The 570,262-nt window shown below is 37.7% G+C and overlaps 2 protein-coding genes, 1 long non-coding RNA gene and 1 pseudogene across 5 annotated transcripts; 3 read left to right on the forward strand and 1 right to left on the reverse strand.

Annotated features, from left to right (window-relative positions):
- Positions 1-125,165: 125,165 nt before the first annotated feature.
- On the reverse strand, positions 125,166-136,559 carry YIPF5 (Yip1 domain family member 5). The gene is made up of 6 exons (XM_518011.8): positions 136,363-136,559; positions 135,676-135,795; positions 131,294-131,466; positions 129,980-130,125; positions 128,092-128,273; positions 125,166-126,449 (listed from the first exon to the last, which is right to left on the reverse strand). Exons 2-6 carry the CDS (start codon positions 135,783-135,785, stop codon positions 126,287-126,289), a joined length of 774 nt encoding a protein of 257 aa, XP_518011.2. The 5' UTR covers positions 135,786-135,795; positions 136,363-136,559; the 3' UTR covers positions 125,166-126,286.
- KCTD16 (potassium channel tetramerization domain containing 16) lies at positions 136,500-444,161 on the forward strand. 3 transcript variants are annotated; one of them, XM_527061.7, is made up of 4 exons: positions 136,500-136,838; positions 140,138-140,303; positions 171,554-172,711; positions 440,421-444,161. In XM_527061.7, exons 3-4 carry the CDS (start codon positions 171,880-171,882, stop codon positions 440,873-440,875), a joined length of 1,287 nt encoding a protein of 428 aa, XP_527061.2. In that variant the 5' UTR covers positions 136,500-136,838; positions 140,138-140,303; positions 171,554-171,879; the 3' UTR covers positions 440,876-444,161. The 3 variants fall into 3 exon arrangements, with proteins under 3 accessions (XP_527061.2, XP_001155806.1, XP_009448155.1); XM_001155806.6 differs by lacking the exons at positions 136,500-136,838; positions 140,138-140,303 and adding an exon at positions 170,395-171,206; XM_009449880.4 differs by lacking the exons at positions 136,500-136,838; positions 140,138-140,303 and adding an exon at positions 170,423-171,206 and having other exon boundaries at positions 171,494-172,711.
- LOC134810113 (uncharacterized) lies at positions 317,815-350,588 on the forward strand. Its single transcript, XR_010157353.1, has 3 exons — positions 317,815-317,894; positions 348,317-348,387; positions 350,508-350,588. It is a non-coding gene; the product is annotated as an uncharacterized LOC134810113 (long non-coding RNA).
- Positions 444,162-505,479: 61,318 nt separating the features above from the next.
- LOC100610382 (large ribosomal subunit protein uL6-like) lies at positions 505,480-517,237 on the forward strand (annotated as a pseudogene).
- Positions 517,238-570,262: the final 53,025 nt, after the last annotated feature.

Below are 570,262 nucleotides of genomic sequence, written 5' to 3' on the forward strand. Positions count from 1 at the left end.
GATTTTTTAGAGCAGGAATCTTTCTAAGCCAGTGTTCTATTTTATGAGAGATGATTTAGTTACAGCCAGATAACAGAATCTCAAACTCACCAAACTAAGTTGTAAAAACTGAAAGCCAATGCATTGAGGGCATCGGTCAACTTCCTTGTCGTTTGAAGTCTCCCCCTTCCCGTAGGATCCCTAGAGCACAAGTGACATGTAGCTGGTTAGGTTGATGTGTCAATGAATATGAAATACCGGTAAAGCTTCGCTTCCTTTTTGTTTTAGGTCAGAAGTAAATGGAAGTTAAATTTCTAATATTTCCTTCTGTTCTTTTAATATATTATTTTGCATATTCCATGGAGTGCAAGTTCCCTATCATTGTAGGAGAGACAGAATGAGTCACGTGTCTATCCTACTCATATGGGCAGGTACAACACAGAGCATAGGGACCCAGATGTGGAGAGGATTTAGGAATCATATAGGTGGGGGTGGAGTGAGAGAGGAGCTGTAGGCACCAAGGCAGATTCAAGAGCAAGGTGTGCTTACAGTTTAATTTATTTCATGCTCTTCTGCCAGTGTCATTAACTGTACCTTTGTAAATTCAAAGGGCCACAGCCCAGCACACCACTTGGACATTCAATCATAAGTTATTAAATTTAATTGAATTAAAGAGTTGGAACCATTACGTGACTAATTTAAGGCCCCAGGCTGGGTACATTCAACAGACAGCCAACATTTGGCAAGGGCTAAATTGATGCCTGCAGAGGTGGTGGCACTGCCCTAGTTCAGGGATTCAAAATTTCTCATTATTTGACAGGGAAGTGTAGGAGGAGGAAAAGTTAGAAATGGCTCCACTGAGGAACTAGCTTCTAAGATGGAGTATAAGAACTGATAGAGGATTTTTGTTTCTTTTCTTTTAAATTGGCCTTTTAAAAAATATAAAGTCAAAAATATAACTGCAGCAAATTTAGAAAATGCAGACAAGCCTTCCCAAAAAGAAAACAAAATGAAAAAGAATAAAAACAGAAAAGAAATCACTCATGATTGCACTAACCAAAGACAACGTTAACTAAGTTTTGATGAGTATTAATTTAGCTGCATGTGTGTTAAGAAAGCAATTATTTATACACATGAACACCCCCCAAATTCACTCCACCCCAGGATTGAGGGTAAAATCCTTCTAATTTAAGAGCCTTTTTGATTGCCAGCGTCATCATGTGATGGTAAAATAATGAAGATAATGGTCAAATAATTGAAGATACAGTGTCCAGATAATTGAAGATAATTTTAAGAGTTGGTGGAGGAAAAATCAGATTGAAGGAGTCAAGGCAGAGCTAACTTAAATTGCTTTGTACAAGGGAACTAAGCAGTTTGGGGAGATTGTTCCCCTCTAGTTGCCACCACTGCTCTATGGAGGGCACCACAGCTATTCCCCAAAACTCCCTTGCAGCTCCTGGGGCTCCATGGGTGCTGCAGGTTCCTGTCCTGCACATGACCACTGCTGCTGCTCCTCTGGGTAAAACCGGGCCTCCTGGGGACTGACTCTGCCGCATGGGGCTCCATGACAAAGGCCTTGGAACGCTCTGTGCAGCGTTGGAACTGTCTCATGTAGTTCAGAGCACGGCTCTCTGCTGTGATTTACTGTCTGTCAGATAGGTGCCAGCAATGTCACTGGAGCACCTGCTGTTTTATACATCTTACTTACAGCTGTTTTGCTCTTTAAAAGATTCATATCTTCACCCAGGGAAAGTGGAACAGGAGGATGAATCCGTGGGACAAACCGCATTGTGCAGAAAGTCTCATCTCTCCACTAAGGCTTTGTTGCTGGTGCTGCAAAGGTCCTTTCCATATTGGCAGGAACTCTTTAGAGAAAATCATCAGCCCTGCTGAAGACTTCTCCCAAATACATCTTGGTATATATTTGCCCAGAAGTACATGCAATTTTAGTTTTGGGGATTTTTTTTTTCTCACTCCAGGAGGGACCTTAGCTTTCAGACAAATAGGCTTCTAATAGTCTCTCTACACTCACATCTTTGTGCCAAAAACACCCAGACATGTCAGAATTCTCCTAACCTATTCTTTGATTTATTCATTTCTGACCAGGGCTCAGAAAAGTCCCAAATCCCAGTATTATAAACTACAAAGCAAGATTCAATATCTGAACCCAAACTATATGGAGTGATAGTTTCTAGCAGCTTAGGAAAAGCCATGAATGTCATATTGCAGTGTCTGGACATAATTACATAGACAGTAAAAGCCTTAGGTAGAAGTGTGCACCTGCGCATGTGTGTGTGTGTGTGTGTGTGTACAAGTGGACTTATGTTTTAAGCAAAACATAGTCACTCATCTTTAGGAGCTTGTACTTTTTTTCAGTCTGCTTTATATGCCCAGCCAATACATCAATGTTCATGGTCAGATTCATTTGTAAGGCTGAAATAAGCACTGGCTGGACAACTTTTAGAAGATTTAATAAATCATCTTGAAGAAAGCCAAAGCCCTTTGCATACTACTATACTATGTGGCTATATTCTCACCTGTCCAGCATTCCATCTTGGGCTGCAGGGGGGAATCAACTCTTTCCTATTCCATGCATTTAAGGAATCAGGAGTTAGCCCAGTTATTGTTCCTGGTCTGTGTCTCAGGCTTAACCAATCAGGGTACTGCAACCTCCTGGCTACCGCTCAGGAAAGGACATGTGATCCTAGGCTTTATAAACATGTTTTAATACTAGAGTCATAAAGAAAGACTATGTCTCTTGTTCTGAAGTCAAAGCTGTAAGACTGTTGTGAGCATGGAGATAGTGATAATCCTCCTTTTGCCATCACAAAGGCAGAGGCTTCTGAGATTAAGACCATGCAGAGGCTGAGTCGAGAGATGCAGAGAGACAGGACTCTGATGATATTATTGGAGCTCCTGGGAGTAACTAAGCCTGGCTTCCCACTTGTACCAGCAAATTAATTGCTTTTTCCCTTCTTTTGTACTTGTCAGTTTAGGTTGGTACCTGACTATCATATTTCATAACATAAAATAAGCTCAGGGAAAAAATAACAAAATTAATAAATTGATTAAAAAGTTCTGAAAAAAGACTTACATCTAAACAAGTAGGAAGTATTTTCATTCTGTCCTGTGTTGGATGCCAGAACCCGAACATTGGGAACACCATATTTTCATCACTTAATCCTATACAAATGACAAAGCTGAGACTCAGAATAGCTTGCTATCTTGGCCAACAAAACACAGCAAATAATGGGGGAGGGCAGGATGTGAATCTAGGTTTTTTTCTTCAAAGTCCATGTGTTCTTCTTCAAATGAGGAAATGTCAACTACTGTGGCAACATATTTTAATAAGATGAGACTAAAACGAGCATACAGCTTCATAGCACTAAGAATTCATCATGAATTGTAGGGTTCACTTTTTTGGTCAATGTTGATAAATTAAGTCTCTCAACATCCCTAGCCCCAAATTCTATCCAGGTTAGAACATGATATACTTTTACCTCTAAGCCAGGGAAATGCCTGATTAATAACAGGCATATTTGATGCCCATTGCAAAGTTGCTAAGTTCTTGTTCTACTCTAAAGACGGAATTCCTTCAGCTCTTGAGAGGGGCATCTTGAAGAGCCTCTAACCACCTCTAATCTGCTCCCTCCTCTCCTTTTATTCTTTCTAATTCTGATTTACTTCAACTCATCCTAATTGAACAAATATTTACTGGGAATCTATTATATGCCAGATACCCTAGTGAGCAGATAACCTGTTTGATAAATGAATTGTAGCTTCTCGTCTCAAAAGAATGAGTTGTGTTTATTTTTCTTTTAAAGACAAGGTGTAGTTCTGTTGCCCAGGCTGAATTTCAGTGGCACGATCACAGCTCACTGCAGCCTCACCTCTCAGGCTCAAGTGATTCTCCCACCCTAACCCTCCAAGTAGATGGGAGTACTACTACTTTTTGTAGAGATGGAGTCTCACTATGTTGCCCAAGCTGGTCTTGAACTCCTGGGCTTAAGCAAGGCTCTCACTTTGGCCTCCTATAATGTTTACCTTTTTTATTAATCTACTCTCCACCTCCCACCCCTAATAACCAATTCTTTGTGTAATATGAAGATTGGGCCTTCTGTTGATGCAGAGAGAAGTAAGTTGTTTTAAAAAGTCTGTGTTGAGACCACTGTTATGGGTTGAATTATGTTCCTTAAAATTCATATGTTGACGTCCTAAGGCCCAGTACCTCAGAATGTGGCCTTATTTGGAAACAGAGTCATTGTTGATGTAATGAGTAAAGTTAACATGGGCCATTAGGGTGGAGCCTAATTCAATATGACTGGTGATGACTGGTGTCCTTACTAAAAGGGGAAGTTTGGATAGTTTGGACATAGACATGCACAGAGGGTAGATGATGAGGACATGCAGGGAGAATGCCATGTAAACATTAAGATGGCCATCTACCAGCCAAAGAGAAAGGCCGGGAGCAGATCCTTTCCTCACAGTGCTTAGAAGGAACAAACTCTACCAACACCTTGATTTCAGACTGCTAGCCCCCAGAAGTGTGAGACAATACATTTTTGTTGTTTCAGCCACCTAGTCTGTGGTACTTTGTTATGACAGCTTTAGCAAACTGGCTAGCTTCACATGTGGTGTGTTTAGCCTGCCTGATGTTTTTATTTTTTAACTACACCAACATTTTAAAGTCAGGAATTCTCACCTAAAATAATTTGCTTTTCTTGAAACATTGGGAGACATACAGTTCTGAACTTTTATTTCAATGTGACATGACCACTTGGAGCTGAGTAGCAACTTCCTCTTTTAGATGGACATGTGTTTGCTAGTTCACTATAGTCTTACCAGTTCATCTTGCATTCCAGAAGACTGGAATGATTGTTGACATTTGCCATCATGCTGAAGTCCACTCTGATCTCCAGTCTAGGTCCATAAATATATGGATATGGATTGATCCAAAGTGAAAAGTCGCCAAGGATTGGAGGAGTGAGAAGTAGAATAACTAGAGGAGAGAGGTGAGATTCCTTGAGATCTAATGGGGATAGGGCGATGGGGGAGTGATAGGAATCTGAAATCACACCTCATTAGCAGAGACAGGGACAGGATAAAGCATGGCTGCAGGGCTTCTGCCCCATGTTCTGTGGTATTGGGAGCCATGTTAAAGGTACTGAGAGCAAGGCAGGGCACAGAGAGGTGGATGCCACCATGAGCAGAGAAGCTGTCCACCTTGGGACAGTCCAGGTGGACAGTGGACACCTCAGTGGCCACCATAATGGACTGAAGAACAGAGGGTCTTCCCCACATTTTCCAGACAGTGTTAGCCCAGCAAAACTGCTGTCTTTTGCCCATGCCTCTCTTCCACTCCAGTAACAACTGATATTGGATTTCTCATCAACTCTGACAATGAGATTTGTTTAGATTTAGAAAAATAATATAGGTAAGTTTCCTTACACTGTAATCATGTGGAACAAATTTTAAAAAGGAATTCTTCTTTTTACTTCATGTCCACTTTACCCAGGAGGCTCATTGAGGTCAGGTAACTTGCCCAAGGGCACACAACCATTGATTATTTTGAAAACAAATCTTGTTTCCTATCTTCTCCGTGGGTTCTTCATTAATAGTCTCCCAGCAGGCAGGTCCCAGGCAGCAGAAAGCTGAGATTGCTGATGACTCCTTCCTTACCCACAGAGTTACTTTTCTTCCATATCCAGAGAACATGTGCCCTTTCAAACAGGTCTCCAAGGACTTTGCTGAATAAACATGAACACCAGCAATCACTCAGAATTGGAAAGCAGCATAAATGGTCTCAAATGTCAATGTTCTCATCCACAAAGCTTTTCCCCAGTGCTGGAGTTGGCATTTGTCGTCACCATGCTTTAGCTGAAATAACATCTGAGGAGACTTGCTGAGGACTGATGATTACAAAGATGGGTTTCATGTCGTATGGAGGAATAGAACAAGTAATAAGACATGGATATTAATAATAATGTTGCCTTCATTCTCTTCTAATTCTGGAAGTAATTTTTACCTTGTGCAGATTAATGAGAAGCTAACTTAATGAATGCTTGGCAGATCCTGGGAGAATAGTCTTTTTTGCTAGATGGATTACTCCACCATTCACTTAGGCTCTCTTTAGCTCTCATAACCCTTAAGAAGTAGAAGCAAATATGAAGAGAACTACCAGTAGTGAAACTGGACGAAACTGTTCCCACTGCTGTGCCTTGGATCTAGCTGTTGAATGCAAAGACACAAAGTTGCTTTTCTGATGCCAACAGCTCCTTTTCCTATCTTTAACTTAGAACTTTCCAAAAGAGGAGAGTGAGAAGGCTCATGGGAACCTCGAGAGTTTGCATTCATTGTGCAGATGAGAAAAACAAGACCCAGAAAAATGGAAGGATATTCCTAAGATGCCTTGGCTAATTACAGGACTGGGAATGAGAGGCCAAGTTTGTTTCCTTTCTTGAAGCATGGATCTTTCCTCCTATAATAGGCTGGCAGTGTAGGATCTCAGGGTCTCTGTGGTAGATGAAAATTCCAGGACAGGCAAGCAGGGATTTCAATCAACAGATTTGGTCTCTATGACAACATAAAAGTAGTTTGATATTTGCTCTATTTGAATGATTTGCTATTCAAGTATTTTTCAAAAATCCTGCTTTTACTTAAGAAACTGAAAAAAAATTGAAATGTTTCTTTTGAGGCAGGCAATTAGCAAGGGAACAGGGCATCATTTCTTGCAGGCGGCTAAAAGCAATACAAATGGGGCCAAACAGGTTAGCACAAGGACCCATCCCCTAGTAGAAAGGAACTGTTACAACAGGCTGCAACAATGAAGACAGATTGCAGACATCCTGCTTTAGGCACAGATACGAATGTAAAAAAGAAGCAACTGGCACAACTGGTTAAATCCAAGATGGCTGAAAAACTTGACCAACTGCTGACCCTTGGCTTCATTATACCCCTATTACCATAAAATTTCCATGGGGGAACCCCTTACTCCCATCATGCACCTGATGCTATGACGGTTCTAGATTAACCATATTTAGCCAGTTGAGAAAAGGGTAGCACCCCAATTCCAGAAATTGCCTGCCCATTTCCCAGAAAACCCCTCTCCTTACTATGGATTATTTCATGCCTTCATTCTGCTTATCCATATAGTATGTAAGCCCTGGCCACCTTGATCATAGCTCATTCTTTTGAGCACAGCTGCATTCCTCTCTTGAGTGTGTGCTTGTTTTCGCTCTGCAATAAAGCTTCTATACTATCACTGTGGTCTTGCTTTTAAATTATTTTGTACTGTGAAGACAAGGACCTGACCCGGCCTTACCAGCTACAGGAGCTAATTTATTTAATGAATGCTTAACTATATGCTAGGCTAACTGTTCTACAATGTGTTATACCAGTTAATCCTCACAATACCTTTATGGGGTGGGTTATATTTATATACTCATTTTACCAATAAGGAAAGAAGTGTAAGGAATTTTCCCTAGACGGTAGAGAGAGCAAGTGGCAGGTTCTGGATGCAAACCCAAATTTGTCCGATTCCATAAAGCCCATGTATCCATTTTCTTATTGTTGCATAACAAATTATAACAAATTTTGTAGCTTAAAACCACACCCATTTATTACCTTACAGTTCTGTAGGCCTGGAGTCCTGTTGAAGCTGACTGGGCTCTGTCCGAGGCCATCAATCACAAGGCCAAGATCAAGGTGTAAGCTGGCTGGGCTCTTATCTAAGGCTCTGCGAAGACATCTGCTTCGAAGATCATTCAGGTTGTTGGCAGAAACCAGTTCCTTGAAGTTGTAGGTTACTGTTTTATTACTGGCTTAAGTCTGACCTCTGCTCCTAGAGGCCACCTGCATCCCTTCTCACATGTGCCCCTCCATCCTCAAAGTGCAATAGTACTGACTCCATGTTAGAGAAAAGCTTGCTTGCTTGAATACAGTGATTACGCAAGTTTGTAGATTATTCCCTAAAAACAGCCTCAGAAAAAAGGACCTTCAAAAGAGGTAAAAGAAAGTATCCTAGGCTGGGTGCAGTGTCTCACGCCTGTAATTCCAACACTTTGGGAGGCCGAGGTGGGTGGATTGCCTGAGGTCAGGAGTTTGAGACCTGCCTGGCCAGCATGGTGAAACCCTGTCTCTAATACAAATACAAAAAAAAAAAAAAAAAAAAAATTAGCCGGGCATGGTGGCAGGTGCCTGTATTCCCAGCTAGTCCAGAGGCTGAGGCAGGAGAATCACTTGAACCTGGGAGACAGAGGTTGCGGTGAGCCGAGATCGTGCCATTGCACTCCAGCCTAGGCAACAGAGTGAGACTCCATTTCAAGAAAAAAAAAAAAGAAGAAAAAAGAAAGTACCCTGACCAACAACCCTGGAAATGAGCTGACTGGCCTAATAAGAATAGACTGACAATGCCTGCAGAAGGCCACAGAACAGCAACTGAGAAAGTAATGATTAATTATCCACCTGAGACTGTGCACATTTTACAAGAATGTTTTGATCATCATTTCCTCTAATTTCCCTTAAAAATTCCTGATTCAGAGGCACAACTCAGAGACTTGGTCTTTGAACACTAGTTCACTGCCTCCCCTGTGTTGCGGGCTTCTTGAATCAAGCTAACCTGCCTTTCATCAAAGCTCATCTCTTGAGCTTCAGGTGACAAGTGGCCTAGACCTGAGTTCAGTTACAAAGGCAGCAAGTGTGCATTGAGTCCTTCCTTCTCATGCAATTAGATCAGGCCCACTTGGGTAACCTCTGTGTCTTAAGGTCAACTGACGTGGAGCTTTATTTGCATCTATAAAATCCCTTCACAGCTGCACCTGGATTAGTGTTTTATTGAAAATGACCAGGGACAGGAATTTTAAAGGGTTGGGGGTAACATAGGTTTAGGGTAAGAAAGTGAATGAGGTGAGAGACCACAGAACAGTGAGGACTAGAGAGAACCAGCTCCCGTGGTGCTCCAACTGTAGAGGCTGTCACTTTGTGGCTCACCCAGGTTGCTACTGCAAGGGAAAGTAAAAGGAGTGTTAACTGATCTTCCAATTTTTCCAAATCAGGAATCTGTTTTTTTATGTGACATCACTCAATTAGAAAAAGCTTATAATGAACTTAAACTTAAAATGCAGGATCTTCGGGACACCAGTCAGAAACTACCTATACAAATTCTGTGATCATGGCTGATTTTTCCCTGACTCCTTAATCCAGTCACTTGTCGTGTCTCCATGTTGATAGCTTTGTCTTTGCACGCCAAGCCTGGTCTCTCCATCGTGAGCACCATACGCCAAAGAAGCTCACTAGCTGATCTTCAAAGGTTAAAAAAGCATTTCTTAAGCATTGGTTTAGGGCTTCCCCGGACAGTCCCAATGACTTTGCTTCACTGTTCTCTTACAGAGAATCTGCCCAAACTGCTCCCCAAAATAGCCCTCTCTAGGCTATAGTAGGTCTACCTCCTTTATTAGATTGTAAGCACAAAGAAATCAGGAACCGCCCATGCCTTATTTGAGTTAATGTTGCCTTCTTTGAAGTAATTGCCTGGCCATACTTAGTAATTATTTCTTGAATGAACAAGAGGCATTCTGCAACACTAAGCAATCTCTACACACTCCTAAAAGTGCATTGGTCATCCTAAACCTGCTTCCAGAGTGTTTCTGAAAGCAGAGGAAAAGATTATTTACTTGGAAGTCTAAATACACACACACACAAAATCAAATAATGGAATTGTTTTTAAAAAGTCTTTTACATGGACATCTATTTTTGAAAGTCATTATTATAATAACAAATGGAAAACAATCCTCTCTGGGTAGAACCCTGGAAGGGTTGCTGATTGAGCTGCACATGAGCAGCTAGTGTTGTCACACAGCAGGAGGTATGGTACAGACTGGGTGATTGGAGTAGGGTGGGTGGAGTAGGGTGGATTGTTAAAGAAGACTGCTGGTAATGTGGTGACTCTGATAATGTTCTTTTGTTTTATATTTCAACAGGCAAGAATGGTTTAAAGGCACCGATTTACAATTTTATATATAGACATTCTATATCCTACTCCTTAATCCTTGCAATAGAAGGAAACCTTAAGGAAATGTGCATAGAACGAAGCTGGGGCTAGACCATCTGTTTTCCATCACCTTGTGCCTTTGGAGAAAACTCCAGCAATATTGCTAATCCAAAACAGATCAGACCCTGGAAATCTCAGGGAACCCAACTGCTGCAGTTCCTTGTCCATATTTCTGGGATGTTATCTTGAGCCATGTCCATGAACTAGTCTCCCTCCTGTTGTTATCACTGCCATGGAAACCCTTCCTAGCACAATGGATGGCAGCAGACAGCTGCACTAGGCTTGGCCCTGCCAGAGATACTTCTCTTCACTTCTCCCTAGTTACATTCCTGTTCTTGTTTCCATATTACCCCTAAATGTAGCTGATGTCTATACTTGCCTGCCTAAATAAATATTACTAGAGTGTCCTTGCAGAAAGCACGCTGACCTGGGAATCAAGAGACTTTGTCCAGTCTCATCTGCCATTAACCAGCTCTGTGATCCTGAGGGAATTACCTAAATTTTATGGGTCCCATTTTCTTCATCTACAAAATAATGTTCTTTCAACTAGAAAAATGTATGAATTACGTGTTTTTATGATGATAAGGAATAGTCTTAGTTATGGTTTTATAACTGAAGCAGGATATTTCCCTTACCCCTTTGTGGGACTTGTGAAGGGGGTGCCCCATTTACTCAGCCCACAGCTCTCAACTTCTTGCCGGAGGGAGCGTGGGAGCGAAAGAGGCAGGAACTGGAGTACACGATCACTGGAGTCAGCTGGCCACTCCGGTGCCGGCAGGTGTGAACTCTACTCACTGGAACCTGCTGCGTTCCACCTCTCACAGGAGGGGACATGCAGGTGGGTGGGTGCAGGATCTGGGATGAGTGCTTTTTGGTGCCAGCAGGAACCCACTCCGTGCCAGCCCCGCAGCAGCATTTTGGTTAGTGGGGGCGGCGGGGATGCTGTGGGGGGTGCCTGCGACCCCTGAAGCCCCAGAGGTAGTGTTACAGTGCTCCTTTAACTTTGCCATCTGCAAATTGCTTAAGTGTTAACAGCTCAGGGGACCCTCTACCTTTTCAAATGAGGCGCTTCGTTCCGCCAGCAAGGGCAAAGGGTCAGTGCAACAGCCTTTTGCATCTGTACTCATGGTTACCGAGTTCTTGTCCAGTATCCAAGAGAAATCAGTGAATGTAGGTTTCAGGAATGAATTGAAAGATGGTAAACGTGGGGGATTTTATTGGTGAGGAAGGTGGCTCTTAGCAGGAAGGGGACTGAAAAGGGGACAGGGTGGGAAGGTAATTTGCTCCTGAAGTCTGGCCAGAGATGGCTAGATCCTTCTCCAAAGTTACACCCTCAAACTGTCCCTCTGAAGTTAAGCTGCTTCTCTCTGTTGTCCAGCCATAGTCTCCAACGTCCAGCTGCTTCTCCTCTCTCTCAGCTGGCTGAGCCTGGGGTTTTCCTGCCCACAGGACTGGGAGCGGGACGGGCCACGGGTGGTTTTGGAAAAGGCAACATTTGAGCAGGCAAACAGGGATGTAAGTTCGGGCCATGGTTTCAGGCTTTTTGGCCTGAGGGTGCAGCCCTCTATAGGAACCCGCCCTCTTCTGCCCAGAATTTCCCTTCCTCTTGTCCCTGTCATAACAAGTATAGTGTATCAGTATGGTATTATACTGATAAAGAATGTTCTTTCTTAGATCATTGGCACAGATTGTTCCTATATGAAGTCGTTTGTTGTTGTTGTTGTTGTTGTTTTTGTAAACAATTGGACTAGTACCCAGAATTCCTGAATCACTAAAGACCAAGTCCATCACAATGGAAACATAAAACTGCAGTTACTCTAACCATTATCTTAAACCCCAGAGGACAGTTTCTTTGGTATATGGGATTTGTTTTTCATGCTTCTCTTGATTTAAGAAAAATAGCTGCACAAATATGTAATGAAATTGACTGTTTCTAAACACTTTAATCAGGAACAGTGTTTTTTGTTTTTGTATTATAAATCTTTAATGTTTACACCCATGTAGCAAAAAGACAGAATCTCACTGGAAAAAAATATTGGAGATGTGCATCAAAGAACACTTCCCCACCTTCATCCCTGCCAAACTCCGTCAATCTTATTCATCCTTCTGATCCCTCCCGGGAAGTGTTGAAGTTCAACTCTCCACTCTTTAAAAATATTCATGTGATATGGACAACAAAGAAGTTATATGAACATCAGAAATATGATTTTATGAAACCAGAATCTTGATGTGGAACCAAATGTTTATGAAGAGTGAATAGTAATATTCTCAATCGAAGGGACCAAGTGGCAGGGGTGTGGCCAAGCTGGACAGGGAGAGCTGTGTGTGAAAAAAGAGATGTACTCTTTAGTAGCATAGTCATCTACTCTAGTGGTTTCCAAACATGGGGGTGAGCAACTCCTCGGGGTATGCAGTATGATCCAAGAGGTATGAGGAGAAAAGTCTAGAAAGCACTAGAACTTCCACTTATATTTATTTTTACATAAAAATAAAGAGTAATGGAATGTCACTAATACTTATCATATGGATTTACACCAAGACTTTCATTTGGTCAGTCCGATGTCATATGTAATGTTTATATTGGTCTGTTTAAGTGGATTTCTGGACCATATTAAGTATTTGAACTAAACTGACCCTCACAAAATGGACAAATGTCCATGTTGCAAAAAGACAGATTTTTAAAGAAAGCATCCATAATCCAAGTATCACAAATGGCAGAGGTGACATTTCTCCTACTCCTAGCATGAGTTCTTAAGAAGTAACATATTTAATTTGTCCCTTCAATGAATAATTTGATATTTTACTAATAACTGAGAAAAATCACTGCTTCCTAAAAGAAACTCATGCTATGGAGAGAGCATTTTGAAAATGAAAGTTTATAAGTGTTTTAATCATTATGTGGTTTCTCACTGAAAATATGTGTTGCCATGTCTTCTTTTAAAATTCTTATATCTGTACACTTAACATCGTTTATGCTTAACTTCTGCACAGCAAAAATATGGCTATTTCTGTTTTTTCTCTACACAGAATTTATCTGCCATTTAAAAAATCCATGCAACACTTTCCCACATTTTGTATTCCTGGTCTAAACAGTCTGATTCTTGCCATGTTTTCTAACCTGTTGTAAAAATCTCCCAACTGAAGAATTTATTTCAACTAATTCTTCTTATTATTTAGTAGACTAAATGATTGACATAAGAGATGACAAAAATTTGTCAGTGAAATTTCAATAAAAATGTTTACATAATTAGTAGATGGGTATGAGAAAACTGTGTATTATAAATCATTAATATCAGTTAATAGTATCTTTGCTCCATTTGATTCTGCAAATCTTTTGAAGCTATCATTTTCCACTATGACAGAAACTATAGAAAAAAGGCTTAACCACTCCATTGATTTACTTTATCATGAAGAATTAAAACAAGATTTAAAGAAAAATAAAGCATAGTTAATAACATTGTTCTCTTTAAAGTTATTATTAATAATATGTTTAGGAAGAGTAGGGTGGCTGTATTTAAATTAACAAATTAGTTAATATTAAATCCCATTCATTTCATTTTTTAACTCATTCTTTTAAATGTGTGCTTTGTTTTTTTTTGGGTTATTGTTAATTATTATTTTTTTTTTTGAAGACAGACTCTCGCTCTGTTGCCCAGGCTGGAGTGCAGTGGCGTGATCTCAGCTCACTGCAAGCTCTGCCTCCCGGGTTCACGCCATTCTCCTGCCTCAGCCTCCAGAGTAGCTGGGACTACAGACGCCCAACCCCACGCCCAGCTAATTTTTTGTATTTTTAGTACAGACGGGGTTTCATTGTGTTAGCCACGATGGTCTCAATCTCCTGACCTTGTGATCTGCCCGCCTCGGCCTCCCAAAGTGCTGGGATTACAAGCGTGAGCCACTGTGCCCAGCCGGGTTATTGTTTATTTTGAGACAGGGTCTCCTCTGTTGCCCAGGCTGGAATGCAGTGGCGCCATTACAGCTCCCTGAAGCCTTGACCTCTCAGATTCAAACTATCCTCCCACCTCAGCCTCCCAGGTAGCTGGGACCACAAGCACACACCACCATGCCTGGCTATTTTAATTTCTTTTTTTTTTTTTATATCTAGAGGTAGGGTCTCCCTATGTTGCCCAGCCTGATTTTGAACTCCCGGGCTCAAGCAATCCTCCTGCCTTGGCCACATAAAATGCTAGTGAGAGACAGGACTAGCTAGATTTCCTAGGCTGACTAAGAATCCCTAAGCCTGGCTGGGAAGGTGACCGCTTCCACCTTTAAACACGGTGCTTGCAACTTAGCTCACACCTGACCAATCAGATAGTAAAGAGAGCTCACTAAAATGCTAATTAGGCAAAAACAAGAGGTAAAGAAATAGCCAATCATCTGTTACCTGAGAGCACAGCAGGAGGGACAAGGATTGGGATATAAACCCAGGCATTTGAGGAGGCAACGGCAACCCCCTTTGAGTCCCCTCCCATTGTATGGGAGCTCTGTTTTCACTCTATTTCACTCTATTAAATCTTGCAACTGCGCTTTTCTGGACTATGTTTGTTATGGCTCGAGCTGAGCTTTCCCTCGCTGTCCACCACTGCCTGCTGTTTGCCGCAGTCCCAGACCCGCCGCTGACTTCCATCCCTCCGGATCCAGCAGGGTGTCCACTGTGCTCCTAATCCAGCCAGGTACCCATTGCCACTCATGATCGGGCTAAAGGCTTGCCATTGTTCCTGCACAGCTAAGTGCCTGGGTTCATCCTAATTGAGCTGAACACTAGTCACTGGGTTCCACGGTTCTCTTCCATGACCCACGGCTTCTAATAGAGCTATAACACTCACCGCATAGCCCAAGATTCTATTCCTTGGAATCCGTGAGGCCAAGAACCCCAGGTCAGAGAACACCTTGCCACCATCTTGGAAGTGGCCTGCTGCCAATTTGGAAGCAGGCTGCCACCATCTTGGGAGCTCTGGGAGCAAGGACCCCCCCCCAGTAACACTAGGAATACAGACATGAACCACCATGTTTGTACTTTGTTTTTAAATTACATAATATAGAGAAATATATACTGTACTATTATATCATAGTATATTAAATAATTTATAATTTATTGGTAAATATGATTGTAGCCTATTTTTTAAACTGATAGATGTATTATCAAAAGAATTTATAGAGACTACAGTTCTTGATAACAAGAGTGGCATACCCATTGTCACCTTTTTCCAGTAATTTGAAACTGAAGACTGCCTTATATTATAGTCCAAGTCCTAAAATTGTACCACTGGTACCTTCTGTGATAAGTAAGTTTATCTACATTAAGACCATTTGAAAAATGCAGGATTTTTATGATGTTTGAAGTCTCCTTAGACATTAGTAGAAGTCCAGGCAATAACGGTTAATAAAGCCAGTTCCTTAGAGGTGCTCACAACAAATTTCCAAAATACTTCTTGCTCATGCATTAAGCTTGAGCAGTTGTAGGTGAGCAAATCCTAATCTAGGCTCCCAGAGAAAATACTAAAGAGAGGATCTATAAAATAAGGCAGATTCTAAAATTAATTACTAGCAGAGAAGTTTCCTGTCTTTTGTAGCCTTCTGCGGTGCTTCCACCTCTCTTCCACCAAAATGATTTATTTGAAAAGTCGCTGATACTCAGTGTAGCCCACTGAGTGCAACAAGACCATCATATAAACCTGGGCGGGGTGGACCCCTAAGAGCCGCTTCCAGATCCGCCTCTACCACCTTGAATGCCACCAACTTTGCATTGTTGCCATTTTTTCCCCTACACTTTTTTTGAAGCCAGAAGTAATTTTTTACTTGAGGAAAACCTAGCTAAAGAAAAGATATATCTCACCCTTGAGCTCAGATGTTGCCTAGAGCTCTAAAGAGGGGAGTCTTTAACATCATTTTGAGTGTTTAACCTGAGTGCATTTCTGAATAGTCTTTGATGGTTTGTGATTATAACAATAACTGCCGTAAGCCTTTTTTACAAATTCCCCATATGGCTGATGAGCACTTTTTGTGTATTTTCTCATTTAATTTTATTATCATACTATTATCATCCTCATCTTCAAATGAGGAGATTGACGCCTAGAGAGGTTAAGAAATTGCTAAAGTTACACAATTAGTAAGTGGAATATCCAGGATTTGAATCCAGGCTTGACTTGAGAGCTGGATTCTCAGTAACAATGCTCTTCTGACTTTTCTAGAGTATGCTTTCCTGCTTGACTAATGATTCACATGATGAGTGTTAGTTTAAGACCAGCTACACTTTTTTCCTGAATTCTTTCTACATTCAAAATGATTTAGAAAATCTATAGATAATTTTGATGTTATTATCAACAAACTTTCTATAAAACAGGACAATTAAAAATCAATTTCTACTTAGAACATAGAGGATAATATTGTTGCAAAAGGAAGTCATGAATCTGAAAAAGCTACATACTGTATGATTCCAATTACAAGACCTTCTAGGAAAGGCAAAATTATGTCGACGGTAAAAAGATCAGTGGTTGTCAGTGTTTTGGGAGGTGTGAGGGATGAATACATGGATTTTTAAGACAGTGAAACTATTCTGTATAATACCACATGGTGAATACCTGTCATTATACATTTGTCAAAACCCATGGAATATATGACACAAAGAGTGAACTCATGTAAACTATGGACTTTGGTTGATTGCAAAACAAAAGAAAGAAAGAAAGTCGTGCTCCAAAAGTACTTGAGAAAATAAGTAAACAAGTCACATACTAGAAGAAAATATTCAAAACAAATACATTTGACAAAGGACTCCTACTCAGACTATATGAAGAACTCCCTATAACTCAATCATAAGACAAAAATACAACAGGGGAAAGGCCAAGATGGCCAAATAGAAACATCTCCAGTCTGCAGGTCCCAGCAAGACCAATGCGGAGGGCAAGTGATTTCTGCATTTTCAACTGAGGTACTCAGTTCATGTCATTGGTACTGGTTAGGCAGTGGGTGCAACTCATGGAGAGTGACCAGAAGCAGGGTAGGGAGTTGCTTCACGTGGGAAGTGCATGGAGCCCAGGGACCTTCTTCTCCCAGCTAAGGGAAGCGGTGAAGGGTTGTGCTACCTGCCAGGGGTACTACGCTTTTCCTACAGATTTTTGCAACCCAAGCATCAGGAAATTCCCTGGTGAACCTATACCACCTAGGCCCCGAGTTTCAAGCACAAATCTTGGTGGCTGTTCTGGCAGGCACTAAGCCGCAAGAGTTTTTCATACTCCAGAGGTGCCTGGAACTCCAGTGAGACAGGAGAACTGTCCACTCCCCTGGAAAGGGTGCTGAAACCAGGGAGCCAAGCAGTCTCGCTCAGTAGGTCCCACTCCGACGGAGGCCAGCAAGCTAAGAACCACTGGCTTGAAATTCTCACTGCCAGCACAGCAGTCTGGAGCAGACCTGGGATGATCGAGTTTGGTGCAGGGAGAGGCAGCAGCCGTTACTGTGGCTTCAGTTGGCAGTTTTCCCCTGACAGTGCTAAGGAGACTGAGAGGTTTGGACTGGGTGGAATTCAACACAGCACAGCAAAGCGGCTGTGGCCAGATTGCTTCTCTAGATTCCTCCTCACTGGGCAAGGACTGTGCAGGAAATCCAGCAGCTCCAGTCAGGGGCTTATAGACAGGACTCTCATCTCCCTGGGACACAGCACTTGCGGGGAGGGGCGGCTGTGGTTGCAGTTTCAGCAGATTTAATCTTTCCTGCCTGCTGGCTCTGAAGATACTGGCTGATCCTGACAAGGGAGATTCTCCCATCACAGCACACCAGCTCTGCTAAGGGACAGATTGCCTCCTCAAGCGGGTTCCTGACACTGTGCCTCCCAACAGAGAGATATCCCAGCAGGGGCCGACAGACACCTCATATAGGCGAGCTCCGGCTGGCACCAGGCCAGTGTCCCTCTAAGATGAAGCTTCTGGAGGAAGGAGCAGGTAGCAATCTTTGCTGTTCTGCAGCCTCAACTGGTGATACCAAGGCAAACAGGGTCTGGAGTGGACCCCCACAAAACTGTAGCTGACCTGCAGAAGAGGGGCCTGACTATTAGAAGAAAAACTAACAAACAGAAAACAACAACAACAACAGCAACAAAAAACACCCCCACCACCACAAAAACCCCATCCAAAGGCCATCAGCCTCAGAGATGAAAGGTAGACAAATCCATGAAGATGAGGAAAAACCCATGCAAAAACACTGAAAATCCCAAAAGCCAGAAAGCCTCGTCTCTTCTAAATGATCACAACAAATCTCCAGCAAGGGCTCAGAAATGGATGGAGGATGAGATGGATGAATCGACAGAAGTAGGCTTCAGAAAGTGGGTGATAACAAACTCCTCTGAATTAAAGGAGCATCTTCTAACCCAATGCAAGGAAGCTAAGAACCTTGATAAAAGGTTACAGGAGCTGCTAACTAGAATAACCAGTTTAGAGAGGAACATAAATGACCTGATGGAGCTGAAGAACACAGCATGAGAACTTCGTGAAACATACATAAGTATCAATAGCCAAATTGACCAAGTGAAAAAAAAAGATATTAGAGTTTGTAAACCATCTTGCTGAAATAAGGCATGCAGACAAGATTAGATAAAAATGTAATGAAAAGGAAAGAATAAAACATCTGAGAAATATGGAGCTATGTAAAAAGACTGAACCTACAATTGATTGGAGTACCTTAAAATGATGAGCAGAATAAAACCAAGTTGGAAAACACACTTCAGGGTATTATCCAAGAGAACTTCCCCAACCTAGTGAGACAGTGAAACATTCAAATTCAGGAAACACAGAGAGCAGCACTAAGCTACTCCATAAAGAGATCCACCCCAAGACACATAGTCAGTAGATTCTCCAAGGTCAAAATGGAGGAAAAAATGTTTAGGGCAGCCAGAGAGAAAGGTCAGGCCACCTAGAAAGGGAAGCCCATCAGACTAATGGCAGACCTCTCAGCAGAAACCCTACAAGCCAGAAGAAAGTGGCGGCCAATATTCAACATTCCTTTTTTTTTATACTTTAAATTCTAGGGTACATGTGCACAACGTGCAGGTTTGTCACATATGTATACATGTGCCATGCTGGTGTGCTGCACCCATTAACTCGTCACTGACATTAGGTATATCTCCTCATGCTATCCCTCCCCCCCGCCCCCATCCCACGACAGGCCCCGTTGTGTGATGTTTCCCTTCCTATGTCCAAGTGTTCTCATTGTTCAATTCCCACCTATGAGTGAGAACATGCAGTGTTTGGTTTTTTGTCCTTGTGATAGTTTGCTGAGAATGATGGTTTCCAGCTTCATCCATGTCCCTACAAAGGACATGAACTCATCCTTTTTTATGGCTGCATAGTATTCCGTGGTGTATATGTGCCATATTTTCTTAATCCAGTCTATCATTGTTGGACATTTGGGTTGGTTCCAAGTCTTTGCTATTGTGAATAGTGCCGCAATAAACATATGTGTGCATGTGTCTTTATAGCAGCATGATTTATAATCCTTTGGGTATATATCCAGTAATGGGATGGCTGGGTCAAATGGTATTTCTAGTTCTAGATCCTTGAGGAATCGCCACACTGTCTTCCACAATGGTTGAACTAGTTTACAGTCCCACCAACAGTGTAAAAGTGTTCCTATTTCTTCACATCCTCTCCAGCACCTGTTGTTTCCTGACTTTTTAATGATCACCATTCTAACTGCTGTGAGATGGTATCTCATTGTGGTTTTGATTTGCATTTCTCTGATGGCCAGTGATGATGAGCATTTTTTTCATGTGTCTGTTGGCTGCATGAATGTCTTCTCTTGAGAAGTGTCTGTTCATATCCTTTGCCCACTTTTTGATGGGGTTGTTTTTTTTTCTTGTAAACTTGTTTGAGTTCTTTGTAGATTCTGGATATTAGCCCTTTGTCAGATGAGTAGATTGCAAAAATGTTCTCCCATTCTGTAGATTGCCTGTTCACTCTGATGGTAGTTTATTTTGCTGTGCAGAAGCTCTTTAGTTTAATTAGATCCCATTTGTCAATTTTGGCTTTTGTTGCCATTGCTTTTGGTGTTTTAGACATGAAGTAGTTGACCATGCCTATGTCCTGAATGGTATTGCCTAGGTTTTCTTCTAGGGTTTTTATGGTTTTAGTTCTAACATTTAAGTCTTTAATCCATCTTGAATTAACTTTTGTATAAGGTGTAAGGAAGGGATCCAGTTTCAGCTTTCTACATATGGCTAGCCAGTTTTCCCAGCACCATTTATCAAATAGGGAATCCTTTCCCCATTTCTTGTTTTTGTCAGGTTTGACAAAGATCAGATGGTTGTAGATGTGTGGCATTATTTCTGAGGGCTCTGTTCCGTTCCATTGGTCTATATCTCTATTTAGGTACCAGTACCATACTACTGTAGCCTTGTAGTATAGTTTGAAGTCAGGTAGCGTGATGCCTCCAGCTTCATTCTTTTGGCTTAAGATTGTCTTGGCAATGTGGGCTCTTTTTTGGTTCTGTATGAACTTTAAAGTAGTTTTTTCCAATTCTGTGAAGAAAGTCATTGGTAGCTTGATGGGGATGGCATTGAATCTATAAATTACCTTGGGCAGTATGGTCATTTTCATGATATTGATTCCTCCTATCCATGAGCATGGAATGTTCTTCCATCTGTTTGTGTCCTCTTTTATTTCATTGAGCACTGGTTTGTAGTTCTCCTTGAAGAGGTCCTTCACATCCCTTGTAAGTTGGATTCCTAGGTATTTTATTATCTTTGAAGCAATAGTGAATGGGAGTTCACTCATGATTTGGTTCTGTGTTTGTCTGTTATTTGTGTATAGGAATGCTTGTGATTTTTGCACATTTATTTTGTATCCTGAGACTTCGCTGAAGTTGCTTATCAGCTTAAGGAGATTTTGGGCTGAGATTATGGGGTTTTCTAAATATACAATCATGTCGTCTGCAAACAGGGACAATTTGACTTCCTCTTTTCCTAATTGAATACCCTTTATTTCTTTCTCCTGCCCGATTGCCCTGGCCAGAACTTCCAACACTATGTTGAATAGGAGTGGTGAGAGACAGCATCCCTGTCTTGTGCCAGTTTTCAAAGGGAATACTTCCAGTTTTTTCCCATTGAGTATGATATTTTGTTGTAAATAGCTCTTATTATTTTGAGATGTGTCCCATCAATACCTAGTTTATTGAGAGTTTTTAGCATGAAGGGCTGTCGAATTTTGTCAAAGGCCTTTTCTGCATCTATTGAGATAATCATGTGGTTTCTTTCTTTGGTTCTGTTTATATGCTGGATTACGTATATTGATTTGCATATGTTGAACCAGTCTTGCATCCCAGGGATGAAGCCCACTTGATCATGGTGGATAAGCTTTTTGATGTGCTGCTGGATTTGGTTGGCCAGTATTTTATTGAGGATTTTTGCATCGATGTTCATCAGGGATATTGGTCTAAAATTCTCTTTTTTGCTGTTGTGTCTCTGCCAGGCTTTGGTATCAGGATGATGCTGGCCTCATAAAATGAGTTGGGGAGGATTCCCTCTTTTTCTATCGATTGGAATAGTTTCAGAAGGAATGGTACCAGCTCCTCTTTGTACCTCTGGTAGAATTCGGCTGTGAATCCATCTGGTCCTGGACTTTTTTTGGTTGGTAGGCTATTAATTATTGCCTCAATTTCAGAGCCTGGTATTGGTCTATTAAGGGATTCAACTTCTTCCTGGTTTAGCCTTGGGAGGATGTATGTGCCCAGGAATTTATCCATTTCTTCTAAATTTTCTAGTTTATTTGCATAGTGGTGTTTATAGTAGTCTCTGATGGTAGATTGTATTTCTGTGGGATTGGTGGTGATATCCCCTTTATCATTTTTTATTGCATCCATTTGATTCTTCTCTCTTTTCTTCTTTATTAGTCTTGCTAATGGTCTATCAATTTTGTTGATCTTATCAAAAAACTATCTCCTGGATTCATTGATTTTTTGAAGGATTTTTTGTGTCTCTATCTCCTTCAGTTCTGCTCTGATCTGAGTTATTTCTTGTCTTCTGCTAGCTTTTGAATGTGTTTGCTCTTGCTTCTCTAGTTCTTTTAATTGTGATGTTAGCGTGTCAATTTTAGATCTTTCCTGCTTTCTCTTGTGTGCATTTAGTGCTATAAATTTCCCTCTACACACTGCTTTGAATGTGTCCTAGAGATTCTGGTATGTTGTGTCTTTGTTCTCGTTGGTTTCAAAGAACATCTTTATTTCTGCCTTCATTTCGTTATGTACCCAGTAGTCATTCAGGAGCAGTTGTTCGGTTTCCATGTAGTTGAGTGGTTTTGAGTGAGTTTCTTAATCCTGAGTTCTAGTTTGATTGCACTGTGGTCTGAGAGACAGTTTGTTATAATTTCTGTTCTTTTACATTTGTTGAGGCATGCTTTACTTCCAACTATGTGGTCAATTTTGGAATAAGTGCAATGTGTTGCTGAGAAGAAAGTACATTCTGTTGATTTGGGGTGGAGAGCTCTGTAGATGTCTATTAGGTCTGGTTGGTGCAGAGCTGAATTTAATTCCTGGATATCCTTGTTAACTTTCTGTCTTGTTGATCTGTCTAATGTTGACAGTGGGGTGTTAAAGTCTCTTGTTATTATTGTGTGGGAGTCTAAGTCTCCTTGTAGGTCTATAAGGACTTGATTTATGAATCTTGGTGCTCCTTTATTGGGTGCATATATATTTAGGATAGTTAGCTCTTCCTGTTGAATCGATCCCTTTACCATTATGTAATGGCCTTCTTTGTCTCTTTTGATCTTTGTTGGTTTAAAGTCTGTTTTATCTGAGACTAGGATTGCAACCCCTGCCTTTTTTTGTTTTCCATTTGTTTAGTAGATCTTCCTCCATCCCTTTATTTTGAGCCTATGTGTGTCTCTGCATGTGAGGTGAGTCTCCTGAATACAGCACACTGAGAGGCCTTGACTCTTCATCAAATTTACCAGTCTGTGTCTTTTAATTGGAGCATTTAGCTCATTTACATTTAAGGTTAATATTGTTATATGTGAATTTGATCCTGTCATTATGATGTCAGCTGGTTATTTTGCTTGCTAGTTGATGCAGTTTCTTCTTGGCATCAATGGTCTTTATAATTTGGCATGTTTTTGCAGTGGCTGGTACCGGTTGTTCCTTTCCATGTTTAGCGCTTCCTTCAGGAGCTCTTTTAGGGCAGGCCTGGTGGTGACAAAATCTCTCAGCATTTGCTTGTCTGTAAAGGATTTTGTTTCTCCTTCACTTATGAAGTTTAGTTTGGCTGGATATGAAATTCTGGGTTGAAAATTCTTTTATTTAAGAATGTTGAATATTGGCCCCCACTCTCTTCTGGCTTGTAGAGTTTCTGCCGAGAGATCCACTGTTAGTCTGATGGGCTTCCCTTTGTGGTTAACTCGACCTTTCTCTCTGGCAGCCCTTAACATTTTTTCCTTCATTTCAACTTTGGTCAATCTGACAATTATGTGTCTTAGAGTTGCTCTTCTTGAGGAGTATCTTTGTGGCATTCTCTGTATTTCCTGAATTTGAATGTTGGCCTGCCTTGCTAGGTTGGGGAAGTTCTCCTGGATAATATCCTGCAGAGTGTTTCCCAACTTGGTTCCATTCTCCCTGTCACTTTCAGGTACACCAATTAGACATAGATTTGGTCTTTTCACATAGTCCCATATTTCTTGGAGGCTTTGTCCATGTCTTTTTACTCTTTTTTCTCTAAACTTCTCTTCTCACTTCATTTCATTCATTTGATCTTCAGTCACTGATACTCTTTCTTCCAGTTGATCGAATTGGCCACTGAAGCTTGTGCATTTGTCACAGAGTTCTCGTGCCATGGTTTTCAGCTCCATCAGGTCATTTAAGGACTGCTCTACACTGGTTATTCTAATTAGCTACTCATCTAATCTTTTTTCAAGGTTTTTAGCTTCTTTGTGTTGGGTTTGAACTTCCTCCTTTTGCTCAGAGAAGTTTGACTGTCTGAAGCCTTCTTCTCTCAACTTGTCAAAGTCATTCTCCATCCAGCTTTGTTCCATTCCTGGTGAAGAGCTGCATTCCTTTGGAGGGGGAGAGGCCCTCTGATTTTTAGAATTTTCAGCTTTTCTGCTCTGTTTTTTCCCCATCTTTGTGGTTTTATCAACCTTTGTTCTTTGATGATGGTGACGTACAGATGGGGATTTGGTGTGGATGTCCTTTCCATTTGTTAGTTTTCCTTCTAACAGTCAGAACCCTCAGCTGCAGGTCTGTTGGAGTTTTCTGGAGGTCCACTCCAGACCCTGCTTGCCTGGGTAACAGCAGCGGAGGCTGCAGAGCAGTGGATATTGGTGAACAGCAAATGTTGCTGCCTGATTGTTCCTCTGGAAGCTTCATCTCATAGGGGTACCCAGCCATGTGAGGTGTCAGTCTGCCCCTACTGAGGGGTGCCTCCCAGTTAGGCTACTTGGGGATCAGGGACCCACTTGAGGAGGCAGTCTGCCCCTTCTCAGGTCTCAAACTCTGTGCTGGGAGAACCACTACTTTCTTCAAAGCTGTCAGACAGGGACATTTAAGTCTGCAGAGGTTTCTGCTGCCTTTTGCTCAGCTATGTCCTGCCCCCAGAGGTGGAGTCTACAGAGGCAGGAAGGCCTCCTTGAGCTGCGGTGGGCTCCACCCAGTTCGAGCTTTTGGGCCGCTTTGTTTACCTACTCAAGCCTCAGCGATGGCGTGCACCCCTCCCCCAGCCTCGCTGCCACCTTGCAGTTAGATCTCAGACTGCTGTGCTAGCAATGAGCAAGGCTCTGTGGGTGTGGGACCCTCTGAGCCAGGTGCAGGATATAATCTCCTGGTGTGCCATTTGCTAAGACCGTTGGAAAAGTGCGGTATTAGGGTGGGAGTGACCCAATTTTCCAGGTGCCATCTGTCACCCCTTCCCTTTGCTAGGAAAGGGAATTCCCTGACCCCTTGCACTTCTGGGGTGAGGCGATGCCTTGCCCTGCTTTGGCTCATGCTCAGTGGGCTGCACCCACTGTCCTGCACCCACTGTCCGACAAGCCCCAGTGAGATGAACCCGGTACCTCAGTTGGAAATGCAGAAATTTCTGTCTTCTGTGTCGCTCACACTGGGAGCTGTAGACTGGAGCTGTTTCTATTCAGCCATCTCGGAACCACCCCCAATATTCAACATTCTTAAATAAAAGAATTTTCAACCCAGCATTTCAGATCCAGACAAACTAAGCTTCATAAGCGAAGGAGAAATAAAATCCTTTCCAGACAAGCAAATGCTTAGGGATTTCATGGCCACCAGGCCTGCCTTGCAAGAGCTCTGAAAGAAGCACTAAATATGGAAAGGAAAAACCAGTACGAGCCACTACAAAAACACACCAAAATATAAAGACCAATGACACTATAAAGAAATTGCATCAACTAGTGTGCAAAATAACCAGCTAGCATCATGATGACAAGATCAAATTCACACATAACAATATTAACCTTAAATGTAAATAGGCTAAATGCCCCAATTAAAAGACACAGACTGGCAAATTGGATACAGAATCAAGACCCATCGGAGTGCTGTATTCAGGAGACCCATCTCACTTGCGAAGACACAAATAGGTTCAAAATAAAGGGACGGAGGAAAATTTACCAAGCAAATGGAAAGCAGAAAAAAAAAAAGCAGGGGTTGCAATCCTAGTCTCTGACAAACAGACTTTAAACTGACAAAGATCAAAAAAGACAAAGAAGGGCATTACATAATAGTAAAGGGATCAATGCAACAAGAAGAGCTAACTATCCCCCAATACAGGTGCACCCAGATTTATAAAACAAGTTCTTAGAGACCTACAAAGAGACATAAACCCCCACACAACAATAGTGGGAGAGTTTAACACCCCACAGTCGATATTAGATAGATCAACAAGACAGAAAATTAACAAGGATATTCAGGACTTGAAATCAGCTCTGGACCAAGTGGACCTGATAGACATCTACAGAACTCTCCACCCCAAATCAGCAGAATACACATTCTTCTGAGTGCCACATGGCACTTATTCTAAGATCAACCACATAATTGAAAGTAAAACACTCTTCAGCAAATGCAAAAGAACTGAAATCATAACAGTCTCTCAGACCACAGTGCAATCAAATTAGGACTCAGGATTAAGAAACTCACTCAAAGCCACACAACTGCATGGAAATTGAACAACCTGCTCCAGAATGACTCCTGGGTAAATAATGAAATTAAGGCAAAAATCAAGAAGTTCTTTGAAATTAATGAGAACAAAGAGACAACATACCAGCATCTCTGGGACACAGCTAAAGCAGTCTTAAGAGGGAAATTTATAGCACTAAATGCTCACATCAGAAATCTAGAAAGATCTCAAACTAACACCCTAAGATTACAATTGAAAGAACTAGAGAAGCAAGAGCAAACAAATCCAAAAGCTAACAGAAGACAAGAAATAACTAAGATCAGAGCAGAACTGAAGGAGATAGAGACAAAAAAAAAAACCCTTCAGAAAAAAATCAATGAATCCAGAATCTGGTTTTTTGAAAAAATTAAGATATACCACTAACTAGACTAATAAAGAGGAAAAGAGAGATGAAACAAATAGACACAATAAAAATGATAAAGGGGATATTACCACTGACCCTGCAGAAATACAAACTACCATCAAAGAATACTGTAAACACCTCTATGCAAAGACATTAGAAAATCTAGAAGAAATGGATAAATTCCTGGACACATACATCCTCTCAAGACTAAACCAGGAAGAAGTCGAATCCCTGAATAGATCAATAACAAATTCTGAAATTGAGGCAGTAATTAATAGCCTACCAGCCAAAAAAAAGCTCATGACCAGATGGATTCATAGCCAAATTCTAACAGAGGTACAAAGAGGAGCTGGTACCATTTCTTCTGAAATTATTCCAAACAATTGAAAAGGAGGGACTACTCCCTAACTCATTTTATGAGGCCAGCATCATCCTGATATGAAAACCTGGCAGAGATATAGAAAGAAAGAAAACTTCAGGCCAATATCCCTGATCAACATCAATGCAAAAATCCTCAATAAAATACTGGCAAACCAAATCCGGCAGCACATCAAAAAGCTTATCCACCACGATCAAGCTGACTTCATCCCTGGGATGCAAGTCTGGTTCAACATATGCAATCAATAAACTTAATTCATCACATAAACAGAACCAATGACAAAAACCACATGATTATCTCAATAGATGCAGAAAAGGCCTTGATAAAATTTAACATCCCTTCATGCTAAAAACTCTCAATAAACTAGGTATTGATGAAACATATCTCAAAATAATAAGAACTATTTATGACAAACCCATAACCAATGTCATACTGAATGGACAAAAGCTGGAAGCATTCCCTTTGTAAACAGGCACAAGACAAGGATGCCCTCTCTCACCACTCCTATTCAAAATAGTATTGGACATCTGGCCAGGGCAATCAGGCAAGAGAAAGAAATAAAGGGTATTCAAATAAGAAGAAAGGAAGTCAAATTTTCTCTGTTTGCAGATGACTTGATTCCATATTTAGAAAACCCCATCGTCTCAGCTCAAAATCTTAAGCTGATAAGGAACATCAGCAAAGTCTCAGGATAAAAAGTCAATGTCCAAAAATCACAAGCATTCCTATACATCAGTAATAGACAAGCAGAGAGCCAAATAATGAATGAACTCCCATTCACAATTGCTACAAAGAGAATAAAATAACTAGGAATACAGCTAACAAAGGATGTGAAGGACCTCTTCAAGGAGAACTAAAAACTACTGCTCAAGGAAATAAGGGAGGACAAAAACAAATGGAAAAACCTTCCATTCTCATGGATAGGAAGATTCAATATTGTAAAAATGGCCATACTGCCCAAAGTAACTTACAGATTCCATCCTATTCCCATCAAACTACCACTGACATTCTTCACAGAATTAGAAAAAATAAAACTACTTTAAATTTCATATGGAACCAAAAAAGAGCCTATATAGCCAAGACAATCTTCAGCAAAAAGAACAAAGCTGAAGGCATCACGCCATCTGAATTCAAACTATGCCACAAGGCTACAGTAACAAAAACACCATGGTACTGTTACCAAAACAGACATATAGACCAATGGAACAGAACAGAGACCTCAGAAGTAACATTACACATCTACAACAATGTGATCTTTGACAGACCTGACTAGAACAAGCAATGGGGAAAGGATTTGCTATTTAATAAATGGTACTGGAAAACTGGCTAGCCATATGAAGAAAACTAAAACTGGACCCTTTCCTTACACCTTATACAAAATTAACTCAAGATGGATTAAAGACTTAAATGTAAAACTCCAAACCATAAAAACTCTAGAAGAAAACCTAGGCAATACCATTCAGGACGTAGGCATTGGCAAAGACTTCATGGCAAAAACGCCAAAAGCAATCGCAACAAAAGCCAAGATTGACAGACAAAAGGGATCTAATTAAACTAAAAAGTTTTTGCACAGCAAAAGAAACTATTATCAAAGTGAGCACACAACCTTCAAAATGGGAGAAAATTTTTGCAATCTACCCATCTGATGAAGGTCTAATATCCAGAATCTACAAGGAACCTAAACAAATTTACAAGATTAAAAACAAACAAACAAACAAAAAACATTAAAAAGTGAGCAAAGGATATGAACAGACACTTCTTGAAAGAAGATGTTTATGTGGTCAAAAAACATATGAAGAAAAGCTCAACATCACTGATCGTTAGAGAAATGCAAATCAAAACCATAATGAGACACCATCTCATGGCAGTCAGAATGATGATTTTTAAAAAGTCAAGAAACAGTAGTTGCTGGTGAGGCTGTGGAGAAATAGGAACACTTTTATACTGTTGGTGGGAATGTAAATTAGTTCAACCACTGTGGAAGACAGTGTGACAATTCTTCAAGGATCTAGAACCAGAAATACCATTTGACCCAGCAACTGCATTATTGGTTATATACCCAAGGGATTATAAATCATTGTGCTATAAAGACACATGCACACATATGTTTATTGCAGCACTATTTACAATAGCAAAGACATAGAAATAACCCAAATGCCCATCAATAATAGATGCGATAGGCTGGGAGTGGTGGCTCAAGCCTGTAATCCCAGCACTTTGGGAGGCTGAGATCAGGAGTTCAAGACCAGTCTGACCAACATGGAGAAACCTCATCTCTACTAAAAATACAAAATTAGCTTGGCGTGGTGGCACATACCTGTAATCCCAGCTACTCAGGAGGCTGAGGCAGGAGAATCACTTGAACCCAGAAGGTGGAGGTTGCCATGAGCTGAGATTGCAACATTGCACTCCAGCCTGGGCAACAAGAGTGAAACACCATCTCAAAATAAATAAATAAATAAATAAATAAATAAATAAATAAAATAGACTAGATAAAGAAAATGTGGTACATATACACCATGGAACACTATGCAGCCATAAAAAGGAATGAGATCATATCTTTGCAGGGACATGAATGAAACTGGAAGCCGTCACCCTCAGCAAACCAACACAGCAACAGAAAACTAAACACCACATGTTCTTTCTCATAAGTGGGAGTTGAACAATGGATATAGGGAGGGGAATAACACACATCAGGGCCCGTCAGGGGGTTGGGGTCAAGGGGAGGGAGAGCATTAGGACAAATACCTAACTCATGCAGGGCTTAAAGCCTAGGTGATGGGTTGATAGGTGCAGCAAATCACTATGGCACTTGTATAGCTATGTAACAAACCTTCATGTACCACACGTGTATCCTGGAACTTAAAATTTAAAAAAAAAAAAAAATGGACAAAAGATTTCAACAGATGATTCACAAAAGAACATATGCCAATGACCAACAGGCATATAAAAGAGTGTTCACATTATTAGTCATCCAGGAAAAGCAAGTGCAAACCACAATGAACTACACGACACACCTACTAGAATGGGTAAAATGTAAAATATTGACATCATCAAATTTTGGAGCAACTGAAACTCTCATACATTGCTATTGGGAATATGAAATGTAAGAATCATTTTAGGAAACTGGCAGTTTCTTTAAAAGTTTAACACGCATTTCCCCTATGACCTAACAATTCCACTCCTAGAATTTATCCAAGAGAAAAGAAGACTTATGTGTACATAAAGCCATACAAAAATGTTCATAGCAACTTTTTTCATAATAGGCCCAAACCAAAAAAAATCTTAGATGTACATCAATAGGAGAATGGATAAGCAAACAAATATTCCTGTAATAGAATACTACTCATAAATAAAATGGATAAACTACTGATACCTGCAGCAACATAAATCATTCTCAAAAATGTTATGCTGAATGAAAGAAGATGCAAAAGATGACATATTATATAATTTAATTTAAATGAATCTTTAGAATATGCAAAACTGTCATATAGTGATAAACAATAGGGTTAGTGGTTGTTTCTCAGAGGGGAATTGCCTGTGCAATGACACAGAATATTTTTTGGGTTGATGGAAATATTCTGTGTTTTGATAGGGGTGTGGTCTACACAAGTGTACACATTTATTGAAACTGATTGGATAGAACACTTAAGAGCCAAATATTTCACTGTGTTGAAATTATACCTCAATAAATAAAAACGGAAGGACTATTCTTTCAAGTATTCAGTAGCCAGATTATACTTGGGGGTAGTTATGGTGATGGTGTTGTGAAGGATGCCATGGAAATGGAGATATGAGTGTGACAATCACTCTTTAGTGTGTCCTATTGCATTCATTTCTTTATAAAACACTTTATGGAAACACTTTTTTGTTAATACAGAAAGCTGTACATATTTAGTATATTCAACTGGGTGAGTTGGGGGATAAGTATATACCCATGAAACCATCATGACCGTCAAAGCCATAGACACAGCCATCGCCTCCCAGAGTTTCCCCCCACCCATTTTATTATTATTATTTGTATGTGTAGGGGGAGAGGGTGGGTAAGAACACTTAAGTTTCTACTCTTTTTGCAAATTTTAAATGCAGTATTGTTAGCTATTCGCACTTTGTTGTATAGTATATCTCAGTGATTGTCTCCAGGGCCCTGGGAATTACAGACTGGGAACAGATATAGAGAGGCTCATCCCGTGCCTGTAGGACATCAACAGATAACTTATGTGGTTTTCAATTTCATTTCCTGCCCTGATTTAATGCTGCCGATTTAAATTTCATAGTTTAACAAATAGCATGATAGGCTGATGTTAACAGGAAGGCACAGGACTACAGGCATGTTTTATTGTCATCATTATGATAATAAAAATAAATTAGAAGTAAATGGCCCAGGCGCGGTGGCTCACGACTGTAATTCCAGCACTTTGGGAGGCTGGGGCGGGTGGATCACAAGGTCAGGAGTTCGAGATCAACCTGACCAACATAGTACAACTCTGTCTCTATTAAAAATACAAAAATTAGCCAGGTGTGGTGGTGGGCGCCTGTAATCCCAGCTGCTCAGGAGGTTGAGGCAGGAGAATGCTTGAACCCGGGAGCTGGAGATTGCAGTGAGCCAAGATTGCACCACTGTACTCTAGCCTGGGTGACAGAGTGAGACTCCATCTCAAAAAAAAAAAAAAAAAGTAAATGAATACCTAAGTGAAGTTTATAAGTACCAAGCTTTTGAGGAATTAGTGGAAAAAGATAATTATATCATGAGATTACTTGGAAAGTAGTATATCTATGACCTAAGGTTAAGGAAAAAGAACTAAGGAGAGCAGTATCATTAATTTATTTTTGAGACATAAGATTTGAGCTGTAAATAGAGTCCAACTCTATTTCATGCCGTATAACCAATTGAAAAAGAAAATAAATTATACTGAATGCAAAATGAGGGTTTTGTATTTAACAGCAATCAAAAGAGTGTTGAATGTTTCTTAAGTGGAAATGCATTGTACTAAGAAAAGAAGAGAGAATGGAGTCTGCTGAAAATGGGCCTTTGCTTAGGTGCAACCAGTGGAACAGATAATTTAGTCTTTAACTAGGAGCAATCCAGTGATGATTAGTGTGAGGAAATTATTTATACCTGTATGAGCTAACGTATTAAATTTGTATTTGTGATTGGCTATATTTTGCTAGCATTTTGATATTTAAAAATCAGTACAACACTTCGTATGGACAGAATTAAAACAAAAAAATTATTTTAAAGATTATTATAATGATCAAAGCTAATTTTATTAATCACTGACTACAAAATTTTCTTGATTCTAAGATTCCATTGATTTATTAACATCTTCTAGGAAAAAAATGAAAAAGAAAAGAAAAGAAAGCCTACTAGGAATCTCAAATGTAAGACACATTCCAATTTCAGAACATAAAAATATGTCTTAGAATGCAGGAATTATGGTCTGACACTGTGCTAAATAATTTGCATTAAAGTAATGTTGATGAAAACAGTCAAATTCTGTAAAATATTTGAAGAGATTTATTCTGAGCCAAATATGAGTGAACATATTCCATGACAGAGCCCTTGGGAGATCCTGAGAACAGTCTCCAAGGTGGTCAGGGTGCAGCTTGGTTTTATACATTTTGGGAGGGATGAGACATCAACCAAATACATTTAAGAAATACATTGGTTTGGCCCAGAAAGATGGGACAACTGAAAGCGGGGGGCTTCCAGGCTATAGGTAAATTTCAGCTTTTTCTGGTTGATAATTGGTTGAGTTTGTCTAAAGACCTGGGATCAACAGAAAGGAATGTCTGGGTTAAGAAAAAGGATTGTGGAGACCCAAGTTCTTAATTGCAGAGGAAGCCTTCTGGGAGTAGGCTTCAGAGAGACTAGGTTGTAAAATGTTTCTGATCTAACTTAAAGTCTGTGTTGATGTTAATGCTAATGCTGGAGCAGTATAATGAGGCCTATCCAACCCCTACTTCCCATCAGGGCCTGAAACAGTCTCTCAGGTTAAATTTTAAAAGAGCCCAGGCTGAGGATGAAGTCCGTTCAGATGGTTGGGAGGCCATAGAATTTTATTTTTGGTTTACATAATCACAGTGAATCCCCACAACAATCTTATGAAGTAGGGATTATCTTTCCTATTTATAATTATCCTGCAAAGATAATTAACTTGACCAAGATTATATTGTTAGTAATTACTGGGCATAGATTGAAGCCTAAATCCTCCTGGCTTCAAAGTCCCTGCATTGCAGAAGCTGGGATCATTCATTATTTAGTGGTCATGTCATTTCTGTTTTCTGGACTGAGGAAAGATCTTATTTTGTGTGGTGTCCTCTCCTCAATTATTTCTGAGGCTCCCTCATGGTTTAGTTCCAATCTTTCCAAGTCCGTCTTACGTGGAGCAAGATGAAAATAAGAGAAGACAACTATATATGAATAAACACCAACAGATAGTGGAGTAGGGGAAAGACCAGAAGTTTCTCTCTCCTTTTTTTTTTTTTTTTGAGACGGAGTCTCCCTCTGTCGCCCAGGCTGGAGTGCAATGGCACGATCTTGGCTCACTGCGACCTCTGCCTCCTGGGTTGTAGCAATTCTCCCACCTCAGTCTCCCGAGTAGCTGTGACTACAGGTGTGTGCCACCACTCCCTGCTAAGTTTTGTATTTTTAGTAGAGACAGGGTTTCACCACGTTGGACGGACTGCTCTTGAACTCCTGACCTCAAGTGATCTGCCTATCTCAGCCTCCCAAAGTACTGGGATTACAGGCATAAGCCACCACACCTGGCCGGCCAGAAGATTCTTACCAAATATTTTAAGTCCTCACAGGCCAACATGAGCAATGCAGGGAACCTTGGTGCTTTGCAGACACCACCATGGAATAAAAAAGTGCTCCTATTTATTCATGGTCTAGATCCAGTTCATCTGAGGAGCAGCAAGGGCTTTCGCTCCAATTATCTTAAAAGATTTAGACCTCCAAAAACACTTTAGGGATGGCCTAGTTCCTCACTCTACAGAAGAAGAGTCTCAGTGAGAGAAAGTGATTTGCCCTGGTGAGTCATATAGGGAATCACTGGTAGATCTAGCAGCAGTGCTCAAATTTTTTATCAGTAATCATAATAATGACGATAATCACTACAATTTGTTGAGTATTTTACTATATGCTAGGCCCTGTGCTATTAAGCCACAATTACTCTTGCACCAACCTAATAATAGTTTTATAAGTAATTTTGACAACAACTTTGTGAGGTTGATCCTATTATTATCCCTACTTTATAGGTGAGGAAATTGAGGCTATGAGAGGTTACTTTCTTCACCCAAAGTCACTTATCTATTAAGTAAAGCAGCAGGATTCAAATCTAAGTTTATCTGATTCCAGAGCCCATGGCTTTCTCCTGCTCTTTCAATTCACAGCATAATCAATTGCATCAGTTCTCCATTGGTTTTGTCTATAATGCCTGTTTCCTCATGATAGTTGACCTCACACAAGGATGGAGATACCCACATTTGCTGTACTGATACTGACAGCTACTTTATGATGTTTCTATTTCATTAGCTAACTAACTTTTCCTACAGAAAATAAGCAATTCAAAAATTAAGGTACTAATATTTGTTCAAATAACATATCTCTCAGCTAATATGTGCCCTTTAACAAATGTTGAATATCTATCAATCATCTATCTACCTGTCTATCTATCTATCTATTCAGTGATGATGGAAGTGTTTTTCCCTTTTACCAATAGCTAAAGAATAGCCCCTCTTAGCCAGTGGTTAAACTCCCATGATATTTTCCCCTCTTCTGCCTCTTCCTAGTTAATTTCATTAGTTTGGGAAAAAACATGCCATAAGCAATTGATTTAGGCCAATTGATTTCTCCACAGAATGTTCAGTAATTTTCATTGCAGGACTGGAAGCCCTCACTCTCTAGAGACAGAGGTAAAATTTCCTTTGTAATGGGCAAACTGCTGCTGTGATATTAGATTGTGATTTAGAATAAGAAATACATATTTGGTATGTCAACTTGAAACAACTGAAAAGGATCAGAATCCTGTATATCCTTTAAATGTTCCCTTAAATCTCAAAATATTTTAAAGTTCCAACAGCTTAGACTTTGAATTACTCATTTCCAAAGGCCTTTGACCTTTTCCTGGCACACAACTCCTAAAACCCTTGGAATCTCCAGAGTGATAAGTATCTTTGTATGCTAGTGAGATGACTGGTGGCTTGGGGCCACCAGAAAGAAGGCCAAGGTGTGGTTGGAGGGTTGGGACTTTCAGCCACATTGACAGATCCCTAGGGTGGGGAGAGGGGCTGGTGGTTGGGTTGATCACCAATGGCCGATGATGTAACCAATCATGCCTAGGTAATGAAGGCTCCATAAAAACCCCAAAGGACAGGGTTCAAAGAGCAAACACATCCACGGCTGATAGGGTGGGATACCCCAACTCCACAAAGTCAGAATAGCCTGTGCTCAGGACACTTCCAAATCTTCCCTTATGCATCTTTTCACTGGCTGTTCATCTATATCCCTTATTAATAAGCCAGGAAATGTAAGTAAAGTGTTTCCCTGGGTTCTGGGAGCAGTTCTAGCTGATTAATTGAACCTGAGAGGACAGTCATGGGAATCCTTAATTTATAGCCCCTTGATCAGAAGTGTAGATGACAATACCACTTTCTATTGGCAGCTGAAGTGGGATTTTCAGGCTATATTTAGTACAAAGGGTATCATTTGGGGAGGAAGTTCGAAGAACTGCTTCCTACTGGGACTTCAAACGAAGTGGTGTACAGCTCCCAGCAGAATGATCACTGTGCAACTATAACCTTGATGATTGAAAGCTTAGAAAGGTCCCCAGTTATATAACAGGTAAACTATAATGACAACATGCTGCTAAAGAAAAAAAATATTCAATGATACTTGTTAAAGCACGGTTAGGAAGACTTTATTCAAGACCATCACTCATAGGTATAGAGACCACTTGCAATGAGATTTTGTAGTGAGGGAGTGGAATTGGGCTCAACTCTGAATACAGCATGGGAAAGTAAGAATTTATAACTGAAGAGTGGAATAAGGGCAAGTAGATGAAAAAATACTAAGAAAAACATCAAGAGTGTGGAGCATTCTGGCTAAAGCAACCTAACAGGATTCTTGCTAAAGTCATGCCAGAGTGATCATATGTCACCCGGAGGATGGTGGAGAATGAATAACCTGATGAGATATTGAGGGTGATTAGATGTCGAGGATAAGGAATTCTTGCTAAATTGACTTAGCAGTGTTCTTTGCTAAAACTGGATTTTATACAGAAGTGCACAGGGGAGCCTAGGAGAAGTTTCTTACTAAAGTTTGGCCAGGTAAAAGAAGTCTTTGTCAATGCCCAACATGCCACAGTGTGCTGTACATAAATACAAATCACCCTTGTTTTAATGGATGAAAAACTATTAAGCAAAACAGGGAAAAATAATGGGTCCCTGATGGTATCAAAGCAGTTGCCATCACTTGGTGGATTTGAGTTGCCCTGGAGAACGGCCTCACCCTCAGATAAGGAAGCTGTGGGAAATGTTGTGACACACTTAGTCTAAATTACACCTAGGTGTGACCACTACTTATCTAACCTAGTATGGGGCACCCAACACTTTCGGATGCAAAACATGTATCCTAACTGCACTAGGGCTGTTAGTAGACAATGGCAACAATGTGCATGGATACCCTCGATTTCCCAGAGAGGCACCTATCTCTCCAAAGCCTCTCCCCTCTGCCTTGTGAGCCAATGATGCTTATTACTATGAGGAGCAGCATCCAGAGGACAAATATTTATTATCTAGAATAGGCAGATAAGAGGGATTCTCTTCCAGGAGGAAGGCAAAGTATGGGAGCCAGTCTGGAAAGTTAATGAGGCTTTAGCAAAGTGGGCAAAGCAGATGCAACAAATAATTCAGGAAAATGGTCAAACTCAGCTATGGGAAAGGGGCCCGTGCCCTGACACAACAGGGCCTCTTGACTGTTTTTAATACAGATTGAAGTTTAAGTGGTTATGGGGCAATGGCCTTATCTTTTAGCTGCTGAAGCTCAAGGGGCACACCTGTGGGAATCTCACGGCTCTCAAAACTTATAGAAGTTCTCTGAGGGCACTTCTAATTTATATTGATATACTATGACTGCTCTTGCTCCCAAAATAGGTGAAAACAAAATATATCCTGCAGTACAGTTAGCAGGGATAAGAGCTATTATAAATACAATCTATATTCTCCGTGTAGGAGGCAGGTGGGCCCTGCTGTATAATAGCTCCCAATGGAAACCAGTCTCAGTGCAAGCCTGTGAGATGAGACAGAGTGACTGGCTTTGTCCCCAGTTGACACAGAACTCAGAAGTAAACAAGTCATGGGCAATTGTAACAATGCCTGTCCTTAATAACATCTGATACATGGGCAAGGGTAGATTCTGAAGAAGCAAACACCTCTGTAATTTTTACTGAGTTGCTCCGTAATGAAACTGAACAAATGTACATGATCATATTGTGATATGATGTAATACTGGTGTTGTTGGTAAAATTTAACTACTTCATGTAAATAAGCCTTACGATAACGCTGATACTGATAATCGAACTTATTGGGAGACTGAGTTAAATTGTCCTTAGGATGTAATACCTATGGGAAATGACTGGCCTGAGGAGGAATTGGATCTAGTTAAACATCAGCTGATTTCTGTGTTAAACAGTTTTGCACAATCTCATGACAAGGTACAAATAGCAGTAGATGAGGAAGAAAAATAATAAGTGAATTAGTACAAGAATATAAAAATGTATGTAGTGGAGTTGTAGGGAAAGTTTTTTGTTTCTTTAAATCTATCCTTACTCCACCCTGGCTTCACCAAATGTTAGTCATACTTGTGTTGGTATTCTTGTTATATCTATTCTATAAATGCCACATTTAATGTAAATACTCAGAGAAATAAGATCATTTTGCTGTAAGGAGTCAGTGGCTAGTGACGCAGGGATTGGCTAGAAATAATAAGAAATGTGTGTGTGTGTATATGTGTGTATACATATATATATAAGTTTATATATGTTTATATATGTTTTGGTCTCTGCTCCCAGTCCCTGGCACAGAACTCCTAAAACCCATGTAATTTCCTAAGTGATATGGGTGCTAGAATCCTTTGTTCTAATATTTTGTCTTTGATCTCAGTTCTGCCACAGAACTCCTAAGACCTTTGTAATTTCCTGAGAGGTAGGAGCGTCTGACACAGAGCTCTTAATCCGTTGGAATTACGTGGGTGGCAGGAACATCTTTTGTTCTAATGAACCAGCTCTTGGTGGGCTCCTGGAGGGGGGCTGGTCACCAGAAAGACCAAGCCAGGATCATAAGCTTGGAGCCTTCAGTCCTACCCTCCTTATTCAGCGGATCAGGCAGAAGCACAGGTCACAACCTACTGCTTTGCAATTGACATGTGAAGGAAGGGAAGTCTTGTGGGACTGGGCCCTTAAACTGTGAGATCTAACTCTAACTCCAAGTAGATAGTGTTAGAATTGGATTTAATTATAGTCCACCCCAGCAGATCCCCTGAGGTCAAGAGTTCAAGACCAGCCTGGCCAACATGGTGAAACCCTGTCTCTACTAAAAACACACACACACACAAAATAGCTGGCATTGTGGCTCATGATGGTATTCCCAGCTACTTGGGAGTCTGAGGCATGAGAATCACTTGGACCTGGGAGGTGGAGGTTGTAGTGAGCCAAGAGCACGCCACTGCACTTCAGCCTGGGCAACAGAGGGAGACTCGGTCTCAAAAAAAAAAAAAAAAAAAAAAAGGAAAAAAGAAAGAAAAGAAAAGAAAATCAAAAGCAAAATGGATGGGAACCCTAATTCTGGGAAATGTTACAAAAGGAGAAGTTTAAAAGTATTACGTGGAAACTAAGGATAAATGATGCTTAATATAACATCTTGTTTTAAGGATACTCACATCTTTTTAAAAAATATTTTAAACATTTTATCATTTTAATTGTGATTTTTTTTTTTTTTTTTTTTTTTGAGACGGTGTCTTGCTCTTTCGCCCAGGCTGGAGTGCAGTGGCCCGATCTCAGCTCACTGCAAGCTCCGCCTCCTGGGTTCACGCCATTCTCCTGCCTCAGCCTCCCGAGTAGCTGGGACTACAGGCGCCCGCCACCACGCCCGGCTAATTTTTTCTATTTTTAGTAGAGACAGGGTTTCACCGTGTTAGCTAGGATGGTCTCGATCTCCTCACCTCGTGATCCGCCCGCCTCGGCCTCCCAAAGTGCTGGGATTACAGGCGTGAGCCACCGCGCCCGGCCTTTAATTGTGATTTTTAAAAAAAATATAGAAAATAAAGAAACATGTTCATCTCCCAGTTTTATTCAATGTTAATATTTTGCTTTTTTTTTTAAAGAACTAGAACATTAAGAGTATAACTATGTTCCACTCAGCCATTTCCATCCCCACTCCTTAAGTCGATGCCTATCATGCCTGTAGTTATTTTTTCTTTCACTACATATGTACATATATATTTGTGTGTATATATGCATATTTACATAAGCAGGAAAAATAATAATAACAATAATAATAATAATGTGTGTCTGCTGGAGAATTGCTCGGTGTGTGGGGAAAAACCGACACACATTTTGGTGACCAGAGATGAAATATTCTGTGTTGAGTGGTGCGTGATAGCAGAAAAAACAGTTTTTTTTAATGCATATATCAGACAACTACCCACTCCAGTATTTCCCTGCATGATTTTGAAATTGCCTGATTTCCATTCTCAGCCCTGCACTAACACTTTTTTGTGTAGGCTGTCACTGTGATGGGGCATCTGACAGGATCTCCAAGGGAAGGTCTGGTATATTACAGCTTAGTGCAGAGATCAGGTAGAGAACTATAGTTTTCAGGCCAAGCCTTGCTTGCCACCCATTTTCATAAATAAAGTTTTATTGTGACATAGCCGTATCCATTTGTTTACATAGTATATTCGGCTGTGTGGAGTAGTTGTGGCTGAAACTATATGCCCCACAAAGACTAAAATATTTACTATCAGACCCTTTACAGACCCCTGGCCTAGTGGATCTGTGTTCACTTTCAGGATTTCTCATTGAAGTGGGAGGAAAATGAGTGTCTTCTTTGCCATCTCAAATTCAATACTGGGTGGCTAGTGTAGGTAAAGCTGAACTACCAGGGAAAAATACAAATGTATAGGATGTGCTGTCTGTCCTCAAAATAATATTCATTGGTGGATCCCTTTTCAAAGAGTAGAATGCTTTTCATATCCCTCCCTGCCCGTATTATTTTCTCTGAGAAAAGAATCCAGCTAGTGTTTGCACTTGTAATTCATGACATTTATATAGCACCACAGAGCATGCATAGCCTACACATAATTTTATTGAATCCAGAGATCGGAATCATTGTTTTCCTTCCACATTTGGAGTGGGAGGTGGAAGGCAGAATGAGTCAAAAGCTGGAAATGAGAAAAAGTTTCCTGAAGCATGAAACAAAGTAGAATAGCTATTTTGCTGTGGACCAAGTGGGTAAAGACATGGCATAAACAATGTGGATTCACTAAAAGCCATTATCATGAGCATGATTCATGGGTGTGTAAAAAATTTAAACAAAAATTCCTTTACCCAGTAGTCAAATTTCTCAAATTTATGACTCACTCATCATACCCTTCTATCATCTGGAACTAAATCAAATATTCAGGTTCCATCATGTTTTGGATATTTCAGGTCTTCATTTATCATTTCTCCCCTTAAAGGGCCCTCAGGGAGAGGGCAACGGTTTGATGGATTATATATTTCAATCTTTCACACGCAGGGTAGCATCCTGTTTCCTGGTGTTAAAAGTAAAGATTGTTTCCTTTCCACAAGTAGCTTTTAAGTCCTACTCATTAACGTTTTAGATTATTTTATGGCCTTATATATGATGTAGTTTACAATGATATCATCATCAAAAATTTATGATGCTGCCATGTAAAACTAGAGAAAGAAAAACTCTATCAAAAGAGGCACCTCTTTTGAAAAAGTACCTCTGTTAATATGAATACACTGCCATGTTTAAAGATGCAGAACATGTTACAAATAAATGGACATGGCTGATTGTGGTTCCCAGCCTGGCTACATTTTCATATTACTGTGATTAATTCTGTTAAAGGAGGACAATTATGACATCTGAAAGTGTGTTTTGATTTTTAAAATCCAAAAAGGAACACGCCTTCTTGGTTAAATGGAGTTATTAAAATATTCGGTAAGAATGAACTTCCCAAAAGGTAGCATAGCTTTGCTTATCATCTAGACTTAAAATTAAAAGCAGCTTTATGTTAGATTTTAATAAACTGTATAATTTCTAAATTTTTATTTTATATATAAATATATATCTTCTTTTTATACATGAGATATATATCTAGCTATCAGGATAGCACTATGGTTTAATTAATTTTTAAATATTAACAAGGCAATTTGATCCACATTTTTGTAGGTACAGCTGGTTGCCTACATAACATTTATTCTCCTCCTTAAACTTCTTTCTCTCTACTAAAATTCTAATTTTGTGTGGCTATACACCCTCTTCAATAGGGTCATTTATGTCAGGGAAGAATGAGCCCTGATTGGTTTAAGTTAATCATGTGATTGATTTAGCTTGGCATGTGAGGCAGGCCAGTGGCCATCAGCAGAAGTCAGCTAAGGGCTTTTTGTGAGATGGTTCTTTCTCATTTGAAAAGTTTGTAAGAAAGAGTTCATTACTGGACATTTTCAATGGGATAGCTAAAATGGTGGCAGTCATATTGAGACCTCAGGCAAGGAACTAGGGGAGGACAAGGCTAACAGGTTGAAGATGGCACAAGACAAGGAAGGAATGATGGCATCATGAGCCAAGGATTAATCAACCTTGGAGTTAAGCTGTTCTGACAATTCTTGTTAGAGGAAATGGTTTATTTTCTTTAGTATCTAAGATAACTTATATTGATGCTTCGGTAACTTGCAGCCTAAAGCAGCCTGACTGATACAGGCCTGAAAGTCAAGCTACTACTTAGCTATTTTGGGGGTTCTTCTCAAAATAGTAACATCAACCCAAAGGAAGAAAGTAGACACACTGTCACTTTAGTATGCCATCTTCAACCATCTAGTGGGCATCTATTGATTTTAATTTTATTTAAATCTAAGGAATAACTACTCTGTTCTGAGTGTCCTGCACTTAACCAAGCTGATTGTCCAAGGAGAAGATATTTCTCTACTGTGACAAGTTCTCCTATTTCCTAATTAAAGTACAATTAATACTCTGAAACAAGAGTAGCAGACTTTTTCATAAGAACTCACACATGGTAAAGAAAGAACTAGAGTGTTGACAATTACAAAGCATCAGTGATTAAATGAGAGTTAGAGGCTGATATGGTTTGGCTGTCTGTCCCCACCCAAGTCTGATCTCGAATTGTAATCTCCACAGGTCAAGGGAGGGACCTGGTGGGAGGTGAATGGATGATGGGGGTGGTTTCCCCCATGCTGTTCTTATAATAGTGAGGGAGTTCTCATGAGATCTGATTGTTTGATAAGTGTCTGGCATTTCCCCTGTGCTCACTCTCACTCATCTGCCACCATGTAAGATGTGCCTTGCTTCTCCTTCACCTTCTGCCATGATTGTAAGCTTCCTGAAGCCTCCTCTGCCATGCATAATTGTGAGTCAATTAAACCTTTCTTTATAAAGTACCCAGTCTCAGGTATTTCTTTATAATAGTGTGAAAATGGACTAATACAGAACCCATATTGTGAATGTGTCTTTTTAATCATTAACCAGCTGAAAATGTGAACGTTTCTTACTTGAACTAGCACATAGTTCTTAAATTTTAAAAAGAAGCATATAAATGTCTTTGTTTAGGAATGGAAACATATACATGTTATACACACATATCTCCAAATTATGTAGAAAATGTGTATGCTTAGTTTGCATACACTTGTGGATGAGTGTATTCTCTCTCTCACACACATGTACATATGTACATTAAACAGACACATGCAAACACATGTGTAAACACATGAGAAAAGGTCTGGAAGGATTTACCTAAAACTATGAATTCTTCTCTGGATGTTAAAGTAGTGGAGATAAATTGAGCGACACAGAAATAGGAGGGCACCAGAGGATATGATATCTATGCTATGACTTTATACTTTCTATGAAAAACACAGATGTTTTTATTATATGTATATATGTGGCTTATAAGTTCAAGAGCCTTAAAATCTTATACTTTTTGATTTAGCAATTTCTCCTTTACTAACTCATCATATAAAAATAATGTTAAATGTGGAAAAGATTTATATACAAAGATAATTTTCTACAGAATTATTTGTAATAGAAAATATGTGAAGAAGCCAAGATGGCTGAATAGACACAGTCAGGAAGAGCTTCTCTCCACAAGAGAGAACAGACAACCAGGTAGATTAGCACACTCTGAATAGATCTTTGAAAAGAAAGCATTAAAAGTGTACAGAGGGAGGATGCAGATCCCAGGCTGAAAGGGAAGGAAGCTGGGAACCTTGCACAGGGTTGCTGAGCACCAGGACTTGTTACTGGCCCTAAGTGGCTCCTGGAAAAGGGTGAATGGAATAAGCATGGAATGGCTCACTCTTGCCATGGACCTCTGGAATCCTAGCTGTAAAGACCCCACAATCCCCATGGACATTTGAGCTGACACAGGGAACTGGATAGTTGGCAGGGATGGAACTCTAGCTTGCATGGAGGCCAGAGGGTTTTGTGCAGGAACAGCTACAGTAGAGTACAGCCATGGGTACCCATAAACCAAGGCTCACCACACTCCTCTAGGTGGCTTTAGCCTTTGTTGACTGCTGGACAAGGACAGAGCAGGATTATCTTGCTTGTAGGATGAAGCCAGTCTGATCTAAGCAACACTCTGTCTGTTGGCCTATCCTAGGGTCCCTACTGGCTACAGCCTCTTGCAGCGTGGCCTCAGCTGTCCATCCAAGGTGCTTGCCAGCAGCCACATAATAGCTCTTTCACCAGCAGATGCCACCTAATAGTCAGAGAGCTGCTACTGGTGGGCCCCCACTGATGAGCACCTGCCCACAGTCCTCCCTGGCCAGCACATACTCACCTGCAGCTTTCCTCAACTGCTTCTCAGTCACACATTCTCCTGCAGCCTCCCCCTGCTTCATTAATGCAAATGCAGGATCTGGCATTTTCTACTACCTCCTGCATGCTCATGCATGGACATGGCAGCTGCCCACCATCTCCCAGCTGAAATACTTTTGCCAGCATTCCTCGTTGGAGGGTTGTTGCCAGCAGACTAGGAACACCTCAGTCCCTTCAATGCAGCAGGTACTGAAACTTGAGGGCCCAAAGAAAAAAGCCATGGCCCAGTCCCAGCATCCCCAGGGTTAGAGTACAAATTTCTAGAGTGCTGAGCTTAGCTTTGCTCCCTGAACTAATAAAGAAGCAAAGCCAATAGACAAAACCCAACTTATACCACAGTCAAACCCACAAGGGCATCAAAGAATATAAGATCAAAGGGCTCTATCCAAAGGGAACACCTTTAAAGATTAAAGGAACATCAGCCCACACAGATGAGAAAGAACCAGCAGAAGAACTCTGGCAACCCTAAAAGCCAGAGTCTCTTCTTAGCTTCAAATAACCTCACTAGCTCCCAGGTAATGGCTCTTAACCAGATGGAAATGGCTGGAGTGGCAGACATAGAATTTAGAATCTAAATGACAATGAAGATCATCAAGATTAAAACCCAATACAAGGAATCTAAGGAATCCAGTAAAACGATTCAAGAGCTGCAAGACAAAATAGCCATTTTAAGAAAGAATGAAACTGATCTTATACAGCTTAAAAACTCACTACAAGAATTTCATAATAAAATAGGAAATATTGGAGCAAAATAGACCAAGCTGAGGAAAGAATTTCAAAGCTCAAATGCCAGTTCTTTAAATGAATTCAGTTAGACAAAAATTTTTTTTAAATAATTTTTAAAAATGAATAAAACTTCTGAGAAATATGGGATTATGTAAAGAGACCAAATCTATGACTCATTGACATCCCAGAAAGAGAGAGAGAGAGCAAGCAACTTGGAAAACATATTTGAGGATATTGTCCACAAAAGTTTCCACAATCTCCCTAGAGAGGTTTACATGCAAATTCAGGAAATTCAGAGAACCCCAGTAAGATACTATACAAGATAACGATTCCCAAGACACAGTCATCAGATTCTCCAAATCAATGTGAAAGAAAAAAACATTAAAGACAGATAGAGAGAAGGGGAAGGTCAAATACAAAGGGAATTCTTTCAGGCTAACAGTGGACCTTTCAGTAGAACACTTGCAAGACAGAAGAGACTGGGAGTCTATATGTAGCATCCTTAAAGAAAAGAAATTCCAATCAAGAGTTTTATATCCAGATGAATTAAGCTTCAAAAGCAAAGGAGAAATAAAATCCTATTCAGATAAACAAATGCTAAAGTAATTTATTCCCACCAGAACCTGCCTTATGAGAGGTCCTTGAGGGGGTGTTAAATGTGAAAAAGAAAGACCAAAGCACACTGAAGTAGATAGACCATCAACAGTATACAGCAATTATACTATCAAGTCTACATAACAACGAGCTAACAATATGATGACAATATCAAATCCTCACATCAATATTAACCTTGAGTATAAATGGGCTAAATGCCCCACTTAGTAGACACCAAGTGGCAAGTTGTATAAAGAAGCAAGACCCAACTGTATGCTGTCTTCAAGAGACTCATCTCTCATGTAATGACACATAGGCTCAAAGCAAAGGGATGGAGAAAGATCTATCAAGCAAATAAAAAACAAAAGAGAGCAGAGGCTGCTGTTCTTATTTCAGACAAAACAGACTTTAAATGAACAATGATCAAAAAGGGCAAAGAAGGGAATTACATAATGATAAAGCTTTAGCTGTCCTAAATATAATACATGCACCCAACTCAACAAGAAGACTTAACTGTCCTAAATATATGCACCTAATAATAGAGCACTCAGATTTATAAAACAAATTCTTAGAGACCTATGAAGAGACTTTAGATAACCACTCAATAATAGTGGGAGTCCAGCACCCCATTGAGAGTGTTGGACAGATCACTGAGGCATAAAACTAACAAAGATATTTGATAACTCAACTAGACATTTGGCCAAATGGACATAACAGACATCTATAGAATACTCCACTCAACAACAACAGAACACACGTTCTTCTCTTCTGCATATGGGACATATTCTAAGATCAACAACATGCTCAGCCATATAGCAATTCTCAACAAATTCCAAAAGAACCAAAGTCATACTAAGCACACTCTCAGACCAGAGTGCAATAAAAATAGAAGTTAATACTGAGAAGGTCTCTCAAAACCATATAATTACATGGAAATTAAACAGTCTGCTCCTGAATAACTTCTGAGTAAAGAATGAAATAAAAGCAAAAATCAAGAAATTATTTCAGACTAATGGAACCAAATATACAGTATGCCAGAATCTCTGGGAAAGAGCTAAAAGAAAGGTTAAGAGGAAAGTTTACAGCAGCAAATTCCTATATCAAAAAGTTAGAAAGACCTCAACTTAACAACCTAACATTACAGCCAGAGGAACTAGAAAAACAAGAACAAACCAGCCCCAAATCTAGCAGAAGAAAAGAAATAACCAAAATCAGAACTGAGCTGAATGAAATTGAGATTTGAAAAATCCATACAGAAGACCAACAAAACCAAAAGTTTGTTCTTTGAAAGAATAAATAAGATTGATAGACCATTAGCTAGGTTAATAAATAAAGAAATAGAGAAGATTCAAATAAACGCAATCAAAAATGACAAAGGGGACATTACCATTAACCCCACAGAAATACAAAACACCCTCAAAGACTATTATGAACACTGTTATACACACAAACTAGAGAACCTAGAAGAAATGGATAAATTTCTGGAAACAAAAAACCTGCCAAGATTGAACCAGGAAGCAAATAAATATCTGACTAGACCAATGTTGAGATATGAAATTGAATCAATAATAAAAAACCTGCCAACCAGAAAAAGCCCTGGACCAGATGGATGCACAGCCCAATTTTACCAGACATATAAGTAAGAGCTGATGCCAATCGTACTGAAGTTATTTTAAAAAATTGAGGAGGAAAAACTCCTCCCTAACTCATTCTATGAGGTCAGCATCATTTTGATACCAAACCTGGCAGAGATATAATGAAAAAACGAAAGTTCAAGCCAGTATCACTAATGAACAACAATACAAAAATCTTCAACAAAATACTAGCAACTTGAATCCAGTAGTACATTAAAAAGCAAATCCACCATGATTAAGTATGCTTTATTCTGGAGATACAAGTTTGGTTCAACTTACACAAATCAATAAATGTGACTTATCACATAAACAGAACTAAACAAAAACCACATGACCACCTCAATAGACACCAAAAAGGCTTTTGATAAAATTAAACTTTCCTTCAGGTTAAAAACTTTCCAAAAGAACACACTTCAAAATAATATGAGATATCTATGACAAACCCACAGCAAACCTCATACTGAACCAGGCAAAAGTTGGAAGCATCCTGCTTGAGAACCAGAACAAGACAAGGATGTCCACTCTCACTACTCCTATTCAACATAGTGCTGGAAATCCTAGCCAGAGCAAGTAGGCAAGAGAAAGAAATAAAAGGCATTTAAATAGAGAAGAGAAAATCAAACTATCTCTCTTCACAGATGATATGATTCTATACCTAGAAAACTTCACAGTCTCTGTCTAAAGGCTCCTAGAACTGATAAACAACTTCAGTAAAGTTTTGAGTTACAAAATCAATGTACAAAAACAGCAGCATTTCTGTACACCAATAATGTCTAAGCTGAGAGCCAAATCAAGAGTGTACCCTTCAAAATAGCCAAAAAAATTAAAATACCAATGAATACAGCCAGCCAAGGAGAATAAAAGATCTGTACAATGAGAATGAAAAAACACTGCTGAAAGAAATCAGAGATGACACAAACAAATGGAAAAACATTGCATACTCGTGGATAGGAAGAATCAAAATTGTTAAAATGGCCATTCTGACCAAAGCAATTTACAGATTCAATGCTATTCTGATCAAACTACCAACATAATTTTTCAGAGTTAGGAAAAAAAATTCTAAGATTCATATGGAACTAAAAATCAGCCCAGATAGCCAAAACAATTCTAAGCAAAAAGAACAAAGCTGGAGGCTTCATGCTACTTGACTTCAAACTATACTACAAGGCTACACTAATGAATACAGCCTGGTATTTGTACAAAAACAGACACATATGCCAATGGAACAGGTTAGAAAACTAAATAAACTAATAAAGCCACACATGTGCAATCATTAGATCTTCAGGAAAGTTGACAATAAAAAGCAATAGGGAAAATACTCCCTGTTCAATAAATGGTGCTGAGACATCAGGCCAGCCATATACAGAAGATTGAAACTGGACCCCTTCCTTTCACAGTATGCAAAAATCAATTCAAGATGGATTAAAGACTTAAATGTAAAACCTAAAACTGTAAAAACCCTAGCAGAAAACCTAGAAAAAACCATTCTGGACATACGCCTTGGCAAAGATTTCAGTATGAAGATGCTGAAAGCAATTGCAACAAAAATAAAAATTGACAAATGAGATCTAATTAAACTAAACAGCTTCTGCACAGAAAAATAAGCTATCAACAGAGTAAACAGACAATCTACAGAATAGGAGAAAATGTTTGCAAACTATGCATCTGACAAAGGTTTAATATCCAGAATCTATAAGAAACAAATAAATCAACAAGCAAAGAGCAAACAACTCCATTAAAAGTAGGCAAAGGACATGAATAGTCCTGTTGTGGAAAGTCAGGGACCCCGAACAGAGAGATCGGCTGGAGCTGAGGCAGAAGAACATAAATTGTGAAGATTTCATGGACATTTATCACTTGCCCAATCAATACTCTTATAATTTCTTATGCCTGTCTTTACTTTAATCTCTTAATCCTGCTATCTTCATAAGCTGAGAATGTACATCACCTTAGGACCACTATTGTACAAACTGAATGTAAAATATGTATGTTTGAACAATATGAAATCAGTGCACCCTGAAAAAGAACAGAATAACAGTGATTTTCAGGGAATGAGGGAAGATGACCATAAGGTCTGACTGCCTGCGGGGTCAGGCAGAATAGAGCCATATTTTTCTTCTTGCAGGGAGCCTATAAAAGGATGTGGGAGTAGGAGAAATATCACTGAATTCTTTCCAGCAAAGAATATTAATAGTTGAGACCCTGGGGAAGGAATGTATTCCTGGAGGTAGGTCTATAGACAGCCGCTCTGGGAGTGTCTGTCTTATGTGGTTGAGATAAGGACTGAAATATGCCCTGGTCTCCTGCAGTACCCTCAAGCTTACTAGGATTGGGAAATTCCAGCCTGGTAAATTCTAGTCTGATCAGTTGTCTGCTCCCAAACCCTGTTTCCTGTTAAGATGTGTATCAAGACAATGTGTGCACAGTGGGACATAGAACCTCATCAGTAATTCTAATTTTGCCTTGCTTTGTGATCTTTATGGCCCTTTGAAGGATGTGATCCTTGTGACCTACTCCCTGTTCATACACCCCCTCCCTTTTTAAAATCCCTAATAAAAACTTGCTGGTTTTGCAGCTCAGGGTTGCCATCACAGACCTACCAATATGTGATGACACCCCCCAGAGGCCCAGCTGTAAAATTTCTCTCTTTGTACTCTTTCTCTTTATTTCTGAGACCAGCTGACACTTAGGGAAAATAGAAAGAACCTATGTTGAAATATTGGGGGCTGGTTCCCCTGATATAGTCCCTTCTCAAAGCAGACATACATGCAGCCAACAGCATATGAAAAAAATGTTCAGCATCACTAATCACTAGAGAAATGCAAATCAAAATCACAATGAGATACTATCTCACACCAGTCAAAATGGATATTATTTAAACAGTGTCAAAAAACAATAGCTATTGGCAAGATTGCAGAGAAAAGGGAATGCTTATACACTGCTGGTGGGCATGTAAGTTAGTCCAGCCACTGTGTAAAGCATTTTGGATATTCCTCAAACCACTTAAAACAGAAGTACCATTCAACCCTGTAATCCCATTACTGTGTATATACCAAGGGAATATAAATCATTCTACCATAAAGACAATGTAGTATGTTCATCACAGCACTTTTTACAATAGCAAAGACATGGAATCAAACTAGATGCCCAATAGTGGTGGATCAGATAAAGAAAATGTGGTACATATACATCATGGAATACTGCGCAGCCATAGAAAAGAATGAAATCATGACCTTTGCAGCAACATGGATGCACCTGGAGGCCATTATCCTAAGCAAATTAACACAGGAATAGAAAACCAAATACTGCATATCCTCACGGATAAGTGGGTTCTTATCACTGAGTACACAAGGACACAAAGAGGGAAACAATAGACACTGGGGCTTGCTTGAAGTTGGAGAGTGGGAGGAGGGTGAGGATTGAAAAACTACCTATTGGGTACTATGCTCACTACCTGGGTGATGAACTCATTTGTAAACCTAATCCTAGCACCACGCAATTTACCCATGTAACAAACCTGCACATGTACCTACTGAACCTAAAATAAAAATTGGAAGAAAATGGAGATTTTTAAAACCATAAGATCATAACATGCATAACTATACAAACACATTTTAAAATTGGAATGAATGAATATTTTCTAGAAAAGAAAATGACCACAACTGGCCACAGAAAAAAAAATAAAAGACCTGAATAGACTAATAATCATAGAAAAATCTGAAGATATATTCTGATAATTTTCTTTTCTTAAAAAAAATCACCAAACTCTTTTAAAAATGATTTCACAAGAGATTTCTTTTATAATAAATACATTCTCTCCCAGTTTTTAAAAACTGTTCTAAAGTTTAGAAAAATATAGAAAACTTTCTAAATCATTTTAGGGAACTAGCATAGCCATGAGACCAAAATCTATGGTAGCACATATACAAAAACACTCTATGACAGTTTAATTTATAAATATAAATTTTAAAAATCTAAATAAGACATAAGCAACTCAAATTGAGAAGTGCATTAAAAGAAAAAGATGTATCACCATCATGTAGAGTTCGTCCCAAGATGAACCATTCCAAGTATGGCTCAACATTAAGAAATGTAAATATCCTTTACTTGTTGAATTCTGTCAACCAGAAACCAGTAAGTGTGTCTTATGTAATGCTTTGGTAGTGGAAAAATTTCCTTTAAAACAAACATAGAATTCTTATTGTCATTACTATCACTAAATATGGACTGGAGGTAGTAAGCAATGTAATAAGACATTTATTTGTAAAAGAAGAGGTGATCTTGTAATTATTTTCAGAGATTTTTTATCATTTACCTAGAAATGGTAAATTGATATGAATACCCTTCACAGTTTAAAAAATGTCTCCATTTCCTACAACAAAATCTATAAATCCATCTATATAGGTTCCTATATTTTCTATTTACTCTCCCTTTTGAATAGAAGATACGTCTCTGATCCTATCAAAGATCAGTCTCTCTACTCAAGCCCTGGGGTTTAATCCTTTCTCTTCCCTCAACAATTTTGCTTATGCATGCTTTCTTCTCTCTCCTACACCTTTGATTTCTTCCTTTCTGCTGGGTTATTGACTCATCTCAGAAGAGATACAAGCTCTGATATCTAAAATATTTTGAATAAGAGCAAATCATTCCCTGATCCCACTTCATCCCCTTTTGTTACTACTCTATTTCTTTGTTCCCATTACAACAAACCTTCTTAAGGGGTTGTCTACTCTAGTTGTCTCCATTTCCTCATCTTCCATATTACTCGACCCATTTCAACATGGCTTTCACCTCAATATTTCACTGAAGCTGGTTTTGTGAAGGTCATCAACTACACCTTCTTTTTTCCCAACTTCTCAGCAGCTCTTGATGGAGTTCTTGATGGAGCTCTCTTCTTAAATCTCCATCCTCACTTGGCTTCTGTGACATCACTCTTTCCCGCTGTTACTTCTCCATTTTCTCCAGCTGTTTTGCTATCTCCTCCTTCTCTACCTGACATCTAACCACCACATTGACACAGAGTTTGGTCATGAGCTCTTTCTTCTCCCTCTTCTTCTCCTTCTTCTGTTTCTTCTTCTCCTTCTTCTTCTTCTTCCTCTTCTTCTTCTTCTTTTTTTTTTTTTTTTGAGATGGATTCTCACTCTGTCACCATGCTGGAGTGCAGTGTCTTGATCTCGGTTCACTGCAACCTCTGCCTCCCCGGTTCAAGCAATTTTCCTGTCTCAACCTCCTGAGTAGCTGGGACTACAGGCACATGCCATCACGCCCAGCTAATTTTTGTATTTTTAGTAGAGACAGGGTTTCACCATTTTGGCCAGGGTGGTCTTGATCTCTTGACCTCGTGATCTGCCTGCCTTGGCCTCCCACAGTGCTGGTATTACAGACATGAGCCACGACACCCGGCCGCTCTTTCTTCTTTAACTTTACTATCTTCCTACATTATCCCATCTAGTCCTACAGCTTTAAATTCTAACTACATGCTTATAAATTTCAGGTTTATATCTCCAGGATTGATTGTTCCCCTGAGCAACAAATTCATCTATGTAAGCATGTATTTGACATATTCACATGGATGTCAACTAGGCATTTCAAAATAAACATTTCCCAAACAGAATCCTTGATCCTCCCTCTCCCTTGATGATCTACCATTCTCCAGTGTTCGTTGTCTCAACAAATATTACCACAAATCACCCAGTTATTCAAGCCAAAAGCCTAATAGTCCTCTCCATTAAATGCATTAGTGAGTCTGATTCAGTCTACCTCATAGTTTGATATACTGCCAATCCAGTCAAGCCACTATCACTCTTAACTCCTGCAATGCAACCTCTCCTATTTCTACTCTTGTTTACTTGAAGATGTTTCTCCACACAGCCTGAGCAATAGTTTTAAAGCATAAATCAGATTGTTTCACTACTGTGCACTTTCAGTAGTTCCCAACTGCACTTGGAATATTTGAGATTCTTGCCCTGGCCTAACCCAATTTCTATTATCTTGGGTTTCTATTTATTTATCTGAACTCTCACCCTTGCACACTTAGATCCAATTTCTGTTCCTTGCACTGCCAGATGCTTTCTAGCATCAGGGTCTTTGGGTTAGTTGTCTTCTCTTCTAGAAAGTTCTTGACGTGACTGGGTCCACTTTCTCCTCAGTCTCAAGCATGTCCTCAAAAAGGCCTTCCTTGGTCATACACCTGTGTATGACCTCTTCACTCTTCGTTACATCATTCTGTTTTACTTCCTCCATAGCACTAAAATATGTATTTGTTTCTTTGTTTATGACCCATTTTCCTACACTGGAATGCAAAGTCTCTGTGGGCACAGACCTGGCAATATCTCCAACGTTTGACACATAATGGGTGTTCAATAATTATTTAATAAAAATCTAGATAGCAACTATTAGATTATTCAAATTAATAAATGGGTTTAAAAAGGTGACTACACTGTAGCAATAGGTAAATTTTAGGAGTATTCCTTTTCATAAGTAATAACAAATTTGAAAATTTAATAGATTTTAAAAATCTTGCCAGGTGCAGTGGCTCACGCCTGTAATCCCAGCACTTTGGGAGGCCGAGGTGGGTGGATCACGATGACAGGAGTTCAAGACCAGCCTGGCCAAGATGGTGATCCCATCTCTACTAAAAATACAAAAATTAGCCAGGCACGGTGGCAGGTGCCTGTAATCCCAGCTGTTCAGGAGGCTGAGGCAGGAGAATTGCTTGAATTCGGAGCATAGAGGTTGCAGTGAGCCGAGACTGTGCCACTGCACTCCAGCATGGGCGACAGAGTGGACTCCGTCTCAAAAAAAATATATAGATAGATAGATAGATAGATAGATAGATAGATAGATAGAAAGATAGATAGATAAGGGCAACAAAACCTTATGAAACACCTATCAGTAAACCTGACAGGGAATATACTAGAATCTATTTGAAGAAAACTATAAAACCTAATTGAAATATGTAAGAGAAAATCTGAATAAATAGACTAATATATCATATTCCTGGGTAGGATTAAATAAACTAATTTCTACAAAATAAATTGACAGAGTCAAGTGAGTCTTAATAAAAATCTTTTTTTTTTTTTTTTTTTTTTTAATTAACAGAAATGAGGTCTCACTATGTAGCCAGGCTGGTCTTGAACTCCCGGGCTCAAGTGATCCTCCTGCTTCCACTCCCAAAGTGCTAGTATTACAGACGTGAGCCAACATGCCCAAACCTTCAATAGTAATCTTAACACAATTTTAAAAAACGTAATGAGAGTCAATTCTAAAACTTTTCTGAAGAAGAAAATAAGAATATCTAAGAAAACTTTCTTAAACTTTTTAAGGGAAAGAATAATGGAGGAGGGTAAAGACTTACCTTTCCTGATGTTTTAAAAAATTAAAATAAATTTAAAAATTAAAATGACAAATATTAAGATAGTGTAGAAATGGCATAGGAGTGAACTACATCAATGTAACAGACTAGAAATCTATGATGTATGTTAACTGCAATGTTTGAAATTAGGGGTATGGACATAACATTTAGTAAATACTGTTGAAAAAGTTGTCAATTTTTTAAAATAAAACAAAATCTCTACCAAGCACTGTACACAAATGCAAATTCCTTATGGATTCAGGTATTAAACAAAAAATACAACTAGAAAATAATAAGATGAAATTTTTCCAACATTCTTACAATGTAAGTATTGGAGATATAAAACCCCAGAAACTATTAAAGCAGCTGAAAATTTAAATTCTTTTAATAAAAAATAAATCATAAACAAAATTCAAAAAGAAGTACTAAAAACATTATTTGCAACATACAACACACAAAAGTCTCAATATCCAGAATATACAGAAAATAACTATAAATCAATATATATATAAGACACACATCATAGCAGAAAAATGCACAGAGATCAGGAAGAGATAACTTACAGAAGAAATACAGCTGTCCACTTAAAAACATGAATAAATGCTGAGCCTCACAAAAAATTGTGGAAATACAGTTTTTAAAACAATAATATTGTTTTGACCCATCATTATGCTGGCAAGATATTGAGAAAATGGACATTCTCATAGACTATATGTTACACCCTTATTGGAAAGAAACTTGTCAATAGTGTCAAAGTGTTAAATATATCTTCCTTTAAGCCAGTAATTGTCATTCCAGGGGATCTATCTAAAGAAATACTAGTGTAAGCACACAAAAAAGTATATTCTTTCTATCATTATTAGTAATAGCCAAAAGAAGAAAAAAAACACTGAAATATTGATCAGTTGGGAAATGGCTAAAATAACTTATGGTACATCTATACCACAGAATGTATGCAGCATTTAAGAATAATTAAGTAGACCCATATATAAGATCTGGAAAAATCACCATGTTAAAAAAAAAAAACTACTAAGCTGCAGGGAACAATATATACAGTACAATTTCGCACATGCACAGGCCCTCTTAGAAACTGATGCAGTTTCTGTGGGTAATATGGCTCAGGTGTAGCTGAAATAACACAAGTTACAGCTCTTCTAATTTCCATCTGGGTATGTAGGGCAGCCTATTTAACCTCTGCTTCTTCATATGTAGTATGGAAAAAATAATCTGCCTCTCACATTTATTATGGGAATTAAACCAAATAGAATAAAATAAGTAGAGCTTATTTTATTAATTTAATTAAACCAAGTAGAATAAATTTAATTTAATTAAACCAAGTAGAATAAAATAAGTAAGCCACTGCCTGGCACATGTTATATCCTCCATAAGGGAACACATTATTTCTGATGGTGACAGTGATTGTGATGATGGTGGTGGTAACAATAGTAGCAACAACTCACATTTGTCTCGCCAAGGACTCTAGTAAGTCCCTTCTAGGCGTCATCTCATTTTATTATTGCAATCACCTGAGGAGGTGTGTACTATATTATATATAACATTCTGAATTTATAGATGAAGACACTGAGTTCTAATGAGCTTAAGTATCTGCTGGATATCATGACCTAGCAAGTAATAAAGTCCGGGAATGGAGCTGAAATTTTACTGACTCCCAAGCCCTCTCTAAATCACCATGTTACTTGTTCCTTTGAGCCAGGAGCCAGGAAGTCTGCTTTATCTGGTTACCCAGGGAGGCAGATTACCCAATACATTCTCAACCTCATTCCTTGAAGTATGCTTGGTAGACTGCATACACCAGATTTACTTTCAGAACCTAAACCTGAGGGTGGAGCCCTCAATATTCATTTTATTTATTTATTTTTGTTGTTGTTTGTTGTTTTAATTTTTTAAAAAAACATGCTACCCAACTGAACCTAATATACTCTGACTTTGGAGAAACAAATGCTAACCGTTCCAATTATGTGGCAGGAATACAGACAGATAAAATATGCCTTGGCTACATCCCACCGTCACATGCTTGTTTTTTCTATCAGAATGACTAACTCTCCATTTCCAGGTTGATTTTTTTTTTTATCCCTTCCACTCCCAGGCATAAGCTATAACATCATACTGTACTTGCCACCTGTAGCTGAGGACACATTCCAGTGATGACTCTGTATTACTCTCGTCCCTGACCTTTATATTATGCTGGGAGTTTAGGCAAGGTTGAATTTGGATTTTCCTCAGTCTAAGTCATTAAAGAAGTCATAAAGGACTGGGTCTTCTGGATGTTACGTAGTCCCCCTAGGCACATAAATTCTGAAGTGTATGTAAGCTGGCTCTGGACCAAGAAATTGGGCTATATATTTCTCTCTATCTCTGCTTCTCAGGCTCTCTCTCCCACTGCCTTCTTCCTGCTCATTCTCTTCTTTCCCTGTTTCTATGTATCTGTCTCTTTCTGTCTCAAACAGACAACACACACACACACACACACACACACACACACATACATTTAGGAAGCAGGAAGGCAACAGGTCCTAGCTGTTCTATGGTACTGAGATCAATCAGGGCAAAAATGAGAGTTCATTTCTTACTTGCTTCTCTGTCTCCAGCCATGTCCTTTCTATCCCTGGTGCCTCACTGTCTTTAGGACACTACACATTTATTCTTAAAACTTTCTCAACTGCCTAGTACAGAAGAAAGCAGAACATTGAAGGACCATCACAGCCTGTACACATGAAGGTCAAATGCTTCGCCTGTGGTTAGCTTGCCATGTAAATTCTTTTACTTGCTTTATTCTGGTTGTAGCAATTCAGGATATGTGTGTTTGGAAACTCCACAGAAACAGGTCATCTGTAATTCACTACAGCATCCCTCTCCTGTAGCTACACTTGCATGTAAGGTACAGCAGTAGGAGTTTTTGTTTCTGTTTTTGTTTTGGCAGTTACCACGTTCCTTGGAGAATTAGAGCAAGCAGAAGAAACTAAATCTCTCTTCAATGCACCCTGCTCAGATAAAATGGGAAGCAGACAAAAGCCTGTTCAATGCCACTCAGTCTTTGTCACACTCTAGACCTAGCTTACACTTGTACTAGAGGGTTGTTGATTTAACTTACATTCTTCCTTTTCAAATATGCATTAAGCAGGATCAGCAGGAAATATGAGTTTTCCCCCTTTTCCCTCCAAAGTTTCCTGTTGGTGGACTTTCCACAGATGTTTTTGTTTGTAGCAGCAAGGCACAAACAACTTACTGCTCAGAAAAGAAGCAAACAGCTTGGCTAATAGCAATGCAGCTCTGATGAAAACTCTCCAGTGAGTCAAGGAGGGAATGTGGTTATTGTAAACATTTATCCATCAGGTAGTGGGTCTCTTTAATCCCCTACTCTGCCGAACTTCAGTGAACCCCTGAGGCAGGCCCCTGACCAACCTGCCAGGACTTCAAAGGGAGCATGCCTGGGAAGCGTGTGGCTCTGGTGGGGTGCAGCCCCTTTCCTGGGGCTGGAGGGGCTTAACTCATGCTTACAGAGTTTGAAGGGAGCCCCATCTCCATGGGGCAGTCCACTTGGGGTTAGGATTGCCAGATTTGGTAAGTAAAAATACAGAACAGCCAGTTAAATTTGAATCTCAAATACACATTTTTTTTATTATTATAAGTATGTTCCACACCACATATGAGACATACTTATACTTGTTTATCAGGAATTCAAGACTAACTGGCTGTCAGGTATTTCATCCAACATATTCTGTTAGGGTTCCTCTCTTTGAAAAGCCATGGGTTTTTTCAGGATTATTTCTTTCAGGGATCATTTTTTCTCCTTGCAGCTGGACCTATTGGGCTTTGCATTTGGAAACTCTGAAAGTGAAATATCCCTCCCCTCACTCTTTTCTCCGGAGGGTATCCAGGTGTATAGATCCAGTAAAGTCTTTGATTTCACTTTCTGGCAGTGAATCCTTAGCATGGAGCCAAATTCTCCCAGTGGACAAGTTCCTCTGTGGGAAAGGGTGAGGCAGAGCCAAAGTTATTTTAACTCTTTCAAGCCCCCAGGATTCCATTTTGTAGAAGACACTCTCAGGACAGGAATGCTCCAAGAGGCTAACGGCTTCACCCAAAAGTCTCATTTGATCAGTGTCTTCTTAGAATCCCAGCTTAGTTCATCACAGATCAGGTGTGGAGGGTACTTTCGCTTTATGTATGAATCAGATCGGTGCTGATGGCCAAACCCATCATTAGTGTTTTCTTAATGCCAGCAACAATACCAGTATGCCTGCTTGTGGTGACCTAACAAGTCAGCCAGGGAATGGTGCTGAAAACATCTTGTTTTCCAGGTTCAGACCTATCACTTGTAGGGAGATTTTAAGTTGTGTTGCATAGAACCCAAGATGTGGCTGGGCAGCCTGGATCCTGGACCCCTTCAGCTCCATGCCAACCAGAGTGGCTCCATTCATAACTGTTATATACTTAGGGTTTTATCTAATGCTGTTTGAAATAAGGGTTCTTTGGCTGCAAACAAGTTTGAAAACAACTGAACTAGGATGAGCTCTAACTTCTCTTTTGACAGTGTCCATATTTAGACAATGCTTTCTCCAAACCCTTCACATGGCATCTGTGGCTGTCTACGCATTAATGCCATGTCCGTTGTTTCCCATTACCAACATGTGTTTACTTTGGTTCCATTCACAATGCACTGGGAACGTTTGTTCCCTAAACAGCCCACCCTCCTTTACTCTTCTACTTCTCTGTTTTGCAAAACTCTTCTTATCTTTCCAACCCTGATTCAAATTGGTCCTCCAGGGAGAGGTCCCCAGCTCCCCCTTCTCTGAGAGTTGGAAATAAGCTCTTCTTCCTGCACACTGCCAGACAGTTTTGTTCATATCCATGCTACGAACACACTCCTCATTCACTGTTGATGCAGCTGCCTCTCAAACTTGATTTTAAGCTCTTAGAGAGTAGGAAACTGCTCTCTGTGTCTCTCATAAACCCAGCATGGGACATTGCATGCAGCAGTGCGGGACAAAAGTTCATTTCGCCTAGACTGCTACTTTTCTCCATCTCTCCTTGCTGAATTTCCCACCCTCAAGAACTATATCAAAAATAGCTTTCTCCAGGATGTCCTCCCTGACTCTCCGTTGTCACCAGACACATCATAGGCACTCTTATTATATTATCACGTTCTATTTATAATTGTTTATTTAGATGCATGTCTCCTTACCACAAAGTGAGATCCTTGATGGCAGAAACCGTCCTATTCATCTTTGTAACTAAGCCCAATATCTCACGTGGAATTGGTACTTAAATAATGCTTATTGAATGTATGAGTGAATAAATGAACGAAGAACTGATAAAAAGACCAAATTAACAAAGTTCGATCCACCACTATTTCTTATATATTAACAGTAAAGTTCGGAAATCTATTGTGTAGTAGATTAAGAACTAGGCTCTGGACTCTGATTGCTTGAATATGAATTCCAACTTTTCCACTTACTAGGTGTATAACTTCGGGCAAGTTAACCATTTGTGCCTCGCCTTTATCTCCTATAAAATGGGAATAATTACTCCATTCTCCTTCTAGGATGTTTATGAAGATTGCATTAGATAATCAAAGTAAAGCACTTCTCATAATAAGTATATACTAAATAAATGTTAACTATTATTATTGTGATTGTTATTACTGTAGTTAGTGCAACTAAGGAAGGCTACTATCCCTGTTAAAAAGACAATAATTAGTATATCTGTAGAAACATGAACATGAACTTATTTCCAGCATTTCTACAGTATATGCAATAAGCATATATATATATGCTCATTATTAAATGTATTAAGATATAAGTCAAATCCTGTTCTGGAACAAGAAAAAATGCCTTTACACAAAGGGTATAACAACCCCCAAACCTTAAGCAAATTGAAAATATATTTTTTCCACTGACTCCATCACATCCTGTCCTAATGGACATGCACTGACTATCCACAGGTGGACCTTCTCTATGCCCTGAGCAGCACCAGCCCTGTGACGGTGACTTCATGTCTGTCTAGAGAGGTCCTTAGAGTCAGCACCTTGAGTCATCCAGGGGCGGAGTTACAAAGGCTCTGACTATTTCAATAACAAGATATGGAGTCAGTGACCTTCCATGGCAGTTGAATGCTTCTCCCCTCATCTCTTTCCAGTGGGGAAAGAGATTTTTATCTTTTTATAGCAGTCCTTTTCTCATGGCTGAAATGCCTTAGTCCTGTTGATTCTTACAATGTCCCCAAGGTTTGGTAGCCTTTGGACCCTTCAGGCACAAAGTTATATTCTTTAAAGGCTTGGTTCCTGGCAAGTGTCTGTCTCTATGAGGCATGGAAATGGGCCTGTGGAAAGAAACACATAGGCCTTTGCTGCCAACTATCTCCACTCCAAGGCATGTTTGTGGGCTTCTGAGGATATGGTATGGGCTGGGGTTGTTGGATTGGAAAGAGGCAAGAGAAGATGGGTGAAGTTACAATCTGCCTGGGAAGGCCTTGCAATCCCGGAATATGTATAGATTCTACAAAGTCATAGCCATGCCAAGATCCACAAACCACCCAAGGCCAGCAGTTGCCTATTCTGAAAACAAGATTGTTCAGAAGCTCTCTTTCCATTTTCCAGCACGAGGGATGTGGAGATCAGGAACATAGAGTGTTCTCTTGTCTGGAAAGCAAACATGGAATTTAAATTTCATGTGTGTTTCATCAGGGAAAAAATATTTGGCACACGCTGGGAAAGTAGGATTAAGTTCCAGTAGGATTTGGGGAAAGAGGAAGAAACATGATTGTTTTTACTTTGGCATTTCATGGCCAAATAACGCAGAATTAAGGAAGAGCACTAGGTAGGGATCAGAAACTGGCCTCTATACCACCTTGCTGTGATCTTAGAGCTCATTGTGCTTCAGAGCTCCAATCCATAAAGTGAAGGTTCTGTAACTTTTCAAATGCAAAACAACACCCTGGGGGCATTTTTAAAATGCATATTCCTGGGATGCCTATACCTGCATCTTTAACAGGCCTCCCAGATGACTGTGATGAAGGTAATCCTCAGATCATTCTTTGATCTCTGTTATGAACTAAAGTTCCATGACTCGGTGATTCTGCATGTCAGCAGAGTAGTAAAACACTATTTCAAGCTTTAGGTGCTCATTTGGTCACAAGGCCATCAATGTCCATTAATCATGATGTTGTAACCTCCCTTGAGGGTTATGTATGTTTTAAAGCCATCACCTTTCAAATCCTTTTCTAGGTGGGTTTATGGTTGCCAGTAAAAGGTGTGCAGTGATGGGCAGAGAGAGATTTGGATATGTAAAACATATAACTTTTCAAGTCAGCAAGTGTAAAACTAAAGTGGGGGTGAGACCTGTGGGAGACCTGAACCTGGGGACGAGACAGATTAAAAGCCACACACAGGAAACAGTTGTAAACCTACTTCCTCCAAGTTCTTAATGAAGGTTATCACAAAAGACTCAGCATGTAGATCAATAAAATAGGTGTAAGTCCACTTGGTTATCCATTTCCTGAATTGTTATTTTAAAGGAAATATAAGGAAAGGTTATTAAATCCTACAACAAATATTCACTAGACTATAGGTTCCATGAGAAGAACAGGAGCTACATCTTTTTCATCTCATATTCTCAAGGCCTAGTACAGTACATGGCACCTAATAGATGCTCACTAAAAATTTAAGGAATGGAAGAATGATACTATTCTTCAATCTAATGACTGTAAAGGAATAAAAAAATTAAATGTAAATTTCTGTTTTCAGTTGTCTCTCAGGTGACAATCTCGGAAAGTGTCTTTTGTTTTTAAATTGCCAAATGTAATGTCTTTGCAATGCCTGAAAGTAAATTTGTTCATTCCTTTATGTATTCAGCAGATTATATCCAGCTAGCAAGGGGGCTATGAAGATGAAATGGACACTACGCTCAGGGAACTGATGATGTGAGATAGAGTTGTGATGTGTATAAGATTTGAGAGATTTTAGGAAACATTTGGTAAAGGTAACATTTTTGAAAATTGCGTATATGTAATAGAACCTCTCAGGACAGGCCTTCATTCTGTCCAAAGGAAGAAAATGCAAAATTTCTTCCCAGTACTTACAATCTAAGAGCGAAAGCTTGGATCTCAAAAACAGGCACAAAGGTCGTATAAACAGACACAAAGGTTGCTAAAAAGTAGTTCAATAAAAATAGCTCAATTTGCCTTCCCATCTCCATCCCTCATGTTCCCTGACCCCTGCACCAAATACAAAAACCTCACAGGGCTCACTCTCCCTCAAATCAACTGCTTATCATAATCAGAGGGAAAATTCCAACTCAAAGTATCTGAGAAATAAATAACAAAATTTCCAGGTAATTCAACACTGATAAGTACTGATACCATTTCTTATGATCAATAGTGAAAAGTAGACTTCGAGGCTGCTGGCCAGACCAAAAGCAACTGCTTCACCTGTCTCCTCCCATTATAAATCTTCAGGAGTCCTGTGGAGGTGGGACCTTCTGTACACCAGCAGTTGGATGCTGGTTGATCCAAAAAAAACTGCTGCTTCTAGAAAAATATAGTGACCAACTGGAACTCTGACAAGAATATAAAGCCAGGTCTGTCTCAGAAATGCAGATGTCTGACCAGGCATTTGCTGTGGGTGGGCTGTGTCGTTTCTTTGAATGACTGATATAGTTTAGATATTTGTCCCTTCCAATTCTCTTGTTGAAATTTGAACTCCAATGTTGGAGGCGGGGCCTGGAGGGAAGTGTTTTGGTCGTGGGGATGGATCCATCTTGAATGGATTGGTGTCAGTCTCGTGGGAGTGAGTTCTCACTCTTAGTTTCCAAAAGAACTGCTCATTGAAAACAGCCTGGCATCTCCTCCTCTGTATCTTCCCTCTTTTCTGGTCATGTGATCTACATATGTGAGCACCACTTAGCTTTCTGCCATGAGTGAAAACTTTCTGAGGCCTTCATCAGAAGGAAATGCAGGCACTATGCTCCTTGTACAGCCTACAGAACTGCGAGCCAAATAAATCTATTTTCTTTATAATTATTCAGCCTTAGGTATTGCTTTATAGCAACACAAATGGACTAAGACAGTGCCTAAACAAACAGCTTTGTCTTTGCCTACCATTCAGCATTATTCACACCTCCCATTCCCCTGTCTTTTTTACATTAAAAAAGTTGAAATTTATAGTGAGAATTGTTTGAGTTTTCTAAGTTAATTCTAAGGCCACTAAGCTTCAGATGGTCACTTCCTTCATAGCACATCTGAGTGTATTTTGCTTTTGTCTAATGAAATTTTTAAGAAATGAAAGCCATATAGAGAAACTTAGGAATCCAATTCTGTAGCAACTCCAATTCCTCTAACACTATCATAACATCAAAGGTTTGGGCTAGTAATTCTGAAGAGACAATGAAACCTTTTAAGGAGTATTTAGAAAATTTGGAGAGGATTACACAGTGATTACACAGTGATTGAGGGCGCTGCTTGCCTTTAAGGAGGCTGAGAATGCCAGATCTTGACAATTTTAACAATTCAACTTGAGGAAAAAATGTCTCAAGATTTGCATGAGTTTCTATTGTCCCCAAGGACAGTCCTGTAGCTAAGAAACCTATTTATAATTATCTTTGCATAAAACCTTTGATTTCACATAAATTTAAAGATTTTTCTTTCACAGTTTTGATTTAGGGCAACTTTCTGGCAATGCAACTACTATGCAGATTGATGGAAGGTTTTTTTTTTTGTTTTTATTGTTTGTTTTTGCTTTCTCAATTTCATTGGAACATTACCAAGAACTGTTCATCATTTTAGAAAAATCAGTCTTCAGCAATTGCTCATGGCATTCAAGACAAAAATACAACTTCCTGTCATATTCATGGTGATATGGTGTACAGGGATGAGCATCTGACTATTCCCTTATGTCTTCAAGTGACAATAGGACTGAGGATTTTACATATTAAAATAAATGTTTCACAATAAATTAAATATATTTATTTTTCACCTTCTAGTTAAGGCATTTTAATTTTTTACTGTTTAATATTATGCAGGTAAATAAGTTATCTATGAATTTATTTCAAGAGAAAAAAGCAACAGAATTATAAAATATTGGTTACAAAAAAGGTAGTTGGGGAGAATATTACATTCTTATTCCTTTTTTTAAACCTGCCTAAGGAGAAATATTATACATAAAGCAAACACCTGTGTAACCACCATCCAGATCAAGAAATAAAACATTGCTAACACCACAGAAACTCATTTTTTTTGCTTTGTTTTTGTTTTTATTTTTTTACTGAAGGATGAACTAAATACATCTCCTCCAGGAGTGTATGAGAGTTTTTTGGTTATAAATTACATTTCCACATATGAGTGGGTTCCTTTCTGCACTCTATTCTATTCTATTGGACGATTAGTCTATACTGGTGCCAATACCACACTGTAACAATTATATAACAATCATAAGTCTTGGTTTCTGGTAAAGCAAGTTCTCCCATCTATCTTTTTAAAAAGTATCTATCTTTGCTGACCTTGTTTCCTTGAACAAGAGAAAAACAAACAACCGCATTAAAAAGATGGCAAAGAACATGAACAGACATTTTTCAAAATAAGATATACATGCAGCCAATGATCATATATATATATACATATATATATATATACATATATATATATACATATATATATATATATACATATATATATATATATATATATAACTCAACATCACTGATTATTGGAGAAATGCAAATCAAAACCCCAATGAGATACCATCTCACAGCAGTCAGAATGGCTATTATTAAAAAGTCAAAAAATAAAAGATGCTGGCGAGGTTGTAGAAAAACAAGAATGCTTATGCACTGTTGGTGGGAGAGTAAATTAGTTCAACCATTGTGGAAGACAATGTGGCAATTCCTCAAATACCTAAAGACAGAACTACCGTTTGATGCAGTAATCCCATTACTGGGTATATACCCAAAGGAATGTAAATAATTATATTATAAAGACATATACATGCATATGTTCACTGAAGCACTATTCACAATAGCAAAGACATGGAATCAACCTAAATGCCCATCAACGATAGACTGGATAATGAAAATGTGGTACATATACACCATGGAATACTATGTAGCCATAAAAAAGAACGACATCACGAGATCATGTCTTTTGCAGGAACATGGATGAAGCTGGAGGCCATTATCCTTAGCAAATGAATGCAGGAAGAGAAAACCAAATACTGCATGTTCTCACCTATAAGTGGGAGCTAAATGATGAGAACTCATGGATACGTAGAGGGGAACAACACACACTGGAGTCTGTTGGAGGGTGGAGGATGGGAAGAGGGAGAGGATCAGGAAAAATAACTAAAAGGGTACTAGGTTTAGTACCTGAGTGACAAAATAATCTGTACAGCAAACCCCCATGACACAAGTTTACCTATATAACAAACCTGCACATGTACCCCTGAACTTAAAAGTTTTAAAAAAAACAAAGAAGATCTACCTTTTCCTTGAGGCATTTTAATTTCACCTGCAGAAAATTATTGTAATTAACACACATATTCAGTGTCTTCCTCATGAATGGTGCCCCTTAGAGTTATGCAGTATGTTGTATATGGTGACCTGGCCTTCCCTTACCCATCCCCAGGGTAGGTCAGGTTTCCCAGGTCTGCACTCACACAGGACCCTATACTACTTCTCTGTAATACTTGTTACAGTGCAACTGCTCAGTTACAATTCCACACGACACGATACTGAAAAACAGTATCTTTGTTTTTCACTGTGTACAAATAGTAGGTGGGCAATAAATATTTTTGAGTAAATGAGTGCATAAATGAATTTAACTATCTATGTATTTATTTGTATTTGTATAATTTAAGGCATACAAGTACAGTTTGTTACATGGAAATATTGCACAGTGGTGAAGTCTGGGCATTAGTGGATTCATCACTTGAATAATGGACATTGTAGCCATTAAGCAATTTCTGATCTCTCTTCCCACTCCCACTCTCCTGTCCTTTCGATGTCTATTCTTCCATACTCTATATCCATGGGTAAACATTATTTAGCTCCCACTTATAAGTGAAAACATGTGATATTTTACTTTCTGAAATTCTTGTAGGTAAAACCAAGGTGGGTTAGGCAGTACTTCTCCTAGTATCAAAGGGCAGTTACTCTATCCAGGGGATCCAAGAGTTAATTACCTTTCTCCAAGCATTTCTTCCATGTTTCTCTGCTTCTTGAGAGTAGACCAGAATGGAGAAGATGCTTCAGGACCTGGCTTGTTCTTTTGTAAAGGCTCATATCTGCAGCTGATACTGCCATTGACCTTCCCAGTACTGAAAAATGTGGGTAGCAAACTTCTAGAATCACACGGAATGATTTCTTTAGATGAGTTAGCTGGCCCAGAAAAATTAATGTTTCATTCTAATTTCTGAATGAGTCAAAGTAAATAATCATAGAGCCACAGTTGATGGAATTCATTCTGCTTGTGCTGAAATGGGAGACAGATGTTTTACTTTTTAGGTGAATTACGAGTGTTATTAATCAGTCCATCCCACCTTGCTGGTATGTAAGGCCAACACGAAGGCCAGTTGACACTAGATCTACTAAGAAATAAAAAAAAATTCATCAATTTTGATTAGTTGGTGTTTAAAGGCAAACCACCATCACTATGATCTTCAATGATCAACAATAATAACAGTTCCCCTGCATTGAGACCTTACTCTATTCCATTAGCTCATTTTCTTGTCACGATAACATTATGAGATGAATAAAATTATCTTTATTTTGAATATAGAGAAAACAAAGCAAGGAAATGTTAGGATTAATTTTCCTCAGGTGGCCCAGTTGCAAATGGGGGCACTGAGATTTGAATCTGAAGTCAGAGACCTGCCTTTTCACAAAGGCAGAGGTACCAGCCCAACCAAAGTTTCCTGAATGCCTTATGATCATTCAACAGGTGTGTAGACAAGAGCTGCAGTTGTCACAATGATCAAGTCTCTTGTTATTTGATCAATTGAGTGACTTTAAAAAAATAGCAATTGGCCGGTTCTGGTGGCTCCCACCTGTAATACACCCAGCTCTTTGGGAGGCCGAGACAGGATGATCGCTTGAGCTCAGGAGTTTGAGACCAGCCTGGGCAACATGGTGAAACCCCATCTCTATAAAAAAGACAAAAATTAGCCTGGTGTGGTGGCGTGTGCCTGTGGTCTCAGCTACTCGGGAGGCTGAGGTGGGAGGATGGCTTGAGTCTGGGAGGCAGAGGTTGCAGTGAGCTGAGATCGCACCACTGCAACTCTAGCCTGGGCAATAGAGCCAGACTCTATCTCAAAAAAAAATAATAATAATAACAATTGCTGTCTGTATCCTTCCTATGGCTACAAACAAATTTGAAAGATGGCACAAAGGATTGTATCAAGCAAGAATTTTCCAATAGTAGTGTTTGTTGCTCAGAGAAAGAGACAGAGAAAGAGAGAAATGAAATGGAAGCATCTGTTTCTGCAGGTGGATAACCTGCTAGGTTCCTGGAAGCTCCCAATTTTTTCCCAGGTAAGGAGTCATGAGCCAATCACCTGCCACCTCTATTAGTAAACATCTGTAAACTAGCCTTCCTCATTTTCATAAATGGAGCATCAGCTGACTACCACTCATAAAGGCTTTACCATAGGCCATAGACTAGCCACTGTGCCAAGCACTTCACAGACACTAACTGGATGAATCCTCTGGAAACCCTATGACATTAAGTATATCTTGTGTAAGAGATGCTCTGGGTCACCCAACCACCTTCACCTCCTGGACATCTCCTGGGCATCTCCTTTTCCTTTGAGGTCACCAGCCTTTTTTGAAGTTAGATCAGGCTGTATAACTGACCTCTGCTCTATAGGATGTAGGCAGAAGTGATATGCACTGCTGTGGGGATAATTTTTTCCCACAGCAGGCAGCATCCTTGAATTTGGGGGTTATGGTTATCCTGACTGACACTATTGCTATGTCATTTTACAGATGAAAATGAATGTGTATGATCTGCCTACATGCACACGTCTAGTGAGCTGTAGATCTTGGACTCAAACCCATGCCGGTTTGACTCAAAGGCTTACTCTCCCACTGGGTTAACCACCATAGTTTGCTGCCTTGGAAAGTGGAATTACCACGATCACAAATCCAGTACCACCACAAATGCTATAGCCCTCCTACTGATCCCAAAGAACAAGCAGCAGAAAATACTGCCTTCTGTTGCATACACACACAGAGGACAGAATTCTTTCTTTATCTGAAAGAGCACTTCAATCTGCTCCAACATTTGTTTTGAATTAAGCTATAAGACTCTGTTATACTGCATCTTTGGTTAATTCTAATTACAGTAAGAGAAAGATTTTTTCCATATAAAAAAGGATTTCAAATTTTTAATAAAAATTGTATGTACTGTCATAAAATGCAGATGGAGTGTATTTGCATAATATCAGGTTTCTCAAAGTTTAGTGCAATTATTAGATGCTGCTACCACAATGAGAGTTTGGAGCTCTGCTGGGCAAGCTTTTATAATGCTGCTGCCATCTCAAACTTCCTCTCTTTTGGAAGTTCCACATACTTTACTTTGGTGCCAGGGTCAAAAATCCTATGGAAAAATATAATCAATGCACAGACTCAGAGAAGAGATCTGCATTGAGGTATGTTGAAACAGGGAGAGTTGAGAAGATGTTTTGACTGGTGGAGAGGGATGGTTGATGCCTTCTTTGTCTTCTTCTTCAGTCTTAGGATGTTACACTACAGTTGCATGAGACCCATTTCCCCTCCCCTGTCACTACCAATTTATTTCGTGAAGCTGATAAAATTCTTCAATTTTCTGAGCTATAAATTAATGCCTTTCAGAGATGATCTAATAGATCAGGGGTCAGCAAACCTTTTCTATAAGGGGCCAGATGGTAAGTAGTTCCAGGTTTGCAGGCCATAGGCGTCTGTTGCAGTTATTCAACTCTGTTGTTTTAGTATTAAAAACCACCCTAGCAATTCATAAATGAATAAGCACGGCTGTGTTCCTATAAAATTTTATTTGCAAAAGTAGGTGATGAGCTACATTTGGCCCATGGCCATAGTTTCTGACTCCTGCTGTAGAGAGTTACCTAATAAATGAAAATATCCTTTATTTGAGTATTTGTTTATTCATTTACTCATATGAGAAATATTAGTGGAGGGGTAACTTGAGTGTTAGGCATTGTTCAGGTCACTGGAGATAAAGCAGCAAACCAGACAGGTAAGACCTGCCTGGTCTCTGAAACTTGCTTTCTTGACAAAAAGACAATGAATACCTAAAAAATAATTTTGGATAATAATAGGTGCTTTGAATATATGAAAGCTGAATGTGTGCTAGGGAATGTCTGGGCCCTGAAGGAAAATGTATATAGTACTTCAGATGTGAGTCCAAGAAGGTGACTTAGCACAGAGGCTATGTGCCTGTGGGCTGTGCCTTATAAAACAGTGTCTTTAACTGCCATTATAACACCACCAGTTGTATCATTATACCTTTTAATATAGAAGAGGAAACCAAAGCTCAGAAACTCAGAGAAGGAAGGTAACTTTCCTACAGTTCATAGCTACTAATGACAGAGCTGTAATCCAGGTCTCAGCTGGGATTCAAATCCATTTGTCTCTAAGGGCCAAAGACTTTCACTTTCTCCTAGGAGCCATCGTCTTTGCTCAGAGAGTCCCATGTAGTGTCCCTTCTAGCTACTAATGAATTCTAGGAAGTCAGGACTGGAAAGCTGAGAGACACCTTCATTCATTCACCCCGTCATGAAAGCATCATTCCTTCCCCAAACAAATATTTACTGAGCATCTGCTATGTACCAGGACAACTGAGGATATAGTGAGCCAGACAAGTAAGGTCTCTGACCATATGCCAGTAAGTGTTGAAAACTGGCTCTGCAGGAGTGAAAGCAGGCCTGATTCATACAGTTTGCTTATTTCTGTGGTGTAAATACTTCCACCATGGCTGATTTCATGCTGCCAACTTGTCATGAACTGGGTTGCAAAATTTCCGAAAATCTAACAGTTGGTTCTTCTGAGCAGCTGCAACCTAGCTCCAGCCACTGCTATGGCACTGGTGCACAGTGCTTGCAATTTGGTGGGTATATGAAAATAAACAGAACATTTTAATATGGGGCATGAAGCGCTATTATAAGAGGCCTCGTTAGGATGGTTTTGGTGCTGGGTTAATGCAAAGACAGGGCACTTAACTCAGACATGAAAACAGAAAGAAAGAAACCAATCACTGTCATATATACTTGACACCAAAGAAGTAAATATTTGGCAACATTTTGATAGATAAAAATCTTTACTTTTAATAGAAATATTGTCATCTTGTTGACACACTCCAAATGGTCCTTTGCCCAAATTATTTAGATTATCACTTGAATTCTTTACTTTGCAAAAGGGAGCCCAATTTAATGAGAGGTTTGAGGTTCCCATTTAGAATTATTGTTTGAATTCTCTACTTTGCAAAACAGAGCCCAATTTAATGAGAGGTTCGAGGTTCTGGAGTCTCACTCCTGCGGTTAATTGTTGTGACCATGGGTAAGTGACTTGATTCTCAGTGTACTGGTGTCTAGATAACTTAAGGCATGTCAAGTGTCTGCACTTTACTAATCGGCCTCTTCAGATATTAGAGTTTTATGGATATAAAGCCTCTCTCTTCTGTGCCTTTCAGTAATGGCGCTCAGACAACATGCACAGAAGACGAGCTGGAATTCTGCCTGGCTTCTTGCAGGGCACTCTCATTTTTCGCACTCTAGAACAATTTAGAGAAGGCCCCATTTAGAATTTAAAATGTAGTTGGGCCCAAATGAGTATAAAACAGGTATACAATCCACACTATTTTAAAACCAAGATGGGAGAGGAAAATTGATGCCATGTGGATGGCCTTTTGAAAATGTCACCAGCTCTGAAATATCTACCAAATTAAGGCAAATTTTGGGACTCCTGGGACTTGAGCACTTTTCCAGTCATATCCAGAGGGATCTGCTCAATTATTAACACCCACCCTCTTTGTAAATGAGACAGCGGCTGGGTTCTGTTCACACATCAGCTAGAAACATTGTTTGGGAAACAATTGTTCCCAGAACCATGATGACCAACACGTGTGCTGTCATCCTTGCACCCCATAGGGTTATCATTGCCTCTCTGGTATTGCCAAAAACCAGGGCCCACGTGCAGTTTCTGATTGTGTAACTGGATTCTCTGATTGTGAAGGCAAAGGTCTGCAGCTGTTTCCAAGCCTTTCTTTCTGCAGTCATCCCAATTCAATTTGCCACCTCTGAAGGGATCTGTGTGGGTAGGCAGCTCATGGCTGTTCCAGCACAAAGCTCAGCAATTCCAAGTCTTGCCTCACTTCATTTGTAAATGAGGGTTACATCCCAGAGACTGGAGACGTGATTAATAAAACAACTACAGCTGCACCTGAAAGCAGACATATTAACTCTTTTCTTATGGTTGTTCCAAGCATATGTGTTGGGTTCATTTGTAATTCATTCCTCTGACTTTAATTCAAAAGCAGCACCTAGAAGTCTTCAGATGGTGCATTGTGATGACAGCCTTGCCTGTGTCTACAAAGTGCAAATTTGACAGCTCTCGAAAATGAAAATTCTCCATTCATGCTGTGTAACTTGATGCGGTTAACTAATGACCAAATCTATACTTCACTGGGTTCTTGGTAAACCAAAACCTCATTGCATGTCTACAGAGCTAGTATCCAGGTCAATGTGACCCACTGTAATTTTCTGTCTGTCAGAATATCAGTAATTACACATTCAACCAGATTTACTGATAGGAAATAGAAGTCAAAATTTTGTCAGAGAGACAACAGAGAATACTGGAGATTGAGGCAAAGTAGAAAACTCTTGCCTTGTGTAAAGAAGGCAGCCTTTGATTTGTTCCACGAGATGGTTGTCATGTGGCAATGTAAGCCCAGTGCTACAAGATAATTCCAAGTTTTCAAAAGAAGCATGCAATCTGTATTTTAATATAAATTCCCCCAATTTAGAGATTCACAACTAATTTAGAGGTTCACAACTAATTTAATTTTTGTTTAAACTTGTCATCTAAACATATCTGTGGATTTAAACCTGGTGCACACAGACCACGATTTTGTAATCTCTGGTACTAACAACCTATAACAACCTTCAATTTTGAAGATTTTGCAGCACCTTAAAAATTTTCTCCACCACTGCCATGCACCCTTCTTTTTTTTTTAAACACATATTTTATTTTATTACCATATAAATTAAGGAAAATATATACGTCATAAGTGCACTGTTTCACAAACAGAACTTATATGTGTAACTAGCACTCAGTTGTGGAAATAAACCATTATTCCAAAAGCCCACCCTGGCCCCCTCCAGTCACTACTCATCCCCACAAGAGTAGCTGCTGTTGCATGCACTTTTCTATTACTTTTTTTCTGTAAGTACAGTCAAATTAATGAGTCAAACAAATGCTATCTATGCATGAATTCATTACAATAATACAAACTGTGGTTTGCTGAAAAGAAACCAACAATGTATGCATATAGAATTGTCATGCTGAAAACCTTGGGCTGATATTTCAAACAATTTATCAGCAGACTTTGACATAACATCTTTATGTCATAACATCTTTGGCCAAATTTTCCATTCACTTTGTCCATACAAACAAAGCAAAATAAAAGCTTTGCATTCACAGCCTTTATGTTACCTAACCCAAACCATTGGAGCTAAATGCTTTCCTAACTACATGTGTAGATAAAATTCAAAGTTTCCTGGTCTGAGTGTCAAGATACTATTGCAAATTTCTTCATGAAATGAACCATATGTATAAAATATGGGACTTTGCTTCAATGCACGTATTTATTTTACCAAGTTTATGACAGTCCATCAACAAGCCCTGCTGTGCTTTGGCTTCTCAATATGTTTCTCTTTTCTCCCTTCAGCAGTCATCCTGCAGTTTAAATTTTTTGGTTCTCACATCCTTTGTTTTGAAAGGAACCTGAATCTGGCATCATTTTTTTTTTAAGTGAGAAATCATCTGTGAAGTACATTATGGCATATTTGGTACAGGATGCCAAAAAAAAAAAAAAAAAAAAAAGAGACAGGGTTTTGTAGGGTTTGTGTCAAAACACATGCCAGCATATTGGTGAAAATAGTTGCCCTACTTCTTACTGTCAGTCGTCGTCACTTCCTGATTGATTCAGGTGCTGGACATCTGCTCTGGCTACTCTAGTTTAGAGCTGCTCCTGCTCCATGCCATGCTGGGCAGCAGAGAAACAAGCACATTGGACTCCTGTCACATGGCCTGCTGTCTATGGATCTCTGCACGACTATGCATTCAATGACCATTTTATAAAATGTTGTTTAAAACCCATCTTCATTTGGATTTTAAATCCAAATGGATTTAAAAGCCACCAAGTATCCTGGATAAAAAGCCACCCAGTATCCAGGTCAATGTCACCCATTATAATTTTCTGTCAGAGTATCAATAATTGCACATTCAACCAGATTGACCGATAGGCAATAGAATTCACACATTTTGTCAGAGACAACAGGGAATGCTGGAGACTGTGGCAAAGTAGAAAACTTATGCCTTGTGTACAGAAGGCAGCCTTTAATCTGTTCCACAAGATTGTCACCGTGTGGCTATGTAAGCCCAGTGCTACAAGGTATTCTAATTTTTCCAAAGAAGCATGCAACCTCGGGAACAAATTCAAGCAACACTGAAATGCCTTTTTACCTATCAAATGTGAAGTTTGTTATTGTAATTTTCATTGCTTAAATAATAAGGCCCATGCTTGAGGAGAATGTGAGAAAATGGAAATTTTCATACAATGCTGGAGGCAGTATACACTGATACAGGACATTCTGAAAGGCAATACCTATCATATGTGGTAGGTGGGATTTTGGCCACCATGGCTTTTATCCTTACCAAGACAAAAGGGACTTTGCAGATGCAATTAAGGCTGTTAATCAGCTGGCCTTACAATAGGGACATTATCCTATGCTATCAGATGAGCCCAGTGTAATCATTTGAACCCTTAAGAGCAGAAGAGGGAGGCAGAGACATGTGTCTGCTTCGGAATGATTCAATCCTGTTTCTAGTCCTGAGCTATAGTGGGCTTCTTGCAAGTGCAAAAAGTGGACTCTAATAGCTAAGGGAGGCCCCAGCTGACAGTCAGCAAGGAAATGGGGACCTTCTCCTACAGGTGCAGGGAACTAAATTTTGTCGACAACATGAAGGAGTCTGGAAACAGGTTCTCCTCTAGAGTCTCCAGAAGGGGATGCAGCCCTGCTGACACCTTAATTTTGGACTTGTGAGGCTTCAGGCAGAGAAACCAGCCAAACCCACTGGATGCCTAACTTACAGAACTGCTAAATAAGAAAAGAGTGTGGCTTTGAGTCACTAAATCATTCATAATTTGTTATGGCAGCCATAGAAAACTAGCACAAATTCCCTCAACAAATCTCCACATCATTTGATCCAATAATTCCCGTTCTTGGACTTTAGAAATCCATCAAAGATTGAATGCAAAATGTTTACCCCAGTGACTAAATATTGAAAATAATCAAATTGTCTAATGTTACAGATTTAGTTGAATAAATTACGGTAAAGTCATATGATAAAATACTATGCAGTTACAAAGATTGATTTTTATGTGAATATTCAGTAATATGAAAATGCATACAGTATAATATTAAGTGAAATAGAAAGAACACAACTCGATATATAAAATTTGGCCCTGTCACATTTGTGTGCTTTTTTTTCTATGTGTGTATACATATGTAAGTATATGTTAACAGGATGCTTATCTTGGTTCTGGCCAAGGCCCCAGAAGCCAAGAATAAAATTAGATGCAGGTGCCCCCATTCCAAGGCCAGGTGGTAGACAGGATTGGCAAAACAGGTCACTGAAATTAGCCCATCACCCTCTCCAGGGTATAAAAGAAGGATGCAGAGAGTGGGGGTGCTTCAGCCTCTTTTCTTGACTGGTTATGGAAGGGGAGAGAGGTGCTTGACTTTCATCTTACAACAAATGAAAGAGGGATTTCAAGCAGCTATACAGAGAACTTGCTATATCCTCTCAAATGTGGAGGACACAGGGGCTGGGTTGTGTCACAATTTTTAGTAACTCCATTCATTCATTTACTCAATCAAGCAATATTTACTAAGCCAAATTACATGTACTATGTATTGTGCCGGGTGCTGGATTCTAGATAATTTTTGTTAAGTTTTAAAGTAATCTACTGCATTAAAAACAAAGTAAAGTCATCTAATGCATTAAAATCCCTAGAGTGGACATTTATTCTGAAAATACAGTGCAATATTATGTGAAAAAGAAAGAATACAAAGCTATATATGAAATTTGGTCCTATTACAAATTATACCTCCCCATATCCATTCTTGCTTATTCTGTGTAAAGCCCACAGTTTGGGTTTGGAAATTCACCCTTCCCCTACCTCAGGGCACACTTAGGTCAAGTGTGGAGTACATGGCTCAAGCCAACTGGTGCTCTTCATTCCCACAATCATAGTGATTAATTTAGGAATGAACATATGAATCTCACAGCCCAATGAGATGCAATGAAATGTTGGCTGGAAATCTTTGAATAGAGGCAGTTTCTCTTTCTTGCTGAATGTGAACTTGAGGACAAGCAAGAGCTGGAACAGCTGCAGTCATTTTGTTACTGTCAGCAACTTGGGAATTGAGTTACTGCAGTGGAGAAAGCCTGGTGACATTGCTTGAGCCTAGGATGGAGCTGTAACTGAAGAAAGCCCTATTCTGGTATTACTCACATCTATGAGTCCTCTTTCCTTAAGTCAATCTTTAAATTGTGGGTTATCACTTGCAATAGAAAATGCTCTCTTACTGACAACATCCTTTACTACTTCATGTTTTCAACTCTAAAATGTTGTTAAAAGCTTGAATTTAAGTTCTCAAAATAGAATTTGAAACTCAAAGAGGAAAAGTAATATGACAATCTCATAAATTTAAAACTATACACACATAATATGATAAAAGTGATTTTATATCTTAAAATATGCCTAAACTAAATTTTAAATCAGAACACCCTTAGGACAGGGAAAGTGTGATAACCCAATTAAGAATGAAGAGAATGTTTCCATTCTCTTTTAAGATTCTTTGATTAACTCTCTTGTTGCTTTCAGGTTATGGGCCAATCTGAGAATAGAGATATGGAGAAAAAATGCTTGAAGGGTAGCAGAAGAAAAAAAAAGTCAGCAATTATTCTGACATCTAAACTTCTGTCAGATGCCTCTGATCCTATGAAGGAAGTTTGATGTTAGTTGCCAATTTCCTTTTTAAAAATTCTCTGTACACTCTATGCTCTCAAAAACACACTAGAACATATCCTGTCATATACTTAACATCTGGTAGGAGGGGAAATTTCTCAAAGGAATCTTGGCTGTCTCATGCTCCCCTGAAGGAATTTCCCCCAGAGTTAGGATGACAGTGTGTTAAATAGCCATCATTCATTTGTGTGACAGTTCAGCATCTAACCACATCTGAGAATAAAAGAATGACGGTCTCTGATTTTTGCAGGCTAACGTTGGGGTACATTATTTGATGCCAAAACATCCAGATTAACATTAAAAATATTCAGCCATCCATCCACATTTTCCAAAATATCCAGATGTTTGACATCTTGTAAGCATAGCATGTGATGGCACTAATTGGATACTATAAGAATTTTCATACTCCTTGGTCATTAAGCATTTATTGTAATCTGCTTATGTGTCAGTCGTATAGGTTGGATTGATTCATAAGCCATTGCTCCTGCTCACTATGGAATTTACTAGCAATTGGCATACAAGTAACACAGAACTACAAGAAAATGTGATGAGTGCTGTACCAAATTAGCATGGTCTCATTGCAAAGAAAAGAACATTCAACTAAAAGCATTTCCACTAGCTTTGTGCTTTTATGCAAAATTTTTAAAATTTTGCATAACACAGTCCTACATCATAATAGATATGGTGGTGGGCAGCAGTATACCCTTGCACACATGTACATGAACATATGTGATATAAATACTTAACATTTTCTAGAATGAGAAATGTAGAGGTAGGCAATTCCAGGGTTGATCAGTTCTGTGATGGGAGAGCTGTATTGAGAACTAGATGTTTTCCATATTTCTTCTCTGGCATTATTAGCATTTGGCTCTTACCTTCAGGCTCATTCTCTCATGGTTACAAAAGAGTTGCTGCAGCTCTAAGCAATACTTCTTCACAGAACCCAAAGACAAGAGGGCATCTGTTTTGATCAAGGTGGAAAATTATTTTCCAAAGACCTTCCAGAAAACTCGCCCTTACTTCTCATTGGCTATAGCTGGACCACTTAGTTATTTCTAAGTTGATCTTTAGAATTACCAGGTTTGGTTGTAACCGGTCAAAATTTCCTACATGGGTATAGTGAGGGTATCAGACTCCTCTTACTTATAGAGACACCTGAAACTAACAAAGGTGGGATTTGGTTAAGAGAAAGAAGGATAAAGTCCCTTGTGGGTTATATTAACCAGTACTTAACATATAATCAATGAGTGTAATCAAAGTGCCACAAGAGCAGAAAAACAAACAAAAAGGCCATTGATTTGACCTCATAGTAATCCTGATTTTGGAATTGGTACTTGATACATGAGAAGTATTTCTCCAGTGAATAAATGATGGAAACATATTTCAAAACAAAAATATTATGTAAAATCATTAATTTGAAGGTTATGTTAATTTTTTCTTATAATGAGATAAATGTTTTATACACTCACAAACTTATCCAAGAAAGACATGGTAGGAAAAAAGTAAAAGATAATTTTCTTCCCATTAAAAAAAATGCATTCTTTTATTGAAACACATACACATATGTAAGCATTATTTTTTAAAAACAAAGCACAATTAATCCAGACAAGGATACAATAAAAAAAGAAAACCACAAGCCAATATCCCTGATAAATATAGATGCAAAAATCTTCAACAAAATACCACAAATTGAATTCAAATGCACATCAAAAAGATTATGCCGTCAAGTGGGCTTTATCCTAGGGATGCAAGGATGGTTTAACATATGCAAATCAATAAATGTGACACAACACATCAACGGAATGAAGAACAAAAGCCATATGATCATCTTAATAAATTCAGAAAAAACCATTTGATAAAATTCAACATCTCTTCATGATAAAATCTCTCAACATATTAGGTATAGAAGGAATTTACTTAAACACAATAAAGGGCATATATGACAAACCTGCAGCTGACATCATACTAAATGGGGAAAGTTGAAAGCTTTCTCTCAAAAAACTGTAATAAGACAAAGATGCTCACTTTCACCACTCTTATTCAACATATAACTAGAAGTTCTAGAAAGAGCAATTAGAAAAGAAAAAGAAATAAAAGACACCCAAGTTGAAAAGAAGAATGTCAAATGTACCTGCTTACAAACAACATAATCTTATATATATATAATCTAAAGCCTCCAGGAAAAAAACTCTTAGAACTGATAGAATAATTCAGTAAAGTTTCATGACACAAAATCAAAGTGCAAAAATCCGTAGTGTTTCTATATACCAATAACAAACTAGTTGAAAACAAATAAAAAATTAATCTCATTTATAATAGCTACAGAAAGATAAAATACCTAGGAGTAAATTTAACCAAAGAGGTGAAAGATCTCTGTGATAAAAACTATAAAACACAGATGAAAGAAATGGAAGAGAATACACACAAAATGGAAATTCATACCATTTTCATTAATTGGGGCAATAAATATTGTTAAAATGTCCATACTCCCCAAGAGAGCTACAGATTCAGTGCAATTCCTATCAAAATGACAATGATATTCTTCACAGAGATAAAGAAAACAATCCTAAAATTTGTACGGAACCACAAAGACCCCAAATAACCAAAGTACTCTTGAGCAAAAAGAACGAAGTTGGAGGCGTTACACTACCTGATTTCAAAATACATTACAAAGCTATAGTCACTAAACAGCATGGTACTGGCATAAGTACAGACACATAGACCAGTGGAACAGAACAGAGAGCTCAGATATAAATTCACATATTTACAGCCAAATGATTTTCAACAAAGATACCCAGATCATACGTTAGGGGGAAAAATAATCTTTTCAGTAAATGTTGCTGGGAAAACCAGATATCCATGTACAGAATAATGAAACTAGACCCCATCCCTCACCACGTACAAAAACCAACTCAAAATGGATTAAAGATTTAAACATAGGGCTCAAAACTACAAAACTACTGGAAAAAATACAAAGAAACACTTCAGAACATTGGTCTGGGAAAAGATTTTATGGTTAAGATCTCAAAAGCATAGGCAACAAAAGCAAAAATAGACAAACAGGAATCATATCAAACTAAAAATCCTCTGTACAGCAAAGGATGTGGTCAATAGAGTGAAGAGACAATTTGAAAAATGTGAGAAAATATTTGGAAATCATTCATCTGATAAAATATTAATACCCAGAATAAACAAGGAACCCAAACAATTTAAGAGCAAAATGGCAAATAATCCAATTAAAAAATGGGCAAAGGATCTGAATAGACATTTCTTAAAAGAAGACAAATGACCAACAAGTATGTGAAAAAATGCTCAACAACACTAGTCATCAGGCAAATGCAAATTAAAACCATGATGAGATATCATCTTGCCCCAGTTAGAATACCTGTTACCAGAAAGACACAAAATAACAAATGTTAGAGAAGATGTGGAGAAAAGGGGACTCTTTCTTATACACTGTTGACGGGACTGTAAACTAATACAACCATTATGTAAAACAGTATCAAGTTTCCTCAAAAAGCTAATCATACAACTACCATATGATCCTGCAATCCAACTACCAGGTATTTATCTAAAGGAAAGAAAATCAGTATGTCCAAGAGATATCTGCACTCCCATGTTTATTGCAGCACTACTCACAATAGCCAAGATATGAAATTAACCTTCATGTCTATGGACAGATGAATGGGATATATACACAATGGAATATTATTAAGACATAAAAAAGAATGAAATCCTGTCATTTGTGTCAATGTGGATAAGCCTGGGGGACATCATGTTACATGAAATAAGCCAGGCACAGAAAGAGAAATAACACATGTTCTCATTCATACGTGGGAGCTCAAAAAGTTGATCTCATAAAAGTAGAGAGTAGAATAGTGGTTACTAGAGGTTAGGAAGGGTAGGTGAAAGGGTGGATAGGGAGAGGTTAACAGATACAAAATTATAGCAAGATAGGGGAAATAAGTTCTAGCCTTAGGTAGCTCTATGGGTAAACAACAATTCATTGTATTTTTTCAAATAGCTAGAAGATAATATTTTGAATGTTACCAACACAAAGACAAAATACAGTTGTGAGGTGATAAATTTGCTAATTACCCTGATTTGATCATTACACATTGTTTGCATGTATCAAAGTAGTATACATGTATCAAAGTATCACACTGCATTCCATAAATATGTACAATTATTATGTGTCAACTAAAAATATGTAGTAAACAGTTTTTAAAAACTTAAAACTAGCTTAAGTAAAAGGAGGACTTACTGTATATTATATTCAGAAGTTCAGATCTAGATGCCGAAACTATTCTGTGCCCCTCAGTGATGACTGTATTGTTCCCTATGCTGACAGGATTCCTCTAATAGCAGGGACAATGGCTTTCAACAACTCCAAATCCCAAACTTGCAGATATAACAACCTCAGAGAAAAGTGAATATTTCTCTTCCTTTGTGTGCATATCAATACTAGAAAAGGACACTGACTGGTCATGCTGGGTCAGTTGCTCACCCCTCAACCAACCATGGTTGCCAGGAGGGTGGTAATGCTCATCTGGGCCTTCTGTTCATTTCTGTGGCTGTCATGGTGGGTAACACTTTTGTCCATGATAATAATTGTTAGAGAAAATTGAAAAATAAGGAAAGAAAACATAATAAAACTACATTTAATGACACTATGAAAAAATAATCACTGTATTCTTCCCATAATATTAGAGTTATGGGTCCTTTTCCAATATTATTATTAAAAATATAATATTATAATTAACATTATAAAATTGTAATCCTATATATAGTATAAACATAGTTTTGCATTGTTTTTAAATATTATATTGTTATAAAATTATTTTAAAAACTAAAAATTATTCTATATTACAAAATTCCTTTTTATTTTAGAAAAAAATAGAACACATAATAATTAGTTATTCATTCAACCAACTAGGAATAGAAGGAAATTTCCTCAAGCTAATAAGGGCATATACAAAAAACTCACAGCTAGCCTCATATTTAATTGCAAAAAGATTGAATTTTTCCCTTCTGAGATTGCAAACAAGACAAATATATTTGCTCTCATCACTTTATATGCAACATTATAGCAGAGATTTTGGCCAGGGCAATCAGGCAAATAAAAGAATAAAAGACATTCAGATTGGAAAGGAAGAAATAAAACTATCTGTATTTGCAGATGATATGATCTTGTATATTGAAAATTCTAAGTAATCCACTAAAAACAATTAGAACTAATAAATAAGTTCAGCAATGTGGCAGGATATAAGATCAATATATGAAATTCAATTGTATTTCTATACACTAGCAATGAATAATCCTAAAATGAAATTAAGAAACAACCCTGATTATAATAGCACAAAAGGAATAAAATACCTAGGAATGAATTTAACAAAAGAAATGCAAGACTTGAACACTCACAAACTATAAAACATTGAAAGAAATTAAAGATCTAAATAAATTAAAAGATATAAAATATTCCACATCTGTAAATTAAGATAACAATTGTTAAGATGGGAATAATTCCTAAATTGATTGAGAGTCAGTATAATCCCTTTCAAAATCCCAACTTTTTTTTAGATGTTGACAAGTTGGCTCTAACATTTACATGAAAATACAGGGGGGCCAGAAGAGTCTAACTAATCTTGAAAAAGAAGAAAAAATACTGGAGGATTCATGCTTCTTAATTACAAAATATCCTACAAAGCTACAGTAATCAAGACCATGGTACTGGCATAAGGATAAATATATACACAGATGGACCATAATCCCAAATCTAGATGTAAACCCTCACATTTATGGTCATTTGACTTTTTATAAGGTTGACAGACAATTTAATGGGGAAAAATAGCCTTTTAAACACATAAAGCTAGGACAACTGATATCTATATGCAAACAAAAAAGAGAGAGAAAAGAATTTTGATGCTTATCTCATACCATATAAAAAATTAACTCAAAATAAAGATATAGCTAAATATAGGAGCTAAAGCTATAAAGATCTTATAATAAAATATAGGACCAAAGTTTTGTGACTTTGAATTAGGCAGTTTTTCTGATATGACACTAAAAGTACAAATGGCAAAAGAAAAAACAAACAAATTGGACTTCAATGAAATTAAAAATTTTGTGCCTCAAAGGCCAACATCAAAAAACTGAAAAGGCAACTTACAGGATTGTAGGAAATATTTTCAAATGTATCTGACAAGGCAGTTTTATCCAGATTACATAAAGAAGTCTTACAATGCAGCAATAAAAGCACAAATAACCCAATTAAAATGGGCAAAGGATTTGAATTGACATTTTTCATAAGATGATAAAGAAATAATGGTCAATTATCACAAACAAATATGCTAAATATAATTAGCCATTAGAAAATTGCTAATCAAAACCATAATGGGATACTACTTTTCACCTGCTAAGATGGTTAAAATTAAAAAGACAGGTAATAGCAAGTCTTGAAGAGGATGTAGGTAAGTTGGAACACATACATTAATGGTGGGAATGTAAATGGTGAAGCAACTGTGGGAAACATTCTAGGAGTTCCTCAAAATGCTAAATATAGTATACACCCAAGATTAATGAAAATGTATGTCCATACAAAAACTTGTAAATGAACATTTATAGCAACATTATTCATAATAGCCAAAAAGTGGAAACAACCTAAATGTCCATCAACTGATGCATGGATAAACAAAATGCGTTATATTCATAACAATGGAATATTATTTGGCAATAAAAAGAAATGAAGTACTAATACATGTTACGATATGAGGCACCTTGAAAACATGGTCAGAAGAAGCCAAACACAAAACACCACATGTTACATAAATTCATTTATGGGACATTTTCATAATAGGTTAAAAAAAAAAAGAAAAAAAAAGAAAAGAAAAGAACAGGTAAATTCACAGAGACAAAAAGAAAATTTTCTTTTTTTCTGACACCCAGGGACTAGGCTGGGTGTGGGGAGTCAGAAAAGAAGAATAACCATGAATGAGTATTTCATTTCAGTTGGAAGTGATAAAAGTTTCCACAATTAGACTGTGGTGATGGTTTCACAACTATGTGAATATACTAAAATTCACTGAAATGAACAATTTAAATAGGTAAATTTTATGGTATGTGAACTAGAACTTAACAAAACTTTAAAAAATAGATTAGCTCTGTGTGTGTGTGTGTGTGTGTGACTACTACCACCACCTAGAGATAATCATGTTAATATTTTTGTGTATAATTCAGACTTTTCTGTAAGTATGCATACAAAACATGCATTCTAATGTTAATATATTGATCATATATGTGCATATTTATAAGTGTATGTATATACATGTAAACATACACATATGTGTATGTATATACATGTAAACATACACATATATGCATGTATATGTGTATATATACACATGCATGCATATCTGTATATGCATGTATTTACTTATGTATGTATATATGTATTTACGCATACATATGTGTTTATGTATTACATATAAACATACATATTTATATATACATTATATACATTTGTGTATGCGTATGTACATATACATAATGTATACGTGTATATACACACACACACACATAATTGATTTAACCATTCTTCCCTTAAAGGAGAGACATTTTCAAAGTGTGCTCACTTAGTTTCTGTTTGATTTTGTATTTGTGAGTTAAAATGAAAGTCTGACTCATGTCTAAGATTTTATAAAACTTATTAGAGAAAAAAAGAGAAGAACACAAGCATTAATCTATTTATTTTAAAAACTACTGCTGTCCGAACAATTTTATGTTGCCTTGTAAGTGATACTCTTTTTTCGTTTATGCTATATTTAGAACATTAGTTACCATAACGACAAGATATAATTCATCATATAGGAACTCAACTTGAGGAGCATTGTCTAGTAAGAATTTTTAGATTATGTTTAAACATAAAGATGAAAGACAGTTCTATATATTATTAAGTTTAGTCTTCTGCATCTAGGATAGGTTGCCCTAAAACTTCCAAACAGATAGGCTGTAAACTGATTTTTTAAAAGAAATATAAAACGAGACTTGTGGAATCTCAAGTCTATCTCATTTCAAAATTTGATTCAGGATTCTAAAACCAAGGTGTAGGTATTCTCTGTGGAATAAATTTTAAATAATTCTCCCATTTACTTTTTCCTGGGTATGCAAAAACTAAAACCAAAACATAAACAAAAACCTGCATTTAACAGCCTTTCTTAACTCCAGCTCTTATCAAACATGGCTGAGCTCCAAAAACATACTAGCAATGTGCCTTTTTAGCCACAAAAGGGAGACTTCTACCATGTTTGCTTCACTGCCTTTCATTAAGATCAATCATATTTAATCTTTTGGCTCATCCATCTCTTTGGGACTCTGCTAAAACCCAGGGCCCTATTTATAAAGAAAATGTACGTAATACACACAATTTTATTCAAATTTCAGGGGTTTCATGGGTCCCCCAAAAGCTCATCTATATCCCTGTAAGGTTAAAATTCTTGGATTACATTCTAATGGATTCTATCTTTCCATTTCATTCATTTTCATTTACTCATTCATTTGTTCAGCCAAACATTTACTGAAGCTCATGATATGGCATGCACTCTCCTAAGTACTTGTAGTCACATGACTTCTGTGTCACTCAGGAGACTTTGTGAGGACTAGCAGGCTCTGGAAGGCTGAGTATTGCTCTCTGTGCTCTGACACAGTGCAACTCTACTTGTTTTACAGAAAAGTGATTTCTTTGTTTGATGCACCTGGCTATTATGATTTCCTTCTAGATGTATAGTCCTATGTACCTCTGTGAAAGCCTTTTTCCTAACAACAAAGGATTTTGTAGAAAACACAGCATTCCAGGTCAGAAGGTTTCAATTCAGCCCCAGCATTACCATTTCCTATTCCCATAGACCTAGACAAGTCATCTAACTTCTTAAATCCTTAATTTCTTCCCCTGGAAAATGGAGCTAATAATAATGACTACCTTAAATTACCTCTGTCTGGGAGTATGAGTTTAAAAAGCAACAAAATAAGAAAATGGATGTTGAAGCATTTTCAAAGCATAAAACAAATAATCATTAGTATACTATTGTTGTCATTATGCCATTGTTATTACTGAGAATCAGACCTAAAGATCACTTTTGGCTCTATAGGGTAACAGAGAGGTGAGAGAACCCATCTCAGTTTCCTCCTCCAATTTGAATTCAACTAAAGGTTGTTGGAAGAAAGCACGTATCATAGTTTCAAAACTGTGAGACCTCTCACGAGGCAATTCCCAGCCTCTTATTTGCAGCTATAGTGCACCAAATTATAATGAATTACATGCACACACGTTCACTTTACATAAACCCAGGTCACTTCTAAGCATTTTCAGGAATGAAAATACATTTTAATTGCTTGTCCTGGGCATATCTTTAAAAGGCCTTTGCAAATGGTATTAGGAATTATTTTGGTGGGAAGTAACAGAAACCAGCTCTACTTGCCTAAACTTCCATATGAGGCATTTATTTTCAAGATAAGCAGGGTCTTAGGGATCTCATGAGCTGGGCTGAGTTGCCTGGCCATCAGGAAAGGCTGATGCAAAGGCAGTCAGAACCCTCAGAACTCCTCCTCCACCCCTGCTTCTCTGTGTGGTGTGCTCACATTGTTCCTGACTCTTTCTCATCAGATCAGCTTCCTTTTCCCCTAAACATAGCAGGCAAAATATAATTATATGTGACTGTACCCAACTTGACATGTTTGTGCCCAGTGCCCGAGATAAATGGAATCTAGCTCTTTGTCCCAATTCCACACCCCCAGAGATGGGACTTAGATTGGCCTAAGTTGTATCAAGCACCTGTTGAGATTTAGGAGGACCCAATAACACCCAAATATCCTCTTTCCAACCCAGATTTTAAAGCATTTGAGAAAATAATAGAGAGATGGAGAAGTACCCTATCAACTGTATTACAAATAAAGGTAGTTTAAATGTGCTGAAACAGTGGGATTCCAATTGGGGGCAGGAGCCTTTACCCAGTGGTAGGAAACTGGCACAGCAAATGCTCCCTGGAAGCAGAGAGCACCCAGAAGAGGCAAGAGGGATGGCCTGAACCAAGCAAACCCATGTATTCATCTGGAACTCATCAATCAGATGACTTACTCCTCCTCTGTTGGAGGAAGGAGTGAAGGAGGCTGGTGGTATTGTAGAGGCAGGGCTTCCTCTGCCTGGATGAGTTTCAGGCCTGAGAGGGCGTGTTCTCCCCTCATACAGTGCTTACTCCTCATCTACTCAACTGTGTCTGTGGGCATGGGATAGAGTCATGGGGACAGTCATGGTTCTTTTGGACAGCAGGACTATTAAGGGAATAATTGTGAACCAAGTGTGTACTTCAAAAGGTGTGTACTACAGCTATTTCTCCTTTTAGATAAATAGAGAATCCCTGGAGGGTTATGATTGGGCCTTGAGTTCAATGCTGTCAGAAACGTGGCAGGAGAGAAGTTGAGACCATTGCACTACTCTTCAAATAAGGGGACTCTTCATTCAATCTCTGCTCTTATTGTGGCAGGAGAGGTTTCCTGTTCCCTTCACCCTCTCTGGCCTTTCCACTTTTCAGCCTTACAAGAAGGAGTTCTTGTTTTGTTTTGATCTAGCCTAGCATGTGCTAAAGTTAAGCAGTTTGGTGCAGTCAGCATTGGGGTTTGGGTGGGGTATTTATATCTTGTAGTTGTTCCATTATGAACAACTGCAAGGCACAAGCTGATTCTAAGGAGGCTTCTGTTCTACTAAGACACATAGCAGAAATATGATTGTTGACATTAACCAAGCTTTATGGCTTGCAGCTTCACCCCCCTCCAGGAGAGAATGACTTTACTATCTAGAATTCAAGTTAGCTTTGTCAAAGATCAGATAGTTGTAGGTTTATAGCCTTATCTCTGGGTTCTGTATTCTGTTTCATTGATCTATGTGTCTGTTTTTGTACCAGTACCATGCTGTTTGGGTTATTGTAGCCTTGTAGTATAGTTTGAAATCAGGTAGTGTGATGCCTCCAGCTTTGCTCTTTTGCTTAGGATTATCTTGGCTATTTGGGCTTCTTTTTGGTTTCATATAAATTTTAAAGTAGTTTTTTCTAGTTCTGTGAAGAATCTCAATGGTAGTTTAATAGGAATAGCACTGAATATTTAAATTGCTTTGGACAGTGTGGCCATTTTAATGATATTGATTCTTCCTATCCATGAGCATGAATTTCTTTATCTATTTGTTTGTGTCATCTCTGATTTCTTTGAGCAGTGTTTTGTAGTTATCAGTGTAGAGATCTTTCACCTCCCTAGTTAGTTGTATTCCTACGTATTTTATTCTTTTTGTGGCAATTGTGAATGGGATTGTGTTCCAGATTTGGCTCTTGGCTTGACTGTTGTTGTACAGGTATGCTAATGATTTTTGTACTTGGATTATGGATCCTGAGACTTCACTGGAGTCATCAGATTAAGGAGCTTTTAGACCAATGCTATGTGGTTTTCTAGATATAGAATCATGTCATCTGCAAATAGCGATAGTTTGACTTCCTCTCTTCATATTTAGATGCCGTTGTTTTTCTCTCTTGCCTGATTACTCTGGCCAGGATTTCCAATAGTATGTTGAAGAGGAGTGGTGAGAGAAGGCATCCTTGTCTTGTGCTAGTTTTCAAGGAGAATGCTTCCAGCTTTTTTCAATTCAGTATGATGTTGGCTGTGGGTTTGTCATAGATGGCTCTTAGTATTTTGCAGCTGGTTCCTTCAATACCTAGTTATTGAGGGTTTTTAACATGAAGGCATATTGAATTTTATCAAAAGCCTTTTCTTCTGCTGAGATAATCATGTGGTTTTTGTCCTTAGCTCTGCTTATATGATGAATCACATTTATTGATTTGCATATGTTGAACCAACCTTACATCCCATGGGTAAAGCCTACTTGATCATGGTGGATAAACTTTTTGATGTGCTGTTGGATTCAGTTTGCAAGTATTTTGTTGAGAATTTTTGCATTGACGTTCTTCAAGGATATTGGCCTGAAGTTTACTTTTTCTGTTGTGTTTCTGCCAGGTTTTGGTATCAGGCTGATGCTGGCCTCATAGAATGAGCTGGGAAGGAGTCCCATCTCGTCAATATTTTTCAAATAGTTTCAGCAGGAATGGTACCAGCTCTTCTTTGTGCATCTGGTAGAATTCAGCTGTGAATTGGTCTGGTGCTGGGCCTTTGTTGGTAGGCTATTTATTGCTCATTCAATTTGGGAGCTTGTTTTTGGTCTGTTCAGGGATTCAATTTCTTCCTGGTTCAGTCTTGGGGGGATGTATGTTTTGAGGAATTTATCTGTTTTTTCTGAATTTTCTAGTTTGTGTGCATTGAAGCTATGGATCTGATGGTTATTTGCATTTCTGTGGGGTCAGTGGTAATATCCACTTTGTAATTTCTAATTGATTTTATTTGGATCTTCTTTCTTTTCTTCTTTACTAGTCTAGCTAGCATAGTGGTCTATCTATTTTATTAATTTTTTCAAAAAACCAAGTCCTGGATTCATTGATCTAGTTATGCTTTTATTATCCTAAAGGATCTTACCTGGTTTTGTAACAAATTGAGCATTACTGTCTCAGCATTACTTACTTTCTTTGCTACTCCTTATCGAATCGCAATTTTTCATATCATCTTTGGAACTAGCTTTGATATCCATCTGCTTCTCTCATGAATACATAAAATCAAATCTTAACAAGTGCTCACTGTTTGCATTAAAATTATATTTTAATGGGTGGGTAATAATGACTCAGTTTCCTGCTGGGCTCTAATTTCTCACTCTTGGCTTCCTTTTCAAATACTTTGCTAGCTTTTTCATAAAGCAGATTCTGGGCTCCTTCCCCAGAAATTCTGATTCAGTGAGCTCTTGGAGAATAAGTATTTTTGAATGTTCTTCCTGTGATTCTAATGCATTACTAAGTTTGACTCACTGCCTTGATTAATATTAATAATCATATTAATACTAACAAATATTAAATTTATTATCTTAGGTAAAATTAATAATAGTAGCTATTGATCATTTCCTTATTACCAGCCCCTGTGCTATGTGCTTCATATACATTGTGCCTTTTATTCTTATCTAATCTCTATCCAAACCCTAGACAAAAAAAGGCGGCTTGGAAAGCTCCATCCATTTTTTAAGAGTACCAGGCAAAATAGAATACAAAAAGAGTGCTTTATACCGCAAAAATAAGAATAGCTGACATTAATCACGCTGTTTCTTTTTGCCAAGTTCACTGATAAGGAATTTACACTTGGGTACCCCTCCCTTTGCCCCAGACTGAACTTCAATTATTTTTGCATGATTACATTCATTCATTAAATCATCCTAATAGCATTTGTCAGCCTTCTACCATTTTCTAGCTACTGTCCTAAGGATACCAGGCAACACAGCACCTTATCTTTAAGAAGCTTATCAGCTTACAAAGCCAGGGAATCACTTTTTATAAAAAAAAAATCAGGCCCTGGCCAATTTGCGTACTTTTCTACCTGTATTCCAACACTTGCTCAGGATTATGATCTCCCAAATTCATGGCCTAGGATGAGAATCATTGCAGAGAGATCTGTCCAGACCTGATTACCTCTAATGTTGCAGAACTTTCTCCTTAGTTCAGCTAAAACCGGGCTCTTGTCACACAGCCAGGAAGGATTAGGCTCATGGACACATAGAAGGGTGAGAAAAATGGAATTTAGTGGGTGAAAAGGAAAAAGAAAAAATAACTCTCAGAAAAGTGAGAGAGAGTCCTTCTAGCAGGTTTCCCACCTCACAGATTGAATCCCAGGTCACCATACAGGGACAGGAGAGGCCAGGCTCCTCCTCACTGAAACACTGTGCACTTCCCGAGGCTCTACCCCATCCTCCCAGTGTGCAGATGGGGATTAGTCAAAAAGAATCCGCTGGGAAATGGCAGGCTTCATCTAGGACCACAGTCCAGCTTTTCAGCCTTGCTATTTTAGGCTTGAAGGTGGAGTTTCACCGGGGCACCCTTGGCTGCCTTCTGTCTCTATCACTAGATCTTTTGGGCCCTTTGTTAAAAGGCAATTATTTTAGGTACTACCTATCTCCACAAACTCTCAAGCAGAGTTTGGCAGGTATTGAAAACGTTCAGACTAAATCTTTTGGTTGGCTAAGAAATAGTTATACAGTACAGAGCCTGTAGATTGCAAGGGTTCATGGGTAGAATCTGAAGATCTTTGAACTGGGTAGGAAAAATTATATTTTTATTTTCATTAACCTCTAACTCAAATGAATCATTCCTTCAATTATGCATGTAGGTAATAAAACAATATTAACCACATTCATGACTATGTTATCAATACAAATCACAAATGTTGTTATATTATGTTATTTATTATAGCTATCTCTAAAAATCATATTTATCACCACTTTGATATCATAATGTTTACTTGGCTTGCCTCTAGATCTTGTTATTTCATGCATGAGTAAAGAAGCATATATATTATTATGTCACAAATCTTTTTTTAAAAATATTTTGAGGCTGGGTGTTGTGGCTCATGCCTGTAATCCCTGGACTTTGGGAGACTGAGGCAGACAGATCACTTGAAGCCAAAAGTTGGAGACCAGGCTGGCCAACACGGTGAAACCCCATCTCTACCGAAAAAACAAAAAACCAAGAATTAGCTGGGCATGGTGGTCTGCGTCTGTAATCCAAGCTATTTGGGAGGCTGAGGCACGAGAATCGCTTGAGCCCAGGAGGCGGAGGCTGCAGTGAGCCAAGATCGCACTACTGCACTCCAGCCTGAGTGACTGACTGAGACTCTGACTCCAAAAAAAAAAAAAAAAAGTTTTTTGATAACTCTATTTTCATATAATTGGCTTCCTTTGTAATCCTGTATATTTATAGGTATTTTAAAACATTCTAAGAAGGGAATTGTTAGGCTCCACCACACACACACACATTAAGAATCCCTAATATCACTTTGTTGATGCTCTGCAACATAGAGAAATAGAGACACTTGACATTCACAAAAGAGATTCCCCACTACTGCCATGATTATCTAAATTCACAAATGTCACCACAGTGCAGCAGGTATGAATCTCAATACACAACTTAGGTGTGTAAGAAGTTTAATTTTCTGTAACTTAATTCCTATTATGAGCTTCTTTACATCAAGAGGCAAAAACCTAGTATCATTCAATTCAGGGTGCATTCCTCCTTTAGAGGGTGGCATTTCTAGAGAGGGTAGTGTAGTACCCAGGCATCGTGGGACAGGCTTTATCAACCGCTATTCTCCTCTGCTTTAATAGCCTCGGCCCTACCTGATCTCAGTCCCTGGTACCACAGGTGGTTGCTGGGTGGTTCTTGGTCCTGGCCCAGGGCTCCTTTGGAGCTGTGTCTATCTGATTGTTGGACCCAGCCAGGTGTGTTGGGGGTGCCCTGCTCTTCTCTGCCTATGCATGCCTGTCCTAGGTCCATCTTCCTGGAACTATCACCTAGCTATTTCTACTCTGGGGCCTCACCTTCCAGGGCATAACGAGAAGCTGGGCACAGCTCTTTTTTTTCACTCAGATCCCTCAAACCTATCTGAAATTTTGTCACCCCCACTCCGAGACATTCATCCATCTGGGCATGGATTGGCAGAGGAGAGAGAGTTTAAAGAGCCACTTTTTTGGATATAAACTGGGGTCAGAGCTTCCTCGCTTCCCTGCACCTCCTTACCTCCTCTTAATTTGAGCAAACTTTCCAGTCTAGGAGGCTAGGAAGATTTGCTTCTACCTTCTCTACGCCTGGCTCCCCCTCAAATCCTATGACTTGAAATGCAAAGGCAATGGTTTTTAAAGTTCAAAATCTTTTACTCTGTGTCTTGTCCTCCCTGGAGAATTCAATCTCTCTCCCCTTAGGCAAATTTAGGGAAAGGTGAAGGGGTTAAAAGGAAATACCAAGGAAGACACACCAATTCGTGCAAAATATTTTTCCACCACAAAAACATACAAATTCACACACCAAATACATAGCACATAGTTAAAGGAATTAATCTATCCATTTTCACTCTCAGTGAGAAATTCCACAAGAACATAGAAACTAATAAAGGTGTAATGAGATGTGGATGTTGTCTTGGAGAGGCTCACTGATTAACAAAATTATTTACTTCCATGCATCACACTCTTATGTTATGGGAGTCAAAAGAGAGACTCCATAAAGTACAAATTGTTCCCTGTCATCTTGTAATACTTTCAACAGTTCCTATCTAAGCCCCAAGGTTGTAGGAGGGCTTCTTGTTCTATGCTTCTCTAACACCCTGGGTAAACATCAATCTCAACTCAAAAACGTACACAGAGTAAGACAGCAAGGATTGAGCAATGACTATCAAGATTTTGCTGCCAAGCAGAGTCTAAGCTCTGGAGTGTATGGTAAATATTTTTTAAATGTCTGTATATTATGATGTTTTGACATCTTAAGCCTTTCTGGCTGGGGAAAGAATGCATGTCTTTGATATGCAAAGTAACCAAACTAGAGCCAAGCCTCCTTTGTCTGGCCTGTATATCACAGGAGGTAATATTTCTCTGCCTTAATCATTCCAGAGCCAAGTGTCAGGAAACTCAGAACCACCCCTAAAGCCCAAAGCTCACCAAAGTTATTCCAACTGGCTAAACCTAAACTGTTCACTCTGCTCTGCCTTGCCTTTCCCACGGAAATGCCAATAAAGGCAGTGGCCTAAACCTTTCCCTGGCTCCTGCCGTCTGCCTCCTGACCATTCCTCCTGACCACGGTGTGTTTCCCATGTGGCTCCTGCTGGGCGTGCCTCTTGTCTCTAAGACCTGTACTTGCAATATATATTTTTTTCTTTGAGCCTCTTCTGTGTCTCCTGTTGTGGCCACATCTGACTGATTATCACATAAAATAATACGCAACATGGGAGAGGAATTCTGAAGGGGGAAAAGTGAAGTGGGTATTTTACAACAAGAGACGACAAACTGCATCTATGGAGAGGAAAAAAAGCAAAGCCTCTCTGTTGCTGCCTGGCTTCTTCTACCTGGGCTTGTGGGCTGGGTTGGCATGGAGCTGGCTGCAGAGGCACAGCATCTATCTCATGACCAGAGCATCTAGCTGCCCCTGTTGCACACATGAGGGGTCATGTTGAGATTATGGCTTCCAGTCACTCCTGCACCTTCTGCAGGCTAGGGAGCCAGGTCAGGGGAAGCCACCACTTTCCAGTCATTACCAGTTAATCTTTCAACCTCTTGTGACTAAGCTCATAGAGGGCAGAAACCATACTTTACTCATCCTTGTAACCCATCACCCTGCACAGGAACTAGCACACAGAAAATGCTCAGCAAGACTCAACAGGCCAGGCAAGGAAGCTCATGCCTGTAATCCCAGCACTTTGGGAGGCCGAGGCTGGTGGATCACTTGAAGTCAGGAGTTCAAGACCAGCCTGGCCAACATGGTGAAACCCTGTCTCTACTAAAAATACAAAAATTAGCCAGACGAGGTGGTGGGCACCTGTAGTCCCAGCTACTTGAGAGGCTGAGGCAGGAGAATTGCTTGAACCCAGGAGGCGGAGATTGCAGTGAGCTGAGATCACGCCACTGCACTCCAGCCTGGCAACAGAATGAGACTCTGTCCCCCCCCCCAAAAAAAAAAAGACCGAACCCCCCAATGTTTAGTGAGCACTTTCTTGGTGTGAAGTTCTGGGCTTACACTTGAAATGCACTATCCCATTTCATCCTCACAAAGAGTCCCTGAGGTGCATGCAGCATCACATAGAGGACATGCACATCGCCTAGGGTCACACACCTGGTAAGTGACAGAGCCAATATTTCAATCAGGAGTGGCTGACTCCTGAGGCTCAGCTCCTAAACACCTGCAATGCCGAATAGAAAGCACCGAGAAGCATTCTACAATTTCCTCGAGCATCAGGAGACTGCTCTTTAGAAGTCCAGGACAGCTAGATCTGGAGTTGATGTGGACTGTAGGACCTGTGTTTCCATGGTTGCAGGTCTGCCAAGATTTCTGAGTAAGATAAAGCACAGAGATGAGAGCCTGAGCTTTTTTGTCAAATGATAAATCCTGAGATAGTTACATTTGTATTCACTAGCCTCTTTTCCAAAAGGTTCAAAGAGAGCTCGATGTCCAGCAGCAAGAAAACACACACATAAAGCAACAACAGCTGAATAGATCAGGCGCCCCGAGTTCACTACATTTTGGGGGGATCATCCCCAGGCTCAAGCTTTCTCTTCTGTAAAATGGGGAGATTGTGATTCTCACTGTGATTCTCCATCTGTGGACTGACAACAAATAATATTTTAAAACACAATTTCCAGGTTTCCGCTCTGCAGCGTTTTTATTTCAGCAGGTTTTCGGCAAAGCCTAGGAGTTTGTATTTTTAAAGCTCATTGAGTGATTCTAATGCTCAGCCTAGTTTGGGAACCACTGGTCTGGGTGATCTCCTTGGTTGCTTCCTGACTGGATTACCCATTTTGGGGATTAAATCCCCGAGTACTATCAGATGAGTACAGGGGTACTATAGAATGTTTAAGAAATGTTAAACTGAGTCTGGGGATGGGGACCAGAAAAAGTATCTGGAGAATGTGACAATACTAATTTATCTGATGAACGATAAGAAAGACAGTGCCTTTTTATAATGAACATCTTTTGATTTTGCAGGCCCAGCATTCATTTTCCTACTGTTGAAAAAAAATGTCTTGATATTCCTCTGAGATATCACTCCATTCCCATCTCTTAGTCCCTGTGTTTTGAGTGGGTTTGAAGCCACGGTGCTGGTGACCTCAAGGGCTATCTCTGCTTGGCTGCCCAGTGTAGGCATGGGACCCAAGCTAGGCCAATAGGACTCAAACCCAGAGTTTTTGATGGCTTGGTTGTAAAGCTAGGACTTTTTAATCTTGGAGCTGCTGGCAGCCCTCTTCCGTCATTGCAGGGAAGAAGCCTATGTACAATAGGAAAAAATGAGGCCAGCACATAGAACACAGACAGTGTAAATCAACCTCTAAAAGCACAATCTGTAAGGTTTTAAATAGTGATGCATTTTATTACACCTAGATTGAATTTTGTCAGTGACTGATACCGTGAACATATTTAACAGAAGGCTGCCAGAATATGATAAGGTATTTGTAATGTCAAAGAAGAAAAAGAAGACTAATATCTTTTAGAATAAGCAAGAAACTCCTGTAAATCAAGAAGAAAAAGATTGCAAATGAGTACACGATCTGAATAGAAAATTTACAGAAAAGGAAACTCCAAAAGTTAACAAACCCAGAAATGAGCTGCTCAAAATCATGATGATCAAGAAAAGTTCAAATTAAAACAATTAAATATTACTTTATACCCATTAAACTGGCAGAAATTAGGAAGCTGGATATCACCAAAGGTTGGAGGGAATGTGGAAATACAGGACCCTCCATGTATTGCTGGTGGGACTGTGCACCACTGTAGCTTTTTTGCAAGGAACTAGGCCCAAATTGGTCAAATTAGCTCTACATAAGCCACAAACCCAGTAACCTACCAGTGCTGTTGCATGGTCTACATACCAGTGGATTTCTCTCAGGTTCACAAAAGGGCATGTGTAAGGTTCATAGAAATATTGTCTGTGGTAGCAGGGAGCTAGAGGTACCCACCACTGGGAGAAGGAGTGAGGAAAATGTGGTAGATCCACACCATTGATTATTATGTAGCAGTCATAATAAAGAAAAAATATATTATTACAAACAAAGTGAGAAAAGGAGAAATCAGAATAAGGTCTATAGCCAAGTACCACTTGCACAAATTAAAAATACATGCACACAAAACAATTTATATTTTGAAAAGACATATCCAATAAAAGTCTATACATATTAAAAATATTAAAATGGATGCCTCCAAAGGATCCTTAGTTCTATGGGTGTTAAAAAAAAAGAAATTAAACAAATATTGGACAAGTGCAATAATGGGAAGACAAAATAAAAAACCCAGGTGCTAAGAGAAAGAATAATAAGAGAAATTTACTTTGCACAGGTTGGTCAGGAGAGGCTTCTCTGAGATCTCTGGTATTTCAGCTTCAACGTGACCGTGGACTAGCATCTGAGTGAATAGTTCTGGGAAAGCAGCTGCGTAGAAGAAAAGCCAAGAGAAAAGCTTGGAGGAGGGTAAGAGTTGGATAATTAGGGAACTAAAATAAGTCAGAGGATGGTGACCCAAGGAGGCAAAGTCTCTCTTCTTGAGAGTTTCTGAGTTGGGGGATGGTGTGGGTGAAGCTGGGAAATCAAAATCATCACAAACAGTGTACAGGTTTGCAGCTGTGGGAGGACTTTTTAGCACAAGCAGGCAGCAGACTTTCCCCTGATAGCACTGTGTTAATACTACATAATTAGCCTGAGCTGTAAAATCCATTCTCTTTAGTCTGCACAGTCATTACATGGAGGAAGGAAGACACTTTTCAGGTAAACCTCCTTTCAGTATTGCAGCAACCAGAGTACATTTGGAAGAAATAAGTCTGTGATTGTAATGGGAGGTCTCCATGTGGAATTAACACAAAACCTGCCTGTGAGGTACTGCTTTGAACTCTTCACTAGTCCTTAGTCTGAAGTCATGGAGGCTGTGGCTGCGTGGTATATGGGTAAGAACTTTGGGATCTGAAGGCCTTGTCCTATTCATGGTGTCAACCTCTGTCTGGTGCGTGATATTCTAGTCAGTAGATGCACAATTATATCTATGGCATGGATATAAATTAATATTTTACTTACTTTAAAAACAGAAGTTTGAATGAAAAGGTCATGATACAGTATGACTGGTTACATCCCTGCTATCACACACACACACACACACACACACACACACACGCCAAAGCCATAGAGAAAAGACTAGAAGTAAGTGGAGGAAACATACAGAAATGTTGACAGTGATTTTGTATATATATTATATGGAGGATCTATGGGAAAACTTAACTTATATTTTTAAATTTTGAATATTCCATATTTTCTAGTAGATTATGTATATAATCTAATATATATTTCTGTAATTTTTAATTTTCTGTTTTTTGATGTGATTTTCTATAACATAATTTTTTTAATAGAAATAAATAATTTAGTATAGGAAGAAAAAATGTTGTTAAAAATACCCTGTCTCCTCCTCTTAGGGGATGAACCATATTCATATATTTTTGATGGCTAATGGTCATACATATATATGTAAGATTAGAGAGATAGATAATAAAAAAGAAAGAAAGAGAGAGAGAAAGAAAGGAAGGAGGAAAGAAAGAAAGGAAGGAGGAAAGAAAGAAAAAGAAAAAGAAAGAAAGAGAAAAAGAAAGAAAGAAAGAGAAAAAGAAAGAAAGAAAGAAAGAGAAAAAGAAAGAAAGAAAGAAAGAAAGAAAGAAAGAAAGAAAAGAAAAGAAATCCGGTATTTGGATATGGAAGGATAGACCTGAAGCATAGTCTAAGGGGGAGCTGAAAGCTGTAATTTTTGTGCCTGAGTAAACAACAAGAAATGTGGGTCTGCACCTGCATCTGGAGAGATGGAGAGCCTAGGAGACAGATGGGCCTGAGCAAAGTAATGACAGGCAGAATCCAAGAAAACATGGCCATGGAGAAATTTCCCATGATGGGGTTGCTGTAAATTATTGAGAATAGCAATGTCTGGCTTTCCGTGTTAATTTCTGGCAAGGAAACATCTTCTTATGGGCCAGGCCATATGCTTGGAGCTGGGGTTACAACGTTAAAAAGAGAGACAAGATCTCTGTTTTCCAGGATTTTGTGTTCTCGGGAGGGGGAGAATAATAATAGTAATATTTATAATATTTATATAGCATTAAATATGCACCAAGCACTGTTCTCAGTGCTTTATATGTATTAACTCCTTTAATCCTCACAACAACCTCACAACAATGAGCTCTTCATTTCACAGATGCAAAACTAAAGCACAAAAAAAATTAACTAGCCTAAGACCCTTTAGCTAGTAAATGGTGAGGTTGAGATTAGAACTCATGTAGTCTGCCTCTAGGATTAGTAAATAAATGTAGTTATAGGCTGTAGTGAATGGCAGGAAAGGTATTTGCCGAGTATTTTGTTGGCAAATAACTAGGCAGGATCCACTTTTGAAAGATTGGTCCTAGAAGCCCTTTAAAGTGGCATTTAAAGGGAAACCTAAATGATGAAAATGAGACATGTCTAAGCTGAGGTGAATACTTTTCTATTATCCCCATACACAGCAAGTTGACTAGCTTTGGGGTTAATGGGGCTTTGGAAAATGAAGGAAGAAGGTGGTGGCAAAATGGTTCTCAAAAAGGGTGACCAAAGAAGCTAAGGCGGGGGGTGGAGATGACACTGACCAGGACTAGATATAACACATGCTCAATTTTCTCCAAAACACAGTAGGAGAAAATGATTCTCAAATCAGAAGACCCAGGATGGTATTTATACGGACAATATAGAAAAAGGCAAACCAGGCAGTAGACACTAGGGTTACACATCAGAGACAGGAGCTGACTGCAAAAGGGAAGTTGTAATCTCTTCCTCTCCACCCTCTTCAAAGTACCTTTTGCATAATATCCTTAAGGCAGTTTCCTAAGAGGCATTATTACAAGATGGCATGATATAAAGTGCTACCAAATTAACCAGGTTTCACAGTGTTCCAAATCTATGCCCACAATATACAACGAGATTTTTTAAAAGCAAGAAAATGAGCCTATTTTTAACAGAGGGATATGAATGGTAACGCTGCCCATTCATGAATGACCATTGCTAAGTGGAAAATTATTCTAACATATTTTATTATTCAAAAATCATCAGGACTAAATAGCTGGTAAGATGAAGCTTTGGCTGTCCAAATAAGACTCATTCCAAACTATTGTCTTAAACTTTGGTACTGCTGAAAAGACTTTTGGTAGATTTGATATGTTTGCAGATGCATCTCCTTTGGTGCTATCCCTGCTGCTTCTGAAGAGCCCCTACACTTGGTGAGCAAAACCTGTTGAAAATTTCTGCTGATTCCTGCCAATAGGAAGATTTTCTTAGAGAGCCAAAGGGCTTTCCCTCATGTGCTGCAGAGATCTTCATGTCTCTTCTGCCATTCCTTCTGCCCTCCCTTTGAACATTCACAGTTTCTTGGTGGCCTGGATTAGACTGTACCACTGAGACTATATGCTTTCAGTTAAAAAATATTTTCTTTAATCTTTGCAGTAATTCATTTTGCTATAAAACAAATTACCCCAAACTCAGTGGCTTAACAAAACCCAACCATCTATCTCAGAGTTTTTGTAGGTCAGGAATTTGGAAGTGGCTCAGCTGAGTGGTACTGGTGCAGGGTCTTTCAGCAGATTGCATTCAAGATGTTGGCTGGGGCTGCAGTTATCTGAAAGCTTGACTGTGGCTGGAGGGTCGACAGCTAAGGTGGCTCACTCACATGGCTTCTCATCATGTGGGCCTCTCTACAGGGCTTCTTGAGTATCCTCATGAGCAATCCCTGAGAGAGTAAGGCAGAAGCCATAATGTCTTTTAGGATCTAGCCTCAGAAGTCACACAATTTTCATAATATCTTAGTGGTTATACAGGTCAGCCCTTGTTAATGTAGAAGGAGACTACCAAGGGCACTTAGAATCATGGGGATAATCTTGGAGGCTAACTACCACACCAGTGAAGGGTATGTACTCAGCCTCTGATTTAAACATATGGAAGCACGTAGAAATCAAACTGAACTGACCTGCTTAAAAAGATAGTCAGCTAGCACACTCCTTTCTATATGGTGATATAATTAATTCACTCATATTTATTTGGGGATAAATTATCTATTTTGAAGATTGTCAAAGTCGTTATCAAGATGATTATGATTAATCTTATTTTTATTTATAATCCCACTTATTGCATTCTACTAGGTGTCAATTATAGGGCTAGGCACTTTACCCACATTTAATCTTCACAATAATCCTGTGAGGTTGGTATTACCAGCTCCTCTTTACAGATAAGGAAATAGATGAAGAGTCTCCAGTTTACAAATAATCTAAAAGACCATTGAGTGTAAATGCCTCACAGAAGGGAACCTGTAGCTTGGAGAGTTTAAGAGACTCTTCTGCAGTCCATAGTGAATGAATGACTGAGTTGGCACCAAAGCCCTGGCCTTCTAAGTCTGGGAAAAGTTCTCTTTCAATTATATGAAGCAGCTTTCTAGTGATATTTTCTCCTAACCAAAAAGCTAGAACTCTGATAAGACATCTAATCTCTGAGAGTCTGTTAAAATGGGTATAACAATAGAACTTATAAAGTGCTGTGAGGATTTCATGAGCAAATGAATGTAAAGTGCCAAGTGCAGTGCCTGCCACACATCAAGCACTCATCATATGATAGCTCTTATTCCTGTCATTGTCAGTATCATTACTGATTTACGAACAGGAAAACTAATCTAAGCCATCATTCAGCACCTTGATGGTGGGGATCATGCATTAAAGTCAGCGCTGTGCTGGACTCCACATCACCCTTCCTAATCAAATCAATCTGCTGAGCTGGCATAACATATTATGAACTAGCCAGTCTCTTCTTTACTCTAGTACCAGGGGCACACACTTCTCACTTAAATCCAGCCAGGGGCACGTGACCCTTACTTTGGCTAAAAGCTGGATTTAAGATGTTTCTAGTTGGCGTGCATTTTTATATTTTAATAGTTATGTATTTATCTTAATAAGTATTAGAAAAATAAAACTAGTAGATAAAACCACTGATTTAATTGATAATCTTCCCTTGGGGAGGCTAAAATGGATGGATTTATGGAAGAATATTAAGTAAATAAATAAATGGTGGCATGCAATTACAATAAGAATTGTAAAGATGAAATGTAAATTAAGTTTTGGAAGCACTGATTTAACATATGTTGAAAATAATGATAGAGATTTGACAGTTCATAATAGCTTTGTTTGCCAGTGTACTCTCTTCTGAGGTAGCTCAGCCTGTGTTCTTTTTACACATACCACTCCATGCCTCTCTTCTTGTTCTAACCTTGCCTTAGAAATTATTTTCCACTCTCTTTACTTAGATAATTCCTCTGATCCTTTAAACTTTGGATTAGGCATGGTCTCATTTGAGAAGAAGGAATCTCCATTGCCCTTTCAATCCAGGCTCCCACAGCATCATCTTTATGCCTCTATCCCTGCATTTAGCACTTTGTACAGAAATTAAATAATTTTATGCCTCTCTCCCATACTTTTCTGGAGCCCTATTTGTCTTCACATCCCCAGCACCGAACACCGTGCTGGCATAGGGAAGACATTCAGTTAATGGTTACCTGAAATGAGCTATTACCACAGACTGAAAAAGAAATACAAGCAATGTTCCTTCTTGCTGGTCCCTTAAAACTCACTGCTTGTCCAATGCACAGGGGCAATCATGAAAGAGCTTTGTAACTATTCTGTTTTATTCATGAACCTAGTGGCTATTAAATATTTCTCAGCTTGTCAAGTGTGGGAAAGGCAAGAGATGAATATGGTGAAGAAACAGTAGCATTGTTCAGGCTCTAGAATGCACAAACTTCTATTTGCTGTAACTGGTAACCTGGTTTGAACTGGTAACTTTTAATTAGAACAAAACCTTGGGGAAAAAAAAATCCCTCCCACATGCAAATGCTTCCATCTGTGATCCTATTAAACATTCGCTAGTTCAGCAAAAACTTGCCAAACTGCCACATTATCTCTTCTTCTTGATAATTAACATTTGATCCAGCAATGAGGAATGGTGGAACAAACATAGACTATGGGACTCATTTTAAACAAACTGAGTATTAAATAAAACAAGCCTGCAACTTCATTAAAGTCCTGAATAACTTGCCAGAAATTGCTTTCTCCTCTAGTGTGATGAATCACTAGACTAGGCGATTTCCATCAGGACAGGAAAGAAAAGTGTATTGGAAGAGTGAAGAGATTTAGATTCTATCTCTAATTTTGCTTTTGGGTAAGGCTTTGGGCAAGGCAGTGAACCTACTTAGACATTAGTTTCTCCTATAAATTAGGGGATTGAACTAGGTTATCCTAGGACTTTTCTAGGTCTAAAAAACTATCTTTAGTTCATTTATACATATAATAAATATTTATTGAGCATCCACTCTGTGCTAGGCATGGTTCTGGTCTTTGCGGGTAGTCAGTAGCGAGATAGATGAGGTCTCTGCTCTACTGAGACTGGGTGATGAAGATAAGCCTTAAGCAAGTGATTATGCATGATTGGACAAATAATTATTTAAGTGTGGTTGCACTAAGCATGTTGAAAAGGGCAGAGTAGCATGACCATACATGGTCAGGAGACCTAGAGTAGCCCCAGAGGTCAGAGAATGCTTCCCTGAGGAAGTGAGATTTGACAGCTACTATCTGAAAGATGGGTAGGGGTGGCCCAGGGCAAGAACAGGGAGAAGACTGATCCAAGTAGAGGAAAGAAACTGGGTGTTTGAAGAACTAAGAGTAACCAGTGAGGGGCTGGGACGTCACATGAGCTGAAGCTGGAGAGGCCAGCTGTGCAGCCAGTCCATGCGGGACTTTATAGGTCATGGAAAATTTAATCTCCTTCAGTGGTAAAAGGAAGCTGTCATTAAAGGTGATATAATTAGAAGTGAAAAGATTCACAGTAACTCTGACTAAGGAAACTTACTTCTCTCTGTCCTTATCCCCAAACTGTAATAGGCTCTGGTTGGCAAGATCTTAAATTGGATTCTTCTGGATTCACTATTGCAAAAAGAAATATTGTAATCTGAGGCTTCTTTAGGGTTCTTGAGTAATTCTACATGGCTTCCGGACCTCTAACCCTTGCAAATAATCATGTGCTTATTTTGCACATTATTGCAATATTCCAGGAAAGAATATGCTGGTAGAACCTTAAGCAGACCTTCACTGATGGGTTCCCACACAAATGCTCTAGGCAGGAAATAGCACCTTTGTAAGAACCATCATGGACAATGTTTTGAAGGAAGTCAGCATCTTTTTTGCCTTTTGAACTCTATAAAGCTCACTTTCCCCATTTCTCTTCTTCTCTTTGTAAAAGATCTAATAGCTTCCATTTAGAAGTTGAGGTGAATTAAAGTCATGTGCTCTCTTTTTTTCAAGGACACTAGCATTCTAGATTTAACTCCTATTGCAGATGGAAAGGCTTTGTACTCTATTTTAAGACTCTTAGAAATCAGCCAGCTGGTGGGAAAGAAATTGCGGAAGTTTGGGCAGTGAAAGGGTTGAGTTGAGGATCTTCACAAGTGTGCCTGTGTATATTTTGACCACATGTGTCACGCTAACCATGAACTATGTAGGAGCCACTTGGAAATTGGTTATAGCAAAAATTCCCTAATAAATATCCTGGGAGGTTTATCTATTTTTTATTATACCTAAACAGAAGTATTGGTTTTTTCCCCCTGCTTTTAAAACTACAACCCTTTCAGTGATATGCATTGTTGCTATTCTTGATGCCTGACCATATACAAGTCAATCCAATTATTGGACCAAAACCTTTCTCTAGGACCGATTTGGAGTTCACAATCAATATAGTAATGCACCATATTTGCCACTTATACTTGGTTACTTTGCCTATCTGATTTGTAGACAATGAAGGTGCCAACAAAAAAGAAAGAAGGAGAAAAATAGGTCACACAAAGTCCAGGCCCTTTATTTCATGGAAGAGCGTTGGAGTATGGAACTGGTTTACTAACTGAGACTCCAGCAAAAAACCCATGTGTCTGATGACCTGCTTTACTATGAAGGTTAGTTAGTCACTTAGCAATGAGTCAGGAAGTTCTGCTGGAGGTTATGGTAGTAAGAAGGTGCATATTCAGACAATGAAGTGACAGCAGAGGTACCCAAGTAACTACATTCTGCTATCTATGGCCAAACGGCAATAGTCTTTAAAAGTTATCAGTATTTAAAAAAATGGTGTAGTATCATGTTTAAGAACATAGATTTTGGATTCCAGTTTGACCACTTCATAGCTATGTGACCTTGGACAATATTATTTACCTATCTATGCTTGAGTTTCCTTAATTATAAAATAGGCATAATAACACCTAAGGCTGTGGTGAGTAGGGTAAGTCTTCAGTGAGCCAAATTTTAAGTGGATGCCACAAAATCATATTTTAACGTAATTTAAAAACAACCTCAAATTTAATGCAAAAAAAACCATGATGAACAAAATATCAAAGAGGCTTTGTGTGTGAATGACTGAAAATACTGACCTTTAAATCTTTTGGAATTTTAACAAAAGGTTGTAGAGTCACATACACAGCCTTTTCTCACTGCCACTGTTGGGTAGCCATTTTGAACTTTCAGTATCTTTTGATTTAAAGAGTCTGAGAATGTTCACAATTATCCAGTCTTGCTTATGCCATATTATTGACTCATTTTATTTTGTTTGTTTTACTTCCCCCACTAGAATTTAATCTCTATGAAGGCATGGATTTTCTAAAACATGTTGAAGCTGAAATAGTTTTAGATTTACAGAAAAGCTGTAAAGGTAATAGAGATAATTCCCATATATTCTTCATCCAGCCTCCCGAATGTTAACATCTTATAAAATCATGGTACATTGATTAAAACCAAGAAATTGATCTTCATAGTATTGGCACAATAGTATCGAATGAACTATATATTTCATGTAGATTTCTCCAGTTTTTCTATTAACATAATTTTTCTGTTTCAGGATCCAATTCAGGATTCACATTGCATTTAGTCATTATGGCTCTTTAATCTCCCCCAATTTGTGACAGTTTCCTCTTTCTCTTTCTGCTTTTCATGACTTTGACACTTTTGAAGAATACTAGTCAGATATTTAATCAAATGACCTTCAGTTTTGGTTTATCTGATATTTTCTCGTGATTAGACTAAGGTTATGAATTTTGGGAAAGAATATCAGAAGTGATTAAAGTACGTTAAAAAAATCTCATTCAGTGATGTTTCCTCAGCATCTAGAATTGTGCTTGGCATATAGGAACATTAAAATATTTGTCAATTATTTGAGACAGAACTTATATGCATCTACCTGATGATGTCATGGCTGAATGATGTGTATATACAGATTTATAGCTATTAAATTTTTTCTTAAAAAAACGCTTGTAAAAGGTTTCTAAAGAAAACTGACTTCACTGAGACATGTACTTACATCCTAAATCAAGGTGAAAATGCTGTTTTTAATTAACTCTAAGTTATTGACTGTCAGAAAACAAACAAAAGACACGAAAATATAAGAAAGCTAGATTTAAGTACAGTGTATGAGATTCAAAAAATACTCACTAATTTGTCTGCCAAATCATACAATGTTTTACACTTAAGTAAGAGTTGGAATTTGTAGAAGGGAAGCAGGTGGGTCTTACTATGCTCTGTATTGCCAGCATCCAACATCTTATGTGCCCCTCATGGGTGCTTTACATGAGCATTTGCTTACCCCAATCTGTGCTACTCAACATACTGCACAAGGAAGTGCATACTGGTTCCTAGGCAGCCACTCCAAGTGGTTCGGCAGAAATGTCACAGGCTAATGTTGAGTCAAACAAATAATCATTCAAATTCTAGTTCTACTAGGGCAAGTTTCTTGAGCTTCCTGAATTCCATTTTCTTTGTGTATAAAAATGGAAAGCCTTTTTACCTTTGTTGTCAGAGATGAAACAAAGTGTTTTTTTTTTATTTTATTTTTTTCAAAATGTTCAGCAGGAATCCTAGCACATAGAGGATGGTCAATAAAGAATCTTTCTTATCTTTCCTTCTGTTTCTTTTCAGCTTCTCATTCTCTCTCCTGGTGAAGATGGGAGGGTTCCATTATAATAGACCACTGCCCCCAAGGAGGCACACTACTGACAGACAGAACCGGGAAAACGTGTTTGTCGATTTGCCACTCAGAAGTGGCATGACCTTGGATAGGTTATTAACTAACCCTTTTTTTTTTATCTGTATAACGGAGATACCAGTAATTACCTCAAAGAGATGCTGTGAGGATGCATAAAATGCTTAGGACTCTGCCTGAAACAAGTAATTCCTAATACATACTGCTTGTTGTTATAGTGGATAGTTACATTTTATGCACATGGCAGGTGACGGTAAGACAGCTATGCGAGGGAGAAGAGGAAAATAAAACCAGATTTATTATGAAGAAAATGAAAAACAGCGAATGATGTATTATAAGAAGAGAATAATTTTGCCTGGCTCAGTAGGTACTTTAGAGCTGACTCTAAACCTTTCATGATTTAAACTTAACAGTAAGGGATAGGGGGAGGGGAAGGGGACATTGCTCTCAATTATTGTAGCATTTCCAGAGGTTTGAAACATGGGTCAGCAAATCTTTTCTAGGAGAGGTCAGATAGTAGATATTTTAGGCTTCAGGGTCCTATTTTGTTGTTTTCTCAGAACATTTTTAAAGCATAAATACAATTCTTTGGTCCACTGACCAAGGTCTGCTGATCCCTGGTAAAGTCAATTACTATATTTGAGAGAAATTTGAAGAAAGATGTAATGAGGAGGTGAGCTTAAGGGTTAGAGCATTATATATTTGCTGTTAAGGGAGAGGAAGAGAATTGCAGAATGGGCAATTAAACCCCTTGTCAAAACCACAGAATGGAAGCAAGAAAAACCCAGAGTCGAAATCCAAGGCTTGGAAAAACATTCCTTTCATATATAGATAGCTCGTGATTTATTTGCGACAAAACCAGCAGGAAATTCATTTGGCCAAAGCTGTTTATAACTATTAGAAGATAATTCTCCATGGGCCGCTTAGGTTTCTGCACATCACGTGAGCAAGGCACTCACTGCTCCTTTGTTCCAGACTGTCTTTTGACGAACATCTGTGCAGTGAACAGCCTTGTAAGATAGAGATGGTGTCTCCCTCTGGAGCACGGACCAGGCATGCTTACTGACTATCCTAGAAGATCTGGGTTCCCTAAAATAAGGCTGTTTTTCTGTAACACACCCACTGCATGTGATCATCTGGCCTTCTTAATGATGGAAAAGAATGCTAGGGTAGCTGTCTTTTATCTCTTACCCAAGAGCCTCATGTCATCTGTCAACATCCATGAAACTCTGGCAGATTTACTTCTTAGCTCGTAAGCAGGAAAATATCTCAACCCTTTCACATGTTTGGTAGTGATAGAAATAACAACGAGAGACTAGTTAAAGCAAGACAGCTAGAACGCTGTTTAAAAATTTACCTTTAAAAACACGTTTAGGAACATCTTTAAATGGTATGATACACTGAAAAAGGAAAGGAGGTGGAACGACATGGTAAACAGTGACCTATTTAGCCTGCGTGGGTGATTTGGGTGAAAGTATCACATCGCCAAGGTCCCCCTCACATCTAATTTGGCCATTTATCTACTAAAATTGTACAGATTGTTCAAAGGGCTTCTCAAATACCACTTTTCCTGGAAGGGACTTTTTCTTCAAAGCTCAATAATTTATACTGCTTCCATTAGCATACCATTTCAATAGTAGTGGTCTCATGGACTTGTTGGCTTATCCTAAATGATAAATCCAAAAGATTCTAGAATGTGTATGTTGTTAATAAATGTGTATGTTTTCATTTCTTTAGCTATTATGGTTATTGTGCCAGTCTTATGTAGATTGTAAGCTCATTGAGATTAACGATCCACTTTTATTTATCTTTGTACCCAAATTAGGTATTTGTTATAGGCTGAATTGTCCTACCTCCCCCGAAATTCATATGTTGTAGTCCTAATCCCCAGGACCTCAGAATATACTGTATTTGGGAGATAAGGTCAACATACAAGGAATTCAGTTAAAATAACATCATTAGGATGGGCTCTAATCCAGTGTAACTGGTATCCTTACAAGAATCAGAAATTTGGACCCAGATACAGAGGGGAGACCATGTGAAGACACAGGGAGAAGATGGCCACCTGAAAGCCAAGCAGAGGTCTCAAAAGAAGTCAACCCTGTCGGGGGCAGTGGTGCGTGCCTGTAGTCCCAAGCACTAGGGAGGCTGAGGCAGGAGGATCGCTTGAGTCCAGGAGTTCTGGGCTGTAGTACCCTATGTTGACTGGGTGTCTGCACTAAGTTTGGCATCAATATGGTGACCCTCCCAGGAGTGGGGGGGCCATCAGATTTCCTAAGGAGGGATTAACTGGCCCCGGTCAGAAGGGGAGCAGGTCAAAACTCCCATGCTGATCAGAAGAAATCAACCCTGCTGACACCTAAGCTCAGACTTTGAGCCTCCAGAACTATGAGAAAATAACAAGAAGAAATGAATTTCCATTGTTTAAGTCAAAGTCTGTAGGACATTGTTATTGTGATCCAAATAAACTAATACAGTGTTCAAGATTTAGCTCTTAAATAAATGAACTTTCTATGGAAGCCATCCCTCCCTGTGGGTTAGATATTTCTCCTACTTATTGCTGGCACTAACTTCTATCATATCACCCACTTATCACATTTCATTGTAATAATCCCTGTATTTATTATTAGTATATATTATATATTAATATATGGTATAATATATATTATATATGTTGTATATGTTATTATATATTATAATAACATTATATCTGGTGAAAGTGACAGAAAATCTGGTTCAAATAAGATCAAGCAAAATGGAAATCTTCTGACACTTCAGAAGGAGATCTAGCTTTGGGCATGTTTTGATTTAAAGACTCATATTGCATCACTAAGGCCAGTCTCTTTTCATCTCTTAACTGCCTTTCTTCACACTAGTGTCATCCTTAGACTTCATGCCATGGCAAGGCAGCTGCCAACAGATTCAAGCCTACATACTCCCAGGTCACTTGATACTCAAGTTTCAGCAAAATTCCCCAGGTTGCATTTCACTGGGTCAGGCCACATGCTTATCCCTGAAGCAATTAGTGGAAGCAAAGGATGCAACGCTCAGGCCTAGGTGGAATCCATGCCTTGCCAGGAAGTCAGAGGCAGAGTCAGACACCTGAAACCCAAGTACTGAGGGAGGGAGAGAGGGATAGGAGGTGCTTTCCAGAGGAAAATTGAGATCCAGGAGAAGGGAAATGGATGTTGGGTGGGAAATATCAACTGTTTTGATGCTTGTTTGTTGCTTTCATATGACTGTTAAGCTCCCAAGGACTAAACAATAAACTTTCTTTATCTTCTGGACCTAGCAAGTTCACTAAATATAAAATAATAGGCACCAGTAAGTGTGTATTGAATGAATAAATGCAGTAGATGCGGCACCATCGATGAAGCATGAGAAAGAGATTTCTGTTCCTGTCGCAACCAGGACAGAGTGGAGTTTCACTTGTCTCCAGAGTTAGAAAAAAGCCTGCAGCCTCACAGCCTGAGCCTGGCCTATAGAGGAAAATGGCCCTCTTCCCCAGCAAGTAACACACAGGCAGTTTTGGTGAGACTGTGCATATCAACTTTGTGATCAAATTCTATCTGGACATGGAAGAGTAGGTGAAAATGAAGATATAAACAAATGAGGAAGGTGTGACAACAGAAACTCTGTCCTAAAATTTTCTGTTCTTTACTTCAGTCGGCAAGTGGGAATGACATCAGATAGGTTACAGAACCACCTAGTGGTGAAAGAGCATCTATGCTGGTATTATAGTATAGACTTGTGAGGTCTGTGTGTATAATGAGCTTAATCTGTCATCCTGGGTGTGGGGGAGTGTTGTGCCTCAGTCACTGAAGGGTCTAGGTGCCCTCCTTGGTTTCTGCCTCTTCTCCTACTTCTGGGAATGCTACTGAGAGCAGGGATTTGGGATAAAATGTGTCACCTATATTGGCTTTTCATTTCTACTTTGTTACAGGAGATGTTGGGGAAAAGAGATGTTGACATGACAAAGGAGGCTGAAAACGTTAGTGAAAATCTCAGTCCAACATGTTCTTCTCACATCTATCAACTCCTACTTTCCTTAGAATCTGTGAGGGTGGGGAACACATGAGGGACTTCCAATTTCTACTTCAAATACTTTTGTACTGTTGGAATCAATTTACAATATGCATGCATTGCTTCTGTGATAACAAAAAAGAGGAACGATTTGAAACATAAAGAAATAGATGTCACTTCCTCAGGAGCTTTCCCTGATATTTGAAGAGCAGAGTGCAGAAAACCTGCATTGATCTATCTACAAATCTCCCACGTGCATTTTTGAGGTGTACAGCTGGCATTACAAGCATAGACAGTGGCTTTGGCACTAAATGGTGCTAACTTTTTCAGATGGGAAGTTGATCCGTGGACCTTGTTAGCCTGGGAACTCTGATCTTCCCCCAGAGAGTCTTGCTTTGGGCAGTACAATACTACAGGCCCTTGCCCTTGCCCCTCATCCTCAAGGGAGGTGGCTTGCTGCAGTGTTCAAAGGAAATGAGGCTGGCAGATGAAGATGACTTGGTACTTCATTCATAAGACGGTAGTCACAATTCAAAATGCAGTCGGTGGCCTAGAAGTGCAGCTCTTTATGATGTTCTACATAAAGAGTCCTAAAGGCTTTAGATCATAATACATACAGCAGAATTACTGATAATTAAGTACACAATATTTAGAAATGTATCATTCCCCAAAGCTGTATTTTGAGGAGGGTAATTTGTGACCTGATGGTTTGGAGAGGGAGAGACACCAGCTTCCAAAATACCAATTAGGAGAGTGTTGTAATAATACAGGGGCAATAACGATGACAATTGCCATGGTAGGGAAAAAAGCGTTTCTTTGCCAGCACTGAATCCTCATTGTGCCCATTACAGTGCCCAGCATAGTGTAGACCACTGATAAGCATTGATTGAATAAGCATTTACATAACCTGGATGATTAACCATAGTACTGTAGAGGATGAAGGCATGGGTGAGACTTGAAAGAATACAGAAGACTTGCCTAGTTCAGAGATGTAAGAAGCTATGGGGAGAGAAAATCAAATGATGACTCTGCATTCTTGTTGGTTAGTGGAATGGATGTGAGAAAGAGATGGAAAGGGAGAGAGGGAAAGGGAGAAGAAGAGAGAAGTCAAAAGGGTAACAGGAGATAGGAAGGAGAGAGAGAGAGAGAGCAACCCACTGAGAGAGAGAGAGAGAGAGCACGCAACGTGGAGGGACAGACTTTCATGGTAGAAGAGGGAGGAAGAGAGGAGTTCCACTGTGCATAACTTGACTTTGAGTTGCCAGTGGGGTATCTTAAAGAAATGTCTAGCAGGCAATTGATAATAGGTATTTGAGCATGAGTGTAGTGTTGGCGTTTGGGATATAAACTAGATAGATCTAACATGGAGGCAAAAGTTGAATCTGTAAAAGCAAACAAACTGTCTTGGAGGGCAAGATGTAAAGAGAAAAAACAGGGCTCAGAATTGAGTTCTTAGAAACACTCACTACTTCAAAATGTATTGGGAACACTGGATAAACTTGAAGGTGACAAGTTTCTGCAGTTGCCAGTTGGACTCTTCTTTACCAAAGGCTAGGTAAAATTACTTGATATTTTGAATGTAGACTATATAGAGAGTTATTCAAAGCCAGGTATAAAGTGGAAAATCCTGAGGTACACAGAAGAAATAAAATATTCCCAACTCTTATTTGCGCTCTGTTTTAAAATTCTCAAAAGCAACTCCAGGTTCTTCAATTAAAAAGTTTACAGCTAAAGTTTGCTGTCATTTTAGTCCATTGGAGTATCCTTTTTCCCTTCTATTTTTGCTTTTGTCCCCACTTTGTAAAGAGGTTGCTGAAACCTGTGCATCGAATTCTTTACAAAGCAACCCAGCCACTAAGGGACAATCAAAAAGGAAGCACAGTGCATTTATAACAACTTTGCTGGGAATTAGTGGGAGGGGAACCCAAAAGGAGTGCTGTCTAGATCAATGACCCCAGAGCACTGGGATAAGTTAATTGGCAAACCATGAAGGAACATAATGGGAGAACCAAGAGGGGCTTAAGCAACCTTTTTAGGATGAAAGGAGAATAACTTTGGCAGTAACCATTTTTCACTTCCTTTCTTCCCAGTGGCCCTCTTCTGGTAAGTTAACAAAAACAGTACTTTCCCAGGTGTAGTCAGACATCTAGAAATAAGAAACTGCCTGGATGAGGGAGCTGCTGAGCACAATTACTGTCTTGGGTAGTGTTGAGGCACCAAAAGGTTGCTGGAGGGCATGTTGAAATAAACATACATCACTTTTACTGATGCAAGAGGAAACAATTGCTCTACCAGGGATATGTATATGTGTGTGTGTATGTGAGAATGTGCGTTACCAGCATCAATTTGGATAGGTAAATGGAAACATGTGATTACTCCACAATGATGCAAGTATGATGGAAACAATACACTTTTCACCAAGTAGATATCACATGGAAGCAGGACCCAGGTGTTTCCTTTCTGAAGGAAACTCCCAACAACACTGAACAACAGTAAATGCAATGTCAACAATGAAATGCATCGACAGAAAAGTCCAGTGATTCTTAAATCAGATTCTTAAAGGTTTATAACACTGTAAATTCAGCTCATAAAACTGAAAAGGGGAGAAATTAAAAAGTAATCATTTTAATTATCATGTTTGTGTTACATTTAGCCAACCGCTACAATAATATCATTTGGCATGTTCTACTGTAATTAATCCAGTAAGTGTACAAAGTAAACAGATTAGAACTATTTATAGCTCTGGAGCTCAAGTGGAAATGAGATATTGCCCAAGTACAATTACAATAAATATAGGGCTTGTTGACACTCCTTCAAATTATGCTGTTAGGACTTTTAACCCCCCCATGTTGTTCTTCAACTGTATCAGCCTTCAGAAAACAAAGAAAATTCCAACAGTGGCTCTCGTCAGACTTATTATCAGATGTACACGTCAAATTGAGTAACCAGGTCCTCGTTTTATTTGAGCCAAATTAGGTAAATCTCATTAAAGATATGCTAACTAACATACGAACACCAAGTGCAGTTTTAAAAGAAACCTCTGCAATGAGGTACAAAGAACACATGATTTTATGAGTCAGTCTCACAGAATAAAAGTTATGGTCAAGATTCGTATCATTTACTGCCATAGATGCCTTTAGACCTTTACTGCCATAGATGCCTTTAGATAATAATGAATTATATATAAATGAAAGGAAATACATATCTGGCACAAAAGATAAAAAAATCTATATTGAGAGGACCGTTTTTTAAAAGGTAATATCCCTCACTTAGTAAAAACAAATGAAAATTGCTCACAAGACCGCTGGTCAACTATTTAGGTATAATACGTGCAAATTAGGTCCAAAGTAATTATATTCACAATTGTAAGAAAAAAAATGGTCTCTCATGATATTGCCGCTACAAGTATTGCTGAGACCACTGCGGTCCGTAATAATAAATAGCACCTACTATCTATTGCACACTTTTAGTTTACAAGGCACCATATTAAGTACTTGGCATTCTTTCCCTCAGTTAATCCCACAAAGGCTCATGAAGGAGGTGCAGTAGTTATCCCTGTGCTGAGACGAGAAAACTGAGACTAAGTGAGGACAATTCCTTTATGGTTCTAGTACAGAAGCTGGCTTTTGAGCTCTGGTTGATCAGATTACAAAGCCTGTGCTCTTAAACACTATATTGTCTCCTGACAATTTCAAATGAAGAGTCTGAGTGAGGACTTTTGAATGCAGATGAAATAGCCTGCTCTTTTTAATTTTATTTTTTGTAGAGACAGGGTCTCATTATGTTGCCAGGGCTGGTTTTGAACTCTGAGCTCAAGCAATTCTCCTGCCTCAGCCTTCCAAAGTGCTGGGATTACAGCTGTGGCCCACTGTGCCCGACTGGACCTGATTTGTCATTGCAGCTATTATCCATGGTTTGGAGATTCCCGGAAGTCTTATAGTAGCAGAGTAGAAGGGAAAGAGCATGAGGCTTTGAAATCAGACAGATGTGGTCCTACAGCAATCTGTATTACCTTGTCCAATTGAATTAACCTCTTAGAGCTTCAATTTATTTATCATTAAAATAAGACAATATTAATTCTCTTCTGAAAATTGTATCAAGATCCAGAGCACAAGCTCTGGAGTGAGGCTCAAATGATGGCTCCAACGTTTACCCACAGGGTAACTGTGTGAACTTCATTTTCCTTATGAATGAAAATAAATATTAACGATATTTACCTCATCAGGTAGGGAGGAGACAAATTAGAGAACCAGAAATAACTCCATTTTACACATTAGTAGACCTGCATTATCAAAAATTATACTCAATTACTATATTTTTAATTTTTTCAATAAAAATTTTGTGGAAATTTGTTCTTTCTTATATACAATATGCATTTTACATCTATAACACCTATTTTACATGTATAGATATTATACATAATATCCTTGATTTTGCCTCTTGGCCAGTAAAGTCTAAAATATTTATTATCTAGCCTGATACAGAAAAAGTTTGCTGACCCCTGGTTTAGGATATAGGGAGTCACACTGTCCTGAGATACTACTTCTTCTAAGTCATATATCTTTTCCATTAATAAAGCAGATACCATTAAGGTAAAAGCAGAGAGACTGAGGCTAGAGGAGGAAGAAAAATATAGACAATTTTTTAAAGAGATAAAGGAGAGAAAAGGTTTCCTTAAAGGAGAGAAAAGGTTTCATTTTTTTCAGGACTAACCTAGAAAAATGCTTTATGGTTAGCTTAACAGTACCTATCCTGGAGAGACCATAAAATAAATGGTGCTGGAACAATTAGCTAGGCATTATGGGGGAAAACACCAGAAATTGATTTCTTCTCCATATAACAAGTGGCTAAAAAATTTTAAATGTGTAAAGCAAAACTTTAAAATCTTTAGAAGAACTATCGAGACTGCTTTTATGACTATGGGATAAGGCAAAAAGACACAAACCCATACAAATGTAACACTTCAACCCTATGTAGATACCCAAGGAAACCCTTGCACACACGGTAGATACACTGCTTACAGACCATTGTTTGTAAAAGCAAGACTGGAGACAAACATAATGTCTATTAGCAGAAAAATGGATCAATGCGTGATGATATACTCATGGTATAATACAGACCAGTAAACAGAGCGTCACCAAGTACTCACATAACTGAACTGCAGAAACTTAGGAGTAAAAAAAGCAAGTTACAGAAGAAAAGCACAGCATTGTATCATTTATATAAAAGTCAAAAACATGCCAAGTAATGCTACAATTTTTAAGAATAGATACATACCTAGTAAAAATATAAAGAAATGCTCAAAATGATAAACTAGTAATCTCTGAGGGGAAGATATGGGATGTAATTAAAGAATATGCAGGGTGTTTTAGATAGATTTAATATTGTTTTCACATTTCACTCTAAATGCAAGGGACATGCTATTATACTTTTTATCTTATTGCATATATTACATCTTATGATAAATATAAAAATCAAATCTATTAATAAACAACATAAAAGACTCCCTCTCCTTTATAAGCATTGCCTTTGGAGAGTCATACTAGTTTTTCCTGGACTTTCCATGTTGCTGAAATGAACACAATTGCTTTCTTCAAGAGTAGCGCAGCTTTCAATTTCTCAAAGATGTATTAGTCATTGAACTAAGGAAATGGTTACTGGACTTTTTGTGAAGAGTCGTGTTACACCCCAGGGGGCTAGTGCTAATAGAGATGAACGTCCTTGGTACTTTAGAGTGAATCAGGTACCTACAAGATTGAGAGAGGCACTGATGAACCAAAAAGAAAAAAAAATTAATCTAATGGTAGAATACCAAACTCTGAACTATGGGTGATATGCCTGTGTAATAGCTATATTTTTCAATGCAATTAGACTGGAAGGACAACATTTTATTTGTTTATTGATTGAGCCAGGGTCTCCCTCTGTCGCCCAGGCTGGAGTACAGTGTGATTATGGCTCACTGCAGTCTCAAGCTCTTATGCTCAAGTGATCCTCCCACCTCAGCTTCCCAAGTGGCTGGGTCTATAGGTGTACACCACCATGCCTGACTAATATTTTTATTTTTGTAGAGACAGGGTCTTACTATATTACAGGCTGGTCTCGAACTCCTGGGCTGAAGCACATGGCCTCTCAAAGTGCTGGGATAACACGTGTGAATCATTACACCCAGCCAAGGACAAAATATTTAAAAGTCAAAATTACATTAAGTGTTATTGTAGCAAAATTACATTTTCTTTCTAAGGTATAGTTAAAACTCCTTCCAATCAAGAAGTTTGAAAACAGCATCTATAAATTCATTAATTCTCTCATTTAGTAAAATATTTGTCCCAGGTGGCAAGTGTGTGTGTACACACATGCACACACACACACAAATATGTAAAGTTTTTTTTGTTTTACAAAGATGGTATACTATATATACTTCCTGATAAAATTAAAATATATTCAGGGAAAACTTTACCATGTCAGTATTTATTCTCTTTTTAATATGGCTAAAATCTTATCACCATCTCAGAAATTGTAGAATTTCAGAATTGAAATGCTTTAAAGAATCTAATACAATTTCTTCATTTTATATAGAGAAAATTAAGGCACAAAAATTACTTATTCAAAATCTTACCAAGTTTTTTTACCCATAACAGGGTGAGCACTAAGATATGTATTTACCACTGTCAGTTCAAAAGTATGCAAGAAATGTGTCACTTTGTTACATGAAAAGAAATAGATGGTTGGGCACAGTGGCTCATGCCTGTAATTCCAGCATATTGGGAGGCTAAGGTGGGAGGAGTGCTTGAGCCCAGGAGTTCAAGACTAGCCTCAGCAACATAGTGATACTCTGTCTCTACAAAAATATGTAAAAAAAATTCCAAGTGTGGTGGTAGCGTGTGCCTGTGGTCCTAGCTACTCGGCAGGCTGAGGAGGGAGGACTTCAGCCCGAAAGGTCAAGGCTGCAGTAAGCCATGATTGCACCACTGCACTCCAGCCGAGGCAACAGAGCAAGAGCCTGTCAAAAAAAAAAAAAAAAAAAAAAAAGAAAAAGATGTGAGGTCACCTTTACACACTCATGATTAGATACACGAAACATGCATTTTCCTGATCTGGACTATACAATTAAAGAAAGACATGAAGAATTCGGAAGGGATTTAGAGATTAATCCAAAGGCAATTAGAAAAAGAAAATAAGTTGTGGGGCGGAAAAAAAACAAAAAACAAAACATTGAAGTAGAGAATATTAAGCTTGCTAAGGAGGAAGCCAAAAGCAGGGCTTTGTTCATGGTGGGCACTTAATGGCTTGGAACTGCATTGGGAAAACTCATAGAGAAAGGGTGGAAAACATTTTCCAAGTTCCTAAACCAGGAAAATCTCAAGCGGGGGACTTATTTCTCCCCCTATACTTGCAAATATATATTTGATATTATTTTTCCCATCACTTGAAGATGAAATATTCTTTTACTTTTTTTGACCAAAAACTGAGAATAGACAAAACTTTGAAAGGCACAACAAATGCTACAAATACATCTTATTTCTAGATTAGAGTCAATTAAAGATCAAAGGGAAGGAAGAGATATAAACAGAAGGGTGAGGCATCAAAATGATAGAGACAGAGGTAGGGATAGAAGCCATACCCTAGGCATTAGCTATAGTGTTCTTTTTTAAAATCCTGATAAACTGCCTGCTTTTTACAGCTCTCTAACTGTTCAAATTCATAGGCTCTATTCTGATCAGAATAGCTTAATTGTCAATGTGTATAAAATGATTTTTGGAGCAGTGTCAGCAAATAGAGCACTATCAGCCTGGGAATGGGCCTGGGGAAATTGGGGGGTGTGCATGGGAGGGGAGGCAGATGAAATGAAGCCTGTTAGGATGGTAGTGAATGAATACTCTCTTCCAGATCTTGACTAGGGACAACAGGTTCCCTGCTTTAGTCTCAGAGGATGGTGACATGACCCCATCTCCAATAAAGAGAAAAGAACCAAGCTCCAATTGCAACGTGAGAAATTTAAATTTGTGATTAAGAAAAATTTCCCAACACTAGGACTATAATGGATTTTTGAGAGGTTTTCCAGACATGTTAAATTAATATCAGCAAGAATTGGCTTATGTTATGTGAATATTTAAAAACTGCTTTAGAATTGAGTTTGAGAATTGATTTAAAGCATTCACATATCTTTCTGCTGCTAATTTTTAGTAGTTACTGTTTTTACACCATGTACATAGGCTTTATTTTGATACACTAAGCTTTTAAAATCAATGTTTACATAATATAGTATAAATGTTAAAACAAATTCTCCAGCACATCTTAGCACAATCTCTCCCAACGTTTCTTCTGCTGGTTCTTGTAAGGCCCCAGATTCCTCTCTAGCGCCTTCAATCCAGTCTTGACTTTCACACTGTCACCTCACCTCCCATTCTGCCTGTAGCTGACTCCTGGTTAAGACAGAGCCTCCATGGTTTGTTCATAAATGATTCTTATTTTATGATATGAATAAAAACAGATAGTCAGTGTGACTCATGTCAAATATTAAATTCTAACTTTGGTTCAAAGTAGATGATCAATGTAACCATGTCTAAACACCCTTCACCTCATTGGAGATGCAGTTTAATCTTTTATTCAAAGCACAGAAATGATTGGCTCTATTACAGAAAATGTCAAAACCAAGTTATCTCATCAGAAGACTGTGATCTAAACAAGGGTCAGAACATAATATGATCTAAAGAGAAGATACAAATTGAGCCTGGGTTAAGTACGACTTTGTGACAGACCCAGACATGTGAGGAGTACCTAAATAAGCATTTTGGCCAAGGGATGTTGTTCAATACAACTGCTCATGTAGTGAGCAAAATGTACCACATTTAAAATATACAAAAATAGTTTTTAAACATGTATTAGAAATCAAGCCTATCTATAGGCCATAGAACATTACGAATAGAATACCCAATTGAATGCCCTCAAAACAACCACATCCAAACAAAAAACAACAAAAAAGGCAGCATTTTAAATCATTTGACTAAGAAACTCAACCTTAAAGCTCAATACAAATTTATATAACAAACTCATTTATGCAGATGTCTGAATTTGGGGTGTTGCTTTTAGTTTTCTTACTGTGGTAAAACTTAACACTTAGGAATTTAAATAGGAACAAATTGGGCAATAAGGCCTAACCTGAGCAAAGCCACTGTCAGATCATGCTATACATTTCACTGTATCGTTAGCATTGAGTATTGATACAATTCAAACACAATTAGTCAAATATTAGGGGCAGCATGAAATGACTAAATCCAATGGGCATACAGACACGCTCAGGAAATTTAAAATGGGATTATTTCCGAATTTCTTAGAAAGCTATGTAAAGACAGTGACCTAGAAATTACACTGTCAGAATGACTCTTCTAAATAGGAAGAAAAAAAAAAGGCGGCTCCCTTTGAATAAAGTCTTCTCTTCTAATGTGGGAATAATTTGAGGTAGGGGGTACTTATCATCTGTTTGACAATATTCACATTCCGCTGTTACAGAGTAGTAGAAAAACATTGAGATACTTGAAAACCAAAGAGCAATGCCTTGTACAAACATGGATGTGATTTTCATGCTTCAACAACTAACAGAAAACTATACTTACACTAAAAAACACTTAGGAAATAAAAACATTGACATTTTAAGAATTTAAATTGGCCAGGTATACTGGCTCATGCCTGTAATCCCAGCACTTTGGGAGGCCGAAGCAGGTGAATCACAAGGTCAGGAGTTTGAGATCAGCCTGGCCAACATGGTGAAACCCTGTCTCTAGTAAAAATAGAAAAATTAGCCAGGCGTGGTGGCAGGAGCCTGTTATCCCAGCTACTTGGGAGGCTGAGGCAGGAGAATCACTTGAACCCAGGAGGCGGAGGTTGCAGCAGAGAGCTGAGATGGTGCCATTGCACTCCAGCCTGGGCGACAGAGTGAGACTCTGCCTCAAAAAAAAAAAAAAAAAAGAATTTAAATTGAGTTTACAATAATGATCAACCCAAGCACAATGAATAGCAAATGTGACACTCTAGTTATAAAAATGCCAACAGCAAAGCTGCATGACTTAGTTTTTAGAAAAAGTACAAAGACATCAATTGTCCAACAATAGGGGACTAAGTAAATTAAACTCTGCTCATTTAATAAAATGATATCCAGCCATTAAAAACAATGAAGTAAATCTCGATGTTCAGCATATATAATAATCCCCATAATGGAATGCTAAGTTTAAAAACAGGAGACTTTGAAAACATTATGTAAACTCAAAGGTGCCAGAAACAAAAGGCCACATAGTGCATGCTTCCATTTCTATGAGATGTCCAGAATAAGCAGATCCAGAGACAGAAAAAAGATTAGTAGTCGCCAGGGTATGAAGGGGAAAATTGAGAGATAAAGGGAATTTTTGTGGGGGGTGGGGAGTGATAGAAATATTCTGAAAATGGTGGGTGATGATTGTACAACATTGTGAATACGCTAAAAAACATTGAATTGTACACTTTAAAATGGTTAAAACGGTAAATTTTGTTATATGTTATATATATTTTATTGAATTTCAATTCAATAAAAACAAACTTAAAAGGTAAGTGCATGTATTAATGTGTACACAAGTCACTAGGAAGAATTGGGTACCTGTGTGTATAGTCTGATAAAATGTATGCTAATCTATTTAAAGGCAGTTATGTGGGGAATGAAATTTGGGGATAGAGGGGCAATTTCACTTGTTCAGTATTAATATTCTTCTGGGAAAAGGTACTATATATCCTAAAACCCTTCTCTTGAACTCTAGAAACATAGATGTTCTGGTGGTTGCTCTGCCTCCCATTCCCCTTTCCATGTTTTTTAAAAAGTTTATTAACATATAATTTACATACCACAAAATCCACCTATTTTAGTATACACTTAAATTTAGTTAGTAAACATACAGTTGTGCAGCCATCACCACTCAAAAAGTTCCCTCCTGCCTCATTTGCCGTCAGTCTCCACTACCACCTCCTGGCAACTATTTATCTGCTTTGTCTTTATAGATTGGCCTTTTCTAGATATTCATATAAATGGAATCATATGATATGTGGCCTTTTGTATTTGGCTTTTTTTTTACTTGGCATATGTCTGAGGGTCATCCATTTTGAAATAGATTATCAATAATCTGCTTTTTATTGCTGTATGAAGGTATTATCATGATGACAGTGTACCTAGAAAAGGAAATAAAGATTATACATTTAGAAAATTAAAAATTAAAACACAGAAAACAAAAGGGCTTTTAGTGCCATTCATTGCCTAAAGACTACCAAGTTCTCCAATATTATCAGACCATGAAACTGATAACTGAAAGCAAACGTGTCATTAAATTTTACAGACACTCCTTTGCATTATATTCTAACTAGGAAAATAGAAAATAACTATTTTTTCTGTTTGTAGGAAAATAAAAGTCATCCAACTAGATTAAAAGTGTAATTTACAAGCATGTTAAATGTTTCTGCTGAGTACTTGTTTTCTCATTTTTTTCTTTATTCATGTGTGTGCCACAAGTGCTGATAAGCTATTGAAAACACCTTAATGCATAATTAATCACTCTGCAAGCAATCAGCAGATTTAGTGCTAGTTGCAGAAATAAACCAAATTCATACAGGCAAGGTAAGCCTAATTAGTTAAGCTCACAAAAAATGTAATATCCGATTTTTAGAACCTAATGTGCTCAAGAAAGTATTTGTGCTTTTAAATTAGAACAGCTCTCTATTTAATTAGTCCTCATTTGAGTATGTAATCATTTTAATTTATTTACACAAATACAGGACATTGTGCTCCATCAGCAGATAATGTTCTTCATTAACCAGAGTAGGAACTTTGTGCTCAAGGGCAGCAGAAATATTTCCACCTGTGATGCAAAATCAGAACTGCATACTATCAAACTGCATTCTTTGGTTTTGATGGTCACCATCCTAAGATACATATTTGTTAATAATAACATAAGTTTGACTAAGTACTCTACCAATCCATAGAAATTGACAATTTAAATATATAATGTTTCATTTTACCTATTGCCCAGTTACAAAATGGATATTTAATTATTAATGAACAAATTAACTTACTGAAATTCAAGTATTAGTAATGTACTACAATTCAAACTTCAATAATTTGGATGGTGGAGGAGCAGAGTTAATTTTTTAAAAAGTTAATTCTTTCTTCGTTACGGGTGCAAAGTAATGATAGCCTAGATTGTAGAGAGTGGTGAGGCTAGGTTTTATTCAGACTGTATAAAAACAAACACTGTATGCTTGGCAGGGTAATGACAGATCATTCTTATGTATTCATTAAAGCACATGAAGCAATTCTTCCTTAAGGCGTTTCCAACAACCTTGAAACCTTGTTACTGGCACACTGCTTCCGCTAAATCCTAAATACACTCTAAAAAGATAAAAAGAGACACTCTCATTAACTCATCTGCAGTATGTTTTTGCTACTAAATAACAGTTGAAATTTGACATGTCACAAAATGAGTCAGTGGATAGCATGTGAGGGCAGCTTTAACATGAGGAATTGTTTGGGTAGGAGGCTTGCTCTAGGTAGTATTTTGAAGGAAGGCCCAGGGCTAGTCTTTGGTAAGTATGCTTCATTGTACAATCTGTACCATGAGAGCTGCTATATTGTTTTGAAAACTTTCCATACTACTTTATGAAAGGCTAAATACTTGCTATATACAAATTTTTTTCTTTTTGTTTTCTTCCCACAAAGAAAGAGAAACAACTTGTCTGAGTAACATCAGATCTGCTTTATATAACAGCATGGCAAATGTAGCCTTGATTTCCCATAACTCTTCATGATATAGAGCATCTCTACAGAATAATATTTTAACTTGTACAATTTCCCTTTACCCAAAGTTTAAAATTCTTCCACTTATGTGAAACAAAACTAGTGTATAGTTCACATCAGAAAGGCTCCCTTTTTCTGTAGGTAGTAAGTACTGCAAGCATAATTGCATAATTTTAACTTTAGAGACAACTGACTTAGCTTTGTAGCATATTTGAGTTTAGCAATGCCTATTAAGGTTAAAAATACAAATTTGCAAAATACCAAATGTACAATGCTAAATTCTATCCCAAATCATGTCATTAGATACATTTTAAAAAACTCTCTTTGATTAGGTGGCCACTATCCAAGGATAGTATCTTAAGATTTCTAGAACTTCGCATAATCTGCCTAACTATAACTGGAAAAAGAATGTCTATTTCCATAAGCCTAGTTATACAGCTCTTGAAAATACCCATTGGTAAACACAGTATTATAGTAATGCCATAAAATATACATTTACTCCATATGTAAAGTCAACTACATGATCTTGGCATGTATACATGCATGAGTAACACACTAGTGTTAAGTCAACTTGCCACTCCACTCACAAGTACAGTATTTGGAGACAAGGCATGTTTCAGTCTGTTACCCCCACAATGAGTTTCAGTTACTCAATGACAATCACTGGATGAGCTTTTAGCTATGGTGTCTCTAGTGTTTAAAGATACCTGCATGCTTTTAGTATAAAATGGGCCTAAAGCAAGGCAGGTAATCTACCTGGTACTTAAGAAACCAATCTATTCCAATGATAGACAAAAAAAAAAGCGCCACATAGTACTTTTTGAGACACAGTACAACAGTCTTTAATGTATATATAAATATGCCTACATAACAGAGTTTGATAAGAGTAGTTTTGGCTATATATGACTCTGCATGTAATCAAACTCTAGAACATCAAATGCAACTCCACTGCATAGCTGTTTTGACGGAGCAACAGTTAAGCATAAAACAGCTTTGCACCTTATTATTTTGGAGCAAAATAAAAAATAACCACCAAAAAAAAAATCTCTACAATAATTTAAACTGAAAATGTTGTTGAGGATAGGGTAAACAACAAAAAAGAAAATAATTTGATCCATATGTGATATTTGGCTGAAGATTAACAGTGTTAAGTCTAACCAACAGTGAGATAATTTTAATTTCCAAAGCATCTTCTACCGTTTATTAGCAATACTTGGATATTAAGGGAAGACATTTGCCTTAACAAAAACTATATTGAAAAAGACAAATGAAGTGAAAAAGACAAAAATACTATCCAAGAATTACAATAAAAAATTTGGTTAAGTTGGAAAGCCTATCAAATTGCCTTCCAAATTGCTTTTTTACAGCAATTTGGTAAGTTTGAAAACCTAGCCCAAAACAAATTAATGACAAGTGGGTTTCTCCAGACGATTAATGAAGAAAAACATACTTATGTGAATCAATAAATATGTTATTTCTCTCAACCTCTTTTTATGCTTTGAAAACTTGTTCTAAAAAAGAACCATTGATACATCATTTTGGCATTTTTTATTTAGTCTGAAAATCTCTTTAAAAAAAAAAAAAGGCAGTATTTTCCTCCCTGTACCATATCTTTCTCATAACTATAACTGAGCTTTGTCCCGAATCAGAGACAGTTTTTCTAGAAAAAGCCAATGATCAGTATACAAGATACAGTATTTTCCTACAGATTCTCTCTGGCAAGAGAACATGACAATATAAATCAAATAAATTTAATACAATAAAATAATGTAACTCAAACTGCTCATTTAATCCCCTTTTTGTCTGATTCTATATTAGCTGATTTCTATTCTTAAAGCTTAAATTAGGGGTCAAAATCAGAGCCTAGTTAAAAAAGAGACAAAGAGAACAGTAGTTTAGTAAAAGTAAACTCAATAACACAGTTAAAATTAATTGGGAAAGTTTTAATAAGCATTCAAATGTACTTTACATTGATAATTGCAATATTGAATTTTGTAAAACTTTAAATATTTTCCTTAAAAAAGGTTAGTGATTTTTTTTTTATTTTTGGGAAATGTGGCGATCCAACGATTATAGCATTAATGCAACCATTCCAGGTCCCTAAGGTTGAGTTAACATTAATATCTAAGTAAGTGTTCGCATTTCATGTCTACAATAAGGTAGATTGTGAACTTCCCGTATCTCTGAATTTTAGCAAAAATTCCATGAGATAATTTACAGTAATGTCAAATTTTTGGAGTGCAAACTCATACTCTACATTTGGATCACTTTTTTGCTTTGAGTTACCTGACGTGAGAATACAAGGCAATTTTTCTTTCCTAAATCCTTGGAAAAATATTTTTGCAGTAAGTCTTGTGTCTCCTTTTTTTTTTTTTTTGAGACAGAGTCTCGCCCTGTCACCCAGGCTGGATGGAGTGCAGTGGTGTGATCTCCGCTCACTGCAAGCTCCGCCTCCCGGGTTCACACTTTTCTCCTGCCTCAGCCTCCTGAGTAGCTGGGACTACAGGCGCCCACCACCACGCCCAGCTAATTTTTTTGTAGTTTTAGTAGAGTCGGGGTTTCACAGTGTTAACCAGGATGGTCTCGATCTCCTGCCCTTGTGATCCGCCCGGCTCGGCCTCCCAAAGTGCTGGGATTACAGGCGGGAGCTACCACGCCCGGCCGTCTTTTGTCTTCTTTACTGTGACTGGGTTTTTAAGAAAGGTTATCAGCTTTGTGTTTGGTTTCCCACAGTTGATAAAAATCTATCAAAAACATTATAATTTGCAAGGAAAAAGGTTTTTCAATGGCTGCAGGAACCAGAAAGAAATAGCATTTCTTATCTGTATAAACACAAACATTTAAAGCTAGTCACACTGCAGGTAAATCCAATATAGTATTCAAAAGTTCTATAAAAATGAACAAGAGATACACGTTTACTTTCATTGCTCCAATAGTCAAATGTAAATCTGCATGAGAGTTGCGCTGCAGCAGTTTGCTGGTCCAATTTAAGAGTTCAAGGTCCTTTTTGTACATCTGGCCCACTGATGTCCACATCCCAGATAAATTTTCAAAAGACGGAAATCAGGGCAAAGACTCCATATAACAAAGCGCAAGGATATGCTACTAAAAGTTGCTGTCCTTCCATGGCTAATGCAGAAATAAATATTTTGGAAGCAGAAAAACTACACCATCCAATAATCCCAGCAGTGAGAATGATTCCTACCATTCCTCTGTAACCAACAAGGAAAAAGGGGGGAGAAGAAAAAAAAGCAGATGAGATTAGTTATGTAAGAATACTACAATAACCTATTCTAAAGCATTTTAAATTTACATTTTAAATCTGCAAGTAGACATATGCAAAAATAATCAGGATTTTTTTTTTTTTCAAATGCTAAAATGTACCTCACAGTAAATTCAATGATGGTGAATCATTTCATGTGATGAACAGCTTTTTTAGAACTATGTTTTACTTTTTAAAAATATAAGGTCTCTCATTCTTGGCACTACTGACATTTGGGCTGGATGTTATCTTTGTTGTGGGGGCTGTCCTGTGCACTGTCAGAATGTTCAGCAGCATCCCTGGCCTCTATACATAAGATATAAGTAGCACCCTTGCCCCCCATCAGACATTGTCAAATGTCCCCTTGGAGGCAAAATTGTTCCTAGTTGAAAAAAGGGTTTTAGTAGAAAATAACTTCTGTAAAATTCAAATATGAATATATAAATTCTTAATAAATAAGAGTGATTTCTACACTGAAAATATGAAATATTTCTATTCAAAGCAGAAATAGTGTAAAGCATCATCTTGCCAAATTTCTTGTATTGGACAAATAATTGACATATTTGTCTCTTCTCCTCCCAAACCTCCACTTTAGCTTTCAAAGTGTAACAAAGCCTGACCACTGGTAATGTCTAACACTAGTCACATGGAGGATTTTATATTGAGACAATCTGCACACTGGCCAAAAGGAGGAACCTTATTGGCGGTAATGTATACCTTTCCTTTTTTTTTTTTTTGAGACAGTTTCGCTTTTGTTGCCCAGGCTGAAGTATGCAACAGGGCGATCTCGGCTCACTGCAACCTCTGCCTCCCGGGTTCAAGTGATTCTCCTGCCTCAGCCTCCCGAGTAGCTGGGATTACACAGGCATGTGCTACCATGCCCGGCTAATTTTGTATTTTTAGTAGAGACGGGGTTCTTCATGCTGGTCAGGCTGGTCTCAAACTCCTGACATCAGGTGATCTGCCCACCTCGGCCTCCCATAGTGCTGGGATTACAGGCGTGAGCAACCGTGCCTGGCCATACCTATCCTTTTAACCTAACCTAAAATATCATTTAAAAATTACACCGTATTTAAAGCTGCTTACAAGTACATCTATGTGAGAAACACCGCAGGCTGATAACAGCCTCTTATCATAAAAAGAATACATTTCATTTCCAGTTAAAAAGCTGCCCAATAGAGAGTATGTATTTATTATTCATACATTTGGCATATGTCCAGTGGTTTGAAGAAATTAGGTGGGATCTAGAAAATATCAAAGAGGGTAAGCATAATTTGAACACTAATGACTTGACCTTTTTCATGTAATATTTAATAATTACCCTGTTCAATTTGTTACCACTATGACAATGGTAAGTAAAAACAAAACTAGTGAAATTCTTGATCATGAGTAAAATAGAGATGGTATAAAGGTTTTTAAATTTATTCTCATTACCATTGTTCTTCGTCCGAAACCATTTGGCACTGTCCCTACTACAAGAGGCACTATCTGATATGTTTGCTGAATCGGTGATTTATCTCAAACTGAAGATGAGGTGAATCCTACTACATAGAATTGGTCAATCAACCCCCAAAATAAAGAACAGTACTTACTGCAAAGAAAATATCACTGCAAAGCTGGAAAGTAGGATCATGGGCAGAAGACAATATCCAAGGACACTTGCCACACAACCAAATGAAACACCTGTCATACTCATTAAGTTTAATAAACAAAACATTCCTAGACATCCAATTGCACTGATCCCGTATACATAGCCAAACTGGATTTTGCCAGCCTATGGGTAAAGAAGATTACAGGTTAAAGGGCAAAAAATAAGTTATTTCTGGCCTTATTTCACCTGAATCAGTACATGTAGCAAATAATTTATGAGTATCAAAATCTACTAATCTATCTATTCTTTACGTAGAGAAGTAAAAGACTGAGCAGACTGGCTTGTTACATTCTTTGTAACTTTAAAGTACAGAGAGATTTGGTTCTCCATTTTCCAGTTAGCGTGTAGGCTTGGCACAGAAGTGAACAAATAAATAGACAAAAGCATAGCAGAATCACCCAAAATAGTAAGATTTCTAAAAAGAACTCTGGATGATTTTAGGCAAATAAACTAGAGACAAGATGGAAAGCCGTTCAAAATGTCTAGATAATAGTTATATCAGTTGAAAGTACCTAATTCCACCAAAAATGCCCCAAAGCATTAATTCTCATTGGTGGAGGTAGTCATAATCTTTCTAAGAAGAAATCTTATGATTCACTTTATATGGGTGTTAGAGGAGCAAGGGGAAAGGAAGCCAGGATAAACAGGAAGCCAGGGTTCTGTGAGGAACAGAGAAGAAATGGCAAAAGGAATATAATGGAAGATATTTTTTTCTTTATTTTTCCAAATTATTGGCTGATTTATACATTCCTTTAAGAAAAGACAACAATAAACAGTTTAAGTACTGCAAACATTAGCTAAATTGGAATTATCCTGTTAGTCAAGTTTGTGAACAAACTTTGTATTCAGGTCACACTGTCACTAAAACCAGTTTACAGAAAAGCCTTCAAAAATTATTGATTTATCCAATTTTTGTCACATAAAAACTAAATTAGGAGAATGCCTCTACAGATTATGTTAAGAAAAAAAATTATTGGGACTTTTATTAGATTATTTGTAAATACTTGATTAAAAATGCAGAAGTTTGAAAAAGCTCAGCTGAGTTCATTGATGAATTAATTCATGTAGTAATAAAAAAAACTCACACTTGTACAGTGTTTTTAACTTTTCAATGTGTTCTCACATAACCTGTCTTGTTTCACCTTCAAAATAATCTTGCTAGGTAAAAAGGATAGGATTATTTTCTATGAGAGGAAACTGAAGGATTAAATGATGTGGCCAAAGGCTGATCAGGAGCACTCAGTTCAAGCCCAGCTCTTATGACTAAAAATCCCATCTTCTGTATATTACATTAGTTATCTCTCATAATTCAGAGACATAAGATAAAATAAATATTAACAATTATCTTTACAACTTTTCTGTTTTCAATATGCCTTAACATTCTTGGGAAGGTGATAAATTGGGAAAATAATTATATAGAAAAGTAATCATCAGTATGACTAGAACAAAATATTAACCAAGGTTTAGAGATTTTTAAAAAAATGCTGTCATTAAAAAAAAAAGCAATACTGTAAAAACTGTAAGTAACCTCTGAAAAGGCAGAATTCTAATGAGGGACTGAAGCTATACCTGTTGTTTACTATTTTTTTTTGTTTTTTCCCCTAATAATTGAATCATTTCTTAGAAAAAGAAATGAGTTTTAAAACATGCTACACTTACTATAGATGGAGAACTAATGAATAGGTATAAATACAAGCAACTCAGTACTATTCCAAACACATCAAAGACTTGAGGTGTAAAGCGGAGTTTCAAAATGGCTTTTGGTAGAACATTTAAAATTTAAAGGCTGTTCTTTAATTGCACCCTGAAGGTTGAAATGAAAATCTTACCAGTAGCAATGTGGCTCCAAAAGCAAGGCAAAAAACCATTGGACCTGCCAAATCAGTTTCATTCATGATGCTGCCATCTGCTACTTTTAACGGATGTAATACTGTTAGTGTTTTTTGCCAGATGTGGTCAAAATTGATACCTAACTCTAAAGAGAAAGAAAATTTAAAAGTTAATTAGGATTTGTGATGTATTTTTAATTCATCAAAATCTATCCTGAAACAAGAGACAAAATGACATAGCATCAAAAAAGGATCTAGCAATATTGGATGATATTATTATTATTATCATTATTGTGATAGGGTCTGTCTCCGTCACCCAGGCTGGAGTGCAGTGGCATGATCATAGCTCACTATAGCCTCAAACTCCTGAACTCAAAGTGATGTTCCTGCCTCAGCCTCTTGAGTAGCTGGGACCACAGGTGTGCGCCACAACACAGAGCTAATTTTTTTCTTTTCTTTCTTTCTTTTTTTTTTTTGTAGAGACAGGGTCTTGCTGTGTTGCTCAGGCTGGTCTCCTGGCCTCAAGAGATCCTCCAGCCTCAGCCCCACAAAGCACTGGGATTACAGGCGTTGAGACATTGTGCCTGGCCTGGATGATATTATTTCAGTGAGCTCTCTATGCCAGTCTTCAATGTGGTGCTCATCCCACAAATATGTCATTTCTGGATTGGTGTTGGAAAAGGGTATGGATCTGATGAAACAGACACTTATTACATCCCTTAGGTATGACTGCATAGCAAAGAATATACAAAAAGGGTTAACAGTAAGGGGTTCTTTACCTGGGGCTTCAGGAATACCTGGGGGCCCATTTAACTGTATACAAAACTACGTCTCTATGCATATGTGTGCATTTCTTCTGAGGAGAGTGTTCATACCTTTCATTAGATTTTCAAAGAGTATCTAGTTAAAAAAAAAGTTCAGAACTACCACTTCCTAGGTTTTGGAACACAATTTGAAAATCACCATTTTTTTAGTGATGTCACTAGTTCTGCCAGTTTATTTCCACACAGAATAATGGATAGCACGCTTTTTCTCACTTTTTCCACTAGCAGAATTTAGTCAATAACCTGAAGTAAAAGTTGATGCTGATATAGTAACATACTTTATTATCACTATTAAAAGAGCTATTAAAAATCTGGTCCCCTCTGGCCCAATGTGGTTTCGCATATACTCTGTTTAAAATGAGTTGTTCAGCAGAAAACTTTTTTCTAGATTATTTTTTTAAAGGAAAAGACAATTTCTCCAAATTAAGATTAATTTTCACTAACCAGCTGAACACTACTGAGTACTATCAAGTATTGCAACAAATCTTACCTTCTAATAAAGGTGGCTCATCCTCAAAGTTGTTTCCATAGAAAGGCTGAGGTGAAGCTGGAGTATATGCCTGAGTTGGCTGGTAAATCTGCCCGGTGTATGGCTGTTGTGGCTGCATCATGTCTGGAGGGACAAATCGGCCTTGCTGCGAATAGTCATAGCCAGCATACTGTCTATAAATGAAAGAAAGTTAAATTTTTCAGAGGTATTTCAACTCTGTACAGTTAATATCCCTTAAATTTCTAAATTTTCATGTGACAGCTAAAGAACCTTAGTTGTGAAATTCCTCAGGTACAAACTTTGCCAATTTTTATAAATCATGGTTGAAATGTTCACTAAGATCAAGCTTATTATCTGCAATAAAAAAATTATAATTTTTATAGAAAATATTCTTAACGATACCAATATTCACTTACATAGCACTAAGCATTTTACAAACTGTTAAAGGTTAGGAGGTCAACAAATGAAAATGTAAAAATTGTTTCTATTTTTCTCCCTTAGTGGATATATACAATATGAAGATACACTATGAAATAAAATCTATGGCTAAGACTGAATGAAACCTTAGGATGTCAGACTTTGTAATACATGTTATATAATTTTTCACTGTAATTTGGATAGCCATCGAATTATCATTCTTCTTTACTCTTCATAGTATGTTACTTTTGGCAAGCGGACAAATCTCTTTAAGAAAAACCATCAATTTAAAAACAGAGTGGACAAATCAAGCTTTTGCTTTGTGAGCACTTGCTGAATGTAACAAAAGATTTTTAGTACATTTTGCATTTGAATAGTACTTTTGCAAAGTACTATTTTTCAAAGTAGTTATACACTTATTGTCTCATTTGATATGTGCTACAGCAAACCCTGCATCTAGAGGGAAAGGCTTATCACAGCTATTTTAGTGACAATAGCAAGAGGGAAGAGGATACTGAAGCCACATCTTTAAGCATCTGTTCCATCATGTTTTGAAAAAATCCAACTTATTGATGGGACTAATCTAATGATATACTAAGAAACACAGATGTAAAATAATTATTTTAAAAGATATTCTTAAAAATGAGAGCTGAGAAGCCTTAGAAAACCTTTAGTCTAATTCCCATTTAAATTCTTATAGTCATAATGTCAGTTGTTTTCCTTGGGGTGAGGCTCTCTATTCGTTTTTGAGAAAATATCTGCCAAATGCTCAAGTCTGAATAACCATAGTTTATCAGTTGTTCTTTCAAATAAAAATGGTCTTCATGAAATAACAGCCAGTTCAGCTTGCATAGGTGCTTTTCGTAGAGACAGTAATTGTACTTTAGTATGCAGTAAACACTAAATTTCTTCACAAAGAATATTAAAGAAATATATGTACTAAAGGGTCAGGGTTTAATAAAAAGATAATTCTTACTGCTTCCTCAAGAGAATCCTTAAATGAAATTGACTGTCTGCCAACTCTCTAACAAGTATATAGAGTGATGAAGAATACGATGACTACTAGAATAACTTGATGCCACTACCTTGATTCATACTCAGGTACCAGCAGTTTTACCAATCAATACTTTTGCAACAGCACTGCAAATGTTAACATACCTAAAAAGGTATATGATATCTTAGTATTGTTATGAAAATAACTTTGACTTTAAAGAATCTCAGAAGAGTCTCAAGGACCCTCTGTAGTCTACAGCCTAAATTTTGAGAGTTGCTGATACAGACCAATAAATTTCATGTAAGGAAGAAAAGTACTGCAAGCAGTTGATTGTTTCAAAGGTGGCACCATCATTCCATCTTCAAGAGGAAAGGTGAGAATGACAATATCATAGAATTTTACTATTTTCCTTTTCTGGCAGGACCTATTCAGGAAAATTTCTGACTTGTTCCTGCTGGTTTTAAACTAAAACATGGTATGGCAGACACGATCTTCACAGGCTAAAACAACATGAAAAGCAGCAGATACTAAATCAATACTCTCATAAGTACTCTGTACCAATAACAAAGACAAAGCCTCTTAACATATTGGGTTGGTTACCTAAGTTCATGGAAATCCTCAGATATTCCATAAAGATACTACCAGGTAAGTCAAAGAAGAAAAAAAATAACAGCTTTCATAATTTAAAAAATGTGACTTGGTATTCCTGTCCAATTTTCCATTTATATAACTCAACAGATTATGATCAAAGGGCCTTTTATACTTTTTTGTTTTTGTTTTTTTGGTGAATGGATCTATGAATGATACTTGTGAAACACCTATAGAGGAAACCAAAAAATGTTAAAGCTGACTTCATTATGGCAAATGCAGAACTGTGTACTAATAACAAGTCAAGTTTAAAACATAAAGACAATGCAAGTAATATGCTATTTGCACCTAGATTTTCACCAATGGAGAGCTAAAAGTTATTAGCGGATCTTTGTTACTAAATTAGCAAATCAAACAAAATATTATTTGGTTAATGGAGATGGACATTTAAAATGTCATTAGATTGCAGATCTACTTGAAGGTACACACAGAAGAGTCCAGTTTTTACAAAATAAATCTCAGAAACTCAAATTTATTACTGTTAATACATTAGGCTTCTTGTTTTCCCAGGCATCATCTATAAACCCAAGTTTATAGCAATAAAGGTTATATAATCACCCAGAATAAAACTTCATCACTAGTACTGAAGCAATGCTTACTGGTACATGATTTGGTTGGAATGAAACTGTGAGAACAGTTAGCAACAAGTGCTAGCCAGCAACAAGTTGTTTAGAATATCTAAATTGCTGTGTGGAGAACTGAAATGACTGTTAAAGGGAATGAGACTGTAAGTCACACCTTTTAAGTGATGCAAACGTGGACAGGACAGAAAAGAAAAGAAAAGCAGAGGCAGATAAATCTCGTAGGCTGCAATCTAAATGGAATAGCTCTGTTGAGTCCTAATCATAAAAACCATTCGGATAAAAACAGGCCTGCATAGAGAGACAGGTTCTCCGAAGCTGTGTTGCTGCTTTAGGCAAGGATTTATTAGATGGACTCTGGCTCTCCTATACACAGAGCAATCACCAGAAATACATATTTAGGTAAATAAATGAATGGAAATACCTCAATACAAATTTTCCAACTCTGCCCATTAATTTATCAAAAGAGATAAATCCTCATTGGTATGTAATTAACAGAAAAGAGAAATGAATCACGGGGTATTTTGACATGCTCACTCCCATTGTTCAAATGTGTTAAGTTTTAGAGGGGAAAACAAAGCCTTAGAATATACCAAATTAAGCAGACTCAAAGAGACTATATGTTTTAGAAAGGATAGCCTAACCAAGACAGACACTATTACAGAGCCACAGTGAATTTGAATTTTGTTTTGTTTTTTAAATTCTTGGGCACTCTAATCCAAACACATTCCTGTATTGCATGTTTCTCACAAACTGACAGATACATAACCTTCCCCTGCCCTCATCGCGGAATAGTCTTTATGAGGTTTCAAATTCGGGATCCATGATGAACATCATTTAACACATGAATTGTCTGAAGTTATATATGCACATTTATTTGGGTGTTTGAGTGAATGCATGTATTTATGGGAAAGAGGCCCAGTTGTAATAAGATTCTCAAAGAGATCCAGAACCATCTAAAAAAGTTTAAGCAATCCTAGTATAGGAAGCTCCTTTATTTGACAGGAAGCTGATAAGATTATCTCTAGGGTCCTAAGAAACTAAGGAGATGATGTCTTAGGTGAGATTGCTAGAAAGCCTTCAGTTCATGTATTTTTGTCACAAACACCAGGTACTATAAAAAGATCATTTAAAAAAAAATGTTCAGAGGCTAACGGCTTTGAGTCAACCTCCTCAGTATGCAACTTATAACACGTGTGGCACTGACCATAAGGGTTTGAGAAAGAGGAGTAAGGAGGAGTAATAAAAATGATTATAAACTGCTGTATGAAAATCACCTGATGATTAGTAATAAGGAGCTTACATCATTAAATAATGTCACTAAGCACTTTCAATTAGCACTGATAAAAGTCTCAGAGTTGGACTGATTTAACTACTAACAAAATATTTTAATTTTTCACTGGTCCTATGAACTAACAACAGCCTATCTCCTAGGTACCTGAAGCTCCCATCATCATCTAAATACAGAAATACTGTTACTAGAAAACAGTTCTTCAAACAAGCTACTTTTCCATTCATGGTACACCTGAAGAGTTTGCAGAAGACACTCAACTCTAAATAGAACAATACCTTCGAAGCCAAGCCAATGTCACATATCTCTCTAGGGGAAGAATATTATGCATGAAAGATCATACTCCTGATAAAGGACATGTTCACATATTGTTTTAGGCAGAACCAAATATTCTAAATATGTGTTTTCACTGCAAAGTAGACTAAATTAATTGCCAAAGATGAAAAGTTACTTGCTATAGGGTCCTCCACTTCCTCCATAATCATAGGACTGCTGTGACTGATCATCGATGCTGTAACTTGTCTGGTAGAAATCCGTGTTTAAGTTTTCAAAGCCTGACATTGCAAATAATCTGTAATAAAAGAGAAATGGCAAATATTCCTTATGCCCAAGGTTCTACTGAATTCGTTCCTGGCAGTCTGCTTAAGCAAATACAAACACAACAAATATTTTTTCAGTAATTCGGAGGGGGGATGGGGGCGGAAAGTACGCAGCATTTGAAGGGCGGTAGCGGAGAGAGAGTAAGAAAATGTCTATTCTTTTAAGTTGCGGCCCAGTAAGACAACTCCACCTTAAGGAGCTGATATGCTTTCCATTAGGGGCGAGGTCGTGGGAGTTGTGGTTCCATAAGCGGTCTAAAATATCAATAACAACAAAGATGATTTTTCACCTTAGGACTGGGCTTTACAGCTGACAACGCGACTGCTTCCTTGCAAAATAAGGCCTGCGGCCTGCCAGGAAAGTGCAGAATCTGGAAGGTCGCGCCTGAGGTGCAGGGGACCGCGTCAGGGCAAGGGCTTGAATGAGAGCGAGGGTCTGAGCGAAAGGACCAGGGCGCGGCGCCGAAAGACGGCAACAAGCCCATTTGCACAGGTGTGGAGAGAAGCTGAACACTGTGCCACGGGCCTGGGTCACTCACCAAACTCTGAGTCTGCGCTGGCGGCAAAGGCAGTAGCTTCACTAGTCCCAAACAACCCCCGAAACTCTGTTTCAGACCCTGAACCAGCCCCGTTGCTACGTGTCACAGGGCCAAAGAACTGCTTCCGGGGCACGCCCGCTCGCGCAGGCGTGTTAGCAGGTTGGGCACCGGTGGGCGGGAGGAGGAGACACGAGTATGGAGCTTGCGCAGTATCTACCCAACCTGCGGCTGGCCCGTGCGAAAGAGGAAAGTGCTTCCGGCAGCCTGGTTAGGGGTGGAACCAGGAAAGCGCAGGCGTAGCAATTGCTGCTTACTCGTAGGTAGGAGGAGGAGTTTCTCAGACCAAGGTGATGGAGGAAGACTGGGAGGCGCTAAAATGAGACAGACGGAGTCCCCTCTCCTGTCCGCAAACTACAATGCCTACAGTGCCTCGGTGTCAGCATTTACTGTGATTCAAGCACTGTGCTACAGTGTTTGTATGTATTATTTAATCTTTACAACCTAATGAGATGGTTACCCTATTTCCCTTTTGTAAGTGAAGCTGTTAAGTATTCATTCATTCTGTGCTAGCTGCTGGGGATACTGTGGTAAATATAAGCTAGGTGACATCTACCCACCTGGAGTTGGTGGTGGAGAGGGGTAATCGAACACATACAAATGCATGTGAAATTGCTACTAATATTCTTTAGTGTTCCATAATTCTTTGAAAGAGTAACATTCATCTGGGAAGAAGAGTCTGTAAAGCCACTATAAGAGGGTTATCAAAGGGTGAGTGGGAGTTAGAGAAGACCAGAAAAGAGAGGAAAGGGCAACGGTAAAGGAGGATAAGGGAAAATAGCCTGAATATTTTAGGCAAAGAGAACAATGTGTGCAAGATCTGGGAAGCATGGTCTGAGGAAAGATGAAAATCGAGCTCTGAACTTCAGCATTATTAACATTTTGAGTCAGGATGTTTCTTTATTGGGGGCTGCCCTGTGCATGATGCTTAGCAGTAGCATCCCTAATCTCTAGCCATTAGATGCCAGTACTCCCCCCAACCAACCACCACCACCATCACCACCAAGTTGTGACAGCTAAAAATCTCTCCAGACATTGCCAAATCCAAATGTCCTTGGGGGCGGTGGGGGCAACATTAGCTGAATTTGTCAACCACTCTTCTAAGTGGAACCTGAGTGACTGGAACAGCAAGTGAGGGGAGCCACGTAGGAGTTGAGGCTGGAATAACAGGAAGGGGCCAGGAAATATCCTGTGGGATTTGTGTGTTGGTTCTAAAAGAAGTGAAGATTGTGAACTGATGAGTGATGTTTAAATTGTTTTCTTTTGAAAATGATTGCTTTGGCTGCTGTGTTAAATCACTTTCCCAAGATGGTGGAATCCCGAATATTGTGACTCGAAATAACATGCTATTAACTAATGAGCAGAACTTTCTTCAGGGTTTATAGCAATAAAATTTATCATGAGCCACTGCATTATATTCTGGGATCAAAATCCTGAGGCCCTCACAAAAGAAGCCAGACCATAGTTGGGGACTAGTTTCCAAAGGAACAATAAAATTTCACTTAAAACTTTTCTCTCAACACCCCCCACCCCAATACAACAAACAGAAAACGCACTCCCCTCCAAACAAAAATAGCAACAACAAAAGGATGTAACGACCCAACCAAAAAACCTAGGATTGTACTCTAGAGACCAACAGGAAGCTGCCCTTTGAGGTTTTTACCCATTGGCGAATTTATTGTTTTTATTTTTGTGGATATATCATAGTTGTACATATTTATGAGATAAATGTGATATTTTGATACAAGCATACAATGTGTAATAATGAAATCTGGGTAATTGAGATATATCTGTCGCCTCAGACATTTGTCATTACTTTGTGTAGAGAAAATTATAAATCTACTCCTAGTTATTTTGAACTATACAATAAATTATTGTTAACTATAGCTACCCTATTTTGCCACTGAACACTAGATTTTTGTGCTTTCTAACTATATTTTTGAATTTCTGAAATTGCTCATTCAAGTGTTCACCACCTTTCATCAATCATTTTAGCATTTATTGGTTTAGGTATCATCTGCACAACTTCAGGTAGAATGACCACATATTATGATTTGCTGGAGACAATTCCATTGTCCCATTTTCTGCCTATTTTTACTTACCCTCAGCATAATTATTAATGTTGCTCCCTTTTACTCTCAAAAATATCCTAATTCAGTTGATAAACTTTGTGATTGTACTTTCTTTAAGCTACATTATCCATGAAGCTGTGTTTCGAGTCATCAATAAGATGCAATAATCCATCATTATCTATTTAATTAATCTTATGGTTAAAAAAATTCTGGTCTCTTTTGTTTTTTTTCTGATGTTTCTATTTCATCTGAATCAAAAAGGATATCCCTTTCAAATTTGAATGAGCTACAAGAATATGAGCATTAAAAATTGCTGATTTAGATGCTGGCGAGGTTTTAGAGAAAAAGGAATGCGTATACACTGTTAGTGAGAGTGTAAATTAGTTCAGCCATTATGGAGGACAGTGTGGCGAATCCTCAAAGACCTAAAGACAGAAATACCATTCGACCCAGCAATCCCATTACTGGGAATACACCCAAAAGGATATAAATCAGTCTATCATAACTACGCATGCATGTGTATGTTCATTGCAGCACTATTCACAGTAGCAAAGACATGGAAGCAACTTAAATGTCCATCCATCATAGACTGGATAAAGAAAATGTGACACATATACACCATGAAATATTATACAGCCATAAAAGTAGAATGAGATAGTGTCCTTTGCAGGGACATAGATGGAGCTGCAGGACATTATCCTTAGCAAACTAATGCAGGAACAGAAAACCAGATACCACATATTCTCCTTATAAGTAGGAGCTAAATAATGAGAACACATGGACACATAGAGGGGAGCAACACACAGTGGGGCATATTGGAGGGAGGAGGGAGAGAATCAGGAAAAATAACTAATAGATACTAGGCTTAATACCTGGGTGATGAAATAATCTGTACAACAAACTCCCATGATACAAGTTTATCTATGTAACAAACCTGCACCTGTACCCCTGAACTTAAAATTTAAAAAATTTGCCTGTTTAGGAATGAATTATTAGATATAGATGTTATTCAAATTCTACTTCTGTCTCTGAAAGCAATTAACGTATTTATTTAAATTTTCCCCTTTGAATTTCTGCTCCAATTGAGAAGCCAAGCAAGAACATTGAGTTACCTGATTAAGTTTTGCATATTGTTTATTTGACTTTGAAATGTAAGCCAAGGTATCCTGCTGATGCCCCTTAGAAATTTTGAGAACATCCGCTAATTTCATGGCTAGTCACATAGGAATTTCTTTTTGGATTTTTTTTTTTTTTTTTTTTGGCATTGCTCCCTCACTCTGGGATAGGCTCCAGAAAGTTATATTAAAGGAGACTGGAGTACTTGGTAAATGTGCCGTCCTCTGTTAAAGTCACCCAGCTGGCTTTATTAGGAGTAGAAAGCCTCACCTAGGTCAAGAGATGAGGCAACGTGAGCTAGACTTGTAATAGCTGCGCAGTCCTTCCCTGGGACCTAATGTATTCATCACCAAAACAAAAAGGGAAAGGACATCCTAATAATGAGTAATATCATTTAGTTAGACAGTCATGTTAGTATACACACTAACACTTTTACATGCTTCACAAACACGCAAAACAACTCCATTTTCTTAGTATGGCTCTGAAACTAAGATATTTTAGAGTTACTTTCTTTCCCTTCTGTTTTTCAGTTCATATGTCATGGAAAATTGTGCCAGAAAATTATGGTTTGAACATGGGCAGTTTTCTCCTACCTTCAGCTATATCCACAAGCACCACATGAAGTGGAGATCTGGCAGCTCTGTGTATTTCAGTCAAGTTCCACAATGAAACCTGACAATAATGGTAAAAACCAATGTAAGTGCCAGTGTTTGTTTTTACTCTCCCTATATATTAACTATGTAACCTCTTTTCCCAAATATGACAATTATATTTCCTCCAAATTATCTTTTTTCCCTTACCAAAGAGTTTCCTCATCAAGTCTCCTGTACTAGGTTATTCAAATTCTGCTTCTTTTATTTCAATTATTTTACTTTGAACGATGAATAGTTTTGAGAAGACAGGTTTGCCCGTAATGGCATTGGATGCTTTTGTACAGAACTGGTTTTTAAAAGGCAAAGAAATTTAACCCCAATTTTATAACTATTCCTGGAAGCTTGACTTCAGTATTGCAAGTGCTGCATGTTGTTAAAAAAAAGTCTTTTAAAGATAACATATAAGCAATATTGTAAATACTGTAAATATTTTCATTGTAGAGATCAAAAATACCCTCTTCAGTAACAAACCTTTCTAATGTCAGGTGAATGGCTATTGTGGCTTGGAATATGAATTTCAGTGAAAGCACTGAAGTCTGTATTTCAAATAATTTGGGTAGTAGGGGAGATAATATGAAAAACAGCATGGGAGAACTCGAAGTGGGCTCTAATGATGGCAAAGCCACGCATGCCAAAGGTAAAAATGAAGCATTTGAAAAATATGACAGCTAACACCTATTTATACTTCAAGAATTTGTGTGCCAAGCATTTCTTTAAGCACTTTGCACTTTTTAACTCAATTACTCCTCCTCCTGACAACCCAATGAGGTAGGTGCCATATAACGCCCATTTGACACATGAGGAAATTGAAACAGAGTAAGTAATTTGTTAAACATTATTATGGTAGAAAATAGTAGACTAGACATTTTGAACTTGTTCCTGAGTCCTTATGCTAAAGCAGTAGGCTGTATTGTTATTGTGTTATGAAATGTGAATGTAGAAAAGTCAATAATTCTGATTAATATACTAATTTATCTAAAATGCGATTACTGAAATCCATATAAATTAAAATTGCAACTAGACATTTGATAATTGCATCTGTGTCTCCACATGTATATATATTCAAGTTGATAAAAATATTTTCTGTAATCTTCTCATTGGGCAAATAATATTTAAACCTTATGTTTAAGTTTATGTTACATTAGTCATGTATGTTCATTGATATTGCACAGTAGTTAAGGGTAGAGGCCTTGGAGCCAGACTGCATGGATTTACATTCTGTACTACTTACTTGCCATGGAGCTTCAGTAATTTATTTAAACTCTTTGTGCCTCACTTTTCTCATCTGTAAAAGCAAGATAGGAGTATTCATTGCTAGAAGGGTTGTATGATATAATGTATTCAAGTATAAGTGTCTAAGTACTAAGTATTCCATAAATATTTGCAATAATTATTGATGAATCTATGTAGCTACAGAAGCAATATGATTTCTTCAGGAAAAATTGTCTTTTTAAAAGCTATAAGGATTGGGTTTGAACAAGCTAACTACTTCTAAGATCAATTATAAACATTCACTCTGTTGTTTCCCCTGCAGATTCTGTATTATATTATAATTTGCTTTTTGATATGGTGGAGTGTATTAAAATATGCTTTTTTATCTCTGTCCAAGATTTTTCAAATTTGGCTTGTCTGCATTGTATATTTTAGTCTCATAAGTATTGTCTTAAGAACCGCCTATATTTAGGGCAATTATACTTGAAAATTGTGAACAGTGCTTCTCATATTCGATTTTCTTGATATGTTTCATCTTATTTCAAATACTATGAAAAGTATCCATCTTTCTGCCTTCCCTTTCTCTCCTCTCTTCCCCTAAAACACAGAATTTATCAGGAGACAGAGCATAAGATGATTTATATTGTGGAAAATATATTTATTTGCAAAGAAAGAAAAAGGCAGTGTCCCAGGCAAATGAAATAATAGCCATAACAATTTTTAAAGATATAGTGTTTTTTAAAATCATAGATGTGTCAGGTTTTATTATACTCAACAAGAGAACAGCTTGAAAATTACTGCAAGCGTGATATATCATGGTTTAGGTTCCTCTAGGCAGTATACTTTTTCTATTTTTCTGTTAGAATTCTTCCTGACCATATCTGTTGTCCATTTTTATGTGGTTATTTGTTTTTCTTGTCGATTTAAGTTCCTTATAGATTCTGGTTACTAAATCTTTGTAACCAGATGCATACTTTGGATGCATACTTTGTAAATGTTTTTTCTTATTTTGTAGGTTGTTTACTTTTGCTGTGCAGAAGCGCTTTAGTTTAATTAGGTCCCACTTGTCAATTTTTTGTTGTTGTTGTTGCAATTGCTTTTGGGCACCTACATCAAAAACTCTTTGCCAGGACCAGTGTTGAGAAGGGTATTTTCTGGGTTTTCTTCCAGAATTAAAAAAAGAAGAAGAATTCCTCACAACTCTCTCAATTAGAGTTATTTTAAAGAAGGTTAATGCTTGAACCACAGTAACTGTCATGCTGTCATATCTGTATATCATTGTAATTTGTGCAGAAATTATTGGTAAGAAGGAACATTTTACTGCTGTTGAGGAATGGAAGGGATGAGACTAAAGTGATGGTTTGAAAAAATAGAATTCAGACTGGATTAGTTTCCTAGGGCTGCTGTAACAAAGTACCACAAACTGGGTGGCCTACATAAATGAAATTTATTGTCTTAGAGTTCTGGAGGTTAGAAACCTGAAATCAAGGTTTTTGGCAAGGCTTTTTCCTTCTGAGGGCTGTGAGGGTGAATCTGCTCCATACCTCTTTTGCAACTTCTGGTGCTTTGAAAGCAATCTTTGACATTCCTTAGCTTGTAGATGCATCAGTCCAATCTCTGCCTTCACCTTGACATGGTCTTCGCATAGTCTTCTCTCTGTGTATGCCTGTCTCTGTGTCCACATTTCCCTTTTTTAAGAGCACGAGTCATGTTGGTTTAGCACCTACCCAGATGACCTCATTTTAACTTGATTATCTCTGTAAAGATCTTATTTTCAAATAAGGTCACATTCTGATGTCCTGGGAGTAAGGACTTCAATATGTCTTTTGGGGGGATGTACAGTTGAATTCATACCAGCCTTATGATGTTACTGCGTTCTTTTGCCCAAATATAGACTAAGTCTTTTGCTACACACATGCTCGAAAGAACAATAATCTGATTTTTTTTCACTTTGATCAGCTATTCATGTCAATGTCAATTTGTTGTCACTATTGCAGAGTGGCAAACCTTTTGAATCAAATCTGTAGCAATGGAGACTTCAACTGCATCATTTTGGATGTCTAGTTTAACACTTGTCCCAAAGTAAACTTTTTACATTGGGTTTAAAGTCAATCTCATGCTTGTAGAAAGACACATGCTGGAATATTTTTCATCAGACTTTCTGAAACAAAGTAAGAGGCCATTATGTTTATAAATGAGTAAAAGCCTGCTAAAGGAAACTCTTAATGTCTACAGTACCAGTTCTTAAACAATGTTATTTTATTGATTTTTTTCACTCGTGATGATTTTTAAAAATATGAAGTAGAACTATAAAAGTAGGCATTTTGATTTTTCAGTTTTCTTCCATAGAAGAAAAAGTTATTATAATCATAATGCTTTTAATGTACTTAGATATGATTTTTTGTTATTAAGACTAATTATAATACTTAACTCTTTTCCTTAAATGAGGATTATTTTATTTTAAAACAGAGACATGTGAAATCAAATGTCTGATTTTAATTAAATTCTGCACACTTAGATCTAGAAGTCAAAGGTAAACACATTTTTTCCTTTTGATTTTAGGTGAAGCAGTCAAGATGTTTTTTATTATTCTTCTGCAGTCCTAATTTTATACAATTTAATGAAAATCATAAATCCCCTACTGTCTGTGATAATGAATTTTCCTCTCTGGAAGAGAATATAAACATTTCTTAACTCTTGCTAAGATGTTATTTTGGAAAGATTAACATCATTTAAAATATTATTTGATTCTAGATTTATAAATGTCATTTCTTTTCTTGACTCTAATTAAAAGTTATTCCTTTTAATTTAAAAATTGACTTCTGTACTAAATATTATAACACACTACATCCCCTTCCCACTCCCTGGAAATTAAATGTCTCAACTTCATATTAAAATTTTGAGAGGCCCCTAGGAAATTGGCCTGAATTCACTGAGATAGCTCTAAAGTTAACAAGAATAGACTGATCTTCATAGAACAATCAGGACAGCACGTGCATCAGAAAATGACCAAAACACCCCTCGTTTAACTGGCTACACATATTAAGAATTAAAGAGAATTAAAACTGGCAGGAACCTTGAGAGAATTCATTCCCCACACTTTGACTTTACAAATGAGGATCTGAGGCCAGGAGAAGTGAAGGGATGTATTGTAAGACCTACAGTTGCATGTGTTGACTTGACATTTCTGACCCTCACAGGGTCCTAAAAGTTTAGCCATGAGTTCCCTTGCTCTTGCCAGATATGTCCCCTACCCAGCAGAAAAGTCTCCCCGCCAGGCAGGTTCCCCTATCAGCCACCCCACTCAGGCCTCAACCCAAGTGGTTTTGCCTTCTTATGAGCTGGTAAAATTATTCAAAGAAGCAAATTACATCCCCCTCCCCCCATGGGAACCAGGAGGCAACTCATCCTCTAGCTACTGTACACCACAGGCCCTGCTTATTCACTCTACTCCTGAGTGTAACCACTATGTATCCCTGCATGCGTGCAGGCTCCTCTCTCCCAGGCTGTGAGTGTATATGATTAATAAACTGCTGCCAGTCTCATCTGTCCAGTGTTGAGTATATCATGAGCTCATCCATCTTGTACTATTTGGGAACAGGGATCCTTCCTTCACCAACATGGTAGATAGAAGACTATCAGAACAAGGGATTTGATCAATTTTACTAATAAGACTAGTATCAGATTCACCATTGAATCTTATCTTTGCCTTTCGGCTAGTACATGACAAAGATTAGGTGATAAATAAGTGTAACCATCTAATTATGTCAGAAACTCTATTAGAAGAGAGGTTATGTTATATTTACTTTTGTATCCCAACTCTAGGACATAAAATAATGTTGTTTGTGGTATTTATTCATTTGTTTAACAAAGATTTATTGAGAACCTACCATGTGCCAGTCACAATATACAACAAATAGATTCTGTGTCTGTCTATGGTTTTTTAAGCTTGACATAGTTCTACTCGCCCATTTTCCCTGTGGGTGCTTGCAAGTTCACTGGCATCAGTCCTCTGCCTGGAGAAATGCTCCTGTTCCTCAATGCTTCTAGCTTGATGAGGTCATTACTGCGCTTCCATACAAGCCAGGATCACCATTCTTTGTGAACTGGAAGGTCTGAACCAAGAAAAGATTCTAATTTGGAGATCTGCTGCTTGGGAAGATGGCTATAGTGATCTGCCAATGACTATCCTTGCTGTCAGTGATAATGATGCTCCTACATGAGAAACATTCATCTGTTTCTAAGACCCACAGTCCTGAGCATTAGTGCACATGGGATTAGACACTGAGGGATAGCATACTTTGAGAACTTTTTATTTTGTTCAGGGCAAGGGGGAGTGGATCCATGCCAATAGGACTCCACAGAAGCACTCATTTAATCCCCTGGTAGTTCATTTCCTTAAATTCTTCTGCCATATTTCTCAATGTAACTATCCCTCATTCCAATTATCTGTTGCCTTGTAAAGAAAAACAAACAAACAAACAAAAAACTCCAAGAAGACAAAAGAACAAAAATAAAAAAAAATCTCAAAACTTGGTGGATTAAAACCATAACAATAACATTTTATTTCCTGAAAATCCAAAATTTGGGCAGGCTTGTTGGGGGTAGCTCATCTCTGTTCCATACAACTTCAGCTGGGGAGCTCAAAAGCTGGATGTTGAATTCATCTGAAAGCTCATTCACATATGTGACTGCTGATGCTGGCTGCAGGTTGGGATCTCAGCTAGAGCTCTCAAACAGAACATATACACATGGTTTCTTCATGTGGTACGGGCTTCCTCAAAACATGGCAGCTGTAGTCTGGGGAAGAGTATCCTGAGAGAGAGAAAAAAAGCTGTATTACCATTTCTACATCATCCTTGGAAGTCATATGATATTCTGAGGCATTCTATTGGCTAGAAAACGTGTCTCTAAAGCTGGTCCATATTCAAGGAAAAGACAATTATACTGCAACTTTTTATGCAAAGATTTTCAAATATTTTTAAAACATGTTTTTAAAACCACCACTTCTCAATGGGATGTAATTGAAAAACAAAACAAAACAAAGAATAGTGAACGTTCTTGTGTAATCTGAGAGGCCTATGTTGATTAGTAGCAGTATCTACACAGCAATTCCCTTTTGGGTCTATATAGCCAAAGGATATCAAATCAGCACCTTATAGAGATACCTGCACTCCCATGTTCATTGCAGCATTTTTCAAAATAGCTAAGATATGGAAACAACCTAAATGTCCATCAGTGGATGATTGAATAAAAAATTTGTTGTTGGTGGTGGTGTTTGTGTGTATAATTGAATATTATTCAGCTTTTGTAAAGAAGGAGATTCTGCCATTTGTGCAACATGGATGAAACTGGAGGACACTATGTTAAGTGACATAAACCAGACATAGGAAAATACTGCATGATTTCCTTTGTATGTTGCTGTGGTTTGGATGTGTCCATCAAAAAGTTGTTGTGTTGGAAACTGAATGGTCATTGTAACAGTATTAAGAGGTGAGGCCTTTAAGAGGTGATCAGGGCAGGGCACAGTGGCTCATGCCTGTAATCCCAGCACTTTGGGAGGCTGAGGCAGGTGGATCACCTGAGGTCAGGAGTTTGAGACCAGGCTGGCCAAGATGACAAAACCCCATCTCTACTAAAAATACAAAAATTAGCCAGCCGTGGTGGCACGTGCCTGTAATTCCAGCTACTTGGGAGGCTGAGTAGCTTGAACCTGGGAGGTGGAGGTTGCAGTGAGCTGAGATCGCGCCACTGCACTCCGGCCTGGGCAACAAAAGTGAAACTCCGTCTCAAAAAAAAAAAAAAAAAGAGTTATCAGGCCACTAGAGTTAAGCTCTCATGAAGGGATTGATGCTGTTATCGCAGGATTATGTTAGTTATGGCAGGAGTGGGCTCCTAATAAGGTTATCCCCATTCATTTCTCTGTCTTGTGTGGTCACTTTCCCCTTTCACCTTCTGGCATGGATGACTCTTGCCAGGTGCCAGCACCATGCTCTTGGACTTCACAGCCTCCAGAGTGATAAGCCAAATTAACTTCTATTGCTTATAAAGTACCCAGTCTGTGGCATTCTGTTATAGCAGTAGAAAACAGACTAAAACATATGTGGAATCTAAAAGCAAACAGAGAAACAAAGCCCTTTAAATATACAAAAGCAGAATAGAATGATGGTTACCATAGGCCAGGGGAAGAGGGGATTGAGATATGTAGGTCAAAGGGTACAAAGTAGCAGTTATGAGGATTAGCACATCTTGAAATCCAAAATACAGCAGGAGGGCTATGAAGGTGATAGTTAATAATATACTATTGCATAGTGGACATTTTCAAAGAGTAGATTTTAGGTGCTTTTACCACACATACACCAGGGATTGCTTGAGCCCGGGAGATTGAGGCTGCAGTGAGCCATAATGGTGCCATTGCCCTCCAGCCTAGGCTGACACAGGGAGATCCTGTCTGAGAGAGAGAGAGAGAAAGAGAGAGAGAGAGAGAAAGACAGACAGAGACAGGTTAAAGAAAAAGTTTCTTAAGATTAAGTACAATTGTGATCTTAATTACCTTTTACCTTTCTTCACTCCCAGTTGTTTGTTATTATTATTTCTTTGTTATTATTGTTTGTTGTTACTTAACATATACATACACAGAGTATCTTTGTGAGATGGTGGATATGTTAAGTTGCTTACTTGTAATCATTTCTCTATGTACATGTATATAAGAAATCATGTTGTACACCTTAACTTTATGTAATGAAACTTAAAAAAAAATAAAAGAGTGGGAGTAAGACCAAAGCAAAATAAACGTGAAAGAAAGAATTCTAAATATATATGAGATCCTAACACGTAAGTAAAGGGCTACTTCAGTATTGAATCTACTTATTGGTGTTTTGTGTTTCTGTGGATATGGTTTTACTGTTATTACATACATTTAGAAATGTTATTCAATTACTAGTGGAGTATTCTGCTTCTTGCACACTGTTCTTCCCTATAAAAACATGGTCTCAAAATAAAATAATTTACTCATAGAATAAAACACAGTTGGATAACTATTCCGTAGTGCTCTTTCTCTACCTATAATGATGCACAACATTTGCTGTTTGCTTATTTTTTTAATGATGCATAAAGGATGACTCTCCTTTTCGTCTCTACAATTTCACATCAGTAAAATGTTTATTCCATGCTCATTTTGCCCCCTAGTGGCTTTTTATGGCCTTGTCCCATATTTAAAAATAATTTTCAAATCTTGTGGAATATAAGAAGGAAAAGTACCATTTTGTTCCTCTGCCACATGCACATCGCTTTATAGATGAGGAAACTAAGCCCCAGAAAACTCGCGGGACTAGTCTGGTGTCACACATCCAGCTAGAACTAGAAATTGTATATTGCTGCCTTCTCCTACCCTACTAGAAATAAGCCTCAGGAAGACAGGGCATTTTTGTTCATTGATGAACAAGAATAGTGCCTAGCAAATGGTAGGTGCTTAGTAAATATTTGCTATATGTTATAAATAAAAGTATAAATGAATCAAGGCTAGAACTTATATTTATAGGTTTCATGCTTTACATAATACTATGTAGTATGTTTTATCTTTACCATAAATCTTGTACATAGTGCTTGATACTTGATTCTACTTTACTTCATGACAGTTTCAACTCCTTGAACTACCTAACCCTTTACTTGTTTTGTCATTAGGTTTGTTACATTATCATTCATTTATTCATTCAATATTAGTACCAGCTTAATCAGGTACTGTGATGCCTACAGAACTATAAAGACGTACTTTTTAAAATTCAATTTTTATTTATTATTAACTTGGTAAAATACCATGTAACATAAAATTTGCTGTCTTAACTATTTTTAAGTATACAGTTCAGTGTTGTTAAGTGTATTCACATTGTTGTGAAACTAATCTCTATAACTTTTTAAACTTGCAAAGTGAAATTCTATATACATTAAACTTCCCACCCCAGCTCTGGCAAACACCATTCTACTTCTATTTCTATGCATTTGACTACTGTATATAGTATTATTCTTTTTATGACTGGCTTATTTCACTTAGCATAATGTCCTCAAGGTTCGTCCATGTTAAAGTCTATGGCACATTTTGTTTATCTGTTTATCATTGATGGACACTTGGGTTGCTTCCATCTTTTAGCTCTTAGGAATAATGCTGCTATGAATGTGGGTGTACAAATATCCATTTGAGACCCTGATTTCAATTCTTTTGGATATATACTTAGAAGTAGAATTGCCTGATCATATGGTAATTCTATTTCTAATTTTTGAGAAACTGCCATACTGTTTTCTATAGTGGCAACACCATTTTACATTCCCACCAACAGTGCACAAAGGTTCTAATTGCTCCATACGATAGCCAACACTTGTTATTATTTTCTTTCTTCCTTTTTGTAGTGCCATGCTGGTGAGTGTGATGTGATATCTTATTATGGTTTTTATTTGCATTTCCCTGATGATTAGTGATGTTGAGCATCTTTTCATACACTTTTTGGACATTTGTATAAATTCTTTGGAGTAATGTCTATTCAAGCCCTTTGCTACAAAGAGGTGCATTTAATTAATCAGTTAGTTCCTCTGTCTACAGAAAAATTTTAGTTAGCAACATGGTAAGAGCCATTTCCCTTGTTCTTTTTGATAAACTATATCACCATTATTTCAGATCTCAGTAATAAATATAAAATAATAACCAAAACTTGCTCTTATTATGTGTCAGGCACTGTTCTAAATATCTTACATATATTAACTAATTTACTCCTCAAAACTTCCTTATAAATGGATACTGTTAACTATCTTCATTTTGCAGAGGAAGACAGAGGCAGAGAGAGGTAAGTGATTTGTCCAAAGTCAAATGGCTGCTGAGCAGTAGAGTGAGGATGGGTACCTAGGAAGTTGATTTAGAGTCTATGCACTTAACCACAATATTATTTTGCCTCTCTGACACCTACTCAGTCTTTTAAAATATCACCTACATCTTTGTTATTGGACACCTCTTCTGTATAAGTTTGTATTTCAGACAACAGAAAATTAAATGCAAATTGATAGCATTGTAGGAAGATACTCATTGCCTCAGTGGATGCCAAGTCTAGGGTACAGCTAGCTTCAGATTTGTTTGAATTCAGTGGCTCAAACAATATCATATATCTTAATGGTCCCAGAAAATATTCCCAAATCACATCTTTTTTGGCTCTGGTTGAGCTTCGTGTCCATTGCTGTAATAAAAATGGTGGCAGGGAGTATAAAATGCTGTGACCAGTCTACCCAAGTAAGTCATGCACCTGTACCTGGAGCAAGGGTGACAGCAATACTGCCTGAAGCACAGAAACCTGGAGTAGGGGAGGGATAATTCTCATGCAGTATTACTAGACACCCATTTACATTTTATTGTTTTCTTGGGAGATAGGGAACATTTTTGCATTAGGAATAAATACATGAGTGAAATTACTAAGATTAAAAAAAAACCCTTTCTTATCATGAATGATTTGAGTAATAAAAAGATAATAACAATAGGTAACATCAATTTAGTACTTACTATATAATAAATGCTGTCCTAAGTATTTTACATGTATTGGCTCAATTAATCCTCACAAGAACTCTGTAAGTCAAGTGCTATTATCATCCTATTTTACTGGTAAGATACCTGAGGTGCAAAAGTTTCTGGGTGTACCTGGAAGGGAATATGATAACTTGCCCTCGGTGACCCAGTTGATGAAGTCAAGATTTGAACTCCAAGTGAGCTTCAGAATCTCTTCTGTATTCTAACATTTGAACACCAGGCTGTCTTCAGAGCCTCTTCTATAATCTGTCATTCATATCATAAGGTAGCTTACTTTGTCACATATGGAAACTGTGGCCCACAAAAGAAACAGAATAATTCATCAGTTATGCTTGATGTTTGCTACCAGGAAAGACAGCAGAGACTCTCATATGGCCAACCCAGAAAACAATTAGAGTTTACACTAGCATGTAAAGTCTACAGTTATGTAAGAAAGAAATATGTAAATATGAAGTCTATTCTACGAAGTTTGTGCTAGATCTCATTTTTTTAAAATAAAGAAAAAAAAACTAATGGCTTATTGTCCCTGTTCAGAGCCTAAGGGAATTGGTTTAAAGTTTAAATAAAAAATTGTACATGCTGCCAGTCAGAACTATTCATCATCATAAGCATTGCATTTATTTTATTTATATGTACTTTAACAATATTCTAGATTTGTAATTTTAAAAAATAGCTGAAAAGTCTGTCTCAAAGCTCTCTCACCTCTTAAAAGAAAGCAGAAGGACTTTAAAAAACCAGTTTGTTTAAACAAGGCCAAACTGTTTTCCAGGTATCCACATTTTCTCCTCAACACATGCCCAATCCAAAGACAGAGCATCAAAGGCAATATACTCTATGTATGTTAAAGTTTTAATATTACCAAACTGATCAAGGTAAAGGATTATTAACTTTTTTAACCACTAGAAATGTAACATTAGCTGTGTAGCTTTTCTTGGCCTCAGTTTTCTCAGCTGAATAATGAAGACAAAAAGAAACTGGAATAGGGATGTATTGATCCATCTATTCATTCAGTAACTCTTTATTCAACACCTATTATGTGTCAGGTTCTGTGCCAGGTGCAGGGGATGGGATATAATAATGAGCAAAAATAATAATGATCCCTTCCCTCTCAGCGCTTACAGTGTCACTGGGGGAGAGAAACATGATTCAAATAATCACTCCTCAAATAGTCAAAGAACTCCTTAGGGCTTTTCAGTTCCTAAATTCCATATATACATAAACATAAAAAATAGTTCATAGAACACAAATCTTCTTACATGTTTATTTGAAAGATCTGACAAATCTCATTTATTTCTTAGATTCATTTTTTTTTCCAGATTATTAGCTACAGATATTGCAAACCACTTATAACAATTTTCTGCCTGCCAATGACATAATGCATTGTCCTGGCTCATTATTGTAATAGTTGTTACTATGCATATTGAATGCAAATTTCAGGTAATATTTTAGTCTTCATTTTCTATTCATTCCTAGGACTGCCTTTCTATTTCTAACAGGGAGGGATTAAAAAATAACAGAGTCAATAAATTTTAGAGTTTCAAAGGTAAGAGCTGATTTCACACACACACACACACACACACACACACACATACACACAGGGGGCAAGAGAGAAAAAATGTTGTTTATTCTTCTAGCTATAACAAAATATCACTTGGGTTCCCCCTTTTCCTCAGATTTTAATTCTATTGATGAAGCATATACAGAGGAAAATATGAAAATGAGTTGTTTTCACTGAATCATTAATGACTTGAGACTGGCAGGAGGTAGACTTCTTAATTGCTTAATTGTTTATTAAATTTATTCTTTAGCAGTTGATCTCTGGATTTTTTGGTGTACCCCAGAGTCTTGCTGTTAATCAAATATTCTGTAAAATTTTTGCTTTTGCCTGGAAAAATGATTCTACAAGTTCCAGATGTCTTAGGTTGTGTTAAATGTTTGAGGAAAGAAGGCTATTTATTGGAAACCAGCCAGGATCTTTGTTTAGATTATTTTTGCCAGCAGCTCTTCTACTTCAGGCTGTGATTTCATCAAAAAATATTTGCACAAGCCATTGCTTCAGTAACCACGTCTCCAGCCCCACCGGAAGTGGATGTGGTTAATCTAGTAGACAGCACTCTTCCGTCTGAGCCTAGCTTAGACATAGTAGACTGAAAAATTATGTATCTGGAGTTGTTTTTCACCAGGGTTGGCAAGAGGCTCTGATAATCTGCCATCATTATAGGTTTCTTGCTTCTTATCACAACAGCAAGGCTTCTTTGATGGGGATGAGTCTAGGCAAATGTTTTGGTTGGTAATGAATTGTCCATATCTTACATTTCATCTGGATTTTTCTGTTAATGTGATCCTTCTCTGCATATTGTCCTTTGGTACTTACAAAAAGCTAATAGATATTAGCTTTGTACCTCTTCCAGATTTACTGTTATTTAGCAGTAGGGAATCATTAAGGCCGCATTCTCATCCTAGATCTGTTTTCTTATGTCTGTCAAGAGAAAGTACATGAGAAAATAGTCAAAGTTAGTTTTAAGAATGCATTTCCTGATGGAGTTTAGAATGATACATCTGGTGGTAAGCTTTCTCATCCTAACTCTTTTCTTTAACCCACAAAGGGTGCTTAACCAAAAGTGGCTAGGCTGATGGTTAGTAGGTAGGACATTTCAACCTCTGGCAAATTTGTCATTGAGCAGCATCAGTAAAAAGGTGGAAGATTCTCCACTATCCTCATAACTTTTTCAATGACTATAAATCAAATGTAATAAAGAGGCATCTAACCAAAATAAAATTTAAGCTGTTGTGCCTAAGGTGATCCAAATATACATGAAGAGAAATGTATCAACAGATAAATAACTTGAGTTATGAAATAGGGGTTTGGAGTGGAAAAGAGTCAGGTGAGAGGTCAGCTTGAAAACACCAAATGGGGCATTGTAATATTCCTAATCAAATACTCACCTCCCCTCCCCTGCCACAAAAATTTGAGAATCAATACTGCGTGAACAGCTTCTTTGAAAAGTGAATCTTTCTACAAAGAAGTTCCAAAAGAGAGATAAAAGATCAACTATACACAACATAATCAAAAGCAAGCCCTGTTGTCATGGTAAGGCCTTATATTCATGTGTAGGGTGTCTAAGTAGCACCAGTAATTTGCAAACACATTGATAAAGGCAATAAATAACAATGATATCAAAGGATGCACTTAGACATTTTGGACCCTCTAAGATATGCCAGGCTCTTTATACTTAAATCTACTGGAGTAGCAGTTCTGAAAGTATTTAACGCACAGCTCTTAACCTACTTGGAGAACATGTACTGTTTTGAAATTTGGATGAACTCTTGGGATCTCTAGAAAATGCAGAGCAGGTCACGCCTGTAATCCCAGGACTTTGGGAGGCCGAGGCGGGCGGATCACGAGGTCAGGAGATTGAGACCATCCTGGCTAACATGGTGAAACCCCGACTCTACTAAAAATACAGTAACAAAATTAGCCGGGTGTGGTGGCGGGCGCCTGTAGTCCCAGCTGCTCGGGAGGCTGAGGCAGGAGAATGGCGTGAACCTGGGAGGCGGAGCTTGCAGTGAGCCTAGATTGCGCCACTGCACTTCAGCCGGGGTGACAGAGTGAGACTCCGTCTCAAAAAAAAAAAAAAAAAAAAAAAAAAAAAAAGAAAAAGGAAATGTAGAGCAGGTACATAGAGTTTTGCATACAATTTCAGGGAATTCATGAATTTTGTGAATCCCGTTTGCAGACCTAGGTTAAGAATGGAGGCTTAAAGCAAATCGTGCTAGGTAATAAGGACCTTCACGGAATATAATTTTCCTTTCTGAGTAACTGTTGTCAGCCACCTTGTATCACAATACACATGCCCTTTAGTTTTTTCAGGTGGTTTGCCAGCATTTTTCCTCTTTTCCCTTATATTGGTCATCTCATTGTAATTCACATGGTTGCCATATTCCTTAGCCTTTTATGAAGGTAGTTAAGGTAGACTGCTATATTGTTATTTCCCTTCCTTCTCCACAGTGGCTTTAAAGAGTTTATGTGGCCTCTGTGTCAGAACTACTTATTGCATTCAGGATGAGGCTGACAACCCACAACCTGTGAAGACAGACTGGGGAAATCCACCGGAAAAGGTTTTGGAGGGAACTGCAGATTCGTTGTGAGTAACCAGACCCAGCGAGAGCAATGAATTACATAAGCACAAATGAATATGTCTGCATTTTGATAACCCTTCACCCCACCCGCAGCCAGGCACTTAGTCACTCTTTCCTCTGTGTCTCCTTAACGCTATTATACCTCTATTATAGCTCCTATCACTGCACTGGATTTATTTGTTTACGAGTCTGTCTCTCTTACTAGACTATGAGCAATTCCAAGGCAGAGTCCATGACTTATTTATCTCTGTACCTCAACCCAGTGTCTGGGTTAAGAGTGCAGGCTTTGGAGTCAGAGTGTCTGCACTCAAATCCACGTTCTGTACATTTGCTTAAGATCACTTGGGCTAGCTACTTGACTTATCTGAACCTTGGCTTCTCTCTCCTTCCTTTCTCTCTCTTTCTTACGATGCCTCACTTTCCTTTGCGCCTATAAGTGTCACACTAACAAAGTTATTGTGAAGAATAAATGAAATAATGCTCAGCATAGTGACAGTCATGTAGTAGTGATTCAGTAATTGGTATCTATTAGTATATCTATTAATATTACGATTGATTGTTGAATGAAAATTCCTTTCCTTACTATAGTTCACCTGACTGGAAAAAGCCTTTTTTAGCTTAAACTACTAAAGAACACACTTTTTCCCTACCTCTTTCTTTGTCCCCTCTGTCCCTTTGCTATTAATACCCCTCCCCAGTAACATAGTAATTAATATTCTATTTTATTTTTCTCCACTGTATTTATTATCATCTGACATTCTATATGCTTATTCATTTATTGTCTAGAATGTGAGCTCTATGAAGGCAGGAGCTTCAGCTCTTTTGTGTTCATTGTGGAATCCCCATTGCCTATAGCAATGCCTAGCATGTGGAACATACTAAACAAACATTTACTGAATGAATGAGTGAATGGGCACTCACAGACACACACACACCACAACACACGTAAAACATTCTCATTCTCTGCTGAAGGTGAGCCTCACTGATTGTCGTTAATGTGCGACATTCAATGTACACCATTCTTCACTTTGCCAAATGGGTAATAGAGCAGCTTTTCTCTTTATTTCCCTTTCTTTCATGGCTGGGGGATAGAGGGAAAATATTTTTTAATACTGTTGTAAAAACGGAAATTCTTATTACTTTAATGTCAAAGCCACACCTGTCAGTGGGGACATTGAATGGGAATCATTGGTGGAAGTCCTCCCTGATAAGTGAGCAAAGGGATGCTGGGGAGAGGGTAGATGAGTTCTGAGTTACTCTGTAGAAGTGGTGGTTGTTGAGAAACTTGTTTCTGTCATTTCTGCTCAAAAACTCACAATGACTACTTAGTGTTTACAGAATTAAGTTCAAACTCCTCCACTGTTCTTTCACTGGTGCCTTTTGCTCCAGCCAAACTGGATAATTGACTGTTCTTTTCCCAACTGCTGCTCCCCTCCATATACCCCCTGACACACTTACACACATATTTTTTCAACCACTTTTCCCTTCTACATAGAACCTTTAGCTTCTGTTTTCTAGGTTCCACCTGTCCTTCAAAGTGCAATAGCAACTCTGTCTAGTCATGATATTTCCTCTCATTCCTCTCATCCTCCCTCCCTAAGCCCTGAAGACAGCTGGCTGAGTTATCCTTCCTCAGATTTCTTTAAGAAATCTCACCTCCTCTTTGGGGGTGTTTACCAGCTTTTGCCTCCACTTATCTCTCTCTAGACTTGTCTGCTAAACTATCTCAACGGCCGAGACAGTTCCCTGTTTTTCTATGCATCTCAGGCTAACAGTGAGTGTTTGCGGCAGTGCTTCTGTATGGAGCTGCGTATTTCCATTTTTTTTTTCAGCAGTACAAATAAACTTTAGGCCTTTTCTGATAACATGTTAAATATAAAGTATTTTTCTTATATGGTCAATACAAGTGAATTTCTTTCACCATTCATTCTGTAAAAGGCAGAATAATTAATAATGAAGGTAAATGTAGAGACAGGCTTGCATTTCTTGAGGCTACAGTGAGAAGGGATCAGTTTCTTATAGGGCTTGGCAGGGTGGACCACAGGGGGCATCTCATTGCTGACTTTGGGAGCTTAAGACTTCACAAGTGGAAAGAAATTAGTAATTGAAATTGGGACTCAGTTCAGGATGCTGGGTAAGTGAACAGTGTTACTCAGGGTAACTTTCAGTTTCTCTTCTTCAAGGTTTCAGGTTGATGCAAGAGACTGTGATAACACTGCCCCCTTCTGTTACTCTAGATTGTTAATCCTGATGACGTCTCAAGTCGGCTTTGATGATCTTGACATGAATTTTTGATTTCCAAGAAATGCTTACTTAAGGCAGAAGAGAAAGGAAATCATATGTTCAATGTGATACACGATTTCATTCTATCAAGTTCCGTCTTTTTATAGTTCGCTTAATCATTACATTTTGTCATGAGGTTTCACTTAATTGCATTATAATGGGAGATTTTAGACCAGGGAACAAATAAAGCAAAGGATTGTAACAAAATCAATTAATTCATCTATTTATTTGTGTTCTAAGGGGTTACATGATTTCTTCTAGTTCCTAGAGCTTTCCTATTTCTTCCCTTGGAAGTTAAAGCAAGCCACTGATTGAGGCACTGTGGCTTTTTCATTTATGACAGAACCTTTCAGATTTTAAGAGCAGTTGAAGAGCTGTGAATGCTGGTCCTTCACATATCAAAAACCAGCACCACTTTCTATGAATATCACTATTTGTGAAATGATTTATCTCAGAACTTTTGAATGTCTCTGTAACCATTTTTTTCCCTTTCCTTATCAGCCCATTTGTATGGAACTCTAAAGAAGGTGAGGCCAGATAGCAGAGAGCTTTGAATATACACCAAGGACTTTGGAGTTTATTCTATGAGCAGTGGTGAGCCAATTAAGATATCTGGGCAAAGAATGGCATCTTCAGAAAGAGGACACTGTTAGCTTTGTGTCAAATGAACTGAGATGTAAAAACTTGAAAGGAGGAAGAACATTAACAGGTCCATATAGAAATACCACCACCTGTACCCCCAAAATCCTCACTAGCTTTTCCTCATGTATTCTACTTCACTCTGGTCTGAGACATCATCATATATCACTAAATCCCTGTAAATTCTCCCCACTGATCTCCCTACAACTAATTTTGTTTCCCTGACAATCTGTTATCCCCATATCAGCCAAAGTCACGTTTTAAAAAGTAAGCAAACCAGAACATGTCACTTCTAACTTTAAATTCCCAATGACTTCCCATAACACATAGAATGAAATCTGTGGTTTGGTCCCTGCCTACTTCTCAGACCTGCACTCTCACCCTTGCTCATTGGGATCCAACTTGCTGGCTTTCTTGGTTCCTTGAACAAGCCGAGCTTAGTTTCACCTCAGACAGCTGAGCCTTTGCTGTTTCCATTCCACCTGCCTAGAGCACACTGTTCCCAGCATTTCACATAGCTGGCTCCCCTCCCCAGAGTCTCAGCCTGCAGTATCAATCCTCTTCTCCTTGCCCCAAACAAGATTTTTAAAATACTACCTATTCTATTTTATTCATAGCTCATTTCACTATATGAAATGATCTTGCTCATTTATTTGTTTATTTGTTTATGATCTGTGTGTCTGGCCTATAATGGAAGTTCCATGATGGCAAAGAGCTGGTCTACTTTATTCATTTCTGGATCCCCAACACATAGAGCTTATAGCTTAGTGTTGTGCTGGCTCATGGCTCCATAATTATTTCTTAGTCAAATTTGGGTAAAAGGCAAAGAACAAAGGTATGACAAATGGAAGTGAAGAGAAGAGATATCTGAAAGAAGTATAGTAGAGAAAGTGGGTAGACTTAATTATTGAGTGTTGGGTGCCAATGGAAAGGGAGGGATCAGATGATGGATTTTCACTTGGACTGAGAAACCTGTGATGCTCTTAACACAGAAGGAGAACTTGGAGAAATGAAAAAGATGAGAGTGGAAAACAGATATTTAGCTTAGGACTCGAGTGTAAGGTGCTGGTAGATCTCTGTAAAAATGCCCAGCAGGTGTATGGAAGTTGAGAAGAAAGCAAGGCCAAGCATTTAGGTGTTGCAGTCATTTGCATACAGTGAAGATGTTTCACCGAGCCTGAATTAGGTCAACAAGGGGGAATATTTAGGAAGAAAGAAGAGAACATTAAAAATGTACAGACTTTCACTCAGATATCCTTGTATATAAAGCACCATGCTGGGACAAGTGACATCTAACAAATGAGGAACAAGCTCTGGAGCTTATGGGGCCAGAGATGGTGACACTGATAACTTGTCAAGTAGAAAATGTGTTATCCATGCGGGAAACATTACAACACTGCCGTATGGTGCTCTTTGACTTATCCAAACCACCTCTCAGTAGGAGGCTCTGCATCCTCAAGGGAGATTTATATGATTGCTCTGTTTCCTTCCCTTCACATCTGTAAGGGGTCCAGAGTAAGGATTGGTCAATGTTAGTGATGTGGCTCTACCCTGAGCTCTTGGGGAGCTAATAATTAGAACAGTTTGGGGAAGGAGATAATTCATTTTTAAAAAGACACGAAGCAATATGTTTGTAATAGCAAATGATACATTTGTTGAGCATTTACTATGGGCCAGTTAGTGAACTAAGCATTCAACATGCATTATTTATTTAGTTCTCACAAAACTCTGTATGGGAAGTACAATTATTACCCCTGTTGTACAGATGAGAAAACTGTGGCTCCGATATATGTAACTTTCCCAGCTGGTAAACAATGGAGGTGGGATTCGACCCCAGGACTCTCTGATCCCAAAGCCCACCCTTTTAACCATGATGCTCTATTGCTTCTCTGTGCAAGAAATAATCATTTTTAGTACTTAAATTGTGTTTTGGTATTTTTTGTGAATACTATGAATTTGTGAATACTAGGTGAACTTAAGGAAAATTTTATTTGCAGTAATGAAAGGTGACCACAAATCCTTCAATGTTGTCATTTTGTGCTGATCAAAAGTAACTTGTTCTTTTATTAGATTTCCTTTGTGTCACACACTTGCCTTAAAGAACTGTTGCTTACACCGTCAGCTTCCCCAGACCCTCAGGATATCCTTAATTACAAGACTCCCTGTGTATCTGAAATAGAAATAGTGCTTGAAATCCTCCTCTACCACCATCCCCCAATGTTAAACTATAGGCATACCCTGTTAGCCTGGGGGAATCTCTTCCTGGAAATTATCACATTAACTACATTGATGCTATATGTGCCTTTGGCCCAAGATGACTTCTATTTACCTTTCTTATCTTTCTGGGTTGCTGCAAGGCTTATGTTGTCCTTCAAAATCTCAAAGGATTTCTACCAGGCAACAAATGTCTGCTGATCTGGGTTTCTTAGACCACCTCCTTGGGGGCATCTGAGGTTGTTGCAGTGCAGCCTGCTTGCTACCATCCAGCACCTTTCATGATTTTTGCAGAATCTCCAGCACCGTTGCTTGGTCACCTTTTGTCAGCCATCTTGAGCTTCAGTGTTCACTGGCACACAAGGAACCACAGAAGGAGGGAGCTGGTGGAGTCAACAAATGGAGAGGGAAGGGCCACTCAAATGGCTCTTAGTCTTCACTGGCTGAGAACCAAATACAGATTAGCTGTACAGTAGAGTGCTGCAATGGACTTACATTTATATACACATATAAAATATTTCTGAGATCATCAGCACTCTAATGAATCAGCCCTGTCTGGAACAGCTCTAAATGAATTCTAAATGAATGCCTCTCTGATTTCATACCGAGTAAATGTATAGTAATGCAAAGTGGCACTTTCTTTAGTTCATCAATAATTTATTAATGGGCACTTTGTTCTAGGCATGATGTTTCTTAGAGTTTCAAAAAATGACTTTGCTTTTGGTTGCTCTGTTGCTCTCATAGAACTTTTTCCTCTTCTCTTAACAGCAGTCATCACTGTCTCCTGTGTGCCAGTTGTCTCCAAGTCAGACACAGAGTGTTTTCCGCTATTGGATTATAAGCTTAGTGAAGGTAACACTCATGTTTGATTCAATATTACATTCTCTACAAAGCCTAACATAGTTCCTTGTACAAATAGATACATAAATATTTGAGTAAATGAATGATAATAAGAGACATGGCCAAAACATTTTAAAGGAGCTCAAAACGTATTTTGCTGGACTCCAGCAATCTTAGCTGTCATTACTATGTGGGGCTCTAGGGAAGGACTCTATGTCAGCTCTGATTGGCCAGTGGCTCTGCAGGTGATCTTATTTTTTGGAGGGAAGCGAGTTTTTACTGTTGTGAAGCACTTTTATTATTGTCAGTGCCTCACAATAATAAAACTCCATCAGTCACTTCCATTGGGCAGTTACTTTTTCTTTCTTTACCCTTATAGGTATAAATGACCTTGGACCAAATGGCAATAAAAGGAAGGTATTTTATTACTGTCTTTGGGGCAAATAAGGCATTTATTATTTCTCCATCCCTAGCCCTTTCATCTAATTTTTAATCTTAATTTATAATTGTATTATATGTCCTATCCAGGAGTAATTGCAGCTTCTATGTCCTGTATTATGGCACATCAACAACACAGATGTATGTAACTACTCTCAAGACCTCATTTAAATATATGAAAAATTCAAGAGATTGTTCAAGGGACACCAGGTTGAATCCAGGTTCTATCAGATACATAAATCTTTTTTTGTGTCACTCCATTTGTTCATAGGCATTCTTTTTCCTGATGAATGGCAACCAGATTTATCAGGAAGATATACAACACTGGCTCCATTTCAAACAATTGTCTGATGTCCTCTGGCAGCTATTGGAACTGCACATTGCAATAGTACCAGCCTGTCATTTTGAGAGACCCCTAGGGTAATTGTGAGATGTGCTTGAGGCTCAGATCATTGTCTGTAAAGGTAACATGCAATTTCCTTGGCAGCAGCTGTGCAAATCTGCATTGTACAGCAAAAAAGGTGATGTTTCCTACCTCATATTTGAATTATGTACTTTGGCCCCTTAAATCTTGTGCCCGGTATGTGTGTCTATGTAGGTCAATCATTATCAGGCATTCTAACTCCAGAACCCACCCTACACACATGTTTGGAAAGAATGCAGAGTAACTGATACATAAAATAGTTGGATTATAATTGTCTGGTACCTTGACAAAATACTTTTTCAGTAAATCATATTTTTCCAGCATATAAGCACTTTTTAAAAAATAAAAACTAGAATTTTATCATTCTGATGTAAACTTTTATCCTAAAAGCAATGTCTTATTTCTATAAGCTTTTCAATTCTGGAACATAAACATATATATTACTTATCCTTTTGGATTCATGAAGGGTCAGTTCTCTGATGCTCTATTCATAAACATTTCGTTTTTCACATTTGGAAACAACATTTCAGGAGTAAAGAAAATTAGATATGCTACACTCTTAGATCACATGCTTGTTATATCCAGCTGAAACTTCTGGATACCACTGGCCTAATTGGTGGTTTATTCTTTCATTCATTCATTTGCTTGTTCATTCTCACAACCCTTTGACAAATATATATAGAGTGCTTACTCTGAGCCTGGCACTGAACTGCGATTGGGGATATAGTGGTGATCTATGCTGGATTGTGTTGGTGTTCTTTGTGATGCCAAACCAAAATATATTGGGTACACAGTGAGCATATTTAATAAAAGAAACTGTATGCCCAAATAATTTGGGTGTAGTGAAAAAGGACCTCGGAATCAGACAGGTTTGGTGTGATCCACTGCTGGTTACTTAACCTCTTGGAGGCTCTTTTATTCTCCCCACAATGCTAACATTTCAGGATTGTTTTAGGAATTAAGATAGAAAATGTATGTGGAATTGCCTGGCAATTGGGTCAGTTAATTTTATTAATTTGTTTGGCCACAGGCACAGACATGAATCTTTTAAGAAACTGGTGTCAGTGAAATTTTGAAACCGGAAACTCTGATCTCTTACTCTTTCAGGAGTGTTTCTTTTAAAGGTTTCTCTTTTCTCCATTCCAATTTGACCCCACATCGAAGACATGAATACCTCTTTGTAGTAGTGGGTTAAGAGAGGGTGGTTTTCGCAGTCAGCTTATTTCTCTCGGACCTGACCAAATGAAAAGATCCCTGCTAGCATGTAGAACTCAATGTCTGAGAAACAAACTGGAATCAACTACCTTATATTCCTAACCAACAGCTCCATCTGATATGACCCTATCAGCTTTGTAATTGTTTCATTGGGCCATTCTGAGGATTTCGCTCTTGGTTCTGCAATTAAATTAAACAAACATTAATTGAGCATCTCTCAGATGCCAGACCTTGTGCTACCTGCTTGAGGGTACCAAGAATGAAAAATGACCCCTGCCCCATGGATTTCTTGCAAGTAATTCAAAAGGGAAGGGAAAAAAGTGGTATTCAGAGCATATCTGCAATTCTCAGCTTTGAGTCCTCAAGTCCTCTAATAAAACAATTCCATTTTGCTCCTTGAGCTAAATCTTTCCATTTGTTATTTGGTGTTTGCCCTTCTTACTTCCTGCTGTTCCCCATCTGCAGATGCCACTGGTAAGATTCATTTCAGCCTAAGAGTATGACATGTTTGGATTTATTTGTGAAAAACGCCTTCTACAAACAATCGCTATACCAAAGTGACTGTGCTGAATCACTGTAAAATGATGTGATCTGTTTTGAATGAGCCAGCCTGTTCATTCACTTTCTTCTATTCATCATCCTTTGAAAGGTGTAGATACTTTCCAAGTTAGAAGCCCTGTTTTTAAATGAACTAATTATCAATCTCCAAGGGCAAATGTGCTTAGAGTTCTGAGTATCACTTTACTTTCTCGTATTCCTCTCCTAGAAGGGAGAGCCAGGCTTTCAGAAAAGGGATCAGTAACATCAACAGCATAAATGAATAAAGTGTTTGCTCATGATTATATAGCTGGTAAGTACCTCTTTCAAACTCTGTTCTGCCTGATTCTAAAACCTGTTTCTTTTCTTTACAAACAGGATTTTAAAACTCTATTTCCTTAAGTTGCTTCAGGGGATTCCACAAATTCCATTTACACATATATAAAACTATTTAGAAAAAAATTAAAATGCATTCTAAAGACATTTGAGATATTTATTATTGCAAGTTCTGGGAGATTTTTAAAAAAATAAATATTTTTGAACTTAACACCTAAGCTGATTCTGATTTCATTCCACTTGTATCTGTTGCATATTATGGAATGACAACAAAGACGCCTTTTGAAAGATGGGTTCCCTAGGTAGGAGATAAAAGGTTGATAATTACTGGCTTGCAATTTACACTACTGCTTTACCGAAAGATATATTACATAGTACATAGAGCAGACATAAAGAAGACTCCACCAACATGTGTAATACAATTTAGCTAACAAACATCCCACAGGGAATAACACGACATGGATCAACAGGCTGTAGGTGAAGGACTTCAGGGGAGGCAAAGGTAGGCGTCTTGTTTTTAGGGCTATTCCTAAAATAGTGCATGTGGATTTAGTAAAACCAATTGTATGAGAATGGTGCAGCTAATTGTGCAGCTATGTTTTTCATTTGCCAACCCATTTTCAGAAATAAGTATATTTCTGTTGGTTAGGCTTCATGCTGATGAGATCACAGTTTTAAAACACATATGTGGGAGTTGGCTTTACTTGACTTCATGGCCAAATTGTGCACTCCTAACTTTGACCATTTGTTCCAGAACAGCTTCCTTTTTTTTTTTTTTTTTTTTTTGAGACAGAGTCTCGCTTTGTCATCAGGCTGGAGTGCAGTGGCAAAATCTTGGCTCATTGCAATCTCCGCCTTCCGGGTTCAAGCGATTCCCCTGATTCAGCCTCCCGTAGCTGGGACTACAAGTGCGTACCATCACACCCGACTAATTTTTTGTATTTTAGTAGAGACAGGGTTTCACCATGTTGGCCAGGATGGTCTCAATCTCCTGATCTCATGATCCGCCCGCTTCTGCCTCCCAAAGTGCTTCCTCGTTTTGAAGACAAATTTAAAATGTGACTTCACATCTGTACCTACTACAGAAATGTATACTTGCATACACACTCACATACATGCACACCGCAAAAATTTTAGACCCTGTGAATATAGTCAGTAAAGTTGCCTTTATGTCTGAAGAGCAGTACTTTTTTTTTCAGAGTAGCATAATTTTTTTTTTTTAAAGATCAAATCTCAAAATTATAGTTCACTTAGAATAACTTTATCCTGTAGAATTCTGTTCGGAGGCACAATGGTGATACAGACAGCTTTTGCTTTCATTTGTATTTTATGACAGTGGAAATCAGGAGTATTTTCAGGGAGAAACTGTGAGAGAAATGACTTGGCTGAACATCTGCTATGAAGCTTTTATCTGAATCTGAGGCTGCAGTGGATGACCCCGAAGGATCTCCACTCCCAACTTTTAGATTATACAAGTCTAATCCAAATTCTTTCTTGCCAGGCTTTACGTTAACAAGAAAGATCACTATTTGCTGCCTTCTTCATCTGTTTCTTACATAGCAAATTACTTCCTAGAATGTCTGAAGATTTGACAGCTGTATTTGATCTTTATTTTGTCATTGGCCATGATATCTCTTTAAGGGGAGATGGTTTCATTTTATAGATATGGAAGCAGAGGCCATCTGAGGTTAAATGGTTTGTCAAAATCATATGTGAACTATGTAACACCAAAGGCTAAATACGGCACTAGGGATATTTCTGAAAATAAAAGGCAGTGCCCAAGAATCTATAACTTTGTTTTCTTTTTGAGGTAGGGTCTCACTCTGTTGCCCATGCTGGTGTGCAGAGGCACCATCATAGCTCATTGCACCCTTAAACTCAAGACTCAAGGTATCCTCCCCCCTCAGCCTCCCAAGTAGCTGGGACTATAGGAATGCACCACCACACCAGGCTAATTTTTCTATTTCTTAATTTATTTTTGTAGAGACAGGGTCTTGCTGTTGCCCAGCCTGGTCTCAAACTCTTGGCCTTAAGCAATCTTCCCACATCATCCTCCCAAAGTGCTGGAATTATAGGTGTGAGCCACCTTACCCAGCCAATGTAACTTTAAATTTTTTTCCCCCATTGGTAGGATTTTGAGTTTGTGTGTGCATTTGCATGTGAGTGTTTGAGTCAGAGACTATATGAAATCGGGCTTTGCATCTCAACTACCTAGAAGTGTGCTGGACATAACAAAGGCACTTAATAAATCCATGTAGTATAAATGAAAGGGTACCAGGGAAATAATCTTGTCTGGCAAAGACAGTGGCATTTTCATTTTTAACCACTGCGATACTGATTATTTTCAGTTCCCCACTCTGCCACCCCATCTCCCTCACCAAATCCTGAAATTCCCCCATGAATAATAAATACATTTATAACAAGCAATGGTCTTAACCTGAATTTTCATACTGGAAAGAGTAATGATTTTGGATGTAGAACTCAATTTCTATGTTTGGGCATCTTTTGTAATTTCTTTATGCCTCAATTGGAGTTTAACAACAATGAATACAGATATTTTAAACCACTAGCATGAACACTAATGACATTTATTAAGCACTTGCTAAAAGCCATGGAATGTGCCAGAGAGCTCACATGCATCTTCATATTTAGTCCACGCAACACACCTGTGAGGCAGGTCTTTTTATTGCCACCATACCCTGGCTCAGAGACATGAGTCTCCTGTTCAAAGTCACACAGCCAGCCAGGCAGAACTGGAAGAGGGGTAACGACTGACTGTGGTGAGGACTTGATGGTCATCCCTCCATAAACAGCAGCTATTAAGATAATGGTGATAATGCAGGAGTCCTTGGGAGGACATAACACGATGAGTGTGCAGCATCTTAGCATAAGTAAGTTTATGAGGTCTGTTTCCTCCCTGATAGCGAAGGCTGTCAGCATGAAAGCTATCTCTGCTTGAGGGCAGAGAAAACTTAAGGATGTGTTAGGAGTGAGAATGTAGAGAGTGATCACATTATTTCAAAATTAAAATAGTCCTTTTGAGAATATACCCTTCAATATTTGGCTGTGCATGTGAAAGCAGGAAACAGAGGCGAAAACATATTTTATCAATTTCACAATTTACCTAACATACGTCTTGATTTGCTATACGCTTGAATATTACAAAGAACAGGATAGAACATTCTTCCTTGCTCTTCCTCTAAGAGAAATCTGTTGCCGTATGCTGTTCAGCCTTCAGTCCGGGAGTGCCATCCCACAGTGTTTCAGCGGAGAGCTGCCAGGAGAGAATAATAACACTAGCGGTGTTATTTGCTGACACGAAGGCTAGGAATACACTTACAGCCTAGACTTGGCTTCTTGCCTCTTGTTAAGGCACCAAACAGCCGGGCTTACCGACAACTTCCCTGAGACATTCGCTTACTCTAGCACTATTTAAATCTTTTTGTGGGGTGTATTGCTTTATTTCCTTCAATGCTTTATTTCCTTCAAGTCTTTTATCTTTTTAATCTCACCACTCATTCGTTTTCATCCCTGAGACTAAAGAAACAAGAAGGAGTACAGATCTGGGGATGTTAACCTGAGGTCTATGAACCCCAACATGAATGGGCTTCAGGCCAATCTTGAACCAAACCCCTGATCTCTCAGAAGGTGAGGGAGGCCTAGACCATCTTGCTTTTCTGAGGTTCCATTTAGATTAAAAAGTAGATATGCCCAAATAGAGTTAGCAAAGCAAGTGTTTAACTGCTTACTATAATAAACAAACTGTTTTAGCACACAACAATTAACAATATGATGCAATATAATTGTGCAAAACAGGATATTTACAGTGTTTATGAAAAATACCAATTCAAAATGTTTCAGGTGGTATGATCAAATCATGGGTTGCAAGATTAAGGTTGTCTGGTGAATGTTTTCCATTTTTCAATTCTCAGAGTGTGTCTCTGTGAATGTACGTGTAATCTCCCTTCAAAAAGAAGTTTCATAGTCAAAATTTGAGGAATTCTGCTTATGTGAATCATCAACTACATGGCCCCCGCACCGGTTCCTCTTTTTACTCAGCCTTTCCTGAGAGGTTCTGCCTTGACAGTGAATGCAAACTTTTATGCTTGTGGATTCATTTCCTAGGTTTTATTAGATTCTCTAAGCAGTCCATTTTCCAAAAAAGGTTAAGAATCTACTTGTCTCAAAAGTAACCTAACCTATAAAACCCAGACCAATGAACAGAACTCCTCATTTTAAAAATTCAGAATATTCTTCTTTTATATTATAAAATCTTTTAACTCTGCAATTTAAAGTAATATTGATACTCTTTTTAAGAGCATCAATATTAATTAATATTAATTATTGGCGTGCTTTTTAAAAACATGTTTAGTAATCTTGAAATTTGTTGTTTCAAATTTCAAGAAAATGTCTTGAAATTTGTTGTTTCAAAAAAAATCTTGTTTCTTAAATTTGCCGCCTCTCTATTCCTATTCAAGAATATCTAAGGTTAAAATGAGGATGGTTATCCTGAAGAGTCAGTGGTCTAAAGCCCATCCTGCTACTCTGGAATCGTGTGACCCTGAGGAAGTGCTGACCCTCTCTGTTCCTCAGTTCTGCATCTCTAAGATGAGATAGTTAATTTTCATTCCTCAAGTCCGTTTTAGCTCTAAAAGATTATAATTTTTCTTACTCTGTTTCTCCACCTACTGCCATACTGTCCCTGCAATGTTTCCATACCTGAGCTCCAAAGCTATCGTCATGACGTTTTGACCTACTCTCTTAGAAATAAAACATTTGCTTACTTTACAACCAAAACCAGTACTTAATAGGTCTGAATTCAGATTTATTTTGTCTTTGACCTGATGTCAACGAAACATTTATTTTGTTGTCATGGTGAGCAGTGCATGCCAAGTAAACTTAGATCACTATAAAAACTTAAAAATAAAATCTAAATGTTTTGGCCCTATTAAGTTGCCAGATACAGAGCTGCACTGATAGCTTAGGGCACTAGATGGCGATATAAGTGCATCACATAACAAACATCTTCTTGATTGGTCCAGCATTAAAATCCTAATGATTGAGGCCAGAACAGGTTAATGCATTAGTTAACGAAACAAAGTCAAATATAATCAGGTGTAGGAATGTTAGCTAACGCTCTGAATATGTTCAGTAACCCAGTGCTTATTGAAAGAAAAGATTGTTAAAGTAGAAACTAATTTATCCTACTGTTGAGCGTATCTTCAAGCTAATTTTTTGGGCAAGAGTTGGCAATAAACACGTTTCTCATAAAATGTATATAATTCCTAAGTTCACCTCCATTTTTGTTTTTCACTTTTTAAAAATAGCAATTGTTTGGGATGGCGTGTGCCTCACATATATTATTCATTGACCAAGCACTATATTCTTATCAGGGATGTGAGCCCTAAGACACTGCTGTTTTAAAGGGGATATGGCCGACTTACTGTAAGCTGTTGGCTGGGCCATTATTGACTGGCAGGCTCAACTGGAAGCACTTTGTTAGTGGATTAGGTTGCCCTGGAAATGCCTTCCTGAAACTCTAATGATGCACTTAAGGGAGCCCTCTGGAACAGGAGTAAAATGTCTTTTAGCAGGAGTGCCTTCCACCAGAGTCCTCTTGGGATGACTTGGGAGGGGCTGGGGGCACGTCCAAAGAGATGCGCAGTAAGGAAACAACCCCAGAAAAAGGTTGCAGGTATCAATTTCTTACAGGTGAGCTAAGATAATGACTTATGGATGTAAACTGTGGGCTTTCTGTGGGTGCCGGTGCTTCACGTCTTCATTTTGAAAGAGCATCATTAATTTCAGAGAGAGTGTTTATGTATCTACCTATTTACATATATATTCATAGTTATTTATTTATTTGCTAGGGGTTGTGGTGGCAGGCGGATGAAATAGAAAAGGAAAAAAAGGGAGAATTTGAGTGAATATGGTTTAAATCAAAGGATTAAAAAAACACTTTGTAGTTTGAACACTGGGGTCATTTGGTGTGCGTGTCTGTGTTTTAAAACAAGCATTAGAGGGATATTTGCCCTTCAGCAGGAAGGAATTCCGTGAACGAGGAGGGGGGATGGGGGAAGATCTGTAGATTTTTCAAATAAAGTCAGTTGTGTTTATCTCACAACTTACCTCTTGGGTAGGGGGCAGGGATTTGCTGTGGGATGGTGATGGAAGTAAAGACAAGGAAGAAGGAAAAGACCCTTGGAAACTCCAGACTCCAGGACAGGACAGGGAGGGAAGTGGCTGCGCAGCACTGCGTCCCCGCCCCAAGCCCCGCGCGCCTGGCAATCGCGTGCCCACCGCCGGAGCGCGGCGTCCCCGTGCAGTCCTGGCAACCTGTCACCGAGGAGGACGTGACTCGGAGCTGCCTCCGCTTTCTCCAAGCCATATTCCTTTAAGATGATGTAATAGTCATTTCCCTGGATGGTTTCTTGCCTGCACTGCTGAAACAACAGCATCCGAACTGCACTGGGAACTGTGGAACCACCCAGCTCCGCCGCCAGAGAAGCCGGAGCCCCGGGCCCCCCGCCGGCATCTCTGCGCTGCGTTGGCCTCTGGCTCCCACCGGCTCCCACCTGGCTGGGAACATGGGAGTCCGTTTGCCCTTGCCGGCAGGTGGGGTGGCTAGCTGGGACCCTAGCAGGGCACATCTCTCCATCTTTCTGCTTCTGGGCTTTCTGAAAAGCTTCTAAGTCCTGGTACCTCTTGCAACTCTCTTCTAAGGATCCTTTCCAAAGATTTCTTTTTCCATTTTTCTTTTCCCCTGGGGAAGCTTTGGTTGAATATTTTCTCTGCTTTACTTCTTCACCCCAACCTCCTCTCATCACGGCTTAACTTTTTTGCGACTTGTTTTAACTTAAGATACGGAATGAATACATATGTACCTACATACACACATAAATACAAATAGGCATTTATATAAATGCATATATATAATAGTTATTTTCCAAGAGCACATCTCTCTGGCACTTTTCATTGATACCTCGGTCTTTTACCTGTTTGGGATTTGACAAGATCCAGACTCAGTTTGGCTGTGGATTTTGATTGCTTTACCAATGGTTATTATTATTTTTTTCACAAGAACTGGGTCTCCAGCACTCACTAAGGTAAGCTCTAAGACTTATTGCTTTTCCTGTCCAGCTGAAAAAAAAATTCCCATTTGGAAGTTGAAAATTGCATGTTTCATTTTAATGTAGACTTACAAGTAAATTGTTTTTCATACTAATTGCTGGAGACAGAGGCTTATAGATAAACATGTAGACACAAAATAGCATGAGAGAAGCTATGATTTAATTGAAAAATGGCTGAGATCAGTAGTTCCAGAGCTGCTTATGTAAAATAATCTCTCTCTCCCTCCCTCTGTTTTTCCCTCCCTCCCTCTCTCTCTCTCCAGAGGACTCTTTTTCTGACTCATTCCAGGTTTGAGGAAATAATTTTTTCTCTTTTCCTTCAGACGGACATCTGAGTAACTGGGGAATTGGCCTGCCTTGCATGTGAGCTTGATGGAAGATTGGATATAGACGAGTTGATTATATTTTATGAAGTAGCAGCTCACTACCATCCACCATCCAGGGTTTAAACTACTTTTTCAGCATCACTTCACCTGTGGACTCTTATACATTTTGCTTTCTTGGGGGAAAAATACTGGGATAAGAGGAGGTCATTTTTTAATAAGTTAGCATCCTTTTCCCTTTCTTACAAGTTGATCCAAAGGATAAGGCTGTGACTCCATTGGATTGCACCTTTAAATCAAAATAGCAGCAGCAGAAGAAAGGGACAATGGCTCTGAGTGGAAACTGTAGTCGTTATTATCCTCGAGAACAAGGGTCCGCAGTTCCCAACTCCTTCCCTGAGGTGGTAGAGCTGAATGTCGGGGGTCAAGTTTATTTTACTCGCCATTCCACATTGATAAGCATCCCTCATTCCCTCCTGTGGAAAATGTTTTCCCCAAAGAGAGACACGGCTAATGATCTAGCCAAGGACTCCAAGGGAAGGTTTTTCATTGACAGAGATGGATTTTTGTTCCGTTATATTCTGGACTATCTCAGGGACAGGCAGGTGGTCCTGCCTGATCACTTTCCAGAAAAAGGAAGACTGAAAAGGGAAGCTGAATACTTCCAGCTCCCAGACTTGGTCAAACTCCTGACCCCCGATGAAATCAAGCAAAGCCCAGATGAATTCTGCCACAGTGACTTTGAAGATGCCTCCCAAGGAAGCGACACAAGAATCTGCCCCCCTTCCTCCCTGCTCCCTGCCGACCGCAAGTGGGGTTTCATTACTGTGGGTTACAGAGGATCCTGCACCTTGGGCAGAGAGGGACAGGCAGATGCCAAGTTTCGGAGAGTTCCCCGGATTTTGGTTTGTGGAAGGATTTCCTTGGCAAAAGAAGTCTTTGGAGAAACTTTGAATGAAAGCAGAGACCCTGATCGAGCCCCAGAAAGATACACCTCCAGATTTTATCTCAAATTCAAGCACCTGGAAAGGGCTTTTGATATGTTGTCAGAGTGTGGATTCCACATGGTGGCCTGTAACTCATCGGTGACAGCATCTTTCATCAACCAATATACAGATGACAAGATCTGGTCAAGCTACACTGAATATGTCTTCTACCGTAAGTACAAAGGGTTGTTTTAATTTTTTATGTGTGTCAATGCTCTTCACAAATGTATATGGTCTGTGTGTTCTCTCCATACCTAAGGAACATGGTTTGGAATTCTTTTTAACTCTTGAGTTGTAGTTAGAGGATTAGAGGTTATAATTCAGCTCTCATGTCTAACCTAAGGCAACTTTTATCCAATGAGGTCACAGAATATTCAAAGGCCTCCAAAATAATAAAATGCAAATGATGTTGGTATATGCAATATGTAAAATGGAACAAGCATGTATGTCTTTTTGTTTTTGCCAGATATTGAATTGGGAAAATAAGGTTGATTATTACATCTTGGCTGTTTGTCCACAGGAGCTTGGTATACTCAGTGGGTGAATTACTGCTGTCTATTCATTTAGCTGGACTTTGAGGTCTATTAAGATGGTTGCTGAAGACTTGCTTTCATCAGGGGCTTTGAAAACACAAATGGATGTTGCAATGAATAATGTGGTCTTGGCTAGATGGCAGTACAGACTGCTGAAAGGCCCCCTGCTCCCCCCAAGTCTAAATTTTGCTTTTAAGGGTTTTACAAATCTGCTGTTTGATTCTGAAGCCTTTTGTACTGAGACCTGATTTGCACTGCAGACTTAATTAAGCTGAACTTCATTTAAGATCTATCTAAAAGGAACTAGATCCTTGAGAATTGTCAATCACATTTAAACACCTTCAGACAGCTGAGGTGGTAGAATTACTGACATAAAAGGAAGCCAGAGAGGGAAGAAATGAAACAATGATACTGAAGCCTTTTAAGTAAGGGGTTCTTAGAGGTCAGTTCATTTGCTTAAATGAAGATACCCTGCAGATTCCTCATTTTATGATATGGCATTATTCTAAACTATAAACTATGAGCCATTGATCTCTGAAAGGAAAAGAGTAAATCAGCCTGCACTCTTTGGTACTTGATTTTAACTGCCGATTTTCAACAGGCCCAGGAGTTGGGTGAAGTAAATTCCACAAGAAATATGTTTCCAGTGTTAACATTTGATTTCCTCTATTCTTATTCTAAAACAAATCCAGAATTCAGGATTAAAATATCTAAATTTCTTTAAACATAAAAGTAGGACTGAATTTCTTGGACTGTTTTTTTTCCTTAGTTATGTTTAATCATTTGGCAATGGTGCTGGGAACCTTGGTGGAGAGGCTAGTGGGAAGCCAAGTCGTTCTCTACTAAGCTATCACACATTTGGTTAAGACACATGTATTGCATAGCCAGAACAACCTGTGGAAAAAAACGAAATCAGTAATCAGTTCAGGAGTATATTGATGTGCAATAACAAACATCATTTGGTTCATTAATCCTATCTGTGGCCTTTATCTACAATCTATATCTTTCTTTATGCTAGAGCTTAGTGGACAGGTATTGTTTTCTTCCTTTTGGTAAATTTCCCACTAGTGTAGAGATAAGATTCCGGCTTTTTAGCTTTCTATAAAGGAATATGACATTATCTATAATTCTGAAGCAGAAATATCTTCTCCAAACTTTTTGGAGAAGTACATCTTAAAGATAGTTCCAATGCAGCTTTGTAATATTTACCATGTTCTCCAATTTTGAATATTTGAAAACATAGCATCATAAGAAGCTTCAACCAAATAAATGGGAACATACCAGTTATACCCTCCAAAAAGACCACATTGGATTTATAGTCACTTGCTTACATAAATGAGACCCACACACTGAAATTTATTTGTCTACAAGTGGCATTTCTGTGTTCATCAAAGGCTCATCTGTCCAACACGATTTCCCTTTAGATTTATCTGGACAGGCTCCATTCTCCTGACTATGTCATTTCTTCTTTCTTTGTTGAATTGCTGAGAGATTGCTGAGGAACAGTTTGTTCTCCATCTCTCCATGGACAGGCTAGCACAAATGCACAGGAACTTCATACTAGCAGCATATATCTTGCAAATGATATACTTCCCCTTTGTACCCACCATCCAGAGCTAAGTGTTAACTCTTCCTCTGTCTTAGGACCAATAAAACTGACAGCTGGCTTTCTAGGGTGCATAACAGCTTCCGTGCAGCTGTTTAGCCATAATTATTTAATTAGAAGCTGCCAACTGTGCCTATATAAGCATTAATTCATCAAGCTGTTGTGCTTGGGTTAATGGGCCAAAACCATGGGAGATGCTCTAAAGAAGGGAGTTGGCTGCCTGCAAAGATGCTTTTCACAAAGGAACTCAACTTCCTCTTGGGCTTAGGGGGAAATATATATATATATATATTTATATGTGTGTATATATATAAATATATATATTTATATGTGTGTATATATATACACATATATTTATATGTGTGTATATATATACACATATATATGTGTGTATATATATACACACATATATGTGTGTATATATATGTGTATATATATGTGTGTATATATATATGTATATATATATACAAGCTCCTTAGATCTAAGGAATTAACAATTTAAGCAATCAGTCTTTTTTAATAACACAGGAATAATGCAGAGTCACTTTGCATGGATCAATATCTCAGTAAAAAATTAACAGCAAGAAATTAGTGCATAGCATGGTGGTTCATAATCATGGGGAGAGACTTCTTGTTTCCCTGTTTGCCTATTTTTTCTTCTGAGTCTTCCAAGAAAAATTTGGGAGACCAAAATCTACCTATCAACCATGAATAAGTTAGATTCTTACCTCATTTAAATTTTCATGTGGACCTAGAGTTGATGGTCAATATCAGGTGGTTTTCCGTGTGTGTTTTGTCAGTGTAGAACTATGAACAATGAAAAAGTCAACAGGTGTTTGTATGTGCTTAAGAGGCAGGTAAGAAATGTGTTTGTCTACATCACTCACACACCAAAATACAGGTGAAATGCTATGGATTATGATTCACTTATATGCAACTAAAAGAGTTAATATGAGTGATAGAGGAACATAGAAAAGAAACGTCTACCCTAGGGATTGCCTTACAAAGTATTTTAGACATGTCCTTTGCTTTAATTTAAAACAATAAGAAGGTTTCTTTACTACTTTCCCACCCAACTGACTGAATAATTACTTTTCAAGCATTATGTGGAAGGTGAGGTCATAAATATCAGAAAATGCCTTCTTGATTCACCTCTAAATAAAATGAGAACTATGTAATCTGGAAAAGACAAGTCCTGATTTTGAACTAGATACTCAATAACAATTCACATCACTTAGGAACCAAATGACAGGTGCATGGAAATAAATGAACCTTTATTTCCAGAGCCATCTTCTGATGCCTGAGAGAGTGGGAAGATTGTTCTTGGTTGGAGAGAATTATGCACATTTCCATAAGCCTACTCATGAGTGAGTTACTTCAGCCAAATGCCTGAAAGCACTAAGATTTAAAGGCATTTGCCTCTAATAAAGCTGTGATAACGTGACCACACTTAGGGAGGTTAATTCATAGGCCACTTATTCTGAAAACATACACTCTGAATTCTATGAATTATGGAAACGGACACACTGATTCATCATCTTTTCAACAAATTGCAGCTTGTAAGTGCATTTTAACCTTTGTTCTCTTTACTTATTTTCCTAAAATTTAGAGTTGCTTCCACAGACGTCTCTAAATTACCTTTTAGATGCAGTATATATCTTCAGGATTATTGATTAAGATAGGCTGTTGGAAAAAAGTAGATCAAGAAATTATCTTCCATTTATAATTCAGCTGTGTGACCTTGTATTGGGGAGAAATATATGCTTTGGCCACTGTGAATAATTTAGCTAAGCTTGACTTTAACAAGCTTCAATAAGAGCATGTGCTTTCATAAGAAAACAGGTGGAAATGCATCTACCCTAAAATTATTCTAGCTTTTTTTTTCTCCTGGCTACTTGAAAGATACCAGTACAGGTTGAGCATCCCTACTTCAAAAATTCCATGTCCAAAATGATTCAAAATCCAAAACTTCTTGAGCACCAGCATGATGCCACAAGTGGAAAATTCCACATATAAGTACTCAACACAAACTTTGTTTCATGTCCCAAATTATTAAAACTATTGTATACAATTACATTAGGCTATGTGTATAATGTGCATATAAAACATAAATGAATTGCATGTTCAAACTTGAGTCTTAGCCCTAAGATATGTCGTTACATATATGCAAATATCATGAAATCTGAAAAAATCCAAAATCTGAAGCATGTCCAGTTCAGGCATTTTGAGTAAGGGATATTCAACCTGTAATAATTTCAATTTTTATTACCTATAGAGATATGGTATTGGCACATTCAAAGTGAAACATCAGGGATAGCAGAGTGGCCAAAATCATAAGGTATGTGATGTTTGGTCCTTACACTACCAGCATCTCTCTCTGGGACTTCCTTCTGTTGTCTCACCTTAGCTGCTCCTCTTTCCTTCTGTTTGAGTCATGCCTGCTCTCCAGTTCTTTCTCCCATGCCATAATCAAAGCTCATCAGGAAAAATTCTGCTCTGTCATTGTATTTAGAATGCTTTCAAGGCATGATGTTACCTTCCCCAGGGGTATTTGTACATAAGAGCACTTTTAATAGTTGTGGATCAGGCATCCTTTTACCCTGAAGAAAGTGTTCTTAAGATTTGAAGCTTCTTAATTTCTGATGAAAAACAAACCACAGTTTAAGTATAAGGCTTCATTATGAAGTCAGTTTAGACCCATGCTCAGGCAGATATTGGATAATAAAGGGCAGAAGCAGCAGGCATAATTTTTCTTATTTCTTTAAGATGCTGTGCACTGAGAATTGGGCTTAATAGAACAGTGATTTAAGCATGTTAGTGAAGTATTTTATTATACTGTTTTCACTTCTATGCCAAGCAAGAGCTGTTACCTGAGCCCAGTCCCTTGTAGGAGAAGATTAAAATAGTTTCTTCCTGGGTCTGTGGCATCAGGGAAGGTATTTGGCAGCAAGAATTGTGTCAATGTATGGGTGAAAAGGGGAGGTCTCTGAAGTTGCCCCCAAGTGTTCTGATACATTAAAAGATATATGATTGGAAAGAGAAGACCAAATGTTTCTAACAGCCTAATGAGGTTGTATCTAATCAAAGAAATTAGAATTGGAAGTAGCTGAGAATGTGCCACAAAGCTCCATCTGGAACACCTCCAAACACAAAACATGGAAAGGAGCGACTACGCATAGGATGAGTGCCAGTCCCATGCATAGAAAGAAGTCTTCCAGAAATGGATAGATGAATGCTCAGTTTCTGCATCATAACGCACTGTTGCTCTTTTTCTTTTGCCTCTGCGATGGCTTTTCTCAAGTATTGTATTTCTTGGCAAATCAGTTAATTTTTTTTATTACAGAAATTTTGAAATGTATCCAAATGTAGAGATAATGGCATAATGAACTTTCATGTAACCATCACCCATCTCTAATAATTGCACTTAGCACAGCAAGATCAATCTTGTTTCATCCATATTCCTACTTACTCTCCCTTTTGTCGATGCTGGATTATTTTGAAGCAAATCCCAGACATCAATTCATTTCTTTATCCACAAATGCTATGGTATATATTTCTAAAATATAAATTATTTTTAAAAGCAACATAACATCATTATAGGGTATTATACCATATACCATTATAACATACAAAATTAATAATTCTTTAATATTATCAAATATCTAGTCAGTGTTTAAAGTTTCCTGATTTCTTCACAATGTTCTTAAAAGTCAGTTTGAATCAAGATGCAAATGAAATCTACATATTATATTTGTTTGCTAATTTTCTTTTCTCTCATAATTTAAAAAATATTGCATATAACTTATATGCAACAAAGTGGTAAAATGTCCATCTTACATCTCTTTTAATTCCTCCCTTTCTTTCTCTTGCTCTATTCCCTTTTCTCTCTCTGTTTTCCCTTCCCTTCCCTTCTTTCTCTTTCCGTCTCTCTCTCTCTTTCTTTCTTTCTCTCTCTCTCTTTTTTTCTCTCTCTCTTTCTTTCTTTTTCTTTCTCCTCTTTTTTACAACTTACTTGTTTCATGAAATCAAGTTGTCATGTTGAATATCTTGCATTCTGGGTTTTGCTCATCCATCTCTATGATCTCCGTGATATTATGAACACACCCTCCTCAATCCTTATGTTTTTGGTAAGCTCATTAGATCTAGACTCCAGATTTTAGAGGCCTAATCAGATTCACTCAGTATTTCTGACAAGTTTTCACAGGTGATAGCGAGTCCATTTTACAATTTGCATTGGAGGATTGAAATGCTATATGTTATGGAGGCAAGGTAAGGGCATGTTTTTATTGTTAGCTTTTACATATTTATCATCTGAATCAATAGCTATTGGGTGTATTCTCTCCATTGTTCAAGTTGATTCTGATGACAAAGCAGGCATTCAAAGAGGTCCCTTATTTTCTCTCCAGTCATTCAAGGTCTAGTATTGCACTTCCATTCTTGTCATTAGATTAGGCTACCATTCAGGTGCTGCAGTGGTAGCCTGCTGAGCTTACCAAGATGTGCAGTGGGCCCTGTTGACTATGAGAATCATTTTGGGTAGAAAAGTTTTCCTTCTGGCTATTCTGATTTTACATTTGAGTATCTTTGTATTCTTTCAATTGTGCTGAAACTCCACTGAACTTACCATTTGTGTTTCCCAAGCTTCTTCTCTAAATGGCATTGTTAGTCACTTAGTTGCCCAAGGAGGAATAAAACATAGGTGACGTTCCTGATTCTTTCTTCTCCCCACTTTCTCCAATCTCCAACAAGTCCTGTTGGTTCTTCTCCTTCATCTCCCTCAGGTCCATCCTCTTCTTTCCATCTCCGCTGATGGAAAGGCCATGAGCATTCCTTTATTGCTTTTCTATACTATTGCAAATGAGCTTAAAATGTTCTCCCCCTCCCACATCCAGTATTTTCCCCTTTGGATCTATCCTCCTTGCTGCAAATATGATGAGATTTCTAAGGAGTGACTGACCATGTCACTCCTTTGCTTAAAGTTCATAATTGTCTTACAACTGCTTTTGTATTCAAATACAAACTCTTTAACATGAACCACATCCTTTTGTGAAATCGCTTCTGCTTCCCTCCTCAGCCTCTACTGTTGCCATTCTGCCCTCTTTGCATTTATAACCTTAGCCATAACAGATCTTTTTTAGTTCTTGGATACTGTTGTATACTTGCATGTTCATTTTTTGTGCGTGATGTTCCTTCTGCCTGGAACTCTGCCTCCATCTGTTTTGATTAGCTAAATGTTCAGTTTCCCAATCCAGAAGTTACTTCTTCTGGGAAGACTTTCCTAGTCCACCATACCTGGATTAGGTACCCCTTATCTTTGCCTCTTAAGATCCTATTTTTCTATATCACAGCACATATAATAATGTATTCTACTTGTTTATTTACCTGTCTTTCCAACTGTAAGCTTTGTGAAGCCAGAAGCTGTATCTGTCATCTTCATTATTGTACCTTATTCAGTGCCTGGAACAAATGTAGGTATAGTACTTTATAAATATTTCTTTAGAATGCATTTTTAAAAGTTCTTACTGCAATATTCTGTTTTGGTCATAGATGCTACTGTCTTGAATATACTATTGTATTGTCTCTTAATAGAAGAACTGGAGGGCAGTGATGGTTTGATTGATGCTTTAAATAATAATAATAATGTTATTTTCTAACTTTCACTGAGTGCTAAGCATTTTACATACTAGTTGGAATTCTCACTGAAAGGTGCTCTACTCTTCGCACCTGCACAAAGATTCTAGCTCTAGGGAACTGAGAAAAACACTTACCAGCAGCAAAGGCTCCTGTGGTCTCCTTTTAGTTGGTTCATCCAAGCAGGAGTAAATTGAAGCTGAATGTGACCAGGGTTTAAGGAGCAACCCAGGATTCAGAAAAGTGCTGCAAAATTGATAAATATCCCCAATAGAAAAAGAGCTCTACTAGAAGGCAAACTGTACTGTGAGACCGACAAGGTTGCCTTCTTAATTTTCTTACTGCCAAAGTATTCCATTTCCTCTTCTCTTCCCATAAATGTTAATTATCATTTCTTAATGCCAGAGGCAGCATAACATAGTGGTTAAGAGCCTGGATTTTGGTGCCCAGGCAGCTTGAGGTTGAATCTCAGCTTTGCTACCACCAGATACATGATCATTAGCAAATTGCTTCCATGCCTCAGTTTCCTCAACCGTAAAATGGAAAGGATAACAATAGTACTTGCCACATAGAGTTGTTATGATAATTAAATGGGTTGATATATAGAAAGTGCTTAAAACAGTGCCAGACACCCAGTCAGTGCAATAGAAGCCTTAGTAAATATGAGGACCTCTGGGAATACTGGCATGGATAAGACATAAGTGCTTCCTTTAAATAACATATATGATTCTTTCTAATAGTCCTTTTGAAAACTTTTCCCAGTTTATTGATGTTAAAACAGGTTAAAACAAACAAAAATATACAGAAGTCACTTTATAAGAAGAAGTTTTAGCTATTTGTTATAACTGAATCTGAGATAAACCCCTTAAAAGGCTTTGAATTCTAGTAACTCTTGCTTCATTCTGGCTATTGCACAATGGAAGTGATTAATAGATGGTTTCCTCCCCCTATCCCTCACCTTGATTTCAACCTGTGGCTTTTCGGAACCTAGAGTAATATATGATGGATTTAAAAATTAAGAATACAACTTAAATTATGTATCTGATCACTGTGGAATTAGAATAACCTTTTGTGAATATCAGCCTAGAGAGTATTCCCTTTCATGGTGACAGAAAATGGTTATTGAGTATGTCACTGACAATAGGATCATTGAAATTGCTCCAGAAATGAAAACAAGACATTTTGCTTCACACTGTGAGTAGCTGTGTTATGTGGCATTCAAAGGAAATAAGATTGCTAATGGGATGGGAGTCTGTTACTGTGTGACCCATTCAAAAACTGCCCCATGTGAAGAAATTCATACTTCTCTCCTTTTATTCATCAGTTCCATTCCAGAGAAGAAAGTTATAATAATTTCCTCAGTCAAATTTACAGCAACTTTTTATTCTGAGTAAATCTGATATAATCTGATTAGGAGTTAGTTGTATTGATGAAAATAGAAAGCAACTCATTGAACATAATTTGGTGGCAAAGTTAAGAGACTGTCAGCCGGGCGTGGTGGCTCACGCCTGTAATCCCAGCACTTTGGGGGACTGAGGTGGGTGGATTACCTGATCTCAGGAGTTTGAGACCAGCCAGGCCAACATGGGGAAATTCCATCTCTACTAAAATTACAAAAATTAGCCGAATGTGGTGACGGGCGCCTGTAGTCCCAGTTACTTGGGAGGCTGAGGCAGGAGAATTGCTTGAACCCGGGAGGTGGAGGTTGCAGTGAGCCGTCATCACGCCACTGCACCCCAGCCTAGGCCACAGAGGGAGACTCTATCTGAAAGAAAAAAAAAGAAAAAAAGAAAAAGAGAGAGAGACTCTCAGGCTGTTTGACTGTTTTAGACAACATTGTGGACTGTCCAGGTCAACAATGAGAAAATAGAGAAAAGGACAGCTAAGCTCTGGTAGTGGTAACTTTTTTGTAAAGGGGACTCTGGAGCAGCACAGAAATTCTAGTAATTAGACTAAAGGAAATTAGGCATATGGATATTAAAATGTGGCAGAGGCATGGAATTAAAACCAAGGGAATTCTCCTGACTTGGAGAAGAGTTTCAGAGTTCTGAAGATACCCCAAACAGAGAATGAGCTGGATCACGTTGAAAAGCACATCAAGCACTGGTCAGGCATCACTGCTAATTTTCTTACGGCTTAAGCACTCATTTACATCAGTTAAAGACATTTTCCTATGGGCATATGCCTGCCAAATTACACAGTAATTCAAATGGAAGGTAGAATCCAGTTTTTACTAATTTTCTTTCTACTCAACTAGGTGAGATATTTTTTTCCCCTTAAATAGAGGGATATCTGTGTGGAGTTGTTCAATTTTGTCAAGCTGCAACAAAATAAAATTTATTAATTCTTATTTGCCCAATAAAAGTATATCTTAGAAAATGAGCAGTTTCACTTGGCTTTTCTGAATAGATGCTCCTCTGGGACAGAGAGGTAATAACAGATAATATAATGTGTGATATTTTCAACAATTTTAGGTCAACTTTGGATGTTCAAATATATAAAATATTTATTTGGAAAGATGTTATTGCTTCACACTTATTGAGGACCTGTCTTATATGAAGTACTTTTCTGTAGGCCTGTTCAGTTAAAATGGGTAGAAAATGTCATATCTGTATGCAAAGAATCAGCATTCTGATTCACCAGCTCTTCAAGTTAATGATTTTCTAGTACTTCTCCACAATCTGCCAGGGAAGTGATTAACAATCTGCATATACTTCATTGATTGGAAACTGCAGGCACTTCAAACCTTCCTTCATCTGCACCCTTACATGCAGACCAAAAAAAAAAAAAAAGTAATGAAGTGTAATTTTGTTTTCTTACACACCTTGACATCCTTTTGACAGAGTGACCTTCTTTAATAGGCAGATTTAGGTCTAGCCTCAGTTACTTGCTGAGAGTTGTGTTTACTAGTTTCTGGGCACATGAGTAAATAACAGGCACCGTGACCTTGCTGTGCCCTTTGCTCTTGTGCCTGTTAGGTTCCTCAACATCCACCACATGCAGTGGTGGGCTTTTATATGTCTTCTAGAAATACCTATTGAATACCTAAAGTGTGCCCACGATTGCACAAACCTCCAATAATTCACCTGTGAACAGAAGCATATGGTCATTGTTGCCATGGAGCATATGGCATAGAAAGAGATTAGAATAGTAAATGGGAAATTTCAATCTAGTGTGATGAGGAAGTGTAAACTGATATGAAGATAGTGAGATAGCTCCTAGTCTGTACTTGGGGTATCAGATAATTAAAACTGATTTAATATTAATACTTAGGAGAAAATACTTAAATCTTTTTTGCATTTTTTGAGTTTCAGATACTAGCTGGTGGATGGAGTAATAAAAGTTATATCCTAGGAGGCTTAGGAAAACTTTAAGATTATTAACAATCCTTTTATTTCTGATTTAATTAGATTTTTTCCATTGGTAGCTGTGCAAATGATATTATTAATAGTTATGCCAAGAACCAATATCATATTTTTTTAACTCTTCAGGTTTCTCTCCCATTCAAACCTTTGTCTGTTAATAGTGCTTTAGCCAAATCAGAGTCCAAGTGATAACCAAGATAACCAGTAATTGATTTTAAGAGTACTTTATATTTCTAGTCTCCTTTTATAATGATTATCAAAATGGTATATACCATTATTATTATTTTAACTTTAACTAAACATTGCTGATTTACCTTGCTAATCTCATGCACAAATCATTTGCAGCAACTACTACAGTGCTGAACACTCAGGAGGTGCTCAATAAAAGTTTGTGGAATGTATGGATAAATTAATAATACCACGTTTTAAAGCAAGGAAACATGAAGTGTAAAATAAATGAGATTTGCCCGCATTTTACTTTCTACTCACTTTTAATCACGAATATACCCCATGAGTGACAGTAAAATATGGTTGAATACCCTAACAGCATCAAACCCATCTGGATAAAAGCCTTAGTTCGGTTACTTCCTATGAGGGCATACTTGGGCAAGTGTCTTTTCTTCCTAACACATCAGATCACCTCCCTCCACATAAAAGGGGGATGAGGAAGCTTCTCTCATGGCAGCATTGTGAGAACTAAGCCAAGGTCATGCCATCTTGTTAGCTTTGTTTTCATCAGTAGCCAGGCATTTTGTCTCCCAGCTCTTTTATTTTTTATTTTTTATTTTTTGAGATGGAGTCTGGCTCTGTTGCCCAGGCTGGAGTACAGTGGCATGACTTTGGCTCATAGCAACCTCTGTTTCCTGGGTCCAAGCGATTCTCCTGCCTCAGCCTCCCGTGTAGCTGGGATTACAGGCCCCCCCGCCACGGCGTCTGGCTAATTTTTCTATTTTTAGTAGAGACAGGGTTTTGCCATGTTGGCCAGGCTGGTCTCAAACTGCTGACCTCAGGTGATCTGCCCGCCTCAGCCTCCCAGAGTGCTAGGATGACAGGCATAAGCCACCGTGCTGGGCCTTTTTTTTTTTTTTTTTTTTTTTTTTTTTTTGAGACGGAGTCTCGCTCTGTCTCTCAGGCTGGAGTGCAATGGCGCGATCTCGGCTCACTGCAACCTCTGCCTCTCAGAATCAAGTGATTCTTCTGCCTCAGCCTCCTGAGTAGCTGGGACTCCAGGCATCCAATACTGCGCCTGGCTAATTTTGTATTTTTAGTAGAGATGGGGTTTCACCATGTTGGTCAGGCTGGTCTCAAGCTCCTGATCTACCTCAGATGATCCACCCGCCTCGGCCTCCCAAAGTGTTGGGATTACAGGCGTGAAACACCGCGCCTGGCCTCTCCCAGCTCTTTTAATTCGTCTTACAAATGTTTGGACCCAGCAGGAGAAACTGAGAGCAGATGGACCTGTTAGAGTGATGCTGCCTGCTGCTGAAACAGAAGTGCTACAGCTACCCACTGGTCTAACTCTGCACTGTTACTACACATACTTCATGGCCCTGGAGACAGAAAAAACATATTACAACTCACATTCCTTTAGTTCCTCTGGTCTGCTCACCTGTCCTGCCCCTTCTTTAGGCACTCATCCATTACATTGCCCTTTTGATGGCTCTTACAACAGGCAGCCTCTTTCCCACCTCAAGGGATTTGTCTTACCTCTCCCCCAAACACTCATCCTTCCACTTCTCATTTTTCTGAGACCTACTCATTCTTCAGGGTCAGGCTTCAGTGGGTTTTCCTTGAAAAGGCCTTCTGCTGTCGTCCCAGCTGAAGTAGCCAGTGTTTTCCTAGTGATGTCTATTCAGTACCTTGTTTGTTTCCATCCTCGTACTGTTCACAAGTGTAACTATTTGCTTGATTTACTTGTATATTCTCCCTCTATATATGAACTGTAAGCTTCCTGGGGGCAGGAGCTATATTCGTCCTACTCTTTTGTATCCTCAGCACCTAGTATAGTGCCTTATACATAGTAGGAACTCAATAAGTTATTTTTCTCTATTCTCCCCACCTCTTGATGATAAATTATAATAATAGAATTTCCTCTCATCATGAAGGCAGCAGGTTATATGTATATGTGTGTGTGTGTGTGTTTATACATACACACTTACTATATCCATGTATGTAGGTGTATATAATAGCTGGCTTGTTATAGAAATTAATGAAAGGGCCAGGTGCAGTGGCTCACGCCTGTAATCCCAGCACTTTGGGAGGCCGAGGTGGGTGGATCACGAGGTCAGGAGATCGAGACCATCCTGGCTAACACGGTGAAACCCCGTCTCTACTAAAAATATAAAAAATTAGCCGGGCGTGGTGGCGGGCATCTGTAGTCCCAGCTACCTGGGAGGCTGAGGCAGGAGAATGGCATGAACGCGGGAGATGGAGGTTGCAGTGAGCCGAGATCGCGCCACTGCACTCCAGCCTGGGCGACAGAGCGAGACTCCGTCTCAAAAAAAAAAAAAAAAAAAAAGAAGAAATGATTGAAAGATAAAAAAGAAAAGGGCAACTTGAACCTTGAGAGAGAGGTTAAGAGATGTGGATAGGAGTGGGCAAAGTCACTTTGCTAAGTCAGATGCCTTAGGTACCTCCGTTGTATGACAGGAATGGTAGATCTATGTAACTGCATTGTAAGACACTGAGTAGCAAATAATACCACATATGTAAAGTGACCATGTTGCTTATTAGATGTCTGCTATTAAGGCAGATTTTATGTTAGCTTGAGTGAACATCTAGAGGATGTCTTAAGGATGCGTAATGAAGAAGAGGGACATTAAATCTGCTTTATTATTATTATTATTATACTTTAAGTTTTGGGATACATGTGCAGAACGTGCAGGTTTGTTACATAGGTATACACATGCCATGGTGGTTTGCTGCACCCATCATCCCATTACCTACATTAGGTATTTCTCCTAATGTTATGACTCCCCTTGCCCCCCACCCCCTGACAGGCCCCAGTGTGTGATGATCCTTTCTCTGTGTCCATGTGTTCTCATTGTTCAACTCTCACTTATGAGTGAGAACATGCAGTGTTTGGTTTTCTGTTCTTGTGTTAGTTTGCTGAGAATGATGGTTTCCAGCTTCATCCATGTCCCTGCAAAGGACATGAATTCATCCCTTTTTATGGCTGCATAGTATTCCATGGTGTATATGTGCCACATTTCTTTATCCAGTCTATTATTGATGGGCATTTGGGTTGGTTTGAAATCTTTGCTATTGTGAACGGTACTGTAATAAACATACGTGTGCATGTGTCTTTAGGGTAGGATGATTTATAATCCTTTGGGTATATACCCAGTAATGGGATTGCTGTGTCAAATGGTATTTCTGGTTCTTGATCCTTGAGGAATCACCACACTGTCTTCCACAATGGTTGAACTAATTTACACTCCCATCAACAGTGTAAAAGTGTTCCTATTTCTCCACATCCTCCCCAACACCTGTCGTTTCCTGACTTTTTAATGATTGCCATTCTAACTGGCATGAGATTGTATCTCATTGTGGTTTTGATTTGCATTTCTCTAATGACCAGTGATGATGAGCTTTTTTTCATATGTTTGTTGACCGCATGAATGTCTTCTTTTGAGAAGTGTCTGTTCATAACCTTTGCCTATTTTTTGATGGGGTTGTTTGTTTTTTTCTTGTGAATTTTTTTAAGTTCTTTGTACATTCTGGGTATTAGCCTTTTGTCAATGGATAGATTGCAAAAATGTTCTCCCATTCTGTAGGTTGCCAGTTCTAACTGCTTTTTTTAGAGAGTTGCAAAAGCATTTATATATCAATGGTCAAAATAAAAAATAAGTATTTTAATGGGCAAATACATTTCTATTATTTAAATTATTATAAGACTATCAATTAAAGAAAAAGTAATAATGTGGTGTAGGGTATTCAACATTAAAGTAAGATGCATAACAACTATAATCCAAGGTCCTGGAGCAGATAAATGAGGATATGCCATTGTAAGATTCCTATGTGCACAAAGCGGCATAATATCACTTAGAAGTAGACAGACACTTCTCAAAAGAAGACATTTATGCCGCCAGCATACACATGAAAAAATGCTCATCATCACTGGCCATCAGAGAAATGCAAATCAAAACTACAATGAGATACCATCTCACACCAGTTAGAAGGGCGATCATTAAAAAGTCAGGAAACGACAGGTGCTGGAGAGGATGTGGAGAAATAGGAACACTTTTACACTGTTGGTGGGACTGTAAACTAGTTCAACCATTGTGGAAGACAGTGTAGCGATTCCTCAAATATCCAGAACTAGAAATACCATTTGACCCAGCCATCCCGTTACTGGGTATATACCCAAAGGATTATAAATCATGCTGCTATAAAGATACATGCACACGTATGTTTACTGCGGCGCTATTCACAATACCAAAGACTTGGAACCAATCCAAATGTCCAACAATGATAGACTGGATTAAGAAAATGGGACACATATACAGCATGGAACACTATGCAGCTGTGAAAAAGGATGAGTTCATGTCTTTTGTAGGGACATGGATGAAGCTGGAAACCATCATGCTCAGCAAACTATCGCAAGGACAAAAAAACCAAACACCGCATGTTCTCACTCATAGGTGGGAATTGAACAATGAGAACACTTGGACACAGGAAGGGGAACATCACACACCAGGGTCTGTTGTGGGGTTGGGGGAGCGGGGAGGGATAGCATTAGGAGATATACCTAATGTAAATGACGAGTTAATGGGTGCAGCACACCAACATGGCACATGTATACATATGTAACAAACCTGCACATTGTGCACATGTACCCTAGAACTTAAAGTATAATAAAAATGATATATGTATAAAAAAAGTAGATAGTAGAAAGTTAAAAATATGTACTATAAATTCTAAAGAAATCATTAAAGTAACAAAACACAGATATGTAGCTAATAAGCTAGTAAAGACATAAAGAAGATAAAATGAAAAATAGGTTTTAATAGAATGGTAGCATCAGCCCTATATTTTTATACAGTTGAGTATCATACATCCAAGATATGTGTACATTTGGATCTTCCTGACTTGTGTAATAATTGTACCATTATGGTGTGTAGGTCCTAGGTCCTAGCCAAACAGATTAAAACAAATCCCTTATCCAAGTCCTGTAAACTGCAATGCTGGATGAAAGTGTGAAGTACATTTTTTGTTTTTTTTTTAATCCTAGGCTGCGTACTTTATAACATCAACTTACTTTATCAAATTAGAGCATCCCGAGGTGGAGAGGGGAGGAATTCCATGATTTCATGATTCAGTTTCCTGACTTCGAGTTGCTAGGCTGTAAATGAGGTCCTAGGTAGAAGACAACATATAGAAGCTTTTAAAGTGGTGCTGTTTCGATTGAAGTGAGAATTAGGTAAGGTGTTCCTCCCTGTTCCCCATTTCTTCCTTTCATCCTGGTCGTCCTTGGGGCAATTCCAGGAAACCTAGGGCTCAGCGTAGGTGTTTTTTTTAAAAAAAAAACCTGACCCAGATGTTCTAAATAAAAGGTGAATTTCCCTCTCATGAAAACTTGGCTTTTTGCATTTTTGTTCAGGTTCGTAGCAGTGTGTTCATTTTTATTTGTTTTGTTTTCCTTTGACTTATATTTAGTTCTCAGAACACGTCTACATGAAGGCAATTATTAGAAAAATTAAACGGCAAAAACAAATTAATTTTGATTCTATCTTTTGGATCTTTTTGAGAATGTCACCTTAATTATCCACTTTACATTTTTTTTTTGATAACAACACAAACAATAGGAGTTATTTCTATTGAAAACAGAGTGTGGAAGACGGTTTCTACAACTGACTTTAAATGCTTTGTACCTAGTAGTTTGGAATTATTTTCTATATTGTAAATAAAACCCAAGGTTGGTATATTATTTTTATTGGATCAATATAATGTTTTTGTTTTTGTTTTTTTTCTCCAAAGGGCTCAGAAACTGTGGTAAAATATCTGGTTAAAATGGTGCTTTCTATTCTGACATAAAGAATTAATGGTAAACAAAAAAATCTATTTTGGGTGTGTTCGCAAATAATCCCTCATACCAGCCCTATTCTTCTGTAAAAACACAGCAGGAACACTTTCTTTTTATCATAGCTATATTTTTATATTTTTTACTGTCTGTAATTTGCCTTGGTAATTCGCTTCTTTTTATGAGAAAACAAGTTTTCTTCCAAACAACCAGATACAATGTAGTCAAATAATTGCGGTCTTAACTTGCTACTGAAATCCTCCTGACTCCAGATAGAAATAATGTATAGGTATGCTATGGTATATATTTACATTCTGTGATGTTAGCAATAATCATAGCTATCCTTACTGAACGCTATGTCCTGTATCAAGTGTTCCTCATTTAATTCCCACAAAACCCCACAATGGTAAACTGGGGCTCAGAGAAGTTTAACTTAACCAAGATCATACTCTTAGGGGCTGCTTCAGAATTTCTGTATAGTAGAACCTAGTAGTATCCATCTGGCTTTAAGTTTAAGAAAAGTTCATAGGTTCATATTAAGAATGGGGGTAAGGATAGACTGATGAAGCAGAATTCAAACCCCAATTGCCCTGACCCAAATTCTGGCATTGTTCACCGTCATGCCATACCACAGAAATACCAGATGGCAATGCTATCTTTTTCGAACTGCCAAAACAGAGCTATTCAAGGGAGCCGCCTCACAAGATAAAATGAGAAGCCCACATAAAGCCTCTAGTGGGGTGTGTGGATGGGAGAAGGTGCTTAACATGGCTGATTTTTTTTCTTCTTTTCCTCTTCAAATTTCAAGTTTTATGAACACAATTTTCTCATGATACAGCTTTTAAGAAATTGAACCAGATTGGGCCGAAATCTGACAATCTGTCCTCAGTTACCCACACAGAACTTCTGGGATACAATCTCTTCTCCCAGTGACTCCTACACAGCATTATTTTTAAGAATTTGATTTCCTAGGTACCACGGATATGAAAAGGCACAGAATTTCATAGTACAAAAAAGATGTCAAAAGAATTCAAAACAGAATAGGGAGAATTTATCATTTTCTTCTTCTGCTCCACCACATACCTAAGCAAAAATAAATTGTGTGTGTGTGTGTGTGTGTGTGTGTGTGTGTCTTTAAAACTAAGAAGTCATATTAGAGTTTCTGGCTCTAGAATCAGTAGCAAGACTAATATGAGTAAAGTAGTCTTAAACAAGATTAATCTTAGTGCCCTAGCAGGCATTTGCCTAGAGAAAGGGTACATTTAAGCATGAAACCTATGACTAACCTGAAACTCTGTTTAAATCATAAAATATTCAGACAATGAGCTTCTTTTTTAGTAGCTTGCCTAGTTTTGCATTTGGGGAGAGTTATTTGGGAACATAATTTTGTTGTAAGTATTTCATGTTAATAACAGCTTTCCATTACTTTAGAAGCCTACCTATTATAGCAGCAAGCTTGCAACCAAAAAACTAGAAAGAAAAACTTATTCTTTATTTAAAAACCAATTGCCTTTCTCAACTCCTTTTTCTTCTGAATCTTGATGAAAATCCTAAAACTCTAGAGACAGGGAAGTATACACTTTTGCTTTTCCTTATCTCTTATGGTTTTTGTTTTTCTCCACTTAACTGTTTACCTTTCTCTGCAATGAATTATAGATGCCTCTGATTGAGTGCAAGTCACCCAGCAGATACTGTGATAAGTGCTTTGCAGATGTTGTGATGTTTTCTCTTTAGAGCACTAAGATTTCTCATTAGAATGATTAGGAGGTAGGGATTATTTCCCCTCTTTTACAGATAAGAAGACTGAGACCTAGGAAGATTCTTACCGAAGATCGTAGCTAGTAAATAATAAAATCAGGATTCAGACTCCAGTCAAGTCTGTCCGATACCAAAGACTATACATGCTTTTTAATTGCTAAGTTACACTGGGTTATCCATAGACTACAGAGTTTTCCTATCCATGAGATAATATTTTTAAAAGATTTAGAACAATCTGTGGAATATAGTAAGTATGAGTTCATTAAATAAAATTGATCTTATTGTTTCTTCAGTTGTTCACCGTAAAATTGAACCTGAAGTGATTCTATGTTTGACTTTGAGAAAAAAAAATATAAGTCTTTTTTTTTTTTGACATGGTCTCAGTCTATTACCCAGGCTGAAGTGCAGTGGCATCGTCTTGGCTCACTGTGACCTCTGCCTCCCAGCTTCAAGCAATCTTCCCACCTTAGCCACCCAAGTAGCTGGGATTACAGGCATGTGCCACCACACCAAGCTAATTTTTGTATTTTTAGTTGAGATGGGATTTCACCATGTTGGTCAGGCTGGTCTCAAACTCCTGACCTCAGGTGATCTGCCCGCCTTGGCCTCCCAAAATGCTGGGATTACAGGTGTGAGACACTGCGCCTGGCCAAATCTATTTCTTTATGAATACATAATAGCCAACATTTGAGGGTGGTGTATTTTTTCCAGGCTTTATGCTAAGGGTTTTATGCATTATTAATTTATTTAACTATTTTTATTAAACAGCTAATATATGCCAAACAGTGTTCTAGGCATTGAGGAGTCAGCACTGAATAAAACACACATAGCTGTCTGCCTTCAAGGAGCTTATATCCTAGGATGTGTATGTATACATGTGTCAGGAGAGATGGATAATAAACAGCCTAAATAAACAAAATATAAATTAGGTCACAAGGATATGTAGATAAACACTATGGAGAATGAAGCAGGCTGGGTTTAGGGATGTGTGTTGGAATTTTAGGTAGAAGATAGGCATGTCTTCACTGAGGCAGTGATATTTAAATAAAGGCTTGTAGAAGATGAACTTTCAAACTATGGGGAATCTGACAGGCAGAGGGAAAAGCACATATCAAGGTCCTGAGGTTGGAGAGTGCTGGGTCTATTGGAGAAGAAGCTTAGAGGGGTAGTGTAGCTGGAACTGGTAAGGGAGGAAGAGGCTGGGAGAAAATGAGATTACAGAGATAAAAGGGAGCCAGATTCTGTAGGGATTTATAGGTCTTTGTAAGGACTTTGACTTTGACTCTGCTGACATGGGCAGCCATTGTTGGGTTTTCAGCAGGTAAGTGACAAGATTTGGCCTATTTTTAAAAGCTGCCTGCCAAATGATGTCAGAAATTTGACATATATTTTAACAAGCTGCTGTTGTATTCAACCTTGGCTACTATTTTGAGAACAGACTGATGAAACCAAGGGAAGAAGTGTGGCAATCAATTAGACAACTATCGGAATAATCCAGTTGAGAGGAGTGGATGGCTCAGAGAAGGTCGATAGGAGTGGAAATGGTGAGAATGGTCAGTTTCTGAATATATTTTGAAGGTAGAGGCATCAGAATATGCTGATGGCATGAGTGTGTTGTATGAGCAAAAGAACAGTGTCGAGGATGACTTCAAGAATTTTAGCTTAAGCAATTTGGAAGAATGGAGTTACTACTAATCAAGATAAAGAAACCTGAGGAAAGATTGCCTTTTTTAGAGGTAATATTAGGAATTCAAAATCTGGACATGTTAGGTTGGAGATGCTTGTTAGACATTCATGTGAATAATAGCAGTTAGACATATGGGTCTGTGATTGTAGGGCAGAGTTGAGGCTTAAGATATAAAGCTGGGAGTCATCACCATGTAGAATGTATTTAAATCTGAGACTGAATGACAATACTAAGGAAGTAATGCAGTAAGAAAAGAGAGTAGGTCCATGGAGGTCTAAGCTCAAGTGTTAAGACCTGGGAGTTGAAGAGGAACCTACAATGGAGACTCAGAAGGAGTGGCCAATGAAGTAGGAAGAGAACCAGGAAAGTGGGGTGTCCTGAAAGCCAGGTGAAAATAAAAATGCTTCAAGTGGGAGGGAATAATTAACTGAGTCACATACTGCTGAAAGAGTAAATTATTTGCAAATTGAGAGTAATGGCTATTGGATATACCATTGTGGAGGTCATTGATAACTTTGACAGCAGCAGTTTCGATGAACTGCTGAGGGCAAAAGCCTCATTGGAATGTATTTCAGAGGAATCGTAGCAGAGGAACTAGGAAAAGTGAGTACAGACAGAACTTTCAAGAAGTTTTGCTAAAAAGTGAAATATAGAAATTAGGTGGTAGAACAGAAAGTGAGAGAAAAAGAGAATTTTTTTAGACATTATAAAAAAACAGCATGCTTGTATTTTTATAAGAAGAATTCAGTGGTTAGAGAAAAAAGTCAACAATTCAGGAGATAAGTGGGAGGTAGCTGAAGTGATATCCTTGGATAAGTAAGAAGGAATGAGATTGAGTGCATAAAGAATTTGTTATGAGCCTTGTCAGTTCATCTATCATGACAGGATTTATGAATATTGAATAGATATGTAGCCGATACAGTACATGTAGTAATATGTACATATAGTACCTACATATAGTAATATAGTTCATGTAGTAATATGTATACATGCATACCTACATATATGAGGAAGGAAGTATTTGAAGTTTGAAGAGAGAAGACCGTATAAAATAGTAGTCCAGGACTGTGGGAGAGTGAATAAACTAGGGAAATGTATTATTGACCAGTGGCACTGAAGGACTCACTTGAAACAAATGGCCATGAATGTAAAGTGAGATCATTCCACATGGTTGTTTATTTTTCTCCAGCTATGTCCAGTTGCATGGGGGCAGGTGGAAGTAAGCCCAGATTTTATCCTCCATTTTATCCATGCCAGCAGGCATGGGGTTTTGTAAAGTCAAGGCAGAAGAGCTCAAGGTATATGCAAGAGAATTGTTTAAATGATTGGCCATTGCATTTAAGTGGGTTAAGAAATTCAGTGAAGACATGAAGGAGAGGGGGGACAATGAAAAGATATAGGACCAATGGATTGAAGATCTCTCTGGGGTTAAGGGTTTTTGGAATCTGGTACTGGAGGAAATGAGATGGAAACGTAGGAGAAGATAGTGTTGTTTGAAGTTGAGCTTATGGAGGGTCAATGAATGAACAATGACACACTCCAGGGAATGGCCATAAAGGGGATGACTAAAGGAGGATGAGATTTTTGAATGTTAGGAGTTAGGAGTACTCAAAGATCACCTATGTGGGTATCGAAAGGGCCACAAATTATATTATTTCATCTTAATAATGACTCTTTTGTCCACATTTTAGAGAGAAAAGCTGAGGCTAAGAGTTGGGAAACAAGTCCAAGGTCCCCAAGCTAGGAGAGGGTAGACTGGGATTTGAATCTGGTTTGTAAGATTCATCATCTCTCTTACCCACTGTGCATAATGGCTCACGTATGGTATGTTCTGCTGCCTCTGTGCCATGGCCAATGAAAAGGAGTTGGGAGATTTTCAAATGTTTTGTGTCATTTGCTAACCAAATCTGTCATTCATCAACAAAGATTTATTAAGCACCTATTAAACAGGAGTGCAAGGCTGGGTGCAGTGGCTCACATCTGTAATCCCAGCACTTTGGGAGGCCGAGGCGGGCTAATCACTTGAGGCCAGGAGTTTGAAACCAACGTGGCCAACATGGTGAAACCATATCTCTACTAAAAATACAAAAATCAGCTGGACATGGTAGCTTGTGCCTGTGGTCCTAGCTACATGGGAGGCTGAGGGACAAGAATCATTTGAACCCTGGAGGTGGAGACTGCAGTGAGCCAAGATCATGCCACTGTACTTCAGCCTGGGTGACAGAGCAAGACTCTGCTTCAAAAAACAAAACAAAACAAAATCAGCAGTGCATTGCACTGTTTAATGTTCCAGGGCTACAAGGATGAAATGTATTGTATGGAATTGCAGTTGAGAATTCAATCTCAACTGCATTTTCATCTTTGCCAGTATAAAAGTGTTTGAGTAATTATTTGAATGCTTTATTGTATCTTGCCCTTATTATCTTATAAAAATGGGTAGATAATAGAAAATGAAAGTGCTGATATTGGTGATAAGAACCATATATCTCATAAACTTAATGTAATTCAGACAAAGATGGAAATCTTTAGGCATGCTGAAAGGTGTGAATCCTCAGCCTTAAGTGGATATCATTGGATTTATGCCAGTTGAGTGAGTTTTCAATTAGGAAAGAACAAATGCATGGTTAAAAATGTATAAAATGTGGGAACTATATTTCAAAGATACTGTCTAAAAAGGCAGGTGTAAATAGGAAAAGTTTTTTTTTCTTTTCTTAATTGGGAATGCCAATTATATAAGTTGTAAATCTATGGTTTGCCTTATGCAGCAAGACCATATTTATACATGACTTCAGGGATGTATAATGTATGAATATATGGAACACTTTTATAATATAGAAGTGATACCAGTATTAGGAAAAAGTAGAAGAGAAAGTACTTAATTCTGAATGGAATGATCAGGGATATTGTCCCAGAGATGGCAATTCTTAAGTAATGTCGTATAGAATAAGAAGTTTGTCAGGCAGACAACACAAGGAACAGCATTCTAGGCAGCAGGATGAGCAGATGCTGAGGTCTGGAAGTCAGGCAGAGCATAGCCTGTTCTCTGAGCCTCATATTGAGAGCACAAGGGCAGAGAGCAGACAATGACTTGGCATGGAGAGCTAAGCAGAGAGCAGATGGTGAAGGGCCTTATGTGACATGCTGAACTACTGGACTTTATCCTGGATGGTGGAGAGACTTGTAGACACCTAGTAACCACAGAACATTCTCCTTAGTTTCTTCCTTCTATTTTCATTGCTAATTCGATGTTAGTTAAATTCATGTCACTGTTGTTTGATGTTAACATTTTGTGATATCTAATTGTAAGATTTGGGGTATTCTTTTCTGGGCCCATTTTCATCAGTTTCGTCCTTTCAGCTATATGCCTTATGGAGTCTTTCTCTTCATCCATGTATTTGATTAAAAATATAGTGAGCACATACTCTCTATCAAGTATGCTCTAAGCAGTTGGGATTCAGGGTGAAAAAAATTTATGTTCTCATGAAGCTCACATTCTAGTGGAGCATATAGATTGATAGGCACATTAATAGAAAAAATATTATGTTAAGTAGCTATTTTATAGTAATATTGTTATTCCCTGTCTATGTCTCAACTTTCCAACTAAGCTTTAATCTAGTGATAGTCTGTGATACTACATACCATATGTAGAATGTATCTGATATGGTTTGGCTGTGTTGGGCACTCAAACCTCACCTTGAATTGTAATAATCCCCATGTATCAGGGGCGGGACCAGGTGGAGATAATTGAATTATGGCGGTGGTTTCCCCCATACTGTTCTCATGATAGTGAATTTTCACAAGATCTGATGGTTTTATAAGGGGCTTTTTTCCCTTTTGCTCGGCACTGCTCCTTGCTGCCACCATGTGAAGAAGGATGTGTTTGGTTTCCCCTTCCTCCATGATTGTAAGTTTTCTGAAGCCCCCAGCCATGCTGAACTGTGAGTCAATTAAACCTTTTTCCTTCATAAATTACCCAGTCTCAGATATATCTTTATTAGCAGCGTGAGAACAGACTAATACAGTATCATATTTCATATATCTATACTGTGTCATTGGAAGAGCCAAAACAGTATTTATTTAAAGTAGTGTCCAGGATTACTGCCTATAAGATTTGCCTTAGGCTGAACTGTGAATCAATAAGGCCCCTTCCCATTCTAAAATATACCTTTGCCCCCTTTTGATGTTAAGAGTGTTCCAGAAATGGAAGCACCACACAACGAAAGGACAAGAGTTTCCAATCATACTATTAACCCTTCATTAAGAACAAAGAACTATTCTCAAGTTGTGAGTGTTCCGGCTACTTGATGGTTTGCCAAAGGATAGACTATTTTTCCCTTGTAAATCATAAATATGATCCATAAGATCACAATATTTTATTTGTTTTTGAAATTCCAGATATTCTCCTAATGATGCTCAAATAACAAAGCTGCTAATTACGACAAAAGTAATAGTTAATATTTTTTGAGCACTTACTTGCTAAGTATATTAGACACATTATTTGAACGTGTGAAGAAATGGACTCAGAGTGGCTAAGCAACTCGCTCAAGGTCACACAGCTGGTGAAAAGCAGATCTTGGAATTTAAACCTGAGCTGTGTGTTTCCAGAGCCTTGGCTCTCAGCCTGTATGTGATACGTGACCATGCTGCCAGAAGGCCAAGCTATCAAATCATCTTTTTCTTTCCGGCAAATAAACATCTTTCAATGAACTGTGAAGTTGATTACTTTCTAAGGTAGATTCTTTCCCTAAGGTAGATTCTGCAGTTTTTAGAGCAGTACTGTTCAATAGAAACATAAAATGAACCATGTATTTAATTTTGTTTTATAATAACCACATGAAGAAAGTAAAAGGAAACAGTAAAATTAACTTGAATAAAATATTTTAACCCACTGTATCAAAAATATTCAACATATTTACAAATATTTTCATTGCTTCAATTTTTAAATTAAAGTCATTAAAACTAAATAAAATGAAAAAAATGGAGTTCTTGAGTCACACCTACCATATTTCAAGTGCTCAACAGCACATGTGGCTAATGGCTACTACCCTGAAAACTGTGGTTTCCTAGGGTTGCATTTTAAGGAGTCTCATGTTGCTCGTGGACATCCTCTATTGATTCATCAGTAGACTTGGGAATTGAGGTTATTCCTCAAAGCAATATTGGAAAACATGGAATTTTTTTTTCAGGCAGATCAGTTGTCCCTCAGTCATGGTAGAACTGTGTCTTTTAGATTTTGATAATTGCTTTCCAGTTACCTGACATATTTTCAGCTTGAGTGGGCCTGCAAGCTCATAAAGAAAGCCACATCAACTGTTAAATAAAAAAAGGGTCTTCCATCATAAGTTAACTTTTTCTGGTTGTTGTTATGGTAGGCACCAGCTGAGATGAAGGCTGTGATCCTTGTCATTTCCTTTAACACCAGGAGAAATTCTGATTCTATCATTTTTAATTCATTGGCTTATTACTCTGAAATCTATACTGTGAGGGCTTGATACCATCAAGGTCAACTCTGTTTCCATCTGATTTTTGTAAACAGTAAGGAATCTTAACTGCCAGAGCTTTCTTCCTATGCCTGGAAAAAAGAAAAAGAGGAAAGAAATCTCTGAGAGTTGCATGACAGCCCTTCTCACAGTTCTTTTATTCCCCCCACATTCAAACCCTTTTTGCTTGTATTTTCTCATAAAAGGCAAAGAGTTTAGTGATAATGACTTTAAGTTCTGTCCATCATAGCCCTGTCCCCAAATGACTGTGCTATTACATTATTTGCACTTTAAATGGAATCCATTGTTAGAGTTTGGTTTTTCTTGTTTTACACCCTTTAGATCTTCCGTAAACAGGACAGATATTGAATATAAAAGAATGCAGCTTACCTAGCAAGATAAGACAGAGTTGCCCAGGTGTTTGAATTGTACCAACTGGTTTTATCTGGTTGCAATAAATCCGCTTCTGCCCTGGCAGTCAATCCTAAGGAAGGAGAGGGAGAAGAGGGAGGGATCAAAAAATGCTAATTAGTACTGGGCTATTTAATTTCTGCAGTATCTTCTTTGCACCTAGGAAACCATACTATTTACTAGACAAAAGTCTCCCAGGATTAACACACAATTGTAATATTTTCTGCTTAGAAAAAAGAATGAACCGCAGGAGGAGATGATCCATTGTGAAGAATATAATCTTCAATTACTGTACTTTGGTTTTGTACTGAAGCGTTTGCATTCCTAATCATCTGATGTCAAACAGGTGCTGTATTAGCAGCCAAGTTTTAGTAATGGGGAGGAAATGAGTTATTTTTGTTTTTGATGTTGCCTTTGGATGTTCCAAATTCAAAAGTCAAGACAAATTGTTCAAACCTCCCTATTTGGAAGAGACACAGGCCATCTCTCTCCAAGCGTGGTGCTCCCCAGCCTCACTTCATAAGAGAAAGTTCAGATTTTAATGTTCTTGTAAGAATTGAAATATATAATAGCTTCACACATTTTAAAAAATTCATTATGGCTTGGTCAAATCACATCATGTCTGTCACCTATACCCTTCCTATTCCAGGGATTACAAGTTATTTAGGTGATATCAGAGGTGTTGAATCAGTAAAGTAATTTGTAAGCAAGTTCACTCAAATCCTGAACAAGTGAACACAGTGGCTGTTTGGTGACAAGCCCTGGACTTGAAATTTGAAGGCTTGAGTTTCATACCCCAGTTTTGCTACTTGTCAGCTTTATGAGGCCGGATAAATCACGGGACAAACTGAGTCTCAGATTTTCTTGCAAAAAATGGGAATAAATTTTCCCACCCCATCTGGTGGTTGTAAGCCTTAAATAAAATGACATCTATGGGAAAACACTTGGTAAACTATAAAGCATTGTATGAAAGAGTTGTATATATTATGTGTACATGTATTATGTTATAGGTTATATATATATATGCATATATGTATATATGTGTGTGTGTATCACAGTCCCGCCCCCTTCCACAGACAAAAGTTACTGTGATCAAAAATGAGTTGCTGAGATGGGCCAAAAACCAATCTCTCCCTAAAGAGATCTCAGCCTTTCCCACAATCTCTTGATGAAAACAGAAATGCATCATTAACTCTGTCTCTTCTAGATGAAAGCTAAAAGCCATCCAATAAGCAATAAATAAATAATTTCCCAGGAAATACACACACTAGCTTCACTAAGCTGAGCTCAGTTTCTACCCAATGAAAATACACAAGCACACGCAGTTGATGGAATAAAATGTTCTCAGCTTATGCTTTTAGGGAGAATCATTTTGCATGGGTGATAATCTTGTTTTTATGCACAAAGTGTGGTGTACTGATTCAGTGATTTCAGCCTTTAACAATCCAATCCTTTAGAGATTGATACTCATTAAAATCTAATGCCTTTCCTTTTCATGGAGGTTCTATGTGCCTCTCCCAAGGGTGTGGCTTCCTTATCCATAGCTAAGAGAGGCAAAAGCACTCTATCGCCTGCTTAACCAGGGAGTTTGAATGAGTTTGCTGAGCTCTTGTCTCCATGGTTTGCATTTACTCAGATCAGGGGCTGGAGTCAGTTTGACTGAGTTCAAATCCTCATTCTACCATGCATTTCTTGCTTGACCTTGTGCACACAAGTTACTTAAACTCTTGGTGCCTGTTTCCTTATCTACAAAATGAGGATTTGACAGCAGCTACCTTATGGAGTTGCTGAGAAGGTTAAATGAAATAATGAATGTGAAGTGCTCAGCAAAGTTCCTGGCTCATAGTAAGCCCTCAGTAAATATTACCTTTTATTATTATTACTAGTATAGAAATGAGAGATGAGAGACCTGAAAAAGCTTTTTAGATAGAAAATTATATTATAATGTTCTCTATATCTTATCAAACTTCAGACACTATTGAAAATTCATGCCCATGGAAATAAGGCTTATGCCCTTTGAAAGCATTTTAATAACTGGTTCTTACTTTAAAGGGCACAAAACCCACCAAAATAATTTACACAACTTGAGAATATGAATGTTCTCATTTCTTCTCTGTTCTCTCAAATCTTATCCCAATGCATACTTTAGGGATATTGGTCCAATACCTACTGACTATGATAGTGTTTACATGTAAGGGTCATTGTCAGTGTATGAAGTCTAGAACTAGAGAAATGACATAGATCTTGGCAATGATTCTTTTATAGCATTGACATCATTAGACAACACAGCATCTACCAAGGTTTTCCTGCATGCTAGGAACTGTTAGATGCTGAAGATAGATAAAAAAATTGTCTCTGTTCATGAGGTGGTGATAGTCTAGTGGAGACAAAAACATATACAAGTAATTATCAGATAATAAGTGCTATATCTGAGAGCAAAATTAAAATGCAGAGGGAGAAGTAAATTCTAACTACTGGATAACGTTAGGAAAAGCTCTGAAGAAGAAGCAACATTTGAGCTGGGCCTTTAAGGATGAGCAGCAGTTGGCCTGATAAGTTGGGGTCTGGAACAAAGGGAGGGCTGCCCAGGCAGAAGGAACAGCATATGCAGGGGCATGGAACATTGAAGGGATGATTCCATAGAAATTTATGGAACTGGTGGGTAATCTGTTATGTCTAGAACAAAGTTTAGTAGGGACTCTGTTATTAATTATACCTACTAAAAATATGGTTATAGCTCTCTTATAGTAATATGGAGATAATATAAGATATACACAACTCATATTTTGTGACACAGACTAAAGATTATGAAAGGTGCCATCTTAGATAAACTTGCTGTTAGGATAGTAAGGTAGGCAGGGTAATTTAGGAAAGGCATCAGAATGAGTGGCTTGAACAGCACATGACCTTATTTGGCAAGGAAAGGAAGATCTATGCAAATGCATTTAGCCCTGGAGCTCTGCGGAGGTATCATGGGATAAACATTGGTCTGAGAGAAAGGAGATTTTTCTGTTACTCACTGGATGGTGGTTTGGGAAACTTAAACTTGTGGGCCTTAGTTTCGTTATTTGTAAAGTGAGAGCTTTGGGCTGGGTGATCTTGAGTATCAGAATTTAAGGATTTATCATATTGGCAATGGCTATCTTAGCACTGGACTATATTTGAATGGCCTGCCTGCTTCCCAATTGAAAAATACCCCATGACTAATGTACACTGGTAGGTCAAGTGGTTGGACAGGTACCAGTGATTAGTTCTAGATGGTTGGAAATACTACAATATCTCTGCTTTGATTCTCTACCTCCATTGTTCTTCTTGTAAGTTCTAGGTTCTTGGGCATTCTGGGTCCCTACCCAGAATGTTTCTCCTACTCTGAAATTCTGGTTGCTTGTGGCTTTGCCAGTTACATGCCTCTATTTGCTCTTAACCTATGGTGAATATGAAGCACTAAAATAATTTCCAGCTAAGTTGGTTTGGCTCTAGTTTCTCATCCCATTAAAGAACAGTCACTATTTAGATCATGAGCCATGAGGCTGCTGTCCTTGCTATCATAATTATAATTTGGCATATTGGTACATATTAAAGTTGAGCAGATGGTGCCAGGATTTAAACCTATGTTTATCAGATGCAGATGACCCAAACAGTGGCTTATCTGTTGGTAATTTTTATTTAGATCAAGTTAAACATAAATGACTTTGCATTACTCTTTGGTCACTTTTTCCTAGTCATTTCAAATAGTCTGTCTTATTTCTCATGGTTTTTTGGACAAAATTTTGTATTTTAATTAGTACAGCATTTCCTTCTTTATTTACACAGATTATTTTCCCTAAATCTATTACATTTGCTTTCCAGTTTTTCTGGAACAGGGAAAAACAAAAAACAAAAACACCAACCACCACCAACAGTCCACGTCGTTGATTAGTCTTGAAGAAAATGGCTTATGCTTGCCCAGAGTTCCTGATCATGTTCTCCTCCTACCCTCCACCTCCATGTAAGTTGTAAGTCCCACAGCAGAATTTAGCACAAGGGATCTGTAAGATCCACACTAAGTTCAGAGATGAGAAAACAAAACAGAGTACCAGAGAAGCTGAGTGATTTATCTGAGGTCATATTGAAGTGTGTGGAAGAGTCAAAGCCAGAACTGCATCTTCGAATTGCAGTTTGGTCCTCTTCTCAGACACTGCACAACCTCCTGGAACCACTCTGGTTGCTTAGCATCAGACACTATTACTAGTGACTGGCATTTTTCCCACATGGGGAAATTGATGCCATCACTGTGGAGAACAAACCCTCTGCCAACTTTATGAAAAACCACAAGTTCTGCAAATGTTTCTCATTCTGATTCTTAAGGTGGGGCTTGTGCAGCCAGATGGCTATGGCTCCAGAGAAGGAGATATTGTTGCAGTGAAGGAGGTAAGAGCAAATATCAACATGTTGACTTTGGGTGTAGGAGAACAGGAGAAATAGGCCATAGAACCTTATAGCTAAAAAAGATTCAAGAAAGAAAATATTTCAGATAGGTTTCTGTTGTCCTCTTGAAGATTTCAGGGACTTCTTTCTCAATGTCCCTTAAAATTCTAGTCTGTGTTTTATTATCTGGAAACCTGGAGAATCGATGAGCTCATTTGCCTTTCATTTAGGAGTATTAGATCCCTTTAGTTTGGTAACTTTACGTCAAAGCCTGTCACTTTTATACTTTTCCTTGGTGGATGTGAGAGTTGCCTAGGAAGTGTAGCAGAGTCAGGATTGAAACTTCTACAGATAAACTGCCTTCTCTGGAGACTGTGATGGTAACCGGGCTTTATCTTATCATATGCCTCCATGATCACCTGGTCTTGACTCATTTCAGTGTAGGCTTTGCTCCTTAAGAGTGCAGTGTGTATTAATCTCTTTCACAGCTGTGTTCTCTATTGGGATCTGGGTTATAAAATGCTAAGATATGGAAAAGGGATGCTGTAATTTGCATTTATCCAAAACAACTCATTTGAGCTTTTTTGGCACATCCTTCAGCATCATTTTTTGAGCTATGCCCATTCATCTATTCACAAACGCTTATTGAGCACATCCTTATTGCTAGGCACTAGGGATACAACTAGGAAAAGACAGATGCATGCCTACAAGAAGCTTAAAGTTCAGGGGAGAAGACAAACAAGTTGGTGGATGATTATAATCCTTTGTGATAAGCACAGTGCTCTGATAGGAGCCAGCATGTGGGCTTGAGAGCACACAGCGGAAGCCCACGAGAAAACTCAATAAATGGTTGTTGAATGAGAGAAGAGTCCTCAATTGCCACTTACTTGTTGTGTGATTTTTAGCAAGTCTAGACCTCAGTTGTCTTATCTGCAAACTGGGGATAATAATACTTTCCAGATAGCATCTCAGAGATTTTATGAGAATCAGTTGAAGCAATACACTTAAAAGCCCTTAGGAAGCCATGATGCTATGCAAGGGAATTGTGAAGAGAAATAATGTGCTCTTCCTGGTGCTGTGTAGCCATGATATCTTTCTTAGAATTTGAACATTATTGAGAAGTTTGGGTAAGTTTCTGAGAGAATAGATTTCAGCTAAAGAAATGTGTCTATTGAAATCCCTGAAAGGCTTTATTTTAAATTGTCTTCTTTACAAGACAAAAACCACATTACATAGGCCCCAGAGACAGTTGCAAAGAATCTAATTTAGTTTGCATTTGGAGTGAAGAAGATTCTGAGACTTTTATTTCTTCTTCAAAGGGCTTTTAATTATGTTTACCTCTTTAAAACCTGTTTTGACAGGCCTCTAAATTCCTAATGACTACATCCATGGTGTCACCAGATTCTCCTAGAAACACATAAAATATCATAGTTATAAACTATCGTGACTTTTCAAATGCCTACTTTGTGCTCAGCATTAAGGAAAATATAAAAAGAAACAAGGTTATCCCTATCATCAAGTATCTTATAGTCTGATGAAAAAACAATTACTACACATAAAATAATAGTGAATGATAACTATACAACACATAAACTATATGCAGAATTTAAGGCTGGAAAATCTATTTGGGTTTATGGAGGCAGTGAGATTCCACTGGTACTTGAAGGATAAATAAGATTTGGAAAATTATTAATCTCTACAAGTGAGAGGAAATGAATGAATTTTGGAAATGTAAAATGCATAGTGTCAGCTTCTGGGATAATAGTAATTGCTTCCATTTTTTTAAGTGCTTTGTGTATGCCAGACATAGGCTAAGATCTTTACCTGGATTACCCCCTTTAGTCCTCATAGCAGCCCAATGGAGTGGGTACTATTAACACCTCTATTTACATGTAAGAAAATTGAACTTCAGAAAATTAAGTAATGTAACATCAGACACGTAGCTAATAAGTGGTAAAATCAGATTTCAAACCCAGATATGTCTGTGTCTAAAGTCCATGGCATTTGCCACCATATTATGTCACTTTCTGACTGCATCAGAATGCTTTCAAATGAGTATCTGGAATCTCCTGAGGAATCAGTCAGCAATTATGAAACCTCCCAATATCTCTTTAAATTCGAATTGTGCTTCCTTCTTTCATTCCTTCTTCTTTCGCTTCTTCATTCCTTTCTTTCTTCATTTCAATGTGTATTTTTTCTTTGTTTTTTTACTTTTTAAAATTTTGAGATAATGTAAGTCTAACAGAAGAGTTGAAAAAATAGTACAGAGTCCCTGTATTACTCTTCATCCAGCCTCTTCTTTTGTTAATATTTTGTACAACCAGAGGACTTAGTAAAACTGAGAAGTTAAATCTCAGTATAATACATTAGCTAAAGTATACAACTTAACTTGATTTTCACAAATGTTTCCGCTAATATTCTCTTTCTGTTAGAAAGTCCTGTCAATTTTTCCCACATTGCATTTAATCCTCACGTCTCCTTAGTCTCTCCTCCCATCTGTGAAAGTCCCCCAGTATTTTCTTATCTCTCAGGACCTTGACACTTCTGAAGACTATTGGTCAGTTATTTTTTCCAATGTCTTCCAATCTGGGTTTTTCTGATGTCTTCTTAAGATTATATTGAGATTATGAATTATTGAACAAGATACCAGGGTGGCGGTTTGCTCTTCTCAGTGCTTCATACCAGGGGTACTTGATGACAATGTATGGTTTTGAAACATCCTTCAATGCTCTTAGATTGTTTAGGCTGGTGAGGAGATACAAGAAGTATATCTCTGAAGTGAGCAAGGATGGGATCGAGACACCAGGACTGAAGAGGGAGGTGGCAAGCTCTCCTCCCTGTATTTTATCTTTCATGCTTGGAAGCTACTACAATGTAGAACAGGGCAGAATTCTTCTATGAAATCATGCATGGTGCTTGAGGTCCTCCTCTTAACTCTTAAACTCACTCAAAGTGTCTTGAGCTTTAGTCTGAATCTGATTTTCTGCTTCTATACTCTGGGAATAATGACACTGGAAAGAAGGGCACTACGTGAGTAAAAAACACTCCAAGTAATGCAATTCCTGACTTTACTCATGTTCTCAAAACATTTTTCAGAAGCATTGAAAAATAATGTTGAAAACACAGCTTTCATGATGGGTGAGGTTGAAAGTTTACATTGAAAGCTCTCATCATGTTTGGGAATAATAAAACATTGTAGTAGAGTCACTCTTCTTCTCACAAGACCCTTTGGATTTTACATAGACTGTAGACTGGAAATTGCAATCAGGTCAATTAAAGGCACAATATTTTATATTATTGCCTTAGTCACTGACTTCAATGGATATTTTAATTGTATTCAAGGAGGCAAACAAGTCTTGCATGTGAATAAATATGAAAGGATTGTAAGTATAAAGACTTTATTGCTATCACTCCCCTGTTGAATACAGTGATTTTCTGGTTACCTGATCTGAAATGAATTGTAAGTAAGCATTAGGAGAGAGCACAATGCAATAATTCAGGGCACCATATTTTACCTATGAAGCATAAATATTTGAACATTTGCATTATCATTTCTGAATGAGTGGATTAGTAGCTATGAAAAATTAACTCATGTTCTTTCAAGTATGATTGAAATATTACATTCAATCTTAACCCCCCAGGAAAAAACAACACAAATCCCTGTGTTTCATGAAATGTGAAAAGAATCTCATTTCCATATCTTGCTTCATTTAACTGGTGCCACATCTATGATACAAAATGGCAACCATGGTGTAGCTAAGAATTGAAGACTCCCGTTCTGTTCTTGAAAGGAATAGTGCACAAGTGTACCCTACTTTACTCACTTTCTCTGAAAGTTGTTTGTAAGTTGAAATTTATAAATTCAGAAGCAAAGCTGACAACTGAAAGAGGCTTAATTTTATTTTATTTTTTGAAGGGAAAGCTCTTTTTGCAATATTTTGTTTTTAAGCTTATTATTTTTAAGTATGAAAAGATGTTAAAGCAAGACACATTGTTTGGATTTTTAAGTCCAAGAACTCCTTAATTATCTAGGGGCCGTGTACTGACATTCTAGTGTACAGACAGAGGTCATGTTAGTCTTGTCCATAAAAAGATGTACTTCTTAGCAAGTGTCTTTTTGTAGAAAATGATAAGCATTTCACCATATGGTAATAAAATATTATTATTACTATTATTGGATAAATAACACAAACCATAGAAAATTATATACTTTTTCCCTATGTATAACACCTTTACCAAGTTCCCAACTAATATGTTATTGTTGTCACATATTTTATTCTATGTGCATTTTATATCTCACCAGACAATATAATTCATACAGTCAATACTAATTAATGTATTAATATTGGTATGTTATTGTCTTAGTCCATTTTGTGTTGCTATAAAGAAATACTTAAGCCTGGGTAATTTATACAGACAAAAAGGTGTATTTTGCTCGTGATTTGGCTGGTTGGAAAGTTTAAGATTGGGTATATACATTGGATGAGGGCTTCAGGCTGCCCCTACTCATGGCTGAAGGTAAAGTAGAGCTGATGTGTGTAGAGATTGCATGGTCATAGAGGAAGCAAGGGGAGGAGGAGGCTCCAGGCTCTTTTTACAACTAGGAACAAATAGAGCCAGAACTCACTTAAGCCCAAGGGAAGGCATTAATCTATTCACGAGGGATCTAACCCCATGACCTAAGACCTCCCATAAGGCCCATCTCTAATATTGGGGATCAAACATGAGGTTTGGAAGGGATAAATATCTAAATCATAGCAATTATTATTAACTGAAGTCCATAATGTATTCAGGTTTAGTTTTTACCTAGTGACCTTTTCCTGTTTCATTTACATTTAATATTTTATTTAATATTTAAACATATTACATTTAATATTTTATTTCCTTAGGCTCCTTTGGCTGATGTTTTCTCATAATTAGACTAGGGTTATGGGTATTTGGGAGGAAGACCATAGATGTAAAGTGTCATTTTCATCACATCATATCAAGGGTACACATTATTAATGTGACTTATTACTTTTGATGTGGATCTTGATTATTACTTTTGATGTGGATCTTGATTATTTGATTGAGACAGTGGCTGTCACGTTTCTCCAGTATAAAGTTACTCTTTCTTTCTCTTTTTCATACTGTACTCTTTCAGAAGAAGTCACTATGCATAGTCTACACCTAAGGAGAGGGAAGTTGTGCTCCTCCTCAAGGGGAGAATATCAGCATAAATTATTTGGAATTCTATTATCTCTTTGTATGTGGTAAAATACTCTATGCCTGATGACCTTATTATTTGGATCCCATGTGTATTTGTTTATGTTGTATATCTGTTCTATCTTTTTGTTATCCTTTTTTCTTTTCTCTTCTTCTGTGTAGCTTATTTCTACTAAATCCCAGACATTTATTTGAAAAAACTTCAGAGTAAAGTGAAGTCTAAGATGATTTTCCTCAACAGAGGATTTATTTTTACTTAAAGCAGAAGACTACGGTACTAGCTATCCTGGGTTACCTTAACCCAAATTCAAAGGTCCAGATGACTTGAAGAACTTCTGTCCCCATGAATACTCTTTTTTTTTTTTTTTTTTTTTAGAGAGAGAGAGAGTCTCGTTCTGTCACCAGGATGGAGTACAGTGGCACGATGTTGGCTCACTGCAACCTCCACCTCCTGGGTTCAAGTGATTCTCCTGCCTCAGCCTCCTGAGTAGCTGGAACTACAGGTGCACGCCATCACGCCCGGCTAATTTTTTTGTATTTTAGTAGAGACGGGGTTTCACCATGTTGGCCAGGATGGTCTCGATCTCCTGACTTCATGATCTACCTGCCTCGGCCTCCCAAAGTGCTAGGATTACAGGCATGAGCCACCGCGTCCAGCCCCCCATCAATACTTTTCTATTTATGGCATGTAACTCTTTGGGAGTATTCTAACCAAAGCATGAGAGTTTCTAAGACTCCCCACTCTTTGGGGGATTCAGGACTGTAATTTATGTCTTTGTGTAGCTCAAGACCCTCAAAATCTCTTCTCAACATCTTGGCAATTTATTTTGGGATTGTCATGCTTCTATAAAAAGAGATGGTTTGGTCAAATGATCTATAAGATGCTTGATTATGACATACTGAGTTATGCTAAGACATGGTTCCTGCCTACTTCTATTTTAGTTGTGATTCTAAAGGTATACACAGGAAACATTAAGAGCGAATTTGATAACAAAGTGCTAAATTGCATTGTATAGATAAATAGAGATAGGAAAGTCTATTTGCAGTTGGCTGTCATGCAGTAGAAAGAATAATCACAAAACAGATATATATAAAGGACAAACGGGTGAGGGTTGCTAAGTCAATTCCACGGAATTGGACTAACTGTTTTTCTTTTCATTTTTGCACTTCCATATCAGATATACTTTATGGTCAGGTCAATGTGTGATCCATTATATCTCCATATTAACAAAATAACCTCTTTAATACATTAAACCTGTGTTTTTGCTTGGGATTGGAGAGATCTCTATTTTTAGATATCTTCCCAATGTACCTTCAGAGTAGACCCAATTCCTAGTTTCTCACTTTCCCTAGACTGATCTGCCAGGAGCCTTTTGTGGTCAGAATTCTAACCTTAACTTTGTATCATTTTGAGCTTCAGATTCTTAATTGGTAAAAATGAAGCCAGTAACAAATCCCCTCCTAGGATGGTTTTGAGAATCAAATGAAATGTAGTAGTGACTATGAAAGCTCCTTGAAAGCTGAAAATCATGGGTGAACTGTAACATCATTAGGCATTATTTTGGCTTGTCATCAGATGTGAACCTTGGAGATTATTATAAGATTAGAAAGCTCCAGATATGAGAAGACAATGATCAATATTCTATTACAAGCTGATAATGACCCTCAGAAATTTAAACTGTATGTTTTGTTTATTCCATTGTACATTTATTTATTTATTTAACAAATAATTGCTAAATATCTTCAATGGACCTGCTATTGTGCTGGGTGATGAGGATTAGGGAGAAAATACACACACAATCTTTGTCTTAAAGAAGCATGCAGTCTAGAAGGGAGATAAAAATTATCAAAGAATCAAACTAATAAATGGAAAGATACAACTGTGGTAGATACTTTGAAAGAGAAGACTATTTTAATATAAGAGTGTATAATGAGGGAATAGAGGGTTTGACCTCATCAGAGAAGTCAAGGAAAACATCCGCAAGGAAGTTATGGTTGCGGTGCAACTTTAAGTATAGGAGTTAACAAGACACATGGAGGAAATAAGAGTATTCCAGGCAAAAGGACCAAAATCTGCAAAAGTCTTGAGGTAGGAAGAAGAATGACATGTCTGAAGACCTCAAAAGGGTCCAGAATGGGAGGAAAGCAGAGGACAAAGAGGAAGTGGGGCTGATGTGGTTTGCATCTGTGTCCCCATCCAAATCTCATGTTCAACTGTAATCCCCAATCTTGGAGGTCAGGTCTGGTGGGAGGTGATTGGATCATGGAGGCTGTTTCTCATGGTTTAACATCATCCCCCTTGGAGCTGTTGTTGCAATAGTGAGTTCTCATGACATCTGGTTGTTTAAAAGTGTGTGGTACTTCCCCCTCCTCTCTCTTCATCCTGCTTTGGCCATGTGAAGTGCTGGCTCCCCCTTCACCTTCTGCCGTGACTGTAAATTCCCTGAGGCCTCCCCAGAAGCAAATGCTGCCATGCTTCCTATGAAGCCTGCAGAACCATGGGCCAATTAAACCTTTTTTCTTTATAAATTACCCAGTCTCAGGTATCTCTTTATAGCAATGTAAGAATGGACTAACATGGGGACACAAGATGGCACTGAGATTCAGACACTACAGGGCTTTTTGGGCTATGGTAAGAATTCTGGTCTTTATCCTAAGGACAGTCAGTGAGCACTCTTGAGGTGTACAGGGCAATGATGTTATGAGTAAGGATGCTACATCACAGACATCAGCTGATGTTTGGGCAGAGAGTTGGTCTTCATCAAGCTTCATATTAGTCAGCTGAGTCTCCACTTTTCTATCATTATGTTTATAGGGAAGAGTAATTTAATGTGAACTCTTCAATCCAGAGTGGGGCTTGTAAGTTTTTGTTTGGTAGTGCATTATCAAAAAAGCACTGAATATAATTCCAGGTAACATTAAAAAATTATCAGGCTATGTCCATTTGCTCAATAAATGGTGGCTATTTTGCAGAAGCCATTAGGATACAAATAAGGGAAATCTTGCTTTGAGTTACATCTGATAAACATTTATTTAGGGGACAAAATATTGGGAATATCCAAACAATAGAATATCTTGTTTCATTCTGTTTAAAATCTAATAGAATAAAATAATTAATATAGAACTTTTATGGCATGTAATTTTTAAATTAAAGTTTTAAATACCTGTTGTGTGTTAACTTAGGAGAAACTGGATATAGGGTATTGTGTACCCTATCTCCATATCACCTCAAGTAAAACACAACAAATCACCAAATGAGAATTTAACATTGACAAGGTACCATCATTGACAAGGTACCAACATTGACAAGGTACCATAATCATTAAAATCAAGCCTTTATTGATCTCCTTCTCCTCCTCCTCCTCCGCCTTCTTCTTCATCATTGTCATCGTCCTTGTCATCATCGTCTCCCCTTTTCAGGCCCTCTGATTTCTGTGTCATTCCTCCAACTCCCACATCATGTTCTTTCTTGCCTCCTCTAGTCATGGAGAAGATGTATCAGGGAGAACATGAACTTTGGAGTCAGTTATACATTGGTTTGGCTCTCAGCAACACCTGTCAACAGTGTGATCTTGAGCAAATCATTTAGCCTTTTGCAGTTCATTTTCCTTTTACTGTAAATTCAAGATAATGGCATTTCTCAGGGGTATTGTGAGAATTAACTTAGTTTATTAGGTAAAGCACTTATTCTAGTTTCTGTGGGATTATGTTTTTCAGTGATGGTAGTTGCAGTAGCTCCCATCCCATACACTCTTTTACAACATGACCAGCTACCCTAATATTCAAAGATAGGGCTTATTTCTTCTCTGTGACTTGTGACTGCTTTGACCACAGAGTATGATGGAAATGATGACTATGACTTCCAAGACTGGGTAATGAAAGACATTGAAGCTTCTGCTTTGTTTACTGACACACTTCCTCTGGGGGCCCTGAGCTGTCATGTAAGAAGTCTGATCACCCTGAGGCAACTCAGGCACACAGAGAGGCTACTGGGAGGCTCTGTCAACAGCTTCTGTTGAGATCCCAGCCACCAGCCAGCATTAGCTGCCAGTTGTGTGAGGGGAGAGACCTATAGATGATTTTAGTTCCCAGCAATCAAGTCTTTCCAGCTGTGGCTCCAAACATGGGAGCACAGATAAACTATTCCCACTGTGCTGTCTGAATTTCTGGCCCATAAAATCTGTGAATATGATAAAATAGTTGTTTGAAGCTGGTTGTGGGGTAGGTAAGTGTTGGTAGCAACTGGAACAGTTTTCAATAAATTATAGTAATTAATACCATGATCATGATTATTATTATTACCTACTTTACAGGGTAATTTTTATGTAATACATTACCAGAAAAGTAAACCAACCAATACTGCTGATTATGAACACACATAAAGCCTAGAAGATGTTGTAGACTATTTCTTAATTTTCCCTCTAAGTCATTGTTTTCAATGGGTGTCCAAGGGTGTCTTCTCTCTCAGGACTTCCTCCTACTTCTCTAATTTTCCCACCATCTTGTCTGTCCACTATTCTTCCCTGCAAGCAACACCTGCTGAGCAGGTCCTGGGCTATTTTCCATGCTCAGTGACTCTGACGTTAGGAGGAGGCATGTGATTTCAGATTCTTCATTTATGTCATAAATATTTATTGAGCTTCTTTTATGTATCACTGGGAATGTGGCAATGACTGAGACAGATAACCTTGCCCTTATGGAGCTTTCTTTCCATTTTGGGGAATTAAACAATGTGTCAGATAAATAATCAAAATATACAGTACAGGAGAAGGAAGTAAGCCCCTTGGAGGCAGAGACTTGAGAAAGGGAGAGTAGGGGGCAGTAGTGCCATTTAAGAGAGAGTTACCAGGATGATGTCATTGAGAAGAGGCAATTTCAGTAAAATCTTGAAAGAGGCAAAGAAAGAAAGCTTTATGGATATCTGGAGAATGTGTTTAGTGCAGAAGAACCAGGAAAATCAAAGATCTGAGCTGGCTCATGGGCATGAGTGTTCAAGGAACACCAAGAAGGCCGGTGTGGATGAAACAAACTGGCAGGAACTGTGGGCAGTGAAGCAAGTGAACTAAATACTGTCCAGTCTCGTAGGACATTGTGAGGAATTTGATTTTGTCTCTAAGATGGGAGAACAATAGAAGATTTGGGCAAGAAAGAATATTATCTGACTTTCATTTTAACAGACTCCCTCTGGCTGCTCTGTTGAAAATAGACTGTAGAGAGATGTGGTTGGGAACAGGGAGACCCATTAGGAGGCCATTCCAACCATTCAGGCAGGGAATGAGTACTACTTGAAGCCATGATAATAGGAATGAAGAAGGTGAGAAACAGCCTCTGGCTTTGCTGATGAATTGGATGTGTCACGGATGACATTGTGGTTTTTGTTCTGAAAACTAGAAGCCTATAATGACTATTTCTGAAAGAGGGAAGGCTGTGGGGGCAGTAGGGTTGGAGAGAAATCTTAGTTTGGGACATGTTGAGTTTGACATGCCTATTCGTTTCCACCATGGAAGAATCTTTCAAAGGTAAATATTTCCTGCTTCTCTTAAAATAAAAACTCAAGGTGCTAATATAACAAAGACTCTGCCTCTTTACTTGGTCTCAGCAAAGATCCTGATCTTGCAAATCAGATCGAGTCACTCTCTCCTTAAAGCTATCCAATGGCTTCCCTCTTCATTTAGAATAAAATACAAATTCTTTACTACATATCCCAGGACCCTTCCTATATGTATTACTTGTCCAGCCTACTTGCAACACCCTCATCTTCATTTCTCATGCTACTTCTATAAGGACCTTATTTCTGTTTCTTGAACATGCTAAGATCATTTGGTCTTAGGGACTTGCAGTTCCTGTTCTCTGTTTCTGTAATATTCTTATGCTCTTCCCATATTTTTTCTGCTTCAGAGGCTCCTTGTGATTATTCAGATTGCAGCTCATGTGTTCACTCCTTAGAATGCTCTTTTGTAATCATTATAATTATCTCCATATTACTTCTTATCCTCTGAAATGATTCATTTATTTATTTATACATTCATTGATTGTCTCCTTCCCCTCCCCTCTCCCACAAAGTATCTTATCTGACTTGTTTGCCAATGTTTACCTAATACAGTGTCTGACATATCTTAAGCATTCAGTAAATATTTATTTAATAAGTTAACGGGGTAGGAAGGAACGGAGTTGGTGGAGAGAAAGCCTATTCTCTGTTATAATAAAATCTTTAAAAATTTAATATTGTCTTTATGTTGGCTACAATTTTGCCTCCGTTGCTTAATTAATGCATTTTATGTTGTAGAACTTACAAATTGCAAAGTATTTCATGTGGGTTTTTGTATTAACATTACAAGATCAATAGGTCAGGCTATCCATATTTTATATATGAAAATGAGGCTTACTAGAACCAGATAACTTTCTCAAGGTTACTCTGCTTTTAAATGACAGAGCCTGACTTTGAACCTATGTCTCATGACTTTGGGTCTGATGTTCTTTCCAAATAACATGCTAGGTCTCTATGATATCACAGGCACTGATACTGTCAGAAGGAGCAGCATTTAACTAAATGGGTCAGATAAAATTAGAAATGGTCTCAAATTTTGCTGACTCAAGTCTTTGCCCACTTTTAGAGCCAAATCAGATTTATTAATATCTTCTGACTGGTATATTTAAATAACTTTCTTTAATTTACATACATATTTCTCAGACTCCGGCTGCTGGCAGTGTAACAGGAAACATGCTTCTTTTCACATTTTTTCCAAATTTTAGAAACTCTGGGGGCTTTATCATATCTGAGAAGCCTGAACTAATGGTTGGTTCTAATATGTTCCACAAACCACAGCACTTTCTACAGTACTTATTGCAAGGTGAGGAATTGTGAGCCATTTTCACCTTGGGTTATTTCCAGCAGAGCTGCACAGAAGGGGACCCACCACACTCTAGCTCTTTCTGCAATCATCTGCTGCTGTGTTAACCTAACCATGGTCCAAAATAATGCACACTTTAACAGAAGCGGTGCTTGGAGGTGAGTATGGGGAGGGAAGTTGGGTCCTCCCAGAGTATCTGTAGCCCAGAAGTCAGGAAATTGACATTTTACATTGGAATTCTTTGTTATACTTGCTACACTTCCAGAAACGTTTTTCTCAGAACTGTGGGGGATACAGAAATGCAGAATCTAGCCTTTGTTCCAAGAAGTATACAGTTTAGTAGGCAATTTACATTTGCTCTCAAATAACTATAGTGCAAATTAGGATTTAGAATAGATGCAGCCTAGAGTGTATGGTTAAAGGCTTACTTTTTAGAGTCAGACATACTTGGGTCCAAATTGTGACTCTACCACTTATTAGAGTTTTTTGGATAAGATATTTAACCTTGCTAAGGCTTTGTTTCATTTCATAACATGGGGCTAACAATATCTATATGTCATCTATACGTGTCATTTCATAACATGGGGCTAACAATATCTCTATGTATTATTATGCATAATTGCATTCATGATATATTTATGTAAGTGGATTAACACAGTTTTTAGCATATGGTAATTGAAAAATAAATGCCAACTTTTACAATTATTATATATATGTATATATGTTTTAAAATGGTATCGTTATCTAGTCTCCTGCTCTCGATAAGTAGCTACATTTTTACTTTGAGGAAATATTATTGGTAAAATTTCAAAAGAGAGAAAGTTCAGGTTGTATGGGGAAGTGGCCAGTCTCAGTTTGGCCAGAGTTTGGGATCTGTGTAGAGAAGTCCTGAAATATAAGAGATAAACCTGGTAGGGTCAATTAAGGCAAAGCTTGAAGAATTAAACTTTTTTGAAGAATTTTAGCTTATCAAGCTAAAAAGTCTGCATGTAACAGATATGGAAAGGTAGTAGAGGGTGGTGTGTTGTTTAAAAGGGAGTTCTGGAGGCAAAGTACCTGGGTTCTCACTCAGCTCCACTATTTACTGCTACATAACCTTGGGCAAATTGTGTAATCTCTGCCTCAGTTTCCTCATTTACAGTGAGATTATAAACATAGGCTTATTTTGAGCATTATGAGATATTACATATTCATTAGTAGCTGACAGCTTGGCAAAGCATTAAATCAATGGTAACTATTATTATTATCTGAACAGAACTAAATAGTTGATTTAAAAGTAGCAGAAACAATAGACAACCTTTTCAATGCTATTATATAACTAAAATGGACATGCTGATGAATTTTGAGCAAGGCAGCAATAAAAAGTGACATTTTAAACCTACTCTTCAGTCTCCAAAGATGTGGCTTTTCTTCAGGAGTTTCCTGACCATTTATGCAGTCACCTTCTGACTGGAGGTAACCGTAAGAATTTCTATGCAAAGTGGAAGGTTCAGATGCAATTTATATATGCAGGCATGCCAATGGCAGCTTATAGTTCATGATACATCAGTATAGTATATGTAGTAAATCTATTCTTGAAAAGTTAGGTGTTCATTAGTTTTTCATAAGTTGAATATCTTCAGCATATGAAGAAGTGTTTCTTTTGAAAAATACTATCATTAATTAATGTTTAAAATGTAAAGGAGACAACCATCCCATTTATCATCTTTCCTTCTTTTTCCTACATCTTTATTAAAGTATAATTAATAAATAAAAACTGTGTATATTTAGGGAGTGCAATGTGATGTCTTGATATATTTATTTGTGAAATGATTACCAAAATCAAGGTAATTAACATATTCATCGCTTCACATAGTTATTATAAAACATTTTATGTGTTTGTACATGGTGAGAATATTACAGATCTCTTAGCAAATTTCAAGTATACAATATGGTATTATTAACTACAGCCAGCATGCTGTATATTAGATCTCCAGAACTGATTCACCCAGCATATAACTGAAATTGTTTACCCTTTGACCAACAATAAAATCCAAGTGTTCATTTATTTGGATGAGTATAAATCTGAGTAAATAGTACTTACTAAATAGCCATGTCTGGGGCTATCTAAAACCAAAGCAGAGTTAATCTTGATTTCTCTTCCTTTTCAGGAAATCCACAAATATTTCAATCTGCCATTATTAATTTTCAGTGTGTCACTTTTCTTTCGGTGCAAACATTTGACAGGTGGCCTTAGCACTTTTCATGAGAACTCAAAGTAGATGAATAATAAATAGAAATGTCACTTCCCTAGAAAAACTCAAAGAGCCAAAAGTGTTCACCTTTGAATAGTACAGGCTAGGGTGACAATTGGCATCTGCAGTCTCACAGGTGAATTTTTTTTTTTTCAGTAGGGGTTCAACCAGATCACTAAGAATCATTCCATTGAGTTAGTTGGATTTCAGGAAGATAATGAGGCTCATGTCAGAAAACCTTAATGGAACATTTTGCTGGAAAAAACTGTGCAACTAGGTTATGTACATCAGAGAAGCCTTGGGATGGACGCTGGTGTCAGGAAAGTTTCATCTCTCTCTAATTATCTTTAACTCAGTAATTAGAGCCTGGCTCTATCACATCACAGCTTAGAGGAGGGTTGTTTTTTTTTCTCTCATCTTGCCTTGTTGTTTTTTTTTTTTTTTCTCCTTCTCCCCTTTGTCTCTTTTCCCTTTTCACTGTGAATTGATTGCTTTAAAATCAGTAGCTCTTTTGGATTTCCATGACCTATTGTTTGAAGCCAGACCTGCTTGGAGCCATTTCTAATTCTCTTAATAAAGTGAGTAGTGTTAAAAATATTATAATTTAGATATATCCATATGGAAAGGGATCACCAACTACATTTAGAATATTTTATGCTTCTCCCAAATGAAGCCCCCTTTCGTTGTCATATTTATCCCCAGGCCAACATGTTGTCTTTTCCCTAGCCCACCACTTGTAGGTAGATACACATCTACCTGAATTACATATTTATATAGTGCATAATTATATATTACAGATAGATATCCCATGTATCACTTTTCATTTAGTCATGTAATATTGGAATCTGGGCTTCCATAAAATATCTTCTATTATGAAAATTCTCAAGTATATATAAAAATTGAGAGTGTAGCATAATGAACCTCATAGACTTATCACAGGCTATGATGTTTCCTGTGTTCTTGTATCTTCATGTTGCCAAGAATTGTTACTAGCACAGAGCAGATGCTTTATTCTGTTTTCTCACCAAGCTGATAGCTTATTTATCAAACATATTCCTTCTTCAAATATAAGGACTAGCTTTGTGTAACTTTGCTACTTGGATCCCCCTTTTTTGGGGGTTCAGAAATAAACTTGGTGCAGACATTGTGGCTATAGAAAATAACGGAATCATTTAAAGAAAAAGAATACCATTTTGGGCAGCTTTCTGTATTTTTTTAAAGATGTTTTACCTGTTTAGTGGAGAGAGACTTAAAAGAGGCATTTTTCCTCTACTGAAGTGTGTCTTTTATTACAAATTGAAATTGTGATTGAAGGTACTTAACCCTGAAGGAATAAATGCCTCCAAAAGAGAGAAAAAATACATATACCTAGACCAAATTAAGTGCTAATAAAATCTGAAACCATGTTTTATACTTAAACCTTAAAAAATATGTTTTTCATATAAAAGTTTTTAGATATTTTTCCAGGGGTAAAAAATAAAAGGTTGTTGTCAGCTATATTTTTACTAAATCACTATCATGTTGACTCCCGCATGGGACTTGGGAAAGAAGTAGGCAGCTGATTATGAGTGTCTCTAGGGTAACAATTTGTTGTCTCCTGACCCGTGTATCTAAGGCCTGGATAGGTCTTTGGAGAAAACCAATCTGGTTGGCAAATGCATATTCTTTTTTTTTAAATTTATTTTTATTTTTTTTGAGACGGAGTCTCGCTCTGTCGCCCAGGCTGTCGTGCAGTGGCGCGATCTCCGCGCATTGGAAGCTCCACCCCCGGGTTCATGCCATTCTCCTGCCTCAGCCTCCCGAGTAGTGGGGACTACAGGCGCCTGCCACCACGCCCAGCTAATTTTTTTTTTGTTTTTTTAGTAGAGATGGGGTTTCACAGTGTTTGCCAGGATGGTCTCGATCTCCTGGCAAATGCGTATTCTAACACTCATTGCATTATCTGGGAAACAGTTTCCTTGCATTTGAGAATAAGCTGATCACCCAACCAGAAGACCTTCTTCTTCCCTTTTTGAAATATGCTGTATTTTATTGACTTACATGCCCTTAAAAAAATGCTAAAAATACTTAACATGAGATCTGCCCTCTTAACAAATTTTAAGTTTACATTGTTGTTGACTGTAAGTATGATGTTGTGCAGACAATCTCTAGGGCTTATTCATCTTGAGTGAAACTTTATGCTCATTGGTTAATAACTTTTAATTTCCCCCTCCCACAGCCTCTGGCAACTGCCATTCCACTCCTTGATTCTATGACCTTGAGTGTTTTACATACCTCATATAAGTGGAAGCATGCAGTATTTGTCCTTCTTTTTTTTTAATCACTCTGTCATCCAGGCTGGAGTGCAGTGGTGTAATCACAGTTCACAGCGGCCTCTACCTCCTGGATTCATGCGATCCTCCCACTTCAACCTCTCGAGTAGCTGGGACCACAGGTGTGCATGCACTACCATGCCTGGCTATTTTTTAAAATTTTTGTAGGGATGGGGGTCTCACTATATTGTCCAGGCTGGTCTTGAACTCCCAGGGTCAAATGATCCTCCCACCTTGGTCTCCTAAGGTGCTGGGATTACAGGCATGAGCCACCATGTCCAGCTCAGTATTTATTTCTGTGATGGCATTATTTCATGTGGCATAATGTCCTCAATGTTCATCTATGTTGTTTAATGATGTAGAATTTCCTTATTTTTTAAGGCTGAATAGCATTTCATTACATGTATGTGTATACTACATTTTCTTTATGCATTTTTCTGTCAGTGGACATTTAAATTGTTTTCACACCTTGGCTTTTGTGAATAGTGCTGCAATAAACATAGGAGTGCAGGTATCTCTTTGAAAGCCTCAAATTGTATTGATTTCAATTATTTTGGACAGATATCTGTAAGTGGGATTTTTTCTTATCATATGGTCGTTCTTTATTTAAGTTTTAGGGGAACCTCCATTCCATTTTCCATCAGCTGCACCATTTTGCAATCCTACCAACAGTGTGCAGGTTCCAATTCTTCCACATCCTCGCCAACACTTATTATCATTTGTCTTTTAATGATATGCATCCTGGTAGATTTGAAATTATGTCTCACTATGGTTTTTATTTGCGTTTTTCTGAAGTGACATCTTTTTATATACTTATTGGCCATTTGCATATCTTCTTTGGAGAAATGTCTATTCAAGTGCTTAGCCCATTTTCCCTGTCTAATTTTTGATATTGAGTAAAAGGCCAAAGTGCCTTTGACTTTGAAAAAAATTTAGTACCTGGGAGCTCAAAGCAAGTGTAATTCTGAAATTACTTCACTTTGCTCCAGACAATCCAAGGTCATGTAAAACTATCAGCATTTAAAAAGAAGAAATCCTAACATAATCATCAGATTTTAGAGAAAATAAAACCTTAGAGAATGTCTGATTATTTTACAGATGATAAAATAGAAATTTGGAGAAATTAAGTGACTAGTTGAGATTACCCAACTGCTTAAGGGCAAATGCAATTCTAGAAGCAGTGTCCTGGAGCATACTGAGTCACTCAGAGAGACAGTATTAACACTTTAAATACCAAGTCAGTACCGTACCTGTGCTTGTTCTCAAAAATTGTACCAGGATGCTTTCAAGTCTTCATTGGATAAAATGAGATTATGACTGTTACGTTACTGTTTTCTGGGTTTGAATACAGGCACTTTGGATCTACATACCTTGTTTCTTAAACTAAACTCCTTTCCTCACGAACTGGGCATTGCCTGTGGGAATAGATGCAGCATCATTTGGACAAAACAAAAAAGGTGCAATGATGATTCTTTGTACGGATATAAACATCACATTCTACATTCTTTTTCTATTATTTGGAGTCTAAAACCAAAGAAATTCTTCCACTACTATAAACACTGTGACTTCAGCCAAAATAATTGATGGCTGTTTGCTTCTTTTTTTCCCATTAAAGAAAAAATTTGCAGTCTGTTGCTAAGAGAAAGACGGTCAAAACACCTGTTTAGTGTGACTCTGTTTGGAGTTTGTCAAACAGAATCACCCATAGGTTAGCTTTTTGGAACAAAGAGTAAACATACCCATAAGGTTCATTACTTCTTGTGCTGAATTAAGAAGGACAATATCAAGAAAGACTAGTAGCTGATACCTCCAGAAAGTCCCCAAGGAGTCTTTTTTTTTTTTTTTAATGTTACAGTCTGCCTGACTTCCCCTGGGGCTAGCCTGAGAGGGGTGCCATCTTAATAGCACTACAAAAGCAACAAGACATTCTGGAAGATCTAGTAACCAAAATGGGAAGTTTGGGAGCCATTCATCATGTTGCTAAAGGAAAATTATTGTATACCAAAAACTTTAGGACTTTAATTTTTTTGCAGATTTCAAATATGAGTAATCAGTGTGATTATATATTGGGTAAAGTAGAGGACAGATCAGATAAGGTATGATCAACATCTTCAATCCAGAATTTGAAAAGTGGTTTAGTGATATCTTAAAAATCTCCACCCCTTAACTGTCTTTCTGAGAGGGGAGTAGTAAAATCAGAATGTGGAAGGTAAATAATGTGGCAATATATTTTTTCTTTTGCAAAGTAATATGTATATCATAATCACCAAGATACTTTTTTTGTATCTCACTTTTTCTACTTTATATTTGAATTACTTATGTATGTATCTGTATCCCTACTAACTGGTGAGTTTCTAGAGGGCAGTGATTTGTGCATTGTTTACCTTGATATCTCCCAAAGCACAATACTTTGCACATATTGAACAATTGAAATCTAGGACTCATTTTTATTCTAGAACACTCTTGTCACCACTGTAGTAGAACAGTCTCAATTTCACATAAGTGTAAGAGAAAGTTTTTTTGTAAATGCTCAAGATGGCAAGACCAACCACTTTTGATCTACAAGGTGGGACCAATCTAAGAGCTCTTACAGCTACTGAACCACTAAGAAAGACACATTTGTTTCAGGTTTGCAAATTCTAAAATAATTCCAAACAATGGTATTTGGAACTTCTCATCCCATGGAGTAATCAGCAGATATTTAGTCATAGTTTCTTTTTTTTTTTGAGACGGAGTCTCGCTCTGTCGCCCAGGCTGGAGTGCAGTGACGTGATCTCGGCTCACTGCAAGCTCCGCCTCCTGGGTTCACGCCATTCTCCTGCCTCAGCCTCCCGAGTAGCTGGGACTACAGGCGCCCACCACCACGCCTGGCTAATTTTTATATTTTTAGTAGAGATGGGGTTTCACCGTGTAAGCCAGGATGGTCTCGATCTCCCGACCTCGTGATCCGCCTGCCTCAGCCTCCCAAAGTGCTGGGATTACAGGCGTGAGCCACCGTGCCTGGCCTGTCATAGTTTCTTATTAGATTCTTGGGGAATCAGCTTATCATAATGAGTGGTGCAGTGTTTGGGATTGATTTCTGGGACAACACAGCATTAACTACCAGTACCACCAAGCTCTAAGAGTTCAGTAAGACCTAAATTTCCTGAAGCTATTTCGATAAGTTATAAGGATATTTCTCCCTGGACAATATGTATATCCATTTTAATTCATAGAGCTATAGAGCTATACCCCAGTCTTTCAATTTCACCAATATTTATACTATTTAAGACTATTTATTGTTGTATGCATCAATAGAATGTGAACCATTTTCTAAGTGCAAAAAGACACCATGCTAAGTCCTAGGAATGCTGAAATGAGTAATATCAAGACTATCATAGCAAATTAGATGAAAAGAACATCTGTATAAAGACAGTGTCCTACATATTCTAAGTCTTTAGTGAGTACCAATGCATTGTAGTTCCTGCTGTCAAAAGATTATTACACTATATATTATTCTACTACATATTATTATTACTAGATAATATTTAGAATAGTATAGTAATAATAATCATATATAGTATAATATAGAGTACAGTTATCTAGTAATTATTTATCATGGTATTCAAGTTAGTCATTGAAAAAATGGAAATCGAACACTCTAAATGTACCTTAAAAAGTGAATGTATGAAAGTTGCTAACAGGCTTTGTGCTTAACAATCTTTTGTTCAGCTGAAGAGACAATGTTTAGTGTGGTTAAATATATAACCAAAGTGTAGTGTGATTAAAACATGACATAACACAAAAGATGATACATGATTGTGTACAGTTGCAATGGAATTTAAGCAGACCTTAAGCACAATATGCACATTCAGAACAGGAAGAGATAACAATTAATAAAAGTCATTGGGTTCTTCATTCACTGACATATATACTTTAATTCAAACAGAGGAAAATACAAAAATTGCTCATTTCTCTTGAAAACAGTATTTTTTCAGCCTATCTGCTAGTATGTTATTTTTATAGTTGATCTAATTTCTTTTGCACAGCTATATGAATTCAGTGCTATTATGTCATTTTATAGATGAGGAAATGGAAACAAGCTTCATTTGCTTACCTGCAGAGAAATCACTCTCAGTAAGTGGTGGAAGTGGACTCAGGTGTGTCTGTCTCAAAATCCTACTTTCTTGCCACACCACACTCCTACCTGAAAATTTTTGATGAGCCATAAAAAAAGGGATGAGGCCGGGTGCGGTGGCTCACGCCTGTAATCCCAGCACTTTGGGAGACCGAAGTGGGCAGATCACGAGGTTAGGAGATCGAGACCATCCTGGCTAACACTGTGAAACCCCGTCTTTACTAAAAATACAAAAAATTAGCCGGGGGTGGTGGCAGGTGCCTGTAGTCCCAGCTACTCAGGAGACTGAGGCAGGAGAATGGGGTGAACCCGAGAGGCGGAGCTTGCAGTTAGCCGAGATCGCGCCACTGCACTCCAGGCTGGATGACAGAGCGAGACTCCGTCTCAAAAAAAAAAAAAAAAAAAAGGGATGAAGCATGTCCTTGGGAAAACAGTCAATGAATGAGCAGATCAGACATGAACATAATGCTACTTGATTAGTATCAAATTGAAATGTTCTTCTAAACAAACAGTACATTTTATTTCCTTTTCAATAGGCCTTGCAGGATTTTGATGCCATTTCTAAATGTATGACATTCGAAAACAATTACAGAACCAGTACCTGGACTCAAAGATGTGCCCATTTGCAGACCATGTAGCTGGCTCCCTTTATACAGTCCAAACCTGTCTTCTTTTATTGTACTCAGACAAGTGGCTAAAGAAATGGGTGTTTCCATTTGTTTGGATTCATCCTTTCTTTGCAGAGAAAGATATATTTTATTAGGGCATATTGTAACATGCTTTGCACTCAGTGGATGCTCAGTAAATGTTTGATGTTGGCTGACTAGGTGATGGTGATGATACCCTGAATTTCTTTCTTTCAAGTAAAGACCGTCAGGCTCTTTCTTTGACAAACAGATGCAAGTTGGTGACCTGTCAAAAGCTAGCAAAAACCCTGTGGCCATCAAGAAGCCACTTATTTTAAAATAGTAAACATTTTCTTTATAGTACCTTAGTCTCTGTTTAGGATGCCTTGCCCACAGGAATTTAATGGTTCAACCCCGTTCTGTCATGTCATAATGTTCAATACTCTATTGTCAAGGTGATGAATCAAAGAATGGGACAAGAGTTTGCAAATCAGCCCCTAAGTAGGTTGCATTTCATCGTTCCAGTCTGCATGAAATGATAGGCATCTCTTAGGATAGTTAGCTCAAAAGCTAAGCAAACTTTGGCATAAAAAAGGGAAATAAGAGATAGAGCAATTGTTCTCACTCCATTCATGCAGTTTGTGTATGAGCAGACAAGAAAAAGTCCTGAGAACTAAGACTGTTTGTGGAAAACCTCTCCTGTGGCTCCACATGCAGTATTCATGTAACTGGGATTGTGGTTATGGTCTAGGATGCACTCAAGAATGAGCTGGTGTGTGCTCATTGACAGCATGCAGGACTTGACCTGGAAATAATTAAACTCTGCATGGCCTCTGAGCAGCCAGAAGGGGCCCAGCTGTCTGCTGAGGAAGAAGAGATTTCAAGGGTAAAGTAGTTAAAGAAAATTCTGAAAGATATGATGGAGAAAGAACACCAAGCTCTGCAGCCTTCTGAAGAAGCAGTTTCCTAGGACAAGTGTCTTGTCTAGATCCATTGAAAGGGACAAGGAGCTTCAGTCCTCTTCAAGGAAGAGCAAGGCACAGTAAGGCAAATAAATCCTTCCTATTATTTCTGAGAGCAAGTAATAAAGTTGTTTATTGCTTCCTCCCAAAGAAATAAGAATTATAAGGTCCAAAAAGACATAAATGAAACTATAATGTGAGATTTATGGTCATTTGGGCAGAATCGCAAGTGTATAATTGGTGTAGCATGTCGAAAAAGATGGTTGCCTGTTTGTTTGTTTGTTTTTTTAAAGCTTGGCTTTTGCCTTGACAGTTTTAGCAATTAATGTCTTATATTTGAGTCTCTATTTATCTTGCCGAAAGAGACTATTATTCTAATTTTTTTCTGTTCTATTGGTATTATTTCTTAAGTAGCTATTAATATCATTTTTTATATAAATGGATATAATTAACTCTATAGCCTGGCAGCTTTTTTGAAATTTTCTCACTTTTCTCCTTCCTGAGCTTACTTTAATATCTGACTGTAACTTGTAAATATCTGTCGAGAATTGATGAAACGACCCCAATTGGGTCCCAATTAGCTTAGCAACAGAGGCTGTCATGCTTAAGAATTGAGTATCACTGATACAGGCTAAAAATGAAAAAATGAAAGAAGGAGCTGTATTTCAGCTCTTTGGGAACAACAACAAAAAAAGAAAAAAAAAAAAACGGAACAGTTGTAGAGGGAACACCTCCCAGGAAAATACCCTAAAGATTTCCTTTACACAAAGCTGGGACTTTAGGAGAAAAATGTTAAAGGAAAACAATTACCAGATTAGTATCTTATAAATTTATTTAAAACACTAGATGTACTGAAAGTAGGGTGTTTTCTTAGAAGATTAATTTGAAAAATAATGTGGCAGAGGCACCCCTTAAGTCACCTCAAATGTGCCTGCACCCTCTCTGCTTCTATAAAAGGGGAGAATTTGACCCAGCATATTACCTCACCCTTTGTTCCTCTCTGCAGCAATTCTTTCATCCAGATATTTCAAAGTGTTTTTACAAATGTAAATTAACAAGCCTCATCACCTCTCTCCATAGAGATGGTTCAATTAAGTAACTCAGAAACGTACCTAAATGGCTTATTCAAGGTCACCTGAGAAGTCCTCTGTGAAATCTGGAAATGGATATTCAAAGTGTAAAAATTCCTTGCAGTTTCACTGCACATCCGGGCTTATTGCAACCCTTGGCAAGTGCCACTGGAGGGACAATTATTTTTCTTCTTTAATCTTTACAGTGAGTCTTTCACCAGTTGGCCTTCTCCCAACCTCATCAAGTAACCACAACCCATGTACCTGAAGCTTCAGTCCTTTCCTCTTCTCACTTATCTGTCCCAAAAGCTGAATGAGGACAATGACTTTTTTTTAAAAGAATCATTTTGATTAAATAAGTAGTTCACATACTTATTTTCTCTCAAACTCTTCTATTTATCCATTTCATAAATATTTATTGAATACTTCATTTGTTGCTACTCACTGTGCTAGACACAGGGAGTGCTACAATCATGTTCCTCCCTTTCTGAGAAAGAAAGACAATAAAAAGAAATAGATACCTAGTGGTCAATGCTATGAAGATGGCAAATGTGGCAGGCTGGATGAGATGGGTAAGAATTAATGGATAGGGGAAGGCCTCTCTAAGCAGGGAACATATGAACCAAGATCTGTAACCTGAAAATACATCAGACTTTTAAAGTACTGAAAGAAGAATGCTCCAGGCAGAGGGAACAGCAAAAGTAAAGACAAGAGCTCGGCTGGGAAAGAACTTGGCCAAAGCCTCATGCACCAGGGCAAGGATAGCAGGAGATGAGGCTGCAGAGGAAGGACAAAACTTGTGGGCCATGGGACAAGGTATATAATTCATTGATAAAACAATAATCAACCTGTGAAGGGTTTCAAGCAAGGAAATAACATGACTGACCTGATTTATGTTTTAAAACTAGCAAATGGTGAAGAATATTCTTGCTCTGCAAACATTTTTTATCTTTATCTAATATCAGATGATTTATCAGGTTGGACAGGTTTTCCTATACCTTATAACCACTTGAAGAAACATAAGTAGGAAAACTATGTGCTCTTCTCATTTTAATCCTTTCCACACCAGTTCTTTGAACTCATGAACACAAAGTAAAACATTGTCTTAAAAGAGAAAGACCTTCCTACTTCTTTGGAGCTGATTTGTTAGTTTTTATATTGCTGATCAGTTAATATTCATGCCCTACTCATTTAGAAATCTTCAGTTTATTTGATTCATCTGTCCTCTGTGATCCCAATAGCACAGACCTCTGTGTGACTCTTATCACTTTATTTTGTCTTTAAGTGGTTCCCTTGCCCTGTCTATCTGTTCATGAGCTCTCTGAGGGCTGGGAACTGCCATACTCACCTTAGTATTTCCAGACATAATTCAGAGCCAGGTCCAGAGTAGGTGCTGGTGGACACCTTCTAACTGATAGACAGATGAATGATGATGACCTGGTGACTATATATAATGGATTTTCCCAAGTCAGGACACATTTGAATGTGAAAATGGGTGCTATTAATGATTATGCTAGGGCAATGGGTATAAAGTTGGGCTGGTCCTGGTGAACTGGGACATATGGTCACCTTAGTAATCATTATAATGAATTATCAGAAGAATTGTAAACATTCTAATTCTGGAGGCTTTTATAAGACAATATTATTCTATTTGTCCAAACTGGTTTACAGCAATAGTTCCCACAGCATGGGAGATGTAATGGTACAGGAGATGTTTGTTGGTGGCAAGGGCATCAAGATTAAATAAAACAGATTCACATTTTCATAACTAAATTCTCTGTTTGAATCTTCTTTATTCTGATTATTATTATAATTATTAAGTCTCAGTGTGGTGCTAGATTACCTTTAACTCCTCAAACCTCTGCTAATCTTTCTTTTCTATGAACAAATGTTAGAATCGGAGCCTTTGAATAGAAAATGGTATCTGGTTAGAAGTCAATATTATTAGGTTAATTATAATTATTTTTAGTCTTTCCTTCTTTTCATGGCTAATTATAGTGATTGTCCAGGTAGAATTGGGATATAAAATTCAACATTTAATGAGTTTTTAAAAATAAGTATTAGAAGATTAAAAAAATGATAAATGTTGTATACAGATTTTGGCAAAACACATGAAGGTTATGTACAAATGACTGCAGTTTGGGAAAGTAGTTCAGACCAATTATTCCATCTGTTTTAGTCAGCCCATGCTGCTTTAAAGAAGACCGTAGACTGGGTGGCTTAAAAAACAGACATTTATTTCCCACAGTTCTGGAAGCTGGGAAGTCCAAGATCAGAGTGCCACCATGACTGGGTTATTGATGAAGGTTCTCATCCTTTCTTGCAGGCAGCTACCTTTTCACTGTATCGTCAAATGATAAAGAAGAGAGAAAACTCTGGTGTCTTTTCCTGTACTTATAAGGGCATTAATTTCAGCATGGGGTTCCACCCTCATAAACCTCATCTAAACCTTGTTACCTCCTCCCAAGAGCTCCATCTCCTAATACCATCACACTGGGGGTTAAAGCTTCAGCATATGAATTTCAAAAAACATTTAGACTGTAACACAAGCCTTATTTCTGAATTTTAGCTTTGGGGTCCCCATGTCTTTTGAACATATTCATCTGAAATTAATTTAATTTAAAATAATTTATGTACTTCTATTTACTTTTACAATCGTTCTCTGCATAAAGATTATGCATGCTTACTGTTTGTATATGATCCTGAAAAATACATAACAGAATAAACATGAGAATTTAAATCACACAGTATTATAATTCAGGGACAAACACATTTGATATATGAATTTCACATTTTTCATTTTGTACTTCTAGAAATGTAAGGATTTTGGATCTCTAAATGTTAATACATATGTAAATTTGGATTTACATAAAATACATAAAAGGGTTGTGGGTTTTCATTAAATTAGAAACAATGAACAGGTCAGGAACTGTGATAGGTCTGGAGTGGTGACTATAATCCCAACACTTTGGAGGGCCGAGGTAGGAGGATCTCTTGAGCCCAGGAGTTCGAGTCCAGTCTGAGCAACATAGGAAGACCCCATCTCTAAAAAAAAACATAAAAAATGTAAAAAGTTAGCTGGGCATGGTGGTGCCCGCCTGTGATTCCAGCCATTCAGGAGGCTGAGATGGGAGGATTGCTTGAGCCTAGGAGGTCAAGAAGCAGTGAGCTGTGATGGTGCCACTGCACTCCAGCCTGGGTGATACAGTGAGACCCTGTCTCAAACAAACAAACAGAAATGATTAACAATAGGATGACTTTAAGTCTCAAACTTTTCCTTGTGTACTTAAAAGTTTAATTTAATCAAAACTCATATACATGTAATATTTAGCACTAATCACATAATTTAAGGCACATGTTTACTAGAAAAACTCCATACAATTTCAATCAGTTATAATGAGATAAGTGCAACAGAAATGAGTAAATCTTCCTTGGGAAATTTGGCATTTAAACTCTTGCCAGAGACATATACTTCCTAGCTGTTAGCAATCTTAACTCTCTACTATAGAAGAATAAAACTATAGCAGATTGAGTTGTGTTCTAATTTTCCGCAAAAGGAAATTGTTCCATTACCTTATCAATCCAACAGTTGTAAGGAGAAAATTATCTACTTATGAGAACTTTACAGGTGTCAGAAATGTGTATTTACATTTTTTTTCCAAAACAGAAGGACATCAGCATGGTTTAATATTATTACCTTAATCACAAGCAGGTAAGATAGTTAAAAACAATGAAAACAAACAGCAAAAATAACAACTGCTGCATGCCAGTATAATATCCTGCTTTTCCACTGACACTTTTATTTTCATCTCCCTCTCTAAGGATTTCTTTATTCATAAGGAGAATGACTATACCGTCATTTGATTTTATATTATGAGAGTTGTTGGAATAATACGATCTCCTTGTAATACTTTGTCAGAAAACACACTGAAGTTAAGGAAACAACCCAGGATCTTGAAACAAACTCCTGCCCATGCCTCTGGCTTTATTCAACCTAAATGCTAACAATTTTAAAGACTGTAATCTCCAAGAAGACTAGGAATTCACGAAGTTGGCTGTATCTTCTATGCCCAAAACTGTGCTTGGTTCTTAGAACACTCTTAAATATTGTTGAATGAATGAACCATCATCATAAAAGCTACTATTTAGGAACATAAATATATGTCATGTGTGATAATCAAGATGTATTTGAAACTGTCATTTAATATGCCAATTCTAGTCCTGACAGCAATTCTAATCTATGGTTATTACTATTTGTATTGTCTCATTGAGAAAACAAGCTCAGAAATATTACGTAATGTGCCAAGTTCATACAGGGATACTATTAGGAATTCAAAGCTAGATATATCTAATATCAGTGCTTCAGCTTTTTTCTCCTATATATGGCCTCAAAAAGGGTATTATGTATGAAAATGGAAAACTCAATAGTTTACATTCAGAATCAGGTTCTTTCATGTGGTCAGAGGATATTAACATTACTTTTAAAAACATTGAATCCAGATGTGTTTCTGGAATTGCGAAACAGATTTTCCCAGTGTGTTGCCTCTGAGAGGTTGGGGACAGCCTTTGATGAATGACAACATTAATAATACTTTTAGGCTATGGTTAAAAAACAACAAATATATGTAAGTATGTATGCATGCATGCATATATGTATATGAGTACATTGTCTTCAATTCTCCTTTGTCACTGCCTAACTTTTCTCACCAATCTGGCACCTGGGGGAAATAAAAAACTGAGAGAGACACCTTGACTGGATAGCTCCTTTCCACAACCTGTATGGAAAGGAGCTGGGCTGCCTTTTGAGGTGAATGGACAGCTGTAGCCAAAGAGAGCCTAGAATATTTGAAGAAGGCAGTAGAGGGTAGCACCAAAACAACGCTCCAGGAGATGAGAGCATCAAAAAGATTTGTTCACCAGAATTTGCAGTTTCCTGCAACTTTATAAATAATTCACTTGGGTAATGTTTCATCAAGAACTGCACAATTGATCTGAAAGCCTGAGAATCTAATGGGCTTATTTAAAAAATGTCTAAATAGAAGCACATCAAGGCTTTGACCAAATACCCTTCCCTAACCTTGTTATGTTTTCTTCCTTCTTGGAGATAAATCTGTAAAACACAAATGAGTTTGTTGTAATTGCCCACCTAGTGTTTAAAATTACAGCTTCAGAGTCATGCTTAACAGGCAATGTGCACAAAGTATATGAACCCAGCTAATCACACAAGATTTCTATTTTTTTTTTATAGCCAGCAGTTGGATACTGTGCTCATCTCTGGGAAAAAATTCATTGAAGCAGACCTTTATTTTACCTCTTTGCTGACCTATTTTTTTCTGTCCTATGATACAGATATTTTAGTTCATCTGGTCCTGAAGCATGAATTTTGGCCAAAGCCTCTTATTCGGTTGGTGCAAAAGTAATTGCGATTTTTGCTAACTAATTCACTGGTTTATATATATTTTTTTCCTTGACACACATACCTTGCTTGCAGTAATTATAAAATTAAATCTTCTGGTCATGAGGTGAAATCAGCAGAAAAATGTTGGATGATTTATAAAACTCTATCACCATTCTCAAGGATAGATCCTAAGTATTTGCCAAAGATGATGGTTCCTTACAGAAGATGAATAAGATTGGCTAAGTGGTACAAGAGTGAGATCTGTGTCAGATGGCCTGGTTTGAACCTATGCCCCACCGTATATGAACTGTGTGACATTGAGCACCTTCCTTAACTTTCTGTACCTCAGTTTCCTTGCTTATTAACTGTGGATAATGATTGTTCAAACCTAGGGAGGTTACTTCGAAGATTAATTCAGTCAAAAAAATGGAAGGCACATAGGGAAAGACTGGGGCATGGGAAGCACTTTAAAATGCTGGTTGTACTTAATTATCCTAAGCATTATGTGAGACAAGCATCACTTGCTATGTGAGGCTCTTCTTAGCATGCAGAAAGCAAGCAGCAAATATTAATTTAATAAATGAATCAGTGCTTCCTGGAGTTTATACCCCCAAACTGTGGCTATATCCATTTTTTTCTGATTTTCATTCTGCTTTCCATATCTGTAGGTTGTATTTAGGGGTCAACATTTTCTTTCCCATTCTTCTTACAAAGTTTCCACAGAGGATCTCCTTGGTCAATGGAGGAGGCAAAACAAAGAAGCAATTTGTCAAATGAGGTACCATTCTTTCCCTGCTAGTCACAAATCTATGGTGATATGTTTGAGCTGACAAGATTTTGAATTTTCACTTTTCTGCTTGTTTACAGATATCACTTTATACAAAAGCACCATTTGCAAAATAAACTCATCTGAAGGCTTCCACAGGGAATTTCCCCCAACAAAAGGAGATATTAGTTATTTAAAACTACATGAGTGGAGAGGATTCTGGGAATTCAATGGAGTAGTAAGCACCAGGACTCCATCGCCCCACCTAAACAGTAATTGCACTGGTAGAATGTGTTTGATGTAATAATTTTGAAACTCTGGAGTGTATTGCACACTTCAGGCTTCTAAGGGAAAGCTTGGATAGTAAATTCTGGTTAATTTTAGTTAATTTCAGCTCTTAGCACAGCAGTAGCTATTCATCTCCCACTCCCAGCTCTGTGGCAGGCAGCTGTGCAGGTGTTACTGGAGCAGCTTGCACACAGCCTGAAGGAGCCAAAGTGGGAAAAAAAAAATACTCTATCCTCCAAATGTAGATCAGTGCTATGATTGCTGATTCCTGCTTCTGACCACAGAGGTATAGGCAGCAATATTTGCTACACATCGCGCTATTGTTGACAGCCCTTCCCCCTCCATCTGAGGTGACCTCTAAGGGATTTAAAGGGCTAGAGCACCCTTTTTTTCTACCCCCTTTTTGTCTCTTCCCAGTTGGCAGATGGATATCAAACACAGGACAGTCACAAATAACTTTATATACAGGGAAAGTTAGAAAGTAACTGCACATGCACAGAGAGAGGCACAGCCCAGAAAAGTTTTAAAAAGACCTTAGATTTCCATTTTTTGGTACAGAGACTGTCTACAGTATTAAAAATAAAACCCCCAAACAATAATTTTAAAAAGTAGTCCCTGGTTTATAGAGTTAGAGTTATCAGTTTATTAGATTCAAATGTCCACTTTTCCAAAAAAAGATAATGACAAGGCATCCAAAGAAACAGAAAAGCATGAAACATTCAAAGGAAAAAAATTAAACAACAGAAACTGTTCCTGAAAAAGACCTAATGGCAGTTCTATTAGACAAGGACATTAAAACTACTTTCTTAAAGATGTACACAGAAAAAGAAAGATGTTGGGAAACTCAAGAAAACAATGTATGAACAAAATGAAAATATCAATAAAGATAAGACTTAAAAAGAAACCAGAAAGAAATTCTGGAGCTAAAAATTACCGTATCTGAAATTAAAAATTCACTGGAGGGTTTCAAAGGCAGATTTGAACAAGGAGAAGAAACAATCTGCAATCTTGAAGATAGGACAATGGAAATTATCAAGACTTAGGACCAGAGTAAGAAAAGATTACAGAAAAGTGAACAGACACTAAGGGATATGAGGAATATCATCAAGCTGGCTGGTTTACACATTGTGGGGCTCATAGAAGGAGAAGAGATGGGAAAAGGGGCAGAGAGAATATTTGAAGAAATAATGTCTGAAAACTTCCCAAATTTGATAAAAGACATGAATGTAAACATCCAAGGAGCTCAAGAAACTAAGTAAGATGAATGCAAAGAGACTCACGCTGAGACACATTATAATCAGACTTTCAAGCTGAAGACAAAGACAGAATTTTGAAAGCAAGAAGGAAGCAACTCATTGCACACAAGGGATCCTCCATATGATTATCAGCAGATTTTTGAAATCTGAAACTTTGGAGGCTAGAAAACAAGGGGGTGATATATTCAAAGCATTAAAAGAAAAAAATCAACAAATAATCCTATATCTGGCAAAACTGTCCTTCAAAAGTGAGGGAAAAACCATTAATAATAAATTTCCAGTTAAACAAAAGGTGAGGAAATTTTTACTACTCGACCCGCCCTGCAAGAAATGTATAAGGGAGCCCTGCAAAGTGAAGTTAAAGGACAGCAGACAGTAACTCAAAGCTGTATGAAGAAACAAATACCTCAATAAAGGTAAATACAGGGGCCGTTATGAAAGCAAGTATTATCATAAAAATGGATTCTAATTCTAGTTTTTGTTTTCTATATAATTTAAGAGCTTATTGCATTTAAAAGAATTATTAGTTTATGTTTTTGGGCAGAGAATGTATAAGGATGAAATTTTGTGACCTAAGCAATTCAAAGAGATGGAAACAGAGTTGTAAAAGAGCATAGTTTGTGTATGATATTGTATTAAACTGGTGTAAATTGATTATAAAGTGTTACAACTTTAGGATGTTAAATGTAATTCCTATGGTAGCTACAAAGAAAACAGGTATAGAATATACATGAAAAAAAATGAGAAATATATTTAAACATTTCAGTATTAAGGATCAACTAATTATAAAAGAAAACAGTAATGCAGAAAATGAGGGTGAAAAAAGCCATAAAGTATTTAGAAAATAAATAGCAAAATGACAGAAGGAAATCTTTCCTTATCAGTAATACTTTAAATGTAAGTGAATTAAACTTTATATTCAAAAGAGAGGTTAGCAGAATGAATAAAGACACAAGATCCAAATACAACAGCATATGTATTCTTCTCAAGAATGGGACGTGGGACATTTTTCTGTGATTGACCATATGTTAGGACACAGACTCAGTTTCAATACATATTAAAAAATAGACATTATACAAAGTATCTTCTCTGACAACAATGGGATTAAATTAAAAATCAATGACAGAAGTAAAACTGGAAAACTCAAAAATTTGTGGAAACATACAAGCAATGGCTCAAAGAGGAAATTATAAAGAAAATTAGAAAATACTTAGAGACAAATGAGAACAAAACCACAACATGTAAAAACTTATGAGATATAGTTAAAGCATTGTAAGAAGAAATTTTATAGCTATAAAATTTTACAGCTATAAACACAGTAAAAAATAAGAAATATCTCAAATCAAGAACCTAATTTTACAAGTAAAAGAACTAAAAAAAAAAAAAAAAGGGCAAGCTAAACTCAAAGCTAGTAGACTAAAGGAAATAAGAAAGTTAGAGAAGAGATAAAATAGAAAATAGAGAAAAATCAATGAAATCAAAAGTTGGTTATTTGAAAAGATCGATAAAATTGGCAAACCTTTAGCTAAGTGTATTAAGAAAAAGAGAATACTCAAATTACTAAAATCAGAAATGAAAGTGATGACATTACTACTGCTACTACAGAAAGAAAAAAGATTGTAAGAGAGTACTATAAATAATTTTACACCAAACAATTGGATAACCTAGATAAAATGAACAAATTGGTAGAAACACAAAACTTACCATGACTAAATCATGAAAAAATAGAAAATTTGATTATACATATAACTAGTAAGGAGGTTAAATGGTAATCAAAAGTCTTTCAACAAAGAAAAGCCCTGGACCCGATGGCTTTGCTGATACATTCTACCAGATATTTAAAGAACAAATGCCAATTCTTCTCAAACTTTTCCAAAAAAAACTGAAGAGGAGGGAAAAACTCCTAACTAATTCTATGAGGCCAGTATTACCTTAATACCAAAGTTAGACAAAAATACTTCAAAGAAGTATAGACCAATATCCTTTATGGAAATTGATGCAAAAATCCTCACCAAAATACTAGCAAACAAAATTTGGGATTATTTTAAAAGACTTTGATCAAGTATGATTTATTTTTGGAATTCAAGGATGATTCAACATGTGAAAATCAATCAATGTCATACATCACATTAATAGAATGAAGGAAAAAAGCACATGATCATCTCAATGCAGAAAAATTATTTGATAAAACTTAATACCTTTTTGTGATCAAAACATTAAAAAAACTAAGAATAGAAGGAAATTACCTCAACATAATATAAGCCATATATGAAAAACCCACAGTGAATATTACACTGAATGCTGTAAGACTGAAAGCTTTTTCTCTTAAAGCAGGGACAAGGCAAGAATACCTGCTTTCTTCACTTCTATTTAACGTAATACTTGGAAGTTTTAGCAAGAGCAGTTAGGTGAGAAAAATAAATAAAAATCATCTAAATTGGAAAGGAAGAAGTAAAATTATCTCTGTTTACAGATGATATGATCTGGTATGTCTAAAAGACTAAAAACTACACACACACACACACACACAGAGTTAGAATTAATAAATGAACTTAGACAGCAGGATACAAAGTCAACACACGAAAATCAGTTGTATTTCTATATACTAGCAATCAACAGCCTGAAAAGGAAATTACAAAAGCAATTTCATTTATAATAGCAGCAGAAAGAATAAAATACATAGGAATCAACGTAACCAATGAAGTGAAAGAACTGTATAATGAAAATTACAAAACCCTGCTGAAATAAAGGAGACTAAAATAAATGGGAGCACATTTCATGTTGATCAATTGGAAGACATAATATATTAAGATGCCAATATTACTCAAAGCAATCTATAGATTGAATGCAATGACTATCAAAATTCTAATGACGATTTTTGTAGAAAAAAGTCTTTCCTCATGCCTGTAATCCCAGCATTTTGGGAGGCCGAGGTGGGTGGATCACCTGAGGTCAGGAGTTCAAGACCAGCCTGGCCAACATGATGAAACCCCATCTCTACTAAAAAAAGATACAAAAAAATTAGCCAGATGTGGTGATCCATACCTGTAATTTCAGCTACTCAGGAGGCTGAAGCAGGGGAATCGCTTGAACCCAGGAGGTGGAGATTACAGTGAGCTGAGGTTGCACCATTGGACTCCAGCCTGGGCAACAAGAGTGAAACTCCATCTCAAAAAAAGGAAAGAAAGAGAGAAAAAGTCCTTCCTAAAATTCTTATGGAATTCCAAGATCTCAAGAGACCCCCAAAAGCCAAAACAACCTTGAAAAAGAATGAAGCTGGAAAAGTAATACTACACGATTTCAAAATTTACTACAAAGCTACAGTAATCAAAACAGTGTGGCACTGACATAAAGACAAACATATAGACCCATAGAATATCAGAATGAAAATCTTCAGATATCAGAAATAAACCCTTACATATATGGTCAAATGATTTTTGATAAGGATGCTGAGACTATTCAGTGGGGGAAAGGATAGTCTTTTCAACAAATGGTTCTGAGAAAATTGGATATCCATATGCAAAATCATAATTTCCAGCTCTTCCCCAACACCATATACAAAAATTAACTCAAAATGGAAAAAAGATCTAAATGTAAGACCCAAAAGTATAAAACTATTAAAAGAATACACAGGGCAAAAGTTTTACAACACTGGGTTGGGCAAATATTTTTTGGGCATAACATCAAAGGCATAGGCAACAAAATAAAAAAAATACTCCATGAAAATTTAAAAAATTGTGCATAAGAAGACAATATCAACAAAGTATAAAGGTAACCCACAAGATAGGAGGAACTATTTATCAATCATGTATCTGATAAGAGATTAATATTCCAGATATATAGTGAACTCCTAAAACTCAAAAACAAAATAAACAACCCAATTTAAAAATGGGCAAAGGACTTGACTAATTCTCCAAAGAGGATATAAAAATGGCTAGTAAACACATGAAAATATGCTCAACATTCCTAATCATTAGGGAAATACAAATGAAAACTACAGTGAGTTATTATATAATCCCCAACACAATGGCTACTGTCAAAAATAAAACAAATCAGAAAACAACAAATGTTGGTGAGGTTGTGGAGAAACTGAAACCCTGTGCACTGTTTGTAGGAATGCAAAAGAGTACAGCTTCTGTAAAAAACAGTATGACAGTTCATCAAAAATTAAAAATAGAATTACCATATGGTTCAGCAGTCCCACCTTTGGGTATTTGCCCAAAAGAATTGAAACCAGGGCCTCAAAGAGACATTTGTACAACCATGTTCATAGAAGTTATTCAAAATAGCTAAAGCATGGAAGCAACCTAAGTGTCCTTTGACAGATGAATAGATAAGCACAATGTAATTCTGACACATGCTACAACATAGATGGAACTTAAGAACATTCTACTAAGTAAAATAAGCTAGTCACAAAAAGACAAATACTTTATGATGATTTCACTTATATGAGGTACTTAGAGTTGTCTTAATTATAGAGACAGAAAGTAGAATGGTTGTTGTCAGGGGCTGGGGGGAGGGGGAAATAGGGAGTTACTTTTTATGTAAATACAAAATAGTTTCAGTTTTACAAGATTAAGAGTTATAGAGATGGATGGTGGTGACGGTTGCACAACATTATGAATGTATTTGTTAACACAACCTTGTATACTCAAAAATGGTTAAAATGGTAAACTTTATGTTATGTGTATTAAAATATACATAACATATTATATTAAAATATAATAAAAAATAGAAAAAAAATCCACTTGGGCATTTTAAGAAAAAGGTTAAAATAATTTCAGGAGAATGAATTTCTGAAATTTTTCTTCCTTCTTCTCTTTTTCTCTTTCTATTTATTGTCCTTTTCTCTTTTCTTTTCATCCTTCTCTTTTTCATTTTTACTGTTTCCCCCTCTTTTTCTCTGTATCCTTTTCCTTCTTCTTGTCTTCCTGCAACATAACCTGTAGTTTGTGGTATTCATGGTAGGAGGTCTCTATAAACTTAAGTGTGTAGGAATAAAGGTAGCTTGGCTAGGTTAAGGGTTACTATAGAGTAGAGCAATGAATAGTGGACAAGTAGGTAGGGGATAGATTAAAGAGGGTTGGAAATGCCTTGCCAAAGCATGGTGATTCAGTCATTAAGAATGAGAAGGCAGAGGAAATAAGATATATAACATTTTTTCATAATTCTGAATGTGAATTTAGACCTAATCAGTATTTCTCCAGAATCCTGAAAAACAGAAATGTTTATTCAGGGTCATGACTACTCTGGTGAAACTATTAAGTGATGATGGTGAGCAGTAGCATTCATGTTGTAAGGACTCTACCTGTGTCTGAATTCAGCCTTCAAATTCCAGTAGATAAGAAAAGATGAGGTGCGGTGCTGGCAAGGCAGGATAAAGAGAATTGTACCTTTCTATTTCCTCCTTGAGAGTATGTTCTTTTCTTATAACGAATCCAACCCAACCCTTGCTTACTGACATACTTCTCTACTTGGATTTATGTACTGACGGTATCAGTTCTATCTTTAAGGCTCCCAGATCAGAAGGTTTCCTTTCTCTTTTGGACTTTCCGCCTTACAAAGAAGTTTTAGCAAAGTCCAACAAAGCCACAGTGCTTTTTAAAGCCAGCTCTGTTTAAATTGTACCCAGGTAATTATAATTTCTTTAAAGTTGGCCCTTCCTCTGGTAATATGTATTCACACTAAAAAAGATATTTTGAAATTCTTTAACCGCATATTAAAATGCAAATCGGTCTTCCTATTAAAGATTTCTGGAAGTTCTCTGACAACACATTTAAATGCAAATTGCTACAGTGTAGATGCTAAAATTAAAATAGAGAAACATAATACACCTCCATGAAGGGGCTGAAGCTTTTATAGGCAGAGAAGAAAGTGCCCACTGGTCTCTTGCATTCTCATCACTGTCAGAGGCAGTGATCAGGTCTGGACAACCACACACCTACAAAAACGATCCCACCTCCCAGCTGCTCCTCCTTTTTTTTGCACTTAATTATGCAAAATGGATATGAGCATAATTGACTCATTGCACCTAATAACCAGAGCACGTTCTCTTTCTTCCTCCCATGTCATGTTGCCTGAATAGATACGGGAAAGCAAAGCTACAGACCCACTGGTACTATTTACTTCTGCAATGCTGCCTTGCCCTATTTACAGACCTTTGGAGATTTCTCCCCTTTCTCCCACTCTCTCTAAAACTGTATTGTTACAAGAGGCAGATCCCCATGGCAACAACACAAGTGAACGCTTTCCCAGTTCTGCTTTTGTGACACCACAGGGTCCTTCTAATTATTCCAAAGAGTGTCATGGGATTCTCAAAACAAAATTAGTTTTAATTTACTCTAAATTTAAAAATAAATACGTGCCATTCTGGTTTGGGAACACTGAACGGCGAGGGATGTGGGCTGTGAGAGGGTGGTGGTGGGAGTGAAGTTAAATAATGAGATGAGGATCTGCTCAAAAAACTTGAAAATGTAATGTTAGAGATCATTTCAGGACTGTGTGCTTTCTTAAGAACAATGTGAAGTGTATTTCTAATCCCTAAAACGTGGCTCCCAGATTAATATTCTTACAACAAGCTGTACCATGACGAAAGCCTTTCTTGACAAGGTTGGGTGTTCTATCCTGACATTGTCATTCCAGGTTACGTGCCTTTAGGACTTTTCAAAGTGGCCCCAGGAAAATTTTCTGATGAAATAAACAGGTTTCTTTGGTGCTCTTCATTGGAACTTTTGTTTAAAAAGTAATTTTTAGTTATATAAATAATACATGAATACATTTTCCCTTAAAGGCTCCTTTGCCTTAAACCCTTCTCTTCTCCCCAAAGTAAATCCCTGTTATGAATTTGGTATGTATCATTGCAGATAATTCTGAGACACATCAATAGACAATATTATAAGAATTGTGTGTTTTTTTGTAAAAAGAATGACATCATTCTGTTATATAATTTTGTCTCTCAACAATATCTCTTAGGAGGTTACCTATATTAATGTTTATAGCTTTAGTTCACTTATTTGCCTTTAGTATTATATTCACAGTTTATTCAGCCAGTCCCTGAAGGGTAGACATTCAGATTACTTATAATCTTTCACTGTTACAAATAATACCATGAGGAATATTTTTGCATGTGGTTGATATTAGGGTAAAATCTTAGACATGGAATTATTATGATGCTAATTTTTAAAGGAATTTGTTTATTTCTCCTAGTCTTCTAGTTCTGGCAGAGACCTAGAAGCATTCCTTTTTGACCACTAACTTCTGGTTTACTGAAAAGAAAGGTTTCATTCTCTATTGAAACTCTATCTCGCCGGGCACGATGGCTCACGCCTGTAATCTCAGCAATTTGGGAGGCCAAGGTGGGTGGATCTCTTGAGGTCAGGAGTTCAAGACCTGCCTGGCCAACATGGTGAAACCCTGTCTCTACTAAAATACAAAAATTAGCCATGCATAGTGGCTTACACCTGTAATCCCAGCTACTCGGGAGGCTGAGTCATGAGAATCTCTTGGACCTCGGAGGCAGAGATTGCAGTGAGCCAAGATCAAGCCACTGCACTCCAGCCTGGGCAACAGAGTGAAACCCTGTCTAAAAAAAAAAGAAGAAACTCCATCCCATAATCTATGTAAATTAAAAATAACAGTATTGCAATAAATTATAACATAATGACAGTCATATCCTGTGTTTTATACACAATGTAAATGACAGGGTGTGAAGCAGAGCTCTGAGTGTAGAGTTAATATCATTTTTTTCAGTGTTGCTGCATATCCATAGATTTTATATTCTTCCCTGTGGGTGAAAAACTCACTATCTATTTCTCCCTTAAGTGTTTTATTTCTCTTTGAAAAGTTTGCTGTAGGGCAGAAATAACAATTTACAATTGCATAGTTCTTTGTGCTTTTTGGTGACCCTCCTAGTCTGGAAGTGTTGAACTGTCTTGTGAATTCAGGAAATGTAAATAGCTCAATGCTGCTGCTGCTGCTGCTGATGACGACGATGATGATGATGATGGTGATGAGACTGCTCCATTGGGCTGATCACAATCTTTGCTGAAGAAAAACATCACAAACTGCTAAATAACTTCCTTTTGTAGGCTGCACACTAAGCTTAGTTAGAGAAAAGACAAGCATGTTCATGATATAATTTCAATTATTGACTACTAAACTTGGAAAAGAACTCAGACCATCTAATAACCTCATATTATATCCAATAAAATTGAGTATCAAAGAGATGGTGTATCCTGCCCAATCACTTAGCAAGACAGTGGCAGGGCCAGCATTATCAATGTGATTTTTTAAAATTGATTTTTGAAAACATTTACATTGTATTTTGCAATCCTATCAGAATAAGAGATCTAGTTATCTCCAACCTTGTTAGTACTTGCTGTTGTTAATGTTTAGATTCTAACTATTTTAATAGGTGTGTAGTTATAGCTCATGGTGGTATTAGTTTTCATTTACCTAGAGACTAATGATGATTAGCATCTTTCATGTACTTCTTTGCCATATGTATATCCTCTTTGGGGAAATATCTGTTAAAAACTTTTATCTAGTTTTAAATTGAGTTATTGTTACATTTTTGTTAAGTTTTGAGATTTAAAAAAATATATATTCAGAATATAAATACTTTGTTGGGTATGTTATTTGTGGCTATTTTCTCCCAACATGTAGCTAGTCTTTTCATTTGCTAAATTTCTAAGAGCAAAAGTTTTAAATTTTGAAAGAGTCACATTTATCAATGTTTTCTTTTATGGGCTGTGCTTTTGGTAGTGTATCTAAGAACTCTTTGTCTAACACAAGGTCTCAAAAATTTTCTTTTATGTTGTCTTCTAAAAGTGTAATAGTTTAACATTTTCATTTAAATATAGAATTCATTTTAAGTTCACTTTATTTAATGTGTGAGGTGGAAACTTTTTTTTGTATATGGGTGTTTAATCGTCAAACACTATTTGTTGAAAAGGCTATTTCTTCTCTAGAGATTTTTTTTGGACTCATCAAAAAAATTTGTGTGTTTCTATTTCTAGAATCTTTAGTTTGTCCTATTCATATATATAATTTTCCTTTTATCAATACCACCTTGTCCTGTTTACTGTCGTGTTAAAGTGTTAAAAAAGTGTGACTCTTCCAACTTTGTTCTTATTTTTCAAAATTGTTTTGACTATTTTTGTTTGTTAGTCTTCTTATTAAAAAATTAGAAACAGCTTGTCACTACCTCCAATAATAATCCTGCTGAAATTTGCATTTGGATTGTATTATATGTATAGATCAATTTCGGGGAGATTTGAGGAAAATTAAAATTTTAAAATATTGGTTTCCAATTAATGAGATATCCCTCTACTTAAGTTCTTCTTTAGTTTCTTTCATCAGTGTTTTGTAGTTTTCAGGAAAATATTTTGTACATATTTTGTAAGATTTATCCCTAAGCATTTCATTTCTTTGAGATTTTTAAAAACTTGTTTTCCAATTGATTGTTGCTTATTGAAAAAAATGAGATTGATTTTTGTGTTTGGACCTTAAATCCATGACCATGTTGAATTCTAAGAGCTTTTCTTGTAGTGTAAGAGCTTTTCTTGTAGACACACTGATATTTTTTATGTAGACAAATATGTTGCCTATGAATAGAGACAGTTTTATTTATTCTTTCCTAATCTGTGTGCATTTTTTTTAATTTTTTGTACCAATTGCAATGACCAGGAATTTAATTATGATGTTGAAGAGAAGTGGTAAAAGTGGATATCCTTACCTTGATCTCCATTTAAGGAGAAAGTATTCATTCTTTGGCTGTTAATTATAATAGTAGCTGCATGTTTTTATACAGATCCTTAACCAGGTTAAGAAAGATGTTTTAGTCCATGTTGAGCTGCTAAGACAAAATACCACAGACTAGGTAATTTATAAGAAACAGAAATTTCTTTCCTCATAATTCTGGAGGCTGAGAAGTCCAAGATCAAGGCATTGGCATCTTGCAAGGACCTTCTTGCTGTGTTATCTTGTGGAAGATGGTGGAAGGGCAAGAGAGTGTGAGAGCAAACAAGAAGGAGCCAAACTCACTTTTATAACAAATCCACTCTAGTGGTACTTATATTAATGCATTCATGAGGGCATAGCCCTTGGAACCTAATCACCTTTTAAAAGTCCTACTTCTTAACATTATTGCATTTGGGATAAGTTATAAATAAGCATATGAATTTTGGGAGACACATTCAAGCCATAGCAAGATCTGTTCTATTTCTCATTTGCTAAGAGTATTTTAATCATAAATGAACCTTACATTTTTCCCCCCATCTATTGATAAGATTTATATGACTTTCTTCTTTGGTGTATTAATATGATGGATAAATTGATTTATTTTCAAATAATGGATCTGCCCTGCATTCCTGAAATAAACTTCACTTTTCTCAGCCTATACTTGTTTTAATGTGTTACTGGATTTGACTTTTTAATATTGTGTTGAAGTTTTTTTGTTTATGTTTATTAAGGTTATTGGTCTGTAGTTTTTATTTCTTATAATTTCCTTTTCTGGCTTTGATATATCAGAGTAATGCTGGCATCATAAAATGAGCTGAGTAGTATTCCCTCCTTTCCTATTTTCTGGAAGAGATTGTAAGGACTTTAAATTATTATTATTTTTCCTAACTGATTAGTAGAATTTACCAGTATAACCATCTGGGCCTGGAGTTTTATTTGTTGGAAGTTTATAATTTATAAATTAAAAATTTTTTAAAATAGCTATATAACTATTATAGTTATCTACTGTGTCTAGAGTAAGTTTTGGCAGTGTATCTTTTAACCGGCACATTTTATCTAAATTGTTGAATTTATGACCATAAAGTTATTCTTAGTTTTCTGCCATACTTCTTTTAATGTCTGTGGAGTCTGTAGTGATAAATTCTGATATTGCTAATTTGTGTTTTCTCTCTCTTTCTTTTTCAGTCTGGCTAGAGACTTATTAATTTTGTTGATCTTTTCAAAGAATCTACTTTTAGTTTGGTTGGTTTTAAAACATGTTTTCCGGCCGGGCGCAGTGGCTCACGCCTGTAATCCCAGCACTTTGGGAGGCCGAGGCGGGCGGATCACGAGGTCAGGAAATCGAGACCATCCTGGCTAACATGGTGAAACCCCGTCTCTACTAAACAAAATACAAAAAATTAGCTGGGCGTGATGGTGGGAGCCTGTAGTCCCAGCTACTGGAGAGGCTGAGGCAGGAGAATGGCGTGAACCCGGCAGGCGGAGGTTGCAGTGAAACCCCGTCTCTACTAAACAAAATACAAAAAATTAGCCGGGCGTGGTGGTGGGAGCCTGTAGTCCCAGCTACACGGGAGGCTGAGGCAGGAGAATGGCGTGAACCCGGCAGGTGGAGGTTGCAGTGAGCCCAGATCGCGCCACTGTATTCCAGCCTGGGCGACAGACCGAGACTCCGTCTCAAAAAAAACAAATTTTTCCATTTTATTTTTATTATTTACTTCCTACTAATTAGTTTAAGTTCCATATGCTGTTCTTTTTCTTGTTTCTTAGGGTAGAAACTTCAGTTACAGATTTGAGAATGTGTTTTAGTTCTAATGTAAGCATTAAATGTATACATCTTCTTTGAAACACTGCTTTAGATGCATTCTGTACATTTTGATATGTTATCTGTTCATTTTCATTCAATTCAGAATATTTTCTACCTTTCTTCCAGATTTTTCTTTGGCTCATGAACTATTTAGAAGTGTGTTGTTTAACTTTTCAAATATTTGGGGATTTTTCAGATATTTTTCTGCTATATTCCTTTTCTTTTTTTTATTGTGATCAGAGAAAAAGACCTTGTATTATTTCAATTAAAATGCTTTGAAGTTTGTTTTTCTGACAGCATATGGCCTGTCTCATTGAATTTTCCATGTGTACTTGAAAAAAACATTCATTTTGCTATTGTTGAGGGGAGTTCCTAAGGTAAATTAGGTCAAGTTGATTGATAGTGTTGTTCAGGACTTCTATATTCTTGTTGATTTTCTTTCTACTTGATCTTTTGATTACTGAGAGATAAGTGTTAAAGTTTCCACCCGTAATTGTGGATTTGTCTTTTTCTTCTTTCTGTTAAAGTCCATTTGTGCTTCATGTATTTTGAATATCTATTATTAGGTACAAACATACTTAGGATTTTTGTGCCTCTTTGGTGAATTTTATGTCTTCTTTTATCACTTTGTAATGTCCCTCTTTATCTCTGGTGTGATATTGTGAAATATATATTTGGTCTTTCTCTTAGTTTTCTGGCATATAGCTCCTAAAATTCTTAACATCTCTGAAATGATAAGAATGATAAGAACTTTGTAAGCTAGTGAGATAACTGGTGGATAGTGGCTGGTCACCAGAAAGACCAAGGCAAGATTAGAGGGTTGAGACTTTCACCCCCACCTCCCAACCTCTAGGAAGTAGAAAGGATCTGAAGGTTGAGTTGATCACCAATGGCCAGTGATTTAATTAATTATGTCTATGTAATGGAGCCTCTATAAAACCCAAAAGGACTGTTTGGAGGGCTTCCATATAGCTAAACATGGGAGATTCTTGGAGGGTGGCTCCCCAGAGAGGACATAAAACTTCATGCCCCTTCCCACATGCCATGCCTTATCCATTTTTTTTTTAATCTGGCTGTTTATCTACATTCTTTATTACATCCTTTATTAATAAATCAGTAAGTGTAAGTAAAGCACTTCCCTGAATTTTGTGAGCTACTCTAGCATATTAATCATATCCAAGGAGGGGGCTGTGACAATGTTGATTAATAGCCAATTGGTCAGAAGTATAGGTGACAACCTACTATTTGCATTTGACATCTGAAGTTGGGAGCAGCCTCGTAGGACTGAGAGGAAGAAACAACCTCCACACATCTGGTTTCAGAAGTGTTTAGTGTTGTGTTGAGTGGAGAGTAGAAAGCAGGAAAAGCCCTTTGGTTTTTCCTATCTCTTATCTGGTCATTTTCCTCATCCTGAGTCTACTATGTCTAAAATTTATGTAGCCCACCCTTATGACTGGGTCTGACTTTATGACAGAGGAGCAAGAGAGAAGAAAGAAAGACTCTTCAAATCACAGGGGCTCCTTTTTCCAGTTCTCTGGTAATAGAGAACTATATCCTCTCAGATTATCTAAAAATCTGTACAGGAGTGTAGGCTCATGCCTGAGGCTTGCCTGGGCCCAGCCAAGGAGAATAAAAAGAAAAACTAAACTAAATCATTATTCCCCTCACCATATCCATCCTGCAGTGGTACCCTTTCCTGGTACCCTGGCCACTGAAAGAGGGGGAATTGGATTTCTCTTTTTTTCTTTTTTTTTTATTATACTTTAAGTTCTAGGGTACATGTGCACAACATGCAGGTTTGTTACATATGTATACATGTCCCATGTTGGTGTGCTGCATCCATTAACTCATCATTTACATTAGGTATATCTCCTAATGCTACTAATTACATCTGCTGCATGGTCTTAGGATTCAGGCTTTTGTGGAGTTTAAGTCAGGAGATATGAGGTAAAATAAGTAGGAATGTCTCCACCCTGTTGGTTAGACCACCAGCTCTATTACTTACTTTTAGTGTAATCAGATAGTTGCCTTATGCATGCTGTCTAACAGTTTTAGCCATAATCAGTGGGAGAGAAAGTATGGAGTGAATTTACTCCATCTTAGTTGGAATAATCATTTCATAAACTAGGTTGTATTTTCATTTTTATCCCATACTATGGACAACTCAGAAGACTTTCCCACTACTGTATGTCGCTTTGGTCAAAAATATCTTCTTAACTGGTTCTGTTATTTTGCCTGAAGTCCCTATATTATGTACTACTTTAAACAAATATAACGGATAAAAATGCAACACCCAAATATTTTCAGCCAATTGTGCCTTTTTAAATTAGCTTAATAGATAATTACTAGCATAGATCATAACCTAGTGATAACAAGAACAAAACAAGGGACAGAAATTCCTTGATGGAAATGAGAAAGAAATCCTGGAGTCTGGTTTGCCGAATACTACTGTTTGGTAAGGCATGAACAAATACATTCCTGAGCAAATGAAGGGCAAATCAGGACTTTCATTACCTAGAGGATATAAATCAATAGGTACCAGGTTGTATCAGTAAGTATCCATTTGGTTGTGATCACAGATATCTAACAATATATTTGGTGTAAGCTAAAAAGGAACTATATTTACAAACCCAAGAATAATATGGCCTCAAAAATGGCTGGATCCAATTACTCAAATTATTCAGCCAGGAACCTGTCTTCCTCCTTTTCATGGCCTGTGTAGCTTTCTGTTCTTTTAGGTGGATTATTCTCATGATATGATAAAGTCACTAGTTAACTCCAGATTCCTAATCTCCCCTTAGAACAACTTTAGCAAATAGAATATCTTTCTGAAAATTGTAATTGAATTTCAAAGACTTGCCTTGATTGGTCTGGATTGGGCTATTTTCCCACTGGCCAGGCCTAGGTCTAGAAACAGGAAGTGGATTCTGCTGTTGCAAATAGCATGGACTACTAGTGAGAAAAGGGCAAACGCTCCGGGAAATTTGAGGTCCTGCAGGCATAGAAAGAGAGCATTGATTCTGGAAAGACAAAACAAGAGCTATCCACTATGTAGGCAATGTTGAAAGAAGGATAGAAAACTATGAAAAGAAATCCTTCCTACTTCGCAGCGTGGCTTAGAAGCCTATTTTATGTTAGAAGAAAAGCTCAAAGGCTGGTTTTCTAAAACTCTAACAGTAACAATTCTCTTGAATCCAGAGGAGGAAGTGAATATGCTGAGTTTTTGTAGTCATTGATTTTAGCACTGACATGTATAGTAAATGCCATTCTCCAGTAATATTGAATGGCATATACAAAAGACAGTCCGTGCCTCTTTTTTTAAACTAATTGCTACCTGCTATATTTTGTTACTTATAAAAACTGTAAGGAACATATTTCAAGTTAAATAGACTGCTTTTCAAGATGAAAAGTATATCAGATCCACTTTTTATGTCAAAATCTTTATAGCTGAGGAAAAAATCACTAGGAATTAGAAACAGAACATTGGTTAAAGACAAGAATTTGGAAGAAAAGGAGATTGGGCATTTCTAAAGTTATGGAAGCCTCTTTTTCCTCTTCTAAAACTCTCACTATGAACTGGTTTCCTCAGGATTCAGAGTTGAGGGTCACAGCCAGAATCCCTAAGTGACCACCTGAAATATGCCATCACAGAAGCACCTCGGGTAAACCACCACCATTTCATGCCAATAGACACATGGAGGTAAAGAACTTGGAGACAGAAATTGCTTCACAAAAGATCTAGTCCTTACACATCAGAGAAGTTTGTAGGATGGTGTGAGAAGGTCTTGGCAAGAAGTCATATAAGATTGTTGCTGCAGCTGCTGCATCACAAAACAATTTCCTGAGAACCAAGAAAGAGACCAGAGACTGAAGTAAGTTTCCTGCTGCAAATGCCAGGGTGACTGTTTAGCACTTGAGAAAATCTGGGAACCTAAAATTAGTTTTCAACATCTTTGCCATAAGAAGAAAAAGAAAAATAACAATGACACAAATGCTTGAACATTTTATTCAAAGTATGCCATATAGAGTAGTTGGCATAGCTATCTTTAACTGTCTGAAAGCATCTCAGAAGGAAACTTACTTACCAGCCTCTTAATGTTCTCTCTTTTCATTTCTTCTCCAGCCCTTCCCATTTTCTCTGCCAATTCCTTCTGTCATACAGCCCCTCTTTATCCATCCATCGCTTATGTAGCATCAAAGGGCCTTAGTGTGATTTGTATGCTCCAGATATCAATATGGGAACACATTGACTTTGCGTTTTTTGTTTTTCTATGCACAGCACAAATATACTGTGGGTCTTTCACTGGGGTCTATGTAAAACACTTTGATGATGCACATGTGCCATTTCACCCTACAAATATGGAACTAATGAGTCATGAAAGAAGCATTTCTATTTTAATTAAAAATTACATTCTACATTGCTGTCTGTTTTGCAAACGTAGAGCTATAATCTCGAATGATGGTATTTTGTGATTGGCATTCTGGTAAGCTGACACTACAACACACTTGCAGGAAAAGATCTTTGTCAGTTTTCACCCATTTTTCCAAAACTCAAAATACCAGACAGAACAATTCTAAGATGCACAGAATTTTTCGTTTCAACCACAGGCCTGAGTCTTTGAAAAATGTGTGATTTTAATGGCTGCCATCCTAATCTTTTTTTTTTTTTTCAGATAAAAGATTTAAGTCAGGATATCATCATGATATTTTTGGCAGGAAAGTTTTTTATTTTGTTTTCAATCATCACCAATTGCCCAGCAGAATTTATTTGATCTGAAACCGGGAGGTTTCGGGATTTATTTGTTTGTTTCGCTTTGTTTTTAGATAGCTCTCTTTATTTCTTTATGTCCCTTGCTACTTTATTTGAGATAATAGCAAATCTCATAGACATTACAAGTGTGTGAATGAAGATATCTTGTCACCTTCTAAAAAAATCTTCACTTTATATTTTTTTTCTCCAACTTAGTGAGTTATAGGTGTGGGTGAACCTATAGATTCTCTGACAGAGGCATCACTGTAATTTCCACTGTCATTTTTGAGAATTATCAGGCTGTACTTCATCTATAAAAGTGTATGTCCTTTCTCAAAAGCCTCTAAGATTTGTGATGGAAGAAAAGTCACTTAACAAATAATATATACTTCTACAGCTTATACTGCAAGCCTTAAATTGAGCTGCACTACTTAACAATTCAATTCAACAAATAGTCATGAACATTCACCATGACCCACCTGCTGTGAGGGATGTTACTACTGTGAAGTTGAATTAAACATTGTTTAGGCATGGGGGCTGGTGCTGGAGAAACAGACGTTATCACTTATTGACATTCTGCATTGTACTTTTGAGTATGTCATTTATTTTTACTCTAAAATACTTTTTACAAGGAGGAATTATGCCCATGTCTCCATGATTAATTTTAAGAATATTGCAAAGTCCTTTCATATATATCGAGTTACCTAGAATTGCATTAATGATATCATGGTAAGTTACTTAGCATGGTTGGTGAGGAAAAAAATCTATCTTCTATGATAATTGTAGTAATGCCAGTGGTAGTAGCAATAGTAAGAACAATTGTAATAATAGGCCTGACACTTATTGAGCACTTACTATGTACCAGGTATGATTCTAAATACATTTTATGATTTACCTCACACAATCCTTATGTATTAGTTTGGGTTCTCCCAGAAGCAAATATTATCCAAGACAGAATTAAACATGTAAGCATTTTGTTAGGGGAAATGCCTGTGAGAGAAAATGGGGAGGAGCCGGGAGTGGCTGGAAGGTCCGTCTGGCCATGACACAAGTTTCACCTCAAGTGAAAGAGAGAGGGAAGGAGGTTAGATGGAAACATCCTAGATTGCCATCGGTCTGTGGAAGATTAGGCAAGATCGTCAGAAAGTCTCTGAGTCAAAATTGGCCATTAAAGAAGGCTCGTGTCTTCCACAAACAGGCCTGCCTTAATGATCTTCCTGTGTTTTGTCATCAGTGGGGAGAAGCCGGTGTGAGGCGGGACACCAGTTCAAATGCTGCTGTGGATTTCAGAGCACAGCTGCCAGGCCCCTTGGCCAATTGATCGTTATGCTCCCTGTGGTTGGAAGACTGTTCATGCATTCTTACAGCCACCACACCTTACAGCAACTCCATTCTATAGACAGGCAAACTAACAACAGAAAAAATATCAATAAGTAATCCATCCAAGATTAATGGCTGATAAGTGAGAGTCAAGATTCCAATCCATGCAGTTGGTTGTCAGGTTCTATGCTTTAATCTCAAGATCAACTCCCAAGGTAATACCTGATACAAGGTTATAGTCTTTAATAATAATATTATTATTATTCTTTTTGAGACTGAGTTTCACTCTTTTCGCCCAGGCTGGAGTACAGTGGCGTAATATCAGCTGACAGCAACCTCCGTCTCCCGGGTTCAAGTGATTCTCCTGCCTCAGCCTCCCGAGTAGCTGGGTTAGAGGCTCGCATGACCTCATCTGGCTAATTTTTTTATTTTTAGTAGAGTCGAGGTTTCACCATGTCGGCCAAGCTTGTCTCGAACTCCTGACCTCGTGATCCCCCTGCCTCGGCCTCTCAAAGTGTTGGGATTACAGGCATGAGACAATGCCTGGCCCTTTAATGTTATTAAAACAAAAACCTTTACAGTGATTTACAAACTGTAAAGTACCATATGAGGATCTAGAGCATTGATTTTTAAACTGTAGTGTGCATAGAATCACTCCGGTATTTATTGAAGGTGCAGAATAGCCCCTCACTCTACAGATTCTGGCTTCACGGGTCTGGAGTAGGGCTTCAAAATTTACAGTTTCAAAAGCCATCCCTGGTGATCCTTTTCAAATGATCCTTGGATCAGACCTTTACAAATGCTGCCCTAGAGAAAGAATCTGGGCTTGGGGACAGAAAAGAGTGGCTTAAATTCTGATCGTGCCAATTTCTAGTTGTAAGACCTTGAACAAATTGCTTAAATTTGTGAAACTCAAATTTGCAAAACTGTGAATAGGGATGATGCTAACAGCAATAATTAACTCCACAGGGCTCATCAACGTGTTGTGGGTTCTCCCTGTTAGATTAGATGTGAGAGCATTGCTTGGCACCGGGGGGAGCATTGGACAAATGTAGGTTAGGATGGCTCCTGCTTGCAGGAGTGCTATCACCAATGGCATCACCAGATTGCTCCAACAGATGGTTGGTGGACCCTGGCTATTTGTGGGTATATCACATACTTCAGATTTAGGCATGTTTAGTACTTGTCCTTGAATCTAGGTGAGAAAAAAGAGGAATGACATTTAGGCAGCCAATAAATCAGAGGATACATTCCTCTTTTATTTCTGCAGTAAGTTACATTAGGTCTCTAGAAAGCATCCTGGTTGGCTGGGCGTGGTGGCTCATGCCTGTAATCCTAGCACTTAGGAAGGCTGAGGCAAGCGGATCACTTGAGGTCAGGAGTTCGAGACCGGCCTGGCCAACATGGTTAAACCCCGTCTTTACTAAAAATACAGAAAGTTAGCTGTGGTGCATGCCTGTAATCCCAGCTACTCCGGAGGCTGCCTGTAATCCCATCATGGCACATGCCTGTAATCCCAGACACTTGGGAGGCTGAGGCAGAAGTATCGCTTGAACCCGGGAGGCGGAGGTTGCAGTGAGCCAGTCGCGCCATTTCATTCTAGCCTGGGCAACAATAGTGAAACTCTGTCTCAAAACAAAAACAAACAAACAAACAAAAAAACAAGCAAGCAAGCATCCTGGTTATGTGGGAAGCTCAGGAATGGGATCCTTAAAAAGGCATTTCATTGGTGTTTTCTTCATGGCATAACTACTTGTACCTTTAAAAAATTAACGATGATAGTATATTAGAATGTGTTGGAAGATGAAGAAAAATTATCATTTATGATTTGTTTCTTTCTCAAGCTTCCTATGGGAACCAGAATGTGCCCAGAATCTGAAGCCTACTGCATTTCACCCTGGGATATTTAATGTTCTGACACCCCATGAGAGCAAATTGCAGGGATCAGCTCAAATACCTGCCTTCTAATGATTTAAGAGGACTGAGGTTTAAAACAGTGATGTGTCTGTCATTAATAAGTTTTACCTGTCTGTAAAGATTGCTTATCACTCATCTCGCATTACCTTTCTTTTGTCTGCCTGGGAAACACCATCTGGTAGGAGAGGGCTGCCTGTTGAGAGGGCACTGCCACACACATTCCTTCTACTGATTCCATGCTCGTACTTTCCTCCGCCACCTTATGTTCTTGAGCCAAGAATCTTAGCAAAGTATAAAGCCACCTAGCCTTCCTGAGCTTCTGTCTTTTTATCTGTAATTTGAAGGTAATAACACATGCTCTATTTCTTTCCTTTTTCTTTTACACAACCAAACGAAAGCTGAATAACCTATCTATTTCAATGAAAATGAGATAAGATAGAGGCAACTCCTTCCTTAAGAACCTAATTGGCTACTAGATTATGATTACACATTAAGGTATCTTTAATACTGATCTCAGTTTCCAATAAGCAAAATATTATAAATTAAACTCTTATTTCTGGAAATGCATCTTATACCATAAAATTAAGAGAGCTATCAAAAAGAAATACAATTTAAACAAATCTAAGTGGATTTGTTAATAAACATTTATTAATAAACATTTTAAATAAACATTTAAGTGCATAAGACCAAACAATAGGCCAGGTGTGGTGACTCATGCCTGTAATCATAGCACTTTGGGAGGCCAAGGCGAGTGAATCATTTGAGTTCAGGAGTTCGAGACCAGCCTGGGCAACATGGTGAAACCTTGTCTCTAAAAAATATATATATACACAAATACAAAAATTATCCAGGCAAGGAGGCGCATGTCTGTAGTCTCAGCTACTTGAGAGGCTGAAGTGGGAGAATTGCTTGAGTCCCTGAGGCGGAGATTGCAGTGAGCTGAGATGGCACCACCATTTCACTCTAGCCTGGGCAAGAGAGCAAGACCCTATCTCAAAACCAAAACAAAAACAAACAACAAAAAAACAGTCAATAAAAAACTCTATCATATTTCTTTGGGGAAAATTCTCCAAATGGACTGAAGTGGCTGAGATATACTAAGATATATTCATTAAAATTATTCTTTTTGTATTGGAATCTGCCTTTGCAATGATAGGTATTCTTCAATTTATTAATCTTAAGCATGTTTATGATTGAGTTGTTGTGCTTAAATTCTTCCCAATTACAAGAAAAGTAAAAGTCCCTGGAAAGGCAGTTTCCATAATGACTTAATTTTTAAAGATCCCTTGCTCTTCTATATCAATAAGATCTTTCCTTCGGAGCATCCATCAATGATGTCCCTTATTGACAGATATCAAAATTTCTCTTTTGGCAATGTAACATAGCCAAGACATTTGCTTCCCCAAAGGTCCCATTTTTATTTTCTCTTAATGCCTGTCAAGAAGGGTAGTTTTTAACTTTCATAATTTCAGCTGATGTTCCTGGGAATCACATTTGGATCATTCCATGCAGCATCCCTTGAACTCTGACTTCATGAGAAGCAATTATCTTTCTATATGTAGTTATACAGAGCTACAAATGTAGTTATACAGAATTATAAGGATTTTAAAGATAATTTATTAACTTATTTATAACCATCTTGGTTCAAAAGTATTTTAATATGGATTACAAAGATGTAACAGTGCAAGACGTCAAAATAATCCAGAAAAAGAGAAAGAGAATGGTGACCATATGAACTTGGGTGGTGAACGAAGACTTTGTATAAAAGTGTTGGGTCTAAAGCCAAAAAGCATCAATATATGAGTTAACACACGGGAAGGGGAATGGTGCCCTGAGCTGATGGAGCAGAAAGAGCAAAGACATGGGTTCAAGCATGCCCTGCCTAAAACCCTGCCTCATAGGTTAGCATTCTTATGTCCACAGTATCTGGTTGACACCAAGACATCACATTCACCTCCTGCTGCTTTCTTAAAGCACTCTAAATTCTTACCATGCCATTATCAGTTACCTCCATACTGGTATACACTTTGACTTTTTGTTCAGCTTATTTGTTCCCTGTGATTTCTTCCTCAACTCTCCCAGATCAATTTTATAGTTCTGTTCTCTGTTCCTCTTTAGAACTCAGCATATACTACTAATATGGCACACAACATATTATTCATATTATTTTATGACTTATTGAAAGATCTTGTACCCTCATTAGGCTATGCACCCTTTAAAGACAGGCTGTATATCTTTAATATTGTCCTTTATATATGGTAAGTAGTTGTTCACTGAACATTTTTATTGAGTTGCATTGAGGACCTGTTTGAAAATAAAGGAAACTATTTTAAGGAGGAAAGTTTTGTCTACTTGAATGGCTTCCAATGAGGTACGCCTAAAAATCATTAAACCAGGGACTAGTAACATGAGATAAAATTCATCGCATCTGGGAACTTGAATGAGAAAAAATTGCATCTTTCTTGTTATTAACTACTATCTTAAATTACACATTTATTTTAATTATGAATGACAGCTACCACATACAGTGTAATATTAGCAGTATCTTTGTTTTTGGCATCAACATAAATGACAAATATTTGCGCATCATGTCAGTTATTTCAGATTCTCAAAATATTGTTTAAAATTACCTTTTCAAAATTAGGGTAATCATTAGACTGTTGCTAAATCTTAATTAGACTGCATTAGTGAAGGAACTCATATTTCTATACAGATTTTTAAACTATTTTAACTATTTTTCAATATAATTGGTTTCTTTTGTATTTTATTTTATGCATTTAAAAATCTTATTATGAGAAAAAGTTGGAGGGCTCTTCACCAGATTGCTGAAGGGATATTTGGCACAAAAATACTTAAGAGCACTTTTGTTTTAAGCCCAGGAGGGGCAGGGCCTGTGAGAGCATTGGCAGTGTTCCTGCAAACCCAGTTCAGGGGAGTGGTATTTTGGGACATGGTGAGAATGTCCTTGCTATGAAAATGAATGGAGGACTGAGTAACCCAGGATACTATTGAGCAGGGCATGGTTTGGTGAAGTCATTTTTGTAGTGAAACAGGTCTGGCTGTTCTGTATAGGGTGGGGTGAAGGTAGAGCAACGTAGGAATTTATTGTAGCCCATGTAAGAGATGAGGAGGCCAGGTCAAAGGTGGTGGCCATTAGGATTTAAGATGAAATTTTTTTTTTCATTGCACATAGGTGAAATGAAAGAAATTGTTAGAGGTGAGCCCTAGACGTGCTGCTTTGTGTGGGAAAGAGAAACTGTTCAATATGGATTACACCACGTTTGAACTAACATCAAAATTCTGTAACTTTAGGTGCATATTTGGAGATTCAGCATGAAGCTAGGAATTTGAAAGCCATCACTATGGAGAGATGAGGCAAAAATCAAAAGAACAAAGTGGTTTATCAATGGAAAGAGCTGAATGGGAGAAGAAGCTGAGAGTTAGGGAGAAAAAACTCAGGATCAATAGAGAATTCTCAGCTTCCCACCCCTCAAGAGCAACCAGTGATCTTTGCCTGGTATTTACCCTCTGAGAAGCCAGAATCCACAGAGAGAGAGCTAGGATTCCGGGTTGCACATGTTTTAGAAGAGAGTTGGGCTGCCCAGGAAGGGCCAAAGTTCAGCAGTGACCAAGGACCCAGGTTGACCTCAAGCTGTGAAGCACAAGGCATAAATTTCTTTGCCTTTTTGTACAGAGACTTGGTGATGCTGAAGGCCAAGTCTGGTGCAAATTGTTACTTAATTCATGAGAAACTTGGTAATTTATCTTTACTGAACTTTGCTTCCCTCAGTTCTCACAGCATCCAAATTCTACTCTTCTTTCCTCTAAGGCTACTCTCTGACTAATAGCTTTTTCTCTTCCCTTGCTCTCTCCTCTCGGAAGTTTTCCTTTCTCTATTTGATGGTTTATGGCTCTTTCCAGCTTGTCTACTTTTACAGTCTATCCTAATTCTTTGAAATTTTTAAAAACTTGTGTTATGATATGGAAATCCTCAAACCTCTGAAATTAGCTGCTTCCCTAATTTGTTCCTATTGTGAATGTTTAAGGAACCTTCCAGATGTCTACTATTTAACACTTCCCCAATCATTTAACGGTCCATGTTCATTGTCTCTATAGTTCTTTTTTAAAATTATGGCTTTTCTAGAAATTTAAATTATTGTTTATAAAGGGTTTGCTCTTATAAAAATGCACTTTTTATTCTTATGGCATTACTCTCTCTGACCATATCCATTGCTGAAATTCTGTTTTAAAATATCTTATAATTTTCACTGAAACTTAATCCATCTATAGAGACCTTCAAAAGCATTCATATTAAGCAGGGAAGATGGTAACCTACTTAGTAGACTGCATCTGGAATTCCAATTCCCCTAGGTCCATGACAATTTCAATGATGAACTAACCACAAAAGCATAGTTTAATAAGACAAAATATCCATTTCATTTTATTAGTCACTTTTTGATGTAATTAAATGAGAAGCCAGTTACATTTTGCATATAATGTTGAATGCTTTTTAGAAAATTATCTAGTATTTTAACTAGAATATAAACCATGCATCCCCTTAAATTAAAACCGCAGGGGCTGGGTGCGGTGGCTCACGCCTGTAATCCCAGCACTTTGGGAGGCCAAGGCAGGTGGATCACAAGGTCAGGAGATGGAGACCATTCCGGGACAGCATGGTGAAACCCCATGTCTACTAAAAATACAAAAACTAGCCAGGTGCGGTGGCACACACCTGTAATCCCAGCTACTCAGGAGGCCGAGGCAGGAGAATCACTTGAATCTGGGAGGCAGAGGTTGCAGTGAGCCGAGGTTGCCCCACTACACTCCAGCCTGAATGACAGAGTGAGACTCTGTCACACAAACAAACAAACAAACAAAAAACACAGCAACAAAAAACCACAGCGTTTTTTGAATAAATGCCAATAAATCATATCTTATTTTGCTTTTGCTGACACTAAAATGAAAATAATGGTAGAATAATTCAAAACACATTTTAATGAATTTTTAAACAGCTATTGACTTACTTTCAGTTGATGCTAATCAAAGATATGGTGGTAACTCTATAATTCAGTACAGTTTGCTTTTTAACTAGGTGTCTAAGGTGTATCTTTTCTAAGATGCATAGAGATGTTTAATGGTCCTCATGTTCCCAGATACTCTCTGGGTGTATGTAAGCATTTTGTATATAAACTTATTTTTTTTTCCTTGTGGGAGAGATTTTTTCTGTACTTGTTATATTAGCATGTTATTTGACTCATAGTTTGTGTATCCATCAGAAATTTATAGAATTATGTTAAATATGCTTGTTCCTCATTCCTTCCATGTAGTGTCTTCATCACAATGTTCTTTTTGGATTGAAAGTGAATTTGGGCGGCAAAATAGCTCAGTTAGAGCATGGGACAGAATTGAGTGGGCAGAACTGGGTTCTAATCATTGTTTCAATATTTACAATGTGCATATGCCATCTTAACCCCTCCAGACCTTTATCAGTAATGTTTATCCCTTCATTAAACTACCAGTTGTTGAGCATTTACTGTATGGAAGTGAATTTAGGTGACAAAGTAGCTCAGTTAGAGCATGAGCATTTGAGTGGACAGAACTGGGTTCCTGTCACTGCTTCAATATTTATAATGTGCATCTGCCAACTTAGCTTATCTAGACCTTTATCCGTGCTGTTCATCCCCTCATTCATCCATCAATTGTTGAGCATTTTCTATACAAAAAGCAGTATGTAAACTGCTGGGGATAGGCATGGTCTTTGACTTGATGGCGCTAACATATAAAGGGGGATAATAACAGTATTTGTCACATAAATTTATGCAAGTTAACTGCTTTTAATCAAATAAAGTGCCAAGCAAAGTGTCAGATGCATAGAAAGAGCTCAATAAGTGGTAAGCATTTTAGCAGTAGTAGTACACGTAAGTGTCCTGTTTAATGGTACATAAGTGTCTTGGAGCCACTATTTGTTTGCTCCAGTGCCTAGCATACTGCCTGGCATATGTAAAGCTCTTGTCTTAGGTAGGGTTCTCTAGAAACAAATTCCGAGAAAAGAATGTGTGTGCAAATAATGAATTAAGAATTTTCCCAGGGGAAACTTGTAAAGAATCAGAGAAAGCAGAATGAGAAAGCAGAAGAAATCAAGCAAGGGTGAGATTCAGACAAACTCCAGGGGAGGCAGTGTGACCCTTCAGGGGTTTCTGGAGGGTAAATTACCTCTCAGAGCAGTCTGACAGGAGAGGTAGGTTTTCACACCTCTGTACCTGTCAGTCATTGACTATGGGCCACCACTGGGGACTGTGGTGGGCAGAATAGTGGCCCCCAAAGTTATCCATGCCATTATCCCTGGAATCTGTGAATATATTACCTTACATGGCAAAGGAAACTTTGCAGATGTAATTAAGGGTACAGACTTCTAGATAGGGAAATTATTCCAGATTATCCAAATGGGCTCAATCTAGTTACATGAGTTCTCAAAAGTGGAGAATCTTTCCTAGCTGGCATCAGATAGATATAAGTGACACTGCTGACTTTGAAACTGGAGGATGAGAGCCATAAATCAAGAAATGTGAGAAGTCTTTAGAAGCTGGAAAAGGCAAGGAAATGAACTCTCTCCCCTATAACCTCCAGAAAGGAACATAATCTGGCAATATCCAGTGAGAACCATGTCTGACTTCTGACCTATAGAGACCTGTAAGGTAATAAATTTTCATTGTTTTAAGCCACTAAGTTTGTGATAATTTGTCAATGTAGCAATAGAAAACTAACATAGGGACAAACTCCTGGTACTTCAGAGTCTCTGCTTTCTGCTATTGCATGCAAAGCAACTTCAGTAGCTCATGGAAACTTCTCTACAGAACAGTTACAGGTACAGGAGTTGAAGGCAAAAGTGCACTCAAGTAGAAAGAGCCCGGAAATGGTAAAAGAAATAAAAGGACCCCAGGAGGTCTGGGGAGCCAGCAATAGCATCTGCTGCAGTGCTCAGTAAGAATTTATTAACTGAATGAATGCATTTATGAATGAATGAATAAATACATTTATGTAAACTACTGGAATTGAAAGATTATGTAAGAAATGGCTTCTAATTAGAGGTAGGCATGTTGGCAGCTCTCATTCAAACAGAGCATTTGGCAATCAAGACTTTCTCCCATGTTCAATTGCCTCTTTCTTATTTTCCGGTTCTCTGGGGGCCAGTGGATTAGAAAAGTAAGAATGTTCTATAGATATAATAAAATAATCAAATCTTTAAACTGTGTCTATGCTATAGGAATCCTTTTAAAAAATTCAACAATTATTTGGAGAACTTCACTGTATTCTAAGTGCCTGAGTTGTAAACTACTGTAACTAACTAGCTGGAGAATTCGTCATCCTCTGGAGCATTTGGGTGCTTAGCAGAAAAACAAAACAAAACTACTAGATATGGAAAAAGAGCAGCCTTTAGAAGCAAATGTTTTGAGAAGTCAAGGTAAAAAAAAATAGGCTAAAAAATAGTTCTCATTTTTCAATTACTAACTTTCCTTCTCACTTTCTCTTCCCCACCTTTTGTACCTGGGCAAGAATTCTAGATGAATTGTTCTTCTTGTGGATAACTTAGAAGAAAATCTACATATGTGAATAATGGATTTCACATCTGTCTATTTAATACCCAAGGAAAAACAGCTGATTAGAATATAAAAATAATTGAATTGAATTTGCTCATGTCCTGAACTTTGAAACCTGATTTCTATAACTTATATGGTTTCAGATCACCTAAACGCAAGATGTGCTTTAAAAGTAATAGGAATGGAAATGAGATTATAAGAGCCAATCTGGAAGATGCTATTAGATGTATCAGATCAATATTTCCTTTGATTCTAGCTCTGCTTCTTTTACACGTTTGAGTTTCTTCTTCATTTTTCCTTCATAAAATGTTTAGTAATAGTTTTCTTGCTGTAGGAAAAGTAAAACTATACTACCATGGGTGTGCCCCTCTTTGATTTAAATGCTACATCAGCAAGAATGTGTTTGGCTGCAAGTAAGAAAAAATACAGCCAAAACAGCTTTAAGCAATGAAAGATTTATTGACTCTAAGAAGAAGGTCTGGAGTCAGGATGGGTTCAGGGTTGGTTAAGCAATGCAATCAAGGACAACTCTACAAGGCCGGATATCTCTCCTTATAGTCCCAAGTTGGCTACAGAGGTTCAGACATTTCATCAGATATATACTACATATGTTGCAGAAGAATTGTACTTCAGTAGGTCTCCTTTTAATATGGAGTAAAACACTTTCAAGATATTCCTACCATATCCCAGCGAGAGATAGGACTAGCTAGATTTCCTAGGCTAAGAATCCCTAAGCCTAGCTGGGAAGGTGATCGCATCCACCTTTCAACACGGGGCTTACAACTTAGCTCACATCCAACCAATCAGGTAGTAAAGAGAGCTCATTAAAATGCTAATTAGGCAAAAACAGGAGGTAAAGAAATAGCCAATCATCTATCGCCTGAGAGCACAGCGGGAGGGACAAAGATCAGGATATAAAGGCAGGCATTCGAGCCGGCAAAGGCTACCCTCTTTGGGTCCCCTCCCTTTGTATGGGAGCTCTGTTTTCACTCTATTAAATCTTGAAATTGCACTCTTCTGGTCCAACTCGGCTAGAGCTGAGCTTTTGCTCACTGCTCTTTGCTGCCGTCACAGACCCCCCTTGACTTTCATCCCTCTGGATTCGGCAGGGTGTCCGCTGTGCTCCTGATCCAGTGAGGCGCCCATTGCCGCTCCCGATTGGGCTAAAGGCTTGCCATTGTTCCTGCATGGCTATGTGCCCGGGTTCATCCTAATCGAGCTGAACACTAGTCACTGGGTTCCACGGTTCTCTTCCGTGACCCATGGCTTCTAATAGAGCCACAACATTCACCACACGGCCCAAGATTCCATTCCTTGAAATCCGTGAGGCCAAGAGTCCCAGGTCAGAGAACACGAGGCTTGCGACCATCTTGGAAGTGGCCTGCCACCATCTTGGGAGCTCTGGGAGCAAGGACCCCCCGGTAACACCAGCATACTTCTTTTTGGATCACATTGGCCAGGATTACATCACCTGCCATGCTCAAGAAGTAAGGCAAGCTTGAGAATTGTTCATAGCAGCTATTTTCAGCCTTTATAGAGAGAAGCTGGTTCTGCCAGCCAGATGGAAGGTTAAGGGATGCTGGTGGCTATTGGACACACAGGCCTAGGTGTAGGTACTCAATTGTGATAGTGAAAGGAAATAATATTGGTAAGTGAAGCGCTTAGTACTGTGCCTGTAAGGTAACTGGTCTCAAGATGCCTTCAGAGACATAATTCCTTGGGAGGTGGTTTTCTACTGTGTTAACATGTTTAAGGCCCCACAGTAAAGCCAGTCTAACATCTAGACAAACATGAGAACATTTAACAAGTCTCTCAAAAATGACACAAGGTAATTGTTTCAGATGCGACTGAGAAATATCTGAAACTTCTTTACTGATTTACCTTCATCTCTCTGAAGTCCTCTCATCATCACAACTTCTTTCCATTCCACTTTGGTCTCTCCCCAACTCCAGCTTATTCTAAGTCCTTTCTCTTTTCCTCCTTTCAGATGCAGCGCTTTATTATTATGTAGATGAATTTAGCCTCTCCAGGCTTCTTTCACCCAGTATCCCGATCAGCACAATAAAGTCTCGGGAATGGGGCAGGCTAAGAAAGAATTATCTAAAGAGGCCAGGAATAAAACAAAATGCTATGAATAAGTAAAATAGATCACTATATATATATATATATATATATATATATTTTTTTTTTTTTTTTAACCTGTCACTGAGCTGTTTAATGTTGCCCGGAGTTCCTGTGCAATATACCACTAACACCTTGGCAAAAATCTTCAACCTCTTTCATTTTCAACCTTTTCCTCAAAAAGAACCAAGAAGGGAAACAAGTCCACTTGGCTGTACATAATAATGATCCATCCTGCTTTGCTGAAAGCATTTCTCTATCAGAATAACAACTTACGACATACATAAAAATAGTTTGACAAAACTGCGGGGAAGGAAGAGGTCCCCTGATCTTAAACATACTCTCTATTTTCTATCTTTCATTCATCTAATACTGTCTGCTTGAAAGTATTTTTCCATGGGAGTAATTGGGAAGTTCCCTCCAATATTGGAATGAAAAAAATAGGTTTTGTTTTGTTTTGAGTATAGGCAAAGGTGATACAACACACAAAAATTTGGTGTGCTAAGCATTTCACATAAATTATATCATGTAACCTTAGTGAAAGCCTTGGACAGTGGCCTTATTATTACTTTCATTTTATTGTTTTGGTAAGGTAGGGCATTATGTAACTTAATGAAAGCAACACAGTTGGTACTAACTACTACATTATTTGGCCTCCTTAATATGTTTTAGGATTTTTAACATCTTTATGGAGGGTAAAATTGGAAAACCTGTAATTAAGTATGAATAACCTTACTTTTAACAAACTCATTGTCTAGGACCAAAGCATTCACATATCATTAGATTATCTGATTCACCAGAATCATTTAAAAAAAAAAAACCAAAAAAAAACAAAAAACAGAAAGACCCATTTTCTTCTTCTGGATTGCAACCCAGAAAAACTTGTCAGTAATCATTTATAGCTGTCTATCTTAGAAATCGATACAGATTATCCTATGATCAGTATAACTGCATTGCTTCTAAACCAGTCGAGCCTAGTAGCTGTGGTTGACTCTAAGGGAATTATTCTGCCTCATTCAGATATGATCTTAGCACATGTTTGTATTATTAATATTACCAGAATAGTTTTTCACTTCTCGGGTGGAAGAGCATTGAATCAAAAGAGATATAGACATATTCAGTGAAGTGTGGGAAGTAAATCTCCTGAGTCCCTGATCTAGCCAGTTACTCTTTTGCAAAAATAGATCAAGATATTTTGTATCTGGCATCACAAAGCATTTTTGCTTCACTGTCACCCTTCAAGTTCTCACTCTATATCTCTTCTCCCGAATTCTTGCAATCTGTCCTGAATGCTGCTGCTAATTTTGAAAACCCACTTTTCAGAACTTACCAGCTGTACCATTTAATAGGGTGCAAATTGTCTCATGCTATTTCACTGAGACAGTGTAGTAGAAAGTATCTTGTAGCTCACAGGGTATATTGCAATAGAATTTATTACATATATGCAATACACAAGTTATAACTGACCTTATACACCAATCATGCAATGAATACTTGTTGATTATCCAACTCATCACAGAGATCATGGTAATTATAGTGGGCATGAGATAAAGAAAATATGCCCCACTAGTGAAGACATAACACTCTATTGAAGAGTATGGCCATATAAACTCATAATTGATATACAATGTGGTTGAGCAAAACAGGAGAGTCCACCCAAAGGATTTCACATTATTAAATACTTTGTCTTAAGCACTAAATGAGAGTTTGCTAGGATAAGAGGAGAAAGACATACTCAAGTGATGTACCTCACAGGTACAGAGTAAGGACAAACCATGCTCAAGAAATGGCAGGGAGTTTGATTGGACTACAGGATGAAAAGGATGGGAGAAGACAAGCAAGTAAGGTAGAGTCATAAAGATTATTACGGGCACGGCACAGTGGCTTACTCCTGTAATCCCAGCACTTTGGGAGCCTGAGACAGGAGGATCATAAGATCAAGAGATCGAGACCATCCAGGCCAACACGGTGAAACCCTGTCTCTACTAAAAATACAAAAATTAGCTGGGCGTGGTGGTGAGTGCCTGTAGTCCCAGCTACTCGGGAAGCTGAGGCAGGAGAATCCCTTGAACCTGGGAGGTGGAGGTTGCAGTGAGCTGAGATCGCACCATTGCACTCAAACCTGGGTGACAGAGCAAGATTCCATCTCAAAAAAAAAAAAAAAAAAAAAAGATCGTGAAGGACATTGAATGCAATGCTATAGGAAATGGAATGTTTTGGAAGGCAGTGGGAAGGATTTTAGGCAGAGAAATGGATTAGAAGCTGCATAGAGATTGAATTGAGTAAGACCAGAGGTAAGAAGAAAAACTGTAGGCTATATAAGTAGGTAAGAAGAGAGATGGTGAATTCTTAAATAAGACAAGTGTGTATGCCCTGACTCCTCAGCAAAACTCTAAGCTCCTTGTGTTAAACATAATTTTTGTTGTGCTTATATCTTTCTTTGTTTCTAGCAAAATTCTATGTATATAGTAGGTGCTTGGAAAATTCTTGCCTTAAGAATGGATTAAGAATCCATCTCTACTTTAAAAATTCACTTGCACAATGCCGTCTCGACATAGTGAACAGGATATCTTTGGTAACGCTCTGTCATTTTTAACAACATGGAAATTACCACTTTGCTAATCAACCCATGAACAAAAAAGTGTCTTGATGCTTCCCTTAGCAACCAAGTGCTCAGCAGTTTGCCCATCCAAAATCTTGTATTTTTGGTTCTTCAACATAGTAGCTTTTGATGTTTTAGATACTTTTAGGATTCATGAAAGTGGAAACAAGAAAATTCAGAAGAAGAATTTTATTTCATGTTTATTTTATTTTATTGTTTCTAATGATAATGACAGATTTCAGTTATTGAATACTTATTCTGTGGCAGTTACTCTTCTAAATAGTTTTGGGATATTTTCTTTTTTAAATTTTACGCAAAATTAAGTAAGTTTTATGTAAAAATTAGGTTTTATTACTATCCCCTTTTAAAAATGAGAAGATTGTGGCGAAGATAGTTTAAGTGACTTGCCCAAGAGCAAATAGCTAGAGGCAGTAGAGCTTCAAACCCAGCTTTTCTGACCCCAGAGCGCATTCATAGGTGATCATTATAAAAAGTGAAGAGACAGGCAGGTTTAGCACTGCACAGTGGTCAAGTGTCTTCAAGCTTAATAGTATCACTTTATGAATTTCAAAGTACTCTGGGCAGGTGTCAGGGAGAAGAAAAAAATGAAAAGAAACAAAAGGAGAAAGAGAAATAAGTTTAAAACAAGAATATATGTTGTCACAGTAAGTGTGTAATAAATATTTTTGAATGAAGTGAAATATGAAAGACAAAAACAAAGGAGGATTTTATGGCAGGTGGTAGAAGATGGTGTTCAACCATGACTTTGGGTTCTATCTTTGGTACAGAAGAACTACAGACTTCAAGTATGATTGCTTTTCTGGGTTGCAGCTTCACTCATCCCTGGCTATATCTAGACTTGTTAACAAATTTATAAATCTTCACCCACTGATTTTTCTTTCTGGTTAGAATCAGCCCAAATGACTTTTAGCTTCCTGAATACTTATTATCATACTTCAAATACAGTATCAAAGAAAGAATAACTTAACTGTAAAACACCCTGTTTTTCTGATTCTAGCTCTGACATTCAACATCCTTGGAAAAATCAGTTGCTCTAGTGCATAGAATGTTTTCAAATTGCATGAGAGATTATGCCACAGTTGTATGTGATGAAAACATTTTTTAATAATTTGATACGGACAGAATGATTAAAAAGCCCACTTGGCCTCTTCTTTCCTCATTGTTCTGTCTCTTTAAATTTGGATCCCTTTGGGTTGGCTGTAAGCAGTGGAAAAGAAATGCAGCCTATAGAATGAGCAGCAGGATATTGTGGAATATGGAAATCATTTCTATATTGTACAGGGGAAATCTAATTACCTCTATCGATCATTCATCCAGTCTTTCCTCTCTTCTGTTTTGTTGAGTGTTTGGTTGTATAATTGACATTATTAGAGCGTTAGTGCCTCCTTTCAAAAGGCCTGTGGTTTGCTGGCCATTAGCAATCTTGATAGACGTGTCAAGGACAGAAGACCTCCAAATGCAGTCAAATTTTCTTTACACAGTAGGGTGGCTGGCTGTCTCTAGTTAACTCATGTTTTCTGCAAGTGTTATTAGAATTATATCACTTCATATGCAAGCCCTCTATGTTTCAGCTGACTCTTAATTACCTAAGCTGGGGAAGTGATTCTTTTTCTAGACTTAGGAACAAAGATGAATAGCTTTATAGGCTTCTGAGATCTCTGTAAAATCTTTTATGATTTGTTAAAGATCAAGTACAGCCCTTTTAAGATTCTTTAGGACCTTGAGGTTGGGCTGGGTTGTTCAGAGATGGAAATAGAACCCTTGGCTTTTGTGTGGCAAGAGCAATGGAAATGACCAAAGGTTCAGTCTCTTGTCAAAAGTTTCAAACATGATTAAGCTTTTTGTGCTCATTATCTCAGAGTGACCTGCACCTGTTTAGTTGTTATCAGAAATATCATTTAAAACATCTAAAACTCTTCATTATCAACTCTTTATTTTTCAGGCCACTATAAGGAAACAACAAATATGATAATGCAAGGACTAGGTGGGGGTGGGAAATGAGGAGATCCAGGTTGGGGCTCAGGCTCTCCAGTAAGTGGCTCTGTGAGGCTGGGGAGGTCATTTCTCCTCTCCTGCCTTCACCTTCTGTTTCATAAGTTGGTTGGATTTGGGAGTTCAAACTTAAATGCCATTAGAGGCCTGGAAAAGAGTTTAAGACAAAAGACAGGAATTAGTTCTGTGGTCATTGGAGAGTGCATATCAACCTGGCCTGTAGATGTCACAGCCTTAAACACACTTAAAGATATCCTGGCACAGAATATACATCTATGACACTTTTTGGCCCATAATTGCCATTTTACCACTCCCGTCTATATAATCTAAACTCCTCCCCTTCTTTAGGTATACATTTTCTGGCTCTACAAAAATATTCAAATAAAAAGAGGAAATGAAAGACCTAAAAGAAATGTCTTATAGTAAAGAAAAAATAAACAAGTAAATCATGTGAGGATAAAAATTCAGTTATTTTAGATAGAATAAAAAAAGACCAGGGTGTCATAGTTAAATCCAAGTTGACTGTGATGAGCCAGTGTGGATAATATTGCTGTGGGGAAAGGAAAGGACAGTGTGATCCTGAAGTGCAGCATGAAGCACATGTGACATAGCAGCAATAAGTCATCTTTCTGCTGCACTTAGCTTTAGTCTGACTCTCATTCCAGGGGAGTCCAGATGTGGTCAGTGGCCCTTAAAAGGGATGTGAAGAATCTGGGAAGCACCTAGAGCTTAAGGGAATGGGAAATTGTTTCTTCGGAGGAAAGCCTAAAAGAATTTGAATTGATCAGCCTGGAGAAGAGAAGGAAAGTATTTGGCTTAATTACGCTTCACAGACAGGTTGCATTTTTTCATGGAGGGTATAAAGCAGTTTCCTTTCTGTCTGTGAGTAAAAACATTATATGGAAGAAGTGAGTTCAAAGGAAAGTAATGGAGACATGATTGGGGATGAGGCAGAATAATGACTTGCACTGTCCAGTGGCAAAATGCTAGGACGATCTACTGAGAGATATTGGAACATTTTGGTCCCAGGAGATCATCAAGTAGAGAAAAGGCAAGTGATTGATCTGTTTGTCCTGAAGGTAAGGAGGGACTACTGTGCACTGCAGGTCTGTCACTGTCCTGACTAATGTCATTATCATCATCCTTCTCATTAGCACCACCTTTTGGTTGCCTCCCTTAACCATAACAGGTAGATATCACAGAACACTAGGGCCAAAGGCCCTTTTGTGGTACTGGAAACAGAAACCTCGAAGCCACTGAGAATATCAAAATCTTTTTTTTTTTTTTTTTTTTTTTCTGAGTTGGCTTTCCTGGGCCTTTGCCTCATTTTCAGTCTCCTGGCTGCCTACTCTGTCTGATTCGCCTGACATGTGGGACACTCCACATTTAGAGCTTCTTAGAGCAAGAGAGAAAACTGATTAAGGTTAAGACCCTCTCTTAACCTCAATCCCAAATTCCCAGGCGAGATTCTGTTATATCTTTTTTAGAGTGAGTGTTCACCTCAATCCAATGAACTGTTTCTTGGAGTAGGGTGGGAGTTACTTGGTTCAATGTTGATAGGAAGGTCTACCAGCAAAGGTGGTGTTATAAGCTGCAGAGTGTCCATGTAAAACCCATATGGTGAAGCCCTAACCTTCAATGCCTCAGAATGTGACTGTATTTGGAGATAGGATCATCAAAGAAGTGACTAAGTTAAAATGATGCCATAAGAATGGGCCCTAATTCAATCTGACTGGTGTCTTTATAAGAAGAGGAAATTCGAACAGACAGAGAAACCAGAGAGGCATATGCACTAGGAAAAGACCTCATGAGGATAAATTAAGGAGTAGGCTGGGTGCAGTGGCTCACGCCTGTAATCCCAGCACCTTGGGAGGCCAAGGTAGGTGGATCATGAGGTCAGGAGATCGAGACCATCCTGGCCAACATGGTGAAACCCCATCTCTACTAAAAATACAAAAATTAGCTGGGCATTGTGGTGCGCACCTGTACTCCCAGCTACTCAGGAGGCTGAAGCACAAGAATCACTTGAACCCAGGAGGCGCAGGTTGCAGTGAGCTGAGATCGTGCCACTGCACCCCAGCCTGGAGACAGAGTGAGACTCTGTTTCAAAAAATAAAAATAAAAATAAAAAATAAATAAATAATAAGAAGGAGTCCACCTATAAGCCAAGGAGAGAGCCCTCAGAAGAAAGCAATCCTGTGGACATGTTGATCCTGGACTTCTAGCCTCCAGAGTGTGAGAAAATAACTTCTGTTGTTTAAGCCATCCATTCAATGGTGTTTTGTTATGGTAGCCCTAGAAAATTAAAACAGATGGTCAGTGTAGCTCTTGGAGCAATGAGGTTTGTTGTGAGCCAACCAGATATCCTACAAAATCTGCTATTATCATTATCATGACCTACATCAACAATAGCTGATGATTACACAGAGATTTATGTAGCTACAGTCCTCCCATGCTCAGAGTTTATAAGTGGATCCAAGTATTGTACCGTTCTAGGGCTTGAGCAGAGAATGTAACAGTTCGACTTCACTCCTAAATCATTCTGTATATTTTCTGTTGTGTACTTGCCTGGGCAAAAACTTTAGGGAAGGGAAAAGTCAAAGCAGTTTGTGTTTTTGCAACCCTGGCTGCTGTGCTAGGAAAACTTACCAGAACAGTCTCTACTGTGAAACCTCCCTTCCCCACGACCCCCACTGCCTGCCCTGGCAGCAGCCCAGCCACTGCAAGAGTTGTTCTTCTCTTTCTGCTTCCCTGCCTTTGACTACCACTGGTGGAGCTAAGCTCAAGGGCCAGGAAGTACACATCCCACTTTATGCCAGTGATGGCTTCTGAGACTGTCTTTATCATGCAGTGGGCTTTACAAACTCCTTGGCAGGTGTCAACCTATAAGGACTAAGTGACTTTCCCCTGGGCCTCATTGGCTCGCATTACCTCTTCAGTGCTCTGTTTGACTTGGGCTCTGAAGACCTGAGACCTACCTTGGGATCACCTGGTGGTGTAGAGAGGACTGTGGGTGTTAGCAAATCTTACCTGCTAACTCTACCACCCCTCAGGATCTCTTTCATTGCTAACAAACCTTTCTAAATTCCTGAAAACAGGATTAGATACTCCAGTTATTATTTATGGAGGTCAGAGTTTCTTCCTCCTGGGAACTTCGTTGCTGTACTGTGGGACAACACATTCAATTCCATAATTATTGTTAACACATACCAGAACCAAAGAAAAATTCTCTCTCCTCTGATCTCATCTGGACAGGTAATTTATTTATCGTGAAATAGTTTATGGCTTTCTACCACTTACAGAATGAGGCCCTAGTTTTTTTGTTGGTTACCCAAAGGTTTCTGATCTGACACTAGCCCACCTTTCTGGCCTTCTCCATACCTGCATGCCAGCTTCACAGGTCTTCTTGCTGCTGTTCAATCATTCCTACCCATGCCTTTGCTTTTCCAAGGTGCCCTTTCTTCTCATCCCCATCTCTCTAAATTCTATTCATCTTTGAAGGCCTAGCTCAAGTGTGATCTCCTCCATAGAAACTGCTAAAACTTGCAAATTGGAGTAATTCCTTCTCCTTGAGTTATCATCGTATAGTCTTTATAACTCTGTTAGAGCAGTGGCCTCGCTCACAGCAGCATTATCATCATTAAAAGTGTTTCAGTTGGAGTCCTCCACTAAACTTCTTGAGGACTGAGACAGCATCTTGCTTTCCTCCATACCCCCACCCTCAGCACCCATCTAGTGCTTTTAGAATAATAATGATCATTTATTGGGTATTCACTATGTGCCAAGCTGTATGCCAAGTGCTCAACATACATTATTTCATTTAGTAGTCAGTGTTTATCAAATGAAGTACTAAGGCTTGGAGGTTAAATAACTTCCTCAAGATTATACAGTTTGCAAATGATGGAGACAGAGTTTGAACCCATTTATCTCTGACTTTAAAGTCCATGCTTCTCATCACTAGTCTAGAATGCTGCCTCTAGGCACTCAGTATATGTATGCTGAATTGATTCAGATTACATAGCCATTTAATTTTAAGAATTTATGTACATTAAGGTGAGCTCATGGACTGTTGTTGCTGCTGCTGCCGCTGCTACTACTAACTTCTTTCTGAAATTCTTAGCCAAGAAGATTGCCTAATAGAGGCTCAGGGAGATTAAGAGCCCCAGAGTGTCATTAGGGATCAAGGTACATCGCTGATCTTGGCCCAGCCGTGCGGTAGCTGAACAAAGGTGATGTGTTGGATGCATTTGCCATGCTAAGGAAAGAACAGCCGAATGTTAACCAGCACATTAATCATGCTGACAGATGGTCTGCCTGGCTTGGGCTCTTAAACAGGCTCTTTCTATCTCACAAGCTTACTGCTGTGTACCTATTAGTTTGAAGGAAATAATATAAGATATGGGCTTGGTTGGGGTACCAGGGCAGCCTTATTAATAGCTAGAAGAAAAGAGGAGGCTCTCTGAAATTTTAATTGCCTTTATCGTAGCTTGCCCAGGACCTTGACCCTTTCTTTCTGTCATAGCAGCCCACTCCTGTTAGTACAGTTAAAATATATGCTCACATTCTGGTTCCACACCCAGGATGGTTACAGCTTCACACATAGCACTGAAAATGGCTACCGCCAACCAGTCAGGTAAGCGCTCATTCTGAGGTAATTTGCTGTCCCTTGAGCTTTATTTTCGTTGGCTCAGTGGGCAGATTCTAATTTGAACTGGGAAAAATTTAGCCCGCCTGAGGCGGGTGGGCAGGTGTTGATTTTTTTGTGACTGAGCTGCTTGAATTGCTAGGACATCCAGATATACCAGGCTGACATTACCTCAACAGGAAACTCAAGTTCCATTTTATGGGGATCAGGAGTCTTGATGAATCCCATCCTATGCTGGTTTGACTGACAATGCCTTGACCTATCATTTGTGGAGACATATGTCTATATGTTGGTATTGATATCTATATATCTGTTTGTCTGTCTGCATTGCTGAGGCCCACTAAACTTAATGGGCAAACCTAGTTAGACTCAAAGATAGATAAACCTGCCTCCATCCTCAGATTGTGGGGTGGGGTAGGGTGGGTGCAAAAACCTTTTAATAAAATAATAGTGAAAGCAAAAGAGGACAAAGTGTGATGGCTTCTCCCTCCCTCCCACTTTTTTTTTTTCGATAGGGAAGAGTATTATATTGAGCACCTAGTCAGTGTTGAGCATGGGGTCTCATTCCTCACACGTGGGCTTTGAGATAGCTTTCATAGCCCCTTTTTATAGAAGAGAAGACTGAGAGCTGAGCAGGCAACAGAGCCAAAACCACACAGATTGTTAAGTGGTGTGGTTGGGATCTAACACAAGCTAATTGGATCCTTATGCTCACCTACATCTGCTGTGATGAACTATCACATTTCTCATCACATTTCACGCTGCCTTTTTTCTGAAACAAACCAATTAGCAGTGAGAAGAGGTGAAAGGTTAGACAGAATCAGTACTTTCTCCTTTGTTACTGTGTTTAATGGACAGCTCTGTGCCAAACTGCTCAAAGGACTTTATGCACTCTTAGAATACCCAAGTTTGAAACTCTTGATCAACACGTCCTACGACTCCAGGAGGAAGATAACTACTCAGAGTAACATTTTCTTGACTGGAGACCCAGGGCATTCATATCTCCTCCACGTTTTTTTTTTTTCAGGCCGAAAAGATAATAGCAGTTCAAGATCAAGCCAATTGCTTGTAAAACTCAGGCGGTGCAAAATGAGTTGACACATTCTTGGCATATTTGAATGAAGTCTTCATTGGTTGTTAATATTTGAGTCTTCCAAGCCTTGTGAGATTGGGAAATGGGCCAGGGCAATTTGTAATCCTAATGAGAGAGACCAGACAAACTTCTGTTACTGTTTTGGGCCAAATATTAGTATTCAATCCCTTGGAGTTCTGGATACAGATGGCAGAATAGACCTCAAAGGCATAACCTAGAGGCTATGTATCTGCTTAGCCAGTCCTAAAACAGTAGCTTCTTAAATAACTCACACACTGGTCCTAAGTTCGAGAGACTCCCAAGACAATCCTATGAGAGATGGACCATTTTGGGACATTATTAGTTGGAGATGCAGAGGCACAGTTACTTGAACGAATTCATTTCCTTGAGACTTACTGAGGAACAGGGAAGCAGAAGGGTGGGCGGGGGGGCGGCAGCAAAATTTGTATACGGTACAGTTTATTTTTAGTTTTACATGGTGTCATTGTGTATATTTAAAACATAATTTGTGAAATCTTTTTTGGTCTTTTATAATTTTTTTTCTTTCTTTCCAAGTATGTTTTGTTTTAAGCCAGCAGAAACACAAGTTGTTTTTTTTTTTTAAATACTATGTTGCCTTAATGATTAAAAGTAGATATTATTCTCCTCTCTACCTCCATAAGATCCACTTTTTTAGCTCCCACATATGAATGAGAGTATGCAAAGTTTGCCTTTCTGTGTCTGGCTTATTTCACTTAACATAATGACCTCCAATTCCATCCATGTTGCTACAAATGACAGGATTTCATTTTTTATACGGTTGAATAGTATACCACTGTGTATGTGTACCACATTTTCTTTATACAATCATTGTGTTGATGGCACTTATGTTTATTTCATCTTTTGGTATTGTGAATAGTGCTGCAATTTTTTTTTAAATACTGCATAGTCTTAATGATTAAAACTAGATACTATTCTCCTCTGTATCTCCATGAGATCCACTTTTTTAGCTCCCACATATGAATGAGAACATGCAAAATTTGTGTTTCTGTGTCTGGCTTATTTCACTTAACATAATGACCTCCAATTCCATCCATGTTGCTACAAATGACAGGATTTCATTCTTTATATGGTTGAATAGTATTCCACTGTGTATGTGTACCACATTTTCTTTACACATTCAAGTGTTGATGGCACTTATGTTTATTCCATATTTTTGCTATTGTGAATAGTGCTGCAATTAGCATGTGAGTGCAGGTGTCCCTTTGATATACTGATTTCTTTCCCTTTGGACAAATACCCAGTAGTAGGATTGCCAGATTGTATGGTAGCTCTATTTTTAGCTATTTTGAAAACTCTCCACACTGTTTTCTATAGTGGCTATGCTAATTTACATCCCTACCAACAGGGTATGAGTTTATTATACAACCTATGTATGCAAGAAAATATAACATATGTAAAATATTATATATCAATAATATTAATCAAAAATAAAACCCAAACAACCTAGATAATAAAGTCTGATTCATGATTTATTTCTCAAACATACAGAGCTGTTCTATAAGCTTAGAGCTCATTGAGTTGGCACTATTTTTTTTCTGCTTCTCACTTTATGTAGCTGTGAGGGGTTAATTCTTAATTGGCTGGTGAGAAAGGAAAATTACCCAAACTGAAATTCACTGACAGACCTTAGAGTTCTGTTTACTTCTTCCCACCTTTGTTTCTGTTGCCACTCAATGCTCATTCCTATCAGGCAGCTCTGAGGAGCGGGAAAATACATTATCCGCAGTGCTAAGGTTCACTCTTCCTCATGGGACTGCAGTAATAATTTTTTAAAGAGTAGTGTAGGTTGGATTGTGCTAGATTTCCTAATGCCCATTGAAGTCTGACCTTTACCACTCAAACCAATCATGGTAATTCCATCTCCTTTACCATCTCTTTGCTTTAGGTGTGGACAGGCTAGACCAATTTGGTCTCTAAGATTTGCCTGAAGCTCTTGAGATACCAGTCCCTCTGAGACTCAATTGTCCCACTTATAAAGTGGAGACGAGTTAATGGGTGCAGCAAACTAACAGGGCACATGTATACATATGTAACAAACCTGCACATTGTGCACAAGTACCGTAGAAATTAAAGTATAATAAAAACAAAGTGGAGACAATAGTAGTAGTATCTAACTTATTGATTGTTGTGAAGATTATGTGAGTCATTACTTAGTAAATACCTGGCATACAGCAGCACTCAGTGAAAGGATAATTATTATTCTTTAAAATTTGTCCAACTTTTGATCCAGGCACTCTACTTCTAGGAAGTATGCTGAAAACGTAATTAGAAATAGATGCAAAGATATATAGATATAGATATCAAGAGGTGTTTATTACACTATTACTTATCATAGGAACCCTAATTATCCAAGAATATGGGAATGGTTAACAATGAAGTCTTTACCTCAAAGAATACTCTGAAGCCATTACAAATTATGTGGTAGAATTTTATTTAGTGAAATGAAAAGCAGTTTATGATATATTCTGTCATAAACAGCAGATTGTTTTCCATAAATACAACTACAAATAAAAATATAAATACAGGTATATGAAGTCAGGCAAGATATCTACCAAAAGTAGCAAAACGATGCTTTATAATATTACAGAGTTTTAAACACTCTACCATACACAGTTAACTGTACTTTTTAATCTAGGAAAAATACCGATATTAGAGAAGGAAATAAAATCATCTCTAATGTTTCTAACAAAAAGTTAATGAACATTCTGGAGAAATAACTTTCAAATCTTAAAAGGTGATTTCTTTTTTTTTTCTATTACTAAGTGTTTTAAAACTTCTTCCCTCTGAACATTGTTAAAGCCATTTGCTCCGGATTTCCTCTGAGACTCTTTTTTAGCTCCATTCAGCAAACATTTATGAAAGGCCCTGTAGGTGCCAGGCACTTTGCTAGATGGCTCACAAACACATATGCAGACTGCTCTCTTAGAATAAAGACTGCTCCGAATTATCCCAAATCAAAGAAATAGGAAATACATTTGACTTGGGTGTCCCTCTTGACATGGGTAGGAACTGGAGATTCTGTTTATACGTGTTACTCTGCCGTACAGACCATGGCACACAGACCGTGCAGGACAAGTGCTTGGCCCCATTAGTAATGTCCATGAGCCTTTATCCTTGGCATTCATCACTCTGATTAAACATATACAGTTGGAGGAAAAATAAAAGTGACTTCCAATGCAGCTTCAAGATAAGCTCCCTACCTCCCTTCTAATCTGATGGCTGTCCCTAAGCCCCTCCTATATAGAAATTCTGGAGCTGCCTGTACTTGTGGAAGGAAGCCAAGTCTATTTTAAATTAACTTAAAATAAATGAAGAATTTAACTGAAGTAAAGTAGTTAAGTATATAAATTCAGTTTGTTCACTACAAGGATGTGGTCTCAAAACTGAATGCCACTTGCAGTCTAATTTTTTAGAATGAGCACATAAAAAAGGAGAAGAGGAAATTCTTTCTTGATTTTGTCTTCTTCAAATGAGAAGGTGTCTGCCACAAAGAAAAATGTAAAATAATGTATCGTTGGCAAAGTGCTAGAGGAACCTCCACTGGAAAAGGGTGTGAAGGGTTCCTTTTTATCCCTTTCCCTCGCACTTCTCATGGTATTTGGAATGGTGTTGAAACTCCCTGTAAAAATACAATGGCAACATTCTGTAAGGGGAAGTGACAAGGCGAAGAAAACTTGTTTGATTCTTAAGAAAAGCTGTCACATAAATGTCTCCTAAATAGTCTCTAAGGAAAGTTTTTAATAACTATATCTCCGCTAATCGCCTTGAGTTGAAAAGTGTAGGCAGGAAACGAAGAGTGGTAGTGGTAGTAAAAGATGGAAAAAACCAAACGAAGAGTGAAGAAAAAAGTTATTAAAAGCATAGCAGTATAGTTGCAGCCTATATTCAGGGCATTTTTAGGATATGGAGAAAGGTTGATGAACATTATTTAAATTGGCAGTAAAAGTGAGTAGGAATGTTTTGGGGTTTTGTTTTATATGACTGTGATATGAGAGATCAGTATAAAACAAAAAGCAGAAATGTCAAATATAGTAAGATAAAAAAGCACACTAGCATTAATGGGTCAGATTCACATAGCATCCATCTCCTGCTAGACATAACCGGCCATTCACAAAGATCTCAACTTTTGCCAGCTTCAGTTTTCTGCCAAACACACCCTGTTTGCAGCACTTTATAGATGAGCACTTTCACTGTGACCAGACATCTTGGAGCCCCTGTTTCATGAATAACCCTTAGACTGTCACCTGTGATTGGACATGAAAATACTAAAATATTGTAAGGTTTTGTTATCAGAGAGTAGATTAAAGTTTAGAGTTTAGAAAGTGCAGCTACAATTTTTTTAAAACTGTGAGAACAGAGCAACTGATTCAGATTTACGATGCTTTTTCTTTAATTTAATGACACTTAAGATGTAGTTAAATTTTATAAACAGTACTACTCTCCTCTGCTTATAAACCATGGGGTGATGTTTGCCTTCTTTACAATTATCCCTTCATTACAGTGATGAGCTGACAATTTCTGGGATAAAATTTATATACATGGGTAGTCAATCTGGAATATCCAGAGCCCCATAAATACTTTTGCTCTTAGTAGTAGTTGCAGTGGTGTTATCAGTATTAACAATACTAGTATTAGTAATAGTAATAGTACTTATTAAGCCTGCAGTATGCCAGGCACTGTCAATTATTTTCACATTGAAAAGAATCTGGATTTAGTATCTATTATCATTGATGAATATACCAGTATTATTTCTGCATTTTGGAGATCAGAAACTGAGGTTTAAAGAGGTCATTTAATTTAAGACCATACAGTGGTAACTAGTGGATTTGACTTAGAAAGTCTACTATGAGGCACTATATAGCTAAACCCCATTTACAAGAATCACACAACAGAATGGAATTGTTTGAATAATTCCCTCCTCACTTTCATTTCACTTAGAACAAAAGAGGCTTGACAATTAGCAGGCTTATTAACCAATGCACGAGATCAATACAAATATTATAACCATACCCCAAAGTATTTGGGTGGTAATGGAAGTACATTGTTCTTTTTTTAATTTTTATTTTGTGACTGAGAGATATGAATTCCTTGGAACATTGGGGAATGCTCTGCCACAGCAAATTGAGATAAAGCGTAACTGTCTTGGGAGTAATGAAAGCTCAGGCAGGGGAAATTTCTCACAAAATGAGTTCCTAGGCTGTATCATTTGCTGTTCATGGAGTCTACATGCTTGGCAAGAAACTACAAAAGTGTATGTTCTTCTCCAGTTTAGGAGAGGTTGGTCAGGTAGCCCAGTAATAAAACTGTGGCTGAAGGCTGGCTCACAAACTCAGAGAGTGTCCTGTGTCCAGACCTCTGTTTATCATCCAGCTTTTCAGGATTTTTTGGGGGTAGGCAGGGAGGACTGGAGGATGGTAGGATGTCAGGATTATGTATAAAAGGAATCCAGCTATGTTCTTCTCTTAGTTATACTTCCTTAAAAATAGGGACTTCATTATTTTATTTGAATACACAAAGCTTTATTATTATACTTATCCACCGAACTGCTCTTAATTCATGTAAAGAAGTGCACACGCATACACGAAATGGAAAACAAGACAGTACATTTAAACCTTGAAAACTTCATGCCCCCAAAATCTGATAGGCTAATAAAAAGACCTAAATCACACATCTTTGCCTGTATTTACTCCTCAGTCTCACTTTACTGGTCAGACTTCTGTCCTGCTGAAGCTTCAGTAGAGACCTGTGATAAACTGCAGTAGTGTTTCAGGATGGATGTTCTAAAGATCATGTTGGTCTTTGTGGCTAAGAGACAGGATCCAACCGTTGTCCTTTATTAGACTAATTGTTCTGCACTTTGGGCTGTCTTTCTGGGTTTCTGATATTCAAAGGTATTTTAAAGACACAGCATATCCACACTATGAGATGCTTTGATGGCAAGATCCATGTTTTGTGAAGACCAGAGAACTGCCTCTTACATCATGCCTTTGACTTTGGAGCATTAGAGTTGCACCTAAGCACCTCTCTCAAACCTTTCTTCCAGTAAGTCCTACTGTGATTGATTATCCCTGAACAATCCAACGGTGTATAAACAACAAATTTGTTTCACTTTTCTATCGTTTCTTCTTTTGAAACAATTTCCTAAAGTGCCCTAACATTTTTATTTATCTGTGCTAAAGAAACATTTCTTTACACTTATTTCTAAAATATAAATATTTTTATTTTTGCCAAGCATAAATTATATACTTCTTGTTGTAAAAGTTAAAACAATGGAGAAATACTAAAGTAGAAAATGGAAGTTCCCTGGAATCTCGTCCCAAATATAATGATGATTATAATAAAAATCAAAATAACATCTTTAAGTGTTATGTGCCAAGCTAAGCTTTTCATATGCATTAGCATATATATTTCTCATAATAGTTCTATGAGACAGGTACTATTATTTCCCAGTTTAGTACATGAGAGAACTGAGGGATAGAAGATTAAGTTATTTATGTAATGCCATGCAGGTAGTAAGTAGAAAAACTGGAACTTAATTACTATATTCAAATAGTAAAGTCTTAATTACTATATTTAACTAGATAAAGGCTGATCACTGGAAGCACTTTTTAAAAAGTTAAAGAAATTATGAAAGATGAATTACACATGACTTAAGATTTTATTTTAACTTAAAACGTACATTCATAAATTCATTCCTTAACCATTGATGTAACACCAAGGCACACCTGTAATATAAATTTCAATTGCTGTAACTTTATAGTGGGGTAAATAAATTCTTCAAAGCCTTTTTTTTTTAAAAAAAAAAAAAGTCAGCTTTATGGAGTTTTTCTAAAACAATTAATTTCGTTTTTGTAGGAACAACTCTTTTTGTTCTTATGTTTTACTAGTTGTGTAATTTTAAAATAAACTGGGTCGTTACAACAACAGGTACCAAACTAGCTTTAACCAGTTTGGGGTCAAAATCCACAGACTCTTGGTAAGCAAACAATGCAGCAGGTGAGGTTGGAAGTGCCTAGGACTTACTAGGCTCTAAGCATTCAGCACTGCCCTGGGCATCTGCCTGGACTTCTTACAGAGGGAAACCGAGCTTGTAGGTGAATTGGTAAAGTCAAAATCAGTGAAGAGAACTCTACCTACTAGGTAACGTGGAATTATCCAGCATGTGAAGAGGCATCCATGCAGAAGTCATTTGCCAAAGAGAACTTGTTTCTTTCTTTCTATGCCTCAGCGGTATCTAAGAGCATGTATTATCAAAGACTACTGCCCTGCGTAATTTTTCCCCCATCTTCCCATTTTTGTTTTTTGTCTTTTTTTTTTTTTTTTTTTGAGACGGAGTTTCACTTTTATTGCCTAGGGTGGAGTGCAGTGGCGCGATCTCTCCACTCACTGCAACCTCCACCTCCCGGGTTCAAGTGATTCTCCGGCCTCAGCCTCCTGAGTAGCTGGGATTATAGGTGCCTGCCACCATGTCCACCTAATTTTTGTATTTTTAGTGGAGAAGGGGTTTCACTGTGTTAGTCAGGCTGGTCTCAAATTCCTGACCTCAGGTGATCTGTCCATCTAGGCCTCCCAAAATGCTGGGATTACAGGTGTGATCCACTGCACCTGGCCCTGGCCAGCATCCCCCTTTTTTTTTTTGATACGGAGTCTCACTCTGTCACTGGGCTGGAGTGCAATGGTGTGATCTCGGCTCACTGCAACCTGCACCTCATGAGTTCAAGTGATTCTCCTGTCTCAGCCTCCCAAGTAGCTGTGCCTACAGGTGCATGCCACAACGCCCAGCTAATTTTTGTATTTTTAGTAGAGATGGGGTTTCATCATGTTTGCCAGGATGGTCTCGATCTCTTGAACTCGTGATCTGCCCGCCTCAGCCTCCCAAAGTGCTGGGATTACAGGTGTGAGCCACCAAGCCCGGCCCGGCCAGCATCTTTTTAATGTAAATTCATATACCTGATTAATTTCAGTTTGTTTTGGCAACCAAGTCTTCAAAACATAAACATTAAGGAGTGCAGTGACTTCCCCAGGAAGGAAAAAATCTAAAGCCACTCCCTTGAGACTGGGCCGGCACTAAAAAAAAGAAATAGAACTGAATATGAACTGCTTTGGAGGGAAGGTGCTGTTATTTTCACTGGTTTTATCAATAGCAGTATTTCTCAAAGTGTGGTCTATATACCACCTGCTATCGGAAATCACCTAGCTACTTATTCAACGGTAGATTTCTGGGCCTCAGACTCTCTGGGAATGGTTCCTGGAATCAGCATACTAGTGTAGGCACAGTAAAATTTGTGAACCATTGGTCAACCGGAGAAAGCCCAAACTTCTTAATGTGGTCTATAAGGTGCCATATAAGCTGGCCCTGCCCCACCATTTAGCCAAATGAGCGTGCCATTTTGTTTCTAGTGTCAGTTCCTCTGCCCTTATTTCTTCTTCTAGGAATGCATACCCTCACGTTTTCCTTTCCTATCCTACTAAGAAAATCCCTTCAAATCCTTGGTTGGGTCTCCTTCTTCTGATTCCCTCCTGGTTGGCTTATCTCCTAAAGCAGACCTGGGGAGTTCCTCCATTCTGACTTCGTTGTCACTCCCTCTCCCACTGACTTGTACGTTGTATTTCTATCATAGTATGCATCACCTGGATTTGCAATTACGTTTTTACCTGCATGGTGCTCCTATTATACTGTGAAATCCAGGAGTGCAGAGATGGAGATTTATTCATCTGTATTTCCCCGGAGTCTATGCCCGCACTTGGCAAATAATAATGGTAACAAATATTTGCTGAAAGAATGAACAAATGATTTGGGGGAAGCATGCTTTCCACTCAGTCTCCCACCATACTAGCCTGGAAGCATGAATGTTCTCTTGCTGTGATGCATTCTCCTGGCTATGCAATGTTTCCTTTCAATTCCAAGTTGAGGAGACTGAAGGAGAAGGGGTCCTCTTGCGGTGACCATTCTTGCAAATCTCTTTTTGTTATTGAAAGAGGGATCAAAGGCACAACCCCGAGTGGCCTGTTCAAACCTTTGTTATTACTTTCCTTTTGCAGCTTGGGACTAAGAGGAGGAATTTATGTATATATTAGTACACACTTTGATCTACCTTGGTTGATGTGCAAGGTACCTTGTTCACAGTTGTTACCAGTGAGACTATCATATAATGCAATAAGGGAATGTCTGTGTGACAGCCAGGTGATGTTGAAGAAACGTATGGGTTTATTTCATTAGGAGTAATGTTTTCTCAGCAGGTACCAGTTTGCATGCATAATGTGATTCTTAGGGTGCCACAGCAGATACTTTTTGTTAGGGTAAAATAATTGCATTACTTTGCTACTTGCAGATTCATTAATGAAAAGCCTGAGATCTCCCATCAGTTTTGTTAGTCCTTTTCTCATTCAGGACTATTTCCCTGAGGTCAACTTTCGTCAGGCCATGTATCTCATCGGCCCTGCCTGACCGCTAGAACTTAAATGCCTCTTAGCAAGTGCCTAAGCCTGCCCTCTGTGACTGCAGAATTACTTGGCAAAGAAAGAAAAGCTCTTTGGCGACAGATAGCTTGTCTCTATATTCCTCACTGGAATGTTCCCCAAAATGAGGTGCCCACCACCTCATGGGTTTACATGGTTCACATTTTAATTGCTACATATTTATTTTATTAAAAATAATTAAACTGGCATATAAAACTAGTGATTTAATGTTTAGAGGGAGGTTAAAGTAGGAATACAAGTTTGAAAGTGACACTGTTTAAAGAAAAGTTTTAAAAATTAGTATTAAAAATAAGATGAGGAAATGACTAAAATAATTAAAGCAATATTCATATAACTAATGCATGAGAAGTACTATGATATAGTATAGTTCCTGATACATAGTAAGTGCTTAATATAAATTTATTGGAATGAATAAATAAATAATAAAAATATTAATAATAACTAAATTTTGTTATATGGTTGTTTTGTGTCCAGGTATTTTTCCAGAAGTTTTACATGCAATATTATATTTGATTCTCACTTTTAGTAGTCAGAATCCATTGGGAAAAGTTCCATTTTATTTACATTTTGTAGATGAAGAAACTAAAGAATAGAAAATAACTTACGCAGACTCACACAGCTAGTTGTGTGAGATCTACTCTCTGCTACCAAACCCATGCACACAAGTGTACTTCTATGCATCTCAAATATTATAAGTTAAAATGAGTTTTTTATTTCCATTTCCACCTGGCTTCCCTAAGGTGTTAAAAATATTCCAACATGTTAAAGGTTAGCTCAATTAACTCTGCTGTGATGAGTGTGCTGCCAATATTTTACATTTGATAAATTACGTTGGAGCTTGCCTGGTTAAACAACATGCATTTTTTGAAGTCTTCAGTATTTGCACAAGCCTAATTTTTGGTTCCTTCTTTTGTCTTCTCATCAAGAACTTTTCTTCAGTTTCACTGTCAATGTTGTAAGAATGTTATGTCATGGCTTAAGATTTCCATGGATTTTATCATATACCGACCCAAACCATAGTCTTTCTAGAATAAGTCTAATGGCAGGGACTATGCTCTATTTTGGAAAACTGTGTTGCTTGAGTAAAAATGGCTCTGATAATCATCAAGACATGAATGCCAAAGGTGCTTGTGAAAACTTTGACCGTGAGTGAAATGAGTTTTTCAAAATTGTTACGCTATTTTATGTTGATAATTGTATATATAAAGGTATAAATATACTTATAAATATTATAAATTGATATTTGTCTATTTCACTTATATTAGCAAAGAGTTATACATTCAACTTGACTGAAAGCTCCTCTTTTACCATTGCTTTATATTTAGAGTATGTCTGTTCAGTACCAGGTACAATGACCTATTAGCCAGGACAGTAGAAATGGGCTAAATATTGATTAAGTCTCACAACCTGATAAATAAAACCAGGTAACAGTCTCAGAAGACTTTCTCAGATCTTTGGGGAATCTCAGAATACCAGTAGCTTCTAATTTCCTGCAATTATAATCTTTTAAAATTTAACACTATGTACATTCTCTATGCATAGTCCCCCTCTGTGAAATCTGAGGGCTAAAAAGGAAAAAGGTATTTGGAAGAAGAATGTATTATAGAGTTTTCTTAGTTTCATTAAAATTATAAATTCTTAGCAAGTGCCCAAGCCTGCCCTCTGTGACTGTGGAATTACTTGGCAAAGAAAGAAAAGCTCTTTGGGGACAGGTAGCTTGTCTCTATATTCCTCACTGGAATGTTCCCTGAAATGAGGTGCCTACCACTGAGATGAGTTTACATGGTTCACATTTTAATTGCTACATATTTATTTTATTAAAAATAATTAAACTGGCATATAAAACTTGTGATTTAATGTTTAGAGGGAGGTTAAAGTAGGAATACAAGTTTGAAAGTGACACTGTTTAAAGGAAAGTTTTAATAATAATAAACATTTGTGATTTCTTTGGTGCAACTCATTTGCTACCTGTGATAGGACATGAGTGTTATGGTTTAGAATAATTTCAGAGCTTAGTGACAGTCTTAAAAGCTGAAAATGGTTATTTTTCTTTTTATTTGTTTTCTTTTTTTCACTTTTTCCATACTAGCTTTAGGGAATAGATGGTTCAGACCATAAGTAGATAATGGGGATTATGGGCATTTCATATGTAATGTAAATGCCAATTCTTTTTGAGACGGAGTTTCACTCTTGTTGTCCAGGCTGGAGTGCAATGGCGTGATCTCGGCTTACTGCAACCTCCACCTTCTGGGTTCAAGTGATTCTCCTGCCTCAGCCTCCCAAGTAGGTGGGATTACAGGCACATGCCACCACACTTGGGTAATTTTGTATTTTTAGTAGAGATGGGTTTTCACTATGTTGGTCAGGCTGGTCTTGAACTCCTGACTTCAAGTGATCCACCCATCTCGGCCTCCCAAGGTGTTGGGATTACAGGCATGAGCCACCATGCCCAGCTGTAAATACCACTTCTTGATGAAAACTTTGCTACCCTATTGGGAAACCCAATGATCTCATCATTAATTATTAAAACTGGAAGGGTTCTTTGGAAACCTTGTTTTCTAGAATTTCTCAAAATGTAGGTCATGAATCACCTGCTTCGAAATCACCTAGGGTGTTAAAAATGTGTATTCCTAGTCTCCATTCTGCAGCATGATATCTCCAAGGGAGACCGGAGAATATAAATTTTTCAGAAGCTCCCCAGGCAATTCTTATGAACCCTAGAGTTTGGTAATTACTTCGATCCCTTCGTAGTACATAGAAATTGAGGCATGATACAGTGAAGTGACTTATCAGTGGCAAACTAGGCAGTTAATAACAAACTTCTCTGCTTGGCTGTTTAAAACCGTCTAGGTTAGCTGCAATGTTTTAATTCACTTGACATGCATCTTTCTGTCTCAGCTGTGTAGTTATGTAACTTAATTACTTCTTAGTTTGATTTGACGGCCTTATTCTATTAGATAAGATGTGTTAATTACCCTGATGGCAATATGTGATAATAATGGCTCAGTGTTACATTAATAATTTCAAGATCATGAATAATATGCAACACCTCTGTGTCTGAGCCATTATTAATTTGTTTCACCAGTGGTGAAGTGTTTAAAATTCAGTTTCAAGCATGTCTTCTCAGAGGCAAAAAGAATAATACATGTATTGAAAAACCTGTCCTTTATTCTGTTCTTAACTTTGTCCTTGCTATCAAAATTAGCTATATATTTTACCTAACTAGTCAGGTAAAAATTGCATTTATTTATTTTTTTAAATACAGGTAAATTGAGAGTGAAAGGAGTAAAGAAAAAATACAGATAAATCAAAATAAAGTCTTTGCTAATACAGATGGAGAAAGTGTAGAAGCAATATAAATTTTGTGAAATTATATCACATGATTGATCTCAAGGGATAAGAATAATTCTAAAAGCAGATTTTTTTTTATTGTCCTGAGTTTATGAGTAGCCATAAAATCATAGTTCCTCACCTGCTCCTTATTTAGATTATGATTAAGCAGTTGATAGGTAGGCAGAAGAGAATGTCGTGGACACCTGTTCTATCTACCTGCCTAGCATCCCTAAGTCTATGAGGGAACCACCTTCACTGTCCATAGTTGTGCAGTCAACTCAGGATTGATCAGTCAGCATCTTCCATCCTACTGTTTGGTATAAAGATGACATGTGATATAAGTTGATCTAATCAGAGCTAATCCTGGGACTTTCTAGAGCAGTTGGGAAATATATGTACTGAGAATGGGGGTCATGAACTTGGAGTGACTGACACCCAGCTTGCCACCATGAAAGAAAAATTTACCATCACAGAAAAAACAAACAAACAAACAAAACAGGGCTAAGAGAGGGTCTGTGTGACTGACTCCTAATGAAATAATTTAAATCTCTGAATCTAGCCATGCCTGACATCACCTAATACTGTTTTATTTTTTTAAACCACTATGCAATCAAGATATTCTATATTTTGCTTAAGCCATTGTGGGTGGTGCTTCTCACAATAACAACAAAAGGACATAAACTTTATTAAAAAAAAAAAAAAAACTTCTGAACTCATGAGCTTCCAAGAATAGGAATGAGTTTGCATTGCTGTGCATGCATTCTCTCAAGTCTCCATTGTGACCAGTAAAACGGATTTGCAGCTGGTTTGGGCTAGGGGTAAGGTAACCATAGAATGCATCTTCCAAATTAGAAGACTTTTCCTTCTTATCCTTTTATTGTGGAGAATTTTAAACTGACACAAAGGAAATAGAATGATATAATGAACTCCTGTGAGCCCATTGATCCATTGGTCAATTCTTCTTCATTCACACCTCATCAACTCCTCCCAGTATTATTTTGAAGTCTTTTCCAGACATCATTTCACTGAATAAAACTAACAGAAAAAGGAAGTGCTATTATGATAGAACTGCAAGTGCAAACTAAGACTGTTCCAGAGACACTGAGACTGATAGTGTGAAATAGATTGAAAAATCAATGGATTAGCATCCATAACCTCAATACTATACTTTTACCGAGACAGTGGACCAACTGGGGTGCTAAAAAGCCTTGAGATATTTTTCTTTTCTATCAGCCTTTTTGGCTATAGACGTGTTTATTGAATACCATGTAAGTCTGGGTTCTCCAAGAAACAGATGCCAAAACAGAATAAATGTGCAAGTTTCATTAGGGACACATGCCAATGAGAGACAATTGGTAGGAAGCCAGGAAAGGCTGGGAGAACATTAGATCATGATGCAAATCTAAATCCAAGTAAAGGGGAAAGAAAGAAAGAATGGGTAGATGTGTACTAGGTTTTGCAAGGCTACCAGGAAATCGTTAAGCCAAAGTCAGGCATGAAAGGAGTCCTATGTCTCTTAGGAATCAGCCTGCTCTAGTATGGCAGCTGACCTCAGTCCTTGACTGGGGGAAGTCCATGGAAAGTACAACCTCATTGCACAAAAAGAGTTGTAGATTTCAGAGGGTAGCAGCTGGGCCCTTGGGTAATTCTGCTCCCCATAGTTGGAGGTCTGTGAGGCACATTTTCACAGCCACCACATATAGAAAGATTTTCTTCCAAATACTATCAATTTAGTGTACCAATGTAGTAAAAAGCATGGACTTGGGAATTAGATCAGCCCTATTAAAACCTTAGCTCTACTGCTTAGCTGTGTGACTATAAACAGATCACTTGAATTCAAGATGTAGGAGCTGCTTCACTAATGTTTTACAATTGCATCTTCATGTACTGTGACTACAAGGACTCACTACTATTGAAATGAAAGCAGTAGCATTTGGAGATTTAAGATACTTGGTTATGGCTCTAAGTTGCTTCCTGGCATTAGTGACAAGCAAATTCTGTGTGCCTTTTGTTTTTCACTTGCTTCCAAATTCAATCTCTTCCCATTGCTTGAAATGTGGGAAGTTTAGGGAAAAAAGGTCACAGGAAACACACTATCTTCTCTCTCAACTGCCTCCTTCCATCTCCTACATTTACCATGATGTAACTAAATAGTACCCCAGACTCCAGCCAGTATTTTCTGAGCAGCCTGAGAGTCAATGTGCATGTTTAATTTCTGCCTTTGAAGCAATCTGATAATTCTGTTTACCAGCAGTAACCAGTCAAATGGACTTTTAGAGAATTCACCAAGAAGGCTTTAGTTTTTCAGAAACTATCTTTGTCTGTGAGATATCATCTCACACCCATCAGAATGGAGATTATTAAAAAGTCAAGAACCAACAGATGCTGGTGAGGCTGTGGAGAAATAGGAATGCTTTTATACTGTTGATTGGAAAGTAAATTAGTTCAACCATTGTGGAAGGCAGTGTGGCATACCTCAAAGACCTAGAACCAGAAATACCATTTGATCCAGCAATCCCATTACTGGGTATATACCCAAAGGAATATACATCATTCTATTATAAAGATACATGCACTGGTATGTTCACTGCGGCACTATTCAGAATAGCAAAGGCGTGAAATCAACCCAAATACCCATCAATGATACATTGGATAAAGAAAATGTGTTACATATACATCATGGAATACTATGCAGCCATAAAAAGGAACAAGATCATATCCTTTGCAGGGACATGGATGGGGCTGGAAGCCATTATCCTCAGCAAACTAACGCAGGAACAGAAAACCAAACATTGCATGTTCTCATTTATCAAGTGGGAGCTGAATAATGATAACACATGGACACAGGGAAGGGAACAACACACACTGGGACCTGTGGCAGGGGTGAAGGGAGGGAGAGCATCAGAAAAAATAGCTAATGCATACTGGGCTTAATACCTAAGTGATGGGTTGATAGGTTCTGCAAACCCGTGGTACACGTTTACTTATGCAACAAATCTGCATGTCCCACACATGTATCCCGGAGCTTATAATAAAATAAAATAAAAAAGACTGTCTTTGTGTGCTATTCATGATGGCAACGAAAGAGTTTTATAGGTTAGATCTCTTCCCTCTGATTATTTGGACAAAAAATGATGGCTATTATAATAGACATGCACAGACACACATATACACAAATCTTTTCACCACCTGCCACTACAATAGTTCAAGCTACCCTTGTCTCTTATCAAGATTTCTGATGGACTCCTTTCTAGCCTGTTTGGCTCTAGAAGAACCTCCCTGTGTCTAATAGGACATCTGATCAAGTCACAAGGCTGCTTAGAGTCCTGCAGTGATTTCCCATTGCCCCCAGGATATGGTCTAATTCTTCAACAGGAATCAAAGGCCTTTCATGCTCTCTGCTTCCACCTCCTGACGAACCCTCTCCTCCTTCCTCACTTGCCCTCTCCCCCTCCCCTTAGATTTTACACTCAACCTACTGTCATGTGCTCTCCCAGTTCTGGGCCTTGAACAGATTATTTTCTTTGACTGGAAGCTTCTTCCCTCTTTTCTTATTCTCTCTTCTCCTTTCAGCCTACCTATTTATACTTCTCTTTCAAGTTTCAGCCTGGGTATGACGTGCTCTGAAAGCATTCATTGGCAGTACATCCTGAAGAGGCACCTTGACCACGAGCTTCTGGAGCACCAGTACCTTCCCCAGCAAAGCCCTCATCATGCTGTGTCCTAACTGCCTCTTGACTTGCCTGTTTCCCCTCACCCCTTGATTGTGAACTTAGGAACTGCTCCTGTGCACTGCCAAATCTTCAGTGTCTAGAACAGTGCTTGGTACAGAGTAGGCATTTAATAAACCCTGTTCAATTAGTAAAAGATTCCATGTAGGGGCTCTGCAATATGTAAATATGTTAATATGTATTCCATTTCATTTTTATGAAACACCTTATCAGGAGAAGATTAATAATTAATGATAATAATAGTGGACTCAGTAAAAGGTATTTTTAATGTGATTATTTTAATTATGTAAAATGTAAAATGTCTTGTTTTCTCAGAGAACTCAACTCAGGTCATCCTTGAAAACAAGTATATTTTATAAAATATTTGGCAGTTATTAAAGGGAAGACATCAAAACGAAACAAATCTGTGACTATTTTTCCTCATCAGTTACCATGGGAGGCATCCCTTCAAGAACACCATCTCTAACATGGATGCCTAAGTCTGTGACAATAAAGTCTGTGAAGTAAATTGACTGAGAGGGTAATAGTAAATATAGAATATCAGTGGATGCCTGAAACTAGCAGGAGAAAAATAGAAAATAATTATCTCATCGAGGAACAAATAGATCTATTGATAGTATAAATTTTTAAAAAATGTTTATAACCTTTTCCATTAAGTATACTAGTTTATGATAAGTTGAAATATTTTGCCATCTGCCTTATGAAACTCCACTCAATCTGTGCAATTCAAAGTATTAAAATGGAAATAAAATAAATACTGTTTCACATATAAAACAAATTGGACCTTATAACTAATCATTTCTTCTCATTTCAATACCTCCCACTATTCTCTTCTTAACTGAAAATGACTGCAAGGAGGCTTTTGTGGGGAGTTGGATTTTCACCTAGTTGAAAGATCAGTTTGTAATTCACAAAAAATAAAAGAAAGAAAAGAGAAGAAAAAAAGAAAGAAAGAAAAATCCAGTTCCTTTTATTTGCCTCTAGGACCTAATTCTTTGTCTTTTGGGAAATAAATTATCCTTAACAAAGTGCTTCTTAAAATTCTTAACCTCAGTAATGAAAGACTCTTCAAAACAGATATGTTGTATTTGTAATTAAAAGGTTTCCTGTCCCTATATTATAACATTATGGCCAGCCTTCAACATATTTGAAGTAATTAGAGTATAAATTCAGTAACTGAGCATTCTGAGAAAATTCTGAGGAAATTGCAGAGTTTTGAGGAAAATTTAGCATTTGAAGAGTGCGGGAACTAAACGATCCATTTGGAACTTATTGGTGTGGAAGCAAAACTATTTACTGCTGGAAGCTATGGTGGCAATGTTGGCAACGGTGAAGATTTTGCCTCTAGGTGCAGGTATGACAGTATTTCCTCAGACAGAAGTACATAGTATTTTTTAAGGCTACATAATATTGGTGGCCTGCAGCTAAGAACCTATGTTCTAGTGATCTATGGAATTTGGATATTATTTCTAAGTAAGCCCTTCTCCTTGCTACGAGTGACATATACCTACTAGATTTGAAGATTCAGTCAATTTCCAAAAATGCATCTTCTAGAATAGCTTTGTGCCTTCCTGATTGCTCCTCCAAGTCTAATGCTGGCTCTCTCTTCAACTGTTACCTTTTTTGGATAGTTTTCCTGACCTTGCCTATCTCTTCCCATTAGAATTCATGAACCCTTCTTCCTGTTTCCATGGTATCCAATATAGAGCTGTGTATGCTTGCCACACAGTATTTTGAAATAATTAATTTTATTTGATGTTTTTATATATGTACCTTAGTCTCCCTTTCTACAGATGATCACTGTTAACAGTTTCTTGTGTTTCTTTCCATAAAACAGAAATTTTGCATTTTCCGATGCACATGTGACTAAATATATACATGAATTAAAAAAAGACCCAAAAAATCATATTTTTGGAAATATTTTTCATCCTGCTTTTTATTTAATATATGTAGGATGTAATTCTATGAACACATGCAGGCTTGCGTCATTTTTTAAAACAGCTATCTAATAATTCCATTTTATGGATGTTTTATAATTTATAATTATTTGGGTTCCTAATTACAAACACTTTGCTGGTTTGCAGCTTTCTGATGTTATAAACACTGCAGTGAAGAATCCCTGGTGAACGTCTGCAAGTATGTCTTCAGGATACATCCAAAACAGTGGGATTTCAGGGTCGGAGGGCGTGTGTTTATTTAATATTGGTAGATTAACTCTACAAAATGTTTCATCAATTAGCCTCCCACCAACAACATCACACTATGTATAAAAATTGGTTTACTTTCTCTCCTCACTTAGAAAGTGAGAAAAGTGAGTGTAGAGCAGTGCTTTTTATCTCAGGATCCCCACTGCACCTAACACAGTACTCAATAAATATTTTTAGAAAGGAGAAATAAAGAATGAAAAGTTCTGCTCATATTTTAGCCTGTGTTAACACCATCAGAGTTATGTTGGAGACAATATTAAAGTCACACATTAATATGATACTCAGACAAGTTTGACAATTCATGGAAAGGTGCATATGTGGTTGTGAATTCACTAGGCAATTACATAAATCTCCTCATTAATCTTATTTAGAGGCCGAGAAAGAGGAAGAAGAGATCTTACCAGAATCAATCTGTATCTCCTCTCTTTCGGAGTAGGCCTTCCCCTGAGACTAGCAATTGTTCTGCCTGTTGATTTGAGTGTGTGGGATAGGACCAGGAAGTGAATATTCTTTTTTTTTTTTTTTTTTTTTTTTTTTTTGCAAGCAGTGAGTGTGTATTCCTGCCAAATTAAGTGCTGAAACAATTTTATCCTGTTGTTTTTCATGTGCATTACATCATCTATGTGTAAACTAACTGTGGCTCCTAAGGACCTCTAAACTCTCTAGCCTGAACATCAAGCCGCTAAACTCTCTAGCCTCTAGACTCTCTAGCCTGAACATCAAGGCCCTCTATCACAGGCCTCCAGTGTGTGTCCAGCTGCTGTCAGCTACACCCTGCTACTCATAGCTGGAGATCTACTGTGGGTTTTGCCCACCTGCTTTATGGAATCATTCTGTCCTTCTCCACTGTGAAAAGCACTCTCATTTTCCTGCATCTTATGGCTGGGAAAGACTTTGCTGTAGCTTTTTTCTTTTTTTTTTTTTATCAGCATCTGATTTCTTGTTGCCTGATTCATTGATGCCAATCGTTGTTGGTTCAGATTGGCTGCTATAGTGATTTTAAATCACTATATTTAATTTTTTATTGAATGAACTATAAATATGATCACCCATCTATATCCCAGGCTTGAGACTCAGAGCAGTTTTTTAAAGCCCTCTAGTGCTTTTCAAGGCAAACTTATTTGAAATATTGTTTGCATCCCACAATGTTGACACCCTTGGGAGGAAACAAGGTGAATCTTAGAGGTGTTTACTTTCTCCTGCACACTCACTGGCCTGATGCCTATTTGGCTGATCAGGCCTGACTGGCTCAGCACAGGTGTAATGAATGTCTTAGATTACCCAGTGACTTTGAACTTTAATTTTTATTTGCTTGGTTCACTCAAAGAACACCTCTGTGCCGCTGTAATCATTAGGATGCTTCATCTCTGCAGGCTGATAGGATTTACGGCCCCAGGGTTGGAAAAGCATAAAGAGGAGATGGTCCTCCTGAGAGGTTTGTCTCTTCAGGTTAGTGTTAATGCAGAAGCTGTATTTACCCACTAGATCCCAAGACCATAAAAAGTAAACCCACAGCAGAGTGCTAAAAGATGACTCTTGTTTGGAGCCCTTGCAGCATCTAAAAGTGACACTGCAATCAATGAAAGCATTTTATTGGACACTTGGATTTTACTACAGGAAATCACAAAGCTCTATTATGTACCAAAACAGCAACAGATTTTGTTGGTGGCCTTGAATCAATCTGTTAAATATATTTGAAGGAATATGGATATTAGTAAAGTTGGATAGGAATTTTCAGGTGGTGCCAAGAAATAAGCTTCTACAAATAAACACTCAATCAAACAAACAGAAACACAAGTAGTTGCCTAGTTCCCACAAGTTTGCAGAATACTTTCACATATATCATATGTTCAGTCCACCAACCTTAGGAAGAACATCAGGAAGTCATGATTTGTAGTCATTCTGTTTTAGACATGAAGGTATTTGAAGTGTAGAGGCATTGAGTCATGAGAGGTTGAAATTCTCATAGGTGGTTTTGATGTCTCATTTGTGTTGCATTCCATGACTTCAAAAATTACCAGGAAAGCTATAGTTGCTCCAATTCTAAATTCACCAAGTCCATTAAAGTAGGCTGAGTATCTAGAGTGCAAAATAAAGTCACAATTTGTAAGATATTCAGCTTATTGAAATAATATGTACATTCCACATGGATAGTTCAATTACTTAAAAAAAGACATCTAGGCCAGGCGTGGTGGCTCACGCCTGTAATCCCAGCACTTTGGGAGGCCAAGGTGGGTGGATCACCTGAGGTTAGGAGTTTGAGACCAGCCCGACCAATATGGTGAAACCCCGTCTCTACTAAAAATAGAAAAATTAGCCACGCGAGTTGGTGCACTCCTGTAGTCCCAGCTACTGGGGAGAGTGATACAGGAGAATTGCTTCAACCAGGGAGGCAGAGGTTGCGGTGAGCCGAGAACATACCACTGCACTCCAGCCTGGGCAACAAGAGCGAAACTCCATCAAAAAAAAAAAAAAAAAAAGACATCCAAGGCTTTATTTACTGGGATTATAAAAATAATCTGACTCTTACAGTATTACCCATTCATTCATTTATTTGTTTAACATTTATTAAGCATTCTCTTTGTACCAGGTATTGTGCTATAATAGATATACAAATGAGTAACATTTAATTCCTACTTCTTAAATACAATAATAATAATACTAGATAATATTTACTGATGCTAGCTTCTGATATGTCAAGCAATGTGTTAATAACTTAAGACATATTACAACATTGATTACCAATAGCCCCTTATGGTATAGGTTATCTTATTATCCCTATTTTCCAGATAAGGTAATTGAAGCTCACATCCAAGCTAGGCTGGTAAATGGCAGACTTGAACTGCATTCAAGATCTGGTGTGATCCCGAAGCACACGGTTTTTAATCTTTCCATATCTTTTTCTTCCCATGCTCTGCTGCTGATGGTCTGGGATAGACAGGCAAAGAAACAGATGACTTAGTAATAAACTGGAGGGACTTTAATAACAACGGAATAAATGAAGTGCTGTAGGAATGTAAAGTGAGGAAAATTAGAGAGGACTGGACTTAGTAGATGGAACTGAACTTGGTTCTTAAAATAGCCATAAACTTTTTCTAAGCAAAGAAAGAGAAAAGCCATTCCAGGAAGAAAGGAAAATAGAGCAAAAGCATGGAGTTACATCTAAGAGTTTCTGCTTTAGGCAGCATAGAAAGTATTCCTTGGTCGCCAAAAGTTTAGTGAGTCCTTGTAGAGTTCCTGGTACTGCATCAGTTACTTGAGGCACTGACTATGGAGTGGGCCTGGTCTTGTGGGCATGGTCTTTTGCTTTAAGCTAAAAAGAACTCCTCAAATTTGTATGATAATCAGACCTCAAGGCACAGCACCATTACAGGACTGGCCATTTCAGTAACACATAGAAGTATCCTGAGCTCTGAATTCCAATGCATTGGTCTTAGGTTTTATTAGCTCTCAACAATGTGAGGATTGCTACTTAAATATGCAAAAAGACTTCAAGTCATCATCTAATTCACACAAGAGATAGTAGCATAGGTTGAAAAGCAGGGAGTGTATAATTACCCAGGAGCAGATAAGTGAGAGTTGACAGCTGTCAAACAATGTGTTACCCTAGATGTGAAGCATAGTTATGGATGGGGAATGGGAGTCTGTCCATTTCCCTATAGACTTGAAGACTCTGAGATCTCTTAATTGAAGGTACAATGTTACTGTCACTCACCAATGGTAGTATCATGTTATTAAGAGTCTGAGAGAATTCTAACAATATCCTAGGAAGACTCTCTATCCTTAAGGAGCAGTGGGAAAGTCTCAGAGCTTACTGGAAAATGAAGAGGGATGCACTGAATGTGATTATCTATAAAAATGCTTTGGTGCCCTTGAATTCAACTCTTATTTCTAAACTGGAACTGACCCCTGAGTTCTACCCAGGAAGTAAGTAAGAAAGCTCCGTTATGCTATTTAGGGTTAAACAATAATTCTTAAATTCAGAGCATTCATAATTGTGACCCTCTTGACCATTGATATTATAGAAAGATGGCAGAAATTCTTAGAAAAAGCCCATGCATGTTAAAAAGTAAAGGATAGGGACTGTTGGCAAAAGACAACAGATTAAAGCAACAGGTTTTATTTTCTCCCTCTGATTCCTATCAAACACCTCTAAAATGACAAAAGAGGAGTAAAATGTCATAAAAATATAAAAACAGAGAATGGTCTGCAAGATGACATTGGATGAGAAACAACAACATGATTTTGGAAGTTAGAAAGTAGATACACAAGTAATGATTGACTTGATAAAGAAGAGAAAGCTGAACCTAAATAGAAGGGAAAGACAGCAAAATGAGGCTGAGTCTATGACTCAGGCAAGGCGCAGGGGGCCTGGAGATTCTGGGTTGCTGGATACATTGGAAGGGAACAGGGCTATAAACACAGGCATTCTCTGAAAGCCTGCATAAGGAGCAGTTAGCTACCTGATAAATCACCCACCTTGTGCAGCCAAACAACCCACTCTCTCTACCTGGCAGTAGCAGGGAGGGTTGTCTTCAGATAATTGAACCAGGGACAACATGCCCAACAGAGGGCAATGCTGAGATACTTTACTGGAAATAGAAGGATTAATTTAAAGTCTACACACTGGTTAACAAGACCCTGAACTTCTGTTCTCTGCATATCTCCTAGAACTTCAAATAGTTCAGTAAGAAATTGAAGAAGTTTTATCTAGAGAACCAATATGCCCATAAGGAGTTGGGGGTTGGGGAGGGGCACTGAAAATACTAACACTTGGCATCCTTCAAAGAAACAGCCAGATCTCCATTTGATCTTATGTATTAGTTCTCACGCTGCTAATAAAGACATACCCGAGAGTGGGTAATTTATAAAGAACAAAAGGTTTAATGGACTCACAGTTCCACATAGCTGGGAAGGCCTCACAATCATGGCGGAAGGCAAAGGAGGAGAAAGACATGTTTTGCATGGTAGCAGGCAAGAATATGTATGCAGGGGAACCATCAGATTTCGTGAGACTTACTCACTATCATGAAAACAGCATGGGAAAGACGCACCACCATGATTCAATTACCTCTCACCCTGGCCTTCCCACAACTCGGGGGAATTATAGGAGCTACAATTCGAGATGAGATTTGAGTGGGGACACAGCCAAACCATATCATCTTACTATTTTAAAACCCATCAGTAAATATGTTATAATGCTACTTGTGCTTTTTTGCTAAGCAATGACTTTTAAAAAAGTAATTGCATTATGAGCTTTAGGACTTCCAGGGTGAGATTATTAATATAAGAACATTTTAGTAATCTATTCTATAACATTGTAATCACTGAACAATTGAGCAGAAGGAGCTTCCACTCCAGTGGAAAGCTCTTGAAAAATAATATATGTTTTTGACAATGTGGCTGTTCTTCTGCGCTTCTCATTTGGCCCCTTGTATATCAGTTATGTATTTCCACAATAATGCTGAAAAGAATCCACCCAGAATCTCAGTGACTACAAGTAATAAGCCTCTGTGTAGCCTGAGAGTGTGTAGCTTGGCTAGGTAGTTATTCTGGTGTTGACTGGGCTCACTCAGTTCATTTGTCTGTGGTCAGCTGCAGGTGGTCCTGCAGCTCTCTGTGTGTGTCTTTCTGTGTATTTGGGGGTCAGCCAGATGTTGGCTGGGCTAATATTGTTCAGGCTGGGATAATGAGGGACAACTCAGCTCTGTTTCATGTGTCTCATTCCCCAGCATTCTTGTGTGGGCATGTCCATGGCAAAGGCAGAGGAGCAAGAGTGAAAGCAAGCCTCAAGATGTAAGTGATTTTCATGCCGCTGCTTACATCATGCTTGCTAATGTCCCAGTGCCCAAAGCATGTCACATGGCTGATTCCAGAATCAGGACAGATGAAGAACTAGGTCCATCAATGCCATCAGTTTGCCACATCTGGCTCCCTCTTTTCCCTCCATCTTTTCTTTGTGTCTGGAACCTACTCTAAAATTCAGGGAGTATAATATTTTGGCCTACCGTTATCCAACAATTTACTCTTGACTTAAAGGTTCCCAAGCTGTATACTTTTTATCACTTTACTAAACATACAACTCAGCTTGAAACCAGAGTATATTTGCCTTAGAAAGCTACTGACATAAAAAGAAATCCCTCAGAGGTTGAAGGGAACCAGCTTATACAACAGACTCTGTGTTCTTTGAAGTGTGGTTATGAAGGGTTCATCAACATGGGACTGAATTTATAAATCTCCACTCAGAGTTGACATGATAGAATCACTTTGGAGCTTCCTCTGATGTGTCTTGGAAGTTCAAATTCTTGGACACATAAAGGATGGTGTCCTGGTGGGGTAGATATATTAGTTCTTGGTTTTGGGACTCAAGGTGGGTGATCTTGACCAATCACTTGACTTCTGCTTCCTTTTCTGGGAAAGACTGGTAATTATTCTTTATGAAGAATACCTATCTCATAGACTTAAGGATTAAATGAACAAATGGATGATGATACTAATCTAAAGGTATACAATTCTAAACCAGTGAACAATTTTTATAGTATTCTTATGACAAAAAGTTGCCCTTCTGGTGGCATTCACAGTAATAATAGCTTTAAATTGCTGAGTGTGTGCTATGTGCCAGGCATGATGTTATTCACTTTGTCTCCATGATTTAAATTAATCTTCATGGAAATGCTATGGAAATTAATATTATTCTTATTTGACAGAAAACTGAGTTTTAGAAAGGTCAGCTAACTTACCGAATTTCACATGGTAATGAAATGAGTGCAGTGAAAGGAACCTGGCAGCTACATTCCAGAGCCTTGCCTTGCCTTTTTCTTTTTTGTTTGTTTTGTTTTGTTTTTAGACAGGGTCTCACTCTGTCACCCGGGTTGGAGTGCGATGGTGCAGTCTTGGCTCACTGCACCTTCAAACTCCTAGGCTTAAGCGATCCTCCTACCTCAGCTTCCCTAGTCACTGGGACTACCGGCATGTACTACCACACCTGGCTAATTTTTTTTATTTTTTGCAGAGATCTGGTCTCATTATGTTGCCCAGGCCATTCTCTAACTCCTTAGCTCAAACGATTCCCCTGCCTTGACCTTCCAAAGTGCTGGGATTACAGAAATGAGCCACCATGCCCCACCCAGATCCTGTTTTCTTAATTACTTTTCTTTCACTGTACATGGTGTCAATCTTTAGCAATTGTGAGTGAGCCTTCAGCACTCTCCAAAGCATTCACCCAGAATTAACTCCCATGACATAGCATCATACCTTAACTAGAAGACATGTTACTATTAATGATCTTTATTAAGCACCTACTGTGTACAGCATACTGCTAAAAGTGAGGGCATAAGAAGACAGAGAAAGACTCTTTAGAAAAATGTGACCCACACCCAAAGAAAATAAATAGCTTATAGCCAGGATGGGTGGAGGACAGCTGACAGGTGGGACTGAGTGGAGACTGGAGAACTATACGTGTGATAATAGCTTCTAATTGTTTGTTCAATGACCATATATTGGAAGTCTACTATGAGAAAGATGCAAGGGGTAGAAAAATGAGTAAAGCTGTCCTTTTCCTAAAGGAGCTCAGGTTCTAGTGAAAGACACACACACACACACACACAAACACACTACAATGACACAGCATGATAAAGGGCTCTAATAGAACTTTGGTTTGGGTGTGGGGTCTGGGACAGGTGCTGAGTCCAGGGAAGGCTCCACAGAAGGTGACAATTGAGCTGAATCATAAAAAATGAAGCAGAACCTCTCAGAAAGAAAAACCAATAATGAAACAGAAACAGAAAAGGCTATGTAGTGTGAGCAAAGCTCTAGGAGAGGTACAGTCCATGGCAGGTGCGAGATAGAGTTGCAGGGTGAAGGCAGGTGAAGAGTCATGCTGAGAAAATGGAGATGTAGCTTAGAAAATGGGAGCTGCTCATTTTAAGAACCTGAAAATCCCTCATTAAGTAAAAGTTAAAATGGTAAAATGCTTCAGTACCCCTGTTGGGCAGGGTTTTCTTGTGCTTTTTGATAGGACTAGCAGAGGCACATAATGGAGATGCCCCATGTCCAGTGCCATCCATCTTGCTGAAAAGGCCTTCCTGTGAGACCACATGACTTTCCCACTGACAGAAGCCAGACAGACAAGCTGTCTTGTGCATTGGCCCTTGGAAAAGCAGAGCTGCTACAAAATCTGTTCCTGAGAAGTTCTAATTCATTTTCTCCTTTGCCAATGCTGAAGGGGCTGGGATGCCAATAGGGCAAGTTCCAGACACAGCTTCCGACCTTACTCCCTGGTGCCTGTCACAGCAGCACAAGCAATGAACAAAGCATAAAGGTGTGTGCAAGCCTGAACTCCAGTCCACAATTGTGCACAAAGTCTGCCAATCCAAGACTGGAACGGGCTGTGCACAAATGAGGCAATTCGGAAGCCAGGAAGAGCATCTGCATGTGCATGCTGTGAATTAGTAAGCAAGCTGCCACTGTGGGTTCCCTCTAATGTCATCTTTTACTTCTATCAGCTTGAAAATATTTCAGAAACCTCTTTGCCCCTGGTCCCATGCCTGATGGATGGCCTGTGATCATCAATGCTATGTTCTGCTTACATCCAGGATATTATTTTAAAATCCTGTGTGTTTCCCATGTTTTTAAATGAAAGAAGTTGCCAGGTTTCAACAGTAGGCACTTGGTAAGCCTGTTTCTAAGATTTCTGGATGAAAAAGACAAATTGTTCTACCAGAGTTCCAAGAAAGAAAGTGATTATTCACATCCTATGAATCCACTTCCATCCATATGCTCCCTCCTTCCCTTTGAAACCTGACCTGCTTACTCTGATACACACATCATACCCACACACAAACCCACACATACTCATACATGCCTCTCATATTCATGAAACTACATGGAAGGTTGCTGAGATCCCGGTAATTCAAAATTATATAAAATCTAAGAGAGAAGTCTGTGTGGATGGGTGTCAGTGTTCATATTCATACAAAATTGTAGTCATATATATATATATTTAATATATATAATGTTATATTTTGCTATATTAACATACTGTTCATAAATATTTCCCCAAGTTTCTTCCTTGTCCTTATAATTACCGTCCTAGTCACTACTACATAATATTGCAATGGGTTGGTGTATCACATTCATCTTATTTATGGTCTAACTTAAGGCATTTTAATTTTAAATATTTATGATTATTACTAAGGCTATAATGGACATTTTTGCATTGCGTGCTGTAGAATGATTTCTCCAGGATACACATCGTAGAGTGGAATTATTGGGGGAAAAGGATATGAAAAATTTTATAGTTCCTAATAATAATTTTCATGTTGTTTTCTAAAATAGGTGGTACAAACTTTTTATATCACTAGGGGTGTGAACATGCCAATTTCACAAGAATTTTCTCAGTAGTATGCTATGATTTTAATGCATGTTGTTTGTTCTACTAATCTGTTGAGCGTAAAGTATTATAGAAAATTTTCTTAATTTGAAATTTTATGATTGGTAGGAAGCATAAACATTTTTCCAAGAATTTACTTAATGTGATGTAAGTGTTACATTTACTTTTTGTGTGATGTACATTGTTTATAGTCTTATATATTTGGTGTCTATGGGTTTTTCTCATAAATTTAATGAATTCTTTAAATGGTGTAGATATTAACCACTTATATGCAATATTAGACATTTGCAGACTGTAATAATTTGCTTTCGTGAAATGTTCTTTACTCAACTCTCGACAAGACCTACTTCTCATCATCATTCAGCTCTCTGGTCCATTACCATTTTTTTAGAGAGAGTAGCCCTGATCTATCTATACATAGTGAAGGGAGAAGAGTAGGTGAGAACAAGACCTTTAGAGCCAGAGTGTCTAGGTCCAGATCTTGGCTTGCCACTTACTGTGTAGCTTTGGGTGACATAGGAAATGGGGAAAATGATAATATCCACCCTTTAGGATTGTTGTGAATATTTAAAAAATTGATATAAGCAAAGTGCTTAAAACCATGCTGGCCAAAAGGAAAAACAATAAAAACATAGCTATTTTTATTTAGGAGTATAACGTCAGAGGGCAATGGAACTGAGTTTTTAATCAGTGGAGAAGAGATGAGAAAGTAAGCTCGGACTTCCTTCCCCATCGTTTCCCAGACCTAGCCCTGCTGGTATGGTTCTTTTTGATGCTTCAATAAACATTGATCAAGATCTTCTACATCAAGTGACTATGATAAATTATTGCATCCCGGGAAAAAATGTTCTTAAAAAATGAGTCCTCCAGAGGCATTGATTTGGGGGATAAAATATAAATATGCATATTAAATAATAGCATGCCACAGTGGAAAGAACATGGATTTTGGAGACTGGTTGACCTGGGATCAGATCCTGTCTCCACCTTGGGCTGGTTGTGCAGCTTTAGTCAAGTTTTTCGATCTTTCTGAGCCTCATCCAGGCCCTACTGGCTTGATAGGAGAGTTAAATAAGTTGACATATGTATGTAGTGCATATGGATCATAGTAGACATTCAATATGCTATAATAATTGTATTAAAAGGAGGGCAGGGGTGATTATTCTTTGAGAAGTGGAATTTCTTTTACTGCCTGATGAAAGAAAAAACCCTGGGGGTTCAGACAAGAGATGAGTTTGAACAGATCCTTAAGTGACAAATTTAAGGGTTAGTGAGAGACCTCAGTTGGTATAGCATGACATGAACCTATTTTATGGGCATATGCAGGCATATGGAGAACATGGGATGAAGATCATGTACTTGGAGTGAAGTGGATGGCTGAGGGATAGGAGCGATGGAAAATGAGCTGAAAAGGCAAGGCTGAGCTATAATGGTGAAAGGCCAAGGGGTTACTCTCAGAGATTCATTGCAGTTATTCAGATTCTCCTCAATTTTATGAGATCCTTTGGAACCAGAGAAAAGGGGCATTTGGAAAGCACAGAAAAATTTGCTAGTAGTTAACAAAAAAGATGTTAACATTGTGCTTTATAATGCACTGAAGAGAGACTGTCTTAATTTATCCATCCCCTGGAACGTGAGGCAAGAATTGTTCCAGAGAAATGCTTTGACACATCCACGGGACAACTGTTTGAACTAACTAGATTAGCATCACGTTTGATCAGCAGCATCATCACCTATTATTTATCAAGCCCTTACTCTGTACCAGGTACTCTGCCTAGTGTATTCTGTGCATTACCTCATTCAATCTTCTCCATAGCCCTAAAAGCAAGTGCCAATTTTATTCTCATTTTACAAATAAGCAAACTGAAACTTAGAGACATTCGATAGCTAGAAAGTGCCGAAGCTACATTTGAACACAGGATTGCCTGTCTCCAAAATCACTACTCTCAGCAGTCTCTGACACTAGCTTTACTATCTCTTTGTACAACTATTATTCGATCACTGCCCTCTCTCCTTTTTTCCCCATGTCCTCAAATGCATTGCATTTTCTTTCTTTCTCTCTCTGCCCTTCTACTCTTGCTCTTGCCCAAGCTTTCATTTATGAACTCAATGTCTCAACGTTTATGGAACACACAGTGTGCCAAGTGCTCTGCTAAGTGATTTTACTTCTCTATGTTATTCTTTCTCCATAATGCCTGACATGTTACTAGAAATGTACTCAATAAATACATGCTCTTGTTAGGTGTGGTCTAGTGCCTCAAGGAATTGAATAAATACAGGATATTTTAGCTGAAATTCCCAGAGTTGGGATGCACTCATGCTTGCTTTCCTTCCTCTCCTTCTTTCCCTCCTTCCTCTTTTCTTTCCTTCCACAAATATTTGTTGTATGAATGTCTATATGAAATACTTTGCTAAGTGCTAGGGCTACAATAAAATACGCAGAAAGGCAAATACATTTAATTAAAACACATTTGTGATCCAGGACCAGGCTGCAATGGACATATCCTGGAGGCTGCTGCTCAATACTTGCCCCTCTCTCAATAGTGAGTAATATAGTGCTTGTCACTGCTGCCCTTTAAAACTCCAAACAGAATCAACTATGGACAAGAAGGGCAACATCAAAGATTAAATAAGGGGGAAAGGGAGGGGGCCTGTGGGTAAATCTCATCCATTCCATTCTATCCAGTGATCAGATATTTTGAAGCAGAGGGCAGGTAAGATCCTGTGGTCATGCTTAAAAATCATGATCTGAGGCCAGGCGTGGTGGCTCACGCCTGTAATCCCAGCACTTTGGGAGGCCGAGATGGGCGGATCACGAGGTCAGGAGATGGAGACCACAGTGAAACCCCGTCTCTACTAAAAATACAAAAAATTAGCTGGGCGTGGTGGCGGGTACCTGTAGTCCCAGCTATTCGAGAGGCTGAGGCAGGAGAATGGCGTGAACCCGGGAGGCGTAGCTTGCAGTGAGCCTAGAGTGCGTCACTGCACTCCAGCCTGGGCAACAGAGCGAGACTCCATCTCAAAAAAAAAAAAAAAAAAAAAAAATCATGATCTGAGAGGCAGAGTTGGAGAGGGGGAGCTTTTGGAAAACCATGGGAGCTGGATGATACAGTTCTGGTGATAAAGCAGTGTCTGAGTGTGTCCAAGTGTTATGAAAGAGGCATTTGTGTCTCCCTGAATTTCATATGTTGAAGTCTTAACCCCTAATATGATAGTATTAGGAGGTAGGGTCTTTGGGGGATAATTAGGTTTAGACAATGTCATAAGGGTGGGATTAGTGTCCTTATTAGAAAAGACACCGGAACTTCTCTCTCCACCCTGTGAGGACACAGCGAAAAGGTGGCTGTCTGCAAACCAGGAAGAGAGCCCTCATTAAGAACTGAATCTGCACCAGGTGCGGTGGCTCATGCCTGTAATCCCAGCCCTTTGGGAGGCCGAGGCAGATGGATCACCTGAGGTCAAGAGTTCGAGACCAGCCTGACCAACATGGTGAAACCCCGTCTCTACTAAACATACAAAAATTAGCCAGGCACGGTGGTGGGCGCCTGTAATCCCAGCTACTAGGTGAGGCAGGAGAATCGCTTGAACCCAGGAGGTAGAGGTTGCAGTGAGCCGAGATTGTGGCATTGCACTCCAGCCTGGGCAACAAGAGCAAAACTCTGTCTCAAAAAAACAAACAAAAAAACAAAAAACAAAAAAACTGAATCTGATGGCACTTTGGCTCTTTGATCTTGGACTTCCCAGCCTTCCAAAACTGAGTTATAATTTTTGTTGTTTAGCCACGCAATATATGGTATTTTGTTACAGCAGCCCGAGCTGCCTAAGACACCAAATTTCTCTAACAACATGACTAAACGGCTTCTGTGAATGACTGACAGGAGCAGGCAGCACCCTTTTTTCCTTCTGGATGGGGTGGTAGAAGGATAACAGGATGCCATCCCACCTTGCTCACTTGGGGAGAAACAGTGTTTTCCAAATCAGACATATATATGCGGGGAATTTCTCATGGGGATTAGGCAATGGATCTAAAAAGGTGTTCTCCTCATGCGTGACCTCAGCTCATCCCATGGAGCCCTCTCTATTGTGAATCTGAAAGCTTAGCAAAAACCCTCAGATTCACAGTATTTTCTCAGTAAAGATCTGAACATCTGCAATGAACAGGTTTCTATGTTAGACAAAGTGGATTAATTTTATTATAAACAAAAACCACCTTCAAAAGAGTATTCATTGTTGGTTTTTGATTTTAAAAAGTAGAACCATTTGCACGAGTTCACCGATTCCCAACTGGTTGATTCAATGCATTACAAGAGAGGAACTCAGCAACCCTGGCTCATATTTTATCAGCCGTTACAGGACATAGAGTTTGGATTTGGGGGATCAAGGCACTTTCAATTTCCAGTATCAGATGCTCATTTATTTATTAAATGAACAAATTGAATATGCTTAGCCCCACAGGAAATAGAAATGTTACTTTCTCATTCTTTGTCACTCATTAATAAATAGTGCACATTTGTGTAACAGTAGGATCAGTGAGTTAGTTTCAGTCTTGTATGTAAGCCATTTCATGGAAGTTTTTCAGTAGTACATTATTGCTTTCACCTTATTTTCAGAGATCTCCTGCGAATATCTGAAATATGGGACTGTTTTATTATGTTAAAAAGTTTAGTTAGCAATGCAGGCTCTTTTTTGGTTCCATATGAACTTTAAAGTAGTTTTTTCCAATTCTGTGAAGAATGTCATTGGTAGCTTGATGGGGATGGCATTGAATCTATAAATTACCTTGGGCAGTATGGCCATTTTCACGATATTGATTCTTCCTACCCATGAGCATGGAATGTTCTTCCATTTGTTTGTATCCTGTTTTATTTCATTGAACAGTGGTTTGTAGTTCTCCTTGAAGAGGTCCTTCACGTCCCTTGTAAGTTGGATTCCTAGGTATTTTATTCTCTTTGAAGCAGTTGTGAATGGGAGTTCACTCATGATTTGGCTCTCTGTTTGTCTGTTATTGGTGTATAAGAATGCTTGTGATTTTTGTACATTGATTTTGTATCCTGAGACTTTGCTGAAGTTGCTTATCAGCTTAAGGAGATTTTGGGCTGAGACAATGGGGTTTTCTAGATATACAATCATGTCATCATCTGCAAACAGGGACAATTTGACTTCCTCTTTTCCTAATTGAATACCCTTTATTTCCTTCTCCTGCCTAATTGCCCTGGCCAGAACTTCCAACACTATGTTGAATCGGAGTGGTGAGAGAGGGCATCCCTGTCTTGTGCCAGTTTTCAAAGGGAATGCTTCCAGTTTTTGCCCATTCAGTATGATATTGGCTGTAGGTTTGTCATAGATAGCTCTTATTATTTTGAGATACGTCCCATCAATACCTAATTTATTGAGAGTTTTTAGCATGAAGGGCTGTTGAATTTTGTCAAAGGTCTTTTCTGCATCTATTGAGATAATCATGTGGTTTTTGTCTTTGGTTCTCTTTATATGCTGGATTACATTTATTGATTTGCATATATTGAACCAGCCTTGCATCCCAGGGATGAAGCCCACTTGATCATGGTGGATGAGCTTTTTGATGTGCTGCCGGATTTGGTTTGCCAGTATTTTATTGAGGATTTTTGCATCAATGTTCATCAAGGATATTGGTCTAAAATTCTCTTTTTTGGTTGTGTCTCTGCCAGGCTTTGGTATCAGGATGATGCTGGCCTCATAAAATGAGTTAGGGAGGATTCCCTCTTTTTCTATTGATTGGAATAGTTTCAGAAGGAATGGTACCAGTTCCTCCTTGTACCTCTGGTAGAATTCGGCTGTGAATCCATGTGGTCCTGGACTCTTTTTGGTTGGTAAGCTATTGATTATTGCCACAATTTCAGAGCCTGTTATTGGTCTATTCAGAGATTCAACTTCTTCCTGGTTTAGTGTTGGGAGGGTGTATGTGTCGAGGAATTTATCAATTTCTTCTAGATTTTCTAGTTTATTTGCATAGAGGTGTTTGTAGTATTCTCTGATGGTAGTTTGTGTTTCTGTGGGATTGGTGGTGATATCCCATTTATCATTTTCTCTTGCGTCTATTTGATTCTTCTCTTTTTTTCTTTTTTATTAGTTTTGCTAGTGGTCTATCAATTTTGTTGATCCTTTCAAAAAACCAGCTCCTGGATTCATTAATTTTTTGAAGGGTTTTTTGTGTCTCTATTTCCTTCAGTTCTGCTCTGATTTTAGTTATTTCTTGCCTTCTGCCAGCTTTTGAATGTGTTTGCTCTTGCTTTTCTAGTTCTTTTAATTGTGATGTTAGGGTGTCAATTTTGGATCTTTCCTGCTTTGTCTTGTGGGCATTTAGTGGTATAAATTTCCCTCTACACACTGCTTTGAATGTGTCCCAGAGATTCTGGTATGTTTTGTCTTTGTTCTCGTTGGTTTCAAAGAACATCTTTATTTCTGCCTTCATTTCGTTATGTACCCAGTAGTCATTCAGGTGCATTTGTTTAGTTTCCATGTAGTCGAGCAGTTTTGAATGAGTTTCTCAATCCTAAGCCAAAAGAACAAAGCTGGAGGCATCACGCTAACTGACTTCAAACTATACTACAAGGCTACAGTAACCAAAACAGCATGGTACTGGTACCAAAACAGAGATATAGATCAATGGAACAGAACAGAGCCCTCAGAAATAACACCGCCTATCTACAACTATCTGATATTTGACAAACCTGAGAAAAACAAGCAATGGGGAGAGGATTCCCTATTTAATAAATAGTGCTGGGAAAACTGGCTAGCTGTATGTAGAAAGCTGAAACTGGATCCCTTCCTTACACCTTATACAAAAATTAATTCAAGATGGATTAAAGACTTAAACGTTATACCTAAAACCGTAACAACCCTAGAAGAAAACCTAGGCATTACCATTCAGGACATAGGCATGGGCAAGGACTTCATGTCTAAAACACCAAAAGCAATGGCAACAAAAGCCAAAATTGACAAATGGGATCTAATTAAACTAAAGAGCTTCTGCACAGCAAAAGAAACTACCATCAGAGTGAACAGGCAACCTCCAAAATGGGAGAAAATTTTCGCAACCTACTCATCTGACAAAGGGCTAATATCCAGAATCTACAAAGAACTTCAACAAATTTACAAGAAAAACACAAACAACCCCATCAAAAAGTGGGCAAAGGACATGAACAGACACTTCTCAAAAGAAGACATTTATGCAGCCAAAAAACACATGAAAAAATGCTCACCATCACTGGCCATCAGAGAAATGCAAATCAAAACCACAATGAGATACCATCTCACACCAGTTAGAATGGCAATCATTAAAAAGTCAGGAAACAACAGGTGCCGGAGAGGATGTGGAGAAATGGGAACACTTTTACACTGTTGGTGGGACTGTAAACTAGTTCAACCATTGTGGAAGTCAGTGTGGTGATTCCTCAGGGATCTAGAACTAGAAATACCATTTGACCCAGCCATCCCATTACTGGGTAGATACCCAAAGGACTATAAATCATGCTGCTATAAAGAGACATGCACACGTATGTTTATTGTGGCACTATTCACAATAGCAAAGACTTGGAACCAACCCAAATGTCCAACAATGATAGACTGGATTAAGAAAATGTGGCACATATACACCATGGAATACTATGCAGCCATAAAAAATGATGAGTTCATGTCCTTTGTAGGGACATGGATGAAATTGGAAATCATCATTCTCAGTAAACTATCGCAAGGACAAAAAACCAAACACCGCATGTTCTCACTCCTAGGTGGGAATTGAACAATGAGAACACATGGACACAGGAAGGGGAACATCACACTCTGGGGACTGTTGTGGGGTGGGGGAGGGGGGAGCGATAGCATTAGGAGATATACCTAATGCTAAATGAGGAGTTAATGGGTGCAGCACACCAGCATGGCACATGTATACTTTTGTAACTAATCTGCACATTGTGCACATGTACCCTAAAACTTAAAGTATAATAATAATAATAATAATAATAATAATAATAAAAGTTTAGTTAGCAGAAAATGCAATACAACATGCGTGTCACACAAGTTTATAGGCTGCCTACATATTAGATATTGAGAATTCCTGGGTAATTTCAGTCTGTAAATTTGTTTTTCTCAACCACATTATTTATCTTTTATTCTTATCCAGGATGACTGTAAACCTTTTGGGTTTTTCTTCCTCTTATCCATTCACTCAGAAGATATTTACCGAGTACCTATCTATGCCATGCACTCTCTTAGAGAATGGGAATACAGCAGTGAACAAGATAGGTAAGAGTCCTGCTGTTAGGGAACTTAAATTCTAGATTAGTGCTGTCCCACAGACATTAAAAAAAATTTAGGTTTTATTTTTGTGGGTACATAGTAGATGTATCTATTTATGGGGTACATGAGATGCTTTGATACAGGCATGCAATGTGAAATAGGTACATCATGGGGAATAGGGTAACCATCCCCTCAAGCATTTCTCTTGTGAGTTACAAACAATCTGATTATACTCTTTAAGTTATTTAAAAATGGACAATTAAGTTATTATTGACTATAGTAAACCTATTATGCTATCAAATAGTAGGTCTTATTCATTCTATTTTCTTTTTTTTGTAGCTGTTAACTACCTCTACCTCCCCCCAAGTCCCTCATTACCCTTCCTAGCCTCTGGAAACTATTCTTCTACTTTCTGTGTCCATGAGTTCAATTGTTTTGATTTTTAGATCCCACAAATAAGTGGGAACATGCAGTGTTTGCCTTTCTGTGCCTGACTTATTTCACTTAGCATAATGCTCTCCAGTTCCATCCATGTTGCTGCAAATGACTAGATCTCATTCTTTTTATGGTTGAATAGTACTCCTTTGTGTATATGTACCACATTTTCTTTATCCATTCACCTGTTGATGGACACTTAGATTGCTTTCAAACCTTAGGTATTGAAAGCAGTGCTGTAACAAACACAGGAGTGCAGATATCTCTTTGATATACTGATTTCCTTTCTTTTGTGTGTATACCCAGCAGTATGATTGCTGGATCATATGATATCTCAGTTTTTATTTTTTTCAGGGGCCTCCAAACTATTCTCCAAAGTGGCTGTGCTCATTTACATTCCCACCAACAGTGTACACCGAAGATTCCCTTTTCTCCACATCCTCGCCAGCATTTGTTATTGCCTATCTTTTGAATATAAGCCATTTTAACTGGAATGAGATAATATCTCATTGCAGTTTTGATTTGCATTTCTCTGATGATCAGTGATGTTGAGCACCTTTTCATATGTCTGCCATTTTTATATCTTCTTTTGAGAAACGTCTATTCAAATCTTTTGACCATTTTTGATTGGATTATTAGACTTTTCCCTATAGAGTTATTTGAGCTCCTTATACATTCTGGCTCTTAATCCCTTGTCAGATAGGTAGTTTGCAGATATTTTCTCCCATTATGTGGGTTGTCTCTTCACTTTGTTGATTGTATCCTTTGTTGTGCAGAAGCGTTTTAACTTGATGTGACCCCATTTGTCCATGTTTGCTTTGGTTTCCTATGCTTGTTTCCATACTCAAGAAATCTTTGCCCAGACCCAAGTCCTGGAGATTTTCCACACTTTTTTTTTGTAGTAGTTTCATAGTTTGAATTCTTATATTTAAGTCTTTAATCATTTTGACTTTTATTTTTGTATATGGTGATACATAGGGGTCTAGTTTTATTCTTCCAGCAGAAGTTTCTTAGATGATGGAAATGCTCTGATGTGATTAGATTACATTAGGAAATGATTTACTGTTCAATGTAGTATCCTCTAGCCCCATGTGGCCATTGAGCACGTAAGCTGTGGAGAGTGGATAGAATTATTCGACTTCAATACATTTAAATTTAAATAGCCACATGGAACTAATGGCTACTGTATTGGACAACACAGTTTGGTAGGAGAGGCAGACTTTAAAGAAGTAAATGCAAAACCGGCTGGGCACAGTGGCTCACGCCTGTAATCCCAGCACTTTGGGAGGCTGAGTCGGGAGGATCACCTGAGGTCAGGAGTTCGAGACCCACCTGGCTAACATGGTGAAACCTCGTCTCTACTAAAAATATAAAAATTAGCCAGATGTGGTGTCAAGCACCTGCAATCCCAGCTACTTGGGAGGCTGAAGCAGGAGAATCGCTTGAACTGGGGAGGTGGAAGTTGCAGTGAGCCGAGATCGCACCATCGCACTCTAGCCTGGGGGACAAGAGGTAGAGGGAGGTTGGTTTCAGGGAGGGGTGTCAGGACAGCCTCTACATGAGAAGAAGCCAGACTCATGAGAAGCTGAAGGAAGAGGATTGCAGGCAGAGGAAACAGCAAGTGTAAAGGCTGAGTCTGGGATTTCTCGGAAGTGCACTGAATGCGCTGACAGCTGTCCCTTTCCAGGCCCACATCGAGGCTGAAGGCTTCTACTTTGGGATGGCAAACTTTCTCATCTGGGGAGATCTCTTCTGCCTGGGAGCATGCGTTAGGCTCAAGAGTGACCAAAACGACCCTGCTGAGATCTGCCCCAGGTGAGCTGCCGTCTCTTCTCTGCACAGCAGCTGGTGCGGTAGCTGACCTCATGTCCTAGTGCCTCCAGCCTCATTCTTTTAGTTTCTCATACCCTAGGTATACACAGGCAGCACAGTAGCTGTTTGCTGCCTAACCTAGTTTCTGCATGTAAACCTTTTCTGGTTTTTCTGGGGATATAACTTACTTCCACTCTTTGACTCTTTTCTTTAACCACATTCCAATGCCTGTAACTTTCCTATCTTTCTACCTCCTTCACCCAATTTGTGTCCTCTCATTTGTTCTGCTCACCAGTTCGCAGACTCTTCTCCCTTCAGCATCTCCCACAAGGCATATATGTGTTTCTATTTCTAGTGTTATCTGTCTACAGCACCACAAAGCACTTGAAATACAAGACAACATTTGATATTTGAGATATGGCTGGCCTTATTATTATTATCTCTATCATAGTTATTATCATCACCATCATCATCCCAATTTTTATAGATGGGAAATAAAAATGAGGCCTAGGGAAATGCAGTGCTTTGCTTTAAGTCACCAGCTGGTAAATAGCCCAGCCACGATGTCTGACTTTGAATTCAATGCTTTTCCAAGATACTCTACCCATCATCCTCATCGTGTTACTTCAGCCTATTGAGCGGGTCAGTAATTGAACTGCCTTTCAAGTTTGAGAACTTGAGGAACTCAAATAAATTGTTTCTTTTCCCTGTTTGAGAAGCCCTGTAGCTTCTCATTTTTCCATGCTCACTCCTATGGCCAGAGTCAGTTACAAAGATATTGTATTCTGAATAATTAACAACATGCTTTGTTATTTTCAAAAATTTTAACTGAAATTAAGATGCCAAAAAAATTATCCTAGAGGATTCTAGCGTATCAAAGTATATTTTTTAATAGACTCCTTGAGGTTAAGAAATATTGACTTGTGTTTGTTTATTCTAGTTCACCATCCTGTTTAGAGAAGGCCGACCCTTGCTGCAGCAATCTTGACTAATACCTACCAGCCCCATTATCTCCTATTGCAAATGCAGTTTCCAGAATTTGGAAGAGAGAGTAGGTTCAGGGGGCTAAAGAAATCCTGTGGGAAAGGCAAAAATGGGCCTGTGGAGGTGAGGGCTTCTCAGTTTTTTGCTTTCAAAGCTGGGCTGTGACTGCTCTTTCTTGTCCACATCGGGAGCCTCTGGTTCACAGGAAGAGGGTTTAGGATCATATTAATCTGGGCTGTTGGGCCTTAGGTTGCAGACCTTAAGAATAAAACAAAATGTTTTATACATCTCTCCTAATTCTTTCGTAAACATTGAAACTCAAAACCATCTTGGGAGGAAGGCACTCTCCTTTAAGCCCAAGAGGTGGTGCTTTGCATGGTTTACATGTGTGGCCTCTGTAATTCTGACCACCTGGATTTGAAGTCTGACTCTACCCCTTTGCCAGCTACATGACCCTGGGCAAGCTCACCTCTCTGTGCCCCAGTACTGGCATTTAGCAGGTAGAATTTTTCAATATTAAATGTAGTAATATATGTGAAATACACAAGTAGTTGACAAATGGCAGCTATGATTTTTATCATTCCTGAAAAAGTTATAGATGCTATACAGTGTAGGAATATCACAATCATTTCTTTTTTTCTGAATTGAATTAAATCCAGCATAAGCCCTCATTCACTAAGATTGGCAAAGATGTCCAATATTAGGCAATTGTATGGATCTTCTCACCTCTTTGAATCCTATACCTACCTCCAGACTTAGCCTAGAAGATGGAGAAGGGCCTGGTCTTCAGTCTGTGCTGGTCCCACTGTTTGCCTGCCATGCTGAGAGCTGGGCCTTTCCCATCTGTCAGGCATTGCCCTGGGGTCCTATCACCTGGCCCAAGGATTCCATGCTGCCATCCCCACTTGAGCCACTACCTTTCCCCATCACACTCTATCACATTCAACTGAAGTCCTGCTCTCTGTGACCATGGAATCCTAAAACCCCAATCTTGGACCCCCAAATGATCTCCTACATGATTAGCACCTTGACCTTCTCTAACTTCAAAACCACACAGCTGCCAATCCCTTCCTGTAGCGCAGGCAGCTTTATCCTCTTGATGAGACTCAACACACTCCAAACAGGCAGCAGAATGCCAAATTCTGCACATTTTATTAGGAAGGTTATGGTAAATATTTGAACTTGAATCCTTTAAGACAGAGATTGGACTCCCCAGTTTGGGCCACAGGCTCACTACAGAATTATCCAGAATAATTGGCACATTTATGTTATGACCCCTGTAGGTATTTTAGTTTTTAAATACTAGCATTAAGAAAGCCCTGAGTGGAGGTTTTCTTTAAGCTTCAGTGCTCTAGTTACCCTACATTCTCATGGTAATGCCTGTTTTTAGGTTTCAAGCCACATAAAAAAATTAATTACTTTCCAGGGCAGGGAGTCCAGAACTGCAAACACAAGGCCTGGTTATTTTTCTTATAAGAAGAAAAATAAATATTATCTCATTCTTGTGAATGGCGCAGTGAAGGCATAGGACAGAGACACATATTATAAAATAATTTCAATATTAAATTATAAAGCATCCTGATATGTTAATTTTTTATAGAAAAGAAGTCTGAATTATACATTAGTGACTTTCCCTAAATTCCCTGGTAAATAGCAGAGTTTTTAATCCCATATTGCCTCTCTTGGCTGCAATAATTCTCCAGCAAATGAAGCCCTTAATGATAGATACTTCATTGTTTATAGAATTAATGATAGACATTTTAGTTTGGGCTGTTAGAATCTTGGTACTGAGTTCTGTACCATTCTGTGCATGTCCAGAAAAGAAAACTTTTTTTTGCAGCATCAGGCAATTGATATTTTAATAAGATTATAATAATTCTCTTTTAAGGTAACCCTGCGTTGGTGGTTTCTTTTTTTCTCTCTCTCTCTTTACTCTTCTGATATTTCCACAGACAGTGATTATTATTGATCTTCTCTGTCACATGCGGATATTTTGTGATGAGACTCTCAGATTTTTTTTTCTTAACTAGAGAATTGTCATGCAGCTTGTATAAATTTTCCATGCTGAATTCCATTAACCCCAAATCCAGGTATGTAAAAACACATTAATTTGTAAGAAGCAAGAAAATTGCATTTTAACTCAAAATCTAGGTCTGAACACCACTGAAATAAAATGGGCTTTAAAAATGAGTTGTTCAGTTGGATGTATGTATCTGGTAAATAACAGATGAGAATGCTTATAATCAGAAATACGTATTACTTCCCTTCAAAATGTTTTATGGAGAAGACCTTTGATCTTTGTCGTTTGTTCTCTGTCTCTGCCTCATCTTTCCCTTTTTTATTCTTTCTACGAATGTGTCTTGATCATATTGTGAAGGTGCTAACAGATTTGAACTTGATTCTGTAGGTAATAAGGAGCCAGCCACTGTTTTAAAGCAAGAACATATGACATCACTAGTCATCAGGGAAATGCCAATTAAAACCACAATGCAATATCACATCATATCTGTGAGAATGGCTATTATCAAAAAGACAAGATAAGTGTTGGTGAGGATGTGGGGAAAAGGAAACCCTTGCACACTATTCATGAAAATTAAGTTAGTACGGCTATTATGGAAAAGAATATGGAGGTTCCTTAAAGAATTAAAAGTAGAACTACTATGTGACCGAACAATCTCACTTCTGCTTAATATATATCCAAAGGACGTGAAATCAGTAAGTGGAAGAGATATCCGCATTCCCATGTTTATTGTAGCACTATTCACAATAGCCAACATATAAAACCAACCTAGGTGTCCACCAATGAATAAATAAAGAAAATGTATTATACTGTATATACACAATGGAATACTATTAGCCTTAATAAGAAAGAAATCCTGTCATTTGCAACAACATGAAGCTGGAGGGCATTATGTTAAGTAAACCAGACTCATAAAGACAAAAACTGCAGTATCTCACTTATATGTGGAGTGTGAAAAAGTCAAACAAAGAGTAGAATGGTGGTTATCAGAGGCTGTGGGGTGGGGAACTGGAAAGATATTGGTCAAAGGTCACAAAATTTCAGTGAGATAGTAGAAATAAGTTCAAGAGATGCACTGTACATCAGGGTTACTTCTGTTAATCACAACATATTGTATATAGAAATTGCTAAGAGAGTAGATTTTAACTATTCTTAACAAAAAAATAAGTATATGTGTTCGTGCCTGTGTTAAATAGCTTGATTTAGCTATCTCACAATGTATACATCTATCAAAACATCACGTTGTATACATCACTATATGCTATTTTTATTTGTCAATTAAAAATAAAGAAAATAAAGCAGAGGCATAATATGATAATGTCCTCTTCTTAGGATTGCAATAATATCAATGGCAAACAAACTAGGACTGTTGATTCTCTAGGCTTGGGGTCTGGTACCAAGGATAAGAGAAGGGAATAAGGGCAGACATAGGAAGAAACCGCAGGTGATAGGACATTGTGAGGTTCATTCATATTGAATACGAAGTGGGGATGTACTGGCAGAGAATGATAACTGAATGAATACTAGGGAATAAATGGTGTCAGCTAATACTCCTCCCACCCCAAACACTGGTGACACACAAACTCTCTCTCTGGTTCTCTCCTCCGAAACTGGTGCTACTTGGAAAAGGCTTTCATTCCAGCTTGTCTGCCCTGGAACTCTTTGTTCTCTGGTTTCCGTGGTTGCAGAATCTAGCAAATTGAACACAGTTCCTACAGAGCACTGAATTGTGGATGTTAAAATTTACGATGGAGCAATTTGGTTGTGCCCTGTTCCTGAAGAAATGGAGACACTTAATTTTTCACGTGCTTCAGTGGCAGCCACTTGTTATGACTTCAGATCAAAAGGTGGTGCAAAGTTAGTTTTGAATTATTTTAACATGTGAAGTCAGAACATTGAGATGATTTATGAAAACAAATGATCTGAGTTGGCACTAATGGGTTTTGAGACTCATTTTTCAGCCATTTATTTTTAATCTCTCTGAATATCTTCGGCTCTGCTGATACCAACACTCACTTCTGAAGCCAACAAGCCGTCTGCTTATAAATACTGAATCAACTGGTAAATCACATTTAATTTGATTTTGTTCATTCCACTCAGCTTCTAAGAAGGTAACATGCCTTTTAGGCTGCACAGACCTTGGTAATCTAAATAGGAACAGACCTGACAAAATCTTAATTAGATTCAGACCAGGGCTAACGTTTGCCACCTGCTGCTGCCAAACTTGTAGGAACCTTTGGAAATAGTGTTGTTCCCAAGGGGCCCTACCCAGACACTGGTGCATTCTGGGGGAAGTAGGGCCTCATAAGCACATTTCCTTTTGAGAGATCTTACAATAAATTCCTTACATGGGTCTCTTTTGTGTTGCTGCTCATTCTTCTGTGTGGGGAATACTCTGGTTAATCACAGGTGAACATAGACACGATTTTCCAGGTACATTTATACTATTTCTCTGATCAAAGGAGTGGAGCTGGAAGAAGTGAAAGAGAAGCAGTACAGTGGTTAAAGATGAACTCTGAGGTGGCAGAGATGGGTCAGATTCCTACCACTGCTTTAAACCAGCTATAGACTCAGCCTAATTTTTAATCTTCAAGCCTCATTATCTTTACTTATAAATTGAGCTTAATATACTGAATTTATTTTATGTCATTATTGTAAAAGTTAAAATAATGTATATAAAGTGCTTAGGCAGTTCCTCACATATTATAAGCACTCTATAATAATGTACATATTATCATGTATTCCTGTCCATGTGAAGATATTTGAGAGGTGACAGAAGGCTCTCTACTTCCAACATTTCTTGTTAGTGCTATTTTAACAATAAAGAGCTTTCCTAAGTTTAAGGAACTAGCATTTAATTATACTGAGTGACATGCAAATATATGCAAATAATGAATTTCTATAGGTAGATACACATTCCTGAGACTGACTTTATTTGAATATAACATGGAATCGAAAAAAGGGGTTTAAAACTTATCAACTCTGGTGTTTTATTTTTAAGTCACAAAATTGATGTTTGCTGACAGGTATACATATCTTTTTCATTTGAACTCACCCTCAATTACAAGACTTATATATCACTAAGAGTTTTTTGGAGAGAGAACAAAGAAACATTTCACTGGATGCATATTTTGATTATAAGGTAAATTCTGATTTCATAAACATTAAAATGTGGGGTGAAACCAACTTATAATTGAGAAATGATCTGCCTGCTTAGAAATACTGGTATTTAGTAGATAATAAAAATATGTACCATGAACATGATTCTACAACTCTAAAAAAATTTTGTAACTTGCTTTTATCACTTAATATATCATAGACTTTTGTTCAATTCAATATATATATATATAGATCTACCCAACTATAAGAACTGCTACTGATAAGTTTATTATATATGTGTACCATGTTGATTTGATCATTCTCTTATTAATATTGTTCAGTAGGTATTTTAAGCTTTTATTGCCATGGACTCCTTTGAGAATCTGTAGACCTTTTCCCAAAACCATTTTCAAAAATCCAAGATTTGTATACATTTTCAACGACTTCGTATTACCGCTGGGGTTCACCCCTAGACCCTTCCACCCTCTGGCCAGCCTAAGATCCTTAGAACCTCCACCTATGGCCAGCCCAAGATCCTTAGAGCCTCTAAACTCTGCAATTATTATCTGCCATAAAGAAACACACATGAAAACAATAATAAACTGTAAAACAGAGCTTTATTTTATGTTGAAATTAAGATATCTTAGTTCTAAACATTCCGACTGCAAAATTCTGAATACATTTATTGAATAAATGATATGTCATTTTTGAGGGTTCCTGCTTTGCTGAGCCTGAGCATGTGTTCAGTCTATCTATTCGTTAATATAAAAATAAACTTTATGTGTTAACTAGAAAGCAGAGTCAGTTGCTAAGTGAATTTCATATGAGACATACAAATCAGTACAGACTGCTATTCTAGGGTTTAACTTTCAAATTTTCATTTAGAGTGTCATGTATTTGAAGATATCATTAATAATAGGTAACATTTATTTGATGGTATTATAGCTAATAATAGCTAACATTTATGGAGAACTTGATATGTGTTAGACCCTTTACTAAATACTTTAAGTGCCTTGTCTTATTTGGTCTTCACAACATCCCCAGGAGGTGGGTGATTTTATCAACCTAATTTTACAAATGGAGGAACTGAATTTTATAGAGATGAAACAAGTTACCCAAAGTCAGACATCTAGAACATTCTGGAGCTGGGAAACAGACCTACTACCGCCATGTTTACGGCTTGCCCTCCAGTCATTATACAGATAGGAATTTTCAGATGACAACAATATCAACCTTTTTTTTTGAGATTTAGTTATCAAGTTAGCTGCTCTCCATATGGCCTTAACTTTGCAGATTAAAACAAAAATATGAACAGCATCAAAAAAGAAAAATAAATTCCAAAATTTATCTTCTTGCTTTTAAGTTCAGAGACCTTCAGAAGGAATATTCAGAAGACAGCAATTTACGTTTGAGGGATGTCAAATCTCTGAACTCTCAAACTAAATTTTGATGTTAGGAAAGGTGAAACTTCTGGAGGAGTACCACCCATTGGGAAGAGACAGAGACAGGTAGTGGGAACATGGTGGGCTAGCCTGAAGACCCTGCCTTGCATAGAGTGTCTCTCACCTCTGTGGGCCTTAGTTTACTTCCATAAAATGGCAGGCAGGGAGAAAATCCAATATCCACTCATAGTTCTCAAACTCATATCTCCTCCTACTTATCATTTCTTTTTCTTTTCTTTTTTTAGCCTACCATTTTACAGATAGTTTCTGACAGTTGGTCCTTCATCGCCAATCTCCACTCTGCTTCTCCCTTTCTTTTCTTCCACATTTGTTCAAGGCATTCTCAGGGATGTGTTAGGAAGACACCAGGCTGATTTCTGGCTCGCTTTTTCATTTGTTCTATCTACTCCCCTTGCTCAGAATGTCCTTTTTGCTCCATTCTTGCTATAAAAATCCTATCTATTCTTGTAAATCAGCTTAAGTCTAGTTAGGTCAACCCATTTGGGAGAAATATCTGTGTAGCTTCTGAGATATTGAAAGGAGAAATTTTAGCCCTTGTTGACCTCCCTTCTCTGGAGCTTGTAGAACACAATTAAGCTGAATTCTACTGAGTTTATTGCACTCCTGTTTCATATGTGATTGTCTTATTCCTAAGAAGATTACAAAATTTTTAAGCCAAGGCCATGTCTTGTTCTTATAACACCCACATAACATGGTTAGAAGTTACGACAGTCTCGCTCAATGAAGTATACGTGCCTGGCTATGTTTATTTTACACTGTCCATATTTTAGCTTTTATACCTTTATGTCTCCTATGAGAAGTTTGAAAAAGATCTCTCTGAATATACAACTCAGGAAATTTTAAGGAGTATGCTTTTTCTCTGAGTAAGTGTGTGTCCGTGTACATATATAAGTATATATAGGTTGAAAAGCCACTCATTCAAACAAACCTTTAATCTCCTTTGTATATTTGCAATATAACAAATGGTCTTCAGTTTTTTTTTTTCATGAAACCCATCTAAATTTCATTGTGCAAGGAGAAAAAGAAGACAAGGGGGACAACCATTCAGAAAGATTCTGAAAGATCAGTTTCAGAATTTTCACTTGAATTTCAGTGCTGGGTTTACTGCCCATTGGAAGAAGGGGTCCAGTTCCTAATGTGTATTTGTCTGCATCCCAGGAGTTTTTATTTACTTAAGCTGCTTTCTTTGCTAATGGTGATTCATTTAGCTTAATCCTTGTCAAACCACTGGAGATATAATTGAAATGTAAATTTTCTTCCTTTATTCCTCTTTTACCTGTGGGGAGAAAGGCTGGGAAAGGACAACATAGTTTCTCCCCAACACCTAATGCTGAAAACAAACAAGACAATAAGCTCCCCTCCCCCTTTTCCCCTTCCTTTCCTTCCTTTTCATGCCTTTCTTTCCATTCCGTTCCCTTCTTTTCCCTTCTCTTGTCTTCATTTTCTTTTCTTTATTTTATTAATAAGGCACACAGTCACATTTCTTGTATATTAAATAACTCAGATCAAAGAGATTAGGTAACAGTCTTTGGCATTTGATTTAAGCTCTCAGTGGCTTTTCCATTTCATGGAAACAGTAATACTTACAAGTTTACTGCACTTTGAGTAACCCTTGGCCCTTTGAACCTAAGGAAAAGGATCCCTGGATTAGGAGATGAGTTACTCTTATAGGTTACAACTTCTTATACTCTTATAGGTTGCCAACTTCAGCTTTGCCCATGTAAGGAAAAAAGAGGTACGTCCCAAGGCTGCCAGTCACTTATGATTTTTCAGGGTGTTCCCTGCTTAATGGCATTCAGCTGAAGAGTTAAAAAGGGAGGAAATCCAGCCTAGTGCTCCATGTGCAGCCACTGCTTCCTAGTAGGAGGGCATGGAAACCAAGGCAGGTAGGGGTGAGACCTTTACCTTTCTATAGCTCTAGAGCAATTCCTGCTCATCTGGGTGTTGCTCCAGAATATAATCTTAGGCGATGTAGGATCAGAATCAATGAGCCTTTCTTGAAATCTGGAGTCTTCTGGGATGAATTGTAACAGGGAAAAAAGGTATAAAATAAAACACTCTAGCCATCGAAGATATTGAATATGCCTGGTGCCAGGCGCTATAGTAGAGTCTGGGCAGACAGAGATAAATTAAATATAACCAAGGTATGCTCTCTCCAGAAACTCACAGCTCAGTGGATGGTGCCAGAACTGATGAATAGAAGACTGTCTAAAGAACTTCACAGAGGACATAATATTTGAGCTGGACCTCGAAGAATAGGCAGGAGTTTGCTAGGTGGAGAAAGAGGTGAAGGAAAATATTACAGCTTTAACTTTTCAAGTATGCACAATTCTCTGTATTTCCCTTTGTCTAACTTCCTAGGAAAGGTATTATTTTCTTTCTTGTCTTTTGAGCCAAAGCCCTCCTTGTTAAAGTGTGCTCCAAGGACACCTGCTCACCTGCTCAGAATCACATAGAATGCTTTTAATTAATTAATTTTTATTTATTTATTTATGTTTTTAGAGATAGGGTCTCGCTCTGCCACACAGGCTGGAGCACAGTGGTGCAATCATAGTTCACTGCAGCCTTGAAGTCTTGGGTTCAAGTGTTCCTCTTCTCTCAGCCTCTAGAGTAGCTGGGACTACAGGCATATGGCACCGCACCCGGCTAATTTTTTTTTTTTTTTTTTTTTTTTGTAGAGATGAGATCTTACTGTGTTGTTCAGCCTGGCCTCAAATTCCTGATGTTAAATGATCCTGCAGCCTTGGCCTCCCAAAGTGCTGGGATTATAGGCATGAGCCACTTTGCCTGACCGCCTAGGCTGTGTTTTAAAATGCAGAGGCTTGGGCCCTGTTGAAGACCAACTAAAATGGAATTTATAGGGGTTGGGCATAGGCATTTACAGAAACACAAAGGTGGTGAGAGGTTTAAGCTATTTCCATTTTTTAAAGCTATTGTCATATTGAAATTGAGGAAATGCCACCAACAGAGGAAACAAAACTGACTTTTAATATGCTTATATTTATTGAACTCATATATTTATTGAATGATAGTATATGGAATTTCAGTTGGTGATAGTTCAAAGTTAACATTCGAGGCCTTTTGTAAAAGTAAGATCCTGGGGCAGAAGGTACACTAAATGTCTGCTCCTCTTCCCCATTGGCCCTGTTAGTAAATTCCACAAAAGTACTGTCTCAGTCCTTTCAGGCTACCAAACCACAATGCCACAAACTGGGGGCTTATAAATGCATAAATTAATTTCTCACAGTTTGGGAGGATGGGAAGTCCAAGATCAAGGTGCCAGCATATTTGATGTTTGGTGAAGACCTACTGACTGGTTCATAGAGGGCTGCCTTCTCACTGCACCCTCAGATGGTAGAAGGAACTAATGAGCTCCTTTGGGCCTCTTTTATAAAGTCACTAATCCCTTTCATGAGAACTCTGCCTCCCATAGGCCCTACCTCCCAGTTCTATCACCTTGAGGGCCAGGATTTCCCCATATGAGTATAGGGGGTGGATATAAACTATCTGACCATAACAGGTGTCCTGTGCAGCTTATCAAATACTAATCTGCAGACCCACATTTGGGACTTGCTGTCTAGCTGCCTACTCTGAGTACACAGAGGGCACTGAGGCTCAGAAGGTTCAGAAAGTTGCCACTCCCTTATTTTTCAAATGAGAAAAGACTGACGATGCAGTCATACCCAATACATACTTACTGCATCGGAAATTATATTTCTCCAGGTGCCTACTGTGCCCTGTCTCTATAGGACTGATTATAAATGGAACAGCCTCCCAGAATGTTTCTCACAGTTTAGGTTACAAGTTCTGTTAATTATAAACACTTCAGAATGTTTTCTGTAGAATCATTTCCACTCAACACTTGTCAGATAGTGGCATGAAGTGGTAGGAACTCTTCAGTGGAGCCAAATTGTCCTAAGTAGGTCATCATTAACCCTCTCTTTTGAAGAGAATGGCCATATCAGTCATGAATTAAAGTCACAGACAGATTGAAAGGGGAGTTTTGGGGATTTTTACATTGCACTGCCATTGCTTCTTATTATACTAATAAGTTTGCTGTGTGTGGTATCACAGTAAGTTATAACTGCTTTTTAATCCATTACATGCAATTTTCATGCTTCTATCTCTAGAACAATGATTTCAAGTGGGGGCAATATGGCCCCTCCAACACTTGGCAGTATCTGGAGACATTTTTGGTTGTCATAACTGGGGATGGGGTGCTATTAGCATCTAGTAGGCAGAAGCCAGGGATGCGGCTAACCATGCTACCTTGCACCTTACAACCTCCAATGACAAAGAATTGTTTGGCCCCAAATGTCAATAGGGCCGAAGCTAAAAAAACCCTGATATAGAATCAGGATTCTTTATCTAGGGGTCTTATTCTAGAGTCTAGAAGTCAATGGATGTGCCCCTCCGAAAACTTGTGCAAAGCCTTGTGTAAATGTGCATTGTCTGGTAGAGAAGATCTGTGATTTTAATTGGATTCTCAAATTCCTCAAAGGTGACAAATCACAAAACTTCTGTCCTTGTCCTGGTCCATACCCAGAATGTCTTCCCCATTGATTTTTGGAATCATATCCCTTACCTTCAATGAAAACCTAGTTAGCATTACTGTGTAAATGTGAACAGATAAAAAGCGTGACCATCATTCTTTTTTTTTAAATTATACTTTAAGTTCTGGGATACATGTACAGAATGTGCAGGTTTGTTACGTAGGTATACACGTGCCATGGTGGTTTGCTGCACCCATCAACCCGTCATCTACATTAGGTATTTTGGTATTTCTCCTAATGCTATCCCTCCCCTAGCCTCCCACCCCACAAAACGGGCCCCAGTGTGTGATGTTCCCTGCCCTGTGTCCATGTGTTCTCATTTTTCAACTTCCACTTATGAGTGAGAACATGCGGTGTTTGATTTTCTGTTCCTGTGTTAGTTTGCTGAGAATGATGGCTTCCAGCTTCATCCATGTCCCTGCAAAAGACATGAATTCATCCCTTTTTTTTTTTTTTGAGATGGAATCTTGCTCTGTTGCCCAGGCTGGAGTGCAATGGGGTGATCTCAGCTTACTGCAACCTCCGCCTCCCGGGTTCAAGCGATTCTTCTGCCTCAGCCTCCCAAGTAGCTGGGACTACAGGTGCACGCCACCACGCCCAGCTAATTTTTGTATTTTTAGTAGAGATGGGCTTTCACCATATTGGCCAGGCTGGTCTCAAACTCCTGAGCTCGTGATCCACCCACCTTTGCCTCCCAAAGTGCTGGGATTACAGGCGTGAGCCACAGTACCCAGCCAAACTCATCCTTTTTTATGGCTGCATAGTATTCCATGGTATATATGTGCCACATTTTTTTATCCAGTACCATTGATGGGCATTTGGGTTGGTTCCAACTCTTTGCTATTGTGAACATGGCTGCAATAAACACATGTGTACCTCTGTCTTTTTTTTTTTTTTGGAAGTTTATTATTATTATTATTATTATACTTTAAGTTTTAGGGTACATGTGCACAATGTGCAGGTTAGTTACATATGTATACATGTGCCATGCTGGTGCGCTGCACCCACTAACTTGTCGTCTAGCATTAGGTATATCTCCCAATGCTATCCCTCCCCGCTCCCCCCACCCCACAACAGTCCCCAGAGTGTGATGTTCCCTTTCCTGTGTCCATGTGTTCTCATTGTTCAATTCCCACCTATGAGTGAGAATCTGTGGTGTTTGGTTTTTTGTTCTTGCGATAGTTTACTGAGAATGATGATTTCCAATTTCATCCATGTCCCTACAAAGAACATGAACACCTCTGTCTTTATAGTAGAATGATTTATAATCATTTGGGTGTATACCTAGTAATGGGATTGCTGGGTCAAATGGTATTTCTGGTTCTAGATTGTTGGGGATGTTATAAGATAGACAGTGTTTTTGTGGAAATATTTAACCTCTTGTGGTCTTCCACAAAAAGACCGTCTATCTTATAACAACCGCTTTCACTCTTAACTGTGTCCTGGTCCTGGTTTGAATGATAAGTTGCAAAGTAACGATTCAGATGTATTATGTCCACTTCAAGTCTCCATGATTTCAGGAATTCCTCACTGCTGAGGCATAAACTGTGTGTTTCAAAAATAAATCCATGCATGAAAATATACAAATATACAGAACCCCTTCGTTGCTTACTACCACCACCTCAGGCTATGCAATCCTTTTGGGGTATAGGAGGAGAAAAGACTGTATGACAAGTGCCACAATTATGTTAAATATTTTACTCAGGATATCTTTATGTACTAAAAACAGATAACATTTAGAAATCTCATTATGGATACAAAACACTTGCCAAATTAGGGTGTGTTCTCATCACAATCTGTGGCCTATATAGCTAAAAAAGTCCCATAAAATATTCAAAATGTATGTAAAGTCTGGTCCCAAGAGAGTCACGTTTTATATATTTTACTTTGTTGTTATGAGGCTGGTGTTATTTTGTGTGTGTGTGTGTGTGTGTGTGATATATTTATCTAGCACTTGTTTCTGGGAAAGTCACTTAACATTTCTCCAAATCCAGGAAAATAATTCTGTAAAATGTGGTAACTGTAATCAGTTTACTCTAAAGTGCCTTCCAATCTAGAATTCCATGCTTGTTCATTAATTCATCCATTCACTCATTCACTCATTGATCTCTTCAAACTAATAGAGCAACTGCTCTCATGTAGGTTCACTGCATGGCACTGTAGGTACAGAAATGAGAATTACCCTTTTAGACCCCAAGAATTTCAGGGCCCAGTAGGCAAAGTTGATATCCAGGTTGCCATGGGTGTATGGAGCTGAATCCCTAGCATAGCTGGAGGAAAAAGAGAAGATAGGTGATTCAGATATGGAGAGGAAGATATGTTCATTTACTATTTGAATATAATTCAGTAACGAATTCCTCTGGAAAGGCGATAGATCCTCCTCTAGATATAAACTCTGTTCTGGCAGGAAATCACCTCTTCCCTTTGGATCTCTGGTATTAAGAGTGGTAGAGTGGGGTGACTAATGACAGAGGCTTTGCTATTAGCTCTGGGTTTGAATCTCAGCTTTAGGGCTTACTATAACATTTTAGGCAAGAACGATCACTACCTTGAGGTTCTAAGTTTCCTCATCTGTGGACTGGGAATAGTAATATAATTATTGGTAATTATTTTAAAGGGTTATTTAAATTGACTGAAGAAAATGATGTGTGAAAATCACCTGGCACCTAATAAGTACTCCTTAAAAGTTAGTTTAGGGTGTTGGTGGATGTGGTTGTCATAATTGAAAGAGCATAGGCAGTACAGTCTGACACACTTGAGCTGAAACCCAAGCCCTGCCACTGGCTAGGGGTATGATAGCAGGCAAATGACTTCATCAGCCCAGCCTCAGCTTCCTTATCAGTGTAATGAGAATAATAATACACACCACAGAGAGTTCTTGCAATGATTTAAGAAGATGGTGTATGTAAAGTGATTGGCACATAATAACAGCTACTTTGGAAGTCATTTCTCTTTCCCTAAGTTCTTTCCATTTGTTTTATGTTGTTCCTCCACTGAAAACTTCTATACGGCCTCTCATTTGGCCACTCATTTGTTCATTGAAGAAAATGGTTTTATATGCCAGGCACGGTGGCTCATGCCTGTAATCCCAGCACTTCAGGAGGCAGATCACTTGAGGTCAGGAGTTCGAGACCAGCCTGGCCAACACAGTGAAACCCAATCCCTACTAAAAATACAAAAATTAGCCAGACATGGTGGCAGGCACCTGTAATCCCAGTTACTCTGGAGGCTGAGGCATGAGAATCATTTGAACCTGGGATATAGAGGCTGCAGTGAGCCAAGATCGCGCCACTGCACTCCAGACTGGGTGACAGAGGGGGATTCCGTCTCAATTTTTTTTAAAGTGTTTTTTTTTGTGTGTGTGTGTGTGTGCTAAAGTGAATCCATATCTCAAAGGCAGTCTTCAGGGAGGCAAGGACCAATATTGTATCTGATTTATCTCATCACCGTCCTTCTGCTTATGGTGGCCCCATTTTAGTGACTGGAGCTCTCTAACCAGGCACAGATGCTCTCTGCACCTGCCTCTTGCCGTTTTTTTTTGTGACAGATTCTCCCCTAGGATATGAATACATGATAAGTTCAAATGATCTCTGCTCCAGGAACATCAGAGTCAAACTGGAAAGGAGGGAGTTTTCAGGGAGAACAATTGCCTCTGGAGAGGATGGGTGCTGGAGTGTAGGAAATTGGTGCTAAATCGCCTAGTCTCATTTCATTCTCATCTCACATGTGTATGTCAGGATCTGTGTCCCCAGTGTGACACCTCCCAGAGATCAACAGTTACTGCTGGGACAGCCACTGTCTTTTCCCTTGTCTTCTGCCTCTTTGAACCTCTTTCCTGGCATACATTCCCTGCAACTAGTTGTACTGCTGTTATGATAAATGTGCTATCTATTGTTCTCAAATTTTGGGTGTAGTCAAGGTGTAATGCGGGTTGATGGGCTTTATTTAGTTTGGTGGTGACATATTTATTTTATTCAATTCAGATTTTTTTGTGTAATTTAGTTCTATAGTTAAAGGGACTTTTTAATGTTTGTTAGATGGTTGCATTCTTAAGTCCTTTGTTCTCAGACATTTGATTTCCTCTGGTCACTTTTGGAATGAAAATAATATCCTAAAAACATAAGCAACAAAATCATGGTCCAAACCAAATTCAAGCCCCTTCTATGCTTTTGAATCCAGGCATTTTGCATGCAATGACTAGGTGAAGGTACGGCTCTGGTGGCACGGTCAAGCTTCTGCACCTGCAATTCTTGAATCTAAGCCACAATTGCTGATGTTCCACTGGAAAGGACACACGCTAGAAAGGAGTGTTAGAAAAAAAAGTTACTTTTCATTTTTTTGTTTTCTCTCTACCTCAGTGAGTGTACTTGGATGAACTGAAAATAGGTGGGCAATGCTGAACATATATTGTAGTCCACTGAGTTCCAGAAAGCTGAACAGAACAACAAGCGAGCATGACTCCACAGGTTATCACATCGAAGTAGATCCAATCGCATTTTATCGTACTAGATTCTGAAAAATAAAGTGGGACTTATTAATGTGTAACTACATAGTCATTACATATTTGTGCTCTGTAGCATACATAATTAGAGTTATACTGACTGTTTAATTTATGGTTGGTAGGCACAGTTAAGGCTGTTCAGATAACCATGTACTGCAATTATGTAGTAATTGCTATTCTTTGAGTAAAAGTAGTAACCAATAAAGTGAAAACTGGCAAGTAATTGCCTTATAATTATTTTGGGAAAGGAATTGTTCCAAGTAAAACAACAGAAGATAAACAGATGAATCTTTCATTTGATAGGTGATGCTAGCTAGTTATCAGAAGCTCTGCAGTCATATTAAGACAGGTTCCATGCTATTTTTTTTCTGTTCTTTTTTTACTTTAAGCAATCTGGGTAGTAGGTTGATTTCATAGAACCTAAATGAATCCTACTTATGGCTGTTTTAGTAATTATCATTAGAGATTGCTTTCAAAATGGGGTGCAAGTTAATACAGAGCATAGCAAATCCTCATTTTTTTTTTTTTTTGCTTTTATATCTCTCTTATTTCTTTGATGACAAGTTACCATTGCTACAAGCAGAGAAGTGAGCTTATCTGTCCTGGAAGCCTTTCAATTTGTTATTTTTAATAATTTCCAGGACAACTCTTTTTATACTTAAACTTTCTTGTTGTGAGGTATTCTTTCTAGAAGAGGGCTTAAAAGATTTCCCTTGGAGATATTCTGATTTGCCATAGCTAATATTTTATTTTGTACTGGAGTGGGTTTGGTAGAAAAAGATAATTCATTTATACAGTCAAGTCCTCTAAACGGTCTTACGTTATACAATTGTGAAACTTATTTAAATAATATTTATTTATTTATTCAATCACTCTTCTAATTAGATCAATAGGGAACTTTTTGTTCTCAAGTTAGTAAAAGAGAGAGAGAAAGAGAGAGAGACAGTTGTAAACTAATTAAGCACATGTTGCTTGAACATTTTTTCTTACTTGCTTCCTATTCCCATTTGAAATTCAGGTAACCTAATTACATGCATCTTCAGGAACAAAACCAATAGGGATCAATACTCTTTATTTGTTGCTTGAGGTTACTTTAGCCTGTTGTTTTCTTGAGAAATCCTTGTGTTTCAGGTAATGGAAAAGGCAGTGGGATGTGAATAGCAATTAGACAGAATGCTGAATTTTCTCATGATTCAAATGAATGTGCCAAGTTGCAATCAATGGACAACTCAGTAAAGGATTAGAGTTTGTGGAGCAGGTGAAGGTATATTAGAGAACTTATTTATTTATTATTTGTTATAAAGACCTTAGCCTATCTGTGTGTACCAAGTTGAACAATTTTCAGATTTACTATTAAGTAGAAAAGACTGGTGAAGAAATGTGTGACTATTATTCTGCCATTGGTGTAAAAATTGTGTGCTATTTATTTATGCTTGTTTATATAAACATTAGTGCTAGAAAGATACTCAAGAAACTGGTAGCAAAGTTTGCCCTTGGGAGGAGATCATGGGGTTGAGATGGGAGGAGATACACTTTTTAATGTTTTATTTATTTACTTTTTACATTTGCATATTTTGCCTCCTTGGAATGTACACTCATACATGTGTACATATTTACCTAGATTAGAAGATTACCTGATACCAAGAAATGCTCAGTGAAAATGTGTTATTATGGTTGCTGTTAGTCATCAAAAAGCTGGCCTATGACAAAAACTATGATAACACCTGCAATCTCAAGTACACTGTCAAAGATATGCCTGCTAGAAATTACTGGTGCTCTGAAAACTCCTCTTCAGAGTCTTGTTGATCTGTGGATCCCAAAGAGGGATGTAAGGATATTAAATAGCCAGCCACTGATGTTTGCACCATACATTACATAAGCAAGCCTTTTCTCCCCTGACATCCTTTGCTATCATTTTTTGCTGTAAAGACAGCATAAAGTTGTGATCAGTTCCCATCAATTCCAATAACTTTTCTAAGATAGTGAATTGGAAGAGTAAGGAATTTGGAATTCCAAAACCTGGAGTAATGACCCAGCTCAGCCATTTGCTAACTCTATGTTTGCAGGCAATCTATGAAGCTTCAAGATGCTGCTATGCCTGTGACCCTCTTCTACGGAGCCCTGAGGTGGTCTTTTAAGCATAATCCCTGGGGTCTGAACTATGTGTCCAGAAAAAAACAATACTGCTATCTTAGTCACAAATGACCAAGTAGGCGTGGAAACCAAGATCAGCCATATATGAGCTGGCTGTGAAGGAAACCAATCACCTCAAAGGCTACTCAACAAAAGTCGGTGGCATAATAGGGCCACTCAGATGGATGATGCCGATCAGATCCAATCAGACTCTCACTTGTAGGAAGTGGAATTGTTCACAAAATGTGCAGAGAGAGTGGATCCTTTTAGCCCTGGCCATATTGAGCAGAAATCTGAGAAAACCACTTTGGCAATGTCTAGCTGGCTCATGGCCTCTGCCTCCCTAAGAGGCAGGGCTATTAGAGGAGGGGTCAGCTCATGACCCCTGCCTCCCTAAGAGGAGGGCTATTAGCCCAGAATCAGGAGCCCAATCACAGTTCCTTACCCACATTCACACACACTCTTGGACCCAGCAATCCTGTCTATCCTGTGTGGCCTTGCCTCACTGGTCATAGCTGATGAGACCAGTAATAGATAGCCGACTTAAATTCCCTACCTTGAATTTAGAATTAGCCACTTGAACTTCAGACAGGTAAATTATGGATTTGGGGGAAGGGTGGGTGTAGAGCTGTGCAAACAAGCAGGCTGGCCAAGAGCAAAGAATGAAGCAGGTTTGGAAAGAGTGAAGCAGGAGTGGTGGCATGGATTTCGGAGGCTTTCTCATTCTTGGTTCCAGTTTCTAGATATGGGTTATGTGAGATTCCTTTGTACCCTTAACATTGTACGTTAAAATAGTTTTTCTTTTTCTTTTTAACTTATATTTTATTAAGGGAATTTCCATGATTTACAACCAAGAGAACCATGAATAAGAGATTTATCTTTCTATGCCTCTCAGTTTCAGAAATACTGAGACCTGGAGTAAGATTGTGTGTCCCCAAGGAGGTCACAACTTATAGCTCCACTATTTCTTGCCAAATATCCCACTCAGGAGAGTAATCAGTATCTTTCCCCCCATACTCTAGAATTGTTTTATTTTTAATTCTTTCATTTATTTTTTTTTTCTTTTTCAACTTTTATTTCAGAATCAGGGGATTCATGTGCAGATTTGTTACAAAGATACATTGTGGGATGTTGAAGTTTGGGGTTTTTCAGCCCTTGCTTCCCTCCTTCTCTCCCTCATCTAGTAGCCCCAGTGTTTATTGTTTCCAACTTTTTGTCCATGAGTACCTGATGTTTAGTTCCCAATTATAATTGAGAACATGCAGTATTCGGTTTTCTGTTCTTGCCTTAAATTCTGAAATATTAAACTCTTCTGATACATTCTAACATCTGTAGAATGGGAATAATAATGCTAACTCCCCCACTCAGGAGCTATTATAAAGATTTTAAAAAGGGATCGTTATTCTGTTTTTGAACTCCTGTGTGTTCTCAGCAGTCAGAGTAAGTAAGTTGCACTCCTTTGTAGAGGAGCCCGTGAACAATAATTAAGCGAGAGTAACTCCTGCATATGATAAGCATAATTTTGGTCCCTTTGACCTTTGTACCTGGTGTTACACTCATAAATATGTTACATTACATGACAGAAGGGAATTTGCAGGTGAAATTAAAATTATTAGTCAGTTGACCTTAAAACAGGAAGATAATTCTGGATTATCTAGATAGGCCCAGCATAATTACATAAGCCCTTAAAAGCAGGAGAGAAAGTCAGAGAGGTGGGAGTCAGAAAAATCTGAAGGGTGAGAAGGACTCAGCGCAACATTGCTGGTTTCAGGATGGAGAGAGACATGGGAGAAGGAATGTGGGTGGTATTTAGGAGCAGATTGTGGCCCTTGATTGACAGCCAGCAAGGAAACAGGAAACTCAGACCAGTAGCCACAAGAAGTAGAATTCTGCTAATTATCTAAATGAACTTGGAATCAAGTTGTCTCCCAAAACCTTTAGATAAAAAAGCCCAGCCCAGACAACACCTTCATTTTGACCTTCTGAGACTCAGAGTAGAGAACCCAGCTAAGCTACACTGGACCTGGAGTTCTGACCCATGAAAACTAGGAGCTAATAACTGGGTGTTGTTTTAAGTCAGTGAGTTTCTGGTAATTAGTTACTGCAGGGATAGGAAACTAATACACTGTCCTAGGCATAGTGCCAAGTCCTTTACAGTCATTCCACTGTAATCATCAAGAGGCCTTAGGAAGTACGGAGGTCTGTATCAGTTAGAAAGGAGGAAATCAAGGCTCAGATACGCTAATTCGTTCAAAATAATAGAGTTTAGTAATTGGCAAAGCCAGAACTCGAACCCAGATTTATCTGTAAGAGGCTCAAACCAATGTTGTTTACCAAATAAGGTGTCAAATTTTGGCCAACTGAAAATGAGGACTGCCTCATCATCCTGGTGAGTCTCATGAACCATTATGCCAGGTATATAATTCATCTTATCTCCTTTCTGCTTGCTTTGTGTGAGAGAGAAAAGGAGCCAGACAGCAGCTGCTCTGCACCTGCAGAAAGTGGCTGCACTGCCCCATAGGACCGATTTAGCCTCAGTCAGCCCGTCACAGCCTGGCTCCCATTCCCTTGGCAACCTGAGCTCTGTGTCACAGTCAAGGCTCTGAAGCATGAAATGGGGTTTTGTACTGAAGCCTGAGAGACATGGTGCATGTAGCCTGGTTTGGCTATTCACCCTCTACTGTTTGTTTTTAGAGATGAAATAGCACAGGCATGGAAAAGGTCTCCCAGGTCCTCTGTATGAGATGGCAGCCAGCGGTGGAGGCAGGAATACAAATAAGATGAAGTAGGGCGGCTCTCTGAACCCCAACCTGTAGTCAACACGTAATATGCAGTGGTCATTCTTGTTATTATTGCATCCCTATTACTATATGATTATTTAAGGGGCATGGAGACAGCTCTCTGACTCCAGAATGGATTGAGTCACAATTAAGGAATCTTTCCATTCTTTAAGACTAGTGTCCTATAAAAATTTGTTTTTTTACCTTCATCATTGATCTCTTGACACCTCTGAAATACACATTGTTATAAGGAAATAGCAAGTAGTTTAAAAGATGTTAGGGATTTTCATTCAATCTAAATCTAATCTCCTTAGTAAGAAGAATTTGTGATTCATGCTTTAATACAGTATTTCCCAGGTGTAAAATGAGTACCATTGAAGGAAGTGTATGTGAGATGATTTTAAGTGATTCATGGGTGAACATATAATTTTAATAGTTATGTATTTTTAATAGGACTTATAAGAAAACATATGTAGTATATTAAGTGCATGATTTCTAATGAGGCTAAAGTTGGTAGGAGGTAAAAAATAATGTGTCAATGAAAAAGAAAATAGTAAGTAGATAATGATCTACTTAATGTTAATATTAAGATACTTAACACTAAGTATATCATAGTAACATATGGGGGTACAAAGATAGGGAGAGAATATGAAGGCAGTTTGTGGGTGCTGGGAATCTGGGAATCTCTGCTTTAATGTGACTTCTCAGTTCATCAGATCGTTTCCAAAGAGGACATTAGAATAAGAGTAGAGAGAGGATCCTGATCCCCTGAGGAATAAAATGAGTACCGGTAGCTGTGAATGTGGCAGCTAAGGAGGGGGTAGAAGGGGTAGAAAGTATAAAAAGCTCCTGACAGAGAAGCTTGCGATCATTTGGATCAAGCGTGGCTGCCTTCAAAGTTTTTCCTAGTTCTACCTAGACTGAAGGATAAATGAGTATGATTTCTGTTGGCCTAAAAGAGTGACTATGGTTTCCAAAATAGCTTTGCCTGAAAGCAGACTGTGCACTGAGAGATTCCTTTATTTATTTTTTGATGGCAGAATTTACTTTGGCTCCACCTGAAAGAACAATACTCTTTACACAATGTTGGTGCCAGAAGGGACCGGATCAACTTCATCATTTTACAGATGAGAATCTTGGAGCATGGAAAAGTTAAATGATTTTTCCAAGGTCTCACAGATAACTAATGCCAAGGCACATAGCAGTTGTTTATAAAGGAAAGAATCTGCTACTAATCTTTAGGCATATATTTAGGGAAAAGGTGTTGCAAAGATTTTTATTTGTGGGAATATAAATTGCTTTTATGCAGCAATAAGGATCTGGGTGAGCTGGCTAATGACCTGTAACCACTCCCTTGCTTGCTGGAGTCACTTCCATTGTATTTCAGAAACAATATCTTTTCAAGAAAATACAGAGTTGCTTAAAAGCTATAGGGGATTCCATTACTCCATTAACCATCAATCACAGTCCTAATATTAGGTTGGTGCAAAAGTTATTGCCGTTTTTTGTTTTTTTTGTTTTTTTGAGACGGAGTCTCGCTCTGTCGCCCAGGCTGGAGTGCAGTGGCGCGATCTCGGCTCACTGCAAGCTCCGCCTCCCGGGTTCACGCCATTCTCCTGCCTCAGCCTCCCGAGTAGCTGGGACTACAGGCGCCCGCTACCACGCCCGGCTAATTTTTTGTATTTTTAGTAGAGACGGGGTTTCACCGTGTTAGCCAGGATGGTCTCGATCTCCTGACCTCGTGATCCGCCCGCCTCGGCCTCCCAAAGTGCTGGGATTACAGGCGTGAGCCACCGCGCCCGGCCGTTATTGCCGTTTTTACCATTAAAGTAATGGCAAAAACCACATTACTTTTGCACCAACCTATAATAAAAATGAGACCAGTCCATTTCCTCATGGATGCCATCATTTCAGAAACAAAGATGGAGATAATTCTGTTGGAGTTAAGTCTCTGGTTCTGGCTACTCCCACACCTCTCCCTTTTGTTTGGTGACATGAACTTCTAAGTTCTCCCTTTAAAGTCTAAGATCTAAGTTTGGGTGGTTTTTGCCACCTGAAATCCAGAATTCCTGCCTCACTCTGCTTCAACAAAGATGGGCGTACTAACCTTATATCTATTCTTCCCTTTATCTAAATTCTTTATATATTGTACTTTCATTTTAGGTTTTTGAGATCTTTCTGGAAATGCACTTTTTTCAAGTATAATTTGGGAAATAATGATTTTAACGGTCTATCATAAAGGAAATTGTCCCTGTTTGGTCATTTCTACCATGATGGAGAGGCAGGTCATTCAAGACTGTTTTGGGATTTGAGAGCCAAACATTAACTTACGGTGAAACTTTGCCCAAATGACAACCTCTCAGAGCTTCTGTGTCTCTCTTGTAAGATGAGTATGTATTATCTGTTTCTCACACATTCCCACCAGGGAAGACTTCAAAATGTTCCACGTTCCTGGACACCATGCACAACGACAAGAAGCAGCTGATTCTGTATATCACTAAGTAGAAATGATTAATGAATGCCATTGCAATTGAAGACATTATCTTTAGCTTAGGTTCTGTGGCACTGATGTTCATGGAAAAACTCTAAGAAAATTAACACTGTGGTGAGGGCTTGAAATTCATCTTGGATGCTGTCTTTTTAATTTAGATCTAAGAAATACTTGATCAAAAACACTTCTGTTCCTTTCTCCTGTTATGCCATTTATGGGATAGCTGCTGGGTAAGAGCTGCAACTTACTATTAATGAATAATTAACATTCTACTTAATAACCTGTAGCCTTCTCCTGCCTCTTCTCCCTCTAGCTGTCAGTGGGTTCTCAACCTTATGCTCTGTTTAACCACACCCCTTCTCAATTTTTTACTCTGTTATCAAAGCAAGAAGGAATAAAGAATAGGGGATTGGACATGTCTATCTCCTTGACAGGTTAAGGATTAGGCCAGTCTTACATGTTGGACACAAACAGGAAGGGTTGGGAGGTTGCTCATTCATTCAGTTGCTGCAGTGTTGAGATTAAAATCCTGGAGTTAGACTGTTTCAGTTTATATGCAATTTCTAAATGAGTGAATTTGGAAAATTTGTGTAACCCCTCTGTGCTTCATTTTTTTTTGTCTACAAATGTGAATAACAGTGGTACCCATCTTATAAAAGTTTTGTAAGGATTCAGTTAGAAAATGTATACCCTATGGTGGTTTCAGAGTAAGCTTCCAATAAAAGTTGGCTATTCATTCATTTATTTGTTAATTCATTTAGCAACAACTTATTAATTGCCTATTTATGCCAGTCACTGTACGAAGGAGGATGCAAACATATACGGAAGATAGTGTTTTCTTTAGAGGCTCATCATTTGGATAAGGGTGGGACTGCCAATTCCATAAGCTGGTAATCATAATATAATGGTGGATGTTTTTGTTCACAGCTATACCATGATATGTTACAAGGTTCCATGAGAGTTTAGGGAAGAAGCCTGATTCAGCCAAGTCTTTACAGAGGAGGCAACTCCTCACCTGTGCCAAATCCTGAAGGGTGAAGAGGTACTGACTGGACAAGGTGGATATGCCAGGCAGAGAAACTGTATGTCTAAAGGCTTGGCGATGGGAGGCAAGGTCTGTGTGATTATAACAGTTGAATGTATGAGACCTGGCCAGGGAGTAGTAAGAAAAACAAGACAGAAATATGGAAATGCCAGGTAATGAAATACCATGGCAGGCCCTTTGGAGGGCTGTTAGCCCAGAATCAGGAGCCTGTGAAGAGCTGTAAGAGTAGAAGGGTGACAGCTTTATTTCATTTTTTTGCCACTGAAGAGAGGAGTTGGGCAAATATAGTATAGAGCCAATGAACCCAGTTAGAAGGGTTATAATAATCTGGGGTAGTCTAAACTTACTAATAATGAGAACAGAGGACAAGGGACAGATTTAAGAAAAATTGAAGACAGAATGGGAGAATTTGGTGTGAATGATGGAATGTGGGATGTCGAGAGTTAAAAACAACTCTGAAATCCTGGCTTAGGCAGCTGGGTAGATGGTGGTGCCACCAACCGAAATATTTGACAGACAGGAGGCAGGACTGGCTTTGAAGAGAGGATGGAGGCTCGTATGTTAAATTTCATGGTCTCCTGACTCTTGATCTTGCCCTACTTTCTCCCATGAAATAGACTGGTTGTGATTTTGATAGTGATATGATGCAAATGAAGGACCCTGCTATGAGGGGTGGTAAGCAAGATATGGGTGTCAAGTACAGTGATCCTAAGTTAATTAAATTAACTCTCTGTGCAGAAATAAAACCTTTATTTTGTCCAAAAAATTTTCCATCAATTTTCAGCTTGTGAAAATAGTATATGTTCATTATAAAAAGAATAAGAGACTAATCCAGTATTGCAGAAAATGAAGGCCATCCTGTAATCCCACTATCTAGAGATAACTACACTCGTGTGTTTGGTCTATATCCTTCCAAGCCACTTGTGATGCACACCTAGTTCCTGCGTGTCTTCTGCTGCTCATTATTTTTTACGTGATATATCATCTACAGCTCAGCATATAGGTCTGTTTATAGATCTTTGTCATTCTTTTTACTAGATGAGAGAAATCTTGTATAAATATCCTCAGGAAAAATATTCCAGATGTGAAGTTACTGGCATAGGCATTTACAAATGGCAAATCACATCTTCCTCTTTGATTGATATTTAATAATTGGTAAGATGAGGTTAGTTAGCCCATGTGATTACATTGCTAATTGGAAGAATATATGTTTTCATTTCCTATGGCTTCTGTAGCAAATGAACCACAGGCGTCATGGCTTAAAACAGCACAAATGTATTATCTTACAGTTCTGAAGATCTTTGGCTCCTAGCTGCATCACTGCAGTTTCTGTTTCAATCACCACATCAAGTTCTCCCTTATATGAACCTCTTGCCTCTATGTACAGACCATTATGATTATATTGACAGCCCATCTGGATAATCCAGGAGAATATCCCATTTCAAGTCCTTACTTTGTTTGCAGTGCCTCTTTTGCTATGTAAGGCAACATATCCACAGGTTTTCTGTGTTAGAATTTGGACGTCTTTGTGGGGGCCATTATTCGGCCTATCACCTGACAAATATTTCAAAAATAAAATGCCAAATTTTCAGTAAAAAATATTAATATTAGAAGCACAATCTAAACTGGAACCTGTACCATCCTATTGCTTTGAAAGAGATGACAAGGAATGATGTTTGATGCATTCTTCTAGGTACTCTGGGATGAAGTAGAGATGATGAGATAACCTCGGTCTCTGAAGACATTTAGATCTAGCATTACTAGGGGAAGGAGAGAGTGAGGTTGGATAGCAAGGTTTATATTTGAAATGACAGAAAGATTCACGAGGTGACATAGTATCATCTGCTAAATGTTGTGATGCAGGCTAAATGGGAGGTAGCAGGTGAAAGAATTCAGGTTTCTTTAGAAAGCTAACTTTTTTGATAGAGTGAGATCTCACTCAAACTTTTAGTTTGTCATGATTACTAATAGAGGTAGTGTTTTCCTGTCCCTAGTAGAAAGGAAAGCAGAGCAGTACTGGACAATAACCTCTTTGACTTTTATTTCTTTCAATACTCTGTGGCCAATCTTGTGGCCTTTTGCATACTCCTAAGAAATGAAAATGGCTACTTTTTTTTTTTCCTGATAAAGTACTACTAAGCTAACATGCATGATATGCCTGTAGCTCTCATTACCACAACATCTTTTCTCTGCTGTGTTTTTCACTGAAGTTTAGAACTACAGGTTTGTTTCAGTTCCATTTTCTTAGCTTCTACTCAGCAAAAAGTAGCATATGACTTCTCCTTCCCAGGGATTTTCACTTTGGGACTGCTGTTGTCTCCGGGTCCACACTGCCTTTTACATTGTTCCCCAGCAATTATGCATTTATTGCAACATCTCTTAGGTCAGTTGTGTGGCTAACTCTAATGCTAGTTAATTCTTGGCCAAGGGATTGACCACATACAGGTGAACGAGCCATGGTCTGCATAGGGAAGGCCTTCATTCTGAATCTCAAGGTTTATTGCTTTCCAGGACATGGTCTTCTGTGCTCAGCTCTTTGAGAAGAGGCATATTATGAAGAGATACTACCATAACCTTTTACTAGCAAACTGGTTGGAATAGCTCATGCTCTCTGGCAAGTGTCTTACCTTCTTGATGTCTACACCAATCTGCTAGTAGTCTCTCCCAAAATATATTTCCTTTTTTCTATTATAATAGAATTTCAGTTGAACAACTGGAGCCTATAATCATACATATCTCTGCAGATAAGTGTGAATATGTGATCTAGTTCTCATCTATGAAATATAAAAACATGAGAAAAAGTCATGTCCCTGAAAGGAAAATGCTTGACCTGGAATTCCTGTGTTTCTCCCCTCCTGTGATCTGGGACATGGGTATGATAATGCCATACTGACCCTGCAGAAGAGGACAGTATTCCAGGTGATGCTGGAAATACCAGATGGGTGGAACCTGAGTACTTGAAAGGTTCATGGAGTAGAACTGCCCCTGCTGTTGTATGAGAGAAAATTCTTTCTCATTTCAGCAACTATATTTATGTGTCTTTTTGTTCCAGAGGGCTTTGCCTTGGTGTTCCCATTTGAAAATGGAGAGGTGAGAAACCAAGATGTGCTTCCTAGGACCAATATTCTAGGACCGTCACATCAAACTCCTTCCCTTCCTTCCCTGCCTCCCTTCCTTCCTTCCTTCCTTTCTTTTTTGTCTCGCTCTGTTGCCCAGGCTGGAGTGCAGTGGTGTGATCTCAGCTCACTGCAACCTCCGCCTCCTGGGTTCAAGTGATTCTCCTGCCTCAGCCTCCTGAGGCAGGAGAATTCCTAGCTTGAATTACAGGCACGAGCCGCTAAATCTGGCTGATTTTTTGTACTTTTAGTAGAGACAGGGTTTCACCATGTTGACTAGGCTGGTCTTGAACTCCTGAGCTCAAGTGATTGGTCCGCCTCGACCTCCCAAAGTGCAAACTTTTTTTTCTTAATAAAATCTTCCTCATTCAGAGTCATGTCTACCTTTTTTTCCATTTTCTTATTATACATCCTTTTTCCTTCTGTTGTGATATCTGGGTCTCAATACTTTTCTTTTCATTTATGATTTAGTTTCCTGCTGGTTGATAATTAACTCATTATAGATATATGTCCAAGGGTATTCATTGTATACTTTATTTATGAAAGGTATAGTCTTTATCAAAAAGAAATATACTGAATAATGTGTAATAATATGGACAAAATGTTACAATCTCGGTAGTTGGTCTAATAATTCCTTTGTAGAGAGAGATAGACTTTGCTGAGAAAATGATTTGATAAGACCTCCACTGGAGAGAAATGAGTTTCTGGATTCCAGGTATGAGTCTGGACCCAGGTTTCACACAAAAATTGGAGGCTACTCTGTGTCATAAAATAATTTGATGATGGAGGAGAGAATTTTGGTTCAAATAAGGGAAAGGACGGGGTGAGAAAAATTAAAGACTGATTTACAGAGCAGCCAGAGATTCTTGAGAGAAGCATCATATGTCATATTTTTCCAAGTGAAATGCAATATATAGTAGGATATGAATCCTGTGAGTCCTAGATTTCCAGTTAGAAAAAAGGATCCAACAATATTCTTGGACTGTTTGGCTTTCTAATGGAAACTGATTAAAGGGCTTTGTCGTGTTTTAAGGATGGTAGGATATTGAAAATTATAAACTGGGAATCAATCTTATTGGCTGCGATCACTAACACTGTAAAGATGAGAACTGGTGAATGCTCTGGCATGACTGCAGTGCCACACCCCTTGTGCCATTCATAATTGAGCAGTCTTTCTGTTGGCCATTCAAGATTACAGAAGAAACCCAGCAGACTATTCCTTATTGCAGGCTTGGGTGTACATATCTACGCATTCAGATTTGGGATAACACTGGATGAGGAGGTGGTGTTTTAGGGATTGTTTCTCTATTTTATCAAACTCATTTCCTACCCCATTTCCTCCAACAGGTCTGCAATTATAGCTCTCCAATGCTGGCCATCCCTCATGGAGCCCTTCTCTCTTCAAGGAGAAACATCCCCTATTGGACTGTCTCTCTTTTTACTTTCTCTTGGGGTTCCTTGATCATCTTAACTATAACATTTTCAAATACATATTAATAGAGGTCCTGGATACAGCATACACGAGTCAAGTGGCTGGATATCAGGCTATAAGGAATGGAGTGGACAGTGGCAAACTGGTAAATTTATATCCTGGCTCAAGGGCAGCTGAGACTCAGCTCTAGCTAATTGCTGCCAGACATGAAAGTTGGCTAGAGTAGCCAGATCTGATATTCAACAGAACACACAAATTAGGAACTGCATGTGACACTTATTAATTTTATTACATTATACAATTAAAGAAAATGCCTCTCTGGGGCCAGAGTCAGTCCACAGACCAGCAGTTTATGACCCTTTGTTTAACCCTCTCTTCTCCAAACTTACCCAATCTGCTACATACATTAAAAACTCTGGGTTGAAGAGGGGAGAAGAGAAGCCCTCCCTAAATTTAAGCTTCTGAGAAGATTATTTAAAAATCCATCAGCCCTTTCATAGTGCCAAGAATGACATCCTGCTGACAAGTCTTCTGCAGGCTGTTGTGCTAAATGTGTCATTTCAGGTTCACTAAGTTCTCAGACCCAGGAATGACTAGGGACATGGAAAAGGGAGCAGTGATAATCAAACTCTCCATCCCTCCACATCTGGTAAACCTCCCTTTCCACAATGCCATGATTTTGTGCAATTAGGTAGGTAATTATCTGTTGTATCTCTTTTTCAATCTTGTATACTTTGTTTTCCTGTAACTTCCTTCCATTCCAAGTAAGGGAAAGCATGAATGTATGTGTTGTGTGTGTCCTTGTCCTTTCATATACATAGATATCATAACTTGAAATTGGTCAGAAGGGGACGTTAATTATAAGAAAACAAAGGAACTTAAACACTTAGCAGATATTCAGATTTCCATGCATGGTTTGGGATTTTAAGGAGGTTTTCCTGAATTTCAAAGAACACAGCCTTCCCTCCTTCTGTGCTCTCACTCTTTTTCCCCAGGGAAAGGAAGACTACTAGCCTGGAGGTTGGGGTAGGAAGGTATATTTAGAATTGCAGGAAAAATCTGTAGTGAAAAGTAATAGAAGAACTTACAGCTATGAAATTCCAGACACAGAGATGAAATTAGACTAATATGTATATGAATAAGGTGGTGTATATTGCCAGATAATATACCAAATGTAGTTTCTTGCTTTGTCAGGTCATTGATAAGTAGTTTACAGGATTTGAATCAATACTATTTTTTATTTCTTCTAAAGATGCTAGATCATATTCTCTTACTCTACTGAAATGTCGTATCTAGCTAGTTGAAGAGTGGTTTTCATTTGTATAATAAAATTGTGGAAATAATTACTTAGTTTCAGATGTGTGCAATATGTTAAGGCCAATATGCAGGGCTACTTCTTTTTTGAACAGTTTTGGAATCCAACTTTATTAAGTATGTCATTTCTATGCCTTTGTTACATTCTTGTGTAATTTAAATAAGATGTTTAAAGTGCATTAAAATCATCTCACATGTGTCATCATTCATTAGATTAGCCCTGGTCAAGACAACAGAATAGACTTGTGTTTTTAAATTATTCAAGTAAACAGCTAATGTACCAGGCATGGATTGAGCTGAACCAACGTATTATTTGGCCTCTTCTCTCTGCTTCACTGCATATAGACAGATGGTTGTTTTGTCTTAAATGACTTTTTACAATGCATTAATCTTATGCTAACATTCGTCATAGGAGAAAATGCAAGCATTCATGAAATGGGATTTGGCGATATTAATTGTGGCCTTTCTCTTAGATGCCTTGGCTTCAGAATGAATATTCATTTACAACTCATGGAGAAAGGGATACATCCTGGAATACTGACGTTTGGCAATTGTCAGATGAACTTTCTGCTTTCAGTATATTTTGTGCTCAAAAGTAGATTCTTTTTATTATGAAATGTTTGAGGCAGGTATATGCCTTTTACGACTACCCATGTCTTCCTTCTCTCCTGCCCATTAGGTTTTCCCATTTTTATGCCTGCTCTTTGGCCTAACTCCCCACATGTTCCCATGGATGACAAGAAAGATATGAGAGGGAGTCTCTTTTCATATTTAGGCTGTGTTTACACATTGGGTTAGACTTTGGATAAAGATTGGAGGATTAGTAAATAGATATTTCACATACTAGAAGAAGAGGGGCTTACTTGAAATGGGTTTAGAATTGTAATAAGATGAATTTAGGTGTCCTATAAATAAGCTTTGTGACTATAGGGACTGTGAGAGAACAGAGTGCATTACTGATGGAGGGTTTGGGAGTTACTTTTGGAGGATATCTTTAAGAATATCATTATAATAGATTAAAGACAAGGAGTTCATTTGGGAGCTTGGGGGCATGTTCCAGTCCTAAATATGGTTGTTATTTTATTTTCAAAGGTAACATCTTCAACAAGTTTTCAGATAGGTTTCTTTGTATGGGTATGACAGAAAATATATAATTATTCACTCTTTCTTTTAAATTAAAGTTTCACAAAGATGGCCTTTGCAAACGCACCAAATAAGATCATCCATGCCTTTTTCTTTTTAGTTGGCATTTGATGTTGAGAATTTTAGCTAGGCTGAGTCAGAAGTTATTGTTTCAAATATTTATCACTGACTTGAGAAACATATTTATAAAAGTTATATTCAAATAAAGCAAAATGTAAATAAAAGAATAAACCAAACATCCATGTATTTCCAACACTTACATGTATTGTATTGTAAATGTAGTCTATATTTTTAATTTTTTTCATTTTCCTTACATACATACTCTGGTATAGACGGCAATATGCTGGTTTTATACATATATGCAGTTGCAAGTGTGGTTTCCTCTGCCGAGATTCTATACCTAAAAAATATTCTACACTTATGGTTCTATACCTAGAAAACCCCATAGTCTCTGACCAAAGGGTCCTATAAATGATAAATAACTTTGGTAAAGTTTCAGGCTACAAAATAAATATACAAAAATCAGTTACATTTCTTTACACCAATAATGTCCAAGCTGAGAGTAAAATCAAGAGTACAATCCCATTCACAACAGCCACAAAAAGAATAAAATACCTAGGAATACAGCTTACCAAGGAGGTAAATGATATTTACAATGAGAGTTACAAAACACCACTGAAAAAAACCAGAGACAGCACACACAAATGGAAAAACATTCCATGCTCATGGATAAGAAGAATCAATATTTTTAAAATGGCTACACTGCTCAAAGTAATTTACAGATTCAATGCTATTTATATCAAACTATGAATATGAATGCCATTTTTTACAGAATTAGAGAAGACTATTTTGAAATTCACATGGAACTGAAAAGGAGCCTAACTAGCCATAGCAATTCTAAGTAAAAAGAACAAAGCCAGATGCATCACACTACTCAACTTCAAACTACATTATGAGGCTCCAGTTACCAAAACAGCATGGTACTGGTACAAAACCAGACACATAGATCAATGGAACAGGTTACAGAACAACTATATGATCTTCAACAAAGTCAACAACAACAAGCAATGGGGGAAAGACTCCCTATTCAATAAATGATGCTGGGATAACTGACTAGCCATATGCAGAAGATCGAAACTGGACTACTTCCTTGCACCATATAAAAATCAACTCAAAATGGATTAAAGACTTAAATGAAAACCTAAAACTACAAAAACCCCAGAAGAAAACTTAGGAAATACCATTCTAGACATAGGCCTTGGCAAAGATTTCATGACAAAGTCTCCACAAACAATTGTAACAGAAACAAAAATAGACAAGTGAGACCCCAGAGTTTCTGCACAGCAAAAGAAACTATCAACAGAGTAAACAGACAACCTATAGAATGGGATAAGACATTTGCAAACTATGCATCTGATAAAGGTCTAATATCCTGAATCTATAAGAAACTTAAACAAATTAACAAGGAAAAAACAAGCAACCCCATTAAAAAATGAGCAAAGGACATGAACAGATACTTTTCAAAAGAAGACATACAAGCATATGAAAAAAAAGTTCAACATCAGTAACCATCAGAGAAATGCAAATCAAAATCACAATGAGATACCGTCTCACACCATTCAGAATGACTATTATTAAAAAGTCAAAAAATAACAGATATTGGCAAGGTTGTGGAGAAAAGAGAACATTTATACACTGCTGGTGGGAATGTAAATTAGTTCAGCCACTGCAGAAAGCAGTGTATTAGGCTGTTCTTGGATTGCTATAAGGAAATACCTGAGACTGGGCAATATTTAAAGAAAAGAGGTTTTTGGCTCAAGGCTCTGCAGGCTTGGAAGCATAGGGCTGGCATCTGCTTGGCTTCTAGGGAGGCCTCAGGAAGTTTACAATCATGATGGAAGGCAAAGCGGGAGTAGGCATGTCACATGGCAAAAGCAGAAGCAAGTGAGAAAGAGTGGAGGGGGGAGGTGCCACACACTTTTGAACCACCAGATCTCGTGTGAACTCAGAGCAGGAGCTCACTTATCACCAATGGGATGGCCCAAGCCATTCATAAGAGATCCATCCCCATGATTCAAACACCTCTCACCAGGCCCCACCTCCAGCATTGGAAATGACTATTCAACATGAGATTTGGGTAAGGACATATGTTCAAACCATCTCAAGAAGTTTGGAGATTTATCAAAGAATCTAAAAGATAACTACCATTTGACCCAGCAATTCCATTATTGGGTACATACCTAAAGGAATATAAATAATTCTTCTAAGAAGGCACATGCACCCATATGTTCACTGCAGCACTATTTACAATAGCAAAGATATGGAATCAACCTAGGTTCCCATCAACAGTGGACTGGATGAAAGAAGATGTTTATATACATACATACATACATATGATGGAATACTGTGCAGCCCTAAAAATTGAAATCATGCCTTTTGCAGCAACATGGATGTAGCTGAGGCCATTATGCTAAGTAAATTAATATAGGAACAGAAAATCAAATACTACATATTCTCACTTATACGTGGGAGTTAAACACTGAGTACACATGGAACCAAAGATCGGAATAATAGACATAGGTTCTTACTTGAAGGATGAGCATGTGGGAGGAGGGTGAAGGTACTCTTTAGTCACTTCCTGGGTGACTAAATCATTTGTACACAAAACCCCAGCAATACGCAATTTACTCAGGTAATAAACCTGCACATGCACCCCTGAACCTAAAATAAAACTTGAAAAAAGATTTTAAAATATAAGAATAAAAAGAAATATGCTCAGAGATCAGCACCTCCAGGAAGGCTCCCTGGATTCTATGACCCTCGCCTCTGACACCATACTTAGGATCCTCTTATTGAGCTCACTATAGTTAGTTGTTCCATACTCAGTATTGAATGAATGAATATGGAATAGAAACATCACCTTTCTCCCATATTATATGATAAACTACAAGAAAACTGGAAATTTGTTTTATTCATATCCACATACCTAGCCACTAGCACCATGCCTGACATGTAGTAGATGCTCAATAGCCAAGTAGTGAATGAATGACCATTTGTCCTTGAGGAGGTGAAGTTTTTATTTAAAGCATCTCTGGATCCACTGCGAGGCTCTGGATGTTCATCTCTTTTACTTCAGAATTTACTTAAGCTCTTATTTGGAGGTGCATTGAGTTATTCATTCTTCCTGGATCAAGAAAACAAGACCATGGCAGTAAAGTCACCACTAAATTCTCATATTGCTTTGCCCAACTTGTGCATTTTTCACATGCTATTCCAAACATTGTTTCCTTTCTATTCAAAGCACCCACAATCCTCTGGTAGGGAGCTTCACGTTGGTTTTCCTAATCTGCTCTGACAAAATAGTTTTGGCACTTAACTTCTACTCATTTCTTTCCTTACTGTTACCTCTGCAGAGAAGCAGAAACCTGCAAATTCACTGTCTGCAGATAAATGAGGCCATTTCACCTTCCCTGGTACCTCACAGGTAAGTTTGAAAAGAGCAGAAGACGCATAGTTGAAGGGGACCTAGGGACTCTCTTAAATGATAAATGACGATTTAGAAAATTGCCCACCTTAGCTGTAAACTGTACTTACTGGGCAAGTTGAGGAATTAAACTGTCATCTTTCATCCTGTAGAGCTGACATTTCTCTGCGTCAGAGCTGCCATTTTGACCTTTCTTTTCACATTTTGTTGAGTTATTCACTCCCTGGCTCAGCTTTTTTGATTTGAAATATTCAGATCTACCTTTTTCATAGGATGGATCTCTTGTTTTCTCCCTAGTCTTTTCTCATGCCACTGAACTGCATCATATGTTAATAAGCTTTTTACTGTGCTAAATTGCTTTGTTTCTGTAGCTGATTTGAAGGCAAAAAGGCCCTAGAGGGTGAAGGAAAAAAAAAAAAAAGAAACATTCTAAAGTAATTAGAATGATTACAGCAGCTGAAAACATTGCTTTCCTAAAACTGCAATATTTTCTCAGGAGATTTTTTTTTTCTTTTACAAAAGCCCATGAGGTACTAGGATTAGTGTTTGCAAAGCAAATGGTGGCTGGTAGTTTTTCATTATAGAGCCGAATGAGAGTCATACATTGGAAATTTTAAAATGCATTATCATGACCAGCCATAGGCTTATCTTGTTCATCCTTTATTTGGTTTCAGTTATGTCCTTTGCCTTCATGACCATCTGAGCCTGAGGCTTAGCAGGCATTTCTGATGGGTTTGAAACACTTGGTTAAAAACCAATATTATAAAAAATACGTAAGAATCTATTCATTAAAAATGGTGAGTTGTAGACATCTTTTTGATCAGAAAAACTACAACAGTAAATGTGGCAGCTATGAATTAACACTTACAAATAGATGATTTCCCCCAGTGAAATATTAGTCTTTGTGTAATGGAATAAATAGCAGTTTTTTTCCTGAGGAAAAGCTGAACTTAATTTTCAAGATGAGTGGGAGTCATTGAAATGGGAGAGGATTTAAGATGGTGAGTTGATATATTTTATGCTCTTCTCTCATGCAGATCAGGTAGCAAGTGATGGAGCATTTCTACGTGTATCCAAACCTTTGCAAAATGGGTTACCATCATTTCCTTGTAATGGATAGACAAAGTCCAGGCACTTCTTTGGCACCCTTATAGCTTTGAAAAGCTGGTAAGGGGATAGAACTGGAGGCTACGGAAGAAGTGGGAAAGGAGCTTGGTCATTCTGTGTTTTAAATCCTTTCTCTGTTGTCTTCATCAGACATCTGACCAAAACGACAGCACTGTTGGCATTGCTGCTGAAATATACTAATACCTTACAATGAAGTTTTCAAAATAAATACATTTTTTCTAAGTAACTTTAACATAAAATTTTATTTATTTTTTCATTATAGAGAAATAAAATTTTATTTATTATAACATTGTTTTATTACATCTTCCAAAGTACATTACCTATTTTGCTACCATTTTAAAACAAAATATAGTAAACATAATTTAACCTCTTTCTGATGACTCAAGATAAATTTTACAAATATTCTATTGTTCCGTATTCATCATTAATGTTTGCACTATTATTTCTTTAATGTAGAGACCAAATGCTACAAAACAAATGAACTGTTGTGGTAATATTGGTCCATTTTTAGGGTCTTATTTCTGGCTTCTAGCTTTTGTTTCATAATGATGGTCACTTGGCTATTCTTTAAAGTTTTAGGATGGATAAGTAGGTAATTAAGAGTATAAAATAGCATGTAAGGAAGAGTCAATATAATCTGTAGGATGACCCCTTCCATGTAATGAAGTGCATACATTTTGTGATATTTATTTTGGATGTTTAGAAGCTCGTTCCCTTTTGGACTCACTGTTGGAAGTCTGACATTCAAATAAGTGGGACATTATGGCCTGTATTTTGGCTAAAGGGGATAATGTCTGCAGCTGGAATAAACAATCAGCAAAGTCATAAATCATAATTTCCTTCACACTTCATTGTAAGATAATAATATATGAGCGAAAACTATTTTCCTCTATTATAGCTGTCACTAAAGGAAAATTTCCGTTCAGGCTATAACCTCTCAATAAAATATAAGGCACAAAAATTCAGAAAAATATATTTTTGTTTACTCGTAGATGCTGATGACTTCAGTGAAGATAGCATTGTTGCATAATGTCCACAAATCATTGATAATAAAAATATAACCAAGAACATGACATATGCATTTGTTACTTGTATTTTTATATTTAATTTTAAATAGTCTTCAGTAACATGCTTGGGGCCAAGCCATGGGGATTTATTTTTCATGTCCTTCACATCCACTTCTACTTCTTCTGAGTGGTTTCTTCATTGACAGTGGGTGGAAGGGACCAAATATGGACCATATTTCTTTTTCACGTGAAATATTTTCCCCCAGATGTTGCTTCATTGTCACTCCATTACTATAGGACAATTTTCTTTGCTTCCCCTTCTCACAATAGAAAATATGGCCACTATAAGCTTTCAAGTTCATGTATTACTTGTCCAGCCATCTGGAAAGACTGAGTCAACTCTTGGTTCCAATCCCAAATTTGCAAAAATGTATATGTCTGCCTCTGGACCAATAAACTGCTTTGTAAGTAGGGCTCATGCTGCACAGATATGTTGGTCCGATTCAAATCATTTAAGAGTATGTGTGTCTTGTGGGGAGGAGGGGTGGTCCCTTAAAAAAAGAAGTGGTTCCTTACCACTTCCTTTTTGGCCTAACAGGACCTAATATTAACATCTATTTTTAAAAGGCATGAAGATTGTCTTTTAAAAGTTTCACATGCCATCTACTCTTCATTAAGAATATTCATGGTAGAGAGTGAGGCTGAGCTATCTAGTAATCATTGCTTGGGATTTAAAATATTGTTCTTATGTTTTTCATGTAAGCTTGTTGCCACTCAGAGATATTATTTCCAGAAATGTGTAAAGACAGGATATGATAAAACAGACACGTGTATTAGATTGGCAGAAAAACTAAGTTAAGAGCAAGGCAAATAATCTTTAATCTCTTCTTTTCTACAGAGCTCAATAACTATTGACTTTCCCTCTCAGTTGATTGGAAAGGGCCCTCTGTTGTGAACTGAGTGTAGCTAGGGTGTGTACTTCATGCCTTCCGAATGGCAGCTCCATCACTAAAGCATCCCAGTTGCACAGTAACCAATTCCAGGGAACCCCAAATACTTTCATAAAGTTAGTAGCAAGAGGAGTTTCTTGAGATTTCTAGGCATTGTCAAAATACTGATGATTGGTCATTTAAGACTGGTATATTTTTTAGGTAGTTATTGACCATTCTATGGGTAGTACTGTGGATAGTACTGTGGTACTATGGTCACATTTGTTCTCTCTTTCTCTTTCTTTCATTTGTACAGTTCCTACTTTAGACTCTGTACATGCTCATGACTGTGCAGTCCATTGTAAATACTCAATACATATTTACTAAGTGAACAAATATGTGTGTCTGCAATGACAGGGAACACATTTCCATCTTTTTATATTCCCTGAATTTCTTAGCTTAATGCACTGCTTATAAGAGATGCTTAGTTAATGCATGTAGATGAAGAAAAAAAGAATGAAAATTGGCACATTCCAAAGTGCTTTGATGGTTTATTTGGTAAAACAAAAACAAAAACAAACAAAACAAAAAAAACAGCCATTCCTCAAAGACTCAGAACTAACAATAACAACTCAGGCTCCATCAGTCTGAATGAGCTAATGCACATGAGAGTACTTGGTAAGCTTTAAAGTGGTATTATTGTTGTAAAAGACAACTCCAGGCTCACCCAACTAAAATAGCTTACATCTGTAGAGCCCTTTACCAATTACAAAGCACTTTTTTTTTGAGACACAATCCCCCTCTGTTGGGGTACAGTGCAGTGGCTGGTTCATGGCTCACTGCAGCCTCAGTCTCCCAGGCTCAAGAGATCCTCCCACCCCAGCTTCCCAAGTAGCTGGGACTACAGGCATGTGCCACCTCACCAGGCTAATTTAATTTTTTTTTTTTTTTTTTTTTTTTTTTGAGAGACAGAGTCTCACTTTGTTGCCGAGGCTGCTCTTGAACTCCTGGGCTCAAGTGATCTTCTGCTTCAGACTCCCAAAATGTTGGGATTACAGGCGTGAGCCACTGTGCCCAACCCAAAGCACTTTCATGTATAGTGTCTTTATCATTTTCTCACAACCTCATGGTGGTGGTATTTTTGTTATCTCCATTTTATAGATGAAGGAGCTCCTTTTTTGAGAAAAAATAAGTCATTCAAGGTCACATATTTAATAGTGAAGTCAAAGTTCAAGCTCTCGTTTTCTGAACCTAAGCCTGAGTTCCTTCCTCCACACTAGAACTAATACCCAAGGGTAATAATTTTTCATTGTAAGGAGTAATGATGCTTCTCAACTTACTTAAAGCATAAAGAAAGAATCAGGTACTCTTTTGCTTTCCTGGAAAAGAAATCAACCACCCTCTAAGTGTTGGAGTTGTGCATAAGCCCCAGGCTAGGCAGGGAGGTCTCTATTGAGATCTGAGGGATTAGGGAACTCAGGAGTGTGAGAATTTATGTCACTTACATGAATGACTTTGTAGGTGTAGCTTTCAAAATGGGTTTCTATGCCACTTAGAAAATGGCCCAATGGGAGCTTTGCTGCCAGGTGGACACAGCTCTACTGTCCAGCCTATAAGGGGTAGGCACTTTAGCAACAACCCTATCATTGAAGAGTTTTTTAGAGCCCCTTCCCCCTTTTTAACTAATCACAAGGTCTAGTGTCAGAGCTGTTTAGTAATTTGCCTAAGGACACAACTCTAGTAAGAAGCAGAGCTAGCATTTCTACTGATTTCATTAATTTTTTCACTTTTTAAGGGTCAAAGATTATATAGAACCAATTATTTATTATTAATCGGGAAAAAAAATCCAGAGTTCAATTTTAGAGCAAGTTTTTAAATAAATGAACTTTATATTGCTTTTCTTTTATTACCAATCTTTACGTTTTCCTTTATTAATTAACTCTGAATATTGTCTTGAATGTAACACTGTTCATGAACTTTTATCTTCAATTTAAGCTTATTTGAGAGTTGGATACCATGGGATATGAATCAATCAATACAGAAGAAAAGCTACATTTTAACCCTAGAAATGTAATTTATGCAGTCTTGGCTGTCTATGCAAGCCATAAGAAGGTCTCAATTCACATTTTCAGCCTTTATGATTTGGGATAGAAAGAAGTTGTTTTTAGGCAATATGATTAAGCCCTGTTACTCTTTGTCTTAGCCATGCTGACTGGTAGCAACATGGAGAAAAATATATATTCTATATCCATTCAACGAATCAAACACCTACAATATTGAGACACACTACTCGAGACACAGAATACATCAGTGAACAAAACAAAGACTTTGTTCTCGTGAAACTCATTCTGATAGATAAATAGTTAAAATATATGTACATATATGTGTCTTAATATGTGTGTGTATATGAATATATAAGAGGTAGTAAATGCCATAAAAGTAAGTAAGGGTGATGTTATGTGGGTGTTTTATCAAGGATGGTCATAAAGGACTTCTTTGAGAGCCACAGAAATTTGGCTTCATCTGAGGGTAGGATCCTTCCCTCCTTCCCATCAGATAAGCTCCCTGTATGGTTGCCTACTTCAGCAAATGAAGTCAGTCCCAGGGTAGATGGACATCTCTGCTATGTGAGCAAGTCATTAGAAATAAATTGTTGCTGAAGGTAGAAATCATCATGTAGGGCAGGGGTCCCCAACCCCCAGGCCACGGACCAGTAGCAGTTTGTGGCCTATTAGGAACTGGGCCACACAGCAGGAGGTGAATGGCAGATTAGCAAGTGAAGTTTCATCTGTGTTTACAGCTGCTCCCCATCACTTGCACCCCTGCCTGAGCCCCACCTCCTGTCAGATCAGCAGCAACATTAGGTTCTCATGGAAGCTGGAACCCTATTGTGAACTGAGCATGCAAGGGATCTAGGTTCCATGCTCCTTATGAGAACCTGATGCCTGATGATCATCACTGTCTCCTATCAACTTCAGATGGGATTATCTAGTTGCAGAAAAGCAAGTTTAGGGCTCCCATTGATTCTACATTATGGTGAGTTGTATAATTATTTCATTATATAGTGCAATGTAATAATAATAGAAATAAGGGACACAATAAATGCAACACACTTGAATCATCCTGAAACCATCCCCACCTGGCCCAATCTGTGGAAAAATTGTCTTCCACGAAACCAGTCCCCTGTGCCAAAACAGTTGAGGGACAGCTGATGTAAGGAACGGCAAGAAGAATCATAAGAAGTATGGATAGAATGTGATGCACAAGCATGCTGATAAACATTCTCTTGGTTGTATCAAGCTGCCCTTTCTGTTGATCATAAATGTTTTAGGTTCAGAACTAATTTGACCCTTTCCCTGTTTGGGAAAAAGAAAAGTTAGTTTCTCTTTCTTCTGAAGGTCTTGGTTATCATGGGAGTAATGACCTAATTAAAATTGGATTCCAGCATGCAGACTGTCGCTGAATGTTTGCTATCTCTATGGCAGCTCTTGAGGATATTCATTACTCAATCTCATATTTCAAAAACTTCTTTTATCAAGACTAATGAGTCTTTATCATTCATCTCTAAAGTGAGTGGCTACACACATTTAATATTTTATGCAGCTCTTTTATGTGGATGTGAACAGAATTAGAGCCAATATAACCATTTAGTACCCTTTTCTATATGTGATAATTTATCATGGCTATCTGCCCAGCCAGGTAGATTTCCTTGTTTCTAGTTCACTTCTACCTAACGTGATTTTAAATCTTTTTGAAAACAAGGAGAAGTGTGCACAGGGGGCACCTTGTGGCAGGAACTGGAAATAGTGATGTGTTTGAAGGAAAGGGGAAGGCTGGAATTGGATCTCAGAAGAGAGGGAAAGATGAGAGTCTAGCTCACAACTGTTGGAAGGTTGTGGGGTTGGGGAGCTAGGGGGTCAGGCTCTTTTTACAGTTGCTGAAATTCAGTCATTAAACTGAGTTGTTCAGGAGAGGAACTCAAACTGGCTGTAAGAAGTGTTTAATTTTTTTTATCATTATTATCCTTTAAGTTCTGGGATACATGTGCAGAACATGCAGGTTTGTTGCGTAGGTATACATGTGCCATGGTGGTTTGCTGCACCCTTCAACCTGTCATCTACATTAGGTATTTGTCCTAATGCTATCCCTCCCCTTGCCCCCTACCCCCGACGGGCCCCAGTGTGTGATGTTCCCCTCCCTGTGTCCATGTGTTCTCATTGTTCAACTCCCACTTATGAGTGAGAACATGGGGTGTTCGGTTTTCTGTTTCTGTGTTAGTTTACTGAGAATGATGGTTTGCAACTTCATCCATGTTCCTGCAAAGGACATAAACTCGTTCTTTCTTTTTATGGCTGCTGAGAAGTGATTTTTTCAAAGCAAGATTGAGTTGATTAGTCACATCTAGGGCATGAATGTGATATTTGTCTTCTGTGTTCTTAATTCCTTTTTTTCCAAGGTGGTTGGTGCCTTTATGAGTACCTACAGCTCCCCGCTCCAACCAATTGCTGCTCCTTTCCCCCTCCATCCTTTCCCATGGCATTCTACTCAAACTTACGTTGTGCCCCCACTATAATCAGGTGCTTCCTGACTCCATTCCCAGCTAACTTGGCATATTGCATCATGCACAGTGTTCTGCATACAGTAGGTGTGCAAAATATATTTCTTGAATAAATGTGTTCATAGCTTAATATGTAACTCCTACCAAGCACCACAGGTATTGCAAAAGGCTTCTCAGAAATGTGTTTTGGCATGAACTAATGGTAGAGATTTCAAGGTCCTTAGAGATATGGGGAAGCGATATATTTATAAAGCTGAACCTTGATGAAGTTCTTTTGCCCGATCAATTCCTTTGGGCAGAGATTCTGAAATGAATAGTGAGACTGAAGGTCATCCTCTGCATATCTATTCAGAATCTGGCCCAGGTGTTGTATTAATAATTTTCCTTTCATTAACACTGTCCCCACATGAATACTTCCAGGGCTGACCTTCTTGAATCAAGAGACAGGATGGTTTGTGGAATGAGAAACAGATGTACAGTCAGGAGTCTCTAATTCACCTTCCAGCTTTGGCCCTTTCCAGCACTACAATATTGGGCAAGTCTCTTCATTTCTCTCAGCTTCCATTTTCTCCTTATAAAATGGTAACTCTATACCCTGACGTACCTACAATGAATTTGAAGGACCATTTGCAATAATGGATGAAAATATTCTTTGTAAACTGTGAAGTGTAAACAAAGGCATAAAGACGTGTTTAATGCTAACATTTGGATTTTCTGTTTAAATACCAGATCAGCTGCTTTCTGCTACACAAATGTTAACTGATCTGATGATCTTTATTAGACATTAATAGTGGAATTGTGTTGAATTTACTTATCTGTGTGGTTGTTGAGTGCCTACCCAATGACAAGTTGTGTGCTAAGTGCTATGTATAAATCTATAGACGGTGGCGAAAAAACCATTATTTCTTCTCTTGGTGAATTTACAGAGGAAGAAAGGTATTAGGTAAGCCTAATGACTATATAATTATAACTGTAAAATTAAACGTATGTTTTAATAGTTATATTATATTAAATGTATGTTATAATAGTTGCCATGAAGGAAACAAATGATGTGGGAGAGAGATACAGAGTTAGTGAAAACAGAAAGTCGTGAAATGAGCAGTGGTAAGCTGGCAAGCCAGGTCAGGAATCAGGAGCAATGCAGGGGGAAGAGCACATGGAAAAAGCCCCATGAATTCAGGAAACATAAAGGGGGCCAATGTGGCTATGAGTGAGGTGCGTAGTGCAAGTGCTTTGAGTGGCTCAAATAGTGAGTGGAAGGATCTGAGGGCACAGTGGTAGGCAGCAGTTACATTGTGAGCCTCATTTAAGATGCTCAATCTCATTATAAGCTAAATGCAAAGTCATTGAAGTGTATGGAAGCATGAGACCACTATGACCACTAGATTTGTGTTAAAAAGGACAAAATATTATGCTCTCTGGATGCTGTGTGACCAGATGAGAGGTGGACCTATGTGGAAACACGTAGACCAGCTAAGAGGTTATTTCAGTCATCCAGGCAAGAAATGTGGATGGCTGCAGTTGGCCTTGCTACTGTTTACCATGTATCTCTAGCGCTCCTTTTTCTGGGGCACTGTAGGATTTAATCCCTCAGCTCCTTTTAAGGGTAGGCATGAACCTTTCAAAACTGACTTTGGTCAATGAAACTGAGAGAAATAACTTGTATTACTTCTGGACAGAACATTTAAGAACAAATGAGTGATTTGCTATGTTCCCTAGCTTCTCTCTTGGTGTGCATGGAAACACATGCGCACGTGAAGCCTCCATCAACGCAAGCCCCTGAGTGGCTATGATGAACAGTTCCTCCGCTGGCCAGCATTAGATATGGCATAAGAAAGGAGTACACCTTTGTTGTGTGCTGACCACTGAAATTTTGAGGTTGTTTGTTACTGCAGAGCATAAAATTATATTAATTGATACTGTGCTCATATATAGGCATCATAATTAATTTAAAAATAAACTCCATTTTTACACATATGAGGATACTATAACAATACTATGATGAATGATAGTATAATTTTTAACCATTTATAGCCCTTTTTATAGCACTTAGCACTTCTGAATTCTGTTGGTAGAATTATAGCTCATCACTGTTGCCCCTACATCTTGATTCAGAGCAATAATCTTGTGATATTAGTTAGTGAAAGATATCAATATCCTGGTCTTTCTAGAAAGATTTTTTTTGGAACTTTTGTAATTGCTTTAGTTACTTCCTTTACTCATTATTATTTATATGTCATTCAACGAAGAGAGAGAGCTAAAAAGCTAAACATATGAGAAGTTTGAAATGTTTTAGTTTCTAACTTGTTTTTTAAAGTGGGGGTAAATCTGTGTGTTTTTCTATGTGAATATTATTAAGACGCTGGTCAGGTGACTTTCTAGCCCTGTGTCATACTACTCAACCCCTAGGCAGCAAGTATAATTTGGGGCACTCAAATATCTGTTCTTAGTTTTATGTGGTAATACAGTGTGTATATATATATAGAGAGAGTGTGAGTGTGTGTGTATGTATACATATACATATATGTACTTAAGAAAGCCAAGTCTTCTCTGCCACCTGCGTGCCTATTTCTTACCCACTTACCATGCTATAGGAGAGAGTAGGCTATATATTTAAAGCATTGGCCTATTCCCTGACAACCTGCATTCTGTAGTTTCAATGACTTGTAGGTTGCAGGAAGAATGGGAAGAGTTAATTGCCAGCTTTATTTTGTTAGGAGAGGCAGCTTTCATTTCACATTGATTTTCTGCATTCTCTGTGCCAATTTGTGACAGCTTGTTTCGCAGCTCCACATTTGTTTAAAGCTCTTTAACAGGCTGAATTTTATTATTTTTTTCATGCTGTTTTTTTCTTTTGCTTTTCCTTTTTTTCTTTCTTTTTTCTTTTTTTTTTTTTTTTGTTTAAACTTAGGAGAACATGGCTTTGCACATGGTCGGGAACCCAAATAAGCCTCTCTCTCTGGAGTTGATGATTGGCAGCTCCCCCTGTCATGCAGATGTGAAACAAGGAAAGCTAATTTTCCCATCGACTTTCTAGTTTCTATTACTATCTGTCATTTCACATTGGTACTCATTACAGCCATCTTCTTGCCAGATGGAAATCTACCTACTCACTGGGTGTCTATTTTCTGCCACTCATGGATCATGACAATGTCAGACAATATGTCAGTAAACTCTTTTCAATATACTTTTTTTTTGCATTGGATAGATTGGTGACATTTTATGAAATGCTTGATATTGATGGAAAGTACCTTCATGTCATACATTAGCAAAGTAAAGAAAAGGCCAGGAAGTCCAGGTTTCTTAAGAAAAGTTGCCTATGATATAAGAAGAGATAAGTGGTATTGGCAACACAAATGAATCATTGTGTTGCCATAGTTGTTCTCTGAAAACTGAACTGGACATGACTAATGACCCATATGAACATACAAATTAAGTATTGATATATGCCCAAGTAATATGGTTTGGCTATATCCCCACCCAAATCTCATCTTGAATTGTAATCCCCATAATCCCCACATGTCGAGAGACGGACCCAGTGAGATGTGAATGGATCATGGGGATGGGTACCCTCATGCTGTTCTTGTGATAGTGTGTGAGTCCTCACGAGATCTGACGGTTTTGTAAGAATCTGGCATTTTGCCTGCTTGCTCTTCTCTCTCCTGCCACCATGTGAAGAAGGTCTTTGCTTTCCCTTCGCCTTCTGCCATGATTGTAAGTTTCCTGAGGCCTCTCTAGCCATGCGGAACTGTGAATCAGTTAAACTTCTTTCCTTTAAAAATTACCCAGTCTTTGACCATTCTTTATAGCAGTGTGAGAATGAATTAGTACACCAACTAACACTAGACGGTCCTATTCTTGATGAGATGACAAGTTATAGCCGGAAACTAGTCTTGCTTAACCCAGTGGTTCTCAAAGCCTGGTCCTGGATCAGAAGCAGCAATATCACCTGGCAACCCGTTAGAAATGCAGATTGTTAGGCCCACCTCAGTCCAACTGAATCAGAAACTCTGAGAGTGGGGCCCAGCAATTTATATTATTTTAGAAGCCCTCCATGTGATTCTGATGCTTGCTAGAGTTTGAGACCCACTTAAGGACTAAGGCAGAAATTGGAGAATCAGTGCAATCATGGGGTGTTTTTTAATTGGGTTAATAACCCAGATAGTTGTTTCAGTTATCGATTTCTCTTTTCACAGATAAGCATGGGGAGGCGATATGTCCGTGTCTGATATACTGAATTAAACAACTTATGTAATGCAATCAAAATGCAAGTTTATTTTTGTTTTTCAAGCTTCTTATAAAATGTATCCACTGAAAAGAGGTCTTGCTGCCTTTCATGGAGAACTCCAGGGGGCCTTCTCTGGGCATTCTGCTGCAATAAAGTTCTTATGGATATATTAAGGGCAAATAGGTCTCAGCACAGTTGTTTGGTCTTCTCTGCAATCGCAGCTGGGCCAGCTGCCTGCAGGAACCTGTAGTAGTCTTCTCTATTCTTCCTTACTCACAGCCTACCTATTCAGCACTAGCAGTTCCTGCTTACAGCCATATGTTTCAGCAATTCTCTCCACAATAATCACCCTATTAGAGTTCTATTGTCCTCCCAGGTAGTCGTTTTGGGGAGAATTCAAGCAGTTCCAGGCAGGCCGTCTCTTCCCACCATGGTCCTGATCTGGACCATGGGAGGTCATCAAGCATCTTTGCCTGACAGCTGTGGTCCAGTAAACTGATGGCAGTGCAGCAGCCACTCTGCTCTGCTGCTCAGGATGTCTGTCAGCCTCTACATCAGGTGTTGGCAAGCTCTGGCCCATGGGCCGACTCTGGTCTGCTTCCTGTTTTTGTAAGTAGTTTCATTGGAACACAGTCATATCTGTTAGTTTATGTATAGTCTATGGTTACTTTTGCACTACAATGTGCAAGAGACTATATGAATTGCAAAACCTAAAATATTTATTATCTGTCTCTTTGCAGAAAAAAATTGCAAACCCTGCTCTAGATTTTGGGGGTGGATGACATAATGGGGAGGGAGAAAATGGGAAATCAGACCCATTTTCTCCCACTTTGCCTGTCAGATACCAACTGCAGGGATTTATTAGGCTCTCTAGGTGTTCTCCTTGAAGAGCACTTCTGTCCCTCCCTTACATTTAAGGAGAAGAGGCGGCCAAACGGCAGCAGCTCTATCCAGATATTTCCTTTACAAATTCTCTCATTACTTTCCAGCCCTTGACATCTTTATCCTTTTGATGTAAGTGAGGTGTCCATGTCCAAGAGGCATACCTGATCTTAGCCACCCATTTTGAAAACACAAAACTTTGTTCCATTAACCTCATTTTGCCTTAGGTCAAAGCTCAGGATTTACATTCAAGGACATTTGCGTTTATATACTTCAATAAAACTCGGAACGTATTCCTGGTCCTTGATTTGGGGGAGATGTGGGAAAACTATTGGTGGACTAAATTAAAACTTAGCTGATATTTTTCCTACTTAGATGATAATTGTGGGGCAGAGCCTCCAATTAAAGAGGTAAGCACAGAAGCTTTGTAAGATTTACACGTGACATATTCACATAATACATTTTAATCACCTCTCAAGTCCACATCAGGCCTCTGATCAAACCTAAAATGTAACATTGCAAATCAAAATACCCAAGAATTGCTCTGTTTCCTAAAACAGGCTCAAAATAAGTCCCATGCTTATCAATGCTCTAATATCTCATAGAAAAATCAGTCTGCTTTCCAGTCCCCGAGATATAAACTGACTTGTGGCATCTTCCAGTCAAGTTCCTTGTTTATTATTTATGTATTGTTTTAGCATTGCTGAATTCACTTTATTTATTATATATATATATATTTTATTATACTTTAAGTTCTAGGGTACATGTGCACAACATGCAGGTTTATTACATATGTATACATGTGCCATGTTTGTGTGCTGCACCCATTAACTCCTCATTTGCATTAGGTATATCTCCTAATGCTATCACTCCCCCCTCCCCCCACCCCACAACAGGCCCCAGTGTGTGATGTTCCCCTTCCTGTGTCCAAGTGTTCTCATTGTTCAATTCCCACCTATGAGTGAGAACATGCGGTGTTTGGTTTTTTGTCCTTCCAATAGTTTGCTGAGAATGATGGTTTCCACCTTCATCCATGTCCCTACAAAGGACATGAACTCATCCTTTTTTATGGCTGCATAGTATTCCATGGTGTATATGTGCCACATTTTCTTAATCCAGTCTATCATTGTTGGACATTTGGATTGGTTCCAAGTCTTTGCTATTGTGAGTAGTGCCGCAATAAACATACGTGTGCATATGTCTTTATAGCAGCATGATTTATAATCCTTTGGGTATATACCCAGTAATGGGATGGCTGGGTCAAATGGTATTTCTAGTTCTAGATCCCTGAGGAATTGCCACACTGTCTTCCACAGTTGTTGAACTAGTTTACAATCCCACCAACAGTGTAAAAGTGTTTCTATTTCTCCACATCCTCTCCAGCACCTGTTGTTTCCTGACTTTTTAATGATTGTCATTCTAACCTGTGTGAGATGGTATCTCATTGTGGTTTTAATTTGCATTTCTCTGATGGCCAGTGATGATGATTTAAAGTTCATATGGAACCAAAAAAGAGCCCGCATTGCCAAGTCAATCCTAAGCCAAAAGAACGAAGCTGGAGGCATCACGCTACCTGACTTCAAACTATACTACGAGGCTGAATTCACTTTAAGGAAGCAATTGTATTGTATTATCTTGGAAATGATGGAGACACAGGCTAATGGTGCATGAAAATAATTTATCTCTGATGTTAGTGAGAAGAACATGTCTCAGATTCCCCTTGAGATGATCGCAAAAAATAAAATAAAATGACTATGTTGGATAGAGCATGTCAGGTGAAGTCTTCAATTCCAGACCTTGCTCTAGCAGCTGTTTGCGTCCCCATGTAGGTAAGCTGGCTTGATGAACAAGTAGTCAAAATAGCTGAACAATGAGAGCATGGATTGATTATTTTGTGTTTTTAATACCACAACTTAATGGACTATATGGTGAAGTTCCTGCCTTGCCAGAAGTGGAAATCCCACAGCAAAACCTATTAATGATGCCTTGCTTGGCTTTTGATTTTCTAGTAGTGACTAGGTACTTTTCTAACTTATAGTTTTAAAAAAATATTCAGTAACATGTTCACTACTATTTTTCATATTTACCATTAAAATGGTGGTAACATATCAGGTAGTAAAGAGAAGAGCTGCTTGCATCTGTTATTATTATACACATATACTAACATTTTTATTAAATCCTAGTTTTTCTCAATCTTATTATGTTTATGTCCAGAATGGTTTATTTTAAGCCAACATGATTATGAGCTTATGCTAATTTACATAGTTAGAGTACAGGCAGATTGTTAAGAAAAAGTGAGAATTTTCTTTACTTCATTGCTAATTCCCCATTAAGTCCCTCCAGCATGAGCTCTAGAAATATTAGTTATCTTATATCCGCAAGTTGTTTTTAAAATTTATTCACAAGTTTTGAAGCTTGGCAACATATAAAAATGCTTCCTTCTATAAAAAAGAGTAGTTATACAAATAACCTAATATAAATACCTTTGAATATATTACACACACACACACACTCTCTCTCTCTCTCTCTCTCTCTCTCTTATATAAATGTACCCCAAAGGAAGACTCTGGTACAGACTTTCCTGTTTTTACTGTGTATTTATAATATTTTTTCTGAATATTTTTATTTCTTTAGGATTTAGAAAAGTTTTGCAATGTAAACACCACTGTGCTTTTTGTTGTTATATTTTGGTACTTCCTTGCATTTACATCTTATATACCATGACTTTTAACACCTTTGCTGCAAGGTTAAATATGGGATTCTCAGTTGGTTCCTGTGAATTAAAATCTCCAAGGGAAATCTCTAAGTACCAGAGTGAAATGGCAGCATGTTTGCTAATACAGAGGAGCAATACACTCATTTGTATTCTCTTAAAGCTAGTGTTGACTGAACTCCTACTATCTATGAAGTATGACTCTTGGTACTAGAAGGAATCTGAAGATTAAAGCAAAACGGTAGTTGTGCATATTGAACTTTAGGAACATACGTGGCACAGATGTATTATCTTATACAGGTTACCTAGCATAAGATAATTCACATAAAATTTTGTTTTTCTCCCAAGTTATCTAAGTCACTGCTATCTCCTCTATTCCCTGAGTATAAGCAGCCTACCATTAACTAATGTTTTTTTTTTCTTTCAATATTTTTTGTGTGTAGAATCTAGGGTTAGTGCAAAACCAGAACATTAATTTAAAAAAATAGACAGTGATTAGGCTTCTTTCAGCTTTGTAATTTGTTGTTACTGCTTATTTAGAAATAGAATCAGTTTCCCATTAGCAAAGTGGTTGTGTTTTACTTTTTTTTTGGCCGCCATATGAATTACAAGTACATTTTTGAATTGCAACCATTTGATTAGTAATGAAAATATACCCTTTCCTCATTCTAAAAATCTGATTAAAATGTTAAAATATATTTCATTGATAGCTAGTCTAGTCCATGAAATACATTCATTGTAATCTTCACTAGTCTCATTGATACACCAGATGAACAAACAATTTTACACATAAAAATAAGTTGCTCATGAATATAGCAAAAATTATTATGATATTCTTACACTCATCTCATTTTCTCATCCTCTGCCCTTCTAGAACCAAAGCAGTTCTGCCTGTTTGAATTTTCTAGAGCTTGATGTGAGCAAAGATCTAAGATTGATTCTATCTCTGATAGCAGAGAAGGGAATTAAGGAATTTCCAGTGCTAGAACTTCTTTTTTTGAGAATATAAAATTTGAATTTAAATCCTCAATTGTTTCAGAATTTTCTTTAAGTTATGCTCCTATTTTCCCATTTCAAAGGCTACAGCCACAAAGTAGACATGATGGTGGTCTCAGCATCTCTTTACTTTCAATAGTTTTACTTCCTAAATATATTGATTATTTTTGCATGATACAAATTAATCCTAGGTTTATAATAAAAGAAATTTCTTTCATCTCTGTTTCAGACAGGGGAAGGTAGTTTGGCTTAACCAGGATACAGTTCTTGTGGGGATAGGTGCCTGCTGGACAGAGGAAGTACCTTGCAGGGAAGAAGGGAGAGCAATGAGGAGGCTTCCCTAAGAAATGCCCACATACATTTGACTCTTGACCCTCGTAGGTATGATATCTCTACCAGTTTGGAACAAGGGAGGAATCCAGAGCCTGAGAGGGAGGAAGGAGATGGTTAGCTATCTCTCTGGAAGCCAATCAGGCAGAGTTCCAAAACATAAAACTTGCATCAGAATCTCTTGCCCAGAGCACAGCTGCAGGGACCCTCACACCAGATGAACCCTCATGCAACACATCAACATTTATTTAGTGTTATTATTGGTCATAGTGTTTCAGGGAAATAGGGGTGCGGAATATGAGTAGCAGTAGATTATAACATGATATAGAACATTTCATGTGGAAGGGACCTTAGAAATTACTCCTTCAACACCATCTATGTGCCAGGCACTGTTTTACATGCTGAGAATTCAATGATGACTGAAGCAGATAAGGTCTCTACCTACATAGATCTTACAGTCTGATAGGAGGCAAGCAATACCTAAATAAATATCAAGAAAATATTATATTTATAAATGCAATGAAGCAAACAAAATGAGAATAGATGATAAGAACTGGTTGGCAAATTCAGATTGGGCAATCAGAAAAGACCTCTTTAAGGAGGAGGTATTTGAGCTGAGACTTGGTGGGGAAGAAGTCAGTGATGTGAAAAGCTGAAGGAAGAGCATTTCCAGGCAGAGGAAACAATAAGTGCAAAGGCCAGGAGCTATGCAAAAGCTTTACATATTGGGGAACAGAGAAAAGGCCAGGGCAATTGGGGCAAAATCAGTAGCAGGCCAAAGTTTGGAAAGGTAGGCAGGGACATATCATGAGACCTTGAAGACAAGGTAAGGATCAAGTGTGAATCTCTTCTTATGAAGAAGCTGAAGCTCAAAGAGGCAAACTGCCTTGAACAGAGTGGTGAGTGCCAGCTCTGATAACGTGTGCTGACCTATACATCACATTCACATTCCTGCCAAGGATGGGATATGTTGATTTTAATTTAATTACAATTAATTAATTAATTAAATTACAGCACCAATCATATGAAATTTTTAACAAAGAATTGACAGCAATGGATAACTATTGATAACTAAAAGAAGTGAGACCACTCTTAGGAGTACAGGTGATACTGGAAAGGTGTATCATCTCCTTAATTCCAACTGGTGTAGGAGTGTATGTCTTTGTATGTTAGACTGAAACACACAGAGCATACATGCGCACACATAAATGCACAAACCAATATGTATTAAAAAAAGTTAAAGACATACCAATCATGCTTTTGATTTGTTTCCATGTACCTCTGATTTAGCTGATGGCTCTTGGGTAACCTCTGGCCATCTTGAGTCCACCAACAGCATTGAGAAGTGAGAGCGGGCAGGGTTACCTGGGCATTTTGCAGAAGGATGTATGTTTGCAATATTAGCATTGCTTTGGGGCAACAAAAATATGTCCAACTTGCCTTTACCATCTATCCATCTATTCATCCAATTACCCACTTGTGAATATTGATTTAGAAATAATTTCTAGGCAGAATATCTTGCTAAGCATTGTAAGTCTACAGTGCTTTATAAGGTAAAGTTATTGCTTCTCAGATTTTAAATCTGTATTTCATAGATATGGAAAGAAGCTCAGTGAGATGAAGTGAATTACTCAAATTAACACAGGCTCATATGTGATAGAAGGGGATGTATGAATCTAGCCATGTTGGATTCCTGTTCTCTTCATTTATCAAATATTTGTGGAGCACTTACATCCAAGGGGCTGTGTTAGGCCTGAGAGCAGAAGTGAGACAACAGAGAAGGTGCTGTCATGAAGCTCATAGTCTGTTCTGGACATCTTCCAGGAGCTCAGAAACAACCAAAGAAAGAGGGAAGAGGGACTGATTTTCTCCTATTCTGTTTTTAGAAGAACAGGTCAACTTAGTGTACAAGCCAGAATCCCCTGGCATATGCAGTGCCCAAGGCTGTTACTCTTCTTCTGCCAACTGGATACTGGCACCATTAACTGTTCGTTGGCTATAGAAGGGGCTTTTCTGGGCTAATTTATTAGCTCACAATAGCATCTGTGGCAGAAAGATGTTTTCTTGGCCTCTCCTTCCCCACCTCTCCTTAGGTGGCCAGGGAAGCAATGATCGCTTCCTTTGTGTGAAGACAAATTACAAGTGTGCCACTTTTGCACCCTTCGTAGGCCAGGCTTTCTGTCCTGTGTCGAGTGAGGTCGTCTACCTCACTGCAGATGGGTGCAAGAAGAGTACAGCTTAGTGATAAGGAAGAATATAACTCTTGGAGTTAGACTGATGTGAGTTCAGGTTCTGACTCCACTGCTTACTAGCTACAAGTTATTGTTTCTTTACCTCAATTTTCTTCAGCCTTTCATTAGGAATAATAAGAGTACCTACTTCAAAACGTTGTTTTGAAGATTTCATAAGATAATCTCTCAAGAGGGTTTAGCTCAGTTGTGTAACCTAATTGCTACAGATTTCTGGCATGATTTCAATGTTAAAATTTTACCAATCACCTATTTTTCCCTTTGTTAAGGGAACTATGTTCACAAATATCAATGGAAAACAAAATATAAATATCTGGTTTTTAAAATTACCTAGTGCATTCATTTTCTACTGCTACTGTAACAAATTGCCATAAATGTAGTGGCCTACAGTCCACAAATTTATTCTGTTACCGTTTGGAGGTTAGCAGTTCAAAAAGCCTTTTAAGGGGTAAAATTAGTGTCAACAGGGCTGATTTTTTCTGGAGACTCCAGAGAAGAATCTGTCTTTACTTTTTCCCACTTTTGGGTTGCTGGCATTTGTTGGTTTATGGCTACATCACTCTACTTTCTGCCTTTGTGGCTGAAAAGCCTTTTTCTGTCTGACTTCTAGTCCTCCTGCCTCCCTCTTGGGTTCTTGTGATTACATCGGGCACACCTGGATAATCCAGGGTTATCTCCCATCTCAAGATCTTTAATTTAATCACATCTGGAAAGTCCCTTTTAACCACATGTTGTTGATTAAATTGTGTCTGCCAAAAAGATAAGCTGAAGTCCTAACCTCTGGTACCTATGAATGTGACCTTATATGGAAATAGCATCTTTGTAGATGTAATAAAGTTAAAATGAGATTATACTGAATGGGCCTAATCCAATGCATGGTGTTCTAATAAGACAAAGAAAATTTGGACACAGGCACACAGAGAGAGTAATGCCCTGTGAAGACACATAGACAGAAGCGACACACAGAGAGCAGCATGTGACAACAGAGCAAGAGATCTGAGTGATATGTCTACAAGCCAAGGAAAGCCAGGGATTGCCAGTAACCACCAGAAGCTAAGAGAGGGGCATGGAACAGATTCTCCCTCTGAGGCTGCCAAGAAGGAACCACCCTGGTGATGCACTGGTTGTCGATTTCTGGCCTCTGGAATAAATTTCTATTGTCTTAAGCCACCAGTTTGTAAAAATGATTATAGTAGCCCTTGGAAACTAATACAACATGTAAGACAATATATTCACAGATTCTGGGGATTAGAACATGGACATCTTTGGGGAGCCACTGTCAGTGTACCTGCCACACATAGGCAGTGCTCTTTCCTCCCTCCCCAACTCTTCCCCAGTTCAGGGCTCTCTGGTAAGTAGTAACAAAGCATAAGCTATCATTCTGGAAGTAACAGTGAGGCTTTTGAAAACTCCACCCCCATTCTATTTGGTAGAACAAACTTAGGGTCTAATTACTCCACCAAATCCATGTAGAAGGGGCTGGCAATAATATGAGTGGCAGAGAGCTAGGCCTGGGAAGCAGGCCGTGCGCATCCCCCCAGGCCCTTATTTCATGGGATATGCCTCTGGAAGGGTGGAGCGTAGAACTCTATCTTTAACACACAGCACTCTCACACCCAACTTAAAAAGATGGCCTGAGAATGTCTCATGCTCTACTCAATTCATTTAATAACAGCACCTCTTTCTGGAAAAAGAGTAAGAGGATGGAAGAAAAGAGTTTACAAACTTTCTGTGTAGCAAGCCCCTCACCTATTGGCAGAAGGGAAAATGACATGCTATTCCCTATGAACTGACTTGGAATCATATAGCAAAGAGAATAGTTTAATACCATCCCTTAATAGTATTAAACAAACAATAAATATCAATTAATATTGATATTATTATCATTAACAGCTGTATTCTGTTTTTCCCTATATACTGAATGCTTGACTAGCCTTCGTATTCAATGAATATTTTCTCCCTGTTAATTTGAGAAAGATGTATATGACTTGGTTGATAATTATCCTGGTGATGGAAAATATCCCTCAATCATAATTTGTGCAGATATCTCTTTTTCTGGGTCACAGGGATACTAAAACTATGATACATCTGAGTTGGCATATGTCGACATGCTTTGGAAAGTGAAAAGCAGAAATATATAATTATAAAGGAAAATTGAACAGGCAAAACCAGTAGGCCTGTTCATTTCTCCCTCTTCATTGAGAAGCCAGAACAGAGAATTTGGGCTCATGGCATGTTGGGAGTGTTCTATTATGGATCTGACTGTGGTAGAGAGGTGGCAGGTTTGCTTGGTGGGGAAATTTACCTAGAAATAAATGTTAAGGTGCCTTCCTGGTCCCTGGATTTCATCTACACAGGTGAACACAGATTATTTCACTTCCGAACTACTCCCCACTTTAGCAGGTGCAGAGCTGGCAAGAATACAGAGTGCTATCTGTGATGTCAGACTTTGGCTCCATTCTATCTTGAAAGGAATTAAGACACATCTTTCCCATGTCATATGTAAAGTTCAGAAATGAATACGAATAGTAATACTAATATTTACTTAACACTTACTGAGTGCATTAGGATGACAGGTACTCTCTTAAGCACTTTATACACTATTATTTTCCTCATAGGGAGACTGAACTTGAGTAATTTGCCCAGGATCACAGCTATGAAAGCCAGAATTTGAACCACAACTTTCTAACTCCAAAGGCTAAGCTGTAAATCATCTTATTATAATTACTTGTGTAAATTAATAATCCATGTTAAATCAAACCCATTTTCCTTTGTTACTACCTCGGTAAATTCTGGTATGAAAATTACGGTAAAGTCAAGGGAATGTTTAAGCATGGTTTCCTACAAACCATATTTTGCTGGAGATTGGAGTGAATTCAGGCCAATGAGAATGTTGTGAGCTTTAAAGACTTTTCTAGGACCCTGCAATGTTTGGCAAATTACTTTCCTGGATGCCTTGATCCCTGCTGTCACAGCGTGCATCTCATTCCTCTTGTTCTCTCTTCAGTAGAGATGGAGACCTGCCAGTAACTATTTCTGTAAAATAAACCTTTATTGTGCTTGAAGACTCTTCTTTAGACCCCTGTCTTAGTTTTGTTTCTCTGTAACACATGAGAAGCCTTATCCTGCTAAGGTGAGGACTTAGATTCTCTGCTTTGCACAGCTCACCAGATAGCTCTGAACTTGTAGCTCCAGGGCCAAACATTCTAGCAAGCCTTAGAATGCGGGAAACTGCTTCCCTGATGATGCTGGTTTGGTTGGGCTTTTGTTGGCAAACAGCTATGTTTTTCAGAAAATTGATTGGAATTGCAGAAGGGATTAGTGGGAATCTCCAGTAGAATGACCAGAAAGACCCAAGACAGTAGGGCTCTCTGGTCAGGCTGTGAGTTTTATCTTTCCCAAGTAGCTATTTTAAAACCATTGGTGATACTAAGCCCCATTGGAAATCCTAGTTAATTTTGAGTTTCCAATGGAGTGGATGAAAAACAAAGCCATCAACTATTTATAGAACAGATTTGCTGAAAAGTAGAAGCACTATTGATATGCTTTTTAATTCTGGTGAAATACTGAGGCTTGTTGTTAAGTACCCTGTAAAGAAGGCTATTTGTATTAGCAAATGATATGACTATCCTAGCCCCTGCGCCTGACTACCGAGGGACTTATTTAGATAACCAGGAAGCACCCTGAGAATTCCCAAAGTGATTTCAGCCTAATAAAAGGCAGCCCACAGCAAGCACACAGTGTTTTAGTTTGGACAAAGGCTGTTCTAGCCCTAAGCAGTGGCTGAGCGGCAATGATTTATGTTTTCCCATCATGAGGCACAGTTAGTTAGTTCCTTACTTTGTCTCAAATTTATTGTCGCTGAAGGATGTTAGTTTGTTACAATTTAACACAAAGGAAAAGAAAAGTCCTTAAAGGTCAGAGAGTTATTTATAATTTGAACTGAGCAAATAATTTAAAAATATTTAAAAATAACTCAATGGCAGGGTGTCTTTTGAATGCTTTACCAATGATCTGTTCTAGAAATGTCCATATATAAGTGACAGGTTTTCTCTCCTAGTTGTCAAAAGGCAAGATTTTCCCCTTCCTTATTATTCTGTGGTGGAGATGCACCGGTTATGGTTTATCTCATTTCGTAATAACATTTACATCACATTAGTGAAAATAACGAAGTTGGCACCTGCTTCACAAACCTTGGCCAACGGCACTCATTCACAGCAACGAATGGAGAAGCAAGTATGGTGTGATGGAAGACAGAAAGTTAAAGCTACTGAAAAATGGAAAAGGCTGAAGATTCAGACAGTGGAGATTCCAACTAAGTCGGTGATATGCCAATCTATGCAAGCTTCTGCTGGGGTATTTTCTTCAGCTGCTGCCAGCCTCTGTATGAAACTATAAGGCAGAGAAACTCATTGGTCATTCTCAGTTTATCTTTCCAGGATTTGGAGATCAAAATTATCTTATTCCTGATCCACTTCCAATACAGGGCACCAGGACAGGATTTTTAGCTGATCTTTAAAGGTGGAACTTGGTTCCCTTGGCCCTGGGATGAGAGGAACAAACAAGAAGAAGGCTTTTAATGAAGCTGGTGGAGGGCTCTTGAGTAGGCATTACATGGTAAAGTTCATGCCTTTGATAGGAGGGATGTGGGCGAGGGGAGTAGGAAAAATTATGTGTGTAGCCTTATCAGAGTCTCAGAAGTTTTCATCTTTTTTAAAAAAAATTCCTGTTTTGTTTTTTTTTTTTTTTAAACTATGTCATCAACTAAATTTTAGGTTGAAAATGTTAGAAGAGATGAGGCAGAAAACAGTTTCACTTAGGGTTTCTTTAGAAACTTATCACTTAAACTCATTAAATTCATGCTTAACATAAAGTAAAAGTTTGGGGGTTTGAGTGACTGTATTTTTTTTTTTTTTTTGATTTAAAAAAACTTAGGTTCAGGAGTAAATGTTCTGGTTGGTTATATAGGTAAATTGCAATATAATGGGGGTTTAGTGTATATATTATTTTGTCCCTGTGTAATAAGCATAGTACCTGATAGATAGTTTTTCTTGTTTTCTTTTTTTAATTATGTTTTATTTTACTTTTAAGTTCTGGGATACATGTGTAGAATGTGCAGGTTTGTTACATAGGTATACATGTGCCGTGGTAGTTTGCTGCACCCATCAACCTTTCATCTAGGTTTTAAGCCCCACATGCATTAGGTATTTCCTAATGCTTTCCCTCTCCTTGCCTCCCACCCCCTCACAGGCCCTGGTGTGTGTTGTTTCCCTCCCTGTGTCCATGTGTTCTCATTGTTCAACTCCCTCTTATGAGTGAGAACGTGCAGTGTTTGGTTTTCTGTTCCTGTGTTAGTTTGCTGAGAATGATGGCTTACAGCTTCAACCATGTCCCTGCAAAGGACATGATCTTATTCTTTTTTACGGCTGCATAGTATTCCATGGTGTGTATGTGCTACATTTTCTTTATCCAGTCTATCATTGATAGGCATTTGGATTGTTCCAAGTATTTGCTATTGTAAATAGTGCTGCAATAAACATACGTGTGTATGTGTCTTTATAGTAGAAGGATTTATAATCCTTTGGATATATACCCAGTAATAGGATTGCTGGGCCAAATGGCATTTCTGGTCCTAGATCCTTGAGTAATGGCCACATTGTCTTCCACAATGGTTGATCTAAATTGACTGCATATTTTTAAGAGAAGTTATTAAGATCTCAATTACTTTCTCATTGTTGCTCTTCTGCACATTGTTTAACTGGGAAAAAAGCACAAAGCTGGGAGCAGAAGGACTGGTATTTGAATAATCCTTGTAAATAATCACTGGCTCTGCAAACCCCTGGCAAAGAGAATTCTCACTGGGACTCCATTTTGAATACTATAACTTGGTGGAATTACAAAGCCTAGCTCCACAGTTACGGTTTAAGCACTTATGCACAGTCAGATTGCACTGAGTGTACAGTCAGATTGCATTGAGAATAAATTTTCACACAAGTATATTTATGTATAACTATAAAACCTTCTTGTTTCCAGAAAATACATTAGAAATGAGTCTTTGGCTCATTTGTTACATTAATTCCCCAAATTTTCACCCTGATCTGTGTAAGTCTACCATGATGACTGGGTTAAACAGACACAGTACTTTGGTAAAAAATGTCTTGAAGGTGGAGGTATATCAGTTATATCACTCACTCTCAGAGCTTCCCAAGGCATTTAGAATAAATCCACATATGTTGCCTTGGCCTACTGGGCTCTTTGAGATATGGCTCCTGCCTGTAACTCCAACTTTATATGATTATCCTCTTTGCTCCCTATTCTCCTGTTATTATCACCTCCTTTCTTTTATTCTAGTGTCCCTTCCAACTGTCTTTACATTTCATGTTCCTTATTCCTCCCCTAGACCTTCAAATGTCTCCCACTTTCTTAACTTCAGGTCAAATGCCACCTTTTCAGAGAGGCCATCCCAGGCCACTTTACATAGTATCATGCTCTCTATTGTGTCACATTTTTGTGACTCACTCATTACCACCAGTCTATTGTCTGTCTTCCCTCATGAGAATATATGCTTCATGAGGACTGAGTCCTTACTTCTCTTATTCACCCATATATCCCCAGTATCTAGCACATATAAATGTTTAATTAATACTACCAAATGGTTGAATGAACTGGAAGTCAAGAGATCTATGTTCTGTTTCATCCCTTCCATCACTGAACAGAGTTAGTTCCTAGAGCTGTATAGGCCTTAGCTTTATTTTTCATAAAATGAAAACAATTTGAAGCAGATTTCTGTGTTTTTACATGTCTTTAAGTTTTTACATTGGTTATGCTCCATTAAATTTTGTTTTGCTTTACAGGCATAAAAAACTTGCCACAAAAGCATATTATAGGTTGGAAACTTTATTTCAGATCCTCACATCTATACAAGTAGCTTCTACTGACTGAACCTTTGACATAATTCTTGGGACAATTGTGTTATCCATCACTCATTCAACACATATCCTATGAGAAATAGGCACAATATTTGGCTTTGGGGAAACAGCAATGAGCAAGACCATCTCTGCCCTCAAGGCTCTTATATTCTCAAGGAGAAGACAGCAATGAAAACAGGCAATTGCGGGCCAGACGCTGTGGCTTATGTCTGTAATCCCAGCACTTTGGGAGGCCGAGGTGGGCGGATCACCCGAGGTCAGGGTTCGAGACCAGCCTGGCCAACATTGTGAAACCCCATCTCTACTAAAAATACAAAAAATTAGCTGGATGTGGTGGGAATCACTTGAAAGCAGGAGGCAGAGTTTGCAGTGAGCCGAGATCATGCCACTGCACTCCAACCTGGGCAATGAGAGCGAAACTCTGTCTCAAAACAACAACAACAACAACAACAAAAGAAATGAAAACAGGCAATTGCAATATAGTCATAAGTACTATGGTGGGGGAGTTTTGTGAGACTGCCACAGGCAGGGCATCTAATGCGAATATGAGATGCCACAGAGACTTCCTTGGTACTTTGACAGTTCAGATAGGACCAGAAGGGCATTGTTACTCAGGTGAGGGTGAGGAGGGGAAGGATGCTCCAGGAAGAGGCACTAGCATGTACTAAAGCCTCAATGGGACAGAAAGCATGACTTGCTTCAGTAACTTTGCAGTTAGAATTGCTGGATCAGAGGTTGCAAGGAGGAGATGACTGGGAAATGTGGCTAAGATTTGCTGTGCACGGGCTCTGGCAAAGAAAAGGGGAGGCTGTCCTAGCTTGTCTGGTTCTCTGGTCCTGAAGCAGGAGGCCTTGATTAGTGCCTTCTCAAACAAAAGGTCCAGAATAGGATACATTGTTTGGTTTACGCAGCTGTTAAATTATTTATTCTTCATGACACTAATATATTAAATCTATTTCTGTGGAAGATATAGAAAACATTAGTACTGCTTTGGTTTTCATTTGACTTTCATGATAATGTCCTACCTGTAACCTCATATGTAACTAGGATAATTTCTGAGGACTACTTGCAGGGAAGTTCTGGTTTTGTTTTTTCTCATGGGCTATAGAAACTAATACTAGATTATACAGTGGATTTTCAAACGTGCCAAGTTCCAATAACAATCTTATGTGTATTCTAAAGTTGGACCTATTTTGCTATTTATTCTGGGCTTGTTCATTACTTCTGTGACATTTGGTCTTTATCCTCCTTGATCTGATGTGTCAAGTTCCTCAAGTTCTCAGCTCATGTTGTCATGGTACTAGGGGTTGAATGATAGGCAATTACTGTTGGGAAAATAGCATTTCAGATATATATATTTTTTGCCTGAAGGTTTGATTATGTCTATAAATGCACAAAATAAGTTATCTTGTGCTAATTTGTAAATATTCTGCTAACTTGATACTTTGTTCTTAAGCCATCTAAATACAGCTCTGTTATAAGCTGAGTATTTGGGGGCTGTCATTCCCTACCCTCTCAAATTCATATGTTAAAGACCTAACCCCAAGTACCTTAGAATGTGACTATATTTAGATATAGTGTTTTTAGAAAGATAAGATCTATACCCAAAATCTATAAAACACTGATGAAAACATAGAAGAGGATGCAAAAATAGAAAGACATTCTATGCTCATGGATTAAAAAAATTAATATCATTAAAATGACACTACTAACAAAAGCAATTTACAGACTTGGTGCAATCCCTATCAAAATGCCAATGACATTCTTCACAGAATTAGAAAAGAAGTCTTAAAATTTATATGGAACCAGAAAAGTCCTTGAATAGCCCAAGGAAACCTGAGTAAAAAGAACAAAGCTGGAGGCATCGCACTATGTGACTTCAAAATATACTACAAAGTTGTAGTAAGCAAATCATCATAATAGTGGCATAAAAATGCATGAAGAGACCAATAGAAAGAACAGAGAACCCAGATATAAATCCATGCATTTACAGCCAACTCCTTTTTGACAAAGGTGTCAAGAACATATGATAGAGAAAAGACATTCTCTTAGATAAATGGTGCTGAGAAAACTGGATAACCATATGCAGAAGAATGAAATGAGTCTTCTCTCTCTCACCAGATTAAAAAAATTAACTCAAATGAATTAAAGACTTAAATTCAAGACCTGCAATTATTGAAGTGTTAGAGAAAAACCTAGAAGAAATGCTTTTTGACATCGTCCTGAGCAAGAATTTTTTGGATAGTACCTCAAAAGCATAGGGAACAAAAGCAAAAACCGGCACATAGAATTACATCAAGCTAAAAGGTTTCTGCACAGCAAAGGAAACAATCAAAAAAGTGAAGAGACAATCCACGTAATGGGAAAAAACATTTGCAACTATCCATCTGACAAGAGATTAATAACCAGAACATACAAGGAGCTCAAGCAACTCAATAGCAAAAATAAAAAAAAATTGGCAAAGGATCTGAATAGAAGTTCCTCAAAAGAAGATATACAAATGGCCAGCAAGTATATATAAAAAAATTGCCAAATCATGAATCATCAGATAAATGAAAATCAAAACTACAATGAGTATCATCTCAACCCAGTTCAAACGGTTTTTATCAAAAAGACACGGAGTAATGGATGCTAACAAGGATGTGGGGAAAGGTGAATGCTTGTATATTGTTGGTGGGATGTAAATTAGTACAGCCACTATGGAAAACTATAACATTTCCTCAAAAAACTAAAAATAGGACTACAGTTTGATCCAACAATTCCACTACTGTGTGCATATCCAAAAGAAAGAGAATTAATATATTGAAAGGATATCGGCACTCCCATGTTTATTGCAGCACTACTCACAATAGTCAAAATATGGAATCAACCTATGTGCTCATCAGTGGGTAAACGGATAAAGAAATGTGGTAAATGTACCAAATGGAAAATCATTAAGCCATAAAAAAGAAATGAAATCCTGTCATTTGCAGCTACATAAATGAAACTGGAAGTCATTTTGTTAAGTGAAATAAGCTAGGCCGAGAATGGCAAATATCACATGTTCTCACTGAGATGTAGAAGATAAAAAAGAATCCTGTGAAGATAAGGGGTAGATTGGTGCTTATCAGAGGCTAGGAAGGGTAAGGGGGAGGGGATATAAAGAGAGTTTGACTAGTGGATTCAAATATACAGTTTAATAGAAGAAGATCGATCTAATGTTTCAGCTGGATGCGGTGGCTCATGCCTGTAATCCCAGCACTTTGGGAGGCTGAGGCGGGCAGATCACTTGAGGTCAGGAGTTCAAGACCAGCCTGGCCAACATGATGAACCCCCATCTCTACTAAAAATACAAAAATTTGCTGGGCATGGTGGTGCGCACCTGTAATCCCAGCTACTTGGGTAGCTGAGGCACGAGAATTGCTTGAACCTGGGAGGCAAAGGCTGCAGTGAGCCGAGATCATGCCACTGCACTCCAGCCTGGGCCACAGAGCGAGAGAGACCCTGTCTCAAATAAATAAATAAATAAGACCTAATGTTTGATCTATCAGTAGGGTGATATAGTTTACAATACTTCATTGTATATTTTAAGATGGCTAGAATAGAATAATTTGAATGTTTCTAGCATAAAGAAACAACAAATATTTAAGGTGCTATATATTCCAGTTACACTGATTTGATCTTTACAAATGATATGAATATATTACATTTTTACATGTACCCTGAAAATGTGGACATCTATTAGGTATCAATACAAAAATATAATTACTATACTTTTTCAAAAAGGTAATTAGGTTAAAATGAGGTCATTAGAGTGGGCCCTAATCCAATATGACTGGTGCCCCTACTAAGAGGAGATTAGGACTCAGGCATGCACAGAGGAAACATCATGTGAAGACAGAGAGGTCCTCAGAAGAAGCAACCTTGTTGACACCTTGATCTCAGACTTTAGCCTCTAAGATCATGAGAAAACAAATTTCTGTTGGTTAAGCCATCTATTGTGTGGTATTTTTTATGGCTGCCCTAGCAAATGAATACAGGTTTATACAAGATTTTTTAAGCCATAAATTGAAGATTACACATAATTCATTCATTTATGAACTAGTCTAACATATCATTTGCTGACTTAGGGAAAAATGTTCACGTGTATTTTTCAGGAATGTATCATCAGTTTGCTTTCAAGAATATCAGCCCTCCACCCCCAACAATGCTACAAGACCCCCTTGAAGGGGAAGGAAATCAGGGACTATAAGAAGGATTAAAACAAAAACGATTCATTAGTTATCTGGAATTGTGGTATTTATTATACTAACACTAGTCATTCATCATATCTCCGTGGTCAGGATGGAGACTCCTGTGAGTTCAATGTACAATGCATACTCTGGAATGAATACAAATGGTATAACTTACAAAAATCTCTGAGTACTTTCTTTTGAATAGTGGTCTTTAATCGTTCGTTGCTGCAGAATGAGCATCGATTTAAGAATCTGGAGAACCAGGTTCTGGTTTGAAGTCTGTCACTAGGCCTGTGAAACCTTGGCCACTCTACTTTTTCTCTGTGGATTGCAGAGTCCTCATCTGTGAGCTAAAGGAACTGGATTGGATTAAGTGACCTTGTAGATCCATTCTATCCTTAAAAGTCAGTGTAAGTATCCCCAGTGGATAAATTTGCTTGGGAAACATTTCACACCTGTAAGACTTCTGGGTGGGTTTAAAACAATCTATCTAGCCACAAGTTAGATAAGTAAATATTCAGAAAAACTTAAGTTCTGCTTCCCAATTTTCAAGGTGTCAGTGGAGGCATGATATCCTGTCATTTCTTCAACATTCCCCTTGTTATTTCATTCATGTTTTCCTCTCCATGGTGTCGACATTGTATAGTATTATAAAATAAGTCTAGCCTCTGATTAATAGTATAAAAAGTGCTACATACCCTCAGAACCCAAACAGGTTGTCATGGCAACTGATGACATTTTTATCCTTCAGAGTGCACTAAGAGTACATGGCCTGTGTGTTCCTGCAAAGTGTTTCATGTTATTTTTGCAGTGGGAAAGATGGAACCACTAATGGTGTGAAAATAGAAAGTCATCCAACTCAAATCCTTACTTTATGGGCTTAGTTCAGGCAGGGACAATGTCTTCTTAGTCACTGAATCCCTAGGGCTTGCATTAACATAGGCACTTACTGCATGATTTTTGCATAAAGGAATAAATACATTTCAGCATATCTTGCTGGTACATGACCTCCAGCATAAATGACTTAGCCAATTTAAATTTAGCAAAGTTTTATTTATCACGATGCAGTAGATATTTGTCATTTTTGCTGATCAGCATCTACTTATGCCTCAATTTTTTTCTGCTATATCACCCTCTCTCCAAATCTTAAGTGTGTTTTAGTTGAAGTTACTCTTTCCCAAGACACAATAATGAACATTTGACTTGAGACTACCAATGAGAGCCTTGTATTCGTGTGTCTGCAGCAATTGGTTCAGAGATAATTACACTGAGACACACTGCTGATGGAACTCAGACACACACACTCCTTTTTAGCTGATCCTCATACGAATTTTGATTGGTCTGAAGCTATTGGCAATGGTCTTAGTCTGTTTTGTGCTACTATAACAGAACACCTGAGACTGAGTAATTCATAAAGAATAGAAATGTATTTCCTCAGAGTTCTTGAGCCTGGGAAGTCCAAGAGCAAAGGTCCCATCTGATGAGGGCCTTCTTGCTGTGCCCTACTATGCAGCAAGGTGAGAGAGTGAGAGAGAGGAAACAAGAGGGAGCCAATCTCGTCCTTTTGTAAGAAACCAACTCCCATGATAATGAACCCACTTCTGTAATAAAGGCATTAATCCACACATGAGGATAGTGCCCCCATGAACCAAGCACCTCCCATTAGGCGCCATCTCCCAACATATAACACTGAAGATCAAGTTCCCAACACATGCTCTTCTGGGAACACATTTGAACCATAGCAACAACCATGTTACCATTAATGGAACCCGAGGATGAGGTCATTGTGGAACAGAGCAGAGGAAAGGGATGAGGAGGGACTGGGACCTGGTGATATTGTTTGAGCCACTCCTAAAGCTAGATCATCTTTCACACATCCATTTTATGAGCCAATAAAATTTTCTTATTGTTTTAAACAATTGGGACTCAATCTCTATCACTTGCAACATAAATTATATCCATAGAAAAAAGACCCAAAACAAGCTTTGAGGAATTGTACAAAAAATCCTGATCCATGGACAAACACTTGACTTTGATTTTGAGCATATTTCTCTCTGAGAAACAGGGTCGATTCCGAGGCCTTTCTATTTTCCATGGTTATTAAGAGGATCAAACTTGAAAACATATGTTTGAAGTGCTTTGTAAAATATAAAACTCTTGTGCTACTGCTAGCTATTAAAATTTTGGCAGAGGTACTGAAGATAATACCAAGGAATAGGACTTATCTGGAAGCTGCTAATTCCATGATATTTAAATAAGCATCTTAGTTATTATATGCCTCTGACCTGAAGGAAACCATGTGATGCAGAATGATTGGGTGCTGAGAGAAAAGAAATTGAATTTGCTTTTAGAAAGTTTCTGATTACATAGATAATCTTACAGTGTAGAATGGGTGAAAGGATTCTATTAAAAATATTACTGTCGCTCATCATTCATTGACCATATACTATATGTTATGCTTTATATATCCTTCTAATTCTCACAATAACTCTACAAGGAAGGTACTGCTTTTTAATCCTGTTATACAGATGAAGGAACTAAGAGTTATGGATACTGAATAATTCTCTCAGTGTTGTACAAGTAATAGGCAGAACACATGCTCAGTCCATCCATCTCCAAAATATTTAGTTTTGTTTCTTAATTCAAATGTTTACAACAGAAAAATAGGTATATGTGTGCTGCCTTCATTATTGAGTTATTTTGTTAAGGTGAGTTGTTATGGTTGAGTTGGAAGATAGAAAAGGCAGACTAGTAGCCCAACACTCAGTCTGGACTCTGCCCAAACTTGGACAAGTTTCATCATCATTCTGAGAGTTTCTGAAGGGGAATGTTATGAAGATTGAATGAGACACACCTAGGATAGTTCTTTGAAGAACTAAGATGTGTTAGACAGAGAGGAAATATGTTTACTAAAGATACTCTTGGTCCAAGTCATTGTCCCTCCACTGAGAAATTAAGTTGGCTTTGAGTTTTATAGATGACAAAATTCTTTTACTTAAAAAAAAATTGAAGTGAAATTTGCATAACATAAAATTAATCATTTTATAGCAAACAATTCAGTGGCATTTAATATTGTCATAATTTTGCCCAACTACCACCTATTTCAAGCTCCAAGACATTTCCATCACTCGAAAGTAAAACTCCTTAACCATTAACCAGTTTTTCCCCATTTCCTCCTCCTACAATCCCCTGTAAGCTACCAATCTGTTTTTGTGTCTTTGTGGATTTATTTTGGATATTTCATATAAATGAGGTCAAAACTATATGTGATATTGTGTGTGTGGCTTTTTTCCCCTAACATAATGTTTGGAAGACTCATCTACCATGTAGCATGTATCAATATTTCATTCCTTTTTAATGGCTGAATAATATTTCATCACATTTGTATACCATAACTTGTTTGTCCATTTATTCCTTGATGAGATTTAGGCTACTTCTACTTTTTGGTTTTTGTGAATAGCGGTGCTATCATCATGCTTGAACAGCTACTTGTTTGAATACATACCTAAAAATGAAATTGTAGTGTCACATGGTAATTCTACATTTAACTTTCTGAGGAACCACCAAATTGTTTTCTGGAGTGGCTGAACATTCAGGGGCTAAATATTTCTATTTCTCATCACCACCGTGGAAAGTTCTAATTTCTTTACCTCTTCATCAACACTTGTTATTTTTATTTTAAAAATATATTATTATATTAGTGGATATCAAATGGTGCCTCATTGTGATTTTCATTTGCATTTCCCTAATGACTAATGAAATCAGGCATCTTTTTATGTGTTTGTTGCCCATTTGCATATTTTCTTTGGAGAAATGTCTGGTGAAGTTCTTTGCTCATTTTTAAACTGAGTTTGCCTTTTTTGTTATTGAATTTTGAGAGTACTTTATACATTCCAAAAAATTGTTATCACATAGATGATTTGCATTATTTTCTCCCATTCTGTAAATTGTCATTTCATTTTTTGACAATTTCTTAGAACAAAATATTTTTAAATTTTTGATGAGATACAATTTATTTTTATTTTGTTTTTGTTGTTGCTTTTGATGTCATATCCATTACCAAACCCAAGGTCACGGAGATTTAGTTCTATGCTTTTTTGCAAGTGTTTTATGGTTTTAGGTCTCCTATGTTCATTGATCCTTTTGAGTTTTTTTTTGGTCTATGTTGTAAAGTAGGGGTCCAACTTCATTCTTTTGCATATGGATGTGCAGTTGTTTTGGTATTACTTGTTGAAGATGTGCCTGGAATTGGTTCTTTCCTGTGGATTCTTGGTCTTGCTGACTTCAAGAATGAAGCTGTGGACCCTGACAGTGAGTGTTACAGTTCTTAAAGATGGCATGTCCGGGGTTTGTTCCTTCTGATGTTCAGAAGTGTCCAGAGTTTCTTCCTTCTGGTGGGTTCGTAGTCTTGCGGATGTCAGGTGTGAAGCCGCAGACCTTGGCAGAAAGTATTACAGCTCTTAAAGGTGGTGTCTGGAGTTGTTCGTTCCTCCTGGTGGGTTGGTAGGTTCTCCTGCTCTCACTGGCTTCAGGAGTGAAGCTGCAGACCTTTGTGGCAACTGTCACAGCTCATAAAGGTAGTGCAGACCCAAAGTATGAGCAGCAGCAAGCTTTATTACAAACAGCAAAAGAACAACACTTCCACAGCGAGGAACAGTACCCACTGGGTTGCCAGTGGGGGCTCTGGTGGCCTGCTTTTATTACCTTATTTGGCCCCACCCACATCCTGCTGATTGGTTCATTTTACAGAGAGCTGATTGGTCCATTTTACAGAGTGCTGATTGGTCTGTTTTACAGAGTGCTGATTGGTCCATTTTTACAGAGTGCTGATTGGTGTGTTTACAAACCTTTAGCAAGACGCAGAGAGCTGATTGGTGGATTTACAATCCTTTAGCTAGACAGAAAAGTTCTCCAAGTCACCACCCCACCCAGAAGCCCAGCTGGCTTCACCTCTCAGAGACTATACTTCTTTACTGGTGTTGGTGCTCTTGTCAAACATCAGTTAGCCTTAGGTATATGGGTTGCAGTAATTTTATTTTTGACATTACTTGCTTTTTCCAATCCTGGCAGAAACACAGGGAACCAATTCTTTTCTCACTTTAACAAGTGTGGAAATTATGCCTGAGATGTTAAATGTTTTAATATTGAAAATATTTTCATTTTCTAATAGACTATGTGCCAGACCATGCTTGAAGAGATGTATATCGAGTTGTATCACAGTCCCATAGAATCATTACTCCAGTGTACCATGAGAAGTATTATGAGGTCAAGTTATACACCCTAACTTTTACAACCCATTAACATCATGGTTATGTTTGGAACACAGAACCTTTGACCCCAAAGCTCATGCTTATTCCACCAAGCCACACTGTCTTTAGTTACACAACTCATCATCTCTCGGTATCTTGTTTCTCATTGCTATTATCCTCATTGTAGTTGGAGGAGTCTTCCTAAAATACAGTCAGATCAAAACACTTTGCTGCTCAAAATACTACTCTTACGATCTTGGTAAGAAGTTATTTCCATTGTGCCCATTTGACACATGTTTCTTGCTCAGTTTCTGACGTATTTTGGAGAAAATGCTCCCACACTATTGTAATTTGCATCCCTGATATTCTTATGTTTGACTGCCTTTTCAGTCCTGAAAGGTTTACAGTGGGCTTTGTTACATGCAGCTTTTTCTCAATTCTGTTGCTGGATTTTAAAATCACCTTTTAGCCTACTTTACTTGCTTTTCTCTTATGACCAAAACAAAAAGAAATTATGCACAAAGTGATTTATTGGCCTCCCCTCCTGAACCAGTAGAGCATTCCTTTTGCAAACAAGGTATACTCTTGTCAACTCAATCATATTTCTCTCTGTGTATGTTTAATGTGAATGGGATGGTTTCTCCTCTAGTTATTAAACACATGCCTTTCTTCCTCTTCTGCTGCTGGAGGCAGGGCAATCATGAAGGCTGGGGTAAAAATGCCTTTTATTTCCAGCTGTTACTCATGGAGATGAAGAGGGAATAATCCACTTGATACCTATAGACCAGCACTTTCCACTAGTACTTTTCTGCAGAAGTGGAAATATACCTATCCTATTTAATGCGGTAGACACTGACTACATATGGCTATATAACACTTGAAATGCTCATGAAGAATAGACCAAAGTTTTTATTTTATCTAATTTTAAGTAATTTAATTTAAATTAGATAGCCACTTGTGGCTAATGACTACCCTGTTGCATAGGAGAGCTTATAGCTTTTTGCAATTATGACCACAGAACTAGCAAACGTAGATCAAAGTAATCAGGATAACTGATGAGTCAGAAGCTCTCGGTAAGAAGTAACCTAGGAAAAACTCCTGAAGCAGAAGGCAAATAACTTTTTGTACAATTCTTCCATGGGCTTATATTCATTTATTTATGTATTTAATAATATTTTGAGCATGTATCAGGTACTAAGTACTGTTCTCAATGCTGGTGATACAGCAGAAAGCAAGATAAATTCCCTTCCTCGTGGTGTTTATATTCGAGTGTGGAGTTCATCAATCTCAGCGTTATTTTTGGCCAGATAATGTTTTGTTGTGAAAGTCTGTTCTGTGCGTTATAGGATAACTTGAAGCATCCCTGCCCTCTACCTCAGCAGTTTACTGGTCGGGGAATGCAGATTGAACTAAGGCAAGAGTAACGGAGATAAAGAGGAAAGAGGCAGATTATGGTGATATTTAGGAAGTGATGGCACACGTATACATATGTAACAAACCTGCACGTTGTGCACATGTACCCTAGAACTTGAAGTATAATAATAATAATAACAATAAAGGAAGTGACATTGACAAGACTTGGTGGCTGATTGGGTCTGGGAGATAAGAAAGAAACAGGAATCAAAGACGGGTCCAAAGTGACTTATTTAAATGTGTGTGTGTGTGTGTGTGTGTGTGTGTGTGTGTACACTCATGGATTTTACTCCTCAGAGGCCATGGTTATAATAGAACAACTGTACTTTTTTTATAGAGGCTGAGGATTGAATCCATGTTTAGGTGTTCTTTGTCAGGGGAACTGCTTTTAATTTTCATTTTGGATAGGGTCTAATGCATCATGTATAGGTGCATATATGTGGCTCAACCCTTTGCTTTATCTCTGATAAAACCAAAGAGAAAATACCTGTCTGTAAGCCTCAACATGTCCTGGAGGTCAATATTCTTGGGAAACCTATCAAAGGAGAGAGACTGGGGCAAAAATCACTGCCTTGTGCTCACGGATAACCCTCAGAATAACTTCTCTGATGGCATTGGTTTGGATTGCCCTCCGAATGTGAATTTCACGCTTGATGAAAGTCATCTCAAAGCCAATAGAAGGAATTTGAGCAGAGGAAATCAGATTTATGTAATCTGCTTAGCCTCTTTTCTATTCTAGCATCTCAAGCATCTTTCTGCTCCTTCTCTACCTCAGTGGTTTTAAGCTTCACTTTGTTATTCTGTTTTCCCAGACCTTTTCCCAGCTGTTATGTGACAGGCCACAGGGCAAGTATAGACATGTCTTGGTTGCTTATTTTTAATTGAAAAATTTTGTTTTTTGTCCTTAACTTCGAATGGTTTAATGTGGGTATTTCCTGAGTTAGGTTCTCAAAATCATACCAGACAAAACAAAACAAAACAAAAAACAAAAAACAATCTCAAAGCGAAATCAAGTGAGTCTCTCAGGCCCCACTTCTCTCTGCAAAAAGGTGATTTATGACCTATATTAAGGTTCCCCTGTGTCCAGATTTGTTTTTGTAGTTGGGCCATGTGTAAATCTGTTGTCCTGGGGAGTCACGTATCTACTTGCATGGGTTGATTTATAAGGGAGACTGCGGCACATTGGATAAAGGAGTAGGAAGAATATTTTTGTGTGTACCTGGGACTTGAAACGAGACAGAATATCATGCCATCAGTACTCCATCTGGTTCCTTGGACTCAGTTTGAATGCCAGTGGGGTAAGAGAGTGACTCAGTGCTGAAGGAATTTGTTTTTTCAAAGCCTTAGGTGACAGAGTGTAGCAGAGAGACAAAGATAGGGCTACTGTCTCCACTGTTGCACAGACGTTACAATTGCTTCAGCAATACTAGGATTGGCAGCTTTCGGCACATTCCGGACTTGCTTACCTAGCGTGGACATTGGTTGTAGGAACAATGATAAAGATGAGGAATGTGAATAGGCTTGTTCTTGAAAACACCAAAGTCAACCCTTAGAATCCAGGGGGAAAGTAAATAAGAGACACTCTGATGGGGAGAGTCTAATGCTATCCAAAACAAGTGGACAGAACTCATATAGAATTTGGGTCATCTTACCTTATTTGTACTAAAAGGCATGGGATGTTGAATTAGCCATAAAGGCCCTAGATAGGAAAATGTTTGTCTACATGTGCAGTAGAACTTTAATAAAAAACTTGGTATGAGTTCCCTGACAGAATTTCAACCAGTGTCCCTCATCTACGTATCACATACTCTGACTCTTAAATGTCATCTACAGTCTCTGCTTTCTGAGTGACAAAGCAGAGAATGTAAAACTAGAAACAAATTGTCTGGCTAAACTCTGGGCTGCTTAGTATGTAAAACCAGTGAATGCCATTAGCTTTGCTGAGCTGATAATCATCAAGGCTGTGGTCTAGTATTTGTCAAAGAGAATCAGGGACCAGGCTTTCTAAGCTGTTGATTTACATCTAAATGTTTCTGTTTGATTGTGTGTTGATTTGGGAATTGGAATGGTGTGCCATGTATTCATCTTCTCACTTGCTTAAGCATCTTGAAATTTAGAACATCCACATTTAAAACATTTCAAACAGATCCACAAGTAGAAGTATTTGTCCTCCCCTATTTGTGTGAAAAATACAACAGGCTGTACTGAAAACTTTCAGCAAGTGCTGTTTATTCTTATTACTTGGCACAGAGCCATCTCAACTCTGTCTCCAAATAGTACAGCCCTATGTGTTTAATTTCTGGTTGTCTAGTTGGGGAAATGTGGGATAGTATTGTACAACAGCAAAAGTCAAATTTTCTCATCATCTTTGTCTACTGAATAAACAGTAAATGAGTTTATATAATGAAAGAGTAAAGAAATGACCTAATCCTCAAAAATTTGATATTTATTAAGGGGACTATGGGATTCTGTAGAAGAATATGTTACCATTTAAAATGAAAACATGTTTAAGAAGCATATCTAATGATATGTCAAAATACTCCTTGTCTAGTGCTAAGTGAAAACAGTAGATCACAAAAATGAATATATACCCCATGTGGATGTTAGGAGGTGAAAGTAACCTTATGCAATAGTTTATGCAAGTGTTTAGTGAGCAACTACAGGGGGAGGACCAACAAGGACCTTTTTCTTATAAGCTTACATCATAGTAGCAAAGATAGATAATGAAGTAGCAACTAATCATTCTCCTAAGACTGTGACATTTGAGTCACTTGAATGACAAAATGGAGCCATATATGAAAAATGAAAGAGAATGGCATTCTCATCAGAGAGAAGTGTAAGTTCAAATGACCTGGTGTGAGAATGAGCATGGAATGTTTGAGGAACAGAAGGAAGGCCAGTTTTGCTAGAGTGAAGTGATTGAGGAAGGGAGTGGTAGATGATAAGCTTTGAATGGAGCAAAGACACTGGTCACATAAGATTACATGGGCTCCAGTAGAGTCAGGATTCTATTAAGGGAACATGGGAAGCCAGCGTTTAAGCAAGGGAGTGACATAATTGGTTTTATGCTTTTGAAATATTCCTCTGGCTACTATGTGTAGAATGAACTGTAGGGGACAATCAGACCTGTCAGAGAATATTACAGGCACAGAGGAGAGAGATAATGACTTCTTAGTCTAGGTTACGGGTCTCAGTCAGGTCATTCCTCCCATCCCCCAGCCCTTTCAGAAAATACATTAGACAATGTCTCTAGATACTGTTGGTTGTCATAACTGGGAAGGGGTAGCTACTGCTATCTAGAAGGGAGAGACCAGGGATACTACTAAGTATCTTACAATGCACAGGACAACCTCTTACAACAACAAAAATATTTAGCACAAAATGTAAATGAAACTAAGATGGGAAAACCCTGAATTAAGATGGAAAAACCTTGAACTAACCCAGTGGAGATGAGACAAGTAGGTAGATTCTTAGTTAATTCTACAGATTAAATGAACAGGATTCACTGAGAGATTGGATGAGGAGGTAAGAGAAAAAAAGTAATCAATAACCATTCCCTGGGAATTATGCTTTATCCACCACTGTCCAACCTTTTGTCTTCCCTAGGCCACATTGGAAAAAGAAGAATTGTCTTGGACCACACATAAAATACATGAACACTAATGACAGCTGATGAGCTGAAAAAAAAAGGTCCGTGCATAATTTTCATGATATCCACCACCACAGATAAGCAAAGAAAGTCCTCACATTAAAAGGGTTGGACATCCATGCTTTATACTGAAGTATGAAAGGCTAGATAAAGTTTAAATAGTACATGGCAGAGTTGGGACCAGCAACTCAGATACTCTGACTCTGAAGTCCAGGACTCTCTACCACATCAAGCTTCTCTGTAAGTGGTAGGAAAACACATGTTAAACTCAGACCTATCATTTTAAATATTTACTGCCCTAAAACCTGCTCTTGTACTTCACTGTATTGGTCTAAGAAGCTTCTAAGTGGCCGGCGAAACATAATTGGGTTAATTTCCAGTGTATATGGTCAGCCAGGATTAGTTTTTACAATTGTCAATTATCCCAGGAAATTTAAACAGCATTGACTAGGATATCCCTGCACAGGCATGTGGGGTGGGCAAGCTGATTCACGTTCTTCTGCATCATAGAAAATCAGTAAGTACAAAATCCTCTGATGGCTTCCCAGCTGAATTAGAACAAAATCTAAAGGCCTTGATCCTTAAGCAGTTTGCACTGGCTATTGCTCACCTCTCCAACCTCAGCTATGGCCACTCTGTCTTCGATCATTTTCTGCTGTTACACTAGAATATAACAGACTGAGTAACTTTAAAAGAGTAGAAGTTTATTTGGCTCATCGTTCTAGAGGCTGAGAAATTCAAGAGCGTGGCTTTGGCATCTGGTGAGGATGATTCCATGGCAGAAGAGCATCACAAGGTGAGTGAGCCTACCAGACAAGAGACAAGATGGGAGCCAAAGTTATCCTTTTATCAAAAGCCCACTTCTGTGCCACTCCCACAATAAAGTCATTAATCCATTCATGAGAGTGAGAGGAAATTCCTCATTGCCTATAGATACCACCTCTTAATATAGTCACAATGGCAATTAAATTTCCCCATAAGTTTTGAAGGGGACATTTAAACCATAGCATTCCATCCCTGGCTCCCAAAAACTTCTGTCCTCACATACAAATACATCTATTGTATTCCAATAGCCCCCAAATCTTAACTCATTCAAGCATCAACTCACAAGTCCAAAGTCCAGAGTCTCATCTGAAACAGATACAGGTGAGACTCAAGGCATGATTCATCCTGAGGCAAATTTCTTCCTGCTATGAACCTATGAAACAAGTAATCTACTCCAGAAATACAACAGTAGATCAGGCATAGGATAGGCATTCACACTCTCCAAAAGGGAGAAACAGGCAAGAAGAAAGAGGTAACTGATCCCAAGTAAGTTTAAAACCCAAAAGGGGGAAAAACTCAAGAAATCTAAAGCTAGAGAATAATGTCCTTTGACTCCATGTCCTGTTTCCTGGGGTAGAGATTGGTTCCCCAAGGCCACAGGCCTATAGCCTTGTTGGGCTTATCCCACCCAGCAGCTGTCTCAGGTTGGAGTCTTCTGCTTGCAGATTTCCTAGGCTGGAGCTGCACACTGGTGGACCTAGAGTACTGGGGTCTCTGAAGGGACTCAGTCTCATGGTTCCACTAGACATTGTCTTCATAGTGACTCTCTATGCTGACTCTACTCCCGCAAGTTTCTTCCTGGACCTCTAAGGAATCCACAATATCCTGTGAAATCTAGGTGGAGGTAGACATACCTCCACTACTCTTGCATTCTGTCAGACTGAAGAATTAGCACCACATGGTTGTTGCCAAGACTTATGGCTTCTACCTTCTGGAGTAGCAGCATGTACCACGCCTGGACTCACTTGAGCCATGACTGAGGCAAAAGAAGCACTGTGCTGGAATGCAAGGAACAGAGTCCCAAGGAAGCCCTGGGCAGTGAGCTTACGAAGAGCACCTTGGGCCCATCACCTGAAACTATTCTGCCCTCCTAGAGCTCTGGACCTGTTATGTGAGGGGCAGCCTCAGAGATCTTTGAAATGACTTTTTTAAGGTCTTTCTCCCATTGTCTTGAATAGTAACTGATTCTTTCTATTCATACTAATCTCTTTGTCCCTTGCCACATTCTTAGTTTGCTCTCCTAAATACAGCTTTCACTCTTTACATGGCCAGATTAAAAATTTCCAAATATTTCTGTTCTGCTTCTCTTTTATTGATAAATTTAATTAAGTCATTTCTTTTTTCTTGCATCTCACTGTATGCAGCTAAAACCAGACACACAGCAGAATGAATGAATTGCTGCTTAGATATTTCTTCTGTCAGATGTCCTAGTTTATCATTCCCAAGTTCTGCATTCTATCAAGCCCTAGGGCATCGGCACACTTCAACCAAAGTCTTTCCAACTATATAACCAGGGTGGCTTTTATTCCAGTTTCCAATACCTTGTTCCTCACTTCCATTTGAGACATCATCAGAACAGCCTTTACTGTGGATATTTCTACTAGCATTCTGATCACGACTACTTAAGTAATCTCTAAAAAGATTTCCCTACAGCTTGTCTCTTCTATTGAGCTCTCACCAGAATCACCCTTAATACTTCATTTGCAAAAAATACAGGCTTTTTCTAGCCTGCTCTCTAAAATTCTTCCAGATTCTGCCCATTACCCAGTTCCAAAGCCATTTCTACATTTTCAGGTGCTTTTTTAAAAAATAGTATTAGCTCCATTTCTCACTACCAATTTTCTGGCTTAGCTTGTTTTCTGCTGCTGTAACAGAGTATTACAGACTGAGTAATCTATAAAAAAAAAAAAAAGTTTATTTTGCTCATGATTCTGAAAGTTGGAAAGTCCAGGAGCATGGCACCAGCATCTGGGGAGGGTCATACCATCAAGGGAGGTATCATAGGGCAAGCAAGTGCATGAGAAAAAGAGACAAGATGGGAACTGAACTTATCTTTTTTATCAAGAGCCCACTCCTATGGTAACTAACCCACCCCCTTGATAATGCCATTAATCCATTGATAATGGTGGATTCCTCATACTTAATCACCTCTTACATTTCCAACTTCTTAATACTGTCATAATGACAATTAAATTTCAGCATGAGTTTTGGAGAAGACATTGAAACCATATTACTTTTTCCATTGGCCATTTTTCTGTCCCCTATATATGCTACATTTATTCCCACTTTAGGTCTTTCATATTCTCTGTTCCCTCTTCCTGGAACACTTTGGCCTAATTTATAATAAGGTTAGCTGTTGCACAATGGGAGAATGTAGCTGAGTATGATTGGTAGCAGAGGAGCTCTAGGTTCTAGGAAATGGGATTGCAAATAATATTACCCAGACACTTTGGGAGAAAATGTTTTAGGATAAAGAAGTTGGAATAAACTTCCAGCTTAAACGAGGTTGCTGGTTTGAATTAAGAGAAGGGTGAGTATCTTGATCTTCTACTCAGGATTCAGTTGTTAGCATCAAGGGCTAGCCTCAATCAAATTCAATAGACATTCCTACTTTATTTTCTGGGCTCCTTTTCTACCTTCCAGTGACCTCACTTTTTGGAGACTCAGAGTCATATACTCTTTAATTACTCTCCAGAACCCCTATTGTGTTACATTCTCTGAGGAGGGACCCAAACTCTCCTCAAATGGTTTCTCCTTATATTTTCTGATACATCCAAAATCTTGTGCCCTCTTGAATCTGATATCAGCTATTTCTTTTTAAAAAAATTGAAGAAGAGAAGATACATCTTGGGTGACTGGTTCACAAATTTGTCTGCATCTTCAAGTCACCTATGGCATTTTAAGAAACACAGATTCCTGCTATCATCCCCAGAGATGATGATTTAATTGGTGTGGAGTACAGCCTGGGTGCCTTCCAGGTGATTCGAAGACACAGCCAAGGTTGAGAATAACTGTCTTAGATTATACTCCTGCAGCTAAGATATAGCTCCAGTGGAAATAACATAGACTTTGAAATTAAATAAATCTGGCTTCAGATTAGGATATTAAAAAAAATGGAAAGGTTACTCCATTTCCTAGTTTGTGAATTGGATTAGGTTACCCAGTCTCAGTCTTGTATAGTTCATTTATCAGTAAAATTAAGGTAATAATAACTACCCCAGCAATAGGTTGTGATTATTGAAATAGCTTAGCACAGTATCTGTCACAGAGTAAGAACTCAAAGAATTTGACCTCTTTCCCTTCATAGCCCTTGACTTGTGGCCACAGAAGTGCATGCTCCATTTATAGAGTCCTTCTCCCTTTGTTACACCCCATAGAAGGACAAAGACTTAGTTGGCAATATGCCTCAAAACTCTGTACACTAGGTACACCTTCCTTAGTTTGAGTATGCATTGTTACATAGTCTAACTCAAGAACATTGGAAATAGATAAAATGGTGATAAGCCATTCTTTGCTGTTGCTTGTCTGTTAATCAGTGTCTTGAAAACAACTCTAGACACCAATATCCTGTTTGTCTCTCTGATGCTAGCACTTGTATAACAGCCAATTACAAGGCATTTGTCATTTTTTATACCATAACTTGGTAATTTGATTTAGACAGGGGAATTTTCTGTTGATAAATCTAGGTAGATTACCAAGTCAGAATACATTTATTAAAACACCAATTAGACCTTGCTTCCTCATCCATCACAAGACCTTTAATTCTTATGTGGTTTTGTCAGGGTGTTGCAGGAACCATGTTTGCCTGAGTGAATGACTTAAATCAAATTGTCATTTTACAAGGATTACCTTATCTTTAAACTTCAAGGCAAGTCATTCTTTATGTACTCTGTGAATAATAAGCAACATTGTTTTCAAGCCCTAATACTACATTGTTGGGATATAGCAGGGGAAGTAAGTCCAGGAAGCTAAAGCCAAAAGGTGGTGTCCTCCAGAGGGAGGTACACTCCCAGGGTGCCTGTGAAGACGAAGAAACATACCAGTGACAGAGCGCAGTGGAAAATTGAGTTGTCAACAGTCAAGGTTGGGAAGAAAATATTTGAGAGGAGCAGATGCTGTTCCTTAATAATTGTTTTGGGTGTTCTTAAGCTGAACACAATGTATTTATCTTCTTTTCTCCAACTTTTGTTTTTTAACATCAGTTGACAAGAATAATATTTCTTACTTTCCTAAAATGTCTTTTCAAGATTGTGTGTTCTGCTGCTTCCTACCTGCTGATACCTTGCATGAACATATCTGTAGCAGGTGGCAGTAAAAAGAGCTACTCTCAAAGGAGAAAACAATAAAGAAGACCGGGGTTGGGCAGGCAAGAAGGTGAAATCTAAGGAAACGGTGATGAGAAAAGTGGAACAGATTGATTTTGAAGAAAAATCCCTCAGTAAATCTTTATCAAGCACTGATTTGGGACAAAGCATTATGAATGTATTTGTCAGTATTTTTCAGTTGGAAGTGTCAAAAATCCACCTTAGACAAGCTTAAGCAAAAGATTGGGAGGATACTGGCATGGCTTGCAGGATAAACAAGGCAGCTGAGTTCCCTATGGCTGCTTTTCCCTCTGTAAGTTGCATTAATTTTCTCTAGCTACAGGAAGTACTTCCCTGAGCAGCAGAGAACATGACCTCAGGTAGTTCAGGTAGTGAACTAACACCATTTTATTTGAGCGACCCAAGATATAGAATTTTCTCTGAGAGCTCAATTGAAGGTATCTTGGGAAGAACTCTGGACCAGGTTGGATCACATACCTCTCTTTAACCAATCATGCAGCATAGGGAAATGGTAGGCTATGATTGGCAAGGTCTGAGTCATACACCTATCCTTGGCTGGGGATGCAGTACCATGATTGACATTACCATGAGGGCCAAATGTTTAGAGTCAGAAAGAAGCTATTCCTTAAGAAAAGAAACTATTACTAGAAAAGTTGGTATTATGAGTGAGGAGTGATATTGGGCAAACTCCCTGAGCAACAACTGAACTAAAATAAGGAATACAAAGGTGAACAAGGCAGACAGGAATATACAGTGCCGCCAAGGAACTTACATCCTGTCAGGGAAGTCAGACATGTTCATAAATACCTTTAAATCTAAAGACCAAAGCAAAAGGTGAAAAAAAATTGAAAAGAAGGAAAGGAGGAGAAATAGAAAGGGAAAGGAAGAAAATGGGCTGAGCAGAGAGCAGATAGGCCTAGCTTTTTATAGGATAACAAATGTATGAGGCTACAAGATGACTGGAATTATTGTCATGGGAAAAGAACAAGTGGTACAATATGAATGTGCAAGCTAGCTGAATCTATATGATATCTTCAGGGGCATTGTACCTGTGTAAGCCCTTGTGTGGTCATTGTTTTTTCTTAACAAAGCAAGTCAACAACAGAGACCTCATTTTCCCTTCCAACTTGGCAAGCATACTTATCTTGCACTAACTAATGAGTTTCATTTTATATTACACAGACAAAATCCATTATTTTTTAAAAATAAAAATATGAGAAATTTGAAATGGGAATTGCTGTCAAATCAAGATGGCAGAGAACAGGAGGATAGAATGATAAGGAAAGGAGTGGGGTAAGGTTCAGGTGGTGTGAGGGAAGATGAGTTCTCTGTGCTTGTGAGTTTGCCTGTGGCAGATGCATTTTAGTAGGAGCCAAAAGGGTTGGCTTCTGGGCCAGGCTCTGACACCAACTTGCTATGTGGCCTCAGGCAAGTCAATTCACCTCTCTGGACCTCAAGTTCCTCATTGCTAAAATGAGAGAGATTGAATTAAATTAGGGATGGCAAATTGTTTTGCCACATGTGCCAATTCTGATCAATTAGCAGTGAGAACGGTTGTGTCTGGATTCAGTGGGAAAGACTTAAAGCAATAAGACAGGTAACATGTTAAGCCATCATCTGTCGTTAGTGCTTTAGTGGGAATTAGTTTGCCAGGATTTTTCCATGTGACAGATGATGCATTTTTTATCCCCCTGGGAAAGAGTGTGAGGATCCTGATCCAGCCTCCCATCTCTCCAACCAAACAGAAGGTCTCTCAATTTTCACTGGCAACATCCCTGGAATGAGTTTTCTGCACATTGCTTTCCTAGTCTTTCATTTTATAGTGCTGTGCAGCTATTTTTTAAGGCATAAGCCTCCTTGAGAATCTAATAATAGCCACAGACCCTTATCCTAAATAACATAAATATTCCATATTTTGCATACAGTTTCAGGGATTCCATAGTCCTCCTGAAGACCAAACGTATAGCCCCAAGAAAGCTCTCCATGATCATGAATTCCAGATTAAGGACCCTTGAGATTAAATGCAATGGTCCTTTCTCTGGATGCTAAAATACCACTAATTATAAATTGAGAAATTAGAAAAAAACTCATTGCATATTTAAATGAAGTTGCCTCTGTCAAAACTAACTAGCAGGTAATAGCCTACCTGCATATCCATTTAACATGTTTAGTCCATTCAGTAAAAGAAAATCAGGAATTGTTCTTCTTTTTTAAATAACTGATCGTATGTTTTACTTCAGTATGATAATAATTGTGTTACATAGTAACTTGAGCAAGATGAAGAGACTTGCTTTAGCTTCTTCACAAATACAATGAGGTACTTGAATGACCGACTTAAAGTCTATGTCAGCTGTAGTGCTTTTCATATTCTAGTGTGTAGTTAAATAATTCACCAGTGCACAGCTTACTAATGGAATCAAGTTTGGCTCTTTAACTCAGTTGATTTTAATAGATGAGTGGCCCTTAAGTGTTAGAGTGCACACAAATTGCCTGGAATGTGTTTAAATGCAGATTGCCAGGTCCACATCACAAAATTTTTGGTCCCTGAGTCTGTGAGAGGAGCCAAGAAATCTGCATTATTAAAGCCCTCTTCTAGTGATTCTGATGCAGGTGGTTCCAGCAGCATAGTTTAAGAAACATTACACTAGAGGGTTGGCAGTGGGAGACAAAGATCGTATTTTACTTGTTTTTATTCCGACACAATACTATGTACAAAATAGATAATACATGCACTCAATAACTTGAATTATTTGTATGTTAGTGATTCATGGAAAAATTGCCTGGGCTTATAAACATTTTGAGGAGTATTGCATACCATAATATAAAAAGTAATGGAAAATGTTAACACCAAACCGTGTGTCTTAGGAATCACAATTAAATTTCCTCTATGACATTTTTTCAATATGTAAATCATTTTAAGCACTCATTTTCTAATACAATGAAAAGAGCTATGTGTACTCTATAATTCAATAAAAATGAAATAGATGATGTGGTACTTTCTTCTTTTTCCACTATTCTAATGCACCTTGCAAACAGATGCTGTTTGGCAATATATACATTTAGGTCTTCATGCCATTTCACTGGGGTTTGACTTACTCTTATTTTCATTTTATAATGAAACCAATATTATCTTTTTTCCTTTTTAATCTGAGTAGGATACTTTTCAAATTAATCACTAGAAGGAAAGTAAATGGGATTACTAGTGTTTAGCTCCTTTTATGTGGTAGGAACATTAATAAGTGCTGACAAACGTTGTGCCAAGTAAGCCTCACTACAACCCTTTAAGAAACAATTATTATACCCATTTTATAGATGAAGAAACAGATTCAGAGAAGTAAATTTCTCAAAGTCACCTAGCTAGTAGCCAGTAGAAGGGAAATTGTCTTTTGTAACATTTTTAGTAAACTTTTTCAAGCACACATATGTTATCAGGACTTGTTGAAATGATATCTTTGAAAAACACTTTATATATCAATGACCATAACATAGCAGTGGTACACCTGGGCAAGACTGAATGGCTTATATTGGATCAGATTCATATTCCAGTGGCAAAGACAAAAACATAACACTAAATGTGTGTGTGTGTGTGTGTGTGTATATCAGGGAAAAACAGAGTACTGATAAAACTATTCAGTTTACCCAAACAAATTGCTTTCCTCTGCTAATGTAATTTTATTATTTCTTCTGTGAATGCCAAATTTTCTTGAATTGCCCTAGACTTTCTTTTTTATTTATAGCTTTTTATGTTTGTTTTATGTACCAGCTACCTATATATGTGTATATGCATGCATACACACACACATATTTTAAATCTTTTAATAAACATATTTTTAATTTTTAATACACATATATTTAATCTTCACAGTTGACATAGGAGGTAGACATCATTGCCAAAATTATTTCCATTTTACTCATGGGATAATAGATTAGTGGAGAGATTAAATGATTTATTCAAGACCAAACAATATAAAGTGGCAGAACCAGGTGTGTACCTAAGTCTGTGGGACTTTGAAAACCTGCTCTTCTATCTTCTTACCTGTCACAGTAGGCATCACAAACCGAAATACCTACAGAAGCCAGACTAGTAAGTGTAGGAGGTCAGGAGTAAAAAAAATGTAAATGAATTACTTGGCTTTTTTGGCCACCTTCTGTTTTCTAGCTTTGGATAGGGACCTGAAAACAGAGAACTCTTTCTCTGTTATTAGAAAATAACAGGTCAAGTGCAGTGATAAACTGCAACTGATGGTCATCCCTGGTGGCATGAGGCAATATGGAGTGGCACAGACTGTACTGAATGGGACTTAGAGGCCCAGCCGTTACTCCCCTTAAGACAATTGCTACATGAATCCATGGTAGTGCAGAGGCACCGGATTTTCTGATTTTTTCAAGAAAAACTGTAATTCTAGATTTTCATATAACATCTGATTTTTTTTAAATGACCAATTTTTTGAGATTTAGGCAAAATGCTTACCAAACAAAACATGTATGCAGGCCAAATGAAGTTTCTCAACCATTTGTTTTTGACCTCTGGCATTATCACCTATTTGAAGTTTAAACATAGAAAACCAGCATGTGATGTCACATTCACCTTCACTGGCTTCCCAAGTAGACTGTGATAAGATCCTCCTACTTCAGCTTTATTATATCCCCTTGTTCCTTCTTACATGCCTGGTAGAGTTAATGTGTCTACGATAATGATGATGTTTGAAGTCCTTAAAGCCTTGTTTTTCTGCTCTAAATACTACATCATACTCTTTTGCTTGTGAAAAACAATGTGGTAGTATATATCTTTTGTTGTTGTTATAGTCACTGCCATCAGGGTTTTCCGATAATGCATTCTGTGAGGCAGCTGCCCCTGTGTATTATATTATCAGCCACTGATTATGCTGGCCCAGAAAGAACTCGAGAAGTGGTTCTTGCCACACACCAACTTCACCAGCAGACAGAGCCCTCAGCTCTACTAATCTGTGAAATTGTTTCCCACTTCCTAGCACACTGAAAGCTAATTGCTTTCTTCAATGAAACTAAAGGATCCACTGAGCCAGTCTGAGCTGGGAGATTACTCACCTGTTACAGTCAGCTTATCTCTAGGGTTGTTAAATCTTTATTGTTCGGACATAATTAACCTTGAAGACTGAGCTGACCGTGTGGGAAGATTTACCTTTCTGGGTGGTTTTTGTCTCTCATTTTAGAATTGGAAGTCTACTCCCAAGCTAGGAAATGATTTACCTTTACTAGATATTAGAGGTAGTCACGTGCTTTTTAGTTGATGAATTAATAGCTAAATTAATTGTATTTCACAGAGGGACATAATAATATTCATAGACATCATAATATTCAGTATGAGGATCCTGAATGAGGGAGGGGTGTGTAACTCATGGGATACAACTGCTCATATAGATTACGGCAATCCTTTTAAAAGGCCAGAGGGAGGGAAAATTAGGCTCCATTGGTTCTGTGCTTCATCTCATTTATTAATAGTTACCATGTTTTTCCATCAGTTTTCAGGTAATGTTATACATTATACATTTTTGGTATGATACAAAGGAATTGATTGTAACTGGACAAACCTAATGATGTTTTAAAACAATCATCCAAAGCCTACTCCTTCATTCTTGTTGAAGTGATTAGAATATTGGCCTAATCAGTATCTAAAATATGTCATAATACAGCTGGATCATAGAGGTGGTTATTATCACTGAATAGGTCATGTGAAACACTTTTCTTTCCTGTAGCGCAAATACAATTGTGACACTGTGGGAGACAACATTGTGGGAGCCAAGGAATCACTGGTCTTAATATGAATGCTTATTTCCTAATGATGAAGGCTGTTAGATGGTGGAAATATCTCTCTGCAGAAGCAAGAGGAGCTGAGTTCTTTCTGTCCCTTCAAAGTGGAAGAGGAAGGCGCATGAGGAAGGGAGCTAGAAGATGTGCTGTGAAGTTTAGAAGGGGAAGTGGCCAGAGGCAAATGTCAAGAACCCGTGGGTCCATGGTTTTTATTGGTTTCTTAAAAAAGTTTTTGTGATCCTTTTTAGCTTCATAAAAAATTACAGTTCATTCAAGAAAAATATAAAACAAAGTGGATTATATTTTAAAAGCCCTGATAGCCCCCTTACCCGCTCCATTTTATTGAATAGCTATGACCTTAGCTAGGGCGTTTTACCTGTCTGTAAATTGCTTCATTTGTTTATCTATAAATCAAAGATAACAGTAGTATCACCCATAGATTTGTTGTGAGATCTGAATAAGTTGCTGATAGCAATGTCTTTCCAGATCACTGTGTGTATCTGTTGGTTTAAATCTATCTACTATATTATTCAGCCACTTGGTTTTCCCTACACCAGTTTATCATGAATATCACTTCATGTTTTTAAATATAGAACTACCTCATTCTTTTTCAAAGTATGTTTTATATTTCAAAATGTGAACATACTGTAAGTATCAGTCTCCTTTTAAGGAATATTGTCTTTATTGCCATTATTAGATATTACAAACAAAATTCTGCAATAAATATTCTTGCACATATACTATTCTGTATTACCGGAAATGGGATTGCTAGGACAAAGGACTTATATTTAAAATGTTGATAAATATTGCCAATTGTCTTTCAAAGAAGTTGGGGTTATTTACACCGCCTTGTAATAGTATCAGATAATTTCCTTCTCTTTGTGCTTTTGCTATCTTTGGTAGAGGTGATTTTGTTTTGTGGTGGTGGTTGTTTTTGTGTGCTTTGTGTGTGTGTGTGTGCTTTCCTGTGTGTGTGTGTGTGTGTGTGTAGTTTTATTCTGATGCCATTCTCCAAGAATTCTGTAACTGTTATGTTGTCTCCTCTGTCCTACATTCAGTACTTCAGCATTTCTCTGCTATTTTACTGGCCTAGAGTCCATTCTCCAGCATTTTCTGGTACACTGCTTTCAGCCATCCCACACCAAAGGGGTAAAGAACAGTTGTGCTTGTAGGAGCATATTTATAGAGCCGCTCTTTCTAGTTCCCTGTGGGAACCACTTTAGTTTTAACTAGGTGACCTGTTGTGCAGATGTGACTACAAGGTGGAAGCTGTCCAAGTCTCAATTCTTTTCTTCCTCTCTGTTGGGCTAAAGCTAAATCCTGTGGGACTTAATAAATGTTTACACTTTGGGGCAGGCAGACCTGGCATAGTGGCAGATGGGATTGACTTCTAACTACTTATTATGATTAATATGATCTGGTGCCCTAAATACCTCTTTCATGGCTCTGTAACAGTGTTAAGCATGCTCCACTTAGGATTTAATTTTTAGGGACCATGTAAAACACTGTTCACTTTATTTTAACCCTTTGACCTCATTTTATAAGGCTATTTCATGGCTTGGAGGATTGGCCTCACGGAAAGAGAAAGGATTCTGGGTTCAGGAGACCTAGATTCTAGTCCAGAATAGCAGGTAGTTGGAGACTACCTACTAGGCCTGTGTCCACATTCCAGTTTTGCCAACTACTTCCTAGAAAATATTGGGGAAAGTGTTTAACTTTTTTTTTTTTTTTTTTTTTTTGAGATGGAGTATCACTCTTGTCACCCAGGCTGGAGTACAGTGGTGCTATCTCGGCTCACTGCAACCCCTGCCTCCCAGATTCAAGCGATTCTTCTGCCTCACCCTCCTGAGTAGCTGGGATTACAGGAGCATGCCGCCACACCCAGCTATTTTTTGTATTTTTAGTAGAGACGGCGTTTCACCATGTTGGTCAGGCTGGTCTCGAACTCCTGACCTCGTGATCCTCCCACCTCGGCCTCCCAAAGTGCCAGGATTATAGGTGTGAGCTACCAGGCCCGGCCGAAGCAAAAGTGTTTTACTTTTTAAGGATTAAGTTTCTTTTTGTGTAAAATGACTATAATAATATGTACTACTGGTATTAATCAACATTCTTGGCTGTTGATGATAAAAATGGACTCTGGAAGTTTTAAGCAAAAAGAATGTTATTGAAAGGACATCAGGACTTCACAGAAAACCAGGAAACTGTAGATTCGGTTTTGGAAGACAGGCAGGAATTCAGGTCCTCAACAGGCTAGGCCACAGGTATGATCTGACTCAGGTGTCCCGGCTGCTGTCCTCCATGATGAATAAATCCTCATGTATCTTTTGCATTTGCATCATCTCCCTCAGGTGTGAATTTCTGGGAGTAATCAACTCACCAAGCCTGAGTTAAGTACCCAAGCGTCCAGAGAACAGGGAGAAGGAGTAAATGTCCCATTGGGCCTCTACAATGGGAAATATGTTGCTGCCTTCAGCAAGACCACGGAGCAGCAGTAATGGATGGGTTAATAGTGTGGATTCAGGATCCAAAAGCCTAGGTTCAAATCCCAGTCCCATGTCTTAATTTATTTGTTCTTCATAGATAAATGAGGATTAAGATACTTACCTCATTAGGGTCACTCTGAGGATTGAATGAGTCAATATTTGTCAAGTTCTCAAAATAGTATCTGACATATAATATACTCACTAGATATTATCTATTAATATTATTGATTTCCCCAGATAGGAAAGAGTTAATACTGGATAGCCAAACACAAACACAAAACTTAACAAACAAACCAATATCAACATTTACAGGTAGTAACTATTCAATATCCAGCCGTTGTTTTTCCTATTTTTTTTATGAATTCCAGCTCTGAAACTAACTTACTTTCATTAGTATAGATCATTATTATTTTATTTACCTATGAAATGAGAGGGTTGACCACACGACTTTTAATGTACCTGTCAATTCTGGGATGCTAGCAATAGGACTCAAGAGAAGGCAGACTTTGCTGGGAAAAGGTAGGGAATGGCGTAGATCTTTGCTGCTCATTACAATAGCCGCATGTGGCTATTGGACACTTCAAATGTGGCTATTCTAAATTGAGATGTTTTAAGTTTAAACTGTCCAGTAGATTTCAAAGACTTAGAAATGTACTTTACATTACAAAAGAGATGTAAGTAATAATTTTTAAAATATTGATTACGTGTGAAATGATTTTATGTATATTAAATACAATATATTAGTAAAATTAATTTTATGCACTTGTTTTTACTTTTTTAAATGCAGCTACTAGAAAACTTAAAATTAAATGTGTGGTTCACATTATATTTCTATTAGCCAGCACTAGACTATTTGTATGAGTAAGTCTGGAAACAGTACAATGTTCCTTGATCCTGCGTTAGTCAAGATATTTTCATTTTTAATTGACAGAAATCTTATTCAATCTGCTTTTAAAGGAAAAATTGGAATATAATGACTCACACATAGCTGAAAAGCACAGGAATAGACTGTCTTCAGGCCTGCCTGTATCCAGAAACTAAATCAATGTCATTAACACTCTGTATGAGCATACGTGTTGACTCTGTGCATCTGTCTCTGCTCTGTTTTCTGCTGTGTGGGTATCACTCCTAGACAAGTTCCTATTTCATAGTAGCCACAGTAATAAACCTAGAGCTTTGAGAGGAGGCGGGCTCATCCACTCAATTCTAATAAGCCTAGCTTGGGTCATGTTCTCATACCTGCATCAATCACTGTGGTTGATGCAGGATGCTCTGTATCTTTTGAAAACATAGGCTGGGTCACTGGCCTCTCCAGCTCTCCTTAGAGTACAAGTGGAGACAGCCACTTGAAGCCTATGGACTGAGAATGGGTTGCTAAGGAAAGTATGTTTTCTGTTACCAGACCAGGGAAGAATGGCCACTGGACAGGGAAAATCAATAGTCAAAGCTTGTCAGGGGTGAGAGAAAGGATGTACTTATCCTATGTTTTTTGACTCATGTTGATCTAAGCCAAAAAGCCTGTAAGTCACCATCTTCTACCTCTTCCTCACTCTCCTTATTCGGTTAGACACCAAATTCTATTAATTTGCCTCTTTGGAAGATTCATATATATTCCTAACTTCCTCTGTGTCTTGCACATGTTCCTTCCTCGTTCTAATTTCATCTGTTTTTTTTTTTCTTTTTTTCTGGTTCTAATCTTATCTTACTGAAATTCAAAATCTCTTCCCCACATTACTTCCAGAGTAATTATTTATTTAATTCATTAAAAAATATTTGGTGCTGCTGGGAGTTGCTTGGATGTTGGCGGTGTGGGGCTGAAAGCTTGCAGACACAGCGATCATATCACATAAATAAATTTACTATTTGGAGAAATATAATGATGAGGGGTTTGAGTATTGGCATGTCATGTTGCCCAAGGACATAGCCAAGCTGGTCCCTAAAACCCACTTGAATCTGAATGGAGGAATCTTGGAGTTCAGCAGAGTATGAATCTGAATGGAGGAATCTTGGCATTCAGCAGAGTCAGGGATGAGTCCATTACATGAACCATGAACCAGAGCCTCACATCTTACTATTCCAGTGCCCGCTACCCAAGAAGCCAGATAAATGAAGTTGGCAAGTCACCTTCCAGCCTCGAGCTTTACACAGCTGTCCTTGCTTCCTAACATCTTTCTGATAACACTATTATTTTGCCTTCTTGTTTCTCACTTTGATATTTAAAAGATGTTCAACACGCTTTTTGAATGTGCTGGTAACAGTTTTGCTTCTTCAGTAGAGCCACCACCACCACAGCCCAGAGAGATGAGTGCTCTGTGGGCCACAGCCTCAGCTGAGTGTGACCCCAGAAGCCATGGTGTGCTCTGTATCCAGAACACACTTGGTAGCTGGAGGAAGCATCTGAGATTAAGATCATGGCTGTTACAGGTATCGTGTAAACTTGCTGTTTTTGTTTTTTTCCTGCCGGGTGTTGTATGTATGGTGACTTATGGATTTATGTTTCAATATATTGGAAACTTTCCATATTATTCAAGAAGTCTGTTCATGTTAAAATCCTTGATTAAAGAGAAAGTTTTCATAATCTAAAAAAAAAAACATATTTAAAAAAGCCCACTAACAACAGACGCAGAAAATGTCACAGAGCAAAATGCATTACTTAATGAATTATTCTAAGGCAAACATCTTGTAACCTAACCATGACCAGGTCAGAAAATAGAACTCCGTTAGACATTCTTGAAGCCCCTTCTGTGCACCACATTTCAAACACAACCCCTTTGTCCACCACACCAACTTTTATACTAAACATTTCCTTGACAGTTTTATACTTATACCTCATCATTTTGTCTTAAAATGTATCTGTTGAAAACACAGGCTGTTTGAACTATGGAGTTTCTCACAGTTTGGATGTGGCTGATTGCAAATGCATGATACAATTCACTATGCGCCATCGTCCTTTGTATTTTCTGCAGAAAATAGAAGTGGAATTGCTGTGTCATATGGTAACTCTTATGTTTTACTTTTTGATGAACTGAAAAACTGTTTTCCAAATTGCCAGCACCACTTCACATTTCACCTCCAATGCCTAAGAGTTCCAATTTCTTCACATCCTCATTAGTACTTATTATTATATGACTTTTTGATAGCCTAGCCATTCTAGTAGGTGTGAAGTAATATTTCACTGTGGCATGGTTCAGCAACTCACACCGGTAATCCCAGCACTTTGGGAGGCCAAGGCAGGAGGATTCCTTGAGGTCAGGAGTTCAAGACCAGCTTGGGCAATATAATGAGGCCCTATCTCTACTGAAAAAAAAAAAAATCTGACTGTGGTTTTGATTTGCATTTCTCTAATGATGAATAATGTTGAGTTATTTTATTTTATTTTATTATTATTATACTTTAAGTTCTAGGGTACATGTGCACAACATGCAGGTTTGTTACATACATATACATGTGCCATTTGGTGTGCTGCACCCATTAACTCATCATTTAGCATTAGGTATATCTCCTAATGATCCGTCCCCCCTCCCCCCACCCCACAACAGTCCCCGGTTTGTGATGTTCCCCTTCCTGTGTCCATGTGTTCTCATTGTTCAGTTACCACCTGTGAGTGAGAACATGCGGTGTTTGGTTTTTTGTCCTTGCGATAGTTTGCTGAGAATGAATGTTGAGTATTTTTTGATGTGTTTATTGACTATCTGTAGATCTTTGGATCTATTCGGATCCTTTGTTCATTTTTCATTGGGTTATCTATGTTTTTTTATTGAGTTGTGAGTTCTTTATATATTCTGGATATAAATCCCTTATCAGATGTATGATGTGTGAATATTTCCTCCAATTCCATGGGTTTTCTTTTTCATTTTCTCAGTGATATCATTTGCAGCACAAAGTTGCTAATTTTGATGCAGTTTATCTATTTTCTAATTCTGTTGCTTGTGCTTTTAGTGCCATATCTAATAAACCATTGGTGGCTAACCCAAAGACAGAAAGATTTACTTTTGTTTTCTTCTAAGAGTTGTTATTTTTAGCTCTTATATTTAGGTCTGTGATTTATTTTTTTTATCTTTTTAATTTTATTATTATACTTTAAGTTTTAGGGTACATGTGCACAACGATATTTTAAGTTACTTTTTGTTTATGATATGAGGTCAGACTCCAACTTCATTCTTATGCATGTGGATATCCAGTTGTCCCAGCACAATCTGTTGAAAATACTATTCTTTTCTTATTGAGTTATCTTAGTAATCGTACTGAGAATCAGTGACTATAGATATAAGGTTTTACTTCTGAATTCTCAGTCGTATTGTATTTATTTATATGTCTATCCTTATGTAGTACCACACTGTCTTGATTATAGTAGTAGCTTTGTAGTAAATTTTGAAATCAGGATGTATGAGTTCTCTAAATTTGTTTTTTTTTAAGATTTCTTTCAGCAATTTTGTATCCCTTCCATTTCTATATAAATGGTAAGATCATCTTGACAATTTCTGCAAAAAAAAAAATCTGGGATTTTTGTTGGAGATTGCATTGAATCTGTAGATTGACTTGCAGAATACTGTCATTTTAAAAGTATTGTCTTCTATTCACGAACATTTCAACATTTTAAAAAAGTTTAATATTTTTATTTTCTTTCAACAATACTTCACAGTTTTTAGTGTACAAGACTTGCACATCTTTTGTTAAATTTAAATTTATATGTTCAAATGTGTTAGATTTTCCTGATGGATTGATCCTTTTATCATTACAAAATACCCCTCTTCATTGCTAGTAGTATTGGTTTTTGTTACTGCCCTTGGATCAAAGTAGCTTATTAGTCTTCCAGTATTTTGTCAGAAGTAGTGTTTAAGCCCTTTGTGCTAGCAAGGTTTCAGCTTCTGTTGATGTGTCTGAGTGAAGCTTTGGACATGCTTTGATTCTGTCCTAAATCTTTTCTCTTATTGCTTCTGAGTGGATGCTTCCTAGCACATGCCACAGCCTTGTGTACCAGACGCCACAGCCTTGTGACTAGCAGAGTTGACTGTGATATTAAGAAGGCTCTTCTTGGCTCTCATTCTTTTTCTTTTCTTTTCTCTTTTCTTTCTTCTTTCTTTCTTTCTTTCTTTTTTACTTTCTTTCTTTCTTTCTGTCGTTCTTTCTGCCTTTCTTTCTATTTATCTCTTTCTTTCCCTCCTTCCCTCCCTCCTTCCAACTTTTCCTTCCTTCTTTTCTCCCTCCCTCCCTTTCTGCCTCCCTCCCTTCTTTTCTTCCTTCCTTTGATTATTTTGACTTATTTTCTGGTTGCTCTGTAATTCTGCTTGTTTTGGAGTTACCAGCCTCTTCTTAATCATTCTTCACCAAGATCTCCATTGTTTTTGACAACACTCTTAGATATCAAACTCTCCACTCTCTGTTTCACTTAAGTTCAGCTCCCTCAGGTAGAGCTGTGGATCTCTTTGACTTTATAGAACCACAACTAAGGTGGTTAAGCATGGAGACCTGCTCTTTGAGTAACACCTTTGCTCTATACTAGGTACTAGGGATACTAGGGATAAAAGTGGAAGTCCCTGGTTTTTGTTGTTGTTGTTGTTGTTGTTGTTTTTTCCTTTTTGGCAAGGAACCTCTACCATCTGGGAAAGCTGGATATGAAGCAATTGTGGCCTGAATATTTTCAGCCTGTTATGGTTTGAGTAGAACTTCCTTTATACAAGATAGAACTTGTCAAAATAAGAGAGCTCAAGTTCTCTTGGCCTTGTTTGCCTAGAATCAAGCTTCTGCAACAGGTGTCTGGGGAGTAGTGAGAATGAGAAACGCAGGCAGGCTGCCCTTACTTGGGTGGAATTGGAACCTGACACTAGGATCTGGAAAGTGAGGTTACTATAAACTTCTCTAATGGGGTAGAGTTTCCATTACTTGGAGCTTATAAGGTGAAGGGCACGTAATGGAGTCATGGCTTAAACGCCATAGGTCCATTGTTCTTACCAAAAGTTTGTAAATTTTTCTTGAATAAATGTTTCTCCATTTGGTGCATGCAATTATGATAATTTCTAAATACCTTAACAGTTGTTTTTAATAATTTCACCAGATACATTATTTTTTTTTCTGGAGAGAGAGTCTGGTGGTATTCTTACTTCATCATTCTAGAAATTCTGTCTACTATATTTTTCATTTTCTGCTTTCATAAAGAGATGCTTCTCTTCCTTTACTATTGCTTATCTTAATAGCATAGTATATATAAGAAAGGTAGGTGAAAGCTTGATATTTCTCTTAACTTACTGATTTTCAAGATGATGAAGTGTTTTTCTGTCATCCTCCATATGTGACAAGTTACATTAAAAATTATCCTCATGAACTCATTGATTTAAACATATTTGATGGCTTAAATCTATTATAATTATTATCATTATGAAGCTCAAGTTGTTCTATCCTTGGCTAGTGGGAGCCTCTTCAACTTGTCTTCTGAGTCTTTTTTATTTTTTGAGGATCTATAGCTGTCTTATTTTATTTTTACACAGTAAGTGAATATATTTATGGGGTACATTAGATACTTTGATACAGGCATGCAATAAGCAATAGTCAAATCATAGAAAATGGATATCCAGCCCCTCAAGCACTTATCCTTAGTCTTTTTGACACAACTTTGGTAATTTTTGATAACTTTCTTGCTATCAGGTGTAATAGGGTATTCCAGGATTATCTTGTATGTTTCCTTGACCAGATCTGGATTCCACTGTCTCCAAGGAGGCCTGGTTTATTTTACTGAGAAGCAACATTTCAAAACTACAATATTTGTGCTAGGCATACTCACTGCTACTAGGATTGCCATCGTTTCATGTTTTTTTTTTAGCAGAGAGAGTCAAAATACACAAACAACCCCCCCCACCCCCCCCCCCACCACCACACACAAAGATAAAACACTTCACCAGTTCATAGCGATACTTCCAATTCAAATGAAAGACTATGGAGTGTTTACTTAAGCTCTTCTATATTACATTTGGGTTCCTTTCTTCCACATCAAAAATCATGGTTGTCAATAATAAAACATCATTTCAAGTAAATATGTGTTTAATGCTCACCACAAGTCCCTATCTTAACACCTCTTTAGTCATTTAAGTAAGGCTTGTTCTATTATAGATTTCCCAGAAAGCTTTTAAGCTAAATTCATCAAATTGTATATGTTAAAGATGCATAGTTTTTGTACGTCAGTCATGCCTCAATAATTTTTTTTTTAAAAGATGCCCTCACATTTTACAGTTAATAGTTTATGCCCTTTATACATGTGAGTTTTGCTAGATACAAAACCCTTAGCTTCTACTTTCTTTTCTTGAATATTTTACACGTGATACTACATTTTCTTCTGACATAAAGTCTTACTATCAAAAAATCTAATGATAATTTGATATTATTTCATTAATAAGACACATGCTTTCCTCTCCAAAAAGTCTAATAATTTTACTAGAAATATATTGGTGTCGTCTATTCCAGACTGATATTCTGATCTCCATAGTATGCTCTTTCAAAATGTTTTATATATATATATATATATGTGTGTGTGTGTGTGTGTATGTATATATAAATACTTTCAAATGTGTATAATATAGTATATATAATATACAATTCTAGTATATATTACATAATGCTATATAGTATTTATAATAGTGTTATATTACATATATTATATATGATATGCATATATATGTACACATATGTATTTGACAATTAAATTTTTCTTTTTAGCATTTGTTCTGTTCCCTTGCCTCATTTTTCTTTATGGACTCCTATTATATGTATGTGAAAATATATGAAATTTTTTTGGCCTACTTTTTATATTTGACATTTCTCTAGGACACTTTTGATCTCAACTTCTTAATTTTAAATTCTAAGACATTCTGTTTTGTGTTTATGTGCTCTTCTGTTCCAGTTTAGTCTTCATTTCTTAAATTATTTATCCTTTTACTTATAATTCTTTCATAAACAACTGTCATCTAAATCTGAATCTTCTCTAATTCCAATTTGTGTTGCTCTTCCATGTTTTGTATCAATTCTGGATGCGTTTGAGAATTTCGGAACAGTGGACTGCAATTCGAATCTCCTTTATGTGCATGTCATTCTGGCATGAATTTATTGTCTGGAAGAGTGTTATTCTGCTCACTTTTCTCTTTTCCTTATAATATCCTTGTATGGAAATTGTTATTCTGTCACTTAGTTTCTCTTTTCCTATTACATCTTTGTATAGAATTTGAACTTAACAGTTTATGTTGTTTATTTATATGTGACTATGTTCCCAGAACATTTAGAATAAGGTGGGGTTCAGGAAATTTTTTAATTCCTCAGAACTTCCCCTTCTGTTATTTTGGTATAACTTTCAAAAACATAGTTGCTTGCTTCCTGAGATTTCCTGGCTTTGTTCCTCTTCCTCATTTTGGCCTAGACCTTTTTTTTTGTTTCATTATGGTCTCTCTATCTTGTTTAATTTTTATTCTACTCATAGTAGATATTTTTTCTCAATATTTGGCCCCATCTTAGAAAAGAGTCCTGATAAGTCAGTATTGAGGACTTATGGGGGCTAAACTGCTTCAATCCTTCTAGTCTAGTTTAGGGAGAGACTCTCCCAGTTTCTGTTTTTGGTCTTAAATTGGCTTACTATGCTTTCCAGTACATATCTGCTGGCTCTTTGGGAGTTGTCCTATTCTCAAGTGCTTTAAGTCCTACTTTCTTGTTTTTTCTTCTTTCTATACAGATGCCATTATCATGTAGGTCTTGTGATTGTAGATGATTTGTTCCCTTCTGCTTGTATTTTAATATTTGTGGGGATACTTTGTCAGCTAATTGTGTCATATATGTCCATGAATTTCTGCTTCTGTTAGTTAGTTGGTTGATTTTTTTAAATGTGGGTATTTGAAGTGGTTAAAAACAATGCTGCCAATTCTGCCATTTCCCCCAAAATCCTACATGGTGATCTTTTTAAAACACAAGTCTATGACAAAAACAAGCAATGGGGAAAGGATTCCCTATTCAATAAATGGTGTTGGGAAAACTGGCTAACTGTATGCAGAAAACTGAAACTGGACCCCTTCTTTACACCTTATACAAAAATTAACTCAAGATGGAATAAAGATTTAAATGTAAGACCCAAAACCATAAAATCTCTGGAAGAAAACCTAGGCAATACCATTCAGGACATAGGCATGAACAAAGACTTCATGACTAAAACACCAAAAGCAATTGCAACAAAAGCCAAAATTGACAAATGAGATCTAATTTAAATAAAGAGCTCCTGCACAGCGAAAGAAACTATCATAAGAGTGAACAGGCAACCTACAGAATGGGAGAACATTTTTGCAATCTATCCGTCTGACAAAGGGCTAATAACCAGAATCTACAAGGAACTTAAAGACATTTACAAGAAAAAAACAAACAACCCCATCAAAAAATGGGCAAAGAATATGAATAGACACCTTTCAAAAGGAGATTTATGCAGCCAACAAACATATGAAAAAAAGCTCATCATCACTGGTCATTAGAGAAATGCAAATCAAAACCACAATGAGATACTATCTCGTGCCAGTTAGAATGGCGATCATTAAGAAGTCAGGAAACAACAGATGCTGGAGAGGATGTGGAGAAATAGGAATGCTTTTACACTGTTGGTGGGAGTGTAAATTAGTTCAAACATTGTGGAAGACAGTGTGGCAATTCCTCAAGGATCTAGAACTAGAAACACCATCTGACCCAGCAATCCCATTACTGAGTATATACCCAAAGGATTAGAAATCATTCTACTATAAAGACGCATAAACACGTATGTTTATTGCAGCACTGTTCACAATAGCAAAGACTTGGAACCAACCCAAATGCCCATCAATGTTAGACTGGATAAAGAAAATGTGGCACATATGCACCATAGAATACTCTTCAGCCGTAACAAAGAATGAGTTCATGTCCTTTGCAGGGACGTGGATGAAGTTGGAAACCATCATTCTCAGCAAACTAACACAGGAACAGAAAGCCAAACACTGCATGTTCTCACTCATAAGTGGGAGTTGAACAATAAGAATATATGGGCACAGGGAGCGGAACATCACACACTAGGACCTGTCAGGGGCTGGGGGACAAGGGGAGGCATAGCATTAGGAGAAATACCTACTGTAGATGATGGGTTGGTGGGTGCAGGAAACCACCATCGCACATGTATACCTATGTAACAAACCTGCACGTTCCACACATGTATCCCAGAACTGGAAGTATAATTTTAAAAAAAAAAAAGAAAAAACAAAAGAAAATGCATGGAATTTACAGGAGGATTGTTTTCAGGAAAAGTAAAAAAATGTGTGTCAGAGTCTGAGACAGGGTAGATATTCACTATTTGTTAAAAGAAAGAATGAATAAATACATATACAACATAAACTAAAAACAAAACAATGAAACGCAGTATAAAGTCTAAATATAACACTTCCATGCTTTACAAATAATTATTTTATTTACTATTATCTTTAGACGAAGTACGTGCTTCTGATAATGACCTAGAAGAATGGTTCCCCAACTTTGCTCTCTATTGGAATTAGCTAGTGTGCTTTTATCAATGCAGTTGCTCAGATTATACCCTAGACCACTTAAATTAGAAGTTCTAAGGGTGAGACCAAGCATCAGTATTTTTGACACTCTCCATGTAATTTCAGTGTTTAAGGACCACTAACTAGAAGGGCCTTTACAATCTGATCTGGCTCTTTTCTGCTCCATCTCTCTATTGTGATGCCATTTAACAAGCTCACAGATAGCCCATGCTTCAGTCATATCCAATTACTTGTAGTTACCAAAATTCACTATCCCATTGATGCTGTAGTCTCTTTGCCTATACTGGTCTCTGCCTAGAATTTTGCTTGCCTCCAAATGACTATTCACCTGATAATCACCCTATTATATGAAGGTAGAAGATCTAAAGATTATTACAAGTATCTGGTTTTAACATAGAGCAAGGAGAATGGTCAATTCATTGTAAATCTAGATTTTGTTTCTTTCTCTGTACTAGGCCCAGTGTTGAACCCTAACTGTCTAAGCCAATTTCTACTTGGAGGTGAGCCTTAAGCTCTCTCTGGTTACCTCTGTGTGTTCTTGGAGATGAAGTTTTGATGTTTGGAAAGTTTGTTGAGAAGGATAAGTTACTGACCAGGACCTCTACAGCATGTTTACCTCTCTGGTTGATGATTTATATTCGTAACACTGAGGCTGAAGTTGGAAATTAGACCTGCCACTTTAAAATATGCTTGGCTTGGTTCTGGTATTGCGAGGAGTGGATTCTTATCAGCAGTTGCATTAAAACAGCATTAGAGACAAGAGCAAGCATATTTTTAAAATGACAGCTCTAAGGAACCTTCCTGTTTTAGATTAAATCATGATTCCAAAGGCTAAGCCCTGGATTAAATATTTTGACTTGTCTCCATATTCTCTTAATCAAATCTCTTTTTCCTAATGCTTCCATCCTTAGGAAAAATGAGAAACCACTTCCTCCTAATGGCTTTTATTATATCACATTAGGTCTCAATAGATAGCAAGTAATTCATCTTGGTTTAATATATGATAAACTTTTGGTACAATCAAGGATCCACCTTGAAATTATTAAAAATAACATCATAGATTCATCTTCACAGTTGTGGAAAGAGGATCATATAAAGTCTGGGAGCATTTACACAAAAATAGTAAAAATTGTTACCTTTTTGTGATGGAATTATAGGTGGTTTTAAGATTTTCAGTGTTCTTCTCTGACTTTTCTGATTTTCTGCAATCAATATCTATATGTACATATAAATTTAAAGAAGTTAAGTATAGTTAGAGAGTACTCCTCTAAGAGAGCAGATGGTCTCTTTTTCAGGTCTTTAGGTATAAACTTAACCAAAGAAGTGAAAGATTTGTACACTAAAAACCAGAAAACGTAATGAAATAAATTAGACACAAATAGACTCAAAGATATTTAGTGTTCATGGATTGGAAGACTTGATATTGTTAGAATGTGCATACTATGCAAAGCTGTCTACAGATTCAATACTATACCCATCAAAATCTCAATGGATTTTTTATAAAAGTAGAAAAAAAATACTAAAATCCATATTAACCCACAAAAGACTCAAAATAACCAAAGTGATCTTGTGAAAGAACAAAGTTGATGGCATCAGACTTCCTAGTTTCAAAATATACCCATGTAACAAACGTGCACACATACCCACTGAATCTAAAATAAAAGTTGAAATTATAAATAAATAAAAAAATTTATGGAAAACAAACAAAATATGTTACAGAGCTACTGTAATTAAAATAGTATGATACTTGCATAAAGATGGATCTGTAGACCAATAAAAATAATAGAGAACCTAGATATAAATCCATGCAGAGTAAACTAATCTTTGAGAAGTTTGCTAAGAATATGTAATAGGGAAAAGTATAGTCATTTCAACAAATAAATTGGACCTCTATCTTACACCATAGACAAAAATCAACTTAAAGTGGACTATACTTAAACATAAGATCTGAAATTATAAGACTTCTAAGGAGATATAGGGGGAAAGTTTCTTGATGTTGGTCTTGGCAATGTTTTCTTGGATATGAACTGAAAGCACAGGCAACAAAAGCAAAAGTAGACAATTGGGATAACATTAAACTAAAAAACTTCTGCATGGCAAAGGAAACGATTAGCAGAGTGAAAAGGCAACCTAAAAATGAGAGAAAATATTTGAAAAACTCATTTACCTGATAAGAATGAATATCCAAAATGTATCAGAAATTTCTATAACCAAGCAGCAAGAAAATTAATAATCAGATTTTAAAACTGGAAAAAGAACTGAATAGCTATTTCTCTAAACGTGACCATACAAATGGCCACCGGGTATATAAAAAGGCACTCAACATCACTAGTATCAGGGAAATGCAAGTCAAAGCCACAATGAGAGATCACCTCACACCTGTTAAATGACTATTATCAAAAGTACAAAAGATAATAAGTATTGGCAAGGATATGGAGAAATTGGAACCCTTTTACACTGTTGGTGAAAGTGTAAAATGTTGCAACAGCTATAGAAAACAATGTGAAGTTTCCTTAAAAACTTAAAATAGAACTATCATATGGTCCAGCAATCTCATTTCTGGGCATATATTCAAAATAATTGAAATCAGGATCTCAGAGAGATATCTGCACTCTCATATTCATTGTGGCATTTTTCACAATATTCAAGATATGGAAAAAACCCAAATGCCCATCAACAGATTAATGGATAAAGAAAATGTGGCATATACATACAATGAAACAGTATTCACCCTTTTAAAAAGGTAGAAAATCTTCTCATTTGGGTGATAGATGAACCTGGAATACATTGTGCTAAGTGAAATAAGCCACTCACAGAAGAACAAATATTGCATAATTCCACTTAAATGAGGTATCTAAAGTAGTCAAATTCATAGAAGCAGAGAATACAATGGTAGTTACTAGGTATCGAGGGGAGGAGCAAGTAGGGAGTTGCTGCTCAATGGGTAAAAAATTTCAGTTATGCAAATGAAAAAGTTATGGAGATCTAATGTGCAACATAATGCCTATAATTACCAATATGGTATTGTACACTTAAACATTTGTTAAGGGGGTAGATCTCATGTTAAGTATTTTTATTGCAAAAAGAAATAAAAACAACAAAATGACAAAAGAACACAAGGAAATTTTGGAGGTGATGAATATGTTCACTATCTTGCTTGTGGTTTGTGGTAGCATACGTTAAATATGCACAGCTGCTTTTATATACCAGTTATACTTCAATATTAAAAATATTCCATTGAGGAATTTTTAGAATCTATTACCCTCTATATATTTTTTCATCTGAATTGGAGAAGCTGGAGTCTCTCAGAACAACTTACCCTGCTTCTTTTTACTCCTCAATCCAAAAGACATCTCTAGTAAATTAGAGAGCAGATTTTTTAAAAAGTGGAGTAGTCAATTTCTCCAAGTTATTTTTATTCTCAATCTTATACCTGAGATATAAGAGACACCACAGAAGAGATACCACAGAAGAGACCACATGGTGATTCTTTGTCTGTTTGGGTGTGGTATGGACCAGGTCACCTCACAGGATTCCTCAGCCTTAACTGTGCTGTTTCTGCCTCTCCAAGACAGAATGGCTAAGAAGAAGACATTAATTACAGGTTAAAAATGACAAGCCAGTGTTATAACAAATAACTGAAGCAAAAGTCTCACTTTTTTTTTTGAAGCTCTATTAAAATCAAAGTTTAATCACGAATTGTGAAATAGAACGCAGGCAGTTAGGAGCTGCTAAAATATTAACACTTCTATTGAAACAGAAACTCAGGCATTTTATTATTTTCATGACCACCTCTGAGATTTCATAATTAAGTCTTTCAGTTTGATTTATTTAGACTCTAAGCAAACTTTCAAAGTGAGTTTGAGGGACTTTGTACTTGGAACATGAATGCATTGCATTTCCTGAGGCAATTTGGAACTGGGGTTTCATCATTTCAATGCCCTGGCTCAGAAGCAGGTATTCTGAGAAACTTCTCTTGAGTATCCTAATTCATTAACTGTAAGAAGGACCTCAGACATTTTCCTTATCAGGGTGAATATTCAGAAGGGAGGGAGGGAGGGAAAGATATTACATTTAGGAGTGAAACTGTATTTGTCACAGCATATTAATTTATCTAGTTCTGTTCTCTTTGGCGTTACAAACAGACATTTCTTATCTCCCATCTAAGCCTTTAGCTGGTTCTAAATATTTTCTCATTGATCAGAATGAGTGGAAAATTACATTTCACCCCGCTGCTCCCAAAACACATTAAATATATATATAATATTATGAGGTATCTAAAGTAGTCAAATTCATAGAAGCAGAGAATACAATGGTAGTTACTAGGTATCGAGGGGAGGAGCAAGTAGGGAGTTGCTGCTCAATGGGTAAAAAATTTCAGTTATGCAAATGAAAAAGTTATAGAGATCTAATGTACAACATAATGCCTATAATTACCAATATGGTATTGTACACTTAAACATTTGTTAAGGGGGTAGATCTCATGTTAAGTATTTTTATTGCAAAAAGAAATAAAAACAACAAAATGACAAAAGAATATATATATATATATTCCTGTCACTCTCTAAGAGGTAGTTTGGCATTGAGGAGCACTGAATGTCGCATAACCCTGAGATCCTGAGATTGAACATGTGGCAGATTCCCAGGATAATCTATGTTTGAACATACTATGTAAAATTTAACCAATTTTAAGAAACGGGATTGGTGAATTAAGGAAGAAAATGAAACCTAAATGAAATACTGACTCAAAGGTGGCAGTTATAACACAACAATCTTTTTTACTGGCAGAAGGAGGGAGAGAGGGATTGTGAATCACATCGAACATATACCTAATTATTTTTAATATGAGAGAGAGAGAAGTGGATTGGGGGGAGCAAGAGACAGGTGAGAGGGGAAAGAGAGAAATAGGGACGAGAAAGAGCATTGCTAGATAAAAGTAGAGTATCTCTATTTAAAAATATGGATGGGAAAGAGCATTGCTAGATAAAAGTAGAGTATCTCTATTTAAAAATATGGGGATTATTTTGGGATATCCATTTTGAGCATTTGAAAATGACCAGTTGACCTTGGTCATTTGACAAATCAGCTGCCAAATCTGGACCAAAATAAAATAGAGTCTGTCATCACTGTGAAGATAGAACATAAAGGCCAAGCAAGAATAAAAAAAAAAAAAAAGGAAAAAAGAAGGCTCACACCAAGAGTATAGGGAAGGACTACCTGAACCCTCCCCATGTGCTCACATCAGTGGAGAATTAGGCTGCTTTTCTCTGAAGTTCCAGGTGCTTTGCAGACTATTATTTGAGAAACAATACAGGTACCCTCAGCGTATCTCACTAATCATACATGAGCTGGAGGAGGTGGCTGGTAAAAATCGTTTAGCCTGTTGCACAGAAAATGAGGAATGTATCTGAAACATACAAAGCAGGAGTTTGGTCCTGAGAAACCCTTTCTTCCTGAGGACAGAGCTGTTGGCAACATCTTGGGGCATGGTTAGGGCCATGATCTGTAACTAGAACTGGTCCTGGGCAGAGGGTGAAGGGCCGCCATTTTCTCTACATCCTTGTCCCTCCATTTTGGTGCCCATCTCCCTTTTCCCTCAGGTGATGCCCAGGTTCCCTCCCCTTGGTCACCTCTGACACGTCAGAGTCCCCTGTGACATCCCCAACAAGCCTGTATAGCTGTCTTAGTCTCATCACTTTTCCCCTGATCAAAAGTGATCCTAAGTATGAGTGGATCCCATCCCTCTAGTCTTCCTCTATCTTGATGCCGAAGAGAAGCGATTTCAGCCTGAGTTTTCAGTGTCTCCTTAACATTTTGATGTCTTTATGATCTGTATGAATTTTCATAAGAGTCTGAAAGTCAAAATGCCTTAACAGAAAGGATGAGGGGTTTTAGTGTTAGAAGCCCCTAGTATGAGTCCACATTAACTGCAGAATCTTGAGAAATCTTAATTACTAGGAACCTCAATTTATTAATTTGGCAAATAGAAGAAATAATTATTTATTTTACACGATAAAAAATAAAGTGTCATTATAGTTACATAAAATCCACTAATTAACTATTCAGCATTGAGTAATTGTTGTCAGAGTTATTATTTTCATCATGGTAGAATTCTTGACCAGCTAGTGAAAGAAGTATTTTTTTGACATAGAAGAGGGCTGCCTCCATCAAAGTTCTAATGTCGTATCTTATAGTAGCTACCTATTCTACTGGTTTTAGACTGGCCTTAATCTGAGACTGAGATTAAAAGATGTACCAACCCTTTGTAATAGTTAATTTCTCTACGGCTTCAGAAGTGAAGCCCCGTTTACTCTAGGGTGACCTCATGTTCAGACTATCTGTGTAACACTGAGCCCAGTCAGTAAACTTAGCAGATGGGGAAAAGATAAGGGATGGAATAAAGGGTGATTAACCTCTCAGATTTCTTTTGATGAGAAAGTTGACACCACATTTTTCTAATTAGTGTTCTAGACTGGCTAGATAAATCAACAATGAATCAACAGTCTTTAAGCACATATACAGGTATGATAACTCTGTAGTTAACTCAAATCCTTGTGCTATGTATTATTTTGCTGCGTAACTCAGAATTCAGGAAGCTACCCACCCAATCAGTCTTTAGCTGTTTTATTTCAGTAACAAGTTTATGCAGAAACTTCCATATCTCTCATAAAACCAGAGCATTCATAGAACCAGAAACACCCATATCAACTTTATATATATTGTTTTTGCTTTTTTCGCATGGGAATGGAATAAATCAACTCTGTTTTCTCAGAAAGTATCTGTTTGTTATTACCAAGACTACACCATTTTCCACCCCTGATAATATATACAGAATATTGATTCTTCTTGAAGCCAAATTCTTAAGATTTCCAAATTATAAATTGGCCACATTTCTGGAATTATATCAACATGAAATTGGAAAGATATTTCCTCATAGATATAAGGCTAAAGTTTGTGGTTAGGTTTCTAATTGGAATCAGAAACTTTTTTATATCATTACAGTTTCTCTGGGAAGACAGGATGCGTAAAGCTCCATCATGGATAGCTCAACTTTGAGAAGGAAATGCTTCATCCTATTATCCTCTCTTCTTTACCCTATGGGTATAGAGTACTTTTTACCAGGAGGGTTTTTTTTTTTCCAAGAAAGAAGAAAGTATCATTATAGGTATGATGACTATTTTGGAGAAATTTAGACCTGTAAAAAGCGATTGAACTTAAGTTTTCCTGAAACGGAATAGGGTGATAGAAATATAATGGCCAAATCCAGTGCAATACATTGATTTACTCAAAATATATTTTGAGGTTGGTGTCTACATGTGCAGACATTCTTCTGGGCACTAAGGCTACAGTAGCAGACAAAAAAGACAAAAATTATTGGTTTCTTAAAGCTTACATTCTAGAGCATATCAGGGATCTTAAGCTTTGAAATAATTGGTACAAGCTTTGGTGCTTGAGAAAGCCCCAGGGGGTCACAGGCTCCCTGTTGTCAGTGGTGTCCTTACCTCCAGCTTCTGTCTGTGAGTCAGGACAGGCCTTTTCTCCTTTCCCCCAACAGAGGCGCATTGAGGAGTGTGCACACCCCTAACTTTAGAGCAAATGGAAGAGAGGCAAGTGGAGAGTCTCACCCAACTTCCTTCTGCTTCCACATGGCCCCTTCTCTGTAAAAGTGACAGAGACTCCTCTGTGCTTAGCCAGAATCTGTTCCATACTTAATGGGTCACTTGGTGTGGTATCCAGCATCATATGACGAAGGGGGGGCACATTCAATTTTTGCAACAGTACTTATTTTTACTAGATAACAAAGCATTTTCTTGTGGTGAATATCACATTGGCAGATAATTTGGGAACCAAGAGAAAGTGGAGTGGAAAAGTCAAAGAAGAAAGTTCAATGAAGACTTGAGTGACAGAGTTCCATGTGGGGCAAGACACAACTACTGTGTTCAGTCTTATTAAGCAATGGGATGAAGGCAGGATTAGTTGAACCAGTAGTGGGATGGAGAGAGTTGGGACTGAAGGATGGGTTGACTGTGATGAGTGGCCAGGAAAGAAGTAATTGCAGCAGTCCAGAAGGTTAGCAGGAGGGTGGAGGAATGTTTCCAGGCAAGACTGCCAAGTTTAGGGAGGGCATTTAAGCACTGAGGTGAAGGCTTGACGGCCTCTGATTTTTAAGAAAGGACTTCCATAAATTGGGAGTGGACTGTCTGCAAATGTCTGAGTATAGCAGGCATATTTATCCTAGTGCCCTGGGATCATTCCTGATTCTTCTACAATGGCATCACAGAAGCGAACACTGTGCCCAGTATTTGAAATGTGAAAAATGCAAATACGATTCACAGATAGACAGTGAGCCATTACTGTGTCTCGTACTATGCCACTTAAAAATTGTACTTCAATAAATAAAAGTAAATAAAATTGTACCACACTTGCATGATCTTCTACTTGTAGCTATAAATATCTGATTCACACACCTCCCTCAAATGATAGGAATGGGGTATGATTTTGGAGCTTAACCCTTTTCTCTAGGTATATCTAAAAAGGCTCTTATAATTTAATGTTCTTTAATTCTTTATATATTTTCTGTCTCCCCTCACAAACCACCCCCCCAACAAAATATAATTTTGCTGGAATTTTGTACAATAGGGATAGAATGAGAATACTGTACTATTGTTTTTACCTTTAACACTAAAATTTTAATTTAAAAGAAAATATTAATACATAAAGAAAATACATACATGCTTTTTAAACTAAATCAACTGAATGAAAACACAACCTCTCTCTCAGCTCACTAAGCTATGTACTCTTTTTTACTTCTCTGACTTGCTCTATCACTTTGTTCCTTTTCATCCCCCTGCCCCAACACACACAGACGCACACAGGGGGGTCAGGGGTAGGGAGGACTTAGCCTAAACTAAACTCATTAGGGCCATCTGACAGTGCAATTTGAGTATCAGACTTCTGCTTACTTTGCATTCAGTTGAGGAAGGTAAATTGCTATGGTCTCAGGTTTATTATTCATTTTGTTAATGCATGATTCAATGACTTCATTTAACTGGTGAATGTATTTTTGACTGATAAATTTATAGTTGTGTCGATCTGGGCTTTTGAATTCATTTTGACACACTATCTTTGAGACTATACCACAGAACTCTTTTTTTTTTTTCTGGTGGGTGTAAAAACAAGCAAACAAAACAATAAAAATCCTTCCATAATGACTATAAAGATGAGTATTTGAAAAGATAGACACTTTGAAATTGTTTTTCCCTCAATATCCTGTCACACCTAGCACTATACAGACTGTTTTTATTCCGAAGCAGTATTTAAATATCTGAAAGGTGGGGGAACACAGAAATGTTTTAAATAAAATATCCACCTTGCCATAGATGGAAAATGAAGTTTAAGCTTCAAGTGAGGTAGCTGAGGAAACAAACTATATTTGAATAAAATACAAATTTGTAATGGAGAAGTGATAATCCCTTAACTATATGTATTTAAATGTAACGCACACTTATCAAATCTGTGATCAGGTACTTAATCAACTAAAAGTTGTTTCATTTATTTGCTCCCTCCAATGACTCGGGCCAGGTGGCCCTTACATGCCAAATACTTTGCTCTGCTGTCAAGAGAGAAGATGAATAAGCGTGGTCTCTGATAAGATGGTCAGGAGCTCACAGTCTAATGTAGGAGCCATTTACAAAGCAATGCTGTATCGCAAGAGAGATGTGCCCCATGTGAATGGGAGGTCAGAAGGGTGGTGGCCTCTAGGGGCACTGGAGTTAGGAATGGTAGAAATGAAGAGAAGCCCTGGAGGAGGAACAACTGAGCTGACTCTTCATTGACAGGTTGCCCAGGTTAAGGGAGGAGGGGGATTGGAAGGGCATTTTAGGCAGAAAGGACAGTAAGTTAATGAGGTGAGAAACCTAATGTACAAACACTGAGAAGTAAAACAGGGGGTGGAGGGAAACCAGATTAAGGAGAGAATCAAATATCTGATCAAGAGCCTCTTCTCTCCTGTTAAGGAGAATAATTTAGTGCCAATGAGATTAAAGTGAAGACTGACAATAACAGGGATACCAATTTTATCCCAATATATATGTTGTGATATTGTTATTATTTTGCAAAATGTTTTCATGACAGTCTCATGTGATGTAAAGAAACTGGCAAGGTGTAGGCCAATAATCCTGTCAAATTTAGGGGTGAGAAAAACAGAGATTTAAAGAATTTGGCCATGGTCATATAACTTGACAGTACCGGATTAGGCCTGGGATGCTGGTCTTATACCGTAACTGGTGCATACAACTGCCCATTGGTGTAACAAGGCCACATTTGCTCAAGGCCTTGCCTGTTTCCAGAGATCCAGGCCAGCCATTTTCTGACACACGGGGTAGTCAGAGGAATTTCCATTTCACATTTTATGTGCAAATTCATTCTCTTCACATGAGAGAAACAATAAAGAAAAATCCTTAAGAAACTGGAAGTCTAGTAACAGTCATAAGAAGAACTGGTAACAATGACAAATTTATTTATTTAAGTGGTTGTAGGAGGCCAAGCACCAAGCAGAGCACTTTCCATTTATTTCTCAAACAACCTCATAGGCAGGTACTGCTATTGCCCCCATGTTACAGGTGAGCAAACTGAGGTTCAATAACTCGTTCAGGTCACCCACTGAGAAGAAGCAGAGTGTAGTGCAATTTATAGTGAGATCCATCTGACCTCGCAACTGGGTACTCAATTCTACCAGGCAAAACCACCTTTCTTAGTACTGCCACTTGATTTACACAACACCTGTACTGCACCATATGTGAATTGTTGGTACTTAATAAGCCATATGGAGACTTTCTCTGTTTCAAGATTTCTGTCGCAGAGGCTGTTGTTCTATAGATAAAGGAATCCCATCCTAGAATGTTTACTAACTACTCTTTGGTCCTGTTGTTTAGAAAAAAGAAAAGAAAAGCCAAATGTCTTAGACTCTAGGGGAACTCAGTTTACTATTTGCTTACTTATTCAGCTTCAGGTGCTGGGGTCCAGTAGAAATCTATTAGAGACTCTCAAATAAAAACCTAATGTACAAACCAAAGGAATGATATAAACCTGAACATACTGAAAACCTGTTAGTTTTTAATAATGTTTGAGCTTCAGGCTTTCCTCCTGTTCCTAACAGCCCATCAGAGTACAGGGCTCTCTTCTTGCATTTCAATGTATTTGCAGCTATACTTTCTCTCCCTGTTGTAGAGAACCCACAATCAGGTACTAAGATGTGACAGGATGATGGAAATGAGAAAGTGAAGACAGCACATGGGAAGGCAGTAATTAACCAGAATGCATATTTATCATAGTCTGTCATTGTTTACAAACAATGTAATGATTCCTGATTGTAGAATTAAACTCCAGGCTCTAGTTTGCAATGTCAATCAAGTAACCCCAGCAGGTGCAGATCAGCAGAAGGACTAACCAAGTAAGTGTTCTGTATAGAGGATGTACAGGAACTGGAGACAGCCGGAGCATCTTCTGTCAGAAAGTAATCTTTGTTGAAGACATTTGAACAATCATTTTATTGGGATGGCTAATTTATGAGCCTCACTTTTGTCATCTGTAAAATGGGAATCTGGAAATCTATGTCAAAAAGTCCCCATTCTCCATCCTCACTCCTAGAAGTCACTATCATCTCTTGCCTGAATACCTGTAATGGCCTCTTAACTGGCCTCCCTGGCTCAATTCTTGCTCATCTATAATCCAGACTGGAAGTTTCTTTTCTTTTTTTTTAATGAAGTCTTGCTTTGTCACCCAGGCTGGAGTGGAGTAGTGTGATCTTGGCTCACTGCAACTTCCGCCTCCCGGATTCAAGCGCTTCTCCTGCCTCAGCCTCCCGAGTAGTTGGGATTACAGGTGTACCAACACGTCTCACTGATTTCTGTATTTTTAGTAGAGACAAGGTTTCACTATGTTGTCCAGGCTGGTCTCAAACTCCTGACCTCAGGTGATCTGCTCGCCTCAGCCTCCCAAAGTGCCGGGATTACAGTTGTGAGCCACTGTGCTTGGCCTTATAATCCATTCTCTAGATAGCAGCCATAGGAACCTTGTAAAAACTTAAATTAAATCATGCACTTTCCTGGAAAAATCATCATTTTTATTGCCCTGGTTAAAAATTATAACTCCTAACTGTAGCTTCTGAGGCCCTATATGATTTGGCTCCTGTCTCCCTCTCCAATGTCATCTTTTTTTTTTTTTTTTTTTTGAGATGGAGTCTTGCTCTGTTGCGCAGGCTGGAGTGCAGTGGCGTGATCTTGGCTCACTGCAAGATCCGCCTCCCGGGTTCACTCCATTCTCCTGCCTCAGCCTCCCGAGTAACTGGGACTACAGGCATCTGCCACCACGCCTGGCTAATTTTTTGTATTTTTAGTAGAGAAGGGGTTTCTCTGTGTTAGCCAGGATGGTCTCGATATCCTGACCTCGTGATCCGCCCGCCTCAGCCTCCCAAAGTGCTGGGATTACAGGCGTGAGCCACCGCGCCCCGCCTCCAATCTCATCTTCTATCACTCCTTTTTGATCATTCAAGCCATGCAAGTCTTCTTTCTTTTCCTTGCCTATGCCATCTTGTGTTTCTACCACAGGATCTTTGCATCTAGTGTTCCTTTTCCCTGTAAAGACTTCTATTAAATACATGATCTTCACAGGTTGGCTTCTTTTGGATTCTAGTCCCAATCAAAATGTCAATTTCCCTGGCCATGGCATCTGAACATTATCTATTAACTGCAATCTTCTCAGGCCAACTCACTCCACCATATATTCTGTTTTATTTTCTTCATAGCCCTCATCACTACTTGACATTTTATTTAATTTTTTTGAGGCAGAGTCTCACTCTGTCACCCAAGCTGGAGTGCAGTGGCAAAATCTCAACTCACTGCAGCCTCTGCCTCCTGAGTTCAGGTGATTCTTGTGCCTCAGCCTTCTGAGTAGCTGGAATTACAGGCATAGGCCACCACACCCAGCTAATTTTTGTATATTTAGTAGAGATGGGGTTTCACCATGTTGGCCAGGCTGGTCTAAAACTCCTGACCTGAGGTGGTCCACCCTCGGCCTCCCAAAATCTTGGGATTACAGGCATGAGTCATTGCACCAGGCCCATCTTTCTTACTAGAATGTAAAATCCCTGTGGCCAGCTGTGTAAACATTGCCTAGAGAGTGTCTGGCAGAGATCAATCAAATCTTAGTTTAGTGCTTAGTGAATGAATGTGAAGATCAAATGGGGTGCAATTAATAAAAATGGTCTATAATCTAGTAAGCATTATTATACAAATACCAGATACCATGATTTCTCTTCTTCTGTTAAGCCACGGCTCTTCTCAAATCTTTGTCAGAATGAAAGGAACATAACCTTCAGCCAGGGACTCTCTTTCAAGTGGGATCTTACTTTCCAGGAACTTAAATAACTTATAGTGTAATGAAAGTCAAGATTAGCACAAGAATAGAATTAAATTTCTTACAAAAAATGTAGGATATTGTGCATTTATTTTGCTAAGGTCAATTTTCTGTTTTGCACCGGGCTGCTCTATATAATTGCATGGATGCATGCATGTCACAAAGAATTATTGAACAAAGGGATCTTTATGGAATTACAGGAAAAGCATGGGAAAGACTGATGGACTTGGATGTTCTACAGGCCCACAACAATTCCAAAATTGGACTCATCACCTTTCTTTATCATCTTCCCATACCCCCGCTTCCCAGCCTCTTTCCCTTCCCAGGTCGCCTACCTCAGAGAATGAAAGCACCATGTACCCACCAGCTGCCCAAGCTAGACATCTCTGGGACCACTCTGAACACTTCTCTCGTCTTCTCACTGATATCTGTAACTTCTACCTCCTGAATGCTGTGGAATCTGGCTTCTTCTTTCCATTTTCAGTACCAGTACCCTTGGCTATTGTTTCCTCTCACCTGGACTATTTTAGCAATCTCCTAACTGGTCCCTGACTCCTCAGTCCGTCCTTATAGCAATTCAATCTCCACTCTTTCTAGACACAGTAATGATCTGGTCGCTCTGCTGTGGCTCCTCATGTCCTCTTTAACAGAGAGACAAGACTCCATGTGATCTGGCTTTACTTATGTCTCACCTTTGCCACCCTCACACTCACTCTTTAGCCACCCGTGAACTACTCTTAACTCCCCAAAGGCAGTATGTTTTCTTTCACCCCCGGCTACGGAACACACTATTTTGAATGTCTCATACAATATTTATGGGTCTTTTTTCCCTTGACTCACCTTTATTTAATTATCACTTTTGTCTAAAGCCAGATGCCGCTTCCTCCAGAAAGACTGCCAGAACTTCCCCGCTCTCCAAAGTCACACTGGGTGCCCTCGTTTTGCAGTCTTAAGAATTATACTTTGTTTTCTTATAATACTATTCTGGTGTTTCATCATTTGTTTTCCAGATTCTGCTTGGGAATTGATTCCGTTGTCATGGCCTACCCTGGCATTTTTTAATTTTACCTTTTTTTCCTTTATCTTTTCTCTTCCATTGCTAACTCCTTCTTTGCTTCCTTTACTGTCTCACATTTGCTCTCTTAATCATTATTATGGCACTAGTATTTGTAATTGCATTTCTTTGTCTTCAGGTTTTCATTGTCTTCCCCGCCGTCACTCTCCTCACTTCCTTTGTCTCTACATCAGTCTATGACTCCCATCACTTTTGGCCACATTCATCAATATTACAGTTTTTAAACAGAATGATTTAATATTTGCCAGCTAATCAATCTGCAGAAGATCTTCCACCACCTGTGAGTTTTTAACTAAAAATTTTACCGTCTCTTAGGAATTCTCTTTGCCATTACAGTCACCATGATTTGATGAGAAAGAGAAAATTCTCTCCCTGGTTAAGATGGGAGAGAAGAAGGGAAAAAAGTCCAGCCATCAGAGCTATTAGTTTTTTTTTGAATCATTCTCTTTTGGTTTCTTAAAAAACAAAAACAAAACAAAAAAAAAACTCTTTTTCATTGATTTTTCCAAATGTTAGCAAATAAGAGTATATTACCCAGTAACAATTACATCAGTGCAGATAGAAGAATATATTAAAAAAACAAAAAACAGACACATCTCTGTCTGGCTTCCAATGGTTTCCACAATGACCATGCTATTTATGTTCCATGCCGTCTGGTCTTGAAGTTCTTAGTGCAAATTTACGCAAGTGGCACACCCTTGCTTTCACCGGTCATTGAATATATCTGTCAACACTCGAAAGCCTGTGTTAAGTGAATAAACCATGGAGATAATAGTGGATTCCAACTTGAAGGGTGTTTTTCCCAATCAGAGGGAATCAAGCAATCTTGTGAGGTTATGCATTTGTATGAAATTAATGTGATTTAACAATCAAAGACAAATCGTATATAAAGGAATAGCAGTCAACTGTTATCACAATGCACAATTTATCCCCTCTTTTAAAAATTCTACTGCTCTTAGAGTCACTGCAGGTCAAATATGGCAATCTTTGTCCCTGAGCCAAGAGGAGGAGACTTTTATATTATGGACTTGTGCATCAGTGGTGTTTTCCTAAATATTATCAATCTATGCAAATGAGATTAATTCTTTGGTAGAAAGCCCATGATGAGGGTACAAAATATAGATATTAGTTAAGTGATATGAAGGTGGGTTTTGAGTAGACTGCCTATTGAAAGAAAAGCAGAAGAAACAAGGTATTATTTATATAGTTATCTCTATTGAATTTGCCTTTTATTGTTAAGTGTTTACATACTGTGGTTAATATTAAACATGCCAATGTAGGTATCAAAAGCAATCAATTATCTTCTAAAAACTTATTATTCAGTGGACATTGAATATTTTCTAGGCACTGTCATCATGCTGTGGACAAATCATATCATTCAATTCTCACTCTCCTATCAGAGAAGCATTGTTATTTCCAACATTTTTTGATGAAGAAGCTGCAAGTTACCAGCAGAGCTCATTCCTGTTTCTTTGATTCGAAGCCCAAGCTCTGAACCACTTACTGGGCTTTAGTGCCTGCTTCTCTGTGGAAATTCTGGGGTCACACTGCCAGAGTATTCATCACAGCTCCACTTCTTAAAGATTTGGGTTAGTTGCTGACCTCCCTGTGCCTATTAGCTTTTCTGAAAACTGTGCATGACAAGAGAGTCTGATTCATAGGGACATTATAAATCTCAAATAAGCCTCTGTAAGGAAAGTGCTTAGAACACAATTGACATGTAGTAAACATTCAATTTAAAGATGTCTATTATTATTACATAATATCAACATAGGCTCTGCCTATATGGGAAAATATATTTGGTTAGCTCAATTTGTGCTCCATTTAAAAATCCTAATTAAAGGAATGACGATTTGTTAGTAGCTACTCAGCAGAGATACATGTTCAGGCACAGCTGCTAAATTTTGTCAGTCTTCCTATTCTGTTATCATGTGAAGATAGTGTGGTGAAAACGAGGTGTTCTTTCTATTTCGTGAAAAGTGAAATGACAGCTCAATTTCCTTCATCTACTTTCACTGGGCTTCTTTTGGAAGTTATTGTGAATATAATGGCTGGGTCTTTGGCCAATACATTCCTGTCAGAAAGGCACCATTTTTCTGGAGCCTTACAATATAAGTGATGGAACAGGCACTAATCTTGAAGTTGGATCTACCAAATTAAATCCTACTTTTGCCTTTTACTAGTTTTCTGAGCCATGAGCAAATTAGTAAAATTTTATGAAATTCAGTTTCCTCATCAATAAAATAGGAATATTCATTTGAAAGCAACAGTTCTTAGCTGGAGGCAATTTTACCCCTAGGGGACAGCTGGCAATATCTGGAGACATTTTTAGTAGCCTCAACTCAGGAGGGGAGGTACTAATGGCAATAAATGGATAGAGGCCACAGATGTTGCCATACATCCTACAGTGCAGAGGATGGCCCCACAAGGAATGATTCAGCCCAAATGTCAATAGTGCCCTGACTTAGAGTGTTATTAGAATAAGATAAAATGTTTGTAAAGCACTTACTATCACACATGACATGTGATAGGTGCTCACGGTTCATTAATCCAGCAAGTTCCTCTTCCTCCTCCTCATCCTCCTCCTACTCCTCTTCTTCCTCCTCCTCCTCCTCTTCTTCTTCTTCCTATTCCTCTTTCTCCTCTTCCTCTTCTTCTTCCTCTTCTTCTTCTTCCTCTTCTTCTTCTTCCTCTTCCTCTTCTTCTTCTTCTTCCTCTTCTTCTTCTTCATAGCTGCGAATTGTTAGGCATTGATCACTAATGTGAGTTTCCAGGTTTCCCTCTCTGTTGGGCCCAAGTACTGTGATAAACTAATTCACACTGAGTTGTCTGAGATTTATTCTTCTCCCAAAAATATATGCAGTTTAAAAAGAAAGTCTTTTAGATCTTGATTATGAGTAAATCCCTGTGATGGAAGGTTACCCTTTCTGGCATCTGGTAGCATTTGTTCTTCTCTAGCTACCTGGTTGCCCTAGAAGGTAGAGATTAAGCATTGTAATTTTTACCTCCCTTTGCTGATTGCAAGGATTCAATGAAATAATACAAGTAAAATGTCTAGCATAGGATAGGTGTTTGATAAATGTAGATCAGTCTTATCACATACATAGTCTCTCTCTCCCCCCCCTCCCCTCGCTCTTTCTCTCTCTCGCCTTTCTGGACATTAGGCATGTGATCATATTTCAGGAATCTTCTTTCTTCAAAGTACCCTGTCCTGTGTTTATCTTCACTGTAATCAACAATGGACTCTTCTTCAGAGCTTTTTAATTCCTTTTCCCAGATGATAGACTGTCCAGATGTGAAACACTATCCAGCGGGTTTTGCTGTATTTACCTTCTGTCCATGTGGCTTTGTACCTTCCCAACTGTATACCTGACACCCTTTCTTTCTCCAGGCTGTGTTTCCTCATTGTAAAAATGAGGGCACTCGTGGCCTCTCAGGTCTCTTCTGGGTCTCACACGATTCTCTTTTCAAACCACTACTGTGGTCATGTAGGTCTGCCAGCACTGAGCTTCTGCATGAGCATCCTGATTGGCCTTATCATGGACATGCTTCTGATGCATTCTACATTTTCTGGTCAACCCTCATTCCCTTCCAAGTAGTTTATGACTCATAAATGTTTTAAGATAGTTCTTTTCCACCTGCGTTTCTCATAAAATTCACAGGGTTCTGTAGCTCTTGAACAATTGCTCCGAATTTAACTTTTTTTTTTTTTTTTTTTGCCAGGAGGATTAATAGAAGTTTAAGTTTGCATTTGCCAATAAACTATAGATTGTTGTAGACCGGTTGCTCTTGTCACCCAGGCTGGAGTGCAATGGCGCAATCTCTGGTCACTTCAACCTCCGCCTCCCGGGTTCAAGTGATTCTCCAGTCTCAGCCTCCCAAGTAGCTGGGATTACAGGCATCTGCCACCATGCCTGGCTAATTTTTGTATTTTTAGTAGAGACGGGATTTCACCATATTGGTCAGGCTGGTCTCGAACTCCTGACCTCAGGTGATCCTCCTGCCTTGGCCTGCCAAAGTGCTGGGATTCAGGTGTGAGCCAGCCTACCCGGCCATATGTTTTTTCCCTGTTGGAGGAGATATCACATACTGATTGGTTGTTGAGTATTCATTAAGTAATATTAGCAAATATTATATCTTAGTTCACTAGCTAGGGTTTTTTTTTTTTTTTTCATGAGCTAATTAAGTGCACACTTCACACACTGGTGATTGCTACCAATGCAGCCCTGGTAGAACTGAATAATGGTGGAAGGATACAAGATGTCCCACACATCAGGAAGAGCACCACTGACACTGTGTCCTTCATGTAGTCATTTTCAATTATTTCCAATGGGCAGAGGGAAAGGAGGTTAAATTTTATATATAAATATAATGATAAAAGACCTCAGAAAGCCTGGATTTTTAAGTTGTTCAAATAGCTGGTTACTTTTAGAAGTTATTGAAGGGCTGGAATCACTGGGGCAGTCATGTTTAATGTCAGTATTTAAACTCTTTCACTCTGTTAATACTTTTAAATATCCCTCATAGAAAATTTTCATGTTTGAATATTGTGTCCACTAAATAAAAAGCAGATGCTTTGTATTTAAAAATATCTGAGTTTTAATTCTCACCACTTGTCAACTTTATAACTTTGGATCAAATAATTAACCACTTTTAGCTACAGTTTCTTCTTCCATGAAAAGAAAAGAATAGCATCCTAATTGACTAATGAGATTATTACAAATTCACCATTCACTAATAGGATTATTGTGAAGATAAAATTATGTAAAGTGCTGAGCACAATAACAAGACATAGGGAGTTCTTAATAAATAGTATCTATTATTAGAATTTCAGCAAGTTTCTGGTTTGGAAGAGTTAACCGTTACCTTATTCACTTTTGGAATCACAATGCACAATAGGTAGCAAGGGAGCTATAGTACATCTTTTGAGGTGTGAGTCAAATATGTTGGGACTGGTATAGCAAAGTGGCTACCATTCCAGAGAAGAAACAGATTATCTACAAAGTAGCTTAGCAGTAGTCTTAGTGCCTGTCCCATAAAGCATTGACCAATATTAGTGCTAGAATTGCATAGGTGCTCAGAGGATAAAAAGGGTACGTTAAACAAATAGTAAGTGTGTTTACATGAATTTAATGTAGTGTTCAGGACTCTGGTTATAACATAAAATTTACTGTCATTAGATTAAACCAAAAGATTAAATTATAAACCTAGGTATTGAGCCCATTTAAATACTGCTAGATGTAGGTGTCTCTCTCTTCACTATTTCCCAGCTTTGTCTGTCTCACTTGGCTTCTTTCTGACTGAACGTCCTCCCATTAGGTATGCACAATGGCCATTGAGCTCACATACCCCTAGCTTGGCAACCTCCCAGATCATAGAGCACATAGGACCCAACATATTTCACCAGAATAGTCCCAATGAGGACTTGGATTCACCCATCCCGAGTCTCATGCACTTACCTGAATCACCCACTACGGTGATGGGGTGGGGAGTACTCTGTTCACATATGGGCTGTGTGTTCCCCTCTGGGAAGGCATAGCACCATGGTTGACAGTCATTTAAGGGCAATATGAAATAGGGAAAGGGAAAGAAGGAGGCTTTACTGGAAGAATGGAACACACAAACTCTGTAGTTAATACATACACATTTCATTTTCAGAGACAAAAGATGCCGAGATATTGATTGAGAGGAGCTGTAGGCTTTTAGAGACTTGTTCCAATTTACAAAAAAATCAGTGAAAAAAAAAAAATGAAAAAGGAAGTCTCTAGGATGAAGAGGACCAGGTAGGAAAAGGGGTCAGGATGAGCTGCAGAACTTGAAGTAGGAAAATAAATATGTTTTGGGCAGAAATAATCAAGTGTGATCTTATCCAAAAACATCTGAGACTAAGATGAGGAAATAAAACGAGGAAGAAAGCAAGAAAAAAGCAAAAATGACTAGGAAAATGGAAAAATGTGTCATCAAGGAACACTTAAAAGAGCAAGACAGACAAATCATTGCATTGCTTTAAAATCTAACAGATGAAAATTTGGAGCTGAGAGGGTATGCCTGATTATTATCAAATAGGGAAATTATATAAATAGGAACCATGGGCTGAATGGTTAAGAAAGTTACTTTTTACCTAATTGTCCAATGCTTTAGGGATGTTTATACTAATAAATTATTGAGTGATGGTCAATATATATATATTTATATATATATACACACACACATACACACACACATTTTATATATAAAGTATACTTTATATATAATTATATATTATATATTATATATAACACTATATATAATATATATTATATATTATATATAACACTATATTTATTATATATATTATATATAATATATATAACACTATTATATATTATATATAATATATATAATATATAACACTATTATATATTATATATAATATATATAATATATAATTATATATTATATATATAACACTATTATATATTATATATTATATATTATATATTATATATTATATATAATATATAATAGTGTTATATATATAATATATATAATATTACGTATATATAATATAACACTATATATATTATATATACGTAAAACACTTTAAAAGTTCTTGATAGGCCTGTAGATTTTGCCATTTTTCTCTCTGGGTCAGTATGTTTTTGTCATATGTATATTAACTGTCTGGCAATATGCCTAAATATTTTCCATTCTAATGTCTTTTGCATGTCAGAATTTTCAATCCATTTTTCTTTTTGGGTGGAAGGTTTACTCTGTCACACACACATTCACACACTCTAACTAAACTTTGCTTTCTATACACAGCAGGCTTCCTTCCCCATTCATTTATCATACAGATATTCAATGAGCATCTGCTACTGTATGCCCTGGCATGCTGATCTGTGTGTGCCCTGGAGCACACTCTAGAATTCAGAAGGAAACAAGCACATCCCTTACAGTCTAGTGTGGAAAACAGACATTAAGCCAATAAACCTAGAAACCCACCCATGTTTACACATTATGGTGCTGTGAAAGCAACGGGCAGGAGGAGGTTGGGACTAGCTTGAAAGTAGAAAGATGCGTGGCTGGCAAAGGGAAGATCACACACAAAACATTGAGGTATAGAAAAGGGCTGGCAGGGCAGGAGCTGAAGTGAGGTGATTTTTTGTTTGTTTGTTTTAATTTTCATTTCCTAGCTTGTGCAGTAGAGCACACATTCCTGCAGGTCAAGAGTGTCTTTCATGTCTTTTGCATCCCTCGCAGGGAGTGTCCTGGTTATTAAGGTGTTGTCTCTCAGCTCCAAACACACCCCTTTATACTCTATTTGTGATGCCAGGACTGGGATTTGGTTTAACCACACAGGCTAACTACACTTTTCCTTTGCCCAGCTGGCTTTCTGTTAGGCTCTGTCAATAGAGGGTGCTAGAGGGAGACACTAAAACATGGGAAGAATTCCTTGCTTGCCCCTTGCTCCTATCAGCGGCAGCCCAGCTTTTGTTTACTCCAAAAGCAGTTGGTTTCAGCTTCCCTTTTTTCCCCTCTATAATCCCCTGAGCCAGGCTGCTTCAGAAACATCAGCACCAGCAGGCCACATGCCCTCCTCAGATGTCTGGGTCCAACCTCCACACAATGCCTCCTCTAAGCTTTTAGGTTCTAATAACTGCATCTTCTTTTACTTGTCTCCTCAGACTTAAGGATGGTAGCCACCTCCTGCAGCCACTATCTTTGTCTCTTCACTGTCACCTGTTTGCATTTTCACTTCTCCCATGTCTGTCTAGCCAATATTTATGTTAAATTCTTCCTGTTCAGGTAACTGGTGAGGTGCCTGTGTTCCTGACTGACTCTGATGGATGTGTGGCTAGTTTAACTCTGTTCTTGCCCATACTAACCATCTCTCAATAGAAGCCCCCACTGGGCCCCTCCAAGACCAACTGCTCATGAGTAAAAATGGTCAACTGCAAGCAAGAAATGATGATTGTCAAGCTTGAAGACAAACTTTTTTCAGAAGCTCTCATAGCCTGCCTATTCCCAATCTCCACTATGCAATATCGTTTTCAAGGTTAGCAGAATTATAAAAACATCAATTTGGCCATTATTGACTTTTCAACTGGGATACCAAGAAAGCCTTTCAGCAGCCTCGATAAATTAAATCTGGCCACCTAGCTCCCAGACTGGCAGGCTCCTACATCATTGACAGAGAAGACAGGGGAAAGCAGTTTTCCCAGCTGTTGCAGTAAATGATGTGCATTGTGCTCACAACCATTAGCAGGCGGAAAATTTGAAGTGTGGGTACATTGCAGAGCTGCCTCTTTTAAAAATGCATAAGCACTTTGTGAGTTTGCTAAGTCATGTTTCACTCAGCTCGGTTTGAATTTTTCATAGAGGAGAAATATTCTGTAGTCTTTTCTGTTTAAGTTCTTCTTTATCAGTAAGAACTGCCACAGTGAGGTCTATAGTGGAAGGGGGCCAAGTCTAATCTTACAATTTGCTTGATTAGTCCTCAGTTTTTCTAAGTTGTAAAATGCTTGAAGATTTAGGGCTTTAAGGACTTAATATAACTTAGTTTCCTGCCTCTCCCTGTTTAATCCAAAATGCAAATTCTTTCCCGTTCTGGATTTAAGTTTATTTGATGTGTTTTCAAGTCAATCTTTATCCTGAAGGGCTTATCCATTTGTGAAATTTTAAGTACTGCACTATAAAGACTCCTTTTTTTCCAAAAACATCCCCTGTTCACACACCATGTCCCAGACACAGTATGCACTTGTGGTCACTCACTCACCATTCCTGTGCTGAGGCAGACATTACTAACTACTGAATACACATTTTCCTGATGCATCCAGCTGTAACATCGGTGTCATTACTAATGTGATATTCCAGCTAGACCTAAGTATTAGCTGTGTAGTGTATTGATGGAAACATTATAATTATATAGCAAGCCCCTGATTTGTTTCCCTTATATGGAATAGCGTCAGCATTGTAGTAAAACAAAGATGTGTAATTGAATGGAATACTTAGTGTGCCGCAAATTATGAAACATCCTTTACATTAGCTATCTCATTTAATTTTCTTCAAAGCCCTGTGAAGAGAATGCTGTTAACAGCCTTATTCTTCAGATGAGTAAACTGAGGCTCAGAGAGTTGAAGTAATTTATGTAAGGTCTCATAGGTGACAAATTGTGAAGTCTGACTCTGGCACCTGAGACCTGCACTGCCATGTTATCAGCTTGATACAATTCAACATATGTGTTCAGCTCATTCATTGATTATTCATCAAACATTTATCAAGCCACTCTTATGCAGCAGGCACCAAAAATCATATAATATTCAACAAATTCAGCAATGACTTATTAAAAAACAAGGTAGAGCTATTAGGCTCTCTGACCAGCAACTAGATAATAACTCCCCAAACAGGCAATAGATTTCCTGCTTTTTCAATATCAATAAATCAGATTTTTCTTGGAATGAAATGGTTTTCTTCCCACATCTGGCTAATCAATTGTAACCTATTTTCTCCCCAAATGGAGAGAATTATTCCAGCCAGTATTGAAACTTCAGCAAATTGGAAGCAAAATACATTGCAACTTGAAGTACTAAGGTATTTATGAGGTCGTTATTTGGTATAATTGGGGGGATTCTAGAATACTTTGTGTTACAGAACTGACCTTTCATAGATCTTTCCACACTTCCCAAGACTTGTAAGCATATCACAGTGGGACTGCAAGGTCAAAGGGGTCTGGAGCTTACATGTGTCATTTCTGTGTTCTGATTTAAAACCTCTTTGCTTGTAATTAGGTTCTTGGGAAGAGGGTAGTCAGGCAGACAGTGCTCCTAGAAAAGATATGGGGTGGTTATCTTCTCACATTTGATTATTTTTCAAACTTCACAACAACCCTTCATGTAGGACTACAGTTAGGCTGTAGTACTATTAATCCTATAATATTGGATCAGCTGGATGGGGCCCTTCTGATCCTATCTTTCTTTGTTGGTTTAATATAATACATAGACTTCAGAAGCCATCTCATAAATTATCTTGCCAAAATAAATGGCAAGTAAAACAGTCAAATGTTCTCATAAAATCTTGAAACATGGTAGTATGACAACCTCCACTAGAATTAAGTTGTTCAATTCCCCTTTGATAGTGATAGTGCCCAGAATAAGTGGAAAGCAATACTTCTGTTTGGTAGCAGGAGGATCCCAGATGACATTTAAATACACGATCATCCCAGCAGTTCAGGGAGGAAATAACTGCACCATTGCCAGGTTCCTGGCTTGGCACATAGTGAGGGCTTCATGCAACTTTCCACATGAATATACAGAAATTTTTCACATGATGGAGTTTGTGTTGTTAAAATAACTTTTGGAAGACTGAGTGCGGTAGCTCACACCTATAATCCCAGCACTTTGGGAGGCCAAGGCGGGCACATCACTTGAGGTCAGGAGTTCAAGACAAGCCTGGCTATGGTGAAACCCCCTCTCTACTGAACATACCAAAAAATTAGCCGGACGTGGTGGCAGGTATCTGTAGTCCCTGCTACTCAAGAGGCTGAGGCAGGAGAATCACTTGAACCTAGGAGGTGGAGGTTGCAGTGAACTGAGATCGTAGCACCACTGCACTCCAGCCTGGGCGATAGAGCAAGACTCCGTCTCAAAAAACAAACAAACAACAACAAAAAACCCCAAACAAACACTTTTGTAGAAGACTCAAGTTTCCTTCTGGGTCCATTGAATGAAATGAGTTTACCATGGGGAAGGTGACTGACTCTTGGACAAAAAGACAGCAATTGCTTCTCTACTTGTTCAGCAGGGTTTATGGCCAAAATATTTTGTAATCTTGCTTTAAGGTAATAGGTGTATCCCAGCATATATTTCTTCTCTTCTTCCTTTTTGTATTTCCCCTCTTCCTGTTCTTTTTGTAAAAGCTAAATTCAATTTCTACAGTTTTCCAAAAAGGTTTAAAACCAGATTGTCTCTGGTTTGATGTGATTACTTTTCTTCAGCGCAATTCATTGGAACCATTTCTCAGTTAAGTCATTTTGGTATAGGGGTTGCTGAGTTTGGGGAAGCAGAAGCATATTCTGCCTAGTAAAGGTAAAAAATGATCCCCTCAAAATGTATGCTGGCAGACAGAAACCATTTTCTATTACTGATATTTTCAGTCACCAGCTGGCATATGCTGAACAGTTTCTGTATTGCATGGAAAATGTATAATAGCATGAGATAACTAGAACAATACAGCTGTTGTGATTCCTTTTTGGCTAATTGGATTGTTGCATTTAATTTAATGGCTTTATAAATATGATGATTACTCAGTCACATTTTAGAAAATGACTTGAAAGAGTGGGTATAATTTAGGGATACTTCTGGAGTTGTGATTTATACAAACTTTTGTTTTACTTTCTCTTAAAAAATTATATGGAGATAAGTTGGTATGTATGTTTAAATCATTTAATATGTAAAGAACAGGCTTTATACAAGAAGATAGGATGTAATTTTCCTAATAGTTTTCATTCTAAGTTTTCTCTACTTTGACTATATTAGAAATGGCAATAAGGTAACATCCTGTATAATGTGACCTATTATTCATGAGAATAAGATATAGTGTAAATCAAAATGGGGTCTCCTTTAAAACTATATAAAGGTACTACATTATCCTTGTCCTCAATATCATAAAGGAATTTGTTCTCTTTACTTTTATGGATTAAGTACAAAGAATTGTAGAAGTGCCCAGCATGTAATACATGATCGGTAAATAGTATTAAGTTTATGACTCCAGGAAGACTGTGGCTGTTCAGAGGGTGGAAGTGGAGGGCAGTGATTTATTTTTAGGAAGTTGCTTTGTGCCATGATTGTGGACTTTTTCTTCCTGGTTCACGGAGCCACTGTGCATCTGCAACATTGCTCTGCCTTCAAATTGCTAAATGCAGCATTATGAGTCAAGACTCAGAGGAATGGGAGAAGAGGGACTCATATTGGCTTAAAAAATGACACAGAATATAGTTTATCATATAAATGAAAAGCTCACTGGCAAGACTAGCTTCAGGTGTGGCTAGATCCAGGTACTTATAAGTTATAATATGGTCTTTTATTGAATTTCTACATTGTTCCTTGGCATATTTGCTGGTATTACAACAACGGATACTTCCTATGCTCATACTAAGGAGCTCATGGCCTAGTAGCTAATATGATATATAACAAAATGTAACATGTGCAATAATAGAGGTATTTACAAAGTAGAACTATAATTCAGAGAGGAGAAAAAAGCAAACACTTCTGAGGAGAGGTTAACAAGAAATTCAGAGAAGTTATAACTTGAAAATTGTTTTGAAGTAGAAGCAACGATTTTACTAACAAGGATACTGAATAAAATGGTTAATTGGCATGGTTATGGCCCTTGCAAGATCTGTATTCAAATCTCAGCTCTGCCACTTTCAAATTGTACAAACTCTGGCAAGTTTCTCAAACTCTTAGAGTCTTAGTTTCCTTGTATGGAGACTGAAATTGGAACTACTGAATTAACAGAGTTTTTGTTAAGGACCAAGGAGCTGAGGGGTACCCAGATAGGGACAGGCACAGAGTCAGTCCCCTTTCCCTGGTTACTGTCATTCTGCTTTCATAGTCTCCTCCTGTTGTACCTGACTGCTGTCACTTGGAGCTTTCCATCAGCTATGGAAAATTGGCCAGCTTTTATTGAGAGCTGACTGTGAGAGAGATACTGCATTAAGAATTTTGACTTATCTAACTCCTTCCTATAACTCCAGATAGTAGGAAAATTATTACTCTTATACCACAGATGAGGAAACTGACTGAAAATCTAAGGGATGTGCCAAGGTGACAAGCTTAATAAATGATGTTAGCTGGGTATTTCTGACTCCCGTGCTCATGGGCTTAAGCATTATACTATATTTCCTCTTATATAGCATGCCATCATTAATTTCCTCCCCTCGTGGACTTGGCTTTTGGGTGCACCTGTTGCAGCCCACCCTGGGTGCCACCCCACTTTTTCTAAAAGCATGGTTCCGCGATGCTTCTCTTATGTGTGTTTCTGTGTATGTCCAAGTGCTATACTGCTACTCCAACTGACCTGGCTGGCATTAATCCTTTGGGTCCTTTGCTTTCTTTTCAGGTGAGCCTTCCAGATGGTCACCCTCACACTGCGATTGCTGCTGCAAGAATGGCAAAGGTGACAAAGAAGGGGAGAGCGGCACGTCTTGCAATGACCTCTCCACATCTAGCTGCGACAGCCAGTCTGAGGCCAGCTCTCCCCAGGAGACGGTCATCTGTGGTCCCGTGACACGCCAGACCAACATCCAGACTCTGGACCGTCCCATCAAGAAGGGGCCTGTCCAGCTGATCCAACAGTCAGAGATGCGGCGGAAAAGCGACTTACTCCGGACTCTGACTTCAGGCTCCAGGGAATCGAACATGAGCAGCAAAAAAAAAGCTGTTAAAGAAAAGCTCTCAATTGAGGAGGAGCTGGAGAAATGTATCCAGGATTTCCTAAAAATCAAAATTCCAGATCGGTTTCCTGAGAGAAAACATCCTTGGCAATCTGAACTTTTAAGGAAGTATCATCTATAAGGGAGGGCTGGGGGCGGGGAAAGAAAAAAAAAAGTCATCATTTTGAAATTAACCTCCTAAAAGGAATTCATATTTTAAAGGAAAAAATACAACTAATGATGCACATTTCTTAGAACACAATAGTCCATTGATATACTACTGCCTACTTTACCTAGTTCACCTTAACATGTAAATCCACAGGGTAGATTTCTTTCTAGATGTGGAAGTACAAGAAAATCTTTTTTAGTTATTTGTTTGTTTACTTCGTCCCATGTGCTAACTATCTTATATATAATGAGAGCCAGCTACGTAAAAGTAGCTGCGAGGCCTTGGGAGTCGTTTATCCCAAACTGGGTTTTTTCTCTCATCCTTCTACCTCCCTCCTTTGAATGAGGGTATGGTAGAAAAAGATCTGGCCCAATGGCATAAGTTTGGAATTTTTAATTTTGGTTTTTCCTTTTGTTTATGGGGTTAGGGGGGAATGGCAGATTTGTATGACTTTTCACTCAAATCTATATGTGCCAGTTTATATTGACTCCGTATGCATGAGTATTTATTTGTGCAACACAAGCACAACTAAGTATGTATATACACATGATGCACACGATGCCAGGGCCTAGACCTCCCAAGGGCTGTGCTCCTGCTCCCAGCAGCCCTCTCTTAGAATATTTCAGATGGATGAGCTTCTGACTCTTTCTTAAAATTCTTTTGGGAAGATTTCCCAGCCTTTCTTCACAACGCTTTCTAACATCAAATGACTCTCACCATCAACAAATTGTATTCCTTATTGTGAAATTAATACCCTCAGGCTCCATTTTACTGCTTTGCTCTTTGTCTGCATTAAGAGAGGATGAGGAGAGCTGGTCAAACATTCCTTGTGTTAAAAAAATCAAACATTCATATCCACAAAATTTTCTGCTAAATGACTCCACACTCAGCCTTCTCTACCCTGAACTGAATTATCACCCTTTTCTCCATGTTTTCAGAGTTCTTACTGCCCACAGTTTAATGGTGTGGCCTTTCCACATAATCCACATTAAGTTCTGTGTTCCTGTGTTGTTGTGGAACTAAGGACAACACACAGTACTTGAATAAGGGTCCGGCCTTTTGTTTGTTTTAGAGAAAGTTGTATTCCACACACAACCTAATAATTTCTTATAAAAATTTTAAACTACAAAGCTACATTTTTACTTGCTTGTAGCCGTTTTTGTTTGCCTTTGGGATTTGGGCTTTGGCTGTGCCCATGCTAGGATTTAGCTGTGTCATTTTTATGATGTCTGTAACAACCCAACAAGGTAACTGAAGCTCCAGAGTTAAGGTTTCAGATTTCTAAATGAAACTATCTTTTTCAATTACATCCTGACCTGTATAGACACAGCCAAAAAGAAACTGTTAATAGCCATCCATCCATGTAACTCTGTATTTTACTAAGGTACCAATAGCTCTTTCATAGACTTGTGCTACAGGAAGGTTAAAAGACCAGTTTTTATTTTCAGCATTCCTCATGCATTTCAGTGGTAACCAAAAAATAATTTGTCAATTAATAGTTGTGTGCCAAGCACTCCTAATTTGTTTTATTGCGTGTGTGTGCATGTGTGTATGTGTATCACAGGTAATAAAGGCAATTGGATGATATCTGTAGGAGGAAAACAATGACTAATTTCTTCCTTTTGAAATCTTTCATTGATGCACATTTATTATGTAAGATGTTCTGTCTTGATTTCTGTTCTTAGTGATGATTAGTATATGAATATCTTTCTGAATTTTTGTAATTCTCGCCTTCACACTAGGATGACAGACTCAGCTAATGTTTCCTTGTCCTGAAGGTTTGAATGGAGTTTAAAGTTTTACATAAGTGAAAAAGAAAGTTTATCTTGGGAGTTGAGTTGTCAAGAGAATTATAATTTATGAATTTAAGTGGTATTCTTTTCTGTATTAATATATTAGCAGATATTTGATCTTAACTACAACATAGCTTTGTTTGTAAACTTACCAGTATGTCTTCATTCTTTTCAATGTTTCTTGATAGCACATGGCAATACCATCATCCTAATAACAGAAGATCTTGCAAAGAATCACAGAGCTTAATGGGTCAAGAAGTTGAATTTGGGGAATATATCCTGAAACTCACTTTGGTCAAATGATTGATTATTGTGTTGTCACTGGAAGTACTGTCAAAGACTTTGGGGGTCTAACTAAAATGGCCAAAGTTCCAACTTCCTTAAATTTCAGACCTGACTGTAATGGCCTCAAGATAGAGAGATACCCTTATAAGAGTAAAGAATTAAGATGATAGTCAACCCAATATTTCTACTACATTCTTTAAACAGGAAATTAAACACTGCAAAAGGAGTGTTCGTGGCAGTGTTCCTCTGACCCCTGACCTGTCATGAGTTTTCTCTGCTCTGACATTCCTTATACATCCAGTGAACAAAGCTGGAATAGAACACCTGTTTAAAACAATCACAACAGCAATATTTTTATTCTGGGCCACCTCTCGACTGGCACTCATCCCATGGTAAAATATTCAAGTAACTAAGACAACAGCATGGCATTTATTTGTGTGAGTGTTTATATAGAAATGAACATAGACCTGGCCAATAAAAGGCTCTGAGGAGGCTTAAAGCACCTAGTTTGAGTGGAGTTATCAAGTGAGGTCCAGGTAGCCTGCAACACTGGAAATGAGTTCTGGGTAAGTGAGTTATAAGAGTACATGCTCTAGTAACTCTGGTAGTCACTGTGACTCGGGCATGTTTCCCTGAAGTTAAAATAGTTTTTAGAACTTTTTGTTTAATTCTGAAGAAAACAATATATATGGTTTACTTCTCGAACATTGGTTATGACAAGGGCCATAAATTGCTAATATAAAGAAGTTAGTAGTATCAAGTGGATACAATGAATGGGGAATCACATGTGTAGAGCCCCAACTTAGATTGCCTTCTGGGAAATCCCGCGATACTAAAATCCAGTGAGCTTTGGGAGATCATTCCCTAAAGGTATGTGGGTTGTCTGAAGTCAGAAACATATTTACAAAGTCCTTCTACCCACTATCAAAAACGAACTGATCTGCATTCAGCAGGAAAAGGGGAAGACAGGAATATAAAACTACTAGATCATATGGTATTGTGATTTTCTTTCCCCTGCTAGGAAAAAATTGCACTGAAATGCTGACAAAAAAAATAATGAAATGAAGTGGCTTCCAAAATATGCACTGATGTTATCCTTTGTATTTATAGGCACAGTTATCTTACTGAAAATGCATGCATGGTGAATTAAAATAAAAGGGGGAACAATGCACAAATAATAAGCGTTCCCTTTGCTCTTTATTCCTTTATAGTTGTATCTATTCCAACCAATTCATTTTGGGGGAACACATTTATTAAAGGGTGTTGACATGGAATTTTTCTCTTTTCAATTAGCCTTGTTAGATTCAGAGGAATCTTTATCCATAGGCACAGGTGTGTTGCTTGTTCTGGGCCCCATTACTGCCTGCGCTTCTGGATTACTTTTGCTTTCCTGGGCTTTAGATTCTTCTCTGAGGATCCTTTGTTGGTGTCAGACAAAACATGCTACAATGAGACAAAAGGAAGGCATGTATGGTGTTTTGTAAAATTACTTGACACCAGCTCCCACAATGGGAACCAAATTTTGATTCTTATACATTTTCCTTTGCTACAATTCCAACCTTCAACTTTGTATCTACTATAGTGTAGATCTGTGAATTTGAGTGCTGGTATTTTCTGCCACTATATACCATGCCATGGAATTTGACTAGCCTTGGTCTTCTAGATGATCTTTACTAGAATTAATAAGACTCTTTCTGTGAACTTTTAGGAAGAATTCTTTGTCACCTCCACCTGACATACCAATTTTCAAAAGAAAAACGAAGGGAGTTTATTTTTCCTTATGGTGACTCTGTGGCAGATAAATGTTTTTGCCAATTTGCATGCTGGTTTATAAGTTTAGCATGGGCCATTTCTCTCTTTAATGTCTTGGTATTGTTGGTGTCTTGCAATCTTGATGCCCCACAGTTTCAATTTATTTATTTTCTTTTATATTGTCAAAATAGCGCACTAGAGAAAGAACCAGAGTGAACATTCTGTATCCTGAGTTACAATGGAGTTACATGTCATTTGTATAGAACTGTATAATGATTAATATCTGCAGAGAAATTAGACCAAATGAAACCTGCTGGAATAGGTTTGATTTATATTGCCTTCATCATTCTGGTTTCAGACGAAATGGTTATTGCTCTCTACCCCTGCTGAAAGAATAGAGTCTTAAACTTTAATAATCACAGCCTTGTGATGCAAACACAGAGCTTATTTGTTTGAAATGCCTATTATTCCCATCTTGCTGTATACGTTGGAATGGAGATTCTTTTTCCAGTGATCTCCATTGCAAACTTTTTAATAGTGTTTTTTAATACTCAGTATGCACAAAAATCATGTGTAGCACTTGTAAAAATGCAGATTCCTTCAACCTAACTTCGAAGAGTCTGATTCAGAAACTTGAAGCAGGGCAAAGAAATTTGTATTTTGAGCTAGTCCCCTTAATAATTTTGATGAGGATTGTCTATAGACCTTACTTTGAAAAATTCTGCTGTTTAGGGAATATGCAGAGGCCAAGAGTTCCTTTACTTCTTACAAGCACTTCCTCATTTTCTCTTACTTTCTTCCCACTACAAATAAGTCAAAGCATGCATTATTCATTATCTTAAGAGAAAACACCCAAAGAAAAATATCCTAAGACTAGGGCAGAATAGATTTTCATGAATTCTTTGCCATTTCATCTGCTGTCTGTCAACCATAACCCTTTCTCCATATTGTGTGTGTATGTGTATGTGTATGGGTTTTTTCCCTAAATAAAAGCCTGCATTATTATAGTCTTAGCTCTGGGTAGATGGGAGCATATCTCTGAGTGAGATGTATTCTAATGATACCCAACAAGAAATAAAAATAATGATCTTTCCCAAGGAGAGTTGTTTATTTCTAGGCCCTTACTTAGTATGAGTGGGAGGAAATTGAAAGTGATCCATAATTTAATGGTGTATATGGCCCCAAAGGTGATTCCATTAACTGCACATAAAATATAACCAAAATGAATATGGAATGATTAGTGAATTCAGCTATATTTTACCAATCAAATCCTGCGCCATTGAACTGCTAAATTTGTCCAATTTGACTCAATCAGGACTATGAAGCTCTCAGATCATTGAAGATCCTGAACCCTGACATTAACTAAAAACTTGAAGCCAACTGATGTGTAAGAATAAATGCAAAAAAAAAAAAAAAAAAAAGAAAAGAAAAAGAAAAAGAAAGCAAGGAAGAGTGAATTCAAAAGGGTTTCAATGATCCAATTGACCCCATTCATTTAACAGAGTAACTGGATACATACCAAATTCCCACGTTATAAGAAAGATAAAAATAGAGATCATGCTTGTCATGATCATGAGTGAATATTTGAGTAAATATTATTGCCAAAGGAAAGTGAAGGATGTTTAATGAAACTGATGAACATGAGCAACTAATTATGTTAAACTGGCCAAGATTAAAACAAAAATGGTTAAATTTGATTCAGTTTGTTGCCCTCTCTCCTCTACTTCCTAAGTGGGATCCCTTTTCTGTCCCGGCTTCCTAATGTTCAAAAAATGTTTCTCTTGCTTGTGAACAAATTTTGTTGCCAATTAGGTAAAAAATGTTAAGTTCCCAGACTGTCATCCTTGCATTATTTAGGAAATTTACTTTTAAAAGGATAAAGAAAAATGTGCCTGGCCTAGCAACTATCAAGGGCTTGTCCTAGAGGAGGGTGGGGGTAATCTTCCTGTTAATCAGCTTTGTAAAACACTTATATGCCAACCAGAGGGTTTATTAAGTCTCTTGTCTCCAGCAACCTCCTCCATCTTATCAGTTTATTTTTAGAATTGACCTTTAGATAATTTACCTGCATTTGCACAGTGAAAAATCAACATAACTTTATATTCTCTTCCTGCTGACGTGGTCTCCATCCATCACAAATGGAAGCAGAACTGATGCTTAGTAAAGTAATGAGAGTTGCTTTCAAATTACATTAGTGTTCATGTGTGAGTGTGCACATGGCCATGTGCAATTTTTAGGTTTTTGTCAGCTCAGTGGATAATGTGCATGGGAGTGCTATCCGAGTGCATGGAAAAAGCCTTTGGTTACATAGTTTAACAGCTTTTTAGTTCAGCACAATAGTTTGTCTCTACTGTGGATGTCAGTCCTTGAGAATGTTAAGTAAAGCTTGTCTCCTCATGTGAAATTCAAACAATACTAATTTCTGGGGAAAAATCAAACTCATATCCATGTATATAGTGAAGAGTGGCATCTTATTCAAAAAAAGAATGTATTTTTGAAAGCTAAGATAGACATAGAATACATATTAATCATCAGTAGTCGTTTTTAATTGCAGCCAGTGGTCAGTGGTTTATCTATACCCTTTAGGTGAGAGACAGAGAGAAACAATTTCAGGAAACTCTCCTTGATTCATGTGGGTTATGTGCATTTAAGGCCGTGGCTCTCAACCAGGAGTGGTTTTGCATACCAGAGATCTTTTGGCAATGCCTGGAGATATTTTTTGTTTCATGATTTGAGGGGTGCTACTGACAATTAATGGGTATAGGCCAGAGATGCTGCTAAAGATCCTACAGTGTACTGGAAAGCCCTCCATAACAAAAAGTTATCCAGCCCACAATGTCAATAGTGCTTAGCTTGAGAAACTCTAAATTAAGCATGAGTTTAAATTTGTCAAGGCATTTTTTTTTTTCTGTACCATATACGGGAAGTCTTCCAGGTCAATAAATAGGATAAAATAGAAAAATAAAAATCGGAACCAGTTTAAATATGTATAGAAATTATATGTATGGAAATTATTTGAAGTTAGACATAATTATCTCTTTATGCAGATGTGAAAGCTGAGATTTACAGAAATAGGAAACTTTTTCCAGGGATCTGGTAGTGATGAGGAAGGCCTGTAGTTTAGGTGTCTTGTCTTCTTCTACTTCAGTCTTTCTGCCTCAGAAAAATTATACTTCAGTGATGTTGTCAATCTTTCAACAGCTAAGTGTGTTTGTTGTGAAGCACTCTGGGATCCTTTTCAGTTTACATGATCCTGTTAAAGACGTTTCCCAAGCTGATCAACAGTAGACCACAAAGTGCTCTCAGAAATGAAACTAGTAAGGGGGAGAAAGTGTTTTGAGCAGGCCAATGATTTCATTGTCTGTAACTGCTTATCATACCCTTTGTTACTTTGAGTTGAATATTCTCTCACTGAGGATGGTAAAATCTTATTGGAAAATATGTTTCCTAGACTCACCCTGGGGTGGCTCCCAAGTCCTTGTTTCCAAACATGTGACAAGTCTAAGCACAAGTCCTTGCTACTGAGTCTTATTGTTTAGTTTATATATACTGACTTTATTAGAACACAATTTGTGTCTGAAATGATTTGACATTTTTCTTTTAGTGTATCATACCAATATCCCAGGGATGGAATTATGGTAGGGTCATTCTAATTCCATTTTATACAAGGGAAACTAAGGACCCAGAAAGTTTAAATCAGTCATTTATTTGTTTGTTTATGCATATATCCAGCAAATATTTGTTGGGTACATACTATATATAGGTCACTGTCATGAGCATTATAATGTCTAAGCAATCAAATTTGGAGTAAAGAACTTGAATTAAGCTCATTCAAATCCTAGACTAACATTATTTCTATATGTAGTTCTGATCAGTATTCTAGAATTATGGTTTAAATATCCAGTTATAAATAATATATATTACAGATTTATTATTATGTACCAGAAACTCTACTGAGTACTTTTCATGCCTTATCTCATTTAATCCTATCATAATCCAATGAAGTAAGCCCTACCACTATCCTGTCTTTACAGATGAGGTCAGTGAGGCTCAGAAAGATAAAGTAGCACATAAAGGCTCATAGCTAAAAAGTGGCAGAGCCAGATTTTCCTCTGAGTTTAGTAGACTCTAAAGGCTGCTGGCTTAACCATCTCTTTGTACAATCTGTTCTCTCTGTTCTCTGAACTTTGCCTGTTTCTCCTCTCTCCTATGCTAAACAAGGTGAGATCCCAGCCTGACATCCTTCCTAAAAGTCATCAGTTTTTTTTGTTTGTTTGTGACTTGCATCTGCCTAGGAGGTAAAGAAAGGGCAGATTTGCTACAGCTTGTACTTTGTGCCACAAAAATTTTCAAGGGGGCAATAATGTTGTAGAACAAGTATCTGGTGAGTACTGATACCCTAAGAAACTCACCGTGATAAGCTAGCTTCCACGTCTGGAGAAAATGACACCTGCAATTGCTTGCTGTGCTGCACACAGGTCACTAGGGCAAGCTTCAGGAGAAGTAAAATAGGTGTATGAGCGTGTTTATATGTGTTTATGCATGAGTGTATCTAGGTATCTGCTATTTTCATCTTTTGGCTTGTTGAACAGTCTCAGTTTTTTATTCAAGACAGGTCAAAAGCCCAAATGTGATTAACTGCCCTCAGCATCTCATTGTTACTGTTATAAGTTGGGAAAAAGAGAGGCAGCTTTAGAAAAGAAACTTCACCGAAATACGTGCATGCATGTGTGAGTGTGTGTGTGTGAGGAGTGTGTGTATTTATGTGTGTTTTGTGTTTATGTATAAAATTATGTGTATATATGTACATATGTGTGTACATCTATCTTAATGTGTATATATAAATACATATCTATAGCTGTACATATGTATACACCCATAAACAAAGCTCATAGTTTAAAACTTTGGAATTTTCAGTTTGGAGAACTTATTATTATTACAATTTATATTTGGTTTCCTAGATGGTCTAATATAGTTCTAATTTCCAAAATTCTCTTCCACTAAAAGTGGATATATTTATTTATGGTGCCAAGAACATTAACAAAATATTTAGATTTAATATCTATGAATAATAAACCAAAAAAAGTGCATTTAAGGAAACACCAAACTTGTAAAAACTGGCTCTCTTATCCACACCATTTGTTGGAATTTCAAACTACATGTTTTCACACTTCTTCATTCCAAAAAAAAAAAAAAAAAAAAACCAAACCAGAAAAAACCCAAAACACTACCAAATGAACAGTGATAATGTTTAAGAAGAAAAAGAAAAATGTAGGTGTATGATAGCACAAATTCAATGGTTATTGCCCTAGTGGTGCTTCACTTACCTATTGGTTAATTTATTATATCCTGGTTAATTTCACTTTATCACTGATGAGGGTTCCTGTGTCCCTACATGAGTTATCGGTGGAGCTAATTATCTGTTTATTTATTTAAAGCTATAGTAAATAATTTATAATATGCATATTGTAAATAGATACTAAAAGTCAAGTGCACATTGCAATAATCACAAAGTTTTAGTCTCCTGCAAATAACACTTGAAGCCTGTTTATACAATACCCAAATAGTTGCTCAAAGAAAGAACAATGTAAGTCAAATACAAGAAAACCTTACTTACCTATTTTGGCATTTTACAGACATAACAACCAAATTAACGAATTTTGGCCATCTTAAGAATACAGTAAGTTGTGTACTCATTCATAGCCACATGCTTTGCATATTACTGGGGAATGTGAAAAATATTTAAAGTCAACCTATGCAAACAGAGATTCCCTGCTGCTCCTTGGGATCAGTTTGTATGCACAGAAGCCCATGCCTTCAACTGATAGTCCTAGCACAGATCCCTCCTCCCAGAGATCTGTCAGGTGTGCCCACACAACAGAAGCACTTGTAAACTAATCAAGCACGGTCACTGAATCCTTTTTTCACCAGCCTTCTGCAGATGTTGTCTTAAAAACATAAGAAAGAAAATCCATTTTTTTTAAAGCAATGAAATGTTCTAATTAGGTTTGAGAACATTTGAAGGAGCGATTGTTTTTTCCCCAAAATTTTGGAGCAGAGGGGACGTTTTACATCATCCTAACTTCATGTTCCTCTGTCGTTTTATTTTATTTATTTATTTTTAATTCCAAAGGAGAAAGTTGAATCAGGAAAATTTGTCTTAAAATATACTGCTTAGTTTAGAGATGGACAAACTAATGTATTTTTGTAAATCATGGGTGGCGGATGTCAAAATCTCTCATTAATTACCCTGTTTTTTTCTTTAAGGAAATTGATTCATGAATAATTGGAAAGGTATTCTAGTTAAGACACACAGAAACACAAACTTAGCAGAGCTGCACTTCAGAGAGTCCCACTGTAATCTGTTAATAGAATCTGCTTTAAATGAGTCACTCCTTAGACTGGCAATGACACCCAGCTTAGTCTGTAAAATCAGGAATCTTTGTGTTGGCTGAAGGAACTTAGTCATCTTAGTTGAATTCCTCTTCCCCATGTCTTTCAAAACCAGAGCACTGGGTCGAACCTAACCAACAAAATAATTCGTCCAAATTAAATTGACTTTCTTACATAACATCAGCACCACCCCTTACACTTTTAAAGTTAAAGACCCTGTTGATCAGGTTACCTGGAAATTTCAAGTGCATCTGACCAGGGATTATCAAGCTCCTTGTGACATCTGTTTCTGATGCTGTGAATGTGATGTCACCACAAATAGAGGATTCTGAATTTTGCTGGTACTAATGCTGAGTGGTGACTTATTGGGGCCTTGCTCATGTTACTTTTTCCTGACCTCATTCAAGCACTTGATGACTTGGGTCAGTTTGTTGCACATTGATGAATAACAAGTGACACCCAATGAAATTACCTCTTCTCCTTTCCAATGCAGTTCGCTTGTACATAAATGTAACGTCAAATTGTTTACAGGTTATTTTTGTGCATAATTGTGATAGCAGATTTAGCTCAAACTTTAAAGAAATTTGTTTACTGACTGGTGTTAAAATGAATGTGCTTATTACAGTATAAACATCATTAATTATGGACTCACATGAATGCATGTCTACATGTCGTCAGTTCTCAGCAGCTCGGTTATTCAGCAAAAAGTCTGCAGTCTGTGAATAGCAAATATACATAAACTACTGTGACTCTAATAACTCAATAACTGTTTTTACCTTGGGATGTAACACTGTAGATCTTCGCCTGCTGTATTTCTTTCTTACCTATTTGTTTTTGCGAGAAAAACATGATAGAAAATGCTACTACTAATTGTCCCAATGGAATTGCACATCATTTTGGCAATCATTGGTTCACTCAGAAGGCAACCGCCTATAGATGGAACAGCCCTGAGCAACATATAAATATATACATACATATCTATGTATGCAATATCTACACTGCGAATTACTACCATCTATTCTCACTGCCAATGGAAACAAACTACTCTTTTCTTTGGATTCATTGATGGATATAAAAAATTAATTTGCTATTAACTGCTTTCATATTCTGTTTAGTTCTTATAGTATGGTAAATGATACAGGTGCAGTATCAGTATTGTAAAATTGTATGGTGAAAACTACAAAAGTCATTCTGTGGATATATTTTAAAAGGAAGAACAGAAACTATATTTCAGATTCTTGTGTGAATATAATTACAGAATAGGTAACTATTTTTATGTGTTTCCATAAATGACTCCATTTCATATGCATTGTAATTTAGCACAAATCATAATAAATCATTTGGTAACATTTAGTTGTTATATATATCTATTTCCAGTATACCTAAGAGACTGATGAGTCAACATTATTTCATGCTAACTCAAGAAATTTAGATGAAATATAATTACCATTGCAATTAGTTTATTTCTGGTTTGTTGTGGCAGCTTGCTGAGTTTGGGTACAGAAAAGGAGAAGACTTAATGAATTGGTTATTTATTATACTTAGAATTAAACTGTAATAGGCGGAGGCGTTGCCTCTGTCTCTTGCTAATTGGATGGCTTTGTACTATTTTTCAAACCTCTTGAAACACCAGTTTCCTTATCTGTAAATAGGAAATAGAAATAATGGATATATCACAAGGTTCTTGTGAGAGTTAAATTAGATAATCTATATAAAGCACTTATCACAGTATCTTGTATATTAAATAGCTGCTTAATAACCCTTATCCATTCTTATTACTATTATTCCAAAATGCAAATTTTAAAAAGGAATTCAGCTTCAACACTGAATATCTGAATACTTTTTTTTATACTTTACCGTTTTATGACATTGCTAATAGTGTTAAGCATTATGTTTTTTAATCAGAAGGGAAAATTCTACAAAAAATAATTTTACAGCTTGGGGGAGCTTTAGAAATAATTCAGCCTTTTGCTGTTGTGAAGTGTTTTTGGTGGCATACTTGCCCCATGATATGCACTGAAAAAATGGAAGGAATTGGGCAACGTACAGTTTGAGAGATGTAATCTCTTTTACACATTCCACCTTGCACTTTTAAAATGCTTTTTATTATATTTAAAGCCCTGGGAGTTTTGCAGTGAAAACAAGACAAAACAAAACAAAAACTTTCAAACTTTAACCCAGAATCTCCCAGACTGGTCTCACCAAACTTTCTTCTGGTTTTGAGAAACACACTTTGGGAAATGTTTATTTAACCCATTCCCTTCCTTGTATTTCTTGTACAGAAAGGGAAAGTTAAGACCCAGAGAGGAAGAGATGGTTCTGGGTCTAGAACTGCATCTGGGGAATCAGGCTAGGACACTTCTCATATGCTATCTCATGTAAGTGAGATAACAGTTACAGCTTTGTCTTGAGAAACTATTCTAAAGTCACAATATCCATACTGCATGGACCCAAAGTAAAAAGTCCCACAAGGTACAGAAGGCCAAGCAGGAGAAGGTGAGGATCTAGTCTACAGTAATCCTCCTTAAAACTCTGTTACCACTGAAGTCACTTAGGAATGAGATAGTCTATTTTGCCTCAATAAGCTGATCCTTAGCAACAGTGGCTACAAGGATGCTGTACCGTGCTGAATTTCAGTCCACAAGAGGGATGGAAGCTTAGACAGACTGAAGTGATGGAGGGGTTTGGAGAAAAAGTTTTCCCATGAATTCTTTTGTGGAAAGCTGTGGGCTTTCCTCTGAAAACTTGAGAGAGAGAAAGCAACTGTGATGGAGATTTGTGAAGTTAATGACCTCCAAAGCCTTAGAAATTGCTTAAATAGAGCCAAAACTTCATTAAATTTAGGCACAGGGAAAGGCTATGCCTCCACTGTTCCAGAATGACATAGACAAGTAAAGAACCAACATTAAGAGAAAAAGTTGGCTGCTGACTTACAGAATGAACAGCAGGAAGGAATTTATTTGTCACCATTGTTCTGCCCAGAACAGCAGCTAGTTTCCCCCAAAAATCAAGGGTCCTGAGAACACTCCCTAAAGATTCTGCGATGTGGGTGGTAAGGACACAAGGGGGCTCTCTCTACTTGCTGGGGAGCATGGGTGGAAAAAAGGGTGTATGGGGGGCCCAGGAAAGCACTGGTAGTAGATCAGGAGAAAGACTCCTCTTGAGATCTCTGGAGAGATTTGGGGAGATTTGTACACAGCCACTGATCAAAAACTCACCCTTCTGATAAATTGAATTGAACAGGACTTGATCAGAAGGATCATAATTTTTGCAACGAGGACAGTGAAAAAGGAAAAAATACGAACTGCTTAGACAATACTTCTTCCCTCCAATTTCAACCCAAAGGCAGCATTCCTTCCCATGACTAAAAAATATTCAGAGCCCACATCAATCTTGTCCCAAATGGCAGCTGCCACTGAAACAGGTCATGATAGGTCTTCATTTCAATAAGGGGATGATAAAAACCCTTAGCCAGGCAGAGCAGCTTCAGCCTTCAGTAAGCCAGCCTCATGTTGCAGAGCTTAAAGAAATCAATAGGTCAGCAACAAAGGCCCAGGAGGAGGGCAGGGTTTTCAAATGCTAAGATTGCCAAAGAGCTCCAGGTACACCCCATAAACCCCTTGCTTATTCTTATTACCATGTTATGAAAGCACCAAAAATAAATTCTGAGGACTAAACTCAGTCTTTGACTTGTTTTTCTCTTTCTTCTGACTCACCATGTGTCCTATCTTTAGGGTAGCAAGAAACAAAAACACCCTACATAACTGGAAGATAGCTAGTATATTGAAATGGTATTGCTCTTCCTCTGTGGATAGGTCTGAGTTCAAACATGCTCTTCAAGCCTGTCTGCTTCCTGATGGATATTCAGCAATTAAATAGGATGTCTCCAAGAGACAAAATCACAGACACATAGGTACCTTTGATACAAATAAAGCTTTTCTCCTCTCCATCCTCCCTGAATGTTCTACTTTTTTTCTATACATTTCTTTCCCTCTCTTTTTATTCTGTTTGTTCTTCACACGTCTGGAGTATAGGGTAAACATATTTAATAAATCACAGCATCCTTTATCTAACAGTACCCCTTTCCCCCACCATACGCTTTCCTTGAAGCCTCAATTTCTTCATCTAGTCTGTGATTGGGGACATTGAAGGAGATATATTTTTTGCACCATTTTGCCATCCCTTTCTCAACTGATTTTTACCTCAGCTCTGGCTGGTCTCCTATTTGAAGAAAGAGGTGGAGGTGGGGAGGATTTGGTGGGTCCCAAATATTGACCATTTTAGATTGTCTTTGAGAGAAAACAGCAAGTCCATCTAGGAGGAAATGAAAGACAAGGAGAAGGTGAGTTGAATGCTGGTGGACTGTGGTCTGTGGTCCTAAAGCTATTGCAAATGGGTGAGCTACCTTAACTGTTTCTTCCCTGGGGATGAAGTGGGAACCCAAGACCTTTCCCTGCTAATTTCCACATATGCCCCAGTTTAATGACTCATTTTCTGCATTAACCAGAGCTTGCACCCTTTGCTCCAGAAAGTCTAGCATGAATTTCTGTTTTGTCTTTAACATGGATAGACAGAAAGGGATTGGAAATGGTGAGAAAGTAGTGAACTTATTGGAGTTAGACAGAGAAGCCACACAGTTAGCAGCAAATCATTCTTTCTCCCTTTGCCCCTGGGAAAGAGTGGCCCTTAGTACCTAGAAATAATAGACTGTCAGTTTTTTTTTTTTTTTCAATAAGGAGATGGATGTCCTAGTCTCTCTGTCACCAGATATTAACAAATGTGAGAGAGTGTGAGGAGGGAAAAAGATGTTAATAATAATCAGTTTTGTGTACCTGAGGCATAAGAGATTTTTTTCCTGATAGAGTAAATGAATAACATGGTAATTAACTTGATCTACTCTTTAGGGAGCTGCTACCTGCAGGTCTCTTTGCAAAGCCCAGGCTTTATGCTCATAGTGCAATGATGTTCACAATGTCCTCTGGCACCTTGAGGTTTGCAGTATGTATTCTCATTCATCTATAGTTTCTGAAAGCTGAAGCAACAGTTGGGGACTTAGAAAGGACTGCATCATTTTCCTCTTAGTTATTTTCTATAACATAACTTCTCGTAGGTCTGTACAACTATAGAATATCTTACATTGCTATTTATGATGCTTTGAGGAAGTGCTGGAAATATAGCAGATTAAAAATTAGCCAAAATAATATACAAACATGTCAATATCAGCTGTTTCCCATATTTTGTGGTACTCTTTTTTTAATAAGTAAATAGCAACCAAAGACAAAAACATACAAGGGAAAAGGGTGTCTTCTTGTTTGAATAGGAAAAATTGATTGTTTACTGTTTTATGACATGCAGCCTATACAAATCCCATCCTTTTAGTCTCAAGATTGTGAAAACAACAAAACAGAAAAAGGTCTCCAAAGTACACAAGACCCAGATTCAAGGATTCCTATGTGTATGTCAACAACCTTAAGGGAAGAGCTGGAGAAAGTCTCAACATAAATACAGAGCTCTGATGATATATGTTTTTAAAGCCTGGGAAACAGAGTAAAATGACAAGAGGTAAAACAATTGTATATCCTACAGGTACAAAATTTTAGTACATTTTTTATAGATCCAACTTCATTGATACAATCTCTTGATTTTTTCTTTCTTCCAGACATTTCCCTCCCTCTGACACTACTTGTGTTTCTGCTCTGATTATCTTATTGGAATTTCTCAGAGTACCTATAAAAGAGGCATAAAGTAGGTGGCAAGGAGTTGAAGTGAAATAGGTCTGGGAGTGGGGAGAAAAATGGTCTTGAGCCTTGTTTCTCAAAGTCCATTCTATAAACAGGCAGCATAGAAATATAGAGTCTGAGAACCACTCCCACTTCCAGTCCTACTGGATCAGAATCTGAATTTTAACAAAACCCAGGGACACATGTCACATACACATTAAAGTCTGAGAAATATTGGCCTATAAGATAGGGCAGAATTAATAGGGCTATCCTCAGAGGCAAAAAGGAGAGATTGAGACAAGGGGTATACGGAAGGTAGATTCTTCCAAGTGGGGCCATGGCATTAGGTAATGTGGAGGTTGTCATGTGAGCAATAAGAACACCACTGGCCTCAGCAAAAACCTAACACTCTAGTAGAGATTGGGGTCCTACTTTAGCTTCCTTAAAGAGAATAATTGTCAGCCAAGAATTTTGTATCCAGCAAAACTAAGTTTCATAAATAAAAGAGAAATAAAGTCATTTTCAGACAAACAAATGCTGAGGAAATTTGTCACCACCAGTCTATCCCTACGAAAAATGCTAAAAGAAGTTCTAAATCTGGAAACAAAAGATGCACCAGAATAAAGCCTCTTCAAAGCATAAAACTCTAAAACAATAAAGGGCCTATAAAATAATAACACAATGAGGAAAATAAAGTATCTAGATAACAATCTAACAAACATGATGACTGGAACAGCACCTCGCATCTCAATATTAACATAGAACATAAATAGTCTGTTGATCCACTTAAAAGATACAGATTGACAGAATAGATTTAAAAATCACAAGTCAAATATCTGCTATCTTCAAGCGACTTACATAATATGTAAAAATTCATATAAACTCAAACTCAAGGTAAAGAGGTGGAAAAAGATATTGCACACAAATGGAAGCCAAAATCAAGCAATAGTAGATATTCTTATATCAGATAAAATGGACTTTAAAGCAACAAAAGTAAAATAAACAAACAAACAAGAAGGTCATTATATAGTGATAAACGGATCACTCCAACAAAAATACTAAAATCCTAAATATATATGCACCTAACTCTGGAGTTTCCGGATTTATAAAATAATTACTAGTAGACCTAAGAAATGAAATAGCAACACAATAATGGGATGTGGGGGACTTCAACACGCCACTGAGAGCACTAGAAATATCACCATGGCAGAAAGTCGACAAGAAAACAATGGACTTAAACTACACATTAGAACAAATGGACCTAACAGATATTTGCAGAACATTCTACCCAAGAACTGCAGAATATACATCTCATCAGCACACGGAACCTTCTCTAAGAGAGGCTATAGGCAACAAAACAAGATTCAATAAATTTAAAAAAAATCAAGATCATATCAAGGTTCTTCTCAGACCACAGTAGAATAAAATTAGAAATCAACTCCAAAAGGAACCCTCAAAATTATACAAACAAAAGGAAACTAAACAATCTGATTCTGAGTGATTTTGGGAGTTAACAATGAGATCAAGATAGAACTTTTAAAACGCCTTGAAATAAACTGTAATAGTGACACAAGTTATCAAAATCTCTGGGATACAGCAAAAACAGTGCCAAGTGGAGAGTTTATAGCAGTAAATGCCTACATCAAAAAGTCTGAAAGATCACAGATTGACAAACTAATTTTACACTTCAAGGAACTAGAGAAACAGAAACCAAATCCAAAGCTAGCAGAAGAAAAGAAATAACAAAGATCAAGGCAGAACTAAATGAATTTGAAAGAAAAACAATTGTAAAAGATCAATAAAACAAAAGGTTGATTTTTTGAAAATATAAACAAAATTGGTAGACCATTAGCAAGATTAACAAAGATGAGAAAAGATACAAATACGCTTAGAGATAAAAATGGAGACATTACAACTGACACCACAAAAATGCAAAAGATCATTTGAGACTACTATGAACACCTCTATGCACACAAACGAGAAAATCTAGAGGGAATGAATAAATTCCTGGAAACATACAACCCTCCTAGATTAAATCAGGAAGAAACAGGCACACAGAACAGACCAATAATAAGCAGTGATATTGAATCAGTAATAAAAAATTGCCAACAACAACAAAAAAGCCTAGGGCCAGATGGATTGACAGCTGAATTCTACCAGATGTTTAAAGCAGAATTGGTACCAATTCTACTGAAACTATTCCAAAAGATTGAGAAAGACAGAATCCTTCCTAACTCATTTTATGAGGCCAGTATCACCCTCATATCAAAATCAGGAGCAGACATAACAAAAAGATAAAACCGTGAACCAATATCCCTGATGCACATAGATATGAAAATCCTCTCTCTCTCTCTCTCTCTCTCTCTCTCTCTCTCTCTCTATATATATATATATATATATATATACTAGCTAGCCAAATCCAACAACACATCAAAAAGATAATACATGATGATCAAGTGAGTTTTATCTTAGGGAAGCAGGGATAATTTAACTTACACAAGTCAATAAATGTGATACTTCACATAAACAGAATTAAAAACAAAAACCAAGGCCAAGTGTGTTGGCTCACACTGATAATCCCAGCCTTTTGGGAGGCTGAAGTAGGAGGATTGTTTGAAGCCAGGTTTTTGAGACTAGCCTGGGCAACATGGTAAGACCTCATCTCGACAAAACAAAAACAAAAACTCAAAAGCAAAATTAGTCAGGCATGGTGGTTCACAACTGTGGTCCCAGCTACACATGAGGCTGAGGTGGGAGGATCAATGGAACCTGGGAAGCCAAAGCTGCAGTGAGCCATGATTTTGCCACTCCACTTCAGAGTGAGATCCTGTCTCAATCACACACACACACACACACACACACACACACACACACACACACACAATCATCCCAATAGATGCGGAAAAAGCATTTGATAAAATCTAATATCTCTTTATGATAAAACATCTCAAGAAACTGGGAATAGAAGAAACATAACTCAAAATAGTAAAAACCATATGTGACAAACCCACAGCTTCATAATGAATGGGGAAAAGTTTAAAGTATTCCCCATGAGAACTGGAACAAGGCAAACATGCTCACTTTCACAAGTTCTATTCAACATAGTACTGGAAGTGCAAGAGAAAGAAATAAATAAAGGTCATCCAAATTGGAAAAGAGGAAGTCAAACTATCTCTGTTTACCAATGATATGACTGTATACCTAAAAAACCCTCATGCCTTCTCCAAAAGACTCCTAGATTTGATAAATGAATTCAATAAAGGCTCAAGTTACAAAATCAATGTACACAAATCAGTAACATTGCTATACACCAACAACATCCAACCTGAGACTCAAATCAAGAACTCAATCCCCTTTACAATAGCTACAAAAAAAAAAAAAAAAACCCAGGAATATTCCTAACCAAGGAGGTGAAAGATCTCTACAAGGACAACTAAGAAACACTGCTGAAAGAAGCCAGACGACACAAACAAAAGAAAAGAAGTCTTATACTCACAGATAGGAAGAATCAATATCAGGAAAATGACCACACTGCCCAAAGAAATCTACAGATTCAAGGCAATTCCTATCAAAATGCAATCATATTTTTTCATAGAATTAGAAAAAAAAATCCTAAAATTCATATGGAACCAAAAAGGAGATTCAATAGCTAAAGCAATTCTAAGCAAAAAGAAGAAATCTGGAGGCATCACACCACCTGACTTTAAGTTATACTGCAAAGCTACAGTTAGTAAAACAGCATGGTCTTGGTATAAAAGTAGAAACATAGACGGGTTGAATAGAATGGAGAACCCAGAAATAAAGCTAAATAATTAAAAGGAACTGGTCTTTGACAAAGCATTGAAAAAACATACATAAGTGAAAGGACACCCTGTTTAATAAACGGTGCTGGGAAAACTGGATAGCCACTTGTAGAAGAATGAAAATGGATTACTATAACTCACCTTATACAAAAATTAACTCAAAATAAATCAAAGGCTTAAATCTAATATTTGAAGCCATAAAAATTCTAGAAGATAACCTAGGAAAACCTCTTCTTCTCATTGGCCTAGGGAAATAATTTATAACTAAGACCCGAAAAGCAAATGCAACAAAACTAAAAATACATAAACGGGACCTAATTAAACTAAAAGGCTTCTGTGCAGCAAAAGAAATAATCATCAGAATAAACAGACAACACACAGAATGGGAGAAAATGTTTGCAAACGATGCATCTGACAAATAAATAATATCTAGAATCTCCAAGGGAATCTACAAACAAGTCAAAAAAATCAACACAAGAAAAAAAAACCCATCAAAAAGTGGGCGAATAACAGGAATAGACATTTCTCAAAAGAAGATATACAAATGATGAACAAACATATAAAAAAGCTCAACATCACTAAACATCACTAAACAAAACCACAAGATATGACCTTACCCCAGCCAGATGTCTATTATTAAAAAGTCAAAAAACAATAGGTGTTGGCATGGATTTGGTGAAAGAGAATGCTTATGCACTGCTGGTGGGAATCTTAATTAGTGCAACTTCTATGGAAAACACTATGGAGATTTCTTAAGAAACTAAAAGTAGATCTATCATTCGATCCAGCAATCCCACTACTGGATATCTATCAAAGGAAAAGAAGTTATATCAAAAAATGCCCTCATGTGTATATTTATTACAGCACAGTTCACAATTGCAAAAATATGGAACCAAACTAAGTGCCCATTGACCAATGAGTGAATAAAGGAAATGTGGTATATATCCACCATGAGATACTACTCAGCCATAAAATGAATGAAATAATGTCCTTTGCAACAACTTGGATGGAATTCAAAGTCATTATTCCAAGTGAAGAAAATCAAATGCCGTATGTTCTCACTTGTAAGTGGGAGCTAAGCTATGGGTATGCAAAGGCAGATAGAGTGATATTATAGACTTTAGAGACTCAGAAGGGAGAGGTGACACATATTGGTCATAATGTACACTAATTTAGTGACAGGTGCACTAAAATCTCAGACTTCACCACTATACAGTTCATACAAGTAAGCAAAACCCACTTGTACCCTAAAAGTTATTGAAATAAAAAATTTAAATGACAATAGAAAGTGCAAAATTAAATCTACAATCATCTCATCTGCAAACAGGGACCATTTGACTTCTTTTCCTTTTTAAAAATTTTTTTATTGTTATTCTTTAAGTTCTAGGGTACATGTGCACAATGTGCAGGTTTGTTACATAGGGATACATGTGCCATGTTTCTGGGCTGCAACCATTAACTCATCATTTACATTAGGTATATCTCCTAATGCTATCCCTCCCCTCCCCCCACCCCACATCATGACAGTGTGTGTGTGATGTTCCCCGTCCTGTGTCCAAGTGTTCTCATTATTCAATTCCCACCTATGAGTGAGAACATATGGTGTTTGTTTTTTTTTTGTCCTTGCAATAGTTTGCTGAGAATGATGGTTTCCAGCTTTATCTATGTCCCTACAAAGGACATGAACTCATCCCTTTTTATGGCTGCATAGTATTCCATGGTGTATATGTGCCACATTTTCTGAATCCAGTCTATCACTGATGGACATTTGGGTTGGTTCCAAGTCTTAGCTATTGTGAGTAGTGCCACAATAAACATACGTGTGCATGTGTCTTTACAGCAGCATGATTTATAATCCTGTGGCTATATACCCAGTAATGGGATGGCTGGGTCAAATGGTATTTCTAGTTCTAGATCCTTGAGGAATCGCCACACTGTCTGCTACAATGGTTGAACTAGTTTACAGTCCCACCAACAGTGTAAAAGTGTTCCTATTACTCCACATCCTCTCCAGCACCTGTTGTTTCCTGACTTTTTAATGATTGCCATTCTAACTGGTGTGAGATGGTATCTCGTTGTGGTTTTGATTTGCATTTCTCTGATGGCCAGTGAGGATGAGCATTTTTTCATGTGTCTGTTGGCTGCATAAATGTCTTCTTTTGAGAAGTGTCTGTTCATATCCTTTGCTCACTTTGTGAAGTGGTTGTTTGTTTTTTTCTTGTAAGTTTGTTTGAGTTCTTTGTAGATTCTGGATATTAGCCCCTTGTCAGATGAGGAGATTGCAAAAATTTTCTCCCATTCTGTAGGTTGCCTGTTCACTCTGTTGGTAGTTTATTTTGCTGTGCAGAAGCTCCTTAGTTTAATTAGATCCCATTTGTCAATTTTGTCTTTTGTTGCCATTGCTTTTGGTGTTTTAGACATGAAGTCCTTGCCCATGCCTATGTCCTGAATGGTATTGCCTAGGTTTTCTTCTAGGGATTTTATGGTTTTAGGTCTAACATTTAAGTCTTTAATTCATCTGAGTTAATTTTTGTATAAGGTGTAAGGAAGGGATCCAGTTTCAGCTTTCTACATATGGCTAGCCAGTTTTCCCAGCACCATTTATTAAGTAGGGAATCCTTTCCCCATTTCTTGTTTTTGTCAGGTTTGTCAAAGATTAGATGGTTGTAGATGTGTGGCATTATTTGTGAGGACTCTGTTCTGTTTCATTGGTCTCTATCTCTGTTTAGGTAACAGTACCATGCTGTTTTGGTTACCATAGCCTTGTAGTATAGTTTAAAGTCAAGTAGGCTGATGCCTCCAGCGTTGTTCTTTTGGCTTAGGATTGTCTTGGCAATGCAGGCTCTTTTTTGGTTCCATATGAACTTTAAAGTAGTTTTTTCCAATTCTGTGAAGAAAGTCATTGCTAGCTTGATGGGGATGGCATTGAATCTGTAAATTAGCTTGGGCAGTATGGCCATTTTCACAATATTGATTCTTCCTATCCATGAGCATGGAAAGTTCTTCCATTTGTTTGTGTCCTCTTTTATTTCCTTGAGCAATTGTTTGTAGTTCTCCTTGAAGAGGTCCTTCACATCCCTTGTAAGTTGGATTCCTAGGTATTTTATTCTCTTTGAAGCAATTGTGAATGGGAGTTCACTCATGATTTGGCTCTCTGCTTGTCTGTTATTGGTGTATAAGAATGCTTGTGATTTTTGCACATTGAGTTTGTATCCTGAGACTTTGCTGAAGTCAATTATCAGCTTAAGGAGATTTTTTGGCTGAGACGATGGGGTTTTCTAGATACTCAATCATGTCATCTGTAAACAGGGACAATTTGACTTCCTCTTTTCCTAATTGAATACCCTTTATTTCTTTCTCCTGCCTGATTGCCCTGGCCAGAACTTCCAACACTATGTTGAATCGGAGTGGTGAGAGAGGGCATCCCTGTCTTGTGCCAGTTTTCAAAGGGAATGTTTCCAGTTTTTGCCCATTCAGTATGATATTGGCTGTGGGTTTGTCATAAATAGCTCTTACTATTTTGAGATACGTCCCATCAATACCTAATTTATTGAGAGTTTTTAGCATGAAGGGCTGTTGAATTTTGTCAAAGGCCTTTTCTGCATCTATTGAGATAATCATGTGGTTTTTGTCTTTGGTTCTGTTTATATGCTAGATTACATTTATTGATTCACATATGTTGAACCAGCCTTGCATCCCAGGGATGAAGCCCACTTGATCATGTTGGATAAGCTTTTTGATGTGCTGCTGGATTCAGTTTGCCAGTATTTTACTGAGGATTTTTGCATCAATGTTCATCAGGGATATTGGTCTAAAATTCTCTTTTTTGTTGTTGTGTCTCTGCCAGGCTTTGGTATCAGGATGATGCTGGCCTCATAAAATGAGTTAGGGAGTATTCCCTCTTTTTCTATTGATTGGAATAGTTTCAGAAGGAATGGTACCAGCTCCTCCTTGTACCTCTGGTAGAATTCAGCTGTGAATCCGTCTGGTCCTGGAGTTTTTTTGGTTGGTAAGCTGTTAATTATTGCCTCAATTTCAGAGCCTGTTATTGGTCTATTCAGGGATTCAAGTTCTTCCTGGTTTAGTCTTGGGACGGTGTAGGTGCCCAGGAATTTATCCATTTCTTCTAGATTTTCTAGTTTAGTTGTGTAGACCTGTTTATAGTGTTCTTCAATGATAGCTTGTATTTCTGTGGGATCAGTGGTGATATCCCGTTTATCATTTTTTATTACATCTATTTGATTCTTCTCTTTTCTTCATTAGTCTTGCTATTTGTCTATCAATTTTGTTGATCTTTTCAAAAAACCAGCTCCTGGCTTCATTGATTTTTTGAAGGGATTTTTGTGTCTCTATCTGCTTCAGTTCTGCTCTGGTCTTAGTTATTTCTTGCCTTCTGCTAGCTTTTGAGTGTGTTTGCTCTTGCTTCTCTAGTTCTTTTAATTGTGATATGAGGGTATCAATTTTAGATCTTTCCTGCTTTCTCTTGTGGGCATTTAGTGCTATAAATTTCCCTCTACACACTGCTTTAAATGTGTCCCAGAGATTCTGGTATGTTGTGTCTTTTTTCTCATTGGTTTCAAAGAACATCTTTATTTCTGCCTTCATTTCGTTATGTACCCACTAGTCATTCAGGAGCAGATTGTTCAGTTTCCATGTAGTCGAGCGGTTTTGAGTGAGTTTCTTAATCCTGAGTTGTAGTTTGATTGCACTGTGGTTTGTGAGACAGTTTGTTATAATTTCTGTTCTTTTACATTTGCTGAGGAGTGCTTTACTTCCAACTATGTGGTCAATTTTGGAATAAGTGTGATGTGGTGCTGAGAAGAATGTATATTGTGTTGATTTGGGGTGGAGAGTTCTGTAGACATCTATTAGGACCTCTTGGTGCAGAGCTGAATTCCTGGATATCCTTGTTAACTTTCTGCCTCACTGATCTGTCTAATGTTGACAGCGGAATGTTAAAGTCTCCCATTATTATTGTGTGGGAGTCTAAGTCTCTTTGTAGGTCTCTAAGGACTTGCTTTATGAATCTGGGTGCTCCTGCATTGGGTTCATATATATTTTGGATAGTTAGCTCTTCTTCTTGAATTGATCCTTTTACCATTATGTAATAGCCTTCTTTGTCTCTTTTGATCTTTGTTGGTTTAAAGTCTGTTTTATCAGAGACTAGGATTGCAACCCATAATCTCCTTAAGCTGATAAGCAACTTCAGCAAAGTCTCAGGATACAAAATCAATGTGCAAAAATCACAAGCATTCTTATACACCAATAACAGACAAACAGAGAGCCAAATCATGAGTGAACTCCCATTCACAATTGCTTCAAAGGGAATAAGATACCTAGGAATCCAACTTACTAGGGATGTGAAGGACCTCTTAAAGGAGAACTACAAACCACTACTCAATGAAATAAAAGAGGACACAAACAAATGGAAGAACTTTCCATGCTCATGGATAGGAAGAATCAGTATCGTGAAAATGGCCATACTGCCCAAAGTAATTTTTAGATTCAATGCCATCCCCGTCAAGCTACCAATGACTTTCTTCACAGAATTGGAAAAAACTACTTTAAAGTTCATATGGAACCAAAAAAGAGCCTGCATTGCCAAGACAATCCTAAGCCAAAAGAACAAGCTGGAGGCATCATGCTACCCGACTTCAAACTATAATACAAGGCAACGGTAACCAAAACAGCATGGTACTGTTACCTAAACAGAGATAGAGACCAATGAAACAGAACAGAGTCCTCACAAATAATGCCACACATCTACAACCATCTAATCTTTGACAAACCTGACAAAAACAAGAAATGGGGAAAGGATTCCCTACTTAATAAATGGTGCTGGGAAAACTGGCTAGCCATATGTAGAAAGCTGAAACTGGATCCCTTCCTTATGTCTTATACAAAAATTAATTCAAGATGGATTAAAGACTTAAATGTTAGACCTAAAACCATAAAATCCCTAGAAGAAAACCTAGGCAATACCATTCAGGACATAGGCATGGGCAAGGACTTCATGTCTAAAACACCAAAAGCAATGGCAACAAAAGACAAAATTGACAAATAGGATCAAAGCCCAGCAAAAGAAGCTACCATCAGAGTGAACAGGCAACCTACAGAATGGGAGAAAATTTTTGCAATCTCCTCATTTGACAAAGGGCTAATATCCAGAATCTACAAAGAACTCAAACAAACCTACAAGAAAAAAACAACCCCTTCACAAAGTGGGTGAAGGATATGAACAGACACATATCAAAAGAAGACATTTATTCAGCCAAAAGACCCATGAAAAAATGCTCATCCTCACTGGCCATCAGAGAAATGCAAATCAAAACCACAACGAGATACCATCTCACACCAGTTAGAATGGCGATCATTAAAAATCAGGAAACAAAAAGGTGCTGGAGCTAGAGAGGACGTGGAGAAATAGGAAAGCTTTTACACTGTTGGTGGGACTGTAAACTGGTTCAGCCACTCTTGAAGACAGTGTGGTTAGTCCTCAACGATCTAGAACTAGAAATACCATTTGACCCAGCCATCCCATTACTGGGTATATACCCAAAGGATTATAAATCATGTTGCTATAAAGACACATGCACACGTTATGTTTATTGTGGCACTATTCACAATAGCAAAGACTTGGAACCAACCCAAATGTCCACCAATAATAGACTGGATTAAGAAAATGTGGCACATATACACCATGGAATACTATGCAGCCATAAAAAAAATGAGTTCATGTCCTTTGTAGGGACATGGATGAAGCTGGAAACCATCATTCTCAGCAAACTGTCGCAAGTACAAAAAACCAAACACTGCATGTTCTCACTCATAGGTGGGAATTGAATGATGAGAACACTTGGACACAGGAAGGGGAACATCACACACCAGGGCCTGTCATGGGGTGGGGGAAGGGGGGAGAGAGAGCATTGGGAGATACATCTAATGTCAATGAAGAGTTAATGGGTGCAGCACACCAACATGGCACATGTATACATATGTAGCAAACCCGCACGTTGTGCACGTGTACCCTAGAACTTAAAGTATAATAAAAAGAATTTAAGCAAAAAATAAAATTAAATTAAATTTTAAAAATACAATACAATAAAATAAAGATGATCAACTTAAAAAAAAAAAGAATGCAAAAATAACACAAAAGCATACCCGAGAAAAAGGAAGGCTTCTGTGATTCTGGGTTAAGAGTATGTATGGAAGAAAAGCTAATGAAAATATGTCTTGTAAAAGATAAATGAGTCCTTTAAGACCAGGCTCACAAGTTGTCCTCTGACGCTGAAGGGTGAGCATGAGGCTTGAGATACTGTATTACATCAAATCAGAGTTCGGTTTGTCTTATCCAGGTTGAGGGCCTGAATCATTTCAACAATCATCCTCATAAGCTCCAAGAGCAACTTCTATACCAGAGAGCCACCAGTCTACTAAGTAATGCTTAATTTTGCTGGATGGGATCTCAAAATTCAACCCATAAGACACAAAGCTTGAATCTAAAAATATTAATTGTGGAAAATGGGGAACTAGTACTTCTACTTTGACTTTGCATTTAAAGATAAGATTGACTAAATCAGAATTTCAATGAAGTCATAAATAAAATTAAAAGTGGATGCCTGGATAGAAAAGCTTCTAGACCATGTGCAACATCATTTTGGGTGGGAGCATAAGAAATAAAGCATGAAAATATAGTAGAGGCAACATCAGAGAGTCACTTGAAGAACTTTTGGAAGTTATAACCTAATTAGGCCTCTGGGAAGATAATGCCTTGCCAAATGCAGATATTCATCATATTCTGAAATTATTTTTCTCTCTTTATTATTCAAATGTATTTATTGAGAATAAGCTTTCTTAGCCAGTAAGAAAAAAGTAAAGCACCATATGGTGGAAAAAATTATTAGAGTTTTTGACCTTTGTCTGCCATTAAAGTGTAAACTTGGGCAATTCATGATCTGTTTGGTAACAGTTTCCCAATGAACAAAATTTCAATTAAAAGAAAAAAAAAACACCCCACTGGTGGAAGGAGCTATACTCTGAGTTTCAACATAAGAGTTGGCCAGCTAGATATAAACAGAAATTAGACAATAAAAGTTAACCATATTTGCAACTTTCAGATGTTATCACAGTTAAAATTTCATACTATGTTTTCCACTTTTTTGTATATATACTATTCATATAGGTAAAATATTTCCTTATAAGCACATAAATTAGCTACAAAATACATGAATAAATGCCAAATATAATAGAACATATTAATATAGACATATATAATTATCTATGTGTGATACATTAATTTTATATAAGTAGGAATGTAAATGTTGTGTTATAACTGACATTTCCTGAGTACAACATAGTTTGACTTATAAATGCCCTTTAGTAGTAGATTGAATACAAAGATAAATACATTTTGGATGGCTCTATTTATGCAGTCTTCAAACAAATAAAACTAAGCTATGCTGTTAGAAATCAGAATAGTGCTTATCATTTAAGAGTAGCAGCAGATGGGCAGTCATGGAGGATGCAGGGATAGGATCTCTTGAAGGTTATGGAGGATGCAGGGTGAGGACTTCTGGAAGGCCACTATACTCTACTTCTTGACACAGGTGCTCAAGAAATGTACTTCAACAAGGTAGTTTAATAATCATTGTAAAATAATGCCTTACATTGCAGAAATTGTGGAACATGGAGAAAGTGTCAATCACTATTTTCATTTTAATATATGCCTCCCTAATCTTTCTTTTAGAAATGTCTTTATTTTTTCTTGTAATCCCATGTAAAGTATACATATTAAAATAAAAATCCCAGATCAATACGTGTATATTAGAAAAGAAATGACCACTACAATTTCATGCCACAAAGATAAGTTCTGTTAAAGTTTGGTGCTTACTCAGGAAGGGTTTGTTTTTATTTTAGTTGTATTTCACAAGTGAGGTTTTGATAATCCCATCTTTTTTTTTTCGTTGCTTGGATTGTTTTACAAATGTTCCTTCTCATTCCTGGGATGTATATGGGAAGTACATTGGAATAAATACATAACTAAGGGGGAGAAAGCATATATAGGAATATGCTAAACTCTATTCAAGAAGTGAAAGTAAGTCACTATCATTTAGGCTCACTATCTACACCAGACTGCCTCGCACATTTTACTGTTGTGTTATATGTTTGGGAATTACAAAAGAGAAAAAGAAAGTGGGAAATTGGCATTGACTAGGACCACAAAGGTCATTCCACAAGAAGGCACTCTTTGAAAGTATCAGTCCTGGCCCACAAGGATTTGCTTCACTCATACAAAAGCCAAGAGGCATCCTTTGAGTCCTAGGAGCCACCCCAACTCTCAGGCTAGCCCAAAGAAAAAATCTGAAGAGGAGGACGTAACTGGTGACACAAGGTCTCATTCATTTCCCATTATGCACTGACTCAGGGTAGGGACGTGAGCTCTGAAAAGAATAGTGTTCAGAGGCCCTTTGAAATCATGTAAGCCAGTGGTCTTAAAGTGAAGCCAGCTTTACTCCCCATGGGACATTTGTCATGTGTGGAGACAACTGTAGTTGTGGCTCAGGGGAGAAGGTTGCTACTGGCATCCAATGGGTAGAGGCCAGAATGCTGCTAAATAGTTAACAATGCATGAGACAGATTCCCACAACAAAGAATTTTCCAGTCCAAAATGTCAGTAGTGTTGAGGCTGGCATTAAGAATGTGAGTGGATAATAGTGTATGTGCAGCTGTGTGTATGTGTGTGTGTGGCTGGGTGTGTGTGAGTCTATGTTAGGGGGATCCGTTTTCGCTGGGGCCTCCAAATAGGTATGCAGATAAACAACCACTGACAAATTTTCTTCATCTCTCGGGAAGCTTCCTTGATGGAGGGCAGATAGTGGTTAAGTTCATTTCATCATGATTTATGGCACAAAATTCTGCATTATTCACATAGATTGGCACTGTGTTGCAGTCTCAGAGTACACACATACATTTAGGATATGCCAAGATTAGAAACAAACAAAACCCAAGGCAGTCTTGTAGGAAATCAATAGGTTAATTACCCCGAAGATGTACTTTGGCAGACATCACCCAAGCTCTTTGTGAGGCCAATTGGAAGGAACTGGGGAGAAAGAGTCACTCAGTTGAATTGATGCTGAGAAGGAACAGATAGTGAGAAGAGGTGGAAAGAATGATGCTTAGGATCAGGGAATCTGGGTTCTTGTGCTGACACACAGGACTCACTGGGGCAAGTCATTTAACAACTCCAGAACTCTTTTCTCCTTATTTGTAAAACAAAGGAGAGGGGAAGAAAATAAACATTTATTTTAAAACTACTGTTTTCTAGAACTTTCCCCTAACTTTCTTTCATTTCGTTCTTATCATATTTCAGTAAAATAAATATTGATATTTCCATATTACATATGAACCTCAGACAGTTAAGTCGCCTGCCCAATGTCTCACAGCAAAAAATTCATAGGGCCAGATTTCAACCTAAGTGTCCTGGTATCCTTCATTTTACATGTTTCCATAGATCCCATTTCCTCAACCTGTAAAATAGAGATGACACATGGGTTTTCTGTAAAGATTTATATATATATACTGTACACAGGCAAAGAATAGTAGTAGACATTTAATAAATGCTGAATATTATTTATCATTATATTATTCTGACATGCATATTGAAAACGAATTCCCTTTTATTTGCGAAAATATCTGCTTAGAAATTAAATTCCATCATTATTAGACACCAATTATAAAGCAAATGTACAAAGTTTCTTTGGAAAAAAACCTGTCCTGATTTGTTTTTTTCTGGCTGAATCAAGGAAGGCTTTGGGACCTGAACTTCTGACCTGGAGACAGAAATGAAGGCTGTGCAGCCTTGAGGGCCCCATTTACCAAGCAGGGGTCTTGCCTACCCTCTGACAGGCAGGTGGAAGGTAAATGAAACTGCTAACAATACCAGTGGCTAGAGCTCAGAAGTTGCAGTCTCTCTTGGTTATCAGGCTCTCAAAATACTCTCCTGGGATTCTCAACTATTAGAGTAAATGGTCCCAGTCTGAGAGGATGAATAATTCAGTGTTAGCCATACATTTTTGGGAAACAGAAGTGTGGGAGACACTCTGAGGGGCTAGTTGTTCTTAGAGACAGCCCCTTTCAACACGTGCTTTTAGATTTTTCTATAACCAACCCACCAGCTCCTCCTCCCACCAGTACCCGCTCCCACCAACACTTGTTGGGCTGCCAGCAAGCCCTATCCTTAGAATAGCACCTCCTGTTAAGACATAGAAGGTTCTTGTTAAATTGCAAATGTTACTTGGAGCAACAAATGCATGAATATGTTAGCATCTATTAACCCCGTGTTTATCAGATTAGCTGTCCCTTCCTAGAGCGGATCCCTGGGGAACTGGGAGCTATTTTGCATTTGTACTGAGGGTAGAGAAGAGGATCCAGTGGGCGCGGTCTCTATTTAGAGAAACCGTAATAGTTTTCAAAATACTTTCACCTTCCCCTGCTATCATGTTCTTTGATATGCACATACTCATTCTAGGTTTGGCAAGAAGCCAGGTGCATAGAGGTTAGTAACTAGCCCGACGTCATACTACTAGGAAGGGCAGGGACTTGATTAAAAGCTAGGAGTTTTAATTCTCAGTTCCATGTCAGGAGGCTGGCAGTGTACTGCCAATAAGGCAGAGGATACAATAGCCATGGTAAAGAAAAGCACAGGCTTAGGATACAATAGCCATGGTAAAGAAAAGCACAGGCTTCTGTGCTTGAGGTTGAAGATTTGGATTTAACGGGACAAGTTACTTTTGCCTTGGTTTAAAGGAAGAAAGAAATAAGGTGTGAATGTATAGTTCAGAAGGTGAGATGTGCAAGTACAAATGCATGCATGTGTGTGGTCGGGGGAAGGGGAAGGTGGTCCTTTTTTTTTTTTTTTTGAGACGGAGTCTTGCTCTGTCACCCAGGCCGGAGTGCAATGGCGTGATCTGGGTTCACTGCAACCTCCATCTCCAGGGTTCAAGTGATTCTCCTGCCTCAGCCTCCCAAGTAGCTGGGATTACAGGATTACAGGGGCGCGCCACCATGCCTGGTTAATTTTTGTATTTTTAGTAGAGATGGGGTTTCACCATGTTGGTCAGGCTGGTCTCGAACTCCTGACCTTAGGTGATCCGCCTGCCTCGGCCTCCCAAAGTGCTGGGATTACAGGCATGAGCCACCACGCCCGGCCGGAAGGTGGTCCTTTTGCCAGAATGTGCTGTGACTTCATTTCCTGCCAAGGGAATTGAAGCAATATGTCTTGGATCTCGCTTTTGGTCCTTTGTGTCTGTCCTTTGTCTCACAGGCAGAGGAAGAGGAGGGACTAGCCTAAGAGCAAATTTGCTACTCCTTGGACCCCTGCCTGACCCCATGTGCCTTTTGCCTGTGTAACCATCTAAAAAGCACCTAACACAAAGAGGCCTGACACATAGAAGATACATACAGGGACTTGATTTCACATAGGAGGGGTTTGAGACCTCTTTCAGGCAATTACTAACTACGTTCTGAACCAGCCCTAACATTTGCAAAGCTAAGGAAAAGAGCACACACAAAGTCAGCATACCATATGTCTAAATGTTTAAAGGTTATATATAAGTCAAACTTAAAATGGTTAAATAAAATGTATTCTATTATCCTAACTTCACGTTCATAATAACAAAATCAAACTGCATAAATGAAACTGCCTTTGCAAAGTTATAATGGAGAAAATCATGACAGCGAAAGAGATCTTACCAACTCTCTCTTTCCTTTTAACTTCCAAACTGCCATTGTTCACTACTGGGCATAGACTGGCTAACAATAGGGGGAAATTAGTTTATACTTTAACTTAAAAACAAAGATAATAACAGTCCTTTCCCGAAACGAACCCCTTTTTGCCTGGGAACCAGATCACCTTATAAAGACTAACAAATTAGCCACAAGATTAGACATTATGGTTTAGGAGTCATGCAGCCAGAGGCCACAAGATTCCTGAACTTCTCAATTGCTCCTAGGGATAAGATCACTATTATAAAACCTAAGATTGGTGTTTCAGATATTTTTCTCCCTGTGATTTCATCTCCAACCCAGTTGATAGCACTCCCCACTCCCTAACCTCCTGCCTACCAAATTATCCTTAAAACACCCCAGTCTCTGAATTTTTGAGGAAACTGATTTGAATAGTAAAACTCTGGTCTCCTATTAAACATTTACTCTGTTGCAATTCCCCTGTCTTGATATTGGCTCTATCTGGGCAGCAGGCAAGAAGAAATCATTGGGCAGTTACATAAAACTCTGGTTTTTATATGACTGAAAGTCTGTAGAATATGAAAGACAACTGAATTTAATTATTATTGCATACATCTGGGTGTTTTGTTAACAGGCTAGCAAAGTTTAAATGAGTAATAAAGACAGGTATAACTAATGAATTATACTTATCCCCACCCCCAATTTTTTCTTAATTTATTTCCGCCAAAACACTAACATTGCTGTTATAATCAAGATTTTTCCAAATAATTTGGAATTATTAACAGTAACTATCTAAAGGTTAAAATTATAAATCATATCCAAAATACCGGCAATTTGATATTTTCCTCAAAAAGTATAAATTACAATAAAGGTAATAAGTCAAAAAGCATTTTTCATGTGTAATCACACAGCTAGGTTTTTCCAAATTATTCGAAATTGTGAGGATTAAAAAGGAAAACTCAAATTAATAGTAATGAACCTCAACATTTAATAAGTTATTTAAGTGAACAACATTTTGATTTGAATTACATTTTGAAAATTTAATTACCTCTTATTAAATAGTTTCATATAAATAAAGTCTATTTAAAGTTATTTAAGTGCATTTAAAAATAAAAAAGTTTATTTAAAAAGTTACTTAAATAATTTCATTCTAATTACATTTTGAAAATTTAATTACCACTTATTAAATAGTTTTATTTATATAAAACTATTTACAATTCTAGCATTCCATCTTGTAGCTGACATGGGAGAAATCATGATGTAGCATGCTATGGGAACTGAAAGGTGATATGGATTGTTTAATATTTTGCAGGATGCTCCTCAGCCACCATGTTGCAAACTCATACGTACCTCTGGAGCCATGAATTGCAAAACAAATGGAAGCAAAAACATAGCTGGCCTCTGGGGAAAGAACATTTTGTTATGCTATGTTGGGAGGGAAAATAAAGGTGTGATACCTTTCCTCAGTCATCATAAGGGTCATGGGGACACTCCTGTAACATAAAACAGGTTATAGATGACACAAAAACACATCATGATTTATTTAATCAAAGTTTTACTGCCACATAAGTCCTCAGAAATGAAGACCCAAAGAATCAGGGAAAACTTTATTTTTATGCTCAGTTTCTATAAAAGAATGGAGAGCTATGGAGAAATATGATTGAACAAAGGGGAATGATCTAATGGTAATGGCCTGAGTGGGAAACCCAGCAAGACCTGCTCTTTGGATTCTTCTTGGCCTCTGCGTAGCATTCCTTTCTTCCAGGTATAAAGCAAGACCCCTTCTGGTATGAGGGTCTTATGACCTAATACCAGGCAAGGGTAGCACAGAGAATTTCTTTACGGCCAGTTCCCGCACAGAAAGATGGGGGAAGGTTAGAGTAATATTTTTAGTTTCTATGACCCACCTTGGGGAAGAGGACTCATAGTTCCCATGGCCTGCCTTGGGGGAAAAGAGGGAGCAGGAGAAAGAGGGGGAGGAGAAGGTCAGAGGCAGACTTTTCTTCTGAGGCCTTGCCAGCATCTCTTGGTTCAAAGCACTCAGCATGCCAAAGTGCCATACTTTGGGGCATCATTTTTTGAGCCTCAACACTTTAAATCTATTACTTTCGTACTATCTGAGGTAAAGGATTTGACAAGACAATTACTGTCTTTTCTTTTTTGTTTTTATTATTATTATTATTATTATACTTTAAGTTTTAGGGTACATGTGCACAATGTGCAGATTAGTTACATATGTATACATGTGCCATGCTGGTGCGCTGCACCCACTAACTCGTCATCTAGCATTAGGTATATCTCCCAGTGCTATCCCTCCCCCCTCCCCCCACCCCACAACAGTCCCCAGAGTGTGATGTTCCCCTTTCTGTGTCCATGTGTTCTCTTTGTTCAATTCCCACCTATGAATGAGAATATGCGGTGTTTGGTTTTTTGTTCTTGCGATAGTTTACTGAGAATGATGATTTCCAATTTCATCCATGTCCCTACAAAGGACATGAACTCATCATTTTTTATGGCTGCATAGTATTCCATGGTGTATATGTGCCACATTTTCTTAATCCAGTCTATGATTGATGGACATTTGGGTTGGTTCCAAGTCTTTGCTATTGTGAATAATGCCACAATAAACATACATGTGCATGTGTCTTTATAGCAGCATGATTTATAGTCCTTTGGGTATATACCCAGTAATGGGATGGCTGGGTCAAATAGTATTTCTAGTTCTAGATACCTGAGGAATCGCCACACTGACTTCCACAAGGGTTGAACTAGTTTACAGTCCCACCAACAGTGTAAAAGTGTTCCTATTTCTCCACATCCTCTCCAGCACCTGTTGTTTCCTGACTTTTTAATGATCGCCATTCTAACTGGTGTGAGATGGTATCTCATTGTGGTTTTGATTTGCATTTCTCTGATGGCCAGTGATGGTGAGCATTTTTTCATGTGTTTTTTGGCTGCATAAATGTCTTCTTTTGAGAAGTGTCTGTTCATGTCCTTTGCCCACTTTTTGATGGGGTTGTTTGTTTTTTTCTTGTAAATTTGTTTGAGTTCACTGTAGATTCTGGATATTAGCCCTTTGTCAGATGAGTAGGTTGCGAAATTTTCTCCCATTTTGTAGGTTGCCTTTTCACTCTGATGGTAGTTTCTTTTGCTGTGCAGAAGCTCTTTAGTTTAATTAGATCCCATTTGTCAATTTTGTCTTTTGTTGCCATTGCTTTCGGTGTTTTAGACATGAAGTCCTTGCCCATGCCTATGTACTGTCTTTTCTTTTATGGAAGAACTTCTGCTGTTCAAATCCTACCCTTGCTCTGAAGCAGTGTCTGTCTCTAATACCAGCAACAGACAACCACAAACGTTCCCAGTTTTTGAACATAAATGCCTTTTTAGAGGATTCAGGGCAACAGAGGTGGAGAAATGTGTCCTTGGCCTGAATAGTATTAGTTAGGAGAGTAGATATTTAGGATTTGGGGTCACACTGTGTCAGATCTGAGTGTTATTTTGGGGATGTTTGTGATACACATTCTCTCCAAGTGTAGAACCTGGAGCAGGGTACCATCTTGGTCTTGCCTGGGAGTAAGGGCAATATTGTGTACATAATTTTGGGCAAATCATTTTTCTGATTTCAGGAATGGAATAATACCTCCTAATCTATTTATTTCATATTTCTCTTAAGAGAATTAAGACAATGTGTTTGTATGTCCTTTAAAAATATATTTATAATTTTGGTAAAAGCTTGGTATTGAAGGAGCAGAAACCTTTGCAAACATAAAGTTTATTGTTTGTCTGGATTTCTTTTGTGTGTGTGTGTATTAACAAAACAATTAGAGAGTGAATTAAGAGGATATATTGTTCTTACCATATATCAAGTGTCAATCAGCTAGGAATTTCTATTCAGACAGGCCTTCATGCATAGGATTCTGAAGAGGTTTATATTATTTACCTTACTGATATCCTAAAGCACATTAAAAATTCTATGTGTACAAAGTGAAATGGAGATGGCATTTATCTAATAAAGTCAAGCCATATAAATGGTTGGCTATTCATTTGCATATGAGGGTGACATTACCAGTTCCATCTTCCTAATAAGACAAATTCACTGAAATCTTGCCTTCTTATGTCTTTATCTTGCTCATTTTTTTCTAATAAAACTTTCCAGGTTTTAAGAACATATTTAGTGTCAGAGTCTAAGCTAAATTTTACATGTAGTGTCTCATTTAGTCCTCATAATAACCAGCTTTTATTATTATGATCCCTATTATAAAATAAGCACAGGCAAAACAATTTGCTCAGGATTATGTAGGTAGTGAGTGAAAGGACTAAAACAAGATTAGTCTAATTTCAAAGCCCATGCTCTAAATTATTACACTCTACTATCTGCTGTAGAGATTGTTGAAAATGCCAATCCAGGTTTCAGGATAGAATCACCTGTTATTGACTTCTCTGTTTGTACTAGTGATGGTGGTAACCCTGGGATCTTTTACTCGGCTTGACTTTAGAGAAAAATCTGTCTGACCCAGAATTATGAGTTGGAGGCATCCTGGCCTTATTTGCATGACCTCAGTTGTGTAGTTGTGTAGGGTTGTACAAAATGCTGACTTTGAAGGCTCTGGTTCAGGATAGTGTATAACTTTGATGTGAACAAAAAGATCAGCGTGTTGTTTCAAGCACAGCTGTGTAATCAAAGCCACACAGCCTAGATGGATTTCAGCTAATTGGTTCAATGGAAACTTACAGATGGAATGTGATGGAATGAAGCTGTCTGCTGTTATTCAGGCAAACCAACCTCGGTCACGTTCCCTGGCCACCACTGAAACAAATGTCCTACTTTGTAAAGAGGCACCGAGTGGCAGCACACAAATAGCTAAGCTGTTTAACATTTGCAGACATTCACGGTAATGTATCAGCTGTCAATACGCTGCACACACATTAGGGGGGGATCGTGACAGTATTGCTGACACGCTATTGATTCATGGCACAGGCTGTTTATCTGTGACAAGAAAACATCAGTTGATATTGACAAATCATCTGAAAATACTCACCTACTTGCACTCTATCAAGTTGAGTGAAATACACAGTAAACTGACTGCCAGGAGTCAAGATAGATCCACAGAAAGAGAGTACTCGTCATACATTAGATATTCTCTATAAATACACAGCTCTGGTTTATTGATGATAAAGAAGTAGTTTTCTCACTGTAAGGCCAAAGACTGAATACCACTTATGTAAATAATAGGAAAGAACAATGAGTGAATTCAGAGTGGGGCTTATTTACAAAATTCTGTCTTTCTCGCTGACCTTAAAAAATGAGTGTGAGAAACTGCCTGGTGTGCAGTGCTAGGCGGGCAAAAGTCTCCAACAGATTAGGGAGATAAAAGTATGCTTTTGTCTGAAAGATCCATGATCAGGGTTGAGGGTTTTTACTTGAGATAATATTTTACAAACACATTACAGGACTTTGCTCACCATTTCCTGTTGGGATGGCTATTGAAATGTTGCGACATAGCACTAAATATAATGAAAAGAGTAAAGATTTAGTTGGTTAGGTGAGTGAAGATTCAATGCCCCATTCACTCAACCTTTTAAAAGCACTAAGCATTTTAAGTAAGTTTCATAGCCTTTGATCAACAAAAATTTTTAAATTGTGGTGCCGTGCACATTATGTCAAACTACAGTGTTGTATTTAGGTTATCTGAAAAAAGACTGCCATTGGTCTAAAAATACTGTTTCAAAGAATGTATTCACTCATTCAATCAAGATTTATTGAGCATCTACTGTTTGTCATGCACTCCGCTGGGTGGAAGGGATATAGCTGAGAACAGGAAACAAATTCCTTACTTCATGGGTTTATTTTCTAGTTTTGAGGGGAGACAAAAATATTAAACAAATATTTAAATAACTTCAAGTTGCAATAAGTGACATGTAGGAAACAAAGATAGTTTGAATCAGATCTGCCACATGCAGCAAAAAAAGTCTTCCCTGGTAAGCTTAGCCGTGTTGACCATATCTGAATGTTCATTAAGTCTTCCATGGACTCATGTACCCATAGTGATATGGGGTTAGGGAAGACAACTTGTATCTACTATGTGCCATGCACTGTAGTAGGTGCTGTTAGAAAGATTAAGGATTGTGAGTAGCAGCTTGGCAGGCGGAGCTCAGGATGTAAATGAAGACAGAATATCTTTAGTTTAAAACCTGCCTCTACTATATTCTACTACTGTGACCCTGGGAAAGTCACTTAAACTCGCTGAGCTTCAGTTTCCTCATTTATAAAATGGAGATCACATTTTGCTGGGTTGAAGTAAGGATTAAATGAGATATTATGTGTGCAATATGTGGTACATAAGAGGTGATCAATTAATTTATTGAATGTTTATAATCTTCTGATATGGTTGGTACTAAGTACCACTATACTATGTTTGAGGATCTCAAAGACTATGCAACTTATTTAAATGCTTGGTGCTTTTAAAATGTCAAATAAATGCGGCATTGGATCCTCATCTAACTGATTTAATTTTTAACCTTTTCATTATATTTAATACTATGTCATAGTAATTCAATAATATTTGCTCCTAATTATTCTTAGCACCACTGTAACCATGGCCTCCACCATGACCACCACTGTCACCATGTCCTCCACCATGACTGCCACTGTCACCACCTCTGCACCTCCAATAGGCCTGTTTCTATAAGCACGTTCTCTTTGTTGAGCCCCTCTGATATGCCAGACAATATGCTATGCTGTGAAACATATTATCTCATATAATTCTCACAACAATCCCATGTGATAATGTAAAAACCTCTCATGCTATAGATGGAAAAATGGAAGCCCTCTCTGTATTAAGAAATTAATTCTGGATATTAGCCCTTTGTCAGATGGGTAGATTGTAAAAATTTTCTCCCATTCTGTAGGTTGCCTGTTCACTCTGATGGTAGTTTCTTTTGCTGTGCAGGAGTTCTTTAGTTTAATTAAACCCCATTTGTCAATTTTGGCTTTCGTTGCCATTGCTTTTGGTGTTTTAGACATGAAGTCCTTGCCCATGCCTATGTCCTGAATGGTATTGCCTAGGTTTTCTTCTAGGGTTTTTATGGTTTTAGGTCTAACATTTAAGTCTTTAATCCATCTTGAATTAATTTTTGTATAAGGTGCAAGGAAGCAATCCAGTTTCAGCTTTCTACATATGGCTGGCCAGTTTTCCCAGCACCATTTATTAAATAGGGAATCCTTTCCCCATTTCTTGTTTTTGTCAGGTTTGTCAAAGATCACATGGTTGTAGATGTGTGGTATTATTTCTGAGGGCTCTCTTCTGTTCCGTTGGTCTATATCTCTGTTTAGGTAACAGTACCATGCTGTTTTGGTTACTGTAGCCTTGTAGTATAGTTTGACGTCAGGTAGCGTGATGCCTCCAGCTTTGTTCTTTTGGCTTAGGATTGTCTTGGCAATGCAGGCTCTTTTTTGGTTCCATATGAACTTTAAAGTAGTTTTTTCTAATTCTGTGAAGAAAGTCATTGGTAGCTTGATGGGGATGGCATTGAATCTATAAATTACGTTGGGCAGTATGGCCATTCTCACGATATTGATTCTTTTCACGATACTGATTCTTCCTATCCATGAGCATGGAAAGTTCTTCCATTTGTTTGTGTCCTCTTTTATTTCATTGAGCAGTGGTTTGTAGTTCTCCTTGAAGAGGTCCTTCACATCCCTTGTAAGTTGGATTCCTAGGTATTTTATTCTCTTTGAAGCAATTGTGAATGGGAGTTCACTCATGATTTGGCTCTCTGCTTGTCTGTTATTGGTGTATAAGAATGCTTGTGATTTTTGCACATTGATTTTGTATCCTGAGACTTTGCTGAAGTCAATTATCAGCTTAAGGAGATTTTTGGCTGAGACGATGGGGTTTTCTAAATATACAATCATGTCATCTGCAAACAGGGATAATTTGACTTCCTCTTTTCTTAATTGAATACCCTTTATTTCTTTCTCCTGCCTGATTGCCCTGGCCAGAACTTCCAACACTATGTTGAATCGGAGTGGTGAGAGAGGGCATCCCTGTCTTGTGCCAGTTTTCAAAGGGAATGTTTCCAGTTTTTGCCCATTCAGTATGATATTGGCTGTGGGTTTGTCATAAATAGCTCTTATTAGTTTGAGATATGTCCCATCAGTACCTAGTTTATTGAGAGTTTTTAGCATGAAGGGCTGTTGAATTTTGTCAAAGGCCTTTTCTGCATCTATTGAGATAATCATGTGGTTTTTGTCTTTGGTTCTGTTTATATGCTGGATTACATTTATTGATTTACATATGTTGAACCAGCCTTGCATCCCAGGGTTGAAGCCCACTTGATCATGGTGGATAAGCTTTTTGATGTGCTGCTGGATTCAGTTTGCCAGTATTTTACTGAAGATTTTTGCATCGATGTTCATCAGGGATATTGGTCTAAAATTCTCTTTTTTGTTGTTGTTGTTGTGTCTCTGCCAGGCTTTGGTATCAGGATGGTGCTGGCCTCATAAAATGAGTTAGGGAGTATTTCCTCTTTTTCTATTGATTGGAATAGTTTCGGAAGGAATGGTACTGGCTCCTCTTTGTACCTCTGGTAGAATTCAGCTGTGAATCCATCTGGTCCTGGAGTTTTTTTGGTTGGTAGGCTCTTAATTATTGCCTCAATTTCAGAGCCTGTTATTGGTCTATTCAGGGATTCAAGTTCTTCCTGGTTTAGTCTTTGGAGGGTGTATGTGTCCAGGAATTTATCCATTTCTTCTAGATTTTCTAGTTTATTTGCATAGAGGTGTTTATAGTATTCTCTGATGGTAGTTTGTATTTCTGTGGAATTGGTGGTGATATCCCCTTTATCACTTTTTATTGCATCTATTTGATTCTTCTCTCTTTTCTTCTTTATTAGTTTGGCTAGCGATCTATCAATTTTTTTGATCTTTTCAGAAAGCGAGCTCCTGGATTCATTGATTTTTTGAAGGTTTTTTTTGTGTCTCTATCTCCTTCAATTATGCTCTGATCTTAGTTATTTCTTGTCTTCTGCTAGCTTTTGAATGTGTTTGCTCTTGCTTCTCTAGTTCTTTTAATTGTGATGTTAGGGTGTCAATTTTAGATCTTTCCTGCTTTCTCTTGTGGGCATTTAGTGCTATAAATTTCCCGCTACACACTGCTTTAAATGTGTCCCAGAGATTCTGGTGTGTTGTGTCTTTGTTCTCATTGGTTTCAAAGAACATCTTTATTTCTGCCTTCATTTCATTATGTACCCAGTAGTCATTCAGGAGCAGGTTATTCAGTTTCCATGTAGTTGAGTGGTTTTGAGTGAGTTTCTTAATCCTGAGTTCTAGTTTGATTGCACTGTGGTCTGAGAGACAGTTTGTTGTAATTTCTGTTCTTTTACATTTGCTGAAGAGTGCCTTACTTCCAACTATGTGGTCAATTTTGGAATAAGTGCGATGTGGTGATGAGAAGAATGTATATTGTGTTGATTTGGGGTGGCGTGTTCTGTAGATGTCTATTAGGTCTGCTTGGAGCAGAGCTGAGTTCAATTCCTGGATATCCTTGTTAACTTTCTGCCTTGTTGATCTGTCTAATGTTGACAGTGAGGTGGAACTTAAACAAATTTACAAGAAAAAATCAAACAACTCCATCATAAAGTGGGCAAAGGATATGAACAGCCACTTATCAAAAGAAGACATTTATGCAGACAACAGACACATGAAAAAATGCTTGTCATCACTGGCCATCAGAGAAATGCAAATCAAAACCACAATGAGATACCATCTCACACCAGTTAGAATGGCGATCATTAAGAAGTCAGGAAACAACAGGTGCTGGAGAGGATGTGGAGAAATAAGAACACTTTTACACTGTTGGTGGGACCGTAAACTAGTTCAACCATTGTGGAAGTCAGTGTGGCAATTCCTTAAGGATCTAGAACTAGAAATACCGTTTGACCCAGCAATCCCATTACTGGGTATATACCCAAAGGATTATAAATCGTGCTGTTATAAAGACACATGCACACATGTGTTTATTGTGGCACTATTCACAATAGCAAAGACTTGGAACCAACCCAAATGTCCATCAATGATAGACTGGATTTAAAAAATGTGGCACATATACACCATGGAATACTATGCAGCCATAAAAAAGGATGAGTTCATGTCCTTTGTAGGGACATAGATGAAGCTGGAAACCATCATTCTGAGCAAACTATCGCAAGGACAGAAAACCAAACACTGCATGTTCTCACTCATAGGTGGGAATTGAACAATGAGAACACCTGGACACAGGGTGGGGAACATCAGACACCGGGGTCTGTCATGGGGTGGGCAGAGTGGGGAGGGATACCATTAGGAGATATACCTAATGTAAATGACGAGTAAGTGTGTGCAGCACACCAACATGACACATGTATACAGATATAAAAAACTTGTATGTTATGCACATGTACCCTACAACTTAAAGTATTAAGAAAAATACACATTTAAACAAAATTAAAATATCTGATAATAAAAAAGAAATTAATTCAACTTCACTCACCTGGTAAGGAGTATAACTGGAATTTGAACCCAGGCAGCCAAACTCCAGAAATTTATTTCATCAGCTTTGTCTCCAATGTATAATTTAAGTGAGCTTTTCTGAAACATTCCATAGTTGAGTTAGTAAAGCAGCCACAGGAACCATTGACAATCTGGTATCTGAGGTCTTCCCTCCTCTGGAAACAGCTTGGTCACCCCATTGCCTTCTTGGCAGCATTCCAGATCCCCCCTCTCCCAATTTTTTTGTTCAGGGAGTAGCATAGATGCAGGGGGAATCTGACTCAACAGGTGCTAATTGATATTGTTACCATAAGGAAAAAGCAGTAGGAAGCTCTGTCAGGAAGGCAAAGGCTTGAACGTAATATGTTCTATTAAAATGCTTTCTCGTGAGTTGCTAACGAAAGTCAAGAAACTGGTATTTCTTTATTTGATCAGGCTCCCTGTTAAGGATTGATTGAACACACACATTTGCCAACTTACTGAAAATAACTTGAAGTGTCATTAAATGAATTTCCACAGAGCACAATTTCAATCTGCCCTCTCTCTTTGTTTATAGCCATTATTTTCTGGGTTACTGCAGGGAATACTCTCTCTCTCCAATAGATCTAATAGAAACAGGAAGATATTCTGCTGAATTTATAGAAATCCTTTTCTTTAGCTTGTGTAAATGTCTTTAGCTCAGTTGCCTATTGTTTTTGAGGTTATTTTGCGTATGATGTTGTGGTTTGGCTATGTGTCTTGGAAATCAATTCCTTTTTTAGTGATAAGCCTATGCAATCTTTGCATGCTGTCTCTGCAGTGGGGCCATTTTATAGGTGAAAAAAAAGTAACTTTATAGTAAGGTCTTTCTGAAATTTTACAATAAAATTGCATTGGATAAGATCAAAGACCTAATTTATGCCAAATTCTAGGTTAAAGTGGATTCTGTTTTAATGAGACATTGTTGTATTGGGGATGGATGTGTTGTAAAATAAATTAACTGAAGTACCCAATAAGCTATTACTCAATGCAACTAGGAAAAATATTTATTTCCAGTTTTATCATTTATACCTTCAAAGCCAATTGGCTTCTGCTTGGTTATTGGTATGACAGTCACAAAGTGATACATATGCTTTGATTACTTTTAATCAAATCTTGATTTCCAGGAATAATAAAGCATTCCTGTGCAGTTTCTTTTCCAAATTGGAATTAAGTCAATTGGTTTCTCAGGGCGACCTCATCCACACAATTCTTATATGTGTGGGGCCAGTGCTTGATGATCTCCCAGGTGTGACTGTTGCTTAGCCCAGGGCCTGCACGTAGGTAAACTCAACAAAGGACTCTCAACACAGATAGAATGATGGATAAATGAATGGATGTGAGAGCTACAAGAGATGTTAATGTATCTTTAAGGAAGAGGCCCTGAGTAATGGGAATAACATATAAAATAATTCTGGATATGCATAGACAAAAACAATTTAGTTTTTTCCATTTTCCTGGGAGCCAACAGAGCAACCTCACCAGTAGCTAAGATAATACAAATTATATCAATAATTAGAATGTATTAGTATTGTAGAGTTGGCATAGCAAAATACCACAGATTGGGTGGCTTAAATAACAAAAATTTATTTTCTCACAGTTCTAAAGGCTGGAAGTCCAAGACAAGGGTACCAGCAGAGTGGGTCTCTCTTGGGGTCTCTCTTCCTTGGCTTGTAATAGCCACCCGTGGCATGTAAGGCCTGCTGTGTCCTAACATGGCATTTTCTCTATGCATGCACATCCCCGATGTCTCTTTTTCTTCTTACAAGGACATCAGGCATATTGGCTTAGGAACTCACCTTTTTTACTTCATTAAACCTCAATTACCTCTTTAACCATTCTATCCCCAAATATAGTCACATTCTGAAATATGACTTCAACATATAAATTTAGGGGGTTGGGACACAATTCAGTCCATAACAATGAAATACGTTTTATTAATTATAATGGGACTAAAGAGGATAATATCACATGGTAACAAGATTGGAGAAATGGGCTTTCTCATTAGCTTCTAATCAAATTGTGAATTGCTATAATTTGGGGGGTTGAAAGAGTAATCTGAAAATATCCATGAAAGTAAAAATATATGTTGTTGACATAGATGTTCTAATTGCAGAAGTTCATCTATAGTAATAAAAGTACTTATTGGTAATACATCTCTATCTATAGTTTGTTATCAGATGAAAATAATAGGAAACAACCCAAATTTCAATAAACTGGGGAAGTAGAATAAATTGCAATATATCCATTCTATGAAATAGCGTACGACTTTAAAGAGAGTGAGTTAGATCTCTGTCAAATGACCTACAGAGACATCTTGTAAGAATTGGAATATGAGAAAGAAACTTGCACAGTAAGTATCTGGTATTCACCTTCTTTAAAATGAGTAAACTACCGTAAACAAAATATATGTCCGAAGACCGGGTGTGGTGGCTCACGCCTGTAATCCCAGCACTTTGGGAGGCCGAGGCGGGCGGATCACAAGGTCAGGAGATCAAGACCATCCTGGCTAACACGATGAAACCCCGTCTCTACTAAAAATACAAAAATTAGCCAGGCATAGAGGCGGGCGCCTGTAGTCCCAGCTACCCCGGAGGCTGAGGCAGGAGAATGGCAAGAAACTGGGAGGCGGAGCTTGCTGTGAGCAGAGATTGCGCCACTGCGCTCCAGCCTGGGCGACAGAGCGAGACTCCGTCTCAAAAAGAAAAAAAAAAAAAAATATATATATATATATATATATGTATATGACGTATATATATACATATGTATATGACGTATATATATACATGTCTGAATGGACAATGGATAGCAATATTTCTTAACTTGAGTTGGGAATGTGAGTGAAAAACATTTTTTAATGTTTATTTATTAGTTAAATTTCTAAAAATTATGATCACTTAAGCATTAATTTTTTAGAAAAAATAATTATCTTTCTCTCACATTGTTCACAATATGCTTCTTCTTGGATCACTTACATTTCTTTAAGAATATGTCTCAGTGTTACATACTTCCTGTTTTGATTGTTAACATTCTTGTCCATGTCTGATCTCTGTGTTTGACTTTGATCTTCACAGGGGAGAGGACTGGTCTGATTCATTGTTTATTCTCTTTAACATTTTTCTATAGAATTTATGGCACCTAATAGGTACTTAACAACCATGGAAATGGCTAAGTACAAGTTACAATTCCTTGCCTCCTCTAGAAAATAGGAGTCTTGTATTAAGTCTGGGAAGAAATATGAAGAATATCTTCTTTGAAATATTCACAAGCTATGTGACGCAGAATGTTACTTTCACAGGTTGTTAAACAGTGTTGATTGATTAAAAAGGCTTCTCTTATGAAGTACTTTTGGGAAATACTGGGATAAATAAAGTTAACAAATTATCTCTACTGTTCATTATTTGAATTTGAATATTTGAGTATGATTTTTGAATATTCAATTTGAGCATATAGAATGAAATGTTTGGTAAACTTCTTTTACCACAGAGCACTTTTCTTTTGAGCCTCTCTCAGGACTATGGGATGCTCTTTGCGAAGTGCTACTCTAGTTTTCCATATTCTGGTTTTATAGATAAAACACCAAGGTCTGATGAAGACTCACTCATAGCATATTCTAAGTTTGGCTAGAATGCTAATCCTAAGAAAACAAATAAAGAGGGAACTGCTAATGACAAACTTGGCCAACTTAATAATTTTTTCCATGGCTGAACACACAAATGATAATTTTGCAAAGCTGTGCTCCAGACTCAGGGAATTACACAGAATTACTTGTGTTTTCAAATGCCAGTCTTTACATCTTCCAGGAAATGTCTTACTCTTTCAAGCCAGATTACATTTTCCCCCTCTTTTATTGATGGACATAAAACAACCAGTAATTGAAGCTGTCTTGATCAAAGAGGATATCATTTTGCATTATCTAAAGGTTATGGTATATACATTCCTTCTTAGTTCTAAAATTGATGATATTATTGAACAAACTCATTTGAGTTCCCTTCATTATTTTTAGTCATTACCCATGCCAAATCAAGTTAAGACTTGCTTACAGATTGTTTACTTAATGATGATAATAATGATAATTCCATTTACTGAGCATTTACTTGAACCAGGAACTTTACATATGGAATCTCATTCATCTCGACAATAACTCTATTAAGTACTGTGGTAGCTGGCCTCTTTGATGGCTCCCACTGGACCTCACCTCCTGACATTCATACCCTCTGTAATGCCTTGGCACATTGAATCAGTACTTGTGTGTGTGTGCAATGGAATATGGTAGAACTGATGCCATGTGATTTATAAGGCTGGGTAAAAAAAAAGCATTATAGCTTCTGCCTTGGTTTTTGAATTATTCAGTCCAGGGAAGCTACCAATAATGTCATAAGCAGCCTTACAGGAGATCATGTTGGGAGGAGCTAAAGCTTCCAGCCAATAGCCAGCACCAACTTCTGGGGCATGTGAATGACTCATCTTGGAAGCAGGTTTTTCCAGCCCCAATCCAGTTTTCAACAACTGTAGCCTCAGCTTGCATCTCACTACAATTTTATGAGCACTCCCTGGACCAAACCACATAGTCAAGCTGTTCCCATGACCCATAAAAAGTGTTAGAAATAAAAAAATTACTATCATTTAAAGTAACTAGGTTTTGCAATTATTTGTTATATAGCAGCAGATAATCAACATAGGTACTATTTTCTCATTTTTCAAATGATGAAGTAAAGACATTTTAATTTGTCTGAAATCTTACATATAGTAAGTTGTGGTGCTGGAATTTGAATCCAGGCCTTTTAAACTAAAGTTTAAATCCTTTTTTACTCATGATCGTATTCTTACTTCCTATGATTCAAATATCCCTAAGGCTCTACCTAATTTATATAATGAAGTGTAGTTTTGCACCTTAATTGTCTCCCTGTCTTCTAGATATTACAAACTCTTTATTTAAAATCCCATTCATTTGTTTATCTAACATTTATAAAATATTTACCATATATCTGTGGATACAGACATAAGAATGGGTACCTGCACTCAAGAATCTCATAGTTCAGTTATCTATGTCCTGTAACACATTTCAAATGTCAAAGCCTTTCATTATTATATATATATTTTATGGATTGCCACAATGCATATTCTGTGTTTTTTATTTCATTGTTAATATTTGACTAATAGCCTCTTCTATTTTGTACCATAAAATTCTAGGTTGGATATTTAAGTGATAGAAAATATTGCTATACTACCTTGAAGTTAAATGATCTTCATTTTCTCTGCATTTTATAATAGTTCTATCCTAAATCTTTACAAGAAGTTCATTATTTGGTTGAGGTAATATTTGCGTAATTATTAGCATATAATCTGGTGTAATAGTTTTCATGATTTTCACTGGTGTAGCTAATCTAAACAGACTGGTTAACCAACCTGGACTGCATCAGACAATTAAAGAAGGGAATTTTGAAAAGCAAGACAACATGATATTGTTTGCCCTGATAATCCTTCACTATGTTTATTATTGTAGAGTTCATATATTCAACTGTGTCTGAATATCCTCTTTTAGGAATATGTCAAGCTAAAGAATTTGCATTTTTTTCTCTTTAAAATTTGAATGTTAGAATTATCAGCAAGGCATAGGATATTAATTGAAGCTAATAGCAGCTTGTAAATTTGGGTTTGCAAATAATGTATTCTATCTTGGTATATAGTTAGATACGCATGGGAGAAACCTACTACAAATAGTTTTCTTATTTTATCAGTAAAATACAGGACAATTCTAAAAAATAATTCCTAATACTGCCTTATATTGCTGCATGATACCTAATAGTGTATGATTCTGGAGCCCAATCCTATGTCTCTGTATTAGAAGTCTGGCTCCATCACTTGCTAACTCTCTCTCTCTATCAGGTATGGCTAATTAGGAACACAGAACCACTGTGAATACTAGGGAATAGGAAGTATACTTTATTTAATTGTAGGTGAATATGCAGAAGAATAGGTCCAACATAGATCAGAGAAAAGTCATGTGCATAGATGAACCCGTGTGGGGCAGGTAGATGAGTTGGAGACTGCAAGAAGCTAAGCATATCCAGCTATTGGAGTGGAACTGTGAAGAAGGTGGAAGTCTATAAAGTGTTACTGACTCTTTGCAGGATTGCTTCAGTGAGATTTCAGTGAATAATCTAATTGTAGGCCTGGAGTTACTGCTGGTTCCCAGTCAGGAGGAAGACCTGGACTAAGATTGGAAAAAGCTAGAATAAATGCTTTGCATTTCTTCCAATCAATAGGGACCTCCAAAGTGAAATAGCAGCTGTTTCACTTTGTCTTCAAAATAATAGGAGTATGTCTTATGAACAACCTTAACCAGGAGCCATACATGGAAAGGAATTCTGAGAAATATAGTTCCAAGATAGCTAAATTGACACAGTACAAAACCAATATTTTGTGTGACCTTAGGTAAATTAGTTATACTCTCTGAACACGTTTTTTTTTTCTTTTCATCTGTAATAGGGGAGTTGAAAATAGGACTTACACTGCAGCATTATTTTAAGGGCTGAATGATGTGCTTTATGTAAAGCATTTTTTACAGTGCCTAGCACATGCTGAAAGTTCAACTCTCTTAGTGATTTTTGTTTTCACACCTCTATTCTCTTGTCAGTAGCTGAATACACCCCCTGCAGTATTACTCCATTCATTGTGTTTATCTTTACCCTTGGGATTTTTGAGGTTGTGTCAAACTTAATTAAGCAAACATTCAGGGATAAGATATTCTACTGTCTAAGGTAGCTTTAGAGAAGGTTATCCCTCAAGTTCAGAAGGGGAGTATTCACATTGAAAAAATAATTCTTTATTCTCCAGTTTAGCAGTTCACAGAGGATGAAACATGTTCACTAACCTGTAGCTGTAGACACTGGAAGATATTCTAATCTCTGAAGTGTGTCTGTGCCTCACACAAAAGAGTGAATATTTGGATAGAAGATCTGCTTAATGCGTTGTCATAGTCACTCCATGCAAGATGACTGCTTTCTGCTCTTCCGGGGTATATTCATGTTGCTAATAATCTGTCTTCCCTACTGTGCCCAGTATGAGAAGGGTGTTGGCTCAGTGCTCTTTTAGCTGCTCCCAATTTTGCTGGTGTGACTAGACCAGGCAGCCCAGATCTCCAGGGATGAATTAAACTTAAGTTTATTCAGATGCTCCTGCTTTCTAGAGGCTGACTTTATTGTAACGGCAGGTAGTGCCCACAGGAATTTAAATTTAATGCTAACACTAGCCCTCCCACAGGTCAGAACACTGAGGCAGGGGTGACCCTCCATTATTTGAACCTACTAATGCAATGGTTCTTGTGGTTGTCCTATTCAGGCTGAACTATCTAAGACAGTTATAGCAATAGACGTCTAAAGAGAGACCAACGTTATATTGGCGAAAATTAGTTTCAAACTTTAAACACTGAGAAACTGAAATCTAGGGACCCAAGAATAACAGTGGAGTAAAGAAAGTACATAGAGAACAGGGGCTACTGTGCATACTCTGTGTTTTTTGATTTATCAGTAAGTGTGCAGTGTGTGGGTGAACCATGAGCAGGGCACCTAGAATTTCTTCTATACAGTAATTCCATTCCTAGTGTTCCGTATATACCACAGCTAGAAGAGAGAAGTGAAAACCTCCCTTGAGATTTAGGTAGTAGTTCATCTTCTAAAAGCCTTTTCTTCATTTATTTATTTTTATTTTTATTTTTATTTGTTTTTTTTATTATACTTTAAGTTCTAGGGTACATGTGCACAACATGCAGGTTTGTTACATATGCGTACATGTGCCATGTTGGTGTGCTGCACCCATTAACTCATCATTTACATTAGGTATATCTCCTAATGCTATCCCTACCCCCTACCCCCACCCCATAGCAGGCCCCGGTGTGTGATGTTCCCCTTCCTGTGTCTAAGTGTTCTCATTGTTCAATTCCCACCTATGAGGGAGAACATGCATTGTTTGGTTTTTTTGTCCTTGACTTGCCACTCATTCAATCTTGATCTCTCCTCCCACCTTTTCACCTTTCCAATCTGAGTTGATAGAATTCCAACTTACTTGGTATTTGTTCAGTTCTTTAGTTCTTTTTTCTTTCTTTCTTTCTTTTTTTTGACGGAGTTTCACTCTGTCGCCAGGCTGGAGTGCAGTGGCGCGATCTCTGCTCACTGCAACCTCTGCCTCCCGGGTTCAAGCGATTCTCCTGCCTCAGCCTCCCGAGTAGCTGGGACTACAGGCACGTGCCACCATATCCAGCTAATTTTTGTATTTTTTAGTAGAGACAGGGTTTCACCATGTTGGCCAGGACGGTCTTGATCTCTTGACCTCGTGATCTGCCCACTTTGGCCTCCCAAAGTGCTGGAATTACAGGTTGTTCAGTTCTTATACATGATTCATACTACACATTTACAAGCCTTGCTTATATTTTCTCATATAATGTCTGATTCTTTTACCTTCATTGTAATGTACTACACTGTAAGAACTAGCTCAATAGGTCAACTGAATTGTAATCTACTCTAGTGTAAGGATTGCCACTCTATATGTCAACTGTATGCTGATCTACTTCATTGTAAGCTCTAGGTTTCACAGTTCAAATATGTAATTGGCTTCAGTATACAGAACTACAGCTCCGTACGTCAACTGCATTAAAATCCACAGCAGTGGAAGAGATAGAGCCTCACAGCTCAACTTGTAGTTTTCTCCAGTGCACCAACTATAGCGCCTTACCTACAGCACATTACATTATAGCTATATACAAAGTATATGCTGGGCATATTTCGAAATAATTAATTTATGGATGATCTAATAATTCTTGAACATTAATATCTTTCTCAACAAATCAGCTTGCCTATGCAAAGCCTCATGGCATTATTAGATTATCTGTGGAGCTCTGATATTGCATGAACACATGTAGGCTCCAGATTCTGGAGCCTAAAATGGTTGCCAAAATTGTTATTACCACTTGCAACGTCAAGTGATGACTTCATAAGTAAGAGATTCAGATTCTGAATGTGGACTTGTAGAAGGTAAAACTATAATGACAGCAATATAAAAAAAAACACATGATATTTAGATCCCTTATTTGTATATATTTAGAAGAATCTATTCACTAGATCTGATTTTAGCTAACAGGCTTCAGGTAGCATTTGTGATTACTTACAATGAGCCTTACATTGTTTAATTGGAAACTTTAGCTCTTATTTGTTTGATTATATGTATTGAACTAGTAAAGATGTTAAAGTGAAGGTAGATGTCTTTATCTGATCCTCAGCATGTGGATGTAAAGTAGAAAAGCTCTATCAATCAATTAGATGTTTCTGGAACCAGCTGTACACACAATGCCAAATAAATGAATGGTTAGAAACATCTGGCTAATTGACAGGATCTCTTTTAAACATCTAGACATTTGATGACATGTTGACTTGATGAATGCAGAAACCACTCTCAATATTTGGGGCTTGAAAAATCATCTTCAGTTAATAGAACCAAAGATATGACTCAAGATGACTTATATGACAACTTAAAAGCTTTGAAATTAAAAAATAATTTGTACTTAGTCAAGATCAGATTTTAGTCTCTTTAAAATATTTACAGGAAAACAAAAGATTCACAGTATGAAAGACTAACCTTAGTAACTATTCCCTCTTCTACTCCAGATTTCTCATCAGTTAAGGAGTGAAAATTGTGTCAAATTCAGTCAAAGAGAATGAAATGGCTATGTAATCAGTACATTATCATCAATCGCTAAAGTACAAAACTGATGTACCTTTGCTTCCAAACTCTTCCACCTTTTTTGCTGTTTTATTAGTCATCAAGACTCAAACTATCCATGCCAACTTTAATTTCTTCCTCTTCTTTGTCCTTGTGTCCAGCCAGTGGACAAGTGCTTTCTCTTGAGTCAACTTTACAGATATTTCTCTTATCTATCACTTTTCTCTTCCAGTAAAGTTCAAGTTCAGATCATATAACCTATTTTCTCCAAAACAGTATTCAACTCCTTTTTAATTAAAGGGTAATGGATGCTTTTTGTTGAAAACAAATTCAAATCACACAAAAATGCACAAAGTAAAAATGGAACATTTCCTTTCCATCAATCTCCCTGCTTAACTGTTGGAATTATTAGCAATGTTTATTTTCTGATTTTGCTATGCCCATAAAATATATGTACCATTATCTGTCAATATGACATGTAAATATCAATATCTCTATCATATCAAAATATTAACTAATATTTATGTAACAATTAATATAAGCCAGCAATTTGTTAAGAACTTCAAATAACTTTTTTTGTGAAATCTCTGTAAAGTGTATACAGTACTCTTATCACCCTTGTTATACTATCTAATAAGTAGCTAAACCAGAATTCTGACCTTGCCTGTTTAACTCCAGAGCTTCAAACTCTATCCTCACTCTACACAATAGCATCCTTTATTGTTTTTTAATAAAACTGTGATGACACTATAAACTTTGTTTGCAACTTTCTTCTTTTTACTTAGGAAGATATTAGATATATCTGTTCTTATATAAAAATACCTCATTCTTTTAAATAGCCATATGGCATTCTATTGCACAGATGAATAATTATATAGCTAAAAATTCCCCTGTTAATAGACATTTAAGGGATTTTACCGTTTTGTGATAAATATTTTTGTATAGTTGTGCTTGTGTTTCTTTTGGATAGATTGCTTAGAAAGTGATATGGTTTGGCTCTATGTCCCCACCCAAATCTCATGTTGAATTGTAATTCCCAGTGTTGGAGGTGGGCCCTGGTGGGAGGTGATTGGATCATGGGGATGGTTTCTAATGATTTAGCATCATCCACTTAGGCCGTCTCGTGATATAGTTCTCATGAGATCGGGTTATTTGAAAGTGTGTAACACTTCCCCATTCACTCTCTCTCTTCCTCCGCCACATGAAAACGTGCCTGCTACCCCTTGCCTTCCACCATGATTGTGTGTTTCCTGAGGCCTCCCTAGAAGCAGAAGCCTGTATAGCCTGTAGAACTGTGAGCCGATTAAACCTCTTTTATTTAAAAATTACCCAGTCTCGGGTATCTCGTTAGAGCAGCATGAGAACGGACTAATCCAGAAGTAAAATTGTAACAGGGCCTTAACTTGTTTGTACACCTCTGGTTTCTGCACTTGCAAGCTTGTCTTTCTCATTCCTTCCAGACTTATCACCGTGGAGCATGCTCTGATCTCACCAGTTCTCTGCTCTTGACTTCCCACGACTTGTTTAATAAGGCATACACACCTTGTCTTTTCTGGCTTTCAAAATTTTATATCCTTTAACTCAAACTCATTTCACTTAGCCCTCTTTTACCCACTCACTGCTTCAGTATTAACTATTCTCAGAACTGCCTTAGCCTGAAATCTCCTTTTCCTGTAACTTCTTCAGAATGATTTCTACTTATTTTCAAAATCTAGCACGATCATTACTTCCCATGTAAATTCTTCCCAGCTAGAAGTCATATCTTCATAGTCCCAATTTCCCAAAGCATCTAATTCATATCTGTTTGAAAGTAATTATTTTTTGAATAAATTTACACTTAAACATGAAGTCCACTTTACTCTTTTCCTGAGCTTCTTTTTCCACTTAGAAGCCAAAGGCATGAAATCGTTGAACATGACAATTTGAGCTGCTTACCTTTCTAAAAAATAAATACTTACCTGCATTTCAAGGTGATCCTAAGTATATTGGTAGTATACTAAAAACTTTTAAAAACTGAAATATTGTGGTTGATATCACATGTGCCTTCCATACAGGCTTTTATAGAAAATGCCTTAGTCTAACCATCCCAATTTGACTAGAACAGGAGGTATAGAAACACACTGGACTTTGGTGATAAAACTGGTACAGTCTTGAGCAAAAAGGGAAAGTTGGTCTTCTTAGGAGCCTTGGTGTATGGATTAATAGCACTGCCATAACTTAAGCACATATGTTATTGGTCAGTTTGGTAGGCAGATTAATAACTCCATAAAGATATCTACCTCCTAATTCTGAGAACATGTGAATATGTAACTTCAAATGACAAAAGCAACTTTGCATATGAGAATAAGGATCTCAAGATGGGGAAAGTATTTTGGATTTTTGAATGGTGCAATGTAATCACAAGGGCTTTTATAAAAGGGAGGTAGAACGGTCAGAGGTAAAAGGGAGGTAGAAAAGCCATTGTTGTTACGAAAGCAGGGAGAGATTTGAAGATGCAAAGCTACTGGCTTTGAAGATGGAGAAAGATGAGATGACCTAAGAAATCAAAGTGGCCTCTAGAAGCTAGAAAAGAAAAGAGATGGATTGTCCCCTGGAGACTCCAGAGAGACTAGCCCTGAAGTCTTAATGACTTTATCCTACAGACATTAATTTTGGACTTCTGTTCTCCAACATTGTATAGTAGTAAATTTTTGCTGCTTTAAGCCAATCAATTTGTGATAATTTTTACAGCAGCAATAAGAAACTAGATAAAGTCCAACTCAATGAAAAAAAGAAAAAAGAAAGAAAATGCCATAGTCTACAATTCCTGATCTTAGGTTGTCATAACCACTCCTCTCTTCTACACACCCAGAAAACTAAACTGGAATAAACAGTTGATCTATGGCCAAGCAATCTGTATTCCAGTCAGTAAACTATTATCTATTTTCTGGAATAAAAATGGAGGCAAGCCAATCAGATTCTCCTTCAGAATTTAGCATTCAGAAACTGTGAAGATGAGATGTGATATGGAAGCAAAAAGATGCTATGGGTGTGCCAGAGCCAAAAGTTTTAAGAAGGCCTAAAAAATGCACAGTGGAGCTGTGTATTTGAAGGATGGTCCCCAAAGGCAGTTGGTATTACAGGAAATCAAATTTGCCCTTAACAATCCCTTACAGAGGTGCCACTTTGGGGACCAGCATACTGTGTCCTGAAAAATCCAAACATAGTGTGATTTTTCAATAGCTTTGGGAAAGATTATTGTTTCCTCAGCAAAGTACCAGAGGAAGTAGTTAGTTGGCTTGCCGTGTTTTATTGAAAATGTGTATCTTTAAACACTAGAATTACACTCAATGCAGTGAGATAATCACAGTGTGTGAGGCACTTGGAAACTGAAACTGAGAGAACAGCAGTTTCAAGATACCCATCTTATGCTCACCTCTCTCTGTGTGTGAGAAGCATTTACAGATGAATATGCGTAAGATTAATCCATATATAATTTGGCTCCAGGATAGGGATGAGAGGAGGAAGCCAGTAAAGGGAGAAAATGGAGGAGTCATGCAGAGAGAAGCAGAGAGATCACAGAGGCTGTGGAGCACCTGAGGGGTACACAGGTGAGCAGGCAGTCCCTCAAGTTGGCTCAGATATGGACCCCCTCACTCTTCTGCTCCAGTCCCTGGCTATCCTTACAATAAACCCTTCTCCCTTAAGATAACACAAATTAATCTCTTGTTCATTGAAACTGAAATTATTGACTAGTCTGTGAAATGGTAAAGACATTGCTTCTCAATGTTTTCCAAAAATTGGCTTGTATCTATGAAAATGCTTACAGGTGGAAACAGAACATCTGTAGAAAATGTTCTCCACTCTATGTTTTCCAGAGAAAGTATATATTGTCATTTCTAAACCTGTTATTTAAGCAATTGGAAAAGAAACCTGTTATTTAAGCTAATGGAAAAGAAAGGTGATATAGAAGTAGGACAAATAATTAGTGTTTAGACAAAGTGGTGTCATCTGCCATTTTTTTAAAAATAATACATAGCATATCCAGTATGTTTTGTAGGCTTCCAAAATTACCTTTAAAGGTAGTTTAGAACAATTTTAGTATTTTCAGCCATATAAAAATTATGTTGGCTGGACACGGAGACTCATGCCTGTAATCCCAGGACTTTGGGAGGCCGAGGCAGGCGGATCACCTGAGGTCAGGAGTTCGAGACCAGCCTGACTAACATGGAGAAACCTTGTCTCTACTAAAAATACAAAATTAGCCAGAAATGGTGGCACATGCCTGTAATCCCAGCTACTCAGGAGGCTGAGGCAGGAGAATTGCTTGAACTCGGGAGGTAGAGGTTGCAGTGAACCAAGATCACACAATCGCACTCCACCCTGGACAACAAGAGTGAAACTCCATCTCAAAAAAAAAAAAAATGTTTTGTGTTCTCTTTTGCACATCATCGCAGACCAGCTTTGGCTGTAAAAAAAAATGCTTTCACAATAACTTTTTACTGAAAGTAAATGCATAATTTCCAATTCTTAGATGATAGTTAATTTTGAATATGTCCTAGTTCCTCATTTTTGTGCAAAGCCTGTACAGTGAACAGGGATTTAATCAGCAAATGGTATTGGAGAATCAGCTTAGAAAAAGAGCTCTCTGTAACATATCTGCTCCTGAGACCGACACTGTGTACTGCAAGGAAACATCAGACTTCAGAAGAAAAAAAAACCCAAAAAACAAAACAAAACAAAAAAAAACAGGAAAGCTGCCAGGAAAAGAATGGCAAATCTGGACAATCTTTTGCAACATCTGTTGAGAGTAGACTGGTCATGGGCAGCCTGGATTACACTGATCAACTGAAGTGCCAGCTCCTGACCAAGGGGAAATTTGTTTCCTGATCTACTGGGCCGGTGCTGAGAAGAACACAGAAAATTCATGAAGCAGGAGAAAGCAAACAGTTTTGGATGTGCTTGGCAATAAATAAGATGCTTGGGAAAACCTCAGCTTTCCTTTCCCTCCTCTGAGGATGCTCGTTTTGTGATCTGTACTGAAACTGTTTTTCTTCATTTGTCAAAAACTTGAATTGGAACAGATACACATACACACAGTCACATTTCTACTGAGAACTCCAACTGGCACATGCTGCTTCATTTTTGAGGAATAAAAATAAGGAGCCTATTCTCTCAGGTACTTTACAGTAGGTAGATGTTTTCCACCATAATAGCCTATTTTGTTGCAATATCTCTTTCCTCCAATCCAATGACTTCTGTTTCCCATGAATGCACGTGTCCCTGTTACCTAAAATGAAAGTTGACCCATCTTTTCTCTCCCCGCTTCAATGTCATTGCACTGACTTATCATCTGCATTCAGACAGATTCCATTGGTGATTCTGGTGATGGTATTTTTGTTTATGAAACTAGAATCCAAAAGTGTCTCTAAAATATTCATAGATGAGGTTTGACCAATAATTGAGTAAGCCAGGCATGATCACGGAATAAATTCAAATATACATACATGGTTTCTAATAAGAAACCTAGTGAGAAAGGAGAGAAACAGGTAATGCAAGAAAACTTCTGATGACATGCAACAATAGTAAGAACTCATACAATGTTCCGGCTCTGTGATGTTTTGCTTACATTTTCTCATTTGTCTTGAAGAACTGCCTATAAGAAAGGAAATGCTATGCTCATTTTCCTGGTTCAGGGATGTTATTTATTTTACACACAAGCAATTCACTCCTTAAGTTTTCCTGACTCCAAGATTCAGTCTTTTCCAATATATTCTACTGCATACACAGAATGTTATCAAGCATTCATTCAATAAAACGGTATTGCGTGCCTATTCTGTGCCAAATATTTTTCCAGCACTGTGGACACAGCACTGAAAAGAAATTTTAAAAGGACAAAACTATGTCCTCATGGAGCTTATATTTTATTATCAAAGTTAGAAAGGCCCTAAGAGGAAATCTAATCTAACCTAGCCAAGGTGGGGAACTGAACATGCAATTTTTCTCCTAAACTGTGAAAGCACATTATGCAAGTGGTTAGAGCATGGGCTCTGAATCAGGCTTTATATCAGAGTCCTGCCATTCCCTAGTAGCAGTCTCAATTTAGCCATCTGTAAAACGAAGTTAATACAATAGTACCTGTCCTATAGGACCATTTTTTTTTTAAGACTGAAGGAGAAAATTCACTGCTTAGTACAGCATCTTGCACAGCATTTAGCAAAAACTTGATAAAAGTTTGCAATTATTGAATGTGATGATGGTGATGATAATATGGGAATCTAGACAATTATTATAACAAAAGCACAACAGTTTAACTCAGAGAGAAGAAAAAGACTTAAGAAAAAACAGACAATTGTTAAATTTAAAGCCCAGGACCCTTTTATAGAGGAAGTGCACCTATTCTCAAAATAGTTTTATTTATTTTGTTTTGTTTTGTTTTAAACGTGTTAAACTAGACTTCCAGCTAACCTGAAGAATTTTCAAGGTTGGTGACCATAACTGCATATGAACCCCTTTTCTTGACATCATTTCTGCAAGTCCTTGACCAGGTTTGTCCCTTCTGGAGATGCACATGTATAAGGTGGAGATGAGGTGCTAGTTTGCAAACCAGCAGGGCTAGAGAACTAGCATTTACCATAGAAAAGGGGGCTTTTCTTTCATCCATTCACAGCCCTTCATCTTCTCCCCAAAGAAGGCAAATCATACCTGTGAGAGTACAGGGCAGCCTGTCAGAGAGATGCTAGATGGAAAAGAAGATACATAATTAATTCTTGAATTTGAGTTGTGGTCTAAAGAAGGATTAGAATTTTGGCTCAACAGTTGGTCATGAGTATTTAGATTGCCGTGTTGGGGAATCATGTTCACATGTATGCACATTGTTTATGAATTCCTAAACTTCAAAAGCTGGATTGGTTTAACACTCTCTGCTGACTGGTATACCTCATATATCCTGCTCATTGTCATTTAGATCAACACAATCTGGCGGCTTCTACACTTGTTCATTAATAAATTCTTAGGTGTTAGAAATGGGAGATTTTATGTCATTTATGTTACATAAGTGAGACATGGGCCTAGGACAAATTCACTTTCACTGTATTTTGTTGAAATCCTTGTTCAAGGACACAAGGATACCTCAAGCAAAGCACTTAACCTTCCTGTGTCTGAGTCTCCTCGGCTATGAAATGGAAATACTCATAGCTGTCCAGATACTCTTGTGAAGCTGTATTAAAATAATGAATGTCAACATCCAGTTTGAATAAATGTTTCCAAACTTTCACAGAGAACTGATGGCACAACTCACTTTCTCTTTGTATTGTAGCTTTCTATTTTTATTATTATTATTTTTTAAATATATCTTCTCTGTCAGGACACAAAAGACATCAGTTTAAGGTTAGGTGTTCATTTCATTTTTACACCTTTTTTCACAATCCTTTGTATAGTCTTCAATTTTATTTCTTTCTTCAATAGAAATTTGAGTGGTTTCTATGCACCAGGCTCTGTGTAGCTGGAAATCTTGTTCTATGTTTTGTTCCATTTGCTTCCATATTTATTAGCTGCCTTAGAGTCATACCCAGGGTAGGAAAGTAGGTAATTAATGGGATGAGAGTCTTAGATGGCTGGTATTTTTTTAAGTAAAATTTTTATTTTAAAGTAGGTTTAGACTTATAGAAAAGTTGCAAAGACAGTACAGAGAGTTCTCATTTACCCCTCAACTTGCTCTCTCCAATATTAATATCTTACATTAACTATACATTTGTTATAATTAATAACCAACACTGTTACATTGCTATTAATGAAATTTTACACATTATTCAGATTTCAAAGTTTTCCCACTAATATTTATAGTTGTTTTTGTTTTTGTTGTTGTTGTTGTTCTAGGTTCACAACAAAGATACCATTTACATTTGGTTGTCATACCTTCTTAATCTCCTCTGGTCTGTGAAAGTTTTTAAGTCTTTCCTCATTATTCAGAACTTTCACCATTTAAGGAGTACTGGTCAGATATTTTGTACAATTTCTCTCAACTTGTGTTCATCTAATATGTTTCTCATGATTAGACTAGGGTTATGGATTTCTGAGAAGACCACAAAAGTGTCCTCATTACATCATTTCAGAGTAAACGCCATGAACATGTGAACATGACCTATGTTTGGTGACGTGAAACTTGATTAGACGATGAGGGTAATGTTTACCAGATTCTGCACTACAAAGTTGCTTTTTCCCTCTTCTATATGCTATTCTTCAGAAGCAAGTCACTCTGCCCAAGCTGCACTCAAAGAGGAGAGTGGAGAACTAAACTTCACCTTCTGGTGTAAATACATAAATTATTTGGAATTCTTCTGTAGGGAGATGTGCTCCTTCCCACCTTTATCTATTATCTATCTATTTATTTATATAAGCATAGACTCATGTATATTTATTTTATACTTTGTGTTATAATTCACTACTACATTTGTTATTTATTTTGTTGCTCAATTGTTCTACCTTTGGCCATTGGGAGCTTTTTCAGTTCAGAACTTGCATCCCTTGACAATCCCCTCACCTTTTGATTTTTGAGAACTTCCTTACTTTTAGAAATTACTAGATGCTGCAGGCTCATCTTGTATGTTTTCCTGGCCAGCCCTAATAATCAGCCATTTCTTCAAGGAATTCTGCTTCCTTTTACTGAATAATAATATTAGAAACCAGAATCTGGGCACTCATGATGCTTGTTACAACTGAGGTGTCATAGATTCTAGGACTCTCAGAGGCTGTTATAGTTTCAATTCAACATTGAGTCCTCTGCACAGTGGAAGCTCAATAGCCGACTCTCTTCTCTTGGAACATGCTTTTGGGTTCATCAGAGTTTCCTCCAGTGGAGTCATCCAACTACTTTTACCTTATTGGCAATAGGGACTATTGATAATTTTTTAAAATGTGGCATAATAATTAAAGCTGTGTTTTACTAAAAATTATTTGCATAGCAACTTGGGGAATTAAATGGATGAGAAAAGAGACACAAGATGAAAAGGCCAGATAGGAAATTAATGTGCTAGACTTGGGTTATCTTAAAAAATCTATGCAAAGGTGATTACTATAAAAGTTAAAAGGAGGGAGGCAGATATAACAAACATCTACTAAAAATCTTGACGGTCTGGGTGTTTTCGGACACTTCCTGCCATGGTTATACATTTTAAGGATTTTTCTGACACCCAATTCTGTTATTACTGCAACATATAAGTTGGGACAGCTTCTAACCCCCATCTGACACTCAGGTCATTTATAATGGGGGAGTCATAGAGTGGTTCCTGCAGTCTGCAGCTCTTGGGCCTCAAGTCTTAAGACTGGGTTATACACAGCTTCTCCATTGTATTAACACATGATATTTTGCTATTTACCTCCAGGAAGTGTATGAATCCACTCAGGAGGTATGACTAGATGTATGGTAGATGCACCTGACAGCAATAACTTAACCTAAGCATATCATGAGAATGATCTTGTATGGCAGATGCATCTGAGAGCAATAACGTTAACTTACGCATACCCTGTATGCCAGATACACCTGACAGTAATAACTTAAGAAATGAGGGTTGCCGGCAGGGCGTGGTGGCTCATGCCTGTAATCCCAGCACTTTGGGAGGCCAAGGCCGGTGGATCACAAGGTCAGGAGATCGAGACCATCCTGGCTAACACGGTGAAACCCTGTCTCTACTAAAAATACAAAAAATTAGCCGGGCGTGGTGGTGGGAGCCTGTAATCCCAGCTACTCCAGAGGCTGAGGCAGGAGAATGGCGTGAACCTAAGAGGCGGAGCTTGTGGCGAGCCGAGATCGGGCCACTGCACTCCAGCCTGGGCGATAGTGCGAGACTCCCACTCAAAAAAAAAAAAAAAAAAAAAAAAAAGAAATGAGTATTGCCACATCGAGGTTGTTATGGCTCTGGGAGGGCGGTAAGTAAAAGTGCTATGTAAACAGCATGCTTTTTACAAGCTGTTTCAGTTCTCCTGTCCAGCCCACTGCCACTGGACTACCCTGGTAAGTAAGTACCCTCAAATAAATCTCTGTTTCATTCACTGGCTCCAGATCTCCTCTTTGGCCTCTTTAACCTGGTGCCATCCATCCCTCCTGAAGGTAAAAAGGATCCAGCATGACATGACACCAAATGTTCTTTTCAAATAGCTGTTGCAGCATTCATTTTCCATTTTCCCTTTTTTTTTTTTTTGTATTTTCTAAGAGGAGGGTTGGGAAATAGTACTGAAATAAAACATTTATGGATCTTGTGAGGAGGAGAATGTGCCATTTAAGGACTTTTGGGTCTTAGCCCAAAGCACTGTACATAAAGTTCCTGATGAATATGGAGGGCTTTGAATGCTTATGTCAGGAGTTTGCATTTAATTCTTCGAGACTTCTTTGTTACATCAAATGCAGTGCATGGAGCAGCAACAGCTGCATCAACTAAGAGTTTGCTGTGAAATTAAGAGTTATCAGGCCCCATATACTGAATAAGAATCTACATTTTAATAAGATCCCCCAAACCATCCATATACACATTAAAGTTTGAGATACAATCATATAGACCAATGGCCCACTAAGTTGGCTACACTTTGGAGTCATTTGGGAAGCTTTATAAATTACTGGCATTGGGGTCTATCCCCAGAAATTCTGATTTAATTGATATTGTGTGACATGAGCATTTGGATTTTTAAAACTTCCCAATATTCAGCGTATTTTGAGAACTACTATTCTCAGCCAATGGTTCTTAACTCTGATTGGACATTAGAATCATTTGAGATATTTAAATTCAACAACAACAAAAAATGTTTGGGTCCTATTATCCACAAGTCTTAGTTAATTTTGGGTGCCGTTAACTAATTCTTTTTTATAATTTCCCATGTAATTCTAATTTGCTGCAAGCATTGAGAACCTTTACTTTTAGGCCTCTGGAGGATACACCTTGAAGCTATTTTTCCAAAAGTGGAATAGAGGCCTGGAAGAAATTAAGTGACTTCTCAAAAGAAAACTGGAGTCGAGAACTTCTAGATTGCTGCTCTAACTACAAGATGCTCTTCAGTTCCCATCTTCAAGAAGAATAGCACAACATTGTGCAAGTTATAAGTATTATCATTCCTCATAAAAAGCTTTTATTGCTTGTTCAACTCCACCGGGTATTATGAATTCTGTGACATTTGCAAATTCAAAAAGCACCATATTATCTCTACATTTCACACTGCTTGTTGAAAGCTAATATTACTCACTGTATTGTACAACTCTCTCATGTCTGCACATTACATTTTAAGAATCCCATAACAGATTTCTTCCCTCTACTCCAGAGCACTACCAATGCATCTCTGCAAGCTGGACTTCTCCTCTTGCCTGAAGTGACTTGGGGACTAAACAGTCTTTTCTCAAGTCTTTGCAATCGGCTTGTATTCTCCTTATAAACACTAGTTTCAGCTTTTATTTTTTGAGTTTTATAATACATTCTGATAAATGCTTTCCCCCTAAGGGCTTGTCAGGAGCAAGGGTGATTGATAAACTGTTTCAAAGGGAAGGGAAAAACGTTCTGTCTAATATCTGCCATTGTGGCAGATTACATAACTAATGTTCTAGAGCTAATCGGTACTAAATGGATTTTGTATTTTAAATGCTTGCTGCAGCCATCCAGGTATGAATTACATTTCTTTATCAAAATCCTTATGAGGACCCCTTGACTTGTAAAAATCTAGCACATAAATACAGGCCACTGAATGGTGCTAGTTGTGTGTACTTGCATTATTAGGGCATCGTTTATTTTGAAAGCTTATAAATCATCACTACATGTGAAAAGGCCTCCCACGAAAAATAAAAAGTTTGTCCTTGGTCATCAGCATGTCTACTTGGAGAGGTGCTGCTTTCTCGGTGTCAGATGGCTGGGGTTTCAGCTCTTCAGTCCTTGTTTGCCTAGAATTCTGGGGACAGGATTCTTTTCAGCAGACTTTTCTGATGTATGTCAACCAGAGTAATTTTAGGTGGTACATGAGTGAATATTTTGATTTTGGCAATTGCAACATTTGTCTATCTTTGCATTAAGCCTGCTGATGTATTTTACTTCCTACTTTGCCTGCCTCCGGGAGCTCAGAACCAGGAAAAACTAAAATAGAACAGAAGAGGGAGTGAAAAAGAAAGGAGCCAATGGAAGCGTAAAGAGGAGGAATCTCATGTTAAAAGAGAGGTATTGATAGGTGCAGAAAAGTGTGTGTGTGCATGTGTGTGTGTATGTGTGTATCTAGAAGCTTCTTCTGAACTTTCTTCAATGGGAAGGTCCATCTCGCCTGACCACAGGAATAGCAGCTAGAGAGCTCTTCTCCCGCTCCAGTGAGATGAGAATTTTACTCCTCTCTTAAGGGCTGAGTGAGATGGAATTTTAGAAAGCTCAGCGAAAAGAATGACAGGCAACAATAAAGAAAGGTTCAGAAATGGTAGTACAGGCAGTAATACTCGACTACAGGACTTTTAGAAAAATTAAAGGTCCAAAGCTATGCAGCTCTGCAGGTATGTACGCTAAAGCTTTATGATAGAACAGCCACAGATACATTGGAGAAAGCCCTGAATTACGAATTAATGACCACAGATACATTCCCCTGCTTTGTGCTTAAGTCACTATGACCGAGGAAAATCTCTTCTCTTCTGAGCCTCAATTTCCACTTCTGTAAAATGCAACAGTGAGATCTAAAAAATATGTTTCATTGTTATTTTGCAAAATAATAAATCCAGTATGATTGTTTGTTGTTATTATTGTATTTTTAAGTTGAATTTATGCTATGAACTTCTATTCATGGCAAATGAAATAATTAATTTTCCACTTGTAATCATGATACAACGTTTTGCTTTTAGGTAAGTTTATTTAAGTTAAAAAAATTTTACTTGAAGGAAATGTAAGGTTTTTTAAAATTATTATTATACTTTAAGTTTTAGGGTACATGTGCACATGTGCAGGTTAGTTACATATGAATACATGTGCCATGCTGGTGTGCTGCACCCATTAACTCCTCATGTAGCATTAGGTATATCTCCTAATGCTATCCCTCCCCCCTCCCCAGACCCCACGAGAGTCCCCAGAGTGTAATGTTCCCCTTCCTGTGTCCATGTGTTCTCATTGTTCAATTCCCACCTAGGAATGAGAACATGCGGTGTTTGGTTTTTTGTCCTTGCAATAGTTTACTGAGCATGATGATTTCCAATTTCATCCATGTCCCTACAAAGGACATGAACTCATCCTTTTTTATGGCTGCATAGTATTCCATGGTGTATATGTGCCACATTTTCTTAATCCAGTCTATCATTGTTGGACATTTGGATTGGTTCCCAGTCTTTGCTATTGTCAATAGTGCCACAATAAACATACGTGTGCATGTGTCTTTATAGCAGCATGATTTATAGTCCTTTGGGTATATACCCAGGAATGGGATGGCTGGGTCAAATGGTATTTCTAGTTCTAGATCCCTGAGGAATTGCCACACTGACTTCCACAATGATTGAACTAGTTTACAGTCCCACCAACAGTGTAAAAGTGTTCCTATTTCTCCACATCTTCTCCAGCACCTGTTGTTTCCTGACTTTTTAATGATTGCCATTCTAACTGGTGTGAGATGGTATCTTATTGTGGTTTTGATTTGCATTTCTCTGATGGCCAGGGATGATGAGCATTTTTTCATGTGTTTTTTGGCTGCATAAATGTCTTCTTTTGAGAAGTGTCTGTTCATGTCCTTTGCCCACTTTTTGATGGGGTTGTTTTTTTCTTGTAAATTTGTTTGAGTTCATTGTAGATTCTGTATATTAGCCCTTTGTCAGATGAGTAGGTTGTGAAAATTTTCTCCCATTTTGTAGGTTGCCTGTTCACTCTGATGGTAGTTTCTTTTGCTGTGCAGAAGCTCTTTAGTTTAATTAAATCCCATTCGTCAATTTTGGCTTTTGTTGCCATTGCTTTTGGTGTTTTAGACATGAAGTCCTTGCCCATGCCTATGTCCTGAATGGTAATGCCTAGGTTTTCTTCTAGGGTTTTTATGGTTTTAGGTCTAACGTTTAAGTCTTTAATCCATTTTGAATTAATTTTTGTATAAGATGTAAGGAAGGGATCCAGTTTCAGCTTTCTACATATGGCTAGCCAGTTTTCCCAGTGCCATTTATTAAATAGAGAGTCCTTTCCCCATTGCTTGTTTTTCTCAGGTTTGTCAAAGATCAGATAGTTGTAGATATGTGGTGTTATTTCTGAGGGCTCTGTTCTGTTCCATTGATCTATATCTCTGTTTAGGTACCAGTACCATGCTGTTTTGGTTACTGTAGCCTTGTAGTATAGTTTGAAGCCAGGTAGTGTGATGCCTCCAGCTTTGTTCTTTTGGCTTAGGATTGACTTGGCAATGCAGGCTCTTTTTTGGTTCCATATGAACTTTAAAGTAGTTTTTTCCAATTCTGTGAAGAAAGTCATTGGTAGCTTGATGGGGATAGCATTGAATCTGTAAATTACCTTGGGCAGTATGGCCATTTTCACAATATTGATTCTTCCTACCCATGAGCATGGAATGTTCTTCCATTTCTTTATATCTTCTTTTATTTCATTGAGCAGTGGTTTGTAGTTCTCCTTGAAGAGGTCCTTCACGTCCCTTGTAAGTTGGATTCCTAGGTATTTTATTCTCTTTGAAGCAATTGTGAATGGGAGTTCACTCATGATTTGGCTCTCTGTTTGTCTGTTGTTGGTGTATAGGAATGCTTGTGATTTTTGTACATTGATTTTGTATCCTGAGACTTTGCTGAAGTTGCTTATCAGCTTAAGGAGATTTTGGGCTGAGACAATGGGGTTTTCTAGATATACAATCATGTCTTCTGCAAACAGGGACAATTTGACTTCCTCTTTTCCTAATTGAATACCCTTTATTTCCTTCTCCTGCCTAATTGCCCTGGCCAGAACTTCCAACACTATGTTGAATAGGAGTGGTGAGAGAGGGCATCCCTGTCTTGTGCCCGTTTTCAAAGGGAATGCTTCCAGTTTTTGCCCATTCAGTATGATATTGGCTGTGGGTTTGTCATAGATAGCTCTTATTATTTTGAGATACGTCCCATCAATACCTAATTTATTGAGAGTTTTTAGCATGAAGGGTTGTTGAATTTTGTCAAAGGCCTTTTCTGCATCTTTTGAGATAATCATGTGGTTTTTGTCTTTGGTTCTGTTTATATGCTTGATTACATTTATTGATTTGTGTATATTGAAACAGCCTTGCATCCCAGGGATGAAGCCCACTTGATCATGGTGGATAAGCTTTTTGATGTGCTGTTGGATTTGGTTGGACAGTATTTTATTGAGGATTTTTGCATCAATGTTCATCAAGGATATTGGTCTAAAATTCTCTTTTTTGGTTGTATCTCTGCCTGGCTTTGGTATCAGGATGATGCTGGCCTCATAAAATGAGTTAGGGAGGATTCCCTCTTTTTCTATTGATTGGAATAGTTTCAGAAGGAATGGTACCATTTCCTCCTTGTACCTCTGGAAGAATTCCGCTGTGAATCCATCTGGTCCTGGACTCTCTGTGGTTGATAAGCTATTGATTATTGCCACAATTTCAGAGCCTGTTATTGGTCTATTCAGAGATTCAACTTCTTCCGTGTTTAGTCTTGGGAGGGTGTATGTGTCAAGGAATTTATCCATTTCTTCTAGATTTTCTAGTTTATTTGCGTAGAGGTGTTTGCAGTATTCTCTGATGGTAGTTTGTATTTCTGTGGGATCGGTGGTGATATCCCCTTTATCATTTTTTATTGCATCTATTTGACTCTTCTCTCTTTTCTTCTTTATTAGTCTTGCTAGCGATCTATCAATTTTGTTGATCCTTTAAAAAAACCAGCTCCTGGATTCATTAATTTTTTGAAGGGTTTTTTGTGTCTCTATTTCCTTCAGTTCTGCTCTGATTTTAGTTATTTCTTGCCTTTTGCTAGCTTTTGAATGTGTTTGCTCTTGCTTTTCTAGTTCTTTTAATTGCGATGTTAGAGTGTCAATTTTGGATCTTTCCTGCTTTGTCTTGTGGGCATTTAGTGGTATAAATTTCCCTCTACACACTGCTTTGAATGTGTCCCAGAGATTCTGGTATGTTTTGTCTTTGTTCTCGTTGGTTTCAAAGAACATCTTTATTTCTGCCTTCATTTTGTTATGTACCCAGTAGTCATTCAGGAGCAGGTTGTTCAGTTTCCATGTAGTTGAGCAGTTTTGAGTGAGTTTCTTAATCCTGAGTTCTAGTTTGATTGCACTGTGGTCTGATAGACAGTTTGTTATAATTTCTGTTCTTTTACATTTGCTGAGGAGAGCTTTACTTCCAACTATGTGGTCAGTTTTGGAATAGGTGTGGTGTGGTGTTGAAAAAAATGTATATTCTGTTGATTTGGGGTGGAGAGTTTTGTAAATGTCTATTATGTCCACTTGGTGCAGAGCTGAGTTCAATTCCTGGGTATCCTTTTTAAATTTCTGTCCCGTTGATCTGTCTAATGTTGACAGTGGGGTGTTAAAGTCTCTCATTATTATTGTGTGGTAGTCTAAGTCTCTTTGTAGGTCACTCGGAACTTGCTTTATGAATCTGGGTGCTCCTGTATTGGATGCATATATATTTAGGATAGTTAGCTCTTCTTGTTGAATTGATCCCTTTACCATTATGTAATGGCCTTCTTTGTCTCTTTTGATCTTTGTTGGTTTAAAGTCTGTTTTATCAGAGACTAGGATTGCAACCCCTGCCTTTTTTTGTTTTCCATTTGCTTGGTAGATCTTCCTCCATCCTTTTATTTTGAGCCTATATGTGTCTCTGCAAGTGAGATGGGTTTCCTGAATACAGCACATTGATGGGTCTTGACTCTTTATCCAATTTGCCAGTCAGTGCCTTTTAGTTGGAGCATTTAGTCCATTCACATTTAAAGTTAATATTGTTATGTGTGAATTTGATCCTGTCATTATGATGTTAGCTGGTGATTTTGCTCATTAGTTGATGCAGTTTCTTCCTAGCCTCAATGGTCTTTACAATTTGGCATGATTTTGCAGTGACTGGTACTGGTTGTTCCTTTCCATGTTTAGTGCTTCCTTCAGGGGCTCTTTTAGGGCAGGCCTGGTGGTGACAAAATATCTCAGCATTTGCTTTTCTGTGAAGTATTTTATTTCTCCTTCACTTATGAAGCTTAGTTTGGCTGGATATGAAATTCTGGGTTGAAAATTCTTTTCTTTAAGAATGTTGAATATTGGCCCCCACTCTCTTGTGGCTTGTAGAGTTTCTGCTGAGACATCAGCTGTTAGTCTGATGGGCTTCCCTTTGTGGGTAACCTGACCTTTCTCTCTGGCTGCCCTTAACATTTTTTCCTTCATTTCAACTTTGGTGAACCTGACAATTATGTGTCTTGGTGTTGCTCTTCTCGATGAGTATCTTTGTGGCATTCTCTGTATTTCCTGAATGTGAATGTTGGCCTGCCTTGCTAGATTGGAGAAGTTCTCCTGGATAATATCCTGCAGAGTGTTTTCCAACTTGATTCCATTCTCCCCGTCACTTTCAGGTACACCAATGAGACGTAGATTTGGTCTTTTCACATAGTCCCATATTTCTTGGAGGCTTTGTTTATTTCTTTTTATTCTTTTTTGTCTAAACTTCCCTTCTCGCTTCATTTCATTCATTTCATCTTCCATCACTGATCCCCTTTCTTCCAGTTGATCTCATTGGCTCCTGAGGCTTCTGCATTCTTCACGTAGTTCTCAAGCCTTGGCTTTCAGCTCCATCAGCTCCTTTAAGCACGTCTCTGTATTGGTTATTCTAGTTATACATTCATCTAAATTTTTTTCAAAGTTTTTAACTTCTTTGCCTTTGGTTTGAATTTCCTCCTGTAGCTTGGAGTAGTTAAGTGGTCAGGGAGTTCCCTTTCGTAGTCAAAGAAAGGGGTGATAGATGGCACCTGGAAAACAGGGTCACTCCCACCCTAATACTGTGCTTTTCTGACGGGCTTAGAAAACGGCGCACCAGGAGATAATATCCCGCACCTGGCTCAGAGGGTCCTATGCCCAGGGAGTCTCGCTGATTGCTAGCACAGCAGTCTGAGATCAAACTGCAAGGAGGCAGCGAGGCTGGGGGAGGGGCGCCCGCCATTGCCCAGGCTTGCTTAGGTAAACAAAGCAGCTGGGAAGCTCAAACTGGGTGGAGCCCACCACAGCTCAAGGAGGCCTGCCTGCCTCTGTAGGCTCCACCTCTGGGGGCAGGGCACAGACCAACAAAAAGACAGCAGTAAACTCTGCAGACTTAAATGTCCCTGTCTGACAGCTTTGAAGAGAGCATTGCTTCTCCCAGCACGCAGCTGGAGATCTGAGAACGGGCAGACTGCCTCCTCAAGTGGGTCCCTGACCCCTGACCCCTGAGCAACCTAACTGGGAGGCACCCCACAGTAGGGGCAGACTGACCCCTCACAGGCCGGGTACTCCTCTGAGACAAAACTTCCAGAGGAACAATCAGACAGCAGCATTCACGGTTCACGAAAATCCACTGTTCTGATGCCACCGCTGCTGATACCCAGGCAAACAGGGTCTGGAGTGGACCTCTAGCAAACTCCAGCAGACCTGCAGCTGAGGGTCCTGTCTGTCAGAAGGAAAACTAACAAACAGAAAGGGCATCCACAACAAAAACCTATCTGTACATCACCATCATCAAAGATCAAAAGTAGATAAAACCACAAAGATAGGGAAAAAACAGAACAGAAAAACTGGAAACTCTAAAAAGCAGAGCGCCTTTCCTCCTCCAAAGGAACGCAGTTCCTCACCAGCAATTGAACAAAGCTGGACGGAGAATGACTTTGACGAGTTGAGAGAAGAAAGCTTCAGAGGATCACAGAAAATGTAAGTTGATACTTAGAGTAAGAATGGATGCTTTCATAAAGTTTATTCTGTGTCAGACACTGTTCTAAGGGCTTCACATACATTAACTCATTTGATCCCTACAATTTGCAGAAAACATTATATTCTTTCTTGCCAGATAAAGAGACTGAGACATAAGAGGTTAAGTGTCTTGCACAATTCATGAGTAGAGGAAGTCAGAGACTGAATCCGGATTCTCTGGCTCCACAGTCAATGTGCTATACAGTCAACCAGTCTACATACTACAGCATAAGTATCAATACAGGAAGGGAACATATGGCAAAAATAGGAAGGATGGTACTCAAAAGACACTGCCCTAAGTTTTTTTTGGAATTACAGATTTGTGTCTTAGTTAAATCTTTGCCTGGAATAAAAGGTGCCTGCTCAAAAAATGATGTCATAGGTGAACAAATGAATGAATTTGTTTTCTATATCACAACCAGTGGTATCTCTCTAAAGCTCAAATTATATCATTTAACTCTTCTGCTTAAACTCCTTTAGTGGCTTCCTATGAAGGTTGTCAGATTAAGTAAATACAAACACAGAATACCCAGTTATTTGGATTTCAAATAAACAATGATTTTTTAATAGTATGTTTTTAATAATAATTAAGACATATTTATACCGAAAAAGTTATTTGTTGTTTATTTGAAATTCACATTTAGCTGGGCCTTCTACATTTTATCTGGCAACCTTGCCCTCAATTGCCCTCAGAATAATGTCCAAATTATTTAATTGCTTTGGAGTTTGTGATGTGCTTGTAGCTTATTTCTTCAACCTCTTGAGGTTTTTACACCATTCCCCACTTAGACTTTATGTTCTAGACATGCCTGAATATTTGCAGTTCCCTGAATGAATCTTTTTCTCTGAACTTCTGGTCTTTTCACAGGATATTCTCTTATTCTTGCCGTTCTTTACCTAACTTTTTTGTTAGATCAGATAAGAAGTCGCTCCTCCAAAATGTAGGTTAGGAGCAACCATGCCTTCCTCTTTTCCAAGCAGAGTTCCCATTACACTGTCTAGTAATAGTCAGATAAACAATTTTAATTGTTTGTCTCTCTCTAGACTTCAGGCTCTTTGAAGGTAGGGGGATATCCATCTTGCTCGATGTTGCATCCTTTTGTCTGCCTGGCACATAATAGAATCTGAAGCAATATTTGGTGAATAAAGTGATCTCAAAAGTGTAATTATGGAGAAAGTTAGAGTCTCCTTGCCCACTTTGGTTATTCAGAAAACAAGGAGCCAACAAAGTATTCGTAATAAAGTGACTATTGGTGCATATGTGTATTCTGCATGTTTTGCCCATGTCAGATCCATTTTTTACATGAATATATTTAACATTATTACAAAGTTTTAAAATTTTGTTTCTCAGGTAAGCTATACATGATTGGCTCCTTTCAGCAGCAGTGTCTGTGTGGTTAAAATCAATGGTATAAAAATTATGGCTTTAATCATTCTGATAAATCATTGTAACTTTAGAGCTTATTTATCAATTTCTACACAATTTAATATCAAGATGTAGTTTACCCAGCTGATTCTATGTTTGCTTATTGGCAACCTTTATATAGTCTGAATGTATAAGACGATGATGAACACCACATAAAATCCATACTGTATAGTACTAGTGCTGAGCAACTCAAGGCCTCTCAAGGATGTTCCTAGCAAATCTTATCCTAGAACTTAGACTGATCAGTAAGCAATCATTAATGTAGCCATTTTTCATGGAGGACTACTGTACAGTCATTTGCGATTGTGCTATGCTAATGTGGATCTGGCATCTTCATCATGCAGTTCACTGAATACGAACTTGCCAAATTGTTCTTTTCTATCAAGCTCAAGTTTCACCCAAATCAACACGAACTTTTTCCATGAATTTAGAAAATGGCAACTGGGCAGCCCATGCTACTTGACTCTGGAGGCGGGGCTCAGACACCAGGCCAAATAGAGAACGAGCTAAAACAGGTCCAGCGGGGGAAACAGCTTTCCATAAGAAAAACCCCACCAGTGGACCGCATTAGTTTGCCATTGCCATGGCAACATCTGGAAGTTGCTGCCTTGTTCTATGATAATGACCAAACAACTTGAAGTTGTCACTCTTTTCCTAGGAATTTCTGCATATAATTTAAAGTAGGTATAAATATGCATGCAGACATGCCTTTGAGCTGCCACTCTGGGCACACTGCCTATGGGGTAGTCCTACTCTGCAAGGAGCAGTACCTCTGCTGGCTGCTGTTCACTGCTGCTTCAATAAAAGTTGCTGTTTAACACCACCAGTTCACCCTTGAATTCTTCACTGGGCAAAGCCAAGAACCCCTGGGTAGAGCCAAAAACCCTCCCAGGCTAAGCCTCAATTTTGGGCCTTTCTTGTCCTGCATCACTACCGGTTCCTTTCTGGATAATAAAGCTGGCTTCAAATAGAGAGTATAGAATTTTGAGTCAAAGATCACTCTGAGGACTTTCTGCTTTTGTTAGTCTTTGAGCCTCCTCTACCTTCTTTGTAAAATGGAACTAATAATATGAATTTTTGAAAAAGTTGTTTTAGGTTTCTAACCTTTTAAAAATATTTTAAGCTCAGCCATTATCATCAGAAAATGTTGTTTGTCTGCCTGTGTTTTTTGTCTGCCTACTGCCTGCCCACTTCTCTGCCTCTCTTTTATGTGCTTGGAAGTACACACGCACACACACACACCCCTGGAAAATTTGAATGGAAACACCTCTGGTACCCATGGAACAAGTACTGGCTCAAACCATCCGTAGCTTAGCTGAATATTAGGGAAGCCAGCCTCCTCTGTACTGCTTTCACATTACTCCACTTTAGGATGTCTAAATATTAGCAAGTCTAGTGAGCAGATCACCTTATTTCTAATTGTTATTCCAAGTGATATCAAATGAACTTGATGAGGGTCTTGATAAACAGCTGATGGGAATGTAACCACTATCCTTCTACATCTTCATATGTCTCAACACTGAAGTTCTAATACTTAAAAAGTGTTATGCATGTCTATTTCTTGCAGCCTTAAAAAACCTGCTGAAAATACAATTGTCTAAAATTTTATTGCCAGAACCGACAACTGGGAAAAAATATATGATTAATAATATTTATAGTAATTTGTTTCTAATAATGAAAAATTTGAAATAACAGAAACATCAAAAACTGGTGGAAATTAGTGGCTATGCTTTACAAATTTTATCATTGAGCAGGGCCGTCAGAATCTTGCTCTAATAAAGCTATATGCTGGGAAGCCCCTGGCTTCACCTGGCTACACTGAGGACCAAGTGGATTAACAGCTTGAGATGTACCTGAAGTCCATTCATGGCATGCTGACTGGAAAGTTCTAAACTAAAGCATTTGCTTACAATGGGGTATTTTAATTGGCAAAAATGGTCATATAAATCTAAATGAAAAGATTTCTACAGCAGATTGCATAGGAAAAAAGGTTACAGTTAAGTATATATAGTTTACACAATTTATGCATATGTGCATGCCTGAGGAGCTGTTTGGAGTGAGTCAGCAATATCATATTATGAAGTGATAGGATTCTGGGTTCTAATTTAAATATATATATATTTGTTATATAAAAATTTTTACCAGTGTTTGCTGCATTTACTGTGAGAATGAAGACCATTCTCGGCAGACTGTTGATATTTCAGAAAATGTCAACACCACTCTGAAGGGATGCGTAGTTTTTGTGAAGGGCCCCAGAGGAAACCTGCAGAGAGACTTCAGTCACATCAATGTAGAACTTAGTCTCCTTGGAAAGGAAAAGAAGAGGCTCAAGGTTGACAAAAGGGGGGAAATAGAAAGTGGCTACGGTTTGTGCTATTCATAGCACAACATGATCATAGCACAACATACAGAACATGATCAAAGGTGTTACACTGGACTTCCATTACAATATGAGGTCTGTGTATGCTCACTTCCCCATCAATGTCATTATCCCTGAGAATAGGTCTCTTTTTGAAATCAGACATTTCTTGGATAAGGCCGGGTGAGGTGGCTCATGCCTGTAATCCCAGCACTTTGGGAGGCCGAGGCAGGAGGATCTCCTGAAGTCAGGAATTCGAGACCAGCCTGGCCAACATGGTGAAACCCCGTCTTTACTAAAACTACAAAAAAATTAGCCAGGCATGCTGACAGGCGTCTGTAATCCCAGCTACTCGAATGGCTGAGAATCACTTGAACCCAGGAGGCTGAGGTTGCAGTGAGCTGAGATCACGCCATTACACTCCAGCCTGGGCAACAACAGTAAAACTCCATCTCAAATATATATATATATATATTTCCACAGGGTTCAGATGAGGCCAGGTGTTGCTTGTTCAGTATATCTCAAGCCCAGAAAGATGACTTAATCCTGGAAGGAAATGACATTGAACTGGTTTCAAATTCAACTGCTTTGATTCAGCAAGCCACAACAGCTAAAAACAAGAGTATCAGAAAAATTTTGGATGGCATCTATGTCTCTGAAAAAGGGACAGTTCAGCAAGCTGAGTAAGATATAACAGTTGTCTGGTTACATAAACAAGATGCCAGATGATTCCAAAGAACTAACTGTGATATTTAAATGATGCAATAAAAGACCTGTTGATTTGGAAAATAATTACCATTATCAAGTATACTTTTCCCAAAATAATAATCCTATATAACAGGAGAAGGTTCTCACCTACTGTTGTGGTCTTGAGTCTATCCTCCTCCACCCTATTTATTTCCCATCAGGTGATAGACTTGCATTTTGAAAGATCAACTTCACTTTTCTGGGGATGTGTCATAATTAGTTCAAGTAAACTTTGTTAATTCCATTAATTTTATCAGTGATTGATACAAGCAACTCTGTCTAAGGTAATAAGAACATGTCAATTTTCAGTTCACAAGGACTGGCTCAAGTTTGAGGATCTGACTCAGTTTGAAACAGTGAGGTGGAATTAAAGTTTATTAATGGTTTCTGGAAAAGTTTCCTTGCTTTTAAAATAGAGACTCAAGGAATATATTATCTCTTTTTCTCTGGATTTTTTTTTTCAGTTGCCGATGTGCCGCTTTGCCTGAGCATTGGATCTAACTAAGAGAATTAAAAAGAAATAGAGTCAGAGTCCCAAATTAAGTACGCCAGTCTTATTTTACTGTTACCTGAACAAATACTTTTCCTTATAGCTTAATGCTGTTTGATTTCATTGCTGTTGAAAGCATTTTAATAGGTTCATCCACTTGATTGGTGGCAAGAATAGAGTTATCCCACCTCCAGGCATCATGTCAAAGATATCTTATAAGATATGGTGATGTATGTAATGTTTAACATATGTATGTTAAAGAAACAAAACAAAAATTTCACAAATTGTTCATCTCAGCATTGTGGAAATGTGCAAGCCATATCTATAATTTTAAAATTTCTAGTTGCCACATTTTAAAAAGTAAATATAAACAGGTAAAATTAAATTAAATAATATATTTTATTTAACCATCATAGATGAAAATCTTTTACACATTTAATCAATACAAAATATTAATGACATTGTATTTTGGGGAGCAGTAAGCATGTGATGTCTGTTGTATATTTTATACTTAGGGCACATCTCCATTTGGGTAGCTGCAGTTTGAGTGCTCAGAAGTCACACGTGGCTAGCATTATTAAATACCATAGGTCGATTTCCACGCTAGTATTTTCTACATGCCAGAAACATCAGCAAGATTGGGAGCCTGTTAGAAATACAATCTTAGTCCCCACCCCAGACTTAGTGAATCAGAATCTGCATTTTAACAAGATTATCAGGTGATTTATTTTTATATTAAAGTTTGAGTAATTATTATTATTATTGTTATTTCTGTTTTCACTATTATTTTGGTATTAGCAGAAATGAACCACTTGTAGCACATTTTATGACTGAGCTATGGCAAACTGGGAGTACAGTCAAGGTATGTTGCAGACAAATACCTGAATGCAGACCTGATCAGGGCTGGCATAAATTCTTCAGACTGCCTAGGCCTTATGCTAGCTCTGAAATGAGTGGTGTAAGCCTAATAGTAACAGAAAAGATTGGTTGTAAGCCCCAAGTGAATGGCACAGCTGTAATGTGTTGATGCATTCCTAATCAACAGATTTATTTATACAGCCTTATTTTGCATGAGAAATATCTGATATGGGATTGTTGGTAAAATATTTACAGTTCTTCAAGTTTTCTTTTGGAGAGATGGGCTTGAAATTGAATGGAACAATGTGAGGTCGTCATTAGGCCCTTATCACGTGCCAGGTTTCTGTGCATTTGTTTTGGTTTGATTTCTATCTGCTTTGCATTCTTCTTCATGATAAATGGTACCAAATCATTCGTTAATAATTCCCCATTCAGTGGAAGGGAGAGACCAAAGGATTTTCAGAGATAACATAACTGGTCTTGAATTCCACAGTGGGCATAAACCTTGGTGCATTTGTCTCCTCTATAGTTATTTTTTCTATTCATCTCGAACCTCATCCGAACAGATAATAAACCACTTCATGAACAGATGTGCCACTTATTTATGTAGTTCTGTAATGATAATGAAGAAAATTTAATCTGGAGTGTCTGTAGAAGATGAACTAAAGCCAGATTGGTATGAATAATAAAGTCTCTGTTGGAATGTTGGGCCCCACATGAAAAGCCAATCATTAAGTACTTGACAATGCTGTCTTTCATATAGTCTAATAGTGTATAGAAACAACCACCTCTCGGGTACTGGACTCCACATGCAGCTACTGTTTCTACAGATGCAAACATTCTAAATTGTTTAGAGCATAAGGGAGCATAAAGGATAATTTTTTTTTTTTTTTTTTTTTGCAGCTGGAAGCAACATCTGATGTTGCAAAACGCTGCAAATATGTTGGAGGGATTGCTTTATTCAGACAAATTTAAAATGAACTAAAAAACATGCGTAGCTTAACATTTTTGTTGAAAAGAAACAACAAATTGAGGCCAATTTCCTTCGAAAAACTATGCAAAATTATCTTTTGGGGAATAATTATTTGCTTGAAATCTGCTGCACACTTGACCTTAGTTTTATACATGATGTGTAGTTGTTCTTGGCATACAAAAAAGTGTGGTCTCTGTAGCTGAGAGGCAGTAGTATGTTCAATAAACTCCAAAAGAGATTTGTCATAAGGATTGTTTAATTTTCTCATTTATATAATTCAGTTCAATAAAACAGCAATAACAATAACAATACCGATAAAAACTCTGAGAATTTAAGTTTGTCCCATATCCTCAATGTGTTCCCCATTTTCAACACAATCACTTTTTCTTTTGGTGCTTTTGTGTCTTTGTTTTGGAAACATGGATAAGAATAACAATTTGCTTTATGAATCTATTGACTTACTCTCTATTTTTAATTTATAAGTTGTATTATAAGGAACTTCAATATACCATTTTAATAATGAAAAAATCATTCAGACAGAAAATTAATAAAAAATATTGGATTTGAATATCACTTACCAATAAAATAGACCTAAAAGACATCTACAGAGCATCTTCCCCCAGGAGAACAGAATCCACGTTCTTCCCAAACATTCAGTGAACATTCTCCAGGATAGATCATACGTTAGGCCAGAATACAAGTCTTAGAAAATTTAACAAAATGGAAATCATATAAAGTACCTTTTCCAACGACAATGGCATATAATTGGAAATCAGTAACAGGAGGAATTTTGGAAAATTCACAAATATAAGGAAATTAAACAATATGCTTTGGAACATTCAATAGATAAATGAAGAAATTAAAAAGCAAAATTTAAAAATTTATTGAGACAAAAAATTGGGAACACAATATGTCACAACTTATGAGATGCAGCAAAAGCAGTTTTAAGAGGAAAGTTTATAGCAATAACATCTACATCAAAAAACAAAAATGATCACAAACACATACAACTGAACATCACTCAAGGAACTCAGGGAAAGAAAAAAAGAATGAACTACGCCCAATATTAATAGAAGAAAAGAAATAATAAAGATCAGAGCAGAAGTAAATTATAAAATAGAGACTAGAAAAACAATACCAAAGATTAATGAAACAAAGTTAGCTTTTTTAAAGATAAACAAAATTGATAAACCTTTAGCTAGACTAAGGAATAAAAGAGAAGACTCAAATAAATAAAATCAGAAATGAAAGAAGAAGACATTACAACTGACAGCTCAGAAATACAAAGGATCATGAGAGGCTACTATGAACAATTATATTTCAACAAACTGGATAATCTAGAAGAAATGGATAAATTCCTAGACACATATGACCTACTAAGATGGAATTATGAAGAAAGAGAAAATTTGAACAGACTAACAGTGAGCAAGGAGATTGAAAATGTCTTCTATCAAAGAAAAGCCCAGGACCTGATGTCTTCACTGGTGAATTCTACCAAACATTTAAAGAATATCTAATACCAATACTCCATACACTTTTGCAAAAAATCAAAGAGGAGGAAATACTTCCAAACTCTTTTTATGAGGCTAGCATTACTCTGATTCCAAAGCCAGATAAGAAAATCACAAGAAAAGAAAACTACAGGCCAATATCCTTGGTAAACAGATGCAAAAATCCTCAACAAAATACTAGAAAACCCAATTCTATAACACATTAAAAAGATATTCATCATGATCAAGTGAGATTTTTTTCTGCAATGCAAGAATGCATCAACATTTGTAAATCAATAAATACAATACACCACATTAACAGAAAGACAAAAATCATATGATCATCTCATTAGATGCAGAAAAAGCAGTTGACAAAATTAAACACCTTTTCATGATGAATACATTTAACAAATTAGGTATATAAGGGATATAATTCAACACAATAAAGGCCATGTATAGTAAGCCCAAAGCTAACGTGATTCTAATACTTAATGATGATAAATTGGAACCTGCTCCTCTAAGATTCAGAATAAGACAGGAGTACCCACTCTCATCACTACTATTCAACACAGTTGGAAGACCATGCCAGAAAAATGAGGGAAGAGAAAAAAAATAAAAGGCATCTAAATGAGAATAGAAGTAAAAATGTCATTGTTTGCTGATAACATGAACTTACATATAGAAAACCCTAAAGATTTCAGAAAAAACTGAGAACTGATAAACAAATTCAATAAAGCTGCAGGTAAAAAATCAACATGCAAAAACTAGTAGCATTTCTTTACACTCACAACAAACTTTCTGAGAAAGAATCAAGACAGCAATCCTACTTATGATAGCTAAAAAAAAATTTAGGAATAAATTTAACTTAAGGAAGTGACCAAGACCTGTACATAGAAAATAATAAAACCTTAATGAAAGAAATTAAAGAGACACAAATAAATGGAAAAATATCCAGTGTTCATGGCATGAAAGAATTAATAAAGTTAAAATATCCGTACTACCTAGCATGATCTATAGATTCAATGAAACACCTACCAAAATTCCAGTGTCATTTTTCATATGGAAAAAAATTCCTAAAATTGATTCAAAACCACAAAACAACTCCAAGCCCCCCAAATAGCCAAGATAATCATGAGCAAAAACAACAAAAACAACAACAAAATTTTAAAAAGCCAACAAAACAATAGAACAAACCTGAAGTTATCATACCATCTGATTTCAAGCTATACTATGAAGTGGTAATAACCCAAACAGTATGGTATTGGCATAAAAATTAGCACATTGACCAATGGTACAGAATAGAGCACCCAGAAATAAACCCACACATCTATGGTCAATTGATTTTTGACAAAGGTCACAAGAATATACAATGGCAAAAGGACAATATCTTCAATAAGCGGTGTTGGGAAAACAGAATATTCACAAACAGAAGAATAAAATTAGACCCTTATCTCACTCCATTTGCCTGAAAGTTGCAAAATGGATAAGTGATTTAAACGTAAGTTCTGAAAGTGTAAAACAACTAGAAGAAAACATGGAGTAAAACCACACAATACTGGTCTGGGCAATGCCTTTTAAATTTGACCCCTTAAGTGCAGGCAACAAAAGCAAAAATTGACAAATGAATTATATCAAAGCAAAAAAGCTTCTGCACAACAAAGAAAAACACAGAATGAAGAGAGAGCCTACAGACTGGGAGAAAATATTTGCAAGCTGTACATCTCATAAGAAATTAATGTCCAAAATATGTAAGGAATTCAAACAACTTTATAGACAGAAAACAAATGATCTGATTAAGAAAGGGGCAAGGGACCTAAATAGACATTTCAAAAGAAGATATATGAAAGGCTAATAGATACAAGAAAACATGCTCAACATCACTAATTATTAGGGAGATACAAAGTAAAACCACCATGAGATATCACCTTAAACTGTTGGAATGACTATTATCAAAATGGTGAAAGACAGCAAGTGGTGATGAGGGTGTGGAGAAAAGGGAATCCTTGTACACTGTTGGTGGGAATGTAAATTAGTGCAGCCATTGTGAAAAACAGTATAGAAGTTTCTCAAAAAGCTAAAAATGGAATTGCCATATGATCCACCAATCCTCCTTCTGGGTATTTACCCAAAAGATTTGAAATCTGTGTGTTGACGAGATGCTTGCATTCCCATGTTCATTGTAGCACTATTCACAATAGACAAGTTATAGAATCAAAGTAAATGTCCATTAATGGATGAATGATTAGAGAAAGTGTAGTATATGTAGAATGAAATATTATTCAACCTTTAAAAAGGAAGAAATTCTGTTATGTGCAACAACACAGATGAAATCAGAGAATATCATCTTAAGTGAAATAAGCCAAACACAGAAAGACAAATACTACATGTTCTCACTTATATGTGGAATCCAAAGCAATTGAACTTATAGAAGCAGAGAGTAGAATGGTGGTTATAGAGGCTGAGGGGTAGGAGGAAGAGGGAGATGATAGTCAAAGGGTACAAAGCCTCAGTTACATAGAAGGAATACATTTGATTTTTTTAAAATCTATTGTGAACTGTGGTGAATATAGCTAATAACTGAGTACTTTACATTTCAAAATCAGTAAGAGAAAATTTCAAATGTTCTGAATACAAAAGATATTAAATATTTTAGGTGATGGAGATGTTAATCCATTTGATTTAATCATTTTACATTGTATTTAAAAATCATGGCTGGGCGTGGTGGCTCATGCCTATAATCCCAGCACTTTGGGAAGCTGAAGTGGGCAGATCACGAGGTCAGTTCAAGACCAGCCTGGCCAACATGGTGAAATCCGTCTCTACTGAAAATACAAAAATTAGCCAGGAGTGATGGTGCATGTCTATAATCCCAGCTACTTGGGAGGGTGAGGCAGGAGAATGGCTTGAACCCAGGAGATGGAGGTTGCAGCAAGCCGAGATTGCACCACGAAACTCCAGCCTGGGTGACAGAGCAAGACTCCACATCGAAAAAAAAATCATAACATTACTTTGTACATTTTACATATGTGTATGAATAATTTGTCAATGTACAATAAAAAAGCCTCCACTCCCAAAATCTTTGAATAAGGATAGTGAAAGACAACTTGAAAGTTTCTGGTTGTGGCAACTGATTGGATTGTGATTTCAATAACAGAAATAGAAAATTCAGAGTCAGGAATTTATGCATGTGCATGGAATGATACTAAGTTTGTTTGGATGTTGTTCATTTTGAAGTGCCTTTGTGGGTAAGCAAATTGAAGAATTGCAGAAGTTTTGGAATGTAAGTCCCTGAACACTTGTCAAAGGGCAGAGTAAGAGCTGTAAAATTATATGTTGTAACTGTTATTGTGGTACTTTGGTTTTAGCTTGTAGTACCTGTACAAAATACCCAAACAGAATGTCCTTATGCTACCATATATATTGGCTGTTTTTAACAGCTACTTAGTAATATTTTCAGTGGTTTACTTTAAGTACAATCTTTGGCTTAATATTCTCTTTCTATTTTATCCTTCAGTTATCTTGCTCAATATCAGTTATTTCCTCGAGGCAAACAACCCCAAAGTGAGGGAAAACAAATGAGGTCTTTTGTTGACAAACTGCATGGAAAATATCAATGCACGTACATGGTAATAGGGATATTTTTAAGCATTTATTTTGATAGTGCCCAAGTTTCAATGAAAAGAGTAACATAAGATGATGTTGCAAGGGCAATTTGGGACTGGATAAGAAAAAATTTCCAGGCCAAGGATCTTTGGAATTCTTTTCAGTGGATAATAGAAAGCCTTTATAGTTTTAAGCTGGAGAAATTGGATATGTGCTTTAGGGAGATTCATTTGGTCAGAACTTTTAAGATGGGTTGGAGAAGAGAAGCATCAGTGGCACAGATTCTAATTTGTGACTCATGCTAGCCTCAAGGTGGGAGGTAACTGACAAATTAATAACTTTCAATTGTTCTTTCTAGTAGCGATTACAAAACAAAAGCAGGGAACAATTCATAACCATTTATATTTGGCTTTATGCTTTGTAGAGTCATTCTTTCAGTTTGCTTCTGTTTTTACTATGTGTGTGTGTGCTTTTTCTTTTTCTTGCTGTGAGCCACTTCTTACAAATTAGATTTGATATAAAATCAGTTTAAGAAATATTCATTAACGCTTAGGTGTTAAGAGCTGCCCTATGTTATCCAAGTTTAAAAAATTAAAAGAAAGTGGCCTTCTCTTCAAAGAGGTTTAAGTATAGATGGATAGATAAAACATGGATTTTACTAAATAATCGGAAAAAGATTCTATGTTCTTTGCACACCTCAATTCTATTATAGTACTGAAGACAGAGCAGGTGGCCTGAAAGTATGTGAATGAAGGTGGCCAGAATGCCACTACATTTTACATGGAAATTATCCATTTGCAGCTGCAGTTAGAAGATTAATGAGGAAATGGGTGTACACAGAAAACATCTAAATGACTATATTTTTACATTTAGAAAGTGCTGGTGACACAGGCCCACACCATCTGTTGGCTTGGCAGCTGTGACAGTTGACAACATTGCTCAACAAGGAGCCAGGATTCACTTTTGGGAGGATAAATGCACAATTAAGCATGAGTGGGGGAGCTTGTGAACATGGGTTAGAGTGGTAAGCCTAGAATAAACTTCTTTGGCTTTTATGTCCATCCAAGGCTTGGAACTCTGAAAAGTCCCCTTCAGCAACATCTTCTTATTTCTCTTCATCCCAAATAAGCCCTTATCTTGACCCTCACCACAATCTCAAGGCCTCAAGCCTTTCTTGTCTAGGTTCCCATGCCTCTCTATTCAACTAAACCTCCTTTATAACCCAACACAGTTTTCGCAGCCTTAACTTCTGCCCAATACATTTGTCAATCTCCAATTCTGAATAAACTCCATTCTCAATGTTCTTGAAACATCTATGTTTGTTTACTGCCAAGTACATTTGTGGGAAGGTGATACGGTTTGGCACTGTGTCCCCACCCAAATCTCATGTCGGTTCATAATTGAGGGAGGGATCTGTAATCCACATGTGTTGAAGGAGGAAGGTAATTAGATCATGAGGGCGATTTCCTCCATTCTGTTCTTGTGATATTGAGTGAATTCTCATGAGACTTGATAGTTTTATAAGTGTTTGAAAGTTCCTCCTTCACACTTCTCTCTTGCCTGCCACCTTGTGAAGAAGGTGCTTGCTTCTCCTTGCATCCTCCATGATTGTAAGTTTCCCGACACCTCCCCAGCCATACAGGTAAGTCAATTAAACTTCTTTCCTTTATAAATTATCTAGTTTCAAGGAAGTTCTTTACAGCAGTGTAAAAACAGACTAATACAGAGGATACATTTATGAGTGAATCTATTTTAATTTCACATAGACATACCAGTAAGACTATTAGTCTGAATCCCTTATCTGTAAATCTGATACTAAATCTGATACTACCTTCTGAAAATTAAGTGGTTTTGTGATTTACCCGGTGACAAAATCTGGCATAGCTTGAACTAATCTGTTAACAATCCCTTAATCTGAACTGACCTAGGGCTATCATTTACTTAGTTCTCTTGGTACAAATACTAATATTTCACTGAAGAAATATGTGATTGCAAACTCATTCCTTTTATCATTTTTGAGATGACACATATGTTATTTTTATGTCATTATGTCTCTAAAACAAAAATATGGATTCTGAAGTGTATACGGTCTCAAAGTTTATTTAACTTTTGGAGGGGGACCTGAATGCATTTAACTTTATGGGTTACAAATACTTCCATGTGTTACCTTGGGTAATCCTTTCAATAATCCTGAGATGTTATTAATGCATTACTGCAACCATTTTCTTTAGATGCAATGACTGAAGTTTAAAAAATGTGAAGTCTCTAATTATATAGCTAGTAAGCAAGAGAGCTAGGATTTGAAACTGGGTGTTTTTTCTAGTTCCATGCTATTTCAGAATTTTTCCTCTAATAGTTTCTGTCTATTTTTATTATAAAATTAATCAGAGGTTTTAGTAGAAAGTGAAAAATCTGAAAACTAGAAATAAAGAAATCAAAATCACTGACAACTTAGAAATAACATTGTTGTGAACATTGTGTTACTTTTTTGATCTGTGCATTCATAATGTATCTTAAACAAAATTGATATATCCATATGTAGTATTTTTTATTTTTACTCACCTAAATTATAAACACATTCTAATGGCATTAAATTATCTTCTGCATCACAATTTTCTCTATTTTCTTTGAGCCTCTGGTGCAGAGAATTCAGGGTGCATTCCCACTTTCAAAATTTGTAGGGTCCTCCTATTCCTGGTCCCCACTCCTATTCTACCTCACTCCTCCCACCCCCACCTTTATAGACACTCATTCTCACGTGTCTGATAGATGACCCTAGATATATGGATATTTATATGAAACAAATTTTATCATATAGATTAAAAATTTCATGTTTTCCAAACTATTTAAATCATAATATGGTAAGGATGGGGCTCATTTCTAATAATTTTTACTCATAGTGTATTTTTTAGATGGATTTATGATTTTTTTTTTTTTTTTTTGAGAAGGAGTCTCATTCTGTCACCCAGGTTGGAGTGCAGTGCATGATCTTGGCTCACTGCAACCTCCGTTGCCTGGGATCAAGCGATTCTCCTGCCTCAGCCTCCCGAGTAGCTGGGACTACAAGCACATGCCATCACACCTGGCTAGTTTTTTGTATTTTTAGTAGAGACGGGGGTTCGCCATGTTGGCCAAGCCTGTCCCAAACTCCTGACCTCAGGTGATCTGTCTGCCTCGGTCTCCCAGAGTGCTGGGATTACAGGCGTGAGCCACTGCCCCGGCCTGGATTTGTGATTTCTTAAAACTGTGGTTAACTGTTTCATAGTATCCATGGTGATTATTTATCACCCTTATTTAATTGGTAGATACTTCATAATTATAAACAATGCTGTGAGGGATATCTCTGAACATGTTGCCCTATGAATCTGAGTAAGAATCTCTGGATGAGCCAAATCATGAGTGAATTCCTATTCACAATTGCTACAAAGAGAATAAAATACCTAGGAATACAACTGACAAGGGATGTGAAGGACCTGTTCAATGAGAACTACAAACCACTGCTCAAGGAAATAAGACAGGACACAAACAAATGGAAAAAACATTCCATGCTTATGGATGGGAAGAACCAATATCATGAAAATGATATTGGGCCTCAGAATCAATATCATGAATCAATAGAATCAATATCATGAGAATCAATATCATGAAATATCAAAAGTCAATATCATGAAAATGATATTGGGCCATACTGCCCAAAGTAATGTATAGATTCAGTGCTATCCCCAATCAAGCTACTGTTGACTTTCTTCACAGAATTAGAAAAAATTACTTTAACTTTCACATAAAACCAAAGAAAGCCCGTATAGCCAAGACAATCCTAAGCAAAAAGAACAAGGTGGGAGGCATCATGCTACCTGACTTCAAACTATACTACAAGGCAACAGTAGCCAAAACAGCGTGGCATTCGTACCAAAACTTATATATAGACCAATGGAACAGAACAGAAGCCTCAGAAATAATGCCACACATCTACAACCATCCGATGTTTGACAAACCTGACAAAAACAAGCAATGAGGAAAGTATTACCTATTTAATAAATGATGTTGGGAAAACTGGCTAGCCATATGCAGAAAACTGAAACTGGACCCCTTCCTTACACCTTATACAAGAATTAACTCAAGATGGATTAAAGACTCAAACATATGACCTAAAGCCATAAAGACCCTAGAAGAAAACCTAGGCAATACCATTCAGGACATAGGCATGGGCAAAGACCTCATGACTAAAACACCAAAAGCAATGGTAACAAAAGCCAAAACTGACAAATGGGATCTAATTAAACTAAAGAGCTTCTGCATAGCAAATGAAACTATCATCAGTATGAACAGGCAACCTACAGAATGGGAGAAAAGTTTTGCAATCTATCCATCTGACAAAGGGCTGATATCCAGAATTTACAAAGAACTTAAACAAATTTACAAGAAAAAAACAAACAACCTCATCCAAAAGTAGCCAAAGGATATGAACAGACACTTCTGGGGCCAACAAACATACGAAAAAAGCTCAAAATCACTGGTCATTAGAGAAATGCAAATCAAAACCACAATGAGATACCATCTCACACCAGTTAGAATGGCGATCATTAAGTCAGCAAACAACAGATGCTGGAGAGAATGTGGAGAAATAGGAATGCTTTTACACTGTTGGTGGGAGTGTAAATTAGTTCAACCATTGTGGAAGACAGTGTGGTGATTCCTCAAGGATCTAAAATCAGAAATACCATGTGAACCAGCAATCCCATTACTTGGTATATACCCAAAAGATTATAAATCATTCTACTGTAAACACACATGCACACATATGTTTATTGCAGCACTGTTCATAATAGCAAAGACTTGGAACCATCCCAAATGCCCATCAATGATAGACTGGATAAAGAAAATGTGGCACATATAGACCATGGAATACTATGCAGCCATAAAAAAGGATGAGTTCATTTCCTTTGCAGGGACATGGACCTTGAGAGCTTGTTTGAAGGTTCTAGCAGGGGAGCACAGCTACTCGTGTACCCTTGACCGAAGACTGGTCCTCCTCTATTGGGGATGATCGTCCTCTTTGACAGAGCGTGCAGCTTTGGGAGGGACACACATGGAGTGGTGAGGGAGGAAGGGGACACCCGCCTAGCCAGCCAGATCAGCCATATCAACCCTGGCGATCAATGGGGTGACAAATGTCGCAGCCAGATTGCCCTCACATCCTGCAGGGACATGGATGAAGCTGGAAACCATCATTCTCAGCAAATTAACACAGGAACAGAAAAATCAAACACTACATGTTCTCCCTCATAAGTGGGAGTTGAACAATGAGAACACATGGACATAAGGAGCGAGACATCACACACTGGGGCCTGTCAGGGGATGCAGGGTTAGGGGAGGGATAGGATTAGGAGAAATACCTAATGTAGATGACAAGTTGATGAGTGCAGCAAACCACCATGGCACATGTATACCTGTGTAACAAACCTGCACGTTCTGCCCATGTATCCCAGAACTTAAAGTATAATAATAATATTAATAAAAAATAAAATAAATTAAAAATAGGAGAAATATGTTTTGAGACCTATGGAACAGCAGGGTGACAAAAAAAAAAAAAAAGAATCTCACTGGGCTCTGTACTTAGAGTGTGATTTCCCAGTCGTAGGGCATACACAGTCGAATGTCTACAAGTAATGCCAGATTGTTTTTTTTTGACACATGTGCCACTTAAGCCTCTCATAAGCAATGCCGGAGGATGTTCATTTCACTAACTCTAGGAATGACCCAGGTTTTGAAACTTTTTGAAATCTTGTGAGTGTCAAATGGGATATCATTCTAATTTGCATTTCTCAGTGCCAGTGAATTTATGAAAATCTTTATATTCTGTTTATCCATCTGTGGTGCCTTATCTACAAATTGCTATTTCATACCCTTTGCGCATTTTCAATTGAATTTCTGTCTTTTAAAAAATTTATATTCAGTTGCTTACATAAATGTGACATATTTCATTTTATGGAAGTGTTAAAATTTATTTATTTATTTATTTATTTATTTTTTTGAGATGGAGTCTCGCTCCATCACCAGGCTGGAGTGCAGTGGTGTGATCTCGGCTCACTGCAACCTCCACTTCCCAGGTTCAAGCAAGTCTCCTGCCTCAGCCTCCCAAGTTGCTGGGATTACATGTGTGTGCCACCATGCCCAGGTAGTTTTTGTATTTTTAGTAGAGACGGGGTTTCATCACCATGTTGGTCAGGCTGTTCTGGATCTCATGACCTCGTGATCTGCCCACCTCGGCCTCCCAAAGTGCTGGGATTACAGGCGTGAGCCACCACGCCCGGCCCTAAAATTTATTTTACCTATTTCCTTTGTTGAATATTTTGATTGGATTCATTGGTTGACACTTTATATAATGGTGCCATGAGTATTTCAGTACATTTGTATATACTTCTATTTAGTTCTTAAACCATTTTTTTAAAAGAAAAAGAAAAAGAAGTACTGAGATTCAATAGTTCACGTTTGTTTAAAGTGTTAGGTAGTTTATAAGAAATTAGTTGCATCAATACACACAGTATATGAGACTTCCTAATTTCCCAAACCCCTGCCAACCTTGACTAGTATCTTTATCTGAATAATTACTAATTGTTAAAATAGTATCTTTGAGTTTCAATTAGCATTTCTTCAGTAACTAATACATTGACTATCATGCTATCAAACTCTTTATTGATGTGCCAGTAACACAGGATTTTAATCATGCATATTAAAGATTTTCTTTTATACTGTATAGAGCTGGTCTCCCTTTTTACTGTTTTTTTTTTTTGGCCAGAATTTTCCTGTATATTCTTCTTTATTTTTTCATTTGAATTTTAGAATTAGTTTTTCTGGTCTCCTCTTATGAAGTTCAGTGAGTTTTGTTTCTGTTTTAGGATTTGGTTAAATTTATATATTACTTTTGACAGGATTGAATCTACAATATTGAGCTTTTCTAACCAAGAACATGACATCTCTTCAATTAGCTTAAGCCCTCTTTATTCTTCAAGACCCTTCAAATTTGCTTCATATAGATCCTTCATATTTCTCACTTAGTGTATTTCTAGGTGCTATATCTTTTTTTAGAAGGAGGGAAGAAGAATTGCAATTTTTAATGAGATTTATTCCCCCATCATAACTTCTAAGTTGTTTGTATATATTAAGACTATTGATTCCTTGTATTAGTCGTGTATACTGAACTCCTTATTAAATTCTATTATTTTTTGTAATTGCTTTCCTGTTAATTTGCATAACTGGAAATATAATGTCACTGTTTGTAATAATACCATCTGCAAATAACAGTAATTTTGACTCCTTTACAATTTTTTTCTCTTTAGTTGTTGTTGTTGTTGTTTTCTGTTTCCTAGTTGCATTTCCAATACTCCAGAAAAAGGTTAAATAATAATAGTGGCTACACACGCCTTTGTTTTATTTGTGATTCTGAGAACGCTTCAAGTGCTTCCTCACATTTTGAGATAGCATATGTTATGATATTAGACAGTAACCATTTATTCTTATCTTAATAAATAATTTTTGATTTTTAAAGAAATAATTTTTATTTTGTTAAAAAGTTTTTCAGCATCTATGAAGATAAATACAATTCTTTTTATAGATGTTAGACATTTTAATTAATATTCTAAAGTTTACCTGCACTTTCATTCCTGGAATAAGCTCTGCTTTGCCATGATTTATAATTATTTGAATGTATTTCTGGATTCTGTCACTTAATATTGTATTTATGATTTTATTTATTTAGAATTTTAAAGTGATATTTATAAGTAAGATTGACGTATAGGTTGATTTCATCTAATATTTCTGAACTTTTGATTTCAAAGTTTTATTTCATTAAAAATTATTCAGATGCACATGGGTGGAATTTTAGAAGTTATGCTAACTGAAATAAGCCAAACACAGAAAGACAAATACTACATGTTCTTACTTACATGTAGAATCTAAAACAATTGAACTCATAGAAGCAGAGAGTAGAATGGTGATTATCAGAATTTGGGGTCGGGGGAATGGGGAGATGATAGTGAAAGGGTACAAAGCTTTCTCTATCATCAGTTAGATCATTTTTTGAGATCTATTGCACAGTGTGGTGACTATAGCTAATAAATGAATAGTATACACTTCAAAATTGCCAAGAGAGTAAATTTCAAATTTTCTGAATGTCCAAAATGTTAAATATTTGAGGTGATGGAGATGTTGAGTAGCTAGATTTAATCATTTCCACGTTGGAATCATAACATCATAGGAATCATAGGAATCAAGGAATCATAACATCACTTTGTGCCCCATAAGTGCACACAATTATATTTTGTCAACATATAATAAAAAGTTATATAAAAAATTTCAGAAAACGTTTTTTTAAATTTTCCTATGTAAGTAGAACTATGTAGTAGAAATTCGCTCTAAAATTTGTGGTCTAGAGCTTTTGAGGGCAGTAATATTTGATCAATTTGTGTGCACTGGCTTGCACACTCTCTCTTTCTCTCTCTCTTTCTCTCTCTCTCAGTGGATCTCAACTGAGAGTGGCTTAATTTGGATTGAAAAAGGTGATTGCTGCCATCTGTGGTTTCTGTTCTCACTGTATTGTTACTTGTATGTCTTGTAACTTCTGACTGCTTGCTTATCATTGTCATCGGAAAATTATTTGTGAATGATCCTGAGGTCTGAAATAGGTTTCCTTCCTCCAAGAGGCTTCTGCTGCTTCCATGGGCACTCCCAATCAGGACTGCCTGGACTACTCAGGCTCTGTACCTGAGGGAAGGCATAACTTCTGTCCCATATCCTTTCTGTTTTACTTTCTGGTTCTGCTTAGCACCACGTCAGTTCTTCCCATCTTTTATAGTATTTGGAGTGAGTAGTGGTAGTGAGGGGAGGGAGAGAGGGTTCTAGATCTGCTTTGCCCTTGTTCTGAGTTGCACTTGGGGCCTTGGCTCAGTATAGGAGGATTCCAAGTATAGTGGGCCTTGTGTGTTGGCCTGTTTTTTCTCTAATCCGGGGATTGAAGCCGCAGAACCAGAACCATGTTGTGGTATAAAAAGATGCCTTCTAAGCAGAAGCAGCTTTACTGCTCTGATACTGCGCTTACTTCTCTTGCTAAAAACTTGGCTTGGGACTTTCCACTTTCTTTTAATATTAATATTTTACTGCTTTTTGTTTTAATCTTTATTTTAGACATCATGCTTAGACATTTTCAGTGGGAGAGTTGATTTGAATAACTGAGTCTGCTGTTAATGGAAATTAGAACTTTTTCTCAAATTATTGTTACCCTCTCTTTATTTCCACTTGACTGTTTTTTAATATCCCCATTCCCTAGTTATATTTAGCAGAGCTCCAGTGTTTCTCCTGATTCTACCTTAATTTAATACATTTTTACATTTCTATTTCACTTTTTCCTGAATTTCTCCAGCTTGCATTCCTTTTCTTTCTATGGTCTTGACATATCATCTCTGAGCTCCTGTAACTCTGCTTTTTGCTTACATGTCATAGACTTGATTGCAGCATAAGAGTTTTAATATTTGTGGTGAATCCAAGGTCACATTTTCTGATGCATTTTATTGGTCAGCCATTTCTTCATATCATTTCATTCCTCCTTTTTCTGTAGAATATCTTGTACAGATTTGGGGATTGCTCATTTTGTTTGATTACTCATATTTGAAACAAGCAAATTTTTCCTGGACCAGCTATTTAATGGAGTTTCTGTTGAGGAGGGATGATGAAGATAGGCCAGTATTTTCCCTGTGATCTGAGATTTGTTTTAGATTTAGTCTCTCCCATATTAAGGATATAGATATCAGGAGACAGATAATTCAGAATGTAACATCTTTTTTCTCTGCTTCCAAAAATATAGGTTAATTTATGAACTTATGGTTTGCTCATCTGATGAGTTTCTAAGTAGGTGCTGCTGTGTCTGGCTGTTTGATAGGAGCCTCATCTGGGGACACCTCTGTTACTAGCCCACATGCCTCTTTGGACTGCTGTCAACCAAGAATTCAAACACATTCCACCCCTCAGCTTCAGGGGTGTACTTTGAGCAGTTCACTCTCTGAGGCCATAATCTTGCTCCATTCCTCCTCTACACAATTTTTTGCTTTCCCTCCATTGGTTTTGGCAATCCTTTGACATGTCTTAAGACTTGAGGCTTTAGCTGTCTCTTCATTTAGCTGAAAATGGAATGTGCATGTTTGCTTTGTTGCTTTTAGATAATTTCTTGGAAGAGAAATGTTGAAATGCTGACTTAATGACTTTATTTCCAAACCAAAAGTTGATTAAGAGACATTTTTCTATATTTTTAAATTTCATGAGTAAATTTTAAATTTGTCAAACGCCCCTTGTGCATCTCTTATTTTTGGAATTCAGTGGTTTTGAAGAGCACATATTAAATTGTAATAACGTTGTTGTAGAATATCCCAAAGTGATCACACAATGTTTACCCTTTGACCTGCTGATGCAATAAAATATATTAGTACACCTGTAATATTAAATCTATCTTGTATTCCTCAAATAAATTTCCCTGAAAAGCTAACAAATAAGAAAAGGTAGACGCTCAATAAATATAACTGAATACTTTGTGTATATCATCTTTTTCAATCCTCACCACAGTCCTCTGAGATCAGTACTATTAATATTTTACAGTTGGGAAATGAAGAGTCGATGAAGCTAAGTTGTGTAAGTTCACAAAGCAGTGCAAATGCCAAACTCAAGCTTTAAACAGGTTGGCTGACCTCATAACCCACCATTTTATTATTTTAATGTGCTAGTAAATTTAATTTACTACCATTCATTTACCCTTTTAAATCTTTTCCAATACATCTGTAAGATTTTGGTGTAATGGTTATTTTTGCTTTATAAAGTGAAATGGAGAGTTTTACAATTTTCTGCATTTTTTATTGGAGAGGCAATGGAAGGCTGTAGTTATTTCTGCCTTAAACATTAGATGGTTATCACTTATAAAGCCATTTAAATACAGTGACTAATTTTAGAAGCAATTCTTCAACATTTATTTCTGTTATTCCTAATGCTGTCATTTTTTTCAAGATATCTTTTTTCTTTTTAGAAAAGTTTTGGTAATTTTATTTTTCTACCACTTGTTCTCTTTTATTTAAAATTTCCATGTTTTTATAATACATAATTTATGTATATACATGCATATATACATGCCTACCTATATAATATATATCCAGATAAATAGGTAGGTAAATATGTAAGTCCTCAAATGTGTTGTCATATTTTTGACTTGAATTTTCCTTTCTTTTCTTGTGCTCTTTTCTTGATTTACAAGGCTTAAGATTCCCTATATCCCACTCTAAAACCACCTCTTAGACTCATCAATTTTTGCTTTTGTTTGTTTGAATGTATCTTTGTGATTAATTAATTATCATTATTATTATTTGGGACAGAATTTCGCTCTTGTCACCCAGGCTGGCATGCAATGGCAAGATCTCGGCTCACTGCAACCTCTGCCTCCTGGGTTCAAGTGATTCTCCTGCCTCAGCCTTCAAGTAGCTGGGATTACAGGCAGCTGCCACCATGCCCAGCTCATTATTGTATTTTTAGTAGAGATGGGGTTTTACCATATTGGCCAGGCTGGTTTCGAACTCCTAACCTCAGGTGATCCACCTGCCTTGGCCTCCCAAATGGCTGGGCTAAAAATTTTCTCATAGTTTTTCATCAAATATGCTTTAATGTTTTCTTTCTAAAGCTTAAAGTTAAAAGTTAAGTATATTTTCTTTCATTTCTTTTAAGATATTGATTGAATTTAAAGGTATACATTTCTTTCATTTAGATTTAGCTTTTTTCTATATTAAAGTTATATTATTATTATTATTTCTAAAGAGCTTATAATTATAGTTTTGATTTTCCTTTTTTAAAAACACTTTCATTTGGTAAGTTAAATTTTTTTATTGTTTAATTCTACCTTTATTGAGTTGTTATTAAAGAAAGTGGTATATAATTTCTACCTTTGAGAATTTATGCCATCCTTATTGCCACAGAATGAAACCAATTTTGGTAAATGTTCCATAATCTCTGGAAAATAAGGTGGCTTCTGGGTGTGTGAAAAGCTATTCTATATACAGCCATGCATTATATTTGAAACCTCAATATATTATATATATAACTTTTGTTGCTTCTTCTGTCAAAAGCTGAGACTGGTATGTTAAATTTTTCTCATTCATTGTGTTTCTAAAAATCTTATTCTCTGTAATTCTGACAATTTTTGATTACTATATTTCAATGTTGTGGTACTACTGAAGATTCAGGACTCACATTTTAATGTCTTTTTCTACAATCAATTTTTGTTGATATAAATGACTTTTTAAAATTTTTTTACCTTGATTATCAAACTTTGGTAATTTTTCCAACCTGATGTTTTTGTTCGTTCTTTCTGATGTATCCTTGTTTTATGCCTTCCCACACACGTCTACACATATATTTTTGTTTTTATTTCTGTGATTTGAGAGGAAAGCATGTACAGTGAGACCTTATCAAATATACATTTATGTGTTTTATCTCTTTTAAGGAGGACATAAGAATCATCTCAGATCACGTGGAGGGCCACTCTTGGAAGTACACCAATGTCGAGTCTCTTAAGGTGTGCTCCCCCAGAACTGTTTGGCACCTTGGAGTTGATTAGGGGCCTTCCATAGGAAGTTAGATGAGAAGCTCATTTGTCTAGAGAAACTTGATGTAACCAGAATCTTTATGTTTTAACAACTGAAAAGAATTTGCTTCAGGAAGAGGGAAATGTTTCTGAGTCTAGCAGGTAGTCATCGGGAACACATCCTATAGCAGTATTCCCGAGGAGGGTGAGATGGCTTCCTAGTAGGTCTTTATGGCAACTGACAGAGCTAAGCGCTAAGAGCTGTAACCCTAGGAACCCACACCTGGACCACCGATGTTCAGTACTTGCCTTGATCATGTCTCCTTAAGGAATCAAGAGAGCTTAGGCAGTTCTCTGAAGAACTGAGTATTTCTCCCAGTAGTGGGCCAGCAGCCTTTTTGAGTCATAAATAACCATTCTTCAATCACAACTCCTTGTGGAAATCAGAAGGAATACTTTTAGTGGACACATTTCACTCCAGGACATTTTCTACCATGTACATCCTTCAGATTAACCTTTCTGGATGGGAGTAAATCTCTGGGGCTCAAGGATTTCCAGAGAGGATAGGCGAATATCAGGTAGAAGCTATCAAACCTCCTGCAAGTGCAGCATTTGTAGGTGAGAACAATTGGAAAAATAAGTGATGTGACCATATCTAAACCCTAAATTCATGGAATAGGAAATGTATCATATTTTCATTCAAATTGTGGTCACTTCTAAGTTAAAAAGTGTTTGAATTTATTTTTATTTAACAAGATCCACACTGAAATAAAAACTGACTATTGACTCTATAAGATAGAAATTTTAGGATAATTCTTAATTCTCCCTTCCACTTGTTCTTGTCTCAACATTCATTCATATAATTTTGGATTTGGAACCTCAAATTACTATTAGTTAATCACGATTTGTTCAATGATGTGTCCAAGCTTAAAACTATTTTGGATTCTTTCGCTACATTTTAAAGCCATGTTGACAAAAACTATTTTAATGTTACTTTGTTTAATCCAGTTTTATTCATAGTTAAGACTTATGATAACCATTTCCTCTGGAAATATATTTTTTATTCATCTCTAGAAGGCTGTTATCCATCAACGAGTAATTTATTTTTTAAGAAGAATGTGTGGGTGCTACACACATAACATGCTTTCTCTTTTTGACTTCTTATATATATTTTTACATCATTGCAATTAAAATTACAAATATTTTTGTCTATATCCATTACTTTATTATATTTAAAGTATCTGCTCCATTCGCATTTGTCTTCCCTCAACTCAACAAAGTTTTCTTTTATTGTTCCTTATTTTCTTTTATTATTTCTTATTTTTGTCTTAAAATAAGAAATTTTCCTATCCCCTTTGGGATTCTTGTTATATACGTATCTTTTCTCTCATCTTTTTCATTATGTTAATATTTTATCAACATCTTTGAATTTCTGGAATTTGTCAAAATCAATTTATGGGGAGTGTCTAACATTCTGCTTACTATGCTAATATTTTAAAAGGAAATCTTTACATAATCTTTACTGATTTTGAAATATTTCTTCCAAAACAAATGCTAAGCTCAATTTTCACATATAAAATACTTTCTTGAATCATTTTGGAACACAAATTAGAAATTCTTTAATATGCTTTTCTATTTCTCACGGTTAATTTATGTTAAAGAAGAATCTCCTTTGATACCTTTTTTTAAATGTAATTCTCTTTATTTGAACTGCACTTTAAGTTTAGAAGTATTTTCTCTATTTTCTCATTGAAAGAAACACAGGATTTTTTGCCCCGTTTAAGTTATTTCCTCTGGGAGAAAGCCCTGCCTCATATAATCCCTTCATTGTTTAAGTGTTGCAATATTACCTTTTCTCACCTCACTTACCGAGGGAATGTTAGTGGCGATTTAGTGGAGAAGTCCCTTACTTCTTCAGGAAACCTTCTCTCTCATAAGAAAGGAAATCAATTGTCTTCCTTTCTATCTGTATTCTATTTTTTCCTGCAGATATCTTAGCAGGAATTATTTGACTTTTCTGAGATCTTCCTTATTTCAATCACTGATGAAGACTTTCCCTATTAAAAATCCACACAAAATTTTTATAGAAGTGGGGCAACAAAGTGAGTGAGCTTGTTTATAGTATATATTATTGTGTATTTTATAACATATTACAATATGTAATATGCACTTATTTAATATCATATATACACCACACATGCTACATGCACAACATCATATATTTTACAGAAATCTGTAATCTTTTGTTACTATCTAGTTATCTTTCTATTATGGCATGCATTCTCTTCATTCCATACTTCTCCTAATCACTGTAAGATCTCAGAGCCTTTACTGAGAAGAGCAGATCAATTCAATGTGAACTCCCCTAGCTTGCTTTTTTCTACATCCAAAATTATAATATCACTTTCTCTCTTTTTTTAACCTTTCTTCCTTATAAGGGATCTCTATCCATTCTCATATTCCTACTTCTCTGAGTCTTTGATTCATCGATTGTCTTTTTTTCCCCTTGCAACGAATTTCCTCTTACACTTTTTCCTAGATGGAAAATCTGCTCAAGTATTCCTTATCCTAAAAATCCTTCCTTTGAGAAAGAAGTCTACCCATGATGCATACTGTTTATGACCATGCACTTACTCCTCAACCACCAAGCTTTTCCTGTTAAAATAATTCTTTTGGCCAGGCGCGGTGGCTCACAGCTGTAATCCCAGCACTTTGGGAGGCCCAGGAGGGGGTGCATCACAAGGTCAGGAGATCGAGACCATCCTGGCTAACACGGTGAAACCTCGTCTCTACTAAAAATACAAAAAAAAATTAGCCGGGCGTGGTGGCAGGCACATGTAGTCCCAGCTACTCGGGAGGCTGAGGCAGGAAAATGGCTTGAACCTGGGAGGCGGAGCTTTCAGTGAGCCGAGATGGCGCTACTGCACTCCAGCCTGGGCGACAGAGCGAGACTCTGTCTCAAAATAGATAGATAATAAATAAATAAATAAATAAATAAATAAATAAGTAAATAAATAATTCTTTTGAAAGTCACACTTCTAAAAGGGGGCTGTAACTCTTTCCTTATTCTCCTACCAATCTTTGTGGCCTATAAGATCATTAGTCATCCCTTCCATGTTGTAGAAATTCTTTCCACCTCTGAGACCTAGGTTTGTTCCTGTTTATTTTCCTTACTTTCTGATCATTTTTTTTTTCCATCTTGACAGGCTCTTCTGATTCTTCCCTCTCCCTAAGGTTTCTGGTACACTGATGGACTTCTTTCCCTATACTCTCTTTGTTGGTGAATTCTTCCATTCTTAGTTTTAGTCTGATGGCTCTTGAATCTTCATCTTGTATTTTGAGCACGTCCTTCTAAGATCATAATCTTTTCTCTCAACTATCAGATAGGCACTATCTACAAGACTCCTAGCATCAATGTTCAGAAGCTTGTAATCTCCTCCCTTTCTCTTCCCACTTGTAATCTCCCTTTCTCTTCCCACATCCACCAGTAGCCAAATGCTATCAGTTTTTCCATTTGTGTATTTAGTTTCATTTCTACCTTTGGACTCATCTCAATTTAGTAAGAGCAATCACCTATGTCACTCTTGTGTCATATAGAGTAATAGACTCGAAGCTACTATGATTGCCTTCTCATAAGCAGTGATGTGCACAAGCTATTCAAGACCAATTTCTGCTATGACCAAACACTCTGAAGGCGCTACTCATATTCACATGCCATGTAAGTCTTTCATAATGCAAAAATATCTATTCATATGATGATAATACATTCTTTTGAAGTTCCATCTCTTCCTACTGCAGGAGAGTAATGTTGTAAGTATTTAAACAGTATAAAGGGATGAACTTAAAATATTTTTATTTTTAATAACTTTCAGAAAACCATGTTCTGGGACTTATCTCTTAAGACTTATTGCAAAAAATGACATGCCAGCACACAAGTGACTCATATAGTTCTTTGTAACATCCATTCTGCCCAGAAAATTATCTAGCTTGGAATTTAGATTAAATCCTGGTGTGTAACAGAAGAGAGAAATAGTTTGCAAATATTTGGCCAAGGAGTATTTTTAAAAAATACACCTACTGAACTATGGGATTTTAAATTCTGTAATGTTACAGAGTCTTTGTGTGTGTGTGTGTATGTGAAATTGGTTTGGAGACAGGGCCTGGGACTCACAGTGTAGGGTTGAGGCTTAAGTGATTAAATCCCATTATGTAGGGTTCAGTATGAAGCCTGGGCAATGATGGCAGCTTATGTATACACAGCACATTAGAGTTCACGAAATACTTCTATCTGCTCTATTTCACTAATCTTCGCAGCATCTCTATGATATAGGTAGAAAATGCTGCACTATTTTTAATTAATAGATAAACAAAAATCATGTTTGGAGGGATTTCAGTGGCTTGAGTGGGTGAAACAGCTAGAAAGTATCAGATTCTGGTCTTCAGTTCTTGCTTCTAATTCTAAGACCAGTGTTTCTCTCCATAGTTAATTTGACTATGATTAAATCCTATTATTTCAGTTATTTTAGAGGCATAAAACAATAACAATTTGTTACACTCACAGATTCTGTGAATTAATGATACAATCAAGGCACAGCAGTCACCTTGTCTCTCCAGTTCTAGCTTCTGATTCCAAGACCAGTGTATAAGGTGTTATACAAACTTATCTCATTTATATACATATTAAATGCTCTTTTAATTTGATAAGTCTTCTCTGTATTTTAAGTATGAGCTATTCAACGTATCTGATTTCATATTATTCATCTTTGTATCCCTAGAGACTGTTACAATTACTGGTACTGGTTGCTGTCCACTATGTTGATATTTGATAAACAAAAGCATAGTAACAGCTAACATTTATTGGTGTTTCCTTTGTTTCAGATACTGTGTTAATCACTTTATTAACTTGTTTAATTCTTATCAATATTCTATGAGTTAGACCTGTGATATGGTTTGGCTCTGTGTCCCCACCCAAATCTCACATTGAGTTGTAATAATCTCCACATGTTGATTGCGACCAGGTGGAAGTAATTGAATCATGGGGTTTCTCGAATGCTGTTGTGGTGATAGTGAATAAGTCTCATGAGATTTGATGGTTTTATAAGCGTCAGGCATTTCCCCTGCTTGTGCTCATTCTCTCTCCTGCCGCCCTGTGAAAAGGTGCCTTCCGCCATGATTGTAAGTATCCTGAGGCCTCCCAGCCATGCTGAACTGTGAGTAATTAAACCTCTTTCTTTTATAAATTATCTAGTCTTGGGTATTTCTTCATAGCAGTGTGAGAATGGACTAATACAGCATGGTACTTATCATCCCTCTTCTATAGAGGAAGAAACTTGAGCCAAGAAAGGTCAAATAATGTAACCAAAGTTACATAACCAATAAGTAGTAGAGCTTATATTTGAACTCAGAACTCATTTAACCATTGTGCTCCAATGACTTTCAGTATTTGAGTTTATTTTATGACAAGCTAGGTGATAGTAATTAATGCAGTGGTTTCAACACGGCTACATATTTTTGACAGTCCTTCCATGGAAAAGTGTGGGTTTATATCTCCTCCTGTTGAATCTGGAGAGTATAGTAAAATTGATGTTATTTGGCTTCCAAGACTGAGCCATAAATGGTCATGCAGCTTCCACTTTATCATATGGAAAATCTGCTCATAAAGCTCTGACTGCCATGAAAGTGGTCCAGCAAACTTGAGGATGTCCTGCTGTGAGAAACCCCAACCCTCCGCAGAAGTCATATGTTGGTAGCCGTGGTTAACAGTCCCAGCTGATACTAGCATTCAAGTGAACCCAGACCCAATATTACACATAAATGAAGAATCACTCCTGTCCCAGGTGTTCAAGTCACTCCCAGCCATTCTAGTTTTCCCAATTGAGGGACCAGACATTGTGGACCAGAGAAGTCATCCCTGCTGTGCCTTGTCTGTATCATTAATTTACAGAATGTGTGCATGTAACAAATGGTTATTGTTTTATGCCTCTAAAATAACTGAAATAATAGGATTTAGTCATAGTCAAATGAACTCCTCTGTATTCTGAGGCCAACTTACTTTCTGATAGCATATAATAATAATAGTCTAGGGCTATTAAGTTGAACCAATCAAATATGTCATATATTACACATCCCACACTTGAGAGTGCTCTGCATTAGCTGACTGAAGCGTTTAAAGGGGTTGGCCTGTTGGACAGCTCTTTGCTTCCAGAAAAGCCACAGGAATATGGAATCTCTTGTTTATATTCTGCTGAGCTCAGTGTGTTGTGTGTTTGTTCCTGGCTTCTTGCCCAACAAGCCTTGGCAAGCATATCACTTGTTTCTTGATCATTTAGCAACCGGGTATGAACTGATGCTGCTGTACTGAGGTTTTATTTTCTACATACCTGGTGTACTGGCCAGTTTCCTTCACTGTATAAACCACTTTCTTTCCCTACATTTGTCGAGGACTAGCCAGGCCCACAGATATTCAGGAATGACTAATATTAGTTCAAGCTTTCTTCTTGAGCTGGATACATTTACTTGGTTTGGTCTTTATACTATTTTATAAACTAAGGATATCAATTTGTGCCTCTATGTCATGGCAATCACTAATAACTTGGGAGGTTTGTAAACTCTGGACACACAAAAGCAGTAAAAGACTCTGCTGTCAATGCATATGAGTAACTGCTGTTGTGATGTGTTCTCTGAGCCCAAATTTCTATTCAAGCCATTCATTAATTTATTCATTCATTGAAAAATTATTAATTAACATCCATATATGAAACACTCTGCTAGGGGTTGATAATGCGGCAACAAACAATGCCGATATTATCCCAGCTCTTACAGACTCTATAAACTAGTGGGGAAATTTTTCAGATAAATTACCAGGGAAATGGAAATTGGAATTTGCTTTTCACAAATTTCTGATATGTAAAGATGAATATTGTGCTTTGCATGCAACAGCATATACACATATCCCCTACCTCTTCATATCTCTTACCTCTTCTTGCCCATATCCAGCAGCAGCAATACTGTTCAATATTTCCTTTTAATAAAATTTAATTTAATTTTTAACTGACACATAATTATGCATATTTATGGAGTGCAGAGTGATGTTTTTATACATGTTTATAATGTGTAATGATAAAATCAGAGAGACTAGTATACCCATCTCTTCAAACATTCATCATTTCTTTGTGTTGGGAACATTAAAAATCCTCTCTTCTAGCTATTAGAAAATATACAATAAAGTATTGTTACTAATAGTGATCCTGCAGAGCTATCAAACATTAGAACTAATTCCACCCATCTAGTTACAATTTTGTATTTATTAACCAATGTCTCACTATCATTCTCTACACCTTACCTTTCCAAGGCTCAAAAAAACCACAATTCTATTCTCTACTTCTGTGAGCTCAAGCTTTTTAGCTCACACGTACAAGTGAGAACCTGTGGTTTTTTCTTCCTGTGCCTGACTTATTCACCTAAAATGATGTAATCCAGGCTTATCTATGTTGCTGTGAATGACAAGATTTTATTCTTTTTATGGCTGAATAGTATTCCATTGTTATAGATACAACATTTTCTTTACTCACTCATCTGTCATTGTAAACTTAGGATGATTTCATAAGTTGGTTATTGTGAATAGTGCCACAATAAACATGGGGGTGTAAATATCTCTTCAATACACTGATTTCCTTTCCGTTGGATAAATATTCAGCAATAAGATTGCTGGATCATATGGTAGTTATATTTTTAGCTTTTTGAAGAAATGCCACACTGTTTTGTTTTTAACCCTGGGACACCATGCAGCATTTCTATTTTTTATTTTTTTAGATCCATAAAGTGAAAACTTTCTTTTTTTGTTAAAATTAGATTTTATGTATTTTATTTCATATTCTACTCTTTAAAACTTTTATTTTAGCTTCAGGAGTATATGTGCATGTTTGTTATATAGGTAAATTGCATTTCACAGGGGTTTGGTATACAGATTATTTTGCTACCCAGGTAATAAGCATAGTACTTGATAGGCATTTTTTTTTATCCTCACTCTCCTCCCTCACTCCACCTTCAACAGACACCCTGATGTCTCTTGTTGCCTTCTTTGTGTTCATATGTATTTAACGTTTAGCTCCTATTTATAAGGTAGAATATGCAGTTTAGGTTTCATGTTCCTTTGTTAGTTCATTTAAGATAATGGACTCTAGCTCTGCCCATGTTGCTGCAAAGAATATAATTATGTTCTTTTAAGGTTGCATAGTATTTCATGGTGTATATGTACCACATTTTCTTTATCTAACCTACCATTGATGGGCAGGAATTTAGGTTGATTTCATGTCTTTGCTGTTGTTAGTAGTGCTGTGATGAACATACACGTGCATGTGTGTTTATGGTAGAATGGTTTCTATTTCTTTGAATATATATACCCAATAACGGGATTGCTGGGTCAAATGGCAATTCTGCTTTGAGTTCCTTGAGAAATCACCAAACTGCTTTCCACAGTGGCTGAACTAATTTACATTACCAATGGCAGTGTAAAACTGTTGTCTTTACTATAAAACCTTGAGAACATGTTATTTTTTGACTTTTTAATAATAGCCATTCTGGTGGTGTGAGATGGTACCTCATGGTGGTTTTGATTTGCATTTCTCTAATGATTAGTGATGTTGAGCATTTTATCACATGTCTGTTTGTTGTGGGTATGTTTTCTTTTGAAAAGTGTCTGCTTGTGTCCTTTGCTCACTTTTTAATGGGTTTTTTTTTTTGCTTTTTGATATAAGTTTCTTAAAGATTGTGGATACTAAACCTTTGCACAGTTCGCAAATATTTTCTCCCATTCTGTAGATTGTCTGTTCACTCTGTTGATTGTGACTTTTGCTGTAGAGAAATGCTGTAGTTTAATTAGGTTCCATTTGTCAATTTTGTTTTTATTGCAATGGCTTATGGTATCCAGGCTTTACATTTAAGCCTTTAATCTGTCTTGAGTTAATTTTTATATGTGGTATAATGCAGGGGTGCAGTTTCAATCTTCTGCATGTAGCTAGCCAGTTATTGCAGCACCATTTATTGAATAGGGAGTTCTTTCCCTTTTGCTTATTTTTGTTGATTTTGTTGAAGATCACATGGTTGTAGATGTGCAGCATTATTACTGGGTTCTGCATTCTGTTCCATTAGTCTACATGTCTGTTTTTGTATTTGTACTATGCTGTTTTGGTTATGGTAGTCTCGTAGTATATTTTAAGTCAGGTAACGTGATGCCTCCAGCTTTGTCTTTTTGTTTAGGATTGTCTTGGCTATTCAACCTCATTTTTTGTTCCATCTGAATTTTAAATTAGTGTTTTTTAATGCTGTGAAAAATGTCATTGGTAATTTGATAGAAATAGCATAGAATCTGTAAATTTCTTTGGGCAGTATGGCCATTGTTAACAATATGTACTCTTCCCATCCATGAACATGGAATGTTTTTCAATTTGTTTGTGTCATCTCTGATTTCTCTGAGTAGTGTTTTGTAATTCTCATTGTACAGATCTTTCACCTCTTTGGTTAGCTGTATTCCTAGGTATGTTATTCTTTATGTGGCTACTGTGAAAGGGATTGCATTCATGACTTGGTTCTCAGCTTGGATGTTATTGGTATATAGAAACGCTACCAATTTTTTACATTAATTCTGTTTCCTGAAACTTTGCTGAAGTTGTTTATCAAATCAAGGAGTTATTGGGCAGAGAGTATGGGATTTTCTAGGTATAAAATCATATTGTCTACAAGCAGGGATAGTTTGACTTTCTCTCTTCCTATTTGGATGTCTTTTATTTATTTCTCTTATCTGATTGCTCTGGCCAGGCCTTCCAGTACTATGTTGAATAGGAGTGGTGAGAGAAGGCATCCTTGTCTTGTGGTGGTTTTCAAGGGGAATTCTTCTAGCTCTTGCTCATTCACTATGATGTTGGCTGTGCATTTGTCATAGATAGCTCTTATTATTCTGAACTATGTTTCTTCAATGCCCAATTTGTCGAAGGTTTTTAACATTAAGGGGTGTCAAAATTTATCGAATGCTTTTTCTGCATTTATTGAGATAATCGTGTTTTTTTTCATTTCTGTTTGTGTGATGAATCACATTTATTGATTCATGTATGTTGAACTGACCTTGCATCTCAAGGATAAAGCCTACTTGTTCATGATGGATTAGCTGTATTATATGCTGCTGTATTTAGTTTTCCAGTATTCTGTTGAGGTTATGTGCATCTATTTTCATCAAGGATATTAGCCTGAAGTTTTCTTTTCTGTATGTGTCTTTGCTAGGTTTTGATATCAGGATGATGCTGGACTCACAGAATGAGTTAGTAAGAAGTCCCTCCTCCTCTTTAATTTTTGGGAATATTTTCAGAAGGAGTAGTACCAGCTCCTTTTCTTTAATTATACTTAAATTTCAGGAATACATGTGCAGAACGTGCAGGTTTATTGCATAGGTATACACATGCCATGGTGGTTTGCTGCATCCATCAACCCATCATCTACATTAGGTATTTCTCCTAATGCTATCCCTCCCTATTTCCCCCCAGCCCCTGATCCCCTGACAGGCCCCAGTGTGTGATGTTCCCTTCCCTGTGTCCGTGTGTTCTCATTGTTCAATGCCCACTTATAAGTGAGAACATGCGGTGTTTTGTTTTCTGTTCCTGTGTTAGTTTGCTGAGAATGATGGTTTCCAGCTTCATCCATGTCCCTGCAAAGGACATGAACTCATCCTCTTTTATGGCTGCATAGTATTCCATGGTGTATATGTGCCACATTTTCTTTATCCAGTCTATCAGTGATTGGCATTTGGATTGGTTCCCAGTCTTTGCTATTATGAACAGTGCTGCAGTAAACATACGTGTGCATGTGTCTTTATAGTAGAATGATTTATAATCCTTTGGGTATACCCAGTAATGGGATGGCTGGGTCACATGGTATTTCTCATTCTATATTCTTGTGGAATTGCCATACTGTCTTCCACAATGGTTGAACTAATTTACACTTCCACCAACAGTGTAAAGGCATTCCTATTTTTCCACGTTCTCTTCAGGATCTGTTGTTTTCTGACTTTTTAATGATCGCCATTCTAACTGGGGTGAGATGGTATCTCATTGGGATTTTGATTTGCATTTCTGTAATGACTAGTGATGATAAGCTTTGTTTTTCGTATGTTTTTTGGCCACATTAATGTCTTCTTTTGAGAAGTGTCTGTTCATATCCTTTGCCCATTTTTGATGGGGTTGTTTTTTTCTTGTAAACTTGTTTAAGTTCTTTGTAGATTCTGGATATTAGCTCTTCGTCAGATTGATAGATTGCAATTTTTTTCCCATTCTATAAGTTGCTTGTTCACTGTGATGATAGTTTGTTTTGCTGTGCAGAAGCTCTTTAGTTTAATTAGATCACATTTGTCAACTTTGACTTTTGTTGCCATTGCTTTTGTTGTTTTAACCATGAAGTCTTTGCCGATGCCTGTGTCCTGAATGGCATTGCCTTGGTTTTCTTCTAGGGTTTTTATGGTTTTAGGTTATACATTTAAGTCTTTAATCTATCTTGAGTTAATTTGCCTTTGTTTTCTTCTAGGGTTTTTATGATTTTAGGTCTTATGTTTAAGTCTTTAAAGCATCTTGAGTTAATTTTTGTATAAGGTGTAAGGAAGGGGTCTAGTTTCAGTTCTCTACATATGGCTAGCCAGTTTTCCCAACACCATGTATTGAATAGGGAATCCTTTCCCCATTGCTTGTTTTTGTCAGGTTTGTCAAAGATCAGATGTTGTAGATGTGGGGCATTATTTCTGAGGCCTCTCTTCTGTTCCATTGGTCTATATATCTGTTTTGGTACCAGAACCATGCTATTTTGTCACCTTGTAGTATAGTTTGAAGTCAGGTAGCGTGGTGGCTCCAGCTTTGTTCTTTTTGCTTAGGATTGTCTTGGCTATACGGGCTCTTTTTTGGTTTCATATGAAAGTTAAAGTAATTTTTTCTAATTCTGTGAAGAAAGTCTATGGTCTTCATGAGGATAGCATTGAATCCATAAATTAATTTGGGCAGTATGGCCATTTTGACGATATTGATTCTTCCTATTCATGAGCATGGAATGTTTTTCCACTTGTATGTGTCCGCTCTTATTCCCTTGAGTAGTGGTTTGTAGTTCTCCTTGAAATATTCCTTTACATCCCTTGTAAGTTGTATTCCTAGGTATTTTATTCTCTTTGTGGCAGTTGTGAATGGGAGTTCACTAATGATCTTGTTCTCTGTTTGTCTATTATTGGATTATAGAAATGCTTGTGATTTTTTATTTTTGTCACCAACAGACCTGCTTTATAAGAGCTTCTGAAAGAAACAATAAACATGGAAAGGAAAAACCACTACCAGCCACTGCAAAAATAGACCAAACTCCAAAGACCAACAAGACTGTGAAGAAAATGCATCAACTAACGGGCAAAATAGCCAGCTAGCCTCATAATGATTGGATCAAATTCACACATAACGATATTAACCTTAAATGTAAATAGGCTAAATGCCCCAGTTAAAAGACACAGACTGGAAAATTGGATAGAGTCAAGACCCATTGGTGTTCTGTATTCAGGAGACCTATCTCATGTGCACAGACACACGTAGGCTCAAAGTAAAGGGATGGAGGAATATTTACCAAGATAATGGAAAGCAAAAAAAGCAGGGGTTGCAATCCTAGTCTCTGATAAAACAGACTTTAAACCAACAAAGATCAAAAAAGACAAAGTAGAGCATTACATAATGGTAAAGTGATCAGTGCAACAAGAAGAGCTAACTATCCTAAGCATATATGCATCCAATACAGGAGCACCCAGATTCATAAAGCAAGTTCCTAGAGACCTACAAAGAGACCTACAATAATAGTGGGAGACTTTAACACCCCAATGTCAATGTTAGATAGATCAATGAGACAGAAAATTAACAAGGACTTGAACTCAGCTCTAGACCAAGCTGACCTAATGGACATCTAGAGAACTCTGCACTGCAAATCAACAGAATATACATTTTTCTCAGCACCACATCACACTTATTCTAAAATTCACCACATAATTGGAAGTAAAACACTTCTCAGCAAGTGTAAAAGAACGGAAATCATAACAAACAGTCTCTCAGACCACAGTGCAATCAAATTAGAACTCAGGATTGAGAAACTCACTCGAAACTGCACAACTCCATGGAAATTGAACAACCTGCTTCTGAATGACTACTGGGTAAATAATGAAATTAAGGCAGAAATAAATAAGTTCTTTGAAACCAATGAGAACAAAAACACAGTGTACCAGAATCTCTGGGACACACCTAAAGCAGTGTTTAGATGGAAATTTATAGCACTAAGTGCCCACAGGAGAAAGCAGGAAAGATCTAAAATTGACACCCTAACATTACAATTAAAACAACTAGAGAAGCAAGAGCAAACAAATTCAAAAGCTAGCAGAAGACAAGAAATAACTAAGATCAGAGCAGAACTGAAGGAGATAGTGACACAAAAAACCCTTCAAAAAATCAATGAACCTGGGAGCTGGTTTTTTGAAAAGATTAAGAAAATAGACCAGTAGCCAGACTAATAAAGAATAAAAGAGAGATGAATCAAATAGACACAATAAAAAATTATAAAGGGGAGATCACCACTTATCCCATAGAAATACAGACTACATCAGAGAATACTAGAAACACCTCTATGCAAGTAAACTAGAAAATCTAGAAGAAATGAATAAATTCCTGGACACATACACCCTCCCAAGACTAAACCAGGAAGAAGTCAAATCCCTGAATAGGCCAATAATAAGTTCTGTAATTGAGGCAGTAATTAATCGCTTACCAACCAAAAAAAGTTCAGGACCACATGGATTCACAGCCAAATTCTACCAGAACTAAAAGGAGAAGCTGCTACCATTCCTTCTGAAACTATTCTAAACAATAGTAAAAGAAGGGATCCTGCCTAACTCATTTTATGAGGCCAGCATCATCCTGATACCAAAATCTGGCAGAGACACAAACAAAAAGGAGAATTTTAGGCCAATATCCCTGATGAACATCGATGCGAAAATCCTCAATAAAATACTGGCAAACTGAATTCAGCAGCACATCAAAATCTTATTCGCCATGATCAAGTCGGCTTAATCTCTGGGATTCAAGGCTGGTTCAACATACACAAATCTATAAATGTTATCCATCACACAAACAGAACCAATGACAAAAACCACATGATTATCTCAATAGATGCAGAAAAGCCCTTTGATAACATTCAACACCCCTTGATGTAAAAAACTCTCGATAAGCTAGATATTGATGGAACATATCTCAAAATAATAAGAGCTATATATGAAAAACCCACAGCCAATGTTTCACTGAATGGCCCAAAGCTGGCAGCATTCCCTTTGAAAACTAGCACAAGACAGGGATGCCCTCTCTCACCATTCCTATTCAACACAGTATTGGAATTTCTGGCCAGGGCAATCAGGCAAGAGAAAGAAATAAAGGGTATTCAAATAGGAAGACAGGAAGTCAAATTGTCTCTGTTTGCAAATGGCATAATTGTGTATTTAGATAATCCCATCGTCTCAGCCCAAAATCTCCTCAAGCTGATAAGCAACTTCAGCAAAGTCTCAGGATACAAAATCAATGTGTAAAAATCACCAGCTCCTTTTTATACATCTGATAAAATTTGGCTATTAATCCATCTCATCCTGGGCTTTTTTTATTGGTCAGCATTTTATTATTTTTGCATTTTATGAATGAATTTTGAAAGTCAATATTGGTCTTTGTTCAGGGATTCAATTTTTTACTGGTTCAATTTTGGGAGGTTGTATGATTCTAGAAACTTATCCATTTCTTCTAGGTTCTCTAGCTCATGTGCATATAGGTTTTTGTAGTATTCTCTGAGGGCTGTTTATATTTCTATAGGGCTGGTGGTAATGTCCCCTTTGTCATTTCTGATTGTGTTTACTTGAATCTTCTCTCCTTTTTTTCCTTTTTTAGTCTAGTCAGAAGTCTATCTTATTTATTCTTTCAAATAATAGATTTTTGAACTGTTTATCTTTTGTATCTTTTTTGTGACTCAATTTTCTTGAATTCAGCTCTGATTTTGGTTATTTATTTTCATCTGCTATCTTTGGAATTGGTTTGCTCTTGTTTCTCTAGTTCCTGTGGTTGTGATGTTAGGTTGTTAATTTGAGATCTTTCTGATGTTTTGATGTGGGCATTTAGCACCATAAACTTCCCTCGTAACACTACTTCAGCTTTGTCCCAGATACTGGTATGTTGTTTCTTTATTCTCATTAGTTTCTAATAATTTATTGATTTCTGCCATAATTTCATTGTTTACCCAAAGGTCATTCAGAAGCAGGTTGTTTAATTTCCATGTAATTGTATGGTTTTGAGTGATTTCCTTAGTATTCCTGTTTTTATTGTGCTGTAGTCTGAGAGTGTAGTTGTTAATAATGGCTTTGCTAATTATTAGCACTAACAGAGCTAACCACTGTTGGTAGTGGGAATGAATCCATCAACAGCGTATAAAAATAGTTTTTTCTCTACATCTTTGCCAGCATTTGTTACTTTTTGTCTTTTTGATAATGGTCATTTTAACTTAGATGAGATTATATGTCATTTAGTTTTGATTTGCATTTCCCTTATGATTAGTGATGTTGAACATTTTTTCATATACTTTTTGGCCATTTTTTTTGTCTCTTTTGAGAAATTCTTTGCCTATTTTTACATAGGATTATTTTGTTGTTGTTGTTGAGTTGTTAGAGTTGCTTATAGATTTTGGATATTAATTCTTGTCATATGTATAGTTTTTTTCCCATTCTATGAGTTGTCTATTCTATAGATTGTTGACTTTGTTGTGCAGAAGCTTTTTATTTGTAATAATTCAATTTGTCTATTTTTGTTTTTTTCTGTGCTTTTGAAGTCTTATTCATGAAATCTTTGCCCAGACCAACATCCTAAAGAATTTCCCATATGTTTTCTTCTAGTAGTTATATAGTTTCAGTTATTACATCTAAATCTTTAATAAATTTTGATTTGATTTTTGTATATGGTGAGATGGAGAGGTTTAGTTTGATTTTTCCACATGTGGATATCCAGTTTTCCCAGCACCATTTATTAAAGATGCTGTTCTTTTCCCAATGTATATTCTTGTTGCCTTTGTCAAAAATCAGTTTTACTGTAAATACATGGATTTATTTCTGTGTTCTCTCTTCTTTTCCATTGTCTGTGTGTCTGTTTTTATGCCAATACCATGCTCCTTTTGTTGATACAGTTTTGTAGTATATTTTGAAGTCCCAGCTAGAATGATGCTTCCAGATTTGTTCTTTTGCTCAGGATTGCTTTAGTTATATGTGGTCTTTTAGGCTTGTTTTGTCTATTTCTGTGAAAAATGTCATTGGCATTTTGACAGAAATTATACTGAATCTGCAGGTCACTTTGAGTAGTGTGATCATTTTAACAATATTATTAAGTCAGTACAATTACTTTTGCATTAACCTAATAGTTCTTTGAAGTTATAAATGTGGGATGTCTTTTTATTTTTTTTTTGTCCTCTTCAGTTTCTCATCAGTATTTCATACTTTTATTGCAGAGATCTGTCCCTTGTATGATTAAATTTATTCCTAGCTATTTTGTTGTTGTTACAGCTATTATAAATGAGACTTCTTTCTTGATTTCTTTTTCAGCTAGTTTGTTATTGATATATATAATAGAATTGCTACTGATTTTTGTATGTTGATTTTTGTATCCTATAACTTTACTAAATTTGTTTATTAGTTCTAAGAGTTTTCTTATAGTCTTTAGGGTTTTTTTTTAAATATGTAAGTTTATGTCAACTCCAAAGAGAAACAATTTTACTTTCTTTTTCCAATTTGAATGCACTTTGTTTCCTTCCTTCATTCCTTCCTTCCTTCCTTCCTGTCTTTGTCTTTTCACCTAATTGGTCTATCTAGGATTTCCAATACTGTATTGAATAAGAATAGTAAAAATTGCCATCTTTATCTTGTTCCAGTTGTTAGAGGGAAATCTTTCAGTTTTTCTTTGTTTAGTATGTTGTTAGCTCAGGTTTTGTCATACATGGCCTTTATTGTATTGAAATATGTTTCTTCTATACTTAATATTTGAGAGTTTTTAATATGAAGAGATAGTAAATTTTCTAAAATTCTTTGTCTGTTTCCATTGAGGTAATATAATTATTTTTGTTATCCATTCTGTAAAACTATCACATTTATTGATTTGCATATGTTGAACTATCCTTACATCCTGGGATAAATTACACTTGATTACTGTGTATAATCTTTTTGATGTACTGTTTGATGCCATTTGCTAGTATTTTGTTGAGAATTTTTGCATCTGTGTTCATCAGGAATTTGCCCTATAGTTTTCTTTTTCTGTTTGTTCTCGTCCGGTTTTGGTATCATGGTAACAGTGGTCTTGTGGAAAGAGTTAGGAAGACTTCTGTCCCCTTCACTTCTTGGAAATAGTTTGAGAAGAACTGCTGTTAGTTCTTTAAAAGTTTGTTAGAACTTAGCACTGAAGTCATCCAGTACTGATATTTTCTTTGTTGGGAGAGTCTTTATCACTGATTCAATATTGTTATTTGGTGTTTGTCATTTCAGGTTTTCTATTTATTACTGGTTAAATCTTGGTAGGTTATATGTGCATGTAAATTTATTCACTTTCTCTAGGATTTTCAATTTGTTGTCATTTAGTTGCTCATAATAGTCTGTAATTATCCTTTGTATAACTGCTGTATCAGTTATAGTGTCTCTTTAATGGTTTCTGATTTTGCTTATTTGGATCTTCTTTCTTTTTATTTTTAAAAATTTTTTGAGATGGAGTCTTGCTCTGTTGCCCAGGCTGGAGTGCAGTAGTGGGATCTCAGCTCACTGCAACCTCCACCTCCTGGGTTCAAGTGATTTTTCTGCCTCAGCAGGATTCACCCACCTCAGCTTCCCAAAGAGCTGGGATTATAGGCATGATCCACCATGCCCAGCTCTTCTTTCTGTTTTCTAAGTTAGCATAGCAAATAATTTGTCAGTTTTGTTTATCTTTTTAAAAAACAGGTTTTTATTTTGTTCATCTTTTATAAACTTTTTTGTCTCAATTTTATAGTTCTGCTCTTCATTATTTCTTTCCTTCTACTAGGTTTGCATATGTTCTTCCTTTCCTAGTTCCCTGAGGTTTTTTGATGTAAGCATTTATTGTTTTAACTTCCCTTTTAATGCTGCTTTTTTTGTATTCCATGGATTTTAGTATGTTTTGTTTTCATTTTCATTTGTCTCAATTTTTAAACCAATTTTCTTCTCAATTTCTTCCTTGAGCCCATTGATCATTCAGGAGCATGTTGTTTAACTACCATGTATTTGTGTAGTTTCCAAAGTTCCTCTTGTTATTCATTTATAGTTATATTTGTGTGTGGCTTGAACAGATGCTTGATAAGATTTTGATTTTTAAAATTTGTTAAGACTTGTTTTGTGGCCTAACATACAATTTATCCTGGAAACTGTTCCATATGCTGATGAGAAGAATGTATCTTTTGCAGTTGTTGAATAAAATGTTCTGTATATATCTGTTAGATCTATTTGGTCTCTACTTCAGTTTGTGTCCAATTTTTTTTGTCCATGTTTTGTCTAGATTATCTGTCCAATGATGACAGTAGAGTGTCTAAGTCCCCAACTATTATTGTACTAGAATCTATATCTCCCTCGACTGCTAATAATATTTGCTTTGTATATCTTTGTACTTCAGTGTTGGGTGTATTTAAAATCGTTATATCCTCCTGCTGAATTTATTATTTTGTGATTACATAATGATATTCTCTGTCTTCTTTTTATGTTTCTTTGACCTAAACTCTATTTTATCTGATGTAAGTATGGCTACTTCTGCCCAATTTTGGTTTCCATTTGAATGGAATATATTTCCCATCTCTTCACTTTCAGTCTTTCTGTGCCTTTACGGGTGAAGGAGTTCCATATAGGAGGCATATAGTTGGAACATGTGTTTGCTTTTACCTTTTTAGCCAGTCTGTATATTTTAATTGGGGAATTTAAACCATTTACATTCAAAGTTGATATTGGGAAGTGTGGACTTCTGCCATTTTGTCAATTATTTTCTGGTTGTTTTTTGTATCCTTTATTTTTTCTTTCTATTTAATACTTTATGTTTGCATTCTGGTGGTTTGCTGTAGTAATAACTTTTGATATCTTCTCTTTCTCATTTGTATATCTTCTCTACCAGTGAGTTTTATATTTTCATGTATTTTATATTGGTAGATTTTTTTTTTTTTTGCTTCCAAATGTAGAGCTCCATTAAGTATTTTGTGTAGAACTGATCTAGTTGTGATGAGTTCCCTCCGTTTTTGCTTGTCTAGGAAATACTTTATTCCTCCTTCATTTCTGAAAGATAGCTTTGCTGTTTATAGTCTTCTTGCCTGGCAGGGTTTTATTTACGTTTAGCACTTTGAATATATTTTCTTCTTCTCTCCTAGTCTTTAAGGATTCTGCTGAGAAATATGCTGTTAGTCTAATGTGGTTGCCATTAGATGTGACCTGCCACTTTTCTCTTGCTGTTTTTAGAATTTTCTGTCTCTGACTTTTAACAATTTAACTATAATGTGCCTTCAAGAGGCTTTTTTTTTTGTATTGAATGTATTTGGACATCCTTGGAGTTTTGTAGATTTCATAGATTATAGATTTCCATATCTCTCTGAAAACTTGAAATGTTTTCAGCTATTATCTCATTAAATAGGTTTTCTATGCCTTTTCCCATCTCTTCCTCATCCGAAACTCTCAGAATACAAATATTTTTTCATTTAATGGTATCCTATATATCCCATAGGCATCCTTCATTCTTTTTATTTTTATTCTTTTTTTTTTGTTTCCAACTGGGCTATTTCAAAAGATCTGTCTTCAATTTCAAATGTTTTTTTTATTCTAGAGCTAGTGTATTGTTGAAACTTTCAAAAAAATCTGTCTTCGATCTCAAAATTTTTTTTATTCTAGAGCTAGTCTATTGTTGAAACTTTCAATTGTGTTTTGAATCTCTCTCATTAAAGCCCTTATATCTAAGATATCTGTTTGGTTCTTTCTCATGATGTTTATCTCTTTCTTTTAATTTCTCATTAAGAGTGTACATTCCTTTTCTAATATTGTCGAATTTCCTATCTGTGTTATTTTCTATCTTGCTGAGTTTCCCTAAGCGCACTATTTTAAATTCATTTTCAGGCATTTCAAATATTTTCATTCTTTGGGTAATTGTTACAGACTATTGTGTTTCTTCAAATGTGTCATATTTCCTTGCTTGTTCATATTTCTCATGCTCCTTCATTGGTATCTGTGCATCTGGTAGAAGAGTCTCTTCTTCTAATTTTATGCAGTAGATTTCTTGGGGAAGATTTTTTTCGTTTTTTTTTTTTTTTTTTTTTTTTTTCTGTAATGTGTTCTGTAGTGTTGGTTGGGTAGAGTGCTTTAGTTTTGGCCTTGGGTGAACATAGTAGTGTACACTTCATATAATTTCTTTGACTGCAATGCACATCAATGGTGTGTGCAAGTACCTCAATAGCCTAGGCTGTGGTTGTTTTGGAAGCTGTGGAAAAGCCTTGCTGGAAGCAGAGATGCTAGCTGGGCCAAACCCAATAGCTTTGCCACCTGCTATGCTCCCACATTTGCTTCTGGGGGATGGGGTTGCCAGCAGAGGCAGCAGACCCTGGGCAGGAAGCTATTAAGTTCTGGTGTGCACACATATTTAACCCCTATGACCTAGGCATAGCCTCTCCTTTGTTCTAGACTGCTTTTTTCCTGAATTTCAGTGTGCTGTATGGAATCGGGTGCTGGAGTCATGGCTGCATTGCTGGGTGTGGCTATTGTAATGCTGCAGCTCATGGATTAATGTAATGGATTGTTGGGAGGGCTTCAGGAATGTGGAGTTGCAGGGGCTACTTGATTCCAGGGCAGGATGCACTCTGGTGGTGACTCCTCTCTGAAAATGCTAATGTACTGTGGCTTCTGGAGTCATGGAGGTGGAAGAGACACAGACTGAATTCTTTCTCTGAATTAATGCAGTCATGTGGACTCCAGGAACATTCCTATACTGGACTCAAGGCCAGCTAGGACTATGATATTCTCCTGTAGCTAGGATTGCAGGTGCCTGTGATGGAAATGTGGTCTTCCAGGGACTTCTGCTTAACTTTTCCTTACTGTGCGGAGTCCCTCTTGTTTCAAAGTTGATGTGGGCTACGTGCATTGCTTCCCTCTCTATACTGCCATTCCAAGTCTTCGTGACTCAGATGGTATTCATCACTTCTTTGCTGAATTCCAGTATAACCCCTAGACACTCTGTTAAATATGTTGTTATTTATTTGTTCTTTTGGTCTTTTTGTATGGAGCACATGAGTAAAGGCTGGGTACATTTACTCAGCCATATGATGATGTTCCCAATCTTTAATATATGTTCCTTTTAATGGATGAAACCATCGGAAGTAAAATTGAAACTTTTTACTTTTTCTATAATCAGGCAAAATATGCAGGCATTGAAACGTCCTTAGGCTGGCTGTAATTCCTCTGCTTACCACTGCCTCTGCTTTAAGACCTCTGGGGCCTGCAGCAAATGTAATCTCCACCAGCTGGAATCTTTCTTTTACAGCCTCAGGCCACAGCTGGAGAAAAGGCAGTTCTTGGATCAAAAGTTCTTGGATGGACTAAAATTATAGTCAATGCCTGATTTAGAGTGCTGTGTAAGTCCATTGTTTCCTCATTGATGATTTTTTAATTGCTGAAATTTGAGTGTTCCCTTTTATTATTGTATAGCAATCCATGAACCATTAATATTTTCTTTATATATTTAGGTGCTCTAATGTTTGGTGCATATATATTTAAAATGTTATGTCCTCTAATCGAAGTGACTCACTTATCATTCTATAATAAGTTTTTGGTATTTTTTTAAACAGTTTTTGACTGAAAATAAATTTAAATCTTATGTAGGTGCAGCTACTCCTGCTCTTTTTCAGTTTCCATTTGCCCAAAGTATATTTTTCTATCCCTTCACTTTCAGTCTATTTGTGTCTTTATAGGTGAAGTGTGTTTCTTATAGACAGTAGATAGTTAGGGCTTGTTTATTTTATATCCATTCAACCACTCTGTATTTTCATTGGAGGGTTTAGTCTATTTACATTCAATGTTACTATGGATGAGTAAGAATTTACTACTGCCATTTTGTCACTTGTTTTCTGATTGTTTTGTAGACCTCTCATCCTTTCTTCCTTCATTTCTTCCTTCCTTCCTCTCTTTCTTTTTATGAAAATGACTTTTTCTAGTATGTTTTAATTTCTTGCTTTTTATTTTTTGTATGTCTGTTGTAGGTTTCTGGATTTGAGGTTACCATGAGATAGCAAATGACATTTTATAACTCATTATTTTAAACTGATGACAACTTAATATTATTTACAAAAATGAACAAACTAGCTAACAAGCAAAAAGAAAACTAATAAAAACTCCAGACTTTATTCCCTCTGCTTTTTAGGTTTTTGTTTCTAATTATATCTTCTTATACTGTCTATGACTTGAAAAGCTGTTGTAGTTACGATATTTGATAGTTTATCTTTTAGTCTTTCTGCTCAAGATATAAGTAGTTTACATACCACAGTTATAGTTATTAGAATATTCTGTATTTTTCTGTATATTTAGTATTTCCAGTGAGTTTTCTGCCTTCACATGATGTCTTGTTGGTCAGTAATGTCCTTTTATTTCAGATTAAAGAACTTTAACATTTTTTGTAGGACAGATCTTTGATGACATTCCTCAGCTTTTGTCTGTCTAGAAGTCTTTGCTTCTCTTTCATGTTTGAAGGATATTTTCACTGGATATACTATTCTAGGATAAATTTTCTTTATCCTTCAGAAGTTTAAATATATCCTGTCACTCTTTCCTGGTCTGTAAGATTTCCACTGAGTAGTCTGTTCTGGGATGTATTGGACCTCTTTTGTGTGTTAGTTTTCATTGCGGCTTTTAGGATCCTTTCTTTATCCTTGACCTTTGAGGATATGCATATGAAATGTCTTGAGGTAGTCTTACTTAAGTCTGCTTGGTGTTACCTCACCTTCTTGTACTTGAACATGATATCATTCTCTAGGTTTGGGAAGTTCTCTGTTGTTATCACTCAGAATAAACTTTCCACCCAATCTCTTTCTTCTTACCTCCTCTTTAAAATCAGTAACTCTTAGATTTGCCCTTTTGAGGCTATTTTCTAAATCTTGTAGGCATGCTTCATTCTCTTTTTTTCTGTATCTCCTAACTGTGTATTTTCAAATAGCCTGTCTTCAAGTTCACTAATACTTTCTTCTGCTTAATTTCAATTCTGCTGTTGAGAGACTCTGATACATTCTTTGGTATGTCCATTGAATTTTCCAGCTCCAGAATTTCTGTTTGATTTGTAAAAATTATTTCAATCTCCTTGTTAAATTTATCTGATACAATTCTGAGTTCCTTCTCTTTGTTATCTTAAATTTCTTTGAGTTTCCTCAAAATAGCACTTCTGAATTTTCTGTCTGAAAGTTTACTTATCTGTTTTTTCCAGGATTGGTCACTGTTGCCTTAATTATTTTGTTTGTTGAGGCCATGTTTTCCTGGATGGCCTTGATGCTTGTAGTTGTTTGTCAATGTCTAGGTATCAAATAGTTAGGTATTTATTCCAATCTTCACAGTCTGGTCTTGTTTGTAACTGCCCTTGGTGAGAAGGTTTTCCAAGTATTCAAAGGGAATGGAATGTTGTGATCTAAGTCTTTGGTCACTGCAGCCATATCTGCATTAAGGGGCACCCTGAGCCCAGTAATGCTGTGATTCTTGTAGACTTGTAGAATCACTGCCTTGGTGGTCTTGGGTAAGATCCAGGATAATTCCCTGGATTCCCAGGCAGAATGTCTTGTTCACTTATCTTACTTTTTCTCAAACAGAATCTTTCTCTCTGTCCTTATTGTTCTGGAGTTGGGGAAGGAGTGCCACAGATACCCCTATCATCACTACCACTGTGACTTTGCTGGGTCAGACCTGAAGCCAGCACAGTACTGGGTCTCACTGAAGGCCTGTGGTACCTGGCTACCACTGATGTTTATTCAAGGTCCAAGGGCTCTTTAATCAACGGATTGTGAATCCAGCCAGGTTTGTCTCATTCCCTTGATAGGAGTGGATCCTCTTCTGGCCAAGGGGGTCTAGAAATGCTGCTAGAGAGCTAGGGCCTCAAGTTGGGAACTTTAGGAATCTATTTAGTGGTTTGTTTTACTGTGGGTGAGCTGGTACCCAAGTTGAAAAACGAAGTCCACTTTATCTTTCTTTCCCCTTTCCTCATGCAGAAGGAGTCTCTCCCTGTGGCCACCACTGTTTCAGGCCCATAATGAGTACTGCCTGGCTATCACTGATGTTTATTCAAGGCCCAAGTGCTCTCTAATTAGGTTGTGGTGAATCTTGCCAGGTTTGGGTCTCTCCATTCAGAGCAGCAGGTTCCCTTCTGGCCTGGGGTGGGCAGAGTGCATCTAGAAAAGACATTCGGGTGTTAAGTCCTGGAGTTGGGGACTTTAGGAGTCTGCTTGGTGCTTTATCTTAATGTGGCTGAGCTGGTGCTCAAGTTGCAAGACAAAGTTCTTTTCATTCTTCCCTCTCCTTTCCTTAAGCAGAAGGTGTCTCTCTCCAGGGCTACCACAGCTGGAAATGTGGTGGGTCAGTTGAAGCCAACATGCTACTGGGTCTCACTCAAGGCCCATTGCAAGTACTGTCTGGCTACTGCTGATGTTTATTTAAGGTCCAAGGGCTCATTTGTCAGCAGGTCATAAATACTGTCAGGACTGGGTCCTTCCTTTCAAGGAGATGGTTTCCCTTCTGGCTCAGGTTGTGTCTAGAAATGTCACTTAGGATCTAGGGTCTAAAACAGAGAATTCAGGATTCTGCTTGGTGCTTTATTTTAATTGTGGCTGAGCTGGTATCCAAGTTGCAAGACAAAAATCCTCTTTATTCTTCTCTTCCCTTTTCTCAAGTGGAAAGAGTACCTCCCAGTGCTGTAAGCTGTGCTGCCTAGAGTTGGGAGAGGGGTAACACAAGCATTTCCTTGGCCACCCCAGCTGGTGTCTCACTAGGTAATGTGCATTCCAAGTCCACTGGATCTGAGCCCAGCACAGCACAAGGACTTGCCCAGGAATTGAAGTCATTGTGGCCTAGACTGCCTTCCAAATTTTATTTATTTACTTATTTATTTTTATTTTTATTATTATACTTTAAGTTTTAGGGTACATGTGCACAATGTGCAGGTTTTTTACATATGTATACATGTGCCATGTTGGTGTGCTGCACCCATTAACTCATCATTTAACATTAGGTATATCTCCTAATGCTATCCCTCCCCCCTCCCCCCACCCCACAACAGGCCCCAGTGTGTGATGTTCCCCTTCCTGTGTCCATGTGTTCTCATTGTTCAATTCCCACCTAGGAGTGAGAACATGCGGTGTTTGGTTTTTTTGTCCTTGCAATAGTTTGCTGAGAAAGATGGTTTCCAGCTTCATCCATGTCCCTACAAAGAACATGAACTCATCCTTTTTTATGTCTGCATAGTATTCCATGGTGTATATGTGCCCCATTTCCTTAATCCAGTCTATCATTGTTGGACATTTGGGTTGGTTCCAAGGTTTTGCTATTGTGAATAGTGCCTCAATAAACATACATGTGCATGTGTCTTTATAGCAGCATGATTTATAATCCTTTGGGTATATACCCAGTAATGGGATGGCTGGGTCAAATCGTATTTCTAGTTCTAGATCCCTGAGGAATCGCCACACTGACTTCCACAATGGTTGAACTAGTTTACAGTCCCACCAACAGTGTAAAAGTGTTCCTATTTCTCCACATCCTCTCCAGCACCGGTTGTTTCCTGACTTTTTAATGATCTCCATTCTAACTGGTGTGAGATGATATCTCATTGTGGTTTTGATTTGCATTTCTCTGATGGCCAGTGATGATGAGCATTTTTTCATGTGTTTTTTGGCTGCATAAATGTCTTCTTTTGAGAAGTGTCTGTTCATATCCTTCGCCCACTTTTTGATGGGGTTGTTTTTTTCTTGTAAATTTGTTTGAGTTCATTGTAGATTCTGGATATTAGCCCTTTGTCAGATGAGTAGGTTGCAAAAATTTTCTCACATTCTGTAGGTTGCCTGTTCACTCTGATGGTGGTTTCTTTTGCTGTGCAGAAGCTCTTTAGTTTAATTAGATCCCATTTGTCAATTTTGGCTTTTGTTGCCATTGCTTTTGGTGTTTTAGACATGAAGTCCTTGCCCATGCCTATGTCCTGAATGGTATTGCCTAGGTTTTCTTCTAGGGTTTTTATGGTTTTAGGTCTAACATGTAAGTCTTTAATCCATCTTGAGTTAATTTTTGTATAAGGTGTAAGGAAGGGATCCAGTTTCAGCTTTCGACATATGGCTGGCCAGTTTTCCCAGCACCATTTATTAAATAGGGAATCCTTTCCCCGTTTCTTCTTTTTGTCAGGTTTCTCAAAGAACAGATAGTTGTAGATATGCAGCATTATTTCTGAGGGCTCTGTTCTGTTCCATTGGTCTATATCTCTGTATTGGTACCAGTACCATGCTGTTTTGGTTACTGTAGCCTTGTAGTATAGTTTGAAGTCAGGTAGCATGATGCCTCCAGCTTTGTTCTTTTGGCTTAGGATTGACTTGGCGATGCGGGCTCTTTTTTGGTTTCATATAAACTTTAAAGTAGTTTTTTCCAATTCTGTGAAGAAAGTCATTGGTAGCTTGATGGGGATGGTGTTGAATCTATAAATCACCTTCGGCATCTTAGTGCACTTTAGCCCACGGTGGTGGGGCTAGCCAGAGCTCAGTTTCTGACCGAAGGGTTAGATGATTCTGCTCTGGTTAGGGCTTGTCTAAATGCTCCCTCTGTGGGCTTTGGCTGAATTCTGCCCTGTGTTCCTTTCCACTGTGACAGGGAAACACTTGAATTCCAGTGCAAAGTCTCACAATTACTGCACTCCAATTCCTCCAAGCATACAGATTCTATCCCTGTGCCTCACAGCTTTTGCTAGGTAATACGGGATAAGTGGTATCAGCAATTCAAGACTATCTTTTCTACCCTCTTCAATGCCTCTTTCCTTGATATGATGCTAAAACCAAGTACTGTGAATACTCACCTGAGTTTTAGTTCTTAGAAAGCTGCTTTCTTGTGTGGATGGTTGTTCAGTTTGGTGCTCCTGCATGGAGGGTCATCACTGGAGTGTTCTATTTGACCATCTTGTTCTGCCTCCTCTCCTTTATGTTTTTTTTTATTAGAGAATTCAATTCATTTATATTCAAGGTAATTATTGATAGGTAAAACTTACTGTTGTAGGCAGCAAGCTTCATTAAAACACTTATTTTGAATTCTTTGCTGGACAGTTTATACAACTTCACTTCTTTTGGATTGGTCACTGGGGACTTTATTTTGTCCCTGTTTTCAGCATTCCAGAATACAGGTACTATAAAAAATAGAAGTCAAATAAATGGAAATAAATATAATGTGTTTGTGGTTTAGATATAGATTTGTTAACTGACTAATGGAGCATAGATAACTTTTTTTTTGTATCTAAACCACTTCTCACTAGAAAAGAAGTGAGGACAATAATAGAGCAACACAAAAGAAACCTATACAGAAGCAGTGGAAAATGATGTTGGCGAGCTGTGGTGGAGAGGATAGTGAACAGAAATGAATTACTGAATAACTTGGTGTTTGATTGCAAAAATGTTGACTATATTAAATCTCATTGAAGTCTTTGTTACTAGGAGAAATTTTTGAACTCTTTTTACTCTGACACATAACAAAGAAAGAGACAAAACCTACAGTCAGAAGAGTAGTGCTCATAGTTAAGCTCCTTATTTGCCATGCAGCCTGGGGCATATTATGGCACCAAGTAGCAATTTCTCCTCTTTATAATGGGCAAGATACTAATTTCTACCTTCTGAGTGTGGACTTCAATCATAGCACAATGCCTGGCGTATATTATGGGTCTAAATATATTTAATGAATATATAAATAAATTTATGTTTAAAAGTATATAAATAAAATAATTTATATACAGCTCTTCCAAGACATGCTGTCTCATAGATAAAGCATTTAAGAAATATTAATTGATGTTACCTAATGTTGTTATGATATATGTATGTGTATGTATGTCAAAATGACAGACACATTATGTTAACTATATGTAACTACATTATATATATGTAACTACATTTTATATATAGCCATTATGAAGACTACTGCATTGCATATGTATTTATGTATATTGTATGTTTATTCATACTTTTTTTTAAAGGAAGATTCGGAAGGGACAGATAAGATGACAGATTAGCATTCTCCAGCAATCATCTCCCCGCAGAAACATCAATATAAACATCTATCTATGCAGGAAAATGCCTTCGCAAGAGCTAAGGAAAGCAATTCAAAGATCATAGTACCTGGTTGTCACACACAATAAGAAAAGACACATTGAAGAGGACAGAAAGGACAATTTTACATTTAGCCTCCCCCAGTCCTCAGCAGCATAGCCTGGAGAGAGATACTGTTCACTTGGAAGAAAGAGAAGTAAGCACAGGGCTTTGCTTTGGACTCCAACACCAGGCCCATTGCAGTAAAACCAGCGCTGGGCAGCCCCCCATGGCTGCAGATTTCAGGCTGGTACTCAAAGGCTGAGACTCCAGAGACTGCCCTGGTACCAGGCAAGACCCCACAGCCCTAGTCTTCAAGCCTGCAAGGCCAACTTGATTTAGACTACATGTGACCCACAATACCTTAAATATTTACTACCTGGCCTTTTACAGAAAAAGTTTTGCCAGCCCCTAATCTAGATCAAAGATGACAAGTCTATGGCTTATTTGCTGATAGTTTATCCTGCTCTGCCAATGGCAGACGTCTTTAATGTTTTACCGAATTCTCCTCCATCTGCTTCAGAATCTCTACCAGCATAGTAGTCCTAAAAGTTATTGCCAACCTAGTGGATTTTTCATTTTAGCCTGCAAGTCCTCATACTCAGAAGAATTTTGTGACAGTCTCTTAGTGTTTCCAATCCTATTTTTCTAACCTTTTAGTGTATTCTAGCTGACTTCCATTGCCAGTATCTGTACGTCTTTTGCCCAAGGGCTTTTTCCAAAGTCATTGAAGGTGGCTCTCCTCCTACTCATAGCCGGCCAGAAATGCCAAGGAATTAACACCTCTGGGAGCAGTGTCAGGAGTTGGTGTATAAATACCCCAGCTCTCTTGCATTTTGGGTAGGATAATTGTGAGACATTTTTAACAAAATCTCCCAGAGTTTCCCCATGAGGTTAAGCTCAATTTGCTCATTATGATATCTGGCCTAATGAGGCACTTTTATTGGCTACTTTCCATTCCCTCTGTCACTATTCTCCTCACTGCAAGTGTTCCCTGACTCTCCAAAATAAACTACTTGCATCTGAATCCTTGTCTCAGAGTGTGCTGCTGGGGAAATCCAAACCAAGACAGATTTCAAACCTACTTCTCTATGGAAGTAATGCTTTTACAAAGGCCTCTAATTTAAAGCATCATGAACTTCACTTACAAGTCCTCAAAATTGCTGCCTGCAGTTACTCATTTTGAGGACAGCCCAATTTTTTGTGGTCTGATGTATCTATTGTTGACTCTGACATTACAGATGGGTCAACCAATTAATTTTCTGATGGTATACTGGGTGCTTTTCAGTCTTCTTCTCCAGGCTCCTATTAGTGAAGAGACTTCCTAGGTGCCCTTACAATGGAAAATTCACAACCAATAAACACTTGAATCTTAAGATTTACATTGGCCAGGCAGGTCGTTATACCAAAGTCTAATAATAACTCAATTTTTCCTTATACCCTGGCACAAAATGCAGGCAGCTGTGTCCAATTATGCTGAGCACAGCAAACTCAAACTTATTAAAGGTAAGAAGCAGGCTGTTTCAGGATGTGAAAAACTCAACATAAGGTGAAGCTAATTTCTCAAGTGTACGGTTTACTTGCTGTTTTTGTTTCATTTTATTTCTCAAGCCAATATTGTGTTTAGTTCCCAATGTAGGGAAGGAAACATGGTCCTCATTAATACACAAAAGTCACAGTCCAAATATATATATGCTCCATTCCTGGGTCAACCAGCAACTCTACTGACTAACCCACAGCAAATCACTTGTTTCATTTACTGACTAGGAAAATGCATTTAACAGTGCCTTCTAGTAAAAGAAAAAAAAAAGGTTTATATAAGGCTTTAAGATCTGAAACCAAGATACAGAAAAAAGCAAGATGATGAAGCATTTTAATTAATTGTCACGTGAGTCCACCTGAAATATTGGAACACTGTGTTTTATGAAGTGATATTTGTGAAACAGAAAAAAAAAATATTTTGTTATGATCTGCAAAAAAAAAAAAAGTATTTCTTCCAGCAACTTTTTCTCCTTTGACCACCTCTGGCTTCCCCAGAGTAGTTGATTCCATCAGCAACTTGTTCCATCACCAAATTATTCTGATGATGTTTTCTAAGCATTTAAGCAGAGTTTTCCATGCTGCAACACAGACCTGGCATAACTTGTTTCTTTCCTCTAATGGAAATAATTGATCCCTCTGCTAGCTTTCTCTAATGAGGGCAAGCCAGGGATTCGTCTCTTTTCTCACTCTTTCACTAATTGAATTTGATTTTTCCTGTACCATAAGATACTTTACAGCTGTGTCCAAAACAATGCACACAGTAGTTTTTCATGCTGTCAAGATGAGTTTTTATTTTTCTAAACAACTTTCATATCCCCTGTCTAAATTAAGTCCTCTGTCATAATGATCCCCAACACTTTTGGCACCAGGAACTGGTTTTGTGGAAGACAATTTTTCCACAGATGGAGGGGTGTGGGGGAGGTGAAGGGTAGGGGAGGTACAAAGAGGGGATGGTAGGCCAGAGGAGGAGTTTCAGGATGAAACTGTTCCACCTCAGATCATCAGGCTTTAGATTCTCATAAGGAGTGTGCAACCTAGATCTGTTGCATGCGCAGTTCACAATAGGGTTCTGGCTCCTGTGATAATCTAATGCCACCTCTAATATGACAGGAGGCAGAGTTCAGGTGGTAATGCTCGCTTGCCCACCACTCGCCTCCAGATGTGCAGCCCAGTTCCTAGACAGGACACTGATGAAAACTGGTCAGTGGCCCTGGGGGGTTGGGGCCCCTGCATCTATCATGCTTACTCATGTTATACTGTGCTTTTCATTCATTGACTTTAGAGCCATTTGTAATTATTTATTCATTTTGTTGGTTATGTAACTAATGTTTCTTTACCACCGCTAGTCTATATGCCTCCAGAGGACAGGTATCCTATTTGTCCATTCCTATATTCTCAGTGTTTTTCCTAACACATAGTATTGTTGAATGATACTAATTACATATTATTTACACTTAACATACTTATATATCACATTTATTAATATATAATCATTATTCAACAATGCTATGTTCCAAAAATATACTTAGCCTTGAAGATATGTATATATATGTAAAATATGTATACATGCATATACTATATACTGCCTGCATATATACTATAGATACATTCTGTATACATGTATGTGTACAAATATGTTTATTTATTTATATGACCCAAAAATATAGAGTTACTTTTCTTTTGAAACACTGAATTTTTATAAGTTTTGATCAAAGGAAACGAGAAACTTGTTGAAGTCTGTTGTCCAAGTTATGTTTATTTTTAACTTTCTAAGAAGATACTAAGTTTGTTTTTTATTGTTTCAGACTGAGAATGTACAATGCACTGGCTACATTTATATTAGTTGCCATGGTTTCAAATACTTCAGAAATTGTCCAAGAAAGGAGTGGAATTTTTCTCACCATGCAAAGATGTTTTTCCCTAACTTGTTTGTGCCCACGTAATGTACCAGTTTGAATCGTCTGCTTTTCTCCTCCCCATCTGTGCTGTTTTCAAGGGGCGGAGAGGAAAAGAAAAGAAAAAAGCAGGTAGAAGAGAGTTAGACATAGTTTCATTCCAGCATCTATTAGCTCACAATTTCATACTCTTGGTTGTAAACTGAAGGCCTCTTACATAGTATAGACAGCATCTATAATATGTTTTGCTTTTCTCAAATAATTCCTATATGACCATATAACAGTTTTTGTAGAAAAGGCAGGGCAAAGACTACTAATTCTCAAGAGGCTGAACTGTCAGAAGAGATTTTATGCTAACAGTTTTATTCCTGCTGTTGCTGCTGTTGTTTTTAATTATTCTTTTATGACCAGTTGGAAGGATCTACTTTTGTAGAGATGACTGCCTTTGCTTCTGCTTAATTACTCATCTGTATTATTATCTCAATTCTCCTAAAAAGGAAAATACGTCTTGTCTAGAGAAAGTGTTATTTACTCACAGTTTTATGGCTTCCTTTCCACTGCAGTATTATTGCATTCCCACTTTCTCTTAGTAATGGTTATTATTTATTAAATACTTATTATGTGCTTGAAACTGTGTTTAATACGATAGAGTCAATATTTACTTAACCCTCGCAATAACCCTGTAGCATAGATGCTATAATTATTCCCGTTTTAAAGATGAGAAAACTGAGTCAGAATCCAATGTGTGGATCTAAAACTCTAAAATAGACCTTTATTACATTAGACATGTATCAATTTATCAATTTAGGAAGTTTATTGACAGCTAACGATGAGAGAGGTAATTTTATAAGTTCTGGAATATACATTAATGAACAAAATAAAGTTTCTGCCCTCATAAAACTTCTATTCTAATGATCTACACAGGGCTACCCTGCCTCTTGTATCATTTATTCAAGCAAAAGGAAGATTTTGCCTAAAAATATTGGGGTATTTCACTCTTTGTAAGTTACTTTAAATATTGGGGTATTTCACCTTCTGTAAGTTACTTTAATCTCATGTCAGTCAGCTGGCTAGTCTATTGCTAAAGAAGGAAGCTCAATAGACAAGTTTTGGGTGTCTGCTTAATCTATTACACTTTTCTCTAAGTTCCTGCTATCCACAGATATGGGCCCAAGAAGTTGTGTTTTTTCTGTGTTCCATTACCTTGTCAACACCAATGGTCATGGCTGGTTGGCTTTTCTTATGGTTAGGCCAATCGGTTTTTTTTTCCTCAATCTAAAATTTGAAATTAAAAATCAG

Source organism: Pan troglodytes, chromosome 4 (assembly GCF_028858775.2).
Source record: "Pan troglodytes isolate AG18354 chromosome 4, NHGRI_mPanTro3-v2.0_pri, whole genome shotgun sequence".
Classification (NCBI taxonomy): domain Eukaryota; kingdom Metazoa; phylum Chordata; class Mammalia; order Primates; family Hominidae; genus Pan; species Pan troglodytes.

Bases quoted from the DNA above. Each gene is read 5' to 3' on its own strand.
- YIPF5 (XM_518011.8), bottom strand. From the start codon at position 135,785: ATGTCAGGCTTTGAAAACTTAAACACGGATTTCTACCAGACAAGTTAC. The intron at 131,467-135,675 runs GTAACTTTTCAT...TTTCATTTATAG, and splicing joins AGTGGAGGACCCTATAGCAA to ACAGTATGCTGGCTATGACT. The intron at 128,274-129,979 runs GTAAGATTTTCA...CTTTACCCATAG, and splicing joins TTGGAGCCACATTGCTACTG to GCTGGCAAAATCCAGTTTGG.
- KCTD16 (XM_527061.7), top strand. From the start codon at position 171,880: ATGGCTCTGAGTGGAAACTGTAGTCGTTATTATCCTCGAGAACAAGGG. The intron at 172,712-440,420 runs GTAAGTACAAAG...CTTTCTTTTCAG, and splicing joins CACTGAATATGTCTTCTACC to GTGAGCCTTCCAGATGGTCA.